The sequence below is a fragment of the Paramisgurnus dabryanus genome, chromosome 1, assembly GCF_030506205.2.
Source record: "Paramisgurnus dabryanus chromosome 1, PD_genome_1.1, whole genome shotgun sequence".
In the NCBI taxonomy this organism is placed as follows: Eukaryota; Metazoa; Chordata; class Actinopteri; order Cypriniformes; family Cobitidae; genus Paramisgurnus; species Paramisgurnus dabryanus.
Window position 1 is genome coordinate 28,013,293 of NC_133337.1, and position 576,716 is coordinate 28,590,008.

Sequence of the window (576,716 nt, forward strand, 5' to 3'; positions counted from 1 at the left end):
GATAACTATTATTCTATATAATGTATCGGCACAAAAATCGGTAGGAAGCATTGGTATGATGTCCTAAAGGTACCTGGGAAATCTGAAGACAGCGCCACCTAGGGTTCATAAACTATATAAAACAGCCCATAACTTCTGAAAACTTTGTCTGATATTCATTTTCTTTGTGAATTTTTATTCACTGGTTTTTGTCGATTGCAACGATATCTCATTTGTCAGTTTTCAACATTCTGTTCATGTCTTATTTCATAGCATATGTGAAGTAGTTTTTTCGCTACTACTTTTGCAAATTAAGTCTATTTTATGCCAGGCTCTGCTCACATAAACTTTGGAGCAATCCGCACAGAAATGACCAAACACATTTTTGATATTCTCTGCCATTCCCGAGAAATACCTGTCCAAAGTTGACTGTCCCTGTGACATTGTCTCATTAAAATTATTATGACTGTATTATAACATGTTGTGCATTCCTATACAACATGTTTTTCTTGACTTTAACTTTAACTGTTCTCACTTAAACTATCTGATTCTCATATAAATTGTAATTTTGTTATTTCTGCTCTGCAATGTCATGTCTGCACCTTCCTTGATTGTGCCATTTGAATGTTTGCAGCTCTGAAAACCATGGCTGGCTACACTGCCTGTGTAGCGCAGTCTATTAAACGCATGCATCAAAACTCAGAGGTTGAGGGTTCGAATCCCGTCTGATGCATGTGTTATGTTTTTCTATTAATATTTGTTTTGAGTTTATTCTCACCTATTATTCTCAACCAGTCTGTTTTCCATGTTCTGCACGGCTTGCAGTAATTTGGTGGCCAAGCATCATCACCAGTTCAAATATGCAGTAGCGGCCATTTTGAAAAGTACAGTATTCAGTTTTTTTGCTACTACTTTTGCAGTGTTTCTTGAATTGTTACACAATTTGGCTCAAATTTTCTTTGGACGGAGCCGCAGAGAAATGACCGAACAGAATTTTGATTTTTATCTTTGTTCAAAAGTAATACATTTGTCAACAGGAATAACTTTTAAACCATTTAATCAACTAAACTTCTATGGAGAATATTTGATGTGGTAATCTATGCCTTCCCAGTAGCTCAACCAAATGCGTGATGGGCATGAAATCCAGAGGTTGCGGGTTCAAATCCACCATACGGCGGCAATCAAAATGGTTGACAAATTTGTGTCATGTAGAGTCAAATGTTCGAACAGGTTTGACTACCTACAGGGGTTTTAAAAAATATTCTCTTCTTGAGAAAAATCTCTCCACACTTGAACATACACATTGTCACTTCAGCAATCTAACTTAAGCAGCTGTCTGTATGTATGTCTCCCCTGTAGCTCAACCAGATGAGTGACAGGCATGACACCTAGAGATCATGGGTTCAAATCCTGGCTAGGGCAGCAATTGAAGTCTCTTACTTTAGAGTCAAAAGCTTCAATTCATTATTTGTATTTTACTTTATTATTTTAACAGGTATTATTTCGTTTGTGCTCTTTTGGTTTAAGTCTCATGTGTAACATGTATGATGCTTTAGTGGTTCAATTGTTTTCTAGGTCAGCATTGGACTAATCGGTCCTTCTTTCAACATGCACATAAATATTATACTTCAAAATTTTTATTTTTTTATTATGTTCATTCTCATCTCTGAGTCCTGTGTGCTGATAGTTCCCATACATATCTGCTACATTGCATTCTTCAATTGCATGTCCTTTCAGCTTCGTTGCGTGTTGCAGGACCATTGTTGCTTGGCCCCGTATCGCTGTCTACAGCTATATTCATATATTATATTTATAATAGTTATATTTAAACACAGTAGTCCTTGCCGCGCGTGTGATGATGTTTGAAGCGCGTTCATGTTGTGTGCTGCTGTTGTTTCAGTCATGAGCGCATGGTGGCAGTAGAAGATAAATCAACCTTACACTGTGATTATATGTTACTTATAAATGTTATTAAATTAGTTATAAAAGTAATATCGGTCGCATATCAGTGTGATATGGCTTTCTGTCAGATTGGCTGTGATTAAGACAGAACCACGAGGCCACAAGCAATATCAAAGGTCGGTGACAGTTTAACCAAATAGTCAAACAGGTAAGATGTTAAAATAATGATGATCAGAGGTGATTGGGGTAAGATTTGTCACCTCTTGCGATGTGCCAATATTAGAGTCAAGTGAGCCCCTGTGTTTTCATCTGGATTTATTGAGTTAAAACACAAAGTCTGATGAAGGTTGTGACTGTTGTAGGTCCGTACTGTTGGGTTTAGTGAGAATAATTTTACCTTAAAAATAACTTTATTTTTACAATGGGAACAAAGTCAAAACAAAGATCAGTGAAGCGCTTCATAGTCACATGACAACATTTAGTGATGATTTGATTGACAGTTTGCCATCTATTGGATGAATGAAGTATTACAATATTGAAAGTACTGTATAATGAAAATATTATATTCAGAAGACATTTTAAATTGATTATACATTAAATGTAGAAATGTTGTGTTTTAAGGACAATTGTTATATTAATATATTTATACATTTATATTGATAATATAAGTTATATATCATTCTTACACTATATGCACTCTCTTCTTATTTGTTTGTTTAAAAACAGAATTAACCACATAATGTTTAGTTTAAATGTGCAATACATTTCATTTAATAAAACTGAATATGAAGTGCATTTATTTTTTATGTTTATATTAAAGTGTATTAGTGTGTTTGAAGTGATCATATAGTTTCCTGTACATCTGCACACAAGATTTGTTGCTGAATAGATACTGAAGTGTTTCCTTACTCTCAAATCAGTCTCATTTATTTGATGTAAATTTATCTTCACTCTTGCAGGTGTTTGTCTCCTCTGAACATGGAGGAAGGAGCGTCGTTCATCAGCGCTGACGTTCTGCTGATATATATGGAGAAAATCAAAAATATCTCTTCTGATTTGTCACTCAAGTTGTTTGATGATTTCCTTTCTTATTTCTAATAAGGTAACAGAGAGCGTGATTGGCCCCCCCTATCTGTCTGTATAGGGGGTTGTAATATTTCAGTATCTCCAGTCTTCAGTGTCTTCAGAAGGAACAGCGGAAATCTTTACACTAAATTCTCATTATTCTCTATCAGTCTGTGTGTACAGTAGAGGATTATGGAGATCTGTCTCACACTCATTTTACTCTCCTCTGTAAAAATGACCATTACTGCCGGTAAGTACACACTTGAGCTCAATAGAAAAAAATATATAGCCTACATTAAAATATTTAACAGTTATTAATAATACCAGTGTATTTTATATGTGTTTTAATTTATTTAATATGTATTCAGATTTGAATGTGAGGTTGGTGAATGGTAGCAGTCGTTGTTCTGGTAATGTTGAGGTTCTTTATGATGGTCAGTGGGGAACAGTGTGTCAAGATGACTGGGATTTGACAGACGCTGAAGTGGTGTGTAGAGAAGTGGGCTGTGGAGAGGCTGATGAGGTGCTATATTGGTCTCACTTTGGAGGAGGATCAGGACCAATCTGGATGGATAATGTGAACTGTAGTGGAACTGAGCCCACACTTATGAACTGTAGTTCAGATGGATGGGGTGTCAGTGATTGTGATCATGATGAAGATGCTGGAGTCATCTGCTCAGGTAAACTTCTCTAAATTTAATAACTGTTATGTAGGGTTTTTGATACAATTTGTCACACATTAGATTTTAAAAATTATTTTCCTGTAGAAAAATATTCTTAAATGAAGAAGAAGCCAAAATATGAAATGCCATGCTTGACATTTAACTGAGTAATGCATTGTTTTATAGACGAAGATCAAAATAACAAATTTCACCTAAAAATTGTAGCCGAATTACACGGAGTAAAAACAACCATACAAAGATGTCAGCATCATTATTTGGTTGGTCTGTTTGTAAAATCTGTTGACTTCAGCAATTTATGATGCATTACAATCCAGTGGTGACGGTTCAGAATTGACAAAAAGCACTTTTTTGCTTTTTCCAAAGTTGAGTGCCTGTACCTGAAGAAGCATCTAATTTGGTCTAATTTGAAACTAGAAACCAGATTGTGTTTGAAAACTCATAAAAGTTTGCACACGTGTCAGAAGTGGAGAAAATTTACTTCTGATCCTATAAAAGTTTAACGAAGAAACCAACCTATTCGCTACGTTTTATGTATATGTAGGAAACTCGGTAGGCTCATGTCTATTAATATAGCCGTACTCTAAACCCAACAGAAGATCATCCATTTTTTGATTTTCACTGCAATTGTTTGCTATTTCGAGACTGTACAACTACAAATTTAATCACATCTCTGGGATGATTGTACCATCTGGAGCCTTATACAATACATGTAGATTATACATAATGTAGTTAAAAGCACTGAAACGTTGGTAACAAAACGTTTTCTCATTTTTTTAAACTGTAACCACTGGCACTTAAAGCAACAAGGGTTGCTGAAGTCCACCGATTCCGCTAAAGATTATTTTGAAGGCCATTTGAAATTTTAAGTTGACAGATGGCATTTAATATTCTTCATCACTTTATTATTTCTTTCCAACATAAAAAAATATCAACATTTTTTCATTTCTTAAAATCACAAAGTTGCCAGACTTGATAATGTTGAGTTGATGGATGAGAAGAGTTTTACTGTGTGATCTTCTTAAAAATCTTATGTTCTGTTCACTTTGTCCATATAATCAGAAACCATAAACTATGGAAGGTTTACAAGACTTTTTGATGGACCTCATCAGTGCTCTGGTAGAGTCGAGCTGCTTTGTGGGAACATCTGGATGTCAGTGTGTGATGCTGTGTTTGATGATCAGGATGCAGAGGTTGTGTGTAGAGAGCTGAACTGTGGGGTTCCTGTACAGCTGCTGGGTGCAGATACTTTTGGTAAAGGAGAGGGGCAGGTGTGGACACAAGAGATTCAATGTAGAGGAAATGAATCATTCATTCGATTCTGTCCATCATCAAATATACAAGTAACCTGCTCTCATGACAATGATGTGGGACTCACATGTTCTGGTAAATACCAATGCTGAACCTGTTTATCAATTAATTTAATATTTATTTCATCTTACGGGATGTTTTTTTTTTGTACTTTTCTGTATTTTAGTAATGTAATGTGTAATGCCAAAAACATATATCTCTATTAAATCTCTATTCACTTTTTTGTATTATTTTAGTAACCTCTGAGATCTTTGTCCAGGTTTCTCTGATCTCAGACTGGTGAACGGCTCTGATATCTGCTCTGGTCAAGTTGAGCGTCAGTATTTCAGTAAATGGGGCTCAGTGTGTGATGAGTGCATGAATATGAGAGCTGCCAATGTTCTCTGTAGAGAGCTGAATTGTGGGATTGCTGTGTCTGTTGTGGGAGTGGACTGGTTTGGAGAGGGATCTGGTGAAATCTGGGCTGATGTGTTTGATTGTCAGGGGAATGAAACAAAACTCTCAGAATGTTCAATCTCTTCATGGAGTCGAGCTGAATCCTCTCATAAACAAGATGTTGGAGTCATTTGTTCTAGTGAGTGAACTTCACTCTGTCATTAACATGAAGTTACTGTAGTGTGATCGTAATCAATCTGAAAATGTCAAATCCTTTCTCCAGATTCCTCTCTGTCTCTTCATGATGGTCGAGTGAGGTTGTCTGGAGAGAGAGAGTGTGAGGGTGAGGTGGAAGTTTACATTCATCAGGTTTGGAGGAGAGTTCTGCTGGACTCCTGGAGTCTCACTGAATCCTCTGTGGTCTGCAGACAGCTGGGCTGTGGCTCTGTGCTGAACTTCACTAACTCCTCTTCATCCAGTGATGAACACAGTTATGAGTGTGTGATGGGCTTCCAGTGCTCTGGGACTGAAGATCATCTGAGGAACTGCAGCTCTCCACAAACTATCAACTGCACCTCCAGACAACAGCTGGCAATCACCTGCAACAGTTAGAATTACAATATTTCAATATTTGTAAATGTATTGGTTCATATGCAGTAACTGTTTCTCTTTCTGTATCTGATCTCAGGTCAGCGGTCCATCAGGTTGGTGGGTTCTGGTGGAGCTTATGCAGGAAGGCTGGAGGTTTTTCCACAAAGGCTCATGGGGTACAGTGTGTGATGACTCCTGGGATATTAAAGATGCTCATGTGGTGTGCAGACAGCTGCAGTGTGGAGTGGCTCTCAGTAATCAGCCAGTACCAGTCTGGTTTGGTCCTGGTTCTGGACCCATATGGCTGGATGATGTGAACTGTGAGGGGAATGAGACGTCACTGTGGAGCTGCTCTTCACCGGTCTGGGGACATCATGACTGTAACCATAAGGAGGATGTAGGAGTTGTGTGCTCAGGTAAACAGTTCATTGAATATGGATGGCTGCTGTATGACAATATTTTAAATGATAAATCTGTTTTTTGGACATCAAGAGTGCCATCAGCTCATAACTGGTTGGATAATGTTAAATGTCGACCACATGACTCAAATCTGTGGCAGTGCCGGACTTCACCCTGGGGAAAGAATAACTGTGGTCAAAATGAAGTGACTTATATCAACTGCTCTGGTAAGAAAATTAAAATAACTAAATAAATGAACTGTAATGTTTTATTACCTTAGAACAGTGGTTCTCAACTCCAGTACTCGGGACCCACTGCTCTGCACATTTTGAATGTCTCCCTTATTTAACACACCTGATTCAGATCATCAGCTCGTTAGGATAGATTCCATGAACTGAAATGAGTGTGTCAGATATGAGAGACATCCAAAATGTGCAGAGCAGTGGGTCCCGAGGACTGGAGTTGAGAACCACTGCCTTAGAAAGAGGCGTTTTTATCTACATAAACTGTGGATTCCCTTTCATTTACGTCACTATTTTGCAACCCCATGTTTCTACAGCAGCCCTATATGGACAGACTGTTCTTAAGAGCGTGTTTTGTCACTATGATGATGACGTGTTTGTCTAGTGTGTTCAAAGGCGAATGATATGTTATCAAGTTATAATTTTAGAGAAGGTGATCCATGAAGTTCCACGGACTCATCTAACATGTTTTACCTCACCATCTCATTACCAGATAAAGTGTTCAAGTATAAATACAATTCTTTAAAAATATGATAAATATCTATTCTGTGTAAATTTCACTTTTAAGTCCAAGTTTATGTTTGAGTTTGTTGTTGTAAATGTTGTTTGATGTGTGTGATGTAGATCATCTTCCTCTCAGACTGAGTGGAGGGAAGGGTTTGTGTTCAGGGAGACTGGAGGTTTATCATAACTCTGTGTGGGGTTCAGTCTGTGATGATCTGTGGGACATCAGAGATGCTCAGGTGGTCTGCAGGCAGCTGGGTTGTGGAGCAGCATTGAGTGCTGATGGGAATGAAGCGTTTGGTGCTGGTGAAGGTGTTGTGTGGATGAAGAAAGTCGAGTGCAGAGGGACTGAGATTCACCTGTGGGACTGTCCTCATGTCCTGAAAAAACACACTGACTGCTCACACAAAGAACAAGTTAAACTCATCTGTGCAGGTGAGAAGAAAACATTGAGAGATCAATTCATTGTATGTTCAACAGTTTTTTATTATATGTGTCTGTTTTTCCAGAAACAGATTTGTCTGTGACCACAACTTCTGCCACAACAACATCAGCTTCTCCTTCAGTTTCTCAGACAAACAGGAGATCAGTGACTCCTCCACAAACTCCTCCTCTCTTCATTCCTCCAGTGGTTGTGATTGTATTGGGAGTTTTGCTCTTACTGCTCTTAGTTTTGCTCTTGTTGCTGTTACTGTCGCTGCTCATACTGATCAAGAACAACCGAGTAATGAAGAGAGATACAAAGATCCACACTTCATATACAGGTATAGATCTAGGATACTGAAGTCTGATATCAACATCAATCTTACTACAGTCTTGTTCAGTGTATCATCAGTCAACTGACATCAGCTTTGTGTGTCACAGATCTCTTTAAGAGAAGACACTGGGCTCAGACTGAAGCAGTTTATGAAGAGATTGATCACAGACACACAAATAGAGAAAATCACTTCACTCAGCGAGGTGAGTCCTCATGTTTGAATGTATTCAAGATTTGATGGTTTCGAAATTCAGATCCACATTCTGTCTCATTAAATGAAATTAATGTTTAAATATTAAAGTCAGTCTGATGTTTGTAAGTTGTTTGTGTATTTTGATGAATCTGTAGATTAATCAGAGAGCTGATGTTCAACTATTATTAGTCCTGTTAAACCTCCTGCTTCAAACAAGAGCAGCAGGTGTGTGTGTGTGTGTGTGTGTGTGTGTGTGTGTGTGTGTGTGTGTGTGTGTGTGTGTGTGATTATTTTTGGAGGTTAATGGGGAGGGGGGTTCATATGCTTGTAAGTTTATATGCAGGTGTGTGCGCGCTTCTTCCTGTCTGTTTGTCTTGAATCCGGTGAGAGATGAGTTCATGTTAGGATACAGGTGTGTGTTTGCAGAATGAAGTTAACTTATATTTTTCATGTCTAAATAAAGTTTTAATATAAATCTAGATAAAATAGGTTGATGTGATATTCTTGTGCTCTGTGATGTAAATGTAGGTTGAGGTTGTTTGTAATGATCAACATGTTTCTGACTCTTCTGCTTCACTTTAACAGGGAGTCTCATCTCTGAAGAACAACATTCTGGATATGAAGATGCTGATGAGCTTCTTTCAGGTTAGAGGACTGAACACAACTTTATGCTTCAGAGGTTTTATAATTTTTAAGATACCCTCAGACAATAATAGATAATAAGTGTTTATGTTAACATATGACTGCTTGCCAAAGTTTCATATCATCAGTACGTGAGGTAGTGCTGGTCCGCTTTGTCTGTGCCAATTGACTGATCACATGATTTTATTAGCACTTGATTTTGGTCTCATACAAAAGCACATTTAGTATTTTGATTTCAAACATGTTTTGTGTTGATGTAGAAGAGATGGTGAATAAAGTCCCAGCAGAATACTATGATGATGTCATCACTGATGGACTAAAAGCAGACAGTGAGACAGGTGCACTTCTGTTATTCTGTATTAAGATGAAATATAAGATCTGTACATGAAGAGAAAATATACTTTATATCTCTATGGGTGTGATGACGTGTGTCTCATGTTATATTTGTAGAAGACACACTTGAGAAGTATGATGATGTCATCACCACAGGACAAAACTCTGATCTTCAAAAAGGTGATTTTACTTCATTTCTAGGCTGTTTTTGTAACGTAACATCTATTTAAAGTGACGCTCAGTACAGATATAATGTAGGTTTACTGTCTCTTTGTCATTCTGATGGGATTTGTTATGTGTTATGTTTTTGTGGACAAACCAGACAATTATGATGTCATCATGAATAGGCAGAACTTTCAAGGAGTTATAGGTGAGTTACACAGCAATTCACAATTATCAGCCCATACACTTACATTTCATATGTATGACTATTAAACATAATTCATAAAAACTTTAAAAGGTGTAACCACAATGATTGGTTACAAAATGCATCTATTTACATATTTTGTTACACACTCCCCCCCCCATATACACGTGTATGTATATATATGTATTGCATGTCATGTTATTTTATCAGAGGGAGTTCTGGGGCCCGTTCTTCGTACGTCGCTAACTCAGTTAGCTGGATTTGATTGTTGATGATTTGGCATGATCTTGGATTATTTGGTTCTTCGAAGCTCATTCTAAACTTGGTGTCATAGCAACAGGTCCCTAAGCTCAGGCTTATTTCATGTAAACAAGATTAGTTTGTACCTTTTTAAGCGGATGTGATACGGAAAGTCTGACGCAGTCGCGTATTCTTCATTATACGAGCGCAATCTGCGTAAGATGCATGATTAATATAAAGAGCTTTTCAAATTCAACACGTAATAAAAAAAGAATATATTAATTAAATCTTTTAGCGATGTTATTTAAAAAATATATAATATAACAAATATGTTTTTTCTGTACTTGTGCGACTTGTTTTTGTGTAACAGGTGTTTGATTATTATTCTTAAACGAATGACATGCTGATCACATTCATTTTAAATTTGTTTGAATTTTCCTTAATAAAAACAGCAATTAATCATACCCAGCACTAATAGATGTTATGTACAATAAAGACTATTACTCAGTGTGAAATAATTTTCATTTGAATAAACTAATCTCCTATTTTAGTTTTGTCTTTAGATTGTCAAGTAGCTTACAATGTCATGCATAAAAAGGGTTTTCGTTTAGTAATTTCTATCTGTTCTATCTTTAAAACGTTGTCTACAAATATGTTACCCTGTCCCTGTTCTGTGACAAAAATGACCAAAATAACCAAATAAGTTTTTTGCAAATATTTTCACATATCTTTATCTTCTTTACTACACTTTTCTGTGCAGACTCAGCAGATGCAGGACTTTCGGTTAACGTGGAATACTGCTAATATAGTCAGAAATCAGTTAAGAATAATGCAATTGAAGTAAACTTATTTAACCACTTGCATATAGTTTCTCTAAAGGACTACAATCTGAGAGGATTTCTTTACTGTCATGTGCATTGCTATCAGAAACGGTTGTATTTTATAATCTTTTGATGTAGAATAACATTACCATTCCCTTACTGCACATCATACTTTATTTACCACATTATTGGAAACTGCTAAAAGTGTTGGTGTATTATCTACAACTGCACAAAAGAGAGGAAAACACTATCTTATAATACACTACAATTAAAATTTTATTTATCAGGAATTAAATTGTTGCATTGGCTGTCGGTTTAAGAAAGAGCAACTGTTCCAGAGATTATCTGTACAATCAGCCAGTTTAGAGACATCACTCCTGCCAGCACATCACATGAAGATGGAGGGCCACCACCTGTGTTTTTTTATTCTGCTTTTTAAGTTGCTGTTACAAACAGACAAAATAGCATTTAACTGTTTTTAAAAGAGACTTAAAGTACTTTAGGAGCATCAAATTTTAATTACAATCATTAATTTCAATCTTTGACAAGCATAGTAAAGATATCAAGATTATATTTTTACAGAAAATTTTGAATTATTTATGGTGATTTATGTACTAAAGTAGCTTTAACTGGGTTTTTAAATTCAGTCACATAAAAAGTTCACAACCTTCCATCAATAGCTCTCAGACTGCAGGGGTTAAAAATGGGCGTGTTCTTGGCCATTGTAACAACTGGCCAATCACAGCGTGGCTGATCAGTGTTTCTACTATCGATATGTATTGACTTTTCTTGCAGTGCACGAACGCGCAGTGATCTCAGATAATTCAATCCTGCCATAATAATCATCAACAGCAGTGGTGTTCAAAGAACCAAATAAGCGAGATTATAATTAGCCAGATCTAAACTTCTCGGATGTCTCATTTGATCTCGGATGTATTAAGCGACGTACGAAGAACGGGCCCCAGGAGGTGTATGACAATGTGAAGAATGACGGTGAAGATGTGACAAACGTCTTGGGTAGGCTGTGTTATTAACCTTTATTTCATTAATAGATGTGCATTAATTATTTAAATGGGATTTGATTTTAATATTAATGCAGTTAACAAAGACAAATTTAAAAGTGCTTTTGTTTTACACAACAGTCTACGCCGATGTGGTGGAGGAGTCTGTATGACTCAATGACCACAACCACTGCCTCATGAAATCATTTTACAGCTTCAGGAGCTTCAAGGAGTTTAAGTGATTAAAATTTTGCTACTAAAACTTTGGTGCCTTATGGTTTTTTGTTCTTGGAAAAAATGTTTCTACTTAAAATTATTTTGCAAATAAGAATAAATCTTAACAGTCTGTATATTTGGCCTATTATTTTGATGTCATTATTATTAAAGATCATTTTCATCAGATTTTCATTTTTTCAGAAAATGTATAGAATGCTGCTGTAGTTTACGACAAACTTATAAATCTAGTCTTTGATGGTTGGACAAGAGTATTAAATATCAGAGAGAATTATATTTTACACAAACATCAATAAGGCATTCATTTCTTCAAGTGCACAATATTTGAATAAATTTTAACAATAGAGATAAAGAAAGAGATGCAGAATAAAACCTCACCGCAGTGCTCCCACAACACAGCCGCTTGAGAACCACGATGATGACGTAAGAATGACTTCAGACATTAATAATCAAAACTAAACATCGATTTGACGCCTCACGTCTTAAATTGCCAAAATATGTCAACAATCAATTCGTTTTACAAACAGGAAATTTACCTATAATAAACAGTAATAGTGGTATTGACGCACGTGATGTTTGGAGCGCGTTCATGTGTGAGAGATCAGAGGAGTTGTGTGCGGTGGTTTCAGTCATGACCGCATGGTGGCAGCAGAGGATAAATAACTCAAACTGTGATTAATGCTGCTTATAAATGTTATTTAACCAGTTGTATGTTATTAAAGCAATATCGGTTAAATATGAGTGTGATATGGCTCTCTGTCAGAAAGCTTTGGGGCACTTAGATACAGTGATACTCAATCTGAGACTGGTGACTGGCGGAACTCCATGTAACACATGCAATGATATGTTGATTATTATTTTACTTGATTATAATTATTATTAAACATTCAATATAAACCTGATGAGTTCATGATTGTAATAAGACCCATGCGATGCAGCAAATATCAGAGGTTGGTGATAGTTGAACCAAATACTGCTAAGTCAAACAGGTAAGTTTTAAAATTATAATGAAGAGGGTAAGATTTGTCACCATGTGTGCCATAATAATAGGAAACTGAGCTCATGTGTTTTTAATCTGGATTTAAGTTTAAACAGTAGTACAACTCTGAGGAAGTTATCACATGACAACATTTACTGATGATTTGATTGTACTGCCATTTAGTGGACAAATGAAGTATTACAATATTGAATAGCCAGAAATTCTACTGCAGGTATATTTGAAGAGTTTGGTTCCAAAACGCAATAAACGCCATTTTTGAAAAAAATGAGTTACTGCCAGAATCGGTATTATATCAGGTCAGTATTAAAAAGTCAATTCTTAATTTTACGCAAAATCCAATATCCGCCGTGTTATTCTGTCATCTTTTCTCCCTTTTTTCCCAAAACGCAATAAACGCCACTCCTCCTTTTTTACAGAACGCAATAAATCCGTTCCAGAAATTACAGCGCACCATTCACGCAATGTAAACAAACAATGGCGGCTCGCTGAGTACACGGAGTCCTAGTTTTCCTCATCTGCTTTTTACTTCGTGATCAACAAACAAACAAAAACAAAATAATACTTTAATAGCATTGATAAACCTGTGGTGGTTTACTGTGACGGGAAAGAAACGTAAGCATCAACATCTAATAATTTACGCAAAAGGCACTCGGGAGAAGGGTGCTTGTTTGCCCGGGACGACAGCATCAAGTTTCTGTCATGATAACACATTGACCCCAGGGGATCTTATGAAAAACTTTCCATAATTTTACTCAAAGTCAACGAAAATCGAGCAGGACCAAAACATTTTACAGCTGATCGCTGTGAAAAACGTTAAGCGAAGACGTCAAGTATAACCGCAGCAATGACAGTGTTCTTAATATCACAAAGTAAGTGTTTTGATTAATGACATTAATGTTTATTTTTTTAATCAGTGTGTACAACTGTTAAACTAAATGAATATAACATGGCGAAGATGAATGCACATTTATATAGGCGATTGATTCAATAGATTTATAGCATTTTGAATAAAAACTTGTCATGGATTTATTGCATTTTGTGGAAAAAATAATCCGTTTTTATAATAAATCTTTGAAAATCAAGTTATGGATTTGATTTTTTTATGTTTTTATAACCTAAAGATGCTATGTGAAAGTTTGTAACAGAAAATAGTGGTTTTCATCTTGACACTTTCTTTGTATAGAAAACACGTTTTTACCGAAATTTGTCAAAATGGATTTATTGCGTTTTGGAACCAAACTCTTCATTTATTGTACTGTAAATGTATTGAATAGTTTCTTTTTTTTTATTAAGACAGTTGTGTTTATTTCTACATTTTACAACAATTTATTCTGCATTTATTCATTTATGTACTGACTTCTTTTTTCATATTAACACAACTTGAAATTAAAATCTCCATAGAATATTTACTTTCACAAAAGCATATATCTTTTTTTGTATATATGTGTGTACAGTATATTAAAGTGTATGAGTGTGTTTGAAGTGATCATATAGTTTCCTGTACCCCTGCACACAACAGGATTTGATGTAAATTTATCTTCAATCTTGCAGGTGTTCATATCCCCTGAACATGGAGGGAGGAGCGTCGTTCATCAGCGCTGACGTTCTGCTGATATATATGGAGAAAATCAAAAATATCTCTTCTGATTTGTCACTCAAGTTGTTTGATGATTTCCTTTCTTATTTCTAATAAGGTAACAGAGAGCGTGATTGGTCTCTCTCTCTCTCTCTCTCTCTCTCTCTTTACACTGACTTCTCATTATTCTCTATCAGTCTGTGTGTACAGAAGAGGATTATGGAGATCTGTCTCACACTTGTTTACCTCTCCTTTGTAGTAATGAACATTACTGCTGGTAAGATAAAATAAATATACCTCACAATTTAAATACTTTATGCTTATCATTAATATAAATGTATTTCACATTTTCAGATCTGAATGTGAGGTTGGTGAATGGTGGCAGTCGTTGTGCTGGTAGAGTTGAGGTTCTTCATGATGGTCAGTGGGGAACAGTGTGTGGGAATGACTGGGATCTGACAGATGCTGCAGTGGTGTGTAAAGAGCTGGACTGTGGAGAGCCTCTAGTTATTGTTCACTTTGGAGAAGGATCAGGACCAATCTGGATGGATAATGTGCACTGTAATGGATCAGAGTCCTCACTGAAGAACTGTACATCAAGTGGATGGGGTGTTAATAACTGTTATCATAGTCTTGATATTGGGGTCATCTGCTCAAGTGGGTTTCTCAAATGATTATTCTGTTATTAAATCACACTTGGGCTCAAAATACATTTATGATTTTCAATATATTATCAATATACTCTAATTCCTAGATGAAGTCACATTATTTTTATAGGATGCATTTATATCTCTATTTTATGTCTCAGATTTGAATGTGAGGTTGGTGAATGGTGATCGTCCTTGTACTGGTAGAGTTGAGGTTCTTCATGATGGTCAATGGGGAACAGTGTGTGGTAATGGTTGGGATCTAACAGATGCTGCGGTGGTGTGTAGAGAGCTGGACTGTGGAGATCCTCTGGGTATTTCTCACTTTGGATCAGGATCAGGACCAATCTGGATGGATGATGTGGACTGTAATGGATCAGAATCCACACTGATAAACTGTAGATCGAGAGAGTGGGGTGTTAGTGATTGTGCTCATGATAAAGATGTTGGAGTTATTTGCTCAAGTGAGCTTGTCTGCATATATCCTGTAAATACACAATGTTATGCTTATAAATATTAATTTTATCATAAATTCATTTTTGCTTATGTCTTTTTGTTCCTTGTTATATGTGTCAGATTTAAGTGTAAGGTTAGTGAATGCTGAGAGTCCTTGTGCTGGCAACGTGGAGGTTCTTCATGGTGGTCTGTGGGTTACATTATGTGGTCGTGTTTGGGATATGAAAGATTCTGCGGTGGTGTGTAGAGAGATGGGCTGTGGAGAGCCTCTGGGTATTGCTCACTTTGGTCAAGGATCAGGACCAATATGGACTGAACGAATGCAATGCAATGGAACAGAGTCCACACTGAAGAACTGTGGATCAAGTGGATCGGCTGTTCAGTATTGTGGTCATGATCATGATGCTGGAGTCATTTGCTCAAGTGCGATTCTCTATCTATTTGGGGTCAAATTATATTTTATAAATTAAAGTTAAAATATCTCAGGTATGTTATCATGACTTGCATGTCTCTGTTTCATATGTATTAGAATTGAATGTGAGGTTGGTGAATGGTGGCAGTCCTTGTTCTGGTAGAGTTGAGGTTCTTCATGATGGTCAGTGGGGAACAGCATGTGATGATGACTGGGATCTGAGAGAGGCTGCAGTGGTGTGTAAAGAGGTGAACTGTGGTGAGGCCGTACAGGTGCTTTATGGGTCTCACTATGGACCAGGATCAGGACCAATCTGGATGGATGAAGTGGACTGTAACGGATCTGAGTCCACACTGGAGAACTGTAGATCAAGTGAATGGGGTGTTAGTGATTGTACTCATGATAAAGATGTCGGAGTTATCTGCTCAGGTAAACTTCATAAAGCTGATTTCTTATTACATCAAATTTAGGGTCTAAAAAAATTATACATTTAAATATTTATGATCCTGATGATGGAGTCATTTGCTCAAGTGAGATTCTTTATCTACTTAGGGTCAAATAATATTTTATAAATTAAAGTTAAAATATCTCAGGTATGTTATCATGACTTTAATGTATCTGTTTATATTAATCAGATTTGTATGTAAGGTTGGTGAATGGTAGCAGTCCTTGTGCTGGTAGAGTTGAGGTTCTTCATGGTCGTCAGTGGGGAACAGTGTGTGACTATAATTGGGATCTGAGAGATGCGTCAGTGGTGTGTAGAGAGCTGGGCTGTGGAGAAGCTGTACAGGTGTTACATGGAGCTCACTTTGGAGAAGGATCAGGACAGATCTGGAAGGATTATATGCGATGTGATGGATCAGAGTCCACACTGAAGAACTGTAGATCAAATGAATGGGGTGTTCACTATGGTAGTCATATTCTTGATGCTGGAGTCATCTGTTCTGGTGAGCATTTCTAAGTAATATTGTAATCTGTTGTTGACTAATGTTTAATATCATTTTAATCATATTCTCACGCAATGTACAAATGCAAATTGTTTTAATGGTTAGGTTTATGTTTTTCAAAAGTATGCCATATATAGCGACAACAGAGATTTGTTATTTGATGTTAAATTTTGATTTATTTTCCACGTCTGATAATTTATTACAATAGTTAGAAGGTTTTCAGACTAGTTAATCATGTTTCTTTGTGTGATCTTGTTGTTCAATTTATCAATATAATCAGATGACATCAATAATGGATGGTCAAGACTTGTTGCTGGTTCTCATTTGTGCTCTGGGAGAGTTGAGATGGCTCGTGGGAACACCTGGATGTCAGTGTGTGATGCTGTGTTTGATGATCAGGATGCAGAGGTTGTGTGTAGAGAGCTGAACTGTGGGGTTCCTGTACAGCTGCTGGGTGCAGATACTTTTGGTAAAGGAGAGGGGCAGGTGTGGACACAAGAGATTCAATGTAGAGGAGATGAATCTCAAATTAACTTCTGTCCACAACAATCTTCAAACAAAAACAACTGTTCACATGACAATGATGTGGGACTGATTTGCTCTGGTTGAGTATAAATATTTGATTTTCTCTTTTGATATTTTATTTACAAATGATTTAACTGATATATGTCTATTCTCATGCATCTAATTTCATACTCAATATATAAACTGATATTTCTCTTTTCAGGTCACACAGCACAGAGACTGATGAACGGCTCTGATATCTGCTCTGGTCGAGTTGAGCGTCAGTATTTCAGTAAATGGGGCTCAGTGTGTGATGAGTGCATGAATATGAGAGCTGCCAATGTCCTCTGTAGAGAGCTGAATTGTGGGATTGCTGTGTCTGTTGTGGGAGTGGACTGGTTTGGAGAGGGATCTGGTGAAATCTGGGCTGATGTGTTTGATTGTCAGGGGAATGAAACAAAACTCTCAGAATGTTCAATCTCTTCATGGAGTCGAGCTGAATCCTCTCATAAACAAGATGTTGGAGTCATTTGTTCTAGTGAGTGAACTTCACTCTGTCATTAACTAGTCTTGTTTTTGGCAGCCTGTTTTCATTTTAGTTTTAGTCTAGTCTTTGTGTCAAGCTGTCATTTTAGTTTTTATTAGTTTTAGTCACGTCATACTCTTTTTAGTCTAGTCAAGTTTTAGTCGACTAAAATTCTTGCCATTTTAGTCTTATTTTAGTCAGACTTATCCATTACTATTTTAGTCTAGTTTTAGTCGACGAAAACTGATGACATTTTAGTCTAGTTTTAGTCAGTGATATTGTATTTAGTCTCTTTTTAGTAATACAATTCTATTTAACCCATATAGTATAATGACCTAATAGTATTATAGACAAAACAATATTTTCTTTTAGCCAAACCCATTTCAAACAAAAGTTATATTGTTACCTTATAAACCCAAGAATACATCCATTCCAGACATGGAAGATGCTCTGATTTGAATAGATATTTATTTTACTATCCTCTGAGTGAGTGACTTGACTGTTCGTAAGAGTCTACATAAAAGTCTACATAATCAAAACAAAAGTAGTCTAAGCAAACACACACACACACACACACACACACACACACACACACACACACACACACACACACACACACACACACACACACACACACAAGGTCAAATGGGTCACACACAACTATAGTATGTGTGAGAATAGAAATATGCTATTGTTAACATTTATAATTGTATTTTGACAGCAGCACAAACTACAATCATACATATGTAATTATATATTATTATAGTTTATATTTCTGCATCTGTACGTTACCACCAGTGTACCTAATGGACTTTGGCTTAATCTAATGTGACAAAGCTGATCTTAAATGTCAGTATAAATTCAAGCAATTTTGGAGAATTACTTAATGTTTTTCTTGTAAGAAAATTAAAAGTCAGCTTTAAGAAAACATCAGATGTCTATTAAGAAAAGCAAAGTTGGTATGTATGGTTATGTTCTCAACAGTACAGGTGTTTGATTGATTTAATACTCAAGTATTCAGCGAAGTATGTTTTGTTTATTTAAATAATAAATAAGTGTAGTTATTAAGCATATACAAAACAACGAATGTCTTTAGCATAGATTTACAATGTTTCAAAACGCAACGCAGCACAATGTCATTTAAACAACTGTTACATGATATACATTTGTACATTGTTATACTGGTGGTGTCAGCAATCAAAGCTATAGATTTTAACAGGCTTGTTGAACTGACCTGAAAGTGATGCACTGGATTTATTTTGGACTTTTCTTTTACATTTGGAGCCAGAATGCTGCATCTTCCCGGTCGGAATCGCCGCGCGGCTACAGCGTTTCTCATGTAGTGGAAGCGTTTTGTGCAGCATTTAGTGGAAATGTGTTTATCTTCAACAGCGACTGCCATGAAGAGTCGTGTCCGTAAAAAGGAGAGGATCTTAGGTGCACGAGCAAGGCTTGTGGACCATGGGCGAGGCTAGCCCCTTTTTAGGGGTGCTTCAGCACCCCTAAAAAGGAGCTCAGCACCCCTAAAACTTGGAGCAAGAAATTTATTTATTCTAAAATGTTCGTTCGCCTTTGACAAGGTTAAATAATGTCCAAAGCATACTCCGTAGTTTGTGGTTTAAAATGTATATGTTAAGGTAGAAAATGAAAACCTTCCCGCTTAGCAAATGGTGTCATCCTCTTCTTTTACTTCTCTGTACCATCGCTTAGCCCGAGCGCGAAACACACGCAGAGAGAGAATCAGTTAAAAGTGTTGTGATGCAACTTTTTTGTTCAAATCTTACAAAATGTTTACGTTATGTTTATAATGAGCGAGTACATCACGAATCAATCTTTCAAGCCGTGTTTTTGTCTTATACTGAATCACCATGGTACACGTATAATAAGTGTTTATTTTCGGATTATTTTAGTCCGGCGGGTACACTACCCGCCCGCTGCGGAGTAGTACATTATCTGGGTGACTCGTCCATAGACTTAAACGGAGAGAAGTAGCGCCGGTTCCAATGTTCTTCCGCAAGACGCATGCAGTTTTGTGCGTCTCAGTAAGTAGTTGCATACGTGTGTCTCCGTTGTTAAAGTTTATTGTATGATTTATCGTTAATTTGAGACTTATTTTAACAATCGGGAGTCATGTAAACATGACGTCACGTGCGTCTTTTCTGGTCAGTCGTCATGAAAACATGGCGTTTGGAACAGAGTGAAAACAAACTACATATCACTGTATACCACCAGTACCGGTAAGTTATGTGTCAAATCACTAACTGTCTGACTATCAAACTAGACAATAAATATTTTTTTAGTTTGTCACATGTAGATTAATATGAAGGGGATAACGTTTTTAACCCTTAGTGCAGGAGTCACAAGTGTTTTGTTTTAGACATATAGTAAAGGTAATGGTTCAATTAAAGGACTGTTAAAAGAAAAGCTGCAAATTAACAAACTATTAATAAACCTACCATATGTTGTAGGCATAAAAGTTATAAATTAGGAGATTTGTCATTTTGACAAATGGCTTAAAACGACACACTGTATATCCACATAAAACCATACCCACACTGCTGCTGTAGCCCACCTTTTGTCCTGATACTTTAATATGGCATTAATGGCAAAAAAGTGCTAGCTCGCCACTAATTAGAAATAAAAAGGTTGGCAAAAAAATGCATCTCAAAACTCATCAGATTGATGCTTTAAAATATGTTATTTAAAAAAAAAGTTCTAAGGGGGAGCATGCTCCCAGACCCTAGAGGGGTAATTTTCTTCTCATCTTTTTCACCCCTGACCCGTTTTCATGCCTGAAAGGTCTCCAAAAAAATCTGGATTTTGGAGTTAGTTGAACCAATGTTAAAATGATAGTTATTTTACAATAAACATATTATTGGTTTCTGTAGGAAAAAAGAGTGGGTGGTGGCAGCGGAGCTCATTGGGTGCTCAGCACCCCTAAAGCTCTAACCCTAGAATCGCCTCTGTTGTGGACCAACTCCGCTTCACCTCTGTAACCGCCCCGTTTCTCCGCTTTCCGCATGTCTCGCGGTTGCCGCGTACACTGTTTGAAATGCCCATTAACGTGCAAATGGAGGCGTATGATATCAAAGCATCGCGAGAGCAGACTGCCCCGCATGCTTTCTACTCACTCTCGCGGTACTTTCATGTTTTGATTGATCTACGCAGCGCCAACAACACACGTGATCACCTGCAGTCAGGTGGTGGGGGCGCGGAGATGCTGAGATGGGTAAAAGACGAAATAACGTTATAACATTTCGTCTCGTCTCGTTTTGGTCAACGAAAATAAAGAGACATTTTAGCTTAGTTTTTATTTTGTAAACCACTTTTAGTCTCGTTTTTATTCGTCAACAATATTGCATTATACATTTTATTATAGTCATCGTCACATGACCATCATTTTCGTTACGTCTCGTCTCGTTTTCGTCACGTGAAAAAGGTTCGTTGAGGACTATATTTCGTCATACTTTTCGTTGACGAAAGCAACACTACTCCAGATTCCTCTCTGTCTCTTCATGATGGTCGAGTGAGGTTGTCTGGAGAGAGAGAGTGTGAGGGTGAGGTGGAAGTTTACATTCATCAGGTTTGGAGGAGAGTTCTGCTGGACTCCTGGAGTCTCACTGAATCCTCTGTGGTCTGCAGACAGCTGGGCTGTGGCTCTGTGCTGAACTTCACTAACTCCTCTTCATCCAGTGATGAACACAGTTATGAGTGTGTGATGGGCTTCCAGTGCTCTGGGATTGAAGATCATCTGAGGAACTGCAGCTCTCCACAAACTCTCAACTGCAGCACAACACAACAGCTGTCAATCACCTGCCAAAGTGAGGATTACAACATCTTAATGTAATTGTAAATGTATTGGTTCATATGCAGTAACTGTTTCTCTTTCTGTATCTGATCTCAGGTCAGCGGTCGATCAGGTTGGTGGGTTCTGGTGGAGATTGTGCAGGAAGGCTGGAGGTTTTTCACAAAGGCTCATGGGGTACAGTGTGTGATGACTCCTGGGATATTAAAGACGCTCATGTGGTGTGCAGACAGCTGCAGTGTGGAGTGGCTCTCAGTAATCAGCCAGTACCAGTCTGGTTTGGTTCTGGTTCTGGACCCATATGGCTGGATGATGTGAACTGTGAGGGGAATGAGACGTCACTGTGGAGCTGCTCTTCACGGGTCTGGGGAGATCATGACTGTAACCACAAGGAGGATGTAGGAGTGGTGTGCTCAGGTAAACTGAAACCCGCAGTGGTCATTGTGGTTAAATATTTTTGTAATATTTTATAGTTTTAAAATTTTTATTTAACACAACATTTTGGGTATTTAGATGTTAAATTTAAAGTACTGACTGTGATTGATATACGTTGTCTTTTCAATCTAGAGTTTAAAGAGCTCAGGTTAACTGAAGGCTGTAAAGGGAATGTGGAGGTTTTCTACAATGGATCCTGGGGTAATGTTTGCTACAATCAAATGAACAGAGACACAGCGAGTCTGATCTGTCAAGAGCTGAACTGTGGAAGATCTGCCAGTGAATTCAGTTCTTCAGATGGACTGAGATCTCAGAATTGGCTAAATAAACTAAAATGTAGATCACACGACTCTAACCTATGGCAGTGTCCATCTTTACCCTGGGGAATAAATGACTGTGGTCACAATGATTCTGTTAAAATCACCTGTTCAGGTAAGAAAGTATTTACCAGATGTAAGATGGTCTTATTTTATTATGAAATGAAGTATACTGATGTTTCTAAAGATAAAAATGAACTAGCCAGCAGTGGCTGCCGGTGACTTCTCTTCCAAAGGGGTGCGAATTCAAAATGTGTTTGTTACGTCATGTGAACCTATGTACGTCATTTCAAAATATTTGCTTGCAGCACAAGCGTTAAAAGGGTTTATGATAAAAGTGACGCTAACCTTGACAAAATACTCACAAGACACTAACACTAAACTTTGATTACACATGAGATTAAGCAAGTATCTGTCAAACGTGAGCGCCTCTTTTATCATAAACCCCTTCGAAGCGTCTGCACTGCAGCAGGCATGTATTTTGACATGACGAGCCACACACATGATGGGTTAAGTACATGTTGTGACAAGCTTCAAAAAGAAGTCACCGGCCGGTGATGCTATTCAGATGAATGTCTAAAATTATTATTACATCAGAGATTTAACTGAATATGAGTGGTGTTTTAACATGTTTTAATTTTAGAGAAGAAAACCCGTCAATCACCTCGGAGTCAACTGTCATGTTCTACCTCACCATCTCCATACCAAAGACAATGTTCAAGTATGTTTATATGACATTATATGAAGTATTACTATACTTAATTAATAACAAATAAATATGTATTTGTATTTCACATTTTAAGTTTCAGTGTGTTGTTGTAAATGTTGTTTGATGTTTGTGATGTAGATCATCTTCCTCTCAGACTGAGTGGAGAGAAGGGTTTGTGTTCGGGGAGACTGGAGGTTTATCATAACTCTGTGTGGGGTTCAGTCTGTGATGATCTGTGGGACATCAGAGATGCTCAGGTGGTCTGCAGGCAGCTGGGTTGTGGAGCAGCATTGAGTGCTGATGGGAATGAAGCGTTTGGTGCTGGTGAAGGTGTTGTGTGGATGAACAGAGTCGAGTGCAGAGGGACTGAGATTCACCTGTGGGACTGTCCTCATGTCCTGAAAAAACACACTGACTGCTCACACAAAGAACAAGTTAGACTCATCTGTGCAGGTGAGAGAGAAACACTGAGAGATTAATTCATTATCATTTCAGCAATTTCTTTAATATGTGTGTTTGTTTCTTTATTGACAGATGTTTCTGAGTCCACAACAACATCAGCTTCTCCTTCAGTTTCTCAGACAAACAGGAGATCAGTGACTCCTCCACAAACTCCTCCTCTCTTCAATCCTCCAGTGGTTGTGATTGTACTGGGAGTTTTGCTCTTACTGCTCTTAGTGCCGCTGCTGATACTGATTCAACACAACAGAGAGATGAGGAGAGGTACAGAGATCCACACATCACATACAAGTTTAGTTTTGTAAATAAATAAATAAGGTTGCAATTGATATTGCGTTGTTTTTGTGAGAAACAGTTAATCCCACTGAATTTCCCCATTATGTCTACATGTATGTGCAGTCCGGGGATTTCACCTGCTGGTGAAGGGGGAAAATGTGTGTATATATATATATATATATATATATATATATATATATATATATATATATATATATATATATATATATATATCCATCCGTTTGGCCAACTGGCAGAAACCAAACATTATGGCAGAAGGATCGTCGCGCGTTCGGTCTTTTCCGGTGCTTGCAGATGGCGATTTAACATTACGCAACTTAAAGTGCCCGTATTATGAAAAACTCACTTTTTCTGGGTTTTGGGGTGTTCATTTGTGTCTCTGAGGCTCCCACACGCATACAAACTTGGAAAAAAATCCATCCATGCTGTTTTGAGTGAGATACAGGTTTCTGAATGTCCTCTGCCTTGAGTCTCAGATTGCGCGAGTTAAAACTCAGCTCCGTTGTGACGTAACAAAAAGTTTCGTCACATTCAGTTTGAATTTTCCCGCCCACCACCCCACTCGCAGGTCTCCACCCACCAGGTAGCTAGAGAGCATAGAGCAGTCACTTGAATGAGACCCTCTGTGCTGTTATCATCTCTCACGGAAATAACAGCGCTATTTGGATATTATGGATTATACTCCCACCTACTTTTAAAAACAAAGTTTTAACGCGTGGTTATTGGAACCCGGAGTCATCTTATATACAGTGTGTTACGACGCAAACAGTCCTCAGATTGTAGGCGATAAGACCTTCATGCAAAATCTGATGTAAACAACAGACTATGTATCTATATTTCACGGATTATAAGCATTTGTGGACAAAAATGGTAATTGGATGTATTTTATTGGACTTTCATGGATCATTCACACATCTGAAACAGACTGGATTCGATTTGCGATCGCGTTGTTTCATCACAAAGGTAAGAAGTCACGTTATATTTTGCATGTTGTCATCTTCTGTCACAAAATACTACATTTATGATGCTAGAGCTAAAAGCTTTTTGCCAAACTAACCGAGACCGTACGCCCCGGCTTTTCTGACGAGGCGAGCCTCTAATAACTTTACGGTCCGCATAGATATGTACACGGTCCGGACCTCCCGCTAGCTTCTAGCAATTAGCACGCGGTCCACAAGCAGTATACATCCCCCGCCGGGTCTTAATTTCTGTAATTTGCGAAAATAATGCGTTTGAAAATGTTTTATAATGGGAATATGTTAGCATTGTCCAGGGAAAACGAGTTTATTGTTGTGACTGCTAACGTAACATCACAATTTACTCATTGTGTGTCATGAGTTTCTTCACCTGTAGTGTACTTATTAGTGATACTTTTCTGCATGATTTGTCTGTTGGCAACATAAACCGTTAATAATAATAATAATATATAAAATAATAACAACGTATGGTCTGTACTGCTCACGATACCACTGAGCACGCGCACGGGGACATGACGTTAGTAGTGGGGCGTGATCAAAGGAGCAGCAGCTCATAAATATGTAAGACTAGCTCAAAACGGCACAATCTGAACTGCCCTGAAACAGAGGCTACTAGAGATGGGTAACAATCTTTTCCTACAAGCTATTTCGAGCAAACAACTTTTGAAACATGCTTTATGGAACTCATACACCTATATAACTTGTGGAAAAGCAGTCATAAGATGGGCACTTTAATATCTGACTCCAAAAGAAATAAAACATGTTGTACGGAATTCTGAATCAAATTTATGTTATTGTGGAATTTGGATAAACGTTTGATCATTCTATATACTCATGTTTATACTGAACTCATTCATTCGATTACCGATGTGTAGCCCCTACAGTCGCGTACACAAATTCTTCCCTGTTATAGCAGAGGATAACAACTATTAGCATGTAGTGCTAATCTTCCCTGCCTAAACAGAGGATCCCTGCTGTAAAAACCAGCATGGGTATTATGCTGGTCTATGCTGGTTTAGCTGGTGGTCACTAGCATACCAGCACCAAAACACAACATATGCTGGCCAATTTATATTCCAATCCAATTCATATGCGAAACAATCAAACGAAAAAACGTTGCATACCTGGTAATCAGATGAAGATCCAGTTAAAGATTTCTCAAAGTAAAATAAAAATACATGATGCTGTGTCAAAGAGAGCATCATGGGGGTTACTTTCTGCATATAGAAAATCCTGCCTGAATCTTTAAAAATTTTACTTAAATATCCAGAGAACAAAGCATTGTGATAATGATATTCTGTTTTGATATAGAATTTTCCGACCTGCATGTTTGCACAGAATTACAAATATACTAACCTCTGCCAATAATCACACTTGTGATGTATCGTGTAGCAAAGTGACGCTCTTAATCAGGGCCCTATTTATTATTCAGTGTATCATCAGTCATCTGTTATAAACTTACAGCTCTCTCTAAGAGGAGACACAGGACTCAGACTGAGGCAGTTTATGAAGAGATTGATCACAGACACACAATCAAACAAAAACACTTCACTCAGAGAGGTGAGTCTTCATTCGTAATGTTATTTTAAGCTTTAAGTGTGTAAGATTATAACTGTTCAGAAATTCATATGTTAGTTGAGGAATGGAGAGACATGAACACACACATCATTGTCATCTTGTTAAAGGTTTTAGACATCAGTAAAACAGAAAAAGGAAACAGGAGAAAACTGTAGATTAGAGTCTATCAGACAGCTGATGTTTGTCTATTATTAGTCCTGTTAAACCTCCGGCTTCAAACTACACAATTCCTCCACAGAGCTGCAGGTGCATCTTTACAGTTAATGTGTGCATGGGTGTGCGTGTGTACATCAGTGTATATGTGTGCGTGTGTTGGGGAGGAGGGTTCATATGCATGTACTTTAATGTGCATGTGTGTTTGTTTCTTCCTGTCTATACGGGTTGTGTGTGTTGGTGGTTATTTGAGTAACAGAAAAGGGGTTCATACAGTTCATTTAGTGAAGATGCATTGTATGTTTCTCATTTTAATTAAGTAATGGGTTAATGTAAGGACATAAGTATATGTAACCACTGATCTAATCTTCTGTTTTTTACTAACACATGCGCTCTGTGATGTAAATGCATTAAGGTTGTTTGTAATGATCAACATGTTTCTCTTCTGCTTCACTTTAACAGGGAGTCTCATCTCTGAAGAACAGCATTCTGGATATGAAAATGAAGATGACCTTTTCTCAGGTTAAAGAGCTGAAGACCTAATTTACACAATTCATTAATAAATATACAAATTCAGCTGTTAAGTGAAATGTCAGGATTCTCAGAAATCCTACAATTTACACCACAGTTCTCCTAAAGTATCACAGTGTTTTTATTTTTCCCAATAGAATCCATAACTAAATATGATAAAGATGTCCCCACTGGCAGTGGCATAAAATGTCAGTAACATTGTGAACTGATCATGCTTCCATTGTTTTAAATGATTTCATTTGACCTCTGTTTTTGCCCTACATTGTGTAGCAGAACAGAAAATCACACCAGGATACTATAATGATGTCATCACTGTTGGACTGTCGGCAGATCGTCAGACAGGTATAGGTTTTTTAGCAATAGGGTGAAATATGAGGTATTAAATAATATTTTGTGAAATACTGTATTTATGCCTGTGTGTTAAGTTAAAATATTACGGTTTATAGTTTTTTTTGTGTGATGCCTTGTTTAAAGTTACATTTGTAGATGACACACAAGGTGGGCTGTGTGCAAAATTGCCCCATACCCTTCATTCATTATGCTTTACTAATATAGTCCACTTGAATGAGTATGTAAAACTTTATAAAATAATTAAAACTGAAGGAGTGAATAAAAACTGTAAGTCTTATACTGGATGTGTAATTGATTAATGAGTGTTAATAATGTTCACTGAGGTGATTTCAGATAGCCTTAAATTTTTAAAATGACTTTCTTTAAATCCAATTTAGGCTTATGTGTGTCTTTAATAAAATGTGTGTTTACGGACTATTCTTTATGTTTATATCGTCTTATATTTTATGTGTGTAGCAGACGTGCCAGAGAATTATGATGATGTCATCATTATCAGACAGAACATTCAAGGTATAAATGGTGAGTTGAAGTGTAATCACTGCAGTTATGTTTCTATTGCACATCTGGGCTGTCTCAAAAACAAGCCCCATAAACTCGTTTACCACTCCATACATTATTAAAGTACTGGTAATCCACTTAAACGAGTAAAACAAGTGAGCAATAACGGCTCACAGCAAAAATTGCTGCTGGCGCCATCTTGTGGCGAGACGCGGGAAATCATTCGCTGTGGATGGGTGGCTGACAGCCGTCTCAGTTGAGTGGCACTGAGAACGGTTTAAAGTACAAAATGTTTTTTTGTAATGAACGCATTTATGTGTTTCACATTTACTGCATTTTGTTAATGGAAATCATTTAATTAAAAAAATTAGCTGTTTTTTTTTCAAACACTATCATTGCAGAAGAAAGGTGTTATGTTTAACAATTTTCTTTGTTTTTGTTTACATTTATGCTTAGAAGATAAAGTTTACAATTTGTTCAGTTTATGGTTTATGTTTGTAGCAGACGTGTCAGAGAATTATGATGATGTCATCATTATTAGACAGAACAGTCAAGGTATAAATGGTGAGTTGAACTTTAATCACTGCAGTTATGTTTCTATTGCTATTGAACAGCAGTTAAAAAAAACATGTTTATTAAGTGTCATTACGTCTGAGACTTCAGGAGGAATATGATGATATAAGAATGCCAGTAAAAAAGATGTTATTAAGTTTATGTTTCTATATTTATGCTATTAAATGATTTGTTTGATAGCTCTTATCTAGATTTAATCACGCTGCTGTTGAATGCTTAATTCTGTTGGTGAATGTACTGTGTGATTTTAGCTAATTGCCTTTATTGTAAATCTTGATGCAATTACAACAGTAATGATTATACATTTGTGTTTGTTTTTAACAGACTATGAGGATGTGGAGGAGGAGTTAAATTGATCTAACAGCTCCACTGCATATAAAATCATAAGGGTCTGAAGCTATTAGCAGTTATGGGCCCTTTATTATTGCTCTTAAATCTTCATTGCCTTTGACATCAGATGATGTATTACCAGAATTATATGCAAAGATATTATAATATATTTTAATCCTTACTATATTAGCTTATCATTTATTAATTATTTCAGTGTGGTATTTCAGGAAGCAGGTTATATGACCTACCCGGGTAAGTTTAGGAGTAAGTAAGCAGATAACCTCTCTTTTCGGTTCGAAAAATGGAGGTAACTTTCGGGTTATGTAAGTAACCATAGCAACTGACTCTCTGAGTATAACCTGCTCCGGAGCGTGGACGCATATATTTTGCATAATATTATATTGTTAAAGCATTTATTTTATTACATTTACAGTCATAAATGTTTATTGCTGTTTATTTCTGTCTTAGAAAATGTATGTTTTCTTTTTAAAAATAAATACTTTTTTAATTAAATGGATTGATATTTGTGATTGGACTATAAATACTATACATTTAATGATGTCCATTATTAATATATTTATATATCATTGAAATTATGAAACACAACTCAATCAGTTAATGTTAACAATAAAGTTAATTTCCATATTAATTCTTTCAATTCATAAATAAACTCACCACTCTCTTACTAGATAAGATGAATCTCAAGTTTTTTAATAAATGTGCAAATACATTGACATTATTAAGCCAGATATCTTACATGAGTCGTATTATGAGATTTTTTTAAAATGTAAAATAAGTCTTTGATGTCCCAAGAGTGCATGTGTGAAGTTTTATCTCAAAATGCCCCACAGATAATTTATTAAAGCATGTTAAAATTGCCTGCGCAAAAATGTGCCGTTTTGGGGTGTTCTTTAAAATGCAAATGAGCGGATGAAATGCAAACACTGATCGAAATGATGGTGGTTTGTTGAAATTGAAACTCAATTGTACTGTCAATTATTTTTTCTCTCTCTGCAGTAAATGGCAGTGCTGTGGTTGGATAGTGCAGATTAAGGGGCGGTGTTATTGTAAATGGCCTTGCTATCTACGTCACAAAACAGGCAAATTCTGAATTACCAAATTTTTCACATGCTTGCACAGAATGGCTCAAGTACCCCAGAGTGCAGTCTGGATCATGGGGTGGGGCGACACATGTTCAGGCTGGGCCACGCACCATCGTCCAAGCTAATCCATGGGGTTACGTGAATATCTTACCAAAACAGTTGCGTGGTTGTTCTTTCACATTTTACTAGTTGATAGAAGCACTAGGGGACCCAATTAAAACACTTAAACATGGGAAAAAGTCTGATTTTCACACCAAGACCCCTTTAAGTGACAATGAGGTAAAATTGGTATAACAGACAGAAGCACATGATGCCAGTCCTGTGCTAAATAATAATTGATTTTTTACTGAGGGACAGAAGTTACCACTGCCTGCAGTCTCTAATAGTCATGTCCATTTAACCTGACCCACAGAATGACACAGGTGACACCCACTCAGACATGTCAAAGTGGTCAGAGATTTCCTATGATCAGTTTGAATCAGGTACATAATGAAATAAAATATATAGTAGTATCATTTTTATTTCTTAATCTACATGCACTTTTGATCCTTAGCCTCATACCTTTGATCTGTAGTTGGTCTTTTTTTAAATCACCTTTTGTTGTACACAATCGTACAATCACACTTAAAAAGATGTAGTGAAGATAATGGGTAAACACTCAGTATAGGTGCTAATTCTGGGTTAATCACCAGGTTCACGCAGGTGTGTCGGCCAGAACACTACTTAAGGCCACATATTCCAGAGTATGCAATAAAGAGCTGAGAGATATTCTTAATGTTCTGTTTATTCTCCTTTGAGCGAGTTTAAATGCAATGTTGAATAAGTGTGTGGTTTCTAAAAAGGGAGAAACAAAATACAAATGAATAAGGGAAACATACATATACTCATTCCCCTCTACATTACAATATAAAATAAACAATAATCAGAAAATATGACTATCTCTTAAACTCTAGAAACGTAAGCAGAGAGAAAGGATTCAAACACTTATCAGATTCTCTACCATACATCAAGTTACCAATAACCTAACTGTAACATACTGTCATTTATAATACACTTTAAAGCCTTAATAGCAGTCCAGATAATAATATTTAACACCACATCATACTTTACTCAGACATAATAATGAACATTTATAACAACAAGTGTTAAATAAAGCAAACATGTCTAAACATGATATGAAATATTCGATCCGACGTATTGAATCAGGTAGACATAATTAACATAACGGTCGTGTAGCGACCCTTAAACTCTTAATTAACATATCAAATAACAGAAAATAACAGCGCCAAAAATACAATATCACAAGTAATGCAGCAGATATAACTTTACTTACTTTTCTCATTCACGCACACTCTGAGGAAAAATGACACCCGCAATAACGTCCGAACCGACGGACGATCTCTGTAGTACTGAATATTAACTGAAATGACGAACGCCTATCTCTATCATACTGCATACTACAACGAACGTCTATGGCCCTGTCCCAAATGGCGCACTTCATGTGGACTTTCGGTCTTGTGGCCTTAAATTGCGCGTTCTCGCTTAGTCTACGAGTCCGTAGGGTGTCCCATCTGTCATTTTTACGCTTTGAAGTGTGCTCGTCAGCGCCTCCTTTGCCCCCTTGATGCGGTCTTCAGCGAAGCCCGCACTGCAGCAGGCTTCGCGCACTTTGCCAACCCAGAAGTCCTTGCGAAAGGGCAATCAGACCAATCAGACGACGGAAGGGAGGAGTTCACACTGACGGGCAACTTCTCTTCCTGTTTCCCGTGTGATGCTCGAGTCTGTCCCAAAATACGACTCCGGTGCACCCACGTGGACTCGCATCAAGGGTCCCTAAAGTCTGGACTACGTGATGTCATCAAAGTGTGGACTCTGAGGAGGACCACAAGTCCGGAGTGTGCCATTTGGGACAGGGCATATCTCTACCGTACTGCATACTAACTGCGTGACATCAGCTAAAATACACAAACCAGTGCGCACTTTTCTACTCTGTTACAAGCACTGAATAAACGGGAGAAAACATGAAACATAAAGCATGATTGATTAAATAATAACAACTCTAACATAACTTTGGGGCCTTTTCTACAAAAGATGTAAATAAGCCTCATGACAAATCTATAATTTATATGCCACAAAATATATTCATAATGAGTGTAGTGCAGACAAAACATTTGACATATGTAATATAAATATTGGACTTGATTAAATGGAGTAAAATGGGATTTCTAAATGTATTAATTAATTAATTTAATCTGTTTTGTAATCACACTTCTAAGCCGATCCTACAATGACCATTTGGCCAGAAATCATATTGGTTTATAATGTTCTTTTTCATTTAAAAACGTTTAAGTTTCTGCGTTTCTATGGTGATCTATTGACAATGTCTTTATGTTGTTACCCTGAGCGTGTGTTAACTCTTAGTTACTTTAAGCGGGTTGACTGAACTAACTTTTAAACTGTGTTTTGGAACTGACATACCCCGAGTAACCAAGTTTTGGGTTAATCAACCCAGAGTTCAGGGTTAATCTGATGGTTAGTTAACCCTGCTTTCTGGAATACACCCCAGTGCTCAATGATGTAATCAACAAACCAAAGATCACTTATTGCATTCTTAGTTGTATAAACAAATTGGTTTGCAAAAGCATGTACACAGTTATCCAAATGGCACATGTTTTATATGATGGTGTATTTTTAAGCTTAATTTTGATGCATTAGAAATTACTTCATGCAACATTTTTTAAACAACTATGAGTCTCACTTTGTTGCTTTTTATTATTATTTGTGCTGAGCTTGAATCTTCTGCAGCAACAGCTCCATCTGCAGGTTGATGTTGGGTTGAACCTTCTTGATGTTTTTTCAATAACTGATATGTGGCCATTTTCATTTCTGCACCTCTGAGCTTTGTCTCCCAAAAATCAGGCAAAAAAACAACAACTTTATAATTTAAACATCAGTTATTTGCCAAAGATTATAAAGGGTGATGATGCTTGACATAATTCCTTCCTTATTGACATATAAATAGGAGATATGTTAGGGATTGGGAAACTATACACACACAAAACATTTGCATCTTAGCAAAAGACATTTGTCATGAATTCACAGATTGCTTTAAATAATCTTCAATGATTTATTAACAAGGTTTGTAAAGAACGACATACACTGGCAATCACGTGTAACAACGAAACAATACGCAAGCAGGAGCACATGCACAGTAAAACATGCAGAGCTAAAACAATGCCACCGGAAACCAGTAGCGCCTCCTAGTGGAGCTTACTGTTATTATCATTTAAATCACATGGCAACAATAAGGAGTGCATTTGTTTAAAAAACAGAGATGAAGGCTAGAAACTGTTACAGTTTACATTTATGTGTCTGAAACTACCAAATAAGCATCTATTTGTGCGTACGAAAGGATGGAGGCGGGGACTAATCGCATATTCATATCCATAGTTATGCAATTACCTTAATTTTGCTCTCAAAAGAACAACATCTGAGCCGATTAGACGCACAATGACGACGTACGAATAATCGAAACTAAACACCGTCTTAATTAGTAAAAATAAATTAGCAGCCACATACTTTGCTTATATCCACATATATGTAACTCTGTTCTTGCCCTTAAATAAACATTTACATTTAAACACACATTGCGCGGTGTGTGTAGTGATGCTCGCATTGCATCTTCGAAACTTTTACAAATCTTTTGTTTCGAATCATTGGTTTTATTACGTGTTTCAAACTGGCCAAGTCACGTGAATTTAGCAAGCATTCATTACGTCATAACTGTTTCGAAACGTTTCGAAAATCCGATGTTCACCACTAGTTGACCACAAATGACCAGTAATATGGTTAGGTGAACTCGGGTCAGTTTTATTATGCAAGTTCATAAAACATTCATCCTTCTGACACTACCATTTTTTCTACTTTTTGTTTATAGACAGATTTAATGACAAAAATGTGCATAATTAAAAGGGGATAATTAAAAGTATATTTTTAAACATATTATTATTAAATTCTTGCTATTATTTTGTAAAAAAAAAGTATTAGGACAGATCTGCTTTTACACTATTTTGACCAGCAGGTGTCGCCAGCGCCCAGCGTGTGTGGTGTTTCGAACTGCTTTGAAAAACTGAATCAATTTTCGAAGCAATTAGTTCAATTGATTTGAAGCTTCGAAAAGCTTCCTTTCTCCCATCACTAGGCATGTGTTGCTTGAAGGCTTTTATGTGTGAGATCAGAGGTCTGTTGTCTGCTGCTGTTTTAGTCATGACCGCATGGTGGCAGTATAGAGGATGAATCAGTCGCTCACTAGTCTAGTTATTATCAGTTTTATTATTAATCGTATATTGCTGTCACAAGCTCACAGTCTCTTAACTTCTGTTTATGAAGTTAATGATGCTCAATCTGAGACTGATGACGGGAGACATGGAGCTGCATGTAACACAGATCACACACACTAATCATAATGTTGATATAATATTATTACACATTAATTAATATAAGTTTATGAATTGTATGAAGTTCAAGAGAGTTTGACCAAATACTGTCGTGTACGAGTCAATCAGGTAAGAGTTATTAAGTAAAGGTAAGTGAGATGAGATGTGGGAAAGATCCTGTGTTTTCATCTTGATTTAAAAAAACAATAATAAGTATAAACAGTGAGTATGAGGAAGATGTGTAATATGTATTTATTTAAAATGTTAAGAAAAAGTTACAGAGCTTGATAATTTTATGAAAGTGCATATAAAGTGCATATGTGTGTGAGAGAGATTGTTTGAAGTGATCATAAAGTTTCCTGTACATCTGCACACAACAGGATTTGATGCTGAATAGATACTGAAGTGTTTCATTTATTTGATGTAAATTTATCTTCACTCTTGCAGGTGTTTGTCTCCTCTGAACATGGAGGGAGGAGCGTCGTTCATCAGCGCTGACGTTCTGCTGATATATATGGAGAAAATCACAAATATCTCTTCTGATTTGTCACTCAAGTTGTTTGATGATTTCCTTTCTTATTTCTAATAAGGTAACAGAGAGCGTGATTGGTCTCTCTCTCTCTCTCTCTCTCTCTCTCTCTCTCTCTCTCCTCTCTCTCTCTCTCTGTCTCTCTCTCTTTACATTGACTTCTCATTATTCTCTATCAGTCTGTGTGTACAGTAGAGGATTATGGAGATTTGTCTCACACTCATTTTACTCTCCTCTGTAGTAATGATCATTACTGCTGGTAAGTACACACATGGGTCTGATACAAATTTTTAATAATTAATGTTGTTTTTTATTTGTAATACATTAAATACATATTTATTTTATAAAATGATGTTTTCTGGATCTATTTCAGATCTGAATGTGAGGTTGGTGAATGGTGGCAGTCCTTGTGCTGGTAGAGTTGAGGTTCTTCATGATGGTCAATGGGGAACAGTGTGTGGTGATTATGGTTGGGATCTGACAGATGCTGCAGTTGTTTGTAGAGAGCTGGACTGTGGAGAGGCTCTGGGCAGTTCTCACTTTGGAGAAGGATCAGGACAGATCTGGATGGATGGTGTGAACTGTAATGGATCAGAGACCACACTGAAGAACTGTAGATCAAGTGGATGGGGTGAGCCGGGCTGTGTTCATGATAAAGATGCAGGAGTAATCTGCTCAGGTGAACTTCTCTTAATATTGTCCTGTCATTATACTAAAACTGTACTTTAATCATACTCTTACATGAAATACAAAGCTGATAGTTTGAACAGTTTGTTGCATAGATTTCTGTAGTTTTTAAACTAGTATTTTTTTTAAATGGAATGAAGAAAAATACATATATATCTTACCATTTATTTTTTATAATCTGATAAATGTATTATTGTAATTGTACTATTATGTATTAAAAAACATTGACATAATTATTTGTGTTTCTGGAGATTTACCATTTTTTATTGGAATTCACAGGTCACAAAGCTCCTAGACTTGTTAATGGACCTCATCAGTGCTCTGGAAGAGTGGAGTTGGTTCATGGGAAGACATGGGGAACAGTGTGTGATGCTGTGTTTGATGATCAGGATGCAAAGGTTGTGTGTAGAGAGCTGAACTGTGGGGTTCCTGTACAGCTGCTTAGGGGAGCTGCTTTTGGTAAAGGAGAGGGGCAGGTGTGGACACAAGAGATCCAATGTACCGGTGAAGAGTCTCATATATCTCTCTGTCCATCAACGCCTTCTTTCAACGACAACTGCACACATGAGAATGATTTTGGACTGATATGTTCTGGTAATATTAAAATATTTAAGGAAAGAAGTAACATGCCAGCTGATAATCAATTATTGTGTTTCATACTGCTTTACTAAAATCTTTGTTCTCTCTTCAGGTTTCTCTGACCTCAGACTGATGAACGGCTCTGATATCTGCTCTGGTCGAGTTGAGCGTCAGTATTTCAATAAATGGGGCTCAGTGTGTGATGAGTGCATGAATATGAGAGCTGCCAATGTCCTCTGTAGAGAGCTGAATTGTGGGATTGCTGTGTCTGTTGTGGGAGTGGACTGGTTTGGAGAGGGATCTGGTGAAATCTGGGCTGATGTGTTTGATTGTCAGGGGAATGAAACAAAACTCTTAGAATGTTCAATCTCTTCATGGAGTCGAGCTGAATCCTCTCATAAACAAGATGTTGGAGTCATTTGTTCTAGTGAGCGAACTTCACTCTGTCATTAACATGAAGTTACTGTAGTGTGATCGTTATCAATCTGAAAATGTCAAATCCTTTCTCCAGATTCCTCTCTGTCTCTTTATGATGGTCGAGTGAGGTTGTCTGGAGAGAGAGAGTGTGAGGGTGAGGTGGAAGTTTACATTCATCAGGTTTGGAGGAGAGTTCTGCTGGACTCCTGGAGTCTCACTGAATCCTCTGTGGTCTGCAGACAGCTGGGCTGTGGCTCTGTGCTGAACTTCACTAAATCCTCTTCATCCAGTGATGAACACAGTTATGAGTGTGTGATGGGCTTCCAGTGCTCTGGGACTGAAGATCATCTGAGGAACTGCAGCTCTCCACAAACTCTCAACTGCAGCACAACACAACAGCTGGCAATCACCTGCCAAAGTGAGCATAGCTGACCATATTTATCATTGTAGTCAATACTTTTCATAGACAACATTGTTTTCTCTCTGTATATCAGAACTCACAGGTCAGAGGTCCATGAGGTTGGTGGGTTCAGGTGGAGATTGTGCAGGAAGGCTGGAGGTTTTTCACAAAGGCTCATGGGGTACAGTGTGTGATGACTCCTGGGATATTAAAGATGCTCATGTGGTGTGCAGACAGCTGCAGTGTGGAGTGGCTCTCAGTAATCAGCCAGTACCAGCCTGGTTTGGTCCTGGTTCTGGACCCATATGGCTGGATGATGTGAACTGTGAGGGGAATGAGACGTCACTGTGGAGCTGCTCTTCACGGGTCTGGGGAGATCATGACTGTAAACATCTGGATGATGTAGGAGTCGTGTGCTCAGGTAAATAATAATCTGCAGTGGTTCTGATGTGGTAATTGTGGGTAAATATTTTTTTGTAAAATGTAATGTTTTTCAGTGCTTCTATAAACCACAAATTTGGGTATTTAGATGTTAGAAGTACTGACTGTGACATAAGTTGTCTTTTTAATCTAGAGTTTAAAGAGCTCAGGTTAACTGAAGGCTGTAAAGGGAATGTGGAGGTTTTCTACAATGGATCCTGGGGTAATGTTTGCTGGAATCAGATGGACAGACACACAGCGAGTCTGATCTGTCAAGAGCTGAACTGTGGAAGATCTGCCAGTGAACCAAATTATTCAGATGCATTGAGGTCTCAGAATTGGTTGGATTTCTTTAAATGTCGATCACATGACTCCACTATATGGCAGTGTCCCTCTGCACCATGGGGACTGAATGACTGTAATGAAGATGAAGTGGCCAAAATGATCTGCTCTGGTGAGATAAAATTTAAGCTGTCTTGTGAGGTTTCTAATTATTATGTGTGTAATGTATTAAATAAACTGTATGTATGTATTATCTAATTTGTGAAAAAATCGAAATGGTTTGTGAGAGAACATTGTAGAAATTATAAAACATTTGTATTTGACATTTTCTGATGTTATGATTTCAGAGATGATGATTAATGAAGTTCCTCGGAGTCGTCTGTCATGCTCAACCTCAGCATCTCCTCACCAGAGACAATGTTCAAGTATGTTTATGTGACAAATAAAACTGTATTAAATTATAAAAATATCTCTGTTCAGTCTACGTGTACTCACCATTTAAATCTCAGTTTGTGTTTGAGTGTGTTGTTGTAAATGTTGTTTGATGTGTGTGATGTAGATCATCTTCCTCTCAGACTGAGTGGAGGGAAGGGTTTGTGTTCGGGGAGACTGGAGGTTTATCATAACTCTGTGTGGGGTTCAGTCTGTGATGATCTGTGGGACATCAGAGATGCTCAGGTGGTCTGCAGGCAGCTGGGTTGTGGAGCAGCATTGAGTGCTGATGGGAATGAAGCGTTTGGTGCTGGTAAAGGTGTTGTGTGGATGAACAGAGTAGAGTGCAGAGGGACTGAGATTCACCTGTGGGACTGTCCTCATGTCCTGAAAAAACACACTGAATGCTCACACAAAGACAAAGTTAGACTCATTTGTGCAGGTGAGAAGAAAACAATGAGATAAATGCATTTCAATTTTAGCTAATTACTTCAATATGTGTGTTTTTTATTTTACAGACTTGTCAATGTCTACAACTCCTTCCACAACAACAACATCAGCTTCTCCTTCAGTTTCTCAGACAAACAGGAGATCAGTGACTCCTCCACAAACTCCTCCTCTCTTCAATCCTCCAGTGGTTGTGATTGTACTGGGAGTTTTGCTCTTACTGTTCTTAGTGCCGCTGCTGATACTGATTCAACACAACAGAGAGATGAGGAGAGGTACAGAGATCCACACATCACATACAAGTACACATCTGACATATTGAACTACATCAACATCAATCTTACTACAGTCTTGTTCAGTGTATCATCAGTCATGTGTTGTGTTTGTGTGTCTACACTCACAGCTCTCTCTAAGAGGAGACACAGGACTCAGACTGAGGCAGTTTATGAAGAGATTGATCACAGACACACAAACACACACAAACACTTCACTCAGAGAGGTGAGACTTCTGTCTTATTCAATCAAATCAGATGCAGAAATATTAAAGTCAGTCTGATGTTTGTGAGATGAGCTGATGTTCGTCTATTATTAGTCCTGTTAAACCTCCGGCTTCAAACCACACAATTCCTCCTCAGAGCTGCAGGTGTGTGTGTGTGTGTGTGTGTGTGTGTGTGTGTGTGTGTGTGTGTGTGTGTGTGTGTGTGTGTGTGTGTGTGTGTGTGTGTGTGTGTGATTATTTTTGGAGGTTAATGGGGAGGGGGGTTCATATGCTTGTAAGTTTATATGCAGGTGTGTGTGCGCTTCTTCCTGTCTGTTTGTCTTGAATCCGGTGAGAGATGAGTTCATGTCAGGATACAGGTGTGTGTTTGCAGGATGAAAATAGTGTATCTTATATTTTTGTTTCTAAATTTTCATTTTATTTGAGAATTAAGTGATACGAAACATGATCATAAGCTCAATACAAAAACAATGGCAGTCTATGCATTAAAAATCCGCAGGGCCCTGAGAGGTTTACTGATGACATGAATCAGGACAGAACTCAAGAAGGTGTTTTTATTTATTTAAAAACAGTTACAATAAAATATTAGATTTTTGATTTAACATTATATTTTTATTTTTATTGTTGTAGAGGACATACTAGATGATTATGATGATGTCATCATTATTGGACAGAGTTCTCGAGCTGTAACAGGTGAGCTTTAATTATCAAATTTTTATTAGAAATGAGTACAATGTAATTAAATAGTCTCTTAATGAAAGAGGGATCTGATAAATAAGATTTTTGTGTGTATTAGAGGACGTTCATGAGGAGTATGATGATGTGAAAAATATCAGTGCAAATGTGAGAAATTTGTTGGGTAGGTTGTTTTTACTTTCTTTATTCTGATTAAAATGCATTATATTATTTTTTATATTTATATATTATTTGCATTTTAAGCAAAATTGTTTATTACAAACTTACAAAACACTTACTCTTACAGACTGATAGAGTAATATAAAAACTAATCAAGAAATAGGCTACATTATAAAAAACAAACAAAAACAAGCATCTATAAATGTTTTGTTCATAACATCTTGGTTCATAATGTTTTTCGAATGCTTCAAATGCTGTATGTGTTGGCATTGTTCTTAGATACTGTAATATTGTGGATTTAAATTAACTCTTTTTTAAATATTTAATTAACACAATTTACAATTTTGTTTTAATAACAGAAATGAGGAGTCAACCAAAGACGGAGGTTTAATTCAATAAGCACAACCAATGATTCTGTTCATTAAATCATTACAGTCAGAGCCGCTGCTGGCCAAATGGGTGCCCAAAGCAGATTTTTACTGTGGTGCCCCTTTAATAAAAAAAAACAATAAAACTTTATTAAAATGCTATTGTTATCATTTATAATTGTATTTTGACAGTAACACAAACTACAATTATGCAATTATAACAAATATGCAATTATATATTGTAGCGTATATTTCATCTGTATCTGTGTAGTTAATGGACTTTAGTTTAATTTCATGTGAGAAAGCTTGATGTCATAAATCCAACCAATTTTGGAGAATTACTAAATGTCTTTCTTGTAAGTAAATTAAAGGTCATCTTTAAGAAAACAACAGATGTCTATTAACAAAAGCAAAAGTTGGTATGTATGGTTTTGTTCTCAATAGGCTAATACAGATGCGGCGGTAATGATTACAGTTATGGGATCTCAGCAAAGTTTAAGTTTTCAATTAGCCTTATTTGAGGCTTATATTCATACAGTTCTTCATACAGTACAGCAGAAATTTTAATTCAGTTCTGTTCTTGTAATATAATTTTTTTAAACTTGATTCTGTCACAGATTTGGTTTTTGGCTCATTTAGTAGTAATAATGCTCTTTTATACTAAACTACACAAATGAATTATATCATTCACTATTTATCAAATTTTTTTACAAATAGATAAAATCATAAAATAATGTGCAATGCTGGGAGTTTGAAAGAGATCTGAGTTTTAAGAAATCTTAATGTGTGTTGTATAATTATTTTATCATAGAATTGAATCAATAAATGTACATGATTTACTCTGACTTTCATTATCAAGATTGTGATAAAATACTGATAAATTATGTGAATAAAGTGCTATTCTTTAAATAAATATTTACAATTATTTTTATAATATCGTGATATAAGACAAATACAAATTGTTAAATATTATTATTATTATTCATTTTATTATTATAAAATAAATAATATTAATAGGATATTGTTTTCGGTTTGTTATTGGTAACAATTTACAATAAGGTTGTATTTGTTAACATTTGTAAGATAACATGAACTACCATTGTGCCATTCAAGGAACCTAAAATGATTCATGTATATTTGTATGTTTAATCACAGATATCAGAAACACTTTACAATAAAATTGTTAGCATTAATAAATGCATTAGCTAACGAGAACTAACAATGAGCAATATAGTTTTTCAACATTTAATAATCTTTGTTAATGTTATTTATGTTAGTCCATTGTGCATAAAATCATTGTTTTTTCAACCAAGTATTATTTATTGTTAGTTAATTATTTGCTCATGCATTTATCTTAATTAAGGTGTTACCCTTTGATTTGTGTTGTATCAAACTTTCTGTTAAAACATTATTTTTATCATAAAAAATAGAAAAAAATAATGCTAATAACTTACGTAAAATGTTCTCATGATATAATTAATTAGTGTATTACAGCCATCTTCCGGATGAATTATGTGTTGGTCTATGAAATAGTTTTTCACTCTTGAAACCGAGAAAATGTGTAGAATGAAATTAGAATGAATCTTGGGGCATGAAAATTAATTTTATTTACAAAAAAGAGTGTTTGGTACTAAAAGCTGATTCTAGTAATCCTACGCAAGAGTTTGACTTCTCTTATAAAACATCTATTTAAACTCTAGCATAAACTCCAAACACAGCTCACTCCAGAATGATTATTTTAAAAATAACTAGTTTAACCAGACAGTTTATTAGCAGTTCATTTGTTTTAAAGCACTTAACTAATGTGTAGCTAAATTCTGTGAACTCAAGGCATCAAACATTTATCATTGCTATTTAAATAAATCTGCATGTAACAAACGGTGCTATATAGCACCAAAAGTGGTTCTTTGCTTGTAATCATAGAAGAACCGTTTTTGGTGCCATATAGCACCGGTGAAGCACCTGCATAGCACCTGTGTAGAACCATTTAGGGGCCATATAGCACCACATATGGTTCTACATAGCACTATATGGTTCTACATAGGTGCTTCACTGGTGCTTTACCGGTGCTATATGGCACCAAAAACGGTTCTTCTATGATTACAAGCAAAGAACCACTTTTGGTGCTATATAGCACCATTTGTTTTTAGAGTGTAGGACATTGACGCTCAAAAAAAACTGGGATGTTTCCCGCAAAGTTTCCTCTAAGTCGTGTGATTTTTGTGACTCCTTTATATCATCAGTTTAATGTTCATATGAGGTGAAGGAGGAGTCGTGTTTCTCGTACTTTAATAAATATGGTAAGAATGAAAAATGTGTCCTGTGATTTGTCGCTGAAGCTCTTTGTTGATTTCCTCTCTTCTCTCTAATAAGGTAAAAGAGTCTTTGATTGGTTTGGTGGTTGTGTAGCATCTCTACATCTCTACAGGCAGCTGTGAGGAGCTTTCAGTCTTGAGTTGAAGAGCTGAAGAAGATGAAGAGCTGTCTAACATTCATTCTTCTCTCCTCTATAATCAAACTCTCTACAGCTGGTACGTTTGTCTATATGTTCATGTTATTTATTAGTACATTATAATATATTTTGTTTATTTTAATGATTGCATTAATATACAAGTTTTGTCTGATTCAGTGGTCAGTTTTATCTGTTATTATCTGTCTGTATTCTGTCATTATTTACGTTCTTTAATATTTTGTGTACAGACAGACTGAGGCTGGTGGGTGGCAGTAATTCTTGTGCTGGTAGGGTGGAGATGAATTCTAATGGAGAATGGGGAACCATGTGTTTTGATTATTGGGATTTAACAGCCGCATCAGTGTTGTGTATGCAGCAGGGCTGTGACAGTAATCCAGATACAATACATATTGCTCACTTTGGACCGGGATCAGGAATAAATTGGAAGATTTACATTGACTGTAGTGGATCAGAATCCTCAGTACTGAGATGCAACAAAATGGCAACATATGATCCTAATTGTAATCACAATGAAGATATTGGAGTTATCTGCAGAGGTATGTTTTTATTAGTATGACTGAAGACATATTAGTATTGATTGTTAATTAATTAATTGTGATAATAAAAATTATTTTCAAGACTCTAAAAATGACTGGGTTAATTTTAAGCCATGTTGGGTAAATATTGGACAGAACACTTTACTTTAACCCAGCTGCTGGGTTATTATAATCCATAGTTACATAACAACAACCCAGCATGTGTTCTGTCTAATATTTACCCATAATGAGTTGAAAATAACTCTGTATGTACAGTATGTGAATATCATGTTTTACAATATGAAAAATTAAAATTTTACAATATTATCCTGTAATTTTAGGACTTAAACTGGTTGGAGGTTCTCGTTGTTCTGGAAGATTAGAGATACCTCGAGGAAACACCTGGATGTCAGTGTGTGATGCTGTGTTTGATGATCAGGATGCAGAGGTTGTGTGTAGAGAGATGGGCTGTGGACCTCCTGTACAGCTGCTGGGTGCAGATACTTTTGGTAAAGGAGAGGGGCAGGTGTGGACACAAGAGATTCAATGTAGAGGAGATGAATATCAGTTTGATCTTTGTCCAACATCACCTTCAACAATCAAATGCTCCCATGAAAATGATGTTGGCATTGTATGTGCCGGTAGGTGAACATAATTACTTTTACATGGTAAATTATTAATATAGCCTAAGGTTTAATGTATTTGCGTTAGTTAATGCAAAGGGTTTCACAAACTAAAAGACATCTATAAGGCACACCTACTGTATGAAGTAGCTCCAGGTCTATTAATCGCATTACAGTTCCGTATACACCAGGTTTAAATGAAATTACAGAAATAAAACACTGAAAGTAATCAATAAAAGAATGAAAAAATGTAAGTAAAAAATACTGATAACCTGCTAAATTGCAGTCATTGTTAAATGTTTGTTCACTATACATTAAATTGTTTAGTAGTAGGGGAGAACCGGGGTGAAAGTAACGTGGGCCCTTATTACGGAGCCCGGCAGGCTCTCCTGATTTTGCAAAGTGGTTGATACGGACTACCGGCACATCCGGGAACTTGACTGTAAATTTCGTCACCGGCCCTTTTTTGGGGGAAAACAAACTAGACTTCTCATAGACTTCCATACAAAATAGTGGAACAAAGCAACGTTTGTACACAGCCGGCAGGCGTAAATAACTTATGAAATCACTCAGATTAAACATGTCGAGTAATTATCTGTCCACCCTGCCTGCCATAGAGTGCGAAAGATACATTAACACATTTAATTTGGTCAATATAAAAACATGTCCCATTTATTCTCCCAGCGTCAAATTTGTGTAACAACGCTATCCAGTGATTGCTGGAAATATCACTAAGGCTAGTTGTATGGCTGGACAGAAAAGTGCACTCAGTACTGTAAATATAAAGACATAATATATAAATATGAAGTAACTTTCAAATATGAAGTAAAAACATTCACTGCACTGTAAAAAATAAATTGTTGGCTCAATGAATTATTTTTTAGTAACTAGTTCCACAGAAATTTTACGTTCACTCAATTTCTGTCTCCAAAGTGTTACCTGGATTGATGTTTTTTAGTTGGCCCAAATTTGACTCAAATATAAAAAAGTATGTTGGCTCAATTAGCTTTATAGTTCATTCAACTAAAATGTTTTAATCAGTTGAATCTTTAAAAACTTACAGCAAAGACTCTGTCAATTAAAATTTAAGTATTTACTCAATGTTTTGTGTGTTACTTCAATTAATATTTATTATTTGGAATTTTTTTTAATAACATTTTTAAATTATTTATCAAATAATTTATGCTGGTGTTGTAAACAAAATAATTAACTTCAGTCACATAAAAACAAAAGCTTTTTATTCACTTATCATACAGACTGAACATACAGAATTAAGTCTTCTTTAAAGAGAGGGCATAAAACAGTCCAAAAAGCCTCCAAAGTCAGTCAGAAGTTCTCCAGGGCCATTTAGGAGACTTTCCTCAGCCAGTCCAAGCGGAGACTGTCTCGCTATGTCTCGGGTCTGCCTCTGACATCATCTCCGCTCTGGTTTGATAAACAGAGGAATATAAACACACACACATACATAAATAACATGTTTAATATAATAAAGTTTGACGGTGAAAGACTTTATTCCCTAAATAACGTTAATGTTAGGCCAAATTTCCCTCAGCCATCACACATAATTAAACACTATTGGGCGGTTTTCTCGGACAGGGCTTTTCACTGACTAAAATAACTTACTGACATCTCTTAACATATGAGTGCTATTGTTTTGTCTCAAAATGCACGCCAGTATTGTATTATATAAGGTTTGTTTGTAAAAATGTCCCAATTATAATAAAGACCGAGTTCTAAACTCTGTCCGGTAAACCAACCCTATATCCAGGCTTTTTATCTTAACTAAAATAGCTCCACTTTACTTCGGTCACATAACATAACACACTTCTAATATATCTTTACAAAAATATAATTACAAAAACGTCGAGTATTTGCGTCTTTGCCAATTAATATATTCTAAAATTAACATTTAATTACAAACACTTACCTGACGTGAACTTGAGGAAACGTCTGACTTGTGTCCTCCCTTGTGTGAATCAGTAAGTGATTCCAGCTGTTGCGTGCGGATTGATCTCAGATGAAATGACCTGTGATCCAGATCCTTCCGAGTTATAACATTTTAAATTCAAAATACACAGACGCACGCGCATACATACATACATGCACACGCGCGAGTACGCGCGCGCGCACACACGCACGCCCCCGGGTACACACACGGGTATATTTAGAAGTTTGTTTAGAAGTATATTTAGAAGATTGTTATGATATTGGGACTATTTCTCCACTCGCACCTTCGCTCTGAAGTTCAAATTCGCAGGCAGTACGCAGCCCAGTTATAACAAATGTGAAAGATATGAAATATCATTCAACAGCGATATCATTTAAGTGCAATCCTAAAATATGATTTAAAACATACCGGTAAACCTTTTATTATTAAGTATAAGAAATTAAAATGAATTAAATCGCATGTTTAAACGCCACAGATATCAGAGCCAGCAGTCGATTTCTGATGGGCTTGCCGAAGCGAGGCTGCGCTGGGCGGGGTGTGAGCGCTTAAGTGTCTGTGATTTTCTGGAGCTCATCTGGAGCTCTTCTCCGTCCGAAAGTGTCCGAGCACATTTTTAAATAGACGCTATCTATATTAACCGACCGCATATTTAAACTTAAAGCACATACATTCACGCCTGAACAACTCTTAAAATTACATTTTGTTACCAAATAACAGTAATATTATGAGCATTTTGTTGTCAGGAAACATAGCTGTCATAAGTCCACATATTGACCAGATTTGTCTTAATTAGTTCAGTCAACATAGCCATTCTGAATGTTGACTGAATTTGAAAATAACAATTCACTTAATGTTTTAAACACAGATTTATGTAGACTTAAAATAATATGTCTACTCAACTAAACTAAGCCCAAACAAGAAAATTGGTTTAACTTATATATTTTTGCCCTTCCAACATTTCATTAATTGGATTTTTTACAGTGTGGGTTCCCTGTTGACTCGATGAGGTACGAGTAAATGTCCGGGTAAGACACCTCTTATGGGAAGCCAAATTATCTTTTAATGTAGCCAGCGTTACTCGTCGTAATTATATTTTTACTAGTAAGAATTAAATTACAGAGCTCTATAATTCAATTATTACTAGTAACAAGTTCAATTGTAGAGCTCTCTAATTAAATTTTTACTAGTAATAATTCCAATTAGAGAGCTCTACAATTCATTTTTTACTAGTAACAATAACAGTTACAGAGCTCTATAATTTAATTTTTACTAGTAACAATTATGATTATAGAGCTCTCTAATTCAATTTTTACTAGTAACAATTACAATTACAGAGCTCTACAATTCAATTATAACTAGTCATATGTCTCCATTGACTTCCATTCATTTTTAATTATAGAGCTCTCTAATTCAATTTTTACTAGTAACAATTACAATTATAGAGCTCCGTAGTTAAATTTTTACTAGTAACAATTACAGTTATAGAGCTCTGTAATTCTATTTTTACTAGTAACAATTCTAATTAGAGAGCTCTGTAATTCAATTTTTACTAGTAACAATTACAATTATAGAGCTCTGTAATTCAATTTTTACTAGTAACAATTACAATTGGAGAGCTCTGTAATTCAATTTTTACTAGTAACAATTGAATTACAGAGCTCTTTAATTGATTTATTACTAGTAAAAATACACATTAAAGATATGTGTAATTGCAGAGCTCTGTAACTTAAATAGAGAGCTCTGTAATTCAATTGTTACTAGTAAAAATTGAATTACAGAGCTCTCTAATTGTAATTGTTACTAGTAAAAATTGAATTACAGAGCTCTCTAATTAGAATTGTTACTAGTAAAAATTGAATTATAGAGCTCTGTAATTGAATTATAGAGCTCTGTAATCAAATTGCTACTAGTAAGAATTCAATTGTAGAGCTCTCTAATTGCAATTTTTACTAGTAAGAATTCAATTACAGAGCTCTGTAATTCAATTATAGAGCTCTGTAATCAAATTGTTACTAGTAAGAATTCAATTGTAGAGCTCTATAATTGCAATTTTTACTAGTAACAATTGCATTACAGAGCTCTGTATTCAGCGCCATCTTATTATGCTAATCGTGCCTTATGCATATTCATTTAGGTCGTATAGTTGACTGGGGGAAACAGGTTTTTGTTGCAGTGTTTATAATAATATATTACTGTAACTTAAGTAACAACGTCATGAAATAATGGATGTCGTTAATAAAGAGATTATTTCGCGGATAACAATAACTTTATTTTCATACGGGGCGTGGTCAGTTTGCAAACACAACACCACTTGCTCGTGTCTCCTGCCTCAGCTCTGACTTTGACAGCAGGCCGGGGTTTTTACACCAGATCGACAAATTAGCAGCATATTTTAGTTAAACCCTGCGGTTCATTTTGGGCTTGAGGTCCATTGGTTGCATTGATATCACTGGCTTGCATTGGATTAACAGTGGAAACGCGAGTAGCATAGACAAGATGGATAACAAACAACGTAAGTACTGCATATATTAAGCTTAATTTGTTTAACGTTAAAACAGTTATTGTGTCTTGAATTGGGCAGCAAAGTTAACAAAATGTTAGCCAAAGCTACTCAAAACGAACTCCTTATTAGCTTGTTAGCATGCTAGCCTGCTGTCTTCAGTCTGAAAGTTTGTTGAATACTCATTGTATTACCATTTTAATTAAGCTAACTTCATTTATTAAGGATACAGATTGTCAATAGTGATTATCAATCTCCTGCTGCCTTATTTAAATGATCTGTGGTCTAATTTTGTCTACTTTCAGTATTCGTTTAATTTGTTGTTAAACTGTACTGTGATTCTTGTCGATATCCATGTCTCTACTGTAACAGCGGCAAATGTGTAAACTAAACTACAACCGGTACCAAGACATGACGTGCATAATTATGATGACTCCATGATGTCCCACTTCATACATGTCCATAAGGATTATGCTACAGAGGTAAGTTAGGTTAATTTTGATATTACCTTTAGTATAATATTTAGGTATTGTCCTAGTTATTGTGTGTGTGCGTGCGTGCGTGCGTGCGTGAGCATGGGGCTGAGCATGTTTCCCTCTTTGATCCGGATTAATTTTATTAATTTAAAATTATAGAGCTGTGTCCAAATCTGTGGACAGTAAACTATAAAAGTATTATAGATTATATTTCATTATATAAAATAAAGATTTAACATTAAGATATATATTTAATTATGTATGGTGTGGAAGTGTGTGCTCTGTCTTATTGTTGTGTTTTCACTAAATATTGTTTTGCACTTTTTCTTTTTTCTCTGTTGCTCCTCTGGTTAGGCATACAGTAGCTATAACTGCCACCAGCTGAGAACTGCCTGGTTAAACATGCTGAAGAGAAAATAGAAGATGAGAAGCTGTTTCTCCAGTGTTGTGCTGGTGGATCCACTAATATGCTGTTTCTAGATCTGTTGTGGTGTGTTAACATTGCTATGTTGAAGCCATTTGACATAAAGTTTAAGTTCTTGAGAGGTTATTAAGCACTTTTCAATCTGAGATTTGAAATAACTGAGTTGAACATGTTCAAGTATTTCTTCTTTCATGCATTTCTCTGTCTCTGTCCATCTCTTTCTCTAAGTAGTATGTGAAGCCTGCAGTAGTTCTGTGGCAGTGGTTTGTTTTCTGTGAGTGCTTTGTTAACTAAAATTGTATAAAACAGATTGTCTACCCATGAAATCATCATTGTGTCTCTTTAACCCTTCATGTGTTTTGTTAAGATATAGTGACTGCAAAGGCCATAGCATACTGTATGATTGCATCTTTATTTTACCAAGTAATCTGGCAAGACTGAAAGTAGCATTTATGCGGAACAATTTTTTAAAAGAGCAAAAGTTTTTATCCGAAATGTTGTGCAGTAACAAGAAACAAGTAACAAGAAAAATGTGGTTCAATAATCTGATACTGCAGAATTATACTACTGTAAAGGTGAGTAATCAAGTAATTGTGTACAATTAGGATAAACTTTACTTCTGTGTTACTTTCAGCTTTATATATTGCAGCTGTCACACTGACATCGTGAGATCAACATATGTACAATTCTATGCTAGAATTGTAACTCTGGTCGCTTGATTCAAAAGTATAATAAATCAAAATTTTGCCTTGAGGGAATTTGAACCTCGGTCAAGTTATGTAACACTCCCCAAGTAGCCCTTAGCAAAATTCACGTTAAACTTATCAGGGTAGAAATTTTTTATAATAATTTTGACTTCTATTATAACATGAATTCTCTTAATATGTTTGCTGAAAAGGTTTGTATATATATATATATATATATATATATATATATATATATATATATATATATATATTAATTAGAGTATGTAAAATCAGGCATAAAAGGACTTTTATTTTGAACACATGCTATCGCAGGCGGTACTTGGTAAGGAAATGGCTGCAACACCGCATCTATTTAGCATCTCATGAATAGGAGTTTTTACTAGTAAGAATACAATTATAGAGCTCTGTAATTAGAATTGTTACTAGTAAAAATTTAATTATAGAGCTCTACAATTCAGTTGTTACTAGTAAAAATACAATTGCAGAGCTCTATAATTCAATTAGAGAGCTCTGTAATCAAAATTGTTACTAGTAAAAATTGAATTATAGAGCTCTACAATTCAGTTGTTACTAGTAAAAATACGATTGCAGAGCTCTATAATTCAATTGTAGAGCTCTCTAATTGGAATTATTACTAGTAAAAATTGAATTATAGAGCTCTACAATTGTAATTGATACTAGTAAAAATTTAATTATAGAGCTCTTTAATTCAATTCTTACTAGTAAAAATATAATTACGACGAGTAGGGCTGGGTACATTAAAAGATAATTCGGCCTTCCATACACCTCTGGCCACTGGGGAGCGTTGTTACACAAATGTGACGCTGTGAGAATGAAAGGGACATGTTTTTATATTGACCAAATTAAATGTGTTAATGTATCTTTCGGGCTCAGGCAGGGTGGACAAATAATTACTCGACATGTTTAATCTGAGTGATTTCTTAAGTTATTTACGCCTGCCGGGTGTTTACGAACGTTGCTTGTTCCGCTATTTTGTATGGAAGTCAATGGGAAGTCTAGTTTGTTTTCCCCCAAAAGTGGGCGTGAACCTGTTCAGAGACATTCTATGACTTTGCGCCGGTTGTGCGTATGTCCTCAGGACAACATTTCAATCAACCAATCAGATTTCAGAAATAAGTTTACAGTTTGTTTTAAGTTTAAGCTTACAACCAGGATTAGCTGTTTCTAGACCATTGTTTTTCACTTATCATGTCCCTCTGATTTTAGGGTTTGGTTATGGTTAGGGTTGGGGTTTGGTGTGGGTTTAGGTTTTATTTAGAAAAATGTTGTCCTTGGGTCAACACAATATGTTGCCCTGAGGACATCACCCACTTGACAAAATCAATTCGAGCGAGCCCGGCAGGTCACCCCTTGGAGAAAAGAAAACAAGACCCACAAATCCGTGATCACGGATTTGTTATTTATAAACTCCCCTCAGTTTATAAACCATACTCACAGATTATAAAAACTGTTCCCTAATTTTTACAAACCGTATGCACGAGTTAACATCCATGCTCTCAGATTTGTAAACCGTAACCTCCGTTTTTTGCAATCCGTACCCACAAATTCTTAAACCGTGCACACGGTTTAGCAAACTGTACTCACAGACGCTGATAATTGCATTATGTTAAAAATGTATTTAATTCTAATTTGATTTAATTTTAGTGTTCAAACTGTTGAAAAAATGTTTTATTCTCCACAATTCAAGGTTGTATTGTTGGCAATTAAAACATTTGATGTAATTTCATTATTTTTTGCAAAGATAAATGACAAAATGTGTTTTCAGTTACATAACAAGCCAAGGTCATAGTCATGTATATGAACTAAAAACAAGTGTAACACAAAAATCTATCTTTTGTTGTGACAATGCACTACTTAAAAAAAAACATTTATTTAAACAACAAATAAGATTAAAGAATGCTGTAGAGTTTTTTTTATAAATAATGCACACCCGCATTGTAACGCCTTCGCATTGTGCTCCATTAACACCTTGGGTGTGCATTATTTTCGATTAATTCAACGGCCCATCGTCAATTATTCCTTACTTATTTTGTTACTTTATTGCATTAGTTAAGGATAACTTACTTAGTGTAAAATTTTACAACATAAATAAATCATAAAAGCATCTTTATTTTTGTAAATTTCTTTGATTCATCTGTACTCTGTCTTTCAGACACACTGAGATTAGTTGGTGGTAGCAGTCATTGTTCGGGTAGAGTTGAGGTTCTTCATGAAGGTCAATGGGGAACAGTGAGTGATGATGGTTGGGATCTGAGAGATGCTGCAGTGGTGTGTAGAGAGCTGGACTGTGGAGAGGCTGTAGATGCACCAACGCAAGCTCATTTTGGAGAAGGGAAAGGGCCAATCTGGATTTACAATGTACAGTGCACTGGACAAGAGTCTGACCTGAGACACTGCAGAAAAAATAGATGGTGGAAACAGGATGGTAAACATGCTAATGATGCTGGAGTCGTCTGCTCGGGTAAGATCTATATGTATGCTGTACATAAAACTTAAAATTATAGTATAAATACAAAACCTTCCTTCACATTCTTTTTCACTTTTAGACGTTTTCACACAATATTATTTCTGAGGGGTTCATTTGAATAATTTTTAAATGTGTTATCTATTATAACAAGAAGTAACTTGTTGAAATTGTAACAAACTACATGAATATTCCTCTTTTAATTTAAGCAATCAGGATGGTTGGAGGTTCTCGCTGTTCTGGGAGAGTTGAGATGCATCGAGGAAACACATGGGTTTCAGTGTGTGATGCTGCCTTTGACCAAAAAGATGCAGAGGTTGTGTGTAGAGAGCTGAACTGTGGGGTTCCTGTACAGCTGCTGGGTGCAGATACTTTTGGTAAAGGAGAGGGGCAGGTGTGGACACAAGAGATTCAATGTAGAGGAGATGAATCTCACATTCGATCATGTTCATATGCTTCAGATAAAGTAACCTGCACTCATGACGATGATGTGGGACTCATATGTTCTGGTAAATACTAATGCTGAACCAATAAAGATACCTAATATTATAAGCAGATACTGTCTTCTGAGAATATGTGTTTTGAATTAATCTCTGTGCAGGTTACTCTGACCTCAGACTGGTGAACGGCTCTGATATCTGCTCTGGTCGAGTTGAGCGTCGGTATTTCAGTAAATGGGGCTCAGTGTGTGATGAGTGCATGAATATGAGAGCTGCCAATGTTCTCTGTAGAGAGCTGAATTGTGGGATTGCTGTGTCTGTTGTGGGAGTGGACTGGTTTGGAGAGGGATCTGGTGAAATCTGGGCTGATGTGTTTGATTGTCAGGGGAGTGAAACAAAACTCTCAGAATGTTCAATCTCTTCATGGAGTCGAGCTGAATCCTCTCATAAACAAGATGTTGGAGTCATTTGTTCTAGTGAGTGAACTTCACTCTGTCATTAACATGAAGTTACTGTAGTGTGATCGTAATCAATCTGAAAATGTCAAATCCTTTCTCCAGATTCCTCTCTGTCTCTTCATGATGGTCGAGTGAGGTTGTCTGGAGAGAGAGAGTGTGAGGGTGAGGTGGAAGTTTACATTCATCAGGTTTGGAGGAGAGTTCTGCTGGACTCCTGGAGTCTCACTGAATCCTCTGTGGTCTGCAGACAGCTGGGCTGTGGCTCTGTGCTGAACTTCACTAACTCCTCTTCATCCAGTGATGAACACAGTTATGAGTGTGTGATGGGCTTCCAGTGCTCTGGGACTGAAGATCATCTGAGGAACTGCAGCTCTCCACAAACTCTCAACTGCAGCGCAACACAACAGCTGACAATCACCTGCCTTGGTCAGAATTATAATATCTGTCCAGATGATTCTATAAAATGGGTTACATATTTTTTTTGCTAACTCTTTGTCTGATCTCAGGTCAGAAGTCCATCAGATTGGTGGGTTCTGGTGGAGATTGTGCAGGAAGGCTGGAGGTTTTTCACAAAGGCTCATGGGGTACAGTGTGTGATGACTCCTGGGATATTAAAGATGCTCATGTGGTGTGCAGACAGCTGCAGTGTGGAGTGGCTCTCAGTAATCAGCCAGTACCAGCCTGGTTTGGTCCTGGTTCTGGACCCATATGGCTGGATGATGTGAACTGTGAGGGGAATGAGACATCACTGTGGAGCTGCTCATCACGGGTCTGGGGAGATCATGGCTGTAAACATAAGGAGGATGTAGGAGTCATGTGCTCAGGTAAACAATAACCTGTAGTCATAAGAAGTTAATGTGGTTAAAAATAATTAAATATGTTTTGATCAGATACATTAATTGTGAAATGTCACCACTCTGACTTGATTTCAATGATCCTTTTCAATCTAGAGTTTAAAGAGCTCAGGTTAACTGAAGGCTGTGAAGGGAATGTGGAGGTTTTCTACAATGGATCCTGGGGTAATGTTTGCTACAATCAGATGAACAGAGACACAGCGAGTCTGATCTGTCAAGAGCTGAACTGTGGAAGATCTGCCAGTGAATTCAGTTCTTCAGATGGACTGAGGTCTCAGAATTGGTTGGATTACTTTAAATGTCGATCAGATGACTCCACTATATGGCAGTGTCCATCTTCACCTTGGGGACAGAATGACTGTGGTCCAAATAAGGTTGTTAAAATCACCTGTTCAGGTAAGAGAGTACTTTCTGTTTTAGATGTAGATTGATAGTTCTAAAAAAATAAACCAGATGACTGGTTGAGATGATCATTAAGATCCAATGCACAAAGATGTTGACTATTATACTGTTTTCTTCAGTGTTGTTTTAACATGTTTCAGTTTCCAAGGAAAAGACCCCTCAGAGTCATCTGCCATGCTCTACCTCACCATCTCCATACCAGAGACAATGTTCAAGTATGTATATATGATTAAAAAAAAACAAGTTCAAATGATTATTACAAAACTTTTATCATTCATCACTAATCATAAATATATATTTTATCTTTGTGTAATTTACATTTAAATCTCAGTTTGTGTTTGAGTGTGTTGTTGTAAATGTTGTTTGATGTGTGTGATGTAGATCATCTTCCTCTCAGACTGAGTGGAGGGAAGGGTTTGTGTTCGGGGAGACTGGAGGTTTATCATAACTCTGTGTGGGGTTCAGTCTGTGATGATCTGTGGGACATCAGAGATGCTCAGGTGGTCTGCAGGCAGCTGGGTTGTGGAGCAGCATTGAGTGTTGATGGGAATGAAGCGTTTGGTGCTGGTGAAGGTGTTGTGTGGATGAACAGAGTCGAGTGCAGAGGGACTGAGATTCACCTGTGGGACTGTCCTCATGTCCTGAAAAAACACACTGACTGCTCACACAAAGAACAAGTTAGACTCATCTGTGCAGGTGAGAGGAAAACACTGAGAAATCAATTCTTTATCATTTCAGCAGTTTCTTTAATATTTGTGGGGTTATTTTACAGACTTTTCAGTGTCTACAACTCCTGCCACAACAACAACATCAGCTTCTCCTTCAGTTTCTCAGACAAACAGTAGATCAGAGACTCCTCCACAAACTCCTCCTCTCTTCAATCCTCCAGTGGTTGTGATTGTACTGGGAGTTTTGCTCTTACTGCTCTTAGTGCCGCTGCTGATACTGATTCAACACAACAGAGAGATGAGGAGAGGTACAGAGATCCACACATCACATACAAGTACACATCTGACATATTGAACTACATCAACATCAATCTTACTACAGTCTTGTTCAGTGTATCATCAGTCATGTGTTGTGTTTGTGTGTCTACACTCACAGCTCTCTCTAAGAGGAGACACAGGACTCAGACTGAGGCAGTTTATGAAGAGATTGATCACAGACACACAAACACACACAAACACTTCACTCAGAGAGGTGAGACTTCTGTCTTATTCAATCAAATCAGATGTAGAAATATTAAAGTCAGTCTGATGTTTGTGAGTTGAGCTGATGTTCGTCTATTATTAGTCCTGTTAAACCTCCGGCTTCAAACCACACAATTCCTCCACAGAGCTGCAGGTGTGTGTGTGTGTGTGTGTGTGTGTGTGTGTGTGTGTGTGTGTGTGTGTGTGTGTGTGTGTGTGTGTGTGTGTGTGATTATTTTTGGAGGTTAATGGGGAGGGGGGTTCATATGCTTGTAAGTTTATATGCAGGTGTGTGTGCGCTTCTTCCTGTCTGTTTGTCTTGAATCCGGTGAGAGATGAGTTCATGTCAGGATACAGGTGTGTGTTTGCAGATTGAAGTTAACTTATATTTTTAATGTCTAAATAATGTTTTAATATAAATCTAGATAAAATAGGTTGATGTGATATTCTTGTGCTCTGTGATGTAAATGTAGGTTGAGGTTGTTTGTAATGATCAACATGTTTCTGACTCTTCTGCTTCACTTTAACAGGGAGTCTCATCTCTGAAGAACAGCATTCTGGATATGAAGATGCTGATGAACCTTTGTCAGGTCAGAGGACTGCAGTATTTTTTAACACAAGACCATTTAATTTACACAGTTTAATAATAAATATAAAAATTCAGCTCTTAAGTGAAATGTAAGGATTCTCAGAAATCCTACAATTTACACCACAGTTCTCATAAAGTACCACTATTTTTCCCCCCAATAGAATCCATAACTGAATATGATAATGATGTCCCCACCTGCAGTGACATAAAAGGTCAGTAACCTTGTGAACCGATCACATGATTTCATTGTTTGAATAAAAAGATATAGACCTGTAAGAACATATTATTGGCTTTACATTGTGTAGCAGAACAGAAAGTCACACCAGGATACTATAATGATGTCATCACTGATGGACTGTCAGCAGATCGTCAGACAGGTAGGGTTTTTAGCAATATAGGTTGAAATATTAAGTAATGCATTTTTTTTTTTTTGTAAAATTTTTATGCCTATATGTTAAGTTTAAATGATAGTTTATAGTTTTCTTTTGCAGTGTTTAAAGTTACATTTGTAGATAACACAACTGCCCTTTACTTTACTAATATAGTCCACTCGAAGGAGTATGTAAATCTATAAAATAATAAAAAATGAAGAAGTAAAAAGTTTGATTTCAGACATAGCCTTTAATTTTACTAAAGGTCTTATTTTAAACTATTTTCTTTCATTCTAATTTAGGCCTAGAAAAGATAAAATGTGTGTTCACTGACTATTCTTTATGTCTATATGGTCTTATATTTTATGTGTGTAGCAGACGTGCCAGAGAATTATGATGATGTCATCATTATCAGACAGAACATTCAAGGTATAAATGGTGAGGTGAACTTTAATCACTGCAGTTATGTTTCTGTTGCACATCTGGGCTGTGTCAAAAATAAACCATATAACCTCGTTCATCATTCGCTATATTATTGCACTTCTAGTCCCCTTAAACGAGTAAAATAAGTGATCAATAACCGAGTGCGCTGATATTGCCGCTGGCGCCATCTTGTGGCGAGATGCGGGAAATCATTCGCTGTGGATGGGTGACTGCCAGCCTTTGAGTGCTTCTCAATTGAGTCGGCACTGAGCCCGTATTGTTATAAAAAATTACAACATGTTTTAGAGATTAAAGCAGAGATGTTTTCTTTCAACTGATTCGAAATTAGTCACAAAATCCCAAACTGCCCATGTTATAAATCACTGGGAGATCACAGAAGATTTGGTAAAATCTATCATCTTAAACTGCTCTTTTCAAAAACTTGGACACTACTACTATTAAAGGGTGAGGGGTTATTTTGGCCCTATCATTGCAGAAGAGCAAATAGTTAACATTACTAAAGGTGTTTAACAATATTCTTTAAATCTGTTTATTTTATGCTTAGAAGATAAAATGTATTTATGTTTACTGATTATTTCTTATGTTTATGGTTTATGTGTAGAGGACGTGCCAGAGAATTATGATGATGTCATCCCTATTAGAAAGAACATTGGAGGTATAAATGGTGAGTTGAACTGTAATCACTGCAGTTACGTTTCTATTGCTAGTGAACTGCTTTAAAATGAGGGGCAATCATGAGACATTAAGAAATGTGATATATTTTGGTTTCATTGTTTTTCTGTGCATCAGAGGGAGTTCAGGAGGAATATGATGATATAAGAATGCCAGTGAATAAAGATGTGTTGGGTAGGTTATCAACCATTATTTTTGCTATTAAATGATTTGTTTGATAGCTCTTATCTAGATTTAATTGTGCTGTGAAATGCTTAATTCTGATTGGTTGGTCTGTGTGTCTAACTAATTGCCTCACTTTTAAATCTAGAGACAATTACAACAGTAATGAATATGCATATGTGTTTTTGTTTTTAACAGACTATGAGGATGTGGAGGAGGAGTCAAATAAAGAGGGAGGGACTATTTGATCTAACAGCCCCATTGCCTATAAATCATAAGTGTCTGAAGCTATAAGGAGATTATACGATCTACTGTTGCATGAACTCTTTATTGCCTTTGACATCAAATGTTCAATTACCATAATTATATTCACATAAAATTATAATACATTTTAATCTTTAGTATATTAGCTTATCATTTATGAATTACTTTAGTGCTCTATGATTTAATCAACAAAACAAAGATCACTTATTTAGTGTTTTATTTAAAACAAATATTTGTGATAAACAAACAGGTTTGCAAACATTGTACACAATTATCCATAAAGCACAGTTTTTGTATGATTTTTTTGCATTAAAATGGTTTAATGCATAATTTTAAACAAACATGAGTCTCATTTTGTAGTTTGCATTATTTTTGCTTGAATCTTTTGCAGCAACAGCTTCATCTGCAGGTTGGATTGACTCTTTTGTTTAAGTTCAAGTTGTACTTTATTTATTTACCGAAGGCATTTTTTGTTGCATCACTTACACTCAAAAAATGTCTGGGTTATTTTTGACCCATAATGGGTAACTATTAGACAGTACACACCGTTGGGTTAAAATTTACCCAATGCTGGGTTGTTTTAACCCAACTGCTGGGTTATTATACCCCATGGTTGCATAAAAACAACCCAACATTGGGTAATTTTTAACCAAGCATGGGGTCAATGAATCATATTGTGTTTTATAATGTAATACTTTTACTACATCATTTACTGTATGTCATTAGATAAATTGTCAGTTTCTTCTCCTCAAACCGCTCTTTATCGTTCCAGCTCCTCCTTTATCTTTTAATATTCTTGCTTCGTCTTCTGGTACGATGAAACTTTCTTCTGTTTTTTTCTGGATGAATGGCGTTTGAAATTACAATATAACTTAGATATCTCATTGTTTAATTATTTATTATTGTTAAATCTATAATTTTCACTGAATGAAGCTTATACCAGACAGTCATAATTTTGTGAGGTTTATCTTCACCTTTCAACTTGTGTTTTGATTTTTGCTTCATGACAGATGTTTGGTCAGATGTTGTGTTTAGGTTTCTCAGAAGATCTCAATGTCATGATCTCTTCTTTCTCTTTTTCCTCTTCATCCACAACTCTTCCTTTCCATCTTTTTCTCCTGTCCTTCTTCATCTAATAGTTTCTATTCAGTCAGATAAAGATGTTTCAGAAGCTTGGGATATTCCTCCTTATTGAATTGTTGACTGTTAAAATTTTCCATCACTCTTTGAGAAGTTTGTCATATTGATGTTTTCATTTCTCAGTCTCTTTGAAGGCAAATCACTGACTTTTAGAAATATGAAATATTACAGCAGATTTAAACAGATTCAAGCTGTAGTTTGTACAGCACAGATTTGTGATTATTAACACAAATACAGAAACAAACAATTATTAATCCATCGTCTTTTAACTATCACCACAAACATTACTAAACGTATCTTCTTTTTATTTTGACATTATGGGGCAGTTTACTAAAATGCATGTTTGAGCTGCCTTCATTTAAAAACACATTGTACTGACATCAATTTACCTTAGTGTTGCTCTCACAACAACATTTGTTTCATTTTTTATTTAAGTATCCAAAAAGATTATACAACAAAATGACATTCAAAGACTTTTAAATGCAGCAAGAAACCACACAAAAATATAACAAAAATAAACAACATAAATTTAACTATAAATTAACCTTAAAAAATAAATAAAAACGCAAATAAACAAACAAATCATAAAAAAAAATATTATTACAGCATAACAAGAAGTTATACTTGTCAAATAAATGTAACAGAATTTTAACAGTTTTGTAATTCTTAGTTTTTGACAGATTTTTAATATTGTCCCAAATAATTCTTGAAATATATAAACATATTATCTATAAACAAAGATGGAGACTTAAAAAATGTAAAAAAAGATATTCAGTATTATCTTTAGAGGAGTTACGAAATCTTTATAAACTACTTTCACATTTAAATCTAGCACTTCAGTTAAAAGTTTAAAGCGGATTACTTTAATTTTGGGTGAACTGGAAATGTTTAGAAAACAGATCTAAAGTGTTTAAGAGTTTGTTGTCAAAAAGATCCACATTATTTCTTACAGACCAAAAAGGGGCAATTATATTATCAACAGATAACAAAATTGAGCATTTTTTATTATTAAATTAAATCTGACCAAGGTATAATGATGGTAAGTTACGGGTAAATTAACCATATGACAAAAACTCTTTTCATGATTATTTAAATTATTGAAAGGATGGAAGAGACTACTGTAAAAATGTTTTGGATGACATGTAATACCATACTTACTAGCACCAAAACACAACATGTGCAGGTCTATGCTGCATATCCAGCAGGGTAGCCTATACACTAGTTATGTTCAATATAGTAAAACTATGACTTAAGACATTAATAATTGAAATTGAACTTTAATTTTATCTTAAATGACCAAAATAAGTCAACAACCACAAACTTCACTTTATCCACATATATGTAACTCTGTTAAGCTTAAATAAACAGTTACGTTGAAATCATAGATTGTAAACAAATGATTCAAACACACAGTGCGCGCGTGTGTTGTTCGAGGGGGCGCGTTCATGTGTATGATGCTTGAGATAAGCGCAGTAGAGATGAGCAGAAGAGTGTTGTGTGCTGTTGTTTCAATCATGACCGCATGGTGGCAGTAGAGGATAAATCTGTCTTACACGGAACGCTGCTTGCTTATAAATGCTATCTAGCAGGTCTAGTTATTAGCAGTAATAGTTATTAATTATACTGCTATTAGAGAGTGAGAATTGTGCATTGCATGTAACACACAAATCACATGCACTAATAATGTTGATATTATTATACAGAACATTTGTTACTAACCTGATGAGTTTAGGTATTGTAAAAAGACTCGGGAGATGCAGGAAATATCAGAGGTTGATGATAACATACTGCTGAGTCAAACAGGTAAGAGTTTAAAAAAATACTGAAGTAAAGTTGAGTGGGTGAGATTTTACAGTGGCTAAGATTCTGTGTCTGAGGTAGGTTGTGAGTGTTGCATTTCAGTTAGGCTCAGTGAGAATAATTTCACTTCAAGTGCAGAGAAATCAATTTATCAAAACCAGAGGTGTCAAGTAACGAAGTACAAATACTTTGTTACCTTACTTAGGTAGAAATTTAGGTATCTATAATCAGTGCTGGGCAAGCTACTTGGAAAATGTAGTGAGCTAAGCTACTAGTTACTTCACATTAAATGAAGCCTCACTACACTGAAGCTACCCCCCTGGGAAATGTAGCAAGCGAAGCTACATCAATAGTAGCTTGCTACATCCAAGCTACTTTTTTATTTTTAACCAGTTTTATTATGTAATTATTTATTCAGTTTCAATTTATCATTTTGGTAATTATAGGCAATACAAGCATAATGTAGGCCTAGGTACTTCACATTTTGGGGCTGTTTGCTGGACTTATCCTACTCCCAGAATAAAATGCATGTTTGAGCTGCCTTTATTCAAAAACACCTGGTAATATTTATTGCATGTTTTTATATTAGCTTGGCTTGGTGACATAACACAGTCAGAGGTAGAGCACGAGTCTTCACAGAATGCGAGTGGTAATGTTTTGTATGAATGAAGGCTGCACAACTCGAAAATACGGAACAAACAATGTCCTGTGTCGATTCAAATGACGCGCTTATTCTCAAATTCAGGACGACTTCAGAAATGTTTGGAAAATTGTAGCTTGTGTGGAAGCTACCTCACTACTTGGTCAAAAAAAGAGCTTAGCTTCCGAAAAGCTATTTGATTTAGAAAGCAGCTAAGCTACTGCCAAGCTACTGAAAAATGTAGTTAAACTGCCCAGCACTGTCTATAATTTAAAGCAACACTTTGTAGTTTTTTTACCTTTAAATAATGTCTCTAAAATTATTTCAGTGATAGAACAACTTTTAACTGGACAAACTGTACTGTTGCTGCAACCTGAGCAGCCTCCTAGCTGCTACAAGCACACTCTGAAAGTGGCGGTGGAGGGTAGGAAACACAGCCCCGCCCCTCCCCATTCCTGCAGAAGAGTGTCTGATACCAGGCACTGTTACGCTTTTCAACCACATGGGGGAGCTGTAAGTCATTTGTACATGGAAACTACATAGTGTTGCTTTAAGCGAGTAATTATTTTTCAGCCGACTTCTACTCCTTTAATTTTCATGCAATTATCTGTACGTCCTACTCCTTACATTTGAAAAATCGCCTCATTATTTTTATTTCATTCCGGCTTGTCATCATTAAAAAAGACCTATATAAATCCGGATAGAGTGAATTTGATTGTGGTTGGATGAGAAGTATAAACATATACCATTCCGACACCCTATTGGTTTGTACCCATCGCACCTGCACATGACACAAATCACTTCACACTTCAGCAAGTTCAGGAGAGAGAGACGTTTGAATAAATTTGTGCTTGGGATTGACAACGCAATTAATAATGTTGTGATAAGTATGCTATACTTTGTAACTCGTTACCAAGTATGAAGATCTTGGTGGCAGAAAAGAGAACTCAAGCGAATTGTCACAACCAAGCACCAGCGAAGAGGTTGGTAGCCAGGAAGACCAGCCAACATTTACATCCAGTAGGGCCAGCTCAATTTGCGGCATTGGTGGTGGCACTTCCAGCAGCTGCCTCATCTTGCAGTGTTGACGTTACTAATAATAATTATAATTATAAATATAATATAATAATAATTTGTTACATTTATATAGCTCTTTTCTGCAGACCTCAAAGTATTTTACATATGAAAGGGGGATTTCTCCTCACCACCACCAATGTGCAGCATCCACCTGGATGATGCGACAGCAGCCATATTGCGCCAGAACGCCCACCACACACCAGCTTATTAGTGGAGAGGATATAGCCAATTAGTAGATATGGGGATGATTAGTAGGCCAATGGGCAAGTTTGGCCAGGATGCCGGGGTACACCCCTACTCTTTTACGAATGACATCCTGGGATTTTTAACGACCACAGAGAGTCAGGACCTCTGTTTAACGTCTCATCCGAAAGACGGTGCTTTTTGACCGTATAGTGTCCCCGTCACTATACTGGGGTGTTAGGACCCACACAGACCACAGGGTGAGCACCCCCTGCTGGTCTCACTAACACCTCTACCATAAAGCCTATTGGAAACTCTTTGTTGCATGTTTTGTGCTTAGCTGATGTAGATCCTGATGTCGATTACCATGTTGTTGTACATACAGGATTGAGTCCAAAGTGTTTGTTACATATTTTAGGTTAATGTGATATTGTTGCCATTAGTTATAGAGTTGAACATAGTACATATCAGGATTATAAGTGTTTTTTTTTTGAGTAATCAATTGGATTAATTATTCGTTTTGATAGCACTGTTTATTGTATTCAGACAACCACAAGGGTAATTGTTAAGCCTGCCCCGGTTACACTACTTTTCTTGTCCCTTGCCCTTTCAGATTCCTGCTGCTAAGCTTGGATGTACATTTACATTCCAATAAATGTTATTGATGGCATGCCTCTGAAGTTTGACTTTTGGCATTATTACAATCATAATAGACAACTAATAAACATTAAAATTTTAATATAACATTACAGTCATTATGGCCTTTTGAAAAAAGTTTTTTTTCTGAGGAGATGGGGTAGTGCATAATAGGCCCCTGTGGGTGGCTTAAGCATTTTTCCTTGCATTTTTTCTTTACATTACTTTTTCTCTTCTACTTTAGGTAGTTTTGAAACCAGTACTTTTCCTTGAGTAAAAAGCTTGAGTTGATACTTCAACTTCTACAGAAGTCTTTTAAAACCCTTTTATCTATACTTCTACCTGAGTAATAAATGTGAATACTTTTGACACCAGTGGTCCAAACATGAAGCACAGTGAAGATTCTTCATATAGACACGGGACAATATGTAATGATGCTTTGATTGACAGTTCTGCCATCTAGTGGATACATTAAGTATTACAATATTGAATAGGCAAAAATGCTATTTTGATAATAATTTGTAAATTGATTACAATATATTCAGCAGATGTGTTGATTGGTTTATTTATAAAATAATTAAATATGTAGAAATTATTTTTTTCTATAGACAATGGAGCGTTAGCAATACATACTTACATTTACTATTAAGAAGATATTTATAGATTATCTATTTTGACACTATAATTTTAATTTACATACAGTTTTTGTTTGGTTAAAGTAGTAGAGCTTTATGTTTAATTAAACACATTATATTTACTTTTAAATGTTTCATGCAATTAATTTATGAAAGTGTATATAAAGTGCATCTGTGTGTTTGAAGTGATCATTAATTTTCCTGTACATCTGCACACAACAGGATTTGATGCTGAATAGATACTGAAGTGTTTCATTTATTTGATGTAAATTTATCTCTTGCAGGTGTTTGTCTCCTCTGAACATGGAGGGAGGAGCGTCGTTCATCAGCGCTGACGTTCTGCTGATATATATGGAGAAAATCAAAAATATCTCTTCTGATTTGTCACTCAAGTTGTTTGATGATTTCCTTTCTTATTTCTAATAAGGTAACAGAGAGCGTGATTGGTCTCTCTCTCTCTCTCTCTCTCTCTCTCTCTCTCTCTTTACATTGACTTCTCATTATTCTCTATCAGTCTGTGTGTACAGTAGAGGATTATGGAGATCTGTCTCACACTCATTTTACTCTCCTCTGTAGTAATCAACATTACTGCTGGTAAGTACACACATGCTGTAAAAATTGAGGTTAAATTATTTTATCAGTTTTACTTTAATATAAGGTGTTTTTTGTTTTTCATGTTTGATCCCCTTTACATCTGTCTCATACTGTATGTTTCAGATCTGAATGTAAGGTTGGTGAATGGTGGCAGTCGTTGTTCTGGTAGAGTTGAGGTTCTTCATGATGGTCAGTGGGGAACAGTGTGTGGTCGTTGGGTTTGGGATCTGACAGATGCTGCAGTGGTGTGTAGAGAGCTGGGCTGTGGAAAGGCTGTAAATCTACCACGTTATGGTCACTTTGGAGAAGGATCAGGACCAATCACAATGGCTTATGTGAGCTGTAGTGGATCAGAGTCCTCACTAAAGAACTGTAGATCAAACAACGGGTATATTCAGTACTGTTCTCATTCTTATGATGCCGGTGTGATCTGCTCAGGTGAGCTTCTCTAAATATTTTCCTGTGAATTCCTTACTAATAATAACATAATTCTGTCACAGGATACACAAATGAAAATAGTTTGAATAGCTGTGATAATTATGTTCTAGTGTAGATTTTTTAAAATCTTGGATTCAAAGTACACAGTCCATTTTAAATCTATACAATGAATTTGCAATTAAAGTATTATCCAACATCATGAGTCACATTTATGTAATATACAACCCCAAATCAGAAAAAGTTGGGACACTGTAGAAATTGTGAGTAAAAAAGGAATGGAATAATTTCCAAATCTCATAAACTTATATTTTATTCACAATAGAATATAGATAACATATCAAATGTAGAAAGTGAGACATTTTGAAATGTCATGCCAAATATTGGCTCATTTTGGATTTCATGAGAGCTACACATTCCAAAAAAAACGTTGGGACAGGTTGCAATAAGAGGTTGGAAAAGATAAATGTACATATAATGAACAGCTGGAGGAGGACCAATGTTTAGTGTCACACCCCGAGGCGGACCCAAATAGACTAAAGGGTCACACCCCTCTTAACTCTTCCACCTCGAGGAGTTTCCCAAGACCACCCCAATGACCAGACAGACGAGTATACTACTATTAAAACGAACTTTATTAAATATTTAAAAAGGGAAAAGGGGGAAGGGAAAAAGGGAAACTTAAAACTAATATGGCTCTTCTTTGCCTCCAGGGCCACTTGGGGAAAAGACTGGGGACCGGGGCTCTGGCCCAGCAATCCGTGGCGCGCTCCGCTTCTCCTGGAGGCAGAATCAAACACAGTCAGACCAGGGTAAGTACTCCTTTGCTACTCACAGTACTGGGGGATCCTCGTTCCCACACAGAGCTTCACTGATGCAGGTAGGTAGTTGCTATAATCACAGCACCGGTTTATCCCACAGATTGTGTTACTCACAGTGCCGGGGGATCCTCATTCCCACACAGAGCTTCACTGGTTCAGGTAGGTAGTTGCTGTAAGCACAGTACAGGTTTAGTTCACAGGTGGCGTTACTCACAATGCCGGGGGATCCTCGTTCCCACACAGAGCTCCACTAGTTCAGGTAGATAGTTGCTATAAGCACAGCACAGGTTTATTTCACAGGTTGCATTACTCACAGTGCCGGGGGATCCTCGTTCCCACACAAAGCTTCACTGGTTTCAGGTAGGTAGTTGCTATAAGCACAGAACAGGTTTATTTCACAGGTTGCGTTACTCACAGTGCCGGGGGATCCTCGTTCCCACACAAAGCTTCACTGGTTTCAGGTAGGTAGTTGCTATAAGCACAGCACAGGTTTATTTCACAGGTTGCATTACTCACAGTGCCGGGGATCCTCGTTCCCACACAAAGCTTCACTGGTTTCAGGTAGGTAGTTGCTATAAGCACAGAACAGGTTTATTTCACAGGTTACGTTACTCACAGTGCCGGGGGATCCTCGTTCCCACACAAAGCTTCACTGGTTTCAGGTAGGTAGTTACTATAAGCACAGAACAGGTTTATTTCACAGGTGGCGTTACTCACAGTGCCGGGGGATCCTCGTTCCCACACAAAGCTTCACTGGTTTCAGGTAGATAGTTGCTACATACAGTGGATTTTGCTACAGTGTCAGTGTACCGTATTCCTTCGCCCTTCCAGTATGGCTGTCCGGGCGTCGTAGGGACTAGTGAGTCCGATGACCGGAGCCGAACGCTTCCCAAACTCCCCCTCCTTCCACGACCAGGGTCTACTATAAACTTTCGTCGAGGCTCCGTTCACCACAAGCTTCTGTTGACGAGGTCAGTACACACACCGTTACGACCCACAATCCGCACGGTACACACTTGATACTACTCACTGTGTTCTACCACTGTCTGTTCTGTGTACAAACGAAGCTTCTCGTTGTCACACCCCGGGCACAGGGCTTGGTTTTCTCTCTCTCTGTAGGACTCAGGCCACAACGGATGTCGTCCTCTCGTGACTCGTCGGAGGCTCGGCAGTTTGAACGCTACAAGCACAGCATATACACAGCAAGTAAAGCGTAAACACCATCAGTCAGTGAAACTCACCCACAGCACTCTTATACAATTTCACGTGAATTTAGATCGTCCTTGCCACCGGACTACGACGACCTCGAGAGGATGGTTGGGTAACAACTGGATCACAATTGAGGGAGAGATATGTGATGTTCACAGGCCCGGCGTGTTGGTTATCACTCCCCTGGCTCACCTGCACTTCCTTTTTCCCACAGGGCCACTGACTTACTGGTAAACGGTGCGTCGTCCGTGCTTCCGGTCAACCCGCGGCTCACCCACGCTTTCCTCTCCAGTGGGGCCAGGGACCTCAAGAAACACAAAAAGCACACCCCAGAACAACTCTTCATACAAGTTATGTACAGATAAGTACCACCACGGTTACTCACGCTTTGTTTCCAATAACCTCGGTTCACTGCGTTCTTGATAGCTCTGTGTCCACTCTTTCTCACTGAAACTCCGCAATATTCCTTCGTCAGCTGATTGTCTCTTTCTCTCTTCCCCAGGAGAGCGATCCAACCAGCGTGGTCCGTCTGCAAAGCAGCAACACAGCGTACACAAAGTATAACACCAGCACCCCGTTTAATGTCTGCAAAGGTGTCTTTATACCCTGACTCTTCTCCTCGTCAGCCTATTAGCAACCGCTGTGTTAATTTGTCCCACCTGAGCGTGATCAGACTTAATTTGACTTCGGGGAAACCCCGGAAATGAAATGTGGAAGCCGGGTTCCGCCCGTCGTCCAAATAAAATGTGGAAGCCGGGTTCCGCCCGTCGTTCATTTAAAACGTCACCTGTGACATTAGGAATAGGACTGTTGTCCCATTCTTGTCTTAAACAGGCTTCTAGTTGCACAACTGTCTTAGGTCTTCTTTTTCGCATCTTCTTTTTTATGATGCGCCAAATGTTTTCTGTGGGTGATAGATCTGGACTGCAGGCTGGCCATTTCAGTACCCGGATCCTTCTTCTACGCAGTCTTGACGTTGTAATTGATGCAGTATGTGGTCTGGCATTGTCATGTTGGAAAATGCAAGGTCTTCCCTGAAAGAGACGACGTCTGAATGGGAGCATATGTTGCTCTAAAACTTGGATAAACCTTTCAGCATTGATGGTGCTTTTCCAGATGTGTAAACTGCCCATGCCACACGCACTCATGCAACCCCAAACCATCAGAGATGCTGGTTTCTGAAATGAGCGCTAATAACAACTTGAGATGTCCTTGTCCTCTTTAGTCCGGATGAAATGGCGTCCCAGTTTTCCAAAAAGACCTTCAAATTTTGATTCGTCTGACCACAGAACAGTTTTCCACTTTGCCAAAGTCCATTTTAAATGAGCCTTGGCCAGAGAAAACGCCTGCGCTTTTGGGTCTGTTTAGATATGGCTTCTTGTTTGACCTATAGGGTTTAAGCCAGCAACAGCGAATGGCACAGTGTATTGTGTCCACCGACAATGTTTTCAGGAAGTATTCCAGAGCCCATGTTGTGATTTCCATTACAGTAGCATTCCTGTATGTGATGCAGTGTTGTCTAAGGGCCTGAAGATCACGGGCATCAAGTATGGTTTTCCAGCCTTGACCCTTACACACAGAGATTGTTCCAGATTCTCTGAATCTTTGGATGATATTATGCACTGTAGATGATGATAACTTCAAACTCTTTGCAATTTTCTCTGAGAAACTCAGAAAACTATTTTTTTTCGGCGCAGCATTGGGGGAATTGGTGATTCTCTGCCCATCTTGACTTCTGAGAAACACTGCCACTTTACAGGCTTTTTTATACCATGTTGCCAATTGACCTAATAAGTTGCAAATTAGTCCTTAAGCTGTTCTTTATATGTACATTTACATTTTCTGGCCTCTTATTGCTACCTGTCCCAACTTCGTTTGGAATGTGTAGCTCTCAAAATGAGCCAATATTTGGCATGACCAGGGGTGCACATTACTTTTTTGGCCTTGTTCTCAAAGGAGCACTTGGAGATGTTGCTTGGTGCTCACACTATTCATAGCACCGACATCCTGTCATCATCACATATCTCCAGACTACTCTCTTCGCCATATCACTTCGGTTTAAACATGGTAGACGATGATGTATATAAAATAAAATATGCCTGGTTATTGTTTTAACACATGTAACCTTTAAAAATGTCTGCTAACTCATAAATTTCAAATATTATTAAAGACGAGTAAATGGTCAGAAATAAAAACATATAATTATGAGCAATAGCACAAATAAATACAACAGAACAAACATACAAATGAAATAAACAGTGCTGTTCATGTTTTCAGGCTGGCCTGTAATGAACTGTTCTGTTCTGTATGGCTGTTCTGAACTGCTTGTATTATTTAATGTTATTTAAGACTTTTACTACTATAATCACGGCATTCCCTGCTGAAAAAACAGCATACCAGCAAGACCAGCATATGTTGTGTTTTGGTGCTGGTTTGCTAGTGAACACCAGCTAAACCAGAATCAAACCAGCATCAGCACCAGCATTAGCACCAGCTAAATCAGCAACAAACCAGCATTAGCACCAGCATCCCATGCTGGTCATACCAGCATATGTTGTGTTTTGGTGCTGGTATGCTGTGACCACCAGCTAAACCAGCATAGACCAGCATAATTCCCATGCTGGTTTGATGCTGTTTTTTTCAGCAGGGTTTTTAGATGATTTAGTTTTAAAATGTCCGCTCAAGTGCAAACAAACTCAGATGGCATTTGCGTGCTGTCAGTTACTGGCAAGCTGTCTCTCTAACCTTGAGATGTGGATCGTGCTCGCGCTTAAGGTGCGCGCAAACAAAACTTATCAAACAACACGTGAGTAAGGAGATCGCGTGAGATCTGTTTCGCATCTTGTTGTGCTAAAATATAAAAATTGGCCAATCGGGCTAGTGACTGTTGCACCTCTGCTAACACATATTAATGTTAACACGGTTTGTAATAATTATCTTACCAATGATGCATGGAGCAATCCCCAAAATTCCAGCAGTACGCAAAAACGCCTTTTAGAGTAGTGTCTGGTGTGCATTTTTTATTTTAATCGCGCATGCGCACTTGCGCACCAGTTATGCGCACCCATGGGCATGACATTTCAAAATGTTTCACTTTCTACATTTGATTTGTTATCTATATTCTATTGTAAATAAAATATACATTTATGAGATTAGTAAATTATTCCATTCCTTTTTTACTCACAATTTCTACAGTGTCCCAACTTATTCTGATTTGGGGTTGTATATAATGCATGAAATAGTATAAAATGTTTCATTTTCATCTATAAATAAAAAGCATGTCATGAAGTTTCCAGACTTGTGTTTGGGTTTCACTGATATTCTTGGAGAGTCCAGGTTATTCCTGTGAAAATCTGGATTTCATTGTGATCTCATCTTGTTCATTCTCTCTATATAAACAGGTCATAAACACTACAGCAGTCCAAGTCTTGTTGCTGGTTCTCATCTGTGCTCTGGGAGAGTTGAGATGTACTTTGGAGGAAGATGGGGCACAGTGTGTGATGCTGTGTTTGATGATCAGGATGCAAAGGTTGTGTGTAGAGAGATGAACTGTGGGGTTCCTGTACAGCTGCTGGGTGCAGATACTTTTGGTAAAGGAGAGGAGCAGGTGTGGACACAAGAGATTCAATGTAGAGGAAATGAATCACTAATTGGATCATGTTCTTCATCATCATCTACTATAAATAAAGTAACCTGCTCTCATGACAATGATGTGGGACTCACATGTTCTGGTAAACATCAATACTGAACCAATAAATATAATATTAATTTAAAATAAAACTAATATTTGTTTAAGCTGTCTTCTGAGAATATGTGTATTGAACTATTCTCTGTTCAGGTTACACAGCACTGAGACTGGTGAACGGCTCTGATTTCTGCTCTGGTCGAGTTGAGCGTCAGTATTTCAGTAAATGGGGCTCAGTGTGTGATGAGTGCATGAATATGAGAGCTGCCAATGTTCTCTGTAGAGAGCTGAATTGTGGGATTGCTGTGTCTGTTGTGGGAGTGGACTGGTTTGGAGAGGGATCTGGTGAAATCTGGGCTGATGTGTTTGATTGTCAGGGGAATGAAACAAAACTCTCAGAATGTTCAATCTCTTCATGGAGTCGAGCTGAATCCTCTCATAAACAAGATGTTGGAGTCATTTGTTCTAGTGAGTGAACTTCACTCTGTCATTAACATGAAGTTACTGTAGTGTGATCGTAATCAATCTGAAAATGTCAAATCCTTTCTCCAGATTCCTCTCTGTCTCTTCATGATGGTCGAGTGAGGTTGTCTGGAGAGAGAGAGTGTGAGGGTGAGGTGGAAGTTTACATTCATCAGGTTTGGAGGAGAGTTCTGCTGGACTCCTGGAGTCTCACTGAATCCTCTGTGGTCTGCAGACAGCTGGGCTGTGGCTCTGTGCTGAACTTCACTAACTCCTCTTCATCCAGTGATGAACACAGTTATGAGTGTGTGATGGGCTTCCAGTGTTCTGGGACTGAAGATCATCTGAGGAACTGCAGATCTCCACAAACTCTCAACTGCAGCTCAACACAACAGCTGTCAATCACCTGCCTTGGTCAGAATCACAATATTTGTCCAGATGATTCATTAAAATGTATTTATATAGTTCTTTGGTAACACTTTGTATCTGATCTCAGGTCAGAGGTCCATCAGGTTGGTGGGTTCTGGTGGAGATTGTGCAGGAAGGCTGGAGGTTTTTCACAAAGGCTCATGGGGTACAGTGTGTGATGACTCCTGGGATATTAAAGATGCTCATGTGGTGTGCAGACAGCTGCAGTGTGGAGTGGCTCTCAGTAATCAGCCAGTACCAGCCTGGTTTGGTCCTGGTTCTGGACCCATATGGCTGGATGATGTGAACTGTGAGGGGAATGAGACGTCACTGTGGAGCTGCTCTTCACGGGTCTGGGGAGATCATAACTGTAAACACAAGGAGGATGTAGGAGTTGTGTGCTCAGGTAAGGAGTGACCTGTTAAAGAAGTCCTGGTTAAATATATTGTAAAACGATAGAATCACGCACATCCAAGTTAAATGCGGGTGCAGGATCAAATCAATGAATAAGTGACAAAAAAGAGAAGGATCCGCACACCAAACAGCTCCCTTTCATAAATTTATTAGGAGTGACGTTTCGGGTCTCTATGTCTGAGGAAGGGTTGTAGAGACCCGAAATGTCACTCCTAATAAATTTATGAAAGGGAGCTGTTTGGTGTGCGGATCCTTCTCTTTTTTGTTACTGGTTAAATATATTTAAATATGTTTTGATCAGATACATTAATTGTGAAATGTTTAATTGTTTATTTTAAAGTACCAGACTGTGATTGATATAAATTGTCTTTTCAATCTAGAGTTTAAAGAGCTCAGGTTAACTGAAGGCTGTGAAGGAAATGTGGAGGTTTTCTACAATGGATCCTGGGGTAATATTTGCTGGAATCAGATGAACAGAGACACAGCGAGTCTGATCTGTCAAGAGCTGAACTGTGGAAGATCTGCCAGTGAACCCAATTATTCAGATGGACTGAGGTCTCAGAATTGGTTGGATTTCTTTAAATGTCGATCACATGACTCCACTTTATGGCAGTGTCCATCTAAACCTTGGGGACAGAATGACTGTAATGAAGAAGTGGCCAATATTATCTGCTATGGTGAGATGAAATTTAAGCAACAATTACCAGTGGTTTAATGTTGTGTTCAGTGTGGAATTACATTTTCTCATATTATGATCTCAGATAAGGTTAATTATGAAGTTCCCCGGAGTCGTCTGTCATGTTCTTCATCAGCACCTCCTCATCAGAGACAATGTTCAAGTATGCTTTTATGATAACAAACATTTTTAAACAATTTTACTCTGAGCTTGTGTTTTCTTAAACATTACAAATGATAAATATCTGGATTATATTTCAGTAAATATTTGTATTTAAATCCGAATATAATTAAAAGCCAAAATTTTATTTTCACACAAATGATAAATACATTTGCTATATATGTCAATTCTACTTTTAAACCCCAATTTTATTTTTAATCCTGTGTTGTTGTAAATGTTGTTTGATGTGTGTGATGTAGATCATCTTCCTCTCAGACTGAGTGGAGGGAAGGGTTTGTGTTCGGGGAGACTGGAGGTTTATCATAACTCTGTGTGGGGTTCAGTCTGTGATGATCTGTGGGACATCAGAGATGCTCAGGTGGTCTGCAGGCAGCTGGGTTGTGGAGCAGCATTGAGTGCTGATGGGAATGAAGCGTTTGGTGCTGGTGAAGGTGTTGTGTGGATGAACAGAGTCGAGTGCAGAGGGACTGAGATTCACCTGTGGGACTTTCCTCATGTCCTGAAAAAACACACTGACTGCTCACACAAAGAACAAGTTAGACTCATCTGTGCAGGTGAGAGGAAAACACTGAGAGATCAATTCATTATCATTTCAGCAGTTTCTTTAATATGTGTTTTATTTTACAGACTCGTCAGTGTCTACAACTCCTGCAGCAACAACAACATCAGCTTCTCCTTCAGTTTCTCAGACAAACAGGAGATCAGTGACTCCTCCACAAACTCCTCCTCTCTTCAATCCTCCAGTGGTTGTGATTGTACTGGGAGTTTTGCTCTTACTGATCTTAGTGCCGCTGCTGATACTGATTCAACACAACAGAGAGATGAGGAGAGGTACAGAGATCCACACATCACATACAAGTACACATCTGACATATTGAACTACATCAACATCAATCTTACTACAGTCTTGTTCAGTGTATCATCAGTCATGTGTTGTGTTTGTGTGTCTACACTCACAGCTCTCTCTAAGAGGAGACACAGGACTCAGACTGAGGAAGTTTATGAAGAGATTGATCACAGACACACAAACACACACAAACACTTCACTCAGAGAGGTGAGACTTCTGTCTTATTCAATCAAATCAGATGTAGAAATATTAAAGTCAGTCTGATGTTTGTGAGTTGAGCTGATGTTCGTCTATTATTAGTCCTGTTAAACCTCCGGCTTCAAACCACACAATTCCTCCACAGAGCTGCAGGTGTGTGTGTGTGTGTGTGTGTGTGTGTGTGTGTGTGTGTGCGTGTGTGATTATTTTTGGAGGTTAATGGGGAGGGGGGTTCATATGCTTGTAATTTTATATGCAGGTGTGTGTGCGCTTCTTCCTGTCTGTTTGTCTTGAATCCGGTGAGAGATGAGTTCATGTCAGGATACAGGTGTGTGTTTGCAGAATGAAGTTAACTTATATTTTTAATGTCTAAATAATGTTTTAATATAAATCTAGATAAAATAGGTTGATGTGATATTCTTGTGCTCTGTGATGTAAATGTAGGTTGAGGTTGTTTGTAATGATTGTGCAAAAGACTCAGACGGAAGAGGACTTTTATTTTGATAGTGATGATCGCTCATACGGCGCACCGGCGGAAGAGCGCTAGTTCTAAACGGTGCTGCATATTAATGCATGTTTGTCTCGCTGTGTTAAGAATTCTGGACACATGAATCGGTTTGCTGTTGAGACAAGCACCAGATTGTGATGCTGTGTGTTCATGTGCGTGTGATCAGAGTGAGTACAGTTCGATGTGTATATGTTTTCACTCTAAATGTCCGTCATTATTAGTGCTCACGTGCTATCAGCTAAACAGTCATATTAAGCTGTATTTAACTCACTTCATATTAATGTTCATCAATGTGTTCATGCTTAATAATGTCAGTTATATTACATATGATGTATAAATACTGATAATGATGTAAATGTGTCATCTGAGACACGTCTGTTTATATGCTATTGTTATAATATATGAGGGGAGAAGCTATAGATATTTCTTAATGTAATGAATGTTTAAGTGCAGTAGTGTTACTCTGGGAATCCTTTGATTATGTGTTGCAGGGAAACCACATCTCACACCTCTACCTGCATTAATCTGGGAAAACTCTCAAATACAGCCACTCATTCATCTCCATTACTACAAAGCCCATGCATACAGCTCTGACTTGCCTCTATTAAAGGAGCATCCCTCAGCCTGTGCACTGCCCTGTTAAAGGACCACTGCAACCATTATCATGACCCACATCAACGCCTGCTCTGCTCTTCTTTAAGTTGTGCTCTCATTCAGAGTTCTGCTGTGTGCTTCCTCTTACATAGTGAATGTTGGCTCTCCCCTCTGATACATGTTCTCTGGTGTGCCGAATAAAAGGCTCAAGTTGATTAATCTCTCTGTCTGTTGTGTTCTGACCGACACCCTGGTACACTGTTATATCCATACGCAACTAGCCCCTACACTTCAGGTCAGCCTTCGCTACATTTTATGGTCCTTCGAGCCGGATACAGCTGTGCTGGGACAATGCAGCCGAGTGATGAAGCATCATGGGCCACGCCAGTCAGGCCTAAACGGCATATAAGACAACCAACATACTTACAAGATTATGTCACCGGAGTAAAGCCACCAACGAGGTCTAGCCCAGCACCACACAGTATGCCCCCCTTCACACCTGGAGGGGCTGAGTGGATCCCACGGTCTCATGTAAGAGGGACTGCAACCCCTGGCACAAGAAATGAGTTTGTCCCTGGCTCGGATGAGAGCCTTAGAGGCACGAGCCTATCATTGTCACAACCACAAACCTCTACGCCCCGTATTGAAGCGCATCACACTGATGATGAAAGAGACGACAGTCAGTGGTATGAAGGAAGTCAGCAGGACTGTTATGACAATTCAACAGAGGCCAGGAGGCAGACGCCACAACAATGGACCACCTCTACCAAAGCTCAGAGATTCGAACAGCAGAAATCGTACACAGATCGGTGGCCCATCCCCCCTCCTGCAATGACGGATGACTACTCAGCTATGGATGAAGATGAGTACTATAGAGATCCACCGCCTCCGCCATGGCCCACTGCTGAGTACCCTCCTATGCCCAGAAGGGACCAAGAGGAGCACAGAGTCATCACCATCATAGACAGGATGATGAAAGAGCTACAGCTCATGAGAAATCAAACAGTACTTAGCACCCCAGCTCATGCTCGCCAGCACTCTGCCCCACAAGACTCTTCTCAGTACAAAGAAAGCAGGGCTCCAGGTTATGCTCAGCCTCGTACTCAAAGGTCAGAATATCACTCACCTACACCCAACACTGGAGTTCGATCCTATGCTCAGTTTCCTGCCCAGGCCGACACGAGCCACCCTCACGGCTCACCAGGCCTACCATACTCACCTGGATCCATGTCACTGGGTCGAGTACAATACCAGGGACCAGCGCCAAGGATCCCCCTCTTCGTCCATAAGGACCCGATGGAGTTCTCCAGGCTCAAACTGGCTCTTACAAACCTGCTACCTGCTGATGCCCCTGAGCTCTATAAGTACCAGATACTTGTGGATCATGTGAAACTTGAGGATGCCTGTCTCATCGCCGACTCCTTTATTAACTCACCCCTGCCTTACACAGACACAATGGCAGCCTTGACGGAGAAGTTTGGCCAACCACATCATGTAGCCTTAAAGAGGATTGCATCCATCATGGACACGCCTGAGATCAAGAGAGGAGACGTAACTGCCTTTGAAAAGTTCTCACTGAATGTGCAGTCACTGGTGGGCATGCTACAGACGTTGGGACCAGACGGTGATGTGGAGCTAAGATGTGGCTCTCATGTGGCTCGGCTTCTCACTAAGCTTCCTGCGGAGATGAGAGCAAACTTCAGACGACAGATGTTGTATGGTCCTGGGCATACTCATACCTTACGAGATTTAGCAGAATGGCTAAGACATGAGTCCTGGTGTCAAGGCTATGACAACCTCTCTGATGTCCATACCGCCAGAGGGCCCACAGGCTACCAAGCAGAGAAGCGGCGCAGCCGGCCGGCAGCTACCGTACTTCATGGTGCAGAGGGTCGTGTACCTGGTCAGACGGGGAAGCAAGAGAGTCACAGCTCATTTAAACCAACTAAGAAAGGCAAGGCGAACCCGTATTGCCCTTATTGTGAGAACAACGACCACTTCCTGAATAAGTGCCCTGAAATTCAGAAACTTAGCAGAGAGGAAATCAGAGAGTGGATAAGAGTAAACAAGAGATGCTGGAAATGTGGGCGAGCCCATCAGGCAGCCCAGTGTGACCTCAAGAGGCTCTGCGACTTGTGTCAGGAGAGGCACCTAAGGATACTGCACGATGCCAACATGCGTCCCAGGGTAGAACCGCCGAAGACAGAGAGCTGCCTGGTAAGCTCTGGAACAGACATACTCTACCTGGACAGACCATCGGTGCATTCACGTGTTCTGCTGAAAGTCGTCAGGGTACTTCTGCGCAACAGAGACAAGACACTAGACACATATGCTGTTCTGGACGACGGCTCCGAGCGAACAATGCTCCTCGCCGAGGCTGCTCACAAACTAGGCCTACAAAGAAAGCCTGAGGACCTGGCTCTCCGCACAATCAGACATGAGGTTCAAACTCTGAAGGGATCCTCTGTCTCATTCAGTATCTCCACCCCTTTCAGTCCTAAGAAGACCTTTCGTATTGCAGACGCCTTTACCTCCCCATGCTTGGCTCTGGCAGATCACACCTACCCCATTGCTCGACTGAAGAAAGGGTACAAGCATCTGGCGGATATTCCCCTCGAGCCCTTAGAGCATGTAAAGCCACTTATACTTATAGGTGCGGATCACCCCCATCTCCTAACACCAATTGAGCCGGTGATACTTGGCCCACCAGGAGGACCAGCAGCTGTTCACACAAGGCTGGGATGGACCCTACAAGGACCTGCTCATCTCATGCAGTGTACAACGAGTACCAGGCAGTGTCTTTTCACCAGTATCTCCCCTCAGACAGAGCTGGCACAGAACGTAGAAAGGCTTTGGAAGATGGACGTGCTGCCCTACCAAAACAGCAAAGTGGTTGTACGTTCAAGGCAAGATACGGAAGCAGTGGAGATCCTTGAGAATAAGACGAGGCGAGTAAATGTTGCAGGTGTTCTCAGGTACGCAACCCCACTGCTGAGGAAACGGAAATATCCCTCCCTCAGAGCACCTAAAGAGGCCGTCCTATCAAGTCTCAGAAGTCTGGAAAGGCGGCTGGAAAAGAACCCCCAACGGGCTAGCGAGTACTGTGAGGCAATCCACAAGCTGGTGGAGACGGGAGCCGTCAGAAAGGTGGATCCACAGGAATCCCCACTCACAGAGGAATCGTGGTACATACCCCACCACCTAGTGAGCCATAATGAGAAAAGTCGTCTGGTCTTCAACTGTTCGTACCAGTTCCAGGGACGAAGCCTGAATGATGCTCTTCTTCCGGGACCCACTCTGGGACCATCTCTGCTTGGAGTCCTGCTGCGCTTCAGGGAGCACGCGGTGGCAGTCAGTGGAGATATCCGCAGTATGTTCCACCAAGTTCGGCTCCTCCCAGAAGACTGTTCGCTCCTTAGATTCCTCTGGAGGGACATGAAGCGAAACGAGCCCCCAGACATCTTTGAGTGGCAGGTTCTGCCTTTCGGCACTGCATGTTCACCTTGTTGCGCCATCTTTGCTCTCCAGAAGCATGCAAGAGAACATGGTGGACCAGACGAAAGGGTCAGGAATTCGGTGGAGCAGTGTTTCTACGTGGACAACTGTCTTCAGAGTGTGTCCACAGCAGAAGAGGCTAAAGAGCTGGTGGATCAGATCAGGGAAGTCTTGGCTGCAGGAGGATTCGAGATCCGCCAATGGGCCTGCAATGTTCCCGATGTCCTTAAGCACCTACCTGGAGAAGCAAGGTCCGACGGGATGGAGAGGTGGCTGTCACACAATGAGTCTGGCATGGCGGAACCAACCCTTGGACTCAGCTGGCACTGGGAAACAGACACCTTAGGCTACAAGAGCCGGCCCCTGGACTATGGATCGTTAACCATGAGAAACGTCTATAAGGTGCTGGCCCGGCAATATGATCCGCTGGGGTTCATCTCGCCCTTTACAACTCGTGCTAAGCTGATTGTCCAGAGCATGTGGGATGGACCGCGAGATTGGGATGACCCAATTATTCCCCCAGATTTGCAGAAAGCGTGGATGGAATGGGAGTCGGAGTTACCTCTGCTGTCACGCATCACCCTACCACGTCCATATGCTCCAGCTCATACAGAACAGAGCTTGGTCTCTAGACAAATCCATGTCTTCAGTGACGCCTCCGAAAAGGCTTATGGGGCTGTGTCTTACCTGAGAACTGAAGATGGAGAGGGACGAGTCTACCTAGGGTTCCTAGCAGCAAGATCAAGGGTGGCCCCCAGACGGCAATGCTCAATCCCCCGCCTCGAACTCTGTGGGGCCTTGTCAGCTGCTCAGCTTGCACAGACAATTGAGAAGGAACTGAGCATCAAGACAGATCGGACGATTCTCTGGAGTGACTCCACAACGGTGCTTACTTGGTTAAAATCAGAGTCATGCCGCTTCAAGGTCTTCGTTGGCACTCGTATAGCGGAGATTCAGGAGCTTACAGAGCAGAGTGAGTGGCGTTACGTAGACTCAGCGCAGAACCCAGCTGACGATGTCACCCGAGGGAAGACCTTAGCAGAGCTGGCTATGCCTAATCGTTGGAGCCAAGGGCCAACTTTCCTTCTCAAGGAACCCGATAAATGGCCATCCTGGCCGTGCAGTGAAACCAACCAGGATCTGTCGGAGTATAAGAAGGTGACAACTTGCGGGGTCATGAACCGTGCAGATCGACCAGAGACCTTACCGGTGCACTCCTATCTAACATGGAAGGACATGGTGAAGTCCGTGGCTCAGCAGTCTCATGGGGCGGCAAATCAGGAGCCTTTGACTGCAGCCGACTACAAGAAAGCAGAGATGATGATCTTCAGGAAAGTCCAGTCTGAGTGTTTCCCAGAGGAGATGCATCACCTAAAGGCAGGCAAGGCACTGCTCAAGAGTAGCCGCATACTTAGCCTCTCACCAGAGCTAGATCCTGACGAGGACATTATACGAGTAGGTGGAAGACTCAGACGTGCTGAGGAGTTAGATCCTTCTTTCAAGCATCCCATTGTGCTGGACCCCTCTCATTCAGCTACAAAGCTCCTTATACAGGATTACGATTCCCGTCTCTGTCATCCGGGCTCAGAGCGAGTATTCGCAGAGTTGCGCCGTACCTTTTGGGTTCTTCGTGGCAGAGAGGCCATTCGGAAAGTGCAACATCAATGTGAGGAGTGCCGAAGATGGAAGTCCAAGCCGAGTATCCCGAAGATGTCCGACCTACCTGCAGCCCGTCTACGACTACACAAGCCCCCGTTCTTCTCTACGGGTGTCGACTGCTTCGGACCTTTCCATGTCAAGTTGGGACGGCGTTCGGAAAAGAGATGGGGGATTATCTATAAGTGCCTTACCACCCGTGCAGTGCACCTGGATATCCTACACAGTATGGATGTGGATTCATTCTTAATGAGCCTCAGACGGTTTGTTGCACGCAGAGGAAATCCAGCAGAGCTTTATTCAGACCAGGGGACAAACTTTCGAGCTGGCGAAAGGGAGCTCTATGAGTCCTTTAATAGCATGTCCTCAGATCTCCAACGAATTCTAGCTGCGCAGAAGATTGACTTTCGCTTCAACCCCCCTGCAGCTCCTCACTTCGGGGGGACATGGGAGAGAGAGATCAAGTCTGTAAAGTCCGCTTTGAATACCGTTATAGGAGCTCAATCCATCTCTGAAGAGGTGCTTCATACGACTCTACTGGAGGTTGAGGCCATCTTAAATGCCAAACCGTTAGGTTACACCTCATCTGATGTGGCTGACTTGGATGCGGTAACCCCAAATGTCCTTCTGATGGGGCGGCTTGACGGATCACTGCCACCCGTGGTGTATCAGAAGAGTGAGAAACTAAGTAAGCGGAGGTGGAGACACTGTCAAGTTATGGCCGATCATTTCTGGTCAAGATTCATTCGGGATTACTTACCATCCTTGCAGAAAAGAGGGAAGTGGCATGACACCCCTTTGGATCTTACAGTGGATTCAGTTGTGTTGCTGATGGACCCCCAGTTTCCCAGAGCTCTCTGGCCAGTTGGCAGAGTGGTTAAAGTGCATCAAAGTGCAGATGGTCATGTGAGGTCTGCAGACGTGCAAGTCAAGGATAAGATCTACACTCGTCCAGTGGCCAGACTTATCACGCTTCCTGTGATCCCTGATGACGATGATATTCATGGTGCCAAACCCTCTTCAGATTAGGAGTGAGTCTTTGCAGGAACAAATTGCAAGCAATTTGGGGGCGGCTGTGCAAAAGACTCAGACGGAAGAGGACTTTTATTTTGATAGTGATGATCGCTCATACGGCGCACCGGCGGAAGAGCGCTAGTTCTAAACGGTGCTGCATATTAATGCATGTTTGTCTCGCTGTGTTAAGAATTCTGGACACATGAATCGGTTTGCTGTTGAGACAAGCACCAGATTGTGATGCTGTGTGTTCATGTGCGTGTGATCAGAGTGAGTACAGTTCGATGTGTATATGTTTTCACTCTAAATGTCCGTCATTATTAGTGCTCACGTGCTATCAGCTAAACAGTCATATTAAGCTGTATTTAACTCACTTCATATTAATGTTCATCAATGTGTTCATGCTTAATAATGTCAGTTATATTACATATGATGTATAAATACTGATAATGATGTAAATGTGTCATCTGAGACACGTCTGTTTATATGCTATTGTTATAATATATGAGGGGAGAAGCTATAGATATTTCTTAATGTAATGAATGTTTAAGTGCAGTAGTGTTACTCTGGGAATCCTTTGATTATGTGTTGCAGGGAAACCACATCTCACACCTCTACCTGCATTAATCTGGGAAAACTCTCAAATACAGCCACTCATTCATCTCCATTACTACAAAGCCCATGCATACAGCTCTGACTTGCCTCTATTAAAGGAGCATCCCTCAGCCTGTGCACTGCCCTGTTAAAGGACCACTGCAACCATTATCATGACCCACATCAACGCCTGCTCTGCTCTTCTTTAAGTTGTGCTCTCATTCAGAGTTCTGCTGTGTGCTTCCTCTTACATAGTGAATGTTGGCTCTCCCCTCTGATACATGTTCTCTGGTGTGCCGAATAAAAGGCTCAAGTTGATTAATCTCTCTGTCTGTTGTGTTCTGACCGACACCCTGGTACACTGTTATATCCATACGCAACTAGCCCCTACACTTCAGGTCAGCCTTCGCTACAATGATCAACATGTTTCTGACTCTTCTGCTTCACTTTAACAGGGAGTCTCATCTCTGAAGAACAGCATTCTGGATATGAAGATGCTGATGAGCTTCTCTCAGGTTAGACGACTGAATGTGAATATTTAGGTTTTGACTCAAACTAAGACAAATTATTTGATAATCCTTTACAAACTTAGCAAATATACACATTACAATTCACAATACTAAAGTTTCTGAGTCTCTTTATAGCAAAAGACTACAAGATTGAATATTATGATGATGTCTCCAATGGCAGTGACCTGAAAGGTTTGTGACTTTATTGACTGATCAGACTTCATGGTGTCATAATGTACAAACAGATATTTTGTATTTTGTTTTCAAACATGTTTTGTGTTGATGTAGAAGAGATGGTGAATAAAGTCCCAGCAGAATACTATGATGATGTCATCACTGATGGACTAAAAGCAGACAGTGAGACAGGTGCACTTCTGTTATTCTGTATTAAGATGAAATATAAGATCTGTACATGAAGAGAAAATATACTTTATATCTCTATGGGTGTGATGACGTGTGTCTCATGTTATATTTGTAGAAGACACACTTGAGAAGTATGATGATGTCATCACCACAGGACAAAACTCTGATCTTCAAAAAGGTGATTTTACTTCATTTCTAGGCTGTTTTTGTAACGTAACATCTATTTAAAGTGACGCTCAGTACAGATATAATGTAGGTTTACTGACTCTTTATCATTCTGATGGGATTTGTTGTTTATCTCTTATGTATGTGAACACAACAGAGAGTTATGATGATGTCATCATCAATAGACAGAACTTTCAAGGTGTAATAGGTGAGTTACACAGAAGTGCACATTTATCAAGCAGTACATCTAAGTTTCTTATGTATGTCTATTATAGCATTAATCCAGTCATTGTGACTTTATCAGCTGTTATCAGTTAGTGTCAGAAAGAGAAATGTGTCTATGACATGAGACATGATGTATTACAAATCACAATATGAGTTGTTTGTCATGTGACTTCATCAGAGGGAGTTCAGGAGGAGTATGATGATGTGAAGAATGACAGTGAAGATGTGACAAACCTGTTAGGTAGATTATTAACCTCTAGATCTCATTTAAAGATGTATATTATAATATATTTTATCTTTATATATTATCTATTTAAATAGTTCAGTTTATCTTCATACAATTAATAAAAGAATATGAATGTGCTTTTGTTTTACCCAACAGATTATGATGATGTGGGGGAGGAGCCAAACAAAGTGGGAGGGACTGTGACTCAATAACCACACCCACTGTCTCATGTCATGAAATTATATTACAGCTTAAAATCATATAAGTGATCAAATTTTGCTACTAAAGCTACAGTGCTGAAGGTTTTATTGATATTTCAAATAGTTTTTTATTGAATATCAAATGCTTTGCTTTCATAGAGAAGTTACAAATGTACTTTATTTTTATGTCTGGTTGGACAAGAGTATAAATAAAATATCAGAGCATCATACTGTAAATAAATGCGGTTTTATTTAAACGGCCGTCTAAACAGCACAGTTTCTTGTGTGAAGGTGCATTTCAACATCACAATGTTTTAAACAATTTAAACCTGAGGGTTTTGAGTCTTACTGCTATTGAATGATTTGTGTTGAGTTTGGATCTTCTGCAGTAACAGATCCATCTGTAGATTGAGCTCGAGTTCACTCTTCTTGGAGTTTTGTCTTGAGTTCCTGCAGGTAAAATAAATCAAACATCAATGATTTGTGTCTGACATAAAAGATTCATCATAAAATTAAAGGATTGAGGAAACTACAGACAACAAATAACACAACTTCATCTTAATAACATGTGTATTTCTGTGCAGCTGTGTGATGAATCTGTCTGTGTGTTGTTATAATGTAATATCTTTGTTATATCACACATCTACTGGATGTTATCATGGTCAGTTTCTTCTCTCCTCACCTCTCTTTATCCTCTCAGCTCCTCCTTTATCTTTTCATTATCTTCTGTGTGTTCATTCAATAAAGCTACACAACAATAAAACACAAAACACAATTTTAAAATTAAAGCTGCAAGCAGCGATGGAAGGGCCCTCGCACGTATGAGCACCTCCTACCGATGGCCTTAGGAAAAACTGTGAACAGTGGGGATATGAATTTTAGTGTGCAAATATATGTGGATATTTAATTAGACTGACCAAATATGATGTTGATATTGTTAAATCTCTTAGAGCAGTGAATCAGTTTTCCTGCTGCATCTAGGTGGCGCTATGACTGTATCTGTATTTTGCTATGTTGATGATGGTTTCAGGCTGGGCCCCTTATTAACCATGTGAAGTATAGGGCAGGTCAGACATTGTATGCCTGAATTACAACAGCTTCCAGTTTCATGGTGAAACATCAAACTTTGCCAGGCCGCCACGGACACACCTTTCAACGAAAAGTCAAGATCTTTACAATTTATCATCACAAAGTCCTTAAGATCTGTCTGACCAAACAAGATGATGATCTAATAAAATTTCTATGAGCAGTTAATCACAGTGTAAAACCTGACATTTCCTGCTGCCAGCAGGTGGCGTTATGACTGTTTGTGAATAATTCCATGTTGATGTGTTCAGGCCAGGGCACTTATCAATCATGTGAAGTGTGGGTCAGATTAGATATTGTAAGCCTAAGTTAGAACAACTTCCTGTTTTATGGCGAAAAACAGAAATTTGGTATTCCGCCACTGACACACGCTCCAACGAAAAGTCAAGATCTCCGCAATTTAGCATCGCAAAGGCCTTTAGATGACACAGTCCAAATGTGGTTAATCTAATGAAATCTGTAAGAGGAGTTTGTTAAAGTATGAAGCCTGGAAATGGCAAAATTTGCACCCAAACTACAGAGAAAATTCAAAATGGCTGACTTCCTGTGGGGTTTAGAGCTTGGCTCCAAGAGACTTTTTTTGTAGGTCTTGGGGTGATACATTATCCTCTCACATTTCATATTTGTATGTTTACTGTAGTGGGGGGCTGCTCTCTTAAGTTTTTGTAGGTGGCGTTATAGAGCCATTTTTACACCTCCAGTTCTAAAGCCTATTTAAAAAATAATAATAATAATCAAATTTTACACGTATGCAACATTTCATGACTTTTTGAGCTTATTTAGGCTGCCAAAATTCCGATTTATTTGTTGATACTTTGCCAGGCCGTCACGGACACGCCCTTCAACGAAAAGTCAAGATATTCACAATTTATCATCGCAAAGGGCTTAAGATCAGTCTGACCAAACAAGATGATGATTTGATAGCAGTAAATCATGGCAGAAAACATGTCATTTCCTGCTGCATCTAGGTGGCGCTATGACTGAAGCTGAATTTTGGCATGGAAATGTGTACAGGCCAAGACCATTATCAAACATGTGAAGCGTGGGGCAGATTGAACATTGTATGCCTGAGTTAGAACAACATCCTGTTTCATGGCGAAAACGTTGAAATTTGTCAGGCCGCCATGGATGGACACACCCTCCAATGAAAAGTCAAAAGCTCCGCAATTTAACATCGCAAAGGCCTTTAGATGATACTGACCAAATATGATGATGATCGGATTAAATCTCTATGAGGAGTTTGTTAAAGTACGAAGCCTGGAAATGCCAAAATTTGCACAGAAATCACAGCGAAAATTCTAAATGGCCGACTTCCTGTGGGGTTTAGAGCTTGGTTCCAAGGGACTTTTTTGTAGATCTTGAGGTGATACATGACCCTACTAAATTACGTATCTGTACGTTTTTCGTAGCGGGAGGGTTGTTCTTTTGAATAGCCAAAATCCCGTGACAGACACGTCTATATTCAGAAATTCAAGTCTCTTTGTTTCTGCAATTTAAAAGACAAAACAGGCAATTCTATGCTTTCGTTATTTTAAAATTTATTTTAATATTACTTTGTTTTTATTTAATTTATAGATTATTTAGTGTTATCTGATTAAACTATTTGTGGCTTGTGTTTTATTCCCCTGCGCATTTAGGCATTTTGCACCCATGTTCTGCACCTTATTGATTCTGACTTCATTTTGTTTTTATTTTTTATTAATTATAAAGGTAAATTCTGATCTAATTTAAGTTCTGTAAGTTTTGGATTGCTTTCCGTTGTGTCGATGTTACGCTGTTGCATGCTGTCACATTCAATTTAGCCGAACGCGCTATAGGTGTTCTGCGTGATAGGCGTTCATCAAACTAAACATCAAAAAAAAAGATATGTAATAGATTCTATTAAGTATAAGTTTTAAAATGTATTTAAAAAGGTTGCTTAACTTGTCAAAAGTTGAGCTACAAAACAGGTAAGCCGTTTTTTTTCGGTGATGACACCGAATATAAATATCTCTACCGAATCTGACAAAATTTTCTATCTTGTGATTTAATAATATGGTCGGTGTTAACTTTCAAATGATAGAAAAGAGATTCCTGAAACAAATGTTATAAGAAACATCAGATGTTTCAAGTGAATACAGATGATCAAAGTGAAAGTAAGCAATCAGATATTTCTGTGCAAAATAATAAAGCATATATAGTGTCTATGAAATGATTAATTTCAGTGTTTTCTTGTTATAAATGAACCGTTTAAGGAATTTTATATAAAGCTTGTTTTTTATAATTTACATATGTAATTTCTCGTCTTTTATTTCCTTGCCACGCTAAATCTCAAAATGAAATAAGATCGCTGAACATAGCCGTGGCTTCCGAGGCAGAATCTAATTTGTTATTTATTAGATTTAGTTATCAAAAATGTTTTGTGTAATATCTTTGTGTGCTGTTCTGTACATCTTGGGTTTAAAATGTTACGAGGAATCATCTAATGAATGTTTACACGTTGTCTTTCATATTAAGATAAAAACGCGTCCTCAGTTTCGTCTTTGTTCATCAGAAATGCAATAATGGATATTTCAGACAGAAATTTTAAAAAGCTCACTAATGATTGCAGAATAGCCTACAGTAAGTGAGAGATTTTCTTGCGCAGGAACTGCATTCAGGCACGGACATTCAAAGCAAAGCGATTAAGCATAATTTTAAAGGGAGTATCAACTTTTTATAAAATGCGGTTGTTATTTTTTTCCGGCATCTCGGGGCCCTTTCCAGCCCGAGGCCCTGGGCTTAAGCCCAGGTAAGCCCATGCATTAATGCGGCCCTGTGCATAGGAGAGACATCAAACAAGATTTCTGTGCCTGATATGATTATGAATTGTAAGATGACCCATGAGATGGAGGCAGTCATTGATCTTTCAAACTGAATACTGTCAAACAGGTAAGATTATAATAACAAAGTTGTATTGCACTATCCCTTTGTAGGGAACTGTTAAAAATTGCACAGCTAGGAGCAGATTATCACTTGTAAAGGGCCCATGCTTTTTAAAGTTTCAGAATTCATTGCTTATTCATAGATGTTTATCAGTTAATATTAAGAGTAAACATTTTCATTACACTAAATAAAAGTACAGTGAAATCATAGGAACATAAAACGTCAAAATGTGAGCCACAGTGAAGATTCTTTACAGTCACATTTACTGATGCTTTGATTGACAGTCTGTTGCTGCCATCTAGTGGATAAATAAAGTATCACAATATTAAATAGACAAAAAATGTTGCTGCAAATAAATTGATAGATATATTATGTGGATATATTTAATAATTTACTGATAAATGTAATGTAGAATTTGTTTTTTAGTTCTGCAACACATTTTATTTATAAGTTATGCAACAGATATTGTTTTGTTATATACATTGTTAATATCAATAACTAATCATTTATGTTCTGTCTTATTTTTGATTGATTAAACAGATTAGAAATGTCCATTCAATACTTTAATTGTAGATGTTCAATATATTTCATTTCACATTTATGAAATGGATATATTTGTGAGTGTATGTGTGAGTTTATATTAAAGTGTATGAGTGTGTGTGTGATGTGATCATAAAGTTTCCTGTACATCTGCACACAACAGGATTTGATGCTGAATAGATACTGAAGTGTTTCCTTACTCTCAAATCAGTCTAATTTATTTGATGTAAATTTATCTTCACTCTTGCAGGTGTTTGTCTCATCTGAACATGGAGGGAGGAGCGTCGTTCATCAGCGCTGACGTTCTGCTGATATATATGGAGAAAATCAAAAATATCTCTTCTGATTTGTCACTCAAGTTGTTTGATGATTTCCTTTCTTATTTCTAATAAGGTAACAGAGAGCGTGATTGGTCTCTCTCTCTCTCTCTTTACATTGACTTCTCATTATTCTCTATCAGTCTGTGTGTACAGTAGAGGATTATGGAGATCTGTCTCACACTCATTTTACTCTCCGCTGTAGTAATGATCATTACTGCTGGTAAGTTATATTATCAATTAAAATTAAAATATTTATACTAAACATTAATACGTATCAATATAATTAATGCTTTTTGGTTCTTTTTTGTGCTTCAGATTTGAATGTGAGGTTGGTGAATGGTGGCAGTCGTTGTTCTGGTAGAGTTGAGGTTCTTAAAGGTCGTCAGTGGGGAACAGTGTGTCATCATTGGTGGGATCTGACAGATGCTGCAGTGGTGTGTAGAGAGATGAACTGTGGAGAGGCTTTACAGGCTCCATATTTTGCTTACTTTGGACAAGGATCAGGACCAATCACAATGGCTGGTGTGCTCTGTAGTGGATCAGAGTCCTCACTGAAGAACTGTGGATCAGATGACTCGGTTATTCAGCACTGTTCTCATTTTGAAGATGCTGGTGTGATCTGCTCAGGTGAGCTTCTCTAAATATTTTCCTGTTAATTCATGACAAATAAAAACATCATTCTGTCACAGGACACACAAATGAAAATACTTGATTATATTCCGGTTTAGTTTTTTGTCCTCTGAATTCAAAATACAATTTTTTTGTTAACATTTTATTTAAATCTATACAATAAATTGGCAGTCAAAATATCATCCAAAATCATTTATTTCATGTATCAGAGTGACTTCACTATAATGTGTTAAGAAACATTCATAAATGTTTCTTATTTTTCATTTATTTTCATTAAGAACACATAAAAAAGTTTCCAGACTTGTTATTGGGGATTAGTTGTCTTCTGGAAGGATCTTTCAGTCTCTGATATTATCTTAACAAATCCAGTAACAATCTTATGTTCTGTTCACTTTGTCCATATAATCAGAAACCATAAACTATGGAAGGTTTACAAGACTTGTTAATGGACCTCATCAGTGCTCTGGAAGAGTCGAGCTGCTTCGTGGTAACACCTGGATGTCAGTGTGTGATGCTGTGTTTGATGATCAGGATGCAGAGGTTGTGTGTAGAGAGCTGAACTGTGGGGTTCCTGTACAGCTGCTGGGTGCAGATACTTTTGGTAAAGGAGAGGAGCAGGTGTGGACACAAGAGATTCAATGTAGAGGAGATGAATCACTCAGTCGATTATGTTCATATGCTTCAAATAAAGTAACCTGCTCTAATGACAATGATGTGGGACTCACATGTTCTGGTAAATACAAATTCTGAAACTTTATATAAATAAATCTAATATTAGTTTAAGCAAATCATATTGTAAATATTCAAAATGCAAAAATTTTAAAATGAAAAAAGTAATTTTGTATTTACTTAAAATTCTTTGTTCCAATCAGTCTCTTGCTGGTTTTTCTGTATCAACAGTTCAGAGATGCTCCCCAACTTGAACGAGCTGCAGCTCTAAGACAACTATACTCTTAAAAATAAAGATGTTCAAGATTTGATCATATTATTAAAACTAAACCACATTTAGATTTGATATCATTTAAGATGAAGGAGCACAGACAGAGGAAAAATAGAAAGTGAAACTTAGTATAGGCTATGGTACAGATAAACTTTAGCCTAATGATGATATTTCAGTAATTGATCAATTTCTTGTATTTTATGTATTAATAATTGAAATACAACGAGCTCGTGTTTGTTTTTTAATACATTTACACAGTTCTTGATATTTATTTGACACATTTTATCTGAAGTATTTTGTATTTTAAATCCATTTTTATGTCAATCTCTGGTTATGAGCTGTTCTGTTTTTTTATTAATTTGAGATCTTAGCAGTTTATAGAGTGCTCAGATAAATCTATATCTCTATATTAAATCTCTATTCTTCTGTCTGTATTTTTGTAATATTCTGTTTCAGTAACGTCTGAGATCTCTGTGCAGGTTACTTTGACCACAGACTGGTGAACGGTCCTGATATCTGCTCTGGTCGAGTTGAAGTTCAATACCTTAATGAGTCGAGAACAGTTTGTGATGCATGCTGGGATATGAGAGCTGCCAATGTCCTCTGTAGAGAGCTGAATTGTGGGATTGCTGTGTCTGTTGTGGGAGTGGACTGGTTTGGAGAGGGATCTGGTGAAATCTGGGCTGATGTGTTTGATTGTCAGGGGAATGAAACAAAACTCTCAGAATGTTCAATCTCTTCATGGAGTCGAGCTGAATCCTCTCATAAACAAGATGTTGGAGTCATTTGTTCTAGTGAGTGAACTTCACTCTGTCATTAACATGAAGTTACTGTAGTGTGATCGTAATCAATCTGAAAATGTCAAATCCTTTCTCCAGATTCCTCTCTGTCTCTTCATGATGGTCGAGTGAGGTTGTCTGGAGAGAGAGAGTGTGAGGGTGAGGTGGAAGTTTACATTCATCAGGTTTGGAGGAGAGTTCTGCTGGACTCCTGGAGTCTCACTGAATCCTCTGTGGTCTGCAGACAGCTGGGCTGTGGCTCTGTGCTGAACTTCACTAACTCCTCTTCATCCAGTGATGAACACAGTTATGAGTGTGTGATGGGCTTCCAGTGCTCTGGGACTGAAGATCATCTGAGGAACTGCAGCTCTCCACAAACTCTCAACTGCAGCGCAACACAACAGCTGGCAATCACCTGCCAAAGTGAGCATAACTGCACATATTCATCATTGTAGTCAATACCTTTCATAGACAACATTGTTTTCTCTCTGTAAATCAGAACTGTCAGGTCAGAGGTCGATCAGGTTGGTGGGTTCTGGTGGAGATTGTGCAGGAAGGCTGGAGGTTTTTCACAAAGGGTCATGGGGTACAGTGTGTGATGACTCCTGGGATATTAAAGATGCTCATGTGGTGTGCAGACAGCTGCAGTGTGGAGTGGCTCTCAGTAATCAGCCAGTACCAGCCTGGTTTGGTCCTGGTTCTGGACCCATATGGCTGGATGATGTGAACTGTGAGGGGAATGAGACGTCACTGTGGAGCTGCTCTTCACGGGTTTGGGGAGATCATGACTGTAAACACAAGGAGGATGTAGGAGTCGTGTGCTCAGGTAAGGAGTAGAAATGTAGAAAATATGTTTTGTCTTTTCAGTTAATTGTATATGTGAATGATGTGCAGCTGCATCTAATAAATGATTTTTTTTTTTGTTTTGAGTTATTTGCTTTCTTATGGCAGCTTAAGTTCATCTTAATCTCATTCTTAATCCAATATTTCAATCTAGAGTTTAAAGAGCTCAGGTTAACTGAAGGCTGTGAAGGGAATGTGGAGGTTTTCTACAATGGATCCTGGGGTAATGTTTGCTGGAATCAGATGGACCAAGACACAGCGAGTCTAATCTGTCAAGAGCTAAACTGTGGAAGATCTGGCAGTCTGTCTGATTCAACATCAAGAGTGCCATCAGCTCATAACTGGTTGGATAATGTTAAATGTCGACCACACGACTCAAGTCTGTGGCAGTGTCCGACTTCACCCTGGGGACAGAATGACTGTAGTCAAAATGAAGTGGCTCATATCATCTGCTCTGGTAAGATAAAAAATAAAAATATGTCTTGTATTCAAGTTTCTGTTCATTTTTCCTGTGAAATATATTGAAAAAAATTATAAGTCTAATGGTCGGTTTCCCGGATAGGGCTCAAGTCTAGTCCAAGACTAAAATGCTTGTTTGAGTTGTCCTGTAATCAGCTTGCACTGACACATCTTAAAATACATCAGTGCCATTGTTTTGTCTCAAGATGCACAACATGTTTTTTGTAAGGTATGTTTGTAAAAAACTATAGTTAAATGTCGTAAATTAACCAAGACCTAGTCCTGGTTTAAAGGTGCAGTGTGTTTTTAGAAGAAACTCTTGACAGAAATGCAAAATAATATACAAACTATATTGTCAGGGGTGTATAAAGACCTTTCACAATGAACCGTTATGTTTTTATTATACCTTAGAATGATATGTTTTTATCTACATACACAGAGGGTCCCCTTACATGGAAGCCGCCATTTTGTGCCATCATGTTTCTACAGAAGCCCTTAACGGACAAACTTTTTTTACTAAGTTGTCCGTAGCTTCTCTATGCGTTTCAAAAGCGAGGAGTGATCAATGAACTGAGCCATTGGTTGCAATTCGCAACCTCACCACTAGATACCGCTTAAATTTACACACTGCACCTTTAATCTAAACCTTCTCTGGGAAACTGCCCCTAAAAGGTTTGTTAGGTAAAATTATGAGAGATTTAATGAATTTATGTTCTGTTTAATGGAGAATGAAATGTTGTTTTATGATCTCAGAAAAGAAAAATGAATCACCTAGAAGTCGTCTGTCGTGTTCTACCTCAGCGTCTCCTCACCAGAAACAATGTTTAAGTATGTTTATACTGTGATAACAAACTGATTATTACTACTTAATTCATTATAAATTATAAATATCTCTTTGTATTGCAAATTTAAATTTCAGTTTGTGTTTGAGTGTGTTGATGTAAATGTTGTTTGATGTGTGTGATGTAGATCATCTTCCTCTCAGACTGAGTGGAGGGAAGGGTTTGTGTTCGGGGAGACTGGAGGTTTATCATAACTCTGTGTGGGGTTCAGTCTGTGATGATCTGTGGGACATCAGAGATGCTCAGGTGGTCTGCAGGCAGCTGGGTTGTGGAGCAGCATTGAGTGCTGATGGGAATGAAGCGTTTGGTGCTGGTGAAGGTGTTGTGTGGATGAACAGAGTCGAGTGCAGAGGGACTGAGATTCACCTGTGGGACTGTCCTCATGTCCTGAAAAAACAAACTGACTGCTCACACAAAGAACAAGTTAGACTCATCTGTGCAGGTGAGAGGAGAACACTGAGAGATCAATTCATTATCATTTCAGCAGTTTCTTTAATATGTGTGTTTTTTTATTTTACAGACTTGTCAGTGTCTACAACTCCTGCCACAACAACATCAGCTTCTCCTTCAGTTTCTCAGACAAACAGGAGATCAGTGACTCCTCCACAAACTCCTCCTCTCTTCAATCCTCCAGTGGTTGTGATTGTACTGGGAGTTTTGCTCTTACTGCTCTTAGTGCCGCTGCTGATACTGATTCAACACAACAGAGAGATGAGGAGAGGTACAGAGATCCACACATCACATACAAGTACACATCTGACATATTGAACTACATCAACATCAATCTTACTACAGTCTTGTTCAGTGTATCATCAGTCATGTGTTGTGTTTGTGTGTCTACACTCACAGCTCTCTCTAAGAGGAGACACAGGACTCAGACTGAGGCAGTTTATGAAGAGATTGATCACAGACACACAAACACACACAAACACTTCACTCAGAGAGGTGAGACTTCTGTCTTATTCAATCAAATCAGATGTAGAAATATTAAAGTCAGTCTGATGTTTGTGAGTTGAGCTGATGTTCGTCTATTATTAGTTCTGTTAAACCTCCGGCATCAAACCACACAATTCCTCCACAGAGCTGCAGGTGTGTGTGTGTGTGTGTGTGTGTGTGTGTGTGTGTGTGTGTGCGTGTGTGATTATTTTTGGAGGTTAATGGGGAGGGGGGTTCATATGCTTGTAAGTTTATATGCAGGTGTGTGTGCGCTTTTTCCTGTCTGTTTGTCTTGAATCCGGTGAGAGATGAGTTCATGTCAGGATACAGGTGTGTATTTGCAGAATAAAGTTAACTTTTTTAATGTCTAAATAATGTTTTAATATAAATCTAGATAAAATAGGTTGATGTGATATTCTTGTGCTCTGTGATGTAAATGTAGGTTGAGGTTGTTTGTAATGATCAACATGTTTCTGACTCTTCTGCTTCACTTTAACAGGGAGTCTCATCTCTGAAGAACAGCATTCTGGATATGAAGATGCTGATGAGCTTCTCTCAGGTTAGAGGACTGAAGTCAATATTTAGGTTTTGACTCAAATTAAGACAAATTATTTAATAATCCTTGACAAAGTTGGCAAATATACACAGTACACTTCACAATACTAAAGTTTCTGAGTCTCTTTATAGCAAAAGACTACAAGATTGAATATTATGATGATGTCTCCAATGGCAGTGACCTGAAAGGTTTGTGACTTTATTGACTGATCAGACTTCATGGTGTCATAATGTACAAACAGATATTTTGTATTTTGTTTTCAAACATGTTTTGTGTTGATGTAGAAGAGATGGTGAAAAAAGTCCCAGCAGAATACTATGATGATGTCATCACTGATGGACTAAAAGCAGACAGTGAGACAGGTGCACTTCTGTTATTCTGTATTAAGATGAAATATAAGATCTGTACATGAAGAGAAAATATACTTATATCTCTATGGGTGAGATGACGTGTGTCTCATGTTATAATTGTAGAAGACACACTTGAGAAGTATGATGATGTCATCACCACAGGACAAAACTCTGATCTTAAAAAAGGTGATTTTACTTCATTTCTAGGCTGTTTTGTAACGTAACATCTATTTAAAGTGACGCTCAGTACAGATATAATGTAGGTTTACTGACTCTTTGTCATTCTGATGGGATTTGTTCTTTATCTCTTATGTATGTGAACACAACAGAGAGTTATGATGATGTCATCATCAATGGACAGAACTTTCAAGGTGTAATAGGTGAGTTACACAGAAGTGCACATTTATCAAGCAGTACATCTAAGTTTCTTATGTATGTCTATTATAGCATTAATCCAGTCATTGTGACTTTATCAGCTGTTATCAGTTAGTGTCAGAAAGAGAAATGTGTCTATGACATGAGACATGATGTATTACAAATCACAATATGGGCCCTATCTTGCACCCAGCGCAATTGACTTTGTCAGTGACGCATGTATCATTCATATTTTGCGCCGGCGCACAGCGGGGTTTTTCCCTCCACAGATGCACGTCAGCAAACTAGGGAATGAACTTGCGCTCCCTGGGCGGTTCAGCGCAAAAAGGAGGCGTGTTGCGGCGCAAACCATCCCTGATGCTATTTTGCAGTTTCAAAAAACAATTGCGCTACTAACCAAAAAAAACTAGTCTAAAGTCAGTGGCGCGTTGCGCGTGGTTCATTATGCTATTTTAAGGGCGCATGCTTGACCATAATGTATAGCATGCACAACGCGCATACACTTTGCTTATCTAATCTACACAGATGCAACAGTTATTTTTGCAAATCATAAACTGTTACACTTAAAAATATTAATACACGAGATAAGGGGAATCATAGTGGTGAGCATTGTGGTGATAGTTTTTATTTATTCTCATGCAAATAACGATTAAAATATTTTCATAACTTTGTTGTGTGGCTGTATTACGTTTATTTTATGTAAATAATAGTTAAAATGTTTTCATAAGAAACCTTAATGTATATGAACTTGATTTGTAAGAGTACTTTGGGGTTGGACCTTGCTTGCGTTTCTTGGGTCCGATTTCAAAGCCCCCAAACCCTTTCAGCGGTGAGGGTGGACGCAGCGATGTCCTCTGCTGGCGTCAAGTCCTGAGGCAGATCCACCTCCCGTTACACGGCGTGCCCGATTTATGCTGGCAAGCGTGGGATTCCCCCGTACAAGGACGTCGGTCTCCTCGTCTGTAAACCGCTCCTGGCGTGCGCCTGGTAAATCCGTCATAATAATAGCAACCCGCCATGGAACTTGCGCCCTTGCGTTTAAAGGGAATGTTGGCTAGCGTTCTGATTGGTTTATTTGACGTTACGCCCAAACCACACCTATGAATAATGAACCTACTTCAGACCAACCCCTTATTGATTTGCGCCCGGCGCAAGAGTTATTTCTCACGCCGGGAAAATAGCAACAGCGCCCAAGATCCGCCCACAAACTCACTTGCGCGTTGCGCTTCGCACTTGCGTTTCAGATCGTTAAAATAGAGCCCCATGAGTTGTTTGTCATGTGACTTCATCAGAGGGAGTTCAGGAGGAGTATGATGATGTGAAGAATGACAGTGAAGATGTGACAAATGTAACCTACTGTAGATTAAAATACAATTTGTTTATTTGTGTTATGTTTATATGTTTATTTCTGCCTTACTGTAAGTGGTAATGAATCATATTTGTTATATATATTGTATCCAATGAGCTGTTATGTGTAATTTGATGGACTTGGAAAATGACCAATCAGAGTGAAAGTGGGAGGTTTTCAAGGGAAAAATAAAGTTTGTTGTTTTTGAATATAGAGCGGGGGAAAAAAAAGGAGCTCTTCAGATAGACGGAGACAGAGATCGGTTGGTCGATGACTAATAACAACTATTAGGAGTAAACATATATCCAAAACTGTTCTTACTTCTCCGTTCGGTTTATAGTATGACAGTTTTCTCGTAGTTTTGTGGTTTGGGACTGTTTACGAAGTCGGCGCAGAGGTCAGCGGGCGCCATGTTGTGGTAACAGTTCTGCACACGCTGATAACGACACGGACATCACCTGATGGGAAAACACCCGACCCATCGGCATCCGAAGCATCCATGTGCAATATTCCTTAAAAATATTTCCAGGAAAGAGTCTGGCAACGTCTCCACCATCAAGGTTTATCAGCCGTCCTTCATTTTCGTGTGATCTGCAAGCTCGTCTTGTTGGTGGATTCGCCCGTGCGTAACCGCGAGGACTCGCGGCCTAGCAGTGTTGAGCACCCTGGGTCTGTATCGGAGGATTTTTCAGGCCATATTGCGTGGAGGTTGTGAGTACTAACTTCAAGTGATTTATATACACTCGGGTTTTCAGCGTATTTCAATGTGCACCAACGTAAAGGGCCCCAACGTAAATCCAAGCGCTTGGTATAGAGACATTTGAATGTCTGGAAAATGTAAATTAATCCGGGTAATGTTTTATTAACCTGTGTGTTTCAGACATTTGTAATTTTAGGTTTACATTTTGTTTCATTGCAGAGTTTAAATCCGTTTGAAAGCGGAGTTAGAGTTACATGTAAAAGGGCATTGTTTACATTTCTAGATTGTTCTATTGAGTCATTTACCTACTCGGCTCCTTCGAACTGAATCGAATTCTCGGTCAGTTTTTCCCAATAGAGAATCGTCACGGTATTTGAACAAGATTTGCATGTGGGCAGAGCTTGTGGTCGTGTTATATTGAAAGTTTAAAAAAAGGAAAGTATTAGAGAGTACTTTTTTTTGTTTTGTTTTGTTTGTTTTGTTTTGTTTGATAACCATTTAATTTGTGGACATTTGAGAATGTAAACAAATAAACCGGTGTTTCATCTTTTCTAATTACCTTGTTGTAGAAATCATTTAAGGAAATAAGTCTACACAGAGACACTAAGTTCAACTTTATTGATTTTATTAAGAGATGTAGTGTATTCCAAATTCTTGTGTGTACAGATCTCTTAATTGGAGGCACCGCGTCACTTATAATTTCTGCTTGTATACTAAAGGAGAAAATTCAGCAAGAATTCAACATTCAAGCAGCTGAGGGCACAGGACGTACTGTTTCATTTATTAATAGCGCCATTGTGTCTTACTATAGGGTTACATAAGTGGAGGCACCGCTGGGATCGTTTTCTCTTTACATTTCTAAATAAAGTGGGTTATCTGGTACTGATATATATATATATATATATATATATATATATATATATTTTATTTTTGTTTTGGTTATTTTTATCAGAAATGGATCTTGCCCAAGCTGTTGTCTGGGCTCGTGAGGCTCAGATAGAACCCTCACACTGTGTGATACTCAGCAATGTCCCTATAGATGTAAAAGATGAGACTCTGACTGATGTGCTTAACACAGTAAAAGTATTCGGTCGTACCAAAATTCATGGTAGATGGGGAGATAGTACTGGAACCAAGCTGTTTCTGTTGGTTGAGACCAGCAATGATGTTAATTCAGATGTAACACCGGCTGAGATAGGGATTCCGGACATAGTGGGACCCTGGGCAGTGCACCTGATTGGAGCTGTGGTCACAGTAGAGGCTCCTGTGCGGGAGACTGTTTTTCAAGCTAAACTCATGTCATTGCTGCAGGAAGAAGGCAAGTCAATAGAGGATGTCAAGTCTATGCTAGAGCCAGGTCAGTCCCCTAACGTAACTGTGAGTACTGATTTGGTAAATGCTATTGACCGTTTAGTCGAGAAATGTATTAATGTGCCAAGTGACCCCTTGGGGTACCGGAGACTGAGAGTGTTTTCAGGAGTGAAACCTTTACCTGCGGGTGAGGAAGAGTATGACTCTTGGATTGAGCAGGCAATGCAAATGGTCAGCGAGTGGCAGTGTGGTGACTCTGTAAAAAGGCAGCGCATAGTTGAGAGCTTGCGCGGACCTGCATCTGATGTAGTCCGTTTTCTTAAGGTCAGTAGTCCAGCTGCCACCGCTGCTGATTATTTGGGGGCACTAGAGACTGCCTATGGCACTACTGAAAGTAACTCAGACCTTCTGGCAAAGTTCAAAAGTACTTACCAAAAAGAAAATGAAAAACTCTCAGAATTTCTTTATCGACTAGACAAGATCCTTCATCGCATGCTGGTAAAAGGAGGGATCGTAGCTGCGGATTTGAATCGTATGCGCATGGAACAGGTTGTTAAGGGTGCACGCACTACTGATATGGTGGCTCTGCGGCTGAGATCGACTTACCTTTTGCGTGATCCCCCTAGTTTTTCAGAGTTACTGCGGGAAGTAAGAGAGGAAGAAGAATGGATTAAGGCTAGGGATGGAGGAAAAGCAGTCATCACTGCTGCTGCGGTGCCCCAGGTTTCTTCTGTGTCTGAATTGAGCAGTTTGAAGAAAGAGGTGAGTGAACTTTCCACACAGGTGAGCAAGCTGTTAAAGGCAGTGTCAGAGAAATCAGAAATTGGACCCTCTATCAGAGTATCTGGACCCGTGTGTAATGTGGCTGATGCTAGAACCGTTGAAGCTCCCAAAACGAGAAGTCAGTCTACTGTGTTGAGGGCTGGAATATTCTGTTATAAATGTGGTGAAGACGGCCACACAAAGAGAGAGTGTCAGGGTAGCGAGAACCTGAGAAAAGTAAATCAGAAGCTGATTAGTCAGAGTAGATTGTCGGGAAACTTCTAGGGAGCCCTGTGGAGGAACGACACAGAGCTCCTTTTAAACCATGTTCCAATTCCTACTCTGGCCAAACAGTTTCGAGTCCCACAAACATCCCGTCTGGTCTTATTGGACCAACATCTGAGGTACCTGTTCAGATTGAAGGGGTGTATGCTAAAGCCTTACTTGATAGTGGGTCTCAGGTCACCATCCTGTATCGAAGTTTCTATGATGCATATTTAAGACATTTGCCAATACAGCCTCTGGAAAACCTTGAAATATGGGGTTTGAGCTCACATCGGTACCCTTATGATGGTTATCTGCCCCTTAGTTTGGAGTTCACTGAAAATGTGGTAGGCATACCTCAAACTGTTGAGACTCTCGCACTGGTTTGTCCGGATCCTCAGCAGGAGACTAAAGTAGGCATTTTGGTGGGCACAAATACTAATCTTGTGAGAGGTTTGTTTGAAACGTGCCGACAGAAATTAGGTGACAGGTTTTTATATACTCTATCTATACATCCTGTAGTTAGGGAAGTTTATGAAAAACTTGGAAAGGTGCAGAGCTCATGTGATGATAGTGACAGGAGAGGTACGGTTTGGTTCACTCATCGTAAACCAATTGCTTTGAGGCCTGGAGAGTCCTGTCAGATTCAGGGTAAGCCTAAGTTCTTGGTAAAACCTACAGACATGCACTTGCTGATTGACCAGCCAGATAATTCCAGTGTTTCAGATGATTTGCTAGTGAGACCTGAAGTGGCGCCCATCTCTGTGTTATCAAATCACTGTTTGACTGTCACTGTACGCAATGTTTCGTCCAAAGATGTGCATCTGAAACGGGGCGCTAAACTTGCTCATATTTTTCCCGTGGACATTGTGCAACAACCCACTGAAGTAGAAGCTCCTTTGCCCGATACTATTACACCTGAATCATTTGACTTTGGGAATTCTCCGTTGCCTGAGAATGCTAAGCAGCAGTTGTGTGAGAAATTGCTTGAGCGACGTGACGTATTTTCCTGTCATGAATGGGACGTTGGGCGTTCTAAAAGTACTAAGCATGAAATACGCCTCACTGATTCCACACCTTTTCGCGAGCGTTCTAGGCGTTTACCTCTGGGAGATTTGCAAGATGTAAGAAATCATCTAATTGAGTTGCAAAAATGTGGTATCATTTCTGAATCACGAAGCCCTTATGCTTCTCCTATTGTGGTGGTGCGTAAGAAGTCGGGAAAGATCCGTATGTGTGTTGACTATCGAACTTTGAATAAACGTACGATACCAGATCAATACACTGTCCCTCGTATTGAAGACGCCCTACACAGCCTATCAGGGAGCAAGTGGTTTAGTGTTTTAGACCTGAGAAGTGGGTATTATCAGATTCCCATGGCTGAAGCTGATAAAGAAAAGACCGCATTTATATGCCCCCTTGGGTTTTATCAGTTTGAGTCCATGCCTCAGGGGATTAGTGGGGCTCCTGCCACCTTCCAGAGAGTTATGGAAAAGACACTCGGTGACATGAACTTTCTGGAAGTGTTGGTTTATCTAGATGACCTGATTGTGTTCGGTAAAACCCTTGAGGAGCATAATCAACGTTTGCTTAAGGTCCTCGACCGTCTGAGAGAGGAGGGCTTGAAGTTGTCATTGGATAAGTGCCAGTTTTGCAGGACGTCAGTGACTTATGTAGGGCACATAGTGTCACAAGATGGCATAGCAACTGATCCCTCTAAGATAGAAGCTGTTGTCGGCTGGCCAAGACCCCAGACAGTTACACAGTTAAGATCCTTTTTAGGGTTTTGCGGCTATTACCGCAGATTTGTCAAAGGGTATTTCTAGTCTATGTAGACCTCTAAATCAGTTGCTTACGGGTTGTTCCTCACAGAAACGGAAAGGAAAGAACATCAAAGAGCAGGCCTTTACAGCAAAGCCATCCGACCCTTTTGGCTCTCGATGGGACGATAGTTGTGAGCTGGCTTTTCAGGAACTTAAATGTCGCTTGACCCAGGCGCCGGTATTGGCTTTTGCTGATCCTCGACTCCCTTACGTTTTGCATGTTGATGCCAGTTTGGATGGGTTGGGTGGTGTGCTCTACCAGCAACACCCTGAGGGTTTGAGACCTGTGGCATTTATTAGCAGAAGCCTGTCTGGTTCAGAAAAGAATTACCCAGCACATAAACTAGAGTTCCTGGCCTTAAAGTGGGCAATAGTTGACAGGCTACATGAATACCTTTATGGGGTTGTCTTTGAGGTCAGAACAGATAACAACCCACTTACCTACATTCTAACTTCAGCTAAGTTAGATGCAACAGGTCACAGGTGGTTGGCAGCACTTTCCACTTACCAGTTTAGCCTAAAGTATCGGCAGGGGAGGAAAAACATTGATGCTGATGCTTTGTCGAGACGGCCCTGTGTCAGCCCTGAAGCTGAGGAAAGCTGGCATGAGATCTCGGCGGCTGGGGTTAGCACCCTATGTAGGGTTGTGGAGTCAGAGGATCCAGCAAGAATAGGTTCTGCCTTGAGTGAGGGGAATGTGTTTTGCAACTCTGCGTTTTTGGCACCTGGCTTATTACCAGACTTACAAGCTATTGATTTAAGTGCAGCACAGAAAACAGATCCGTGCCTTGGGCTGATATGGTCTGCAATAAAGCAGAAGCGCCTTGCAGGCAGTGTGGAGTCAAATCACCCTGATGTGAAACTCCTTAAGAAAGAATGGGACAGATTGTCAGTTGATGAGGGTTGTTTGTACAGAGTAGTCATTGCCTCGGACAGACGTGAGAGACGACAAAGATTGCTCCCAACTGAGTTTCGGCCTATTGTCTTAAAATCCCTTCATGATGATAATGGGCATCTGGGTTTTGAGAAGACCTATGCATTAGTGAGGGACAGGTTTTTTTGGCCCCGAATGAAGTCAGAAGTTGAAGATTACTGTAAAAAGTGTAACCGGTGCATCTTGAGAAAAACTTTACCTCAGAGAAGTGCGCCTTTGTCACACATGCATAGCTCTGGTCCCTTGGACTTAGTGTGTATCGATTTTTTGTCCATTGAGCCAGACACTCAGAATGTGGGAAATGTGTTGGTAGTAACTGATCATTTTACTCGGTATGCTCAGGCTTTCCCTTGCAAAGACCAGAAGGCTTTGACAGTAGCTAGGTGCTTGTGGGAGAGGTACTTTGTTCATTATGGTCTGCCAAATCGGATACATTCTGATCAAGGCAGGGACTTTGAGAGCCGTTTGGTCAAAGAGATGCTGACCATGTTGGGGGTGAAGAAATCCCGCACCTCTCCCTACCATCCTCAGGGAGATCCGCAACCGGAAAGGTTTAACAGAACCCTTCTGAATATGCTTGGCACTTTGAGTCTGCACCAGAAGTCCAGGTGGAGTCAGCACATAGCCCATTTGGTTCATGCCTATAATTGTACCCAAAATGAGACCACTGGGTATTCCCTGTATTTCCTTATGTTCGGGAGGGAGCCTAAGTTGCCTGTGGATGTTTGTTTTGGGGTACAGTCTGATGATGGTTTGCCAGTTTCCTGTGGGAAATATGTAGAAAGAATGAGGCAACAACTGAACTCTGCTTATGAACTGGCAACTGCTGCATCTGGTCGTGCAAATGAGGCAAACAAGACTAGATATGATAAGAAGGTGCGTGGTCAGAGTTTGAGTCCAGGAGACAGGGTCCTTATACAGAATCTGGGGTTAAAGGGTAAGCACAAGCTTGCAGACCGGTGGCACTCAATGCCATATATGGTAAAGCGTCAGTTGCCCAATCTGCCTGTTTATGAGCTGTTACCCGAAAGTGGAAATGGACCTAAAAAGGTTTTGCACAGAAACTGTCTTTTAGCACTGAAACCGGGGGCAGCTGTAAATGTTGAGAGTGAAACCTTGGGTTCTTCAAAGGTGAGCAAGACCAAGAGAAGGCGTACTGCGTGTGATGAGCGCATGTCTAAGTCTGTCATCCTCTTGCAGAGTGAAGTATCATCATCTGACTCAGAATCAGAGTATGGCTATGGTCCTTTTGTAAGGTCTGGTTCTACTCTTCTGGATGTTGAGTGCCAAGATTCCAGGCAAATAAACCAGAGGGTAGAGCCAGTACTAGAAAACCAAGTTGAGCCTATAGAACAAGAAATGAGTGACAATGATTGTGGGGTTGGTGAAGAGGTTAACATGCCTGAGGATAGTGTCCCATTGGCACCTGTTGTTGAACTGTCTGATGTGCATGATAATACTCAGGTAAGAAGGTCTGTCAGACAAAGAAAAATTCCTGAGAGGTTCACCTATCCTGAGTTGGGAAAACCCATTAGAGAACGAAGTGTTGTTTCTCACAACTGTAACACTGAACCTCATATACCTAGCACACATGTATTGTGGTGTAATCAAAAAGCATTGTGTGTGTGTAAAGACTGCTGTGCCTTCTCTGAAAATGTTTACAGATTGCAAAGAAAAAATGTATAAAACGTAATGTTTTTGTTATTGATTTGAGTCACTGTCAGTTCAGACATGGGGGCATGCTGAATATTTGGTGGGGGGAAGATGTAACCTACTGTAGATTAAAATACAATTTGTTTATTTGTGTTATGTTTATATGTTTATTTCTGCCTTACTGTAAGTGGTAATGAATCATATTTGTTATATATATTGTATCCAATGAGCTGTTATGTGTAATTTGATGGACTTGGAAAATGACCAATCAGAGTGAAAGTGGGAGGTTTTCAAGGGAAAAATAAAGTTTGTTGTTTTTGAATATAGAGCGGGGGAAAAAAAAGGAGCTCTTCAGATAGACGGAGACAGAGATCGGTTGGTCGATGACTAATAACAACTATTAGGAGTAAACATATATCCAAAACTGTTCTTACTTCTCCGTTCGGTTTATAGTATGACAGTTTTCTCGTAGTTTTGTGGTTTGGGACTGTTTACGAAGTCGGCGCAGAGGTCAGCGGGCGCCATGTTGTGGTAACAGTTCTGCACACGCTGATAACGACACGGACATCACCTGATGGGAAAACACCCGACCCATCGGCATCCGAAGCATCCATGTGCAATATTCCTTAAAAATATTTCCAGGAAAGAGTCTGGCAACGTCTCCACCATCAAGGTTTATCAGCCGTCCTTCATTTTCGTGTGATCTGCAAGCTCGTCGTGTTGGTGGATTCGCCCGTGCGTAACCGCGAGGACTCGCGGCCTAGCAGTGTTGAGCACCCTGGGTCTGTATCGGAGGATTTTTCAGGCCATATTGCGTGGAGGTTGTGAGTACTAACTTCAAGTGATTTATATACACTCGGGTTTTCAGCGTATTTCAATGTGCACCAACGTAAAGGGCCCCAACGTAAATCCAAGCGCTTGGTATAGAGACATTTGAATGTCGAACTGGAAAATGTAAATTAATCTGTGTAATGTTTTATTAACCTGTGTGTTTCAGACATTTGTAATTTTAGGTTTACATTTTGTTTCATTGCAGAGTTTAAATCCGTTTGAAAGCGGAGTTAGAGTTACATGTAAAAGGGCATTGTTTACATTTCTAGATTGTTCTATTGAGTCATTTACCTACTCGGCTCCTTCGAACTGAATCGAATTCTCGGTCAGTTTTTCCCAATAGAGAATCGTCACGGTATTTGAACAAGATTTGCATGTGGGCAGAGCTTGTGGTCGTGTTATATTGAAAGTTTAAAAAAAGGAAAGTATTAGAGAGTACTTTTTTTTGTTTTGTTTTGTTTGTTTTGTTTTGTTTGATAACCATTTAATTTGTGGACATTTGAGAATGTAAACAAATAAACCGGTGTTTCATCTTTTCTAATTACCTTGTTGTAGAAATCATTTAAGGAAATAAGTCTACACAGAGACACTAAGTTCAACTTTATTGATTTTATTAAGAGATGTAGTGTATTCCAAATTCTTGTGTGTACAGATCTCTTAATTGGAGGCACCGCGTCACTTATAATTTCTGCTTGTATACTAAAGGAGAAAATTCAGCAAGAATTCAACATTCAAGCAGCTGAGGGCACAGGACGTACTGTTTCATTTATTAATAGCGCCATTGTGTCTTACTATAGGGTTACACAAACCTGTTAGGTAGATTATTAACCTCTAGATCTCATTTAAAGATGTATATTATAATATATTTTACCTTTATATATTATCTGTTTAAATAGTTCAGTTTATCTTCATACAATTATTAAAACAATATATATGTGCTTTTGTTTTACCCAACAGATTATGATGATGTGGGGGAGGAGCCAAACAAACTGGGAGGGACTGGGTGACTCAATAACCACACCCACTGTCTCATGTCATGAAATCATATTACAGCTTAAAATCATATAAGTGATCAAATTTTGCTACTAAAGCTACAGTGCCTGATGTTTTATTGATATCTCAAATAGTTTTTTATTAAATATCAAATGCTTTGCTTTTATAGAGAAGTTACAAATGTACTTTATTTTTATAGCAGGTTGGACAAGAGTATAAATAAAATATCAGAGAGCATCATACTGTACACAAATGTGGTTTTATTTAAATGGCCGTCTAAACAGCACAGTTTCTTTTTTGAAGGTCCATTTCAACATCACAATGTTTTAAACAATTTAAACCTGAGGGTTTTGAGTTTTACTGCTATTGAATGATTTGTGTTGAGTTTGGATCTTCTGCAGTAACAGATCCATCTGTAGATTGAGCTCGAGTTCACTCTTCTTGGAGTTTTGTCTTGAATTCCTGCAGGTAAAATAAATCAAACATCAATGATTTGTGTCTGACATAAAAGATTCATCATAAAATTAAAGGATTGAGGAAACTACAGAAAACAAATAACACAACTTCATCTTAATAACATGTGTATTTCTGTGAAGTTTTGTGATGAATCTGTGTGTTGTTATAATGTAATATCTTTGTTATATCACACATCTACTGGATGTTATCATGGTCCGTTTATTCTCTCCTCACCTCTCTTTATCCTCTCAGCTCCTCCTTTATCTTCTCATTATCTTCTGTGTGTTCATTTAATAAAGCTACACAACAATAAAACACAAACACAATTTTAAAACAATACAAATGATAGACAGATGATAATAAACAGTCATAATTTTGTGAGGTTTATATTTCAGATTGTGTTTTGATCTTCGCTTCATGACATGAATGAGTTTGGTCAGCAGAGATGTCAGGTGTTGTGTTTGAGTTTCTCCTCTTCATCCACTGCTCTCTCTTTCCATCTCTTCTTCTTTCTCTCCTCTTCTTCTTCATCTAATCGTTTCTTTTCAGTCAGGTAAAGATGTTTCAGATGCTCGGGATTTTTGTCCTCTAACTGAACTGTTGACTGTTACAAATCCGTCTTTTCTTGTAAAGTAGTTTGTCATATTCATGTTTTCTCTCTTCTTCTTGTAAAGCAAATCTCCTGAGGAAATATGAGACCGATATTAGAGAAGATTTAAGCAGAACTGATTCAAATACACTTGTTTCTGTTAACAACATTTTTCAAAGCAGACAATTAGTTTATCAGCTGTGTTTGTTTATATATAAAGTTTGTTTGATTAAATTATTGATAACCTGAGGGCTGTTCCATAAAACTCGCTTGGAAAACATGACTTGAATTAACGCTTAAATCAGTTCCATAACGGTTTGTTGAGGTTTACGCAGTCCTACTAATTTGAATAAGGCTCAAGAAGTCAAGATAATTGTGCGGCATGCTATTTTTGAGCAGCCCTAGAGGTCGAGCGTGGATCAAATCAAATCTAAAGCCTTACTTGTGTGGTGAGGTGCTCATAGTGTGAATCTCCCAACAATTATTGTTATTGGCCAATTGGCAATTGAACAAGTGCTGCCTTAATATGAACAATTTGGAAATTTAAAAAGTTAGGAGAAAGACACAAGTAGGCTTCTGTAGATCTTTAAAATAACTTGCATTGACTGAAGGGACACTTAACTGCACCACAAGCATAAAAATAAAACAATTAAATGACTGTACTTGACTTGTGTGTGCTTTAAATGAAATGACAGACAATCTGAATTTCTTTTTAAATGTAGGTCAATACACTGCACTTTTTTTTCACTTCTTTAACAATATAATTGTTAGAACTGTACTGCTGAGGTTATCATAAATTGGGGTTATTTAAGATTGTAATTAAATTTTTTGCATATATCAAGGTCAGTTTATTTATATAGCACCTTTCCAATAGCCCTAAGGCTAGCCAAAGTGCTTCACATAAAGGAGAAAATAAGTAAAATAAAATGTATAATGCATTGGTCTAAACATTTGAGAGGCCTATCACATCCCATATAATTAAACACTGTCTATACTGTATTAATTATTATTGTAACAAATTGTGCTAAATTTTGTATATAAGTTAATTTTTACACTGATAGTGGTTTATTAAGTCAAATAAAATCAGAGAGTCAGCTGTAATATCATAACATTTACAGTTCAGTGTAAGTGAAAGTCTAGTTAAGCAACAACTGAGGCTTAGCCTGGCAGTAACCTGTAGCGAATCAGCGGGAGGAGGAGAACGGTGTTATTTAAAACACTATAAACCTCCGACCGAAACACTACGGGAATTGAAGGGAATTTGGGGTAATTCCCATATTTAGCTCAAATGGAATAATAAGTACAATTAACTAATTAATTATACAAATTATTAAGATTTTAAACTGATTTAGCAGAATAATAATAACAATTAATTAATGTATTTGTCCAGCGAATACTCATAATTGTTCATTTAAGAAGTTAATTCTGTGGCCTTTAGAAAATAACATTCTTACTGCTATAAAGTATTTTTAAGCATGTAGCTTTAAGATCTTAACGGCAGATTAAGTGACATTTATTTCATGAGCATTGAACACAGAAACAATTCAATTGTGAAATGCAAAACCGGTTTATTAAACTACGTTACATTACAAAAACACACAAGACTAACTATACATACAAACAACAAACAAGAAACATATATGAAAGAGAAAGAATGGAAAATTAAGAGAGAGAGAGAGAGTTAAGGAAGGGCAATATCACTATAGACTTAACTTCTGCACAAACCATCAGAACTCTAAGAATCACCTTAATTAAAAGGGGCAATAACTTTTTACAGCGAATGAACAAGCGATACTTGCGTTTGGCTTTTGTGAGGCACGTGTGTACGTCCAGCTGTATGGGCGCGTGTGCGAGGAAGAGAGTTCCTGAGTTTGTGGTCACGTGACGGAGTCCTGAGGTGTCCGTAGGAGTTGTTCCTTTTTGGGTTAATCCGTCGGTCTGGTTAATCTGTGGCGATTAATTTGTCCAGTTTGTCCAAGTTTGTCCAAGTGTCAGGGTGCCCGTGAAACTATCCGAGAGAGGGACAGGTCTCACAGCGAGCCCGGCTGGGCGCCGTGGCCTCGCTGTTGAGCAGCCGTTTGGCGTGCTGTGCGTGAGCTGTGTGCTGTGAGCCTCGATGAATTGGGGTGCAGGCCTCTTAACCTGAGTTTAGACCAACCCCTTGAAGTTCAGATGACCAATCCAAAAGGGTGTTGATAGAGTAGGAAAACTTTGTCTTTGTTTTACCAGACTCATTTGCATAGATGGACTATGCTAAAGATTTTGTTAAATAATAATTTTGATTAATATTTAACAAGTTTGATATCAGTTATGGTAAGATGATGCACATCATTGATCAGGAAAGGAAAAGGGGGTTATTAAGAGTGTAAACAAGGTATGGTTTGAAACACACATCAAATAGTAATCTCATGAATGTGAATTATGAGACATGCTAAGATGAACAAAGCATCCCTATAGTGTTACAAGAAAGTGGTTCATTACAGATACAAACATGCAATACAAGGATATATAATATATACAATTTAAACCAATTTATTTGGGTCTTAGCTGTGAGACAGACACATTTTTGTGTCATGGCTGCTTCGTCTCTGCTCACGGTTTGAAGTTTGCTTTGAGGTGTTAATTTGCTTAGACTGGCACAATAAAACAGCCAGAGAGAGAGTCGATAGGTCTGGAAATGTGTGTAATCAGGAGATTAGGATCTTCTGACGAAAGCGTCCGAGCAGACCTGGTGACAAAACTCATTCTAGGGTCACAGCATGAAACCGTTAACGACCCAGACTGAAGAGACCTCCAGTGGACGTCCAGCCAGATGTTACATATTCCCCCCTTCACGACCGTTAAAGTCCAGGGAGACTTTGGCGGGCGATGATCAGGCAGGTCATGAAGTCTGGATGGCAGGTGTATCTTAATTGTCTGCAGCGTTCTGTCAAATAGGCAAAGGGTGATTTGAATGAGATTGCGCTCTGGCTCTGCCTGGGTGTGCTGCCTTCCACGGTTCCATTTGAATGTCCAACAGGAGGACAGTTGTGAACCTGTTCGCTGAACTCTTCCATCCCGTTGACTCTTCATTATGGGATGAAGGTTAGGCTAAGAGTAAGGATGTATCCTATTCCTGCGGAGAGGCACAGTACCGTGTCAGTGGCAGTCCAATTATCAGACAACCCAAAGGCTGTCTGTAGTGGGCATCTGAGCGAGTATCTGGAGGACAGTGTTGAAGTCTGTGACATCAATTAGTTTGGGTCCTCCCTTACGCAATCCTCATTTCCAGTTCAGGGTTTACGATGAAGTGGTGGTCCCTGAAGAAAGTTGAGATTTCCAGTTTGATGTGGTACTACTCACTGGGAAGGTGATCAAGTGCCAGGTCATCAATGTGGAGAATCACATCCTTTGGAGTTTGAATCCACTTTGTCTGGTTGTGCAGACTGATGTGGGTGGTTTGTAGGTTAACGTGTTTGTGTAGGCTGGGGTGTTGAACAGCCATCAGTCACCTACGAGTGTTAGTGGCATCGGCTAGTGGTTTAACCGAAGCGGAACACTGGGAGTCGATCTTCATGGGCTGCAGCCCACAGATGTTATCAGTGTTGTCCCGAGGAGAAGGAATGTTTGGGCTGAGATAGTGAATGTCTTTAGTGAAGCTGCACCTGCGCGGGTTTGATGCAAGATGCAGCTGTTGTTTGGTGGTGAGGCAGTAAGGAGGCGGTTTGGTCTAGTTGGAACTAGTCCCCCCTTTTCTGTTATGCCTTAATGTTTAGTGTGTTGGTTGTGTTATGATGGACCCATCTGAAGATTGTTTCTTTCTGCTCCCTGTCCATCCTGGTCTGGTATGCAACAGCAGAGATTTTGTCCACAATCTGATGGGGCCCTGTCCTGCGTGGCAGAACTTCCTTCGACAGTCACTGGTGAGTTGTGTGAAGTGGCTGTGCAAAGCTGTTGTACCAAACATTGTCATCCACGTCCAGTTCCTCTCATGATGACTTCCAGTCGTAGTATGCCTTCTAGCCCTCAGCCATCTTCTGTAGCTGTTCCCGGGCGGAAGCGAAGGTTTCCAGATGCCTGTGAAGTTCATTGGGATTCTGGTGAGTGGTGTTGGCTGTGATGAGATTGGAATCTCAAGGTTGGTACAACAGGTGTACTGGCAGTGTCATCTGCCGTCCCGTCAATGGTTTGAAGGGAGACACACCAGTAAATTAATTTGGGGTCGATCTGATAGCCATAACACTAAAGGGGAGTTTCCGATCCCAGTCCATCTGATTTGCTGAGACACATTTCTTTGACATGCTAGCCACAGTCTGCTTGGTTCTTTCACTTGGTCCGATGAGGAGGGATGATGCTGATGTGGAGTTGGGCGTGTGCGCCTAGGGGTTTCCACACATCTTTAATAATTTCAGCTGTGAAATGGGTACCTCTATCTGAGTTGACTCTCAGTGGCAGTTCGAACCTGGCGAAGATGTGGATCATGTGTAGAGGTGCTGTGTTTTGAGCAGTGTCATTGGGTGCTGGGAGGCTCGACCCACTGTGTGAATTGGCAAATGACCATGAGTAAATGTTTGTTGCCCCTCGTCGACCTGGGTAGCAGTTTACCCAGCCTAAAAGTCTTAAAGTCTGACCAAAATTAGCACCTGTTCTTTGCAGTGGTGCTCTGTGGTTTGGGTTAGCCGATTGTAGTTAGCAGCAAACCAGGCATCCTTTGATGCATTCTGCTAAGTCCTGCTGCATCCAGGGCCAGTATGCCACCTGTTTCAGTGGTTTGTACGTGGCTCTTGCGACTTGGTGTCTGGCACATGCTGTGTCATGCGCATACATCTGTAGGACCCCCCTATGTCAATGAAGAACCACATGCTTTGGTGTAGTGCGGTCGTCAGGGACATATAAGAGGATGTGATGTTGTATATGCAGCAGGTGTTACATGTCGTTAAGACATTTAAGGGCTGGTGTAGCAATGAGGTCAGAGTTCATGATAGGGCAGGTGGAGGGGTCTGAGAGGTGGTTGACATAGCTTGTATGGTGGTGTCGGAGGCATGTAATGCAGCTATGTCACTGTTTGAGATATGTGGAGCCAGTGTAAGTGGCTATGTGATGGGCACTGTGGTGGTGGGCGTGTGTTGGCCGCAGGTCAGTGCAATCACAGTTGGGCGGGTGGGTGGGTTGTTTGTAATGTGCACAACAGTGAACTTGAACTTTTGGTCTGAGACGATGTTTCGCGACTGGCTGCTGGGTAATCCATAACTTTGTGACTTGGCAATGTACTTCAGGTGATTTTCTGAGTGAAAATGTAGAAGGTCTCTCACCTGAGACCAAATTTTTACTTTTTAAAGTCTGTTAAAAGCTCAAAACTATCTAACAAGTCTTTGCCAATGAAAAGAGGATATGTGTCCACTGGTGAGATTTACACAGGGTGTAGAAGTCTCATAGGACCGATGGTCAGGTGGATGGAAAGCACCTGTTGCAGTTTGGCTGTGAGACTGCATATTCAGCATACACCTTTGTGGGTTGAGGGTCAGATTTTGTGCTTCATCTTTGTTCTGGAGTCTTGTGAAAAGCTGGAATGACATCAGCATTAGATCAGCTCCAGTGTTGGCGAGGGTTTCCAATCTGACCTTGTGTTTTTCGTGGTGGTTGCTAAATAGAGTCTTTTAGCTACTCCTCTCTAATTCAGGTTTCCCAGGGCCTTAGTACCAGGTTTTGTGTGGTAACTGGAAGGCAGTTAAGGCTGGTCTTCAGTGATTCTGTAGGGAAACAGATGTCTAACACAGCACTTTTCTGGTACCTGCTGAATCTGACTGGTTGATGTTTGAAATACAGTTTGTGTGCCAAAGTCTCTGATTTTTGCGATGACTGGATCGATGGTAACGTGATGAGTGGCAGAGATTTAAGTGTTGCTTGCAGGAGGGTTTTCTGGAAAGTTCTTGCTGTATTCCAGTGCTGCTGCTAGTGATAAATAGTTCGGTTCATCCTCGCGGTTCTCCTTGTGAGGCCTCCTTTTGGATTTGACTTCTTCACTATTTTCAAAATCTCTGCTGACTCAGATGTGTATGTGTCGCTTTGCTTTTGTGACAGTTCAGACTTAGCTTTGTTCACTGTGTGTCGAACCTGGTCCATCTGTTGACTGTTTGGACTTCTCATTCTGACAGGTGCAGGATGGTTTCCATGGACGCTGTCCTCTGGCTGTCTGATGATCTTGGCTGTGAAGTCCTTCGATCCTCTTGGCTCTCTGCTGAAATGTCCTTCACTGTGGCGCTGTTGTTCGCCCTCCAGTGGCCGTTTTGGGTAATTTTCAGAGAAAGAAAGGATGACAGTCTTTTCAGAGGTGGCTTTTGTTTACCGTAGGCTTTATGGACGAAGTCCTGCAGCTGTCTGGTTGTCGTCAGGTGAGGGTAGGCCATAAATCCTAAGTGTTGCATTACGGTAAAATAAAGCTTTGCAGGGGGAGGATCTTGATGTTTCCTCCATTCTTGGCTCGTTTTGTGAGCTGGAGTAGACTGAAAGTCAGTTGTAGTAGTAGGCCTGTGGAGTTTCATTTCTGCTTTGTTTTAAGTCCATTGCAGCGATTAGTCCTCATCGTGATTCTGGATCTGAAAACTCTTCTATCAAGGCCATTTGCAGCTCCTTATAATCCAACTTGACACTTTCTGACTGCCGGTCCAGGAAGCTCCTCACCTAATGGCTGGAAGTAATCCATAGCAGATACAGCTGGTCTCTCGTGGTTACATTCGGCAGCGTGTGCACATAAAAGTCAATGTTTTGCAGGTAAGCGTGGATGTCATGGACACCTGCAGTGTTTGGACTAAATGTTGGACTGTTTCTAGCCAGCTTGTCAAGGTCTTTGGGTCCATGTGTCTGTAGACATCATTGGGAAAGGTGTTGGCCCCACCCCCCTTGTGTTCTTGTGAGAGGGTTGTGGACGCTGGCTGGCAAAGTTCTTAACAGTGGGCTCTCACCCCCCTCTTTTTCAGCAGGAAACTTTGGTGGGGGAGTGCAGAGACACTGGTTGGATGAGAGGAGAATGATGCTTTCTCTCTCAATGGTTCAGCTTGCATTCTGAAACCATATAAAAGTTCTTTTTGGACGGAATCACGTTCGTCCTTAGGTTGGTGATGTTGCTGAACAAGAACTTGAATTTCAGCTTGAGCAGCTTGCAGGTGGTTTTCGTAGGCCTTGGACTTGGCATCACGTTCTTTCTGTTCTGCCTTGGCTCTTACCAGAAGACTTTTGGCCTGCAGGAGCTTTCCCAGCTCCTCTTTGGCGGTCTTTTCCTGCTGCTCTCTGTGCTCTGTGTCTGTGTGGAGTTGTGAGATGGCCTTGTGAAGTTGTCTCGCCTCATTCTTTTTCCTCTTGTGTTCCTCCTCAATCAGCTGCTGCTGATCCTTAGATTCCTGTGTCAGCCGATCTAGACGAGTCTGCGCGTCCTCCTGATTCCTCCAGGCTTCCTTTGCTTGGAGCTTTAGCGTTGCTGCATCCTGTTCCAGGTGGGTGACGTTCCTTTCGTCCCACTTTAGCTGGATGATGAGGTTGTGAGCGATGGCACCTGTGATCCTTGCCATCTCCTTGTGGCTGTAGCTCTGCGTTGAATCACGGGCTATGATCTCGTCCAGGTTGCCATCATGTTGCTCTCGGTCTCGGCGCTGCAGATCGTTGGCGACATTGGGCAGGAGGTCAGATGTCGGATCGTTGAGCCATGCCTCCAGCTGGTCACAGTGGTTGGCAGGGCTGGGTGATCTGGACACGTTGGCGCACTGGTGGGTGACAAAACACAAAGAGCCAATACAAGTCCGCAGAATTTTAACGAGGCTGAGTTTTAAATAAATAAAAATACGGGCTATGTGGGTCTAACTGATGTGATCAGCTAGTGGCACAAATAAAAACTATTATCGGGGCCTTGCTTCGGTGGCGCAGATAATTAGTGTGGGTAAAAAGGGAAAAAGTTTAGTGAATGGACGATGTGTTTTAACCTATTGGTCGCTTCAGACATTTGGTTAATCGGTCGCATTACTAATACATTTTCTCATGGTTTGTGCAGATATGGTCTTTCAGCCCAAAAATAAAAATATGATCAAAATAATTAAAGTTAATTAATTATAATGATAAAATAAAATAAAAAGCAAATAGAAGGTGAGAAAGATAAATTGCTGAAAATAAAACAAATAAAATAAAATGGATAAAAATAAAAGAGATTCAAATAAAAATAAACTGAAAAGAAAATAACACAGCCAAACAGACAAAGTCAGAAGGCTGAGAATTGAAAAGGATGTGAGAGGAAAATAGGGATGAGAAGGGGATCCCTGTTTTAGCTTAGCAGGTTCTCTACCCTAGATTTAATGACAGGGCCTTACAGGGAGAGGGCACTATGAAGTCATGCGAGCTAGGGGAGTGGCTTAGCTAGAGTGGCTGGGCTAGGCCCAACTTGCGAGGGACAGGGGGCTTATCCTATTGCACCAGTTAAAACATAAATGAATTCACTGAGAATGGGACTTATGGGGCTAGATTCTATTCACAGTAAAGAATTAATTCAATTAAAATTTAAAATAAATCAAACTGCATTAAATTTTAAATTTAAACTTAATTAAAATACAATCTCTACAATAGAAAAGAAAATAGGAAAGTAAGGAGCGGGAGAGAACAGCAAAAATGAAATAAAATAAATCAAAATAAAATAAAAATTAAATAAAGAAATAATAACTTAATAAAGGCATAGCAATATTAATTATTATTTATAATTTAAGACCATAACATTCAATATGTAGGAAATAAAACTACAAAGTAGTAGAATAACCTAGTTATCAAAGTAAGGTCAAAAATCCCAGTTTGACTCCTGTCATACACTCCCAAAAGAGTTTATGAGAGGACCAAACGAGCTTTCCCCACCAGATGGCGATATTTCGCCCAACAAACAAAGAAAGCGGAAGTCAGGCGTAAAGTGAGAGAGAAGGAGAAGTGTTAGACACTCAAGACTGACATCTAGTGTTAGAACTAGGTAGTACGCTTTAAACTGACAAAGATTCGCTTCCATACAATAATTACATCGGCGACCGCTGCGTTGCTAAGACGACGGATGTAATTTCAGCTGTGTTCGTCCGGTGCCAGTTTTGGCTTACGTTACCGGGACACACAATAAATAAAAGTCTAACGGGCTTTCTTCTCCGTTGACATAAGTTACTTGATCAAGGTTTATCTCCTTTAAAATTGAAAAGTCTTACCCTCGGGGCTTACAATTTTAAAAATCCACGTACGTGAATAAAAATGGAAACATACAAATAGACAGCTTCTCTAATTGTAAATCATTTCCTGGAGATTTAACAAAAAGGCCTTATCAGATGGGAGTACTCACTCGACCACCGCTTCGCAATTCTAAATAAAGGAATTATCATCTTTATTAGGCGGAATTAGACGGTAATGCAGCGTATCAAAGGGTTTTTAATACGGTTACCTTAAAGACTGCAGTTAACTATACATAACAGGGGCGCGAGTCTGTTATGTCCTGAAAATGATACAGGAAATTACATTTTCATTCATACCAATATAAGAACGGACACAGTTATAGCTGATAGTTCTTTTCATTCACACAATGCAAAACACATTTGACTTGTTAACTGTTTTTGCTCAGAAATAATGTTTAAATCTGCCCGCGCATTCTCCACCATTAATATGTAGCGAATCAGCGGGAGGAGGAGAACGGTGTTATTTAAAACACTATAAACCTCCGACCGAAACACTACGGGAATTGAAGGGAATTTGGGGTAATTCCCATATTTAGCTCAAATGGAATAATAAGTACAATTAACTAATTAATTATACAAATTATTAAGATTTTAAACTGATTTAGCAGAATAATAATAACAATTAATTAATGTATTTGTCCAGCGAATACTCATAATTGTTCATTTAAGAAGTTAATTCTGTGGCCTTTAGAAAATAACATTCTTACTGCTATAAAGTATTTTTAAGCATGTAGCTTTAAGATCTTAACGGTGTAAGGGATCTCAGGTTTCGGAAGGAGAATAAAAACTGCAATCGTTCCCCGGTTTCGGACACAATATGTCTGAGAGCGTTGCTAGAGTATGAATATATTGAATTGCAATATGGAGCGTTTAAGTATTAACACTAAATCAAAACTAAACAACAGATTTGTAAATGAAAAGGTTTAATTACAGTACTGACTTAAAGTTACAGTTGAAATGGTTACACTATAAATGCATGAAATGGTACATAATACAAACAATTGACTGTTTCCAATGTATGTGAGATATTACCTGATAAGATAGAGAACAGAGAAAGAAAGAAAGTTTAGAAGTAAGGGAACTGGAACCTAGGCCTAATGGCCTGAACCCCAGTGAAGAAGAAAGGAAAGGGGAAAGGCCAATGCAAAAGCCAAAAAGCCAAAGCAAAAAGCCCAGAGCTCATAAAAACATTGACCTTTATCCTCTATCTCTTGACCATGTGACTAAACCTAACTTGAAACATTCAAATTGACCAATCAGAAGATCACCTTTAACCCCCAATGTACTTGACCAAACCCAACATAATACATTCAAACTGACCAATCAGAAAACCACCTAAAACCCCCACTGTATTGGATAAACAGTTGTGACAATAGTCTTTGATCACTATCAGCATAGGGGGCTGTGACAAGTTGTGACCAAGTAATAAATTCCTATATTTATTTTTAATCTTACAATCCGCCCTTTGGCAACATGGGCCATTCGTAGAAAGATCCATGATGACACAGTTCATAAGATTATGCTTTCAGTTGTGTGCAGTGGTCATCTTCAGACTTATTGTCCAAACTGGTTGCTGGTTGATGAGACTTGAAGACATCCTTCTCCTTACAGCCCTGCATGAAAGGCTTCATCGAATGGAATTGCACCTTTCATAGTTATGCAGATTTCCATCGATACTTCACACCTTCACAAGAACAGGCCCTGAAGGGGGTTTCACTTTTGTCCTTCTCTTTTAGGCAACACCCAAAATGTGAAACAGCAGGAATCCTGTGATTTAAGCAAATGGCACAACATACAGCAAAGCATATGGCATTTGTTACTCAAGTTTTAAATGGTCAGATTGGTCTTCAACCTTAAATCCCTGTCAAATACATTAAAACATGGTCAAGGTGAGAATAAAAGAAAAAATAATAAAAGCTCTTACATTGTTTTTGGAAACATGTAAATGAAATGGTTCTTTTTAAACTTAGCAAATGTTAGTTTTAACAACCCACTTTGTCAGTAGGAGCAACAACAACAACAATATATTTAGTGTAACCAAATACATGATATTAAAGATCTTAATTTTCCAGTATAACCAATATAAATAAAATGAACAAAATGAGAACAAAGAACATGACAGTTTTAAATGTCTTGGATAAAGAGCAAATTAAATGTAAAACATAATAGCAAAATTAATGAAATTATTACACATAGAAAATAACTCTTTATCAAGATTTCAGTATTTGAGACATAAAACTTATCAAACTTTATGAAAAGAAACCAAAACAGATGCTTGACATCAGACATTTTAACATAATGACTGATGTGAGGCGAATTGTGTTTGCTATGTGTGAATTTAACTAAGGCTATGTGTGAATACCATGCTGCAACAAAGGTGAGGAAGATAAAATTGTGATGCAAATTTAGTCCTGTTGTTGAAAACAGGGAGCCATTTTGATATTATAAGTATGAGATTGTAATCTGGCTCTGTAAATCTTCTCACACCCATGTTTTTAGTTAAGCATGGTAAAAGTGCTACTGGATCCTGTTGTGAGGTAAAACATTTTCATTAATGTAATTATATAACACAATGTAGCCACATGGCATTTTTGTGCTCCTCTTTAGGGTCTGACTGCAGCTATACAGGGAATAGCAGAGTTTACCACTTAGGAGACAAATCATTCAACATAGAAACACATACAACTTGAAACTAATAGACAATTTCAAGAGCAAAAGTTATTCCATTAACACAAGACGACTGGTCTAGAATACATGTAGCTTCAACAACCTCTCACTTAAATGTTTCGTCCAACACTTACAATGGAAACAGTCAAGTGTTATAAGAAATTAACTTCATTAGCCTATGTGTACATATAGTACAACAAACAACTAGAATTTGTGTTCTATAGAAACAACAATGCATTACGAACAATTACAAATCAGGAAATGCAAACAGGATCGTTGTAATGAGAATGTTAAACACATGCTAACTGGCTGCTAAGCCACTAGCAAGTGAGGTTAGCAGCTGGAGTCCTTGCATGAACAATGCAGTTAACTCAGTAATGGTTTTACCTGCAAAACCAGATTGTTTACATCTGTCCTTAGAAAGTGATTTCCTACATTTTAAATAATAAGGTGGAGGTCTGCCCCTGCCCAGTGACCAGCATTTCTCCTCTGTATGGCCTATTTTGTGACAGGAACTACAAAGCCTGTTCATTTTGCCACCGGGTCTGTAGCTTGGTTCTACTGGAGCTTCAGGAGGTCTGTGACTCTCTAATGCTTCATTCACATCATGCGGTTCTGTTCCAGCATGTTGATGCATCACCCCAATTGCTGAAATAGGAACACTTTTCTGGGTTCTGGAAAATACATTCTCTTTAGTACAAGTAGCATCTTTTTTAGTCCCATTGCTGTTAAGCGTTTGGGGAGACCTAGTGTCTCGCACAATTAGTTTAGCCCTTACATCTGCAATAATGTCTTTATACTTCTCACACTGTTTAGCCAGGGCTAACTGCTCAGATGATAGTTGATCTATCTGAGTTTGAAGATTTTGGATCTTTGCCTCTGACTTTTGTAATTCAGCATTTTTGGTTCCCAATTCATCACTTTTAGCATTCAGGATTGACTTAATAATTCCAGTATTTTTACGTAGCTGCTTGCACGTCATGAAATTCAAAGCCTCAATGGTGTCAGCATGTTTGGATTTTCTTTGTTCAACACCAACCATGCGCCACCATGTGAGAATATCATCAGTGGTAGCGTAGTAATCCAGACCCTTTCTATATAATTTAGAAAGTGTAGATTCAACTTTCTCGCTCCATAAATCAAACAATATATCATTACTGGAGTTACTCCCTTCCATCCCCGAGGAGATAATCTGAAATAATCTCTAACTGTACAACAATGTTAGGACTATTTAAGGTCCTTTTAATTTCCGTTTCATACAATTCATGCAAATGGAGATTTAACTAACCATGCCATGAAACAATGAAAACAGACTTACCCACTGTGTGTTCAGAAGGCCTTTAACCCATTCACAGGATTAACTGTGATAAAGTCCTCATTTAGTTGATCAATCAAAGTAAAACTCAGAAAACTCACCGCAAGGGATCCCCGTACGGGCCACCAAACTGTAAGGGATCTCAGGTTTCGGAAGGAGAATAAAAACTGCAATCGTTCCCCGGTTTCGGACACAATATGTCTGAGAGCGTTGCTAGAGTATGAATATATTGAATTGCAATATGGAGCGTTTAAGTATTAACACTAAATCAAAACTAAACAACAGATTTGTAAATGAAAAGGTTTAATTACAGTACTGACTTAAAGTTACAGTTGAAATGGTTACACTATAAATGCATGAAATGGTACATAATACAAACAATTGACTGTTTCCAATGTATGTGAGATATTACCTGATAAGATAGAGAACAGAGAAAGAAAGAAAGTTTAGAAGTAAGGGAACTGGAACCTAGGCCTAATGGCCTGAACCCCAGTGAAGAAGAAAGGAAAGGGGAAAGGCCAATGCAAAAGCCAAAAAGCCAAAGCAAAAAGCCCAGAGCTCATAAAAACATTGACCTTTATCCTCTATCTCTTGACCATGTGACTAAACCTAACTTGAAACATTCAAATTGACCAATCAGAAGATCACCTTTAACCCCCAATGTACTTGACCAAACCCAACATAATACATTCAAACTGACCAATCAGAAAACCACCTAAAACCCCCACTGTATTGGATAAACAGTTGTGACAATAGTCTTTGATCACTATCAGCATAGGGGGCTGTGACAAGTTGTGACCAAGTAATAAATTCCTATATTTATTTTTAATCTTACAACGGCAGATTAAGTGACATTTATTTCATGAGCATTGAACACAGAAACAATTCAATTGTGAAATGCAAAACCGGTTTATTAAACTACGTTACATTACAAAAACACACAAGACTAACTATACATACAAACAACAAACAAGAAACATATATGAAAGAGAAAGAATGGAAAATTAAGAGAGAGAGAGAGAGTTAAGGAAGGGCAATATCACTATAGACTTAACTTCTGCACAAACCATCAGAACTCTAAGAATCACCTTAATTAAAAGGGGCAATAACTTTTTACAGCGAATGAACAAGCGATACTTGCGTTTGGCTTTTGTGAGGCACGTGTGTACGTCCAGCTGTATGGGCGCGTGTGCGAGGAAGAGAGTTCCTGAGTTTGTGGTCACGTGACGGAGTCCTGAGGTGTCCGTAGGAGTTGTTCCTTTTTGGGTTAATCCGTCGGTCTGGTTAATCTGTGGCGATTAATTTGTCCAGTTTGTCCAAGTTTGTCCAAGTGTCAGGGTGCCCGTGAAACTATCCGAGAGAGGGACAGGTCTCACAGCGAGCCCGGCTGGGCGCCGTGGCCTCGCTGTTGAGCAGCCGTTTGGCGTGCTGTGCGTGAGCTGTGTGCTGTGAGCCTCGATGAATTGGGGTGCAGGCCTCTTAACCTGAGTTTAGACCAACCCCTTGAAGTTCAGATGACCAATCCAAAAGGGTGTTGATAGAGTAGGAAAACTTTGTCTTTGTTTTACCAGACTCATTTGCATAGATGGACTATGCTAAAGATTTTGTTAAATAATAATTTTGATTAATATTTAACAAGTTTGATATCAGTTATGGTAAGATGATGCACATCATTGATCAGGAAAGGAAAAGGGGGTTATTAAGAGTGTAAACAAGGTATGGTTTGAAACACACATCAAATAGTAATCTCATGAATGTGAATTATGAGACATGCTAAGATGAACAAAGCATCCCTATAGTGTTACAAGAAAGTGGTTCATTACAGATACAAACATGCAATACAAGGATATATAATATATACAATTTAAACCAATTTATTTGGGTCTTAGCTGTGAGACAGACACATTTTTGTGTCATGGCTGCTTCGTCTCTGCTCACGGTTTGAAGTTTGCTTTGAGGTGTTAATTTGCTTAGACTGGCACAATAAAACAGCCAGAGAGAGAGTCGATAGGTCTGGAAATGTGTGTAATCAGGAGATTAGGATCTTCTGACGAAAGCGTCCGAGCAGACCTGGTGACAAAACTCATTCTAGGGTCACAGCATGAAACCGTTAACGACCCAGACTGAAGAGACCTCCAGTGGACGTCCAGCCAGATGTTACAAACCCTTCCCCAGTATAAGTTACCATAGTACATGAGTTCTAACTTTTTCAAGTTTGCTTAATGGAACCGAATCTACAGACAATAAGTCTCACAAAATAAGTCTGGCTTATTTCGTAATCAGGGCCGGGTCTACAGGGGGGCTGGGGGGGGGGCATTGCCCCCCCAGATTTTCCTTCTGCCCCCCCCCCAAAAATATTCAGCCAACCATAAAATAACGGAGTCTTTTTATACATAAAACATCTTCTGTTGGCAAAGCTAGTGTTTACATCTCCCGCCCACTATAGTCTGATTAGCATATTCAAGCATTAGCGTTTTCTTCAGCAGTATTTAACTCGCATGAAACGTACTACTGTTCTCTATGACGGTGACCGCATCTTTAAAATATATATCAGAAACAATGCAATTTAGTATTACATAAACGTAATGACACAACACATATTAAAATGAAACTTTTTTTATAGTAAAACATGCCCAAAATAGCCCCTTATTCTTTCTTAGACTCACCTCATTACTTATTCATTCAAATACAACAGCCAATGGCAAGTCTCCAGCAGCATTTCATGTGTTTGTTTTAGACGTAGTTCTGTTTATTAAAATTAGAATATGCAGTTTGGTTGTGGCATACTATATAGTAGATATAATTGATATAAGATGGTTATACAGTAAATATACAGCATTGTAACAGCTGAGCATTGCGTGCAGTTTTACAATCAAATTTTAGCGTTTTTTTCATAGTCATCATCTCATTCAGCTCGCGTTTGAGAAAAAACTTCACACACAAAAATCTACAGACGTTTAAGTTCAGGAGGAGCTTTCACTCCGCAAGGTCATCGTAAGGTAAAACGTTGTATTTTATAATGTTGCGTTGTATTATAATATCTAATTTGCTGTGTTATGTACAAAGCAGTATGATTTATCTTTGGTCTCGTCGCAAATCCCACTTACAGTATTTTAGGGCTTGTGCTTTTGTCTGGTGCTGTTATAGGCAAACAGGATAACCTTTGACGAATTTGTCATGCATGTCAAATTGCTTTCATGATGTTTCAATATAGATTATTTAAAGCGTTGTGCTTTGTTGTGATATTTGAGGTTGCTGCAGCAGCATGATAGGGTCAGGAATTAATGAAAATATAGCTTATCACATATATCACATTGAAAATGCATTATTTTAAATGAAGAAAATGTTTGAGAAGTGGAAATAAAGTGCCTAACAACTAAGTGTTTATTAGAAGAAAGGCATATGTTGGGTAGTTATAAGAATGGCTTTCATTTATCTATAAGTGAAATAATAGATTAAATGCAGTGTACACATTATTAAAATATAGCTATTTGTACAGCTTTGCATTAATATCACCTGCTTGCCTGATTTCATTAACTGTGACTTAATGTGTAAAACTACATTAAGTGTAATCATTATAACATTATAAATCATTGTAAATCTAATCGGATCTACTTTTAAAATTTGAACTTGCAAAAGGACATATAAATGGCCCTTTATTTTAAGACATAGCCTATGCAAAATAATATTGGATTGAAACATCCATAATTTTAGTGTATGAATCATTTTAGTCGAGGAATGGCTGCCCACCCAAAAATCCTGACTGCCCCCCCAGTCCAGCAAGCCTAGTACCGGGCCTGTTCGTAATCTTGTTTTAAGGAACAGCCCTCTGATATTAATGTTTTTAGTATTTGAAGCACACAAACAAGCAATCGTCTACCCACCCCCTTTAACTATTATCAGAAACATCTTTGAACATTATATGATGAACCCTCATATGCAGCTTCACTTTAAACATGTTTACTTTTATCAGACGTTCAGTTTAATTACATTTTAGAGAATCATGTAAGATTTACCTCAGTTGAGCTCCCACAACAACAACAACAGAGCCGTCGGACAAGTAAAGGACCACCAATGATGACGTAAGAATGACTTCAGGCATTAATAATCAAAATTGAACATCGATTTGACTCCTCACGTCTTAAATTCACAATATATGTCAACAATCAATGACTTCACTTCAAAAACACAAAATGTTACATTCTGTTTTAATAAAAAGTTAAATCTAAACACACAGTCTTTGACGCGCGCGTGATGTTTGCAGCGCGTTCATGTGTGAGATCAAAGGAGGGTTTGCTGTTGTTTCAGTCATGACCGCATGGTGGCAGTCGAGGATAAATCAATCTCACAGTTACTTAAAATTTTTATTTTTAACCAGTCGTAGATGTTATAAAAGTAATATCGGTCGCATTTGAGTGTGTTATGGCTCTCTGTCGGATTGGCTGTGATTAGGACAGAAGCACGATTGCAGTAGCCTATCAGAGGTCGATGAGAGTTTGACCATAAAACAGGTAAGATTTTAAGGTTGGTTGTGAGTTTGTAGGTCAGTGTTGTGTTCAGTGAGAATAATTTACCTCAAAATAAAAGTGCAGTGAAATTTACATTGGGTACAAAACATGCAGCACAGTGAAGATTCTTCATGTAGTCACAACATTTACTGATGATTTGATTGACAGTTCTGCCATCTAGTGGATAAATAAAGTATTACATTATTAAATGCTGCATGTACTGTACATTGAGAATGATATATTCAGTAGATGTATTAAATTGTTTATTTATTAAATGTACAAATGTTTTTATTAGGACACTTGTTGTATTTATAGATTTAGCAACAGATATTTATTTATACTGATAGGATAATTTATAGGTAATTTTTATACTGTATATATGTTTATGTGCTCTATTTATTTATTTACTTAAAAGACAGATTTTAACTGTGATGTAACCAAATAATGTTTAGTTTTAAATGTGCAATAACTTCTAGTTAATAACTTCATATGCAGATTTATTAAATAGAATTTATTGCACATTTAAAACTAAACAGTATGTGGTTACATCAAAGTTAAAATCTGTCTATCTGTCTTAAAAAACACAAGAAGGATGTTGGAGTTGTGTGCTCAGGTAAGAAGTACCATGACATGAATGTATTTAAAAGATGCTTACATTTACATTTAGGCATTTAACATTTTTATCCAAAGTGACTTGCAAAGATAAGGAAACAATAAAGTGATTTTTCATAGGGAGTGCTTATACCAAGTCACAAGCTTTCACTATTCCAAAACAATACGTGTTAAGAGAGGTAGAGATTTTTTTAAGACAGAAGAGGTGTCTGCAGTCAATAAGTATTTTTGGAAGAGATACGTTTTTTGTTGTTTTTTAAATGTAGCAAGAGATGTGGCTGACTGGACTCCTGTATGAATATCCTTCCACCAGCAGGGAGTAATAAAGGAAAATTAGGGGGAACGTGATTTTGTGCCCTTTTGTGAAGGTATGACAAAGCACCGCTCATTTGCTGAACGTAACGTTTTGGATGGGGTGTGAAAAGTATGCCGGTGCAGTGCCAGTGAAAGCTCTGTAGGTGAGCATTAGTGACTTCCTGACACACACTTCAATTGGTAGCCAGTGAAGAGAGATGAAGAGCGGCGTCACATGAGACCTTTAGGGCTTTTGGAAGATAAACCAATTGGAGTGGTTTGATAGGCTGTGCAGTAAGGCCAGCAAGGAGAGCATTACAGTAGTCCAGCCTGGAGATTATGAGGGCCTGGATCAGGAGTTGTGCAGCATGCTCCGTAAGGAATGAGTTTATCTTTCTGATATTGTATAACGGACATCGGCATGATCGCGCTGTCTTTGCAATGTAATCAGTGAAGGATATTTCGTCATCAAAGACTACACTGAGGTTTTTGGCAGTTTTGGAAGGAGTAATGGTTGTGTTGCCCAGTTGAATGGAGATGTGATGCTGTATACTGGTTTGTGCAGGAAAAACATTTCTTTCTAGTCATGTAATATTTTTTACATTTACAGTATGTAGCTTATATCAGATGTTTACAGCTTATAGTATCTGCAGTTGTTTAAGCAGAGGCTGCAGGAGGCACAATGATATTACGCAATGCCCGTAAATAGTCCCCTGGCATGATGGTGGCATTGTAGATTATTATATTAAGGTGCTTTACAATATAGTCCAGATGTTTGTGTTTTGGTTTGGTGTGTAGTGAATGTTGTGGGATATGTGTGGGGATTTATCAGTTCTGGCTGTTTAGGAGTCTGATGGACTGCGGAAAGAAACTGTCTCTCAGTCGGCTCGTACAGAACCAGATGCTGCGGAGACGTCTGCCTGAGGGCAGCAGATCCGTTTGACGGGTGGCTGGTGTCGCTCATGATCTTTCTGGCTTTCCTCGCACACCGCCTGGTGTAGATGTCCTGGAGGGAGGGAAGCTCACCTCCTACAATGTTGCAAGGAGTTCACACAACTCTCTGCAGAGCTTTACGGCTGCTTGCAGTGCTGTTCCTGAACCAGGCAGTGATGCAGCCGGTCAAGATGCTCTTCACAGTGCAGGTGTTGAATGATCTGTGGATGTCTGACCTCGTCCCAAACTTCCTCAGCCACCTCACGAAGAAGACGTGTTGGTGTGCCTTTATCTCACTGCATCTGTGTGTGCCGACCATGTGAGATCGATGTGGACGCTGAGGAACTTAAAGCTGATGACTCATTCCACCTGTTTCCTGTCAATGGTAATAATATGCTCTGTGCTCTGTCTCCTAAAATCATTGACTAGCTCTTTGGTTTTGTCAGTGTTTAGTGAGAGGTGGTTCTCCTGGCATCATTTTGTCAGAGTGTGCATCTCCTCTCTGTTTCATCATTGTTGGTGATCAGGCCTACAAACGTTGTGTCATCTGCAAATTTAACGATGACGTTGGAGCTGTGTGTGGCTGTGCAGTCGTTATACTAAAACTAATGCCATTTATGATTCATGTTCTGGCTTCAAACATTGGTTTGAATAAATATTATTTGATGAAACAAAGATCCTATCAGAAGGTTTGGGGCCTTCAGGGCTTGATAGTAACTAAAGTTTAATGAAGCCCTCACAGTCCAAGAGCTTTGTTTTTAGAGGTAAAGGTCCCATGGATTTAAAAATCAATAAACATCGGTGGGCTTCTTTAACACCCTAGATTGTGAAGCCTTATAGCCAAGGGGCCACCTTCATGACTTGTGCATGGATATTTATCAGTGATTTTGAGCAAAAATCTTCATTACTCTTCAAAATCAAAGTGCAGTGAAATCAGACATCAAAACATCAAAACATGAGCCACAGTGAAGATTCATCAACATTTACTGATTTACTTTGATTGACAGATCTGTGACTGACATCTAGTGGATAAATAAAGCATTACAATATTAAGTGACCTGAGATGCTGCTGTATGAATGTTATAATCTGTAGATATATTGATTGATTTACTGATTGATTTAATGTAGAATCTGCAACAGATTTAATTATTATTTAGGTTTAGCACAGATAATGTGATTTTAATTTATTTTTATTTTATTGGACGTTTTGTCTTTTTTGTTTGAATAGAAATGTAGAAATGTCCATTAAATATTATAATTTAAATGTTCAATGTATTTCATATATTTATACAGGGATATATTCAGAGGTGTGAAGTAGTAAAGTATTTTTACTCACTACTCAACTATCTGTACTTTATCAGTTTTACTCTCTGATATAAAAAAAACTTTAACTTCACTATAATACAAGTTATTTTTACCTATAATACTTAAGTACAATAAATGTAGTACTCTCTTATATATACTGAAGTAAAAGTAATTAAATATTAAATGAAGTTTAATATTAAAACTAGTGGAGTAAAACAAAAAGCACTCTGGTGAAAAACAGATTTGAATAATGTACTCGAGTAAAGTAAAAATATTTGAGGACTTTAAACCTCTGGATATCTCTGTGTTTATATTAAAGTGTATGAGTGTGTGTGAAGTGATCATAAAGTTTCCTGTACATCTGCACACAACAGGATTTGATGCTGAATAGATACTGAAGTGTTTCATTTATTTGATGTAAATTTATCTTCACTCTTGCAGGTGTTTGTCTCCTCTGAACATGGAGGGAGGAGCGTCGTTCATCAGCGCTGACGTTCTGCTGATATATATGGAGAAAATCAAAAATATCTCTTCTGATTTGTCACTCAAGTTGTTTGATGATTTCCTTTCTTATTTCTAATAAGGTAACAGAGAGCGTGATTGGTCTCTCTCTCTCTCTCTCTCTCTCTCTCTCTCTGTCTCTCTCTCTTTACATTGACTTCTCATTATTCTTTATCAGTCTGTGTGTACAGAGGATTATGGAGATCTGTCTCACACTCATTTTACTATCTTCTGTAGTAATGATCATTACTACTGGTAAGTCATATTATCACTTAAAATTAAAATATTTTATACTAAATATTAATAAGTATCAATATAGTTAATGCTTATTGGTTCTTTTTTGTATATCAGATCTGAATGTGAGGTTGGTGAATGGTGGCAGTCGTTGTTCTGGTAGAGTTGAGGTTCTTAAAGGTCGTCAGTGGGAAACAGTGTGTCATCATAATTGGGATTTGAAAGATGCTGCAGTGGTGTGTAGAGAGGTGAACTGTGGAGAGGCTGTAGGTGCACCATGGTATGGTCACTTTGGAGAAGGATCAGGACCAATCACAATGTCTGATGTGGGCTGTACTGGATCAGAGGCCTCACTGATGGACTGTAAAGCACACAATTGGAATTTACAGTCCTGTTCTCATTCTCGTGATGCTGGTGTGATCTGCTCAGGTGAACTTCTCTAAATATTTTCCTGTTATTTTTATGAGTAATAACACCATCATTCTGTCACAGGACACACAAATGAAAATACTTGATTATATTCCGGTTTAGATTTTTGTCTTCTGAATTCGAAATACAAAATTTTTGCTAACATTTTATTTATCTATACAATAAATTTGCTGTCAAAATATCATCCAAAATCATTTATTCCATGTATCAGAGTGACTTCACTATAATGTGTTAAGAAACATTCATAAATGTTTCTTATTTTTCATTCATTTTTATTAAGAACACATTAAAAAGTTTCCAGACTTGTTATTAGGGATTAGTTGTCTTCTGGAAGAGTCAAGGATCTTTCAGTCTCTGATATTATCTTAACAAATCCAGTTATAATCTTATATTCTGTTCACTTTGTCCATATAATCAGAAACCATAAACTATGGAAGGTTTACAAGACTTGTTAATGGACCTCATCAGTGCTCTGGAAGAGTCGAGCTGCTTCGTGGTAACACCTGGATGTCAGTGTGTGATGCTGTGTTTGATGATCAGGATGCAGAGGTTGTGTGTAGAGAGCTGAACTGTGGGGTTCCTGTACAGCTGCTGGGTGCAGATACTTTTGGTAAAGGAGAGGGGCAGGTGTGGACACAAGAGATTCAATGTACCGGTGAAGAGTCTCATTTATCTCTATGTCCATTATCACCTTCTCTCAAAGACAACTGCACACATAAGAATGATGTGGGTCTGCTATGTTCCGGTGAGAAAAGTATTCAAGGAAATCACCTGCAACTTAAACAAAATTTTTATTTCATACTTCTTTACTATAATCTTAGTTCTCTCTCCAGGTTACACAGCACTCAGACTGGTAAATGGTCCAGACTCTTGTTCCGGTCGAGTTGAGCGTCAGTATTTCAGTAAATGGGGCTCAGTGTGTGATGAGTGCATGAATATGAGAGCTGCCAATGTTCTCTGTAGAGAGCTGAATTGTGGGATTGCTGTGTCTGTTGTGGGAGTGGACTGGTTTGGAGAGGGATCTGGTGAAATCTGGGCTGATGTGTTTGATTGTCAGGGGAATGAAACAAAACTCTCAGAATGTTCAATCTCTTCATGGAGTCGAGCTGAATCCTCTCATAAACAAGATGTTGGAGTCATTTGTTCTAGTGAGTGAACTTCACTCTGTCATTAACATGAAGTTACTGTAGTGTGATCGTAATCAATCTGAAAATGTCAAATCCTTTCTCCAGATTCCTATCTGTCTCTTCATGATGGTCGAGTGAGGTTGTCTGGAGAGAGAGAGTGTGAGGGTGAGGTGGAAGTTTACATTCATCAGGTTTGGAGGAGAGTTCTGCTGGACTCCTGGAGTCTCACTGAATCCTCTGTGGTCTGCAGACAGCTGGGCTGTGGCTCTGTGCTGAACTTCACTAACTCCTCTTCATCCAGTGATGAACACAGTTATGAGTGTGTGATGGGCTTCCAGTGCTCTGGGACTGAAGATCATCTGAGGAACTGCAGCTCTCCACAAACTCTCAAATGCAGCTCCAGACAACAGCTGTCAATCACCTGCCTTGGTCAGAATTATAAAATCTATCCATATGATTAATTAAAATGGGTTTACATAGTCTGTAGTTAACTCTTTGTCTGATCTTAGGTCAGAACTCCATCAGGTTGGTGGGTTCTGGTGGAGATTGTGCAGGAAGGCTGGAGGTTTTTCACAAAGGCTCATGGGGTACAGTGTGTGATGACTCCTGGGATATTAAAGATGCTCATGTGGTGTGCAGACAGCTGCAGTGTGGAGTGGCTCTCAGTAATCAGCCAGTACCAGCCTGGTTTGGTCCTGGTTCTGGACCCATATGGCTGGATGATGTGAACTGTGAGGGGAATGAGACGTCACTGTGGAGCTGCTCTTCACGGGTCTGGGGAGATCATGACTGTAAACACAAGGATGATGTAGGAGTCGTGTGCTCAGGTAAACTGAAACCTGCAGTTATAAAGTTATTGTGGTTAAAAATTATTAAATATGTTTTAAGGCATTTCTATAAGTTGGATTAAATACACTGTGAAATATTAAATTGTTTAATTTAAAGTACCAGACTATGATTGACATGTGTTTTCAATCTAGAGTTTAAAGAGCTCAGGTTAACTGAAGGCTGTGAAGGGAATGTGGAGGTTTTCTACAATGGAACCTGGGGTAATGTTTGCTGGAATCAGATGGAAAGTGACACAGGGAGTCTGATCTGTCAAGAGCTGAACTGTGGAAGATCTGGCAGTCTGTCTGATTCAACATCAAGAGTGCCATCAGCTCATAACTGGTTGGATAATGTTGAATGTCGACCACACGACTCAAATCTGTGGCAGTGCCCAACTTCACCCTGGGGACAGAATGACTGTGGTCAGAATGAGGTGGCTCATATCACCTGCTCTGGTAAGATCACATTTTAAAAAGTGTCTTGTTTTCGAGTTTCTGTTCATTTTACTGTGTAATATATTGAATAAATTATAAGTCTAAAGGGTTTCCCGGAAAGGGCTCAAGTCTAGTCCAAGACTAAAATGCTTGTTTGAGTTGTCCTGAAATTAGCTTTACACTGTCACATCTTAAAATATATCAGTGCCATTGTTTTGTCTCAAGATGCATAACAGTATTGTTTTTATAAGGTATGTTTGTAAAAACTAACTAAATTTCCTAAAATAATCAAGTCCTATTCCTGGATTAATCTAAACCTCTTGGGGAAACTTTCCCTGAAAGGTTTGTGAGGTAAAATTATATAGCAATCAGAGATTTAATGAATTTAAATTCATGTTCTGTTCATTACGATCTTAGATGAGATAAATGAGTCACCTCGAAGTCGTCTGTCATGTTCTACCTCAGCATCTCCTCACCAGAAACAATGTTCAAGTAGGTTTATACTGTGATAACAAACATGTTTTAATGATCTTTACTACTACATCCATTATAAATGATAAATATCTTTTTCAATTTCACATTTAAATCCAAGTTTGTGTTTGAGTGTGTTGTTGTAAATGTTGTTTGTTGTGTGTGATGTAGATCATCTTCCTCTCAGACTGAGTGGAGGGAAGGGTTTGTGTTCGGGGAGACTGGAGGTTTATCATAACTCTGTGTGGGGTTCAGTCTGTGATGATCTGTGGGACATCAGAGATGCTCAGGTGGTCTGCAGGCAGCTGGGTTGTGGAGCAGCATTGAGTGCTGATGGGAATGAAGCGTTTGGTGCTGGTGAAGGTGTTGTGTGGATGAACAGAGTCGAGTGTAGAGGGACTGAGATTCACCTGTGGGACTGTCCTCATGTCCTGAAAAAACACACTGACTGCTCACACAAAGAACAAGTTAGACTCATCTGTGCAGGTGAGAGGAAAACACTGAGAGATCAATTCATTATCATTTCAGCAGTTTCTTTAATATCTGTGTTTGCTTCATTCAAATTGAGATTTTCCTTCAGTTTTGCAGAATACAGGAGAATATGGAAGACCAGTCAATCCTGCAGTGGTTGTGATTGTAGTGGGAGTTTTGCTCTTACTGCTCTTAGTGCCATTGCTGATACTTATTAAACACAAGAGAGTGATAAGGAGAGATACATCACATATAAATGCAGGTCTGTCATATATTAGCAGTAAGGCATTTAATTAATTAATTAATTCGTTACATTTATATAGCGCTTTTCTCAGTGCTCAAAGCGCTTTACATATGAATGGGGGAATCTCCTCAACCACCACCAATGTGCAGCATCGACCTGGACTTACATATATAAACATGTTCAAGACTGTGACATGCTGTTTCTGTCTACACTCACAGCTCTCTCTAAGAGGAGACACAGGACTCAGACTGAGGCAGTTTATGAAGAGATTGATCACAGACACACAAACACACACAAACACTTCACGCAGAGAGGTGAGACTTCATTCAGAATCCTATTTAGAGCTTTAAGCATGTACAATAATTGTAATTGTTTTAAATACACGGCTCGTTGAAATGCTTGATTCTGATTTGCCAGTCATGATATTTGCAGGTTTGTTACAGTGTAACCGCTCAAAACTAAAAAAACATTAACCAGGGCACTGGAAATCATTTTGACATGTATGCAGTTTAATTTTACACCAAAATTAAATATTTATGTCAAATTACATTATATCTACAACTGAAAGTAAACAGGTTTTCTTCATGGAAAGGTCGTGATGACACTGTCTGGGCTTATTTCTACGATAACAATCGGCTGCCTATACATTATCTCTTACATATCTAACATCAGTGAGAATCTTTGAGCTGTTTATGAGACAGCTGATATTTATCTGTTAGTCCTTTAAACCTCCTGCTTTAACCACAGAATTTCTCACAGAAAACTACAGAGCTGCAAGTGCATATAGGTTATATAAGCTATAAGTGATTGATATTTTACAAAGTTTTCCATTGATCTGATATCTTGTCTTTAACACATGTGCTCTGTGATGTAAATGTAGGTTGAAGTTGTTTGTAATGATCAACATGTTTCTGACTCTTCTGCTTCACTTTAACAGGGAGTCTCATCTCTGAAGAACAGCATTCTGGATATGAAGATGCTGATGAGCTTCTCTCAGGTGAGAGGACACTGGATTTTTAAGTGACATTTGATAAACTTGTCACCATTTTGTATCCTTCTCCCAATCATTTAAGAATTTGTAAAGGAAGCTTGTTTAACCACATAAGCCGTACATCACTTATTTGTGGTTGGAAAGATTGCTGTTAGAGATTTGCTGCTGGGTGCCTTTCACCAACACATTCAGCTGCTAAAACACTCTTTTTAAGCACATTATGTCTTTACAGCACATGCATACCCTACACAGATATAACAAGTTACTCTCATTGGGACCTTGCTAGAAAAACAATATAACAAAAACACGTACAAAGAAAACTCATGACCAAAGCCATAAATTCAGCAGTTCTGGGAAGCACAGAAAGTATTTAACAAACACTATATGCTAAATAAATTACACTTTTTTTGTCAATATTCAATTATACTTAAGTGTTGTTCTAAGCTCCTGTCATCATGTACATTTGTAGATGACACGCTTGTGAAGTATGAGGTCATCATCAGTGAACAGATCCTTCAAGATCATGACAGAATTGCATATTTATCACCCATTATCTAATTTTCCAATGTATGACTTTTAAACATGCATTGATACCATTGATCCAGTCAGTTATCAGTTAGTCTCAGAAAGTAGACATGTGTACGATGTACCACAAATCAAAATGTAAGTTGTCTTTCTAAATCATGTGATTTCATCAGAAGGAGTTTAGGAGGAGTATGATGATGTGATGTGAATATGTAACCTATAATCTTAAAAACCTCTTAAAGATGTTTATTGCACTATATTTATATGTTGTCTATTTAGTTATTTTCTAATTTGAATGTGTCTCGTTTTAAATCTTACTGCAAAAAAACATGAATGTGAAAGTGCTTTTTAACAACCAATGTGGAGCAAACAAAGTGGGCAGAGTTGTAACATCCTCTTTATCTTGTTATGAAATCTCCAAATGTTGTTACTTACAATGCCTTATGTTTAAATATTTGTAAGACTTATGTACTCATGTTCTGAAAAGTTAGATACATATAAACCTCAGTATTTAGTGTTTGGTCTGTTATTTTTATATTATTGTTTTCTCAGAAGATTGCATTCCATATATAAAGAGAAGCAAAGATACATTTGATATAAACACCAGGCACCACCTCACTTACTCAACTGCACTTTGAAATTGCATTTTTTTCTTTTGCCTTGAACTTGAATCTTCTACATCAACAGCGCCATCTGCTGATTAAGGTTGGGTTGAACCATTTTCTTTTCATTTTTAATGTGTCAGCACTTTTTTGTTCCTTATATTTAATCAGAGTCTCTCTGAGTGTTGTCTTTGAATAGTTCTGCTAACAGCAATAATTAATCATTCACCTGTCATGATAGGCGGGGCTGGCTGAAAGGATTTTTATCAAATGCATTATATTCCACAAGAAATATAGGCTACCTATTAATTTAAGTTCTTATAACTTTAAAACGTTGCTTTGTAAGATGCCTCGTTAAAATCTGTTAAAATCTAATAATAATAATATGTGGTGCTCGGTAAAGTCGCTTTGACCAGCCGTCCAATCACAATGGATGAGAGGAAGGACAAACAGTACATTGAGAAAATCCCCCTTTTCTACTACTAAAAATACATAAAAGTTAAAAGTTGATTAAAAAAATTATCTGCAAAATCTGATGCTTGACAGGTTTGTGTAATAGCAACCAACGCACATAAGCGCTTCCAAAGCGCCCTCAAGCGGTCATTTTTAGAACAACGCCTGGTACGTTCAACCTTCGGTGGGCTCAACTTTATTGTCCCTTTCATGCAAACTAAATAAAGTGTCCAATTATGTGAAATGAATGACCTAATGTACTGTTCACTGCATATGAATTTTCCGTTTCGTTTTTACTTGTATTTTGAATTAGGTATGAAATTGTGTTGTGTTTTAGAAATTAAGAAAATGTCCTAAGATTAACTAACCCTGTTTTTTTTCTTGCAGTATATGTGTAAGGTATTCTTAACTTTAATAAAAAAAAAATTTTTATATACTGTAATTATGATTTAGGATGCGTCAATATTAAATCACTGTTTATAATAAAAACACGTTAAATACAGTGAGAATTTAACTGAGTATTAATATTATTAATAAAAACATACAAATAATTGTTCTCATTTTTTACTTTTAACTGTGTTACAGTTTAAAAAACATGACATCCATTATCATGTTTTATCTAACATTTAGGCTACATGTTATTTTAATGTAGTCAGTTAAAATATTTTTCATAAATTTTATTAATTTTATTCTATGATTGATTACACAATTTTATCTTACACAAGTGTAGCCTATAACAGTGGATTTGAGTAATTAATCTGTTTATTATTATCATGGAATTTGTGTGATTTGTTTTGCTGGACAATAACCAGATAAATATAAATATTTTTAAAGAATGTATTTTGTACAGCATTTAATATAACAATGATATATGTTATTTAATTCTGAAATACAAAAATTACTTCACACGACTTGTGAACTACCATCAGCTTTTTTTTTGACTACCATCAGTTTTATTGGCAAGATGCATGTAAATTACGCAACACATCCTTGTTGGATCCAGCGTAGCCTACTTGAACTGGACACAAGGAGCTTGTTTCTCGATGCAAACTTCCCTAAGGTAAAGTTTGAGCTAAATTATGCTACCAGATATTAAACAGTTCACTAAATGACATTAGATTGAAAAATAGAGCAGCAAAGAGATGTGTTGCTTACTTGATGGAATGACGCTAACTTTAGTTTCGTTTCTGTTGACAAAATAAATTTTCAAAGCTATGGGCGTTTAGCTTATATTCATTGTTGTGAGCGAAATAGGTTTGCCATTCTCTTCATCTGGGCTGTGTGAGTTATGAATTGCTTTTGGATTCGTCTGGTCGACGTGAGTGAGACTCTCGCGATCGTGTGTCGATCAGTCTACGCATCTTATGTAGTAGCCTAGATATCGCGTCACGATATGAAGTTTTTGTCTTCCACGTTGTGGTTTTCAGAGTATTTTTGTGACAACGCCTTCTTTATTATCTTCTGTGGTGAATCTGGAGATCTTTACACTGACCTCTCATTATTCTCTATCAGTCTGTGTGTACAGTAGAGGATTATGGAGATCTGTCTCACACTCATTTTACTCTCCTCTACAGTAATGATCATTACTGCTGGTAAGTACACACTTGAGATTTAAAGAAATATCATTATCAATATAAATCTTATATGAAGTAATGTTTTCATTGTGTATTTTTATCCCCGTTTCATAATGCTTTGTAGATCTGAATGTGAGGTTGGTGAATGGTGACAGTCGTTGTTCTGGTAGAGTTGAGGTTCTTCATGATGGTCAGTGGGGAACAGTGTGTAGTATTGGTTGGGATTTGAGAGATGCTGCAGTGGTGTGTAGAGAGCTGAACTGTGGAGAGGCTGTAGAGGCTCTGGGTAAGGCTCACTTTGGAGAAGGATCAGGACCAATCTGGATGGATAGTGTGAACTGTAGAGGATCAGAGTCCTCACTGAAGGACTGTTCAAGAGGATGGGGTGCTCATGACTGTGGTCATCAAGAAGATGCAGGAGTCATCTGCTCAGGTGAACATATCTATATATTATCATGTTATTACATGACTAATATATTAAATGTCTTTTTAATAATTCTGTCACATAGTGCATGTGCAAATAGTATTTTAAAGTAGTTTATAAAACGGTTAGTTCCAATCCTTGATTCTGATTGGTCAATAGGTGTGCTTTATTCACGATAAAACACTGCTATGACCGCTTCACCCAACGGTTCTATTTAATATCACTGCACCCTTAGCAACACCCTTAGCAACACATAAACATATAATGAGACAAAGTCTGAGAGCAGTTTGTTGTTTTTATTTGAGCTTCCATGTTGTTGTTTGCATTCAGGGACTATTTTTTCTAGCGGAAGGAATGCTTTTATTGATTTAACTTCATGAAAGTTGCACTAATAATTTTTTTTACTTTAATATTGTGTGGTAACCGTTTTATAAAAGCAATAAGGTACTTGAGGCAAGTGCTGTATCGTGAATAAGTAACGGCTGAAGGGGTTGCAGGCACTCCGCTTCGCGTCGTGCCTAACAACGCCCTTCAGCCGTTACTTATTCACGATACAGCACAGCCTCTCGTACCTTATTGCTTAAATATATATATATATATACTGCTTATATACTCGTTAATCATGTTATTTTGTGTTTTCTGTTTTGTTCATTTTGTCAATAGAATCATATGGATGGTCAAGACTTGTTAGTGGAACTCATCTGTGTTCTGGAAGAGTCGAGCTGCTTCGTGGGAACATCTGGATATCAGTGTGTGATGCCGTGTTTGATGATCAGGATGCAGAGGTTTTGTGTAGAGAGCTGAAATGTGGGGTTCCTGTACAGCTGCTGGGTGCAGATACTTTTGGTAAAGCAGAGGGGCAGGTGTGGACACAAGAGATTCAATGTAGAGGAGATGAATATCACATTCGATCATGTTCATCATCATCTACTAAAACTAAAGTAACCTGCTCTCATGACAATGATGTGGGACTGAGATGTTCTGGTAAATATCAATGCTGAACCAATAAAGATGCCTAATATTTGTTTAAGCAGTACCGTCCTTTGAGAATATTGGTATGTATTTTTAACTATTTCACTAACCTCTGAGATCTTTGTCCAGGTTACTCTGAGCTCAGACTGGTGAACGGCTCTGATATCTGTTCTGGTCGAGTTGAGCGTCAGTATTTCAGTAAATGGGGCTCAGTGTGTGATGAGTGCATGAATATGAGAGCTGCCAATGTCCTCTGTAGAGAGCTGAATTGTGGGATTGCTGTGTCTGTTGTGGGAGTGGACTGGTTTGGAGAGGGATCTGGTGAAATCTGGGCTGATGTGTTTGATTGTCAGGGAACTGAAACAAAACTCTCAGAATGTTCAATCTCTTCATGGAGTCGAGCTGAATCCTCTCATAAACAAGATGTTGGAGTCATTTGTTCTAGTGAGTGAACTTCACTCTGTCATTAACATGAAGTTACTGTAGTGTGATCGTAATCAATCTGAAAATGTCAAATCCTTTCTCCAGATTCCTCTCTGTCTCTTCATGATGGTCGAGTGAGGTTGTCTGGAGAGAGAGAGTGTGAGGGTGAGGTGGAAGTTTACATTCATCAGGTTTGGAGGAAAGTTCTGCTGGACTCCTGGAGTCTCACTGAATCCTCTGTGGTCTGCAGACAGCTGGGCTGTGGCTCTGTGGTGAACTTCACTAACTCCTCTTCATCCAGTGATGAACACAGTTATGAGTGTGTGATGGGCTTCCAGTGCTCTGGGACTGAAGATCATCTGAGGAACTGCAGCTCTCCACAAACTCTCAAATGCAGCTCCAGACAACAGCTGTCAATCACCTGCCTTGGTCAGAATTATAAAATCTATCCATATGATTAATTAAAATGGGTTTACATAGTCTGTAGTTAACTCTTTGTCTGATCTTAGGTCAGAACTCCATCAGGTTGGTGGGTTCTGGTGGAGATTGTGCAGGAAGGCTGGAGGTTTTTCACAAAGGCTCATGGGGTACAGTGTGTGATGACTCCTGGGATATTAAAGATGCTCATGTGGTGTGCAGACAGCTGCAGTGTGGAGTGTCTCTCAGTAATCAGCCAGTACCAGCCTGGTTTGGTTCTGGTTCTGGACCCATATGGCTGGATGATGTGAACTGTGAGGGGAATGAGACGTCACTGTGGAGCTGCTCTTCACGGGTCTGGGGAGATCATGACTGTAAACACAAGGAGGATGTAGGAGTCGTGTGTTCAGGTAAACAATAACCTGTAGAAGTTGTTGTTAAATATATTTAAATATGTTTTGATCAGAAACATTAATTGTTAAATGTTTAATTGGTAAATTTTAAAGGGACACAAGGCAGCATTTTTATGCTAATAAATCATCTTCGTAAGTCGGTATATGGTTAAATGACTCATTACATGACGAATGAACACTCTCTCGCCCGCCCCTACCGTCTGTAGGAAGAATACCCCACTTGCAAGTTCGCTGTATCCGACCCGGTGTCCTTCAGTCTCGTATAGTCTTAGATATAGAACGCATTTACTCCTAGACACTAGGGGGAGCTAGTAGAGAAATAATACTCAGACTTGCCTTGTGTGCCTTTAAGACTACCTGACTGTGATTGATATAAGTTGTGTTTTCAATCTAGAGTTTAAAGAGCTCAGGTTAACTGAAGGCTGTGAAGGGAATGTGGAGGTTTTCTACAATGGCTCCTGGGGTAATGTTTGCTACAATCAGATGAACAGAGACACAGCGAGTCTGATCTGTCAAGAGCTGAACTGTGGAAGATCTGCCAGTGAACCCAATTATTCAGATGGACTGAGGTCTCAGAATTGGTTGGATTTTTTTAAATGTCGATCAGATGATTCCACTTTATGGCAGTGTCCATCTTCACCTTGGGGACAGGATTACTATAGTAGAGATGAAGTGGCCAACATTATCTGCTCTGGTGAGATGAATTTTAAATAACGGTCTTATGAGGTTTCTTATTTTTTTTCTGTGTAATGTATTAAAAACTATAGTCCAGTTTTTCTAACAGCTTGCACAAGCGCAAACCATCATTTTACCATCAGATAATGATTGTTGGGATTTACTAAAGATGCGCAGTAGATCGGTAGCGCTGAAATGTGTGGTCTAGTTAATTTTAGTTAGTTAGTTTTCCTTTTAGGAGCAACATTTTTGGGAGGAGGTTATTTAAATAAATTTTAATTTCATGCAATCCAATTTACTAATGTTTGCACGTGTGTTATGACTGGTATTTGTGGGAATTTTTAACCCTGAAGAAAACGGTAATTTCTTTGCGCTTGAAATGGCTGAAATTATGGCATAAAAAGAGGCATAACAGAGAGCAGAGTATGCGGGATACAATTCAAAAGATTGTTTTAACATGTAACAGTTTATTTAAAATGCCAGGGGAACATATTATTCAAAATTATAAAACGGCTTGTTCTGGTTCTTCATTCTGATAAAATACTCCGGTAAACCCACGGTTCAGACCGCATCACAAGTATCACTGCGCGCCACTGTTGCTGCGTACTGATTTATGAAAATAAACACCACAGTCTTTAATCATTTTTTTATTTTTCTACCTTTGCACAGTTATGGCGATATCGAAGGGACCACAAATAAGTCTTTGGGCTTTATTGTGTTATCCCTGACTATTTATGTATTTTAATGTATGACTCGGAGTACTGTTTCATATTTTTATATTTAAGTGGTCAAATAAAATCAATCAATCAATCAAATGATATCCAGATAAATGTCAATAAATAAAACATTTAGTCAATAAAGAGAAAATGTTCTCGTTCTCTGAGGTATTTTTTGTCTTATTGATATTTCCGCTATTATTATAGATGGCAATCTTACCCAACTTAAACACTGCATTCACTCGACACAACAGCGTTGTGGTGGATTTAGCGTGACGTGTAAGTTTTGATCAGGCTCTGAATTTGATCTCTTACAAAGTTCTTCACAAAAATGGAATTATCTCCGCTTTTAGCTGAAAATTGAGAGGTGATAACTGATAAGAGAACAAATGAAGGTAGGATGAAAGTTTTTTGATGTTGTTGAAAAGCAGATGGAATGTTCATTCATGTGATATTTTATGTTTATTTAAAGAAGATAATTTTTCTGTAAGGCATTAAACTAAAACTGGGTGGCAACTTAAAAAAAAACGCTGATGGGGAAAGAGCATGGTTCCAAGCATATTTGATCATCACTTCAACAGTTGCACGATATAAATGTTAATGTATATTTTAGATGAATGTTGATATATAAAAATAAACACCACAGTCTTTAATCATATTTTCATTGTGCCTTTGCTGCGTCTGTGTTGTTTATGAACTGCGCTCTGTTGCAGCCACACTTGATTCTGAGGAACTACTTTGTTTGGCGGAAGAGTAATATTTGTACTAATATAATTACAACTTATTTGTGTTTCATTTTGTGAAACCCTGCTATGCATATGATGTAACCGTTTTATAAACGCCATAAACCCCACAAAGCAGTGGGTTACCACAGTGCATTTTATAACAGCTAAGGCACTCCGCTTCGCGTCGTGCCAAACAGCGCCCCTTAGCTGTTATAAAATGCACTGGTAACCCACTGCTTCTTGGGGTTTATTGCTTTAATATAGTTTACCAAGCCATGTTATTTATTATTTGCTGAAGTAAATAAAATAGGAGTCACTAGGAGAAATCACATAATACTAGGTGTTCAAAACTTATTGTAAACCTTCACTTTTCAGTGTCCAATGGCTTCGTTAGTTGTGATATATGTGATGCTGAACTCAAGAGCGTGATCACGCTTTAACTCTGCTTATGCGTGACCCTGAACTAATCTGAGCTGATCTTAGTAGATTGTTGGTCAATATGGAAATAAGCTGTTGCGCCTCTGTTGTAGAATTTGCGCTTTTTTAGTAAATAATCTGCAGATATTACTACTCCTATCTGCGCTTTTTTGGAATTGCGCTTGCACACTAATTTGCCCCTTTTAGTAAATCTGGCCCTTAGAGTTTTTACTTGTGAATTACAGTTTCTCATATTATGATTTCAGAGAGGTTTATTTATGAAGTTCCTCGGAGTCATCTGTCATGTTCTACATCACCATCTCCTCACCAGAGACAATGTTCAAGTATGTTTATGTGATAATTAAAACTATATAAAATTGTAAAAATCTGTGTTCAATCTATGTGTACTCACTATTTAAATCTCAGTTTGTGCTTCAGTGTGTTGTTGTAAATGTTGTTTGATGTGTGTGATGTAGATCATCTTCCTCTCAGACTGAGTGGAGGGAAGGGTTTGTGTTCGGGGAGACTGGAGGTTTATCATAACTCTGTGTGGGGTTCAGTCTGTGATGATCTGTGGGACATCAGAGATGCTCAGGTGGTCTGCAGGCAGCTGGGTTGTGGAGCAGCATTGAGTGCTGATGGGAATGAAGCGTTTGGTGCTGGTGAAGGTGTTGTGTGGATGAACAGAGTCGAGTGCAGAGGGACTGAGATTCACCTGTGGGACTGTCCTCATGTCCTGAAAAATCAAACTGACTGCTCACACAAAGAACAAGTTAGACTCATCTGTGCAGGTGAGAGGTAAACAATGAGAGATGAATTCATTATCATTTCAGCATTTTATTTTATATGTGTGTTTATTTCTTCATTGACAGATGTGTCTGTGTACACAACAAGTTCTCCGTCAGAGACACAGAAACCGACACAATAACTTTACTCAGAGCTGTGAGTCTTTGTTTCTTTTAATGTTTAAATCTTTATATATGTACCATTTTAATTGTTATTCTGTATATTATTACACGTTTGTCTATTTTTAGTCTTGTTAATCCTCCAGTTTAAACCACAGAATGTGTTTGCAGAATATAGTTAGTAGTAGTTTTTAGGGTTAAGTGACAGAAAACATCTCAAGAACAATGAAAGTCAAAAGAAAATCAACAACACAAGTGTGCGTGCGCGCGTGTGTGTGTGTGTGTGTGTGTGTGTGTGTGTGTGTGTGTGTGTGTGTGTGTGTGTGTGTGTGTGTGTGTGTGTGTGTGTGGGTGTGTGGGTGTGTTTGTTTGTTTGTTCATTTAGTGTTTAGTTGATCTGATATCTTGTCTTTAACACATGTGCTCTGTGATGTAAATGTAGGTTGAGGTTATTTGTAATGATCAACATGTTTCTCTTCTGCTTCACTTTAACAGGGAGTCTCATCTCTGAAGAACAGCATTCTGGATATGAAGATGAAGATGTGAGGAAGAAGTCAATCAGAGTAGGAGGGACTGTGTGACTCAATAACCACGCCCCCACATCCCCATGTCATTAAATCATATTACAGCTTATAATCATTTAAGTGATTAAGGGGCAGTTTCCCAAACAGGGCTTATATAAATCCCAGACTAAAATGCATTTTTTAGCTGCTTGAATTTATAAACACCTTGTCCTGTTTAATTTTAACATATTTCGTTGACATTTTTTTGTCTTAAGATGCACACCTGTATTGTTTTTTTTTTAAGGTATGTTTGTAAAAAAGTCTCAAATTACCTAATTTTAATAAGGCCTAGTCCTGGATTAACCTAAACCCTGTCCGGGAAACTGCCCTAACTGTTGTTATCAAAGCCTTATATATACAGTGCCTCATATGTCAAATATTTTTTATATTTTTGCGTTTATTTAGTACAGATATAAGTTACAAATGTACTGCATACTAAATGTTTATGGCTCTATGTTGGAAGAGATTACATTAAGATAAAACTCTTACTCGCCTAACTGTGGTAAAACTATCCACATACAAACCAATGCAATGTCATCTGCGTATTTCATAAGCAATAATTTGTCACTATTAAAGGTCAACTCATCCAACTTATTTGTGGATGGATGTAATCATGATGATCAGTTTTCCTCCGGTCACTTATCCTGTCAGTTTCTCCTTTATCCTCATCATTATCTTTAAATACAACGACTCTTTCTTCTTTGGAGGAGCCAGACCTTGTTGGAGCTGAGGACAGATCAGGGATGAGTAGTGTTAATATCTAAATGGTGCTTGAGATCCAGAAAAAATTAAAACATCAGATTCATGTACATGTTTACAAGTATAAGTCCAAGGAACTAAAACTGAATAATATAATGTAAAATAACATATAAACTGAATATACTGTATAACTCTACTGTAGATTAATTCTTGTAAAAGATGTTATTTAAAGAGTAACTAAACCCTAAACCAACTTTTTTTAGTTAATGATCTGTAAGAATGGGGTTTTATTAGTACTGTTCATTGATTTTAGTAAGTTTTTTGACATTTGGATATAAAGTGTTTCAATACTACAATATATGGTGTAAAAACGTCTGAGTGCTGCCCTCTTCAGGTTGAACAGTGGCTACTGCAGTTGAATTTTCCTATTGGATGTTGGGTCCAAGAAATAACTCGTGACGTAAGCAGGTTCAAGCTAGGGCTGGACCAGAAAATTCGAATATTCGAATATTCGTTCCGTGGGTTGACATTCGATTTTCAGTTTTGAGATTCGAATATATATATATAAATATTTTTCAGCGTTAATGCAGAGCTTTTGCCAAGCAGGAAGTGCGCTTCACGCTCCCGCTCTGTAGGTGGCGCAGAGAGACCAACATCCATAGTCAACAGCCATCAAACAGCACCAGTGGAAGAGATCGCCTCGAACGTAAAGCGCGCTTCCTGCTTTGGCATTCACGCTAATAGTGTTGTAAATAACGTTCAGTTTCTTGCAAAAACTGATTGATTTGCTTCACAAGACGTCAATATGTCACACGGAGTTATGGGGGATTACTTTTGTATTGGATATATATGCTTTAGCTCTTAAAGTGTGCGGATCGGTTGACTTGCATGACGGAGCACTGGGGTTTCTGCAAAATATCTTCTTTATTGTTCTGCTGATGAAAAAAACATATTGATGGTGTAAGTGTTATAAATAAACTTGATTTTGAAAGTATGCTACCGTTTTATTACAGTTTGTTGAACTTCGTTCATTTATTTTCGTTGTTTTATTTAAATAGCCTACCCTACGTTGTCAATAATTACTGTGCTGCTAATTTCTGATACGGGAATGTTTATTTGTTAGAAAAATGTTAGGCTACCTTATTAAAAGTATTGCTCTTGTGTTTTGTTTCACTAATGCTGTTCTCGCAGGACGCGTGACAGGCACGCCGCTTCCAGCTTGCGCTGTTCTGTAGTATTTTTAAAGTTTATTTCTTAAAGTTTATTCTAAACGTGTCACATGTCCATATTGCACGAAAAAAAGGCACTACACTCCCTTGAGTCCGCAGCAACACATCCGCCACATAATAAAACTGTAGATAAACAGACACACACTCACACACAGATTCCTGCCTTTATTAAAGAGAAAAATATGTTCAGCCCCTCCTTCCGAAGCTTCGAATATTCGATTTTATTTCTACTAGAGCTTCGAAGCTCAAAAAATGGTATTCGGAACAGCCCTAGTTCAAGCTCACCACGCCCTTGTTACGATCTCACCACACACTTAGTTCGTCCCCTCTATCTCCGTTGGGATCTGCCCACTTTTCTTGCATTTTTCAAATATTGCAGTGGGTGGAGTCAGGCTCTGACCAGGGGTTTAGTTACTCTTTAAGGGCACTGAGTGATTTTCTCCTTTGCTTTTGTTCTTTGATGAACTTTCGCATGCAAATTAAATTATTACCAGATGTTCTCTAAATACTACAGAGCTGCATTAAAGATAAAAAAACATTATTTTAACCGCTGTAAAATTATAAGATAAAAAAATATACACATGTTGAACACATGTTTTAGTGCAAATGAATGATGGTGACATTGTAGATTATTATATTAAGGTGCTTCACATTATAGTCCAGATGTTTGTGTTTTGGTTTGGGGTGTAGTGAATGTTGTGGGATATGTGTGGGGATTTATCAGTTCTGGCTGTTCAGGAGTCTGATGGATTGTGGAAAGAAACCGTCTCTCAGTCGGCTTTTATAGGACAGCAGAGAAAGCAATCTGTTTGTCTGGTGTCGCTCATGATCTTTCTGGGTTTCCTCACACACCGCCTGGTGTAGATGTCCTGGAGGAAGGGAAGCTCACCTCCTACAATGTGGTGGGCAGTTTACACAACTCTCTGCTGAGCTTTATGGCTGCCTGCAGTGTTGTTCTCGAACCAGACATTGATGCAGCCGGTCAAGATGCTCTTCACAGTGCAGGTGATGAATGATCTGTGGATGTCTGACCTCGTCCCAAACTTCCTCAGCCACCTCACGAAGAAGACGTGTTGGTGTGCCTTTATCTCACTGCATCTGTGTGAGCCGACCATGTGAGATCGATGTGGACGCTGAGGAACCTGTTTCCCATCAATGGAAATGGTACATTCTGAGCTCCGTCTCCTAAAATCAATGACTAGCTCTTTGGTTTTGTCAGTGTTTAGTGAGGGGTGGTTCTCCTGGCATAATTTTGTCAGAGTGTGCACCTCCTCTCTGTTTCATTGTTGTTTGTGATCCTAAAACCATTGTGTCATCTGCAAATTTGACAATGACGTTGGAGCTGTGTGTGGCTGTACAATCGTTATACTAAAACTAATGCTATTTAATAATTCTTGTTCAGGCTTTAAGCAGTGGTTCAAATAAATTTAATTTGATGTAACAAATTTCTATAACAAGCTTTGGGGCCTTCAGGGCTCGATAGTAACTGAAGTTTCAAGAAGCCCTCACAGTTCAAGAGCCTTGTTTTTAGATAATAGGTGAAGAGCCTATGAATTTAAAAATCAATAAACATTGGTGGGTTTTCTGTAACACCCTGGATTGTGAAGCCTTGTGTATGGATGTTTATCATTGATTGTTTACAGCAAAAATCTTCATCAAAAAATCTTCATCAAAATCAAAGTGCAGTAAAATCAGACATCAAAACATGAGCCACAGTGAAGATTCCTCAACATTTACTGATGATTTGATTGACAGATCTGTGACTGACATCTAGTGGATAAATGAAACATTACAATATTAAATGACCTGAGATGCTGCTGTAAGAATGTTATATTCTGTAGATATTTTGATTGATTTACTGATTGATTTTATGTAGTCATGTTTCATATTCTGCAACAGATTTTATTTTTATTTAGGTTTTGCAACATCTAATGTGATTTTAATTTATTTTATTGGTCAATGTATTTAATAGTTTTATTTAATTACAGAGATATTTTCGGAGGTGTGAAGTAGTAAAGTATTTTTACTCACTACTCAACTATCTGTACTTTATCAGTTTTACTCTCTTATATAAAAAACTTTTACTTCTCTACATTTCATAAATACAAGTTATTTTTACCTTTAATACTTAAGTACAATAAATGTAGTACTATCTTATATATACTCTCAAGTAAAAGTAATTAAGTATTAAATGAAGTTTAATATGAAAACTATTGGAGTAAAACAAAAAACACTCTGGTGAAAAACAGATTTGAAATAAAATACTTGAGTAAAGTAAAAATATTTGAGTACTTTACAGCTCTGGATATCTCTGTGTTTATATTAAAGTGTATGAGTGTGTGTGAAGTGATCATAAAGTTTCCTGTACATCTGCACACAACAGGATTTGATGCTGAATAGATACTGAAGTGTTTCATTTATTTGATGTAAATTTATCTTCACTCTTGCAGGTGTTTGTCTCCTCTGAACATGGAGGGAGGAGCGTCGTTCATCAGCGCTGACGTTCTGCTGATATATATGGAGAAAATCAAAAATATCTCTTCTGATTTGTCACTCAAGTTGTTTCATGATTTCCTTTCTTATTTCTAATAAGGTAACAGAGAGCGTGATTGGTCTCTCTCTCTCTCTCTCTCTCTCTCTCTCTCTCTTTACATTGACTTCTCATTATTCTCTATCAGTCTGTGTGTACAGTAGAGGATTATGGAGATCTGTCTCACACTCATTTTACTCTCCTCTACAGTAATGATCATTACTGCTGGTAAGTCATATTATCAATAAAATGAAAATATTTTATACTAAATATTAATAAGTATCAATATAGTTATTAATGCTTTTTGGTTCTTTTTTGTGTATCAGAAATGAATGTGAGGTTGGTGAATGGTGGCAGTCGTTGTTCTGGTAGAGTTGAGGTTCTTAAAGGTCGTCAATGGGGAACAGTGTGTGGTTATAATTGGGATCTGACAGATGCTGCAGTGGTGTGTAGAGAGGTGAACTGTGGAGAGGCTTTACAGCCTACATATGGGGCTTACTTTGGAGAAGGATCAGGACCAATCACAAAGGCTGATGTGCTCTGTAGTGGATCAGAGTCCTCACTGAAGAACTGTAGATCAGACGACTCGGTTATTCAGCACTGTTCTCATTCTAGTGATGCTGGTGTGATCTGCTCAGGTGAGCTTCTCTAAATATTTTCCTGTTACTTCATGACGAATAACAACATCATTCTGTCACAGGACACACAAATGAAAAATACTTTGATTATATTCCGGTTTAGATTTTTGTCTTCTGAATTCAAAATACAACATTTTTGTTAACATTTTATTTAAATCTATACAATAAATTTGCAGTCAAAATATTATCCAAAATCATTTATTTCATGTATCAGACTGACTTCACTATAATGTGTTAAGAAACATTCATAAATGTTTCTTATTTTTCATTTATTTTCATTAAGAACACATCAAAAAGTTTCCAGACTTGTTATTGGGGATTGGTTGTCTTCTGGAAGGATCTTTCAGTAACAAATCCAGTTATAATCTTATGTTCTGTTTATCTTGTTCATATAATCAGAAACCATAAACTATGGAAGGTTTGCAAGACTTGTGAATGGACCTCATCAGTGCTCTGGAAGAGTCGAGCTGCTTCGTGGGAACACCTGGATGTCAGTGTGTGATGCTGTGTTTGATGATCAGGATGCAGAGGTTGTGTGTAGAGAGATGAACTGTGGGGTTCCTGTACAGCTGCTGGGTGCAGATACTTTTGGTAAAGGAGAGGGGCAGGTGTGGACACAAGAGATTCAATGTAGAGGAGATGAATCACTCAGTCGATTATGTTCATATGCTTCACGTAAAGTAACCTGCTCTCATGACTATGATGTGGGATTGAGATGTTCTGGTAAATATCAATGCTGAACCTTATTATAAAGAAATCTAATATTAGTTTAAGCAAATCATATTGAAAATATTCAAAAGGCAAAACTTTTAAAGCTCTTGAAAAAAAGTAATGTATTTACATAAAATACTTTGTTCCAGTCGGGCTCTTGTTGGTTTTTCTGTATCAACAGTTCAGTGATGCTCCTCAACTTTAATACACGAGCTGCAGCTCTACTCTTAAAAATAAAGATGTTCAAGATGTGATTATATTATTAAAACTAAACAACATTCAGATTTGATATCATTTAACATGAAGGAGCACAGACAGAGGAAAAATAGAAAGTGTAACTTGGTATAGGTTAAGGCAGGGATTCCCAAAGTGTGGTACGCGGGTGCGCGAGAGGAAAAATGTAATGGCGGTCTGTTTCTTTAAGTGGGATTTTTCCATACAATAAATAAATAAAAAAATTAACAGTAAACATTTCCTTTTTAATCGCTTTTATTTTAAATAAAAAACTATAATTTATTAGTTTTTGATAGAACCCTGCTGAAAAAAACAGCTAAAACCAGCTTAAGCTGGTCAAGCTGGTTTTAGCTGGTCTCCCAGCCTGGTTCATAGCTGGTGTATCATGCTGGTTTAAGAGGGGTTTTGGCGACAATTTTTAGCTGGTCAGGCTGGTTTTAGCTGGTCAGGCTGGTCTTAGCTGGTCAGGATGGCTGGTCTTAGCTGGTCAGGCTGGTTTTAGCTGGTCAGGCTGGTTTTAGCTGGTTTAAGCTGGCCAGGCTGGTTTAAGCTGGTCTTAGCTGGTCAGGTGGCTCGTCTTAGCTGGTCAGGCTGGTTTTAGCTGGTCAGGCTGGTTTAAGATGGCCAGGCTGGTTTAAGCTGGTCAGGCTGGTCTTAGCTGGCCAGGCTGGTTTTAGCTGGTCAGGATGGCTGGTCTTAGCTGGCCAGGCTGGTTTTAGCTGGTTTAGGTTGGTCTTAGCTTCTCAGCCGGCATTTCAACGTTGAATCAACGTCAGGGATCAACGTTGCATCAACGTTGAATTACCTTTTGGTTTTGCAAAGTGAATCAAAGTTGACTTCACAACGTGGTTTCAATGTTGATTTCACAACATTTCAATGTTGTTTCAACGTCAGACTTTCAACATAGGTGAATCAAGGTTGATATCGCAACGCAGTTTTAACGCACTTTTTAACACTAAATATAGATTTTTAAATTTCAATACTCACCAAATGATTTGCTGTATATATCATGTTTTAGTGTAATTATTACAAGAATGCAACTTGCTGCTCATTACCTACAGTACAACCCCATCCATAAAACTAAACACCTAAAGTAGGTAAAGTTTGAATGTGAACAATGGCATGTGCCTTTTCTAAATAAACATGAAAGCAGCTGTTAAAATTGATCTTTTATAGATAAAAACAAATTCTTTCAAACAGTTAGGTTTCCAGTTAGTAGTGCGAAAGTGGAATATTCCAAATACAGAATAAAAACATAAAATATGAAAACAAAATAATATTTAAAAGTCATTTTATTCATCTGAATAGAAAAAAAATATTCTAGGAAAACTGCAAATATGAATTTTGTTGTAGGTTTAGCTCACAGTCTTCTTATGGCCACCAACACCCTTCCATTCTGGCTCATACTGTACTTAAAACCTTATGACAGCATCTAAAGAGGAAACAAAAGTTATTTAATTTTCAAAAAATGATGCATTTTTAGCCAATGTATAAAAAAATCTTGTTATTGCACATCAGGGTGTTTGTGTGTTCTTTAATGGTCTGTCTAGAAACATAGCATAGCCATCTGATGAAGGAAGAAAGCTGTTGTGTTTACAAAGGTGACAATAAGCTTCAATCAAGATCACCTACAGTGCATTCAGAAAGTATTCAGGATAGACCCCTTTCACATTTAAATTTTAAGGTGGTTGCATGATACTGTAATTGTTTAGATATTTTCCTCATAAATCTACAGTACATACCCCATGACAAAGTAAAAACTAAATTTTAGAAACTTCTGCAAATGTATGAAAAAATAAATATTATATTTACATTATACAGATCATTTGCATCAATATCTGCAATTTAGCTCAGCTGCCTCCAATTTCTCTTGATGGTTGCTGATGGGTTCTGATGAACACATGAAGATATTTTGAGAATGGCTGTAACCAAACTGACCGGAAGCACCATTGACTTCCTTAGTAGGATAAAAGAATACTATAGAAGTGAATGGTGCTTCTGATCGCTTTGGTTACAAATAAATCCAGAAGTTGCAAAGATTGCTGTGTCATACCCAAAAAGACCTGAGGCTGTAACTGCTACTTCAAAATGTGCTTCAACTAAGTACTGAGTAAAGGGTCGGAATACTTAGGTCATATCAACTTTAACCCCCCCCCCCCCCAAAAGAGATGCTGAGCAGAGCAAACATTGACTGGTTGCTTTTTGTGCAGTCCCTTACCAATAAAAGCTAAGATGGACTCCAGACCTTCTGGACTGTCTGTGAGAGACTTCAAACTCGCCCAGACCAACAAGGCATCTTGTTAGCAGACATCTCGACCTGATCAAAAAATTTGATTAGGAGATGTTCTAATCCTATTTTTAATATATGTTTTACAAACTTACCACAGGTGATCTGGCAAAGCAAAGACTTATAAACAGCATCTTCCCAAATCTCCTCTTCAGGCTCATCTTAGCGATCATTGCATTTGATAAAGTTTGGAAAAAGAAAAACATATTTCATTAGTATAGAATCATAAATGTAATGTTTTGGTTAGAAATACAAAAACTGTGGCCCAAGTACAACTTTGAAAGAAATAAAGAATGTTTACATTTTTTGTCATGGTACACTGTCACTTCATTACTTTTTGAGTGGTACAGATTGGGCATCTGGAAAGACACATGACTTCACCTCTGTGTATTTTATCACAATTCTTCAAATTGCATGGTATTTAATCTGCCTACAATATAAAACACATAATAAAATAAAAAACAAAAGAAAATATAAATTGTGAAATACAAAACACTGTATCTTAGTTATTATGATTATTAGAATTTGATCTGAACACAAAACAAATACTAAATGCATTGTAATGTTGTAGGGGAGATGCTTCAAAAATAAATTGTAAATTATTGATTTCTATTACAACATGCTAGCTTGGTGGTGCGTTACAATGGTGGGTGGTAGCTCATGGACATAGCCATCATTTAAAAAATTATGATTAAAACCATAATACATAAAGATAGAAAATAATGCTGTTATGTACACCACCACAAAGACCAATTTTATATGTCAATATGAAGCCTCTCTAAAACCTGCATCAACATCCACTCTGAACTATGAATTAACTTGTGTCTCTGTCTATTGAAAACAAAGGGTTTGAAATACAGTATGTAAGCCTACATACTGTAGAAGGAATAGTGAAATACAAAAGAAATTAATTGCTTTGCTGAACAATAACCATTGTATCCTAAATTATTTTCTTATATTTTCCTAATGACAATGAGAAACCAGATATGCACTTTTTGAGCACTTGTGTTTTGGATGCCAATATAAACACAAAGTAATAATACTTACTCTTCAGCCAATGGAAAACATCAAAACACAACAAGAAAATGACCTGTAAAGAAAAGTGAACATAAATATACAATAGTTATTAATCCAGAATTAATGGCTCCTGTTTAAATTCTTAACAGTTTTAACAGGCTACTGTAAACTGTGTGCCCGTACTGTAAGTTAAATAACCTTACATTTACGCGTCAAACCCTACATTTAAATAAGTTGCGTTATAATTAACTAAACAATGTCAAATACATTTGAAGAACGAGGATAACACATTTTTATAGAAGGTAAAGACAAATAAAAGATATGCACTACATTAGCTCAGATGCGTCACGAGCTCAGTCAAACCACTGCATCAACAGTCAACATTAAAGTTCAGAATATTTTAGTCATATCGAATTAACTGTTACTAAAAACAAAATAAACATAACTGTGAACTTATTTTAATGACTTAACCAGGAATTAATAAAAACTTACCTTAGAATTTGCCATAGAAATGAAAACTGTCGTCTGAGGTAAACGGTTAAAATCCACTTTGAACTCACGAGGACGGAGGCGCGCGCCCGCAAATACGTGTGTTCGAGTTCTTGCTGCGCTGACAGGTTGATAACGTCAATGTACCGCGAGAGTGTAATTTCTTGACTCGCTCTCGCGATACATTGACGTCATCAACGTATGATGTCGGTTCTCGCAGCGCAGCATGAAGTCGAACATGACTAATAATAACCATAGCTAATAACACATAACAAAAGACAAAATGTTAAAAAAACAATAAAGATGGTAAAAAGATGTCCCACGTCCAGAAGAACTGAAAATTAGAACTTGTTTAACAATAAATATTTCTTCTATTAAAATAAACAGAAATATTGTGCTTTTAAAACATAGCTTTTTAGATCTTCATCCGGGGGTGGGTTCAATTATTTCATAAACATGCATGCACATTTTGTTCTAAATGGACAGAGCTTTATAAAAAAATAAAATAAATGTTTTTATTATAATAAAAGTGTAGTAACTGGTTTTTGATTTAACAACAACAATAAACATAAAAAAATTATCTGCTAAGATAATAACAACCAATGATAATTATTTTAATAATTTCATAATAATACTTATTTTAATAATTAAAATATTTAAAAAAATTATTAGGCCCTACTATGATTAATGGCAAACTAATGGGGGCTAGCTAAAAAAAAATATGGGGCATGTGTGGGTTTTCTGTGGGCATGCCCACTAAAAACCCCCATGGGGCTCAAAAGGGCAAAGTCATAAGGAGCCTGCACGCCTTGCCCATATGGGCCCTGTGTGGGGCCTATTTGGGATGTAGTGTGAGTTTGCCCTGCCCACACTTTCCCACAGTAAACCCCACAGTGGGCCCGCATGGGCATGTTTTGCTTACAAAAGGCTGAGGGAGCTGTCTGTGGCACCGTAAAGAAAGCAGAGAAAAGGTTGGATGTTATTACATTATTAATGGTATTCTTAAAATTTATATTTGAAACGTTATATTTTAGACATTGTGATGAAAATATACTAAAAATAAAACAACCATAATAATGCTTACAAAAATAGCCTAATCCATCTCCTGAATTCATCATATGGAAATCACATGCCCCACCAGTGTAAAAATCAATCAAATAGTATACATAAAATATTTTTATCTTCTTAAACTTTATATAATATGAGCAACCTAGAAAAATATTTACCAAAAAGGCACTTGTTTTGAAAGGGAAAAATAAAGATACAAAAATGATTTATTTGCATGTGTCTAATATATTTTTAACTTGATCAATTACTTTTGTTAAATTTTAAAAATATAAGTATTTTCATAAAATGAGTTTTTACATTTTTATCTAAAGGATTCACAAATTAAAATGTCATAAAACAACCATTTACCATTCACCGTACTGACATTATTTCAATCAAATTTCAACGTTGATTTTTAAGCATTGTATTAACCTTTTGCAACCGTTTACCATTCACCGTTGTTTCAACATTGTATCAATGTCAAGGTTGAAGGTTGGTCATGCCTGCTTGGTGGTCAGGCTGGCTTGTCTTAGCTGGTTTAAGCTGGCCAGGATAGAAGACCAGCTTGACCAGCCAGGCTGGAAGACCAGCTTGACCAGCCCTAGTACCAGCCTGGCCAGGCTTGGAGACCAGCTTGACCAGCCTGGCCAGGCTGGGAGACAAGCTTGACCAGCCTGGGAGACCAGCCTGGGAGACCAGCTTGGCCAGCCGGACCAGCCTGGGAGACCAGCTTGGCCAGCCTGGGAGACCAGCTTGACCAGCCTGGCCAGCCTGGGAGAGCAGCTTGACCAGCCTGACCAGCCTGGGAGACCAGCTTGGCCAGCCTGGGAGACCACCTTGGCCAGGCTGGGAGACCAACTTGACCAGCCTGGCCAGGCTGGGAGACCAGCTAAAACCAGCTATTTCCATCTTAAACCAGCTAAAACCAGCTTGACCAGCTTAAGCTGGTTTTAGCTGGTTTTTTCAGCAGGGAAACGTAGAAGACAGCTGCTGTCTTTTTCTACGCACTGCTCTTCTGTTATGCACTGCAGCCGCAATATGCGTGCCAACTCGTTTAATTCATTCCATATATATGATAAATATGCTTAACTGACTGAAATCAGGGAAACTGTCATGTGGGACGTCTTATGATAAAGTTGTTAGTCACGAAGGAGGAGAGGGACCAAGAGAGAGATACTTTTTTATGGCAAAAATAGAAATAATGAAATGTGACGAGACATGGGCACAGGATACGCGAGCAATGTGTTTTCATGCATGGTAAAGAGACCGCCAATGAATTATATAATAAAATACATAAATACTTACTGTAGAGAACTTATTAAAAGCTTTCATTTAATTTTGTTTGAAACTTGAGCTGTTATAATGAATCTGCAAACTATTATACACCTTTTGTGCGAACAGTAAAGGCTTTCGTTAATGTGTTTGATGGGTCTGCACGTGACGCACTGGTAAACATGAGGAAACCTCTCATATGTCATCTATTAGCTGACGGCAGTAAGTGTACGTTTTTTACCATAGTAAACTCGAATGGCGTCTAAATATCACAGTAGTTAAACGCATACACGGGGGCGCGCATCATCTACGCTGAGCGTAGTTTCAGATGGTGCAATAGGCGTAATATTTTTCACAATGTTGGACTTAGCTAAGCCCGACGTAGGACTATTACACCCAACTTCTTAACGTCCGGCTAGTGCAACCGGCCCTTGGTTATTTGCGCATGATTAAACATGAGTATTTATGGTGAGAAAACAAAGCTTTTTTGGATTTTTTTTTAAAATGGGGATTGGGGGTGCGCCAACCAGGTTGGGACATAGAAGGGGGTGCGCAGGAAAAAAAGTTTGGGAACCCCTGGGTTAAGGTACAGATAAACTTCAGCCTAATGATGATATTTCAGTAATTGATCAATTTCTTGTATTTTCTGTATTGAAAATTAAAATACAAAAAGGTCCTATTTGTTTTTTAATATACTTACACAATTCTTGATATTTATTTTGATACATTTTATCTAAAGTATTTTGTATTTTAAATCCATTTTTATGTCAATCTCTGGTTATGAGCTGTTCTGTATTTCAGTAATCTGAGATCTTTGTCCAGTTTAAACAGTGCTCAGATAAATCTATATAAATATCTGTTCTTTTGTCTGTATTTTGTTATATTCTGTTTCAGTAACCTCTGAGATCTCTGTGCAGGTTACTTTGACCACAGACTGGTGAACGGTCCTGATATCTGCTCTGGTCGAGTTGAAGTTCGATACCTTAATGAGTTGAGAACAGTTTGTGATGCATGCTGGGATATGAGAGCTGCCAATGTCCTCTGTAGAGAGCTGAATTGTGGGATTGCTGTGTCTGTTGTGGGAGTGGACTGGTTTGGAGAGGGATCTGGTGAAATCTGGGCTGATGTGTTTGATTGTCAGGGGAATGAAACAAAACTCTCAGAATGTTCAATCTCTTCATGGAGTCGAGCTGAATCCTCTCATAAACAAGATGTTGGAGTCATTTGTTCTAGTGAGTGAACTTCACTCTGTCATTAACATGAAGTTACTGTAGTGTGATCGTAATCAATCTGAAAATGTCAAATCCTTTCTCCAGATTCCTCTCTGTCTCTTCATGATGGTCGAGTGAGGTTGTCTGGAGAGAGAGAGTGTGAGGGTGAGGTGGAAGTTTACATTCATCAGGTTTGGAGGAGAGTTCTGCTGGACTCCTGGAGTCTCACTGAATCCTCTGTGGTCTGCAGACAGCTGGGCTGTGGCTCTGTGCTGAACTTCACTAACTCCTCTTCATCCAGTGATGAACACAGTTATGAGTGTGTGATGGGCTTCCAGTGCTCTGGGACTGAAGATCATCTGAGGAACTGCAGCTCTCCACAAACTCTCAACTGCAGCGCAACACAACAGCTGGCAACCACCTGCCAAAGTGAGGATAACTGACCTTATTCATCATTGTAGTCAATACCTTTCAAAGACAACATTGTTTTCTCTCTGTATAACAGAACTCACAGGTCAGAGGTCCATCAGGTTGGTGGGTTCTGGTGGAGATTGTGCAGGAAGGCTGGAGGTTTTTCACAAAGGCTCATGGGGTACAGTGTGTGATGACTCCTGGGATATTAAAGATGCTCATGTGGTGTGCAGACAGCTGCAGTGTGGAGTGGCTCTCAGTAATCAGCCAGTACCAGCCTGGTTTGGTCCTGGTTCTGGTCCCATATGGCTGGATGATGTGAACTGTGAGGGGAATGAGACGTCACTGTGGAGCTGCTCTTCACAGGTCTGGGGAGATCATGACTGTAAACACAAGGAGGATGTAGGAGTCGTGTGCTCAGGTAAGAAGTTTTATGGCATGAATGTATTTTAAAGAGGATTACATTTCTTTTTAGTCAAAAAATAATTCTATAATTCTACATAAGAAGCTTATTTCACAGAATTGCAGTTCTTTAATATGCAGTATTTAAAATGCTTTAACATGTTATTTTTAGTTTAGTACCTAAACTCCAAGTTGAAGATTAATGCAAATATCTTTCAATCTAGAGTTTAAAGAGCTCAGGTTAACTGAAGGCTGTGAAGGGAATGTGGAGGTTTTCTACAATGGATCCTGGGGTAATGTTTGCTGGAATCAGATGAACAGAGACACAGCGAGTCTGATCTGTCAAGAGCTGAACTGTGGAAGATCTGCAAGTGAACCCAATTATTCAGATGGACTGAGGTCTCATAATTGGTTGGATTTCTTTAAATGTCGATCACATGACTCCACTATATGGCATTGTCCATCTTCACCTTGGGGACAGGATTACTATAGTACAGATGAAGTGGCAAACATTACCTGCTCTGGTGAGATGAAATTTAAGTTACTGTCTTGTGAGATTTCTAATTATTTTGTGTGTAATGTATTTAGAAACTATAGGGTTTGTGATATTATATTACTGAAATGATATGTTTTATTTGGTTTTATCCACCTTATTTTCAAACATGGAAGTAAGGGATGTGACATATTTCCCTTTTTTGTTTGAGACATTCATTTTAATAGCCGGCCAGTTGTGGGAGCACACATAAAACCTGATTTAAACAGTTATTGTAAATATTTACTACAACTGCCATGTATGACCAAGTGAGAGGATGAAATTAAGAAGTGGCCTGATATTTAATATGAAAATAAATTCAATCATTTTGTGTTGTTGCTCAGGAGTGACGTGTCTTCAATGCGCAACTATAATAGCACAGAAGCATATCAGTATCTTTGAAATGGGAAAGTCAGTCAAGTGTTTGTACAAGGAATAGAGCAAGAATTTGTGTTTTTAACCTTTTCAGGTGATGGTTTAAAATGTTACAACTGTTGAGGTTTAGATGTGGATACAGATCATGGGTGCAAGTCTACCACATACACATTCAGCTCTTGTACGTGTATTATGGTCAAAATAAATGTTTTGTAGAGATTTACAGCGTTTTTATCAGCTATTATGGCAACCCCTAACTGCACAAATGATGCCGGTCTTCCTGGATTTCATAAGAAGCATTAAAATGCCAGTCAAAACAGCACACTTGTGTCCCTCGCAATATACTACCATTAGCTTTAGTGGCTCACCGGAAGTCATGCGCAAAGGAGCTAAAAGATGGCGGCGGCGCGGCGCCCACATTTACGTTAAATATAAGGTGGATACCACAGGCCTGATGAATGCTTTATTCTGATTGGTTGAGAAATGTTCCACAGGTGTTGATTATTTTTCTGTAAAACGCAAACCTGGCCTGTCAAATGTCTTAAAATAACCACCAGAACGATGTTTGTGGTAACCGTGGTATAAGCAGAATAATTGACTCCGGTCCTTTGAATTATTTATTTCGAAAATTCTATGGCCCATCATCAATTATTCCTTACGTGATTGACATTTTCTCATGTAATGATTTCAGAAACGGTGCTAAATGAAGTTCCTCGGAGTAATCTGTCATGTTCTACTTCACCATATCCTCATCAGAGACCATGTTCAAGTATGTTTATGTAATAAATAAAACTGTATAAAATTGTAAAAATCTGTGTTCAATCTATGTGTTTCAGTGTGTTGTTGTAAATGTTGTTTGATGTGTTTGATGTAGATCATCTTCCTCTCAGACTGAGTGGAGGGAAGGGTTTGTGTTCGGGGAGACTGGAGGTTTATCATAACTCTGTGTGGGGTTCAGTCTGTGATGATCTGTGGGACATCAGAGATGCTCAGGTGGTCTGCAGGCAGCTGGGTTGTGGAGCAGCATTGAGTGCTGATGGGAATGAAGCGTTTGGTGCTGGTGAAGGTGTTGTGTGGATGAACAGAGTCGAGTGCAGAGGGACTGAGATTCACCTGTGGGACTGTCCTCATGTCCTGAAAAAACAAACTGACTGCTCACACAAAGAACAAGTTAGACTCATCTGTGGAGGTAAGAGGAAAACAATGAGATAAATGCATTTCAATTTTAGCTAATTACTTCAATATGTGTGTTTTTTTTTTATTTTACAGACTTGTCAGTGTCTACAACTCCTGCCACAACAACAACATCAGCTTCTCCTTCAGTTTCTCAGACAAACAGGAGATCAGTGACTCCTCCACAAACTCCTCCTCTCTTCAATCCTCCAGTGGTTGTGATTGTAATGGGAGTTTTGCTCTTACTGCTCTTAGTGCCGCTGCTGATACTGATTCAACACAACAGAGAGATGAGGAGAGGTACAGAGATCCACACATCACATACAAGTACACATCTGACATATTGAACTACATCAACATCAATCTTACTACAGTCTTGTTCAGTGTATCATCAGTCATGTGTTGTGTTTGTGTGTCTACACTCACAGCTCTCTCTAAGAGGAGACACAGGACTCAGACTGAGGAAGTTTATGAAGAGATTGATCACAGACACACAAACACACACAAACACTTCACTCAGAGAGGTGAGACTTCTGTCTTATTCAATCAAATCAGATGTAGAAATATTAAAGTCAGTCTGATGTTTGTGAGTTGAGCTGATGTTCGTCTATTATTAGTCCTGTTAAACCTCCGGCTTCAAACCACACAATTCCTCCACAGAGCTGCAGGTGTGTGTGTGTGTGTGTGTGTGTGTGATTATTTTTGGAGGTTAATGGGGAGGGGGGTTCATATGCTTGTAAGTTTATATGCAGGTGTGTGTGCGCTTCTTCCTGTCTGTTTGTCTTGAATCCGGTGAGAGATGAGTTCATGTCAGGATACAGGTGTGTGTTTGCAGAATGAAGTTAACTTATATTTTTTAATGTCTAAATAATGTTTTAATATAAATCTAGATAAAATAGGTTGATGTGATATTCTTGTGCTCTGTGATGTAAATGTAGGTTGAGGTTGTTTGTAATGATCAACATGTTTCTGACTCTTCTGCTTCACTTTAACAGGGAGTCTCATCTCTGAAGAACAGCATTCTGGATATGAAGATGCTGATGAGCTTCTCTCAGGTTAGAGGACTGAACGTCAATATTTAGGTTTTGAGTCAAATTAAGACAAATTATTTGATAGTCCTTGGCAAATATACACATTACAGTTCACAATACTAAAGTTTCTGAGTCTCTTACCTTTATAACAAAAGACTACAAGATTGAATATTATGATGATGTCTCCAATGGCAGTGACCTGAAAGGTTTGTGACTTTATTGACTGATCAGACTTCATGGTGTCATAATGTACAAACAGATATTTTGTATTTTGTTTTCAAACATGTTTTGTGTTGATGTAGAAGAGATGGTGAATAAAGTCCCAGCAGAATACTATGATGATGTCATCACTGATGGACTAAAAGCAGACAGTGAGACAGGTGCACTTCTGTTATTCTATATTAAGATGAAATATAAGATCTGTACATGAAGAGAAAATATACTTTATATCTCTATGGGTGTGATGACGTGTGTCTTATGTTATATTTGTAGAAGACACACTTGAGAAGTATGATGATGTCATCACCACAGGACAAAACTCTGATCTTCAAAAAGGTGATTTGACTTCATTTCTAGGCTGTTTTTGTAAGGTAACATCTATTTAAAGTGAAGCTCAGTAAAGATATAATGTAGGTTTATTGACTCTTTGTCATTCTGATGGGATTTGTTGTTTATCTCTTATGTATGTCAACACAACAGAGAGTTATGATGATGTCATCATCAATGGACAGAACTTTCAAGGTGTAATAGGTGAGTTACACAGAAGTGCACATTTATCAAGCAGTACATCTAAGTTTCTTATGTATGTCTATTATAGCATTAATCCAGTCATTGTGACTTTATCAGCTGTTAGTGTCAGAAAGAGAAATGTGTCTATGACATGAGACATGATGTATTACAAATCACAATATGAGTTGTTTGTCATGTGACTTCATCAGAGGGAGTTCAGGAGGAGTATGATGATGTGAAGAATGACAGTGAAGATGTGACAAACCTGTTAGGTAGGTTATTAACCTCTAGATCTCATTTAAAGATGTATATTATAATATATTTTATCTTTATATATTATCTATTTAAACAGTTCAGTTTAAAATCTTCATACAATTAATAAAAGAATATAAATGTGCTTTTGTTTTACACAACAGATTATGATGATGTGGGGGAGGAGCCAAACAAAGTGGGAGGGACTGTGTGACTCAATAACCACACCCACTGTCTCATGTCATGAAATTATATTACAGCTTAAAATCATATAAGTGATCAAATTTTGCTACTAAAGCTACAGTGCCTGATGTTTTATTGATATCTCAATTAGTTTTTATTGAATATCACATGCTTTGCTTTTATAGAGAAGTTACAAATGTACTTTATTTTTATGTCTGGTTGGACAAGAGTATAAATAAATATCAGAGAGCATCATACTGTAAATAAATGCGGTTTTAATTAAACGGCCGTCTTAACAGCACAGTTTCTTGTGTGAAGGTGCATTTCAACATCAATGTTTTAAACAATTTAAAGCTGAGGGTTTTGAGTCTTACTGCTATTGAATGATTTGTGTTGAGTTTGGATCTTCTGCAGTAACAGATCCATCTGTAGATTGAGCTCGAGTTCACTCTTCTTGGAGTTTTGTCTTGAATTCCTGCAGGTAAAATAAATCAAACATCAGTGATTTGTGTCTGACATAAAAGATTCATCATAAAATTAAAGGATTGAGGAAACTACAGAAAACAAATAACACAACTTCATCTTAATAACATGTGTATTTCTGTGCAGTTGTGTGATGAATCTGTCTGTGTGTTGTTATAATGTAATATCTTTGTTATATCACACATCTACTGGATGTTATCATGGTCAGTTTCTTCTCTCCTCACCTCTTTTTATCCTCTCAGCTCCTCCTTTATCTTCTCATTATCTTCTATGTGTTCATTTAATAAAGCTACACAACAATAAAACACAAAACACAATTTTAAAATAATACAAATGAAAAGCAGATGATAATAAACAGTCATAATTTTGTGAGGTTTATCTTTGAGATTGTGTTGTGATTTCTGTTTCATGACATGAATGAGTTTGGTCAGCAGAGATGTCAGGTGTTGTGTTTGAGTTTCTCCTCTTCATCCACTGCTTTCTCTTTCCATCTCTTCTTCTTTCTCTCCTCTTCTTCATCTTCATCTAATCATTTCTTTTCAGTCAGGTAAAGATGTTTCAGATGCTCTGGATTTTCCTCCTCTAACTGAACTGTTGACTGTTACAAATCCGTCTTTTCTTGTAAAGTAGTTTGTCTGTTCATGTTTTCTCTCTTCGTCTTGTAAAGCAAATCTCCTGAGGAAATATGAGACAGATATTAGAGAAGATTTAAGCAGAACTGATTCAAATACACTTGTTTCTGTTAACAACATTGTACAACGCAGACATTTAGTTTATCAGCTGTGTTTGTTTATATTTAAAGTTTGTTTGATTAAATTATTGATAACCTGAGGGCTGTTCCATAAAACTCGCTTGGAAAACCTGACTTGAATTAACGCTTAAATCAGTTCCATAACGGTTTGTTGAGGTTTACGCAGTCCTACTAATTTGAATAAGGCTCAAGAAGTCAAGATAATTGTGCGGCATGCTATTTTTGAGCAGCCCTAGAGGTCGAGCGTGGATCAAATCAAATCTAAAGCCCTACTTGTGTGGCGAGGTGCTCATAGTGTGAATCTCCCAACAATTATTGTTATTGGCCAATTGGCAATTGAACAAGTGCTGCCTTAATATGAACAATTTGGAAAGTTAGGAGAAGGATACAAGTAGGCTTCTGTAGATCTTTAAAATAACTTGCATTGACTGAAGGGACACTTAACTGCACCACAAGCATAAAAATAAAACAATTAAATGACTGTACTTGACTTGTGTGTGCTTTAAATGAAATGACAGACAATCTGAATTTATTTATAAATGTAGGTCAATACATTGCAATTATATGGAGTTAGATACAACTTTTTTTTTCACTTCTTTAAAGGACAAGTTCGGTATTTTAGACTTAAAGCCCTGTTTTCAGATTGTTTATGGTCAAATAGAATGGTTTTGACTGAAATTTCGACATTTTCGGCTGCCCTGAGAATTTTCGCGTGTTTGTGTTTCAGCTCAGATCTCTACAATGGGTTTAATGGTGCACTGGAACAATCCTTCCTAAAATGCATTAAACTTTCGTTTACAAAGACGTGAAACTCACCGAGTGGTCAGGGGTGTTCACTGATATGCTCACACAAAAATCGCTGCAAAAGATGCTTTCCAACAGCTGTTTTAGCATTCGTTGTTAACTTGTGGACCTATTTCCCCAAACGCCTCACACCCGTACATTCTTCCGCTTAGAGCTTGAATAATAGACACTCCAGCCCAGGTGGTGGCGCTAATCCGCCTTTGCCAATTGCAAGAATAGAAACAAAGTTCCCGGCGCGGAGTAATACCGTACCTCACAGCACATCTAATACATGTCAATGGAGGTGGTAAAAACTACGATAAAACCTGTTGGAATGCGTCTTTTGGAGCGATTTTTGTGTGAGCATACCAGTGAACACCCCTGACCACTCGGTGAGTTTCACGTCTTTGTAAACGAAAGTTTAATGCATTTTAGGAAGGATTGTTCCAGTGCACCATTAAACCCATTGTAGAGGTCTGAGCTGAAACACAAACACGCGAAAATTCTCAGGGCAGCCGAAAATGTTGAAATTTCAGTCAAAACCATTCTATTTCACCATAAACAATCTGAAAACAGGGCTTTAAGTCTAAAATACCGAACTTGTCCTTTAACAATATAATTGTTAGAATTGAACTGCTGAGGTTATCATAAATTGGGGTATTTAAGATTGTAATTTATTTTTTTGCATATATCAAGGTCAGTTTATTTATATAGCACCTTTCCAATAGCCCTAAGGCTAGCCAAAGTGCTTCACATAAAGGAGAAAATAAATAAAATAAAATGTATAATGCATTGGTCTAAACATTTGAGAGGTCTATCACATCCCATATAATTAAACACTGTCTATACTGTATTAATTATTATTGTAACAAATTGTGTTTAATTTTGTATATAAGTTAATTTTTACACTGATAGTGGTTTATAAAGTCAAATAAAATCAGAGAGTCAGCTGTAATATCATGGCATTTACAGTTCAGTGTAAGTGAAAGTCTACTTAAGCAACAACTGAGGCTTAGCCTGGCAGTTAGCCTGCCCCAGTATAAGTTACCATAGTACATGAGTTCCAACTTTTTCAAGTTTGCTTAATGGAACCGAATCTACAGACAATAAGTCTCACAAAATAAGTCTGGCTTATTTCGTAATCTTGTTTTAAAGAACAGCCCACTGATATTAATGTTTTAGTATTTGAAGCACAAAATCAAGCAATCGTCTACCCACCCCCTTTAACTATTATCAGAAACATCTTTGAACATTATTTGATGAACCCTCATATGCATCACTTTAAACATGTTTACTTTTATCAGACGTTCAGTTTAATTACATTTTAGAGAATCATGTAAGATTTACCTCAGTTGAGCTCCCACAACAACAACAGAGCCGTCTGACAAGTAAAGGACCACCAATGATGACGTAAGAGTGACTTCAGGCATTAATAATCAAAATTGAACATCGATTTGACTCCTCACGTCTTAAATTCACAATATATGTCAACAATCAATGACTTCGCTTCAAAAACACAAACTTTTTCTATATTCTGTTTTAATAAACAGTTGTATTAAAACACACAGTGGTCTTCGACGCGCGCGTGATGTTTGGAGCGCGTTAATGTGTGAGAGTGTTTGCTGTTATTTCAGTCATGACCGCATGGTGTCAGTAGAAGATAAATCAATCTCACACTGATTTATGTTACTTTTTAACCAGTCGTAGATGTTATAAAAGTAATATGGGTCGCATATGAGTGTGATTTGGCTCTCTGTCGGATTGGCTGTGATTAGGACAGAAGCACGAGTGCAGTATCAGAGGTCGATGAGAGTTTGACCATGTAGTCAAACAGGTAAGATGTTAAAATAATGTTGAGGTGATTGTGGTGAGATTTGTCTCCTCGTGCAATTATTATAGTAAAGTGAGCCCCTATGTTTTCTTCTGGATTTAAGAAATTGAGTTAAAACACAAAGTCTGAGGATGTCACGGTTAGTCCGTGTCATGTTTTGTGTCTGTTCTGATTCTTATCACCTGGACACTTACTCATTGATTGCCTGTCTTGTTTCACCTGTTGTCTATTAGTGTGTGTGTGTATATATACCCAGTGCCGCTGCTAGCCATTTTGGTGCCCTAAGCATAATTCCTTTTTAATGCCCCCCACCCCGACCCTGAGTTTGTTTTTGCCAGTTTAATTTTTTTATTACCAAACATTTATATCATAATAGCAAAAAGTAAAATCTTTACAGCTTTAGCCAACACACATTACACATTTGAAAGTGCAAACTTTTATAAAATAGCAAAATAGAAAAAATTACCAAACTTAAATTATCAAAATAATCCAGACATGTTTTTCCCATGCACAATGTCACTTTAAATAAATTACATTAAATAAACATCAATAAGTAAACAAGAATACTCAATATTCTTAAATAAAACAATGATTCAGAGAACTAAGTGTCACAGTAATGTTTGCCTCATATCATATATAATGACGTTTTATATTTATATATATTTAACTGTCAGGAATTGTTAGCCTAGCATGTGCACTGACTGCTAACGTTAACTTTTACTGAGAAAGTATTAGCCACCATCACGTCAAAATAAACCACAAAATAAACTACTGCTCAATATTTAAAGAAACGTAGTAAAGAAAGTAACAGCTGCGTCAGTTATTTGTAAAATGCATATGCATAGGTAATGTTTTACAGTAATGTTTCTCAATTTAGCTTGCACTGAGATTATAAATTATAACAACATAGTTTGTCATCACAGCAAGTTCGAGGCGCATTACGATTAGCAGCAGCTGCAGCCCATGCGCATTTCCCTTATTTAGGAATGATTAAACATGATGGACTTACCTGCAAGTGATGCACGGGCATCATCCCGCAGTTTCTTCTTTTTTTATTTTTTCCGATCCTGACTCCTGCTGTGTTTTCGGGGCCATTTGCAAAAGTTGCCTACTTGTCCGTTTCTCAATCCGAAGGCTGCATCCTGCGCGAGGTCGCAGGCTGCATACGTCATCAAGCCTGGTTTATTTCAGTTAACTGAACATTACATTAGCAAGTCATAAGCATATTACAACAATTTAAGATTAACTAAGAATAATAGTCAACTTTATAATCGTTAATATTACCAAATAAGAACGTTTGATGACGTATGCTAGATATGTGACCTCTGCAGGCTGCAGCCTTCGGATTGAGCAACGGTCTCTGTCAAACTTAGTCAGGCGCCCGCGCGATCAACCGGCACGGACCATCAAAGGCTGGGGGCATACTTTCTAGACTAGAGCAATTAAATTATTTCGTTCCCCCTTTTTTTGTAACATATATACATGGATAAAAAGTGCCTAATAATATTTCTATAGGGTAATGAAATAATTTCAGCATTATAATTTTTTTTTCATTAGGCTATTATTTTTGGTGCCCTCTCAGCACGTGGTGCCCCACGCACAGCGCGTGATGCGCGTTATGGGAGCGGCGGGGCTGTATATACCCTTGTCTCTGCCATACTCTCTGCCGGTTCCTTGTCTCTGATTCCTTGTGTGTACCTGTTCTCAGTTTTAGTGGTCCTGTGTTTACTTACCTGACATGTTTATTTCTCGTGTTTTGTTTCTTGTCTATTTTTATTAAATGTTATTTATTCAACCAGAACTTTGCACTTGCGTCCTCACTCCTGATTCCAGTTTCCCGGTCCTGACAGAGGAAGGTTGTGAGTATTGTTAGTGTTGTGTTCAGTGAGAATAATTTGACCTAAAAAAAGTGCAGTGAAATCAGACTTAAATTTTTTACATTGGGAACAAAGTCAAAACATGAAACACAGTGAAGATTCTTCATGTATGACAACATTTACTGATGATTTGATTGACAGCTCTGCCATCTAGCAGATGAATGAAGTATTACATTATTAAATGCAGTACTAAGTACTGTATATTGAAAATTATATTTTCAGTATATGTATTAAATGGTTTATTTATTAAATGTAGAAATGGTTTTTATTAGGACAGTTGTTATATTTATAGATTAAGCAATAGATATTTATATATATTGATATGATAATTTATAGGTCATTTTTATACTGTATATGTTCATGGGGTACAGTGTGTGATGACTCCTGAGATATTAAAGATGCTCATGTGGTGTGCAGACAGATGCAGTGTGGAGTGGCTCTCAGTAATCAGCCAGTACCAGCCTGGTTTGGTCCAGGTTTGGAGAGGAAGAGAGTTAATTTTTTTTTTTTTAAGATAGAAGAGGTGTCTGCAATCAATATTCAATTTTCAAGTATTTTTGGAAGATAAGGTTTTTGTTGTTTTTTAAATGTAGCAAGAGATCTGACTGGACTCCTATATGAATATCATTCCACCAGCAGGGAGTAATAAAGGAAAATGAGTGGGAACGTGATTTTGTGCCCTTTTGTGAAGGTATGACAAAGCGCTGCTCATTTGCTGAATGAAACGTTGTGGATGGGGTGTTGGAATGCAGGAAAGTGTGGAAGTATGCCGGTGCAGTGCCAGTGAAAGCTCTGTAGGTGAGCAGTAGTGACTTCCTGACACGCACTTCAATTGGTAGCCAGTGGAGAGAGATGAAGAGCGGCGTCACATGAGACCTTTAGGGCTTTTGGAAGATGAACCAATTGGAGTGGTTTGATAGGCTGTGCAGGAAGGCCAGCAAGGAGAGCATTACAGTAGTCCAGCCTGGAGATTATGAGGGCCTGGATCAGGAGTTGTGCAGCACGCTCCGTAAGGAATGAGTTTATCTTTCTGATATTGTATAACGCAAATCGACATGATCGCACTGTCTTTGAAATGTAATCATTGTCATGATAAGTGAGTATTTCATGATATGTGTATATACCTAGTCTAACCACTAGATGTCAGTAGTAACGCACTTACCGGTATATGTTAATACTGCATGAGGAAGACGAGTTGTCGTGTTGTTGTGGTCTAGAGTTGCACCATGTGCGCATCGTTCTGAAATAAAGATATGTTTGTCATACAACGTTTATTTGATTAAAGAACAAACATTACATGGTACCAGGAGTGGTAAGAAGTTCAGTTAGTCGTCATCTATAAAAATGGAAAGTGTAAAACCGCCTGACGCTGTGAACTGGACTGGAAATATCGATTGTGAATGGCGTACGTTTAAGCAACGATTTACACTGTATTTGCAAGCAGTGGGTCTGGATGATAAGTCGGATGCAAGAAAGATTGCTTTATTGCTTACCGTCGCGGGACCGCAATCGATCGAGGTATTCAACACGCTCGTGTTTGATCGAGCAGAAGATAAAGGAAACTTCGAGAAAGTGATTGAGAAGTTTGATTCACACTGCTCACCGAAAAAGAACGAGACATTTGAGAGGTATGTTTTTCGTTCACGTCTGCAACTTCAAGGAGAGACTTTTGACAACTTCTTAATCGATCTCAAATTGAAAGCAAAGACATGTAACTTTGGATTGCTGCATGATTCAATGGTCCGGGACCAAATAGTGTTCGGCATAAATGATCAGAAAATGAGGGAGAGACTGTTGAGAGAAACTGAGCTTACATTAACTGACGCAGTGCGGATATGCCATGCCAGTGAAGTGGCGCAGCATCATGCTAAAACGTTTAGTGAGAATGCTAAGACAAGCGGACATGAAAGTTCGTCAGTAGCTGCGGTGACAGAGAAAGTTAAAAAACAAAGCTCATCAAAATGGAGACAGCAAAATGAAAATGAAATGTATAATTGCAAGAGATGTGGCAAAAGACACAGACCAAAGCAGTGCCCTGCTTATGGCAAAGCCTGTGCTAAATGTGGAGGACAGAATCACTTTGCGAAGCAGTGCATTACAAAAAGTAGGCAAAGTCGAAGTGAACGAGTCCATACAGTGGAAGAAACTGCTCTTAGTGATACATTCTTTGTGGGCATGGTAGAACAGGCTGAAGTTAACAGTCTTGAGAAGGATAAGTGGACTGTGGCTGTGGAAATAAATGGAGCAACAGTAACACTGAAACTAGACACAGGAGCCAAAGCCAATTTGATCTCTGAAAGGGATATAAGAAAAATGAAAAGCAAGCCACATATTAAACCAAATGCTGTGCAACTCAAAGCTTACAATGGACAGAGCATTGAAACAAGAGGAACATGCAAATTCAAGGTAAAAGTGAAAGATAAAGAACAACACCTCGTGTTCGTAGTCGTTCCAGATGGACATGACTCAGTGCTGGGAGACAAGGCATGTGAAGACTTAGGCCTAGTTAAAAGAGTATACAACATAAAACATGCCAACACACAGAACAGTGTAGAAAGTATAGTAAAACAGTTTCCTGACATCTTTGAGGGGTTCGGAGCGCTTCCATTCACCTATAAGATACAACTTAAAGAGGATGCAAAGCCAGTGGTCCATGCTCCGAGACGGGTACCAGCCCCGCTACGTGATAAGTTGAAACAGGAACTGGAAAGGATGACAGCCATGGGAGTTATAAAGAAAGTGGAACAGCCGACGGAATGGGTGAACTCCATGGTTTGTGTGAGAAAAGCAAACGGAGAACTACGAGTGTGTATGGACCCAAAAGACCTGAACGCCAACATACAGAGAGAACACTATCAGATCCCGACTCGGGAAGAAATTATCAGTGAGATGGGAGGTGCAAAGTTTTTTACAAAGCTGGATGCATCTCAGGGCTTTTGGCAGGTAAAATTACATGAAGATAGCACACACTACTGCACATTCAACACGCCCTTTGGCAGATACTCCTTCTTGAGGATGCCCTTTGGGATTTCTTCAGCACCTGAAGTGTTTCACAAAGCCATGGAGCACATAATTGAAGGCATACAAGGAGTTCGTGTTTATGTGGATGATGTCATATTGTGGGGATCCACAATTGAACAGCACAATGAGAGGCTCACAGAAGTTTTGCAGCGAGTACAGAAATATGGTCTGAGACTGAATAAACAAAAATGTCAGTTTGGAGTAAATGAAGTCACATTTCTAGGAGACAAGCTGTCAGCAGGTGGTGTACAACCTGACAAAAGTAAAATAGAAGCAATACTCAATATGCCCAGACCTACAGACAAAAAGGCAGTGTTAAGAGTGATGGGAATGATTAACTTTATCGGGAAGTTTATACCAAACCTGTCTTCGAAAACGGTGTACATGAGAGAACTGCTACATGACAAGTGTGAGTTCAAGTGGACGAACAACCATGAACAAGAGTGGGGACGTCTGAAGACACTCTTGACGACAAAGCCGGTGCTTACATTCTTTGAGCCATCTAAGAGGACAAAGATTTCAACAGACGCATCTAAGGATGGCCTGGGAGCTGTGCTGCTCCAGGAAGAAGGAAAACACTGGAGACCAGTTGCATATGCATCGAGAACTATGACTCAAGCTGAGTGTCGTTACGCTCAGATCGAAAAGGAGTGCCTTGGACTGGTGTATGGCGTGGAGAAATTTCACAGTTATGTTTACGGACTTCCAAAGTTTGTGGCGGAGACAGATCACAAGCCACTAATAGCCATCATCAAGAAGAATTTGAGTGAAATGTCACCGAGAATCCAACGGCTAATGATGAAGCTCCAGCGATATGATTTTGAGTTAATATACACGCCTGGAAAGTACATAGTGCTGGCGGATGCCCTCTCCAGAGCTACCTCAGACAATGAGACACATCGCAAGAGCTCTACAGAAGCTGAAGTGACTCTTCATGTGAATATGATTTACAGTGCTCTTCCAGTGACCGATGCAAAGTCACAACAGATTGCAGCTGAAACAGTAAAAGACAGAGAGCTGCAGATGGTCATCAAACTACTGAATGAAGGATGGAAAAAGGAAGCATGTTCGCTGTACTACAATATAAGGACAGAGTTGAGTATGGTAAAAGGTCTCCTGCTGAGAAAGAATAGAATAGTGATACCTCATTCACTGAGAACAGAAATGCTGAAAAGATTGCATGAGGGACATCTGGGAGCAGAAAAATGCAAAAGGAGAGCCAGGACAGCCTTATATTGGCCAGGAATAAATGCTGACATTGACAGAATGGTTTCAAACTGTGATACCTGCTTAAGTCATCGAGCAAAACAGCAAAAAGAACCAATGATCATCACTGACATGCCAAGTGAGCCGTGGCAGAAAATTGGAACAGATTTGTTTTTCCTAGATGGAAAGAACTATCTACTAGTTGTGGACTACCTGTCTAACTATCCGGAGATGGCTCTGCTTCCAAACACATCTACTGCCAGTGTAATCACACACATGAAATCGATCTTTGCAAGGCACGGGATCCCTCAGGTTGTCTGTAGTGACAATGGTCCGTGTTATAGTAGCAAAGCATTCCAGGAATTTGCAGTGGAGTATGATTTCGAACATGTGACATCGAGCCCGCTATATCCACAATCTAACGGGAAAGCGGAGAAGGGAGTGCATATAGTTAAAATGCTACTGAAAAAAGCAGCGAGCAGCAAGTCTGACCCGTATCTAGCATTGTTAAATTACCGTGCTTCACCACTGGAACATGGTTTATCTCCAGCTGAGATGCTAATGGGAAGGAAATTACGTACTACCCTGCCTTACCTGACACAGCCACAGAGAAACAAAGGTTTGCAAAAGAAACAAATGCAACTGAAAAAGAGACAGAAAATAAACTATGACAGGACCTCCAGGAGTCTTGAACCTCTTGCTAACAATGACACTGTAAGACTTGAGGATTGCAATACCTGGCATAGAAAAGCCACAGTCCTTGAGGAGATTTATCCAAGATCTTACACTGTAAAAACAGAGGATGGTCAAATCCTGAGGAGAAATAGGAGAAGTCTGCTGAAAACACAAGAAACAGTGCCAAGGGATACATCACCTGTAGAATCTGAAACAGAATCAGTTATAGACAATACAGAACAGAAAAAGGAAACACACATACCTGAATTGAGAAGATCCAAACGCACAGTTAAACCACCTGAGAGACTTGATCTGTAAAAGATGCATTAGTAAAGTGATCAGACATTTAAGTATTTACAATGCCAATGAGAGTATTAACAATTGAATGTTAATTGTGAGATGTTTTACATAAAGTATATAATGTTTATGTTGTCACATAATATGTTCTGTTCAGTAAGTGTGTAAGAATTGAAATGCAGTAATGTTGAAACCTTAAATCTAAAAAAAAAAAGGAGATGTCATGATAAGTGAGTATTTCATGATATGTGTATATACCTAGTCTAACCACTAGATGTCAGTAGTAACGCACTTACCGGTATATGTTAATACTGCATGAGGAAGACGAGTTGTCGTGTTGTTGTGGTCTAGAGTTGCACCATGTGCGCATCGTTCTGAAATAAAGATATGTTTGTCATACAACGTTTATTTGATTAAAGAACAAACATTACAATCATGAAGGATATTTCGTAATCAAAGACTACACAGAGGTTTCTGACAGTTTTGGAGAAGTAATGGTTGTGTTGCCCAGTTGAATGGAGATGTCATGCTGTATACTGGGTTGTGCAGGAAAAACATTTCTTTCTAGTCAAGTAATATTTTTTACATTTACAGTATGTAGCTAATATCAGATGTTTACAGCTTATAGTATCTGCAGTTGTTTAAGCAGTGACTGCAGGAGGAGCAATGATATTACACACTGCCTGTAAATAGTCCCCTGGCATGATGGTGGCATTGTAGATTATTATATTAAGGTGCTTTACAATATAGACCAGATGTTTGTGTTTTGGTGTGTAGTAGAGTGTAGTGAATGTTGTGGGATATGTGTGGGGATTTATCAGTTTTGGCTGTTCAGCAGTGAAATCAGACATCAAAACATCAAAACATGAGCATAGTGAAGATCCTTCAACATTTACTGATGCTTTGATTGACAGATCTGTGACTGACATCTAGTGTATAAATAAAGCATTACAATATTAAATGACCTGAGATGCTGCTGTATGAATGTTATATTCTGTAGATATATTGATTGATTTACTGATTGATTTAATGTAGACATGTTTTATAGTTCTGCAACAGATTTTATTTTTATTTATTTATTTACAACAGATAATGTGATTTTAATTTTGATTTATTTTGTATTTTATTGGATGCTTTGTCTTTTTTGTTTAAATAAACTGAGTAGAAATGTCAATTTAATTTAATTTATGTTGTATTTAATAAATTTATACAGCGATATATTCAGAGGTGTGAATTATTTTTACTCACTTCTCAACTATCTTTACTTTGTCAGTGTTTTACTCTCTGATATAAAAAAAACTTTTACTTCACTACTATTCATTTCATAAATACAAATTCTTTTTACCCTTAAATTAAGGCTGTAACTTAAGTATATTAAATTGTAGTACTGTCTTAACTATTCTCAGGTACTTGTTTTTTAATGTAATTAGGTATTAAATAAAGTTTAATATGAAAAGTAGTGAAGTAAAAAAAACACTCTGATGAAGAATGGATTTGAAAAGTCTACTTGTAAAAACTTGAGTACTTTACTCTTCTGGATATCTCTGTGTTTATATTAAAGTGTATGAGTGTGTGTGAAGTGATCATAAAGTTTCCTGTACATCTGCACACAAGAGGATTTAATGCTGAATAGATACTGAAGTGTTTCATTTATTTGATGTAAATTTATCTTCACTCTTGCAGGTGTTTGTCTCCTCTGAACATGGAGGGAGGAGCGTCGTTCATCAGCGCTGACGTTCTGCTGATATATATGGAGAAAATCAAAAATATCTCTTCTGATTTGTCACTCAAGTTGTTTGATGATTTCCTTTCTTATTTCTAATAAGGTAACAGAGAGCGTGATTGGTCTCTCTCTCTCTCTCTCTCTCTCTCTCTCTCTCTCTCTCTCTCTCTCTTTACATTGACTTTTCATTATTCTCTCTCAGTCTGTGTGTACAGTAGAGGATTATGGAGATCTGTCTCACACTCATTTTACTCTCCTCTGTAGTAATGACCATTACTGCTGGTAAGTACACACTTGGGGTAAAAAAAAGAAATTTTGGGCGAAAAAAATTAAAATGAATCTATTTCATATATTTTTAGATTCGACTATGAGGTTGGTGAATGGTGGCAGTCCTTGTGCTGGTAGATTTGAGGTTCTTCAAGATGGTCAATCGGTAACGTTGTGTGATGATTTTTGGAATGCAGAACTAGCATCAATGGTGTGTACACAGCTGGGCTGTGGCAATAATTTAGATACCATACATCTTGCTTACTTTGGACCGGGATCAGGAGAAATTGCAAAGGACGACATATTCTGTGCCGGACCACAGTCCACAACACCGATGTGCACTGAAAGAGAACTGGGTGTCCATAATTGTAAGCACAATAAAGATGCGGGAGTTGTATGCTCAGGTATGTTAAATATTTACATTTAAGTATTAGCAAATTACTACATTAAACCAATCACGGTATAAAAACAACAATTTAAAATCAAGCCTAGACATAATTATGTGACTCAGCTAAAGCCATTTTTATTGTATATTTTTTATTTACTGTTTTCTACATAAAATCATCCTAAATAATGTAAAGAAGATTCTTCATGATAATATAACCTTGATATATTTAATATTGACTGAGTAAGATCGTGTCAAAGATGTAAACACAAGCAAATGGTAAATCATCACTTTGTAATTTTAGGTGTCAGGTTGGTTGGAGGTTCTCACTGTTCTGGAAGATTAGAGGTGCCACTCGGTAACACCTGGATGTCAGTGTGTGATGCTGCCTTTGACCAAAAAGATGCAGAGGTTGTGTGTAGAGAGCTGGGCTGTGGACCTCCTGTACAGCTGCTGGGTGCAGATACTTTTGGTAAAGGAGAGGGGCAGGTGTGGACACAAGAGATTCAATGTAGAGGAGATGAATATCAGTTTGATCTTTGTCCAACATCATCTTCATCCATCAGTTGTTCCCATGACAACACTGTGGCCCTTGTGTGTACCGGTAGGTGAATAAAATATGAATGACATTTAGTAAAACATGAAACTTACAACATAAACCATTGTGTATAATATATTTAATATGTCTTAAATGTATTTATATGTGTATGTATTTTAAATCTTTCTTCTTCTAATGTGGCCTTTCTTTTTCAGAAACACTGAGATTAGTTGGTGGTGGCAGTCGCTGTGCTGGCAGAGTGGAGATTTACTATGATGGTCAATGGGGAACAGTGGGTCATGATAGATGGGATCTGACAGATGCTGCAGTGGTGTGTAGAGAGCTGGACTGTGGAGAGGCTGTAGATGCACCAATAAATGCTCATTTTGGAGAAGGAACAGGACGAATCTGGATTAATTTTGTCAGCTGTGGAGGAGCAGAGTCCACACTGAAGAACTGTAGATCAGTTAAATGGGGAGTGAAGGGTAACCATACTAATGATGCTGGAGTCATCTGCTCTGGTAAGACCTTCTAGACTTATGTCATCACTGCCAATCATATCTTCCCCACAGAACTCTCATATAATTATACCTTTTCACACCAGTTTAAATAATATACTGCATTGTTCCTACAGCATTTGAGACACCACCTTGCATTTTTTTTCTCTCCCACTCAAGATTTGTTCTGTTAATTTTGTTGCCTTCTGTAAATATTGTAAATTGATGATGGCAGTGCAGGGAGAGGGATGAAATACATAGTTTTGGAAAATATTATTTCTGAAAATTTCTTAAATGGGTATTTTTTGTTATTCATAAGACAATATTGTCTTTATAAATGACAAATATTTGAGCTATTGTTTTATTGAAGCAATCAGGCTGGTTGGAGGTTCTCGCTGTTCTGGGAAAGTTGAGATGCCTCGAGAGAACACCTGGATGTCAGTGTGTGATGCTGCCTTTGACCAAAAAGATGCAGAGGTTCTGTGTAGAGAGCTGAACTGTGGGGTTCCTGTACAGCTGCTGGGTGCAGATACTTTTGGTAAAGGAGAGGGGCAGGTGTGGACACAAGAGATTCAATGTACCGGTGAAGAGTCTCATATATCTCTCTGTCCAATATCGCTTTCTCCGAAAGACAACTGCACACATGAGAATGCTGTGGGACTTACATGTTCTGGTAAAAATGGGGTATTTACAAAAATCACATTTTACAATTTGTGTTTTATACTGCTTGACTAAAATCTCTGTTCTTTGACCAGGTTTCTCTGACCTCAGACTGGTGAACGGCTCTGATATCTGCTCTGGTCGAGTTGAGCGTCAGTATTTCAGTAAATGGGGCTCAGTGTGTGATGAGTGCATGAATATGAGAGCTGCCAATGTTCTCTGTAGAGAGCTGAATTGTGGGATTGCTGTGTCTGTTGTGGGAGTGGACTGGTTTGGAGAGGGATCTGGTGAAATCTGGGCTGATGTGTTTGATTGTCAGGGGAATGAAACAAAACTCTCAGAATGTTCAATCTCTTCATGGAGTCGAGCTGAATCCTCTCATAAACAAGATGTTGGAGTCATTTGTTCTAGTGAGTGAACTTCACTCTGTCATTAACATGAAGTTACTGTAGTGTGATCGTAATCAATCTGAAAATGTCAAATCCTTTCTCCAGATTCCTCTCTGTCTCTTCATGATGGTCGAGTGAGGTTGTCTGGAGAGAGAGAGTGTGAGGGTGAGGTGGAAGTTTACATTCATCAGGTTTGGAGGAGAGTTCTGCTGGACTCCTGGAGTCTCACTGAATCCTCTGTGGTCTGCAGACAGCTGGGCTGTGGCTCTGTGCTGAACTTCACTAATTCCTCTTCATCCAGTGATGAACACAGTTATGAGTGTGTGATGGGCTTCCAGTGCTCTGGGACTGAAGATCATCTGAGGAACTGCAGCTCTCCACAAACTCTCAACTGCAGCACAACACAACAGCTGGCAATCACCTGCCTTGGTCAGAATTATAATATCTATCCATATGATTAATTAAAATGGGTTTACATAGTCTGTAGTTAACTCTTTGTCTGATTTTAGGTCAGAACTCCATCAGGTTGGTGGGTTCTGGTGGAGATTGTGCAGGAAGGCTGGAGGTTTTTCACAAAGGCTCATGGGGTACAGTGTGTGATGACTCCTGGGATATTAAAGATGCTCATGTGGTGTGCAGACAGCTGCAGTGTGGAGTGGCTCTCAGTAATCAGCCAGTACCAGCCTGGTTTGGTCCTGGTTCTGGACCCATATGGCTGGATGATGTGAACTGTGAGGGGAATGAGACGTCACTGTGGAGCTGCTCTTCACGGGTTTGGGGAGATCATGACTGTAAACACAAGGAGGATGTAGGAGTCGTGTGCTCAGGTAAGGAGTAACATGCAGTTATGAAGTTAATGTGGTTAAATATATATAAATATGTTTTGATCCGATACATTCATTGTAAAATGTTTAATTAGCACATTTAAAGTACCAGACTGTGATTGATATAAGTTGTATTTTCAATCTAGAGTTTAAAGAGCTCAGGTTAACTGAAGGCTGTGAAGGGAATGTGGAGGTTTTCTACAATGGATCCTGGGGTAATGTTTGCAACAATCAGATGGAAAGTGACACAGGGAGTCTAATCTGTCAAGAGCTGAACTGCGGAAGATCTGGCAGTCTGTCTTATTCAACACCAAGAGTGCCATCAGCTCATAACTGGTTGGATAATGTTGAATGTCGACCACACGACTCAAATCTGTGGCAGTGCCCGACTTCACCCTGGGGACAGAATTACTGTAGTCAGAATGAGGTGGCTCATATTACCTGCTCTGGTAAGATAACATTTTAACTGCCCTGTGGTCAAGTTTGTACTTGTTGCCTTGTGTAATGTATAAATGCTATGGAATACGGCAGTGTGAGATTTCAATAATGTTATTCTTTAAATTCTGGGATGAATAAATTTTATCATGTTATATTCTCAGATGTGATTCATGAAGCTCCTCAGAATCATCTGTCATGTTCTAACTCACCATCTCCACATCGGAGACAATGTTCAAGTATGTTTATACGAGGACTACATTTTTTTTTTCAATTATAATATTATAAAATACATATTCTTTTTATGGGCATTCCACACAGTTTCAGTGTGTTGTTGTAAATGTTGTTTGATGTGTGTGATGTAGATCATCTTCCTCTCAGACTGAGTGGAGGGAAGGGTTTGTGTTCGGGGAGACTGGAGGTTTATCATAACTCTGTGTGGGGTTCAGTCTGTGATGATCTGTGGGACATCAGAGATGCTCAGGTGGTCTGCAGGCAGCTGGGTTGTGGAGCAGCATTGAGTGCTGATGGGAATGAAGCGTTTGGTGCTGGTGAAGGTGTTGTGTGGATGAACAGAGTCGAGTGCAGAGGGAGTGAGATTCACCTGTGGGACTGTCCTCATGTCCTGAAAAATCACACTGACTGCTCACACAAAGAACAAGTTAGACTCATCTGTGCAGGTGAGAGGAAAACACTGAGAGATCAATTCATTATAATTTTAGCACTTACTTTAATATGTGTGTTTGTTTAATGAAGTTTATTTAACTAAGTTCGGGAGGAGCATGGTCATGTGATCCAACCAATCAGTGCAAAGAGGTCCCTATAAATGGCAGTCCCTCACCTCTGTCCCGTGACAGATTTTTTTGCAGCATCCCTCCTCCACCCCATCACCTCATTCTCATCTAGATTCATTTATCACAGTTAAAGATGGGGGAGTACTCTGGGTTCGTGCTAAAATTCCGAGCTCGGAGCCCTCTCCTCGGACAGCACGCCAAATATGCTTTATCTCATTCCCTATCGATTACATGTCAATGCGAACTCATGAATTTTACAGATTCATCAGTGTCTACAACTCCTGCCACAACAACATCAGCTTCTCCTTCAGTTTCTCAGACAAACAGGAGATCAGTGACTCCTCCACAAACTCCTCCTCTCTTCAATCCTCCAGTGGTTGTGATTGTACTGGGAGTTTTGCTCTTACTGCTCTTAGTGCCGCTGCTGATACTGATTCAACACAACAGAGAGATGAGGAGAGGTACAGAGATCCACACATCACATACAAGTACACATCTGACATATTGAACTACATCAGACATCAATCTTACTACAGTCTTGTTCAGTGTATCATCAGTCATGTGTTGTGTTTGTGTGTCTACACTCACAGCTCTCTCTAAGAGGAGACACAGGACTCAGACTGAGGCAGTTTATGAAGAGATTGATCACAGACACACAAACACACACAAACACTTCACTCAGAGAGGTGAGACTTCTGTCTTATTCAATCAAATCAGATGTAGAAATATTAAAGTCAGTCTGATGTTTGTGAGTTGAGCTGATGTTCGTCTATTATTAGTCCTGTTAAACCTCCGGCTTCAAACCACACAATTCCTCCACAGAGCTGCAGGTGTGTGTGTGTGTGTGTGTGATTATTTTTGGAGGTTAATGGGGAGGGGGGTTCATATGCTTGTAAGTTTATATGCAGGTGTGTGTGCGCTTCTTCCTGTCTGTTTGTCTTGAATCCGGTGAGAGATGAGTTCATGTCAGGATACAGGTGTGTGTTTGCAGAATGAAGTTAACTCATATTTTTAATGTCTAAATAATGTTTTAATATAAATCTAGATAAAATAGGTTGATGTGATATTCTTGTGCTCTGTGATGTAAATGTAGGTTGAGGTTGTTTGTAATGATCAACATGTTTCTGACTCTTCTGCTTCACTTTAACAGGGAGTCTCATCTCTGAAGAACAGCATTCTGGATATGAAGATGCTGATGAGCTTCTCTCAGGTTAGAGGACTGAACGTCAATATTTAGGTTTTAAAGCAAATTAAGAAAAATTATTTAATAATTTTTGACAAACTTGGCAAATATACACATTAAATTTCACAACACTAAAGTTTCTGAGTCTCTTATCTTTATAGCAAAAGACTACAAGATTGAATATTATGATGATGTCTCCAATGGCAGTGACCTGAAAGGTTTGTGACTTTATTGACTGATCAGACTTCATGGTGTCATAATGTACAAACAGATATTTTGTATTTTGTTTTCAAACATGTTTTGTGTTGATGTAGAAGAGATGGTGAAAAAAGTCCCAGCAGAATACTATGATGATGTCATCACTGATGGACTAAAAGCAGACAGTGAGACAGGTGCACTTCTGTTATTCTGTATTAAGATGAAATATAAGATCTGTACATGAAGAGAAAATATACTTTATATCTCTATGGGTGTGATGACGTGTGTCTCATGTTATATTTGTAGAAGACACACTTGAGAAGTATGATTATGTCATCACCACAGGACAAAACTCTGATCTTCAAAAAGGTGATTTTACTTCATTTCTAGGCTCTTTCTGTAACGTAACATCTATTTAAAGTGACGCTCAGTACAGATATAATGTAGGTTTACTGACTCTTTGTCATTCTGATGGGATTTGTTGTTTATCTCTTATGTATGTGAACACAACAGAGAGTTATGATGATGTCATCATCAATGGACAGAACTTTCAAGGTGTAATAGGTGAGTTACACAGAAGTGCACATTTATCAAGCAGTACATCTAAGTTTCTTATGTATGTCTATTATAGCATTAATCCAGTCATTGTGACTTTATCAGCTGTTATCAGTTTGTGTCAGAAAGAGAAATGTGTCTATGACATGAGACATGATGTATTAAAAATCACAATATGAGTTGTTTGTCATGTGACTTCATCAGAGGGAGTTCAGGAGGAGTATGATGATGTGAAGAATGACAGTGAAGATGTGACAAACCTGTTAGGTAGATTATTAACCTCTAGATCTCATTTAAAGATGTATATTATAATATATTTTATCTTTATATATTACCTATTTAAATAGTTCAGTTTAAAATCTTCATACAATTAATAAAAGAATATGAATGCGCTTTTGTTTTACACAACAGATTATGATGATGTGGGGGAGGAGCCAAACAAAGTAGGAGGGACTGTGTGACTAAATAACCACACCCACTGTCTCATGTCATGAAATCATATTACAGCTTAAAATTATATAAGTGATCAAATTTTGATACTACGCTGCAGTGCCTAATGTTTTATTGATATTTCAAATAGTTTTTTATTGAATATCAAATGCTTTGCTTTTATAGAGAAGTTACAAATGTACTTTATTTTTTATGGCTGGTTGGAGAAGAGTATAAATAAAATATCAGAGAGCATCATACTGTACATAAATGTGGTTTTATTTAAACGGCTGTCTTAACAGCACAGTTTCTTGTGTGAAGGTGCATTTCAACATCAATGTTTTACACAATTTAAACCTGAGGGTTTTGAGTCTTACTGCTATTGAATGATTTGTGTTGAGTTTGGATCTTCTGCAGTAACAGATTCATCTGTAGATTGAGCTCGAGTTCACTCTTCTTGGAGTTTTGTCTTGAATTCCTGCAGGTAAAATAAATCAAACATCAGTGATTTGTGTCTGACATAAAAGATTCATCATAAAATTAAAAGATTTAGGAAACTACAGAAAACAAATAACACAACTTCATCTTAATAACATGTGTATTTCTGTGCAGTTGTGTGATGAATCTGTCTGTGTGTTGTTATAATGTAATATCTTTGTTATATCACACATCTACTGGATGTTATCATGGTCAGTTTCTTCTCTTCTCACCTCTCTTTATCCCCTAAGCTCCTTCTTTATCTTCTCATTATCTTCTGTGTGTTCATTCAATAAAGCTACACAACAATAAAACACAAAACTCAATTTAAAATAATACAAATGAAACACAGATGATAATAAACAGTCAGTATTTTGTGAGGTTTATATTTCAGATTGTGTTTTGATCTTTGTTTCATGACATGAATGAGTTTGGTCAGAGATGCCAGGTTTTGTGTTTGAGTTTCTCCTCTTCATCCACTGCTCTCTCTTTCCATCTCTTCTTCTTTCTCTCATCTTCTTTAAATCGGTATTTTCTTGTAAAGTAGTTTGTCATATTCATGTTTTATCTCTTCGTCTTGTAAAGCAAATCTCCTGAAGAAATATGAGACAGATATTAGAGAAGATTTAAGCAGAACTGATTCAAATACACTCAATTCTGTTAACAACATTGTATAACGCAGATGTTTCGTTTATCAGTTTTTTTGATTCATAGATTTGTTTGATTAATTGATAACCTGATATTACTGTTTTTAGTATTTGAAGCACAAAAACAAGCAATCGTCTACCCACCCTCTTTAGAAACATCTTTGAACATGATATGATGAACCCTCATATGCAGCATCACTTTAAACATGTTTACTTTTATCGGACGTTCAGTTTAATTAAATTTTTAAAGAATTCTGTAAGATTTACCTCAGTTGAGCTCCCACAACAACAACAGAGCCGTCTGGCTCTGTTGACGTAAGATTTACTCCAGGCATTAATAATCAAAATTAAACATCGATTTGACTCCTCACGTCTTAAATTCACAATATATGTCAACAATCAATGATTTCGCTTAAAAAACACAAAATTTTCCTATATTCTGTTTTAATAAACAGTTATATTTAAACACACAGTGGTCTTTGACGCGCGTGATGTTTGGAGCGCGTTCATGTGTGAGATCAGAGGAGGGTTTGCTGTTGTTTCAGTCATGACCGCATGGTAGCAGTAGAGGCTATATCAATCTCACACTGATTTATGTTACTTTTTAACCAGTCGTTGATGTTATAAAAGTAATTTCGGTCGCATATGAGTGTGTTATGGCTCTCTGTCGGATTGGCTGTGATTAGGACAGAAGCACGAGTGCAGTATCAGAGGTCGATGAGAGTTTGACCATAGTCAAACAGGTAAGATGTTAAAATTAGGTGATTGTGGTGAGATTTGTCCCCTGGTGCATCATGCAATTATTATAGTAAAGTGAGCCCCTGTGTTTTCTTCTGGATTTAGGAAATTGAGTTAAAACCCTGCTAAAAAAACAATAGACACCATCACAGAAATTCCATTTATTTTTATTTTTTATTTTTTTGGTTCTAATGGAATATGGCTCAAAACACTACAGTGTAGTGGTTTTAATGGTAAAAGCGAATAGTTCCTGTTGGTATTTTAATGGAAACCATTAGAATTTTCTGTAATGGTTTTATTGTTGTTTTTCAGCAGGGAACACGAAGTCTGAGGAAGGTTGCGAGTGTAGATCAGTGTTGTGTTCAGTGAGAATAATTTGACCTCAAAATTAAAGTGCAGGGAAATCAGACTTAAATTTTGTACAATGGGAACAAAGTCAAAACATGAAGCACAGTGAAGATTCTTCATGTATGACAACATTTACTGATGATTTGATTGACAGTTCTGCCATCTAGTGGATAAATGAAGTATTACATTATTAAATGCTGCAAGTACTGTATATTGAGAATTACATATTCAGTAGATGTATTAAATTGTTTATGTACAAATGTTTTTTATTAGGACACTTGTTGTATTTATAGATTTAGCAATAGACATTTATTTACACTGATTATAACTTATAGGATAAATTAATTAATAATTTATAGGATAGTTTATAAAATATTTTTTATATGTTTATGTGCTCTATTTATTTATTTAAAAGACAGATTTTAACTTTGATGTAACCAAAAAAGGTTTAAATGTGCAATAACTTCTAGTTAATAAATAAGAAATTAAGAAAGATTTAACACAGAGATAAATACATAGAGAAATGGACTTTTATAAACATTAAAAAACATTATGTGGTTAAATTAAAGTTAAAATCTGTCTATCTATGTTAAAAAATACAAGAAGGATGTAGGAGTTGTGTGCTCAGGTAAGAAGTACCATGACATGAATGTATTTTACATTTAGGCATTGAGCAGATTCTTTTATCCAAAGTGACTTGCAAAGATAAGGAAACAGGAAAGTGATTTGTCATAGGGAGTGCTTATACCAAGTCACAAGCTTTCACTATTCCAGAACAATACGTGTTAAGAGAGGAAGAGAATTAGTATTTTTTTTAAGATAGAAGAGGTGTCTGCAGTCAATATTTAATTGTCAAGTATTTTTTGAAGAGATAAGTTTTTTTGTTGTTTTTTAAATGTAGCAAGAGATCTGGCTGACTGGACTCCTATAGGAATATCCTTCCACCAGCAGCGAGTAATAAAGGAAAATGAGGGGGAACGTCATTTTGTGCCCTTTTGTGAAGGTATGACAAAGCACCGCTCATTTCCTGAACATAACGTTGTGATTGGGGTGTAGGAATGCAGGAAAGTGTGAAAGTATGCCGGTGCAGTGCCTGTGAAAGTTCTGTAGGTGAGCATTAGTGACTTCCTGACACGCGCTTCAATAGGTAGCCAGCCAGTGGAGAGAGATGAAGAGCAGTGTCACATGAGCCCCTTTTTGGCTTTTGGAAGATGAACCAATTGGAGTGGTTTAATAGGCTGTGCAGGGAGGCCAGCAAGGAGATCATTACAGTAGTCCAGCCTAGAGATTATGAGGGCCTGGATAAGGAGTTGTGCAGCATGCTCCATAAGGAATGGGTTTATCTTTCTGATATTGTATAACGCAAATCGTCATGATCGCCCTGTTATTCAAATGTAATCAGTGAAGGATTTATCGTCATCAAAGACTACACCAAGGTTTCTGCCAGTTTTGGAAGGAGTAATGGTTGTGTTGCCCAGTTGAATGGAGATGTCATGCTGTATACTGGGTTGTGCAGGAAAAACATTTATTTCTAGTCAAGTAATATTTTTTTACATTTACGGTATGTAGCTAATATCAGATGTTTACAGCTTATAGTATCTGCAGTTGTTTAAGCAGTGGCTGCAGGAGGCACAATAATATTACGCAATAGGGGTGGCACGGTTCACAAAACCCTCGGTTCGGTTCGTATCACGGTTCTATGGTCACGGTTCTCGGTTCAGTACGGTTCTTGTTGTTAGTTTTTCTTTACATTTTTAACACGCCAGAAATGTATTATCTTATTAATGTATTAATTATACATAATTTAGGATACAGTATTAAAAAAAAGTTATATCATGTAATCATGCACAAACTGAATTTGACTTTAAGCACATTATTGGGACCATATCTGAGGAAAGCTCTTAGATTTATCACTGAGAGGCTGCTTAAATACTGCAGAAAGTATATGTGGATGAGAGAGAAACACAACGTTTACACCTGTAATATTTAAATCTGTCTCTTTTGTCCACTTTTGACCACTTCTGTCCTGATTACTTTGAGGGGCAATTTCTGAAATAAGATCGCGCAACTTTCACACGCTAGCAAAATGAAACTACGCAGAAATCAGCCGCTTTAATTTTATCAATGAAAGGTTAAAAATAGCGCTAAATACAAAAAGACGTAAAACATTGTGTTCAGTACCTCAGATTAGATAAATGGTCGGAGAGAAGGCGGTCTCCTAGGCTGTTCGAGCACATTCAACCCATAGACTGCAGTTCAATCTATTGTTTTATTTCCGCTGTCATCATAGGTAACATGAAATAAAAATATGTTTCCACACACCAAACTTATACGACGCTGGCGCATCCTCCAACTGCGGGCAGACTTCCTTTTCTCTTCCACTTGCCATTTCTACACGTAACATAACCTGCAGTACTTATACTCCAAAACCAGTCACCTCTTCTTTCGCGCGAAAGGGAAACACGCTATCTGAGGTCACATACAGGGCATGAGACTACATTGCGCATGCCATGAACCGTTGAACGTGCGGCACACACGCGCTCCGAACCGAGACAAGCAAACCTAACGGTTCAGATTTTTTTCATGGACCGTGCCACCCCTATTACGCAATGCCTGTAAATAGTCCCCTGGCATGATGGTGCCTTTGTAGATTATTATATTAAGGTGCTTTACAATATTGTCCAGATGTTTGTGTTTTGGTGTGGAGTAGAGTTTGTTGAATGTTGTGGGATATGTGTGGGGATTTACCAGTTCTGGCTGTTTAGGAGTCTGATGGACTGCGGAAAGAAACTGTCTCTCAGTCGGCTCGTACAGGACAAGATGCGGAGACGTCTGCCTGAGGGCAGCAAATCCGTTTGACGGGTGGCTGGGGTCGCTCATGATCTTTCTGGCTTTCCTCGCACACCGCCTGGTGTAGATGTCCTGGAGGGAGGGAAGCTCACCTCCTACAATGTTGCAAGGAGTTCACACAACTCTCTGCAGAGCTTTACTGCTGCTCGCAGTGCTGTTCCTGAACCAGGCAGTGATGCAGCCGGTCAAGATGCTCTCCACAGTGCAGGTGTTGAATGATCTGAAGATGTCTGACCTCGTCCCAAACTTCCTCAGCCACCTCAGGAAGAAGAGGCGTTGGTGTGCCTTCTTCAGCACTGCGGCAATGTGAGCCAACCATGTGAGATTGATGTGAATGCTGAGGAACTTAAAACTGATGACTCGTTCCACCTGTTTCCTGTCAATGGTAATAATATGCTCTGTGCTCCGTCTCCTAAAATCATTGACTAGCTCTTTGGTTTTGTCAGTGTTTAGTGAGAGGTGGTTCTCCTGGCACCATTTTGTCAGAGTGTGCACCTCCTCTCTGATTCATCATTGTCAGTGATCAGGCCTACAACCGTTGTGTCATCTGAAAATTTGACGATGACGTTGGAGCTGTGTGTGGCTGTGGAGTTGTTATACTAAAACTAATGCTATTTAATGATTCACGTTCTGGCTTCAAACATTGGTTTGAATAAATATTATTTGATGAAACAAAGATCCTATTAGAAGGTTTGGGGCCTTCAGGGCTTGATAGTGTAGAGCCTACATAGAATAAACAACCAAACTCCTCAGTCCCATAATCATCTTTTTTATAGTTATTTATTCACAATCCAAACATAGTAAAATAACACATAAATAGGCTTATTTGGTAGCAAGGGCATGTGTGTATATTAAAATGGGCTAACACTTTTAAGTACCTCACAAGTGGATCTAGAAACACATTGGGTTTATATATAATTATATCTAAAGCCTCAAAACAGTGACATAGGCCAGCTCCTAAAACAGAGCCAGAAATCACCATTAATCTTACACCAAACATTTAACAATAAACACACATCATCCATAAATACATACATTACTCAAATACCAAATACACTACAATACATTTAAATACATCAAAACACAAAACATTTACAAAACACCGTAACAATGCACTTTAGCTACATATCACATACCTGGCAGCAGCTACAACAAATGTTTCTTCGCACAGGTACAACCCTTCATCATTGCCTGCATGACATATTTAAATATACGCAATTACACCACATGTCATGCATTTTAAAACCATTACCTTACATATAATAAAATTAACTCTACCTTAAATAAGGAAGAACACAGCCACCAAACCGGCGTTGTCTACTCGGCGTGCACGCCGCCATTACAACTCCATTCATAAAACACTCCATGATTACTACCGTAATCCCCCTATATAATTGGACTACTGTAAATGCATATGGGAGTACCCTTATTTACCGTAAATACATTACAGCGACCATTACATTCACCCCCCACCAATTGATCATCGTCCCTTTAACACTCTTTAATAACCCTTTATACTTTAAGTGCCATTAATCACCCCGTACTCCCAACATCCCCATCATTATACACTACTGACCTAGGTAAATTAAATGGATTAGAATGCCTTCCTGCTGTTTGCCTACTAGACCGCCGCAACTGCATTTCAGGTATTTGAACCACATCAAAATGTTGAGGCTCTTCTACATCCTCTGAGTCCGAATTGGATTCACTGCATTATCCAAGTTTCAGTTGACTCCCCTCCCCCAATGGTGGTTCAGGTGGAACCCTCCTAACAACCCATGCTTCATCTGAATCACCATCAGAGACTGCACCACTGCAGCTCTCCATATCCTGGTCACATGACCCTACTACCGCTGGGCCACATGGTCTTAATTCTGTTCTATGCACATTTTTAGGTGGGCCAGATCCATCCACCGGAACAACTGTATACACAGCTTTACTATCATCTGGCCGAGCTATCACCTTAAAAGGACTAGGCATCCACACATCCTGAATCTTATGTCTTCCTGCAAAACTATGGTTCCTACGATAAACCAACTGACCCACCTGTAAAGAACTCTGCAACGAAGGTGGACCAACCTGTCTTCTCCTTACTTCGGCAGCATGCTCCATCTGTTCCCTTGCTTTTTGATAAGCCTCCTTAATTCGCTCCTGATACCCCACCACCCACTCATCAACTGTCTCACCAAAATCTGTCTGGGTTACCCCAAACAAAATATCAACTGGTAACTTTGGCGGCTGCCCAAAAACCAAAAAATATGGGCTATAGCCAGTGCTCGCATGCTCAGTTGTATTGTAAGCAAAGACTACTTCCGGTAAATATTCTACCCATCTCCTTTTCTTTAATGGTGAAAGAGTTCGCAACAAATTATGCAGAGTACGGTTGAACCTCTCGCACTGGCCATTGCCTTGCGGATGGTAAGGAGTAGTTCGACTCTGCTTAATCCCATACATTTTACATAAGTTCTGAACAACCTCTGCCTCAAAACACCTCCCCTGATCTGAATGAATTCGTTGGGGAACTCCATACTTATGGATCCACTTCTGCACCAACGATTTTGTTACCGTTACGGCTTTCTGATCACAGGTAGGTACTGCAACCACAAATTTTGAAAACACATCAGTGAAAATCAAAACATTCTCCTTACCATCACTAAAAGGTTCCAAAACTGTAAAATCCATAGCTACCACTTCAAATGGTCTTCTAGCTAATAAATTACCTTTTTCAGTTACCAGTTTTGGCACAGCAGCTTTTGCCACAATACATCTCTCACACTGCCTACAATAAGCCTCAATATCTTGAAACATGCCTGGCCAATAGCATCTGGCTCTAACCAATTTAAAGGTGTGTTCCACACCCTGATGTCCATGTTCATCATGTAGCCCTCAAAGAACTTCCTCCCTCAAATTCTGCGGTAAGAGCACCTGTTTAATTTGGCCCTGTCTTGTATCCACAAATCGACAATACAACACTCCCTTCTCCTCTACCAATCTCTCCCACTGCCGAAGAAGTTCCGAGGTCTTACCATCTTCCTTAACCCTTGCCAATCTGCCTGGTTTAACTTGCTGACTCCAATACACACAAAACCTTGCAATAATAGGATCAGCCTGCTGTTGAGCTGCCCAAACCTCGGGTGAAAACACTGGGAAACTCCATGTTGTTGTCTGCTCATTAACCATCACTATATGCTCCTTCTCCTCAATTTGATTAGAAATACTTTGCCCAATAGCAGAAACTGGTGCCCTGCCCTGTACTGAACTTCAAAATCAAATCTAGCCAAATCTGAGACCCATCTCTGCTCAATAGCCCCAAATTTGGCAGTCTGCAGATGACTCAGCGGGTTATTATCTGTAACCACAATAAATTTGGGACCTAACAAATAGTCACGAAACTTATCGGTGATTGCCCACTTCAGTGCCAAAAGCTCTAATTTCATGGCACTATAATTCTCCATATTTCGCTCAGATGGCCTCAACCCACGACTTGCGTATGCAATTGGTCTCCTTCCACCCTCCCCTCTTGGGACAAAATTGCCCCAAGCCGCGATGACTAGCATCAATCTCCAAATAAAAAGGCCTTGTAAAATCTGCATATCCAAGCACAGGAGCAGTCACTAATTTTTCTTTTAATGACTGAAAAGCAGTCTCACACTCGGAACTCCACCGTTCAGAAATGGGCACTCTTATTGTCCTTGCTTTACCTGCCTTAGGTGTCATTAATGCTGCAAGGCCATGCAGGGGGGCTGCCAACTGTGAAAAATGCTTCACAAATCGCCTATAATACCCAGCAAAACCTAAAAAAAGATCTAAGTTCTGCTACTGTACTTGGTCGTGGCCACTGGGCCACTACCCGAGTCTTTTCAGGGTCTGTTGCAACCCCCTCAGCAGATATTACATGTCCCAGGTATGACACCTGGCGCTGGAAAAGCGAGCATTTACTCCATTTTACTTTTAAACCACACTCACGGAAACGTGTAAGCACTAACCCCAGACGACTTAGGTGTTGTTCAAAAGATGATGAGAACACAACCACATCATCTAAATATAAGAGCAAAGACTGAAAATGTTGGTCCCCTAAAATTCTCTCCATAAGTCGCTGAAATGTTCCTGGCGCATTACAAAGTCCAAATGGCACACGGTTAAATTGGTATAAACCAAACGGAGTACAAAAAGCAGTCTTTTGTCAGTCTTTCTCTGCCACTTCCACCTGATTATAACCACTAGCGAGGTCCAAGGTTGAAAACCACTGGGCCCCGCTAAGGGCATCCAGCTACTCTTCTATCCTAGGAAGTGGATAAGCATCTTTTCTCGTTTTCAGGTTCAGCTGCCTATAGTCAACACACATGCGCATATTGCCATCTTTTTTGGCGAGGTGATAAATAAGGACTACAGCTCTCACAAATAACCCCCTGCTCTAAAAGTTGTCTAATATGAGCCTTTACCTCTTCATACTTGCTAGGGGGAAGACGACGATATCGCTGACTAATCGGCACATCATCAGTAACTGGGATCTCATGCTGTATAAGTGACGTGCACCCTAGATCTTCATCATTGAAAGCAAACACATCAGCATACTCATTTAGTAATGCTTTAACCTGAGCTACCTGATGACTTTCTAACAAGGAACATTCAAAAGGAAAATCATGTGAAAAAATGGGCCCAGCCTCTTGACTCAAAACCAAGGCTTCTTCTGTACCTAATGAGATTTGAACTTCCCCAGGGCCTATATTCTGAAAAGAAACAGATTTTAAACCCCCTGCTACTACCTCAGCTGCATGCAGTTGGGCCAGTCGTGTATGAGGGGCCAAGCTGATATCTAACGCACTAGCATTTATGATCGGAACAGCTAGTTGGCCACCCTGGACCTTTACCAACCCAGGGGACACCATAAGTGCCCCAGGTAAAGCCCCTTCATCCACCTCTAGGCCTTCTACCAATGCAATGTAATCTGAATTATAAGTATTCTGAAAACCTGTAGCAGGGACCAAACACATAGAACCTGCGGGTATTAGTATAGGTAAGGGAGCCATCACTTTTGCAAAACCTTGAGGACATTGTTCTGGTGGCATTAAATTAAGAGGACCCGACAAAATTTCACTGCAATCCTTTATTATGTTCATGCCCACTAATCCTGGCACATTTTTCCTTTTCAATTTTGATACAGGATCTGTTGGATCTTTCACCACCAAAACACCACATTTTGGCAAAATCTTCCCCATAATCTTAACATCAAGTTCTTAATACCCCAAATATGGTATAGAAAGGCCATTTGCTGCCTTTAAAGTGAGCCACCCACACTCCTGTAGAACAGAGGTCCCCAACCACCGGGTCGCGACCCAGTACTGGGTCGTGGACAAGTTGCCACCGAGTCGCAAGAACGTCCCGAAAAAATTTGTATAATAGCCACGTAATAGCTTAATCGGGTATTTTGTACTGTAAGAGAGCCGACTTCAAATAACATCAATCATTTCCACTTTTGAACAGAGCCGCGCTCTCTCTCTTTTTCTCCGCCTCTCTCTCTCTACCAGCGCATCAGCGATCACATTGCTGTCATTAGAGTTTGAACATACAGTACTTCTAAAACACAATTGATCAAAGAATTGCGGATGTATGACTTTATGAATTACTGAAGTTTAATGAAGCCCTCACAGTCCAAGAGCCTTGTTTTTAGGTAATAGGTGAAGGGCCCATGGATTTAAAAATCAATAAACATCGGTGGGCTTCTGTAACACCCTAGATTGTGAAGCCTTATAGCCAAGAGGCCACCTTCATGACTTGTGCATGGATATTTATCATTGATTTTGAGCAAAAATCTTCATTACTCTTCAAAATCAAAGTGCAGTGAAATCAGACATCAAAACATCAAAACCTGAGCCACAGTGAAGATTCTTCACAGTAACTGATGCTTTGATTGACAGATCTGTGACTGACATCTAGTGGATAAATAAAGCATTACAATATTAAATGACCTGAGATGCTGCTGTATGAATGTTATAATCTGTAGATATATTGATTGATTTACTGATTGATTTAATGTAGAATCTGCAACAGATTTAATTATTATTTAGGTTTAGCACAGATAATGTGATTTTAATTTATTTTTATTTTATTGGACGTTTTGTCTTTTTTGTTTGAATAGAAATGTAGAAATGTCCATTAAATATTATAATTTAAATGTTCAATGTATTTCATATATTTATACAGGGATATATTCAGAGGTGTGAAGTAGTAAAGTATTTTTACTCACTACTCAACTATCTGTACTTTATCAGTTTTACTCTCTGATATAAAAAAAACTTTAACTTCACTATAATACAAGTTATTTTTACCTATAATACTTAAGTACAATAAATGTAGTACTCTCTTATATATACTGAAGTAAAAGTAATTAAATATTAAATGAAGTTTAATATTAAAACTAGTGGAGTAAAACAAAAAACACTCTGGTGAAAAACAGATTTGAAAATACTTGAGTAAAATAAGTTATTTGAGTACTTTACACCTCTGGATATCTCTGTGTTTGTATTAAAGTGTATGAGTGTGTTTGAAGTGATCATAAAGTTTCTTGTACATCTGCACACAACAGGATTTGATGCTGAATAGATACTGAAGTGTTTCATTTATTTGATGTAAATATATCTTCACTCTTGCAGGTGTTTGTCTCCTCTGAACATGGAGGGAGGAGCGTCGTTCATCAGTGCTGACGTTCTGCTGATATATATGGAGAAAATCAAAAATATCTCTTCTGATTTGTCACTCAAGTTGTTTGATGATTTCCTTTCTTATTTCTAATAAGGTAACAGAGAGCGTGATTGGTCTCTCTCTCTCTCTCTCTCTCTCTCTCTCTCTCTCTCTCTCTCTCTATTGACTTCTCATTATTCTCTATCAGTCTGTGTGTACAGTAGAGGATTATGGAGATCTGTGTCACACTCATTTTAATCTCCTCTGTAGTAATGAAAAATATTGCTGGTAAGTTATATTATCAATTAAAATTAAAATATTTATACTTAACATTAATACGTATCAATATATTTAATGCTTTTTGGGTTTTTTTTGTGTATCAGAAATTAATGTGAGGTTGGTGAATGGTGGCAGTCGTTGTGCTGGTAGAGTTGAGGTTCTTCATGATGGTCAATGGGGAACAGTGTGTGATGCTGGTTGGGATCTGAAAGATGCTGCAGTGGTGTGTAGAGAGGTGAACTGTGGAGAGGCTTTACAGGCTACATATAATGCTTACTTTGGACAAGGATCAGGACCAATCACAAAGGCTTATGTGAGGTGTAGTGGATCAGAGTCCTCACTGAAGAACTGTGAATCAAACGACTGGTTTATTCAGCACTGTTCTCATGATTATGATGCTGGTGTGATCTGCTCAGGTGAGCTTCTCTAAATATTTTCCTGTTAATTCATGACTAATAACAACATCATTCTGTCACAGGACACACAAATGAAAATACTTGGTTATATTCCGGTTTAGATTTTTGTCTTCTGAATTCAAAATACAAAATTTTTGTTAACATTTTATTTAAATCTATACAATAAATTTGCAGTCAAAATATCATCCAAAATCATTTATTTCATGTATCAGAGTGACTTCACTATAATGTGTTAAGAAACATTCATAAATGTTTCTTATTTTTCATGTATTTTCATTAAGAACACATCAAAAAGTTTCCAGACTTGTTATTGAGGATTAGTTGTCTTCTGGAAGAATCTTTCAGTTTCCAATATTATCTTAACAAATCCAGTAACAATCTTATGTTCTGTTCACTTTGTCCATATAATCAGAAACCATAAACTATGGAAGGTTTGCAAGACTTGTGAATGGACCTCATCTGTGTTCTGGAAGAGTCGAGCTGCTTCGTGGGAACACCTGGATGTCAGTGTGTGATGCTGTGTTTGATGATCAGGATGCAGAGGTTGTGTGTAGAGAGCTGAACTGTGGGGTTCCTGTACAGCTGCTGGGTGCAGATACTTTTGGTAAAGGAGAGGAGCAGGTGTGGACACAAGAGATTCAATGTAGAGGAGATGAATCAAACAGTCGATTATGTTCATATTCTTCACGTAAAGTAACCTGCTCTCATGACAATGATGTGGGATTGAGATGTTCTGGTAAATATCAATGCTGAACCTTATTATAAAGAAATCTAATATTAGTTTAAGCAAATCATATTGAAAATAATCAAAAGGCAAAACTTTTAAAGCTCTTGAAAAAAAGTAATGTATTTACATAAAATACTTTGTTCCAGTCGGGCTCTTGTTGGTTTTTCTGTATCAACAGTTCAGCGATGCTCCTCAACTTTAATACACGAGCTGCAGCTCTACTCTTAAAAATAAAGATTCAATAAAGTTCAAGATGTGATTTTATTATTTAAACTAAACAACATTCAGATTTGATATCATTTAACATGAAGGAGCACAGACAGAGGAAAAATAGAAAGTTTAACTTGGTATAGGTTAAGGTACAGATAGACTTCAGCCTAATGATGATATTTCAGTAATTGATCAATTTCTTGTATTTTCTGTATTGAAAATTAAAATACAAAAAGGTCCTATTTGTTTTTTAATATACTTACACAATTCTTGATATTTATTTTGATACATTTTATCTAAAGTATTTTGTATTTTAAATCCATTTTTATGTCAATCTCTGGTTATGAGCTGTTCTGTATTTCAGTAATCTGAGATCTTTGTCCAGTTTAAACAGTGCTCAGATAAATCTATATAAATATCTGTTCTTTTGTCTGTATTTTGTTATATTCTGTTTCAGTAACCTCTGAGATCTCTGTTCAGGTTACTTTGACCACAGACTGGTGAACGGTCCTGATATCTGCTCTGGTCGAGTTGAAGTTCGATACCTTAATGAGTTGAGAACAGTTTGTGATGCATGCTGGGATATGAGAGCTGCCAATGTTCTCTGTAGAGAGCTGAATTGTGGGATTGCTGTGTCTGTTGTGGGAGTGGACTGGTTTGGAGAGGGATCTGGTGAAATCTGGGCTGATGTGTTTGATTGTCAGGGGAATGAAACAAAACTCTCAGAATGTTCAATCTCTTCATGGAGTCGAGCTGAATCCTCTCATAAACAAGATGTTGGAGTCATTTGTTCTAGTGAGTGAACTTCACTCTGTCATTAACATGAAGTTACTGTAGTGTGATCGTAATCAATCTGAAAATGTCAAATCCTTTCTCCAGATTCCTCTCTGTCTCTTCATGATGGTCGAGTGAGGTTGTCTGGAGAGAGAGAGAGTGTGAGGGTGAGGTGGAAGTTTACATTCATCAGGTTTGGAGGAGAGTTCTGCTGGACTCCTGGAGTCTCACTGAATCCTCTGTGGTCTGCAGACAGCTGGGCTGTGGCTCTGTGCTGAACTTCACTAACTCCTCTTCATCAAGTGATGAACACAGTTATGAGTGTGTGATGGGCTTCCAGTGCTCTGGGACTGAAGATCATCTGAGAAACTGCAGCTCTCCACAAACTCTCAACTGTAGCTCCAGACAACAGCTGTCAATCACCTGCCAAAGTGAGGATAACTGACCTTATTCATCATTGTATTCAATACTTTTCATAGACAACATTGTTTTCTCTCTGTATATCAGAACTCACAGGTCAGAGGTCCATCAGGTTGGTGGGTTCAGGTGGAGATTGTGCAGGAAGGCTGGAGGTTTTTCACAAAGGCTCATGGGGTACAGTGTGTGATGACTCCTGGGATATTAAAGATGCTCATGTGGTGTGCAGACAGCTGCAGTGTGGAGTGGCTCTCAGTAATCAGCCAGTACCAGTCTGGTTTGGTCCTGGTTCTGGACCCATATGGCTGGATGATGTGAACTGTGAGGGGAATGAGACGTCACTGTGGAGCTGCTCTTCACAGGTCTGGGGAGATCATGACTGTAAACACAAGGAGGATGTAGGAGTCGTGTGCTCAGGTAAGGAGTGTTATGGCATGAATGTATTTTAAAGAGGATTACATTTCTTTTTAGTCAAAAAATAATTCTATAATTCTACATATGAAGCTTATTTCACAGAATTGCAGTTCTTTAATATGCAGTATTTAAAATGTTTTAACATCTTATTTTTAGTTTAGTACCTAAACTCCAAGTTGAAGATTAATGCAAATATCTTTCAATCTAGAGTTTAAAGAGCTCAGGTTAACTGAAGGCTGTGAAGGGAATGTGGAGGTTTTCTACAATGGATCCTGGGGTAATGTTTGCTACAATCAGATGAACAGAGACACAGCGAGTCTGATCTGTCAAGAGCTGAACTGTGGAAGATCTGCCAGTGAACCCAATTATTCAAATGGATTGAGGTCTCAGAATTGGTTGGATTTCTTTAAATGTCGATCGCATGACTACACTATATGGCAGTGTCCATCTTCACCTTGGGGACAGGATTACTATAGTACAGATGAAGTGGCAAACATTACCTGCTCTGGTGAGATGAAATTTAAGTTACTGTCTTGTGAGATTTCTAATTATTTTGTGTGTAATGTATTTAGAAACTAAAGGGTTCGTGATAGTATATTACTGAAATGATATGTTTTATTTGGTTTTATCCACCTTATTTTCAAACATGGAAGTAAGTGATGTGACGTATTTCCCTTTTTTTGTTTGAGACATTCATTTTAATAGCCGGCCGGTCGTGGGAGCACACATAAAACCTGATTTAAACAGTTATTGTAAATATTTACTACAACTGCCATGTATGACCAAGTAAGAGGATGAAATTAAGAAGTGGCCTGATATTTAATATGAAAATAAATTCAATCATTTCGTGTTGTTGCTCAGGAGTGACGTGTCTTCAATGCGCAACTATAATAGCACAGAAGCATATCAGTATCTTTGAAATGGGAAAGTCAGTCAAGTGTTTGTACAAGGAATAGAGCAAGAATTTGTGTTTTTAACCTTTTCAGGTGATGGTTTAAAATGTTACAACTGTTGAGGTTTAAATGTGGATACAGATCATGGGTGCAAGTGCACCACATACACATTCAGCTCTTGTGCTTGTATTATGGTCAAAATAAATGTTTTGTAGAGATTTACAGCGTTTTTATCAGCTATTATGGCAACCCCTAACTGCACAAATGATGCCGGTCTTCCTGGATTTCATAAGAAGCATTAAAATGCCAGTCAAAACAGCACACTTGTGTCCCTCGCAATAGGACTACCATTAGCTTTAGTGGCTCACCGGAAGTCATGCGCAAAGGAGCTAAAAGATGGCGGCGCCCACATTTACGTTAAATATAAGGTGGATACCACAGGCCTGATGAATGCTTTATTCTGATTGGTTGAGAAATGTTCCACAGGTGTTGATTATTTTTCTGTAAAACGCAAACCTGGCCTGTCAAAAGTCTTAAAATAACCACCAGAACGATGTTTGTGGTAACCGTGGTATAAGCAGAATAATTGACTCCGGTCCTTTGAATTATTTATTTCGAAAATTCTATGGCCCATCATCAATTATTCCTTACGTGATTGACATTTTCTCATGTAATGATTTCAGAAACGGTGATAAATGAAGTTCCTCGGAGTAATCTGTCATGTTCTACTTCACCATCTCCTCACCAGAGACAATGTTCAAGTATGTTTATGTAATAAATAAAACTGTATAACATTGTAAAAATCTGTGTTCAATCTATGTGTTTCAGTGTGTTGTTGTAAATGTTGTTTGATGTGTGTGATGTAGATCATCTTCCTCTCAGACTGAGTGGAGGGAAGGGTTTGTGTTCGGGGAGACTGGAGGTTTATCATAACTCTGTGTGGGGTTCAGTCTGTGATGATCTGTGGGACATCAGAGATGCTCAGGTGGTCTGCAGGCAGCTGGGTTGTGGAGCAGCATTGAGTGCTGATGGGAATGAAGCGTTTGGTGCTGGTGAAGGTGTTGTGTGGATGAACAGAGTCGAGTGCAGAGGGACTGAGATTCACCTGTGGGACTGTCCTCATGTCCTGAAAAAACACACTGACTGCTCACACAAAGAACAAGTTAGACTCATCTGTGCAGGTGAGAAGAAAACACTGAGAGATCAATTCATTATCATTTCAGCAATTATTTTTAATATGCATGTTATTTTATTTTACAGACTCGTCAGTGTCTACAACTCCTGCAACAACAACAACATCAGCTTCTCCTTCAGTTTCTCAGACAAACAGGAGATCAATGACTCCTCCACAAACTCCTCCTCTCTTCAATCCTCCAGTGGTTGTGATTGTACTGGGAGTTTTGCTCTTACTGCTCTTAGTGCCGCTGCTGATACTGATTCAACACAACAGAGAGATGAGGAGAGGTACAGAGATCCACACATCACATACAAGTACACATCTGACATATTGAACTACATCAACATCAATCTTACTACAGTCTTGTTCAGTGTATCATCAGTCATGTGTTGTGTTTGTGTGTCTACACTCACAGCTCTCTCTAAGAGGAGACACAGGACTCAGACTGAGGCAGTTTATGAAGAGATTGATCACAGACACACAAACACACACAAACACTTCACTCAGAGAGGTGAGACTTCTGTCTTATGATGTGATCGGGGCGGACCCGATTTCGCTGCGGGCATATCGGAAGGTGTAAGTTTGGATATTTGAACGTCTCACATTACAGGATAATCTGGGCCGAACTTCGGGGCCGATCGAGGTCGATGACCCGATTTTCTCTCAGATTCTCGGGAGGGCAAAATCGGGGTAAATTCGGCCCGATTATCCTGTGGTGTGAGCCAGGCATTATTCAATCAAATCAGATGTAGAAATATTAAAGTCAGTCTGATGTTTGTGAGTTGAGCTGATGTTCGTCTATTATTAGTCCTGTTAAACCTCCGGCTTCAAACCACACAATTCCTCCACAGAGCTGCAGGTGTGTGTGTGTGTGTGTGTGATTATTTTTGGAGGTTAATGGGGAGGGGGGTTCATATGCTTGTAAGTTTATATGCAGGTGTGTGTGCGCTTCTTCCTGTCTGTTTGTCTTGAATCCGGTGAGAGATGAGTTCATGTCAGGATACAGGTGTGTGTTAGCAGAATGAAGTTAACTTATATTTTTAATGTCTAAATAATGTTTTAAAATAAATCTAGATAAAATAGGTTGATGTGATATTCTTGTGCTCTGTGATGTAAATGTAGGTTGAGGTTGTTTGTAATGATCAACATGTTTCTGACTCTTCTGCTTCACTTTAACAGGGAGTCTCATCTCTGAAGAACAGCATTCTGGATATGAAGATGCTGATGAGCTTCTCTCAGGTTAGATGACTGAACGTCAATATTTAGGTTTTGAGTCAAATTAAGACAAATTATTTGATAGTCCTTGGCAAATATACACATTACAGTTCACAATAATAAAGTTTCTGAGTCTCTTATCTTTATAGCAAAAGACTACAAGATTGAATATTATGATGATGTCTCCAATGGCAGTGACCTGAAAGGTTTGTGACTTTATTGACTGATCAGACTTCATGGTGTCATAATGTACAAACAGATATTTTTTATTTTGTTTTCAAACATGTTTTGTGTTGATGTAGAAGAGATGGTGAAAAAACTCCCAGCAGAATACTATGATGATGTCATCACTGATGGACTAAAAGCAGACAGTGAGACAGGTGCACTTCTGTTATTCTGTATTAAGATGAAATATAAGATCTGTACATGAAGAGAAAATATACTTTATATCTCTATGGCTGTGATGACGTGTGTCTCTCATGTTATATTTGTAGAAGACACACTTGAGAAGTATGATGATGTCATCACCACAGGACAAAACTCTGATCTTCAAAAAGGTGATTTTACTTCATTTCTAGGCTGTTTTTGTAACGTAACATCTATTTAAAGTGACGTCAGTACAGATATAATGTAGGTTTACTGACTCTTTGTCATTCTGATGGGATTTATTGTTTATCTCTTATGTATGTCAACACAACAGAGAGTTATGATGATGTCATCATCAATGGACAGAACTTTCAAGGTGTAATAGGTGAGTTACACAGAAGTGCACATTTATCAAGCAGTACATCTAAGTTTCTTATGTATGTCTATTATAGCATTAATCCAGTCATTGTGACTTTATCAGCTGTTATCAGTTAGTGTCAGAAAGAGAAATGTATCTATGACATGAGACATGATGTATTACAAATCACAATATGAGTTGTTTGTCATGTGACTTCATCAGAGGGAGTTCAGGAGGAGTATGATGATGTGAAGAATGACAATGAAGATGTGACAAACATGTTAGGTAGGTTATTAACCTCTAGATCTCATTTAAAGATGTATATTATAATATATTTTACCTTTATATATTATCTTTTTAAATAGTTCAGTTTAAAATCTTCATACAGTTATAATATAAATAGAATATGAATGTGCTTTGTTTTACACAACAGATTATGATGATGTGGGGGAGGAGCCAAACAAAGTGGGAGGGACTGTGTGACTCAATAACCACACCCACTGTCTCATGTCATGAAATCATATTACAGCTTAAAATCATATAAGTGATCAAATTTTGCTACTAAAGCTACAGTGCCTGATGATTTATTGATATCTCAAATAGTTTTTTATTGAATATCACATGCTTTGCTTTTATAGAGAAGTTACAAATGTACTTTATTTTTATGACTGGTTGGACAAGAGTATAAATAAAATATCAGAGAGCATCATACTGTACATAAATGTGGTTTTATTTAAACGGCCGTCTAAACAGCACAGTTTCTTGTGTGAAGGTGCATTTCAACATCACAATGTTTTAAACAATTTAAACCTGAGGGTTTTGAGTCTTACTGCTATTGAATGATTTGTGTTGAGTTTGGATCTTCTGCAGTAACAGATTCATCTGTAGATTGAGCTCGAGTTCACTCTTCTTGGAGTTTTGTCTTGAATTCCTGCAGGTAAAATAAATCAAACATCAGTGATTTGTGTCTGACATAAAAGATTCATCATAAAATTAAAGGATTGAGAAAACTACAGAACACAAATAACACAACTTCATCTTAATAACATGTGTATTTCTGTGCAGTTGTGTGATGAATCTGTCTGTGTGTTGTTATAATGTAATATCTTTGTTATATCACACATCTACTGGATGTTATCATGGTCAGTTTCTTCTCTCCTCACCTCTTTTTATCCTCTCAGCTCCTTCTTTATCTTCTCATTATCTTCTGTGTTTTCATTCAATAAAGCTACACAACAATAAAACACAAAACACAATTTTAAAATAATACAAATGAAAAACAGATAATAATAAACAGTCATAATTTTGTGAGGTTTATCTTTCAGATTGTGTTGTGATTTCTGTTTCATGACATGAATGAGTTGGGTCAGCAGAGATGTCAGGTGTTGTGTTTGAGTTTCTCCTCTTCATCCACTGCTCTCTCTTTCTTTCCATCTCTTCTTCTTTCTCTCCTCTTCTTCTTCTTCATCTAATCGTTTCTTTTCAGTCAGGTAAATATGTTTCAGATGCTCGGGATTTTCGTCCTCTAACTGAACTGTTGACTGTTACAAATCCGTCTTTTCTTGTAAAGTAGTTTGTCATATTCATGTTTTATCTCTTCGTCTTGTAAATCAAATCTCCTGAGGAAATATGAGACAGATATTAGAGAAGATTTAAGCAGAACTGGTTAAAAGAAACTTGTTTCTGTTAACAACATTGTTCAATGCAGACGTTTAGTTTATCAGCTGTGTTTGTTTATATATAAAGTTTGTTTGATTCATTTATTGATAACCTGAGGGCTGTTCCATAAAACTTGCTTGGAAAACCTGACTTGAATTAACGCTTAAATCAGTTCCATAACGGTTTGTTGAGGTTTACGCAGTCCTACTAATTTGAATAAGGCTCAAGAAGTCAAGATAATTGCGCGGCACGCTATTTTTGAGCAGCCCTAGAGGTCGAGCGTGGATCAAATCAAATCTAAAGCCTTACTTGTGTGGTGAGGTGCTCATAGTGTGAATTTCCCAACAATTATTGTTATTGGCCAATTGGCAATTGAACAAGTGCTGCCTTAATATGAACAATTTGGAAATTTAAAAGGTTAGGAGAAAGACACAAGTAGGCTTCTGTAGATCTTTAAAATAATTTGCATTGACTGAAGGGACACTTAACTGCACCACAAGCATAAAAATAAAACAATTAAATGAATGTACTTGACTTGTGTGTGCTTTAAATGAAATGACAGACAATCTGAAATTCTTTTTAAATGTAGGTCAATACACTGCAATTATATGGAGTTAGATACAACTTTTTTTCACTTCTTTAACAGTATAATTGTTAGAATTGTACTGCTGTGGTTATCATAAATTGGGGTATTTAAGATTGTAATACATTTTTTTGCATATATCAAGGTCAGTTTATTTATATAGCACCTTTCCAATAGCCCTAAGGCTAGCCAAAGTGCTTCACATAAAGGAGAAAATAAATAAAATAAAATGTATAATGCATTGGTCTAAACATTTGAGGGGCCTATCACATACCATATAATTAAACACTGTCTATATGGTATTAATTATTATTGTGAAAAATTGTGTTAAATTTAGTATATAAGTTAATTTTTACACTGATAGTGGTTTATAAAGTCAAATAAAATTTCAGAGAGTCAGCGGAAATATCATGGAATTTACAGTTCAGTGTTAGTGAAAGTCTAGTTAAGCAACAACTGAGGCTTAGCCTGGCAGTTAGCCTGCCCCAGTATAAGTTACCATAGTACAGGAGTTCCAACTTTTTCAAGTTTGCGTAATGGAACCGAATCTACAGACAATAAGTCTCACAAAATAAGTCTGGCTTATTTCGTAATGTTTTAAGGAACAGCCCTCTGATATTAATGTTTTAGTATTTGAAGCACAAAAACAAGCAATCGTCTACCCACCCTCTTTAACTATTATCAGAAACATCTTTTAACATTATATGATGAACCCTCATATGCAGTATCACTTTAAACATGTTTACTTTTATCAGATGTTAAGTTTAATTACATTTTTAAAGAATCATATAAGATTTACCTCAGTTGAGCTCCCACAACAACAACAGAGCCGTCTGACAAGTAAAGGACCACTAATGATGACGTAAGAATGACTTCAGGCATTAATAATCAAAATTGAACATCGATTTGACTCCTCACGTCTTAAATTCACAATATATGTCAATAATCAATGACTTCGCTTCAAAAACACAAACTTTTTCTATATTCTGTTTTATTAAACAGTTGTATTAAAACACACAGTGGTCTTCGACGCGCGCGTGATGTTTGGAGCGCGTTCATGTGTGAGTGTTTGCTGTTATTTCAGTCATGACCGCATGGTGTCAGTAGAAGATAAATCAATCTCACACTGATTTATGTTACTTTTTAACCAGTCGTAGATGTTATAAAAGTAATATCGGTCGCATATGAGTGTGTTATGGCTCTCTGTCGGATTGGCTGTGATTAGGACAAGCACGAGTGCAGTATCAGAGGTCGATGAGAGTTTGACCATGTAGTCAAACAGGTAAGATGTTAAAATAATGTTGATGTGATTGTGGTGAGATTTGTCTCCTCGTGCAATTATTATAGTAAAGTGAGCCCCTGTGTTTTCTTCTGGATTTAAGAAATTGAGTTAAAACACAAAGTCTGAGGAAGGTTGTGAGTATTGTTAGTGTTGTGTTCAGTGAGAATAATTTGACCTAAAAAAAACTTGCAGTGAAATCAGACTTTTTTTACATTAGGAACAAAGTCAAAACATGAAACACACTGAAGATTCTTCATGTATGACAACGTTTACTGATGATTTGATTGACAGTTCTGCCATCTAGTGGATAAATGAAGTATTACATTATTAAATGCTGTAAGTACTGTATATTGAGAATTATATATTCAGTAGATGTATTAAACTGTTTAGTTATTAAATGACAATTGTTTATATATTTAGCAATATATATTTATTTATACTGATAGGATAATTTATACGTTGTGTGTGTGTGCGCGCCGTGTGTGTACTCTATTTGTTTATTTATTTGTTTTAAAAGACAGATTTTAATGTTGATTTAACAACATAATGTTTAGTTTTAAATTTGCAATACATTCTATTTGTGTGATGCTGTGTTTGATGATCAGGATGCAGAGGTTGTGTGTAGAGAGATGAACTGTGGGGTTCCTGTACAGCTTTTGGGTGCAGATACTTTTGATACAGGAGAGGGGCAGGTGTGGACGCAAGAGATTCAATGTAGAGGAAATAAATCTCAAATATACTTCTGTCCACAACAATCTTCAAACAAGAACCACTGTTCACATAACAATCATGTGGGAGTGATTTGCTCTGGTTGAGTATAAATATCTGACTGATTTCTTATACAAATTGGAATATTTTACTACTCTAATCTCATGCCTCTAGTTTCATACTCTTCGTATAATCTGTTATTTCTCTGTTCAGGTTACTCAGACTGGTGAACGGCTCTGATATCTGCTCTGGTCGAGTTGAGTGTCAGTATTTCAGTAAATGGGGCTCAGTGTGTGATGAGTGCATGAATATGAGAGCTGCCAATGTTCTCGGAAAAATTGCTGTTTCTGTTCATCCAGTGATGAACACAGTTATGGGTGTGTGATGGGCTTCCAGTTCTCTGATCATCTGAGGAACCGCAGCTCTCCCCAAACTCTCAACTGCAGCGCAACACAACAGCTGTCAATCACCTGCCTTGGTCAGAATTACAACATCTGTGAGGATGGTTCATTAAAATTTATTTATATAGTTCTTTGCTAACTCTTTGTATCTGATCTCAGGTCAGAGATCGATCAGGTTGGTTGGTTCTGGTGGAGATCTCATGCAGGAAGGCTGGAGGTTTTTCACAAAGTCATGTGCTCAGGTAAGAAGTACCATGACATGAATGTATTTAAAACATGCTTACATTTAGGCATTTAGCAGATGCTTTTATCCAAAGCGACTTGCAAAGATAAGGTGATTGCTTATACCAAGTCACAAGTTTTCACTATTCCAGAACAATATCTGTTAAGAGAGGAAGAGAGTTAGAATTTTTTTAAGATAGAAGAGATGTGTCTTCAGTCAATGTTCAGTTCAGTTCAGTTTATTTGCCAGACTCATGTCCAAAAGCCACGCAAGAAAGGACAGATAAAATCAAACAAAAGATACGAACAATTAGAAAAAGCAAATACAATAATTACAATACATACAGACATTTCAACCAATGCACTCTCAGTCTGGATGTGTACCTGGAGCAACTCTCTAAAGCCCTTTTCACACAGAGATTCCGTAAAATACACGGGACAGGCATCCTGGATTTTTCCGGAATAGTTAGAGTTTTTGTTCATTCACACTGCCAAGATTACACGGCATCTGATTAGGGCTGCAACAACGAATCGATTAAATCGATAAAAATCGATTACTAAAAGTGTTGGCAACGAATTTCATAATCGATTCGTTGCGTCACGTGACGAGGAGACATTTAATTAAAAAAAGGAAAAACTTCAGTTAAGCGCGGAGCGGAGTGAACACACTCGCACTGCGTCCCAAACCGCCTAATTCCATACTATATAGTAGGCAAAGAGTACGAGAAGTAGTGCTTTTCGCCTACTATATAGTATGGAAGTATGCGTTTTGGGACGGAGCGTCGGTCTCTCTCGCGCACTGTTGCTTGCAGAGTTCGGCGCTTGATAGACAGGGCTGAGAAAAGACAGGGCGGCGGAGAAAAGATAAAAAAAACAGCAATGGTAGAGGAAAACCACATGTCAGTGTTTTAGCGCGTCACCTGGAAGTTATAGCCGACAAAGAGGTAAACAAAGACGACACGCTTATGCTTTATGGAGTGACGACAGCGAGTAAAAAAGTTTCTAGAATGAATAAAAAACTCCAGTGATATTAAACAAAGAAATAAAACGTTGAGAGAGAGTTGTATGAACGCTTTTCCCCATCATGGACCTGTATGTTAAATCATCGCACCGTCACTCTCCTGCTGTTCTGTACTGCGCGCTCCAGCTCATGCCGAGCAAGGAGACGCGCGTGCCCGGCCCAACATACAGTACATCCAGGGCTCAAAATTAACTTTTTTATTTGGTAGCACTGGTGCTCCCAACTTTAAAGAGTTAGGAGCACCAGCAAAAATGTAGGCGCACTCATCCAAAAATTATGAAGCACCAGAACTACAATGTATAAGTTAATAGATAAATTTTATTAAAAATTAAACACCACAACTGGGCTTTACACATCCTATGGCCAGGATTTGAAATGTGGTCTTTTTTGCTGCATAGATTCCTAAAATAATACCCAAATGCTGTTTAAAAAATATAGCAGCAATAATAATTTAACAATACAGATAATATAATTATGATTACAATAGAAAATCTAGCAAACACGTAAACCACTTATTAATTGTGACATTACAAAAGTGACCATAATATAGAAGGCTAATATATATTGGTTTTGATAACTGCATTACCAGGATGCTATTACTTCTAAATAGGCAATGTTTTTAAAAACATACCATAAGCATTGTCGTGTTTCACCTCAACATGGAATACAAGGATGTCTGTCGGATGTCCCTCAAGCAGGATGCGCACATACATCATCAAACACTATTTTCGATAGACAGGTCGGTGTCTCCATCAATAATGAATACATTTGTCACGACACTTCTTGTGTTTTGGCACTTTCGCCATGTTTAAGCAAGGTCTCGCGCTTAAAATGTGTGGATTCCGCCACCAACACCGTTTTACCTGCAACCTCCGTTTCACAGGATTTACAGTAAACACAGTAACATCGAGCCATTTTCATAGTGGAGCCACTCGTAATCTTTAAGCCACTCTCCAAAGGTTTAACGTTAAGCCTTATTTTCCGGTGGTTAAGTTGCATTTAAATCCGGACCGTTGTTATGAATTAATACAGTAGTAACATTGGCTGTAGTCGGCTCGTTCTCTTCATGGTCGCGGTTCGTTTTTTTTTTCACATTTTTATTCTTTGCGTACCAACGTAGCACGGCAACAAGGAATGATTGACATTCATATTAGCCAATCTGCGCTCTTCATTAAACGCAAGAAGTTAATGGTGAAATTTGATTGGTTATGTAATGTTGGAGAGAAAGCTGAACCTGGAACAGCACACAGCATACACAATCTAAATCAAGTCACACCACAACAAAATAGGCACTCGCAAAAATGCTCCCAAATATATTTAAAGGTCGCACAGATTAAATTTCGGTCGCATATGCGACCAAAACAGTCGCAATTTCGAGCCCTGTACATCATACAGTAAGTGCCGCCTGTTGTTGCATAAACATCGTCTTACATTTTTTAGGCGAAGTAATGAATGGTGTATTTGCATTATGCGCGGGAGTAGAAGACGCATCTTCCATTTTCACAAGACACATTTATGTGGCCAAATGTAATTGGAACAGTTTTAACAAATGAGATAGCTATCCGATCAGAGAAAACACATAAAGTCAAATATAAGGTACAAAGCTGTCACTGGGGCAGTACCCTTTATAAAAGCTCCTAATATGTGCCATTTAGGTACAAATATGTATCTTTGAACTGCCAATATGTACTTTTGAAGTACTAATATGCACTTTTTGGTAAAGGTGTACCTTTTTGACAGGGTACTGTTCAGTGACAACTTTTGTACTTTTATTTCTGAGAGTGTCCTCATATAATATCTTTTTTATCCCATCAAGAAGCCTCTCTTCTCGACTCGGCGCAGTAACACCCTCCCTCTCCCATTTTGAGAGTGAGAAGGGGAGCGGACTTTTCAGGCGAGTCGAAGTACTCCCAAAAGTGCTATTACGCCATAAAATATAGTTCCTCTTTTAAATCCGCTTAGAAAAGCGCTACGTTTTATTTTGTACCACCAAACTTGCTCGTATAACTACTCGTCTTAAATAGGAAAAACGTTGATGTGTTTGGTCACTTCTAACTTTATCTCTAAATGGCAGCATTGAATGAATGGGGCTAAGCTAAATGCTATCGAAGCGTCGCAGCGCGCTCCAGAGCTTACGTGCACACACACAGATGATAGAGGGATGTATCAACAGTTCTTAGTTAAGGTAATAACATATTTTAATATTGAAAATGAGTAGACTATTCCTTTAAGATTGCTCATTTAAAAATATAACCAGAATAAAAATGGCTTACCTCTACGCGTTTCCTTAGATTTGAAAGAGTATTCTTTTAAAACGAAATAGCACAGTTTCAAGGCAGGCAGAGAAGACACAAAGGACTCGTTCTTTTATTCAAGGACTTAAAAAACTCGCGTAAATAAGGCCATTGTTGTTGTGACGGGTCAGTTATGTCCTCCGTTGTTTTTGAATGCAGTTTCATTCTCCAAACGATGCATTGGCTGGCTGCTGCACTCGCGTGACTCGCGTAGCTTACGTGAAACAGCGCGGCAACCAAAACAAGTTCAAAACGAAGCGCATGCTGTACCCTGATTGGTGGTTTGACGCATCACGTGTGCATCTTAGTTTTTTTGTGCAGCTTTAGTTTGCCCAGTTACGTTTTTTATCCACTGATAAATAAAAAGGAACGACCGATTTTTTAAAATGTAGTGGAGTAAAAAGTAAGATATTTGACTTTAAAATGTAGTAAAGTAAAAGTAAAAGTCTCCCAAAATAAAAGTACTTGAGTAAAGTACAGATACGCGAAAAAACTACTTAAGTACAGTAACGAATTACATTTACTTCGTTACTGTCCACCACTGCCCCAAAGTAAGCAGCCACATTGTACCGTCAGCTCATTTTGGCGATTCATATAAGGTCTAAGATGGTCAGACATCTTTCCTCTCTTACCCTGTGAAATCCAGTCCATAACTTCAGACAAGACTGGGTCATTTCTTGTAAAACGTTTCACTTGTGCAGCCGTGACTGGTGCATTATGCACTTCTTTGAAGTAGAAGATATCAGCTTGTGAACGTTCTGGAGGTGTATCTGGCAGGGGCAATCTGGACAAACCATCCGCGTTGCAGTGCTGCTCGGATCTCCTATACTTGATGTCATATTGGTGAGCTGACAACAAAAGAGCCCAACGCTGCATGCGACTTGCGGCCAGTGAGGGGATGCCAGATTTTGGACCAAAAATTGAGGTAAGTGGTCTGTGGTCTGTAAATAGCGTAAATCTGCGCCCAAAAAGGTACTGGTGAAATTTCTTGACGCCAAATACAATTGCCAAGGCTTCTCGTTCGATTTGAGCGTAATTACTCTCCGCTTTGTTCAGGGTCCTTGAAGCAAATGCAATTGGTCTCTCATCACCGGACGGCATCACATGAGAAAGTACAGCGCCAACACCATACGGTGAGGCATCGCATGCCAACTGTACTGGCAGTGATGGATTGAAATGTGTGAGTACCTCCGATTGGGTTAATGTGCACTTCACATCTTTGAATGCCTTCTCGCATTTTTCAGTCCATTTCCATTGTTTGGACTTATTCAAAAGCTCATGTAGGGGCTGTAGCTTACTTGCAAGATTTGGCATGAACTTTGCATAGTATGTCAAGAGACCTAGAAATGAGCGAAGCTGGCTTACATTCTGTGGAGGTGGTGCTTCGATGATAGCCTTTACCTTGGATTGTGCTTTGTGAAGGCCAGCGCTGTCGATGACGTGTCCAAGGTATTCGACAGTTGGACAAAAGAATTCGCACTTGCCTTTCTTTACCCGCAGACCGTATTCACTCAGTCTCTGCAGTGTTGCATTCAGGTTTCTGAGATGATCTTCATCATCTTTTCCTGTGATGAGCAGGTCATCGAGATAGCACTGCACTCCATTTAAGCCACTTAAGATCTGGTCCATGGCCCGTTGGAACAAAGCCGGAGCTGAAGTTATGCCAAATGGGAGCCTCTGGTACCTGTATAGGCCTTTGTGGGTTACAATGTTCAGCAGTTCCTGGGAAACAGGATCGACATGCATTTGAAGGTAAGCTTGACATAAGTCTATTTTGCTGAATTTTTTACCGCCTGCTAAACCAGCAAAAAGATTGTCAATTAGCGGCAGAGGGTACTGTTCCACGGTTAAGACAGGGTTGATAGTGACTTTAAAGTCACCGCAGATTCTGATCCGTCTTTTTTCATTACAGGAACAATTGGTGTTTGCTATTCGCTAACACTCACCTTCTTTAAAACTCCTGTTTTCTCCAGACGGTCAAGTTCCATTTCCACCTTTGGCTTAATCGCGTATGGAACAGGGCGGGCTTTTAAGCACTTTGGTGTGCTGTCCGACTTAATGGTCAGCTTAGGCTTCTTTGGAGACAGATCCGGCCAGTTCTCTTTGTATGTTGATTCTGCCATGAGTGAAACGGCGGCTCCTGTATCCACTTGCATGGGAATGGCCTTACCATCCAGCAGTGGTGTCACCCAGTATCCATCTGAATTTGAAGACACAGACATTACATGTGCCAATTCATTTTCATCTGAATCATCTGATTGCTGCTTTGCAGTATAATCCACTTGATGAATGTGTTTCTTTTTTACTTTTCTGGCATAGACTTGCTTTGCTTCCATAGGCTTGCTTGCGTTCACTTTTTCACTTACATTCAACTTTTTGCTTTGACATGCCCGTTCAATGTGTCCTTTTCTTCCACAGTTATTACAGTCTTTGTCTTTAAACCAGCAATCTTGTGGCAGATGCCCACTCTTTCCACACCGATAACAAGTTCTCTTGCTGTCTTGTTTCGGTTTTTCCCTGTATACTTTGTTCACTTGGGTGAAAGTGCTTAACTCTTGTGCTTCTTTTGCAGCCATCTCCATGGAAACGCTGATTTCCATTGCTCGTTCCAGTGTCAAATTACTTTCGCACAAAAGACGTTTCTGGATGGTTTCACTTCGCAGTCCGCACACAAATCGGTCTCTTATAGTGTCGTTCAGCGTTGCTCCGAACTCACAATGTTCAGAGAGACGTTTCAGAACAGCAACAAACTGCGCGATTGATTCTCCCTCTAACTGGTTGCGTTTATGAAAGCGAAATCTTTCGGCAATAATCAGCGAAATGTTCTTTGAGCAATGTTACAACGTCCCTGAATGAGCAATCACTAGGCTTATTGGGCTGGACCAGGCTACGCAGTAGATTGTATGTTTTGCTGCCCATTACACTCAGAAAGGTCGGTACGAGAACTTCGTCTTTAATTCCATTAGCCTTAACAAAACAATCCAACCGCTCCATGTACGAGCTCCATTGCTCCGTATTTTCATCATATGGTCCAATTTGTCCCACTAATCCAGCCATCTTTACAAGTTAATGCACTTTTCACTCACTTTTTGTGTTTGTTGATTTTCCTTTCCGCCGAGCATGTGCCGATCGTCCCTGACGTCGTGCCCTTTTTAACTTTCTCTATTTCACTCGGCAGTGTCACAATGACAATATCGCGTTCATCCTCGTCGCCAGTTTACTTTGTTATGTCGTGGAGTGAATGACACGCGTGTAAATACATCATACACGGACACCGTCTTGTAGCAACATAACTCTTTACTGTTTTTAGCAGTAGCAAGCATTACAGACACACTGCGCATTCGCACAGCATATGCGGGAACACATAAGGTCCTTAAAGGGGTAACACCAGCATAAAGAAATACATAACACATTGTTATTTTATTTTATTATTATTGTAACAGCGTGTGTTCAAGGAGCAACATGTTTGTGCAATTTCTTCTCTTTTAGTTCTGTTTTGAATAAGGAGTTGGAAATGAATGCTTTTCTTGTTTTTTGTTTTTTATCCGATTCATCGATTTAATCGAACAATTAATCGACAGATTAATCGATTATTAAGATAATCGTTAGTTGCAGCCCTACATCTGATGGTCCCGGAAAGTCAGGTGACTTGTTGAAAGTCCCGCCCTCTCTTCTACGCAGCGTCTGAAGTTTGCAAAGTATTTATAATTCCTCTCTCCAGAAACAACTCGCGTGCATTTTTGTTTATAATAAGACTACAAAGGAGCGCGTGAACGCACAGTTCTATGCTGGTGAATGATCTCAGCTTCTGAGTGGATATTTGACGAGCTCCCTTATCTCTGCTTTAATACAGTTTTCAGACATTTCTCATCGTGATTGTTTATATGCATTTAAAACCCGCATTTTGAGGAGCTGAACGATATATCTTGGTGGGATGACGCACAGGTATTTTCGTTTATTATAGCTCAAATGAGCACGTGACGCGATATTCTTTTATACTGCTGAATGATCTCCGTTTCAACGCAGTATGTAATGAGCTAACTTACCTTATATCTGCTTCTGTCCAGTTTGCTGACATTTCTCGTCGTGAATGTTGTTAATTCCTTATTTTAAAGAGTTGAACCAACTTCGTGTTGCCATGACATGCGCGTCCTCACTACGGCACGTGCGTCATTGTTTATGCATCTCATTTATAATTTCCTGAAAACTGCTTCAATCTAGTTTGCAACATTTCTCGTGGTGAATGTTTATATGCATGTTATCTCTCGTTGTAAGGAGCTGAACCATAACTTGTGTTGTGATGACGCGCGCGTCCTCACTACGACAAGCCCATTACGGCATCCTTGCGGCTTCTTGTTCACACAGAGGGTTATCCGGGTATCTGACTAGGTCCTCTTTCCGGCAACGATCCCAGAAGATTAACGGGACGAGTTTTTGTTCACACAGATGCTTGTCTGGCAATTTTATGGGTATTTTCTGGGACCAAAGGTCTGTGTGAATGGGATTTAAGGGATTTGAGAGTGCCACCATGATACTGTTGGTAGACTCATCCAGACTTGCATACATTTTTTAAAAGTGCTTTCAGTGTAGTTACTCCTACTAGCATTCCCTCCTCTGGGAACCTTGAGTAAAATTCTCATTGTATCATTGTAGGCAACTTGTACCTTATGCATGCTGGATTTTTATAAGAAGACCACAGATGGGCAGTATAGAGTGATGTACAGTAAGCTTTGAACAGAGCCACTTTAACTTGAGTAGAACAGTAACTAAACTTACGTGCTATTGTATTTGCCTGTTCATATAACTTATAACACTGTCTGAATATGTCATCATCATTCATATCATCTGCAATACAATGACTAAGGTATTTAATATTTTTGCAGACATCAAGACAATTATTGGCTAACCTGAACACAGGAAAATTAAGCCATTTATCCAGTTTTGTCCTGCATATTAATACAGCACTTTTGCTGGAATTGTATTTTATATCAAATTCCACACCATAATCACAGCAAATATTAAGAAGCTCCTGCAGCCCAGCACTACTCGGACTAAAAATAACAAGGTCATCTGCATACATAAGATAATTCACCAGCATGCCACCTATCATACAGCCAGTATTGCAACCATTAAGTCTCCTTGATAATTCATCCATATATAAATTAAATAAGACAGGGGAAAAAATTCCTCCCTGCCTAACACCATTGGACACTCTAAAGGGGGAAGATATACTACCCCCCCATTTGATATGCATCTGCTGGTGGGCACACCAATAGGCAAGAACCCTCATAAAATACCCAGGGACTCCCTTTTGCTTTAGCTTAAAGGGGTCATATTATAGGACTAAAAACACATTACTTTGTGTATTTGGTGTAATACAATGTGTTCGTGTGGTTTATGGTAAAAAAAAATCATTATTTTCCACATACCATAAATTTTTTAGCACCTCTAAGTCCCGCCCATCTGAAACAGGTCGTTTGATACAAAGCTCATCGTTGTGAGAAAGCGCAGTGTCAACGGGTGTGAACTGATTGGCCAGCTATCCAGTGCGGTGTGATTGGCCGAATACCTCAGTAAGTTAATCGGAAATATGACGCTCCTTGCCAAGTTTTGGAAGATGAGCTCCCAAAACAATAGTGAAAGCCACGAGATACTATCGTATACTACCTTATCAACACGAGCCTGAATCGGACCCAGAAAACTCGGATGGCTAAGCTAATCGATCAACTTTACCAGCGCAATGTGAGCAGAACGTAACAGATGGTAAGGTAAGGATACTTAAACATAAACCATGTTTGCATTTGTGAACGTAGAAACAACAAACAAGCACTAAACTATGGAGCGAATTTTGTGCCAAAATTTTACAAACAAATACAGCATTTTGCAAACAAACTCAATCTGTTTTACAAAGGGAAAACTTGACTCGCAAACAAACAGAAAACGCTTTGCAAATAATAAAGGCAATTTGAGAGAAAATGCAGATGTGTTACAAATATGTACTGTGTTTTGTAAATGTGACCATGATTTTTTCACAAATGTGACCATGATTTTTTCACAAATGTGACCATGATTTTCTCACAAATGGGACCATGATTTTCTCACAAATGGGACCATGATTTTCTCACAAATGGGACCATGATTTTCTCACAAATGGGACCATGATTTTCTCACAAATGGGACCATGATTTTCTCACAAATGGGACCATGATTTTCTCACAAATGGGACCATGATTTTCTCACAAATGGGACCATGCAATCCAGAACAGCAGATGGCGCTGTTTCAACTTTTTCAGGCATTGGAAAAAAGCCCAGGGGAAAAGCCCTGAATTTTAACATACATATCACCCCTGACAGTGGCAGCAACTGAATAAAGACATTTCATTTGTCGGGCTTCATTCTGTTAATCTCACTGATTTTATTGTAAGTGTTAATAATAATAAATGTTTGTTAATAGTAAACAAATTCTGTGTGTCAAGACAATGAATTCAACTTACAATGCTTATCAAAAGATGCAGGATAATAAATGAAACTATTTGGAGAAAGAGTGTGGTAGGGACATAATAAACCCAACATCGGCTGTCTGGACAGAGTGGCCAGTTCAAGCAACAGTAACCAACCAACCAGGATCATAGTCATTTGAGCACTCTGAACAAGATAAACTTCTACAAAATGTTAATCCTTTTAAAGTTGGTCTTATCTTGTCAGGCTAGGAGGACCAGTTTAAACCAGCTTCTTTCACAATAGCCAAGCTGGCAAAGCTTCCAGCCTAGTCAAGCTGGTTTGGGCTGGTGTGATCAGCCTGACCAGCTACAGTATAAAAGCAAAAATCCTTCTAATACTAGCTTAAGCTAAAACCAGGCTGGAACACCATCTTAACACTCTGGGGTCGGCTGCGGCGCGGGCGCCGCAAACTCTTTATTTTTTAATCACTCCCCAAAGAGACTTAGATAACTCTGCTGATTTTGGACATACAGATATGATTTATACATCATTTAAAACGTTAAAGTGTCTAGTTTTTTTCTGTCCACTCCCAATAAAAACAGAATGTTGTGCTTTTCGCAAAATTAAGAAAATAAACATGATGCGCGTTTTGTTCTCTCTCCCTAAGTGAAGTCCTTTCAGAAACACGTCAGAAAAATGAACTGTAACTTAACGAATACTTGTCATACAAACAAAAGATAAATGTCTAGATAATTCTTCGAATGTCTGCTTTTAAATGATGTAAGTGAAATCGAAAACAAATATTGTAATTCGTTGTTAACTGTATTAGAAGAGAGAGATGTACCGTCTTTCTTCTGTTGCTTCATTATCTATAATGAGCCACGCCCCGCTCCATTGAAGAGAAGAGCAGAGATCATCCATATTCATTAATCAACCCCACAGTCAATGGACATTCCGTCTCTGCAGCCATTCACTGCTGTGTTGAGTTTTAATCCGAGTGCTGGAAACATGACATCTACTTGTTTACTAGTGACTGTAACTAAAGTTATCTCCAGACGCGAGTGTGACTTGATCGACGTCCAAACGCACACACAAACACACAATGCCTCATATTTGAAGCGCTTTGTGGTATCATTATAAAAGATGCGATTGCACACACCACATAACTGTTTACCCGCGCCTAAATCTCCAGACAGACGCGAGTGTGTGTGCTTCGTCAGTGTGATGGGATCGATGTTCAAACTCACACACACACGATGCCTCATTTTTGACGCGCTTTGTGGTATTCTTAAGATGCAAGTGTGTGTGCTTCGTCTGTGTGACGCGATGTCCAAATGCACACACAAACACACGATGCTTCATATTTGACGCACTTTGTGGTGTTCTTATAAAAGATGCAAGTGTGTGTGCTTCGTCTGTGTGACGCGATGTCCAAACTCACACACAAACATACGATGCCTCATATTTGACGCACTTTGTGGTGTTCTTATAAAAGATGCAAGTGTGTGTGCTTCGACGGTGTGACGCGATGTACAAATGCACACACAAAGACACGATGCCTCATTTGACGCGCTTTTTGGTATTCTTATAAAAGACGATTGCAAACATCACATCTACTTGGTTACTCTCGCCTAGTAAATAAAAGTTATCTCCATGCGCTTATGTTTTCTTTGTGCTTCCGTCAGACGTGATCAACGGCCAAACGCATACACAAACACACAATCATATTTGACGCACTTTGTATTAAGACGCATCTAAACACATCTAAAACCCAGTTTATTCGCGTATATCTCTGCACAGTAAGTTTATTTAATGCAGGATCATGCATGTGAAGGCATTTCTTTTGTCTTGCTTTCACAAACAAACACTTAACAATAATGGCATCTTCACATTCCTGCCTAAAGGCTCATTATGCAGCTCATTATGCAAGTGTATTGTTCTTCAGCAGTGTATTGTCAATCACAGATTATTCAAGAGCTTCCAGCCTCCTTGCATATTGCCTCCCTAACCAAAAAGTGACTTTGAAATTGTAAATCAATATATTGTGTTATGTGAAGGAGTAAGCAGAATGATTTTCACATCATTTTAAAGAAAAAACTCTAGACTACTAGATCCTGTTTTGAAAAGTTTTAGGAAAACATGTTTAGAATGAGTTTTGTGGACTTATATCAGTCACTTAAATTTTTTTCTTTTTCAAAAACCACGCATAAACATTTTTCTCTCAAAAATACAAACATGTACATACATGTTAATCATATAATATAGTAGCCCAGTTTGTGCTGAATGCAGTGTTATAAGACTTTTGCCATTATTATGTTTTTAAGCAACTGAAAAAAGCACAAATGTCAGTGCAGGTCAAAACTTCTCCAGGGCCCTAAAAACCCCTTAGACCCCAGAGGGTTAAACCAGTCAACCAGCATAGGCTGGTATTAGCTGTTATTTTTCTGCAGGGGATATAATAAATTTTATTTATAATGCACTTTCTAAAACTCAAAGCACCATAATATATGAGATTCTCAGGAACATACACATACAAAAGTAAACAAGTTAGTAATAATCATTTTGCAATAGTAAGCTATTTTAAAAGGATAAGTCTTTAAGGATCACTTAAAACAGTCCAGTGATGGTGAGTTTCTTATCACCAAAAGAAGAGAATTTAGAGAATCAGACGGGGTATAGGGATTGACAATTGCAAATGTATAGAATTCAGATGGAATTCAATGTCTTTACACACAGAATGTGTTTACTATTAACAGACATTAATTATTATCAACACTTTCAATAAATCCAGAGATTAACAACATGAACCACGAAAAATTAATTTAGTCTTCATTCAGTTGCTGGCACTGTCCGGGGTGATATGTAAGTTAAAATTCAGGGCTTTTCAGGGAGACTAGTTGAAAATGCCTAATAAGGTTGAAACAGCGCCATCTGCTGTTTTGGATTGCATGGTCACATTTGTGAGAAAATCATGGTCCCGTTTGTGAGAAAATCATGGTCCCATTTGTGAGAAAATCATGGTCCCATTTGTGAGAAAATCATGGTCACATTTGTGAGAAAATCATGGTCACATTTGTGAGAAAATCATGGTCCCATTTGTGAGAAAATCATGGTCACATTTGTGAAAAAATCATGGTCATATTTACAAAACACAGTACATATTTGTAACACCTCTGCATTTTCTCTCAAATTGCCTTTATTATTTGCAAAGTTTTTTCTGTTAGTTTGCGAGTCAAGTTTTCCCTTTGCAAAGCAGATTGAGTTTGTTTGCAAAATGCCAAATTTGTTTGTAAAATTATGGCACAAAATTCGCTCCATACTAATCTGCACTTCTCAAATCTCGCGTTTGGATCATCATTAGGAAATGCATTAAAACACAGGCGCGTCTCTGCACCAAACTCATCTTTGAATCAACAGTGAGGAAATGTATTAAATACGAAAACATCGGCTACTTACAGGATGTCAGTGTAGTTGCAAAGTTACAATTGCTCCACTTTTTAGACGAAGCCTTTGTGTACATCCAGCGGTTGTACTCCGCGAGGTTTAGAAAGTAATCCTCCTTAAAATGTGCCGCACACAATCGAACATTTGTGTCACAGGTCGGAGCGGACCACAGACTGTGTGCGTCTCGCTCCTTCCCAAGTTCCACCTCGAGGAGGTCCCAAAAGCCCCTCAATGACCAAACAACGAGAGATAAGTATATTAAAATAGTAAACTTTATTTAAATTATTTAAAAGGTAATAGGGAATGGGGAAGGGGAATCTAAAATATCGCTTCTCGCCCTCAGGGGGAACACTACGGGGCCAGGGACATTGGAGGGGAGAAGTCTTCCCTGCGGGACCAGGGGATAGCAGGGCAAGGGCTGGGCGGAGCTCCTTCGTCCACGGCCCACCTCCTGCGTGGTAGGACTTCCCGTGGCGCGCCTCGTTACTCCTGAGGGCAGAATAAACACAATGTAAGTTCTACGTTGGACAAACCTACACAACGCCTTCCTTCTAGGTGCCTGGATCAGATGGAGTGGACTTGGCAGGGACTCAAGACAAGGTACGGCTCTCTTTCTCACCAGGCCTCTAGAGTGGGTCAAGGGACTTCAACTTCAGTCCGTACACAGGTAAGTATGATCTTCCTCTACAGGTTTTCTAGGGCGGGGGGTCGTTGCTGAGCAAGTTAGCTTGGGCGTGTAATGAATTAAGTACCTTTCTCTCTATACAGGCCTTCTAGGGCTGTGGGTCGTTGCTGGGTAAGTTAGCTTTAGCTCGTGGTGAGGTAAGTATCTTTCTATACGGGCCTTCTAGGGCTGTGGGTCATTGCGGGGTAAGTTAGCTTTAGCTCGTGGTGAGGTAAGTGTCTTTCTATACGGGCCTTCTAGGGCTGTGGGTCGTTGCGGGGTAAGTTAGCTTTAGCTCGTGGTGAGGTAAGTATCTTTCTCTCTAAACAGGCCTTCTAGGGCTGTGGATCGTTGCTGGGTAAGTTAGCTTTTAGCTCGTGGTGAGGTAAGTATCTTTCTCTCTATACAGGCCTTCTAGGGCTGTGGATCGGTGCTGGGTAAGTTAGCTTTTAGCTCGTGATGTCAACACATACTCAACTAGGCACAGAAGTTTCAACTAGGCACAGGAGTACAATCGAAACTGAAACCCACACGTCACCGTCACCATCTAATGCAGCAAGAGGCGGGGGGGCTTTGTCTGGCACACGGCCGGGGGCTGACACAATAACGTCCCGTTGAATATATTCCAAGCGGCCAATGACCGCACGTCCTCTTCCATAGACAGGCGAAGATCTAGACGAAAAACAGTAGTTGTCACACATTAGTTTCACACACAACGTATGTATAGACACCCAGGTCTCCCCGATCACCCTCGACTCTTCCTCTGCTGCTAGGTGGGCCGATGTAGCTACAGAACTCCTCACAGTACCTTACTTGGTGTTTTCCGTCGAGCTCCTGCTGGACACAGTTACAGGGCGTAATTTGTTTGGCTGGGCACGCACCGTCGTAGCGGCTCCCGATGGCATCCACAGGGGTTTAATCCCTCCTGAGGTGAGTACAAACAACAAGAACACAGCACAACACTTCAAAAGCTTTGTGTACTCACGTCAAATAGATCACTCACTCGTTGCACAGCACACACTCCAGTGAATAGGTTAGGGTCCGTACTCCTCTCCTGGCGGGACTACGCCTGAATAGGGGAGTGGGATTGTACTTTGCTACGTTGTGCAGTGCCTCGACCGGTGGAAAAACTCTCGCTGTCCAGTGTCAGCTCAATACACGTCTCCCGGCTCGCCCACCTACCACACACACCTGGTGGGGCCGCTTAGAAACAAGTTACACTCTCCTTTAACAATGTAAGCATTCAACATTGACCACTGTTTTACGGTTACTCACGGTTGGCAGATCTCTCATCGATCTCTCTCTTCTTATTTCCTCCTTTTCCAGGACATACGCCAATGTAAACAACGTCTTCAATGCAGCTCACCCAGTCCTTCGTACAGACAACAATAACAAAGGTGTCAATGTATTCGTTTCACTTCAATGCTCACTCTTACTTGGCTTTGAACGGTGCTTTCTCTCTCTTCACAGATCCCAGAATGTATCAACAGTGACGTACTCCAGCATCAAACGACTCAAACCCAGCAGGTACTCACAGCGTCCGTCCAACGCAACCGAACTCCTCCGAAGTGACTTCTGCTCTGTCCCTTTATATCCCTCTCTTTAGCGTGGCTCGCCCAATCGTCGCTCGCCACGTCACTCACGCAGCTGTGCCTTATTACAGCGATTGCGGGGGATCCCCGGGAAACCCGGAAGTGCCGGTGTCTGAGCGTATTATGAAAAACGGACTTTTTCTGGGTTTTGGGGTGTTCATTTGTGTCTCTGATGCTCCCACACGCATACAAACTTGGAAAAAAATCCATCCATGCTGTTTTGAGTGAGATACAGGTTTCGGAATGTCCTCTGCCTTGAGTCTCAGATTGCGCTAGTTAAAACTCAGCTCCGTTGTGACGTAACAAACCGTTTCGTCACATTCAGTTTGAATTTTCCTGCCCACCACCCCACTCGCAGGTCTCCACCCACCAGGTAGCTAGAGAGCACAGAGCAGTCACACCCTCTATGCTGTTATCATGTCTCACGGAAATAACAGCAATTTGGATATTATCAGAGCCATGGATATGGCTCTGGATATTATGGATTATACTCCCGTCTACTTTTAAAAGCAGAGTTTTAACGCGTGGTTTTTGGAACCCGGAGTAATCTTATATACAGTGTGTTACTGAAATGTGATGTAAACAACAGACTATCACAGACTATAACAGACGGTCACTATGTATCTATATTTCACGGATTATACGCATTTGTGGACAAAAATGGTAATTGAATGTATTTTATTGGACTTTCATGGATCATTCACACATCTGAAACAGACTGGATTCGATTCGCGATCGTTGTATATCAACAAAAAAAGGTAAGAAGTCACGTTATAGTTTGCATGTTGTCATCTTCGGTCACAAAATACAACATTAGAGCATCTATATCTCAAAACAGAGATCATACATTGATGCTAATCCTGTAAACCCTTAAATGTATAGTGATGTTAAAATTGTTTAAGTTAGGCTATATAGATATTTTTGCAGGCTAGATAGTTTGCAGCGTGGTTTCGAAAGTTAAAAAAAAATATCTAACGCCTTTATTTTACAATTCTACAAGAACTAAGTAATAGTGCTTTGCCAAACTAAAAGTGTTTTGCCAAACTAACCGAGACCGGGCCTTACCGCCCCGGCTTTTCTGACGAGGCTAACCCCCGAGCATCTAATAACTGTTACGGTCCAGACCTCCCGCTAGCTTCTAGCAATTAGCACGCGGTCCACAAGCAGTATACATCAGTGTTAATTTTGGCAGCAAATTCTGATTTAGTCTTAGTCTTTTGAATAACACACCATTTAGTTTTAGTCTTATTTTAGTCATCTGAAATATTTTAGTCTTAGTCTAGTCTTAAGTTTTTTAGTCTGTCATGGAATGGTATTAAGGTTTGAATATGCAATACAAAGACAGATTTAATAGTTGTTATAGAAAACACGTATTTTATTTTATTCTTAATGTCAAAAAAACTGACCGGGGCTTTTTCACAAAAGATAATATCACATAAAATAAGCATAAGGCCCGCTCTACCTAAAAAATATACATGGTCCCTGAAAAAGATATGCATTCTCCCTAAATGACATGCACACACAGACACACAGACAGAGACACACACACGCACTTACGCACGCACTTTGTCCAGTCATGTAAAACCACAACATATACTATAATAGTAATGTTACACATTTCATTCAATTTGAGGACACTGAATATTTACTCAGTATTAATTCAGACAACCCAATACAATCAATACAGTTCAGATGTGTATTCCTTTTCAATGTTATTCCAAGATTAGCGAAAACACGGTGGTTTATCTTATAAAATAACCTTAGCGTGCATGTTTACCTTCGCATGTATTTCTGGATGAGTCGTCTTGTCATATTTGAAGTGTGATCAGATTAGACGCTAGCTCTGACATTGTTGTTGTTAATGAGACATGTCTTCGGATCGGGTGCACCGCAAAACGTTAGCGTGTTGCTAACGAGTGAAGTCAACTGAAATCAGCCAAAGCTGGGTAACGAAGACTGTACAACTAAATATAATGTAAACAATCTGTTGTGAAAACGAACTTTGCCGCAGGTTTTTAAAATGCCTCTACTGCCTGCTGCCTACGTAGATCAACCTACCCTCAAAGATTCGCTCTGATTGGATTTCTTCCCTACTTGTCCCACAAAATGAGTAGCTCTGATTGGATCTCTTCTCCATTCGTCCCTCCCTAACATTTTCGTCTTATTTTTATTCGTTGACTAAAGTGTCAGTTATATTTTGTTACAGTCTTCGTCATTATATCTGACTTTTATTTAGTTTTTATTTAGTTTTCGTCCGTGAAAAAAGGTTCGTTGACGAATATTTTTCGTCATCGTCTTCGTCAACGAAATTAACACTGGTATACATCCCCCGCCGGGTCTTAATTTCTGTAATTTGTGATAATAATGCGTTTGAAAATGTTTTATAACGGGAATATGTTAGAATTGTCCTGGGAAACGAGTATATTGTTGAAACTGCTACATCACAATTTACGCTGGAATCTTTGTGTGTCATGATGAGTTTGACACACCAAGACCGGGCCTTACCGCCCCGGCTTTTCTGACGAGGCTAACCCCCGAGCCTCTTATAACTTTACGGTCCGGACCTCCCGCTAGCTTATAGCAATTAGCACGCGGTCCACAAACAGTATACATCCCCCGCCGGGTCTTAATTTCTGTAATTTACGAAAATAATGCGTTTGAAAATGTTTTATAATGGGCGATATGTTAGCATTGTCCAGGGAAAACGAGTTTATTGTTGTGACTGCTAACGTAACATCACAATTTAATCTGGAATCATTGTGTGTCATGAGTTTCTTCTCCTGTAGTGTACTTGTAACAGATTAAAATGTCTGTCAAATATAAATCCAAGTATAGATTCCCAGCCTCACCAACACAGCGAGAAAGACACAAAAAAATATGTAGAAATAGAATTTTATTAATTTATCTTTAAAATGTAATTTATAATAACAGTTTTAAAATAGCATTTCTAAAGCCCCGGGGAACAATAAAACCATGAATTATTCAATGTCCTGTCCCAGGGCACACAATACCCAAGTCCAATCCAGCACGGATTTAGTGCCGGGTTTTCCCTGTTGCCAACACAGAATGTCTTGCTTCAGCGGGCTCCGGATCGATCACGTGATGACGCGGTGCTGCTGTCAATGGAGAAATTGGAAAAATCAATGAACAGTCAGTTCACGGACCGGCAACGTTAGAAAGAACAGTTGCAATTGGCTAGAGTGACAACTTTCCTTTTAGATGCTTCATATGGACTCGTCAATGATACTGCCGTTTCCGCTGCGTGAGCGTTGACACTGCGGAACTACGAGGCGTCCCCACCAACACCAACGATCCGGTCAGCGAAATCACCGAAGGAAAATCGGATCTCCAAGCCAATCTGCTGCAGCACTCGGCGCGTCCATCAGTCCAGAATAACCACATAGTAAGGAATCTAGCCTCCTTTTATTGGGAATAGTCTAATCAGGTGGCAAATTAAATCGCTGATATGATAAGGGTTCACAGGTGTGTCAATTAGTATTTGTTGTTGCAGTTCGTGAAAGAGGGAAAACATATTAAATGTCCAACAATATCACAGCAACCAATACAACAAACCAATCCACTGCAAATCAAAAAAAAACTCACAGCAAACAAATACGAAATTTAAGAGGAAATCACTACAATCAATAACAATTTCCAGAATAAAAATAAAGTTAAAGTTAATCCATTAATCACACTGCTCTACTGGTTTAATACCACATGACACTCCCCCCATCCTTTAACAGTTGTCGTCCCGACAAATTCTCAATGTCCATACCTGACTGGAGGCCTACCCCTATTTTGTCTCTGGGACCTACGCAGGGGTGATCCATCTCCTGGTTCAGGTCCCACAATAGGTGCTACTGGGTCATTGTCCATTACAACTACGGGAGGGGCACCTGCTAAGGGCACAAAGGTCAGAGGTAAAAAAGGCCCAGGATGCAAGGCATTCAAAAAATTAGGGTTCACCGTTTCAGTCTCTGGGGCGTGTTGAGGCTCCTCAGGGGGATTGAAGAGGCAAGGTCTTAAGTGATTACGATGAATTGTCCTGATGGGGCCTTCTTTTCCTTCAGGCTTTATCTGGAAAACCGGCAGGCCTGGCCGTAGATGATCAATGACCACGTAGAATTGGGGCTGCCAGTGAGGTGCAAATTTACCTTGCTCTCTGCGACGGAAATTGCGCAAGAGCACTCGCTCTCCAGGCAGCGAGGGGAGGTTCTTTGCTCTCTGATCACATCTGTTCTTGTCCCGCATTCTGCTTTCTCTGGTTTTTGCTGCCACCTGTCTATAGACTCTATGTAGGGTCTGGTTATGTTGGTAAACCCAACCCTCCAAGTCTTGTCTTTGAGTCAATGGTGGGGCACCGACAATTGTTTCCACTGGCAGGTGGGCATGTCGGCCAAACATGACAAAGTGTGGGGTCAATCCAGTGGTCTCATGGGGGGTGTTGTTGTACATCTGCAAAAGGGTTGGCAAGTGATCTGGCCACCTCAGTTGGTCTTCTGAACTTAAAGTTCCTAACAGAGACACAACAGTCTTGTTAAATCTTTCGCAAGCCCCATTTCCTTGGGGCCTATAGGGTGTAGTTCGGATTTTAGCACACCCATACAAACTGCAAAGCTGTGCCACCATGGTTGACTCAAAAGCTGCTCCTTGATCGGAGAGGATTTGTTCTGGACATCCCCATGACTGGATGAGGTGGCGCCAAAGAGCATGTGTCGTAGTGGCTGCTGTCTGGTCTTTTGTAGGGACAGCCCATCCATACTTTGAGAAAAGGTCAGTTATTACCAACAGGTAAGGATAAGTGTCACCATGCCTACCAAGAGACAGATAGTCAATTGAATTTCGATTCAATTGAAAGTCGATTTCCAAAGGGTATGATGCAAAGATAGGCACCAGTGGTGCCCTTACCTCTGGTCCTCTTTTTTGTTGAGTGCAAATGGCACATTTGGATGCCCATTCTCGCAAGTCCGCACCCATCCCAGGCCAATAAAAAGTTTTTCTCAGCAAGCCCTCAATCTTGGCAATTCCCATGTGGCCTGATGCATTGTGATACTTCTCCCACAACTCATGAGTCTTATCTGTGGGAACCACGATTTGGTCGAGGCTCAACCCTGTATGCCGTTCTTGGGTCCTCCGCCGTAACACACCCTCCTGGACGTGTAGTCGACTCCATTCTCTTAAAAGATGTTTTGTTGCAGGTAGGCACGCTTTCCTCTCTTCGGCTCCTGGGAAATGATCTCCCACCACCCAACCCTTCATTTGGGCCACCGTCGGATCTTCCTCCTGCCAATCCTTCCAATGGTCTTCAGCTTTTGTGCTGGCCCCTAACTCCACTACTGCCGTCTCCACTTGGGCCTGTTGATCGAATCCTGTTTCTTGCGGTAGCCTGGACAAAACATCGGCATTACGATTAGAAACGCCAGGGCGATACTTAAGTTCAAAGTCAAAATTCGCCAGCTGTGCCGCCCACCGCTGCTCTGTGGCCCCTAAGTGTGCTGTATTCAGGTGAACAAGGGGGTTGTTATCTGTACAGGCTAAGAATTTATTGCCCCACAAATAGTCTTTTCGGTGACAGCCTATTTAAGCGCAAGAAACTCCAATTTAAAAGAACTGTAGTTTTGGTCGTTCCTCTCAGTGGGGCTAAGGCTCCTGCTGGCATAAGCTACAACTCTCTCTCTACCATCCTGTAATTGTGCCAACACAGCCCCTAAACCTCCCAAACTGGCGTCAGTGTAAAGATGAAAGGGTTTTGAGAAATCTGCATATGCCAAGATTGGGGCACTCACCAGAGCAGTCTTTAGGGAATTGAATGCCGTCTGGCAGTCTGGAGTCCAGTCAATGGCCACATTTCCTCTCCGCATACTAGCAGTACCTACTAAGAGAGCATTCAGGGGTGCTGCTACTTTAGAGAAACCCTTCACAAATCTTCTGTAGTACCCCACAAACCCCAGGAATGATCGTACCTGCTTAACCATAGAGGGAATGGGCCAGTTCTCGATGACAGCTGTCTTTTCAGGATCTGTGGATATTCCTTCACCAGAAATAACATGGCCAAGGTAGGTGACTTTTCTCTGAAACAGGCTGCATTTATGGGGCTGCAACTTCAAGCCATGGGCTGCCAGCCAATATGGGTGTTGAAATCTGGGGAGTATACAACAACATCATCCAAGTAAATCAGGAGTGAATCGTGAACCTGTCCTCCCAAGCACCGCTGCATCAGGCGCTGGAAGGTTGCGGGTGCATTACAGAGGCCGAAGGGCATCCTCTAGAACTCATACAAGCCCAAGGGTGTAGTGAATGCAGTCTTCTCTCTGTCCTTTGGGTCCACATCTACTTGCCAATATCCACTGGCCAGGTCAAGAGTAGAATACCAAGCAGCCTGTTTAAGGCTGGTGAGGGATTCTTCTATCCTGGGCAAGGGATAGGCATCTTTGTGGGTTAGGGCATTCAGCTTCCTATAATCCACGCAAAAATGCCAAGATCCATCCTTCTTCTTCACTAAGACAATCGGTGCTGCCCAAGGGCTGGAGCTTTCCTTTATGACATCACTATCCAACATCTTTTGCAGGAGTTCCCTCAATTCAGGGTAAAGGTTTGGTGGAACTGGCCTATAGCGCTCCTTACTGGGCGGTGCAGAACCTGTAGGTATGGAATGGAGGACTGCGTTGGTCTGGCCGAAGTCCTCATCGTCCACTGCAAACATGTCTCTCCATCGCTGCAACAGTGAATCCATCTTCTGTTGCTGATCTGTTGTCAAGCCATCACCTTTCAGCAGGCTAACTGGATGCTGAACTTTGGTACTAATATAGGTAGTCTGGATATCCACTTCCACCACTCCTGGATCCAAGGTCTTCAAAACATGGTCCTTTTCTCCTCGAATCTGCCTTGGATCGACTTGGAAGACATTAGCAAGGGGGCGGCGTTGAGGTATCAATATGGGGTAAGGGTTAAGATTACGTACCCTTATCGGGAGGCGTCCTCCCACCACAGTAGTCACAGTCCTGGCCACCTGCCACTCATCATCTCTTTCTGGGGTCTCCACCAAAACACATATATCCGACCTGGTTTCTGCACCATAAAGGTGCGTCCACAGCACCACCTCACTGTTAGGGGGCAAATAGACTGGGTCTTGGCGAGTCAACCTGGCCACTCCAATTTGTCCATCAGATGATTCATCCTGTGAAACCTTTTGACAGAAAGCAAAAGCACGCTCCCACTCTCCCTTTGCTTCACATGACATAGTTGTACCAAAGACAGTCAGGCCAGGGTGTACTCCCTGAAACAGCTCTTTCCAGCAATGTGAAATGACGTTCATCCCTAGGACACCTCTTTCAGCACTTAGGCACTCATCCTTTACAAAAATAACCCCTTTACCTGGCACGGTGACTCCTTCCACTGAAAAATCCAAAATGGCGTAGCCAGTATATGGGATCTGTAGTCCATTAGCTGCTTTTAAAGAAAGCCAATGCAGATCTTGTGGGCTTCGCTTCTGCTCTTCACTCAGCCATTTCTGAAAGAAGGTTTCACTGAACAATGTAACTTGTGAGCCTGTATCAAGCAAGCAGGGCAATTTTACTCCCGCAACAACAACTTCAACTCCTGGACACGTCCCTACCAGGGATGGTTTGTTAGTGTGGTTTCCCTGGTCCCCCTCCCCAACCACCTGGCTCTTGGTGGTTGGGGCTGTCAGTTTAACTGCCCCCTCCTCAGTTGACAGTACCTCTGGATGTGACCTGTTTTCCCACAGCCTCTGCAGATTGGTCTGCCCCGGTCATCCCACTCCAAAGCCTGATGACGCCTGGGGGGAGCAGTATAGCGGTCTTCCCGAACAACCCCTCTAGGGGATAAGGGCTGGTCTCTATGCACCATAGTCTGAGGAGAGAGCTGGCGTTTAATCTCATCAGTTAAAGCTTCTTTAAGAGCAGAAAGTTGGTCTGTAATTTCTTTCCTGACTTCGGCTCTTACTGTCTCCCTTCACTCTTCTAGGCTAGGTGCAACCATGGATTGATTTAACTGTGGCACCGAGATGCGGGAGGCACAAACAGGCTCCATCTTCAGCTCAGCTTCCAATGCTCTCCTTCGCTACACACCTCAGAAAAGGACAATGTAGGTTTTCTACGCACCTGCCTCTGAAGTTCCTGTTGCACCACGCCAGGCCTCAAACCCAAGACAAGCTGGTCTCTAATAGTCATCTCGTCCTGGGCAGAGCCCGTTGGTTCCTGCTCTTTCCATGTGGAGAATAATTCTCGGAGACGGAGGATGAAAGCCGAAACTGTTTCCTCTTCCTGTTGGTGACATTTAAAAAATTGTGCACGGAGATGGGCTACTGGTGTTACACGCCCATACAGTCTCTTTAATTCGCTCAGCATTTCTACATTTGTTAATCATCTTACTGGATTCAGAAGCCTCATCTCTCTTTTTGCCTCACCCTCCAGTGCCCCATATATAAAGTCAATTTTCTGTTCCTCATTTAACCCTTGTGCCCTCAGCATAGCCTGTACCTGCCCACTCCATTCAGAAAAACTCATTTTACTTGAGTCACCATTAAACTTTGGGATCCATGGGACCCCCATAAACCAGGGCATCATCATTGCATTTATCACAGGCTGACTAAGTGGAACATTTTCCCGCCTGGCCCCCGTCCCTTGTGACACACTACACTCTGGACGTTCAGGCTGTCCTTCATTTTCATCTGCCATTCTACACTGTGTGGTGTGGAAAGGGAGCCCTGCCGACTATGCCACTAATGTAACAGATTAAAATGTTTGTCAAATATAAATCCAAGTATAGATTCCCAGCCTCACCAACACAGCGAGAAAGAATTTTATTAATTTATCTTTAAAATGTAATTTATAATAACAGTATTAAAATAGCATTTCTAAGGCCCGGGGGAACAATAAAACCATGAATTATTCAATGTCCTATCCCAGGGTACACAATATCCAAGTCCAATCCAGCACGGATTTAGTGCCGGGTTTTCCCTGTTGCCAACACAGAATGTCTTGCTTCAGCGGGCTCCGGATCGATTACGTGATGAGGCGGTGCTGCTGTCAATGGAGAAATTGGAAAAATCAATGAACAGTCAGTTCACGGACCGGCAACGTCAGAAAGAACAGTTGCAATTGGCTAGAGTGACAACTTTCCTTTTATATGCTTCATATGGACTCGTCAATGATACTGCCGTATCCGCTGCGCCACCACGACCCTCGAATCTGGCACCTTCACAAAGTAAACAACAGCAACTAAAGGGGCTGCTTTAGCTCAATGCTACAAACATACACACGCAGTGTGGGAGAAAAAAACCCACTTCCCTTTAGTCGAGATTTTTGTGAGCGTTGACACTGCGGAACTACGAGGCGTCCCCACCAACACCAAGCGAAATCAACGAAGGAAAATCGGATCTCCAAGCCAATCTGCTGCGCGTCCATCCATCCAGAACAACCACATAGTAAGGAATCTAGCTTCCTTTTATTGGGAATAGTCTAATCAGGTGGCAAATTAAATCGCTGATATGATAAGGGTTCACAGGTGTGTCAATTAGTATTTGTTGTTGCAGTTCGTGAAAGAGGGAAAACAGTCATATTAAATGTCCAACAATATCACAGCAACCAATACAACAAACCAATCCACTGCAAATAAAAAAAAACTCACAGCAAACAAATACGAAATTTAAGAGGAAATCACTACAATCAATAACAATTTCCAGAATAAAAATAAAGTTAAAGTTAATCCATTAATCACACTGCTCTTCTGGTTTAATACCACATGACATACTTATTAGTGATACTTTTCTGCATGATTTGTCTGTTGGCAACATAAACCGTTAATAATAATAATATATAAAATAATAACACAGTATGGTCTGTACTGCTCACGATACCACTGAGCACACGCACGGGCACATGACGTTAGTAGTGGGGCGTGATCAAAGGAGCAGCAGCTCATAAATATGTAAGACTAGCTCAAAACGGCACAATCTGAACTGCCCTGAAACAGAGGCTACTAGAGATGGGTAACAATCTTTTCCTACAAGCTATTTCGAGCAAACAACTTTTGAAACATGCTTTATGGAACTCATACAACTATTTAACTTGTGGAAAAGCTATTATAATATGGGCACTTTAATTTTTGTAACTTTACAGATCTTTTATGTGCACAGACATCATTTAACACTCTAAAAACAAAGGAAAACATGCAAACTGACAATTTGACCCCTTTATTAAAAAGCTGTGTGTGATAGCATTGTTGTTACTGACTATAGATGGTAAATCTCCAATGTTAATTGCGAGGGCCAAAGGTATATGGTCTGTTATTGTGACCCCATATTTAATACCCATATTCTCTATGGCTGCATGCCCATCAGCTGTACTAAAACAATGGTCAAGCCATGATGTTGAGTGCCAGGCTTCACTTATGTATGTATAACTATCTGCAGACAACAGTACTCTACTTGATAGAGTGAAGTTATTATCTTCACTGAAGCAGATCAGATGCTTACCAAATAATGAGTTACTGTCATTGATATCAGCATTCATAACCCCAACAACATATACACTGCAGATAGCCTGGTAGAACCATCCTCTGCTATTTTGCTTTGCTTCATAGACAGAGTCTGGCTGGGCATAATTGACAATCGTTTTCCTTCTCATGGGAGGGGCTTGTCTGAAGTTTAAAATCATTGGTCTAAACGTAAGCCAATCACATAACGTTTGGATATGATGTGCGTTATGCGCCGGCTCAGCCGCATCGAATTTCTGCTGTAAAACACACGTATGATGTGAAAACAAACCCATCGAGCGAAATACCGGAGTTAACATGGCTATGAACGACTTCTGCAGATTATGTAAAGTAAATCGGGCCAGAGCTAGTTGAACACTATCCTTACGGTGTCTTTCCACTCACGTCTAAGTGGAGGAACGCCCCTCTCTCCGCTCAAACTCTTCCACCAGACAGCCATAACCACATGTAAATTAAATCTTCCTACCTTTTTTTCTGGTTAATCAGGAACGTCACCAAAGAATGTTTGCCCATGCGTCCTCCACCATTAACTGTGAACAATGAAATTCCCTTCCATGATTTCTCGATCGTTGTGCACGTCAAGCTGTGCTGCACACAGTTTCTCGCTGAAGATCGGTAATAGTTGATAAATTAAACTTTTCCCAAAACCTGTCGGGAGTAGGGCAACAACATAATCTCCATTCAAAATGTTTAACAAACACTCTTCTTGTTCGGGCTTAAGTTCTCCACAACAGAGCAAATAGCTTTCTGTGCCTCCATGTCCACTACAAACTACAACCGTACATTCGGCGCTTAGCGTCTACGTCACGGCTCTCAGCCCGCCCTCTGTTCGTTGATTCGACCGGTTGTTTTGAGACCTGAGGAAAACGGTTTGAATGGGAGGTATCTCAGACTGAGTACAGAAGCGTAATGAAATTTAGCGGAAGTACAAAGTCTGACGTAGTCAGGCTACACTGCAGATGCTATTATCTTGAATAAAAGCGTTTAAAAAGCCAGTCTATTTAAATATTCAACCTCATTTTTACTAGACTCATATGGAGTATAAACATTTAAAATGATAAAATTATTACATTTATATATATTGTACACCTATAGACAAGTCAACATCAAGCCTGATCGGCTTTATCACAGCATCAAGCTTTTTATCCCAGAGCACAGCCACCCCACCTGGGATTCTGCCTCTGACTGTAGCCTTGCTAAAATCAGTCGTTGACTCTCCCACTCCAAGAAAGTTTTCATTAAGAGTGTTCAGTTTCTCTAAATCTTGTTTAGCATGAAAAGTCTTTTGTAAACATAAAATGTCACATTCTGTGAGCAAACTGTCCACCACAGCACGTCGAGCTTTATCCCCTGTGCTCTGTCCCAGGGGCAGGCCACAGTAGTTGTAAAACAGTACCTGAATTGACACTTTCATTCCAACGGGTTAACACCAGAGGGCCCATTTCTCCCTTTCGGATGGCACACGACATAGACCAGCAACACTGGCCTTACGTGGCTCATAATAAGGCCTTATTAGTGCTCCTTCTGACCAGAGCCCAGGAGTGTACATTTCACCAAAATCATTACATTCAGCAGTCACTTTAAAAGAGCCAACCCTGCTACGTGCATTATCTATTTTTTTGACAGGTGACCACTCTATTAAGTTTGGTCTAATATGATTATATAGAGGTCACTGACGTCACATTCTGGGCGGTAACCCGGATGCGCGGCCATTGTGGAGGCACTCGTGTAAAGAACTGAACGGAGTACAATGGAGTATTGTGCGCTTTGGATACTTTAAGTGAATTTAGAGATGTCTAAACAACATAAAACACGTCTAAGATGCAAAGGCATATAGGGAAGGACTTGTATTTCGAGAAATTACAATTTATAGTCGGTGCAGATCCTTACGAGTTAGCTCCCTCTTCTTGGATTCGTGACGACCCGGCGATTCTTCCTTCAGTTGCATCACGCCGAGCCCATTATGTCAGTGTCAGCTTTAAAATACATATTAAATACTCTTTAAAGAAAGCACAACAAGTAGAAGCATACTTGTTTTATACTTTATGTACTTCAATCATATTTCTAATACAATACTATTTTTCCTGAGCTTTGCCAACCACAAGCGCCTCCTCTGATAATTTCTTGCATTCCTTTCCCTGATTTTTAATACATTTTGAAATACGATAATATTCCAAATGTTTTTCTCGATCTGTCCTATTGGTACAACCTCAGACACCGCAATAATTAACCATTTTCCTTGACGACGTTCGGGATATACATCAGTGCCTGTGCTCTGTTGGGATGCGGAGTGCCTCCAATATGGCGACCTACGCTCTGATGACGCGTCTTGAAAACCCTTTATAAGCAGCAACATTTTGGTATTAATTGCAGTTTTTATTTGTTTGATATTCAATGAAAATGTAATGATGGTTAGTGAGGACATGCAAACATGCTTGTTGTCTACTACTTAGGCAACCCATTATATTTAAATTCAAAATAAAAAAGCAATTGTGTTGCATTATAATGGAAAGGCACCTGGGGCACGTTCAAGTTCAAAATGGTGCGCAACGTTTTGCTACGGTTTCCGGGTTGAACGGCAGGTATTCTTGAAACGGTATGCACCGATGTGCAACAGGATTTGAGATATGTTTCTCTTGTTTGGTGGGTGTGTCAGAACTGCAGTCAAATCAGCAGCAACATGTAAATAAACCATGCGGTACTAAAGAGACAGCTCACACAATGGGTTCAAGTTGAAATGTTTTCTTTCATTCTGGACGGCAAGTGCAGTGACTGTAACATTGAGCGTATTTTACAGTATTAAACACGTATAACGTTTTATCAGGCTCTGGAAACATTTAAAAAATAACACAAAGCATGGCCTCTCAGCTACCGTAGTTGCAACTATTGCGTCATCACAACAGGGTGTTCAGTGCATTACTGTTTCTGTTTGATAAACATTGTGCAACGTTTTGTCAGGGCTGGTTCTATTAAGAGACAGCGTTAAAATGCATTTTGTGACTTTCTTTCAATTGAAAATCTTAAGGTAGGTTTGGGGGACTTAAAGGGCACCCAATTCAAAGAATCACTCATACGACTCTCTGTCAGATTGGCTGTGATTAGGACAGAAGCATGAGGCCGCAGGCAGTCAGAGGATGATGAAAGTTTGACCAAATAGTCAAACAGGTATGATTTTAAAATAATAATGAGGTAGAGGTGTTTGGGGTAAGATTTGTCACCTCGTGCGTCATGCAAATTTTATAGGAAACTGAGGCCCTGTGTTTTTATATGGATTTAAGAAATTAAGTTGAACGGAAGGTTGTGTGTGTTGTAGGTCAGTACTGTTTGGTTCAAGTGAGAAAAATTTCTATTTAAAATAAACGTGCAAAAAATCTGACTTTACAATGACTTTTACTATGGAAACAAATTCAAAACATAAACTTTAAGCAAAGTAAAGATTCTTAATAAAGTCACATGACAACTACTGATGATTTGATTGACAGCTCTACCATCTAGTGGATAAATAGAGAAATTCAATATTAACTGCAAGTACTGTATCTTGAGAATGATATATACGGTAGATGTGTTAAATTGTTTATTTATTAAATGTAGAAATGTTGTGTTTTTTAGCACATTTCTTTGTATTTATATATTTAACAACAGATATTTACTTATACTTTCAAGATCATCTCTACATCATTTTTACACTATATGCACTCTCCTCTTATTTGTTTGTTTAAAACAAAATTTAAAGCTGAATTAACCACATAATGTTTAGTTTACATGTGCAATACATTTTATTTAATAAAACTGCATATGAAGTGCATTTATCTTTTATGTTTATATTAAAGTGTGTGAAGTGATCATAAAGTTTCCTGTACATCTGCACACAACAGGATTTGATGCTGAATAGATACTGAAGTGTTTCATTTATTTGATGTAAATTTATCTTCACTCTTGCAGGTGTTTGTCTCCTCTGAACATGGAGGGAGGAGCGTCGTTCATCAGCGCTGACGTTCTACTGATATATATGGAGAAAATCAAAAATATCTCTTCTGATTTGTCACTCAAGTTGTTTGATGATTTCCTTTCTTATTTCTAATAAGGTAACAGAGAGCGTGATTGGTCTCTCTCTCTCTCTCTCTCTCTCTCTCTCTCTCTCTCTCTCTCTCTTTACATTGACTTCTCATTATTCTCTATCAGTCTGTGTGTACAGTAGAGGATTATGGAGATCTGTCTCACACTCATTTTACTCTCCTCTGTAGTAATGATCATTACTGCTGGTAAGTACACACTTGGTTCTTAAACCAATTTGACATTTTAAATAATTAATGCTGTTTTTTATTTGTAATACATTTAATAAATATTTATTTTTATAAAGTGATGTTTTCTGGATCTGTATCAGATCTGAATGTGAGGTTGGTGAATGGTGGCAGTCGTTGTGCTGGTAGAGTTGAGGTTCTTCATGATGGTCAGTGGGGAACAGTGTGTGGTGATTATGGTTGGGATCTGACAGATGCTGCAGTGGTGTGTAGAGAGGTGGACTGTGGTGAGGCTGCAGAGGCTCTGCGTGAAGCTCACTTTGGAGAAGGATCAGGACGGATCTGGTTGGATGGTGTGAACTGTAATGGATCAGAGACCACACTGAAGAACTGTAGATCAATTGGATGGGGTGTTTATAACTGTGATCATGATGAAGATGCTGGAGTCATCTGCTCAGGTGCACGTCTTTTAATATTGTCCTGTTATTATATCACAAAAAATGTCCTTTAATCATAGTATTACATTAACTACAAAGCTAATAGTTTGAACAGTTTAATGCATAGATTTCTGTAGTTTTGTGTTAAATTTAATCTTTTTTAAATGGAATGAAGAAAAATAAGTATATATTTTACCAATTATTTTTTATAATCTGATAAATGTATTATTATAAATGTACTATAATGTATTTGTAAAAATGTACATAATTATTTATGTTTCAAATCATTTTTTATTTGAATTCACAGGTCACAAAGCTTCAAGACTTGTGAATGGACCTCATCTGTGTTCTGGAAGAGTCGAGCTGCTTCGTGGTAACACCTGGATGTCAGTGTGTGATGCTGTGTTTGATGATCAGGATGCAGAGGTTGTGTGTAGAGAGCTGAACTGTGGGGTTCCTGTACAGCTGCTGGGTGCAGATACTTTTGGTAAAGGAGAGGAGCAGGTGTGGACACAAGAGATTCAATGTACCGGTGAAGAGTCTCATATATCTCTCTGTCCATCATCACCTTCTTTTAACGACAACTGCACACATGAGAATGATTTTGGACTTATTTGTTCTGGTAATATTAAAATATTTAAGGAAATAAGTAACATGCCAGCTGAGCTGATAATCAATTATTGTGTTTCATATGACTTTACTAAAATGTTTGTTTTCTCTTTAGGTTTCTCTGACCTTAGACTGATGAACGGCTCTGATATCTGCTCTGGTCGAGTTGAGCGTCAGTATTTCAGTAAATGGGGCTCAGTGTGTGATGAGTGCATGAATATGAGAGCTGCCAACGTCCTCTGTAGAGAGCTGAATTGTGGGATTGCTGTGTCTGTTGTGGGAGTGGACTGGTTTGGAGAGGGATCTGGTGAAATCTGGGCTGATGTGTTTGATTGTCAGGGGAATGAAACAAAACTCTCAGAATGTTCAATCTCTTCATGGAGTCGAGCTGAATCCTCTCATAAACAAGATGTTGGAGTCATTTGTTCTAGTGAGTGAACTTCACTCTGTCATTAACATGAAGTTACTGTAGTGTGATCGTAATCAATCTGAAAATGTCAAATCCTTTCTCCAGATTCCTCTCTGTCTCTTCATGATGGTCGAGTGAGGTTGTCTGGAGAGAGAGAGTGTGAGGGTGAGGTGGAAGTTTACATTCATCAGGTTTGGAGGAGAGTTCTGCTGGACTCCTGGAGTCTCACTGAATCCTCTGTGGTCTGCAGACAGCTGGGCTGTGGCTCTGTGCTGAACTTCACTAACTCCTCTTCATCCAGTGATGAACACAGTTATGAGTGTGTGATGGGCTTCCAGTGCTCTGGGACTGAAGATCATCTGAGGAACTGCAGCTCTCCACAAACTCTCAACTGCAGCGCAACACAACAGCTGTCAATCACCTGCCTTGGTCAGAATTACAATATCTGTCCAGATGATTAATTAAAATGGGTTTACATAGTCTGTAGTTAACTCTTTTTCTGATCTTAGGTCAGAAGTCCATCAGGTTGGTGGGTTCTGGTGGAGATTGTGCAGGAAGGCTGGAGGTTTTTCACAAAGGCTCATGGGGTACAGTGTGTGATGACTCCTGGGATATTAAAGATGCTCATGTGGTGTGCAGACAGCTGCAGTGTGGAGTGGCTCTCAGTAATCAGCCAGTACCAGCCTGGTTTGGTTCTGGTTCTGGACCCATATGGCTGGATGATGTGAACTGTGAGGGGAATGAGACGTCACTGTGGAGCTGCTCTTCACGGGTCTGGGGAGATCATGACTGTAAACACAAGGAGGATGTAGGAGTCGTGTGCTCGGGTGAGTATTACCATGACATGAATGTATTGTAAAGATGATTACATTTACACCTGATATGTAGTTTATATCACAGAATTGCACTTATTTAATGCAGTATATGTAAAAACAGTATTAACATGTTATTTGAGTTAAGTACCTGAATTTTAAGATGGGGATTAAATCCAAATATCTTTCAATCTAGAGTTTAAAGAGCTCAGATTAACTGAAGGCTGTGAAGGGAATGTGGAGGTTTTCTACAATGGATCCTGGGGTAATGTTTGCTGGAATCAGATGAACAGAGACACAGCGAGTCTGATCTGTCAAGAGCTGAACTGTGGAAGATCTGCCAGTGAATTCATTCATTCAGATGGATTGAGGTCTCAGAATTGGTTGGATTACTTTAAATGTCGATCACATGACTCCACTTTATGGCAGTGTCCATCTTCATCCTGGGCACCAAATCACTGTAATGAAGATGAAGTGGCCAAAATGATCTGCTCTGGTTAGAAGAAATTTAAACTTGTGAGGTTTCTAATTATTATGTGTGTGATGTAAATAAACTGAGTCTGTATGTATAAAAAATCTAAATAGTTTGTGAGAGAACATTGTAGAAATTATAAAAAAATTGTATTTGACATTTTTTTCATGTTATAATTTCAGAGACAGTAATTAATGAAGTTCCTCGGAGTCGTCTGTCATGTTGTACCTCACCATCGCCTCATCAGAGACAATGTTCAAGTAAATTTATGTGAAAAAATAAAACTGTATAAAATTATAAACATATCTGTTCAATCTATGTGTACTTACCATTCAAATCTAAGTTTCCATCTCAGTGTGTTGTTGTAAATGTTGTTTGATGTGTGTGATGTAGATCATCTTCCTCTCAGACTGAGTGGAGAGAAGGGTTTGTGTTCGGGGAGACTGGAGGTTTATCATAACTCTGTGTGGGGTTCAGTCTGTGATGATCTGTGGGACATCAGAGATGCTCAGGTGGTCTGCAGGCAGCTGGGTTGTGGAGCAGCATTGAGTGCTGATGGGAATGAAGCGTTTTGTGCTGGTGAAGGTGTTGTGTGGATGAACAGAGTCGAGTGCAGAGGGACTGAGATTCACCTGTGGGACTGTCCTCATGTCCTGAAAAAACACACTGACTGCTCACACAAAGAACAAGTTAGACTCATCTGTGCAGGTGAGAGGAAAACACTGAGATAAATGCATTTCAATTTTAGCTAATTACTTTAATAAGTTTGTTTTTTATTTTACAGACTTGTCAGTGTCTACAACTCCTGCCACAACAACAACATCAGCTTCTCCTTCAGTTTCTCAGACAAACAGGAGATCAGTGACTCCTCCACAAACTCCTCCTCTCTTCAATCCTCCAGTGGTTGTGATTGTACTGGGAGTTTTGCTCTTACTGCTCTTAGTGCCGCTGCTGATACTGATTCAACACAACAGAGAGATGAGGAGAGGTACAGAGATCCACACATCACATACAAGTACACATCTGACATATTGAACTACATCAACATCAATCTTACTACAGTCTTGTTCAGTGTATCATCAGTCATGTGTTGTGTTTGTGTGTCTACACTCACAGCTCTCTCTAAGAGGAGACACAGGACTCAGACTGAGGCAGTTTATGAAGAGATTGATCACAGACACACAAACACACACAAACACTTCACTCAGAGAGGTGAGACTTCTGTCTTATTCAATCAAATCAGATGTAGAAATATTAAAGTCAGTCTGATGTTTGTGAGTTGAGCTGATGTTCGTCTATTATTAGTCCTGTTAAACCTCCGGCTTCAAACCACACAATTCCTCCCCAGAGCTGCAGGTGTGTGTGTGTGTGTGTGTGTGTGTGTGTGTGTGTGTGTGTGTGTGTGTGTGTGTGTGTGTGTGTGTGTGTGTGTGTGTGTGTGTGTGTGTGTGTGTGTGTGTGTGTGTGTGTGTGTGTGTGTGTGTGTGTGTGTGTGTGTGTGTGTGTGTGATTATTTTTGGAGGTTAATGGGGAGGGGGGTTCATATGCTTGTAAGTTTATATGCAGGTGTGTGTGCGCTTCTTCCTGTCTGTTTGTCTTGAATCCGGTGAGAGATGAGTTCATGTCAGGATACAGGTGTGTGTTTGCCAGATGAAAATAGTGTATCTTATATTTTAGTATCTAAATAATGTTTTAATAAAAATAAACTACTTTTATTTGAGAGTTAAGTGATAGGAAACATGATCATTAGCTCAGTACAAGAGCAATGGCAGTCTATTAAAAATCAGGACAGAACTTAATAAGGTGTTTTTATTTATTTAAATACAGTTACAATAAAATATTAGATTTTTGATTTAATTTTTTTATCTTTATTGTATAGTGGACATGTTAGATGATTATGATGATGTCATCATTATTGGACAGAGTTCTCGAGCTATAACAGGTGAGCTTTTATAATGTAATTTTTTTAGAAATTAGTACAATTAAATAGTCTCTTCATGAGACAGGGATCTGTTAAATAAGATTTTTTTGTGTGTAATTAGAGGACGTCATGAGGAGTATAATGATTTGAAAAAAAAAAGTGGAGATGTGAGAAATTTGTTGGGTAGGTTGTTGTAACTTTCTTTATTCTGGTTAAAATGCATTATATCATCTGTTCATTAAATCATATATATATATGCAAAATAGTTTATTACAAATTAACAAAACCCTTACTCTTACAAACTGATACAGTAATATAAAAACTAATCAAGAAATAAGCTACATTATAAAAATACAAACAAAAACAAGCATCTATAAATGTTTTTTTATAACATCTTGGTTCATAATGTTTTTCAAATGCTACTGTATGTGTCGGCATTGTTCTAAGATACTGTAATATTGTGGATTTAAATGAACTCTTTTTTTATTTTTAATTAACACAATTTACAATTTTGTTTTAATAACAGAAAGGAGGAGTCAACCAAAGACGGAGGTTTAATTCAATAAGCACAACCAATGATGCTGTTCATTAAATCATTACAGTCAGAGCCGCTGCTGGCAAAATGGGTGCCCAAAGCAGACTTTTACTGTGGTGCCATTTAGTTAAAAATAACTATAAAACTTTATTAAAATGCTTTTGTTATTATTTATAATTGTATTTTAATAGCAACACAAATTAAAATTATACAAATATGCAATTATATATTATACAGCCTGTATTTCTGCATCTGTATCTATGTAGCTAACAGACTTTAGCTTAATCTCATGTGACAAAGCTACATATCAGTATAAATCCAAGCAATTTTTTCTTGTAAGTAAATTAAAAGTCAGTTTTAAGAAAACAGCAGATGTCTATTAACAAAAGCAAAAGTTGGTATGTATGGTTATGTTCTCAATAGGTTAATACAGATTCGGCGATATTGATTACAGTTATGGGATCTCAGCAAAGTTTAAGATTTCAATTTGCCTTATATGAGGGTTATATTCATACAGTACAGCAGAAATTTTTATTAAGTTCTCGTCTTGTAATATAATTTTTTAAAACTTGATTCTGTGTGACAGATTTGGTTTTTGGCTTTTTTAGTAATAATAATGCTCTTTTGTACTAAACTACCTAATGAATCATATCATTCTGTCATGATCCTGCCAGTCTTTCATAATAGTTCATAGTTGTTCATGGTCATGGGGCAGGATCGTGGCAGTACCCATGTTTTGTGTGGCAGCACATGGCCTTTTGTTTGGGTGGTGTGCTGCTGTGTCTCGTTTATATCCCCGCCCCCTTGTCTCCTCGTTAATAATTAATTATTGGTTAACTCCCCTCACCTGTCCATATTGTTATCTTGTTTAGTTTTCCTTATTTAATTCCCTCTTGTCTTTTGTCCTGTGCTGGATCTTTTTGTATTGTTCCTGCTTGTCAGTTGTGTGCTTTCCAGTTTAAAATATCTAGGTCTAGTCTAAGTCGTGTTCAGTGTCAAGTTTGTCTTAGTTTATGTTGTTTGCCCCCACGAGGGTTTTTGTTTCTTGTGAGTCAAATAAAGTGTTCTGTTTACCCCCGTCATCGTCTGCGATTGGGTTCTTCTGTCTCAATACCTGACATCATTCACTATTAATGTAATTTTTTTACAAATAGATCAAATCATAAAAATAATGTGCAATGCTGGGAGTTTGAAAGAGATCTGAGCTTTAAGAAATCTTAATGTGTGTTGTATTATTATTTTATCATAGAATTGAAATTAATAAATTTACATGATTTTCTCTGACTTTCATTATCAAGATTGTGATAAAATACTTGTAAATAATGTGAATAAAGTGCTATTCTTTAAATAAATATTTACAATTCTTTGTTATAATATCATGATTTAAAACAAACACAAATTGTAAAATATTATTATTATTCATTTTATTATTATAAAATAAAAAATATTAATATGATATTATTTTTGGTTTGTTATTGGTAACAGTTTACAACAAGGATGTATTTGTGTAAATGGATAAGATAACATGAACTACCATTGCCATAATTCAAGGTAAGTTAAACCTAAAATGATTCATGTATGTTTATATGTTTAATCACAGATATCAGAAACACTTTACAATAAAATTGTAATTGTTACCATAGTAAATGCATTAGCTAACATGAACTAACAATGAGCAATATCGTTTTTCAACATTTAATAATCTTTGTTAATGTTATTTATGTTAGTACATTGTGCATACAATCATTGTATGTTTAACCAAGTATTATTTATTGTTTGTTAGTTATTGCTTAATTATGCATTTATCTTAACAAAAGCAACCTTATTCTAAACTGTTACCCTTTGATTTGTGTTATATCAAACTTTCTATTAAAACATTTTTTTTATCATAAAAAATAGAAAACAATAATGCTAATAAAATTTTCTCAAGATATGAAATTTAAGGCAGCAAAGTATTTTTTACAGTGTATTTAAACTCTTGCATAAACTCTAAACACAGCTCACTTCAAAATGATTATTTTATAAATAACTAGTTTAGCCAGACACTTTTTAGCAGTTCATTTGTTTCCACACAAAGGGTTAAACTAATGTGTAGCTAAAAACAGTTAAACAAAAAGTTATCAGTGCTTGTATTTATATAAATCTGCATATAGGACATTGACGCTCAAAATAAACTGGGATGTTTCCAGCAAAGTTTCCTCCAGGTTATGTGATTTTTGTCACTCCTTTATTTCATCTGTTTAATGTTCATATATGAGGTGAAGGAGGAGTCGTGTTTCTCGTACTTTAATAAATATGGTAAGAATGAAAAATGTGTCCTGTGATTTGTCGCTGAAGCTCTTTGTTGATTTCCTCTCTTCTCTCTAATAAGGTAAAAGAGTCTTTGATTGGTTTGGTGGTTGTGTAACATCTCTACATCTCTACAGGCAGCTGTGAGGAGCTTTCAGTCTTGAGTTGAAGAGCTGAAGAAGATGAAGAGCTGTCTAACATTCATTCTTCTGTCCTCTATAGTTACAGTCACCACAGCTGGTAAGTTTGTACAGTCAAGATATCTATATGTTCATGTTATTTATTAGTACGTTATAATATATTTTGATTATTTTAATGTTTGCATTAATATAAAAGTTTTGTCTGATTCAGTGGTCAGTTTTATCTGTTATTAACTGTCTGTATTCTGTCATTATTTACATTCTTTAATATTTTGCTTACAGACAGAATGAGGCTGGTGGGTGGCAGTAATTCTTGTGCTGGTAGGGTGGAGATGTTTTATAAAGGAGAATGGGCAACCATGTGTTCCGATTATTGGGATATGACAGCCGCATCACTGTTGTGTATGCAGTTGGGCTGTGACAGTAATCCAGATACAATACGTGGTGCTCACTTTGGACCGGGATCAGGAACAATTTGGAAGGTTAACCTTGACTGTAGTGGATCAGAATTCACAGTAATGACATGCAATAGAATGGCAATTTATGATCCTAATTGTAATCACAATGAAGATATTGGAGTTATCTGCAGAGGTATGTTTTTATTAGTATGACCGAACACATATTAGTATTGATTGTTAATTAATGAATTGTGATAACAAACAATTATTGACAAGACTTGCACAACAGCACTCTAAAAATGGCCGGGTTGATTTTAAGCCATGTTGGGTAAATATTGGACAGAACACTTTACTTTAACCCATGCTGCTGGGTTATTATAATCCATAGTTATAACAACAACCCAGCATTGGGTCATTTTTAACCCAGCACGTGTTCGGTCTAATATTTACCCATTATGAGTTGAAAATAACTCTGCATTCTGTATGTACAGTATGTGAATATCTTGTTTTACAATATGAAAAATTGAAATTTTACAATATTATCCTGTAATTTTAGGACTTAAACTGGTTGGAGGTTCTCGCTGTTCTGGGAGATTAGAGATACCTCGAGGAAACACCTGGATGTCAGTGTGTGATGCTGTGTTTGATGATCAGGATGCAGAGGTTGTGTGTAGAGAGATGGGCTGTGGACCTCCTGTACAGCTGCTGGGTGCAGATACTTTTGGTAAAGGAGATGGCCAGGTGTGGACACAAGAGATTCAATGTAGAGGAGATGAATATCAGTTTGATCTTTGTCCAACATCACCTTCACGCATCAACTGCTCCCATGAAAATGATGTTGGCATTGTATGTGCCGGTAGGTGAACATAATTACTTTTACATGGTAAATTATTAATATAGCCTAAGGTTTAATTTATTTGCGTTAGTTAATGCAATGGGTTTCACAAACTAACAATTTGACATCTATAAGGCACACCTATAGTATGAAGTAGCTCCAGGTCTATTAACTGCATTACAGTTCTGTATACACCAGGTTTAAATGAAATTACAGATTTATAGCCAACAATCCACTGAGAGAAATAAAACACTGAAAATAATCATTAAAAGAATTCAAAAGTTAAGTTAATGATAACCTGCTACATTGCAGTCATTGTTAAATGTTTGTTCACTATACGTTAAATTGTTTAGTAGTAAGGAAAAACGGGGTGAAAGTAAAGCTTATTACGGAGCCCGCCCCTTGGAGAAAAGAAAACAAGACCATTAAATCTGTTATCACAGATTTGTAATTTATAAACTCCCCTCAGTAAATAAACCATACTCACAGATTATAAAAACTGTTCCTTAATTTTTACAAACCGTATGTACAAGTTAACAATCCGTGCTCTCAGATTTGTAAACCGTACCCTCAGTTTTTTGCAATCGTAGGCTACCCACAAATTCATAAACAGTGCGCACGGTTTAGCAAACTGTAGCCTACTCACAGACACTGCTAATTGCATTATGTTAAAAATGTATTTAATTCTAATTTGATTTAATTTTAGTGTTCAGACCGTTGAAAATTTTTTTTATTCTCAACAATTCAAGTTTGTATTGTTGGGTTGCTTTTAAAACATTTGATGTAATTTCATTATTTTTTGCAAAGATAAATGACAAAATATGTTTTCAGTTATATAACAAGGTAGTCATGTATATGAACTAAAAAAAAATCTATCGAGTTTTGTTGTAACAATGCGCTACTTTTTTAACAATACGCTTAGTTTTTTTTATAAATAATGTACACCCACATTGTAGCGGCTTCGGGTTGTGCCCCATTTACACCTTGGGTGTGCATTATTTTCGAATAATTCAACGGCCTATCGTCAATTATTCCTTAATTATTTTGTTACTTTATTGCATTAGTTAATGATAACTTAGTAGGGATTTAACGATATTTCGTGATGACGTACATTTTATTTGTTGACCGGTCAACACGTAATCTACTCTGCGCCAGCGTCACCTAGTGCTTTACCGCAGTCACACAGACATCGCTTATCACCTGCAGCTTGAACTGAAGGGTCAGCAACATGACTTCGGTAGAAACAGAAATTTATATAGATAATGCCCCGTCATCTTTTAAGTCCAACGTCTGGCATTTTGTTTTCACTCGACGGGAATCTTAATCGCACGAACACGTGCACGCACAAAAACATGTCGAGACGCGTTCAGCGTCTGTCCGTTCAGCCATGCACAGCCACATACAAAAGTCCAGGTGACACCACACGATTGAGATATCTTATGAAAACATAACAAAACTAAAGTACGTTTCTGAATAATAATGATAATCTTATTTTGACTCGATCACGATTGGCTCCTGTAGATGGACATCAGAAATGTTTTGTTCAAAGCAGGGAAAGGAAAGCAGAAATGAGAGATGATGAGTTTACGGAGTTTAATCCTCACCCAGTCAGGGGTGCGTTTCCCAAAAGCATCGTTAGACAACAAACATCGTCAGTTCCATCGTTACTAACATCGTTCAATGATTTGATGTTTTCCGAAACCATCGTTCAAATGAACATTCGCAAACTGCATCGCTAACTTGTGTCGTTGGAACGACAGCTCTTCACCTGTCGTTAGAAGCATCGTTCCTTGTTATTATCATATGTAGACTTACGTTAATCATGCTTTTGAACAAAATTAGCAAAAAACATGTAGTACAGTCTATATCCATCATTCTAAATATATTAAAATATTATTTTACATCTTTAACTTTGTAAACAGAATTAAAGCGCTTCATTTGAAAACTGCACATGTGCGCAGAACTACGAGCTTTAAGACCCTGGAGAATCCCTGGGAGGAGTGACGTAAGAGGGAACTTGCGCGTGAATTAAATATCTTGAAAATAAACAACAAATAACTAAACCCCGATAACAAAATCAGTCTTCCGATGCAATATGTTATTACAGCAATAATCTGACATTAAATCGATTTGAACAGATTAATTAGTACTTCACCTCCCATGTGACATCATCAACTACGTTGTTAAACCAACATGGTTCAAACGATGAATGTGCGACAAAGTTACTATTCTTTCGGGGAAACAGTTGTGACAAGGTAGTTTGTTTCTCCAACGATGCATCATACTATGGACGTTCAGCAACAAGTTACGTTGTTGTTTGGGAAACGCACCCCACGTCTCAAAGATGATAAATCTCAAGTAAACCTCTGTCAAGTCTATAGAATTACACTGTTGCTCGAAAAAATCAACACATGTATTTGTTATGTTCTGTAAACTAAGTGTAAAATTTTACAACATAAATAAATCATAAAAGCATCTTTATTTTGTAAATTTCTTTGATTCATCTGTACTCTGTCTTTCAGACACACTGAGATTAGTTGGTGGTGGCAGTCGTTGTTCTGGTAGAGTTGAGGTTCTTCATAATGGTCAATGGGGAACAGTGAGTGATGATGGTTGGGATCTGAGAGATGCTGCAGTGGTGTGTAGAGAGCTGGACTGTGGAGAGGCTGTAGATGCACCAAGACATGCCTATTTTGGAGAAGGGAAAGGGCCAATCTGGATTAATAATGTACAGTGCACTGGCCAAGAGTCTGACCTGAGACACTGCAGAACAGATAGATGGCGGAAACAGGAGGGTAAACATATTAATGATGCTGGAGTCATCTGCTCGGGTAAGATCTATATGTATGCTTTACATAAAACTTAAAATTATAGAATAAATACAAAACCTTCCTTCACATTCTTTTTTACTTTTAGAAGTTTTCACATAATATTATTTCTGAGGGGTTCATTTGAATCATTTTAAAATGTGTTATCTATTATAACAAGAAGTAACTTGTTGAAATTGTAACAAACTACATGAATATTCCTCTTTTAATTTAAGCAATCAGGCTGGTTGGAGGTTCTCGCTGTTCTGGGAGAGTTGAGATGCATCAGGGAAACACCTGGATGTCAGTGTGTAATGCTTCACTTGACCAAAAAGATGCAGAGGTTGTGTGTAGAGAGCTGAACTGTGGGGTTCCTGTACAGCTGCTGGGTGCAGATACTTTTGGTAAAGGAGAGGAGCAGGTGTGGACACAAGAGATTCAATGTAGAGGAGATGAATCTCACATTCGATCATGTTCATATTCTTCACGTAAAGTAACCTGCTCTCATGACAATGATGTGGGACTCATATGTTCTGGTAAATACCAATACTGAACCAATAAAGATACCTAATATTTGTTAAGCAGATACTGTCTTCTGAGAATATGTGTTTTAAACTAATCTCGCAGGTTACTCTGAGCTCAGACTGGTGAACGGCTCTGATATCTGCTCTGGTCGAGTTGAGCATCAGTATTTCAGTAAATGGGGCTCAGTGTGTGATGAGTGCATGAATATGAGAGCTGCCAATGTCCTCTGTAGAGAGCTGAATTGTGGGATTGCTGTGTCTGTTGTGGGAGTGGACTGGTTTGGAGAGGGATCTGGTGAAATCTGGGCTGATGTGATTGATTGTCAGGGGAATGAAACAAAACTCTCAGAATGTTCAATCTCTTCATGGAGTCGAGCTGAATCCTCTCATAAACAAGATGTTGGAGTCATTTGTTCTAGTGAGTGAACTTCACTCTGTCATTAACATGAAGTTACTGTAGTGTGATCGTAATCAATCTGAAAATGTCAAATCCTTTCTCCAGATTCCTCTCTGTCTCTTCATGATGGTCGAGTGAGGTTGTCTGGAGAGAGAGAGTGTGAGGGTGAGGTGGAAGTTTACATTCATCAGGTTTGGAGGAGAGTTCTGCTGGACTCCTGGAGTCTCACTGAATCCTCTGTGGTCTGCAGACAGCTGGGCTGTGGCTCTGTGCTGAACTTCACTAACTCCTCTTCATCCAGTGATGAACACAGTTATGAGTGTGTGATGGGCTTCCAGTGCTCTGGGACTGAAGATCATCTGAGGAACTGCAGCTCTCCACAAACTCTCAAATGTAGCTCCAGACAACAGCTGTCAATCACCTGCCTTGGTCATAATTAATTAATATCTATCCATATGATTCATTAATATAGGTTTATATAGTTTTTTTGCTAACTTTGTATCTGATCTCAGGTCAGCGGTCCATCAGGTTGGTGGGTTCTGGTGGAGATTGTGCAGGAAGGCTGGAGGTTTTTCACAAAGGCTCATGGGGTACAGTGTGTGATGACTCCTGGGATATTAAAGATGCTCATGTGGTGTGCAGACAGCTGCAGTGTGGAGTGGCTCTCAGTAATCAGCCAGTACCAGCCTGGTTTGGTCCTGGTTCTGGACCCATATGGCTGGATGATGTGAACTGTGAGGGGAATGAGACGTCACTGTGGAGCTGCTCTTCACGGGTCTGGGGAGATCATGACTGTAAACACAAGGAGGATGTAGGAGTTGTCTGCTCAGGTAAACAATAACCTGTAGATAAAGTTGTGGTTAAATATATAAAAAAATATGTTTTGATCAGATACATTACTTGCGAAATGATTAATTGGAAAATTTTAAGTACCAGACTCTGAAGTGATTTAAATGATCCTTTTCAATCTAGAGTTTAAAGAGCTCAGGTTAACTGAAGGCTGTGAAGGGAATGTGGAGGTTTTCTACAATGGATCCTGGGGTAATGTTTGCTACAATCAGATGAACAGAGACACAGCGAGTCTGATCTGTCAAGAGCTGAACTGTGGAAGATCTGCAAGTAAATTCAGTTCTTCAGATGCACTGAGGTCTCAGAATTGGTTGGATAAACTTAAATGTCGACCACATGACTTCACTTTATGGCAGTGTCCATCTTCACCCTGGGGACAGAATGACTGTGGTCTAAATAAGGTTCTTAAAATCACCTGTTCAGGTAAGAGAGCACTTTCTGTGTCAGATGTAGATTAATATTTCTGAAAAAAAAAACTGAACCAGATGAATGGGTGAGATGATCATTAAATGAAGATGTTGACTATCATACTGTTGTGTTCAGAGTTGTTTGAAAATTTTTTAGTTTCAGAGGAAAAGACCCCTCAGAGTCATTTGTTATGCTCTACCTCACCATCTCCATACCAGAGACAATGTTCAAGTATGTTTATATGATAATAAACAAATTCAAATGATTATTACTAAACTTTTCCCATTCATTACAAACTATAAATATCTATTCTATCTGTGTGTATTTCACATTTAAATCTCAGTTTGTGTTTCAGTGTGTTGTTGTAAATGTTGTTTGATGTGTGTGATGTAGATCATCTTCCTCTCAGACTGAGTGGAGGGAAGGGTTTGTGTTCGGGGAGACTGGAGGTTTATCATAACTCTGTGTGGGGTTCAGTCTGTGATGATCTGTGGGACATCAGAGATGCTCAGGTGGTCTGCAGGCAGCTGGGTTGTGGAGCAGCATTGAGTGCTGATGGGAATGAAGCGTTTGGTGCTGGTGAAGGTGTTGTGTGGATGAACAGAATCGAGTGCAGAGGGACTGAGATTCACCTGTGGGACTGTCCTCATGTCCTGAAAAATCACACTGACTGCTCACACAAAGAACAAGTTAGACTCATCTGTGCAGGTTAGAGTAAAACACTGAGAGATCAATTCATTATCATTTCAGTAATTATTTTTAATATGCATGTTATTTTATTTTACAGACTCGTCAGTGTCTACAACTCCTTCCACAACAACAACATCAGCTTCTCCTTCAGTTTCTCAGACAAACAGGAGATCAGTGACTCCTCCACAAACTCCTCCTCTCTTCAATCCTCCAGTGGTTGTGATTGTACTGGGAGTTTTGCTCTTACTGCTCTTAGTGCCGCTGCTGATACTGATTCAACACAACAGAGAGATGAGGAGAGGTACAGAGATCCACACATCACATACAAGTACACATCTGACATATTGAACTACATCAACATCAATCTTACTACAGTCTTGTTCAGTGTATCATCAGTCATGTGTTGTGTTTGTGTGTCTACACTCACAGCTCTCTCTAAGAGGAGACACAGGACTCAGACTGAGGCAGTTTATGAAGAGATTGATCACAGACACACAAACACACACAAACACTTCACTCAGAGAGGTGAGACTTCATTCATTATGTTTTTTAAAGCTTTAAATATGTCAGTGTCTTCCTAATATCTGAAATAACTGGACACATCAGAGCGGTTGATGTGATTAACTGTAGATTTAAATCAATTAACAAATCATTTATAAAAATATGAAAGCCTCTGCCTCTCATCAGTGTAAGTTTGAGTTGTTTGTGTATTTAGGTGAATCTGTAGATTAGAGTCTATCAGACAGCTGATGTTCGTCTATTATTAGTCCTCTTAAACCTCCGGCTTCAAACCACAGAGTTGCAGGTGTATCTTTACAGATGTGTGAGAGTGAGATTATTTTTGAAGGTTAATACGTTAGTGGAGGATAAGGTGCAGGAGTGTGAGGATGTCTGTGTGTGTTTGCAGACTGCAGTTAGTGTATTTATCACACAAGCAGTTTCTCAAGAAACTGCAAATATTTGATATAAAGAAATGAATGTTCAGTAAACATTCTGACTCTTCTGCTTCACTTTAACAGGGAGTCTCATCTCTGAAGAACAGCATTCTGGATATGAAGATGCTGATGAAACAGGTTAGAGGACTAAAGTGAATATTAATAAATAAATATTAAATAAAAAACAAAATAAATAAATACAGCGTGTAAAGAACACATCACGTGTAATGAACATGTCACCAATTTTTTTGTACATATATACTTAAGGAGCTACTGACATGAAAGTTTACCAGAATCCACACATGCAAAGAAATCAAACTATAGATGTTCATAAATAAAGTTATGTGTAATCATGTAAAATGACACAAGGTCAAGGAAAAGTATTGGACCCCTGAAGAAAAGGAGGTGTAATGGCACGGAAAGCCAAGACAGTCAGTAATAAAAAGCAATCCTGCAGCTTGTGAGTGCAAATAATAACAGCTGGTTCAGTCTCAGGTGTCATTCAAGAAACATCTCATGATGGGTAAACACTGATCCAAACACAGAGACAGAAAGAAAATAAAGCTGCTAGAACGGCCCGGCCAATCACTTGACTTCAATCCAATTGAATATCTGTGGAAAGAACTAAAGGTCAGAGTTCATACTGTAGATGAAGCCACAGAACCTCAAGATGTGAAGAGTGTTTGTGTGAAAGAATGAAAGAGTCAAAATCACACCTGAGCAATGCATGCAACTACTTTTTCCAGGACACATCTGTAAGCCTTCAATACCTAAAAATGCTTTTGTACAAAGTATTAAATAACATTTCAGTAAGCGTGTTCATTACTTTTTCCCTGTGTCATTTACATATTAAACATAACTTCATTTGTGGACATCTATGATTTCTTTGTGATTGCATGAGTTGTAACCAACATCTGGTAAAATTTCATGTCAATAGTACCTTTAGAAATATATTTACTGCAAAACGGTGTTTAATACTTATTTTACCTGCTGTATACACTAAAGTGAAATGAATAAATGCTGAAATGCTGCAAAGTACTCAAATGAATCACATGCTCATTTTTTCCCCATAAAAGTTTATGACAATGATGTCCCCATTGGCAGCGGCATACAAGGTCAGTAATCTTGTTAGTTAATATAACGTGATTTAATTGCTATTTAGTTAAAAACATATGGACCTGTAAGATGAAGTTTACATTATGTTTTAAAGCAGAACAGAACATCACACCTGAATACAATAATGATGTCATCACTGATGGACTAACAGCAGATCGTCAGACAGGTAGTCGAAAGTTTAGGGTTTAGTAACAGTGTAAAGTGTGAAATATTAAGATATTTAAGTATAAATAAAAACGGAGAATAAGATACTTCATAGTTTTTTTAATGTTATGCCGTATTTTAAAGTTACACAGATTACACACATGGACTGTCCGAAATAACCCCCATACCCTCATTTGTTACTGCTACTAATATTACTTCATTAATGTAGTCCTCTTGAAGGAGTAAATTAAAACAAGTGAGTGCTGCAGACGTCATGCTCTGCCAAGATGATGAAGTGACTTCATTACAGTGCATTGTGGGACTGAATCATAATGTTCATTATGAACTTGAACACCACTACACATGGCGTTTGCTTCAAATAGTTCACTATATACATGATATAAGGCTTTAAGGGGAAATTTTCTTGTAGATATGTCAATTTTATTGCATAAGAATGTAGATTGTTATGTTTATGTTATGTTTAAATTGTTATGTTTATGCTATCATATTTTTTCATGTGTTTAGTGGACGTGCCAGAGAATTATGATGATGTCATCATTATTAGACAGAACATTCAAGATATAAATGGTGAGTTAAACTGTAATCACTGTGCTTATCTATTACTATTGAACTGCATTTGAACCAAAAGACTTATGGTCAAGTGTAATTGGTCTGAGACATGATGCATTAAGGATGTGATTTTTTGTAATTACAGTAATGAATTTGCTTTTGTTTTTGACAGACTATGAGGATATAATAGAGGAGACAAATACAGAGGGAGGGTCTGTTTGACTCAATGACCACAGCCAACGCCCATTTTCATCAAAATCTTATCAAGTGTCTGACATTTAATATTGCTACTTAATCTTCAGTGCTTTGTTTTTACTGCCATATCAAATGTTCTTACCAAGAATAACTTAAGTATATCGGCTTATAATGCATTTTATTCAGTGTATCATCTTATAATACATTTTAATCTTGATTATATTGGCTTATAAAACATTTACATTTTTGTGTATCGGCTCATTTTTTGTGCTCTTTGATCTAATAAACAAACCAAAGATTAAATATTTCATTTTTGGTTTTATTTACAAATATTAATAAACAAAGTGATCTGCAACAACTGTACAACCATCAAATGTCAGTTTTTGAATTATGGTACATTTCAACCTAAATTTAAAATGATCAACTATTTGATTTACCTGCGCTTAAATCTCTTCTGTTTTTCAAGAATTCATATAAATCATACATCAGTTATTTGCCCAAAAAATGAAAAGGGGGATGAAAGTATGTTTGCCTTACATAAATTGTCTTCCTTCATGACATTAAGATATATTTAGCATTCAGAAACTAGATGCAAGTAAACACATTATTATAACACAAATAACCAAAAAGTGTATATTTGAAAAAATATTAATTCCCATAAATAATGCAGAACAATACACAAAGAAGTGTGTCATGAATGCACACTCTTTTTTTTAAATGCTTCACGATGCAATAAAATAACTTTTATGGTCTTAATGGTTTTGAACCTTCAACATCTGAAGAATGTTTCTGCTTCACAAAAGGCTTCTTTGTGGCGAAAAAGGTTCCTCAGTTCAGATTATAAAAATTTATGAAAGAAATGGTTCTTAAAGAAACTTTGTCTACTGTAAATGGTGTAGTCAAACACCAGCTGTGATTTCTGCATTACATGAATGGGTTTGGTAAGGACAGAAAGATTTATAGCAGCTTCTCATTTCTAGACATGTTTATTATTTTCTTTTTATTTAACCTTTTCAGCGTCCTGATTATCATTTCTTCACATTTACAGAGTAATGTTCAACACATTCATAAATATAGATATATTTTATTTTTCTCACATGGTATCTCCTATTTAAAAAATTTAAATGACAGTTCATCCAAAAATGACAAATTATTTACTCCCTCTCACGTTGCTTAAAATTAATATAATAATTAAAATTTTATTAAACCTCTTTAGTTTTTATAATGCCTTTCCATAAACAGTTGTTTTAAGCTGGAAATGAATCACATTAATACACACATTGTGTTTTATTGTTTTCAAGGTCTAGACAGGAAAAACTAGGATCTGCTTTAATGCCGCAAAGTCTTATGGGAAACTTTGTAATTTTAATGATTTCAGTTTTAAGAAAAACTTTTTTACGAATTTTGAGTGTTGTCACAATTGATAAAATAGTGACATATAGGCCTGGTTTCACACAAGGTTTAGTTTAAGCCAGGACTAGACCTTAGTTAAATTAATATGTTTAAAGGGATAGTTCACCTTAAAATGAAAATTTTGTCATCATTTACTCATTCTCATGTTGTTCTAAACCTGTATAAATTTCTTTTTTTCTGATGAACACAAAAGAAGATATTTTGAGAAATTATGGTAAACACACAGCAGATAGTGGCCATTGACTTCCATAGTAGGAAAAAAATATTTTGGAAGAATTGTGATAAATGATGAAGAAAATATTTTGATAAATGATGGTAAGCACACAGTTGACAGTACCTATTAAATTCCATCATATTTTTTATTCCTACTATGGAAGTCAAGTCTTAAGCCTAAGCCTAGTCTAGTCTTAAGCCTTGTCTGTAAAAACCGAGGGATAATTGTGCAGTAGAATATCCTGTGGTGGTTGCTGATATTTTAAGCTTTTTCAATTACTTGGTTTAACTGTATTGATGTCAGACTTTATATTTTTAAAACAGTTTAACCAATAATTTAATTCAATTAAATTATATATATATACAGAAAAATGCAATGGACAATATAAGCAGCAGAGTACACAGCTAAGATTAAACCGTACTAGCGAGCGTAGTAATAATGTAACGTATGAAAGAGGGTGCTAAGTTAAACCAATGACTCCCTAGGGGTTGAAAAAAACTCCTGGCATTTTAGTCAGGAGAAAAAGACCTAGGAGTAAAAAACCCTTGATAGAGATCCATACATAGCTGATTCTGTAGAGGATATATTATATAATAGGTAAATAAAAATGAAAGCATATGCTTTTGGATTATTTCTGCAAACCTCCTAAAGTCTCACTCACGTTGATATAAATCTATGTAAATATTTAACCATAACAGCATTTCTCATTTATTGATGTCCACTATATCTGCAAGAAAGGAATGATCATTTACTGTCCTAAAAACAGTGCGTAGCGCCCTCGTGTGTTAGTTAACCTAAGCTCAAAACTCCCTTTGCTTGTGTTGTACTGCCATCTTCTGAATTAATAACGCATTACAATTTTATATCAACATCTGCACATGCCTTTATGTACTGTTAAATATATTAATTAACAAATGTAGATATTTATTTGCGTATTTAAAAAAAACCTGTGTTTAATAAAAGTCTATTTATTCTAGGATGTAAAACATTCAGTATCATTGTAAACACTGGGTAAATCATCAGACAAGATGAATAAAATGTATTTAATATAATGGACTTGTTATATTAAAAAATGTAAGACAATGATAAAGTTCAAATGTTTAATTTATTATCATTAGTGAAGAGGACATGTCTGTATGTGAATTAATTAGTGTAAATCATCAGTGCTTGTATCTCCTGGGTGCAGATGGCAGAATTTGATCTGAGATCAGTTTCCTCCAAGTATGATTTTATCTTGGACCTGACTGGTAATACAGTAGACTATGGACTAATATTGAAGTCTATCAGAGATTCGTGCCCTCACATGTCGGAGGAGTCCTGATCTGAGACACATTTTTGCATTTATGTAGTACAGATATAAGTTACAAATGTACTACATACTAATTTTTTATGTCTCTGTGTTGGAGGAGATTACATTAAGATAAAACTCTTACTCTCTTAACTCTTGTAAAACTCTCCACATACACATAACACATCTCTTTAGTTTTGCTTACACTGAGATGAATAAACTCTCCTCCGTCCAGACTGTGAAGAAATTAGTAAAGTTTAAATACATGTCCAGAGTACTGAATATCTTCACACAATCCACCAATGCTATGTCATCTTCTTATTTCATAAATACAAGTTATTTTTACCTTTAATACTTAAGTACAACAAATGTAGTACTCTCTTTTTTGGTTCTCAAGTAAATGTAATTAAGTATTAATGATCTGCCATAAAGAAAACTAAAACACAGAATACACTTTTACTAGCTGGCTTAATTAAGTAAATAATTTATTTTTCTTAAAAAATATATTTTTTTAGAAACACCTTTGCAATTATTTTATAAAAATTGTAAAATGTTTGGACAGAGATCTTGTTGTTTTACAACGTTTTCACCAGCAGATGGCGCCATATTTAAGTGTTTAGAGCGCAGCGGAGTGTTGTGTGCTGTTGTTTCAGTCATGACCACATGGTGGCAGTAGAGAATAAATCAATCACAAACTGTGTTTAATGCTGCTTATGTTATTTTACCAATCGTATTAGTTATTGATCGCATCTGCTGTTATAGAATGAAAACAAAATTAGTTTCTGCAATGCAACAAATAAATTACACAAGCTGACAGCACAAATAAGATTCATGCATCACTGAGAATGCTTACAGTGTGTACTTTTGTACATTAGGAGCATTGTTTTTTATCTAATTGTTTTAATATAAAAATGATATTTTATACAAAATATGTATATATTTTTATACTGTGCATAGGAGAGACATCAAACAAGATTTCTGTGCCTGATATGATTATAAATTGATGACCCATGAGATGGAGGCAATTACTGATCTGTCAAACTGAATACTGTCAAACAGGTAAGACTTTTTATAATAACAAAGTTGTATTGCACTCTCCCTTTGTAGGAAACTGTTAATAATTGCACAGCTAGGAGCAGATTATCACTTGCAAAGGGCCCATGTTTTTTAAAGTTTCAGAATTCATTGCTTATTAATAGATGTTTATCAGTGAAGATTAAGAGTAAACATCTTCATTACACTAAATAAAAGTACAGTGAAATCAGTGGGAACATAAAACGTCAAAATGTGAGCCACAGTGAAGATTCTTTATAGCCACATTTACTGATGCTTTGATTGACAGTCTGTTGCTGCCATCTAGTGGATAAATAAAGTATCACAATCTTAAGTAGACAAAAATATATATTGATAGATATAATATGTGGATATATTTATTAATTTACTGATGAATGTAATGTAGAAATATTTTGTTAGTTCTGCAACACATTTTTTTTTAAGTTATGTAATTTTGTTATAAACATTGTTAATATCAATAACTAATAATTTATGTTCTGTCACTTATGTATTGCTGTTCTTATGTTGCCATAATTGCTTCTATTGTTTACCTCACTTGTAAGTCGCTTTGGACAAAAGCGTCTGCTAAATGACTAAATGTAAATGTAAATGTCTTATTTTTGATTGATTAAACAGAATAGAAATGTCCATGTAATACTTTAATTTTAGATGTTCAATATATTTCATTTCACATTTATGAAATGGATATATTTGTGAGTGTATGTGTGTGTTTATATTAAAGTGTATGAGTGTGTTTGAAGTGATCATAAAGTTTCCTGTACATCTGCACACAACAGGATTTGATGCTGAATAGATACTGAAGTGTTTCATTTATTTGATGTAAATTTATCTTCACTCTTGCAGGTGTTTGTCTCCTCTGAACATGGAGGGAGGAGCGTCGTTCATCAGCGCTGACGTTCTGCTGATATATATGGAGAAAATCAAAAATATCTCTTCTGATTTGTCACTCAAGTTGTTTGATGATTTCCTTTCTTATTTCTAATAAGGTAACAGAGAGCGTGATTGGTCTCTCTCTCTCTCTCTCTCTCTCTCTCTCTCTCTCTCTCTCTCTCTCTCTCTCTCTCTCTCTCTTTACATTGACTTCTCATTATTCTCTATCAGTCTGTGTGTACAGTAGAAGATTATGGAGATCTGTCTCAAACTCATTTTACTCTCCACTGTAGTAATGACCATTACTGCTGGTAAGTACACACTTGAGGTCCGAAATAAATATTATACAAGGAAATTTAAATATTTTATACTTCTTGTTAACATAAATATGACATAGTAAAATTTTGTTTCTATTTCATATGTATCAGATCTGAATGTGAGGTTGGTGAATGGTGGCAGTCGCTGTGCTGGTAGAGTTGAGGTTCTTCATGATGGTCAGTGGGGAACAGTGTGTGATGATGATTGGGATCTGACAGATGCTGTAGTGGTGTGTAGAGAGCTGGACTGTGGAGAGGCTGTAGAGGCTCCGCGTGGTGCTTACTTTGGAGAAGGATCAGGACAGATCTGGATGGATGAAGTGAGCTGTAGTGGATCAGAGGCCTCACTGAAGAACTGTAGATCAAGGGGATGGGGTGTTCATTACTGTGGTCATGATGAAGATGCTGGAGTCAAGTGCTCAGGTGAGCTTCTCTAAATATTATGCTGTTCACATCACAAATATTTGTCTTTTTAATCATAATATTATGTAATGTACAAAGTAATTTAAATGTTGGTCTTCATTATTACCAAGATAATACAGTCTTCTGTAGATCATATTTTATTTAAAAAAAACTATCAAATAATTTACATTTAAAAGATTACCAAATGTCATATTTTGACTGGCAACAATTATTACAAAGTTTGTTTAAAATTTCACTTGTTTATAGACTTACTGGTTTTACTTGTGTTCTGAAAGTCAAAGTTCTCTGGGGTTCAGTATGTCTTATCAACAGTATTCAATTAACAAATCGTATTTAAGTATTCTGAGCTTTGTCTACATTTAAAATTCATAAACTATGGAGGATCAAGACTTGTTACCGGTTCTCATTTGTGCTCTGGAGTGTAGATGCTTTTTGTGGGTGGCTGGGGCACAGTGTGTGATTGTCTTAACAAATCCCAATAAAGTCTTCTGTTCTGTTCAATTTGTCCATATAATCAGAAATCATAAACTATGGAAGGTTTGCAAGACTTGATGATGGACCTCATCTGTGCTCTGGAAGAGTCGAGCTACTTCGTGGGAACACCTGGATGTCAGTGTGTGATGCTGTGTTTGATGATCAGGATGCAGAGGTTGTGTGTAGAGAGATGAACTGTGGGGTTCCTGTACAGCTGCTGGGTGCAGATACTTTTGGTAAAGGAGAGGAGCAGGTGTGGACACAAGAGATTCAATGTAGAGGAAATGAATCACTCAGTCGATTCTGTCCATCATCAGATTTGCGTGTAATAAACTGCACCCATGACAACGATGTGGGATTGATCTGTTCTGGTAAAATATCAATGTTTAATGTCTTTTAGAAATTTTGATATTGTAAATACTGAATGAAGTATTTGACTAGTACCACATCTTTCAACATGTTAAACAAAGCTACTGCTAGAGAAATATTTAAAGATTAAGGTCCATTTTACTGAATCGGTGCCATTTGAATGGTGTAACTTGTCAAAATTTACGTTTATTGTTATCTTTTTTTTAATGCTACATCTAATAACACACATATTTTGCTTTTTAAAATGAGTATTGGTCAATCTTGGCTAACTAGTTTATTTTCTTACATGGTTTCTTTATGGAGGATGGAGAAATTTTGGTAACAGGACTGAAAGTATATCAGGACTGAGTTTTTAGCATAAATTTAGCAAATACATTAAATAAAGCTGCATTAATAGCATGAAGACACTGAGCAAATTCTAGTGATTTCCCTTTTTTATATTTTATTTATAAATAAACAGATAACATTAAAGAAATAATATACTATAGGTAACAGGACTGAACATTAAGACTGACATTAACAGTCATAGCATCAATATCATCATGTGGCCTTCAGAAGATCCAGATGATGTAACTTCCTCTTGAAAATGTGACTTGTGGAATATTCCTAGATTTTCAAAGGGGGGACGTGTTGAGTAACAAGACCTGAGGATATGACAAAATTGTGCATTTTATTTAAAATATTAAGACTTTTTCAATGGTACAAATTTAAAGCAAAGGTGAGATATGGACCCACACAAAACTGCAATAAATATAAAGATACATGAAGAATTTTATGCTTAGTATAAAAATATAGAGATAGAGAGCAGGTACGGAAAAAAGCTGTTTTACAGTGTTCTGGATTGTTTTTATTTTTAAAATCATATAGATAAACATGCAGGAGACTTTGCTTGATAAATGAGTTTTCTTGCATTTTTATACATATAATGTCCTGGGGACAGAAATTGCACTGATTTGTGGAATGGCCCTTAATCTCTCTATTAATAATCTTTATTATCACGCCTAAAAAGATCTCTAATTCAGTTTCTCTGCTCTGTGTTTTTGTTTAGGTTTCTCTGACCTCAGACTGGTGAATGGTCCTGATATCTGCTCTGGTCGAGTTGAGCGTCAGTATTTCAGTAAATGGGGCTCAGTGTGTGATGAGTGCATGAATATGAGAGCTGCCAATGTCCTCTGTAGAGAGCTGAATTGTGGGATTGCTGTGTCTGTTGTGGGAGTGGACTGGTTTGGAGAGGGATCTGGTGAAATCTGGGCTGATGTGTTTGATTGTCAGGGGAATGAAACAAAACTCTCAGAATGTTCAATCTCTTCATGGAGTCGAGCTGAATCCTCTCATAAACAAGATGTTGGAGTCATTTGTTCTAGTGAGTGAACTTCACTCTGTCATTAACATGAAGTTACTGTAGTGTGATCGTAATCAATCTGAAAATGTCAAATCCTTTCTCCAGATTCCTCTCTGTCTCTTCATGATGGTCGAGTGAGGTTGTCTGGAGAGAGAGAGTGTGAGGGTGAGGTGGAAGTTTACATTCATCAGGTTTGGAGGAGAGTTCTGCTGGACTCCTGGAGTCTCACTGAATCCTCAGTGGTCTGCAGACAGCTGGGCTGTGGCTCTGTGCTGAACTTCACTAACTCCTCTTCATCCAGTGATGAACACAGTTATGAGTGTGTGATGGGCTTCCAGTGCTCTGGGACTGAAGATCATCTGAGGAACTGCAGCTCTCCACAAACTCTCAACTGCAGCACAACACAACAGCTGTCAATCACCTGCCTTGGTCAGAATTATAATATCTGTGAAGATGATTCATTAAAATGTATTTATAAATTTTTTGTTAACTCTGTATCTGATCTCAGGTCAGAGGTCCATCAGGTTGGTGGGTTCTGGTGGAGATTGTGCAGGAAGGCTGGAGGTTTTTCACAAAGGCTCATGGGGTACAGTGTGTGATGACTCCTGGGATATTAAAGATGCTCATGTGGTGTGCAGACAGCTGCAGTGTGGAGTGGCTCTCAGTAATCAGCCAGTACCAGCCTGGTTTGGTCCTGGTTCTGGACCCATATGGCTGGATGATGTGAACTGTAAGGGTAATGAGACGTCACTGTGGAGCTGCTCTTCACAGGTCTGGGGAGATCATGACTGTAAACATAAGGAGGATGTAGGAGTCGTGTGCTCAGGTAAGGAGTGTTATGGCATGAATGTATTTTAAAGAGGATTACATTTCTTTTTAGTCAAAAAATAATTCTATAATTCTACATATGAAGCTTATATCACAGAATTGCAGTTCTTTAATATGCAGTATTTAAAATGCTTTAACATGTTATTTTGAGTTTAGTACCTAAACTCCAAGTTGAAGATTAATGCAAATATCTTTCAATCTAGAGTTTAAAGAGCTCAGGTTAACTGAAGGCTGTGAAGGGAATGTGGAGGTTTTCTACAATGGATCCTGGGGTAATGTTTGCTACAATCAGATGAACAGAGACACAGCGAGTCTGATCTGTCAATGGCTGAACTGTGGAAGATCTGCCAGTGAACCCAATTATTCAAATGGACTGAGGTCTCAGAATTGGTTGGATTTCTTTAAATGTCGATCACATGACTCCACTATATGGCAGTGTCCATCTTCACCCTGGGGACAGGATTACTATAGTACAGATGAAGTGGCAAACATTACCTGCTCTGGTGAGATGAAATTTAAGTTACTGTCCTGTGAGATTTCTAATTATTTTGTGTGTAATGTATTTAGAAACTATAGGGTTTGGGATATTATATTACTGAAATGATACAATGTTTTATTTGGTTTTATCCACCTTATTTTCAAACATGGAAGATGTGACTTATTTCCCTTTTTTTGTTTGAGACATTCATTTTAATAGCCGGCCGGTCGTGGGAGCACACATAAAACCTGATTTAAACAGTTATTGTAAATATTTACTACAACTGCCATGTATGACCAAGTGAGAGGATGAAATTAAGAAGTGGCCTGATATTTAATATGAAAATAAATTCAATAATTTCGTGTTGTTGCTCAAGAGTGACGTGTTTTCAATGCGCAACTATAATAGCACAGAAGCATATCAGTATCTTTGAAATGGGAAAGTCAGTCAAGTGTTTGTACAAGGAATAGAGCAAGAATTTGTGTTTTTAACCTTTTCAGGTGATGGTTTAAAATGTTACAACTGTTGAGGTTTAGATGTGGATACAGATCATGGGTGCAAGTCTACCACATACAAATTCAGCTCTTGTGCTTGTATTATGGTCAAAATAAATGTTTTGTAGAGATTTACAGCGTTTTTATCAGCTATTATGGCAGGGAGCTACACTGCGACCAAAATGGTCGCATATATGCGACCTTTTGAACTGCCGTTGCGACCCTAATTTTTAATGGGTCGCAAATGTACCTAATGTTTTAGACAATATGCTATGATTTACTTTGAGCATTTATTAAAACAGAAATGTGGATCTTAAGAATACGTTTTATAACGTGCTCTGAGCCATCAACACGTTGGCTTCATTTTGCGTGAAAGCACGTCGTGTCTTTCCCTATCAGTGTGCGTTTGCGTGCTCAGCTGTTTCTCAATGAATTGGATGGGACGCGACGCAAGCGCAGTGTCTTCCTTGTTTCTGAACTTGAGCAGAGGTCTTTCTTCACTGAGGACGAGGGACTCGTATGGTTCCGGGTTTATATTTTAAATGGTCTGTCGGGTCCGGTTAGGTCCTAGTTTAATTACTTTGGGTCCCAAGTCTGATTAATGTTGTGTTTATAACCCGAGTCGATCGGAAAACGTCCATGAGCGCTACCGCGCTAAAGCTCGAGTGCAGATTCAGCGTGCCTCCGGTTTCTATGGCGATGGTTCTTGTTACGACCACGCGCTGCATTTTCTTTCTCACATTTTTTTAATAATCTTATTATTAATTAACCATATATTTTCTAAAACCATATCCATATTAAGTTTGGACAGAGATTGTAGCAAAAAGCAATGCTAATGTCAAGCCAATTGCACTGAACGAGCAAAGCAATGTAAGAGAGAAATAGAAAGATAGAGCAAAAGCAGTAAAAGTGCCTATCTAATAGAAATTATTACCATTATAACATCAGTCATAACATCAGTCACATTTATAATCTATAGACCTGCACTGTCTATTAATATACTATACATAGTATTGTATTATATTGAGTTTGATAAAAGGGGTCTAATTGCTTCATATATCAGTGCAAAAACAGTAAGTCTTTTCGTGGTGCTTTGACAAACAGTGTCAGCTTTGTTAATGGCAAAGAAAGTTTGGGGTGGTTAGATTGATGAAATATAATGTGAAATTAATATTAATTTTCAATGAATCAAAGTATTGTGTCACACATTATTAGTTCTACATCACATGTATAGTAAGTAGACCATTATTTGTAATTTCACCGGCTACCACCACCAAGTAAATTTCAGATCTGTGGGAAACACTGCAACGTTTAAGAAAACAAGGCGGCATGTGGTTTAAAAGATGGCAAGTAAAATAAAAAGCATATCTGTATGCAATACAGTTTCATTATTGTTCATTATTATCCAGAGCGCCTTAATATAACTTGAAAAAAATATGTGCGACCAAATCATATTTTGCGCCAGTAACTGAAAAAGTTGGTAGCGCCACCAGTGGAAAAGGTTAGTGTAGTTCCCTGTATGGCAACCCCTAACTGCACAAAGGATGCCGGTCTTCCTGGATTTCATAAGAAGCATTAAAATGCCAATCAAAACAGCACACTTGTGTCCCTCGCAATAGGACTACCATTAGCTTTAGTGGCTCACCGGAAGTCATGCGCAAAGGAGCAAAAAGATGGCGGCGCCCACATTTACGTTAAATATAAGGTGGAAAACACAGGCCTGATGAATGCTTTATTCTGATTGGTTGAGAAATGTTCCACAGGTGTTGATTATTTTTCTGTAAAACGCAAACCTGGCCTGTCAAATGTCTTAAAATAACCACCAGAACGATGTTTGTGGTAACCGTGGTATAAGCAGAATAATTGACTCCGGTCCTTTGAATTATTTATTTCGAAAATTCTATGGCCCATCATCAATTATTCCTTACGTGATTGACATTTTCTCATGTAATGATTTCAGAAACGGTGATAAATGAAGTTCCTCGGAGTAATCTGTCATGTTCTACTTCACCATCTCCTCATCAGAGACAATGTTCAAGTATGTTTATGTAATAAATAAATTTGTATAAAATTGTAAAAATCTGTGTTCAATCTATGTGTTTCAGTCTGTTGTTGTAAATGTTGTTTGATGTGTGTGATGTAGATCATCTTCCTCTCAGACTGAGTGGAGGGAAGGGTTTGTGTTCGGGGAGACTGGAGGTTTATCATAACTCTGTGTGGGGTTCAGTCTGTGATGATCTGTGGGACATCAGAGATGCTCAGGTGGTCTGCAGGCAGCTGGGTTGTGGAGCAGCATTGAGTGCTGATGGGAATGAAGCGTTTGGTGCTGGTGAAGGTGTTGTGTGGATGAACAGAGTCGAGTGCAGAGGGACTGAGATTCACCTGTGGGACTGTCCTCATGTCCTGAAAAAACACACTGACTGCTCACACAAAGAACAAGTTAGACTCATCTGTGCAGGTTAGAGTAAAACACTGAGAGATCAATTCATTATCATTTCAGTAATTATTTTTAATATGCATGTTATTTTATTTTACAGACTCGTCAGTGTCTACAACTCCTTCCACAACAACAACATCAGCTTCTCCTTCAGTTTCTCAGACAAACAGGAGATCAGTGACTCCTCCACAAACTCCTCCTCTCTTCAATCCTCCAGTGGTTGTGATTGTACTGGGAGTTTTGCTCTTACTGCTCTTAGTGCCGCTGCTGATACTGATTCAACACAACAGAGAGATGAGGAGAGGTACAGAGATCCACACATCACATACAAGTACACATCTGACATATTGAACTACATCAACATCAATCTTACTACAGTCTTGTTCAGTGTATCATCAGTCATGTGTTGTGTTTGTGTGTCTACACTCACAGCTCTCTCTAAGAGGAGACACAGGACTCAGACTGAGGCAGTTTATGAAGAGATTGATCACAGACACACAAACACACACAAACACTTCACTCAGAGAGGTGAGACTTCTGTCTTATTCAATCAAATCAGATGTAGAAATATTAAAGTCAGTCTGATGTTTGTGAGTTGAGCTGATGTTCGTCTATTATTAGTCCTGTTAAACCTCCGGCTTCAAACCACACAATTCCTCCACAGAGCTGCAGGTGTGTGTGTGTGTGTGTGTGTGTGTGTGTGTGTGTGTGTGTGTGTGTGTGTGTGTGTGTGTGTGTGTGTGTGTGTGTGTGTGTGTGATTATTTTTGGAGGTTAATGGGGAGGGGGGTTCATATGCTTGTAAGTTTATATGCAGGTGTGTGTGCGCTTCTTCCTGTCTGTTTGTCTTGAATCCGGTGAGAGATGAGTTCATGTCAGGATACAGGTGTGTGTTTGCAGAATGAAGTTAACTTATATTTTTAATGTCTAAATATTGTTTTAATATAAATCTAGATAAAATAGGTTGATGTGATATTCTTGTACTCTGTGATATAAATGTAGGTTGAGGTTGTTTGTAATGATCAACATGTTTCTGACTCTTCTGCTTCACTTTAACAGGGAGTCTCATCTCTGAAGAACAGCATTCTGGATATGAAGATGCTGATGAGCTTCTCTCAGGTTAGAGGACTGAACGTCAATATTTAGGTTTTGACTCAAATTAAGACAAATAATTTAATAATCCTTTACAAACTTGGAAAATATACACATTACAATTCACAATACTAAAGTTTCTGAGTCTCTTATCTTTATAGCAAAAGACTACAAGATTGAATATTATGATGATGTCTCCAATGGCAGCGACCTAAAAGGTTTGTGACTTTATTGACTGATCAGACTTCATGGTGTCATAATGTACAAACAGATATTTTGTATTTTGTTTTCAAACATGTTTTGTGTTGATGTAGAAGAGATGGTGAATAAAGTCCCAGCAGAATACTATGATGATGTCATCACTGATGGACTAAAAGCAGACAGTGAGACAGGTGCACTTCTGTTATTCTGTATTAAGATGAAATATAAGATCTGTACATGAAGAGAAAATATACTTTATATCTCTATGGCTGTGATGACGTGTGTCTCATGTTATATTTGTAGACGACACACTTGAGAAGTATGATGATGTCATCACCACAGGACAAAACTCTGATCTTCAAAAAGGTGATTTTACTTCATTTCTAGGCTGTTTTTGTAACGTAACATCTATTTAGTGAAGCTCAGTACAGATATAATGTAGGTTTACTGGCTCTTTGTCATTATGATGGGATTTGTTGTTTATCTCTTATGTATGTCAACACAACAGAGAGTTATGATGATGTCATCATCAATGGAAAGAACTTTCAAGGTGTAATAAGTGAGTTACACAGAAGTGCACATTTATCAAGCAGTACATCTAAGTTTCTTATGTATGTCTATTATAGCATTAATCCAGTCATTGTGACTTTATCAGCTGTTATCAGTTAGTGTCAGAAAGAGAAATGTGTCTATGACATGAGACATGATGTATTACAAATCACAATATGAGTTGTTTGTCATGTGACTTCATCAGAGGGAGTTCAGGAGGAGTATGATGATGTGAAGAATGACAGTGAAGATGTGACAAACCTGTTAGGTAGGTTATTAACCTCTAGATCTCATTTTAAGATGTATATTATAATATATTTTATCTTTATATATTATCTATTTTAATAGTTCAGTTTAAAATCTTCATACAATTAATAAAAGAATATGAATGTGCTTTTGTTTTACACAACAGATTATGATGATGTGGGGGAGGAGCCAAACAAAGTGGGAGGGACTGTGTGACTCAATAACCACACCCACTGTCTCATGTCATGAAATCATATTACAGCTTAAAATCATATAAGTGATCAAATTTTGCTACTAAAGCTACAGTGCCTGATGTTTTATTGATATTTCAAATAGTTTTTTTTATTGAATATCACATGCTTTGCTTTTATTGAGAAGTTACAAATGTACTTTATTTTTATGTCTGGTTGGACAAGAGTATAAATAATATATCAGAGAGCATCATACTGTACACAAATGTGGTTTTATTTAAACGGCCGTCTAAACAGCACAGTTTCTTGTGTGAAGGTGCATTTCAACATCACAATGTTTTAAACAATTTAAAGCTGAGGGTTTAGAGTCTTACTGCTATTGAATGATTTGTGTTGAGTTTGGATCTTCTGCAGTAACAGATCCATCTGTAGATTGAGCTCGAGTTCACTCTTCTTGGCAGGCACGTGCACACATAGACATCAAAGGGGGCTTGAGCACCTGCCCTTTTTATTCGAGAAAGTGCCCTTTTTTCTGGGGTGCTTTAAAAAAAATAATAATAATATGATCTTTATTCATATAACAACTGATGTCTGTCTGTTTCTTGTGTTTTTTACTTGTTGCTTATTTAATTTAACATGAATTTATTCAGGAATCATTTAAATGAGATTTAAACTCTTATATAAAGAAAAATAGCAATATTTGTGGCACACAAACGGTTAACAGATGAGTCCCGCCTCCAAAATTCACATCGCTAATATGATTGGCTTTACCTTTCCTTAGTCCTGCCTCTCTAACTTACTTCGCTTTATGATTGGTTTGTCTATACTCGTGCTGCATCATTCGCGCTTCAAGCGCCAAAGCTCAGCCTTAACGAGACGCGATCATGTGCTTGATTATGCAGGCAGGCTATCGGTAAGTGTGTGAGGAAGAAAGCATTCTTATATTAACAGTTTTATGCACAAAATATGGGACACGTTGTCACACATAACGATTCAGGGACATTGTTTTCCATGGCAATCCCATATTAACCTGAAGAGTTGCAAACTTGTATCCGTATAGTGTATGTAGTTTAAACAGACTGCTCATAAAATAATAAAGCACAAACAATAAATTAATTGCTAACTGCAGTAGTAAGCTTTTTTTTGTTTGCGTTTTTTGTAATGGCTGTTAAATAAGTATAATGTGTTATACTGGAGTGCTGGAGTAGATTGGGAAGAAATCTGATGGTTCAGTATTTTACTTGCCCAGTCTGAATTTTCACTGACATCACAAAAAAGTAAAATATAAAATACAAATAAAATAGGCCTTATCTAAATTTGTTGTTTGTGACATGTGTAACCCTAATAAATATGAAACCTCAGATTAAAGGTGCCATAGGATGTGTTGTCATAATATGTTAAATTGTTCTTTGACAATTACATAGAAGGTATGTTGCTTTATTAAGTGCAAAAATTATCCAGAAACGTTTTTACATGTCTATTTACAACCCTAGAATTTGTCATTTTAATTAAATGGTCTATTTTTGCCCTATTTGAAAGGGTCATGAATAATAATGTTGAGCTCTGCTCTGATTGCTCTGCTCTGAGGCTCATGCCAGCTCACATTAGTAAACAGACCTTATATTTTGAGCCCTTATTAGAAAAACAAAAAAATACATTTTGACAAAAATACATTTTGAGTAACAACTAACAACTAATCAGCTAAACGCTAGCATATGATATAGCATTTATTGGAATGTAGCGCTAACCCAGCAGTCACAACTTTGTTTTTAGCATTTTAACAAATTTGTAATTAATGTTATTGTAATGTAATTTAATGTTTTCAAAACATGCACATTGGCTTCCTTTGCTGCTCTATAAACCTAGACTACTAAGGAGACCATGGTGTCTGTGTGAACTGATTATTTTGTAGACATATTTTGAAAATTAAACAATTGCGTGAGTTTGAGGAAGATAAAATTAATTAACTTTTTTAATCTTTAAAAAAAAAAATTCAGAATTGCGTTAATATATTCTTTTTGTTTAAAAAAAAGAAAAATATATACATAATTATGAGAAGTGCCCTTTATTTCACATGAGCCCCTGCCCCTCAAAATGTCTGTGCACGTCCCTGCTTCTTGGAGTTTTGTCTTGAATTCCTGAAGGTAAAATAAATCAAACATCAGTGATTTGTGTCTGACATAAAAGAATCAGTTATTCAAGAATCATGTTATTACTTCATCTTAATAACATGTGTATTTCTGTGCAGTTGTGTGATGAATCTGTCTGTGTGTTGTTATAATGTAATATCTTTGTTATATCACACATCTACTGGATGTTATCATGGTCAGTTTCTTCTCTCCTCACCTCTTTTTATCCTCTCAGCTCCTCCTTTATCTTCTCATTATCTTCTGTGTGTTCATTCAATAAAGCTACACAACAATAAAAAACAAAACACAATTTTAAAATAACACAAATGAAAAACAGATGATAATAAACAGTCATAATTTTGTGAGGTTTATCTTTCAGATTGTGTTGTGATTTCTGTTTCATGACATGAATGAGTTTGTTCAGCAGAGATGTCAGGTGTTGTGTTTGAATTTCTCCTCTTCATCCACTGCTCTCTCTTTTCTTCTCTTCTTCTTTCTCTCCTCTTCTTCTTCATCTAATCGTTTCTTTTCAGTCAGGTAAAGATGTTTCAGATGCTCTGGATTTTCCTCCTCTAACTGAACTGTTGACTGTTACAAATCCGTCTTTTCTTGTATTTTGTCATATTCATGTTTTCTCTCTTCGTCTTGTAAATCAAATCTCCTGAGGAAATATGAGACAGATATTAGAGAAGATTTAAGCAGAACTGATTTAAATACACTCGTTTCTGTTAACAACATTGTACAACGCAGATGTTTCGTTTATCAGCTGTGTTTGTTTATATATGAAGTTTGTTTGACCATTGATAACCTCCTATTAATGCTTTTAGTATTTGAAGCACAAAAACAATTAACTATTTACTCTTTAACTATTATCAGAAACATCTTTGAACATTATATGATGAACCCTCATATGCAGCATAACTTTAAACATGTTTACTTTTATCAGACGTTCAGTTTAATTACATTTTTAAAGAATCATATAAGATTTACCTCAGTTGAGCTCCCACAACAACAAACCATCTTGAAAGATTTGGGCTGTTATCCTAAAGAGCTCCCTCATGTGGTAAGCCAAGGATGCGACCGGTTTGTAAGTGTTGTACTGCCATCTTCTGGATAGACGCTGCATTGTACTTTACATCCACAGGCGCACATGCCTTCATGTTAAAAACAATATATTTTAAATAGAAATCAATGTTTTTTAACATATATAAATTAAATGTCCTTCTGCTCGTTATGCATCAACAGTCTAATCTCGGTAGGAATAAGATACACTTGTTCAATGTATTACCAAAGCAAGTGTGTGTTAAGTGATAGGCGATTGCTTCATGAAGCCTCGAAATATTTATGAATCTTTTGTTTCGAATCAGTGATTTGGAGCGTGTTTCAAACTGGCCAAGTGACGTGATTTTAGCATATGAGGCTTCATTACGTCATAACTGTTTTGAAAATCCGATGGTTCACCACTAGGGGGAGTTAATCACAAATGACCAGTGTAATATGGTTAGGTGAACTCGGGTCAGTTTTATTATGCAAGTTCATAAAACATTCATCCTTCTGACTGATAACACTACCGTTTAGCTACTTAGTTTATTGACAGATTTAATGACAAACATGTGCATAATTAAAAAGGGATTAAAGTGTTAAAGATCTGTTTGGCCTAAATAAAACTAAAAACACAGAATAAACTTTTACATATGGCTTAATTAAGTTAAATCATTTATTTTTAAACATATTTTTAGAAAAATCTTCGCAATTATTTTATAAAAACTGTAAAATGTTTGGACAGAGATCTTGTTGCTTTACAACATTTTCACCAGCAGATGGCGCCATATTTAGGTGTTTAGAGCGCAGAGGAGTGATGAGTGCTGTTGTTTCAGTCATGACCGCTTGGTGGCAGTAGAGAATAAATCAATCTCACACTGTGATTACTGCTGCTTATGTTATTTTAACAATCGTATTAGTTATTCATTGCATCTGCTGCTAAAGAATGAAAACAAAATTTGTTTCTGCAATGCAACAAATAAATTACACGAGCTGACAGCACAAATATTTATGCATCACTGAGAATGCTGACACTGTGGACCTTACATTAGGAGCATTGTTGTTATCTAATTGTTGTAATATAAAATCACATTTTATACAAAATTGTTTTATTTTTATACTGTGCATATGAGAGACATCAAACAAGATGTATGGGCCTGATATGATTATGAATTGGAAGATGACCCATGAGATGGAGGCAGTCATTGATCTTTCAAACTGAATGTTGTCAAACAGGTAAGACATTTTATAATAACAAAGTTGTATTGCACTCTCCCTTTGTAGGGAATGTTAGTTATTGCACAGCTAGGAGCAGATTATCGCTTGCTAAGGGCCCATGTTTTTTAAAGTTTCAGAATTCATTACTTATTCATAGATGTTTATCAGTGAAGATTAAGAGTAAACATCTTCATTACACTAAATAAAAGTGCAGTGAAATCAGTGGGAAAATAAAACGTCAAAATGTGAGCCACATTGAAAGTATCACAATATTAAATAGGTAAAAATATTTTTTTGTTCTGCAAAACATTTTATTTTTAAGTTATGCAACAGATGTTGTAATTTTGTTATTTACATTGTTAATATCAATAACTAATAATTTATGTTCTGTCTTTTTTTGATTGATTAAACAGAATAGAAATGTCCATTTAATACTTTAATTATAGATGCTCAATATATTTCATTTCACTATGAAATGGGTATATTTGTGAGTGTATGTGTGTGTTTATATTAAAGTGTATGAATGTGTGTGAAGTGATCATAAAGTTTCCTGTACATCTGCACACAACAGGATTTGATGCTGGATACTGAAGTGTTTCCTTACTCTCAAATCAGTCTCATTTATTTGATGTAAATTTATCTTCACTCTTGCAGGTGTTTGTCTCCTCTGAACATGGAGGGAGGAGCGTCGTTCATCAGCGCTGACGTTCTGCTGATATATATGGAGAAAATCAAAAATATCTCTTCTGATTTGTCACTCAAGTTGTTTGATGATTTCCTTTCTTATTTCTAATAAGGTAACAGAGAGTGTGATTGGTCTCTCTCTCTCTCTCTCTCTCTCTCTCTCTCTCTCTCTCTCTCTCTCTCTCTCTCTCTCTCTCTCTCTCTCTCTCTCTCTCTCTCTCTCTCTCTCTCTCTCTCTCTCTCTCTTTACATTGACTTCTCATTATTCTCTATCAGTCTGTGTGTACAGTAGAGGATTATGGAGATCTGTCTCACACTCATTTTACTCTCCTCTGTAGTAATGACCATTACTGCTGGTAAGTATACACTTAAAGTAAAAAAACTGAAATTAAATTATTTTAAATTACTTTAAATAATGAAAAAAACATTTGTGTCTCTGTTTCAGATTTCAGTGTGAGGTTGGTAAGTGATAAAAGTCCTTGTTCTGGTAGAGTTGAGGTTCTTCATGATGGTCAGTGGGGAACAGTGTGTAGTGATAGATGGGATCTGAAAGATGCTGCAGTGGTGTGTAGAGAGGTGAACTGTGGAGAGGCTGTAGAGGCTCTGGGTGCTGCTTACTTTGGAGAAGGATCAGGACAGATCTGGATGGATGATGTGAGCTGTAGTGGATCAGAGTCCTCACTGAAGGACTGTGCATCAAGAGGATGGGGTGCTCATAACTGTGGTCATCATGAAGATGCTGGAGTCAAGTGCTTAAGTAAGCTTCTCTAAATATTATCCTGTTTACATCACAAATATTTGTCTTTTTAATCATACTATCAAAAGGACACAAAGTTTATAGACTTGATTGGTTTTATTTTGTATGGTCAAGGTTCTATGGGGTTTAGTATGGTCTTATCTATTCAATAATCAAACCCAATGAAAGTATTATTCTGAGCTCTTCATTTTGTCTATATATTTAGATATCTTAAACTATGGAGGATCAAGACTTGTTGCTGGTTCTCATTTGTGCTCTGGAAGAGTGGAGCTGCTTTATGAGGGTGGCTGGGGCACAGTGTGTGATGCTGTGTTTGATGAACAAGATGCAGAGGTTGTGTGTAGAGAGCTGAACTGTGGGGTTCCTGTACAGCTGCTACGGAGAGCTGCTTTTGGTAAAGGAGAGGGGCAGGTGTGGTCACAAGAGATTCAATGTAGAGGAAATGAATCATTTATTAGATCATGTTTATCATCAAATATAACTAAAGTAAACTGCTCCCATGAGAATGATGTGGGACTCACATGTTCTGGTAAATACCAATGCTTAATTTCTTTTAAAAATTACATTTTGATTATTGAAAATACTTACTGTGTGCTTGACCAGTACCACACTGGTCTGATTATTTTAGTTCTGAGATCTTTGACCATATTAAACAAAGCTAGGACTGGAGAAATATGTAAACGATTAATCTCTTTAACAAATAATCTCTAGTATCTTGCCTAAGAACTCATTAATTCAGTTTCTTTGCTCTGTTTATTCTAGGTTACTCTGAGCTCAGACTGGTGAACGGCTCTGATATCTGTTCTGGTCGAGTTGAGCGTCAGTATTTCAGTAAATGGGGCTCAGTGTGTGATGAGTGCATGAATATGAGAGCTGCCAATGTTCTCTGTAGAGAGCTGAATTGTGGGATTGCTGTGTCTGTTGTGGGAGTGGACTGGTTTGGAGAGGGATCTGGTGAAATCTGGGCTGATGTGTTTGATTGTCAGGGGAGTGAAACAAAACTCTCAGAATGTTCAATCTCTTCATGGAGTCGAGCTGAATCCTCTCATAAACAAGATGTTGGAGTCATTTGTTCTAGTGAGTGAACTTCACTCTGTCATTAACATGAAGTTACTGTAGTGTGATCGTAATCAATATGAAAATGTCAAATCCTTTCTCCAGATTCCGCTCTGTCTCTTCATGATGGTCGAGTGAGGTTGTCTGGAGAGAGAGAGTGTGAGGGTGAGGTGGAAGTTTACATTCATCAGGTTTGGAGGAGAGTTCTGCTGGACTCCTGGAGTCTCACTGAATCCTCTGTGGTCTGCAGACAGCTGGGCTGTGGCTCTGTGCTGAACTTCACTAACTCCTCTTCATCCAGTGATGAACACAGTTATGAGTGTGTGATGGGCTTCCAGTGCTCTGGGATTGAAGATCATCTGAGGAACTGCAGCTCTCCACAAACTCTCAAATGCAGCGCAACACAACAGCTGGCAATCACCTGCCTTGGTTAGAATTATAATATCTGTCCAGATGATTCATTAAAATGTGTTTACATAGTCTTTAACTAACTCTTTGTCTGATCTTAGGTCAGAACTCCATCAGGTTGGTGGGTTCAGGTGGAGATTGTGCAGGAAGGCTGGAGGTTTTTCACAAAGGCTCATGGGGTACAGTGTGTGATGACTCCTGGGATATTAAAGACGCTCATGTGGTGTGCAGACAGCTGCAGTGTGGAGTGGCTCTCAGTAATCAGCCAGTATCAGCCTGGTATGGTCCTGGTTCTGGACCCATATGGCTGGATGATGTGAACTGTGAGGGGAATGAGACGTCACTGTGGAGCTGCTCTTCACCGGTCTGGGGAGATCATGACTGTAAACATCTGGATGATGTAGGAGTTGTTTGCTCGGGTATGACATCCCCATCACAGTAACTTGTAGAAATTGGATAACTATTGTTGAAAAAATTTAGAAAATAGATTTTTGATTGTTTCCATATTTCACAATTTATGTTAGAATATGTTCTGTGGAAGATCTGCCAGTGAATTCAGTTCTTCAGATGGACTGAGGTCTCAGAATTGGTTGGATTACTTTAAATGTCGATCACATGACTCCACTTTATGGCAGTGTCCATCTTCACCCTGGGGACAGAATCACTGTAATGAAGATGAAGTGGCCAATATTATCTGCTCCAGTGAGAGAAAATCCAATTACCTAATGGTTTTGTAATGTTGTGTGTGTAATGTATTTAAAAAAAAAACTAATTGCATATACATATTTTGCATAAATATACATCATAGAGATAATGTGATTGTAATCTTCGGTTTAGTGGTAAGTGACATTTTCTTATGTTATGATGTCAGATAAACTCATTCATGAAGTTCCTAGAAGTCGTCTGTCATGTTCTACCTCACCATCTCCTTATCAGAGACAATGTTCAAGTATGTTTAAAGAATTATTAATATAGTATTTTTATTCATTATATACTACACACATATCTTTCCTATCTATTTATATTCCACATTTAAATCTCAGTTTGGTTTGAGTGTGTTGTTGTAAATGTTGTTTGATGTGTGTGATGTAGATCATCTTCCTCTCAGACTCAGTGGAGGGAAGGGTTTGTGTTCGGGGAGACTGGAGGTTTATCATAACTCTGTGTGGGGTTCAGTCTGTGATGATCTGTGGGACATCAGAGATGCTCAGGTGGTCTGCAGGCAGCTGGGTTGTGGAGCAGCATTGAGTGCTGATGGGAATGAAGCGTTTGGTGCTGGTGAAGGTGTTGTGTGGATGAACAGAGTCGAGTGCAGAGGGACTGAGATTCACCTGTGGGACTGTCCTCATGTCCTGAAAAGACACAATGACTGCTCACACAAAGAACAAGTTAGACTCATCTGTGCAGGTGAGAGGAAAACACTGGGAGATCAATTCATTGTCATTTTAGCAATTTCTTTAATATCTGTGTTTGCTTCATTCCAATTGAGATTTTCCTTCAGTTTTGCAGAATAAAAGAGAATATGGGAGGCCAGTCAATCCTCCAGTGGTTGTGATTGTACTGGGAGTTTTGCTCTTACTGCTCTTAGTGCCGCTGCTGATACTGATTCAACACAAGAGAGTGATAAGGAAAGGTACATCACATATAAATGCAGGTCTGTCATATATTAGCAGTAAGGCATTTACATATATAAACATGTTCAAGACTGTGACATGCTGTTTTTGTCTACACTCACAGCTCTCTCTAAGAGGAGACACAGGACTCAGACTGAGGCAGTTTATGAAGAGATTGATCACAGACACACAAACACACACAAACACTTCACTCAGAGAGGTGAAACTTCATTCAGAATCCTATTTAGAGCTTTAAACATGTACAATTGTAATTGTTTTAATTACACGGCTCATTGAAATGTTTGATTCTGATTTGCCACTCATGACATTTGCGGGTTTGTTAAGGTTAAGGTATACTTTATTGTCCCAATGGGAAATTTGTCTTGGGCTCACGAATACAACCACTGTATTGCAAAACATAACAAAACAAACACATTAAATAATAACAATAAAGAAAAATACACATTTACAAGCAAGAAAACAATACACTAGTGCCAATCATACACATACACAGCCAAACCGCCACCTCTGATTGTTCCTGATTGTTCATTCCTGTCCGCCTGCACCAGCGAGAATCCTTCCAGCCCCAGAGCAGCATCTGGGACATCGCGGTGCAGCCATGTTTCCGTAAACACCATCAAACTTGAAGTACGGTATTCAAAACATGCCTTGGCATTAGCTCGAAGTTCCTCTACTTTACCGTGCAGTGATCTCGCGTTGCACAGTATCATCGACGGAAGAGGTGGTCGGTTTCCTCGTCGTCTAAGACGTTGCCGTATTCCGCCTCGTTGGCCTTGTCTCCTTTGCCTGCTATTGCATTCAGATGACAACCTCACACAACCCGGCAGATTCAGGGGAGGTAGCCCTTCATGGCGGAGTGCAAGTAATGCGTCTCTGGTGTAGCTAATTGGCGTCCACGTTGCTACACTTGCGTGTAGTGTTTGGCACCGTGCAAGATATCCCAGTACAACAACTACTAAACACAGTTGAACGAACATTGTCGTACTTATATCGGCATTACTGCAATTACCATTACTAAAATAAAATACATAATACACTAAAAACAGACAAACTTAAACAAACAACATATGGATGCAGTAGAGCAAGAGAGAGCCCGGGCGCAAGCAGCGCCACCGGAAGAGAGATTACAGTGTAACCGCTCAAAACTAACAAACAGTAACCCGGACACTGCAAATAAATATATTTGTCATATGACATTATATCCATGAATGATTAAACAAAATTTTATTGTCTTGCCTTATCTGAAAACTGAAAGTAAACAGGTTTTTTTCATTGAAGGGTCGTTATGACACTGTCTGGGCTTATTTCTACGATAACAATCGGCTGCTTATACATTATCTCTTACATATCTAACATCAGTGAGAATCTTTAAGCTGTTTATGAGACGGCTGATATTTATCTGTTAGTCCTTTAAACCTCCTGCTTCAACCACAGAATTTCTTATAGAAAACCACAGAGCTGCAAGTGCATATAACTAATAAGTATATATAAGCTATGAGTGATTGATATTTCACAGAGTTTTCCGTTGATCTGATATCTTGTCTTTAACACATGTGCTCTGTGATGTTAATGTAGGTTGAGGTTGTTTGTAATGATCAACATGTTTCTCTTCTGCTTCACTTTAACAGGGAGTCTCATCTCTGAAGAACAGCATTCTGGATATGAAGATGAGCTTCTCTCAGGTGAGAGGACAATGGATTTTTAAGTGACATTTGATAAACTTGTCACAATTTTGTATCTTTCTCCCAATCATTTAAGAATTTGTAAAGTAAGCCTGTTTAACCACATAAGCCGTACATCACTTATTTGTGGTTGGAAAGATTGCTGTTAGAGATTTGCTGCTGGGTGCCTTTCACCAACACATTCAGCTGCTAAAACACTCTTTTTAAGCACATTATGTCTTTACAGCACATGCATACCCTACACAGACATAAGAAGTTACTCTTAGTACATTGGGACCTTGCTAGAAAAACAATATAACAAAAAGATGTACAAAGAAAACTCATGACCAAAGCCATAAATTCAGCAGTTCTGGGAAGCACAGAAAGTATTTAACAAACACTATATGCTAAATAAATTACACTTTTTTTGTCAATATAATTCAATTATACTTAAGTGTTGTTCTAAGCTCCTGTCATCATGTACATTTGTAGATGACACGCTTGTGAAGTATGAGGTCATCATCAGTGAACAGATCCTTCAAGATCATGACAGAATTGCATATTTATCACCCATTATCTAATTTTCCAATGTATGACTTTTAAACATGCATTGATACCATTGATCCAGTCAGTTATCAGTTAGTCTCAGAAAGTAGACATGTGTACGATGTACCACAAATCAAAATGTAAGTTGTCTTTCTAAATCATGTGATTTCATCAGAAGGAGTTTAGGAGGAGTATGATGATGTGATGTGAATATGTAACCTATAATCTTAAAAACCTCTTAAAGATGTTTATTGCACTATATTTATATGTTGTCTATTTAGTTATTTTCTAATTTGAATGTGTCTCGTTTTAAATTTTACTGCAAAAAAACATGAATGTGAAAGTGCTTTTTAACAACCAATGTGGAGCAAACAAAGTGGGCAGAGTTGTAACATCCTCTTTATCTTGTTATGAAATCTCCAAATGTTGTTACTTACAATGCCTTATGTTTAAATATTTGTAAGACTTATGTACTCATGTTCTGAAAAGTTAGATACATATAAACCTCAGTATTTAGTGTTTGGTCTGTTATTTTTATATTATTGTTTTCTCAGAAGATTGCATTCCATATATAAAGAGAAGCAAAGATACATTTGATATAAACACCAGGCACCACCTCACTTACTCAACTGCACTTTGAAATTGCATTTTTTTCTTTTGCCTTGAACTTGAATCTTCTACATCAACAGCGCCATCTGCTGATTAAGGTTGGGTTGAACCATTTTCTTTTCATTTTTAATGTGTCAGCACTTTTTTGTTCCTTATATTTAATCAGAGTCTCTCTGAGTGTTGTCTTTGAATAGTTCCTGCAAAAACAGCAATAATGAATCATTCACCTGTCATGATAGGTGGGGCTGGCTGAAAGGATTTTTATCAAATGCATTATATTCCACAACAAATATACATATTCATTTAAGTTCTTATAACTTTAAAACGTTTCTTTGTAAGATGCTTCGTTAAAATCTGTTAAAATATAATAATAATAATAATAATATGTGGTCCTCGGTAAAGTCGCTTTGACCAGCCGTCCAATCACAATGGATGAGAGGAAGGACAAACAGTACATTGAGAAAATCCCCCTTTTCTACTACTAAAAATACATAAAAGTTAAAAGTTGATTAAAAAAATTATCTGCAAAATCTGATGCTTGACAGGTTTGTGTAATAGCAACCAACGCACATAAGCGCTTCCAAAGCGCCCTCAAGCGGTCATTTTTAGAACAACGCCTGGTACGTTCAACCTTCGGTGGGCTCAACTTTATTGTCCCTTTCATGCAAACTAAATAAAGTGTCCAATTATGTGAAAATAATGACCTAATGTACTGTTCACTACAAATGAATTTTCCGTTTCGTTTTTACTTGTATTTTGAATTAGGTATGAAATTGTGTTGTGTTTAGAAATTAAGAAAATGTCCTAAGATTAACTAACCCTGATTTTTTTTTCTTGCAGTAAATGTGTAAGGTATTCTTAACTTTAATATAATTGTTTTTTATATACTGTAATTATGATTTAGGATGCTTCAATATTAAATCTGTTTATAATAAAAACACGTTAAAAACAGTGAGAATTTCACTGATTAGAGTATTAATATTATTAATAAAAACATACAAATAATTGTTCTAATTTTTTCCTTTTAACTGTGTTACAGTTTAAAAAACATGAAATCCATTAGGCTATCATGTTTTTATATAACATTTAGGCTACATGTTATTTTAATGAAGACAGTTAAAATATTTTTCATAGATGTTATGAATTTTATTCTATGATTGATTACACAATTTTATCTTACACAAGTAAGTGTAGCCTATAACAGTGGATTTGTGTAATTAATCTGTTTGTGTATTATTATCATGGAATTTGTGTGATTTGTTTTGCTGGACAAAATAACCAGATGTCATTTCTAAATAAATATTTTTAAAGAATGTATTTTGTACATTATTTAATATAGCAATGATATATGTTATTTAATTCTGAAATACAAAAATTACTTCACACGGCTTGTGGACTACCATCAGTTTTTATTTTACTACCATCAGTTTTATTGGCAAGATGCAAGTAAATTACGTAACACATCCTTGTTGGATCCAGCGTTGCCTACTTGAACTGGATACAAGGAGCTTGTTTCTTGGTGCAAACTTCCCTAAGGTAAAGTTTGTGCTAAATTATGCTACCAGATATTAAACAGTTCACTAAATGACATTATTAGATAGAAAAATAGAGCAGCAAAGAGATGTGTTGCTTACTTGATGGAATGACGCTAACTTAAGTTGCGTATAATAAAAAGTGATGTGGTATTCCTGTCATATTTAGCTCTGTCCAAACGCTATGGTTTTATGACACAAAAACAACAGAAAAAAACCACACATGGCATCTAATGGTAAATTCGTGTGATACAGTACAACAAAAAGTGATGTTGTATTCCTGTCATATTTAGCTCCACTCATTTGTTGTGTGGTAGTTTCCTGTTGTACCGAAGCAGTACCACAGGATTACCCCTGGACTTTTTTGTAAGGGCATGACAACATGGTGGCAGTAGAGGATAAATCAATCTCACACTGAATTATGTTACTACAATTTTTTATTTTTAACCTGTCGTAGATGTTATAAAAAAAGTAATTTCGGTCACATTTGAGTGTGTTATGGCTCTCTGTTGGATTGGCTGTGATTAGGACAGAAGCACGAGTATCAGGAGTCGATGAGAGTTTGACCATGTAGTCAAACAGGTAAGATGTTAAAATAATATTGAGGTGATTGTGGTGAGATTTGTCTTCTCGTGCAATTATTATAGTAAAGTGAGCCCCTGTGTTTTCTTCTGGATTCAGGAAATTGAGTTAAAACACAAAGTCTGAGGAAGGTTGTGAGTATTGTAGGTCAGTGTTGTGTTCGGTGAGAATAATTTGACCTCAAAATTAAAGTGCAGTGAAATCAGACTTTAATTATTACATTGGGAACAAAGTCAAAACATGAAGCACAGTTAAGATTATTCATGTATGACAACATTTACTGATGATTTGATTGACAGTTCTGCTTTCTAGTAGATTAATGAAGTATTACATTTTTAAATGCTGCAAGTACTGTATATTGACAAATATATATTCAGTAGATATATTAAATTGTTTATTTATTAAATGTAGAAATGTTTTTATTAGGACAATTGTTGTATTTATAGATTTAGCAATAGATATTTATTTATATTGATATGATAATTTATATGTCATTTTTATACTGTATATGTTCATGGGGTACAGTGTGTGATGACTCCTGGGGTATTAAAGATGCTCATGTGGTGTGCAGACAGATGCAGTGTGGAGTGGCTCTCAGTAATCTTTTTTAAGATAGAATATGTCACGTATTTTTGGAAGAGATACATTTTTTTTTTTTTTTAAATGTAGCAAGAGATGTGGATGATCTTTCTAGTCAAGTAATATTTTTTACATTTACAGTATGTAGCTTATATCAGATGTTTACAGCTTATAGTATCTGCAGTTGTTTAAGCAGTGACTGCAGGAGGCGCAACGATATTACGCACAGCCCGTAAATAGTCCCCTGGCATGATGGTGGCATTGCAGATTATTATATTAAGGTGTTTTTAAATACAGTCCAGATGTTTGTGTTTTGGTTTGGTGTGTAGTGAATGTTGTGGGATATGTGTGGGGTGTAAGAGCCACATAGGAATAATTTCATTTAAAATAATAATTTAGTAAAATTAATAAGAAAATATTTCATTAAAATTCATAAGATATTTTTGCTTTAAAATGCATATTTAGTAATGTTTAAATCTGATAACATTTAGTTATTTTGAGCTTCCAGTCAGATCGCACTACGTCATAACGCATGCGATTGAATGTGTTCAGTTAGTTTGAAGTTAGATATTATGGAAGCAACACAGTTTTTTGACCGTGCGTACCATGTCTACTATGTAACAGCTTTTATTTATGTTTTGGAAGTAAACATTTAAAACGAAGATCGTGGTTTGCTCGTGTTTCAAATACTGGTTAAATTTGACTGACTTCAAAAGGTGGTACAGAAGAATAAGAAGCAAATAGGTGCCATTACATAGTCAAAAAACTTGCTAATCAGAGATCGACGCTGGATTACCTGGATAAAGGAGGACGTTGCTAGCTTGTTGTTGGATAAGGAGACAGCGGATTGGACTTTTTCGCCACAAACAAGTGTCAACGAGTTGATGCCAGCTTACACGCGTCGGATCGATACCAATCGGCAGTTTCACCGCTGTTTGTTCGTCTTTCCTCCGCTAACGGCTAGTTGCCTATCAGACAACGGAGAAGTAACGCTGCACGCTGAATTGGGGACTTTTTTTTCCTTAAAAATACGTGAGACGCACAAGAAAATAATGAGTGACTTTGGAAGAGAAAAAAGGTATGACAACTTTTCCCTGTAAAACGTATGCTCATAGCAAGCTCAGTTCAGTCAATGTGGAGTTATGGCGATCTTTTAGAAGTTGTTTTGCACTCGGTTAATTGAAGCAAGTGTTTGAAACGTTTGCATACGACTAAAGCGTTAACTCTGCTATTTGTACGATGGCTGAAGGAAATGAACAAAGATGTTTTGAGGATACAATGGAAAAGGGAAGGTCACATAAGATGACAGAGAAGGCTTTAGAAGAGAGATTGCAGAGGTTCATTGCATTGAGAAGAAGAACATTAGGAATTCTGACAAGCAAAAGAAAGGAGTTGGAAACAATGATGAGTGATGCTCAAAATTTACAAAGGGTGAAATACATGATGGAAAATGATTTTGCAACATCACTAAATGAGTTTAAACGGCTCAACAACGAAGTTGCTAATCTTTTGACTGAAAATGAAAAAATGGATGATCAAGAGATCTGGTTTGAACCTAAAATGGCAGCAATAAGAGGATTTATGAAAAAGACAAAAAATTGGATTGCAGCTGAGCATGAACTCAGCCAGCCAGTGGAAAAGGTGCTGCAAAAAGAACCAAATGTGGTTGACTATCTGCAAGAAACTGTTAAACCAAATGACAGTGTTTCACAGGTAGGGGTCAGTGATGTCACACATTCCAGTCTGCGTAGATCACAAATAAGTCGCACCTCAGCTGTGTCACGAGTATCGTCAGCAAGAGCTAGACAGGAAGCGGAACATGCAGCCCTGCTCGAACGTGCTGCAGCACTAAAGAAAATGCAACAGCTTGAGTTTGAGGCAGCTAAAATCAAAGCTGAAAAGGAAGAGTTGGTGCTGGAAACTGCGTTAGCTGAGAGTAAAGCAAAATTAAGGGTGCTTAAGGAATATGAAAGATCTGAAGATGGTTTAAGTAGTTACGCGGCAGTGCAAAAGCCTCAAGATGGACATGTGATGGAAAGAGCTAGCATTTTGCTTCCACAGCAAGCTAATACGGGCACTCATGTTCAATCACATACACAGCACTCTCAAATACAACAACAATCTCAAACAGTCTTCAATTATGTGTCTAATGCTCAATCTAACAAAGGTGACGACATAATAGCGGTTATGCAAAAACAGAATGTGATCACTGAGCTACTAGTAAAACAACAGCAGCTATCTCATCTTCCAACCAAGGACATTCCTGTGTTCAAGGGTGATGCTCTACAATACAAGTCTTTCATGAGGGCGTTTGAGCACGCAATAGAGCAGAAAACCAGCAATGATCAAGACAAACTGTACTTTTTGGAACAATTTACGGCCGGTGAACCTCAAGAGCTTGTTCGCAGCTGTGCTCATATGACGCCAAACAAAGGCTACTGCGAGGCGAAGCGACTACTTCATAAGCACTATGGGGATGAACTACGGATTGCCAGCGCGTACATTGACAAAGCACTCAAATGGCCTCAAGTAAAATCTGATGATGGGAAAGCATTGAGCGCTTATGCAATGTTTTTGATTGGATGTCGCAATACTATGGAAGACATTGAATTCCTAGAGGAGATGGATAACTCAACCAATTTAAGGACAGTGGTGTCTAAGCTACCATACAAATTGAAAGAACGTTGGCGTGCTGAAGCTTATGACATAAAAGAGCGAAGAGGTGGGAGAGCAAGGTTTGCTGATTTGGTAAATTACATAGACCGCCAAGCTAGAATAGCGATGGATCCCCTCTTTGGTAATATCTCAGACAGCCGTCCAATCTCAAGTGGAAAGATTGAACAAAAAGAAAAATATCATGGAAGGAAAGAGGTCCGTGGAAGCAGTTTCGCAACAAATGTTTTCACCGAAGGCAAAGGGCCTCAAGAAACGCATGTTAAGCCAGCAAATATCAGTAAACCTGTGAGTGCCTTTGAGAAGCCGTGTTTGTACTGCCAGCAATCACATACCCTTGCCTCATGCAGCAAAATCAAACAACAACCACATAAGGAGCGCGTGGATTTCTTAAAACTGAAGGGCTTGTGTTTTGGATGCTTAGTTCCAGGTCATCTTAGCAAATTCTGCAAAAGAAGAATTGAGTGTAAAGAGTGTGCTTTAAAGCATCCAGACATTCTGCACATAATAAAGGAAAAGGAAGAAGGTTCTGTCTTACCTGAAAAGAAAGATGCTCGACATGGAAGTGAAGTATCTTGTGCTCAAGTTTCTATTCTGCAAGAATCCTGTAGCCTCACGGGGGCCGGAGAAGCGGAATGTGTGCTGTCAATAGTACCGGTAAAGATCAAATCGAAAAGGAGTGACAAGTGTGTTGAAACGTACGCCTTTCTCGACCCGGGAAGCACAGCAACGTTCTGCACAGAAGACTTGCAAAAGAAATTAAACGTGAAAGGGAAACCAACACGAATACTGCTTAGCACTATGGGTGAAGACAAACCTGGAGGACAAAAGCTCATGAACAGTTTCGTCATATCAGACTTGGAAGTGTGCGGGCTGGAGGACACCAAGTTCATTGAGCTTCCAAAGGTGTTTACTCATAGCAACATACCTGTTCATACCGAAAACATACCTAAAAGGTCAGATATCCAGAAGTGGCCTTATTTAAATGAAGTACGCTTGCCAGAGATAAAAGCGGATGTAGGCCTGCTTATTGGAGCTAACTGTTCAAGAGCAATGGAACCATGGCATGTTATTAATGCAAAGGATGGAGGCCCTTATGCTGTGAAGACTGCAATAGGCTGGGTTGTGAACGGACCTGTAAGAAAGGAACTGAATGATGCAATGAATGAAACGCCTACCTTTTCTGTAAACAGAATTTCTGTGATGGAGATTGAGAAACTACTGGTCCAACAGTATAACACTGACTTTCCAGAGCGTTACTATGATGATCGAATGGAGATGTCTTGTGAAGACAAACAATTTTTGCAGTCTGTACAGAAAACCACACTTTTTGAGAACGGACATTACAGCATTGGACTGCCATTAAGGAATGAGAAGCTCCAAATGCCTAATAACCGTTGTGTGGCGGAACAGCGCATAGCTTGTTTGCTTAGAAAATTCAAGAAGAATCCTGAATTTTTTGAAGAATACAAAAGCTTCATGGAGACCATCATTGACAAAGGCTACGCTGTCCAAGTTCCAGTCCAACAGCTGAAACGTGATGACAACAGGCTGTTTTACATACCACATCACGGGGTGTATCACCCGAAGAAAAATAAGTTGCGGGTGGTCTTCGACTGCACAGCTTCGTTTCAAGATAGGTCTCTAAATAGTGAACTGCTCCAAGGACCTGACCTGACCAACACGTTAATTGGTGTGCTTTTAAGATTCCGTGAGGAGCCAGTAGCTATAATGGCGGACATCGAGTCGATGTTTTACCAGGTCAAGGTGCCGGAACGTGACGCAGACCTACTCCGTTTTCTTTGGTGGCCCAATGGCAAGTTGAACGAGCCTATGAAGGAATTTCGAATGACTGTGCACCTCTTCGGAGCCACTTCTTCTCCAAGTGTTGCCTCATATGCACTAAAAAGAACTGCTGAAGATCACAAGGCTGATGTATCTCCAGAAGCTGTTCAGACAGTTCTGCGTAACTTCTACGTAGATGACTGTTTGAAAAGTGTAGCTAAAGAAGAAGATGCAGTGACCCTGGCTAGAGATCTTCGTACCTTGTGTGCCAGTGGAGGCTTCACTCTAACAAAGTGGGTGAGCAATAGCAGGAAGGTGTTAATGACAATCCCTGAAGTGCATAGAGCCAGTGAAGTGAAGGACTTGGATCTAAGACATGACGCTTTGACAGTCGAGAGGACCCTTGGTGTACAGTGGGACACTGAAACCGATACTTTCACCTACAGTATGAAGCTGCAAGACAAGCCAATGACCAGAAGAGGAATTTTATCAGTCGTGAATTCCATCTACGACCCCCTTGGCTTTCTGGCTCCAGTCATCTTGCCCGCTAAACTCCTGTTGAAAGATCTTTGTAAAGAACAATACGGATGGGATGAGAACATTGGTGGAAAACACGCTGAAGTTTGGAAAAGATGGATCGAAGATGTCAGTCATCTATCTACCTTCCATGTGAGCAGGTGTTTGAAGCCTAAAGATTTTGGTTGCACTGCAGTAGCACAGTTACATCATTTTTCAGATGCTTCTGAGTCTGCATACGGCACTGTGTCCTATCTGCTGTTAGAGAATAGCCAAGGTGAGAAACGATGTGCATTCCTCATGGGGAAGGCAAGAGTGGCTCCACTCAAACTGGTCACTATTCCCAGACTCGAGTTGACCGCAGCAGTTGTCGCTGTTAAAATGGATAAGATGTTACATCAAGAGCTTCAAGTTCCATTGCAACAATCTATTTTTTGGACAGACAGTACTACTGTGCTCAGATATATTGACAGTGACTCTGCTCGTCTCAAAACTTTCGTTGCAAACAGAATCTCGTTGATCCGAGAAGCAACCAAGCCATCACAGTGGAAGTATGTCAGAACAACAGAAAATCCTGCAGATCAAGCCAGTAGGGGCCTGAAAGCTAAAAGCTTGATGCAAGGAGGAACATGGATCAATGGGCCGGCCTTCTTGCTGGACAAGGAACGTGACTGGCCGGAACAACCTGTGCAAAGGAAGGAAAGCCTTCAAAATGATCCGGAAGTCAAGAAAGGAGCTACAGTCAACATGATTAATGTCAAGGAAAACATGAATCCAATTGACAAACTAATCAGCTATTACTCAGACTGGCATAAACTAAAAAGAGCATTTGCCTGGATTTTAAAGGTGAAGGAAAATCTGTGGAAACTGAAAGAGGAAAGAAAGGAAATATCAAGAAAGATCAGGGAAACTGAAAAGGACCCTGAAAAGGAAAGATCAAAATTGGAACAACAAATGAAGAAATTCAAAGCAACAAAAAATAAATCACTTACTTTGGATGATCTGATTGTCGCAGAATCAGAAATAATCAAATTCAGTCAAAGACAGCAGTTTGGAGAAGAAATCAAAGTGCTGGAGAAAGGTAAACAGCTCAGTCATAGCAGTCAACTGTTCAAATTGGATCCGATTCTTCAAGATGACACGTTAAGGGTTGGTGGAAGACTCAACAAGTCTGCCATGCCAGAAAACGCTAAACGTCCAGCAATTATTTCAAAGCACAGCAAAGTTGCAACATTGATTTTGAGAGACATACACCAAAGAACAGGACACTGTGGACGCAGCTATGTCTTAGCACAACTGAGATGCAGATACTGGATCCCACAAGCCAATTCTGCAATTCGAAAGATAATCAACAAATGTACAGTGTGCCGCAGGATTAATGGAAAGGTTGGTGAGCAAAAGATGGCAAACCTGCCTGAAGATAGGCTCTTGCCAGATAAGCCTCCTTTCACAAATACCGGTGTTGATTTCTTTGGGCCGTTTGATGTCAAGCGGGGCCGAAATACAGTCAAAAGGTACGGTGTGATGTTCACTTGTCTCACTCTCAGAGCGGTGCACATTGAAGTTGCAGATAGCCTCGACACAGACTCCTGTATTAATGCAATTCGTCGCTTTATGTGCAGGAGAGGTCAAGTTACCATCATGCGTTCTGACAATGGCACAAATTTTGTGGCCGCTGAAAGAGAGTTGAGAGAAGCCATTCAACAGCTGGATAATGACAAGATTGAAAAGGCCTTGCAACCAAAGGGAATAAAGTGGATATTCAATAGCCCAGCTGCTTCGCACCAAGGCGGGATTTGGGAAAGACAAATTCGAACTGTGCGAAAAATCTTAAATTCCCTTTTGAAAGAGCAAGCAGTGAACGATGATTGTCTTCTGACAATAATGTGTGAGGTTGAAAGCATCATCAACGGTAGGCCACTTACAACAATGTCAGATGACGTGAATGACGTAGAACCTCTAACACCCAATCATTTACTGCTGTTGAAATCTCAACCCAAAATGCCTCCAGGGATTTTCAGCAAAGATGACATGTACACAAGAAAGAGATGGAAGCAAGTTCAATATCTTGTGGATTTATTTTGGACTAGATGGACCCGTGAATACCTTCCACTTCTTCAAGAGCGCCAGAAATGGCTAAAGCCAAAAAGAAACTTCATGACGGGAGATGTTGTGTTACTAGTGGATAGCTCTTCCCCACGAAACTCCTGGCTCATGGGAAGGGTAGTTGAAACGTTGCCAGACTCCAATGGAATAGTGCGAAGAGTGAGGATAAAGACCAAGACCAACACTCTGGAAAGGCCTATTAACAAACTGTGCTTGTTGGAAGAGGCGACGTCAGAAGAGTGAAGAAAGAAGAAACCAGTTGATAATTTATGGGAAAAAAGTTTGGCTCTTTGTGTTTAAGTTTATAATTGCTTAGTCCTCTTGCCTAACCAATTAGGGGCCGGGTAATGTAAGAGCCACATAGGAATAATTTCATTTAAAATAATAATTTAGTAAAATTAATAAGAAAATATTTCATTAAAATTCATAAGATATTTTTGCTTTAAAATGCATATTTAGTAATGTTTAAATCTGATAACATTTAGTTATTTTGAGCTTCCAGTCAGATCGCACTACGTCATAACGCATGCGATTGAATGTGTTCAGTTAGTTTGAAGTTAGATATTATGGAAGCAACACAGTTTTTTGACCGTGCGTACCATGTCTACTATGTAACAGCTTTTATTTATGTTTTGGAAGTAAACATTTAAAACGAAGATCGTGGTTTGCTCGTGTTTCAAATACTGGTTAAATTTGACTGACTTCAAAAGGTGGTACAGAAGAATAAGAAGCAAATAGGTGCCATTACATGGGGATTTATCAGTTCTGGCTGTTCAGGAGTCTGATGGACTGCAGAAAGAAACTGTCTCTCAGTCGGCTCGTACAGGACCAGATGCTGCGGAGACGTCTGCATGAGGGCAGCAGATCCGTTTGAAGGGTGGCTGGTGTCGCTCATGATCTTTCTGGCTTTCCTCACACACCGCCTGGTGAAGATGTCCTGGAGGAAGGGAAGGTCGGCTCCTACAATGTGGTGGGCAGTTCACACAACTCTCTGCTGAGCTTTATGGCTGCCTGCAGTGCTGTTCCTGAACCAGGCAGTGATGCAGCCGGTCAAGATGCTCTTCACAGTGCAGGTGATGAATGATCTGTGGATGTCTGACCTCGTCCCAAACTTCCTCAGCCATCTCAGGAAAAAGAAGTGTTGGTGTGCCTTTATCTCACTGCATCTGTGAGCCGACCATGTGAGATGTGGATGCTGAGGAACTTAAAACTTAAAGCTGATGACTCGTTCCACCTTTTTCCCGTCAATGGTAATGGTACGTTCTGTTCTCCATCTCCAAAAATCAGTGACTAGCTCTTTGGTTTTGTCAGTGTTTAGTGAGAGGTGGTTCTCCTAGCATCATTTTGTCAGAGTGTGCACCTCCTCTCTGTTTCATTGTTGTTGGGGATCAGGCCTACAACCGTTGTGTTCTCTGCAAATTTGACAATGACGTTTGATTTGTGTGTGGCTGTACAGTCGTTATACTAAAACTAATGCTATTTAATGATTCATGTTCTGGCTTCAAACAGTGGTTTAAATAAATATAATTTGATGTAACAAATTCCTATAAGAAGATTTGGGGCCTTTAGGGCTTGATAGTAACTAAAGTTTCATGAAGCCCTCACAGTCCAAGAGCCTTGTTTTTAGTTGAAGGGCCTATGAATTTAAAAATCAATAAACATTGGTGGGTTTTCTGTAACACTCTGGATTGTGAAGCCTTATAGCCAAGGGTGCCCCTTCATAGCTGAAATCAGACATCAAAACATGAGCCACAGTGAAGATTAATCAACATTTACTGATACTTTGATTGACAGATCTGTGACTGACATCTAGTGGATAAATAAAGCATTACAATATTAAATGACCTGAGATGCTGCTGTATGAATGTTATATTCTGTAGATATATTGATTGATTGATTTAGAATCTGCAACAGATTTTATTTTTATTTAGGTTTTGCAACACGTAATGTGATTTTAATATATGTTATTGGTCAATGTATTTAATAGTTTTATACAGAGATATATTCAGAGGTGTGAAGTAGAAAAGTATTTTTACTCACTACTCAACTATCTGTACTTTATCAGTTTTACTCTCTGATATAAAAACTTTTACTTCACTATAAAACAAGTTATTTTTACCTTTAATACTTTAGTACAATAAATGTAGTACTCTCTTATATATACACTCAAGTAACAGTAATTAAATATTAAATGAAGTTTAATATGAAAACTATTGGAGTAAAACAAAAAACAGATTTGAAAAAAATACTTGAGTAGAGTAAAATATTTGAGTACTTTACACCTCTGGATATCTCTGTGTTTATATTAAAGTGTATGAGTGTGTTTGAAGTGATCATAAAGTTTCCTGTACATCTGCACACAACAGGATTTGATGCTGAATAGATACTGAAGTGTTTCATTTATTTGATGTAAATTTATCTTCACTCTTGCAGGTGTTTGTCTCCTCTGAACATGGAGGGAGGAGCGTCGTTCATCAGCGCTGACGTTCTGCTGATATATATGGAGAAAATCAAAAATATCTCTTCTGATTTGTCACTCATGTTGTTTGATGATTTCCTCTCTTATTTCTAATAAGGTAACAGAGAGCGTGATTGGTCTTTCTCTCTCTCTCTCTCTCTCTCTCTCTCTCTCTTTACATTGACTTCTCATTATTCTCTATCAGTCTGTGTGTACAGTAGAGGATTATGGAGATCTGTCTCACACTCATTTTACTCTCCTCTGTAGGAATGATCATTACTGCTGGTAAGTACACACTTGCGATACAAAAATGAGATTAGAATATATTAATTATTTTATTAATTTAATATGAAGTGTTTTTGTTTTGTTCCTTATGTTTGTTCCCCTTTGCATCTCTTTCATACTGTATGTGTCAGATCTGAATGTGAGGTTGGTGAATGGTGACAGTCGTTGTTCTGGTAGAGTTGAGGTTCTTAAAGGTCGTCAGTGGGAAACAGTGTGTCATCATAATTGGGATCTGACAGATGCTGCAGTGGTGTGTAGAGAGGTGAACTGTGGAGAGGCTGTACAGGCTCTGGGTTATGCTTACTTTGGAGAAGGATCAGGACCAATCACAATGTCTGATGTGAGCTGTAGTGGATCAGAGTCCTCACTAAAGAACTGTAAAGCACACAATATGAATTTACAGCACTGTTCTCATTCTCGTGATGCTGGTGTGATCTGCTCAGGTGAGCTTCTCTAAATATTTCCTGTTAATTCATGACTAATAACAACATCATTCTATCACAGGATATACAAATGAAAATAGTTTGAGTGGTTGTGATAATTATGTTATAGTTTAGATTTGTGTAAAAACATACAAATACAAAATTTGTACTAATATATTATGTAAATCTGTTTTACATGTTTTATGTATTTAGAAATGTTTCATATTTTATCCATTCTTTTTTATAAACACATCATATTCCCAGACTTGTTATTGGGGCTCAGTGGTGTTAAGGAAGAGTCAATGACCTTTAGCCTATGATATTATCTTAACAAATCTAGTTATAATCTTATATTCTGTTCACTTTGTCCATATAATCAGAAACCATAATCTATGGAAGGTTTGCAAGACTTGTTAATGGACCTCATCTGTGCTCTGGAAGAGTCGAGCTGCTTCGTGGGAACACCTGGATGTCAGTGTGTGATGCTGTGTTTGATGATCACGATGCAGAGGTTGTGTGTAGAGAGCTGAACTGTGGGGTTCCTGTACAGCTGCTGGGTGCAGATACTTTTGGTAAAGGAGAGGAGCAGGTGTGGACACAAGAGATTCAATGTAGAGGAGATGAATCACTCAGTCGATTATGTTCATATTCTTCACGTAAAGTAACCTGCTCTCATGACAATGATGTGGGACTGAGATGTTCTGGTAAATATCAATGCTGAACCTTTATATAAAGAAATCTAATATTAGTTTAAGCAAATCATATTGAAAATATTCAAAAGGCAAAACTTTTAAAGCTCTTGAAAAAAAGTAATGTATTTACATAAAATACTTTGTTCCAGTCGGGCTCTTGTTGGTTTTTCTGTATCAGCAGTTCAGTGATGCTCCTCAACTTTAATACACGAGCTGCAGCTCTACTCTTAAAAATAAAGATGTTCAAGATGTGATTATATTATTAAAACTAAACAACATTCAGATTTGATATCAGTTAACATGAAGGAGCACAGACAGAGGAAAAATAGAAAGTGTAACTTGGTATAGGTTAAGGTACAGATAAACTTCAGCCTAATGATGATATTTCAGTAATTGATCAATTTCTTGTATTTTCTGTATTGAAAATTAAAATACAAAAAGGTCATGTATGTTTTTTAATACATTTACACAATTCTTGATATTTATTTTGATACATTTTATCTGAAGTATTTTGTATTTTAAATCCATTTTTATGTCAATCTCTGGTTATGAGCTGTTCTGTTTTTTTATTAAATTGAGATCTTAGCAGTTTATGGAGTGTTATCTATATCTCTATATTAAATCTCTTCTTCTGTCTGTATTTTTGTTATATTCTGGTTCAGTAACCTCTGAGATCTCTGTGCAGGTTACTTTGACCACAGACTGGTGAACGGTCCTGATATCTGCTCTGGTCGAGTTGAAGTTCGACACCTTAATGAGTCGAGAACAGTTTGTGATGCATGCTGGGATATTAGAGCTGCCAATGTTCTCTGTAGAGAGCTGAATTGTGGGATTGCTGTGTCTGTTGTGGGAGTGGACTGGTTTGGAGAGGGATCTGGTGAAATCTGGGCTGATGTGTTTGATTGTCAGGGGAATGAAACAAAACTCTCAGAATGTTCAATCTCTTCATGGAGTCGAGCTGAATCCTCTCATAAACAAGATGTTGGAGTCATTTGTTCTAGTGAGTGAACTTCACTCTGTCATTAACATGAAGTTACTGTAGTGTGATCGTAATCAATCTGAAAATGTCAAATCCTTTCTCCAGATTCCTCTCTGTCTCTTCATGATGGTCGAGTGAGGTTGTCTGGAGAGAGAGAGTGTGAGGGTGAGGTGGAAGTTTACATTCATCAGGTTTGGAGGAGAGTTCTGCTGGACTCCTGGAGTCTCACTGAATCCTCTGTGGTCTGCAGACAGCTGGGCTGTGGCTCTGTGCTGAACTTAACTAACTCCTCTTCATCCAGTGATGAACACAGTTATGAGTGTGTGATGGGCTTCCAGTGCTCTGGGACTGAAGATCATCTGAGGAACTGCAGCTCTCCACAAACTCTCAACTGCAGCGCAACACAACAGCTGTCAATCACCTGCCTTGGTCAGACTTATAATATCTTAATGTATTTGTAAATGTATTGGTTCAAATGCAGTAACTGTTTCTCTTTCTGTATCTGATCTCAGGTCAGCGGTCCATCAGGTTGGTGGGTTCTGGTGGAGATTGTGCAGGAAGGCTGGAGGTTTTTCACAAAGGCTCATGGGGTACAGTGTGTGATGACTTCTGGGATATTAAAGATGCTCATGTGGTGTGCAGACAGCTGCAGTGTGGAGTGGCTCTCAGTAATCAGCCAGTACCAGCCTGGTTTGGTCCTGGTTCTGGACCCATATGGCTGGATGATGTGAACTGTGAGGGGAATGAGACGTCACTGTGGAGCTGCTCTTCACCGGTCTGGGGAGATCATGACTGTAAACATAAGGAGGATGTAGGAGTCGTGTGCTCAGGTAAAAAGTGACCCCACATTGATGTGGATGGCAGCTGTTAAAAAAACATTTGAATGAGTAAATCTGTTTTGGGGACATTACCACAAATTTTTGATTTATGCTGAACTACTGTATATCCACTATAAAATAATGTGTATTGTGAGAGCTGTGGTTGATACAACTTTGTCTTTTCAATCTAGAGTTTAAAGAGCTCAGGTTAACTGAAGGCTGTGAAGGGAATGTGGAGGTTTTCTACAATGGATCCTGGGGTAATGTTTGCTGGAATCAGATGGAAAGTGACACAGCGAGTCTGATCTGTCAAGAGCTGAACTGTGGAAGATCTGGCAGTTTGTCTTATTCAACATCAAGAGTGCCATCAGCTCATAACTGGTTGGATAATGTTGAATGTCGACCACACGACTCAAATCTGTGGCAGTGCCCAACTTCACTCTGGGGACAGAATTACTGTAGTCAAAATGAGGTGGCTCATATCATCTGCTCTGGTAAGATAAAATTTAAACATGTGTCTTTTTTCAAGTTTCTGTTCATTTTCCTGTGTAATATATTAAATAAATTAAGTCTAATAATATGTGGTTTCCCAGAAAAAGCTCAAGTCTAGTCCAAGACTAAAATGCTAGTTTGAGTTGTCCTGAAATCAGCTTGTACTGACACATCTTAAAATGCATCAGTGCCATTGTTTTGTCTCAAGATGCACAACAGTAATGTTTTTTGTAAGGTATGTTTGTAAAAAGTAGTTAAATGTCCTAAAATAACCAAGGCCTAGTCCTGGATTAATCTAAACCTTTTCTGGGAAACTGCCCCTAAAAGTTTGTAAGGTAAAATTATGAGAGATTTAATGAATTTATTTTCTGTTCATTGGTGAATAAAATGTTGTCTTATGATCTCAGAAAAGATAAATGAGTCACATCGAAGTCGTCTGTCATGTTCTACCTCAGCATCTCCTCACCAGAAACAATGTTCAAGTAGGTTTATACTGTATGATAACAAGCAGGTTTTAATTATTATTACTTCATTCATTATGAATGATAAATATTTCTTTGTATTGCACATTGAAATCTCACTTTGAGTCTCATTGTGTTGATGTAAATGTTGTTTGATGTGTGTGATGTAGATCATCTTCCTCTCAGACTGAGTGGAGGGAAGGGTTTGTGTTCGGGGAGACTGGAGGTTTATCATAACTCTGTGTGGGGTTCAGTCTGTGATGATCTGTGGGACATCAGAGATGCTCAGGTGGTCTGCAGGCAGCTGGGTTGTGGAGAAGCATTGAGTGCTGATGGGAATGAAGCGTTTGGTGCTGGTGAAGGTGTTGTGTGGATGAAGAAAGTCGAGTGCAGAGGGACTGAGATTCACCTGTGGGACTGTCCTCATGTCCTGAAAAAACACACTGACTGCTCACACAAAGAACAAGTTAGACTCATCTGTGCAGGTGAGAGGAAAACACTGAGAGATCAATTCATTATCATTTCAGCAGTTTCTTTAATATCTGTGTTTTTTTATTTTACAGACTCGTCAGTGTCTACAACTCCTGCCACAACAACAACATCAGCTTCTCCTTCAGTTTCTCAGACAAACAGGAGATCAGTGACTCCTCCACAAACTCCTCCTCTCTTCAATCCTCCAGTGGTTGTGATTGTACTGGGAGTTTTGCTCTTACTGCTCTTAGTGCCGCTGCTGATACTGATTCAACACAACAGAGAGATGAGGAGAGGTACAGAGATCCACACATCACATACAAGTACACATCTGACATATTGAACTACATCAACATCAATCTTACTACAGTCTTGTTCAGTGTATCATCAGTCATGTGTTGTGTTTGTGTGTCTACACTCACAGCTCTCTCTAAGAGGAGACACAGGACTCAGACTGAGGCAGTTTATGAAGAGATTGATCACAGACACACAAACACACACAAACACTTCACTCAGAGAGGTGAGACTTCTGTCTTATTCAATCAAATCAGATGTAGAAATATTAAAGTCAGTCTGATGTTTGTGAGTTGAGCTGATGTTCGTCTATTATTAGTCCTGTTAAACCTCCGGCTTCAAACCACACAATTCCTCCTCAGAGCTGCAGGTGTGTGTGTGTGTGTGTGTGTGTGTGTGTGTGTGTGTTTATTTTTGGAGGTTAATGGGGAGGGGGGTTCATATGCTTGTAAGTTTATATGCAGGTGTGTGTGCGCTTCTTCCTGTCTGTTTGTCTTGAATCCGGTGAGAGATGAGTTCATGTCAGGATACAGGTGTGTGTTTGCAGAATGAAGTTAACTTATATTTTTAATGTCTAAATAATGTTTTAATATAAATCTAGATAAAATAGGTTGATGTGATATTCTTGTGTTCTGTGATGTAAATGTAGGTTGAGGTTGTTTGTAATGATCAACATGTTTCTGACTCTTCTGCTTCACTTTAACAGGGAGTCTCATCTCTGAAGAACAGCATTCTGGATATGAAGATGCTGATGAGCTTCTCTCAGGTTAGAGGACTGAATTTGAATATTTAAGTTTTGACTCAAATTAAGACAAATTATTTGATAATCCTTTACAAACTTAGCAAATATACACATTACAATTCACAATACTAAAGTTTCTGAGTCTCTTATCTTTATAGCAAAAGACTACAAGATTGAATATTATGATGATGTCTCCAATGGCAGTGACCTGAAAGGTTTGTGACTTTATTGACTGATCAGACTTCATGGTCTCATAATGTACAAACAGATATTTTGTATTTTGTTTTCAAACATGTTTTGTGTTGATGTAGAAGAGATGGTGAAAAAACTCCCAGTAGAATACTATGATGATGTCATCACTGATGGACTTAAAGCAGACAGTGAGACAGGTGCACTTCTGTTATTCTGTATTAAGATGAAATATAAGATCTGTACATGATGAGAAAATATACTTTATATCTCTATGGGTGTGATGACGTGTGTCTCATGTTATATTTGTAGAAGACACACTTGAGAAGTATGATGATGTCATCACCACAGGACAAATCTCTGATCTTCAAAAAGGTGATTTTACTTCATTTCTAAGCTGTTTTTGTAACGTAACATGTATTTAAAGTGACGCTTAGTACAGATATAATGTAGGTTTACTGACTCTTTGTCATTCTGATGGGATTTGTTGTTTATCTCTTATGTATGTGAACACAACAGAGAATTATGATGATGTCATCATCAATGGACAGAACTTTCAAGGTGTAATAGGTGAGTTACACAGAAGTGCACATTTATCAAGCAGTACATCTAAGTTTCTTATGTATGTCTATTATAGCATTAATCCAGTCATTGTGACTTTATCAGCTGTTATCAGTTAGTGTCAGAAAGAGAAATGTGTCTATGACATGAGACATGATGTATTACAAATCACAATATGAGTTGTTTGTCATGTGACTTCATCAGAGGGATTTCAGGAGGAGTATGATGATGTGAAGAATGACAGTGAAGATGTAACAAACCTGTTAGGTAGGTTATTAACCTCAAGATCTAATTTAAAGATGTATATTATAATATATTTTATATTTTTATATTATCTTTTTAAATAGTTATTCTCCTTACTCAATTTTCACTTTGTTTAAAATCTTCATACAATTAATAAAAGAATATGTGCTTTTATTTTACACAACAGATTATGATGATGTGGGGGAGGAGCCAAACAAAGTGGGAGGGGCTGTGTGACTTAATAACCACACCCACTGTCTCATGTCATAAAATCATATTACACCTTAAAATCATAAAAGAGATCAAATTTTGCTACTAAAGCTACAGTGCCTGATGTTTTATTGATATCTCAAATAGTTTTTTATTGAATTTCAAATGCTTTGCTTTTATAGAGAAGTTACAAATGTACTTTATTTTTATGTCTGGTTGGACAAGAGTATAAATAAAATATCAGAGAGCATCATACTGTACACAAATGCGGTTTTATTTAAACGGTCGTCTAAACAGCACAGTTTCTTGTGTGAAGGTGAATTTCAACATCACAATGTTTTAAACAATTTAAAGCTGAGGGTTTTGAGTCTTACTGCTATTGAATGATTTGTGTTGAGTTTGGATCTTCTGCAGTAACAGATTCATCTGTAGATTGAGCTCGAGTTCACTCTTTTTGGAGTTTTGTCTTGAATTCCTGCAGGTAAAATAAATCAAACATCAGTGATTTGTGTCTGACATAAAAGATTCATCATAAAATTAAAGGATTGAGGCAACTACAGAAAACAAATAACACAACTTCATCTTAATAACATTTGTATTTCTGTGCAGTTGTGTGATGAATCTGTCTGTGTGTTGTTATAATGTAATATCTTTGTTATATCACACATCTACTGGATGTTATCATGGTCAGTTTCTTCTCTCCTCACCTCTCTTTATCCTCTCAGCTCCTCCTTTATCTTCTCATTATCTTCTGTGTGTTCATTCAATAAAGCTACACAACAATAAAACACAAAACACAATTTTAAAATAATACAAATGAAAAACAGATGATAATAAACAGTCATAATTTTGTGAGGTTTATCTTTCAGATTGTGTTGTGATTTCTGCTTCATGACATGAATGAGTTTGGTCAGCAGAGATGTCAGGTGTTGTGTTTGAGTTTCTTCTCTTCATCCACTGCTCTCTCTCTTTCCATCTCTTCTTCTTTATCTCAATTCAATTCAATTCAATTCAATTTTATTTATATAGCGCTTTTCACAATTGTTAATTGTTAATTGTTGCAATCAAAGCAGCTTTACATGAGTAGATGTAGAGGAGAACACTGAAAATCAATACATAGTATAAGAAGTAGAATAAAGCGGCTATGGATAAACCGTGTAAGCGAGCGTATTAATAATGTCACGTATACAGTAAAGTGCTAAGTTAAGCCAAAGTTGGCTGACTCTCCCTGGGACTAAAAAAACCCCCTTAGGAGAAAACCCGGTGGGAAAAACTCCTAGAAGGACAAAAAAAACCCTAGGGAGAGATTATATATATATATATATATATATATGTATATATAGACACGGTAGGGATAGGAAGTGGGTAAGCGGATTAAACTGGTTCAGCCGGTGGTCGTTGGTCGCGCATCGGCTGGGCATCATGTTGAAGGACAGATCAGTGGTGCGATGACCTTCACAGCAACAGGAACTGGGTCTGTTTGTCTCATTGTCCTCAGGGTCAAGGACGAGACAGGGAGACAAAAACAGAATTCTATTAGCGTAGGGGCCGTTCGCATGTAATGCAAGTGTCATACATTATAGTGGTTTAATTCAGCTCGGTTCCAGACAGGCTAACTATTGCGGCAAGAGTAAATTACCCATATGAGGTATGTGAGTGCTTTGTTCTAGACAAAATAACTACTGCGGGAAAAGTACATTTACTGGACATTCTATGTGAATGCTTTGTTAAAGAAGAATGTCTTAAGTTTAGATTTAAATTGCTCGACTGTGTCTGATGCTCGAACATTTTTTGGTAAGTCATTCCAGAGCTTAGGGGCCAAGTAGGAAAAGGATCTACCACCTTTAGACACTTTTGATATTCTAGGGATAATTAAGTAACCAGAATTTTGTGATCGCAGTTTACGTGGTGGATTGTATTCTGATAGTAATTCTTTAATATACGAGGGCGCTCGGCCATTTAATGCTTTGTAGGTGATTAGTAATATTTGACATTTTATGCGATATTTTACTGGTAGCCAGTGTAAAGATGCCAGAATTGGACTAATGTGGTCATACTTTTTAGATCGAGTAAGCACTCTTGCGTCGACGTTTTGAACCAGCTGTAGCTTGTTTACCTGATTTACATTGCATCCCCCGAGTAACGAGTTACAATAGTCTATTCTAGAGGTCATAAAAGCATGAATAAGCTTTTCTGCATCTGATGCAGACAGGATATGGCGTATTTTTGAGATATTTCTAAGATGGAAGAATGCTGTGCGGCAGACGTTGGAGATATGACTATCGAAAGATAGATTGCTGTCAAACATTACGCCTAAATTCTTAACCGTGGAAGATGGCACCACCGTGCAGCCATCTATGGGCAACTTGTAATCTGACATATTATGTTTGGAGCGATTTGGTTCAATAATAAGTATCTCAGTCTTATTGGAGTTTAGCATAAGAAAGTTATGTGCCATCCAGTCCCTAATATCACTAATGCAGTCTGTTAGTTTAGCAAACTGGTGTGTTTCGCTCGGATGTGATGAGATGTAAAGCTGGGTATCATCCGCATAGCAGTGAAAACTTATGTTATGTTTCCTGATAATGTCTCCTAGAGGTAACATATATAGCGAGAATAGGATAGGGCCTATAACTGATTCCTGAGGTACGCCGCATTTAACGGGGGAGTGATAGGACTCTTCCTCATTTACATAAACAAAGTGATATCGATTGGTTAGATACGATCTAAACCAGGCTAGCGCCTGACCACTGATGCCAACATCTAATCGTTTCTTTATCTAAAAGTTTCTTTTCAGTCAGGTAAAGATGTTTCAGATGCTCGGGATTTTTCTCCTCTAATTGAACTGTTGACTGTTACAAATCCGTCTTTTCTTGTAAAGTAGTTTGTCATATTCATGTTTTTTCTCTTCGTCTTGTAAAGCAAATCTCCTGAGGAAATATGAGACGGGTATTAGAGAAGATTTAAGTAGAACTGATTCAAATAAACTCGTTTCGGTTAACAACATTGTACAATGCAGATGTTTCGTTTATCAGCTGTTTATTATATATAAAGTTTAACAAACCAAAAAACTGCAAGGCACTCTTTTAAAAAGTAAAAAAAAAACTTTATTGATATGGATTGGTCATAATAAACCTAATTAAAAACTTTGGACATGGTAAATCCAACGCGTTTCGACGAACAAGCCTTCGGCAGGGAGTAAACACATATCAAAAAACAGGAAGAGATTGTTTTTAATGTGTTTACTCCCTGACGAAGGCTTGGAGCCGAAGTGCTTCACACTAAAGGAGAAAATAAATACAACATACAGAAAACTAATTATAATAAAATGTATAATGCATTGGTCTAAACATTTGAGAGGCCTATCACATATCATATAATTAAACACTGTCTATATTGTATTAATTATTATTGTAACAAATTGTGTTAAATTTAGTATATAAGTTAATTTTTACACTGATTTATAAAGTCAAATAAAATGACAGAGAGTTAGCGGTAATATCATGGCATTTACAGTTCAGTGTTAGTGGAAGTCTTGTTTAGCAACAACTGCTTAGCCTGGCAGTTAGCCTGCCCTAGTATAAGTTACCATAGTACATGAGTTCCAACTTTTTCAAGTTTGCTTAATGGAACCGAATCGACTGACAATAAGTCTGGCTTATTTCGTAATCTTGTTTTAAGGAACAGCCCACTGATATTAATGTTTTAAGTATTTGAAGCACAAAAACAAGCATTCGTCTACCCACCCTCTTTAACTATTATCAGAAACATATTTGAACATTATATGATGAATCCTCATATGCAGCATCACTTTAAACATGTTTACTTTAATCAGACGTTCAGTTTAATTACATTTTTAAAGAATCGTGTAAGATTTACCTCAGTTGAGCTCCCACAACAACAACAGAGCCGTCTGACGAGTGAAGGACCACTAATGATGACGTAAGAATGACTTCAGGCATTAATAATCAAAATTAAACATCGATTTGACTCCTCTCATCTTAAATTCAAAATATATGTCAACAATCAATGACTTCGCTTCAAAAACACAAATTTTCCTATATTCTGTTTTTATAAACAGTTATATTTAAACACACAGTGGTCTTTGAATGTGATGTAAAGTGCATTATAAATAAAATGTATTATTATTTATTATTATTATTTGAAGCGCGCGTGATGTTTGAAGCGCGTTCCTGTGTGAGATCAGAGGAGTGTTGTGTGCTGTTGTTTCAGTCATGACCGCATGGTGGCAGTAGAGGATAAATCAATCTCACACTGATTTATGTTACTTAAAATTTTTATTTTTAACCAGTCGTAGATGTTATAAAAGTAATATCGGTCGCACATGACTTGAGTGTGTTATGGGTCTCTGTCGGATTGGCTGTGATTTGGATAGAAGCACGAGTGCAGTATCAGAGGTCGATGAGAGTTTGACCATGTAGTCAAACAGGTACAATGTTAAAATAATATTATATTGAGGTGATTGTGGTGAGATTTGTCACCTAGTGCATCATGCAATTATTATATTAAAGTGAGCCCCTTTGTTTTCTTCTGGATTTAATAAAATTAAGTTAAAACACAAAGTCTGAGAAAGGTTTTGAGTATTGTAGGTCAATGTTGTGTTCAGTGAGAATAATTTGACCTCAAAATAAAAGTGCAGTGAAATCAGACTTAAATTTTTACAATGGTAACGAAGTCAAAACATAAAGCACAGTTAAGATTCTTCATGTATGACAACATGTACTGATGATTTGATTGACAGATCTGTGACTGACATCTAGTGGATAAATAAAGCATTACAATATTAAATGACCTGAAATGTTGCTGTATGAATGTTATTTTCTGTAGATATATTGATTGATTTACTGATTGATTTAATGTAGACATGTTTTATACTTCTGAAACAGATTTTATTTTTATTTAGTTTTTGCAACAGATAATGTGATTTTAATTTACTTTTATTTTATTGGACGTTTTGTCTTTTTTGTTTAAATAAATTGAGTAGAAATGTCCATTTAATATTATAATTTAAATGTTCAATATATTTCATATATTTATACAGGGATAAATTCAGAGGTGTGAAGAAGTAAAGTATTTTTACTCACTACTCAACTATCTGTACTTTATCAGTTTTACTCTCTTTAACGTTTACCACATTCTGATGTATAATATTGTACTTTTTTTACTACAATACATTTCATAAATACAAGATATTTTTAATCTTTAATACTTAAGTACAATAAATGAAGTACTCTCTTATATAAAAGTAATTAAGTATTAGATATTTAATGTCATTAAGTATTAAATGAAGTTTATTATGAAAACTAGTGTAAGTGAAAAGAAAAACACTCTGATGAAGAACAGATTTAAAAAATATTTGAGGACTTTAAACCTCTGGATATCTCTGTGTTTATATTAAAGTGTATGAGTGTGTGTGAAGTGATCATAAAGTTTCCTGTACATCTGCACACAACAGGATTTGATGCTGAATAGATACTGAAGTGTTTAATTTATTTGATGTAAATTTATCTTCACTCTTGCAGGTGTTTGTCTCCTCTGAACATGGAGGGAGGAGCGTCGTTCATCACCGCTGACGTTCTGCTGATATATATGGAGAAAATCAAAAATATCTCTTCTGATTTGTCTCTCAAGTTGTTTGATGATTTCCTTTCTTATTTCTAATAAGGTAACAGAGAGCGTGATTGGTCTCTCTCTTTCTCTCTCTCTCTCTCTCTCTCTCTCTCTCTCTCTCTCTCTTTCTCTCTTTACACTGACTTCTCATTATTCTCTATCAGTCTGTGTGTACAGTAGAGGATTATGGAGATCTGTCTCACACTCATTTTACTCTCCGCTGTAGTAATGACCATTACTGCTGGTAAGTACACACTTGCGGGACAAAAAATAGATTATACATATATATATTCCTTTAATATGAAGTGGTTGTTGTATTCATGTTTGTTTTCCTTTACATCTGTTTCATACTGTATGTTTCAGATTTAAGCGTGAGGTTGGTCAATGGTGGCAGTCCTTGTGCTGGTAGAGTTGAGGTTCTTCATGATGGTCAGTGGGGAACAGTGTGTGATGATGAGTGGGATCTGACAGATGCTGCAGTGGTGTGTAGAGAGGTGGGCTGTGGAGAGGCTGTACAGGCTCCGCTTGTTGCTTACTTTGGAGAAGGATCAGGACCAATCTGGATGGATGAGGTGGACTGTACTGGATCAGAGTCTACACTGAAGAACTGTAGATCAGATAAAGAGTTAATTCAGTACTGTTCTCATTCTGATGATGCTGGTGTGATCTGCTCAGGTGAGCTTCTATAAATATTTTCCCTGTTAATTCATGACTAATAACAACTTCATTCTGCACGGGACATACAAATAAAAATAGTTTGAGTGGTTGTGAAAATTATATTCTAGTTTAGAGTTGTGTAAAAAACTGTACAATGAATTTGATATCAAACTAGTACACAATATCAAATAGTTTATGTATGAGTGACACTTTTATGTATTTAGAAATGTTTAATATTTTTTATTCATTCTTTTTTATAAAGCCATAATTTCCCCAGACTTGTTATTGGCGATCAGTAATGTTATAGAAAAGTCAAAGATCTTTGTAAGAATAAGTCTTTATCAGTCTATGATCTTGTCTTAACAAATCCAGTTATGATCTTATGTTCTGTTCACTTTGTCCATATAAAAATGAAAAACTGCATTCTCAAAATATAATTTCAGCGATTTATTTATACCTGTCTGTGTGGACATGGTATAAATAAATAAATTGCTGAAATTATATTTTGAGAGTGCGGTTTTTTATTTTTATCCTGATATCTTCTTTATTACCCGCACCCATAAACTACTTGGGAGTTGAGCGCGTCTGTTCTCAATATACTTTTATCCATATAATCAGAAACCATAAACTATGGAAGGTTTGCAAGACTTGTTGATGGACCTCATCTGTGCTCTGGAAGAGTCGAGCTACTTCGTGGGAACACCTGGATGTCAGTGTGTGATGCTGTGTTTGATGATCAGGATGCAGAGGTTGTGTGTAGAGAGCTGAACTGTGGGGTTCCTGTACAGCTGCTGGGTGCAGATACTTTTGGTAAAGGAGAGGAGCAGGTGTGGACACAAGAGATTCAATGTAGAGGAGATGAATCACACAGTCGATCATGTTCATATACTTCACATAAAGTAACCTGCTGCTCTCATAGCAATGATCTGGGACTGATTTGCTCTGGTTGAGTATAAATATTTGATATCCTATTTTGATCTTTTATATACAAATGATGAAACTGGAATATTTCTTTTTACTCTATATATTGAATTATATGTCTCTGTCCAGGTTACTCTGACCTCAGACTGATGAACGGCTCTGATATCTGCTCTGGTCGAGTTGAGCGTCAGTATTTCAGTAAATGGGGCTCAGTGTGTGATGAGTGCATGAATATGAGAGCTGCCAATGTCCTCTGTAGAGAGCTGAATTGTGGGATTGCTGTGTCTGTTGTGGGAGTGGACTGGTTCGGAGAGGGATCTGGTGAAATCTGGGCTGATGTGTTTGATTGTCAGGGGAATGAAACAAAACTCTCAGAATGTTCAATCTCTTCATGGAGTCGAGCTGAATCCTCTCATAAACAAGATGTTGGAGTCATTTGTTCTAGTGAGTGAACTTCACTCTGTCATTAACATGAAGTTACTGTAGTGTGATCGTAATCAATCTGAAAATGTCAAAACCTTTCTCCAGATTCCTCTCTGTCTCTTCATGATGGTCAAGTGAGGTTGTCTGGAGAGAGAGAGTGTGAGGGTGAGGTGGAAGTTTACATTCATCAGGTTTGGAGGAGAGTTCTGCTGGACTCCTGGAGTCTCACTGAATCCTCTGTGGTCTGCAGACAGCTGGGCTGTGGCTCTGTGCTGAACTTCACTAACTCCTCTTCATCCAGTGATGAACACAGTTATGAGTGTGTGATGGGCTTCCAGTGCTCTGGGACTGAAGATCATCTGAGGAACTGCAGCTCTCCACAAACTCTCAACTGTAGCTCCAGACAACTGCTGTCAATCACCTGCCTTGGTGAGAATTATAATATCTGTTAAGATGATTCATTAAAATGTTTTATAAAATTTTTTGCTAACTCTGTATCTGATCTCAGGTCAGAGGTCTATCAGGTTGGTGGGTTCTGGTGGAGATTGTGCAGGAAGGCTGGAGGTTTTTCACAAAGGCTCATGGGGTACAGTGTGTGATGACTCCTGGGATATTAAAGATGCTCATGTGGTGTGCAGACAGCTGCAGTGTGGAGTGGCTCTCAGTAATCAGCCAGTACCAGCCTGGTTTGGTCCTGGTTCTGGACCCATATGGCTGGATGATGTGAACTGTGAGGGGAATGAGACGTCACTGTGGAGCTGCTCTTCACGGGTCTGGGGAGATCATAATTGTAACCACAAGGAGGATGTAGGAGTCGTGTGCTCAGGTAAACTGTGCACTGAATGTGGATGGCTGCTGTATGACAATATTTAAAATTATCTGTTTTTTTTGGACATTTCCATAACACAGAAATTTGATTTATGGTGAATTATCTACTATGAAAGATTAAGAACAATTTACTTTTATACTTATATGTATATTTTGAAAGCTGCAGGTAGCCTCTTATGGAACGGCTGAAAATCCACAAGGGGGCGCATTTGTTCCTCAGACGTTGCACAATAAACATGACATCCGAATATATTCATTATAAATCGTGAATGAAAAGTGAGATTCGAACGAATGTCTGTTAGTGAACTTATTGTATACACTATTTATATCGTAACTCGGTCAGAAACGTCAAGATTGTGAGATGAACAAATCGTTTTGGATTAAAAGGCTTGGATATTCCATTTCCTTGGACTTTTGGGGATTTATGAACAATTTGTTTTGGACAATTTTACCGAAGCAGATAAAGGAAAGATTTTGAAGGTAAGTAAATATCCTAAATCGGCGCCGCCCGGTTCAGGTAACTAACAACTAGATTACAGTTTTATGACTGCTAAAAATCATATTATGCTTTCTGTGTGCGCTTATTGGAATCCCGAAAGTCTAAGCTTTACAACGATGTGCCGCATGACCGTATATTTTGAAAATTTTATGCTTCAAAGTTACAATGACGTAATGCAGCCTCACGTGCAAGGGAGGGGGTGTGCCGTGTACGGCACAGTGTTCCTTATCAGGTTAATTCAACTTTGTCTTTTCAATCTAGAGTTTAAAGAGCTCAGGTTAACTGAAGGCTGTGAAGGGAATGTGGAGGTTTTCTATAATGGATCCTGGGGTAATGTTTGCTGGAACCAAATGGAAAGTGACACCGCGAGTCTGATCTGTCAAGAGCTGAACTGTGGAAGATCTGGCAGTCTGTCTGATTCAACATCAAGAGTGCCATCAGCTCATAACTGGTTGGATAATGTTGAATGTCGACCACATGACTCAAATCTGTGGCTGTGCCCGACTTCACCCTTGGGAAAGAATAACTGTGGTCAGAATGAGGTGACTTATATCACCTGCTCTGGTGAGAAAATTAAACTAAATAAATGAATTGTAATGTTCTATTACTTTAGAATAAGGTGTTTTTATCTACATAAAACATGGTTCCCATTTCATGTATGTCGCTATGTTGCGACGCCATTTTTTTACAGTAGCCCTAAATGGACAGACTGTTCTTTAGAGCGTGTTTTGTCACTACGTTGTCTCAGACGATGACATGTTTGTCCTGTGTGAGGCGAATGATTTGTTATCATGTTGTAATTTTAGAGAAGGTGATCCATGAAGTTCCTCGGACTAATCTAACATGTTCTACCTCACCATCTCCTTACCAGAGAAAGTGTTCAAGTATAAATACAATTCTTAAAAAATATGATATATATCTATTCTGTGTGAATTTCACTTTTAAAATCAAATTTGAGTTAGTGTTGTTGTAAATGTTGTTTGATGTGTGTGATGTAGATCATCTTCCTCTCAGACTGAGTGGAGGGAAGGGTTTGTGTTCGGGGAGACTGGAGGTTTATCATAACTCTGTGTGGGGTTCAGTCTGTGATGATCTGTGGGACATCAGAGATGCTCAGGTGGTCTGCAGGCAGCTGGGTTGTGGAGCAGCATTGAGTGCTGATGGGAATGAAGCGTTTGGTGCTGGTGAAGGTGTTGTGTGGATGAACAGAGTTGAGTGCAGAGGGACTGAGATTCACCTGTGGGACTGTCCTCATGTCCTGAAAAAACACACTGACTGTTCACACAAAGAACAAGTTAGACTCATCTGTGCAGGTGAGAGGAAAACACAGAGAGATCAATTCATTGTAAGGTCAACAGTTTTTTATTGTGTGTGTCTGTTTTTCCAGTAACGGATTTGTCTGTGACCACAACTCCTGCCACAACAACATCAGCTTCCCCTTCAGTTTTTCACACAAAGAGAAGAGCAGTGCGGTGGACATCAGTGACTCCACCACAAACTCCTCCTCTGTTCATTCCTCCAGTGGTTGTGATTGTATTGGGAGTTTTGCTCTTACTGCTCTTAGTTTTGCTCTTGTTGCTGTTACTGTCGCTGCTCATACTGATCAAGAACAACCGAGTAATGAAGAGAGATACAGAGATCCACACTTCATATACAGGTATAGATCTGGGATACTGAAGTCTGATATCAACATCAATCTTACTAGTCTTGTTCAGTGTATCATCAGTCAACTTACATTAGCTTTGTGTGTCACAGATCTGTTTAAGAGAAGACACTGGGCTCAGACTGAAGCAGTTTATGAAGAGATTGATCACAGACACACAAATAGAGAAAATCACTTCACTCAGCGAGGTGAGTCCTCATGTTTGAATGTATTCAAGATTTGATGGTTTCGAAATTCAGATCCAAATTCTGTCTCATTAAATGAAATTAATGTATAAATATTAAAGTCAGTGTGATGTTTGTGAGTTGTTTGTGTATTTTGATGAATCTGTAGATTAGAGTCTATCAGACAGCTGATGTTCGTCTATTATTAGTCCTGTTATACCTCCTGCTTCAAACCAGAGCAGCAGGTGTGTGTCTGTGTGTGTGTGTGTGTGTGTGTGTGTGTGTGTGTGTGTGTGTGTGTGTGTGTGTGTGTGTGTGTGTGTGTGTGTGTGTGTGTGTGTGTGTGTGTGTGTGTGTGTGTGTGTGTGTGTGTGTGTGTGTGTGTGTGTGTGTGTGTGATTATTTTTGGAGGTTAATGGGGAGGGGGGTTCATATGCTTGTAAGTTTATATGCAGGTGTGTGTGCGCTTCTTCCTGTCTGTTTGTCTTGAATCCGGTGAGAGATGAGTTCATGTCAGGATACAGGTGTGTGTTTGCAGGATGAAGTTAACTGATATTTTTAATGTCTAAATAATGTTTTAATATAAATCTAGATAAAATAGGTTGATGGGATATTCTTGTGCTCTGTGATGTAAATGTAGGTTGAGGTTGTTTGTAATGATCAACATGTTTCTGACTCTTCTGCTTCACTTTAACAGGGAGTCTCATCTCTGAAGAACAGCATTCTGGATATGAAGTTGCTGATGAGCTTCTTTCAGGTTAGAGGACTGAACACTTATGCTTCAGAGGTTTTATATTTTTTAAGATACCCTCAGACAATAATAGATAATAAGTGTTTATGTTAACATATGACTGCTTGCCAAAGTTTCATATCATCAGTACGTGAGGTAGTGCTGGTCCGCTTTGTCTGTGCCAATTGACTGATCACATGATTTTATTAGCACTTGATTTTGGTCTCATACAAAAGCACATTTAGTATTTTGATTTCAAACATGTTTTGTGTTGATGTAGTAGAGATGGTGAAAAAAGTCCAAGCAGAATACTATGATGATGTCATCACTGATGGACTAAAAGCAGACAGTGAGACAGGTGCACTTCTGTTATTCTGTATTAAGATGAAATATAAGATCTGTACATGAAGAGAAAATATACTTTATATCTCTGGGTGGGATGACGTGTGTCTCATGTTATATTTGTAGAAGACACACTTGAGCAGTATGATGATGTCATCACCACAGGACAAAACTCTGATCTTCAAAAAGGTGATTTTACTTCATTTCTAGGCTGTTTTTGTAACGTAACATCTATTTAAAGTGACGCTCAGTGCAGATATATTGTAGGTTAACTGACTCTTTGTCATTCTGATGGGATTTGTTATGTGTTATGTTTTTGTGGACAAACCAGACAATTATGATGTCATCATGAATAGGCAGAACTTTCAAGGAGTTATAGGTGAGTTACACAGCAATTCACAATTATCAGCCCATACACTTACATTTCATATGTATGACTATTAAACATAATTCATAAAAACTTTAAAAGGTGTAACCACAATGATTCTCAGAAACTCAAGAAGGAAAATGCATCTATTTACATATGAAGAGCTCTTTTCCAAAACGCTATAAATCCATTTCAAAAGTTTTCAGAAAAAGTACATTTTTTACCTAGACCCACACATTTTGTGAATATTCAATTTATGCTGTTATAATGGATATTTTGCTCAATCTAAACAACAATATTGTTGATTATAAATTCAAAGTTAATTTTATTTTTTTTCAAAACGCTATAAATCCATATATTTTTCCCATAAATGTATGTTTTTTCTTTAAAAAACAAAACAAAACAAATAACAGAATATGCAACATGTACTCAGGGACTCTTTATACTATAAATGAATAAGTAAATTATTCAGATTGTGATATATTTGAAGCCAGTATGAAATAAACAGAATTACACATAACTAACTTGCTATTACTCCCTCCACCATTTCAGTTTTCTCCTTAGCAGGACGTTAGGAACCTCTTTTGCTTGATATATTTCACCTCTCTCTCTCTCTCTCTCTCTCTCACGCCCTCTCTCACTCTCTCTCTCCCTCTCTCTCTCTCTCTCTCTCACTCTCTCTCTCTCACTCTCTCTCACTCTCTCTCTCTCACTCTCTCTCTCTCTCTCTCTCTCTCTCTCTCGCTCACACACACAGTTGTATTAACCTCACACGCACACACAGCGAGCTCCCCTCGATCTGCTCTCAAAGACATACCATGTAACAACGCGCTCATAATGTCCAATCCAAAAAGCAAAACTTTACAGATGTCCCTGCATTGTTCACTACCCACATTTTGTACTTTTGCACGACATTGGTCAATGTATCAAACGCCAGTCTGTCTATCAGCAGGCTATCGAACTATTCAGTACTTTTCATGTTACGTTAGCAGGCTTCTTCACAGGAAAAAAACTTTATTGCAAACGTACAAAACGGTATTAAACGAGCCAGTTCTGAAACGAAAGTTGTACATACCAAACACTTTGATGAAGATCGCCTTGCAATCGGGTACCTTCTCCGGGTGATGTATTAACATGACATTAATCCTCATTTGAGTAATGAATGAACATAAACAAACATCTGTTCAGAGCGCCGCCATTGGATTGCGTCAAACGCTCATCGAGTTTTGATTGGTCGAGAGGATAAATCGCGTTTAGGCTAAAAATAGGCTCGGCGCTTATCGCGTTTTGGAAAAGAACGGCATCTTGTACCTACATTTTAACAAGGAAATGTAATGATTTGACATAAAACATTCATGGAGCAGTGAATAGGTTCAGTACACAGCCAAATGACCTGACAAACTCATTTTTTTTTAAAAATGGCGTTTATCGCGTTTTGGAAAAGAGCTCTTCATATTTTGTTACACACTCAACCCCCCCCCCCCCCATATACACGTGTATGTATATATGGGTATTGCATGTCATGTTGTTTTATCAGAGGGAGTTCAGGAGGTGTATGACAATGTGAAGAATGACGGTGAAGATGTGACAAACGTCTGGGGTAGGCTGTGTTATTAACCTTTATTTCATTAATAGATGTGCATTAATTATTTAAATGGGATTTGATTTTAATATTAATGCAGTTAACAAAGACAAATTTAAAAGTGCTTTTGTTTTACACAACAGTCTACGCCGATGTGGTGGAGGAGTCTGTATGACTCAATGACCACAACCACTGCCTCATGAAATCATTTTACAGCTTCAGGAGCTTCAAGGAGTTTAAGTGATTAAAATTTTGCTACTAAAACTTCGGTGCCTTATGTTTTTTGTTCTTGGAAAAAAAATTTCTACTTAAAATTATTTTGCAAATAAGAATAAATCTTAACAGTCTGTATATTTGGCCTATTATTTTGATGTCATTATTATTAAAGATCATTTTCATCAGATTTTCATTTTTTCAGAAAATGTATAGAATGCTGCTGTAGTTTACGACAAACTTATAAATATAGTCTTTGATGGTTGGACAAGAGTATTAAATATCAGAGAGCATTATATTTTACACAAACATCAATAAGGCATTCATTTCTTCAAGTGCACAATATTTGATTAAATTTTAGCAATAGATATAAAGAAAGAGATGCAAAGGTTCTGGTGAATAAAACCTCACCGCAGTGCTTCCACAACACAGCCGCTTGAGAACCACAATGATGACGTAAGAATGACTTCAGACATTAATAATCAAAACTAAACATCGATTTGACGCCTCACGTCTTAAATGGCCAAAATATGTCAACAATCAATTACTTCGTTTTACAAACAGGAAATTTACCTATAATAAACAGTAATAGTGGTCTTGACGCACGTGATGTTTGGAGCGCGTTCATGTGTGAGAGATCAGAGGAGTTGTGTGCGGTGGTTTCAGTCATGACCGCATGGTGGCAGCAGAGGATAAATAACTCTCAAACTGTGATTAATGCTGCTTATAAATGTTATTTAACCAGTCGTATGTTATTAAAGCAATATCGGTTAAATATGAGTGTGATATGGCTCTCTGTCAGAAAGCTTTGGGGCACTTAGATACAGTGATATTCAATCTGAGACTGGTGACTGGCGGAGGCAACTCCATGTAACACACATGCAATGATATGTTGATTATTATTTTACTTGATTATATTTATTATTAAACATTCAATATAAACCTGATGAGTTCATGATTGTAATAAGACCCATGAGATGCAGCAAATATCAGGTGATAGTTGAACCAAATACTGCTAAGTCAAACAGGTAAGTTTTAAAATAATAATGAAGAGGGTAAGATTTGTCACCATGTGCCATCATAATAGGAAACTGAGCTCATGTGTTTTTAATCTGGATTTAAGTTTAAACAGTAGTACAACTCTGAGGAAGTTATCACATGACAACATTTACTGATGATTTGATTGTACTGCCATTTAGTGGACAAATGAAGTATTACAATATTGAATAGCCAGAAATTCTACTGCAGGTATATTTATTGTACTGTAAATGTATTGAATAGTTTCTTTTTTTTATTAAGACAGTTGTGTTTATTTCTACATTTTACAACAATTTATTCTGCATTTATTCATTTATGTACTGACTTCTTTTTTCATATTAACACAACTTGAAATTAAAATCTCCATAGAATATTTACTTTCACAAAAGCATATATCTTTATATGTGTGTACAGTATATTAAAGTGTATGAGTGTGTTTGAAGTGATCATATAGTTTCCTGTACCCCTGCACACAACAGGATTTGATGTAAATTTATCTTCAATCTTGCAGGTGTTCATATCCCCTGAACATGGAGGGAGGAGCGTCGTTCATCAGTGCTGACGTTCTGCTGATATATATGGAGAAAATCAAAAATATCTCTTCTGATTTGTCACTCAAGTTGTTTGATGATTTCCTTTCTTATTTCTAATAAGGTAACAGAGAGCGTGATTGGTCTCTCTCTCTCTTTACACTGACTTCTCATTATTCTCTATCAGTCTGTGTGTACAGAAGAGGATTATGGAGATCTGTCTCACACTTGTTTACCTCTCCTTTGTAGTAATGACCATTACTGCTGGTAAGATAAAATAAATATACCTCACAATTTAAATACTTTATGCTTATCATTAATATAAATGTATTTCACATTTTCAGATCTGAATGTGAGGTTGGTGAATGGTGGCAGTCGTTGTGCTGGTAGAGTTGAGGTTCTTCATGATGGTCAGTGGGGAACAGTGTGTGGGAATGACTGGGATCTGACAGATGCTGCAGTGGTGTGTAAAGAGCTGCACTGTGGAGAGCCTCTAGTTATTGTTCACTTTGGAGAAGGATCAGGACCAATCTGGATGGATAATGTGCACTGTAATGGATCAGAGTCCTCACTGAAGAACTGTACATCAAGTGGATGGGGTGTTAATAACTGTTATCATAGTCTTGATATTGGGGTCATCTGCTCAAGTGGGTTTCTCAAATTATTATTCTGTTATTAAATCACACTTGGGCTTAAAATACACTTATGATTTTTAATATATTATCAATATACTCTAATTCCTTGATGAAGTCACATTATTTCTATAGGATGCATTTATATCTCTATTTTATGTCTCAGATTTGAATGTGAGGTTGGTGAATGGTGATCGTCCTTGTGGTGGTAGAGTTGAGGTTCTTCATGATGGTCAATGGGGAACAGTGTGTGGTAATGGTTGGGATCTAACAGATGCTGCGGTGGTGTGTAGAGAGCTGGACTGTGGAGATGCTCTGGGTATTTCTCACTTTGGATCAGGATCAGGACCAATTTGGATGGATGATTTGGACTGTAATGGATCAGAATCCACACTGATAAACTGTAGATCGAGAGAGTGGGGTGTTAGTGATTGTGCTCATGATAAAGATGTTGGAGTTATTTGCTCAAGTGAGCTTGTCTGCATATATCCTGTAAATACACAATGTTATGCTTATAAATGTTAATTTTATCATAAATAAATTTTTGCTTATGTCTTTTTGTCTCTTGTGTCAGATTTAAGTGTAAGGTTGGTGAATGCTGAGAGTCCTTGTGCTGGCAACGTGGAGGTTCTTCATGGTGGTCTGTGGGTTACATTATGTGGTCGTGTTTGGGATATGAAAGATGCTGCGGTGGTGTGTAGAGAGATGGGCTGTGGAGAGCCTCTGGGTATTGCTCACTTTGGTCAAGGATCAGGACCAATATGGACTGAACGAATGCAATGCAATGGATCAGAGTCCACACTGAAGAACTGTGGATCAAGTGGATCGGCTGTTCAGTATTGTGGTCATGATCATGATGCTGGAGTCATTTGCTCAAGTGAGATCTACTTGGGGTCAAATTATATTTATAAATTTAAGTTAAAATATCTTCTCAGGTATGTTATCATGGCTTGTATGTCTCTGTATTAGAATTGAATGTGAGGTTGGTGAATGGTGGCAGTCCTTGTTCTGGTAGAGTTGAAGTTCTTCATGATGGTCAGTGGGGAACAGTGTGTGATGATGACTGGGATCTGAGAGATGCTGCAGTGGTGTGTAAAGAGGTGAACTGTGGTGAGGCCGTACAGGTGCTTTATGGGGCTCACTATGGACCAGGATCAGGACCAATCTGGATGGATGAAGTGGACTGTAATGGATCAGAGCCCACACTGGAGAACTGTAGATCAAGTGAATGGGGTGTCAGTGATTGTGCTCATGATAAAGATGTTGGAGTTATCTGCTCAGGTAAGCTTCATAAAGCTATCCTCTTATTACAAACTTGGGGCCAAAAAATGTATGCATTTAAATATTTATGCATATTATAAATATACATTTAATAGTCTTGTGTTTTTGTATCCGTTTATATGAATCAGATTTGATTGTGAGGTTGGTGAATGGTAGCAGTCCTTGTGCTGGTAGAGTTGAAGTTCTTCATGGCCGTCAATGGGGAACAGTGTGTGACTTTAGTTGGGATCTGACAGATGCTGCAGTGGTGTGTAGAGAGCTGGGCTGTGGAGAAGCTGTACAGATGTTTCATGGAGCTCACTTTGGAGAAGGATCAGGACAGATCTGGAAGGATTATATGCGATGTGGTGGATCAGAGTCCACATTAAAGAAGTGTAGATCAAATGAATGGGGTGTTCACTATTGTACTCATATTCGTGATGCTGGAGTCATCTGTTCAGGTGAGCTTTTCTAAATAATTTTGTAATCTGTTGTTGCCTAATATTTAATATTCCAGCAGCCATATCACCCTGTAGCCCTAGACAGCTTGCCCACCAAGGGCGTAGATTTAGGGTGGGACTCTAGGGACATGTCCCTAGCAATATTCAGGGAAGACTGAATTGTCCCTAGCAATAATTTCGACAAAACAATTAATCTGTATTTATATATTACCACTGATGTCCGTCTTATTTTACTTATTATATTTTTTTTCAGGAATCATTTAAATGAGATTAGAAATCTTTTGCAATCCCGTTCTGTAAAAATGACGCTCTATGTGGTACACAAACGGTTAACAGCTTTCGTTCTCTGCAATGCCCGCCTCGGTAACTCACATCGCTAATATGATTGGCTTTGCATTTCTTTAGTCCCGCCTCTCTACTCACATTGCTAATATGATTGGATTAGCATTTCTTGAGTCCCGCCGCTCTAACTCACATCACTTTACGTGTGATAGGATGGTTTCACTTTGTACAACGCGCCAAAGTTCACTCAACAAGACGCGCGTGATTATTCGGCTACAGGTTAGTGAGGAAGAAAGTATTATTATATCCACTGTAACTGTTTCATGCACAAAAAAAGTTGTGTCACATAATGATTCAAGGACAGTGTTTTCACCAATACACGACAATCCCATGTTAACCTGAGGAGTTGCAAACTTTTGTCAACCTTTTATAAATGGGGTAGCAATGTTATTTGGGGGTCCCTAATCCATGAAAGAAAATAACCCCAACATGGTAAAAACATGAATTCATGTCATGATTGCTGAATACTTTACATTACTGCACTGTGGTCATTACTTGCACAGATGTAGACATAATATAAGGTTGCATTTTAAACTTAAAACTTTTTTCACACTGATTAACTGTCTGTTAATGAAAAGAAGATTTAATGTGAACTACAGAAACGTTAATAAACGTTGTTCAGGAAACAGCATGATATACATTCCTACTTCAACACTGGGATTTTTTGGCAAAATTAAATGAAGAATTAAATATTACTTGCATATTCTTCATTGTTATAAAGTTAATATGGATTCATATATGTTACAATGTGATTTTCTTTTTTTTTTTGACAAAGACTTAAACAGTTACTGTTTATTAGGCTCTAGGACATAACGAATTGTTTATTACATTACATTAAATTTGGGATGGCACCGTGGGTGGCGAGTCAGATGTCACTGAGTAAAGTGCTAGCGAGTTGTCTGTTGTTTATGTCAAGTAAACGGTGATAAACAGTTTTTGCCATGCGACCATTTTATTTATGTCCCCACCAATGCCAGAATCAAACCTACGCCCTTGTTGCCCACTGAAGCTAAGCAGGGCTGAGCCTGGTCAGTACTTGGATGGGAGACCACCTGGGAAAAACCAGGTTGCTGCTGGTAGTGGTGTTAGTGAGACCAGCAGGGGGTGCTCACCCTGTGGTCTGTGTGGGTCCTAACACCCCAGTATAGTGACGGGGACACTATAATGTCAAAAAGCACCGTCCTTCGATGAGACATTAAACTGAGGTCCTGACTCTCTGTGGTCATTAAAAATCCCAGGATGTCCTTTGAAAAGAGTAGGGGTGTGCCCCTGGCATCCTGGCCCAACTTGCCCATTGGCCTACTAATCATCCCTCATACTAATTGGCTAAATCGCTCCATCTCCTCTCCACTAATAAGCTGGTGTGTGGTGGGCGTTCTGGTGCAATATGGCTGCCGTCGCATCATCCAGGTGGATGCGGCACATTGGTGGTGGTTGAGGAGATTCCCCCGTTCATATGTAAAGCGCTTTGAGTATTGAGAAAAGCGCTATATAAATGTAATGAATTATTATTTTATTATTATTATTAATATCTTTCGAATCACATTCTCATGCAATGTACAAATGGAAATACTTTAAATGGTTAGGATTATGTTTTTTAAATGTATGCCATATATTTAAGTGACAACAGAGATTTTTTATTTGATGTTAAATTTTGTTTTATATTTCCTATATGTCCTATCATTTATTTCAATAGTTACAAAGTTTCCAGACTTGTTAATCATGTTTCATTGTGTGATCTTGTTGTTCATTTTATTAATATAATCAGATGACATCAACAATGGATGGTCAAGACTTGTTGCTGGTTCTCATTTGTGCTCTGGGAGAGTTGAGATGGCTCGTGGGAACACCTGGATGTCAGTGTGTGATGCTGTGTTTGATGATCAGGATGCAGAGGTTGTGTGTAGAGAGCTGAACTGTGGGGTTCCTGTACAGCTGCTGGGTGCAGATACTTTTGGTAAAGGAGAGGGGCAGGTGTGGACACAAGAGATTCAATGTAGAGGAAATGAATCTCAAATAAACTTCTGTCCACAACAATCTTCAAACAAGAACAACTGTTCACATGACAATGATGTGGGAGTAATTTGCTCTGGTTGAGTATAAATATTTTATTCCTCTTTGATCTTTTATATACAAATGATGAAACTGAAAAATGTCTATTTTCATGCATCTAATTTCATTCTCTGTATATTAACTGATATTTCTCTTTTCAGGTTACACAGCACTCAGACTGGTGAACGGCTCTGATATCTGCTCTGGTCGAGTTGAGCGTCAGTATTTCAGTAAATGGGGCTCAGTGTGTGATGAGTGCATGAATATGAGAGCTGCCAATGTTCTCTGTAGAGAGCTGAATTGTGGGATTGCTGTGTCTGTTGTGGGAGTGGACTGGTTTGGAGAGGGATCTGGTGAAATCTGGGCTGATGTGTTTGATTGTCAGGGGAATGAAACAAAACTCTCAGAATGTTCAATCTCTTCATGGAGTCGAGCTGAATCCTCTCATAAACAAGATGTTGGAGTCATTTGTTCTAGTGAGTGAACTTCACTCTGTCATTAACATGAAGTTACTGTAGTGTGATCGTAATCAATCTTAAAATGTCAAATCCTTTCTCCAGATTCCTCTCTGTCTCTTCATGATGGTCAAGTGAGGTTGTCTGGAGAGAGAGAGTGTGAGGTGGAAGTTTACATTCATCAGGTTTGGAGGAGAGTTCTGCTGGACTCCTGGAGTCTCACTGAATCCTCTGTGGTCTGCAGACAGCTGGGCTGTGGCTCTGTGCTGAACTTCACTAACTCCTCTTCATCCAGTGATGAACACAGTTATGAGTGTGTGATGGGCTTCCAGTGCTCTGGGACTGAAGATCATCTGAGGAACTGCAGCTCTCCACAAACTCTCAACTGCAGCGCAACACAACAGCTGGCAATCACCTGCCACAGTAAGAATCACAACATCATTGTATTTTAACTGTAAATCTATTGGTTCATGTGCATTTACTGTTTTTCTTTTTGTATCTCAGGTCAGAGGTCCATCAGGTTGGTGGGTTCTGGTGGAGATTGTGCAGGAAGGCTGGAGGTTTTTCACAAAGGCTCATGGGGTACAGTGTGTGATGACTCCTGGGATATTAAAGATGCTCATGTGGTGTGCAGACAGCTGCAGTGTGGAGTGGCTCTCAGTAATCAGCCAGTACCAGCCTGGTTTGGTCCTGGTTCTGGACCCATATGGCTGGATGATGTGAACTGTGAGGGGAATGAGACGTCACTGTGGAGCTGCTCTTCACGGGTCTGGGGACATCATGACTGTAACCATAAGGAGGATGTAGGAGTCGTGTGCTCAGGTAAACAGTGCACTGCACCATACTTAATATATAAAGACAATTTATATAAAATATATTTAAATATGTATTTCAGCATCTCTATAGCCTACATATTTCATAAGATATATCTATTATGAAATATTTATTGTTTAATTTAAAGTACTGTAATTGATATAAATTGTGTTTTCAATCTAGAGTTTAAAGAGCACAGGTTAACTGAAGGCTGTGAAGGGAATGTGGAGGTTTTCTATAATGGATCCTGGGGTAATGTTTGCAACAATCAGATGAACAGAGACACAGCGAGTCTGATCTGTCAAGAGCTGAACTGTGGAAGATCTGCCAGTGAACCCAATTATTCAGATGCACTGAGATCTCAGAATTGGCTAAATAAACTAAAATGCAGATCAGATGACTCTACCCTATGGCAGTGTCCATCTTTACCCTGGGGAATAAATGACTGTGGTCACAATGATTCTGTCAAAATCACCTGTTCAGGTAAGAAAGTATTTACCAGATGTAAGATGGTCTTATTTTATTATGAAATGAAGTATACTGATGTTTCTAAAAATAAAACTAGCCAGCAGTGGCTGCCGGTGACTTCTCTTCCAAAGGGGCACGAATTCAAAATGTGTTTGTTACGTCATGTGAACCTATGTGCATCATTTCAAAATATGTGCTTGCAGCACATGCGTTGAAAGGGTTTATGATAAAAGTGTCACCTTTCACAAAATACTTGCAAGACACTAACACTAAACTCTGATTACACATGAGATTAAGTGAGTATCTGGCAAACGTGAACGTCTGTTTTATCATACAGTAAACCACTCTGAAGCGTGTGCAGCAGGCATGTATTTTGACATGACGTGTAATGCATATAGATTAACATTTTTTGACATGACGAGCCACACACATAATGAGCTAAATACATGTTGTGACGAGCTTCGCGCTCTCAAAAAGAAGTCATCGGCCGGCGCTGGTAGCCAGATGAATGTCTAAAATTATTATTACATCAGAGATTGAACTGAATATCATTGTTCTTTTAACATGTTTTAAAATCAGAGAAGGAGACCCATCAGTCACCTCGGAGTCGCCTGTCATGTTCTACCTCACCATCTTCTTACCAGAAACAATGTTCAAGTATGTTTATATGGAAAAAATATCTATTGAATTGAGTATTATACTTAATTCATAACAAGTTGTTGTAAATGTAGTTTGATGTGTGTGATGTAGATCATCTTCCTCTCAGACTGAGTGGAGGGAAGGGTTTGTGTTCGGGGAGACTGGAGGTTTATCATAACTCTGTGTGGGGTTCAGTCTGTGATGATCTGTGGGACATCAGAGATGCTCAGGTGGTCTGCAGGCAGCTGGGTTGTGGAGCAGCATTGAGTGCTGATGGGAATGAAGCGTTTGGTGCTGGTGAAGGTGTTGTGTGGATGAACAGAGTCGAGTGCAGAGGGACTGAGATTCACCTGTGGGACTGTCCTCATGTCCTGAAAAATCACACTGACTGCTCACACAAAGAACAAGTTAGACTCATCTGTGCAGGTGAGAGGAAAACACTGAGAGATCAATTCATTATCATTTCAGCACTTTCTTTAATATCTGTGTTTTTTTACTTTACAGACTTGTCAGTTTCTACAACATCAGCTTCTCCTTCAGTTTCTCAGACAAACAGGAGATCAGTGACTCCTCCACAAACTCCTCCTCTCTTCAATCCTCCAGTGGTTGTGATTGTACTGGGAGTTTTGCTCTTACTGCTCTTAGTGCCGCTGCTGATACTGATTCAACACAACAGAGAGATGAGGAGAGGTATCCACATCACATGCAAGTTTAGTTTTGTAAATAAATAAATAAGGTTGCAATTGATATTGGGTTGTTTTTGTGAGAAACGGTTAATCCCACTGAATTTCCCCATTATGTCTAAATGCATCTGCAGTCCGGGGATTTTACCAGCTGGTGCTTTTAAAGTCTATGTCCTAAATTTAGCATTACAGGGGAAAATAAAATGATGTCACTGATCCCACACATTTACAATTTCTGACCTGCATGTTTGCACACAATGCACAGAATAACAAATATACTAATCCCTGCCAATAATCAGACTTGTGATGTATCGTGTGGCATGTGCTAAAGTGACGCTCGCTCAAACAGAGCCCTATTTATTATTCAATGTATCATCAGTCATGTGTTGTGTTTGTGTGTCTACACTCACAGCTCTCTCTAAGAGGAGATACAGGACTCAGACTGAGGCAGTTTATGAAGAGATTGATCACAGACACACAAACACACACAAACACTTCACTCGGAGAGGTGAGTCTTCATTCGTAATGTTATTTAAGTATGTAAGATTAAAACTGTTCAGAAATTCATATGTTAGTTGAGGAATGGAGAGACACGAACACACACATCATTGTCATCTTGTTAAAAGTTTTAGACATCAGTAAAACAGAAAAAGGAAACATGAGCAAACTGTAGATTAGAGTCTATCAGACAGCTGATGTTCGTCTAGTCCTGTTAAACCTCCGGCTTCAAACCACACAATTCCTCCACAGAGCTGCAGGTGCATCTTTACAGTTATTTGTGCATGCGTGCGCGTGTGTACATCAGTGTATATGTGTGCGTGTTGGGGAGGGGGGTTCATGTAATTTTATGTGCATGTGTGTTTGTTTCTTCCTGTCTATACAGGTTGTGTGTGTTGGTGGTTATTTGAGTGAAAAAGGGTTCATACAGTTCATTTAGCAAAGATGCAATGTGTGTTTCCCATTATAATTCAGTAATGGGTTAATAAGTATCCACTGATCGAATCTTCTGTTTCTTATAACACTCCTCTGTGATGTAAATGTAGGTTGAGGTTGTTTGTAATGATCAACATGTTTCTGACTATTTATGCTTCACTTTAACAGGGAGTCTCATCTCTGAAGAACAGCATTCTGGATATGAAAATGAAGATGAACTTTTCTCAGGTTAAAGAGCTGGAGACCTAATTTACACAATTCATTAATAAATATACAAATTCAGCTGTTAAGTGAAATGTCAGGATTCTCAGAAATCCTACAATTTACACCACAGTTCTCTTAAAGTATCACAGTCCTCTTATTTTTTCCCAATAGAATCTGTAACTGAATATGATAATGATGTCCACACTGGCAGTGGCGTAAAAAGACCGTAACCTTGTGAACCGATCACATTATTTCATTGTTTTTATTGATTTCATTAGACCTCTGTTTTTGACTTTACATTGTGCAGCAGAACAGAAATTCACACCAGGATACTATAATGATGTCATCACTGTTGGACTGTCGGCAGATCGTCAGACAGGTATAGGTTTTTTAGCAATATATGGTGAAATATGAAGTAATAAATAATATTTTGTGAAATACTGTATTTACGCCTATGTGTTAAGTTAAAATATTATGGTTTATAGTTTTTTTTAGTGTGATGCCGTGTTTAAAATTACATTGGTAGATGACACACGTGGTGGGCTGTGTGCAAAATTGCCCCATACCCTTCATTCATTATTCTCTACTAATAAAGTCCACTTGAATGAGTATGTAAAACTTTATAAAATTATTGAGTGAATAAAAACTGTAAGTCTTATATTGGATGTGTAATTGATTAATGAGTGTACTTAATAATGTTCATGGAGGTGAATTCAGACATATAGCCTTTAATATTTAAAATGACTTTCTTTTAATCTAATTTAGGCTTACGTGTGTTTAATAAAATGTGTGTTTACTGACTATTCTTTATGTTTATATGGTCTTATATTTTATGTGTGTAGCAGATGTCCCAGAAGATTATGATGATGTCATCATTGTCAGACAGAACATTCAAGGTATAAATGGTGAGTTGAAGTGTAATCACTGCAGTTAGGTTTCTATTGCACATCTACGCTGTCTCAAAAACGAACCCCATAAACTCGTTTACCACTCCCTACATTATTAAACTGGTCATCCACTTGCTGCTGGCGCCTTCTTGTGGAGAGACGCGGGAAATCATTCGCTGTGGATGGGTGGCTGACAGCCGTCTCAATTGAATAGCACTGAGACCGGTTTAAAGTACAAAATGCTTAATGAACGCATTTATGTTTTTTTTTTTTCATTTTGTTTCAAATTAATCATATAATGCAAACTGCCCATGTTATAAATCACTGGGATATCACAGAATGTTGAAGAGCAGATAACGATTTTTTTTAATTAAATGATTTCCATTAAAATGCAGTAAATGATGCACATTTACTGCATTTTAATGGAAATCATTTAATAAAAAAATGTCGTTATCTGCTCTTTTCATTGCAGGAGAAAGGTGTTATGTTTAACAATTTTCTTTGTTTTTGTTTATATTTATGCTTAGAAGATAAAATGTATGTTTACTGTTTGTTATGTTTATTGTTTATGTGTAGTGGACGTGCCAGAGAATTATGATGATGTCATCATTATTAGGCAGAACAGTCAAGGTATAAATGGTGAGTTAAACTTTAATCACTGCAGTTATGTTTTTATTGCTAGTGAACAGCAGTTAACCAAAAGACTGATCATGGTTTATCAAGTGTCATTTTGAGACTTCAGGAGGAATATGGTGATATAAGAATGCCAGTGAATAAAGATGTGTTATTTAGTTTATGTTTCTTTATTTATGCTATTAAATGATTTGTTTGATAGCTCTTACTAGATTTAATCACACTTAATTCTGAGTGGTAGGTGAGTGTTCTGTGTGATTTTAATTAATTGCCTCAATTTTAAATCTTGATGCAATTACATCTGTAATGTACGGAGCCCCTGAGGGGACATGGAGCAAAAATTAAATAAAGTTTAGTTTCACGTGTGTGCGAGAAAGTTTCATGTGAGCACATGAAACTAAACGAAAAAAAAAATCTGCACATGAAGGTTTCGCGTGAGCACATGAAAGTTTCATGTAAGCACATGAAACTAAACTTTTTTTACTCCAATGTCACCTTAGGGGCCCGGTAGTAATGATTATAAATTTGTGTTTGTTTTTAACAGACTACGAGGATGTGGAGGAGGAGTCAAATTGATCCAGCCCCACTGCCTATAAAATCATAAGTGTCTGAATTCTATAAGGAGCTTATGGGACCTTTATTATTAATATTAAATCTTCATTAACTTTGACTTCAGATGATCTATTACCAAAATTATATGCAAAGAAAATTATAATATATTTGAATCCTTACTATATTAGCTTATCATTTATTAATTACTTCAGGGGGGTATTCTAGAAAGCTGGTTATGTGACTTACCCGGGTAAGTTTAGGATTATGTAAGTGGATAACCTCTCATTTCGATTCCAAAAATGGAGGTAACTTTTGGGTTATGTAAGTAACCATAGCAACTGACTCTCTGAGTATAACCTGCTCCGAAGCTAGGACGCATATATTTTGCATAATATTATAATGTTAAAGAATTTATATTATTACATTTACAGTCACAAATATTTATTGGTGTCTATTTCTGTCTTAGAAAAATAAAATACTTTTTTAATTAAATGGATTGATATTTGTGATTGGACTATAAATACTATACATTTAATGATGTCCATTATTAACATATTTAAATATCAGTGAAATTATGAAACACAACTCAATCAGTTAATTAATGTTAACAATAAAGTTAATTTCCATATTAAGTATTTCAATTCATAAATAAACTCTCTTACTAGATAATATAAGATGAATCTCAAGTTTTTTAATAAATGTGCAAATACATTGACATTATTAAGCCAGATATCTTAAAGGGGTCTTATTATGAGATTTATTTTAAATGTAAAATAAGTCTTTGATTTACCAAGAGTGCATATGTGAAGTTTTATCCCAAAATACCCCAAAGATAATGTATTATAACATGTTAAAACTGCCACTTTGCAGGCCTGAGCAAAAATGTGCCGTTTTGGGTGTGTCCTTTAAAATGCAAATGAGCTGATGAAATGCAAACACTGATCAAAATGATGGTGGTTTGTTGAAATTGAAACTCAATTGTGCTGTCAATAATTTTCTCTCTCTCGTTCTCTAGGAACTATATTGTATGGCGGAACAGCACTTTTGGGAGTACTTCAACTCGCCTGAAAAATCCGCTCCCCTTCTCCCTCTCATAATGGGAGAGGGAGGGTGTTACTGCGCCGAGTCGAAGTACTCCCAAAAGTGCTGTTCCGCCATACAATATAGTTCCTCTTTTAAATCCGCTTAGAAAAGTGCTACGTTTTATTTTGTACCACCAAACTTGCTCGTATAACTACTCGTCTTAAATAGGAAAAACGTTGATGTGTTTGATCACTTCTAACTTTATCTCTGAGTGGTACCATTGAATGAATGGGGCTAAGCTAAATGCTATCGAAGTGTGGCAGCGCGCTCCAGCGCTTACGTGCACGCACACAGATGAAAGAGGGATGTATCAACTCTTCTTAGTTAAGGTAATAACATATTTTAATATTGAAAATGAGTAGACTATTCCTTTAAGGTTGGGTTGAACCTTTTTGGTGTTTTTTTTTTATTGATATGTTGCCATTTCCATTAAAATTTTATAATTTATACATTAGTTATCTTCCAAAGACACGCACACACACACACACACACACACACACACACACACACACACACACACACACACACACACACACACACACACACACACACACATATATATATACTGTTACACACACACACACACACACACACACACACACACACACACACACACACACACACACACACACACACACACACACACACACACACACACACAAAGCATTTTAAGGGTGTGCATGCATGACACACTTCTTTGTTTATTGCTCTGCGTTATTTATGGGAAGTACTCATTGTTTTCCAAATACAAACTTTTTGGTTATTTGTGTTATAAAAATGTGTTTATCTGCATCCATGTGTTTACTTGCATCTAGTTTCTGAATGCTAAATATATCTCAATGTCATGGAGAAAGACCATTTATGTAAAGCATACACACTTTCATCACCCTTTACATTTTTGGCAATAACTGCTGTATGATTTATATGAATACTTGGAAAACAAAGCTTAAATAAAAAATACAACAAAAAGAAAATGGCCACATATCAATTGCTGAAAAGCAAAGCAAAGAAGGCCAAACTAAACCTACAGATGGAGCTGTTGCTTCAGTAGATTCAATCTCAGTGCAAGTAAATCAAACCATAATGTGAAACTCATAGGGGTTATTTCCCCCACAGGGTTTAGCTTAAACCAGGACTAGGCCTTATTCTAATTAGGAAATATAACTAGTTTTAACAAACATGCCTTACTAAAAACATTACTTGTGTGCATTTTGAGGCAAAACAAAGGGCACTGATGTATTTAAAGATATGTCAGTGCAAGTTGTTTTCAGTTTGGACAGCTCTTACATTTATTTTAGTCTAGGATTAGTCTAAACCTTGTCCGGAAAACCGCCCCTTGATCTTTTTCAATTTTGGTTGAAATGTACCATAATTCACAAAACTGTGACATTTGATGGGTGTGGAGTGGTTGCAGATCACTTTATTAATATTTGTTGTAAATAAAACAAAAAATGAAATAATTAATATTTGGTTTGTTTATTAGATCAAAGAGCACTCAAAACAATAAGCTGATACACAGAAAATTTAAATGTATTATAAGCCGATATAATCAAGATTAAAATGTATTATACACTCTATAAATGGCTGGGTTATTTTTGACCCACAATGGGTAAATATTGAACAGAACACGTGCTGGGTAAAAATGACCCAATGTTGGGTTGTTGTTATGCAACCATAGGGTATAATAACCCAGCACGTGTTCTGCCCAATATTTACACATTATGGGTCAAAAATAACCCAGACATTTTTAGAGTGTAATATAATACACGGAGTAAAATACATTATAAGCTGATATACTAGTTATTCTTGGTAACCGAGCATTTGATATGGTAGTAAAAACAAGGCACTGAAGATTTAGTAGCAATATCAAATCACTTAAATTGATATATCACTTGATATGAATTTGATGAAAATGGTGGTGGCTGTGGTCACACAGAACGTCTCTCTGTATTAATCTCCACTCTTATATTCCCATAGTCTGTTAAAAACAAAAGCAAATTCATTACTGTTGTAATCAAGATGTAAAAGTTAAAACAGGTCTTTACTTCACTTTAATGTCACATTTTTTCCTGACCTTCCCTTTGATGCCTAGATGAAAGCAAGACAAAACAAATATATCACAATATACTTTTTAATGCGCCTTTGTCTCATGACATCATCTCTTTCCCTTATCGCTGTCTCAGACTGATGACACTTGATAAACCATGAGAAGTCTTTTGGTTTAAATGCAGTTCAATAGTAATAAAAACATAAGCACAGTGATTACAGTACAACTCACCATTTATATCTTGAATGTTCTGTCTAATAATGATGACATCATCATAATTCTTAGGCACGTCCACTAAACACATGTAAAAATATAAGACCATAAACATAACAAAAAATAAAATAATCTTTAATAAGCATGAATGTAAATGGATTTTAAAAAGAGGTTTTTAAAAGAGATGAGAAAATAAGAACTTAAAGAAGTTAAACCTTTATTCTTCTGCAATGATATTGTCATATCTACAACGGCTGTGTTTGAAATTTGCCCCCATACCCTTATAGCCATATATATATATATATATATAGAACTGTGCAAAAGTCTTAGGCCACCATGCCAGAATTAGATTTGTTGTTTTTGCAATGTTATAGTGATCATATATAATTGTTTCTCAACCTCTTAATTAAAATACATCCAGAAAATACAGGAAATGTGTATATAGTATTAAAAACTGTATAAAAATGTAAACTGATGTGTCAATTTTTTATGGTAAACTCCTCTTCCACTTGAGCAATAGCACTCTTAAACCTAAATAAAATTAAATCCTAAGTTTAAAGAAATGTGTCTTTTTACTTCATTCAAACACGCTCAAGATGTGTTTAGTGCCGGTCACACTAAACACTGACTATGCCTAACTTAGACATTTAGTCCTGAAAATTTTTGTACATATTTCTTTTTATTTTATGTACAACAACAAGTCTGGTAGTGGTGGCCTAAGACTTTTGCAAGGTACTATGGATGGATGGATGGATGGATATTGATAGAGATATAGATATATAGTGAACTATTTGATGAAAGTTGTGTTAAAGTTCATAGTGGACATTATCGAGTACCCAGATTCAGTCCTATGATGCACTATAATAAAGTCATCGTCTTGGCAGAATTTGGTGCTTGTAGCACTTAATTTTCTCTCTCTTATTTTAATTCACTCCTTCAAGTGGACTACAATAGTTAAGTATAATAAGGTAGTGGATGGGGGTTATTTCGGACAGTCCAGGTGTGTCATCATATGTATAACTTTAAACTCAGCATCACATCAAAAACGCAAACAAACTATGAAGTATCTTATTTTCCCTTTTTATTTAGGCTTAAATATCTTAATATTTCACACTTTACACTGTTACTAAACCCTAAACTTTCGACTACCTGTCTGACGATCTGCTGTTAGTCCATCAGTGATGACATCATTATTGTATTCAGGTGTGATGTTCTGTTCTGCTTCAAAACATAATGTAAACTTCATCTTACAGGTCCATATGTTTTTAATTAAACAGCAATGAAATTGCGTTATATTAACTAACAAGATTACTGACCTTGTATGCCGCTGCCAATGGGGACATCATTGTCATAAACTTTTATGGGGAAAAAATGAGCATGTGATTCATTTGAGTACTACAGTATGCAGCATTTCAGCATTTATTCATTTCACTTTAGTGTATACAGCAGGTAAAATAAGTATTAAACACCGTTTTGCAGTAAATATATTTCTAAAGGTGCTATTGACATGAACATTTTGACGTTTGTAATGACCATGCATTCCACACATGCAAAGAAATCAAACCATAGATGTCCATAAATGAAGTTATGTTTAATCATGTAAATGACACAGGGAAAAAGTAATGAACACGCTTACTGAAATGTTATTTAATGCTTTGTACAAAAGAGTTTGTTGGTATTGACCACTTAAGATGCCTCCTAAATAGAAAACATAGTTGCATGCATTGCTCTGGTGTGATTTTAACTCTTTCATTCTTCCACATAAACACTCGGTGTGGTTATGTGGCTTCGTCTATGAACTCTGACCTGTAATTCTTTCCACAGATTTTTAAATAGATTGAAGTCAAGTGAATTGCTGGGATGTTCAAGCAGCTTTATTTTCTTTCTGTCTGTGTGTTTGGATCAGTGTTTACCCATCATGAGATGTTTCTTGAATGACACCTGAGACTGAACCAGCTGTTATTATTTGCACTGACAAGCTGCAGGATTGCTTTTTTATTACTGACTGTCTTGGCTTTCCGTGCCATTACACCTCCTTTTCTTCAGGGGTCCAATATTTTTCCCTGTGTCATTTTACATTATTACACATAACTTCATTTATGGACATCTATAGTTTGATTTCTTTGCATGTGTGGATTGCATGTTACCAAACATCTGGTGAAACTTTCATGACAATAACACCTTTAGAAATATATTTAGTAAAACAATTGGTGACATCTTCAATACTTGTATTATACAGTGTATGTATTAATTTTGTAACAAATTTTAATTTTGTAAATGTTTTTGCTAATTTTTCTTGTTTTAAATTTTAAATTCAGTCCTCTAACCTGTTTCATCAGCATCTTCATATCCAGAATGCTGTTCCTCAGAGATGAGACTACCTGTTAAAGTGAAGCAGAAGAGTCAAGTTGTTTACTGAACATTCATTTCTCTATATCAAATATTTTATTTAAACTCCTGCAGTTTCTTCTGAGATTGCTTGTGTGATATAATTTATATATATACACTAACGGAGGTCTGCAAACACACACACAGACATCCTCACACTGCTGCACCTTATAATCCACTACTGTATTAACCTCCAAAAATAATCTCACTCTCACACATCTGTAAAGATGCACCTGCAACTCTGTGGTTTGAAGCCGGAGGTTTAACAGGACTAATAATAGACGAACATCAGCTCAACTCACAAACATCAGACTGACTTTAATATTTCTACATCTGATTTGATTGAATAAGACAGAAGTCTCACCTCTCTGAGTGAAGTGTTTGTGTGTGTTTGTGTGTCTGTGATCAATCTCTTCATAAACTGCCTCAGTCTGAGTCCTGTGTCTCCTCTTAGAGAGAGCTGTGAGTGTAGACACACAAACACAACACATGACTGATGATACACTGAACAAGACTGTAGTAAGATTGATGTTGATGTAGTTCAATATGTCAGATGTGTACTTGTATGTGATGTGTGGATCTCTGTACCTCTCCTCATCTCTCTGTTGTGTTGAATCAGTATCAGCAGTGGCACTAAGAGCAGTAAGAGCAAAACTCCCAGTACAATCACAACCACTGGAGGATTGAAGAGAGGAGGAGTTTGTGGAGGAGTCACTGATCTCCTGTTTGTCTGAGAAACTGAAGGAGAAGCTGATGTTGTTGTTGTGGCAGGAGTTGTAGACACTGAAAAGTCTGTAAAATAAAAAACACACAGATATTAAAGAAACTGCTGAAATGATAATGAATTAATCTCTCTGTGTTTTCCTCTCACCTGCACAGATGAGTCTAACTTGTTCTTTGTGTGAGCAGTCAGTGTGATTTTTCAGGACATGAGGACAGTCCCACAGGTGAATCTCAGTCCCTCTGCACTCGACTCTGTTCATCCACACAACACCTTCACCAGCACCAAACGCTTCATTCACATCAACACTCAATGCTGCTCCACAACCCAGCTGCCTGCAGACCACCTGAGCATCTCTGATGTCCCACAGATCATCACAGACTGAACCCCACACAGAGTTATGATAAACCTCCAGTCTCCCCGAACACAAACCCTTCCCTCCTCTGAGTCTGAGAGGAAGATGATCTACATCACACACATCAAACAACATTTTCAACAACACACTAAAACACAAACTGAGATTTAAATGTGAAATACACAGATAAAATATATATTTACGATTAGTAATGAATGGGAAAAGTTTAGTAATAATCATTTGAACTTGTTTATTATCATACATACTTGAACATTGTCTCAGGTAAGGAGATGGTGAGGTAAAGCATGGCAGATGACTCTGAAGGGTCTTTTCCTCTGAAACTGAAAAATGTTAAAACAACACTAAAGACAACACCATGATGGTCAACATCTGTCAGTTAATGATCATTTCACTAATTCATGTGGTTCAGTTTTTTTCCAGAAATATCAATCTAAATCTGGTACAGAAAGTGCTCTCTTACTTGAACAGGTGATTTTAACAACCTTATTTAGACCACAGTCATTCTGTCCCCAGGGTGAAGATGGACACTGCCATAAAGTGAAGTCATGTGATCGACATTTAAAGTAATCCAACCAATTCTGAGACCTCAGTGCATCTGAATAATTGGGTTCACTGGCAGATCTTCCACAGTTCAGCTCTTGACAGATCAGACTCGCTGTGTCTCTGTTCATCTGATTGTAGCAAACATTACCCCAGGATCCATTGTAGAAAACCTCCACATTCCCTTCACAGCCTTCAGTTAACCTGAGCTCTTTAAACTCTAGATTGAAAGATATTTGGATTTAATCCCCTTCTTAAAATTCAGGTACTAAACTCAAAAAACCATGTTAATACTGTTTAACATATACTGCATAAATAACTGCAGTTCTGTGATATAAGCTACATATGATGTGGAAATATAATTATCTTTACAATACATTCATGTCATGATAATACTCACCCGAGCACACGACTCCTACATCCTCCTTGTGTTTACAGTCATGATCTCCCCAGACCCGTGAAGAGCAGCTCCACAGTGACGTCTCATTCCCCTCACAGTTCACATCATCCAGCCATATGAGTCCAGAACCAGGACCAAACCAGGCTGGTACTGGCTGATTACTGAGAGCCACTCCACACTGCAGCTGTCTGCACACCACATGAGCATCTTTAATATCCCAGGAGTCATCACACACTGTACCCCATGAGCCTTTGTGAAAAACCTCCAGCCTTCCTGCACAATCTCCACCAGAACCCACCAACCTGATGGACTTCTGACCTAAGATCAGAAAAAGAGTTAACTACAGACTATGTAAACCCATTTTAATTAATCATCTGGACAGATATTGTAATTCTGACCAAGGCAGGTGATTGTCAGCTGTTGTGTTGCGCTGCAGTTGAGAGTTTGTGGAGATCTGCAGTTCCTCAGATGATCTTCAGTCCCAGAGCACTGGAAGCCCATCACACACTCATAACTGTGTTCATCACTGGATGAAGAGTAGTTAGTGAAGTTCAGCACAGAGCCACAGCCCAGCTGTCTGCAGACCACCGAGGATTCAGTGAGACTCCAGGAGTCCAGCAGAACTCTCCTCCAAACCTGATGAATGTAAACTTCCACCTCACCCTCACACTCTCTCTCTCCAGACAACCTCACTCGACCATCATGAAGAGACAGAGAGGAATCTGGAGAAAGGATTTGACATTTTCAGATTGATTACGATCACACTACAGTAACTTCATGTTAATGACAGAGTGAAGTTCACTCACTAGAACAAATGACTCCAACATCTTGTTTATGAGAGGATTCAGCTCGACTCCATGAAGAGATTGAACATTCTGAGAGTTTTGTTTCATTCCCCTGACAATCAAACACATCAGCCCAGATTTCACCAGATCCCTCTCCAAACCAGTCCACTCCCACAACAGACACAGCAATCCCACAATTCAGCTCTCTACAGAGAACATTGGCAGCTCTCATATTCATGCACTCATCACACACTGAGCCCCATTTACTGAAATACTGACGCTCAACTCGACCAGAGCAGATATCAGAGCCGTTCATCAGTCTGAGCTCAGAGTAACCTGGACAAAGATCTCAGAGGTTAGTGAAATAGTTAAAAATACATACCAATATTCTCAAAGGACGGTACTGCTTAAACAAATATTAGGCATCTTTATTGGTTCAGTATTGATATTTACCAGAACATGTGAGTCCCACATCATTGTCATGAGAGCAGGTTACTTTATGTGAAGCATATGAACATGATCGAATGTGAGATTCATCTCCTCTACATTGAATCTCTTGTGTCCACACCTGCCCCTCTCCTTTACCAAAAGTATCTGCACCCAGCAGCTGTACAGGAACCCCACAGTTCATCTCTCTACACACAACCTCTGCATCCTGATCATCAAACACAGCATCACACACTGACATCCAGGTGTTTCCTCGATGCATCTCAACTCTCCCAGAACAGCGAGAACCTCCAACCAGCCTGATTGCTTAAATTAAAAGAGGAATTTTCACGTAGCTTTGTACAATAAAAAAAAATTGCTTGTTGTTTTAATAGATAACCCCCAGAAATGATATTATGGGCCCTATTTTAATGGTCTAAGTGTATTGTCTAAAGCGCACTGCGCACAGTCTACCGTATTTTCCAGACTATACGTCGCACTTTTTTCATAGTTTGGCTGGTCCTGGAACTTCTAGTCAGGTGCGATTTATGTGTCAAAATTATTTCATATGAATTAAGAGAAACCATTAACGTCTACAGCCGTGAGAGTCCACTCTATGCTGCTCTTGTATTTATGTAATTTAATGGATTCAGTGATGTGGAATGAGTTTGAGACCTTTTTGAACTTGATTTGGCTTGTCGTGTTAATTGAGCCTATTCAGCCACTCAGGTATGTTCAATATGCTATTCTGTTTGGTGAATAAATGGTAATATTACGTAAACATGTACGGACTCCTCTTCAGCCTTCTGTGCCATTGTTTAGTCAAATAATTTGCCTTTTCAGATTAAATGTCTGTTCTTCGGCTTGGATTTTGTGAAATCATTTTCTAAATAAACGCGACGTATAGTCTAGTGCGACTTATAGTCTAGTGCGACTTATATATGTTTTTTCCTCTTCAAAAAGCATTTTTGACTGATGCGACTTATCACTCTGGAGCGACTTATAATCCGGAAAATACGGTAAACAGGCGTATCCGAATTCACTTTTGCAAATTTATCGACCGACCGGAAAAATGGCATTGCGCCAAGCACACAGTCTAAAAGGGTTGTTCAGGGAGTCTCTTCTCTCATCCCCCACAAGATCAGTGTAATCTCAAACAATAATTTACAAATATGGAAGAAAAGGTTTATCTAAAAATACTTCATTTGTAACAAACAGAAGATAAAGAATTTACAAATCGTGACAAGGATATAAAAACGTGTACATCACTGTGTAATTTCAAGAAAATGAATTTCATTTTTCATATTTAAAAACATTTGTGTGCTGCTGCGCATGTGTGTGTTAAGCAAACGCGCATTGTTGTCCCGTTTGTAGGGGCATATTGCGCTCATTAAATAACAAAAACAATATTGCGCCATTGACTTTAGACTTTATACCAGGTTTTAGTTGGTCAATGGCGTAGTCTATTTTGGTTGCCTCAAAATAGCAATGCGCCAACAATGTGCCTGAACACACCTCGTTTTTAGATCAGAACGCCTATGGGCGCAAAATTGGGCACAAATGCATTTGCTATTTAAAAAAAACGTGGCGCTAAACGTGAAAATGAGAATTGTGCCGTATTGAAACTAGCAAAAGACACTTGCGCTGCGCATTGCGCCAGGTGTATGATAGGGCCCATTGTCTTATTTGAAAACTTATAAAAGTGAAAAAGAATATGGAGGAAGGTTTTGTATTTATAGTATAATTTTAAGTTCTATGTAAAGCATAAATGTACTTACCCGAGCAGATGACTCCAGCATCATTAATATGTTTACCATCCTGTTTCCGCCATCCATTTGTTTCGCAGTGCCTCAGGCCAGACTCTTGTTCAGTACAGTGTACATTATTAATCCAGATTGGCCCTTTTCCTTCTCCGAATTGGGCATGTGTTGGTGCATCTACAGCCTCTCCACAGTCCACCTCTCTACACACCACTGCAGCATCTCTCAGATCCCAATCATCATGATTCACTGTTCCCCACTGACCATCAAGAAGAACCTCAACTCTACCAGAACAACGACTGCCACCACCAACTAATCTCAGTGTGTCTGAAAGACAGAGTACAGATGATCAAAAGAAATGTAAAAATTAAAGTCGGATTTATGATTTATTCATGTTGTAAAATGTCACAATATGTTATTATTAATTATACCACGGGTCTGTTGAATGCTGCATTCTGATTGGCTAAGAAATGTTCTATGGGTGTTGATTATTTTTCTGTAAACTGCACACCTAACTTTTCAAATATCTTAAAATAGGCACCAGAGCAATGTTTTTGGTAACCGTGGTATAAGAGGAATAATTGACTCCGGTCCTTTGAATTATTTGAAAATAATGCACACCCGTGGTGTAACGGCACGACGGGTGTGCATTATTTTCTTATAATTCAATGGCCCGTCGTCAATTATTCCTTACTTAATGCAATGAAGTAACAAAATAATTACAAATAAATACCTGTACAGCATTTTCTATCTCAGTATTTTTTTTAGATAAATGTTTAAGATGTACTATTAAACAACTTTATTAAAATGTACTGTATTAATTTTCTTAGCTTTTTAATTTTTTAATTCATTCTTCCATTTTTTTATTTCACTGCATGCAGTGGGTTGTTGCCTATAAATATGTAATTTGATTTGTAAACTAGTGATATTGTTTTTTCCTTTACTGTCTTTGTTTTTATTTAAACATTTTTGTTAACAATAACACAATATAGTTTGAAAGCAAGAGTACATATAACCATATATGTCAGGGGTAATATGAAAAAAACAAGGGAGGAAGAGAAATAAAAAAATTAAATAAAAAAGGAAAAGTGATTTACGTGAAAAAAATGTATCTCTTAAACAACCGTATAGTATTTCTTGCTTTCAAGTTATTGCTTTTGGATATTGTCTCTAAATATATTTTAATATCTATTTTAAATTAGATAACGGGCAATTATAATAATTAAATCAAGCATAAACAGAATAATATTATCACCATCAAATGAAAAACATTTTAGCATAACATCAATTTCTTCAAAGTTAAAAGGCTTCATAACTTTTCTTTGTAAGTAATACTGAGCTTTTTCCAAAAAAAAGAAAAGGGTTTTGGGACACTCTCAAAATGAATGATAAATAGTCTCAGGGGAAATTTTACAAAAAAACACAAATATCTTCTATATTCACTTTAAAACGCTGTACCACAAGTGACCTAACTGGGTAAACCTGATGCAAATTTTATGCAATAATAATGTGGTGTCATCCAAATTTTACTCCAATCAAGAATTTTTTTAAATAGAGAATTCTAACGAGTAGTAACAGCAAGTATATTTTTAGATTGAATAAGGGAGCGTGAGAAAAAACTGTAACATGGTTTATGGACCTTCTGCTTCATACTTGTTGTTTCTAAATTAATAAATGCTGTAATTCATTGTTTCAACTGCAAACAAATTAAACTGTACATTAACAATTTACCATTTAAGTCAAAGTATTTATGGCGCGGTTTTCCAGACAGGGATTAGACTAGTCCTAGACTAAAAACTTTGGACAGCTCTTAAATTTTAAGAGCTGTCCAAACTGAAAACAACTTGCACTGACATATCTTAAAATACATCAGTACGCTTTGTTTTGCCTCGAAATGCACACAAGTAATGTTTGTAGTAAGGCATGTTTGTTAAAACTAGTTATATTTCCTAATTAAACTAAGGCCTAGTCCTGGTTTAAGCTAATCCCTGTCCAGAAAACCGCCCCTTGATGTTCACCTACCAGCACATACAATGCCAACATCATTTTCATGGGAGCAGTTGATGCGAGAGGCTGATGTTGGACAAAGATCAAACTGATATTCATCTCCTCTACATTGAATCTCTTGTGTCCACACCTGCCCCTCTCCTTTACCAAAAGTATCTGCACCCAACAGCTGTACAGGAGGTCCACAGCCCATCTCTCTACACACAACCTCTGCATCCTGATCATCAAACACAGCATCACACACTGACATCCAGATGTTCCCACGAGGTATCTCTAATCTCCCAGAACAGCGAGAACCTCCAACCAACCTGATAGCTAAAATTACAGGATAATTTTGTTAAATGTATGTAAAACAAGATATTCACATACTGTACAGAATGTGTTTTCGCAAGTGTTGTCAATAATTGTTGATTAATAATCACAAGTACAAAACAATCAATATTCTTAACAAATATTATTATTATGTTTTGCAGTCTACACAGACAGTTAATATTGTAAAAACAAGTCATACAAATAACAATACCTGTGCAGATAACTCCAATATCTTCTCTGTGAGTACAATTATGTTGAGGAATCGAAGTTCTTTTGCATTCCAGTACTGAGGATTCTGATCCACTACAGACAATTTTATCGTTCAAAATTTTTCCTGATCCTGGTCCAAAGTAAGCATAACGTACTGTATCTGGATTACCATCACAGCCCAGCTGTCTACACAACACTGATGCGGATGATAAATCCCAATAATCATTACACACTGTTCCCCATTTTCCTCTATAAAAAGTCTCCACCCTACCAGCACAAGAATTACTGCCACCTGCTAGCCTCAGTCTTCCTGAAAACAAGATGAATGTAAATAATGACAGAAGACAATAACAGATTAGAAAAAAACTCACAATTAAATCAGACAAAACATTTATATCAATGCAAACATTAAAGTGGAATCATAAATGCTATACTGTAACATGAACATGTATACATCTTGATTGTTTACAAACGTACCAGCTGTGGAGACCCTGTCTATAAAGAAGAGAAGAATGAAAGTTAGACAGCTCTTCATCTTCTTCAGCTCTTCAACTCAAGACTGAAAGCTCCTCACAGCTGCCTGTAGAGATGTAGAGATGCTACACAACCACCAAACCAATCAAAGACTCTTTTACCTTATTAGAGAGAAGAGAGGAAATCAACAAAGAGCTTCAGCGACAAATCACAGGACACATTTTTCATTCTTACCATATTTATTAAAGTACGTCAGCACTGAGAAACACGACGACTCCTTTACCTCATATGAACATTAAACTGGGGTGAGACAGATGAAATAAAACAACCTACAGAAACTGTGGTGCAAGAAACATTCCAGCTTATTTAGAGCCTCAAAGACCTGCACCTGCAGATTTATATATAAAAAACGACTGATGCTTTGGGTTCACAGTATTTAATTACACCTAGTTGATTATGCAAACAGTTATTATATTTTTTTATATTTGTATATAACTGTAAAGACAATTATTAATAAAATATTTTTTATTTAGTATGTTTAATTTTTTTAATGCTCTCTTAATGTGCAGTACACGAGGCAGGGGCTGATCACTTGCGTATTAATTTGAATCCTCCATTGGGCCATAATCTCAAAACCAATCATTCTGGAGTTTACTGTGTTTCACAAATAGATATTTCATCATAGAAGTCACAATTTTTCATAGGATTAATATAATCAGCTTTTAGTACCATCCACTCTTTTCTGTGGTATGAATAAAATCAATTTCAATGTCCCAAGTTTCATTTTAATAGTCATTTTATTCATATTTAACACATTTTCTTGGTTTCAAAAGTGAAAAAAATTATATATAGACCAACACATAATTCATCCAGATGATGGCTGTAATAGGCCTATAAATTATACCATGGCAAAATTTACATAAGGTATTAGAATTATGATTTTGTTATGGTAATATAATGTCTTAATAGAAAGTTTGATATAACACAAATCATAGGATATAACTTTACAGTAAGGATGCATTTTACATTAATAAATGCATTAGCTAACATGAATACTTCAACAGCATTTATTATTATTAGATCATGTTATTTTTTAATGAACAATGAACTAACATGAATAACTGCATTGGCATTAACTAACATTAACAAAGATTAATAAATGCTGAAAAATTATATTGCTCATTGTTCGTTCATCATGTTATCAACAGAATATGTATTTCTAATGTTAACTACAACCATACAGTGTTTTGAATATGTTTTAATCATTTTAGATTTAATTTAATTATGGCAACACTGGTAGTTCATGCTAAGGCACTATAATAAATGCAACCGTATTTTAAACTGTTACCAATAAAAGACCGAAAATAAAATAACATTAATAATATTTATTTTACAATAATAATATCAATAGTTATAATATTTTATAATTTGTATTTGTCTTGTATCATGACATTATAACAAAGAAAATTTTAAGAATTTATTTAAAAAAGCACAATTTTTAGAGGTTGTAATATCCCAAAGACACACGAACACAATGTTGCTGCCTTTTCAGCTGGTCACTGATAAATTAGTTGTACTAGATCACATTATTTATCAGTATTTTATTACACAACCTTGACAATAAAAGTCAGAGTAGATATATTTACTCACATCTATAAAATGTTTGAGATTTTTAAACTCAGATCTCTTTCAAACTCTCAACAGTGTGCATTATTTTACGATTTTATCTATTTGTAAAATAATATTTACATAAGTGAATTATATTATTAGTTTATTTGGTAGTTTGTTATAAGAGTATTATTTTAACAAGAAACAAGCCAAACACCAAATCTGTCACAGAAGGAAGGTAAAAATGAAATGATATTACAAGACCAGAAGATTTAAATTGAAATTTCTGCTGTACTATGTGAAGTATTTTAGCAATATACGAAAACTAAAAGAAACTCAAGCTTCATGAAGGATCAATAACTGTAATATAATTTAATGAACAGAATCATTGGTTGTGCTTATGGAATTGAACCTCCATCTCTGGTTGATTCCTCCTCCTTTCTGTTATTAAAACAAAATTTTAAATTGTGTAAACAAAAGTTCATTTAAATCAACAAAATATATGCAGTATCTTAGGACAATGCCAACACATACAGTACATATAAACAATTATAAATGCTTCATACTTTCAAAACCAAGATTTTATGAACTTTTTAATCTTTAAAACATATTTGTAGTTGCTTGTTACTATTTGTTTGTTTACCTCCAATTTATGATGCCTTTAATCAATTAAAAAAAATTTGTTATAGCATGGGGCTGTTAAAATTTATTTGATTGGTTAAGAAATGTTGATTACATCTAACCTTTCAAATGTCTTAAAATAACCACTAGAACAATTTCTGTGGTAACTGTGGTATAAGCGAATATTTTCGAATAATTCAACGCCTGTCATCAATTAATCTATTTATAACCAGAACAAAGAAAATTACAACAACCTACCAAACATGTCTCTCACATCTGCACTGATATTCTTCACATCATCATACTCCTCATGAACTTCCTCTGAAACACAGAAAAATAAAAATCTGTTATACATCTCATTTAACAGACCCCTGTCTTTTTAAGAGACTATTTCACACTGTACTCGTTTCTAATAAATGTGATAATAAAAGCTCTGTGCAACTCACCTGTTACAGCTCTGTTCAATAATGACGACATCATCATAATCATCTAGCATCCCCACTACATATACAATAAAGATAAAAACATAATGTTAAACCAAAAACCTTGTATTCCTTAGCCTCAAATATAAGAGCATCAGACTCATAGTTTCCTACTGATAATTGTAGTATTTTTTTCCTCTAGACTCTCATCGTTCCTGTATTGAGCTAATGATGTTTCCTATCACCTTAACCCTCAAATAAAAGTAGTTTATTTTTTAATTTTATTAATTATTTAGACATTACAAATACAAGTTAACTTTATTCTGCAAACACACACCTGTATCCTGACATGAACTCATCTCTCACCGGATTCAAGACAAACAGACAGGAAGAAGCGCACACACACCTGCATATAAACTTACAAGCATATGAACCCCCCTCCCCATTAACCTCCAAAAATAATCACACACACACACACACACACACACACAAACACACACACACACACACACACACACACACACACACACACACACACACACACACACCTGCAGCTCTGTGGAGGAATTGTGTGGTTTGAAGCCGGAGGTTTAACAGGACTAATAATAGACGAACATCAGCTCAACTCACAAACATCAGACTGACTTTAATATTTCTACATCTGATTTGATTGAATAAGACAGAAGTCTCACCTCTCTGAGTGAAGTGTTTGTGTGTGTTTGTGTGTCTGTGATCAATCTCTTCATAAACTGCCTCAGTCTGAGTCCTGTGTCTCCTCTTAGAGAGAGCTGTGAGTGTAGACACACAAACACAACACATGACTGATGATACACTGAACAAGACTGTAGTAAGATTGATGTCTGATGTAGTTCAATATGTCAGATGTGTACTTGTATGTGATGTGTGGATCTCTGTACCTCTCCTCATCTCTCTGTTGTGTTGAATCAGTATCAGCAGCGGCACTAAGAGCAGTAAGAGCAAAACTCCCAGAACAATCACAACCACTGGAGGATTGAAGAGAGGAGGAGTTTGTGGAGGAGTCACTGATCTCCTGTTTGTCTGAGAAACTGAAGGAGAAGCTGATGTTGTTGTTGTGGCAGGAGTTGTAGACACTGACAAGTCTGTAAAATAAAAAAAAACAAATTAAAGTAATTGCTTTAATTGAAATGCATTTATCTCATTGTTTTCATCTCACCTGCACAGATGAGTCTAACTTGTTCTTTGTGTGAGCAGTCAGTGTGTTTTTTCAGGACATGAGGACAGTCCCACAGGTGAATCTCAGTCCCTCTGCACTCGACTCTGTTCATCCACACAACACCTTCACCAGCACCAAACGCTTCATTCCCATCAGCACTCAATGCTGCTCCACAACCCAGCTGCCTGCAGACCACCTGAGCATCTCTGATGTCCCACAGATCATCACAGACTGAACCCCACACAGAGTTATGATAAACCTCCAGTCTCCCCGAACAAAAACCCTTCCCTCCACTCAGTCTGAGAGGAAGATGATCTACATCACACACAAACAACATTTACAACAAAACACTGAAACACAAACCGTGATTTAAATGTGGAATATAAATTAATATCTAAAAGTTATTTTATGTATTGAACAAAGTTATGTGTATAGCAATATTGAAACCTGTTTATTTTCTCATAAACATACTTGAACATTGTTTTTGATAAGGAGATGGTGAGGTAGAACATGACAGATGACTCTGAGGTGATTTGTCAATCTCCTCTTCTGAGATCATAACATGAGAAAATGTTTTTAATTAATTATATAAACAGAACATTAAGAAATCACATTCACTAAATCGATCAGTATCTAATTTTAGCTTGGGTTCTCACAAACCATTTATATTTTTATTCAATATATTACACAGGAAAATTATTAGAAACATGACATGTCATGTGTACAGCTGATTCATCTTAAATTAAAAATGTCATCTTACCAGTGCAGGTGATATGAGCCACTTCATTTCTACCACAAAAATTCTTTCCCCATGGTGAAGTTGAACACTGCCACAGATTTGAGTCATGTGGTCGACATTTAACATTATCCAACCAGTTATAAGCTGATGTCACTCTTGGTGTTGAATAAGACAGACTGCCAGATCTTCCACAGTTCAGCTCTTGACAGATCAGACTCGCTGTGTCTCTGTTCATCTGATTCCAGCAAACATTACCCCAGGATCCATTGTAGAAAACCTCCACATTCCCTTCACAACCTTCAGTTAACCTGAGCTCTTTAAACTCTAGATTGAAAAGAATAATTTAAATCAACATCAGCTCTCAAAATACACAAGTACAAAAGTAAATAATTTTCAGCATTTTTAACTGCATAGAGGTAAGCATAAACTTATTTTATGTTAAAGAAATCTATTCATAGTTGAAATTGTATTAAACAACAGCCATCCACATCCTTGTAACTTTCTGTGTACCTGAGCACACGACTCCTACATCCTCCTTGTGTTTACAGTCATGATCTCCCCAGACCGGTGAAGAGCAGCTCCACAGTGACGTCTCATTCCCCTCACAGTTCACATCATCCAGCCATATGGGTCCAGAACCAGGACCAAACCAGGCTGGTACTGGCTGATTATTGAGAGCCACTCCACACTGCAGCTGTCTGCACACCACATGAGCATCTTTAATATCCCAGGAGTCATCACACACTGTACCCCATGAGCCTTTGTGAAAAACCTCCAGCCTTCCTGCACAATCTCCACCTGAACCCACCAACCTGATTGACCGCTGACCTGAGATCAGATACAGAAACAGTAAATACACATGAACCACTAGATTTACAGTCACATTATTATAATTCTGACCGTGGCAGGTGATTGCCAGCTGTTGTGTTGCGCTGCAGTTGAGAGTTTGTGGAGAGCTGCAGTTCCTCAGATGATCTTCAGTCCCAGAGCACTGGAAGCCCAACACACACTCATAACTGTGTTCATCACTGGATGAAGAGGAGTTAGTGAAGTTCAGCACAGAGCCACAGCCCAGCTGTCTGCAGACCACAGAGGATTCAGTGAGACTCCAGGAGTCCAGCAGAACTCTCCTCCAAACCTGATGAATGTAAACTTCCACCTCACCCTCACACTCTCTCTCTCCAGACAACCTCACTCGACCATCATGAAGAGACAGAGAGGAATCTGGAGAAAGGATTTGACATTTTCAGATTGATTACGATCACACTACAGTAACTTCATGTTAATGACAGAGTGAAGTTCACTCACTAGAACAAATGACTCCAACATCTTGTTTATGAGAGGATTCAGCTCGACTCCATGAAGAGATTGAACATTCTGAGAGTTTTGTTTCATTCCCCTGACAATCAAACACATCAGCCCAGATTTCACCAGATCCCTCACCAAACCAGTCCACTCCCACAACAGACACAGCAATCCCACAATTCAGCTCTCTACAGAGGACATTGGCAGCTCTCATATTCATGCACTCATCACACACTGAGCCCCATTTACTGAAATACTGACGCTCAACTCGACCAGAGCAGATATCAGAGCCGTTCACCAGTCTGAGCTCAGAGTAACCTGGAAAGAGAAATATCTATTTGTATAAAGAGCATGACAGTAGAAAAAACATAAGGAAGTAGAGCCAATTTAAATTAATTTATTTATTTGATTTAATACACCTAAAAAGAAAATCAAATATGTATACTCAACCAGAGCAAATCAATCCCACATCACTGTCATGTGAACAGTTGTTCTTGTTTGAAGATTGTTGAGAACAGAAGTATATTTGGGATTCATTTCCTCTACATTGAATCTCTTGTGTCCACACCTGCTCCTCTCCTTTACCAAAAGTATCTGCACCCAACAGCTGTACAGGAACCCCACAGTTCAGCTCTCTACACACAACCTCGGCATCCTGATCATCAAACACAGCATCACACACTGTGCCCCATCTTCCTCCAAAATACATTTCGACTCTTCCAGTGCACTGATGAGGTCCATTAACAAGTCTAGGAGCTTTGTGATCTGTGAATTCACATAAACAATGGTAAATCATGCAGAAACATAAATAACAAATTCTAGTTACGTAAATGTTTCCTAAATCATTATAGTACATTAATAATAATACATTATATTTTTCAGATTATATAAGAGATCTGGTAAGATCTAATTTTCTTCAATTTATATTAGTAATGATAAAAAAAATTGCCCAAATTTTGCATTTTAACACAAAACTACCGAAATCTATGTTCTTAACTAAAACAGTAATAATAATAACCATTCAAATTATTAGCTTTGTACTCCATGTGACAGTATGATTAAAGGACATTTTTAGTGATATAATAACATGACAATACTTAGAGAAGCTCACCTGAGCAGATGACTCCAGCATCTTCATCATGCAGACAGTTATGAACACCCCATCCACTTGATCCACAGTTCGTCAATGATGACTCTGACCCATTACAGTCCACACCATCCAACCAGATTGGTCCTGATCCTGGTCCAAAATTAGTAATGCCCAAAGCCTCTACAGCCTCACCACAGTCCAGCTCTCTGCACACCACTGCAACATGTGTCAAATCCCAACCCAAATCACTACACACTGTTCCCCACTGACCATCATGAAGAACCTCAACTCTACCAGCACAACGACTGCCACCATTCACCAACCTCACATTCAAATCTGATACATATGAAACAGATTCAAAAAACAGTACTTTATGAATAATAATAAACGAGAATGATTTAAATGTCGTAATAAATTGGTTTCAGACCCAAGTGTGTACTTACCAGCAGTAATGATCATTACTACAGAGGAGAGTAAAATGAGTGTGAGATAGATCTCCATAATCCTCTACTGTACACACAGACTGATAGAGAATAATGAGAAGTCAATGTAAAGAGAGAGAGAGAGAGAGAGAGAGAGAGAGAGAGAGAGAGAGACCAATCACGCTCTATGTTACCTTATTAGAAATAAGAAAGGAAATCATCAAACAACTTGAGTGACAAATCAGAAGAGATATTTTTGATTTTCTCCATATATATCAGCAGAATGTCAGCTCTGATGAACGACGCTCCTCCCTCCATGTTCAGAGGAGACAAACACCTGCAAGAGTGAAGATAAATTTACATCAAATAAATGAAACACTTCAGTATCTATTCAGCATCAAATCCTGTTGTGTACAGGAAACTATATGATCACTTCAAACTTCAAACTTTAACATACAGGCAAACACATATACAAACAGATATGCTTTCATGAAATTGATTAAACATTTACAAGTAAATCTCCTGTGGGCATTTTAACTTCAAGTTCTGTTACTTTTAAAAATTAACAAATTAAACTATTAATGATAATGAAATAAATTATCTATGAATTATCATCAGTATAAAAAATTGTTGCTAAATGTAAAAATAAGCACAAAAGTTTTAATAAAAACAAAAATAAATCTACAGTACATTGAAAATCCTTGCAACAGCATTTCTGCCCATTCAATATTGTAATTCTTTATTTATCCACTAGGTGGAAGAACTGTCGATCAAATCATTAATAAATGTTGTCATGTGACTATATGAAGAATCTTTACTGTGCTTCATGTTTTGACTCATAAACAGTTTGATTTCCCTGAGCTTGAAGTTGAAGTGAAATTATTCTCGCTGAACCCAACACTGCACACTCTTACAGCACTAAAAATGTTCATCAGATCTTGTGTTTGAACTCAAATTCTTAAATCCAGATGAAATCACAGGGGCTCAGTTTACTAAAATAATATGGTGCGAGGTGACTCATCAATCTCTAATATTATCTGCTTCTCATGGGTCCTTTTACAATTCATAAACTCATCAGGTTAATAATGAACAGAGGTGGGTAGAGTACCCAAAATCTGTACTCAAGTAAAAGTACAAGTACTTATACAAAAATGTACTCCACTACAAGTAAAAGTATCAAATCTAATTATTTACTTGAGTAAGAGTGAAAAAGTATTAGATGAGAAAAATACTCAAGTAGTTAGTTACTTGTTACTTCCGATCTGATAAAGAAGTAGCGCAAAAGCACTTGGAGGGTTTTCACAAACCTCTCCTTAAAAGTCTCATTGTTCTGCTTATACACAAGTAAAGCAGCCTATCTCAGTCCTGCAATGGGTACATTAAGAAAAATGATACTTTTGTAATATAATCTAACTACTTTTCTAAATCTGAATCATCTTACCATTCCTTGTACATATTTTGTCTACATATTGTTGAGGCTAGAAGACTTCTGTTGTTTTATCCCAAACTCCGGTGAGTTGAAATATGATGTTACTCTGATAACTGAACTAACTAATTAAAAACCAATCGGAGATTTACTTTTATTTTATTGTACTGTTATTGTGATAATATTGTTTTTATGTTTTTGAGTAATATAGAAGTTATTAATTAATATATTGAATAACATGATTTTTGATATATATGACTGTAGATGCTTACAAACTCCTTAAGAGATAGGAGACATTAATATTAGAATGTTTAGAGGTGGGCACACATTAGCCTGTGTGTGTGTGAGTGAGAATGGCACTTTCTCTCTCTCATTACGAGCGATGCAAGTTAATAAAACTTGTTGAACTGTAGTTGAATTGTAATTTATAGAGGTCTTATGATATTTAATTTATGATGTTAATTAGTATTCTCAAACTGCTGCATGCAGATTGGTTTTTTTATTGAGCTGGAACACTGAGCTGGAACACTGGATGGCGAGTCAGTCCCATTGGATTTCGATTGAACTGGTTTTCCTTTTCACACTGGACAACCAAACTCCTTGAACTCTACCCTTGGATCAACTTGTGTTCCTTGGACACATAAGCCTTCACACATACACTGACATATACACCTTACATACATGGTTCTCTCTTTTGAGATCAGAATGAAATATTTTAAATAATTTATTGCTGTAATAAAATTACTGCATTTTTCTTCCACTCTTACACATTGTCCTTGTCAATTTACTCCCCCCTCAATGCTGAACCGAGAACTGGCCTAAACCAAATCATAGAGGCACCTCCATTTATTTTAAAGCAATACATTTTTATTCTAGTTAAGTAGAGCAGAGAGGTGCTACACTCAGTTAATTGAAATAAACCTTGATGACGTATTCAGCCTGCATACTGTATGTGACCTCAGGAGGATGCAGCTTTCTGTTTAAACCTTTTACAGTGCATGCATTACAAAGAATTGGACAAATGTTAAAGTTTCAAATGGGTTTAAACGTTGTTTGGCAAGAAATAAGCGTTTCTCCGTCTAAATAGTTAAAGTGAAAAGAACTGAGAGACGAGTCCACTATTGCCCCCTGCCGGCATTTGTTATAATATAATGCTTGTTTTTACATAGGCTACATATAAATGTAATTTGTTTGTTAATGTTATGTTCTTTTATGTAACTTGGTTTTGATACTTTATTTGAACTAATTATTATTGAATCGTCATTATTAGGCTAGTCTCAGCCTCAGACGTCACGCCCACAAACTGTTGGCTTCAGTATTGAAGGTCTGGCTACGCGAGACTATTATTAGGCTGACTTGTGTCTATTTTTATTACAAAAAAATGTCAATTTACTTCATTATCAATTAGCAAAATAATTGTTGGGGACAGTCCTAGATTAGTTAAAACATAAAAAAAATAATTTGATTTCAGTTTCCCATTCATATTCGTTCTCCTGAACCCAATGTCTCGTCTCGTCTCCTGGATTAAGTGTATGTCACACCCATAATCATCAACCGTACCTCTTCATTACTTTCTGAAACACATTAATTTCACATTATATGATGGACCGCCATATCAATGATGAAGTACAATTGACTTCATACAATCTATCTATCTGATTAGGTCTTACATTAATCAACTATCCCTGCTGAAAAAACAATAAAACCATTACAGAAAATTCTAATGGTTTCCATTAAAATACCATAGGAACCATTAGCTTTTACCATTAAAACCACTACTACACTAAGGTGACCAGACGTCCCCGTTTTGCGGGGACAGTCCCGTTTTTTGGTGTTCTGTCCCCGACTAAAGCTGTCCCCGGAAATGTCCCCGTTTTACAGCATGTCCAAACAACCAGCAAATACACTGAAAAACCCGATCAACATAGCGTTTGTAGTACCAGACCGGAGCAATCATGTAATGAATATTTTCACCAGCAGAGGGGGCCGCGAGCTACTTATTACTTGCGCACGACACTGATTTCGCGATGAAGAATTTACTACGAGACACATGAGAAAGTGTCATTATCATCAATCAAGTTATCATAATATATGAAAACAGTTAAAGTTATGGTTCTTCACGTTTACAATGTTATGAAATCAGCTGAAGTAGTACCTTAGAAGTCATTTTTGATGATGGGGTATGTCTCTTGTAAAAAACAGAAAAAAATAAATTTTTAGAATACAGAAATTGTTCAATTAATTGAATTAGAAACACTGCAAAAAAGGACTTTCTTATTACTATTTTGCTCTTGTTTTCAGTAGAAATATAAAAAAATTCTTAAGTCGAGATTCATTTTCTTGATGGGCAAAATGACCTAAGAATATAAGTCTAATTTTTAGATCAAGATATCAAATTTGTGCTTAAAACAAGCAAAAAAAAAAAAAATCTACCACAACTTAATTCAAGTTCACAAATTTTTTTGCATGTTTTAAGCACAAATTCACTTACTTTTTTTTTCTTAAAGCTAGATTTTTCTTAGGGGATTTTGCTTATCAAGAAAATGCATCTTGATTAAAGATTTTTTTGATATTTGAACTGAAAATACGACAAAAATACTATTAAGTAAGAAGTAAGTCATTTTTGCTGTGAACCCACAAAAATAAATGTAAACTTTCAAAATACATGTTGTCCCCATTTTGTAATTCATAGAACAACAAATGAGATTTTAATGATATTTTGACCATTTAACTAGGAAATGTCCCCGGTTTTCATTTTAAAAATCTGGTCAACTTACACTACACTAGTGTGTTTTAGGCCATATTCCATTAGAACCAATACATAGAACCACATACCATTAGAGACCAACAAAGATACACTGTAGTGTGTTTTGGGCCATATTCCATTAAAACCAATAAAATTCCCAATAAAACAAATAGAATTTCTGTGATGGTGTCTATTGTTTTTTTTTAGCAGGGATGTAAACAGCAACATAATTAAATTGTGTTGTGTGTACGCATCGTGTGGTGTTGTTTCAGTCATGACCACATGATGGCAGTATAAAGGATAAATCTCAAGCTGTGATTAATGCTGCTTATAAATGTTATTTTACTAATATTAGTACTTTTATTAGTTATTAATTGTGTATTGCTGCTAGAGAGTGAGAACACATTTAGTTTATGTAACAAGCTCACAGTCTGTCTGCTCTGAAAATGTTGTTATTATTACACATTCATTATTAACCTGATGAGTTTATGAATTGTAAGAGGACGAGACGCAGAAAATATTAGAGGTTGATGATAGTTTGACCAAATAAGAGTTTACAATAATAAAGAAGTAGAGGTGTCCATGGGTAAGATGTGTCACCTCGCACCATTATTTTAGTAAACTGAGCCCCTGTGATTTCATTTGGATTTATTTGAGTTCTGATGATGTTGTTAGTGCTATAGAAGTGTGACAGTATAAATTTCAGAGAATAATTTCACTTCAACTTTAAAGTGCAGGGAAATCAGACTGTTTATGATTTAAAACATGAAGCACAGTGAAGATTCTTCATATATTCAAATGACAACGTTTAGTAATGATTTGATTGACAGTTCTGCCACCTAGTGGATAAATGAAGAATTACAATATTGAATAGGCAGAAATGCTGTTGCAAGGATTTTCGATGCACTGCAGATTTATTTTAGTTTTTATTAAAACTTTTGTGCTTTTTAATTTTGCAACAATTTTTTATAATGATGATAATTTATAGATAATTTGTTTCATTATCATTGATAGTTTAATTTGTTCATTTCTAATTTATGTACTAACTTTTTTATAATAACAGAACTTAAAGTTTAAATGGCCAGAGAAGATTTACTTTTAAACGTTTAATTAATTTAATGAATGCATATCTGTTTGTATATGTGTTTGTCTGTATATTAAAGTGTATGAGTGTGTTTGAAGTGATCATATAGTTTCCTGTACCCCTGCACACAACAGGATTTGATGTAAATTTATCTTCACTCTTGCAGGTGTTTGTCTCCTCTGAACATGGAGGGAGGAGCGTCGTTCATTAGAGCTGACATTCTGCTGATATATATGGAGAAAATCAAAAATATCTCTTCTGATTTGTCACTCAAGTTGTTTGATGATTTCCTTTCTTATTTCTAATAAGGTAACAGAGAGCGTGATTGGTCTCTCTCTCTCTCTCTCTCTCTCTCTCTCTCTCTCTCTCTCTCTCTCTCTCTCTCTCTCTCTCTCTCTCTCTCTCTTTACATTGACTTCTCATTATTCTCTATCAGTCTGTGTGTACAGTAGAGGATTATGAAGATCTGTCTCACACTCATTTTACTATCTTCTGTAGTAATGAACATTACTGCTGGTAAGTAATATTATCAATTAAAATTCTAATATGTTAACAAAACAAAATATTAATAAGTATCAATATAGTTAATGATTTTTGATTATTTTTCCTGTATCAGATTTAATTTTAAGGTTGGTGAATGGTGGCAGTCGTTGTTCTGGTAGAGTTGAGGTTCTTCATGATGGTCAGTGGGGAACAGTGTGTGGTGATGGTTGGGATCTGAGAGATGCTGCAGTGGTGTGTAGAGAGGTGAACTGTGGAGAGACTGTAGAGCCTGCATATTGGGCTTACTTTGGACAAGGATCAGGACCAATCACAATGGCTCTTGTGAGCTGTAGTGGATCAGAGTCCTCACTGAAGAACTGTAGATCAGACGACTCCTATATTCAGCACTGTTCTCATTCTGATGATGCTGGTGTGATCTGCTCAGGTGAGCTTCTCTAAATATTTTCCTGTTAATTCATGAATAATATGTAATGACTGTAACAACATTACACAAATGAAAATAGTTTGAGTGGTTGTGATAATTATTTTCCAGTTTAGATTTGTGTAAAAACATACAAAAACAAAATTTGTGCTAATGTATTATTTAAATCTGTACAATGAATTTGCAGTCAAAGTATCCAATATTATATGTATCAGAGTGACAACACTATTATGAATGTAGAAATGTTTTGTAATTTTTATTCATTCTTTCTTTTTTAATAAACTCGTCATATTTCCAGACTTGTTTTTGGGGATCAGTGGTGTTATGGAACAGTCAATGATCTTTGTAAGAATAACTCTATCATGATCTTGTCTTAACAAATCCAGTTATAATCATCTGTGCTTTTCACTTTGTCCATATAATCAGAAACCATAAACTATGGAAGGTTTGCACGACTTGTTAATGGACCTCATCTGTGTTCTGGAAGAGTCGAGCTGCTTCGTGGTAACACCTGGATGTCAGTGTGTGATGCTGTGTTTGATGATCAGGATGCAGAGGTTGTGTGTAGAGAGCTGAACTGTGGGGTTCCTGTACAGCTGTTGGGTGCAGATACTTTTGGTAAAGGAGAGGGGCAGGTGTGGACACAAGAGATTCAATGTAGAGGAGATGAATCACTAATTCGATCATGTTCATATGCTTCAAATAAAGTAACCTGCTCTCATGACAATGATGTGGGACTGAGATGTTCTGGTAAATATCAATGATGCACCTTTTTATAAAGAAATTTAGTATAGTTTAATCAATTCCATCTTATAAGATGATGTTTTATAAACAGGGATGGGCAGTTTTTCAGATACATGAATTAAAATTTATGTTTGAAATGCAATGCTTTTTTGTTTTTTCAAACTGCAAAAAATGTATCCAGTCAGCCTCTATAGGTTGCTGTTTTTCTGTATCATCAGTTCAGCGATGCTGCTCAACTTTAATACAAGAGCTGCACCCCTACACTACTAAAAATAAAGATGTTCAAGATGTTGTGTAATAATTGATTAAAGTTAAAACTGGACATCTTTTAGTTAACATAAAGAAGCACTGAAAGAGGAAAAATAGAAAGTGAAATTTAGTATAGGTTAAGGTTGAGAAAAAATAATGATGATATTCAGTAATTTATTAATTTCTTGTATTTTCTATGTTGAAAATTTTAATACAAAAAGCTCCTGTTTCTTTTTAAGTACATTTTACAGAGTTCTTGATATTTATTTTGATATATTTTATCTGAATTATTTTTATTTTAAATACATTTTCATTTATTGTATTATTTATTCTGTATTGCAATAACCTAGATCTTTGTCCACTTTATACAGTGCTAAGATTAATCTATATCTCTATATTAAATCATATGTTTCAATCTGTATTTTAGTTATGTTCTGTTTGAGTTACCTTTGAGATCTCTTTCCAGGTTACTCTGAGCTCAGACTGGTGAACGGCTCTGATATCTGCTCTGGTCGAGTTGAGCGTCAGTATTTCAGTAAATGGGGCTCAGTGTGTGATGAGTGCATGAATATGAGAGCTGCCAATGTTCTCTGTAGAGAGCTGAATTGTGGGATTGCTGTGTCTGTTGTGGGAGTGGACTGGTTTGGAGAGGGATCTGGTGAAATCTGGGCTGATGTGTTTGATTGTCAGGGGAATGAAACAAAACTCTCAGAATGTTCAATCTCTTCATGGAGTCGAGCTGAATCCTCTCATAAACAAGATGTTGGAGTCATTTGTTCTAGTGAGTGAACTTCACTCTGTCATTAACATGAAGTTACTGTAGTGTGATCGTAATCAATCTGAAAATGTCAAATCCTTTCTCCAGATTCCTCTCTGTCTCTTCATGATGGTCGAGTGAGGTTGTCTGGAGAGAGAGAGTGTGAGGGTGAGGTGGAAGTTTACATTCATCAGGTTTGGAGGAGAGTTCTGCTGGACTCCTGGAGTCTCACTGAATCCTCTGTGGTCTGCAGACAGCTGGGCTGTGGCTCTGTGCTGAACTTCACTAACTCCTCTTCATCCAGTGATGAACACAGTTATGAGTGTGTGATGGGCTTCCAGTGCTCTGGGACTGAAGATCATCTGAGGAACTGCAGCTCTCCACAAACTCTCAACTGCAGCGCAACACAACAGCTGGCAATCACCTGCCTTGGTCAGAATTATAATAATGTGACTGTAAATCTAGTGGTTCATGTGTATTTACTGTTTCTGTATCTGATCTCAGGTCAGCGGTCCATCAGGTTGGTGGGATCTGGTGGAGATTGTGCAGGAAGGCTGGAGGTTTTTCACAAAGGCTCATGGGGTACAGTGTGTGATGACTCCTGGGATATTAAAGATGCTCATGTGGTGTGCAGACAGCTGCAGTGTGGAGTGGCTCTCAGTAATCAGCCAGTACCAGCCTGGTTTGGTCCTGGTTCTGGACCCATATGGCTGGATGATGTGAACTGTGAAGGGAATGAGACGTCACTGTGGAGCTGCTCTTCACCGGTCTGGGGAGATCATGACTGTAAACACAAGGAGGATGTAGGAGTCGTGTGCTCAGGTAAACAGAAACCTGTAGAAGCAGTCAAATGTACTTTGATCAGATACATTAATTTTGAAATGTTCAATTGGTAAATTTAAAGTACTAGACTTTGACTTGATTTAAATGATCCTTTTCAATCTAGAGTTTAAAGAGCTCAGGTTAACTGAAGGCTGTGAAGGGAATGTGGAGGTTTTCTACAATGGATCCTGGGGTAATGTTTGCTACAATCAGATGAACAGAGACACAGCGAGTCTGATCTGTCAAGAGCTGAACTGTGGAAGATCTGCCAGTGAATTCAGTTCTTCAGATGCATTGAGGTCTCAGAATTGGTTGGATTACTTTAAATGTCGATCACATGACACCACTTTATGGCAGTGTCCATCTTCACCTTGGGGACAGAATCACTGTAATAAAGATGAAGTGGCCAAAATTACCTGCACTGGTGAGATGAAGTTTAAATACTGGTCTTGTGAGGTTTCTAATTCTTTTGTGTGTAATGTATTAAATAAACTGAGTCTGTATGTATTATCTGCAGGGGTCCCCCACCTTTTTTACACCATGGACCGGTTTCAGCTTCTAAATGTTTAAAGTTTTAAAAGGAAGTAAAGATCAAAGAACCGTGCATTAGGAAACTGATTTATTTTAGTAGAAGTGTATTTTGGCGGGGTTTTTTTCACGAGTTTGCCTGCCCTATACAAACTTGGCTTGCTGTTATTGAATGCAGCTCGAACCAGGTCGCGCTCGAGCACCAATTTCAAGTAATAGAACAGAAGAAAAAAATTAGCACTAGAAGATGAGAAGGAAAAGATGCAGAAGAATTGCGGCTAGGCGCAGAGGCATGTAGACTTGCGTTTACCATATGATTTTATTGATGATTGACACAGGACTACATATTTAGGTTCCTTTCAAACCTACAGTAAAAGTGTAACCGTTAAAATAAAGTTACTGCAGTAAAATAGTTTTATTCTTGTTTATTTTATTTCCAGAAGCCTACAATTACTTTTCAGTCATTTGCGATGTGCTCAAACTCTAATGACAGCAATGTGATTGCCGATGCGCTGGGAGAGAGAGAAATTTCTTTCATTAAAGAAAGTCAAACTTTATATTTGGATCATTGGGATAATGAAAGAAAAACCAAAGTAAACTAGAATGTTATTGGGCACAAAACAGAAATACAATCTGTCAGAAAATCTCTCCATTGTTAGAGATGTAAAGCAGAGACGAGTCCTCACTAAATACAGACTCAATGATCACAGTCTGGCAATAGAGAATGGCCGACATAGACAAACATGGCTCCCAAAAGAAGAGCAAATCTGTGTCCATTGTGACAGTGGTGAGATCGAGACAGAGACACACTTTCTCCTTTACTGTGGTAAATATAAAGAGCTTAGAGAAAAACACTTTGACAAAATCTCAAAACTCATACCAGAGTTTCATAGCTCTTCAGATTCAGATCAAATGAAGATGTTACTGGGGGAAACAGACACCCATCAGCTGCTGCTAAATTCATTTATCAGTTACACACCATCAGAAATAATCTACAGCCCTGATATTGTACAGTACTTTTATTTTACCCCTCATGTGCCTCCATAAATGTACATTTGTATACTTCAAATGTTTATATTTCAAAGTCTACTTTATATTGTAAATATCCTCTGATTCTATTTTATTTTATTTGCAGTAGTACTTCATCCATCACCCAGCACCTTAGCTTAATTGCACCTTAATGTTTGTTACTATTGTGTTATTGTATGTTTCTTGTTCTATACATAATGCTTTGGCAATATTGTAAGTGACACAATCATGCCAATAAAGTTCTTCAGAGAGAGAGAGAGAGAGATAGAGAGAGAGGCCCAGTACAAAAGAGGAAATGATCGATGTTATTTGAAGTCGGCTCGTAAAAGACAAAACACCCGATTAAGCTATTACGTAGCTATTATATCTTTTTTTCAGGACTTTGCGACCCGGTGGCAACTTGTCCACGATCCGGTACTGGTTTGCGACCTGGTGGTTGGGGACCTCTGATCTAATATAAAATAATCTAAATGGTTTGTGAGAGAATTCTGCAGAAATGATACTTTTTTTTTTTTGACATTTTCTCATGGTATGATTTCAGAGACGGTGATTGATAAAGTTCCTCGGAGTCATCTGACATATTCTGCCTCACCATCTTCTCATCACAGACAATGTTCAAGTATTTATGTGATAAATACAATGTACAAAATTATAAAAATAGCTGTTCAATATATGTGTATTCCCCACTCACTTTGAGTTTGTTGTTGTAAATGTTGTTTGTGTGTGATGTAGATCATCTTCCTCTCAGACTGAGTGGAGGGAAGGGTTTGTGTTCGGGGAGACTGGAGGTTTATCATAACTCTGTGTGGGGTTCAGTCTGTGATGATCTGTGGGACATCAGAGATGCTCAGGTGGTTTGCAGGCAGCTGGGTTGTGGAGCAGCATTGAGTGCTGATGGGAATGAAGCGTTTGGTGCTGGTGAAGGTGTTGTGTGGATGAACAGAGTCGAGTGCAGAGGGACTGAGATTCACCTGTGGGACTGTCCTCATGTCCTGAAAAATCACACTGACTGCTCACACAAAGAACAAGTTAGACTCATCTGTGCAGGTAAGAGGAAAAAAATGAGATAAATGCATTTCAATTTTAGCTAATTACTTCAATATGTGTGTTTTTTTTATTTTACAGACTTGTCAGTGTCTACAACTCCTGTTACAACAAAAACATCAGCTTCTCCTTCAGTTTCTCAGACAAACAGGAGATCAGTGACTCCTCCACAAACTCCTCCTCTCTTCAATCCTCCAGTGGTTGTGATTGTACTGGGAGTTTTGCTCTTACTGCTCTTAGTGCCGCTGCTGATACTGATTCAACACAACAGAGAGATGAGGAGAGGTACAGAGATCCACACATCACATACAAGTACACATCTGACATATTGAACTACATCAACATCAATCTTACTACAGTCTTGTTCAGTGTATCATCAGTCATGTGTTGTGTTTGTGTGTCTACACTCACAGCTCTCTCTAAGAGGAGACACAGGACTCAGACTGAGGCAGTTTATGAAGAGATTGATCACAGACACACAAACACACACAAACACTTCACTCAGAGAGGTGAGACTTCTGTCTTATTCAATCAAATCAGATGTAGAATTATTAAAGTCAGTCTGATGTTTGTGAGTTGAGCTGATGTTCGTCTATTATTAGTCCTGTTAAACCTCCGGCTTCAAACCACACAATTCCTCCACAGAGCTGCAGGTGCATATGCACAGATGTGTATGTGTTTACACTTTGCAGACTGCAGGTAGTGTATATATAACACAAGGAGTCTCATAAAAATATAATGTATTTCAAGTGTTCAAATGGTTTAGTACAGCTCCAGCAGTATAGTTACAGTCAAACCCATAGAGTAACGGCACGACTGCAGGAGTTATACAGTAGTGTTTTTATTTAACTTAGGCATCACCGCCCTGGGGTCAGCCAGCTGTTTTTTTCCATAGTTTATATATGTGTGTGTGCGTGTGCATGCGCGTGCGTGTTTGTGTGTGTGTGTGTGCGTGCGGCCGGGTAATGATCACGTTGGGGGGACCAATTGTCCCCACAAAGATAGGAATACATTTTGATGTCCCCATGAGGAAACAAGCTAATAAATCAAACAGAATGATGTTTCTTGAAAATCTAAGGTATCAGACAGTTTCCTGTGATGGTTGGGGTTAGGGAATGGGGCAGGTAAGGGCAATAGAATATACAGTTTGTACAGAATAAAATGCATTACGTCTATGGAATGTCCCCAAAAAACATGTAAACCAGAATGTGCGTGCGTGCGTGCGCGTGTGCGCGTGTGTAAAAAAACAAGGGGCTGAGTGGAACCAAAAAATCTACCGGTAAATTTCATAGACCACCAGCTCTCATAACAGCTACTACATAACAGAGCAAGGCCAGAGACGAATGTGCTCTTAAACAGGAAATAATATATAGAATTATTTGTGCATCTTTGAATAACTGTAAAGAAGTTCCTTTGAAAATAATAAGTTTTGAGAAATAATAATGTTGTGAGGATATTTAGTGCCATATAAATACTCTTGTCTACAATATGGAAATCACATAGTAGGAAATATGTAATGTGGTGTACTACTTAATATTAATATTAATACTACTTTTTAATGTGGTATAAGTTATTTAAAACTTTTCCATTTCTCACATTTGATTTATTGAAATGAAACTGTAAATGAAAAAAAGATCTAATTTTAACTGCAGTAACTTTTGTAAATGTTGTTCAGGAAATCAAAACTCCATGATAAACCTTAAACTTAACTGAGGATTTTTGGCATAAAAGTAATTAGCCTATTTCAAATAAATATGGATTCATATTTGTAACAGAGTTACTCACTTCAAGAAAAAAAACATGCCATTGAGTTCTGTACTTAAACAGTAAAGAGAAAAAGAAAGCTCAATCTATAGGCTAAGCATAGACTTTATTCAGTGCACACAAAGACAAATAGCCTACTATGCACCCTAATTCAGCCTATGAGGAAATCATTATGTAAAATTTGCAACATACATTAATATTTTTTTTATATTTGTTTTTAACAATGTGCTGTGTCAATTAATGAGAAAAAATCTTTGTAGGGAGTGAAAGTAGCCCATTAAATTTGGACGCCCTTTTAGCTCCGTCACCTTATTGGAGTATCTAAGACCTTTCCAACGATATATAGTTTGTAGTGATAGATTAAAATTTACATTAACAATATTAAAGTAAACTTAGGTGTCCCGTATTCAGGACAGCGAAGCTTAACAGGTTTTAAACATTTTTACATAAAAGGTCAGTAACCTGGTTAGCTGATCAAATGATTTTATTGCAATTTAATTAAAAACATATGGACCTGTTAGATGAAGTTTACGGTTTTTTGGTTTTGAACCAGAAAAGAACATCGCACCTGCAACTATAATGATGTCATCATCACTGATGGACAAACAACAGATCGTCAGACAGGTAGCCTAAAGTTCGGTATTTAGTAATAGAATTAAGTGTGAGTTCAATTCACCAGTTCGAGATAAAGTATATTTGGCGTGCTGTCCGAGGGGAGGGCTCCGAGCTCTGATTTTTAGCCCTAACCCAGAGTACTCCCCCCTCTGGGATAAATAAAACTAGATGAGAGTGAGGTGATGGGGTGGAGGAGAGATGCTGCAAAAAACTGTCATGGGACAGAGGTGAGGAACTGCTATGCTATGCTATGCACCTCCGAACTTAGTTAAAGCTACACAGTGTAAGATCTGCTCCCATCTAGCTAAGAAATTCTATCCACCTGTTTCTTGAGATAAATGCGGGGGGCGCCATATTTGAGCTTTCCGGCTTATGACTTCCGGTGAACCACTAAAGCTAATGGTAGTCTATTGCGGAGGACACAAGTGTGGCGTTTTGACTGGCTGTTTAATGTTTATTGTGAAATCCAGGAAGATCGACATAATTTGTGCAGTTAGGGGTTGCCATAGTAGCTAATACAAACGCAGTTAATCTCTACAAAACATTTATTTTAACCCCATGCACATGAGCTGCATGTGTATGTGGCGCACATGCACTCATCTGTATTTACAAATCCATCAAGTAAAACATTTTATAGAAACTACCAGTAAACAATAAATACAATAATTGTTTAAAAACAACTAATATTATGCTGATAAAAACATGCTGATTTATTTATTCTGCTACTATATATTATTACAAAAATGCGATTACAGTACAGAATATATATGACATATTCTGCTTAGTTAATGTTTAGAATAGTTCGGAATGTGCTTGAGCGTACTATTTGTTCAAAAAGCAAATACTTTAAAAAGTAAGCAAATAAGTTCATAAGCTAATGTCTCCACCTGCTTAAGCAATGTAATAATATTTTTATAAAACAAAAACAATACTCAATACATGGAGTAGTTTAATATGTTTATTAGGGTTTGTTCAAATAACTTACAATGTGTTAAATGAGAAAGATTGTGTCAGACCGAGTGAAGCTCGACGTGTCGCAATAAACAAGTCCATTAAAAAATGCCGTTAAAAAAAACTCACATCAGAGGGACAGTTGTGACATTTTAAACCATCCCCTGAAAAGTTAAAAACACAAAGTCTTGGTAAAATCCTTGTACAAACACTTGACTGACGTTCCCATTGTAAAGAAACTGGTTTGTCTCTGTGCTTTTATATTTGTGCATTGAAGACCCGTCACCTCCAATCAACAACACGAAATGACTGAATATATCTTCATATATCAGGCCACTTCTTAATTTCATCCTCACAGTTGTTCAACCAACTACTTTCTATTTTGAATTACCGCATTCTTGCACTGTAAAAAATTTTTTGTGAAATTTACGGTAAATTACTGGCAATTAAGTTGCCAGCTAATACCCGTAGAATTACAGTAATGTCCCGTAATACGAAATTACAATACATTACCGTAAAATAAAAACGGTACCTTGCTGTAGTTGTGTTGCGGTTTATTGATGTTATTTTACAGCTTTTAACTGAATAAATACAGTATAATACTGTTTATTTTTATAGTATGCTAATTTTATAATGCCCTGGAAAACAACTCATTTCATTTAGAAAACCAACTGCCTGATCCATTCAAGTTTAAATACATTCACATGGTGTTACTGAAAAACTTAATTAATTTGAGTCCACGGAAAATAAATATAACTTTAAACTTAAAACGGCAAACATTTAATGTGCAGTAGTGTTATAATGACTTTCACACAAATCTTATGTAGTTCATCACGATCAAACTACACAATAACTGCTTTGAAATAAAACAACAGGCAGCATAACATCAATGATCTATTGCCCATCCTTGACCTAAACAACCACACTATTCTTCAGCATAATGGTAACCCAAAAACTGAGTCAAATCCTAACAAAACAAATCCTACTAAAAACATTACCTGTTTAACCCATTTAACTCTTTAAACCCCACAGCAAAATCTTTGGTGTCAAAGAACACTGCTTAATGTGTCCACACTACAAAGAGTAAAAGAAACAGAGCCAATGTTGAAGTTAATGAGATAATGAAGTGATGATTGAGTTAATGATGAACAGCTGCTGTTAACAAACACAATCACTGAATGAAAGATGAACAAGAACCGAATTGAAGAGAAAAGAAAACAAGCAGAAACTCAACTTACAGACTTAGAAGAGACTCAAGACTTACTCAGATTTTTTAAGATCTCACAAGAAGATCATCAAACAACTCCACAAACAGCATTACCATCTTCACTTATTACAAACCAGTTAGATTTTATTTTATATGTACATTAGCTCTTACTGAGAAGTAATTCATTAAGGGGTGTTTCCTGGACAGGGATAATCTTAAACCAGGAACAGGCCTTAGTTTAATTAGGAAATATAACTAGTTTTAACAAACATGCCTAACTTAAAACATTACAAAACAAAACAAAAGGGCACTGATGTATTTTAGGATATGTCAGTCTAAGTTGTTTTGAGTTTGGACAGCTATAGTCTAGGACTCACCCTGTCTAGGAAACCGTCCCAGACAGTTGATTTTTTTGTTGAAAATAATAGTTACCATTCTCGTGATCAGCGGTTGCTTTAGTTGGACTCTTGATCCTTGGCCTTTGGTGTTACATTTATTCTGCTATTTCAATGTGATTATAAAACAATGGGTATTGCAAAAAATTGTAAAGACTAATAACCATTATGGTGTTAGTTTCATAAGTTGAATGGAGTTTACCGACTTTTACAGAAGCTCATAAGTGATCAGATGGGTGGCAACACCTTATAGTAGTCTAATAATGTGACAGAAACTCAGTGTTAAAGTATACAATCTTAAATAGGTTGCGAATAAATGAAAAAAAAACTGCAATCTACACACAGACATCAAGAATCAGTCTATGAATCTCAAAAATGGTGACCATCAAATGAAAGCTTCATATCAGCATAGTAAAAACTCATTCATGACTCCCAGCATGCATTGCAGCATGAATAAATTAAGCAGATTAAGTGTTTTCCCATTTTCTTTTGTCACCATAGTTGAGAATCATAGGCTGATTCTTGATGTCTGTGTGTGTCAGCTGAGGACTAGTTTCAAGTTTGCAAAAGTCCATATGTATGCAATTCTATCAAGATATCAGATTACTGTAATAGCCTACTAGTATTGGTTGATTAATGATTCTCATTCAAACATGTAAATACTTAGTCATGAACACCCCTAAATACTACTAACTGTCATGATGCAGTATAACAAGGCTGGTAAGACAAACTACTGATCAATAATCAGACATCCAACCACTTGAGACTCTATCATCTCTTGGTTTTCTTTGCCATAACAAACATGCATCATAAAGACACAGTTACAGCATCCAGACTGTAAACCAAGTCAAGAGCCCAACTAATGAAACCAGTGATCACCATAATGGTGACTTTAAAGAAAATGCTTGTAAAGTCTAGTAAACACCTGTTTGTTCTCAGTAAGAACTGTTGTAGATGTATAACAGAAATAAAGTCAAAGTGGTTTCTAAGTGAAGATGGTAATGGTGTTTGTGTAAATGTTTAATTCTCCTCTGGTGATATATGGAGAGATTTAATGTGTTGTGTTATTTTCAGTTGATGTTCATCTAAGTCTTTGTGTCTGTAAGTGTTTCTGCTCATCTCTTCTCTTTTTTATTTCTCTTTTCTTCAGTGATTCTGTTTATTAGCAGCAGGTGTCCATCATTAATGCTTCAGTATCTGAACTCATTGACTTGATTTCAGGTGGATCATTAGGAAACTAATGTAGGGAATAGTGAATGAGGGTGTAGGGTGTGATTTGGGACGCAGTCTTTAACGGTGGACAGTGTACAAATCCTGACAAATCAGGAAATAACGGGATGATGTTGTGGAATCGCCATGGTCTTATTGTAAATTTACAATTGTGGACCGTAAACTGTATGATATCCCACAATGCATTGCATATAACGTTGTTTAACCGTGAAGTTACACAGTAATTTACCGTAAGATTTACCGTAAAAGACCGTAAAATTACAGAAATTTTTTACAGTGTGGAAGAGCAGTCACGAGCCGCCACTGATTCACAAGTCATAACCATATTACATCAATTTACAATTAACTAAGAATAATTGTCAGCTTTATAATTGTTAATATTCTGAAATAAGACTGTCTTGATGACGTATACCGCCTACATTTTTAAATTTCTAAATAGCAGATTCTACACTTACGAGAATACTTTTATTAGTGGGTGGAAGTAATTACACATGAATGAGCACATACTTTTGAAAGAACACATGGGTTTTTGCTAAGAATTAACTCAAAAAACTACACAGTGTACCTTTAAATAAACTTCATATAGTACATTATATACACTATATAAGAGTATGGGGGCAATTCGAACACAGCCCTTGTAGATAGACAATATTATTGCAGAAAAAAAGGTTCATCTTCTAAAGGTCTTATTTTAAATTACCTAAATGACTTTTGGAATATTTGGTATGTTTATGGTCTTATATTTTATAGTGAATGCCCCAGAAGATTATGATGATGTCATCATTATTAGACAGAACATTCAAGATATAAACGGTGAGTTAAATCACTTTGCTAATGCTTTTATTGCTATTGAACTGCATTTAAACCAATAGACACCTCAAGTGTCATTTAATCTGAGACAGTCATAAGGGAAAGAGACAATGTCATAAGACATAGGTGAATTAAAAAGTATGTGATAATTTTTTGTCTTGCTTTTATATGAGCTTTGGAGGTAGGTCAGAAAGAAATTGATGACGTGAAGTAAAGACCTGTATTAACTTTTAAATCTTCATGTGATTACATCAGTAATGAATTTGCTTTTGTTTTTAACAGACAATGAAGACATAAGAGCGGAGACTAATACAGAGAGATGGTCTATTTGACTCAATGACCACAGCCACCACCCATTTTCATCAAAATCATATCAAGTGTCTGACATTTAAGTGATCTGATATTGCTACTAAATCTTCATTGCCTTGTTTTACTACCATATCTAATGTTCTTACCAAGAATAACTTTAGTATATCGGCTTGTAATGCATTTTACTTAGTGTTTCAGCTTATAATACATTTTAATCTTGATTATATCGGCTTAGAAAACATTTACATTATCTGTATATCAGCTTATTGTTTTGAGTGCTCTAATAAACAAACCAAAGATTAATTATTTAATTTTTGATTTTATTTACAACAAATATTAATAAACAAAGTGATCTGCGACAACTGCACAGCCATCAAACGTCACAGTTTTTAAATTACGGTACATCTCAACCAAAACTGAAAAAGATCAAGAGTTTCAATTCATGGTTGGATTTATTTGCGCTGAGCTTGAATCTTCTGAAGCAACAGCTCCATCTGCAGGTTAAGGTTGGGTTGACCCTTTTTGGTTTTTCTTTTTAACAACTGGTAATTGGCAATTTTCTTTTCCTTGTATTTTTTCAGTGCCTCTTCCCTTTGAGCTTTGTCTTTTAAGAATTCCTACAAAACAGACATAATAAATCATGGATCAGTTATTTACAATAGGTGATGAAAGTGTGTGTGTCTGACATGCCACAATTAAATCTTAATAAAGGTCAATAAGGTGTGTGTGTGTGTGTGTGTGTGTGTGTGTGTGTGTGTGTGTGTGTGTGTGTGTGTGTGTGTGTGTGTAAAAAACAAGGATCAATTGTCAATGGTCAGTTTATTTTCACCTCTCTTTTTCGTTCCCGCTCCTCCTTCATCCTTTCATATTCCTGCTTTGTCTTCTGGTACGATGACACTTTATTCTGTTTTCTCTGGATGAATGGGGTCTTGTGGGAGCTGAGGACACAGATCAAGAATTGGGATTTAATGCAAATGATTGTATTTGTGTACAAACCATAAACATTCCCACTGATGTTGTAACACAATTTACACAAAAGTGTGTCATGCTTGCTTGTGAAACTACTGTACAACTTACATGAAGCTGTATACCAAACAACTTAATATCTGTACCTTTCAGTCTGTTTTGTGTTTTCTGCTACATTAGATGAATGAGTTGAATGGTCAGCAGAGATGTCAGGTGTTGTTTTTGAGACAAGTTTCTCAGATGAAGATCCCAATATCATGGTCTGTTCCTCTTCTTCCTCATCTATGTCTCTCCCTTTCCCTCTCTTCTTCTTCTTTATCTCCTCTTCTTCTTTATCTAATCGCTCCTTTTCAGCCAGGTAAAGATGTTTTAGATGATCGGGATATTCCTCCTCCAACTGCACCGTCGACTTTTGTGGTTTTCGCCTTTCCTTGCGAAGAAGCTTGTTGTATTCATGTTTTATTTTCTCCTTTCTTTTAAAAGCAAATCCCAAACCTGATAAAGCACAAGAGGAGATATGCAGATTACATTAACAGCCGTAACGTTATGTGTTTACACTACATAGTGTTGTTGTTTATTCTTATTATTCTGATTAGAATTAACTGGACAATTTCTGTAATGTTGAAAATAGGTTTACGCAAAAAGTTTAAGTAGCCGATATAAAACTAAATCGTCAACTCACCCTCGTTTTGACTTCCATCAAATAATTTATTTTCCGGGACCCATTTTCTTTTCCTTTTAGCGTTGTGTGTTGGACCACTGTGTACAAATTTACTTTTAAATTGTTTTCCTTTAATTGTATTTTGTTTAATAGGTGCCATGCTAAAGTTATTCCCACATTTATGTGTAGACAGTTGTTCGCGTGTACAGTCGCACAGTGATGACGTTACGATTTCAGGCATTACTAATTGATACAAACAAGCGCACCATATGGCCGCCATTTGTGTTGCGGAAAAAGCTCGTGTCGCCTACTGAATAAAACGCTGACGGGTACACCCAACATGGCCGCACGTGAGGTCGATCAAATGAATCGCATCCTGATTCATTACTCGATTACTTAGGTCTTGGATACCCAAACATGTCAACAGCCACAACTCGTGGGAATTTTTCTCTCTTTTCTGCGCTTGTAAGCAATGGCGTTTAACAATCTACCCATCGACGCGTTAAAGAAGAAAATAGATGAAGTCATTCGCTTTCTCTCCATATCTTTAAGCATCGCGAACGCGCACACGGTTGACTTCTACACGCGTGATGTTTGGAGCACGTTCATATCGGCGAGTCCGGATGAAGTGCTGCGCGCTGTCAATTCTAGTCATGACCGCACGGGGGCGGCAGAGGGTAAGCGATCAATTTCATATTCTGCACAGACTTGTTTTTGTTGGTTTGTTTATTCATACTATTACTTTGGTGTTGCTGTTAGAAGAGACGAACACCACCTTTGGTTTTTGCAATACAACAAAGAAGTTATTAGATGTGCCAGGCCTGGTAAGGGCAGCAAAAGCCCACAGCCTGTCGGGTCTGGAGGTCTGCGTGCATCTGGAAGAGTTGATGGACAGTTTGAGACTGCTGACTGGAAACACTACAGCAGGTAACAGATAGCTCATATAGTATTGTATTAGATGTGCGATAGGTAGTGATGGGAGAAGTTAAGCTTTTTGAAGCTTTGAATCAATTGAACCAATTGCTTCGCAAAATGATTCACTGTTTCAAAGCGTTCGAAACACCATACACGCTGGCGACACCTGCTGGTTAAAATGTCTATGCCCAAACATAATGGCACCTTCTACAAACAATTGCAGATTTGTTCACACCTGTTTAATGCTTTCAATAAAATGTACGAATGTCATTAAATATTAGTATTATTGTGGTATGTCAGGTGATTACATAGACCTAACAACCCTTACAAAAATCAACCATGGTTTTATTGTGGTAAAAGTGTAGTAACCATGTTTTTTGTATATTGATTAGTATCAGCAAAACCATGGTTTTACTCCACTAACCATGGTTTAACTATTGTTTTTGAAAACCATGGTTGTTAAAACTATGGTTATTTTGTGGTTTTACTATTAACTGTGTGTAAGGGAACATTGTTTTCCAGATTCTCAAAATGTTCCAAAACAATCGGGTTTGTTTTTTTACGTCACTTATTATACAAAAAACTTTAAATGCCAAATGACCCGCAAACACAATAGACACATGGCATTTTATTAACATTCATAATAATAATAAAACTGAGCTGAAATTAGTGAAGCATAGAATACACCGATTCATGATGAGTTAATTTTTAGATCAACACTCGAACTTAACTTGGTCAGTTTGAAACACGTTCCAAACCAATGATTTGAAACAAAAGATTCGTAAAGGTTTCGAAGCCTCACAAAGCAGTGTTTCAAAAGCTACCATCATTAGTTGTGGGTTCAATCCGAGGAACACACATTATGATAAAATGTATACATTGTAGGGTTGTAACGATAAATCGTGACGCACACAAATATACTTATCTGAATTGCACGGCCGAAATTATGCACAGCTCTTTGATCAATTGAAAGTCCTTATCATTCTAAAATAAATGCAAGTTTGAGTTGTTTATATTGTGCATTTGAGAAAGCAACACGCGTCACACATAATCATTATACATATTATTTATTACCATGAAAATACCTAAAAAAGGTACTTCTTCTGCGACGCATATTGAGTTTCTGCAGGAGAGCACCCCCTGACTTTTGGATGTAACTGCATTTTAATGTAGTTCATTGAAAAGCATAGCAAGCAAATCGCTCGATTTATCGTTACACCCGTAATACCTTGTAATGCACTGTAAGTCATTTTTTATATGCGTCTGCCAAATGTATTATAAAAATATATAAATTGAACTAATAATGTTTACATTATGCTGTGATTAGGATTGTTGTTTGTCATTCATTTTTCACAATTAACCTTCAGGTGTGTCCATAGGAGAGATATGGGACAGAAGTGTACCCGATGAGTTTATGAACTGTAAGAAGGCCCACGAGGTACGGGCAATGTCAGAGGTCGTGAATAGTTTGGCCAAATACTGCAAAGTCAAACAGGTGAGAAACTCAAAAATAAAAATTAAGTACCTATTAAAGAAGACAGAGAATGAAAAACCATTTTTACCTTGTCTTTGTTGAATAATGGTAGTCTACCCACATTCACGTACATACAAAAAGTGCTAAACATGCTAAACATCTCAGTCTCATAGAAATTCCTCTTTTAGAAATGTCAGCCAGAAAACAGCCCAATCTGAAAAACTGATGCTTATGACATCACAGGCATCTCACTGCCCCTCCACTTTAAAATAATTGGCTACATTTTAAGAGTGGCAGCAAAGTCAGCCAATCAGTAATGAGATTGCAAGTTAAGCCAGTAGGGGGAGCCAAATAGGTGCAAAACCACTTGTTTAAAATCCCCCACCCTAATAGAGCTATCTGAGAGAGGCTTTTAGGAAGCTTCTAAGGCATTACAGACCAAAAAAAAAAAAAAATGTTGTCTACATGTCACATCACAGAACAAGAATAAATACTCTGTTCAATCATTCTATGTCACCTTTAAAGAGAGGTGCTATAAAAACTTTTTTAATATGTAAAATAAATTTGTGGTGTCCCCAGAGTAAAAATTTTAGCTCAACCCCACAGCTAATTTATTAACTGTTTAAATTAACATGTTAAAATTGCCACTTTGTAGAGGTGTGAGCAAAAATTTGCCATTTTTGGGTGTGTCCTTAAAATGCAAATGAGCTGATGAAATGCAAACACAGATCGCCATAATGGTGATTTGTTAAAATTGAAACTCAATTGTGCTATTTTTTCTGCAGTAAACGGCAGTGTCGTGGTTTGATAGTTCAGATTAAGGGGTGGTATTATTATAATAAAATCCCCTTCTGACATCACAAGGGGAGACCCATTTCAATTAGCTATTTTTTCACATGCTTGCAGAGACTAGTTTACCTAAGCTACTAGGTTGATCTTTTTCACATTTTCTAGGTTGATAGAAACACTGGGGCGCCAATTATATCACTTAAACATGGAAAAAGTCAGATTTTCATCATACGTCTTTTTTATTAAAACTTGTTCTCCTTTAGGTGATAGATGTGGGTTCAGGAAAAGGCTACCTGTGCTCCTTTCTGTCCATGCAGTTCAACCTGCAGGTGTTTGGAATCGACTCCTCCAGCACCAACACGCATGGAGCTCAGGAGAGGAACCGAAAACTGAAGAAGTTTTCCAGAGCCTATCAAAAAAACAACAGAGCCATGAAAAACCATGAACCTTCAAACAATGCAGGAGATGGGACCACTGAAGATAAAGGACTTCATGTGGCCCCATCTGAGTCTTGTGCTTCACAAGAACAAGTAACTGGTGATATATCTCCTTCAAATAAAGGCATAGATTGTACAGTAGACCAAAATGATTGTGATGCAGAAAGCGACTTCCTCAATATGCTGTCCCTGGACGTCGTAGAGGACGGCTCGCCCCGCGTTCACCCCAGCCAGCTGAGCGAAGAGGAGAAGGAAAAGAGAAAGAGGGAGAATCTGGAGAGGAAGGCTCGCGAAGGCAAGAGGAACGGTAGCGACGACAGCCTCTTTTCACCTCTGACCTCTTACGTCACAGCAGAAACCGAACTTAAGATGCTGATCACGGAGCTGGAGGTGAGAGAACGCTCAATATTTACACTTACATCATATAAATACTTCAAATAATATCATTATTGTATATTATATTGTCAAACAATCTGATTTGTGCTCCATAAATAACAAACAGACGTTATGAAGTCATCGTTTTGATTCTCGCGAAATTAGACTCACGAGGTGTCATGAAACATTTAGATAAAAAAAATAAATGCAAAGTAAGAGTATCAAAATAAGAAGCATACAGTTACGAACATCTCTTCATGTACTATTTTGCACATGATTTCAAATGACATCATACAAACCAATTTTGTTGTTTTTTCGGCATTTAAGGGGAACATTTTTATTACCGCAACGTGTCCATGACTGGATTTGGGTTCTTTGACATGGAAATATTTATAATAAAAAAATAAAAAAAATTAAAAGCTTCAGTGCATGTTATACTATAAACATTTACAGTAAAGAAACATGTGGTATTTGGTGATCATTGGTAAATGTAGAGACAATAATAAGGAATATAAATGTGTCCAAGACCAATTTTCTCATCCTCCGCAACGATTTTCAATCATTGTTTAAGCCCTCAAGGAACTAACATTAAAAAAAAAAAAAATGTTGGAAGGGACATAATTGAATATGACACTCAAGATGGCCACCAGATAAGCAGTTCTTATTTTTTCTCTCCAGATAAAAGTAAAATTTTTAGTTCTCATTACCGTAACATGCGTTTGTAAATGCATATATTTAATGTAATATCATGTTGCGGTAATGATAATTTTTAATAATGATAATCTAAAAAATTGTAATAATTCTATAGGAAACATTTTTTAAATCCTCTAAAAAAATGGTTATAGTAAGTTCAGACCAAAAAAAATTGCGCTTTTTAAATAATTCTGATGCTGGACACCTAAATCTGGATTTTGTGAGAATAACCCACCTGCGATCACATGACCCTTCTTAGCAGCGCAATGAAGGGCGACGGCTCTACCTAGTGGAGTAATGTTGAAGTAAAGTCTTGTTACAGAAATAAAGCCCTATAATCTTGTATAATAATTTTTGTCTGTGTCAATTGCATATCGTAACATTTTACTTCCTATGTGGTTTAAGCTGTTTCGGATCAGTATGTCCACCTTGAATTGTTTGACAAGTGTTTAGTGCAAATGCAGATATCGCATACAAGTTGCTTTTAAAGGATGATCTAAGGGTCGTCAAAAAAATTTGGATATACACAACAAATTGGAATTGGGCATCAAAATTTGCAGTGTAAATCCAACCTTAGTATTCCCAAATTTTAGTTTTAGTAAATTGGTTTTTATTTGACTTCTTGTTAAACTCTTTTTTTTTGCTTTGGTTGTAACCCAGGATGCAGTTTTGGTTGGCCTGCATACATGTGGAGATTTGGCCCCAAGCACCCTGCGGATGTTCAGTGCCAAGAACGAGCTGCGAGCGGTTTGCAGTGTGGGCTGCTGCTACCACCTGCTCTCCGAAGAGTTTGATCCGGATAGACAGGGTAACTGCATGACACACATTCAGTCTAAAGCATACACTACGCAAGTCAAGGTGTACTTTAAACTGTATGCTATGTGTGACTCTATGTTGCTCATCTTTGCATAATGAATTTTACTGGCAGTGCTTAGTCATGCATATCTTCTTGTAAGTACGACTGCCTGAGACTTGGTGCTTGTCCCAAAAGAACATATGGTCTCTCTCACACTCCTTCTCTATCTCTCAGGGTGTGTGGACGGTGTGTGTGGTTTTCCCATGAGTCAGTTCCTAAAGGATCAGTCTTGTTTTTGTGGTCGAAATGCAAGGATGTCAGCATGTCTTGTAAGTCTGGCTTGCACGTCACAAGAACATCTCACATTGCCCACTCGTTTTTACCCACAACTTCTCATAAGCTACCATGCAAAAAAAGGTGTTATAATAGATGCTATAAATAAATATTCTGTTATGTGATGTTGTTGATAATCATCTCTAGCAAACCGAAACGTTGCCACTGTGTTTTTTCACTTAAATGCAACAGGTTTATTACTCTCTAGCAACACCAATGCGTAAGTGTTAACACAAAACAATATGTGTCACATTAATCCTTTAAAGGGACAGTTCACCCAAAAATGAAAATTCTATCATTTTCTCACCCTTATGTTGTTATAAACCTGTATAATTTTCTTTGTTCTGATTTGGTTTGAGTAATGTTTGTAGCCAAACCGATCAAAGGCCCCATTGACTTTCATAGTATTCTTTTTTTCTACTCTGGAAGTCAATGGGGCCTCTGATTGAACATGCCTTCCTCCTTATCAAAACAAAGAAATGTATACAGGTTTGTAACAACATGAGAGTGTGAAAATGATGACAGAATTTTCCCTTTTATGCAGTGTTTCCTAAACTGGGGTTCAAAAACCCCGAGTGGTTCCTACATTGCATGGGGAGTTTGTGAATTGATGAAAAAAATTAATCGGTTACAATTAAGTCATAAAATAACAAATTTAAAGGAAAGCACCAAAGTTTTTCAATATTTTACTAAGTTCTTACCTCAACTTAGATGAATTAATACATACCTATCTTTTTTTCAATGCATGCACTTTTTATCTTTGTACAGCTCTTCTTGAATGTGTTAGCATTTAGCCTAGCCCCATTCATTCCTTAGGATCCAAACAAAAGTTTTATTTTGTGCCACCATACTTACTCGTGTAACTACTCATCTTTAAATAGGGAAAACATGGAAGTGTTTGGTGGCTTCTAAATTCATCCCTCTTTGGAGCCATAGGAATGAATGGGGCTAGGCTAAATGCTAACACATTCATGACGCGCTGTACAAAGATTAAGTGCACGCATTGAAAAAAGATAGGTATGTATTAATTTGTATAAGTTGAGATAAGAACATAGTAAAATATTGAAAAACGGTGGTGTTTTCCTTTAAGTTTCTAAATGAAACTCTTACTAACAAAATATATACTTTATTTGTTTAATCTGAATGTCATGTGACCATTACACAGCACTACAATAGGCTATATCAGAAAACTGAAAACTCATGCATAATGGACAGATACATTTCCTCAGGGGGTACTTCGGGTAAATAATTTAGGTCAAGGGGGCTTGACTTTAATATTGTACTGCTTTAATGTCATTTTAGTTTATGCCATGCATGTTGCACAAATACACATGCACATTGTTTGAACAAAGTTTTCTAGTGCATGTAATGTTTATCCATTTATTTGTAGTTCAAAGCATCAAACCTTCGTAAAATATAATCAAAGCATTTCGATTCTACTTGAATATTTTTGAAATTATTTTACTAAACAAAGTTCTTTATTGAATGCTCAGCTTTACTCCTCTTTCCCCTGTCAGGCATTGGAGAGGGTTTCTGCTGGAGGTGGGGTGAGTACTTGCTTGTGTACATATCACCGTATGTTTCTGTAGCTCATCTGGTCAAGCTTGGCGCTAATCTAATCCGCAATGAATGTAGAAATGTTTATGATTCAATTAAAAACCAGGCGTATGATATATTAAAGTAATATCTTGTGTGATGAGAGCTGACTGTAATGTTTTGGTAATGCTCGCGTGCCAGATTTTAACGCATGTGTGACTATAAATATTTATTTCATTTTAATTTGATTTTTCTTTACAACTTCGTAGAAGTTCACAAGTACAATCTCTTTGTGTTATTGCATGCCTGTTTATTTATCTAAGCAAACAGTCATGGAAAATATTACGCAGTCTGTTGTTAACGTACATTCAGAATTGGCAGAAACAGCACAAACATTTTAAATGATGTAATTGTAAGTAAAACCATATTTGTGCGAAGTGCTGTGAAAATGATTCGTACGTGTCGTGTGATTTCATTATTAAGTTATTAAATAAATCTTATGAAGCAGTGTTGTGATTGGCCGGCTCTTCTGTCCATTACAGCTGCCGATGGAGTCGCTGTTTTATAGGGCAGTTCTTCATGTCATTTTACGAGATCATTATGATTGCTATAAAAGGTATCCATCATTTGCATATTCGTGGCATGTATAGTGTGTTTGTTTGTTTATTTTTTTTACTGTGCCACATGCTGTGTTTGTCTCTGTACTTGATACTAGGGGACTTTGCACCCATTTCTTTTTGTATAATGACTTTCTTGACTGTTGTCCCTGTGCTAGTTTAATGTCTTGTGTAGTTTTCCCAGTCTTACCAAATTAGGTTTGCATTATTCTGGGAATTTTCAAAGCTGGAAACTTTCCATGGGAATTAATGGGAATATATGGGAATAAACTGGGAGTTGCCTATAACAGGGAACTTAAACTTAGTTAAAAAAATCTTGCAGCATAATTTTGATAATTACAACAAGATTTATTGCAAATTTAGTTGAATTTCTACCCTGCACATTTTGAAGTCACATGCACACTGCTTACTGAAGGGCAATTTAGGCCACACCCCCTGCATGTACTTGCATTCAAGTCATTTCTTGATTCCTGCACACAAAATAATGTCAAAATGTACATCTTTGCATGTATTATAACGATTTCTGTCGAGTTTTTGATCAAAAAGAATCCATACTTCCCACAGTTCCTTGAAATCCTTGAAAGTTTGTGAATCTGGGGGAAAATTCAAGGCCCTGGGAAGTTTTAGAAAATATATATACATAGATACAGGTCATTGAAAGTGCTTCTATTTTATGCAAGAAATTTTCTGGAAAAAAATCTATATTATTCCCTGTGTAGTGTAGGATAATATCATAAAAATTCTCGTATGTATGCGAATGTTGATTCATACCAAAATGTTTTTTCTTTTTGCATAGTTGTGTTTGACACATGAAAACGTCTCGAGTTATGTATGTAATTGTTGCTCCCTGAGAAGGGAACGAGACGCTGCGTCTCCCTTGCCATACTTCCTGCGTCCCTGTAACGCCGTCTTTGGCAATATTTCACACACGATTTACTTCCTGGCTCCGGCATCACCCTGTCTTTGTCGTTGACCCTCACCATTGGTTGAATTTGATATACACATTCAGACACACTTACCCCTGGAGGCGTCCCCAAAGTGTCACCACAGTGACGCAGCGCGAGTTCCCTCGAAAGGGAACTGTAAAAATATATCTTAAAAGGTAACACGATGTAACCATGCTCTCACTTGAAATGTGTCTCCACATTTAGACCTGGAAAGTCCTTGAAAGGTCTTTAAATTTGAAGTTAACTAAGGTGTGGGAACCCTGATCAAGATTCTTCAAAATTTGTATTACCTTGAATGCATGTCTGCTTATGACCAAACTAAATGTTTATTTATTTTTATACGATATAGTTTATATAATGCATAACTATATCATATTATAGAATGTATAACTAAAAGATATAGCTTGTAATGCACTGTAAGTCGGATAAAAGCGTCTGCCAAATGCATAAATATAAATATATACATTTCTAAAGAATTCCCATAACGTTTCACATTTGGAATATTTCCAAAATTCTCCTGATTAGGTTCTCATGGAAAGTTTCTGGAAATTCCGCCCCTTTACCAAACACAAAATTTTTTTTCAAATCAATAATTTCACATCCATTTATTTTCTAAGTGTTATCCACATATTTTCTAAGTAGTCATGAAAACTAGTATAGGAGTCATTTTTTGCCAAATAAACCTGTTTAGGATTCCTGATTTGATATATTATCACTTGCTTAACATGAAATGTTTAGTAGTTAACGTTTTATAGTTATAGTTAGCAGTAGCTTTCGTTTCTATGCAGGAAGAAAATCAGATTGTTATCTTTGCTGTGATAAACAGTTCATGCGCTACCCAAAACCCCTGTTGAGTCGCTGTCAGTATGAAACCCGCGGTGACAAATATTGAGCTTTCTCACTGATGTCATTACTGTAACAAACATCAGGATCAGATAACTCATAAACAGCCCTCACCACATCCTCTGCATATTAGACAGAAAACCACCTCCTGTTTCCAAAGAGCTTTAGTACACGCTCAGAAATAAAGGTGCAAAAGCGTTAGTGGGGCGGTACCCTTTCAAAAGGGTCTCAAAGGGTACATATAAGGACATACTGGTACTTCAAAGATGCATATTAGGACCATTTTAAAGAGTAATGTCCCAGTAAACACTTCTTTCCCTTATTTGTGACCCTTGACGACAAAACCAGTCATGGGTATATTTGTAGCAGAAGCCACCAATACATTGTATTGGTCAAAATTTTCTATTTTTTATGCCAAAATTGTTAGGATATTAAGTAAAGATCATTTTGTAAATTTCCTACCATAAATATATTCATGTATTCATCATTAGTAATATGTGTTGCTAAGGGCGATTTTCTCAATATTTTGATTTTTTTGCACCCTCAGATTCCAGGTTTTCAAATAGTTGTATCTCGGCCAAATCTTGTCCTGTCCTAACAAACCAAAGCTTATTTATTGTATAAATCTGGTTTTGTGGTCCAGGGTCACATATCTGACAGTGTACACTACAGTAGAGGATTAAGGAGGTGCAGATTAGCGATTACCTTTCTACTACAAAGGCTGAGAGATGTTTATCAAGATATTTGATCTTAATGTGCAAACTCGATTCAGTGGCGACTGACGCTTATGACTCAAAACTCCTCAAAGTTTTCAGCTTTAATAAACTTCCGAGTCAGAACTGAACCACAAGGTTACCATGAAAAAATAGGTCAAAGTTTAGCATATTTCATTATTAAATGTTGGTTTGATAATTTGAATTAGTGTGATGCTTTTTTTAATAGAAACATCGTGACTTTTGTTTTCCCGTTTGCAGTGAGAAGCGTGTCGGGAATGTGTACTCCAAAGCATCTTCATTTGTGGACTACGTCAGACGAGCACTCCGGAAACTGGATCTGGATGATGCTAAAGTACTTACAGATTAATCTCTGGTTACCTTTAATCTCTTCTCAATCTGACCATATTCAGTTAGGTTACACCACAATGAAATGAATGATAGAAACGACCTAGATTGTATTTGACAGCTTGGACAGCATGATAACTTGTGTTGTTTATACATTCAAAGTCCCGTCCTCTGTTATATCTTCTCTCCAGCTTTCTGACAGCATCATTCAGAGTTATCATGAGCACTACAGCCCCAGGATGAATGAGATGGTGGCTTTTAACATGGTGAGTATCACGTGAAGAAAGCTTTATGTCATCATTAACTCAATCTGATAAGGTTTTTGTCTTTTTTAGTTGAAAGTAACTTTGGCTCCGTGTATAGAGGGTCTCATTCTCCTGGATCGGCTTTGTTACTTAAAGGAGCAGGTAAAATACAACTGTATGGATGGATACACACAGATACATAAAGTGATGCTTACCAACCACAATCTGGCTTTGGGCTTGTTGTCTTTACTGTGCGTTCACATCAGACGCGAACAAAGCGAATAAATAGCTCTATTCATGCGTAGTTGGACGCTTGAACATTTTGAGTTAACTCTCTTCATTCGCATGTGAAATTCAGATGCGAATGCGCTCAATTTGCCGTCTTCAGCTAGCTCAAATTAAAGGAACAGTATGTAAGAAATGTATATCAATTAATCATTAAATGGCCTTGAAATGTCACTAGACATTAAGAAATCATTTTCATTTCAAAAACTTATATCACTGACAACAGCAGTCCGGCCAGGATATTGTCATTTAAAAAGTGGAGTTGCAGCCCTCAACTGATGTTTATGTTGTCGTTTGGTATATTGGCCACCAGCTGTGTGATTGCAGTACCAGTTTTGGCCACAATCCTACATACTGTTCCTTTAAGTAAAAAGCTTTTTTAAAAACTTACCAGATTATCCGACCTCCTCACTCACTTTTTTCCAAGCAAGATTTTTTATTCAATTTCTAGAAAAGTACGAAGATATGTCGTAGAGCTCCGGTTGTCGACATACAGTGACAGTGATTAAGTCCTACACTGTTGTTTTGTATTTTTGTCATAGCTCACTATATCGTAATCACATCACTACTAGAGCAAGCTCTTGATTTGTTCATGCGGCACAAATATTGCCAATGTTCAGATTTTCAACTCTTGTCATTCGCGCCACCTCATTCCCGTGAATCACGCCGCAAGATGTCTATCGCTTCTTTGCATTGACTTAACATGTAAGTCACTAACGCTTAATGCTTCATTCGCATCTGGTGTGAACGCACCATTAAAGTTGTTGTGTCAATTTTGCTGGCATCTAGTGGTGAGATTTCTAATTGCAACCAGCAGCTTACCCATCCCTTTTGAAACGCATAAATAAAACAACGGTAAACTCCACAGGAAAAAATGTAATCCTCTGAGATATCATAGTGATGAAATATGCTCTGTAGAGCAATTTGTCCGTTTAGGGTTACTTTAAAAACATGGCGGAGCAAAATGGCGACTTCCATGTAGGGGGAATTTTAATTTTACTACTTTATTTTAAGGTAGTAAAAAATAACAGTTCATTATGTAAGGTTTTTATACACCACTAACAATATAGTTATGTATATTATATTGCATTTCTGTCAAGAGGTTCACCTAAAATTTACCCACTGCACCTTTAAATCCTTATATAATTGGATCTTTTGGGTTTTTTAGTGTTACCTATAGCATATATTTTTTGACCACAGCACAAATTTCCCCAATAAACAGCTTATCCTCATGTCCATAAATAGCAAATCCACAAGAGTAAAAACATGCGGTTTTCTAAGTGAACTGTACTGGGATTAGATGTAATTTATTGCTTGTATAATGCAGTTTGTGATACGCTTGAGAAGATCTGAATTTCAGCTCTCAAGCTTCGAGAAGTTTGGGGGTTTAGAGTTACACCTCAGTTTCCGTCAAGCCTGCTTGTCTTTGAACATGAAACCACAAAGTCCCTCACGAGAACAGTCTGCAGTGTCGGGCTAAGCCAGCTGTGAAACAATTTAGTGCACGACAAACTCATTTTGTTTGTAGTGGAAAACATTAAGCGCAGGTTTCTCGGGGGTCATTTCCACATGGACTAACAGGATTTAACCATCAGTCAAGTTAAAAGACACTAATATCATATCTGGGTGTTTTATAGAGAGGTCTACGATTTGTGCATGTCAGACATGAAAGGTTTTGGCAATAAGATACGGTTTCGCATTGATGGCTTTGTAAACTGGGGTTCAGAGTCTACTTCACAGTTTTCCCTGTGGAGAATTTAATCCTGATAAACTTGTTTAGTAGCACAGGATTTTGAGTTTGCTGGCAAGTATATAAACATGCTCGGGTTGAGTCATGATCATAGTAAGATGCAATATGGATTTTGGAATTAAACTAAGCCACATTACTTGACCTATTTATAATGATATTTTTATTGATGGATAATCTTAAAGCGTACCTCAACTATTAAGACTAGTATGTTTTAATATTTTATATTTGCTTTTTACTACTAAAATCCATTGATAGAAACATACTTTCATTACTTAAAAAAACTAACGTGTAATACTCGTTTTAAACTGTGGAGGCCGCCATTGCGTTTCACGCATAGTGCATTTTGTGTCGATGATGTGTAATGATAAAATATTCCTATAGTTTACTATAATAAATATGGTATCTAGAGAATCTTTTACTCCACCTTCTTACCTCTCAGATCGTCTTTCTTTATTGTTCATCATTTATGTAACTCTCTGGTTTATATTGAAAGGGCTGAACTGAAGACGTTGATGTTCGTGTATTTTTAATGGCATGCGGATGTCAAGACCACATAGCGCCACCTACTGTCTGTGTGCATTTATAGCTCTCATCTTATGTTTCACATCATTTTACAATCAACTGATTAAAGACTTGTTTACCATGTTTACCTAGCAGAATGTGTTTCGATTGCAGTAATGTATTTTACTATGACAAATACTTATGACACTTCATATAGCCAATTCATTTGAATAAAAATAATAGGGTAATAGGGTAACAGGCTATATAATATAAATAAGCAACAGCCACATGTGCAAATAACTGTTCATACACTTCATGAAGCCTGACGTGATCTTTGACTTAAATAGATATTTAAACACCTGATATACATACATTTATTGTACATTCTCAAAATAAATATCTAGAATATATTTTATAAGAATATGGGGGGTTCAAACTAGGGCTGGGCTCGATTTTTTTGATGAATCGTTTTTTTAAAACGTGGTCGATGAAAAATAGATTCTCAAAGAGCAGAATCGATTTTTTTCCCCCATATTTTTTTCCACAAACATTGAATGGAGGTATGGAAGCATTTTAGATTTCGCAAGCAAGACGTGTTGTGGCTTTTAATTTCTTTTTATATATTACCCACTTGTGAACTGCTGTTCACTGTTCTTTTATATTAATATAGTATTTGTATTAAATCTATATTTATTGAGAATCGAGTATAAAAACCTACCTGAGAACCGGAATCGAAAATTTAATCAAGAATCGAAATCGAATCCATTTGATAGCTTGTGAATCGAAATCGAATCGATCTGGAACACCTGAATCGATACCCAGCCCTAGTTCAAACCCATGACCGACTGCCTATACAGTATGCACTACCAGCTGACCTCAAAGACATACACATGAAGTGAATTTATACCTCATGCCTTAAACATTAAAATAATAATGTTTGTCTTTTCTTCCAGGAGAATGTATCTCATTCTGCGTTGGTTCAGCTCTTTGATCCACTTCAGTCGCCTAGATGTTATGCAGTTGTTGGCATAAAGTAAAATCCAGTGGATTGGGGTCCAAAGTTGTTATTCCTGCAATTAAGTGTTATGTTTTAATCATTTTTATTTAATTTAATATTGTAATTACACCGTTATTATATTAAAAATGTTCAAACAAAAACCATAAGTGCTCTTTCATTTCAAAACATAAGCTCACCACACAGTCCTTTAAATATAACATTTATTCCAGCTGTTTTTAAATGTTTAGGTTAACCAGCACGCCTGGGTTTGTTGGTCTGCAGGTCGCTTTATTTATGATGTATAGCAGGTTAACATGAAAAGATCTATTGATCCTATAGGATTGCTTAAAAACTTAATGAAATGCAGAATGTTGCTTTCAGTCCTCAATCATGTGCTGGTTTATAAATCTGTCATTTAATGGCTGAGACCTCATGTGCTTCCTTTCAGAAAACAGTCCATTAATATTAATCTGACATTGAGCTCTTTATTATTTCCAGCCCATCCAGAAAGACTGTTATTTTCCAGCTTGGTGTGTTTTATTTTATATGTATCTATTAAAATAAACACCTTGAGGTAGCGGTTATATTAACTTGATTCATACAGACTCAATCTGGAACGTGCAATGCATGAGAAAACTCCCTGACTTATATTAATTTGTTTACAGTATATTAAAAAAAGAGCAGATTCTGATCTTGACCATGGCTTTTCCAATCCAAAGTGTTGTCCAGATGCATGAATGTTTTTTTATACAGCGGATGTTTCCTGCCACTTCCTGTTCGGCAGCTAAATTGGAGAAGGGAAAAGCTTCAGCGAACGACGTGATGCATGAAAACATCTATTTCTAAATAGTTTCAAAAATAGCAGCACGATAGGAAACAACCGCCCTTATTTCCTTAAATGCTTCCTTTATTTCCCTTTCCTTTAAGGGACCTTAATGAAAAATGCATCTCTGTCGTCACCAGAAATGTCCAGCTCTGCTTTGAGCAAAACAAGCTTTTATTGTAGCACATATTGTGTTAAAAACAAAACAAAAAATCTTCTCTCAAAGCAGAAAGAGACTCACTGTTGAGTGTTTTGAAAAAATTTGAAAAATTTTATTAGATTTTATATATTTTTTATGTTGCATATATTTATTATTATTATTTTTTATTTTTTTATATTAGAATGAGGAAAAACGGTTTTCTTTTAGTCCTTTTATGTTGTTGTTTGTCTGAAAATGTATGTTATTTCTTGTTGTGGGTGAGGGAGCACCCTAAATTTCGTTGCACTTTTAGTGCAATGACAATAAAGGCTATTCTATTCTATTCTATTCTTTTGTATGGGAAGCAGCCATCACAAAACAGCTGTGAGTTTGAAGAACCGATTAAATTAATTTAAGATTTGAGTTATAAATAATGTTTAACCAAGGTTGTGGGACTGTTGAAGTTAACTGTTTTAGTTTGAGCTCCAAATGTGACCAAGAAGGATGTGAAGGGTCTTTGGGAAGCCACAGAAACTTCTAGTTAGTGAAGCAAACAAAAGAAGTAATTATATGGGAATTGGGAGTGAAACAGAGGTGTGATTTATCTTTAGGTTGTTTGGTGGGACCAAACAGGATGAATGGAAAATATTCTGTTGTTGTTCTCTCTTTTTCTCCATGCCAATCCCATCTACAGTATAGTGACTCATGATGAGGTCCATATGAGAATAATCAACCTCTTCTCACGGTGTCTGGACTGTTCACAGGATTTTGGGAAACAAATTCATGTCTGGCCAAAAGAGCAACAGGAATAAAAAAATTTACTCTGGTTGTGTTACTCAATTCTCTGTGTTCCGTAGTAGCAAACGGATAACCGTTTGTACTGAATAATTGACGATGGACCTTTAAAATCTTTTAACGGTTAAAATGACCAAGATGCGATGGGTGTGCATTTATTTTTAATTTATACCACAGGCCTGTTAAATGTGTAATTCATTTTGGTTGAGAAACGTTTTACGGGTGTGCATTATTTTTCAGTCAACGTATGAAGTAGTTCCAAGTCTGTCGACCGCTTTACAGTACATATCACTACGCCCAGTTTAATCAAAATAATGGAATTGCGAAAATTAAAAGGGCATTAGGTCAGTTACTCCTAACACATTAACTCTATTTTTGTGCATATATATTTAGTCAAACTTAGCGTAGTGGTATGAAACTGTAATGTGGGGGTTAACAGATCTGGAACTACTTTATAGGTGTGCGTTTACCGAAATATAAGAATGTTTCTCAGCCAATCAGAACGAAGTATTCAACAACCCTGTGGTAAAAATGTGGACAAATACACCACACGGTGTGTCATCACAGGGTTCAAACCCAGATCTTAAGTAAATTTGATTAGTGATGAGTCCAAAATCAGTGACTCTTATTTTCCACTGGTGGATAAAAAACGTAAACAAACTGAATGTGTTTCCTATTTATCGCATTTGGTCCATGACATTATTATGACATGAATCGGACAGCTATAAAAACAGTTTAAAATGAAAATGTTTTCCCTGTCAGTATTTTCTAGTAATATGCCCTAACCTCCTTAATAAATTTTGATCTGATTGCAAGCCTCTCATGAGACAAACGACTTAAATGCACGAATGAAAGTCTTGAAGGATACTGATTCGTGAATCATTAAATGAGCCAATCGATTTGATTAATGTAGCTGGGTTGACACGCATAGATTGCTGCTAATTAAAGCATCTTATTTGTGAATTGTTACTGAAAACCCACAGAGGTGTTCGCAGTCTCCCTCCTGTTTCAAATATGTTTACTCCCTATAATCAGACCTTGTTTAGATGGTTTCGTGATTAAAGGCACTGCATTTCAAATACAAATCTATCTTACAGTCGTGGGAATTTAACGCTTCATAACACATTTAGTCGGTCTGCTAATGCTTATAATTAGTATGAAACTTATCACAGACCAAGTGTGCAAGAGACGGTGTCTGGTCAGTGTTTGTATCTGTTTGGCACTTGTTTCTTTATAAACTGTTGATCTCAGAGGGAGTTTGTACTCTGCATTGAGTTATTTCTAAATTTCTATTTCTGAACAGGTGTGGCACTCCTCTTTATGACGGTTTCCTGTTTGATATTTATCAGCTATGATGGAAAAGTATTGTCCAGATGACAAATATAGAAATTATATGCATCTGGTTATGTGACAATACTGCACATCTGCAACACATTTATATAATTAAAATGTCAGCTTTTTCTTCTGGTCTTCACACCACATTAAAATATAGATTATTTTAATATCCCTAAAGCAGCAGTTGATGTCTCAATGGAGTTGATGAAGGTGTTGATCGTGTATCACACAACTATATATAATGATCTATTTTATCTTTTTATTATTGTTTCTAACATATACATTATTATTATGAGTATTTGTAATATTAACCACACCTACAATCCAATTAAAATGCAAATAAAACAGCATTTTAGATCAGACGTCTCATGCTCCCGTTAAGCACGTTCTGCGCATGCGCGTTTGTAAACAACACGCGTCGCGTGTTGTGTGTGAAAGGAGGGTGTCACGTCAGTGCAATGGGATGTTTCTGAATCTCTGCTTTTCAAGAAAGACGGGTCACGGTTTGTTTAAGAGCGACATCCCACAGTGCAAACCCAAATATTTATCGGACTGCAACTTGTTTCATGGACTGAACATGGGTTAGACGAGAGACGGTTATGTTTGAAACTCCGATCTGTCCGCGTGAAATTAATCGTGATTTTCACTGGCGTCTCACATGAGAACATCAAAATGAAAAGTAGGTCGGTGAGAGAGACGGAGACTGATGTTTATGATTGATTTGTTGAGTTTATTTGATCTGTGTGGTGTTGAGAGATGATAGCGGAGCTCGTGTGCGGTGCTGTGGCTCTGCTCCTCTACATGAACACATTGAGCGCTGATTTCTGCTATGATGACAGGTACAGTACATCACTTTTACAACATTTACACTTCTGACAGTTGTATGTTTAGTTCAATAGTGAATTTGAGCACTTAACATTATAGTGTAGTTTGTGTACGTTCTTGTGTACGTGTTTTGTTATTATTTTACCTCAGTTAGCAACAGTGTCGCGCGTTTTTTGGAAACCATGGTTACGGAGGGTTTGATTTCCATTTGTATTATTTTTGTTTACTACTAAAATATCATAGTCAAACTATCCTGTGGTGAGAGTGAGACCATGCAAAATTTGTATTTTACTGCAAATATTGTAGTTAAATTACCTGTAGTAAGACAGGGGTAATTTTTTTTACAGTGGTATATTTGTGGTTACCATGGTTTTACTTCAAATACCATAGATAGACAATGGTTAATTTCAGTAAAAGTAAACTTTGTTAAAGTAAGAAAGTTAATAATAATGTAGTGTAGGTTTGAACGATAAGGCGATATTACAGTAAATAACTGCACATCGCAAAGTTAAAAATTCCTGTAGGACTTACAGTATTACTAGCAGCTGTTTGCCAGTAACTTACTGTAGATTTAAATTTATCTTATTTCTACTGGCAACAGTTTGTTCAAAGTTAAATGAATATTAAACATTTAAGAGAGAGTTCACCCCAACATGAAGATTCTGTCAATTTTCTCATCCTCATGTTGTTTTTCTGTTGAACAAAAAAGAAGATATTTTGGAAAATGATGACAAGCACACAGCTGATTGTAACCATTGACTTCCATAGTAGGACAAAAATACAGTGGAATTCAATGGGTACCGTCAACTGTGTGCTTACTATGATTGATCAAAATATCTTCTTCATCATATATCACAATACTTCCATAATTTGGAAGTAGTTTTCCTACTATGGAAGTCAATGGTTACAATCAGGTGTGTGCTTACCATAATTTATTAAAATATCTTCTTATGTTTTAATCAGAAAGAAATTCATACAGATTTAGAATAACATGAGGATGAGAAAATAAGATAGAATTTTCATTTTTGAGTGAAATATTCCCTTAACACGTCTTTATCTTCACAGAATGAAACTAAAATAGCAGCCCCATATAAAGCATTCTGGGAACCAAAATCTGAAGGAAAAAACTGAAAAAGGTTGATGATGATTTCTGGTCCCCGAATGCATGAGGCTGTTTATTTATAGTTTTACTTTTTAAAGACAAAGACTTGTTAATTTTTAATGTTTATTTGACTTTGAACAAACCAGTTCAGTTTGGCCAGTAAAAATCTACAGTAAGTTACTGGAAAAACAGCTGCATAACTACAGCAACATTTTCTACAGTGTGGATGATTTTAATACTTCAAAAAGGTATGCATAGTCAAATTTTAGGTCAATGCACATAGTAAAGAGGCTGGTGAAACAGAATATATTTAAAATTGTTTATTTTAATTTTAAATAATTGTACAAAGTTGAAGTGTTATTGTATCATGTATCGCAAAATTATCACACAACACATTTTCTTTAATATCTTGCAACCCTAATGTGTTGGACAGTTGGTTTTATTCGTAAACTCATTGCTTGAGGTTTACGTTTGCTAATTTTTGCATATCAATGTGCTTCTGCATAGATGCTGTTAGATCTTACTGTGTTGCATGCTTTCTCACCAATTCATAAATTTTTGCATTTGGAAAATTAATGAAAACCATTTTTATGTGAGTATATGGCCTGACATAACCCCCGGGCATCTCTTTCTGGGTTTATTGCAGCCAAACGACCCATGAAACGATGGGTTTGGTGTAGCCAGTGTAACCGGAAAGCGACCATTTGGATAAACAAAGACAGCTGCTTTTCATTCTGTTTAGATATTAATTGGCAGATTCCTAATGTGGCTTTACAGATCACAAAGGCTGATGGTTTCAGGGACCTTGTGGTTGACTTTCTGGGAATAACTATGATTTTATAGAGTTTAAATGTAGGTTTTTGTTTGGGGAAATATTATTGTTAACACAGTTGCAGGTAATATCTTCATCCTTTATATAGGTAGGCCTATAGCTTCAATACTAATGTTTAGTTCAAGTACAGCTTAAGTATACACAGAAGTTTTTAGTGGCAATGTAAGTAGTCTCACTTCAACACTGTGCACAAATGATAAATCATGGCCTGCGACCTTTAGTATTCAGAAGAGACCCAGTGTTAATTTAAACTCAAGAGATCCACGTGTCTTCTTTGACCCTCTCCAGTGACCCCAGAATAACCAATCGTTACTCTGACCCTACCGAGTCATTTATCAAAGTGACCTTCACAAATAAAGGTCAACAGTCCTGCATCCTTTACCCAGTCCCAGGGGTTAAAGTTGCTTTGTGTGGAAGACCCAAGGAAAACACACAATCAAAGAGTCTAGTGATTGGTTTTGCTTTTCTCCTGGGAATGTTTTGTGCCTTTGACTGTGGTCGAACACCAGCTGTTTTTCAACCATTGGATTTGGTTGCCATCCTTGGAATACTACACAGCGTCTCTGTTTTCTCAATCATGTCAAGTGTTTTTCCTTGGAGCAGTGTGGAGGATTGTCCACACCCCATGCGCCAATGGAAATATCAATAAAACAGGAATAAAGCATTTTTGGTATGAAATGAGCAACTCGATTAAAAAGAGAGCATGTCATATTTCCTATTGCGGAAAATGTATTCTTGCATTTTTGGAAAGCAATGTTTAAGAAACGCTGCCTTTGGCATGCTTTTTGTTAAAGCCTTTTCCATAAATCTCACTTTGAAATAGAGCTTGTAAATTACAAGAGTCCTTGTTGTCAGTTTTGAAGGATAATTATACTGTATCAGTGAAATGGCCTTCTGAGGATGCCTTGCAATAAAAATAATAGTTATATTAAAAATGTTTTCTGTCAGGTCTCAGTCACTAATATGCTATTGCTATTAAAACATCATATTTTTAATTCAAATCAGTCATAAAGAGCTGCCCATGTTATGTTTTTATTGTTTGTGCATTTTTGACAGTCTGAAACCTGAACATGTGACCCTACAAATGCATTATGTGCCTCAAGGGGGATTAAGAAAGAAAACATGTGTCTCTTTTTCCAGCTGTTTTGTAAAATGCCAACTTTACTTGTTCTGTTGCTGAAAGCTTCAAAAGATGACTGTTATAGTTCCTGAAGTGACTCAGATATTTTGTGCAAACAATTCAAAGATGTTGTTTTCTGTTTTTATGTTTCCATAACAAAATAGTTTCTCTTTTGTTGCATTGCGATGAGACCAGTCTATGGAAAACAACTTGGCACTTTGTGTCTTTGTGAGGCGGGGATAATTATGGGCGTATGCGTTGGGATAGATTGATTGTGTTTACAGACAACACACTCGTGACAGGCTGTGAATTTCGCCGGTTTCCTGATACATGGCCACCTGTTTGGTCATAACCCATGCAAAGATTATAAAATGTATAAAATGTTAACAATATATAAGTCACTGCCTTTAATATTGAAGCATTGAAAAGAACAATAAAAAAACAATGCCACACTTGGCGGTTTGCCATATAAATACAAATCAAGTTTATTCTCAATAAAACAAACCTTAGGATGAATTGGCAACAGTAAATCCTTTTTCTCAGATCATTTCTAGACATGATCTCATTCTTTTTAAAACATTAGACTTGGGTTTCAGGAAAAAGAGTTTCCTGAAATTGTGTTTCATTGGGTTAGAAGTTAATCTGTGCCCATTGGCTTCCTGGGACGCAAGTCAACTCTCTAAAAAATGTTGGGTTATTCATTCAAACCAGGTTTGGGTTAAAAAGAGACAAACCCAATCGTTGGGTTAAAAGAACCAAGAAAATGTGTATATTTTAAAACAACTCAGCATTGGTCAAATTACAACCCAACAGGTTGGGTTTGTCCCTTTTTGACCACACATTGAGTTGAAAATAACCCTGCATTTTTTTTATAATACTGTGCTGTTATAAAATGTGTTTCTTTTGTAATATTAATGTCAAGACACAGTAAATAAAACAGATAAGCTGACTGTAACACAATTTCCCTTTGCTATCACGGGTACTCCTTGCATAAAGGAGTGCATTGTGGCTCTTGTTGGGTCATTTATCTTCTGGTCGCCTGTGTCACCCTGTTAGTCTTATTCTGCAAGTTCATGAATTTCTTCAGCATGCCCGACTGCATAATCACACAAATTATTGATAAGTGACTGAAGAAGGTAATACGAGATGTTTGGGAGCAGAAGTGAATGATTTGACCACCAAAACCCATAAAGTACATTATAGACATGATGTATTTTTATGATGGAGAGGCAGGTGGACTTCATAAAAGGCACCAAAAGCCATTTTGATTTTTTTTTATACTGTCTGACTGAGAAAGAGGTTTGATTTGTTACTGTGAAAACAGTCATGTTATAAGCAATTTCTCCTTGACCCCTAATTTTCTGCATTATGTTTTCAGCTTTAAAAGCAGCCATTTTGTAAATGCACAAACAACTTGAGATATTATTGTCTAGCTGTTATGCTGTGGGTGTGTGTTAGGGGTTGAAGCCTTTCTTTAGGGTTCAAACCTATGACCTCGGTGTTGTTAGCATCATTGTTTCATCCTCCCCATTTTTTAAGTTTTGGGTACAAGGTCAAAACTTTTGTGCTTAATTAAAAGTTTTGGTTGGCTATTCTGTTTGGTCATATTGAATATATAGTTCTTAAACAAAAACAGACTTCAGATGTTTCAGATGTAACACAAGATAAAATGCAGATTTACCATAGAAGAATCTATATAATGCCTGACTGCTGTCGATTAACTGCCCTCTTTTCTTGTTTGTCTCGGTTATATTGCCATCCCAATGTAATAACCAGAATTTAACTAGGTAACTTCAGACTTTGACAGCTTTGTCAATGCAACTATGATGAAAATCTTGGCAGCGAGAACCCTCGTTTCATTCCCTCGTGGAAGTCATACCAGCGCAGGTCTGGATGAAAGCGGTCTGTTGAGTGGCAAGTGAATTATGGAGTGTTCACACATGATGAAAACTTCAGTACTGAAGTCGTGCAGAGTTGAGGCATAACTTTCCATCACATGCTAATGTTCAACAGACCTCAACATTTGAGAGATGGGAACTGCATGTATGGGAATATATGTATTCTGGACAGTTTGCCTTTAATTTATTGAGTTCATGGCCGTAGAGGATTCTTGATCATGATTGTGTATCATCTTACAGTGACTCACATACTTTCTCTTTTTCTATACCTCCTTCTGTATTGGTTGTTTTTTGTTTGATACTTTTCGTTTATTAGCCAGAGAGACGTACAAATCGAATTTTCCAAATGACCGTTTCTTTGACATCCCTATAATGAGTCGGTGCCTTCTGCTAATTTAGAGATTAATGATGCTCATAATCCTTTTGTGCCGGTGTTGAGCTCTTTGTGTGGATATAAAGGGACCCGTCAACATGGTCGTTCGGTAATAATTGGGCGGCCTGATTGACAGGTTAATCATGGGGTAATCACGGTTCCTGCTAACCCTGTGGTCCCAGTCATCTGTTAAAAGGGAACTAAATGGCTTTTTGTTTTATGGTTGTGTCAGTCAGAGCCACTCCGAATCCTTCCTGCAGTTACAAAAATACAAATCTTGTATTGATCTTTAAGAATCAAAGTGTGCTGCTCAAACACTAGTCACAAAATTAACATTTATTGATACAAGGATGATTATATAGATGCACATTCCGAATGTTTTTTATTTATAATTATTTTCGTAATTTTTGGAACTCATTGTCATGCACCACATGTGCAAAGTCTAGGAAACGTGTGCTAGAGTTTCTGATCTGGTTTTACCTACGCTGTACATGACTAATCTTGGTACTGTAGTTTTTTTTTTTGACATGTAGTGCCAGTGCTAATTGCTTTGTAATGAGAACTTTATTACTTTTTTGTTTGGATTGCATTCGTTGTAAATGTCAGATCTAGGCCCACCTGCTTTATGAATCCACGGTGGCTCATTAGGCTGCATCTGTCACAGAACCAGGGAATTTCAACATCATGTCTAACGATCCATGCACTTAAAATACTCTGAGCAACTATTGTTTCCACAAAGGGGATCATTTTAAATTCCCATTTTGAGAGGGATGTTTTTATATCCTCTCAATTAATAAGAAAATGAAACAAATGAGACGGGAAGGAGATGTTATGGTTTTGGAAAAATGGGGAGTGAGCCAGGTGGCTTATGTTTTTATGTTAATTTATTTATTATGATGTAACTATGAAGAGAAAAACAATAAATACATAATTTATACATTATGCAAATGCATTTGTTCTTTGTGAGTCTGTAGGGGTTAAGTCGCTCCAAATAGCCAATCTGGAGTATATTTGAAAAGTCCCATACAGCTTCCATGGAAACGTAAAGTGACTCTTCTCAAAATTTGAACAAATAAAACAAATGCAAATTAGGTGCGTTTTCATCAAGTTGTTTGAGCAAATTACAGTGTTATTGGTAACCAACAGTAAATAAAACAAGGCATGTTTAGAAAATGGAGACATTACTGCATTTAGTTACGATTGTGCAAGTTATAAATTTACTAGCAGTGTAGCTTATAATTGCCAAACTGCACAGAAGAAGGAATGCAGAATGTTTGATGCAGGCACTAGCAGCAAGGGCATTGCGATGACGTCGAGCCCCATATATGGGAAAGACGGTGTCAGCTGATCCAGCTAGATGATCAGTCACGTGTGTTAAATGTTCGCTACGTCAAAATTATTTATTTGGCAAATGCATTTCCATCTCCTATTATTTGCATTAACTATTTTTCGCATAAGTCAAAAACCACCTCACGCAAGCGTAAAAACACTTTTTTTGCCGAATTAAGGGATTTTTATTTCTAATTTGGCGGTTCCATCACTCGTTTCTTATGCGATACTTTAAAATGTGCATGAAATCAGTGTGACGGAAACCCAGCTATTGTTTTGCATGCATAACCTGTACAACATCACTCAGCTTGCTTTTTCTGAATGATATGCTGTGTATGTAGAGAAGGGAAACACTTTGTATTCCTACTTTGTTATGCCCACAGCTAAGGGGCATCATTAGCAACCACGTCCGGATCATATTGTATCCCCGTTCATATGATTTGAGGCCTGTGATTCATCAGCAGGCAGGAAACAATCTGTTTGTTTTTCCTGTGTTTCCCCAGATAAGAGCCGTGTGGAGTATTTTGTCTGCTGTGTAAAGAAAGATCGCTGTGATATGAGGACTTGTTGAGCTTTGCTGTCTCCAGTACTCTCATTGTATGCCACAGTATTACCGGTCAGATGGTACAGTTAAATAATTTTTTGAGATAGAGGAGCTGGGTTGTCGTGTGACCTGTGTTGAGTTTGTTGTTAGATTTTTAGGAAAAAAGAAAAAAATTCATTTTTTTACTGTTTTTGTCTTTGTTGTATGAACCCAGTAACAGCTTACCATCAGACCTCCCAGTTATACAGTTTTTATCAAGCCTGGCTTGATTTGAATAAACAGAAAGAATCAATATTTCAGAGCGGGATTTAGATAAACTGCTGCCTGCTGTGTTTATCTGTCTCCGAGTGTTTGAGGTCTGAATTTCAATCCAGTATGAGATTCATGGGCGTTTTCCAAAAGCAATGACTGCAGACATCATCCATCAAGGATCAGATAAACTGGAAATTTCCACCACTTGCTATTAACCAATGTTGATGTTTCTGTGATCTAGCATATGATTTCTCTTTCTTTTATTTCTGTGTTTTTCTTCCATCACTCGTGACTCGTTTGACACGTACTGTACTTTAGCTCTATTTTTCCTTGACAAGTTCTTGTTGATTTGTTATCAGTGAGCGAAGCAAACTGACTTGTTATGATCGCCAACTGTATTCAGAGGCTGATGATATTCATAGAATTGACCTGGTAGGGAAATTACTCTGTTACTTTGTCTTGATTGTCTTTGCGTTGTGGGCTTGTTAGTTTTACATTCAGCCACAAAGTAATGCAGAGCTTTTTAGAAGGAAACACATTTACTGCTTTATTTTTATATACTTTATGTGTAATGCATTTCATTACAGCAAGGCAACCCAACTTTTTATTGCTGATGGTAAAATCTCACATTTGTAGAAAAAACATTTTGAAATGTATGTTTACACTGCTGTAATATCACAAACCCATACGAGATGCTTGTTTTCCCAACATTAAGAGTATTTACACAACAGCAAATAGACAAAATCCAAGGTAATGATGGGAAGAAAGCAGTGAAACACATATGGATGTTATGGATAAACGATATATTGGAGCCATCCAATAATCTTTATAATCCGATATTTGTGTGTTTGTTTGTTTTTGGATTTATAGTATTGTATTAAACTTTTAATAATTTTAAATTAAACAAATAAGTTATTGGGGGGACAGCTGGTTGCTTATAGTCATTCCAATTAGTGGATCCAATGATGGCACACAGAGAAAGAATAGAAGTTGATGAATAGGTTCAGTCTCTCTCTATCTCTCTGTCTCTCTCTCTCTCCTTTTTGTGCTCTGTCTCTCTATCTCTCACACTCTTTGTCATTCTGGCCTGATTCTTGTGTTTTTATTGGCTCATGTGGGATAGTCAGGCAGTGAAAGAACCCTGTTTACAACCCGCTGTTCTTCATTTGTGGATTTGTACACTTTACTTTCGCTTTTCTCCCCTGTGTAGACTGAAGTCTTTCAGCTGTTCTCCTCTCGAGTACTACTGAGAGCTTTGTGGATCACTGAGCCACTTTATAATTTACACTTACACCTGCTGATAAGACCAACAGACAAGTATTACAGAGATGATAAAACAAACCGAGCAAGAGTGTTTAGTTGTTCGCTACTGTAGATTAAAGGAAATACGATGGCCCATGAAGTATTTCGATATTTAACCTTTCCCTCTTGTCAATGAATCGTCTTTCAAGGAGTGGCGGCCGGTGACTTCTTCAGTGAGTATCTGGCAACTCTCTTTCATCATAATAAACCACTTTGAAGCGTCTGCAGCAGATACTTATTTTGACATGACACGTGATGCACATAAGTTTACGTGCCAAACACATATTTTGAAATAACAAACCACATGAAAGGCTAAATACATGTTGTGATAAGCTTCGCATCATGCGCCCTTGAAAAAGACGTTTGGCCGCCAATTGTGTCAAACCAAAATATTAAAATAAGTAGAATTTATAAAAACATGTTGCTTTATTTTATGGTTGTTACCTCTTTCCCAGCCAGCGTTTTTTTTTATTGCCAGCGGCAGCATTATTTATGATTTTCACAAAAGTGTAATGCCTTCCGGAAAATGATCTTCTTTAAATATATAAACAACATTCGAAATATCAAATAAATGAACAGACGTTTTATGGGTAGGTTTCTTCAAAAATACCAAATTTTGAGAAAAAAGCTGAGATAACTGCGTTTTTGTCAAGGACTTTTGATAAAGATCAGATTCAGAGCGATCATCAAAACATACATGGAGTTTGAACTTTTTGCCTTAAGGGAATACTTCAGTGTTTTTTTAAGTTTGGTAAGAGCGCCACCTGGGGGATAATAGCGGAAATATGGGTTGCCATCATTGGCAGGGAAGCTTTTTCTTTTAATTAACGAGATGATTCGTCCAAGAGACGAGAAAGAGTCCAATTTAGTGGAATATGTCCATAGTTCATGTATAAAAAAATTATTTTATTGTAGATGTTGCTTTTGCAAATATTTTTGTTATCCAGTGCAATGAAATTTATATATTATATGTGCTTTAAATTTCCAAATACTTTTTGGGCCGCGCTATACTATGTATTTACATTTACGCATTTATCCAGATTGACTTACTGTGCATTCATGATATAGCCTTCATTTTATTATTGTTGCAAGGGCAATGCTCTGGCAATCGAGCTTTGTTGCTTCTGTCTCTGGTTTGGTTTTAATTATGACATTTTGATTTGATTTACATATTTATTTAGTCACAGCCATAGGTGGGAGACACAAACGCTGTCACTTTTTAATCAAGACCATCATTTATCACAGCAATGGAGGCAACATAGGAACAGCTTTTTAATGAACTACTCAGACTAGATAATTACTCCGCCAGACAACAGACGATAAGGATTAGGATATTTATTCAGCGTTTTATCATGCTGATATTTCTCTGTCTTTTCACTTTCCTGTAATTTACATTTTTAAATTTGCATTTGTATTGAAATGGACTACACGTCTTGTCCAGACACTGATGTCTGGTGCATCAGTGGGTGGCCTTATAAATTTAATATGAAGTGGATTTCATAAAAGCCATTTATTTAATTACATCTATCCATGTTAAAGACCCAGTTTATTGCCCAGTTTCATTCACTAGAGGTCTGGCTTATAGAGCAGATCTGCATATATGAAAGGCCAAGAAACACTTAGAGATCTCAGCTTTCCAGATGTGCAGCTCCACATCGGTCACATTATTCAGACTGTGAGAGTTTACAGGGTCTGGAGAGAGAGAATAAGAAGTAGTGTGGGTGGATATCAAGGGATTTTCAATCTTTTAAAGCAGCAAAATCTGTCACTTGTCATCTCTAATGGGAAATTGAAACACTATGAAATGAACCTGAAAGTATATTTATTACCATCTCACTGTTTTCCATTTGACTCAATTGTGGTCCCATTTGGGATCATAAGATCGGTTAATGTACCTGTAGCTCAGTTAATTGCGTTAGCAGCTCAAAGGTCATGGGTTTGATTCCCAAGGAACATGCAGTATAACTTCACTGCATAAATGTAAATATTTATACTTTAGAACTGTGTTTATCTTATGACTTTTACCCAGCGTGTCGTCTGATCTCGACTACTTATTCACTCAGTTACTCAATTATGCTTCAAATCTTTCAAATACTGCTCTTTAAATCTTCAGTACATCCAGACAGGGTCTTGATTGACGAGACTGCAGTAGTTTTATAAGGCATTGATTTCCTATAACTTCTGCTGTCTCTGTGGCTAACCTTGCCACTGGCTCTCTTATGGACATCATCCATCATTAAGGTAACAGGGCTTCTTTGTGCTGACTTTAATGGCTTTTCCATTAGCATGACATCGCTGCGGGATTAGCCCAAATGCCTCACATCGGAGATCAATGTCTTTTCTTCTGTATGACGGAAACGGTCAGATCAATAGTCAAAGTGAGAAGCGTCACAGATCGTTGGGTCTGTTCAGATCATTAAAATCATTGAAGCTTCAGCAATGCAACTTTTTCTGTCTTCTGTCTGGACTCAGACCATCCAACTTCTTTTATATAAACTCTTCACTGAATGTTATAACACACAGTGGGTGTTCAAAATCCTTTCCATACAAAATAATAAAAAATGTATTTCTTAGTATTTGAAATGTCGTAAATTTGCTGTCAGTGTGCACTTTAGCTAGCAAAGACATCATACACGTTTTTATGTCCAGGCATGATTTGAAATCGTTTTGAAAATCAGCTTCGATAAAAGTTATGATAAATGTCACATATTAGCATTCTAGGTGGCCTAGAAGCAGGTCACTAATTTTTCATATCATAAAATGTATCTGTAAGCGATAAGGTACGAGAGGCTGTGATTTATTCACGATACAGCACTAGCATCGAGTACCTTATTGCTTTTATTAAACGGTTACCACATAATACAAATATTAAAACTTTCCTCACTAAAAGTCAAATCACTAAAAGTGAAATCACTAAAAGTGTTTCTAGTATTTGTAAAACAGTAGGCAAAAAGTACCTGGATGACCAGGCAAGATTTTGAAGTGTGCATTTGATTGACACTTTTATATCCCATTAGCCTTCAAGAGAGGAATCACCCAAAAAAGAAAATAAATGAGGGGCGTTGTCATATTAAAAAATGTCAAAAGTGGTAACGCGTCTCTATTCAAATATACCATATATATACCATAGACATAGTGTCCGTGACTTCACCCATAGGTTTGTGAAGATCGTTTTTGAAGCTTAAAGTGGGCGTTTCCTGCCGTTGCCATCTTGACCGCGCGCCACAGCAAATCACTCGTGGATATCCGAAAATGCGTAAAAAGGCGGGACGTGGGTGAAGCTGAGGTGACTGGTTGCTAAAACCATGCCCGCCTAGCTCGACTCTAGTGATAGCAGTGGCAGTTCACCCGTCACTCAAGTGGCCACGCCCTTAATTATGCAGAACTTTAAGGCTTAATATAATTTAAACTATGTTATATGGGGATTGACTCCCTTTTGGAGCCTGCCTCTAGCGGCCAGTCGATGAATTGCAGTTTAAATCACTTCTGTATTGGCTTCATCAGAGAGATCGGAAGGTTGCTGCTTGTTAAATACATAAAGGCAAGGCAAGGCATTGTTTCTTGTGGTTGAATTATGCTTGTTTAACATCATTCAAGTTAACGGCTCACTTGTTTTTATGATGACGTATGTAACATGATGTATTAGATGTAGCATTTCCGAATTTCATTCACACAATTTTCATTCCACTTCAGTACGTCCTGTCACATTGTGATTTTAACGCAAGAAATGTTTCACATATGTTTACGTGACTAAGGGTGCTGCCAGTGATTCACAGAGTTTTTGGGTGCAGCTGTGCTTTATTATAAATAAAACACAGCTATATTGACCAATCAGATTCATGGACTGGGACTAACCATTTTATTAAAAAGATTTACATAAAAAATAGGTCTCTAATATGCTGATCCCTCATTATGTTTAAATGCAAATTTAAATGTTTTAGATTTGCAACAAGTCAATTCTCCTTTTATTGTAGCTGTTGTTGGTTTCACCAGGGAGTGTGTGGGTCTTAGCAGATTAAAAAGTCGAGCTCCGACAATAGGCCACTGCCGTTTCCCCAGTCCGCCTGGTGTCTTTGAAGAATGGACAGGGAAAAAGTGTCTGGATTAGATACGCCTGCTCCGATTGGCTGTTAGGAATGGTTTCGCTCATGAATAGGTTCCAGTTGAGGGCTAAATCTTAATGAAGATCTTGGCCTAGTTAAAAACTACAGCCAGAGTTGGCTTCAACATCTGGCCTGCAGTCAGTGTTTGGTGGCTTTGATCACGTTCAGTTTGGCTTTTGTTAAATGGATGACCTCTAAACATGAGAATCTATATTGATGGATGGTGAAAAGGAATTTAATATTGCTGGATGCACAATGATGTTTTTAACTCATACACTCATTGTTTACTATTTATTGCAGATTTTAGAATTAGGGCCAATACAAGTATGAAATAACACAAGTGGTGGTATGGGAGTTATGCAGTGCCCAGAAATCAAGCTGTTGTATATTTTGTTTAACGGTATTGAAGGGGTTCCCATGCTCATCATTTGTTGGCATGTAGTAATTCATACAGGACACCAGAAAAAAAGAGCTCTGTATTGTGTATATGATGTAGATCAGGTACTGTACTGCATACCGTCCGTAATTTGACCTGTCCTCTTAGCAGCTGATATATTGGGTGGTTAAGTGGTAAAAGATTGTGGGAAAGTTGCATAAACATTCCAACTGCGTAAGTAAATATTTCAGCAGAGGATAAGGAGGTACTGAACTCCTCATTACACAACTATTCTAAGAAATTAATAAATAATGCCCTGAGGAAATCATAGTTTTAGTGAGCTTAATTTATTAACAATGCCTTAAGTTTTGGCAAGCAATTCATTATTGTACTTAGTTTATACTTATTTTATTTTTGAGTATTCACAACTATTAAACTTGGCACACAGAACAACTTTGAGGGATTTAAGGGATTTATTTACGTTATTAAGTAGGGCTGCATAACGATTACTCGCAACTAATCCTTTGCAAAATAAAGTTTTTGTTTACATCATGTGTGTGTGTGTGTACTGTGTTTAATAATTATATATGCATGTATATATTTAAGAAATATTAACATGTGTATATACATTTTATGAATACTTAACATCGATTTTTGTCCTAACTCATTTCCCGCCAGCCTATTATTTTTTTAAGTTGCACGCCAGCATTTTTGTGATTTTAACAAAAGTTAAATCCAAAAACTAAGAATGTGACCTTTAAAATGTTTAAAATGTTGTAGAATTAGCTGATGTTTTAGTTTTTTTATAAATTGGGAAAGAGCGCCACTTAGTGGATAATACAGGATTACCGTAAAAACTCATCAGGGAAGCGTCGTTGGCAGGGAAATGTTTTTTTCTTACTTGACGAGATAACTCATCAATGGCGGGGAAAGAGATAAAATTATACATGCATGTGTGTGTATTTATATATACGCATAATTATTAACTCTTTCCCCGCCAGCGTTTAAAAAAAAAAGTTGCCAGCCAGCATTTTTCATGATTTTCACAAAAGTTTAATGCCTTCCAGAAAATGCTCTTCTTTAAATATATAAATGAAACAATATATCAGATGAAAGAACAGACCCTCTGCTTTTAAACAAAAAAAAACTGTTTCATCCTACCTTCATTAGTTATCTTGTAATCACCCCTCATACATGGGTAGGTTTCTTCAAAAACACCCAATTTTGAGCAAAAAGCTGAGATAATTCAATTTTTGCGAAGGACTTTTGATAGAGATCAGATGCAGAGCGATCTTTAAAACATACACGGAGTTCTTTCTCTTTCACGTGAGGCGTTACTTCCGGGTTGTATAAGTTGCGGTTGCGGTATTGCGGAAAGACGGAAAATCTCGTCATTGGCGGGGAAGCGTTTTCTCTTAATTGACGTGATATCTCGTCAATGGCGGTGGAAGAGTTAAATACGGTACACATACACATATATGATGTAAACAGAAACTTTTATTCTGCAAACGATTAGTTGTGATTTATCATTGTGCAGCCCTATTATTAAGTGTTATATAAAATATAGTGTTATATAGTGTAATTTCATTGTATCGATAGCTGCTATTTATCAAATGGAAGCCTATCTTGTGTTTCAAAGCCCATCATTTTTACTCAGAATGTGTTGTTGATATGTCCTGGAACTAACTGTTATTCTAAAAATCATTAATCATACATTCCTTTAGCTAGGTGCTTATCTACTACTAAAACACGTTGAGATAGGCATTGCTCGATGGCCAAATGGGTCGTTTTACACAAGTCTCTGTATAAACAAACAAGAGAACCATTGCCTGTATAACTTATTAAACACAGATCTATCGGAATAGTACAGCGTGTTGTTTTACACCCATGGCAATTTTCCCAAAAATATCTGTTGATATAGAAGTAATATACAAACAAAATATATAAATAAATATATAGTTCACTGTGCCTTCACGCAGTACTTCAGGTGTTAATGAAATTGACTTAGACTTATTATAAATTCCTGAAGTATTTTCACTTAATTCATTGAGAGTGAGGCAGTTAAGCGTATAATTTGTTTTCATTACTGAGGTTGTTAAAATGTTCAACACTTGCATACAAATGCCGACATAAATCTCTGTTGGGACAGGTTTAAAGAGATTTTTACTGTGTTCCTGAAACACTGGCTTCATTATTTGTAATCCTGTTAGCATTGTTCCCATTTGTAGAGGCATAAAACCTCTCGTCCACAACAATCCGTCTTTCGAACTTCCTCAGGGTTTGTTTTATATATGAAGTGAATCAATGAAGGACAAACCCCTTGCTGCACAATACCACATTTCTGCCAGTGGCTTAGTTTAAAGAAGCAGTGAATAATATATATTCATCGACCTTCGTGGTCAACTGCTTTTACCAGAGGAATAACCAGGAACAAAGAGGCTTTAAAAGAAGATGCACGAGTGAATTATGCACATGAATCAGACGCTGAAATCTGGTGGTCACAGTTTATTGTAACAGCTGGGTATGTTAAGCCGGGTACACACAGACCTTTAGATCATTGTCAGATTGTCACTGATGGCAAACACATACTTCACTGTATGAAAATTGAACAGCGTGTACTCACCTTTAGACAGGATAGGAACCTATGCTGGGTTGTTTTAACCCATTGTTGGGTCAAAACCTTTTCTGGGTTATTATTGATATTTTTACCTGACGCTGGTTTGAAAAAAACCCTGCATTTTGTATTTTTATCAGTGCCTCAAAAACAAAAATGACGGATGTTTTTGGAAAGTTATCATGTATTAACTGTTTACTGTTATTCACAACAACCAATTTTCCAGGCACTGTTTACCTTTTAGTTAAATATGGTGTGGTTAGCTGAGACAGACGCTACAAAACTTAAATATTTTGAAGAGACTCAAGTGGTGAGGGACACAACTGTCTGCTGGTAAGCGTCTTCAGTTACAGGACCACACAAAATCCAAACACGCAGTGCATGTCTAAAAGATTTTTATTTATGGGTTTGTTTGTCTTTCTCTCTTTATTACATCTTTATTTTGAGTGTAGTAAACTTTAAATCAGTATGCTATTAGTAAATACTACACTGCAGAGTGGCTCAATATAAATGCAGTAATCTGATTTGCTTTGGCCTACTACGTGAACCCAGATAAGTGTTAATAATTTACAAACATTGTGCTTAATGTATGAAGCTATGCAAAAAGGAAATGCACAACATATACTAACATGTGCACAGAATGTTTACAGCAGAACAAATATATCAAAAGCATATTTGTAATTCGTGGCGTCTGGAGATTGGTCGCGGTGCTCAGCTGTGACCTCTATGCGGGGGTTATAGCGTGATGGCGCACAGAGTGCTCTCGACTTTCCCAGCATTGTGTTTCCTGGCTGCTAAAAACAAGTGCAGACGTTTTTATGTTTGGAGCCCTACAGGGAGGGGGAGAGAGAGAGAGAGAGAGAGAGAGAGAGAGAGAGAGAGAGAGGGTCACAGGAAACCTGTCCACTTGTACTACAGGCCCGCTGTGTTGAACAGCACCGAAACAGACTGCATTACCTCACCCCTGATAAGAGTACTGATGTAAAAAATCTATTATTGTTTTTTCTTTATTTCTTATGCAAATTTGTAAGCATTTTTGTTGTATTTGTTTTTTTAATATACTGCTTTCTTCTGGTGTTATTTGTTTCTTTTGTTCTATTAAGGGGTTAATTAACTTTAAAAATAACACGCCAGAATTTATTTATTTGCGTGAGTAGATTTACATACAAAGTCAATGCGAAGACACGAATAGATGCGAATTTGCGTTGGGCGATCCAAATGATGCAAATTGGATGGAGCAATTGCCGTGAACGTTCGCTGTTCACCTCAAACAAAAGAGGGCTGGGACGATAAATCGTGCAAATACGCATTTCCTCAATTAATTAATTTTAATTAATTATAGTGAAATGCCATCACATCCAAAAGCCAGAGGGCGCTCTCATGCAGGAACTCCATTTGTGCCGCAGAAGAAGCACCATTACAAACGCTATTCCAGGAAATGTCTATAAGCATATATATGTCACTGTTCTTCAAATTGTTTCAGGTTTTTTATGATAATAAAGAATATTTTGAATGATTGTGTTTGACGAGTGTTGCTTTTTTAAATGCATGTTATAAATGACTCAAACTCTTAGTGATTTTAGATTAATAAGGGATTCCTACTGATGAAAGAGCCATAGTACACGCAAAAGGTGTGCATGAAACACAGAATCGAAGCCTTGTGAAGATTCAGAATCAATTTCAGATGGATATTTTTAATGGGAAACGCAATGCATCGTCACAGCCCTAAAACAAAAGTTGAAGTAGTCGCTGTGACGCTAACACACCTGGAAAAAAGAGTCTCGCACTGCATGCGTTTTTTGACTGCATCGTTCCTTATTTGAGCGTGCTTGTCACGTGCCTACATTTAATATAACATACATGCATATGTAAACGATGCAAAATGTGAACCGCCCTAATATTGTGTACACACCAGAAGCAAATTTTATTATTTGCGCCAGTAGATTGCATACAAAATCAATGCAAAGACACCAACAGACATGATTTTGCATGGGGCGATGCAATGCGGTTACAACGCTCATGTGGTGAAAGACACTCTTTTATCCAGGTGTGTCGGCGCCACAGCGAATATTTAAACTCTTGTTTGAGGTGAACAGCGCGCATTTGCGGCAATCGCTCAGCCTAGTTTGCGTCATTCGCATTGCCATGCATGAATTTGCATTCATCCCTGGCATTAGGGATGTCGATTTATGCAATTTCCCATATCCATCGAATAATCATTAACTGTAATAGTGCCTTTACTGCCGTGGCATATAGCTCATGACATAAAATTGTGCGTAAAAACGCCAGCTGCCTCATGCGAATTAAAAGATTTTATTTTGTCTAAAAAACATGCTAGTGGGATTTTAAAATGAGTCATTTTAGTTTGTGTTTTTATATATCAGACCCTATCAGATTCACTGCAGATACCATTTCATTGCATTGGCAACCCGCCTCGTCTCGCATGACGTTAAAAAGCCCAGGTGTGTGTTTGGCATCAAGCATTGTTGTGTTCATAGCTAGATTAACTTCTGCGCGCTCGCTTCATTTTTTGTCTCCGGCTGTATGTGTTTTGCGCATGATTTTGCCTATTCGACAATTGTTACGTTTTATCAATTTAATTCTTATCAACAATTAATCGAAGATTAATTATTATCGACAATTAATCGAAGATCGATTAGTTGTTAACATCCCTAACTCAAGCCTTTGCAAATAGTTCAATTCGCTTCTGGTGTGTACACAGCATCTTTATTATTTATTGAGCATACTCATTTTAATCTCTGAAGTAGATTTCAGTTTGAAAGACCTTTCAGTTTGTTGCCCTGTGGCCATTCTGCCTTCGGGAAATTATTGCAGTATTCAAATCGGCTCCCTTTCCGAGGATCACAAATAAAATTAATAATTCACACTGCTTACATTATTCTATTGTCCTGATTGTGACGTAGCTCATTTATCACCTTCTGTAGTCTAACTTAACCCTTTCTTGTCTTCTTCTCTTGTCTCCTTCAGCCGAGCTATCAAAACCAACCAAGACCTGCTACCAGAAACTCCTTGGACGAATATCCTATATGATGATTTTTGGGGCACTCTGCTTACCCACAGCGGCAGCCACAAGTCCTTCAGGCCTCTCTGCACCCTCTCTTTCCGCCTCAACTACATCCTGGGCGGCCTGGACCCTTGGGGCTACCACATGGTCAACGTGGTCCTGCACTGTTGCGTCACTGCACTTTTCACTGCGTTCTGTCGCCCCCTGCTGGGGGGAGGACCATGGAGCCTGTTGGCAGGACTGCTCTTTGCATCGCATCCCATACACACCGAAGCGGTAGCTGGGGTGGTGGGGCGAGCAGATGTGGGTGCAGCGTTTTGCTTTTTGGTGTCTCTGTTGTGTTATGCCCGGTACTGCCATCTTAGACCCTTCGTAGCGCACTCAAGCGGGGCCGCTTGGAGGGCCGGGCTATGGATGGCCGGGAGTTTGGGGGCTGCCGCGGGTGCTTTGCTGTGGAAGGAGCAGGGACTGACTGTTTTGGCCGTGTCGGCTGTTTATGACCTCTGTGTTGTACATCGATCACGGCTTCAGCATGTGATACTGATGGTGCTCAAGGTAAGACCTGTGTTTGCTGTTTAGACCATTAATTTCACAGAATCAAATGTATTATTGTTGAAGCAGAAAAAAACATATTTAACAACCCATAGGACACTATTGGTTGATTGGCATTTCACTGAAATACGATCTATAGGAGCATTTGCTAAATTAGCACCCCCACAGACAGCAGGCAATGCCGCAGAAACTTAACCAATGTGGTGTTTGTGTTTTTGGAAAATTTTAAAAGCTAAACAGCTAAACAGCCATGATGTGTTAAAGGTAGGGTAACACATTTTGAAAAATGCTAACGGTAGCCGCCTAGCAATGAAATCCCGATCCCACCCTCAAGTCAAATCGCTCTCAAAAGTCACGCCTCTTTCCAAACACATGAACACGCACAGATCAGACGGTCCCGTCTCATGTCTCATTCACCAGTGAGAGAACTTTGCAGTACAAAGTGAATAACACTTCCAAAATAACCAACATAAACAACTGGTTTACATCAGAATTAGTTTAAGCACACGTTCGGTTTTGTAGACGTAGTAACTATATCGTTATGCTAATCCGGAAAACGAACACAAATTTCATAAGCAACACAACGTTTCATCAAAGTAGAATATCTGAATCCATCTCAATACAAACATATCGCGTACCTACCTTACCAAAATAAACAGTGCAACGACCCTTTCAGACCCTTTGCCTCCTGTAGCTGTTTGCATCTCGTGGTAAAGCAGTAAAGTTACCGATGTTAATTTGGGTTTTTGCTCTTGCTGATCCAGGCAGTTTTTGCTGTTGTTGTTATAAAAGATGCATTTAGTTTTGTTGCTCCTGTGTAGGTTGTCAATTCAGCAGAAAAGTTTGCCGTTGTCGCTGTTTACAGACAGAGCGCACGTGAACGCGCCGATGACGTATGGTATCTGCGTGGACTTGCTGCGCGGTGGGAATTCAAATTACGCTTACGTATGAGGGACATAAAAGGAAACGTCCGTTCGGACCGAAATCTATGATTTGTTGAACATTTTTTGGTCCTACGCCTTTCACAGATGACATAAATTTTTACAAATACATTTAAACAACTTAACACAGTGATTGCTATCAGGATGTGAGGAGACTTTTAACCAGCATAACTAAAAATGTTTCAGGATCAAATCTGTTACCCTACCTTTAATATTCACACTTAAACTTTAAATGTCCTTTTTATCAACATGATGATAAATGGGAATTTTTGTGACTCCCCTCCACCCCATTTCAAACAAAGACTTAAGGGCAATCTTGCCAGTCTATACACCACAGACAGATGCCAACCCGCGCCAGTCGCCGCCACATCTGGACTCTTTATCATAGCCTCTGTGCCTCTGTGTCCGGCTTTTCTTGCCGTTATTCTGAAGGGTGCTGCAGGGAGGCTTATCGCTCCCAAGATTACAAACTCTCCAGACATCCACAAGCGCATGGGAACGCGAACAGAGAGAACCAGAACGATGAAAAAGAAGGAAAAAGGAAACCGCGACCTCACTTCCTGTCTTTCTCTTTATCAAAGCTCTTCACTATTTGACCAAGCGACTGATTGGTTTTCACTTTTTTTCATAGAAACCTAAATGCAGTAGGAACCATCAACAATAAGAAATCCCACGGGATCATCTGAAATGGTGTTTGAACAAAGAGCCTTTGCATATTTAATGCCACGCGTCTCAGCCTTTAATGAATGCATATCACAGTAATGAAAAAGATTGAGCGGCCTCATTGATATTCTAGAGGTTTGCAAACACTGTGAAATATAATATTGCTTTGATTTGACCAGAATTGAGAGCGAGTGTAAAACAGTATATTTTAGATGGTTTTGTTCGAGAACACAATGCAGATACAAGAGCAATTTTTCATCCCATTGGCTTCTTAATCGGGCAGAGATGAGATAAAGCTCAGAGTGATTGTCTGGTATGCGTCCTGGTCTTTTTCCAGCGTTTCCCTTCACCACCGGCCAACCTGATTTACTCTCAAATGATATTCACAATATAAATTTAATGAGACAACTTTTGCCAGTTGAAGTGAGAGTTTTGTTTCTTCAGTTAGATACAGTAAATCTTTCAGTGCTTCCTTTTCTCTTTAGAGATGTGATTGGCTGATGACACACACAATATTTCGGCTCATTTGTCTTAATGTGGTGTGGGTGAGAAGAATCGCTCAGTCAACAGCTTGATTAATGTGGAGCCATTATGTTTTGACAGGAAATTCAGCTGTGAAATGATACCGAGGATGTCACATTTCCTAAAGCTTAAAAAAGTAGATGTGAAGTGTGTGGGGTGTAAGAAAATATTGTTAAATGCGAGTACTGAGGTATTTTGTTTTGCAATACTCTATCGATTAAAAATAAATAAATAAATAGTGTGTAATGCCTTTGCTGTATTTGAACAGTTTTTTTAAGTGACCTAGATGTGGAAATGTTGTGTTTTACCTGTATGTATTTATATTGAATCATTAAGCTAATGTGTTTACTCAAAGTGTCTTAAAATCGAAGGCTTAGACGGTTTATCTAGCAGGAGCTTATAATATTTATGAAACCACAAGTGCTCATAAGCCATTTCCTGAAGGTTGTGATGGTCTCATTTTAAAAAAAGATGGCTTCGTATTTTGAATGAAGTGTTTATTATTTGTATAATGTATATACTGTATATGTGAAGAGTTCAAATGCAAAACCCTGTGTGCGTCTGACATGTTTTCCTGTTATTATCAGGCTCTTATGTTTAGGTTCAGTAATTGCACATTGATGGCAATCCTAGGTTATTAGTCAGTTATTGAAATGGCTTATTTTCACAAATGTCACTTAAGTCAGTGCATTGTAATTTAACAATTTTGACAGTCTTTTACAGCAAAACCCTCTAGATTGTAAAAAAGTCTCCAGTCTCTCTTTACTGTCCTTTCTGAACAATTCGGTCAATATCCTAATATATATGGTAGACCTCATTTAACCAGGTAAAAAAACACTAGCACCAGGGTTTCACGCAGCACTTTGCAGTTCGGGTGGCCCGCCTAAGCTGGGAAACCCTTAACTCCTTTAAGATAATGTAATTAATAGTGGGATATAATCAGTTTTTACAATCTTCACGCTATCATCGTTCACTAAACGTTATACAAATCTGCTTCAGTTTGTGTTTATTAACCATTTAGTTTCACTTCATCATGCAGCTATTCCCGTTAGAGGTAAAAACATTTAATTCATTAATAATCTAGTATGTGTTCATTTTCTGTCATAGTTTCTTCAAAATTAAGTTTTATTTGAGTGTTTTAAATAAAAATATTTTCATTTTCATTATGACGTGTACTAGGTCATAATGAAACTAGGTCACAGTACCACCTTAACTAACACATTTTCTGTGGGAAACCCTGCTTGCACATATGCGTGCAGCGTGACATCGTTCATTCAATTCTGCTTTCATGCACTTAGAGGACTTTGCTGAAAAATCGTTGTGCCATTTATCTTACAGCTTACAGCTGTTATGTAATAACACCAAAATATGACACAAATGGTTGTAAATTGCTACAGATGACCACAGATTTTGTGTACTTGTGAAAAAGCAGCTTGTTTTAAAATGCTTCTCAACTAAAAGTCCAGGTTTTAAGATCTTTAATAGGTTGATCTTTTGGGAGAATAAAAGCTTATTAACTGCAAATGTAATCTGTGAGGACTGTAAACCACAGGAAAGAAGTTATGCATTATAAGCAACTGGCCATATATTCTTATGATGATAGTTGACTAAAAATATTAATCTAGGGTGACTTGGTTAATCATTTAATATATTAAGTGCAATTCCTTCCTGCACAATTTATTGCTGGACTATAAATTGACATCAAATTTGTATGCACTGACAGTCACACAGCTATCTTAATTAGATGTCATTATTAGATTGACAAAGAAGAAATGAAGCATGAAAGGTAATTATTGTGTTGAGCCTTAGCTGCTTACTAAACCTAAAGTGTATTTAATATTAGACACACACATTCCCTTGACCTTGGCTAATCCTGAATGACCTAATCCAAAATTAAGGATGAATGCATCTAGAATAAATACTAAAGGGGAATTTGGTTAACCATTCAATAACAATAATGTTACTTTAATTCCTGTAAGTGTATTGCAAGACTATACTACCCTGACTAATCTATTTTGTCTGGTTTTCATTATTTTTAGAAGAGGAACATTAGCTTGCAGGTCAGTCTGGTTTGGCTGGTCGGTTGGGGGATGGTTCTTCTAACAGCTCGATTTTATTGGATGGGCAGCAAACCACCAAACTTCTCCAATTCGGATAACCCGGCTGCTAACTGTCCTCATTTACTCACCAGAGCGCTCACCTTTCTGTACCTACCTGCCATCAACGCCTGGCTCCTCCTTTGCCCCGACAGACTCAGCTTTGATTGGTCTATGGATGCCGTTCCTCTGCTCAGAACCGTTGCCGATTGGAGGAACTTTCAGTCTTGTTCGTTTTACGCAGGATTTGCTCTCCTGGCGTGGTTTGGCCTGAGAAACCCACCGCTACAGTCTGCTACAGTCAATGGAAAATCACACATAAGCAACGGAAAATCGCTCACTAATGGACACACTTATAATCGCCATTATAACACCCTGCTCCAAGACACGGAGACCAAACATGTAGACTCTCCCAGGAGAAATGGTTATCATAAACCTCATTCCCTCAACAACAACACCCCTCAAAAATCTCTCCCAGCTACGGAGAACGTGGTTATCTTTGCACTCGGGATGCTGGCATTACCCTTCGTTCCTGCCACCAACCTGTTCTTCTACGTAGGTTTTGTGGTGGCCGAGCGGGTGCTCTACATCCCCAGCATGGGCTTCTGTCTGCTCGTGACCGCGGGGTTGAGGAGCGCATTCACGCGCTGTAGGTCGAAGACCTCCAAAGCTGTTTTGTTGAGCTGTGCTGCCGGTCTGATCCTTCTTTACAGCCTGAAAACTGTGAGGAGGAACCAAGACTGGCAGACTGAGGAGATGCTCTACAGATCTGGCATTTCTGTAAACCCTGCTAAAGGTTGGAGTGCTTTCAGTATTCAATATAAAATCATACTGATGTCATAACTAAACAATAAACTATAATGCTTCTCTGTTTCCTAAGCTTGGGGTAACCTGGGTAACGTCCTGAAGAACCAGGGAAAGATGACTGAGGCGGAGAAGGCGTATAGAAATGCACTTTATTACCGGGGCAACATGGCCGACATGCTGTACAATCTGTTAGTACACGCAAACACATACATTCATGTGCATTTTGTTGGTATTTATAAGCCATTCTTTTATAACGAAAGAGGGATAAGCAAGCAAGATATTTCAGGAGAGGCTTGTTTTATCAGTGCTTCATGACTTTCTCCTACTTTTATCTGTTTCGTAGGACAGTTGGTATCTCAAGGTCACAGTTTACTGTGGGAACAGACAAAACTCCCACAAACAATTTTGCAGGAAAACACAACAGTACAGCTGCAATAATATTGTAGGAGTAGTCTAGTTAATTTTTACTTAAAGATCACATAACACAGTTTCTGCCAATCTCATATTAATCTTAGTTACCTATAGAGTAATATTTCATCCTTCATATGTGCAAATGTCTTTAGTGTTGTCAGTTTTTTTTCCAAAAAAGGCTGAACTCTTGGAAGCGTACGATGGGAGGAGCAATATGATTGTGTTGTTTACATTATATGCACTTATGCGCTGATTGCAAACAAAACACTTGAGATTAGATTTTGTTTTACTTACCGCCTGTGGTTCCGACTGATGAACGGGGTATTTTAACGTTGGGATCGCTCTATCACTCAGTTGTAAACATTTGGCAAATCCGGCGTCGAACTGGGCCTTGTTTATAAAGCACTCGTCTCCAAAATGCAGGTAACAAAAATAAACCCATGTGCAATAATCTTGCTGTCTGGGAAAAAACAAACTGCATCCACTGTTGTCTTAATACAGGGTTGGAAAGCTGAATTAGGTTTTCTTCTCCTTACTTCCAAAAACACAGATATTTCATTGTGCAATTGTTGATTCTTTATATATAACAAAGTCGCATGCAGTGATGCCTGTGACTTCTACCAAAGGCTGTCAAAATATGAATTGTGATTAATCGCAAACAAAGTAAAAGTTAGTTTTTGCACAATATATGTCTGTGCACTGCGTGTCATTATTTTGTGTATATATAAATACACACATATATGTATAAATTTAAGAAAATGTGTGTGTGTGTGTGTGTATATATATATATACATATATACGATTTCAGCAGTAACAACATAAACAAGTGGCTTTCGTGGAAAATGTAACTTCCGGTAAACTCGCTAAGAATCAATAACAACAAAGTCCTTTTAAAGTAGTTTATTTATATAACAAGCCAAATAAACAATTACCTAGGAAAGCAAAACATTTTTTATTTTTGACAAGGTATTTGTTTAAGAGTTCAGTTTAGCAACTAGTCAGACCATTAAGCAAACAGAAACCGTAAGTAAAGTTCCGACCAGATGCATAATCGTGTCACCGCACGTGCGTCCGATGAAACCATCTATAATATAAAATATTTCAAAATCTAAATAAATATATACATGTATACGATTAATCGTTTGACAACCCTACTTCTACTCAAAGGAAAAATGCTAATGATGAGCGTTCTCACTGTCACTCTGATTGACGTGTGGGCGTGCTTTTCCGGGGTAGTGCCAATAAAAGGAATAAGGGGTCCATGATATGTAACAGTTAGAAATGTTCGAAAAAAACTTTTCAAAACTGGTAGGAAAGAGAAATACTCTGTCCACATGCTCAACTTCTTTTTTCACACCTTGTTTAGCATGATGAATACAACTCTTTAACTATGTTAATAAGTTAGAATGCATGAAATACCGTTACCCCCCACCACCACTTTAAATACATTATATTCATATGAAGCAGGTACTGGTGAAACAGAAAACTGCTATGCTTGGAGGAAGTCGTACTTAGCATTCAATAAGCATGAGAGACGGAGGAAGGTTGAAGAAGAGTTGAAGTGTTTGCTGTCTCTCTCTCAGGGCTCTCATGTGTTACAGTGATTTGATTTTTTATGAGGGGCTGATTTGTGAGTTTGGAGATAAGCATGCAGACACCTCTAAAACCCTTTAAACCCTGAAGCCTGAAGAGATGCAGAGACCTCGGTGCTTAATCATCGTGTTTCATTCCTCTCTAGAATAGTAAAAAGGATGGTTAAATCACAACTAATTCTATTCTAGAGAGCATTTAAAGCAACACCAAAGAGTTTTTTTTACCTTAAAATAACGTTTCCAAAAAAGTTTCAGTGGTTCATCCACTCAAAACAGGGTGAATGGCACTTTCATATTCGCTTTGCAGCCCTCTATCGGCCAAAACCGCACTAAAGAAGTTTCCAACCGTCGGGTAGTGGTCCTGTAGTTCGAGTGAAAACTACAAAAACTTGCTTTACGGCAGACCTACAATCCAATCAGAGCCAGCTATGCTGCAGTATTTACGACAGTGGTAATGAACAATTACGCTTCTAATCTGTAGGGGGAGCAAAGAGCAATAAGTCTTTAGTGTTGCTTTAATTGGACAAAGATTTGTGCAGGGCATGATTAGTTATCTATATTTTTGGTCCTCATTCCCAGGATGGACACTGGACATTTTGAATCAGATGACTAATCTTAGCAAATAGATGACTAAGATTTAATAAATAGTGGCTTGTCTTTTGAATTTTTTAGATATATTATGTTAAAATTGGCTCGGAACCTAATATTGTTCAAATGTTATATTTTTCAAATATGTTTCATTCAATACCTAACACTGGAATTATATATGTTATATATGCCTGGCAAAGCATATTTCATTTTACTCAAACTTGTACGTAGGCGTTAGGCTCATGCAATACCTCTCCTGGCCTACAGTGGTTTGTAAGGAGCAGTTATGTAGGTTTGGGCAAATGTCTTTGTACTCTTTCATGGTACATATGTATAACTAAGGGTACTTCCTGATCTCTCAAAAGTTGTGCTTTTTTGTCGATGTAGCTTTAATGTGTTCTGGTCCATTTTGTTTATGCAGTTTTTCATTGACTACCTTGCCAGTCGATGGCCATCAGGGCATGATTGCCACCTTGTGGATAAACGAGTTACTGCAAGAAAATTAAATGCGCATGTGCAACCTGCGTGTAAAAAGTATATCCTGTTCCCTACATTACTCTGCTAAGATAGCGCACTTGAATGAGTGAATGAAAACAAGCGATTAAATTCAGACAAGCGCTGCAGTGCGGGCAACATCTTCCCCCGAGATTCGAGAATTCATACTGCGCAAGCGTCAGTGGACGAGTAGCGGCTAACATTGGTGCACTCAATAATGTCCACTACGATTTCGGACACCACTAATATTCTCAAATACTGCACTATTTACAATTTTTCGTATTTACCGTTACAGAATTCTGGCGGTGCGCGTTTAGGATGCACATACTATTTTTTTTGTAAATTTGCATACTATACTGTACGGTGACCCTCGGATACGCATAAAAAGTGAAGTATACAACACTTTGCACTCTTCATGAGTCTGATGTCTCCGTATGCTTTGTTTTATTTAGGGGTTTACTACTGCAGGAGAGAGAACAATTATCTGAAGCGTTTCATTACTATAAACTGGCCATCGGGAGCAGACCAACCCTAGCATGTGAGTTCAGCTTTTCCATTTATTTCCCCCTTTTTGTTATTTCAATCTGTTGACCCACTAAAAAAGTCAATTACTAGATAAATGGTCTAGTTGGGACTCCCATAAGTGTATGTGCATGCAACTCATTTTATTTTTCATCCATCACTTTCTTTTTCACAGCTGCGTACTTGAACATGGGCATCATCCAGGTGTCCCAGGGGAATATCGAAGAGGCCAAGCGCACCTTCCAGACCTGCGCCGATATCCCAGATGAGAACTTAAAGGATCCTCATGCGCACAAGAGCTCGGTCACCAGCTGCTTGTATAACCTGGGCAAACTACTTTACGAGCAAGACCAACACGAGGTGTTTTTTCATGAAATGCAATGACTTTCCTGTTAGAATGTCGTTAAGTTAATCACATACTGTGCTTGATCTACAGGAGGCCCTGTCTGTATATAAAAAGGCTGTGCTGAAGATGCCTCACCGTTTTGCACCCCAGAGTCTGTATAACATGATGGGTTAGTTTCATTCAATACATTTTGCAAGCATTGAAGTTAGATCACACTTTTCAGTTGGTTTACCATGCAGAATAGCAAGGCATATTTTTGATTTTGGGTCTTATAGGTGAGGCCTATATGAGGCTGAATAATCTAGAAGCAGCTGGGCATTGGTACAGAGAATCTCTGAAGGCCAAACCCGACCACATTCCAGCACACCTGACGTATGGAAAACTGCTGTCTGTTGTGGTGAGCTAAAAAAATTCAGTTTGGTAGAAATAACGTGAAGACTTGGTTATCAGAAGGATTTAGGTCACAGATTAACCTCTTCTTGAGACTCAGAATAAATAAATAATTGGCTTGTCTTTGAGAAGATCAGAAATTAAAACAGCTCCCTCACACATTTACACCAAAATCATGAGTCTCTGTTGACTCTGAGGACAGATTGTCTCATTTAAATTTTGATCTCTTTGCTTCTTCTTTGCTATTTCTCCATTTTAACAACATCTGTCCTGCTTGTGATATTTTTATGTAAATGGTCAGGATGTAATATCTCATATCTTCTCGATAATCTGATTTGGGTTTGTTTCCAAGCGTGTCTGGTCAAGAGTCCAGACCGTTTACTCAAACCTGTTTCCCTTAAAGCGTTCACCTAAAAACCTCACCGGCCCCCAGTCTGGTAATTTTTTAATACACACTGCTTAATATGTTGTTATTATCCCTCCAGGTCTGTGCTTAATGTAATTACTGTCCTTCCTTATTGAAAACAGGTTAATGGTGAACTTTTGACCAGCAGCTAAAAAACTGCAGTCTGTTTGCTTAAATTTTTTTATTTTTTTTGAGCTTCAATGTTATCTGCGGACCATCATTTTATTATATATCTGTTATTTATAAAGAAAGAGGAAAAATAAACTGTTTTTATCAATAAAGCCTGAAGTATAGAGATATTTTTACAAGGACTGTCAAAAGATTAATCGCGATTAATCGCATACAAAATAAAAGTTTGTTTTTGCATAATATATGTATGTGCACTTTAATTATTTTGTGAATATAAATAAATAAATAAATTATATATATATATATATATATATATATATATATATATATATATATATATATATATATATATATATATAAATTTTATTGAGATTTTGATACATTTTATATTATATATAGATTAAAAAATATATACATACATATTTATTTTCTTATTGTGTACACACAATAAACACACAAATATATTTTGCGAATACACATTTTTATTTTGTATGCGATTAATCACGATTAATCTTTTCACAGCCCTAATTTGTATGTATACGCAAGGGTTACCTTACAGTGGATGTGACACAAAATTCGTCATCAAAATAATTAACGCGTACTGTACGCGCAAAACCAGGTTTTTGTGACCATGAGTATTTAGTTTGTAGGCCAGGACAGGTATTGCAGTTTACGCATGCGTTGAACACCTGTGTACGTGTCAAAATATAGTATTCTTTGACGGTGTGTAAAAAACGAACTATAATTCAGCCTTTAATGTTGAGAAAACATTCAGGATAATTAATATATATTTTTTAACTGCTTCAATTTAGTGCTGGGCAAAGATTAATCGCGATTAATCGCATACAAAATAAAAGTGATTTTTTTGCATAAGATATGAGTGTGTGCTTATGTATTGTTATTTATATTATTATATATCATAAATACACACATTTATGTATGTATTTAAGAAACATTTACATGTGTATATATATTTATTTATATTTTTATATATTCTATATTATATATATAAACAAAATAATGGGTATATAAATACAAATGTTCTGAAATGTATGTATGTTTGCATCTGTGTTTAAATATACATAATTATTACACACAGCACAGACACATATATTATGCAAAAATGCACTTTTATTTTGTTTGCGATTAATCGCGAATAATCTTTGCCCAGCACTACTTAAATTACAAACTAAAATATGACACTACATAGCTTTACGTATTACAATATTTATTTATAATTTTTTTATATATAGACGGTTTCAGCAATAATAACATAAACAAGCGGCTGCCGCGGTCCGCACGTAACTTCCGGTAAACTCCGCTTATAATACATAACAAACTACTTTAAACGTAGTTTATTTATATAACAAGCAAAAAAACAACACATAGATTACCTAGGAAACCAAAACATTTGTTATTTTCGACGAGGCATTTGTTCAAGAGATCAGTTTAGCAACTAGTCAAAACGAAACCGGAAGTAAGGTTCGGATCCAGACGTGTATCACGTGCATCAGATGAAACCGTCTATATATTTTTAAAACCATGACATCAAGTTTTGTTGGCCTACCCTGTGTACATTTGATTTATGTCTTTGTTTGATTTGACTGAATGCTTTTTGGAAACCTTACCCGGGGAAACCATACAACCCAATAACTTTCCGAGGTATTTCCTCGCTCCCTTATCGTGAGTGTTCGTCACAGAACCGTTTAATGAAGCGGCCTCGCTGCTTATAACAGGAAAATTATATGCAAAGGTAACTCCAACATGGAAGCAATCAGCACTGAACCATGAGAGAAACAGAAAGACTTGAAGTACTCACCCATATGCTTGTGCACAATAAATCTACTTTCTCACACTTGACCTTGATAACATCTCACATGAATACAGAGCAGATTGTCATTGGTACTGCGGTGCAGGTGTTATTATTTTGTCTTTTCTCCAAAGGGTCAAAAGTCTGAAGCCGAGCGTTATTTCCTAAAGGCCATCGAGTTGGACCCTACTAAGGGAAACTGCTATATGCATTACGGTACCTGTAGCTCTCTTCTGTATCTTTAACGTCTACATAAAGAATTGATCTTGTCTGTTTTTGGATGCTGGTCTTGCACAACTGTTTGACCCGTGAGGTTTTGGGTTGTTTATTATCTCGTAAGCTCTTTCTCGCTCTCTCTCAGGTCAGTTTCTGTTGGAGCAGTCTCGTATGGGCGAGGCCGCGGTGATGGCGGAGAAAGCTGCGGTTCTGGACGGGTCTGAGTTTGATGTTGTGTTCAGCGCCGCTCATATGCTCAGGTGTGTGTGTGTTGGTTGTCAAAGATTTCAGATCTGAATAACCCCAAACTGTTTACCGCTGTGATAATAGCCATAGTGACTGGAAAAAAAGGTGGGAACAATTCTGGGCCATGAAGGTGCATGGGGCCCCGAAACGATTACAGAGGTATTAGGGTAAAAATAAGGGAGCATTAAATAGTTAAGGCATGGGGCCCAGGAAAAGGCCTACTGTAGCTACGGCCCGGTTTCCGCAATGCGGCATTTCATCTGATGTTGGACTGAAGAAAACTCATGCTGCTCGCAGGCTTTTATAGCAGCAGGGTGCTACAGATGAAACAATCTTCACTTCGCTGACTGATCTTACGGGTTTTTTGAGGGAAAAAAACACAAAAGAAACAACACATATCTGTAGTGTTTTTCTCTTTCTCACTTGTGATCACTAAATGTATTTTAAATCAATGCACTGACTTCTAAATCAGGCTTGTCCAGGAAGAGTCACCTTTTTAGTTTAATCTAGGGTGCATGTCTTGACACAACAATTTAGTGGTCATAAATATACATATTGTGATTGTCCAATGAGAGGCAAGTATTTTAGAAATTATGTCTGCCAAATGCGTAAATGATTGTATAAAATGTGAATGTCAGATATTACAGTAAGTTCTCAATTAATTGGAGGTTTTAATATTTATAATATTTATACACAGACAGGCGAATCAGAATGAAGCAGCTGAAAGGTATTATGGGAAAGCCGCAGACCTGAAGCCTGATGTAAGTATTTGTTCTCTGTTAAATTTTTTTAATGTAAAATTCAGTGTTTTTATAATGTGTGAAAAAAGTCAACATAAGAAACCACATCACAGAATCTGGGAATGAGATTTAGGGAGGACAGGGCCTAGTTATCTTGATCAAACAAAAGCTATTTGAAAAAGATACAGTTATTATTTTTGAGATCATAATGTTGTGAAATTACAATACATGCATTATAAATTATTTATAAGATAATAATCTACACTTTGCATTTACTGTTGTTTTGATTAAGAAATATTTTTTGTTTTTTTTTTGCAAATTGTAAAACAATGTTCTTCTTATATTAAAAACAATAATGTCATCATCTTATCATCTTTTGGTCAGTTTTGTACCCAATTTTATAACTATACTAATTAGGGCTGCAACAACTAATCGATAAAATCGATAATAATAGATTATGAAATTCGTTGTCAACGACAAATTGGTCTGTGATGCTGAATGCTCCGTCGGACAGCGAGGACACGCATCAATTTCATACAGTGCCAGCTGTTAGCTCATAATTAATATCAGGCGCTGTTTTTTTCATACAGCGCCATCTGCACGTTTATCAGGCGCTGCTTTTTTTACCGCGCTTCCAGCGAATCTGCATGGCCAGGCCTAACGAATAAAGTTAATACTCATCAAGGTCTAAAGTTGAAGATTAAAATACATTTTAATCTGTGGCTACATTTATTCACCAGCACATCCCTGTATATTCAATACATTTTGTTTATTATTATTTTGACATAAATTAAAATGTTTTACTATTTAAAAGTTGCACATACTTTTTATTAAAGGCTTAAATTAGTGCTGGGCAAAGATTAATCACATACAAAATAAAAGTGATTTTTGGCATAATATATGAGTGTGTGCTGTGTGTAATTATTATTTATAAATAAATACACACACACACACACACACACACACACACACACACACACACATTCATGTATGTATTTAAGAAACATTTACATGTGTATATATATTTATTTATATTTTTTATATTCTATATTAAATATAAATTTTAAAAATGTATATATAAATAAAACAATTCTGAAATGAATATATTAATGTGTGTGTGGTTAAATATACATAATAATTTGACACAATACACGCACATATATTATGCAAAAAAATCACTTTTATTTTGTATGTGATTAATAGCGAATAATCTTTGCCCAGTACTACGTAAAATATAAAAAAATTATATATTAGTAAAACTCTGTAGTAGTGTGTGGCTTTTGCACTTTTAAAAGTACAAATCTACTCGTGAATACCCTCATTTAGTGACTTATTTTAGCTTTAATAAGTGAAAATTATAATTGAGTACATTTTTAGGTTTTTCATTTAATCAAAAAATAATCGCCCGATTAATCGATTATGAAAATAGTCGTTAGTTGCAGCCCTAATATTAATTTGGCCAACTGACTCAATGGTCATATTCCTATATTATGTAAAGATTATTCTGTGAAAATATTATCTTGATATCTTTCATATTGACTGAGTATGATCAGCGTTCATGTGTACTTTCATAACATAACATAAAGCAATAAAATAGCATTGTGCCTTCAAAAAGTGTGTTTTTACCCATATCTGAAAACTTCTTAAGAGTAACTTTCTCCAACTCAGCTTTGTACAGTTATCCAGATATAAAGCCTGAACTTGACAAGAGAGGCTGTGCGCATCGTTGCCAAGTGCTCTGCTTTTGAGTTCAGATTTGGGCTACTTTTAAACTTTTGTTTCCGCCAGTTGATTTTTTTCTGCAGGTTAAATGTAGAAGGATTACTTTGATTAGTTATTGATATTTGAGCTCTGAATAGCCTTTGGGATGCTTTTGAGCTAGCTTTGAATGTCTATTGGGCTGGTTTTGATATGCGAATCTGGCAACCCTGGTTGTGCACTCGGATTATATAGATTGTGCATGTAAACGGACATTTTAATCAGATTGCAATGGGTACATATAATCTGTACTGTAATCACCTTCAATCGTATTAAATTCATTCAGACATAACCAATGATAAACCCTTGTGATGAAGTTGATTTGGGTAAACCGCCTACCAAATGTGCATATGTCGAATGTATGTAGAAACTATATGTCTCTCTCTTTTAGCATCCAGCTGCTCTGATGAATCTTGGTGCCATCCTCCACCTTAATGGGAAACTAAAGGAAGCAGAAAGCAACTATCTCCGTGCACTTCAGCTCAAACCCGATGACCTCATCACTCAATCCAACCTACAGAAACTCTGGAACGTCATGCAGAAACAGGACCTACGAACCACCGGATCATGATCTTCTGCTGGACACTTTCTTCATATTTGATCTGTGAGGATTGGATTTTATTTGATCTTGGTCCCTCAGATGTTGGTGATATACCAGGAGCTTGAACTGCTTCGATGTGGTTGATTAAAGTTGACGTCTCTGTGAAGCTCTTTAATGAACAGCAAAGACTGTAATAGGTTAATTTCCTAACCAGGAAATCAAGATAAGTAGTAATACTGGATTTCTTTCTTTCTCCTGAGAACACTGAACAAGATGATTTATTGATTCTCCTCAATGCAGGATGCAGGAGAATAAATTTGCTACCTTTAACTCGTTGCATTTGAAGTTGAGACCTTGAATATCTTTTTAATATTGAAATAGCTCAAATATGTTGTTTATTTGCATTCCTTCTTGTATTTAAATGTCTGCTCTTAATTTATTGTCAACAATAAATCAGTTTTAATTGCTGTTCAAAGAATTCATGGATAACTCCGCCCTCACTTTTCTTAAGGAGCAATGTTGTTGAATGTAATTTGAGTGTTTAATGTCAAACTTTTGTAATAAAACATTTTATACCACAATGAAAAGTTCTGCTCTATTATTTTAATGTTAATTGTAACTAGCCCACCTGTTTCAGTAATGTTATGCTGCCATCTTCTGTGTGAACAACGTATTGCACTATTAAATACACTCATAGATGAAATACTGTATGAGTATTCGTTTTAATACTGTAAAAACTAAGAAAACAATATGTAAAATATTTGTACAAATTAAGTTAAAATGTTAACATTTATACATATGAAGAATAATGCACATGTAAGCAGTTCACATAGACCAAATTAATGTGCCGTGGGTGTGCCAGAATAAGACAATGCCTCATACAAATTAAAGGATTAAAACTAGGACATTCAAAAGATTTATATCGATTAATCGCATACAAAATAAGTTTGTTTTTCAATAATATCTGTGTGTGCATGTATTTTTGTACATATATTAAATATGAATAAAAAATATACATAAATAAAAAAATTCTTAAATGTATACATGTATGTGTGTATTTAAATATACATCATAATTACACACAATTTACACACAAATATATTATGCAAACACAAACTTTTATTTTGTATGAGATTTATTGGGATTAATCTTTTTACAGTCCTATAAAATACTGTCAAGATTGTATATAGTTTACGCAACAATTGACTGCTGAACTCAGCAGAATACCGGCCCTCCAAGAGTTTGTGTACCTCTTCCTTGAAGGGTTAAATTACACATTTTCCACTGTAAAACTTTATCTGATGAACTGTACAGTTTAGTTGTAGAAAGTAATACATCTTTAGCCTAAAAGTTAAGACGGAGTCAGTTCAGTTTTTAGTAGTGTGGTATAATGATAGCTAACTAGCTGTATAGATGCTTTAGAAGACCATGAAAAATATATTTTTATTGTTTTCTTTTAAATATCAGATATGTTCGAATCAAACTATTTCTATATGTTGAGTATGAAGAAAGCCGTTAGTTATCAGTCCTTGTTATCAGCAGGTGTACAGCTTTGATGCTTTATATATATCTGGATTGTTTCCTTTCCCTCACAGCGATTTCCTGTAACTTGTGACATGTTGTCAGCATTTCAATGTCTCTAACCAACGAAGATGAGAAATCTTGTTCATCAGTGCTAAAATACTTAATAAGAAATATGGTAAATAAGGTGAAATACAAAAATCCTACACCGATTTGTGTCCCCTATCACTGGTGCACTCTCAGAAATAAAGATACGAAGCTATTAATCGAGCGATACCCTTTAAAAAATTATTTTGTACCTAAACGGTGCATATTAGTAACTCAAAGGCCTCAAAGTGACAACTTTTGTACCTTTATTTCTGACAGTTTGCTGAAAAGATCCAGGTCATTGGTTGTGGGGCTAGCAGAGAGTTTTTTTTTTCATACTTTCTTTATTGAGGTATTATACATTTTAACCGTAATAATAATAAAAAAGACAAAAAAGGAAAAATGTACAAAAGATACAAACTATAAATATAAAGAAAGATATTTATGTTTCTATATAAATATAATAAGAAAATAGATTTATACATTTCTAAAATAATTAAAAATGTTTATTTTTTGCAAGGCTTTTTGCAAGAAAAATCAATGTATTTTAGCATATAGGAAAGTTATATATTTCTGTGTGATGGTGTGCATTGTTATTTACCAACAATCTTTCACTATGAATCTCTGTTTAAAGCATATAATGGACAACCAGTGCTAAAAGTTTAATTTATAGAATTTATAGGGTTTTTTTTCAAATGCATGTAACATAAATATTTTGATGAATTTTTAAATCCACTTTATTTGCTCAATGCCACACAAATAAGAGGTATATTAATCACATTTGTTTCTAGAGAAGAAAAGAAAAGAAGGTTTACATGAAATTGAGAACTTTTAAATATTATGTTTTCAAAGCTTTTTTGTTTTTACTTCTTTCAAATAGGTATGTTATAATGTGAAATCATGAAATATTTGGTTTGCAAATATGTATATGGTAATTTCCTAATACAATAAATAATCATTAAATATATTGTTCATTACTTTTCAAAAAACACATTTTGGTAGATTTTTATGTGTGTGCAAGCAAATGTTTGACATCAGCAGTTATCAGTTAGTTATCAGAGTTTGTATCTCTGCAGGTGCCAGACTTTGACATTGCATGTTTTCAGATCTCACGACAGCTGGTTGAGTTTGTCATCTCTTTGACTTGTTTTGCTCTTTTCAGTTAAGCGTGAAGGCGGAGTCTCATTCATCAATGCTGACGTTCTCTTGATATATATGGAGAAAATAAAAATGCTTTTTCTGATTTGTCTCTAAAAATCTTTGATGATTTTCTCTCTTAACTCCTAAAATGGTAATAGCGAGTGTGATTGGCAGTTGTCAGATGCCCCAAACCCCCTCACCCCGTCCCCCTTCAGACTTGGAGATTAACATTAAACTAGTTTGTTTAACAGAGAGAACAGATGGAGATGAAGAGCAGTCTGAGACTTTTTATTATTTTTATAATCATCACACTTTCCAATGCAGGTAAGTGTTGGCCTTCAGTTGTGCTTCAAAGGTTGAGCAAAATCAAATATTTAAGTAATATTGATCAATATACAGTTCAATAACTTCAATTTTGCCTTTTGTCTGTAAAAACTAATGCAGCATGAAGTTAAAACAACTGGGTTTTGCAAGTCAATTCAAACTACTATTTTAAGTTTTGGCTCAAAAAGTTGCCATAACTTATAAAACCAGTTGAAATTGTTTAACTTAATTTTTAAGTTAAAGTGACATAAAAATATATGTTGATTTGACAAAAATGCTGCATTTTTTACAGTGCATGTAAGATAGAAATGCATGTCTATTTTAATATGTTATTTATCATATTCATTTACTACATCAGAGATCTTCAACCTAAACTTTTTAAGCCCAAGGACCTCTTATTGGATAAAGAGGAGCAGGATCCTACGATACATTTATGAAATTAAGACAATTTTTTCATACTTTGTTATGATGGTTATATTACAAGTATATTAAAAATTTATTTTTTGGCATAATACATAACATTTTGGTTTAACCTAATAGATTTTTTTATCAAATATAGAAATATTAAAAATATTTTGTATTCAAACCAAAGACCTCCTGTTGAAGCCCCATTGACATGCTTAAAATAAATAAAAAAGTATATACCATTTTATTTGTAATGGTTTTCATTTAAAATATCTTCATCAAGAAGATCTGCAATAATTTATATGTATAATCATTTTGTTTTTGTATTTCTTTATGTTTTTGTAAAGCTGCATTGAAGTGCTACACATATAAATGTTACTTGTAATATTTTGTTACATTTAAGCATGGCTTTTTATTTAATTTAATTTTTATTTTATTATATTATAATACAATATTTATATTATGATCATGCATTGTCTATACATGCCAATATTATTTTATTATATTATAATATAATATTTATATTATAATCATGCATTGTCTATACATGCCAATAGGAATTGAGGACATAATTTACATTGGTGTGCTGTACAGTATATGACATTTTTATAAAAGTCTCTGTCTCACTCTCATATACAGAAAGTGTGAGGTTGATCGGTGGCAGCCGTCCTTGTTCTGGTAGAGTCGAGGTTCTTCTTCAAGGTCAGTGGGGAACAGTCTGTGATGATGGTTGGGATATGAAAGATGCTGCAGTGGTGTGTAGAGAGGTGGGGTGTGGTAAACCGGCACGTGCAGTTGGCGTTGCTTTCTTTGGACAAGGATCAGGACCAGTTTGGATGGATGAAGTGCGCTGTATTGGATCAGAGCCCACACTGAAGGACTGTAAATCCACTAGACGGAAAAACAACAACTGTGGTCACGATGAAGATGCTGGAGTTATTTGTTCAGGTAAACCCTAAACCCTAAAAAAACAAGTTGGCACCATGATTGAGACCACTGCCTAGACAATTTCTTAATCTTAATATTATTGTTTAATGCTTTTTGTTACATTGATGTTGTCTAATGTGAACACACACAGATCGCATTCCCAGACTTGTAAATGGATCTCACTTGTGTTCTGGAAGAGTCGAGGTGAAGCATGGAAAGAAGTGGGAGACAGTGTGTGATCCTACATTTGATAAACGAGATGCAGAGGTTGTGTGTAGAGAGCTGAACTGTGGGGTTCCTGTACAGCTGCTTAGGGGAGCTACTTTTGGTGAAGGAGAGGGGCAGGTGTGGACACAAAAGATTCAATGTAGAGGAGATGAATCTTACTTTGTGTTCTGCCCAACATCTACTTCACAAGAAAATTGTACTCATGACAACTATGTGGGAGTTATATGCTCTGGTTAAGTAATATTTACCTTCCTTTTACATACAGAATGTAACTTTCTTAATCAAGATGCGATTTATGATAGAAAGTTATGCTGTTCTGTTTAAATAAACCTTATGCTCCCTGTCCAGGTTACTCACAGGTTGTGCTGGTGAACGGCTCTGATATCTGCTCTGGTCGAGTTGAGCGTCAGTATTTCAGTAAATGGGGCTCAGTGTGTGATGAGTGCATGAATATGAGAGCTGCCAATGTTCTCTGTAGAGAGCTGAATTGTGGGATTGCTGTGTCTGTTGTGGGAGTGGACTGGTTTGGAGAGGGATCTGGTGAAATCTGGGCTGATGTGTTTGATTGTCAGGGGAATGAAACAAAACTCTCAGAATGTTCAATCTCTTCATGGAGTCGAGCTGAATCCTCTCATAAACAAGATGTTGGAGTCATTTGTTCTAGTGAGTGAACTTCACTCTGTCATTAACATGAAGTTACTGTAGTGTGATCGTAATCAATCTGAAAATGTCAAATCCTTTCTCCAGATTCCTCTCTGTCTCTTCATGATGGTCGAGTGAGGTTGTCTGGAGAGAGAGAGTGTGAGGGTGAGGTGGAAGTTTACATTCATCAGGTTTGGAGGAGAGTTCTGCTGGACTCCTGGAGTCTCACTGAATCCTCTGTGGTCTGCAGACAGCTGGGCTGTGGCTCTGTGCTGAACTTCACTAACTCCTCTTCATCCAGTGATGAACACAGTTATGAGTGTGTGATGGGCTTCCAGTGCTCTGGGACTGAAGATCATCTGAGGAACTGCAGCTCTCCACAAACTCTCAACTGCAGCGCAACACAACAGCTGTCAATCACCTGCCTTGGTCAGAATTATAATATTTGTCCAGATGATTCATTAAAATTGGTTTACATAGTCTGTTGTTAACTCTTTGTCTGATCTCAGGTCAGAGATCCATCAGGTTGGTGGGTTCTGGTGGAGATTGTGCAGGAAGGCTGGAGGTTTTTCACAAAGGCTCATGGGGTACAGTGTGTGATGACTCCTGGGATATTAAAGATGCTCATGTGGTGTGCAGACAGCTGCAGTGTGGAGTGTCTCTCAGTAATCAGCCAGTACCAGCCTGGTTTGGTCCTGGTTCTGGTCCCATATGGCTGGATGATGTGAACTGTGAGGGGAATGAGGCGTCACTGTGGAGCTGCTCTTCACAGGTCTGGGGAGATCATGACTGTAAACACAAGGAGGATGTAGGAGTCGTGTGCTCAGGTAAGAAGTAGAAATGTAGAAAAACAATTAATATGTTTTGTTTTTTCAGTTAATCATATATTGATATACGATAATCCTAAACTAATTCTTAATCCAACTTTTCAATCTAGAGTTTAAAGAGCTCAGGTTAACTGAAGGCTGTAAAGGGAATGTGGAGGTTTTCTATAATGGATCCTGGGGTAATGTTTGTGTAAATCAAATGGACAGAGACACAGCGAGTTTGATCTGTCAAGAGCTGAACTGTGGAAGATCTGCCAGTGAACCCAATTATTCAGTGGGAGTGGGAGTAATGGCAGCTCCTAATTGGTTGGATTATCTTAGATGTCGAAAGCATGATATAACATTGTGGCAGTGTCCATCTTTACCTTGGGGTCTGAATAACTGTTATCATAATGAGGTGGCCAGCATCATGTGCTCCGGTAAGACTGTATTTTAATGATGTAATAATAATAAAGTTACATCTAAATTTGAAGTTTGTTTGCTTTCTCATCATAATTACAGAGAAAGAAAGCAATGTATCTCCACGGAGTCATCTGACCTGTTCTACATCTCATCAGAGACCATGTACAAGTAAGTTCAAATAGACTGTATGTTTTATTAATGACCACTTGCTTTTTCCTAAACAAACTTTTTAAGAACTTCTCTATTGATGAGTTTGCTGATTGTTTGATGTGTGTGATGTAGATCATCTTCCTCTCAGACTGAGTGGAGGGAAGGGTTTGTGTTCGGGGAGACTGGAGGTTTATCATAACTCTGTGTGGGGTTCAGTCTGTGATGATCTGTGGGACATCAGAGATGCTCAGGTGGTCTGCAGGCAGCTGGGTTGTGGAGCAGCATTGAGTGCTGATGGGAATGAAACATTTGGTGCTGGTGAAGGTGTTGTGTGGATGAACAGAGTCGAGTGCAGAGGGACTGAGATTCACCTGTGGGACTGTCCTCATGTCCTGAAAAAACACACTGACTGCTCACACAAAGAACAAGTTAGACTCATCTGTGCAGGTGAGAGGAAAACACTGAGAGATCAATTCATTATCATTTCAGCAGTTTCTTTAATATGCAAAGTTTTTATTTTATTTTACAGACTTGTCAGTGTCTACAACTCCTGCCACAACAACATCAGCTTCTCCTTCAGTTTCTCAGACAAACAGGAGATCAGTGACTCCTCCACAAACTCCTCCTCTCTTCAATCCTCCAGTGGTTGTGATTGTACTGGGAGTTTTGCTCTTACTGCTCTTAGTGCCGCTGCTGATACTGATTCAACAAAACAGAAAGATGAGGAGAGGTATCCCATATAAACATACAGGTCTGTCTCATATTAGCATTAAATAATTTAAATTTTAAAAACACGTTCACATAAGTGAAATCCTGTTTTTGTTTACACTCACAGCTCTCTCTAAGATGAGACACAGGACTCAGATTGATGATATTTATGAAGAGATTGATCACAGACACACAAACACACACAAACACTTCACTGGTGGTGAGGCCTATCTATCTATCTATCTATCTATCTATCTATCTATCTATCTATCTATCTATCTATCTATCTATCTATCTATCTATCTATCTATCTATCTATCTAATCATTTTTTTCATTTTCATTTATGTAGACATAGAGGCTGAAACGGATACACAAGAGGACTGTGATGATATTACTGATGGACTTGATTGTAAAAATATCTATAAATTAATAAAAAATGATACTTAGTATACTAAACTGATAGCAAATATATGCCATAAAATTGTATGTTTCTGAATTTTGTTGTAGATGAGACCGCTGAGACCTATGATGACGGCACAACCATGAGAGCAGGTGGTTGTTTGATGCTTGTTTTAATGTTTTGCACTAATGTTTTTGCATTAAACGTATTACGCATCTCCTAAAATTTGTTTAGAGGAAACAGTGGAGAATTACGATGATGTCATCACTTGTGGCGAAAGTGGAGGAGCTGTAAGAGGTGAGATATTGAATCTAATATATATTGATATAAAGAAACAATAACTTTCTATTAAATTATGCCTTATGTTTTGGTTTTATTATCAGTGTTTGGGGAAGAGAAGCCATTTACAACAGTGGAGAGTGTGTAATCTTCCTACATTACCTTCAACATTTGCAATTTAGTATTGTTTAATTTTGAATAGTGGTGTTTTTAATAAAACATTAATTGCTTGTGTCTTTTTTGCTGCCAACTATTGATGTCATGTTGTGTCTCTTGGCACATGGGTATTATTTAGTTCATGCTGCCCTTTTTTGGTAATCTTCCAGTATGATTCTCGGCTCCTGAATATTAATTATGTTATGCTACCCTTGCCTGGTAACCTTTCAATGCCAAAAGCTAGCTTCCTTAATATTTAGAGCCATGCTTTCATATTTTAAACGTGCTCTGACTGTCACCTGGATGACGCAATGGTGCTGAATTCTGTCAGTCGCTGTCCATGGTGCTGAATACAAAACATAAACACTGAATGAACTTTATACAGAATATGTTTGCCCGGAATCTTAAATAAGTTATAAACTTAAATATATCTGTCACATAGGTAAACATTTAAACAAATTGACATAATAAAAAAGATACATTTAGTTTATTTAATTTAAATGAAGCCATATCTCCAATTAATCATCATTATTTCTTACTCTATAGAGACAACAATAAGGCAAATAAAGTCAGATCATTTTGAATGTAATGCTTCATCTGCTAAATATAAACAAACACATATTATCATAATATTTTTTTTTGAACAAGTGTCGTTACATCTTGTACATCACATAGTATCTGCTAGCCTAGTCTAATATATGTGATGTACAATATTTTAAATTCTGCTAATGCAGTATCAATGATTTATTTAATACGTTTTTAAAATCTTCTTCAAAACACACAGTTTTATTATAAATTATTTTAATAAGATTAATTTTTTTATTTGCATAGTTTTTAAATGTGTTCCTATGCTGCCATCTTCTGGAATTAACCAGTATTACAGTACTTAAAGGGAACATTTCACAAGACGTTGTAAAAATGTTAAATAAATCTTTGGTGTCCCCAGTGTAAATATGTGAAGTTTTAGCTCAAAATATCATATAGATAATTTATTATAGCATGTTAAAATTGCCATTTTGTAGGTGTGAGCAAAAATGTGCTGTTTTTGGGTCTGTCCTTTAAAATGCAAATAATTTTCGACAATGATGGTCGTTTGTTGCAATTGAAACTGAAATGTGCTGTCAATTATTTTTTTCCTTGCTCTCTTTCTCTCTGCACTAAACGGCAGTGCCACGGTTGGATAGTGCAGATTAAGGGGCGGTATTATTATAATAAGATCCCCTTCTGACATCACAAGGGGAGCCACATTTTAATGAGCTATTTTTTCACATGTTTGCAGAGAATGGTTTACCAACGCAAAGTTACTGGGTTGTTCTTTTTCATGTTTTCTATGTTAAAGAAATCTCAATTATAGCATTTAAACACGAAAAAAGTCAGATTTTCATGATATGTCCCCCTTAAATGTGTGCAGATTAGCACACCTCTCGCTGGCACTGCAATTGAAGAACATGACTATAATCATAATTTAGTAAAAATATATATTTTTTGATTTAGTGTTTTTATTATTTTTCATTCATCTACTGTTACCTTGCTAAAATTACACAATGATAGTCAATTATCAGTGACTCTATTTGCTCTGGAGGTATTTTTGCTGTAGTGTCATGTTTCTACCTTAATCCTTAGACTTTATCAAATCCTTTATCAAGTTGTGTCTTGATCTGTACTGTGTGTACAAATACTTATTATTTCAAAGCCTTATTAACTTTCAATAAAACTTACGTCTCACTGTCAGAGGAAACTGACTTTGATCATCAGGATGGTGTGAATGTAGAGATGGGCTGAAGGTTTTCTGTACAGGTGTTGGGAACAGATGGTTTTGGCAAGACAGGAGGATGAAGGTCACAGAGGATATTCAGTGAGGAAACATATCCCTGAATTACCTCTGTCCAACATCACACAAAACTCTGTTGTTTCCATGACAACAAAGTAGGACTACAATGTTCAGGTCTATCAATATGTAACCTCTGGCTCACATGTATGTATAGCATGTGTAGCCTACTGAATATTTGTTAATAATTTACATGAATTATTTGGAAAGTAATAAAAACGAAAAACATTTATTTTTCATTTTAACCAACATGAATTGTAATCATGTAAGAGTTATATTTTCAAAATGTACAATTTGAATTAAATATGTTTTTTCTTTTTAGCTTTTTTTTAGCACAATCTTAAATCGATCAACTATATTAAATTATATAAAATAATTGCCCTCAGGTAAATTGATCATGCGCATGCGTGGTTGAGTATCTCGCGCATCCTTTAAAATTTAACGGCTTAACCGGAAGACGACTCCATACTGTAGATAAATTGAAATGATTTTGTTTGTTTTTATAAATTCTTTTATTTATATATTATACTTATACGTTAGATAATTCATAACATTCGCAGGTAAGAGTACTAAAGTATAATTTAGACAATGTTGGGGCAAAACCGTACTAAAAACAGCACGAGCACTTGTCAGTTCGTATAGTAAATAAGTTAGCCGCACGATTTTACCAATTAATTTATAAAGTTGAGTGACAACTGTTGATGAAAGTCATTAGTTATGTAATTTCATTACAACAGAACCGGTATTGTATTAAATTTGCGAGTAACTTTACTAACACGTAAAGTAAACATAGATAACGACACGTAACGTAAAAAAGCGCATTGCAGATAAAACTTATTTGCTTGTAACTCGCTTAGCCTGTAGATTTAATAGTTTAATGTTGCTTCTTCAGTGATCATTGTTAAAATAGGTTTGTGTTTTACCTGTGACTACTAGTTGTGAAAGAAAAAAATACATTTGCCTTTTCCATTGAACTCAGTCTCAAGATATCATCTGAACATAGTGTACCAAGATGGACCTCTTTTCAAGTTTATTCATCAATTGTGTGTTTGTACCATCCTTAAATTAACATTCAAAACAAGGTTTTAATTGAATCACATATATCAGTATGATGCTAGAGAGTAACTTTGGATCTTTTGAGGACTGATATCAGATCAGATGTACACTATTTCTAATGTAATACACATTTGGCCACTAGGTGGAAACACGGATTCAGTCTACATTACAACAACTGAAATAATTATGTTTGAATCTCATCAAATGTTTATGTAAAAATTATGCAAAGAAAGAAAATGAGATAATAAGCAACCAAATTCACATCCAACACATATTTTATTTTACGTATCTGTTGTGTATGCTAAGTCAGGTCACGGTGAGGTCAACCATAGATCAAGAATTGGTCAAATTAGCAGCCTGGGACCTTTACACAGATAATGGTCGCGTTTACAACTGATGCATTCAATGCATTTCATCTGCGTAATGTTATAATGTGAAGTGTTACTCACGAGTGATTAAATCACACGTGTGATTCAGTTATAAAGAATGCATTCTCAGAAAACAGCTGTGACTGACACCAGCTTTATCTGCTGTCTGGTCACCGTGGGAACGCAGGTATACCTATTAAATTCTAACAGAGGCTGCTGAAGCAGACAGGGGTTTCCATAGAGACCACCGGAGGCCAAGTCTACAATAAGCATCCCCTAAAACATACCCTAAATATCTTTACACCTTAATCCTTTGGCTTGAGCAGATAGATCTGTCTAGAAGATTATAAAGTAACTTTTCATACAATATATGTTTCATGGGCTGTGAGATAAGCGCTCACTTTTGGCATAGTTCTTGTGAGTTTACGCATATGCGTGTTCAGTATTTGTTGTGCCATCACACATTGCAGATTACACTGCATCCCACTAAAATATCCTGCAAATTCTGTGTGTGTGTGTGCACACTTGGCGAATAAACCTCATTCTGATTCTGATGTAGACAAGATATTACCGTAACGCCTCCGCTTTTCCAGTTCACCGGCTCTGGGCATCTCACAGTCTATTGGCATCAGGATGGATAGTTGGGCTCAGCACACACCACTGGCAGGCTTATCTCCACTGCTCACCAAATTGTGAAGGGACCTGCGTCTAGCCGACGGTATCAAGCAGCTTTAGCCTGACCGTGAGGTCATCAATCTACCTTCCCCTCGATGATCCTTATTCTCAAATTCCAGCCTTGTCGCCGCTCAAACCACCGGCAAAGTATTGTCTTCCCATAATGGGGTTCAAACTCTGACCGCAGATGTGATGCCTGCTGTTAAAAGCCTGATGATTAGGTGGCAGATGGTGTCTCACTTTAAGGCATATTACAGATATTTGCTAAACACTACTCCAAGGCCCAGAATCACCGTACTTGCCCTGTTTATACATTCGATTGAGAAAGTCTGAGAATAAAGAAAGATTTCAAGCAGTCGTGTCCAACATGAAGTGGGATCAAAATGGTTCGAACAGCATATCTCAAACTTCACTTAATATTAAAAACCAAAGTTTTATTTTAACTCTGTGAATGCTGTTAATGCATTTGAATGCAACTTTGTAATGGCATGTGTTGGTTTATGTGTCCTTAGGAGTGAACTCTGGCTGTCTTGCAAAGCAATGATCAAGCAGTGCACAGTTGGCAGAGACTGAGCCTCAGTCAATGACTCACAATGTGGAGTGGGCGTCTGGACATTCATTCATAGAAATACCATTTCCTACTGGGAGGACTTAGTAAGAAATTTACTTGCTTTTAATGTTTTATATTCCGCTTTCTTAAGGAACTCTTTCTATGATCAAAGACTTGTAATATAAACTAAGTGGTCAGCATTACCCAGCAATAGCTGTCATTTCACTGTATAGGTTAACTATAAACCCAATATAGTCCAGAAAGCAAAAAATTATTTGAATTTGGTTTTACTGGGGCTGTGTTTGGACGCTATTAGATGTCTTTTAAATGCAAAATTGCTTGCTGTGTTACACTGTAGTTAACCAAATGATGGACAGTTTATTTAAAGGTGCCGTAGAATGTAAAACTGTATTTACGAATTCATAGATGAATAATATTCTGTATATGGTAATCACATATCCATAGCTTCAAACGCGATTGTTTCTTCCTTCTTATTTAAACTTCGTGCATGCAAAAGACCTCTGAAAAACAGGCCAATCTCAACATAGCATACAGGCTCAAACATAAGGTCTGTTTACACACACACAGAGCTACTGAAGGAGCTGCTCTCAGAAACAACCAATCAAGAGCAGAGCTCAACATTATTATTCATGACCCTTTCAAATAAGGTAATAATAGACCATTTAATTCTGGAGAGAAATCCTAGACATTGTAAATGAACATGTTTCTGGGTAATCTTTGCACTTAATAATACCTTCTATGTAGATATCAGAGAACATTGTAACATATTGGGCCCTATTTTAACGATCTGAAACGCAAGTGCGAAGCGTAATGCGCAAGTGACTTTGTGGGCGGATCTTGGGCGCTGTTGCTATTTTCCCGGCGGGAGAAATATCTCTTGTGCCAGGCACAAATCAATAAGGGGTTGGTCTGAAGTAGGTTCATTATTCATAGGTGTGGTTTGGGCGTAACGTCAAATAAACCAATCAGAACGCTATCCAACATTCCCTTTAAACGCAAGGGTGCAAGTTCCATGGCGGGTTGCTATTATTATGACGGATTTATCAGGCGCACGCCAGGAGCGGTTCACAGCAGAGGAGACCCACGTTCTTGTAAGAGCAGTCAAAGACAGAGAAGTTGTTTTGTATGGGGATAGGAGAAACCCGCCCAAATCAGCGTAGGTTAAACAGGCGTGAAAGGAAATAGCCACAATTGTCTCATCAGCTGGCATCCCCATCGTTGCCCCAAGCGCTACAATGATGTCAGGAGACGGGGGAATCCCAAGCTTGCCAGCATAAATCGGGCACGCCGTGTAACGGGAGGTGGATCTGCCTCCACACAGACGCCAGCAGAGGACATCGCTGCGTCCACCCTCACCGCTGAAAGGGTTTGGGGGCTTTGAAATCGGACCCAAGAAACGCAAGCAAGGTCCAACCCCAAAGAACACTTCTCAAGTTCATATACATTAAGGTTTCTTATGAAAACATTTTAATTATTATTTACATAAAATAAACGTAATACAGCCACACAACAAACATATGAAAATATTTTAATGGTTATTTGCATGAGAATTTTTTAACGCAGCCACACAATAAATAAAAACTATCACCACAATGCTCACCACTATGATTCCCCTTATCTCATGTGTTAATATTTTTTATTGTAACAATTTATGATTTGCAAAAATAACTGTTGCATCTGTGTAGATTAGATAAGCAAATTGTGTGCGCGTTGTGCACGCTATACATTATGGTCAAGCATGCGCCCTTAAAATAGCATAATGAACCACGCGCAACGCGCCACTGACTTTAGACTATTTTTTTTTGGTCAGTGGCGCAATGGTTTTATGAAACTGCAAAATAGCATCAGGTATGGTTTGCGCCTCCTTTTTTGCGCTGAACCGCCCAGGGAGCGCAAGTTCATTTCCTAGTTTGCTGACGTGCGTCTGTGGAGTGAAAAACCCGCTGTGCGCCGGTGCAAAATACGAATGATACATGTGTCACTGACAAAGTCAATTGCGCTGGGTGCAAGATAGGGCCCATTGTATCAAAGCATTCTTTAGCACCTTTAACTCGCTAAGACCCGGGATTTGGTTTATCTTTTTTGCACATTTCTACCAGCTATTTTGGGGTTAGGAAGAACCAATAAATATAATAACCAAATATTTTTCTAAGAACATAAAGCAGTGTATTTGTCCATGTTTGTGTACACAGAATTAAGTATTATGGTGCAAACATAAAAAAAATCTGATGTCCACACATCCAGGTCTTAGGAGGTTAAAGGTGCAACGTGGGACTTTTAGCGGCATCTAGCATTAAGATTGCGAATTGCAATCAGCGACTCGGTCCACAGCTGACCCCTCCTTTTCGAAACGCATGGTAAAGCTACGGTAGCCGGCACAGGAGTCAGGACAAACACATCATCTTCTGAGATAACCTAACAAAACGACATCAGCAGTTTGTCAGTTTAGGGCTACTGTAGAAACATGACAACGTAAAATAACTACTTCCATTTAAGGGGACCCGCTATGTATGTAGATAAAAATGTCTCATTCTAATAAAACATAATGCTGCGTTCACACCAGCTGCGGTAGAGGCGTAAAGCGCAAGTGATTTCAATGTTAAGTCAATGTGAAGAAGCGTTGATGCACGTCTGGAGCTCTCACGGCACTAATGAGGCGTTTAGCGCGGCAAACGCAATTCTGCCTCATTCGCGCGTCTAGTTTGCGTGAATGACGCAAATTGAGCATTGCAGGAAACGCGTGAGTTGAAAAATTTGAACTTTGGTGGAAAAACGCACCGTGTTAACCAATCAGGAGTTTGCTCTAGTAGTGACGTGATCACAGGAAGCGAGCGGAGTCACTGAATGAAGCGAGTGAACTCAACATGTTCAAGCGGCAAACTAGATGCGTTAGACTCGAATTTGACGCCTCAAACGTGGCTGGTGTGAACCCACAGTAACAGTTCATTTTGTAGGGTCTTTATATACCACTGATAGTGATAATATAGTTGTAAATTATGTATATGATATTGCATTTCTGTCAAGAGATCCTTCTAAAAATCCCACAATGCACCTTTAAAACTATAAAGCTAACAAAGCTATTTAGAAATGTATGTGTGTAATAAGTAGCCTGCTTATTTGCTTATCAGAGGAGTTAGACAGTCTTTGCATCTTAGAGGGAGAACGAGACAGCATGATAAAGAGATAGGGCTGTATTTACCACAAGGCTTACTCTTCATTGATCACTGTAATGAATGTCACCATTAAAATTCACCATCACGTTTCCATTCTTGCTTGCGATTTACAACATAGCATTCTAAGATAAGACCATGTAAGGAAAACCAGCAACCATTGTTAAATCCGAAACAGGCTGAATGTGACATACTTGGATTAAGAAAAAATATTTAGTAGCACCAACAGAAGTTGATGGTAAGCCGGATTTAAAATTTATGGGAATAAGTGTTTAAACCCTGTGATAGGGATGCTGTCTTAATACATGCAATGGATGTCTTCACTAATCCCAGAGAGATTTACAGCGTCGGGCGGATAAGGTGGATAAGACGTACAATAAATACATAGAACATACACTACATGGGTGGAAGTATGAGTCAAATCAAATGACAAAGTACTTGCTGTACTTGCTATTTTTTTGCAATGCATCTCTATATGAGGCAGTTTTTTTCTCCCCCATGCATTTACATAAATGCCAGTCTTGTTTATTCATGTGCGTGTGTGTCAAAAGATATCAGCCAAGAGAGCTCTAATGAAAGATGATTTCTGTGCTCTGATCCAAGGGGCAAAATGTCTATTTCTGGTTTCTCATATCAATACATGCACCACCTAACACATCACTCCATCACTAGCTTGGAAAGTAGGCACAGAATGTTTTATCTTTTTAAGAGCACTTACCAGCATATAGCGCAAAAAGAGGTAATGGATTGTTATTCACAATAAATTGAATATTGAGAACCCTGAAAGGGATTTGTTAAGAAGACCTTACTGGTAAACATGTATTAAAGCTTGATATTGAGGGTTTAGCAAATTATATCTTTTAAAGAATATATTGCACTTGTTGAACTTGCATTTCTGGATGCCATATAAAAGTGACATTTAAAGATAAAATATATGTTGGTTTAGATTTTGTTGAGGAATCAGTTGTATTGTTTGGATTGTATAAAGCCGAAATTTGAATGATCTGAATGACCTTTACATTGTACACTATCAGAAAAATGGTCCAAAACATACAGTTATGTATTTGCTACAAACTAATATGCTACCAATATAAGGTGCTAATATGAACTCTGTAGGTACAAAGGTGTACTGAAGGAAAGTGGCCGAATGTGGCACCATTTTTGACATTTTTTTCTGACAGTGTACGTGTAATTTAAGAAAGCAAACTGCGATGTCCTCTAATAATTAAACATTTAATGACCTTACAGCTCTGATGCTTATAGAAAGAGAAATGCAGTTTTTATGAAGCAAATGCATACGGATGCTTTGTGTTTAGGGGCTGTTATGGTGAAATTTCTCGCTATCTATATGATTTTCCAAGTGCGTTCATCCGTTTTCAGCATGAAATCACCGGTGTGTAGCACTTTCATGATTGAAATATATACCACGATGCCCGTGAAGCATTGCAGGAATAGTGTGACGACCTCATAATGGAGAGATAAGCTTACTGTCCACTACTTCCTCTCAACATGACAACACTTATACATCAGAGATTCACCTCTGGCTCATGTTGATCATGACAGCACAAATGTAAAATCAAAAGCAGGGGTGTGACAAATACAACACAGGATAGGTTTTAGCAGTAGTAAAAACTGTCCTTGGAATACAGCGTAAGGATTATTTCATTGATCCAAAACAAAGCAAATTTAAAAGTTAATAGAAATATGTCAAGTTTAATACCCCATCTGCTTCTATGCCTACCAAATATCATTTTATTACCTTTATATCCTTTCAAACCTATTTGCCTTTCTACTGTGGAACAAAAGGTACATTTTAAATAATGTTTTCCCCTCACACAATAAAAATGAAAACGGTGTATTTGCACATATTGTCTAACACAATGTGACATCACTGCCTGCAAGAAACCTGACAAATCTCTAAGTCCCATGTAAATGCAGTTTAGCTGGCAGGGTTCCCACGTGTCCTTAAAAAGTTTGTGAATCTGTGAAAATAATTCAAGGCCCTGGGAAGTTTTTGAGAATATACATAAAGATACAGGTCATTCAAAGTGCTTGAATGTAATTCATGCAAGAAGTTTTCTGGAAAACAATCCATATTATTCCCTGTGTAGTGTAGGATAATATTAGGGATGTGCATTTATGTCATTTTTTCATTTCGATTAATCCATAGGTCTGAAGAACGAGTACTCGATTAACTGGGGGCGGGGCAATCAAAGGGGCGGGGCGTACACGTCATGGTGAAAATGAAAATATTTTTATTAAAAACACTCAAATAAAACTTAATTTCGAAGAAACTATGACAGAACAATGAACACATACTGGAGTTTTAATGAATTAAATGTTTTTAACAGAAACCTCTAACAGGAAAAGCTGCGTGATGAATGAAACTAAAGGGTTAACAAACACAAACCGAAGCGCTCTGCATAATATTAAGCCTTTATACAACATAAATGTACAACGTGCATCTATCTGCATAAATGCAAGACTTCAACTAAGTTTTCAACTAAGTTATCTAAAAAAAAGAAATTTTAACTCCCTTTGTGGATGTGCATCATAAACAGCGCACTTTTAAACACGTCCATACCGTAATGTAAATGCTCGTATGGCTCTCTGGTATCTCTTGACATTTGATGTTTAAATATGAGATGATAACCCATTGAACTTTTGACGGCGCTGTACATTTTGCAACTGACTGACTGTATTTCCGAAGATCACGGCATCCTTTTAAACCATAGTGCCTCAGTGATGTGAGGTGTGACCGGCTTCGCGGGCTCGCGGGCTGCCGCGCATTACGCAGACCGGCGGGTTGCTGATGCGCGGTCGCGCGGAATCTGTTTGTTTTTGAATCACGCATGGTAATGTTACTGATGTCATACGTCGGTCTGCGTAGCTCGACACGACGTCAAACACGCATCTCCAGACCCAGTCTTTACTACCACTAGTACCACATGCGCTCGTAACGCTATCCAGACACCCAAATGCCGCCATATCCACAATAAATAAATAAATAAACCCACATGATCATCGTTTTCGTGATCGATCATCGATGCCACGTTCGAGTACTCGAGCAATCGAGTACTCATGCCCATCCCTAGATAATATCATAAAAATTTTAGACTTTTTAAGCACACGTGCTAAACTGTTCACTTCAAATGCTTATATCTTCTGTATGCGAATGTTGATTCATACCAAAATGCTTTTTTGCATAGTTGTGTGGGACAAATAAATACGTCTCTGGTTACGTATGTAAATGTTGTTCCCTGAGTAGGGAACGAGACGCTGCGTCTCCCTTGCCATACTTCCTGCGTCCTTGTAACGCCGTCTTTGGCAATATTTCAGATAGCGATATACTTCCTGGCTCCCGCATCACCCTGTCTTTGTCGTTAAGCCTCACCATTGGTTGAATTTGATATACACATTCAGACGCACTTACCCCTGGAGGCGTCCCCAAAGTGTCAACGCAGTGACACAGCGCAAGTTCCCTCGAAAGGGAACTGTAACAATGTATCTTAAAAGGTAACACAATGTAACCTTGCACTTGAAATGTGTCCCCACATTTAGTCCTTGAATTTGAGGGTATTGGACCTGGAAAGTCCTTGAAAGGTCCTTAAATTTGAAGTTAACTAAGGTGTGGAAACCCTGATTGATTTGCATGTAAACACTTGAAAACAGTTTTCTATAATAAGCAGATTTTTGATAGTTATCCGCTTATTTTGTGGATGTAAACGCACTCGACGATTTTATTGCTGTCCAAAACTAGAATGTCTGTGTTTTTCTCTGACCACACGTATAAAAATTCTCGTCTTGACTATTGTGTTTTTGACAAAATCCAAGGTTTTGAGTTTTTGAGTTTATAAAAAGGGATCAATGTAAAAGTTGTTCAGCACTTCCTTTAAGGCCACTTAAAGCACCATATTGTGAAGCACTTCACATTTATTCAGCACTAGAGATGCGTTTTTCTGTGTGAGCATTTTTTTACATTGACATCTTTATAACTGAAATAATGAGAAATATGGGCACAATCTTTCATCGCTCTTCTACAGCGAGTGGGAGCTGATATAAATAAAGAAAAGAAATCATAAAATTTTTTATTTATATCAGCAGCAACAAGTGCTAAATACTACTTAAAATGAATTCAATTACACAACAGTAGACTTTCCAAGTAGTATTTGGATGATCATGTAATTAACCACACATGCAGCACATTTTCAGGTGTTTCGAATTATAAACTCACACATCCACCACAAATTTATCCGAATGCATGAGTTTTATCGCGGAGAAGGCATGCAAATGTATAAAAAAAGACAAAAAAAATAAAATAATATTCGTCCGAATAGGGCTATAGACTTGCTTGTTGGGAACTAACTGTATGATCTATCATATCATTGAAATGTATATTTGCGTTGAGAACATGAGGAACTGTCTATTTAAGCGGTTGTCTCCTAATTTGAAATGTGACAAATACAGAGTCCACTGCGTTCATCAAGACGTGCACATTATGTTGTTTTCTTAATTTTAAGAGTTTTGAGGGCATTTTTAACATTCAAGACAATTCCTCTTCATAGCTGAAGCAATACAAGGCAGTCGACTTCCACCACCTGACATGCTAATAGATGTCAAGCATAATCACAGACCTAATCATGCTCATTATACAATAGCCATAAGAGTGTTTTAGTGCTAACTTTGAAAAAAAAACTTAATTTCCAGAAGAAAAAGCAATTATAAAGCTTTTAAAAAATCAAATTAGAACAATCAAACCTTCCAGATGTCGTCTTATTAATCAAAAGGATTTGAAAGGTATTTCAAGCTCATTCATTTAAGGTAATGTAACATATATAATTAACTATAAAGTGTTAAAAAAATCATAATTTCCTAGTTTAAGTCCATACATACTGTATGTAAATTTGTTGACATAGTGCACTCTAGTCTAAATGATTAGTTGACTTTACTTAAAAAGAAGTTAAAAAAATTAAGCAAGCAATTTCCATACTGTTACGTATCATATGGTACACATACGCAACAACATCCGTCAAAACAACCAGAGGATATGTAAGATTATGGAAACTGCTTACTTAATTTTTTAACACAATGATTTCCTCAGTTTTTTAAGTAGGGTCAGCTAATCATTTTTGACTTGAGTGCTTAGTGCTTGAGTTGAGTGCTTAGATGCAAAAGCCGCTAAACGTAACCTTTGTAAAAAAATAAGATCATCATATTGACCAAATACTCTCGGCCATATTATACGTTCATCAAATATGTTTGCTTCAAATCTGCTTAATCCCAGCTAAGTCTATTGGTAGAATCTGTTAAACGGCACAACAATTTTCAGCAGAGTCCTCTAAGTGCATGAAAGGTAAATTGCATGAATGACTTTATGCACACCGTCAATAGTTTTTTACCCGGTTAAAGGAGGTTTACTGTATATGATATTAACTGAACTGTTGAGCTTTTTACTTTTATTCAAAAAGGACAGTGAAGAGTAACAGGAGACTTTAGCCGTTTCTCAATATGCGTTCTTGTCTGTACTTGCGTTCTTGTGGACTTGTGAAACGTCATCAGTCGCGGCCCAAGTACTGTTCCAATTCAAAGTTCGCATCAAGCCCAAGTTCACATAAAATCCCCGGATGTGTTCTTGATCCGCCCATTTTATCGAGGATGCATCAGAGGAGACTTGTGTGGACTTATGACAGCGAAGTTTCCCAGAATGCATTTCGCGTCAGGAGTTCGTTCTTCCGAGTCTGAACTTGCAAGTTCGAACTACGAAGGACACAAGTCCGAGTTCAGCGTACTTGGTTTTGAGAAACGGCTTTTTTTAGAAGTGGAGATATTTGCAAGCACTTTTGGGGCATACACACCAAACGTTAATTTAACGATTTGCGTACAATACATATAAAGTAAGTGCAGAGATGTGAATAGACGCAAACCCGCACAGGGCGATCTGTATGACCAGCGGTGTCATTTTGGGTATCAATACTTTACTGGAGTAATTATTTTTCAGCCGACTTTTTACTTCTACTCCTTACATTTTCACGCAATTATCTGTACTTTCTACTCCTTGCATTTTGAAAATAGCCTCGTTAGTCCTATTTAATTTTGGCTGGTTTTCATTCCGGCTTGTCATCTTTAAAAAATATCCAGAAAAATCGTGCCATCCGGATAGAGTGAATTTGATTGTGGTTGGATGAGAAGTATAAACACATAGCTATCCAACAACCTATTGGTTTCAGGGTTCCCATGGGTCCTTGAAATCCTTGAAAGTTTGTGAATCTGGGGGGAAAAAATTCAAGACCCTGGGAAGTTTTTGAAAATATACATACATAGATACAGGTCATTGAAAGTGATTGAATTTATTTTATGCAAGAAGTTTTCTGGGAAAAATCTATATTATTCCCTGTGTAGTGTAGGATAATAGCATAAAAATTCTAGACTTTTTAAGCACACGTGCTAAACTGTTCGCTTTAAATGCTTATATCTTCTGTATGCGAATGTTGATTCATACCAAAATGCTTTTTTGCATAGTTGTGTTTGACACATGAAAACGTCTTGGGTTACGTATGTAACTGTTGTTCCCTGAGAAGGGAACGAGACGCTGCGTCTCCCTTGTCATTCTTCCTGCATCTCTGTAACGGCGTGTATATTTCAGATAGCGATATTCTTCCTGGCTCCTGCGTCACCCTGTCTTTGTCGTTAAGCCTCACCATTGGTTGAATTTGATATACACATTCAGACGCACTTACCCCTGGAGGCGTCCCCAAAGTGTCACCGCAGTGACGCAGCGCGAGTTCCCTCGAAAGGGAACTTTAACAATGTATCTTTAAAGGTAACACGATGTAACCTTGCTCTCACTTGAAATGTGTCCCCACAGGGAACCCTGTGGTTTGTACGTGATCCATCCTACCTGCAAATCATGTCACACTCCACTAAGGAGGACAAAGCCAGTTTTGGATCGTTACTCCAAAAATATAATTTCCTAAAAGGTTTTATTTCTCCACTACTGCTGGCTCATTTAATGTATTTGCATTGTACTAAAGAAAGTAAATTTTCAAAGGGCATTTATGCGGCTGAAACAGGAAGCCTAGTGCATCCCACATTTTTTAACATTAACATTTTAATATAACATTATAGTCATTATGGCCTTTAGAAATTTTTTTTTTTTGAGAAGGTTGGGTAGTGCATAACAGGCCCCTGTGGCGCAGCCTAAGCTTTTGTCCTTAATGGCATTTTTCCCTTACATTACTTTTGCTTTAATACTTTAAGCAGTTTTGAAACCACTTTTCAATAAACTTCAATAAAAAGCTTGAGTTGATATTTCAACTTCTACAGAAGTCCTTTTAAACCCTAGTATCTATACTTCTACCTGAGTAATGAATGTGAATACTTGTGACAGCAGTGCCAAGCTGGCAGCGCGATTGCCGTGAAAACAGGTGTTATTTGCCTCAAACGCATCTTTGACAATATTTGCATAACACAAAGTTTAATCCTGCGAGTAATCTAGACCCAGGAACGCGATGCTTCACATTTTGTGTGTACGTAGCATTAAATACCAATAAAAAAAACTAAATTGACATTTGTAAAAATAAGGCATTTCAATTACTGACTAATAACCATTTCATTACTATTAAAGTGAAATTATTGAACCTGATATTTTTTTTACAAAAAAAAGATGCACCAAGGGTTTTGCATATGTATTTTTATTTTTGTCTGCAATAAATGTTATTTTGTATATAATTCCCACAAACAAAGTAAATGGGATTTTACTCTCATTCTCAAGCTGAGGTTTGTGCCACAAAATCATACTCTCCTCCAGCATCAACAAGTTCTCCATCTTTGCATTTTGTTACACCTTGCATTAGTCTTTAGTAACGATTAAAATGGAAAACATGTCAGGCATCAGTCTGGTACACAGGCCGGGGGAATATAAATGGACCTTTGCTGCCTTGTTGTGAGTGACAGTGCCACAATTAATCTGACAAGGTGAACACATTCACACATGCTGGCCCTGCAGGCTCTGTCTGGGGAGACTTTAAAGCACTGAAGATTTCATAAGAAGTTGAAACTCCCAAGAGCTTTGGTCTCTCTGATGTCCAATCATTTCTTTATTATGGAAGCCTGGAGTGCATTTTAGTGACTCTTCCTTTACTGATGATTGCTGCTGGAAATACAGACTTGTTAGAATAGTTTTTTTATTGATTTTATTTCACTAACAGGCCACATGCTGGTTGCAAGATTTAATGGACATGTTGTATTGTGTCTGTACCATCAAGCCAGTTATTAGCCAAAATCAGACCAGTAGATATTTTTCATGGCTATTGGAAGACAGACATTTTATTACAAATGAGGAGTGATAACAGATTTCCCCCACAAATACGCTGCTTTTGTTATGATGACATTCAATTTAGGATGTGACAGAATGTTCTGAGTTAAAAGCTTGTGTCGTCTGGGTTGTTTTTGTTCGACATAAAAGGAATTTGATTTGGTCTTGTTGTCACAAAAACATGCAGACGTTACAACACTTGTTACATCATCACTGTTTAACCAAGCAATGAAATAGTTTTTAATGCTGAGTGTTACATTAGATACTTTCTTTCCATCATTAACCATCATGCATCATTGCACGGCTCTTTAGGAAACTTGATTCCTATTGGTTCATTGCATCATCCTGCAGTCGAATATGTTTGCATAATGATCTCTAAACTGTATATTTCACCGTTGTCCCTGGCAACCAATCTCCTACATCGTGGTAGGATAATTTTTGCCTTCGCACTTTGTCTTTCTTCACTTCAAATCAATACATCTTGTTCATTTATTTAAGTAGCCATGCATGAAAACATGCCATTAGACAGTCATTATGGCAAAAAAACCTCTTCAAGATCATAATGTTTGCCTAATTGTATATTAAGTAAAGTCTCTAGGGTGTCAATAGTGTAAAGCTCATGCTAACAAGGGTAAAGCTCAATATTAGAGCTTTCTCCGCAGCAGACTGAATGGATCGCTGACCATATGGCAAACAAGTCTTTGATATCCACAGAGATGAAGGAAATGGCAGTGGCCCCCTTTCCTTAGGTGCACCGTGCTTTGATGAGGTGCCTTTTAGCATCTCCGATAGAAAGCCTCTCTTTTGAGCAGCACATCTTTTGTGTTAAGTGTGGTGTAATTACGGCTGGTGCTTCTATCTACACTGATAGCCGTTTGGCTCAGGGTCTTATTTAACTCGGCCTTGATGAGAGTCAAACATACTATCTCAGCCAGTTTTTCATAATGAGTCAGTGTGGTGGTTTATTCTTTTTTTAATTCCAGCAAAATGTGGATTTTTTGACAAAGGATTATAAAATAAAGAGATTTCTTACCATCTCCGTGAAAGGCTCATATTCTTCCTTTTTCTCTGTCTCACTCCGTCTCTGTCATTAATTATTGAACATCACAGAAAGCCTAATTACATCTGAACAGTGTGGTGCCATTACTGTAAGTAAATTGTCTGAAAAATTGGTACGGCCCAGCATACAGAGCTTTTCACCTTCACTTGTCTCCGTCTGAAAGACATGTCCATCTTCTCTTCTCATGGGTTTCATTTCACACTTATATGCTTAATGGACCTGTAGGTCACCTTTATAAACTGATTACTGAAGACCCTTTCTTGAGTTCAGCCATACTTAGCTACCATTTCTGAGATTTGCATAGAGCACAGAAAAGATCCAGTCTTGAATAAGGAAATGGGAGGAGTGAGGGAGTGTTGCGTGTAAATCTGCTGATTAGAGATTTTAAAGAAATATTTTGAGCTTTCAACCGAATATGCAACCAAAGGTGCCTCTGTCTCTTGATGTATTATGACAAATTTTTTGATGCAATCTTACTTTTTTATATATGTATCAAGCATGTATTCATAGCAAAAATTGCCTTCAAAAAAATTCTGGGTTATTTTTAGGGATGCAATGAAATGAAAATTCTTGGCCGAAACTGAAAACAGAAAAAAAGGAAACCAAAGCCAAAAAAATGAAACGCTGAAAGAAATTAATATGCCAATTTTTAGTACAGTACAATTGCATTTATGGCTATCACTGTGTATTAACTTTACTATGGGTGTGTGACGGATCACAAAACTCAGGGTTCGAATCACATTACAGTTTTTGAGGCACGGATCGGATAATTTTTCGGATTAGCAAAAAGGGGTGGGAAAAATCGAATAACAAATAAAGAAATTGCAAACATTTATAAAAAAGAACAAAGTTGTACATAAATAAGGTCTGAAATTACCATTAGGTACAAAAATCAAAATTTTCTTGTCTTTATTGTATAAATTATATATATTTATATTGTTAGAGCTGCAGAAGTTATTTTCTCTTTGATTAACATTAATGACACAGACTTAAGTAGGTTAAGACCAAATAAGCACTTTGACATGTTGCTTCAGACAAGCACGTGCAGGTCGCGGTTTCTGTTTGCGTGATCACAACATTTCGTCCGTATTGTTTCGGTGATAAAAGTCTTTCGGCAGAAATCTGAAAATGCTTTTTTGGGCCATTTTTGGCCTAACAAATTTGGTGGCTGAATATAATAATAATAATAAATAATAATACATTTTATTTATAACGCCCTTTTCATCACAGATCTCAAGGTGCTACAGGATAAGAACAATAAAAAATGAGAAGAAACAATTAAAAATACTTCTAAAGAGAATTAAAAGCTTTGTTAAAAAGAAATGTCTTAATGCTGAGTTTACACCAAACGCGGTTTGGGCGTCAAAATCGCGTCTACCGCGCCAGGTTTGCCGCTTGAACATTTTGGATGCATTCGCGCGTGTAGAGCGGAGTAGACGCGCGGAAAAAGCAAGCATTTGACGCGCGTCCGAGGCAAACTCCGCTTCTTGTGGGAGGGGCAACTGCTGTGCGAGTGTCTGTTTGCAAGATGACTGATGTTGATTGTGCATTTATCAAAAGAGTTACCAGTTTGTATTGGGTAACCTTACTATAGGGGGAAAATAAACGGCGCGGGTCGATAAACGTCACGTGACTCAAAAGTGAAGTGTGTATTACAACTTACCAGGTTGCCCAAAGTCCTTACTGACACTCTTCAAAGCGAGGTCCATTTTATTCCTGTATCCTATAGAAATAAGAACTTGTGTCATATAGCTCCGAGTGACTGCTTGAATGAGTGACTCCGGGCGGGGCTGCCACCACAGCAGCAGGCAGGCTCCTGATTGGTTAACGCGGCGCGAAATTCCGCCAAAGTTCAAATTTTTCAACTCGGGCGTCAGCCGCAAATTCGCGTGAACCGCAAGATGCACAAAAAGCACCATTCGCGCTTACCGCGCGTACCGCGCACAACGCTCAATTCGCGCCTTACGCCCGAGCTTCACGCGCGAAAGAGGCGGAAACGCGTCTTCCGCGCCGCGCCGAACGCCTCTTCCGCGCCGCGGGACCTCCTGACGCGCGTCAACGCGTCTTCACATTGACTTAACATTGAAATCACTCGCGCTTCACGCCCTTACCGCGGTTGGTGTAAATGCAGCATAAGACCTTTTTTAAAACAGTCAGTGGATTGCGGCGCCTTCAGTGTGTCAAGGAGGGCATTCCATAGACGTGGGGCAGCAGCACAGAAAGCCCTATCACCATATAGTCCGGAGTCTAGTTCTGGGTATGTGAAGGAGGTTTGAATGAGTGGAGCGAAGGGAACGTGTTATGTGTTGTGGGTTGATAAGTTCTTTGAGGTAGGGGGGGCATGTCCATGGATGCATTGGTGTGTGAGGAGAGAAACCTTGTACTCAATCCTGGAGGAGATTTTTTTTATTTATTAGATTTTTTTGGTCAACAAAAAAAATTCCATTTGCATCATTTTGCACATGAAAACATAAAAACGTATAAGTACATACATACAATTATGCATATACACATACAAAATCATTCAAAAAGAAAAAAATAGAATATTAATACAAAAAAATAAAAAATTCCATTACACTTTTATTGACCAAAAGGTGTAGGCTAAAGCAAAAGCTTATTAAGCCCACCCTTAACTCCATACAAGCAGCAGTAATTTTTATTATTTAATATGGCGAAATAAAATATTTTCAGTATATATTTAGAAGTACATGCATTATCATTATTATTGTTATTATTTTCACTATGAATTTTATCATCGCTATTCAATATATCTTTTCAATACCAATCCTTTATAAAGTATTTTAAATTGTATTAATGACCTGGCCTTTTTTAACTCATCCGGGAAGCTATTCCAAAGTTGAACACCTTTATTTGATGGACAGTTTCTTCTTAAATTTGTTCTACAATATGGTATATTAAACATATAAGCCCCTCTTAGATCATAAATACTGTCTCTCAAGCTTAACATAGCTTGCAAGGACTGAGGGAGAGTATGTTGTCTTGCCTTATACACAAGTTTAGCTGTATACAAATCTACCAAATCATAGAATTTTAATGTTTTTAACTGAATAAACAAAGGATTCGTTGGAGTATTATATGAAGAATGTGTAATTATTCTGATAACCTTTTTTTGTAGTAGAAAAACTGGAGTAGTTCTAACTTTATAAGTATTCCCCCAGATTTCTATTCCATATGTTAAATATGGAGTGATGAGAGAACTGTACAATATATATAATGCACTTTTATTCAAAATATATTGCAATTTATATAAAATTGCAATTATTTTTGACATTTTCTGTTGAACATTTTGTATATGGTATGTCCATGCCATTTTATGATCAATAATCACTCCTAAAAACTTAATGAAATTAACTCTTTCTAACAAATGATTGTCAATTTTAATATTAATATCATTTTCTATCAATTTATTATTAAATACCATAAATTTTGTTTTAGATAAATTCAAAGATAATTTATTTAAGTCAAACCAACTCTTTAATTTGTACAGTTCCCTCTCCACTACCATTACCAACTCTTCCAGATTTTGACCCGAGCAATAAACATTGGTGTCAGATTGAGTACAAGGTTTTTAAAGATGTTCACATCACATAACCACGTCACTTCAAAACGTTCCCACCGAATATTCGGTGCATCCCTAGTTATTTTCAACCTATGCATTGGGTCAAAAAGGGACAAGCCCAGTCGTTGGGGTTAAATAACCAGAACCTCCAGAAAAATGTGGTTTTTTGTGATTGTTGCGGGATATAAAAAACCTTGATCTCGCGACGCGTTTTCTTAAAAAATGGTTATTAGATGGAATATGCAGGATATTTATGCAATTTTATGCAATGAAATTGCTGGAACTTGCAAAAATTGCGGAAACTTGCAAAAACTACGGTAACATGCAAAAACTATTTGCAGTTTTGCAGCTTTTTAAAGATGTTCACATCACATAACCACGTCACTTCAAAACGTTCCCATGGTAACAGGGGACATTGCTGCGCTTGTGTAAGGTAAATGCTACATTTTTCAACTTTCTGCTAAGATATATGTGATTTTTGCTACGAAAATGCGGTGATTATGAAATCATATGAGCCACGCATATTTTGCGCACGGAAATCTGCAATTTATGCAGATGAAAAATGCGTCCTCTGCATAAATATGCAGACTTTGGCTGATTATGCGTTAAATCATTCGATTGCATAATCACGTTTTTCTGGGGGGACTGAATAACCCAGAAACATTTTATATTTGAACTAACAATGGGTTAAAACAACCCAGCATACTGTAGCTTGAATTTCAATCATAGATTGTAAAAATATGGACGTAGTGTTCGTAACGTCACCCATAGGTTTATGAAGAGCTTTTTAGAAGCCAATAGTTGGCAAAGCTTGCCATTGCCATCTTGGCCGACCATCATGAATAATAATATTTTTTTTTCAGTATGGACCTGCAAAACTGTAACTGTAATGTCGATAGTAGAACTACAACCTAACGATAGCATATAGCATTAATTAGCATTTTAACAACTTTGTAATTAATTTAATGTGTAATTTAATGGTGGGGGCAGTGGTATAGTGGTGTCTGGAGTAGGGTTGTGCCGATAGACGATATCATCGTCCATCGTGATGGTTGACTGACATCACGATGGAGAGACACCATCGTGATGCCACGCCCCCTCCCCACTCCGCTGCGAGTCGACATACACTTACTCTCTTCTATATAGACTATAGTTAACCTAATATCTTTGCGTGAATTGGTCTATAAATTAAATAGAAGACGTGAGACGTGACGTGTGTTAGTCTGTGAAATGTCGGGCATTTGATCTTGACTAGGGATGGGCACGGATATTCGAATGGCAATAATAATTCGAATTTAAAAAATGCTATTCGAATGTTTGTTTGTTTTTAATGTGCCACCAAAGGGTAACAACTTATTTAATGGTTTTTCACTTCATCTATACTGTCTTTTACAGACTTAAATGTAAAATATACATGAACATTAATTTGTATGTATTTCAGATTGTTTGGCAATGCAGATTGCAGACGAATTTAAGTTTTTCCTTTTATCTCCGGGTTTGTCCCCGCCGCGCCGTATTTGGCCACTGGCTCAGTGAGGGCTCACGTGTTATTAAACGTTTGTTCTCCGCCGCCCGAATCAACACATCATGAGAGATTTGTAAGCTTTCTGTTATAAAGTCTACTTTATTTTGTTAATAAAGAGACAGACACGGAGAACGAAATGAAACGGAGAACATTTATTATTTGCGGTGCTCTTTCGAAAATTAACCGGATAACTGCACATGGCAGTTTAATGGCAATAATTAAATATAAGTTTAGCTTGCTGTGGATATTTCCTAATTATAAGCCTTCTGTGAAATTATGACAAAATGAAAAATACAAAACACGCATGTCTTAATTAACATAATTTAAATAAACGAATATTCGTTCTTTAAGAGCTTAAATATTCGAAAAATTAAATATTAAAAAAATTAGTAAATTACTGGAAAATGCCCATCCCTAATCTTGACATTGCTAGAATCTTGTCTTTTTACATGTTGTACATTTATCTTAAAATATTTAATTTTGTACAAGAAAACAGCCCATATTAATCATTTATTAGTAGCCTTTTGTAGTGTCTCGGGAGATCGTGCTCATTGTTACATTGAGGCTATACTGCACTGAAGCGGCAGATTAAGATATAAACCCAGAATTCAGGGAACGTCAAGAACAAGAAAACGGGAACAACACTCCGACCGAAACGCGGGATTTACATACACAGACCATGTTTAAATTTAGATGTGTCTGGCCCTGTTCACTTTGTCTAGTTTTAATAAGCTGCGGATTGAAGTGCTGGCTGCTCCCCGCGGTGCTGAAGACCCGCTCTCTGACGGAGTACTGGTGGCACATATGCGCAGATATTTACGTGCAAAATTTGGAAAGCGCGGAGGAGTCGTTGGGTTAGTAAAATAATGAAATTATAGCTTTTAAATAGAAAAAAATATTTATGTAAAGAGATGATTAAAAGGTGCTTAAAAGTGCACAACTCTTCTTCAGTGGATTAAAGCTACCTTTTCCCCTTATGTGCAACCTATAGGAAAGAGACATTAGTTGGGATAGTAAAATAACAAAATTATAGATTTTAAGTACAGAATAGTATTTATGTAAAATATATATTAAAATAAAAAGTGCACAACTCTTCTTAAGTGGAAGTAATAAAGTAAAATAACGAATAAAAATTATATAATAACGAATAATAACGAAAAATTAAAATACCCCCCGCCTAACGATATCATCGTCCATCGCGATGGTTTACGTAACCATCGTCAACTGCCAATTTATGGGGACATCGCCCAACCCTAGTCTGGAGAAGTGGATATACTCTAAATTTATGCCCCCAGTAGAAGTGGATATACTCTAAATTTATGCCCCCAGTAGAAGTGGGTATACCCCATGCCATCAAATAAAGAGGTGGGTATACTCCGTATACCTGCGTATACCCTGCACTACACCACTGGGTGGGGGCATACATTTCGACTGTGACATCGCATAAAAAATGAGGAAACAAACGCGTTTGAGGCTCAAGATATCTCATTACCATGTACAGATGCCTAGATAAATACAGTTTTTTTCAAAGGCACCTTTAAGACGTGACACTCCTATTCTGTTATTCAGTTTTGTTGAACTCTAAAATAAAAACTCAAAAATAACTGTAATATACAACACTTTGTAAAATACACTTTGACAATTCAGAATTTATTTAGTTAAAATACATTTGAAACATCCAGAAAATTATATTTCAAATATTTACTGCATTATTTTTTTTACAAAAGTTATCACAAACTGTACACATCATAACAACATATATAGCGATTAATTTTGTTGTCAGTGCAAGTATGACAAAAAAATTACCGAGAAGCATTTTATGAACAGCTCAACAGGAAGTTGAAGCCAATTTTACAATTTTAAAAGCCATTACACAATATATGCACATTGTGTATAAAGTTATTCAAGATCACAAGCCCATAATACAAATCACCACCAAACGATCCATAGAAATGCACTTTAACAAGATAACAATTAGAAATTCTCAAATATATACATACACTATCACTGTAACCGTTCAACGAAATAAAAAATAATACTTATGCTATAGTAATATTAGAGGTCTACATTTATAAGTGCTCAATCAATAAATTCTAGGTACTGGTATCGGGAGGCTACAATTATTCGTATTATTTTAATTCGATTTCTCTGACTGAGCTCTGGGGTAGAAGCACTCTCTACATGTGCAAATCAAAGTTAACAGTACACAGCCTTTTGTCAAATTGCCATGTTTGATTGCATTATTACTTATGGGCACATCAGTAACACTTAAACCCCCCTCTCTTTAATCAGAAGGGTCCAGTTTTTATATGTTACGTGTGCAATTATCAAGGTGTTATTTGCATACTGACTGAATAGACACTGTGTGATACCACATAATGAATACTGATTCTCTCAATGACAAACAAACTAACGGCAAATAATTAACAGGTAACTTTCAGTCCAGTGAAGAATAAATAAATGTCTGTATTATCCACCTTCTTTAAATGACCATGAATGCATTAATATTACATATTCAGTTGTTAGTCCTTTACACAAAGAAAAACTCCTCAATAGCTTTAATTGCTTTAGACGTTATTGATTCATTTAAATAACCTTTTTAACCTCTTCAGCAAAGAGCTCATCATTTTTCATCATTAATCAAAAGTCAACAGTGATTAACTGTTATTCTTAGGTACATCAGCATATAATATGTGTCACTAATGCCTGAATGAATATTTATAGCACCTTAAAGGTATAGTTCACAAAAAATGTAAATTTTGTTGTCATTTACTCACCCTACAAACTTCTTTAAATTACTTTGTTCTGCTGAACACAAAAGAAATATATTTTGAAAAATTTAACCACACTGATACGGGGCACTATTCACATCCATAGCATTATTTTTTATACTATGGAAGTCAATGGTGCCCCTGATCTGCTAAACATTCTTCAAAACATCTTCATTTGTGTTTAGCAGAACACAAGAAGTCAATTTTACAAGATTGTAGGGTTTAGTAAATTTTAATTTTTTGGTAAACTATCCCTTTAACAGAATTACAATCATCAATTTCAAAGAGCGGCATCTCTTGTATATTAACTTACATTAATCATTCAGACAATGTAAAGAGTTTCAGAAATCACTGTGAAGAAAAGATTGTTTGCTACTTTTAATACCACCTGTGAGCACTTAAAATTGAATCGTACATCAAAAATGTTACCACAGTAGAATGGGAAAAGGAGACGGATGATATGAGGGACAGATAGATATGAGGATTTAATGCATGGGAAGAATTTCATATATTTGAAAAACCTACTATACAAATATTAACCTGGATATTGATCAGGATAATCAATTTTACGACGTCTGTTTTGTTTAAACATCAACAAAACAAGCTACATCGTGTGGCTACTTTAAAGTCCCATCTGACCATCACAATAGATGAATATTTTAAATAGTATTTTTTATACATATCCAAGGAAACATTTTATTATAAATTATATCTGTTCATACTTTATTCTATTGGATTTATAATTTTTTTATTGTGTTTTTACTGTCAATGAAATCTAATGAAAGTCATCCTTCTCAAACTATTTAAATCATTATTGGATTATTTTTTGTTAGAGGTGCAGGCTAACTTTGGGACATATACAGTGAGGAAAATAACTTTTTGAACACCCTGCTATTTTGCAAGTTCTCCCACTTAGAAATCACGGAGGGGTCTGAAATTGTCATCGTAGGGGCATGTCCACTGTGAGAGACATAATCTAAAAAATCCAGAAATCACAATGTATGATTTTTACTATTTATTTGTATGATACAGCTGCAAATAAGTATTTGAACACCTGAGAAAATCAATGTTAATATTTGGTACAGTAGCCTTTGTTTGCAATTAGGTCAAACATTTCCTGTAGTTTTTCACCAGGTTTGCACACACTGCAGGAGGGATTTTGGCCCACTCCCCACACAGATCTTCTCTAGATCGGTCAGGTTTCTGGCCTGTCGCTGAGAAACACAGAGTTTGAGCTCCCTCCAAAGATTCTCTATTGGGTTTAGGTCTGGAGACCTTGATATGCTTCTTACAAAGCCACTCGTTGGTTATCCTGGCTGTGTGCTTCGGGTTATTGTCATGTTGGAAGACCCAGCCTCGACCTATCTTCAATGCTCTAACTGAGGGAAGGAGGTTGTTCCCCAGAATTTTGCAATACATGGCTCCGGTCATCCTCTCCTTAATAAAGTGCAGTCGCCCTGTCGCATGTGCAGAAAAACACCCCCAATGCTTAACAGTGGGGATGGTGTTCTTGGGATGGTACAAATCATTCTTCTTCCTCCAAACATGTTTAGTGGAATTATGACCAAAACGTTCTATTTTGGTCTCATCTGACCACATGACTTTCTCCCATGACTCCTCTGGATCATCCAAATGGCCATTGGCAAACTTAAGATGGGCCTGGACATGTGCTGGTTTAAGCAGGGGAACCTTCCGTGACATGCATGATTTCAAACCATGACGTCTTAAATAAAAACTTGGAGACGGTGGTCCCAGCTCTTTTCAGGTCATTGACCAGCTTCTCCTGTGTAATTCTGGGCTGATTTCTCACCTTTCTTAGGATCATTGAGAACCCACGAGGTGAGATCTTCCATGGAGCCCCAGTCCGAGGGAGATTGACAGTCATGTTTAGCTTCTTTCATTTTCTAATGATTGCTCCAACAGTGGACCTTTTTTCACCAAGCTGCTTGGCAATGTCACTGTAGCCCTTTCCAGCCTTGTGGAGGTGTACAATTTTGTCTCTAGTGTCTTTGGACAGCTCTTTGGTCTTGGCTATGTTAGTAGTTGGATTCTTACTGATTGTATGGGGTAGACAGGTGTCTTTATGCAGCTAACAGGTGCATCTAATTTAGGATTATAAATAAAGTGGAGGTGGACATTTCAAAGGCAGACTAACAGGTCTTTAAGGTCAGAATTCTAGCTGATAGATATGTTCAAATATTTATTTGCAGCTGTATCATAAATAAATAGTAAAAAAAGATACATTTTGATTTCTGGATTTTTTTTCTCTCGCAGTGGACATGCACCTACAATGACGATTTCAGACCCCTTCATGATTTTTAAGTGGGTGAACTTGCAAAATAGCAGGGTGTACAAATACTTATTTTCCTCACTGTATAATAGCTTTGCAATCCCCCTTAAATTTATATTACACTGGCAAAAAATGGTCCCTAGCTGTAACTTGGAGGTATCCTTTATTCTTATTAGTACCTCAGAGGTACATATTGGTATCAATGAGTGCATATTAGTATTTCTAAGGTACATATTGGTACAAAATATAAGGTCCTTTTCAGAGGATGCTGCACCAGTGCTAGCCGGGGGACAAATGTTGACATTTTTTTCTAAAAGTGAAGAATATTAATGAATAATAGTGATTTTTGATGTTATTCAGTTTCCAAACCGTTGATGGGAACTCGCTCTAATGCAGTTGCCATTGAGTGATGTGTGTTTGTTGAGGTAAAGCAATATGCTTGTGTAACTATTGTAATTCTTTTTCATGTACAGAAATAAATACTAGTAGCTTGAACAGAATAACACTATTTACAGTACATCATCAACAATCACCATCTGGTTATACAATCACCTGATTTAACTTTATCAAGGTCTTTTTCCTTTGAAACTTCTATGCAGGACAAGTTGTAATTTTATGTTTAAAAGCCTTTCTTTCCACTTCTCTAACCTTGCATTAGTTTTGTCAAATATTTAGAAAATTTTAGAACATTCATAAATGACCCGTTCAAGAATGTGAAATGATAAGTACTGTCATTTCATGTGTCTGTAACATTACACGCCATCATTATGTTGTCATACAGAAGGTAGTTTCAATGTCAGCTTCAAACTGACCACAAACTATAATTTAAGGAGCAACAATCAGCACCAGTTAAAAGAAAGTGATACCGAGATTCGGATGCTTGGTTGTGCCTGTAGTACGGATACCAGTACTGTATAATTATCTTACAAATAATAAGGTACACAAGCTACAACTAAAGAAAAATATACCCTTTTAATTACACAAACCAAACGTGTTTTGCATTTAGGACTGTGTGATCTCCAGGTTGTTATGGGGTCTGAGGGGGTTTTGGAGATGGACATGATCCTTGACTCTCAAAACTGGACGCTCGCCCTGGCCACTACGGGGACAGATGGGAATTTATCACATTTATTAGAGGTTATTGCACTTGGCAAATAGATGAGATCATTCAAAAGTATAACATAAATATTAAATCAACTAAATATTGTAATACAGAGTTTATCTTACAGATCCCTGTTAAAGACTGATAAAGTCATCTTTAAAGTCTGGAAAGGTTAGTTAACTATTTAATGCCATCACCAGAATGTCCACAGCAAATTCGGTTGACATCTCCACAGTCTCTTACCTCGCACAAGGCATGCCAGTGAGTGATTGGCTTTCGCGGATAAGCTAGCATCTCATTCCAGTGGTCCCTTCCAAGCCCTTCAGCATCCGGCCCCGCCCTACACACCCCTATAACTTCATTATGTCCAACTCTGAAAGAAAAACATAACAGAAGACTTGAAAAAGAAAACTCTACAGCACTGCAAAAAAAATTGTACTCTTGGTACTTGTTTTCACCATTATCTAAACATCCTTTACTATTTTCCAGCAGCGTTTTGCCAGCCAGCGCTTGCATTTTTTTTTTTTATGATTTTCACAAAAGTTTGATGACTTTCATCCTATTTCAAATGTTCTCTTTCTATCACCTCTCAAATATTAGTAGGCTTCTTCACAAATACCAAGCAAAAAGTTAAGATACTAGCATTTTTGTAAAGGATTTGTGTTAGAGATCTGGGCTGGGTTTCCCGATAACATTGTTTCCTAGCGCGCTACGAAGACTCTTAAGTTAAACCTTAACTACAGGTATCCCTTTTGTAGGCGTGTTTCCCGAACTGTACATTAGCAGGTTTCTTAGGGGCCAGTCACACCAAAAGCGTTTATGGCAATTGCAGGCGCCTTTTTTGAATGATATTCTATGGGCATGGCGCGTTTGCGCGCTGTTTATGCGCGCCGAGCGCCTTGCGGTTTTTTGCCGCCTGCTGCGCACGCGTTTTTGAAGGAGCGCTGAGAGCGGAGAAGCGCCCAACGTCATTCGTGTCTTTCCATTGTCCAATCGAATGAGGGGAGAGGGGGGCCTTACGTTGTGGTGAGGGAAGTTTACAGTTGCTTTGAAGAACCGGACACCACTCGCTCACGCTCTCCTGTGTGTTTCTGCACCTCTCATCCTCAAACAAGGTCAGAGCAAGCGTCCTCTTTTTAAAGTTTCTGCTGATATGAACGTTAACAGCAAAAGAGCGCTCACGCTTCAATATTTGATTGACAAGACAGCTGACTCTGTGGTTGCTTAGCAATATGAAAAGCCGCGTCGCACTGCTCTTTTTTTAAAAAGGCAGTGCGTCGCGCCTTGCGTTTGCCAGCGTTTAAAGCGCTTTTGGTGTGACTGCAGCCTTAAGGAATACTTTCTTACACAAAATATTGTGTTGTTTTTAACCCAGGACTGGGTAACTATTGGACAGAACACATTTCTGGGTTAAAATTACCCAAATATGTTTTAACCCAACTGCTGGGTTGTTATAACATGGTTGATTAAAGATGCAGTTTGTATTATTTTCGCCGCTAGATGGCGCCAGATCAAACAATAACAATGATGTTGTTTACTGACGCTCTGAAGCAGCGTGGAATTATGGGATTTGTAGTCTTTAACTCAACCACTGATGGCCATCAATCAGACGCGAACGAGAAATCACGTAAGGTAATCAAGTCTTATAAATGTTGCGTTTGATGAAATCGTTTATTTCATTATGTAAGTCTATATGTGATGTTCAAAACGAAATTGTTAGTCATATTGATATTACAGTATTAGTCCAAATTCGATGGTAAACACAGCACAGAATTAAGTTTTCAACTTACAATCTACAATGATTTTTCACATAATGTATTGACAGTACAAATCTTATTGTGAAGTGTCTTAAAATGACCATTTATATTGTTGTACAATACCTTTGATGTGCATATCGTCCGCGGGAAGACGCGCTGATTACAATCTACACACTAATGTTGTGATCAATATAATAGCATACGTTTTTTGAAGGGTTACGAATCAAAACAACTCACCCATCGCGTAAAACACAAGCAGGATCAGAATCTCGGTCTAGTTAAATGTTGTCGTGAAGCTCTCTCCATCCAGATAATGCAACAACAAATTGATCCTCTCTCGTTTAGTTCCAAACTCTTCTTGGGTCGTTTGGTTGGCCCGTACGCTTACAGGAGCTGACACAACCAGCGGCAGACGGTACAGAGATATCCATAAGTTCATAAGCAAGCGCGTAGCCCGACAGGCGCTATCGCATAGTTCCGCATTTGTCCACAACACTGGCTCGCTGCGTCCGAAAACTCAAGGCAGTGAGGACTTGTTGCCTCGCTGCCTCTTGAGGAAATGACTTCGGCCTCGGAGGCCTGAAGGCCGCTCAGAGAAAGGCTTTCCGACGCACTTCAAAGGCAGCGTGTTTGAAATATAAACAGAGAGCGCCTTTGTGATAACTAATCACATATTTGAAAACAACAATACTAATTTCTCGCTAGAAATGCAATTAAAATGCTTAAAAAGTGAAAATATACGTTTATTTTCACTAAATTTGTGCTCCAGCTGCTTCCTTGGCCGCCATTTTATTTTTTCGAGCTCGACCACTGTTGTCATGTTGTTTACGTCAGTAAAGGCGGTGACAAAGGGTCACATGGATATTAACGTCATTGACAGGAGACTGCACTGCCCCGTGTCAATGTTTTGAATGGAAATTTTCTCATGATTTACAAGTAGTTGAAAACATTACAGATATTGATAGTAATTAGCTGGACAAAATATATAACACTGGCCTAGTGGTTTTTGGAAATTTTACTGCAAATATCTTACAAATTGCACCTTTAACAATAACCCAGCAGTTGGGTAAAAACAACCCATTATTTGGATCATTTTAACCCAGAAATGTGTTCTGTCCAATTGTTACCCACTCCTGAGTTAAAAACAACGTTAGGGTGTACGTACGACGTTACCAGGTGCTCTCCATGGCGATGGTGCTGAATAGGTTGATATCGATTGCTCGACAATCAATTGTTCACTCATTGTAATGGGTACTTTATTGCGTTATGATATAGCGGTGTTCTTTATTAAAGAAGCATTTCAGAAATAGTTCAAATTAAATTTATCAGGACTATCTATTGCAAACAACTAAATCCAACCTTTGACATTTTTTTATATCAAACTCGTGCAAATCACGCAACTTCTTGTTGAAACGTATCATGCATAAACTGCTCCATTGCATCCGCAGTATGCCTTCACTTGAAAGGATCATTTATATCAGGGGTTTTCAATAAGTGCGTCACACAGGGGAATAAGGTGGGTCGTGCAAGTCACCTGGCTTGGGTGTGCATTACACTTAAAATTTATAAAAACAAACTTGTTCATTAGTTCATGTTTATTGTGCTTGCACTCATGGATGCGCAAGCAGCGTGTTTAAAATGTGGATAAAGCTAATGCCCACATGCCTAATGATCCACAATATAATTTAATATAAATATATTATGATTGCTTTAGATTTTAGCTTTGATTAGTTTAAATGTGGAAAATTAGTTGTCCTTAGGAGACTTTACAAGCAGCAATCAATTGGAGCAGTTTATTTTAAATGTTTATAAAGAATATGGCATGCAGTTGCCTCAAAGTTATAAAACATAAAAAAAACTTAGATGCAAAGTTGAATTAACATCATAATTAGGAAAATCAACAATTATGATTTTGTGATGAGTGTGCTCCCGTGGCATGCGATTTTTACTTGATTTGTTTATTTGTAGCTAAACACTAGCCGGTAGATTTAAGATTTAACGGATATGAAATGCACAAATGAAATAGTAGGATTCGCTGTATAGCTGCTATAGTTTTACCAACTCCTCCACCCAAAATCTTTTTTTTTAAATAGTTTCTTAAGCCTGTAGCATTTAATAGTTCGCAGCTGATGTTCCTTTGGAAAACATAATTAAAAATCTAACAACCATCTGTGTAATGTTTTTTCTTTAAATATAAAAAATATTTGCCTAATTTAATTTTTTTAACAGATATTTAGTTATATAGACTGCAATGTACAAGCTTTTATTACAGTGATGGCCCCAAGCGGAGTCAAGTGGGATAAGGTATAGCTAAGAGTGCAGACCAAACCTTCCGAATGTATGACTTATAGAAGGTATACTTAACTAAGAACGTTTCGAGAAACACATATTAGCGATAAGGTACAGCTTAAGGTAAAACTTAAGAACACATTAGAGATAAGAAGGTTTGATGGAACCCAGCCCTGGGGCCTCATTTATAAAATGCTTCGTCCTACATTTTATCTTATGATCATTTATCAAAAATGCGTACGTGTGATTCATAAACCGAACGTACGTGCAGAAAACACACGTACCATTTTCTTTTAGATGTGAAATTTATAAATCACAAATGATTTGTGCGCAACTGAGCAGTTTCATATCTATTTAAGGATGTTTAAGCAATTGTGTTTTAAAACAAGACAAAAACTGAGTAAGAATATGATTTTTGCACATGATTCTCTTGGGCTGCCAAAAAAACGGTTTTCCACTCCAGACGGCAAGTGCAAATATTTGTATAGTAATATTAGTCAAGCATGCTATTACTGCTGTTTTCTGTCATTTCCGATTAAGTCATGTTAGACCAACACATCCTCATCCCATTGCGTCAATATTTGACGCCACTTGACCATGCGTCAATATGTTACGCGGAGGGTATACCCTTCGCGTCATTTTTTGACGAACTGGGGACTTCAATACTATTAGGTACGCGAAATTAAACAGTTGTCGCCTGACATTGGGGTTAGGGATAGGTTTGGGTAGGGATGTCATTATGTAAATATAACCCTAAACCGACGCGAAAATGGTAAGAAAATGGTACGAAAATAGGAAAGAGAATGCAACGGACTCAATAGTATTGAAGTCCCCAGTTCGTCAAAAAATGACGCGAAGGGTATACCCTCCGCGTAACATATTGACGCATGGTCAAGTGGCGTCAAATATTGACGCCATGGGGTGAGGATGGGCTGGTTAGACATGCTTCTGAATGTGTAAAAACTAACCTATAGTCATTGTTTTTCTTGCTGTCTAAAAACGTAGGCACTGACCTGTCATAATCCATCACCGTGATTGACAGGCTGACCTGCTCCACGTTCTCAGGTGGAATGTCGAAAATGATGGCTTCGTTATAGACAGGGTTAAGCGTGTTCTTTTTGATGGTTGTTTTTCGCTTTTTGAGTCTCCGTCCATCACATATGAGGGAGACTTTGACGTATGGATCTATGGAGAAATGAAAAAATCTGTGTTGAGCATTTGAAATTTAAAAAATGAATCAAAATAAGCTTACATTGAGCAACATAGCATTAGTTTCATTTTCTCTTTTTTTGTTGCCGTTCTTACCCGAGTATCCAGTAATGTCCATGGCTTTCAGATTGCGACACTTGATAACGGTGAGGGTCATGCGTCCAGCCGTGGGAAGATAGCAAAGGGAATACATAATTTCACCCAAATCCACGCTCTCCTGAAAAAAAAGGAAAAAAGAAATGAAAAGATTTACAGTAATACTAAAAGTGCGATTTGATCAAAAGGTAAAAAATGGATTTGACCATATGGTGCCAAGAGATGCCTAAGGTATAATATCATAGAAATTATTGATGAAATGATTTGGAGTAAAGCTATACTCTTCAGAAAATATTTTAAGATGATTTTTTTTCTTAAGAGCCTCTACAGACGACTGTTGATATGAAAAACTCTGTAAACAAAACCTTATTGGCTGATGTTTATTTGCTTCAACGACAGAAACGTTTGCTCATTATATATAAAGTAAGCCCTTTCTATATTAGACCTACAGAGCAGATATTTTTCTTGAGACAAATCCGTGACCTTTATTTATTTTGCAGAGGCGGTAAAGTTTATACTAAAAGGCCAGTGTATTTTGAGATCACAGCCTCATGGATTAAGACAATATTAATCTTTCAAAGAATGCTAAGGATAGCCATTAATCTGTAAGTAACAAATCAAAACAGATTGCATAGCAGGGATAAAAGCCGGTAAATTTAGATGCAAAAGCCACTAAATGCCACCTCCATCAAAATAATGATATTGACCACTCTGGCCCTTTTTTCAAGTCCATAAGTGCTTGGATAAAGAACTGGATAAACAATGGTGTGCATATAAGTCAGATTTCAAGCTGCAAGAGTTTTTTACCCAGATAAAGGTGGTTTACAGAATATATTAGGATATTTACCACATTTTTATTTGTTTTTTTTTACTTTTATTTAGAAAGGACAGTATAGTCGGCACCGATAGCCCCGTGGTTAGTGCGCCGACACATAGCACCAGTGTGCTTGGCGACCCGAGTTCCCGTCTCTGAGGTCCTTTGCCGATCCCGCTCCCCTATCTCTTCCCAACACTTTCCTGTCTACACTCCACAATACTGTCTAAATAAAAAAGCCTGAAAAAAATTATGTAAAAAAGATGGACAGTATAGAGCAGGGATGGGCAACTTCAGTCCTGGAGGGTCGGTGTCCTGCAGAGTTTAGCTCCAACTTGCCTCAGCACACCTGCCTAAAAGTTTCTAGTATGCCTAAAAAAAGACCTTAATTGGCTTCTTCAGCTGTGTTTAAACGTTGGAGCTAAACTCTGCAGGACACCGGCCCTCCAGGACCGAAGTTGCCCACCCTGGTATAGAGTGACTGGTGAGAAAGGGTGGGATGTGAAATAAGCGTGCTTCACATTCAAACCTAGGTCCCTTTTGAGTACTTGGACCTGAATACGACCTTAATGTGGCAGCTAAATGCATTGCAGCGCTCACTTATGTGGGATTCAGTTTTGAATTTACTTGTTTCCATTGGCCGTATTTTCAATTCGCAATGTCATTTTGCGCAATATGACGCTTTATCCGAAAACATTTGCATGAGAAAAACGTGTTACTGATGAGTTTTTATGGTAATGTGTAGTACTGTTATTTACCCAATTTTTACCCAATTTATAAAAAAACTAAAGCAAAAAATTATTTATTTATTTTACACTCCGTGTATGTTTTGATAATCGTTCTGAATCTGATCTTTACCAAAATCCCTTCACAAAAAAGCAATTATTTAAGGTTTTTGCTAAAAAATTTTATTTTTGAAGAAAAATATCCATATTTAAGATTTTATAAACAGAGAAAAAAATTAATATAGGAGGAAACGTTTTTCCGCCCGTTTGTTTGTTTATTGTTTGTTAAGCAGAGGTCTGTTCTATCATTTGATATATTTGTATGTTTATATATTTTTTGAAACTTTTGTGAAAATCAACAAAACCAGCTTGTGTCTCATCCAAAGAAATTTAGAGAAAATACCAATGAAGAAAAACTAAGTAACTAAGTAAGTAGCATCTCATTTACTGAGTAATAACCCTTTCATTGCCATTAAAGTGAAATTACTGAACCTAAACATGATAAAAAATGAGTTTTGCATCTAAACCACTGATCTATATATAAATGACTGGATTGCGCATGACGTGACAATTGTGAAGCCACCGCGCCGCAATGTTGGTATACCCAAACATTCTATTAAATCAATAGACGTTATCAGATTTTAATGATAAAACATAACTTTACTTGTCTTCGTTTTTATATCTGAAGTCTCCCTGTACATTATTACAACACACACATAAGCATGTACATAGTTATTTACTGAAAGTTGTACACTTTGCTTTTTAAACAGTTATTATATATTCATCTTTATTAGAGTATCAGATCAGCAGACAGATGGCCGCTTGAACTCTGCGCTGGCTTCACCTCACGCTGTTAAGTTTTCTATGTGCCATCCAGTCATTTATATAGATCAGTGATCTAAACTCTTGAAATCTTTCATCAAATACTGAAGATGTGTTTCTACTATGTGTATGTTGACGTCCAGTCCCCTGTTTTCTCATTAACCACACCACAAGTGGAAAAAACAGAGAGCGTCAGGCGAGGAGTCATGTCTCCTGGCTGCGTTCATGTCAAGTCTTTTTGGGGCAATAATACCCTTCCTGTTTTGACTCTTCCACTCCATCCTCCTCCAGTGGCGACGTAACAAAGCGATCCAAAACAGAGAACAAAATTAGACCTTCAGACGTCAACTAAAAAAAAAATAGAGGGTTTCAGTGCGCTGTCGGAAACCAGCGCAGCAAGGCTGCAATCGAACTATTTTGGGCATTGAGACTTACTAGACTCTTTCCACAGTCAGGGGCCTAAGAGCAGCTGCTCCATTTCTGCTTGCTGTGTCGATTTGGTCTCTTTGGGGCTTTAGTAATGAGTCGCTTTCACACATACAGGGTTTTACGTTCATTTAGCAGCATTTTTTTTCATGTGTGAAGTGGTGATTATCAACATTGTGAAAAGAATTGCTGTCAAATTGTACAGTAGCTGAAATGAAATCCATTTGGAAAATCCTTTTTGGCAAATGACACCACAGTTTTTGGTGCTAGCATTTTGGTGGTTGCCAATAAAGCCAATAAAAAAAAAGGGGAAACTGTTGCAGTACAATATTACGGTCATTACAGGGTTTCGGGTGACCATACCCTCATAAACACAGCACATCAAAATTTCACAACCCTACAGATCAATAAATAGCTAGGAGGGAAGATAATAACCAGTGAAGGGAATAAGAAAGAAATAACAGTAGAATGAAAAGGGGAGAAAAAGACAATAAAATCACTACATCGTGGAAACGAGAACAAAACTGCACATCCCCATCAGCCACACAACAACAGAATGATTAAATACGCTAAAAACAAAACAATCACGAAATTAATGGGCCTGAAAGAGACCGTTGTGGCAAACAAGTGGGACGAGAAGATTATATTTCTCAAACAGCAATGACTCACCATCGACAAGTCAAGCAGAATCTGTGGTGAACAGAATAACATGTTTTCACCTCTCGCTTCGTCTTAGTAGCAGGAAGGGGACGTCATTGCTATTTGTGAGTAACTGGTGAGAGATGCCTCTCACCTCTACAGGTTAAAGTTGCATTCGAACTGGTCTCTATGTAATAATACACGACAAAAGGTCAAACCTTTCGACAGACTACAAGATTTCTTTTCTCTTTCAGTGCATTCAAGGTATTTGTTATTATCGGTATGTCAGTAAGTGTTTTTTCTGTAAATCGAACCCATGACCTTTGCACTGTGAACACAATGCTGCGAAGCTACCCTCCAAACAGACCTTGAATTCAGTGCCATTTTATTTCTATAGCACAGCACTTTTCCCAGCATGCATTGTTGTTAAGAATCTTTACAATAAAGATTTGAATACAATTAAAAGATGCAAAACATCTGTAAGCAACCTAAAAGTGACTGTGGCTTAAAGACTGTTCATATACTATCTGTTGTATCGTGCGGATCACACAGAACAGCGGATCACTGTTTATGGCAGTGGGAGGAGTCTTTTTTTAATGGTTTTCTATGGAAAGTGAGCGTTATGCAAGCTGTTGATGCGCTTCAATATTTGATTGACAGCAAAAGAGCGTTCACACTTCAATATTTGACTGACACCAAAAGAGCGCTCACGCTTCAATATTTGATTGACAGGACAGCTGTCGCAGTGGTTGCCTAGCAACATAAAAAGCGTTCCAAGCATTTAAAATGTGTTTGGTGTGATCGGCCCCTAGTGGTGGAGCACATTACGCATTTAGGGGGCGTGCACACCGAAGCTTTTACGCCCGCGGCCGCCGCATGTTTTCAATTGTTTCCAATAGAAGCTCTGCGTTTTTCAAATAAGCCAGCAGCTGGCGTTTTTTTTCTGCGCTCAGCTCTGAGTGCCGAGAGTTGAAAGAGATTCATCTTTGGGTGAAAACGTCCGATCGTCAATGTCAGTTCTCTCTCGCCCGTCCAATCACAGTGGAGGAGGGGTGGGACAAGTATCCAACAACCAACCGTCTCACAGCTTAAGTATCAACTACCAAAGCGATGGCTAATGAAAGCTGACGCTCAGCTGAAAAAAACGGCTTCTCTAGGCGTTTTCAGCCGCGTTTAAAAGTTTTGGTGTGCACAACCCCTTATGGTGCCTTTTTTAATGGTTTTCTATGGGAATGAGCAGTATGCATGCTGTTATGTGCGCTGAACGCCTTGCGTTTTTGCCGCCTGCCATGCCACGCGTTTTTGTAGGAGAGCTCTGAGAGGCTGAAGTAAAAACAAATGTGCTCCCTCATTCGGGTTGTATTCAGGTCCAAGTATTCAAGAGGGACATAATTTTGAATATGATCCACAGTTGTTTCGTGCGTCGTCGTTCATCCAATTCATCTTTCGTGTACTTGAAGGACTTTTTTATGGATTCTGCCATCAAAGCGATATTTCTGAACAGCCTGAGGCTGGAATTAAGCAGATTGAAGGCACTGGTATTTGATGAATGCATAATACGTGCTGAGAGCATTATGGTTATATCATTATCTTATTTTTGATGGAGGTGGTGTTCAGCTCCTCATGTTCTGAGTAATGGCCGTTTCACACGGTACGCAGCAAGCGGTAAAATCGCCACGCAGCTTCAGCCTTTCTCTTGTATTGGAAGTGTTTTGTGCAGCATTTAGTGGAAATATGTTTATCTTCAATGGCGCCTGCCATGTCTGGTGCCATGTCTGGAGAAGGGACAGGATTTTGGGTGCATGAGCAAGGCATGTGGCCCAACTCCGCTTCACCTCTGTGACCGCCACTGTTTTGCCGCTTTCTGCAAATCTCCAATGAAAAAGAATTAAACACTTGCGGTTGCAGCATACCGTGTGAAACGCCATTAAAGCTGAACACTTTCATGTAGTACCATGATGAAAACTCTCAATGCTGCATGTTTGCCGAAAGTTGGTTAATTTGTTTCTACAAATCCTACAGTAACAATGCAGTGACTGGGGCTGTTACATAAGCTGTGATATATTAGCTGAGGTGTCATATTTTGAGTAGGCTTTATTATCAACAGAGCCAATCTATCTTAGGAGTTAAAAACACATTAGTAGGGAGGAAATAAGGTTCTTTTTGAAATGGGTTGATGGTGACATATCCTATTGTGCTGTGATGTCAGTAGGGCGCTTGGACAGAGTCACTTCCACACCTGTTGAATTAGTCATAGCTGTCGTTTGAAGGCTCTGGCTTGATAATCATGCTTCCTGTGGCTTTGAAAACTGGCAATTGGATTTATTTTTGGAAGGGGTATGTGGGTGCCCTGAAAGGGTGAGTCAGTTTGAAGATGAGACCAACTTCACACTTGGCAAGGGCTTTATATAACAGATCAATCTATCCATTAGTGAGACCTGTTAAAGGTTTTTTTTACACCCATGGAGTTAATTTGACTTTGAGGGGCTCAGTTTAGTAAAAACTTGAGTTTGGCCTATAAGTTTATATAACAGTACAGTTCACCCTGTGCTTCTTAGGCTTATAATAGTTTTTGTATTTTATGTTTAACTCTCAATTTCTTTACTTATCACTTGTTAAATGTAAGATTAGAAAAATGAATGTGTTACTTGGTGTTTTTGTCTTGTTTTCCAGCATAAATGTGACCAGTCACAGAAAGTAGGGACACAAGTCGGATCTGGGGCATTTTGAGTTATTCACAAAATCTGAAGGTGCAGTTTCTAAGCTTTCCAATCTGATAAGATTTGGAGAAGTTGTGGCCATTTGAATGTAGGAACTCAGGAAAACTCAAAGCCAAGAAAATAGACTGATGGGAGAGACAATAGGGCTCATTTACATCTGTAAAGCCATTTTGAGATACAGATGTTCTAGCATCATATGTAGTATTTTGTGACAGAAGGCCGGATGACAACATGCAAAAAATAAACACGACTTTTTACCTTTGTTTTGATCACAAGTCAAATCCAGTCTGTTTCAGATGTGTGAATCATCCAATGACCATTTTTGTCCACAAATGCGTATATTCCGTGAAATATAGATATATAGTCTATTGTTTACATCAGATTTCACATGAACGTCTGGTAATAGAATATAAAAATAATAATAATATAACAATCCGGTAAACACATGAACCCACCTTCAAAGTTTGTATTTAAAAGTAGGGAGGTAGTATTATAGATAATCCAAACAGCGCCATAGAAAACGTGACGTCCTTTAGGGATGTAACCAATCGCTCGCTCGTTCCTCCATCAGCCAATGACTTCATGGAAAATATTGATTGATGAACTGACAGACAGATGACGTCAAAGTACTGCAAGAGCGAGTCGAATTAAACTACTCCGTAGGATTTCTTGGATAGCTCTCGCGGTACGTTGACGTCATCCGACTGCGGCGCAGCATAAAGTCGAACAAGCCAGTGACACGCCTTACGTACAACGCGGCTGACTGTTAACTGTTGTGCCCCAGCTTTTTTTTTTCTTTTTTTTGTGCGCCCGAGCCACGCTGTTCCCTTTGGGGGCGGGGGCAACAACAAAACAAACAAAAGCCGCTTATACAGTATGTAAATATACACAGACAATGACGCCCCCAGCTGCACGCTAGAATCTCCAGAAAAACAAGCTGATTTCAACCGCGAAAATGTACACTTTCGGCTTCTTCGTGATCTCAACTAACAGATTCGGCAAAAAAAACGAAAATCACAAATTTTGAAAAAAAAAACTTTGTTTCTCATTATCTCGAAAGTTGTGCTGCCGACTTGTGTCACTGTTTTCTGTGACAGGTCACAACTATCTAAAATTATTAAATCAAGATTTATTTACTTGATAAGCAAAACAGCTGAATCCCTGATAAATAAGTATTAAAAACTGGGGGGCCCCTGGCACCATCTCGCACACCCCATCCCCCCGGACCTGATTTTAATACTGATTTTGATAGCGCCAGTACATATACATTGTCAGAAAGATTGTCCCTAGCTGTCATGGGGGCGGTACTCTTTCAAAAAGTACAGCTTTGCACCTAAAGAGTTACAGATTAGTAGCATAAAGGTACATATTGGTACCAAATGTATTCATATCTCTACCTAAATGGCACATATTAGGAACTTTTCAAGGGTACTGCCCCACTGACAGCCAAACACACGCTGTACTCACTGTTGTAGCGGCAAGGATGTCCTTCCAAACCACAGCTTCCCGTGATAGATCAGACAGCTCAAACAGGTTATCAACCACCACCTCACCGATCATGTCGTGACTCGTAAAGCGGTCAAAGTCGTACACGCTGAAGTGCAACTTGCGATTGCACAGCTCGCTGTACTCCACAGGGAAGCGAAACGCCTCGTCAAACGTGGGATTGAGCGTCTTGCGGTGCACCCTCGTCTGAAACTTCTTCTTGCGCTCGGGAAGCAGGTAGATCTTGACGTAGGGGTCAGAGGTGCCTGTGAAGTCCTTAGCAGGCAGGTCAAGGGCCTTTAAAATGCGAACCACGAGGGCTTGTTCCTCATAGTCGTAGCTGAGGGCAAAGCTCAGCTTTCCGCACGTTTCCACCGGTTCCTTGGCACCTTCTTCCGAGTCCACAGACTTCTGCTTATAAAGCTCAGGTTTGATACGGCCAATGCTGACTGCAGAAGACTGGCGCACGGGTATAGTGTCCATGGGGAAGTCCACGCTGGACACGTTCAGCTGCCGCGGGAGGTGACGGCGGAACGAATTGTGCCTGTGGAAGAATAAAAGAATACATTTTTCCAAACCAGTGAAGAGTAACCACTTTATGTGTCCCGTTTTTACAACGTTTCATCATGACGGTGGATCAAGGTAGCCTTGGATCTTTGTCACCTGTTGCAACACTTGGCATGACTCCTATTCTCCTATTCTAGCCATGGTTCTCTACTTGTCCTTGGTGTTTCCTAGCAACTAGCACCTTTTGGAGAATGACAACAAACATATGACAGTGACAATGTTGTAAAAAACATGGATTACATCACGTAACATAGACCTATGACATTCAAATTCAGTTCTTTATTCCTTTATCCTCACAATTCTCTCTAGTCTTTGTTTTCCTGCATGCTCTTTTGTCCAACTTTGTCATGTCTTGCCTTGCAATTTGCACAAACATCCCAGCACAATGTAATTATATAAATTTTATGCTTTTTTATGAATATTTCAATCTAATGTGTTTCATGATCATGTTTCTAAGAAACTTTGCTGATGATTCATCACCAAAACTCAGTATCTGTTGACCATGCATGTCAAAACCAGGATAAAGTTTCATAGTCTGATTTTGAAGAGCATCAATGATTAATTTCAATCATTGAATATTTTAACAGAATGTTCTTTTTATTGTTGGATGATTTTATTTAAAAGTAAATCACTACTTTGGCTGGGTGTTCAAATGCAGGGTCACATTTAGACACATAAGAGGTTGGAGATTGCATTTGGTGTTTTTTTATGCATGCATTAAATCAAACACCTGTTGCAGAATTCACTTGGTGAACCGGTGGTCTTATCTACAAATCTCTCTCTCTTAGGGAGCGTGCACACCAAAGCTTTTATGCCGGTGACCGGCATATGTTTTCAATTGTTTCCAATTGAAGCGTACCGTGTTTAAAAAAAACAGCGGCTGGCATTTTTCCGCGCTAAAAATATTCAACATTTTGTGAAAAGCTCAGCTCGTCAATGTCAGTTCTCACACGGCTGTCCAATTACAGTAGAGGAGGGGCGGGACAAATATCACAACAACCAGTTGGCGCATTGTACAACGACTGATAAACAAAACAGAAGTATAAAAGCAAGCAAAGCGCTCAGCTGGCAGTCGACTGAAAAAAGCTGGCAGTCGGCGTCCAGCTGGCGTTTTCAGTCGCGTTTAAAAGCTTTGCTGTGCACACCCCCTTACTGAGAAAAACATTTCTCTTTTCTTTCAGATAATTGTTTTTGAGACAGGTTTTTGAAGTGAGGATTATCCTAATAGTTCAATGCACATGTGTAGTTGAATAAAAAACATGCAGTGTCCATCATACTTCAGTTGAAGGTTTTGATTATACTGTAGCTCTAGGACATATGAAAAACTTACTTCAGTTCTAGCTAATGTACTTAAGTTTAAATCATTTCAGAGGCATTTAATGAATGCAGCATATGTGGTTAATGAATATATTTGGTGATTCATTCCAGCACCTAATGGATTGTGACAGCAAATCCTTTCTGAAAGGTCCTCATTCAAGGCATTGTTAGGAGTTATACAACCATAAATGTAATTCATATACATCTTGAAAATCTAATTTTAAAACTGATTTCATATTCATTTCAATTTTTGACATGACCTTACTCAGTCCATATGAAAGATATCATGGTTATATTTTTACAGAATGTTCTTTACATTATATAGGATGACTTTATGTTGAAAAATACAATATATCACAAAAAGACTACAGCTGGGTTTTTACAGGCAGCGTCACATATTTCTTTCATTCACCTCATTTAGATCCGAAGCTCATTTTTTTCTATAATTCAAAAGTGTATCCACACCCAGTCTAGCAAAATACTGTTTTCGTTTTTTTAGCTCACTTTAGAGAGCAACCAACCATTAAATGATCAGTCCAAAGAAACTAGACTCATATTTTTGGCTATTATTGAATTCTTTGACAGGGTTTGCCATTTTAACCTGGCATATTGACCTGTTTTAAAGGGCACCTATTATGAAAAATTATGTTTGGACATAATGTGTGTTGGCAGTGTGTGAACATAACCACACTACGAGGAAACAAATCCACCTGCTCCTTATTTTTTAATCCCATTAAACCAAAGCAGTCTGATTAGACGTGCCCTTTTAATTCTCTTATTAATGTGAGGTCATATTAATAAAGCCCCTCCCACTTACAGTCATGCATTTTTCATAGTTTCCACCCTCAACGAGTTGTACACTGCCCACTAGATATTATTCAGGGTTCCCATGGGTCCTTGAAATATTTGAAAGTTTGTGAATCTGGGGGGGCCAAATTTAAGGCCCTGGGAAGTTTTTGAAAATATACATACATAGATACAGGTCATTGAAAGTGCTTGAATCTATTTTATGCAAGAAGTTTTCTGGAAAAAAATCCATATGTGTGGTGTAGGATAATATCACACAAATTCTAAACCTTTTAAGCACACGTGCTAAACTGTTTGCTTTAAATGCTTATATCTTCTGTATGCGAATGTTGATTCATACCAAAATGCTTTTTTGCATAGTTGTGTTTGACACATGAAAACATCTCGGGTTACGTATGTAACTGTTGTTCCCTGAGAAGGGAACGAGACGCTGCATCTCCTCTTGCCATACTTCCTGCGTCCCTGTAACGCTGTCTTTGGCAATATTTCAGATAGTGATATACTTCCTGGCTCTTGTGTCACCCTGTCTTTGTCGTTAAGCCTCACCATTGGTTGAATTTGATATACACATTCAGACGCACTTACCCCTGGAGGCGTCCCCAAAGTGTCACCGCAGTGACGCAGCGCGAGTTCCCTCGAAAGGGAACTGTAACAATGTGTCTTTAAAGGTAACCTTGCTCTCACTTAAAAAAATTCCAGGGAGAAGTAAGATAGTAGTTTACACTAAAGAAATGATTTAACAGAAGGTGCTAACTCCAAAACATCCTAAATGTGTGATCTTTAAGTGGCTTCATTTGGCCTCTTTTGTCATCTCATCAGTTACACCACGTCTGGGTTTTTAATGACAATCCAGTGACTAGTCAATAATGGAGTACACGTGGAATCGAGCACAGCTGTTCATCACTTCCCTAAGTCAGACCAATCGCATGGCAACACTAATTACAACCCTGATTCCTTTAAACACGGTGCCACGCGAAACAATGAGAAGAAGACCTGATTGTTTAATTGCTATGGTTGTGTGATGCTGTTGCCATGGCGATGCAACTCTAGGGCTTTGATTGGTAAGCTGCGGCGATTAATGGGCGTACGCAGAAATCAAGAGACATGCCATCACCCTGTGGGCCTGAGGTGAACTGGTGAAAATAAGAGAGTAGCGATAAGACTCTTAATATATTTTTATGCACTGACATTTTGCATATTGCAATCGTTCCTCTTTTTCTATGAATGCACATTCATATTTATAATGTTAGACATGTAATTGTTGTACGACAAATGGTGATTTACATGTTATGAATTGTTTATGATATAGAGTTTCTATAATCTCTGGGTATCCTCTGTGAATTTGCATCCTTTAAACATGCTTGTCAATATGTTCAGCGGTGCACTGGCTTATATCCAACTGTCTTGTTTCTATCTGGAAGGCAGCCATGTAGCATGGATAAAATGGATAATAAAAAGCAGCTACTCTGTCATTTGCTGTATTTAGTGACTCATACTGTATCACACATCATTTACTGTATGTTTATCATTGGGTAGATGCAGATGCATAACCTCACAATTATTTCATTATGGGTTTCAATATGAGTTTGAGTAATTTACTCAAGTGCTATTAATGAAATCATTACCCCTCTTCTGTAGCGTCACACAAAGTGCAATCGAGCATCAAAGTGTAGATCTTCAGGGTCATAAATGGAAATCATCATGTAATTGATGTAATATAGGGTAGTAGGCATGAGAGAGAGATTTTACCTGGAGGAAGAGGTAGGTTCAGTCGTCTGCCGCTGGATTTTGGCCTGCTTGCTCAGGCGGTCACGCAGAGCCTGCTGCACCTCCGCCGGGATGTCCGGCGACGTCTGGCTGATCTTCATTGCTGCCTCCAAGAGTTTTACCGAGCTGCGCCCATTGACCTTCACCTCTGGCATCTTTCTTTTCTCCTCATCCTCCTGCTGGATTTGCGACTGCTGTCTCGCTGGTTTGGCAAATGCGGACACCTTGGTGTCAGGAATGGGAGAACAAGACACCGGAGGTGGGGCCGGGGGGGCTTCAGGTAGCACCCCACGAGGGCAGCCGTCAGCATTGGATGAGAACGCCTTGCTTCTCCAAATGGGCCAGCACAGCTTCCAAAAGACAAAGAGAGAGACTACCAAAAGGGCGAGGCCACAGAAACCTACGACCACAGCTAGGAGACTTACAGAGATGTCTACAGGCAACAAGAGGAAGAGAGAGCAAAGAGACGGGGGAAGTGTATGAAGATAAAACAGGCGAGAGTGCGATGAAGGCAGATCGTAAAGAACACGAGGGAAGAAAAACAAGACAGGGATAGTTGGAGATAAATGAAGACCAGACAGACCAGAGGATCAGCAGCAATAAATGATGTGCGACAGACAAACAGGAGAAATAGGGAGAGAGAGAAAAAGAAAAGAAAGAGAGGGCAAGATATAAGAAAAAGAAGACTGGAATGTGCTTGTTTAGTAAAGCAGAGAACAAAGATCGTTTTGCGTCATTCCATTCAACTGTTCTTTAGGTTTACTAACAACATTAATGAAACAAATAAAAAATGTAATTTTTGTGTAATTTATGTGCTGTTTATACAGAAAAAAATGGCAAACTAACACGTGCATCAGCCGGTTGTGACATCTTTTATGAACTGAATTACATAACCGATTCATCTGACTAAATTAGTCTACCATCAAAATGATTTGATGTGTAAACAGCTCTTTAAGGTAACAGTTGAATGTTATTCATATTTTAACAATGTAAAATCATTAAAAAGTTGTATAATGCAGAATCAATGGCACATGCGTACTATAGACGCGTACATAGTTTTAGACGCGTAATGCAAAGCGCCGTGCAAAAAAAATATGCACTTTTCTCTGGAGTAAATGCACGCGATTCTTTATATCATGCGACATCTCCACATCTACAAAAATCTTTTAAATATATGTTTTATCGGGAGAAACGCGCGCGTTCAGGAATAATATTGAATATGATCAAATTGCCAATGTCAACCTGTTGCGCACGAGTACGCTACAGGTGGAAGAGTCTGTTCGTTTCGTGTTGTAAATGTTACAAAAAGTGTTTCTGTGGCCATAATCAAAACAAACTTTACACACTTTCAGTACTTCGCGTACTGCGTTTTCTAAAAAGTTACTCGTTAACTAATAAAAAGAACGTTCGTGAGAAAGGAAAAGTGGATAAACTTCGTTAAAGTTAAATTTACCTGAACTTCCTTTACCTGGTATGTTGCTCTCCAGCGGAAATATACCCGCGCATTTTTCCCGGTCGACGTGCCCGGAGAGGCACAGCTCGGTCACTATTTGGAGAGCCCTTTGGCACAGGCTGATGCCGTCCTCTGTGCGGGCATTCATGTCTTTCCTGTTAATCCATTGTATGTTGGACGATCCTTGAGGACGATGGTTCATTGGGACACCATGTGAGCTGCCGGGTGCAGCAGATGCGTATGGGAATGGAGAGAGAGAGACGCGATCAAGTCCATATCCTTTGCGCAAAGGCGCACGAGAGACTGCTGGTGGTGGATACTTTGGCGCGGGGAGACTTATAGGGCCATTTCAACACTGTCCAATAGGAGACATGCATTGTCTCGAGAGGGAGGATCACAATCAGGACTTGAATATATATTAACACTTGTTTTAACACTCAGAAATGAAGCTCTTCAAATGGAACTTGTGTGCTTTAGTGTAACCAAACAGACTGATCTATATTCATTACTAGACATATATAAAATAATATCACTAAAATGTTACAAATGCAATTGTAAGTGTAAATTCAATTTCTGTATTGATTGTCAGTTACTTTATGCAAGCCTAAACCTTTACAGTACAAGACCATTTGTCTAATTCATGTTTTAACACCATTAATGTGATTGGATGTAAAACATCTTGCATTAAAAGCAATCATTGACTTAGTTGATTACTTTTGTTACTGTTGTTTTTGTATGAGATGAATGGGAGATTGTCCAAAAAGAAATCTGTCAACAAATATCATTGCCCACAGTATCAAAGATACACATTTTTTTTTTTTTTTTTTTTTTTTTTTTGATGGTCTTCGTCTTGGTCTCGACTGTCTTTGGTCTCGGTCTTGGTCTCAGCCCCTCAAAATCTTGGTCTCGACACCCTCTGGTCTCGGTTTAGGTGGTCTCGACTACAACACTGCCTGTACACACCTTCAACTTTTAAAGTGTTTTAGTAAAGTTTAGTATAACAGTTTTGATCAATGCTTACAAATCAAAACTATTTACATGAACCTGTTATACATTAAAATCAGTGTCCAAATGTAATTTACTTGTGCTGTCAGATAAACAACTAAATGATGTGAAAACATTGCATTGTATTGAGCCAAGGAGGACCGAAAGCCTGTCTGATGAATTAGAGAACAGCATGTACTTGGCTCAGCACTGCTCATAGTCTGACGATCTCCTTGACAACCAAACGCAAAATGGGGAGCAGTTGAGGCATCATCCTCATGCAGACCCATGTGTATATGTGGCTTTGGCCAGTAAAACCACGAGATTCAGTCAATATGCTTCTCTATTGCTAAACAGATGTGCATAGCTTTGGCCAAACCATAAAAGAAAGTGGATAAAGAACAAACACGTCTGGGATCATTTAAACCTTGACTGACCCAGGATGTGAACTTTACGGTATTAATAGCTTTCCTGCAGATGTATTATTTATTCCTAATAAAACGGTTCTGAATCATTATCATCACCATCATTTGAAATTTGCAGTACATCTTCATCAAAATGCTTCAACAGTTTTTTATTAATTTTATAATTAAAAGCTAATTTAATATCAATTATGAAAATCTCAATTGTGTTAAATAAGCAATAACTGTTTTCGCCTGATGAGTGTTAATAGTTTTTAAAGAAAAATGTTGATCAAGAATCGACAGCCTCAGAACTACATTTAAGTTTATCATTAGATTTTCACATTCAATTTATACATATTTTGAGAGTTGACTAATTCATATTAATTTCTACAAAGTTAATTGTGCAAAATCATATATGATTATTAGAAAAAAAAAACAGTAATGAACCCCTTAATCAAAACATCACAGTGTACGTCATCATATGAATGTGGTCATATAAATTAGCCACCTCGAAAATGATGTACAGATTGCATTGTTTTTTTGAGTAGTGCTTTTGCAGTATATAGGATTCTTCAGTCTTGTTTGTTTTCTTTTTGGGGTGAGGTCTTGAGCTTTCCTGCTTCTGTATCGCATTTGTTGCTCTACAGCTCCCGCTCTCTCAAGAAATCCCCAAACCTTTGGGATGATCCATCTCACCCACTATCTGTTCAAAATGCTACCTGTCTAGACAGTTCAGGTCTGTTAAATCATTAACAAACAGATTTAAAAAAACAATAAATGCACCAAACAATTCATGATATGGAACTTTTGAATAATACTGTGCTAAAAAATGTATAACGTGCAAATACTGTACCATACAATCCAAAGTCTTTGCAAAACTCAGAAAGTGCAATATTTTACAAAACATTGCTTTTAAAGTCGCCATGAAATGGACGTAGCAATTGCCTTGTTTTCTCCCTGGTGACATATATATGAGTAAATCGGCTTCAGAAATGAAAAAAATTGTATGGTTGGACTTGAAAGGGGGTCGCACATCGGACAAGAAACGCAGTTGCTTTGCGTCTAGGACAAATCAGAGGTGTGTCATACACCGGAAGTGCACATTAAAGGTGCTCTAAGCGAATTCACGAGTTTTAAGCCATAAAACATTTTTTGTTTCATACAGTTAACATCTCCTCACTATCTGCTAGCTGCCTGTCCTCTGAACACACTGTAAAAAAAACACGGTCTCTGTAGACAGCCAAGGCTCCTAAAAATGCAACAAAAACAAAGTGGTCAAACCTACCACCACGAAACATAACAAAGTGTTCCAGCCGATAAACGACAAGAAGGATTTGGGAGTGGGGGTTGGTCGCGTTCATGACTCTTTCAGAAAGCATGGAAGGGAGGGGGATGACTAAGCTACGCTCAGTTTTGTTTGACAACACTTCGAACGTCAACAAGAAGTGACGTCACACAGATTCGCTTAGAGCGACTTTAAATAGCGCAAGCTTAGTCAGATAGTGTTTACTTCAAAATGCAAAATATACGCTAGCAGCCCATGTTAATCGTTAACGATTTGGGACAAATATAATGTTATTTAATGTGACAGGGATTCGAGCAGTGTCCAGAGAAACAGCGGACAGACACCGCCAGGCGCCGTCGGTGTGCGTACATTCATAGAAAATAATGTGTTCTGTTTTTAGATTCATGGCGCGCCACTTCTCGACTGGTGTGCAACCCCCTGAATTCAACCATTGAGAATTGATTGGATCATTTGAAGTCGAGTCATGTTGCTAATGGCTAATCGCTGCAGTCTTTTTGCGGACCCCGCCCACCTGCCATACCATATGACCAGAAGTAAAGAGAGATTGTTTCGAGGAGGGTTGGAGATTTACGTTTTTGATTAAAAATTATGAGACCACATGAATATTTTTAAAAATAATGATGCTCACAGATAAGTCATTAAAAAAACACAATATTCCAAAGCAAATTCATTTCAATTTCATTTTTTAACTTTAAACAATACTATATGCAGTGTTGCCTAATACTTTTATGTAAATCAAACAAAAACAAGCCTTTAAGTGATAGTTCACCCAAAAATGAAAATAATGTCATTAATGACTCACCCTCAAGTCCTCCGTTCATCTTCGGAAACACAGTTTAAGATGTTTTATATTTAGTCCGAGAGCTTGTTGACCCTTCATTGAAAATCTATGTACGGTATACTGCCCGTGTCCAGAAAGTTAATAAAAACATCGTCAAAGTAGTCCATGTGACATCAGTGGGTCAGTTAGAATGTGTTGAAGCATCAAAAATACATTTTGGTCCAAAAATAAAAAAAGTACGACTTTATTCAGCATTGTCTTCCGTATCTGTTGTGTAGAGCATGAGACTAAAGTCATGTGACTGCAGTGTTATCCTCAGACATGTTTGCGAAGGTTTTTTTCCAAACTTACAGCGTGCGTCTCCCTCAGACTGTAAACGAAGCACGGGCGCACAAAAAAACCCAAATAGGGCGCACCAGATAACACGTCAGCCGCATCGTACGTCATCCGCGCCACTGCAGTCACGTGACTTTAGTCTCGCGCATGCGCTTCACAATAATCAGAGACATTATTTTTGGGTGAACTATCCCTTTAAAAAATTGGTTCAAATTCTGTGTTTTGTATTTACATAAGATAAAAAATTACTAAGTATAACCTCGATTTACTTCTTAAAGTGTCTCATTATGTGAGAAAAATATGCTTTAATAACTAGACCTCGCAACACTGACTGTATGTGCAATATGGTGCTAAACAATTTACAATGTGCAATGCTAAACGAAACAATTCATAACACTTTACAAAATCATAATGTGCAATATTGTTAGCGAATGTCTGTCAATGTGTAGTATTTTATGTCGTTATGTTTCTTATATTGCTAAAGTTTTGTTCTAAATTGTTAAGTGTTTGTAGGTTTGCACCCAATTTCGTTATACTGTGTACAATGAGGGGCGTCATGCACCAATTTTTTTTAAGGGGGCACAGTGTCAACAGCTCCCAGAAATTTGTGTATACACAGACATCAAACGAAATATTATAGAGCTTTCAGTCTTTTCCATGGCACTTACATTTCTAACAATCTGAAAACCCCTGCTTTCATGCAAAAACCTCCAAAATAAAAGTGATGACTAACTTTCATATCAAATACTATTCAATCGGAATAATGACACATTTGCATCATATTCACATCTGAAACAGCATGTTTTATTAAAGTCTTAATGGCTTGTTTAATTGTGTCATTAATGCATTTTGCACAACAACTAAATTATCATATAAAATGTATGTAATTTTAAATCCATAAAGTATATAAACAACGAAAATGACATCAGCTATAGCCACGTGATTGATTTTAATGTTCAATAATGATTTTAAAAAATATGTTTAGATACAATTATTAGAGGAACGGATTTTTGCATTAAATTTTACCTCATGTGAGCATGTGAGATTCCGCGCCCGCGTGAACTTTGGCGAACTTTGGCGTTGTGCCAAGAAGATGAATCTCTACTAATATAACGTTGAGACGGTCACATTTAAAACCATACATTTTCTACACAGAGAAGGTTAACTGCACATTACCGTACTGGGGTTTGGAAATGTTGTGAGCGTTTCTAACACGTTTTAATTCCTCAGATAGCCAAATGCAGCAGCAAGCCAGCAACAGCAGAGAGCTCGTGAGCGCGCCCAGACACTGATGACGTCTGCGGCTGCGCTCTGACTGCAGCGCCAGCTGCCGCCAGAATAAAAGTAATGTAACATGATCAAAACACGATCAAAACGGCGAAAATCTCCGAAAAGTGACAAGGATGCAGCACAGAATGTATAATATTGTGCATATTAACAGATTAAAAGTCAAATAACAGATTAATGGACGCTTATTTGATTTAGAGGTTGGATGCAAAATCCATTGGCTCAAAAAAACCAAGGGGGCAGGTGCCCCCTCAGTTTGAATGGGCATGACGCCTCTGAAATGACGATAAAAATCTATAATATTCTATTCCTTATAAAACTTTGATTGAAAAACGTGACCGAGTTACTAGAACTATGTGAACGTGTCTCTTTCCAGGAATGGTCAGTGAAAAGATTGCCATTAAAAACCACTTTCAAGCTTAATAGATGTGCTACTCGTCCATGAAGTTTTTCTCAGTGTGCTAGCATTAGAAACTGTCCATGGTGCTGAAATGTTATTATAACCAGCCGTAGCCGTATATTACAGAATAAAGTGCTGCTCATGTGTTGAATACGGTTCAGATACGTTGATGTGCAAATGCCAATGCAATAAATTCAACTCTTTATTAGTTTTCTCAAATCAGCATAGATAAATGGCTCATTGCATTATGGTAGTCAGCCATGACTTAGGGTAAAATATCGAAAAGAAACAAAATGATGGCAGCTTCTGTTCATACATTGTATTGACTTTGCACCATATGCAACTGGTATATATACAAATGATTATCAATCTAGCAACATCTTTGTAAGTTAAATGTTAGGTCAAACCCTATATTTGTACAACATCAATCACTGTGTGCTAATTCTAGACCAAACCAATCATACATGCTGTTATTTTCAAGAATATGTTTAGGTGAGTGTTGTCAATGAGCCTTGCGATCCGTTGAAATACCATTAAGTACAGAAGCTCCCACAGCTCGCATGAAAACCTCTATTACACCAGCAGGAAGATTCTCTATGAAAAAATCCAAATTACTCTCACAAATTGCTGTGTATTTACATAGTAAAAATATCAGTCTGTCTCACCGTGGAGGAAGTAGGCATCATTTAGATGATTTGTTTTCGTGACATTCAAAGCTATTTAGAAGATTAAGCTCAATCTAAACAGCGTGCAAGGACTTGTTCATGAATGTTAACACATTGTAAAAGAATTAATCAAGATTTTTCACTTAATTTTACAGTTTTTTTCTTTTTAATTGTACTGTTTGTCAGCTTAGCATTATTCAGTGGTTCTCCTACAGGAGATCTTTATCCCAAATTAATCTGTAATTGAGGTGGAAGTGTTAATTTTTTTATTAGTTTTATAATTTTTATTAGTCTTCGTTTTACCAAGAAATTCATGGGTGTTTTCTCACAAGCTGTTAATTTGATGAAATTGAGAAATGAATTGAACAAAATAACATTGGTTGCCTATTCACCATTTACCAATTCATATCTGTACTTGTTAATCCTAAACTCTTTTTTGTCAAGCCATTAGAGATGCACCAATATGAAATGTTTCCACCGATGTCCATAGTTTAGTGGTTATATTAACTTGCATTAACCACATTTTGAAGACTATTTACTGAATGTTATTCATTCACGTAATGACATTAATAATATTCATTAAACTACTGACATTTTTTATACACAGAGCTCAAATTCATTGCATTTTCCTGTTCTCTAAAGAGCTCTCTTTTGATTTGCAGGATATATCAGGATATAAGTATAGCCGATAGTAGGAGAATCGCTTTTGTCGACCAATACCGATTATTGGCAGATATATCTGTGTATCTCTAGTTGTACAGAAGGTTCTTTGTAGTGAAAAAGTTAGGTGGTACAAACTATAAATGGGTCAATGACGTGACGTTAACTATTTTGTGTCCGTATGGTTTAATTAAATGTACAGTACAGGCCAAAAGTTTGGACACACTCACTCGTTCTTTATTTATATTTTTTCCAGATAACAGAATAATAATAAACAAATGCAACTGTGAGAATTATGTTGGTGACTAAAAGCATCCAAAATAAGTCAAAACTCTGTTATATTTTATTATCTGAAGTGCAGTCAAGAAATTGCAAACCATACTTGTGTCATTTTATAAAGCAGCTTTTTGAAGTTTCACTTTAGGATGAATTTTAAAGAATATTTAACATTTAATCCGGGCTCTTATTGACTGCTTTTTCTTTTCTGTAAGTCATCTATTTCAAAAATAATATTGTAAAATAAAATTTTAGTTTTTTTAATAACAGAAAGTAATCTGTTTGGCACAGCTATATTTTTTTTCTACAAATGTAATTTCAAGCAATGAACCATACATCATCAGATTAAATGATTTTTAAGATCATAGTTAACAGTTTGGTCAAGTGTGTCCAAACTTTTGGCCTGTACTGTAAATGGGTTAACATTTCTAAATACATTACTTGCATACATTCTCTTTTTTGAAGACCAAGTCAAAAATTTCTGGTTTTATTTTATTTTGCCAGAATATTACGGGATAATTGCAAAAATGTCAATGTGGTGTAACCGGTCTGTGTCAAGTGGTGTAACTAGTAATTTTTTTAATGAATATATAAATATATTCATAAAAAATTTGGAATAAAATATAATCATCTAGTTTAGTGTAATATGGTTTTTTAAGATTTTTACATAATTTGTCAAAGATTATTTAGAAAACAGAGCTGTTTTCAGGTTATGTCAGGATAAATATTACAAAATGCATTAAAATTTACATTTCGAAATAACTAATAAAATGGTGCAAATGTAATTTTTTATTGCATAAAATTAACATAAATACAATATGTGCATTGAAATAAACCTGATGCATGAAGGTTTTTTTTAAGATTTTTGAATTTATCATCTTACCAAACCGTTTTTGTCACTGACCCATATATGTAAAAAAAAGTTATTGTTCCTTTAAGATTGCATTGCTGCGAAAGGCCATTTAGCACTTTTAAATTTAAGACCGTTCCACTGATAGACCACCAATTAGAAGCAGTTGTTTTTCTTTAATCACATGCTTAACAGACATTATCCTAGGACCACACGTACTGTATAATTTGCTGCACTGCATATTCTTTTAAAGGTTAAACGAATTCTTCAGCTGTGTGAAGGTTCAGCGCACAAGAATGTCATATTAATATGAAGTCCATGGCAAAAATACAAAAATTAAAACACGAAAGCTCTGAAGATAAACCAAGTGAAATCCTAATGGATGAAGTAACCATTGCATTGATAAAAAAAAATCAGTGAGATTTTTTATTCTGTATTTATCATAATATCAGATCCTGGTCCATTGACAAAACACATGCTGGTGAGATGCTTGTGCAGTTTGTGTTTTTTTTTCTCACACACACACGCACACACATCTCTAAAGATGAGCTAAGGTTAGTGAGAGCCTCACACTGGGCTGTTCTGAGTGATTAGCTCTGCATGGCTAACCCTTCGGACACCCCTGGGAAGTCATTATTCAAAAAAGCAGTCGTTCTTACATTTTGCTCGGTAGTGCTTATTAAAAATACTATTATGTTATATGCATACCATATCTCCTCACAAGATTAAAATGACAATTGAAATACACACGTGTAATGTTAGTTGTGTGTGTGTTGCAAGTTCCTGGCTACAGCAGTATCACAATGTTTTATAGCTAACATTCCAGACTGTGAATGGATGCAACTTTGTTTTGATCATTCAAAATCACACCCTTGTGAGACCAAAAAGAAAAGATACGGTATTGTATTGACATCTTCATAAATTCAGCATGTCTTGGGGGTACGCAGAAAAGGAAGACGTAAAATCGTGGTTAAATAAATTTATTTTATTTTGTTTATTTCTTGCACGCACTAAATTGTAATACTTTAAATCAAATCTAAGTCAAGTGCATTGCCTTTTTCATAACATTCAACATATCAAAAACACGAATAAACACAAACACAAAAATCAGATTCTGCAATAAATGTTTGCGTCTGATTTTTTAAAAAGCTTTTCTTGCCAGCCAATCACTGTTGCGCTTGTGCCAAGGTGATAGTACAGCCATTACAGAAGCCAAAAGCCGTATCTGTATTCTCATAATTGACGTAATTGCCCAAATGAACTAATTGCTTTGCCATTTTCAAACATAAATACTAAAATATTAATTCTCATTAAGAAAGATTCTGATTCGAAAATGGAAAAATCAAGAAGGAAACGAAAATCAATTCTTGCATCCTCTTGTTGGTGCTATCATTTCAAGGATCACCATGGTAACAAATGACATTAAAATGTCAAAACTCGGAGCGAATGGCAAGCTCTACACATGTGGAAGTAACTACGGATAAAACCACATTTTTTAGTAAAGTGGCTTATATTTGACGGTGTGGGAATATCTTGATTTCTTATCATTAGGTTGGCAACCTCTGTTTTAACACAATGCAGATGTTGTCTTTCCATTTCTGATCAAGTGTTTACTCAAACAATTGATGGGTTGGAATTGAGTTGAAGCATTGGGTCAAAAAACCCAAAAAAACAGAAAGAGACAAACCCATCAACTGGGTTTGTCTCTTTCTGACCCAATTCTGGGTTGAAAATGACCAATGCTATCTCATGAGAATTCATACATATTTCACAAGGGGGCAAATTTGGCCACATTAGTACATTTTTGAACTAACCTTTTTTAGTGTGTTGTCAGCCATGTGCTATTTTTAATTTAGAAAAAATTGACCTCGGGCATCATATCACAAGCCCCCAAAACACATGCAAAGCTTTGCATGGTTGCACACGTGTTAATGTACCAAACGCTCAAGACCCCAGTTTGACTCTGAAACAGACGCTCACCATTCATCAGCCTTGCTCTTTGATTGCCCCGTTACCAAGGCAACCCTGCCGCCAGTCAATAATGGTGGGGAGTGCCGGTGCAGGTCTTCCCTACTGCTTAGCTGGGTTATAGTTAAACTCCAATTAGAGCCAGCGTCCACCGCTAATCTCTACCACCTGCTTTTGCAAAAGATGTTTGTGAGCGACAGGCTGAGGTGGAGACAAAGAATCTCAGCACAGGTAGCCCAGCCAGTATGTGTGGTTAATGGATATGGACAAACCTTATACAAAACAAACTAGCAATAATCATCCAGAATCCAACTGATAGGATAATTGGGGGCTTTTGAAGTAGAAAGGGGAATTCTGAACATTCGTCAATTTGGTGCTTTTATCCAAAACAGCCATAAATGTAGAAGAGCTTTAAGGATTACTCCACTTTCAAAATCCCGATAATTTACCCGCCCCCATGTCATCCAATATGTTTGTGTCTTTCTTTTTTCAGATCAAAGAAATTACGCTTTTTGAGGAAAACATTTCAGGATTTTTCTCCATATAGTGGAACGTCTGAACGGTCCTCTTTCTCCACACTTGTAAACACTGGAGCTGTAGTTTTGCATACGTTATGCATATACATAAGGTCACGCTGACGCATCACATAGCTAATGCAAGACAAGAAGTTCTGGTTAAAAAGTACTTTTTTGCTGAAAATGCCGATTGTTTTGCTAGAGCCCTTTGAACCTGCATTGAAACTGCAAACTGTTGATGTCCACTAAAGTCCACTATATGGACAAAAATAATGAAATATATGGAATGTTTTCCTCAAAAAGCGTTATTTCTTCTTGAACAAAGAAAGAAAAAAACATCTTGGATGACGTGGGAATGAATAAATTATCAAGATTTTAAATGAAAACTGAATATTTCTTTAAGGACAACATGATGGAAAACATGCGATCGCAATAACTCACTCATCCCCCTTAGTTACACTGCAAACAAAAAAATCTTAGTATTTTTGTCTTGTTTTCAGTAAAAATATCTAAAAATTCTTACATTTAGATGCTTTCTCTTGAAGAGAAATCCACCCAAGAAAATAAGTCTAGTTTTTAGACCAAAAATATCCAATTTAAGTGATTTTGTGCATAAAACAAGCAAAAAAATCTGCCAATGGGGTCAGCTAATTTTTCTTTACTTTTTCTTGAATTTAGTGTTTAAGAAAAACTTTCACGATTTTTTTGCTTAACCCATTGGCAGATTTTTTGTTTGTTTTATGTACAAAATCACTTAAATTGGATATTTTTGGTCTAAAAACTAGATATATTTTCTTGGGTCGTTTTGCTCATCAAGAAAAAGCATCTTTATTTAAGAATTTTAAGATATTTTTATTGAAAACAAGACAAAAATACTAAGATATTTTTTCTTGAAAATAATTTTTTTGAAGTGTAGTAAGGTATAAAACTCTTCCCAGTCCAGGTCTTTAGCTTGATGGCTTATTTCACCATATACTGGGGAAGCATCTTGCAAATTCACGGGTATGTAAAATGACTTACAGTATTGACTATGAAGTGCCTGTGTACTATACTCAAACATGTTTGCATCTAATTTTGTCCTTTAGTATTGTATGAACATACAGCAATTAAACAAGGTTTACGGTCAGTTAAACTTTTTCGCTTTATTGGTGCTTTTGTAGCAAACATTTTGAATGCTTCTTACAGTAGATGGCGAGGCATTCTTAAAGTCTGTAAAGTTATCACCAAGGGTTGTCATTATCCTCTCAGCAACTGATTTTTAGACAAGCTAATCAGCACTACCAACTTCATCTTGATTAAATAGTACTGCTATTCACTCTGAGCCACATAATTGTGCTAAACTGTCTCGTTGGCATAGACAGACATGCAGGTGTTAACCTTAAAAGAACTCGCCAATGAAACAAAAACATCAGTTTCTAAATATAAAGTCAATATTAAATGTGTTTTCGGTTTGTCACACAACAGAAAAATTTGCAATTAACCACCCAGACAAATTAAAATGATTCAAGTAAATAAAATAAAATAAAACTCTTGGAAAAACAGGATTCTCTGCTCTCAAACGCTGGTGCTAAAACCTCTGCTACAACCTAAATGTGTGCTCGCGATTAAGTTCCAGAGCATCATCGAGCCATCGCCTAAATTATCCTTACACAGAAATGTGTATAAACTGTTTGTCACAGTTCAGTCTTTGGGCCCTATTTTAACGATCTAAGCGCATTGTCTGAAGCGCACAGCGCAACGTCTAAATGGGCGTGTCCGAATCCACTTTTGCTCATTTAACCTCTTCAACCCTGAGGACCCTGTCCCGGGTCCAGAATTTCGTATTTTGACTTAATATAAAATATTCTTTTAATCTTTGATGCTCCGTCATGGACCCCAGTAACACATATGAGATACTGTTTGAAAGCTTAGAGTCTCTACTTTCTGCAGATATGCATCACTTTGACATATCTTTTACTGTAAGAAAGTTATTTACACTTAATTTACACTATCACCCCCCCAATATTTTATTATATCATTTAATATTTACATATTTCATATTTTTCAAAAATGACAAACATGGGCAAGTCTTATATCAAATGAAAGCTCTCACTCTCAGGAATAAGGCTACAGCATTATTTTTGTTCTAATATCAGCACATATCCAACAATCGCTGAATGAATAATAAGGTAAAAAATGGTCTTTTGTAAACATATAGGAAACTTGAGTGTGGACTGCCTCAGATAGCACAGATAGCCACAAATGATACACCATCTTTTATCTTAGGTCCTACTCTAAACAATGAGTCCATTCACAGCATTTTCTTTGGTTGTTTGCATATATAATCCCTTGCTATTTATTATATGTACAAAACAAAAAATTAATATTTATATGAAAAATGTATTTTCACACCCTTTAGTAAAATGAGAATAACTTTTGAATGCGACATGCTAAAGAGTTCATTCTTTTTTTGGGTGTTTACTGTCTGCTGCTGCTAACAACCAGAACTGTCTGCAGTCTGCTAGAGCACCCAGAACCAGAGTTATACAATATCAAAGACAGTGTTTACAACATAAAAAAGAAAATTTGGTGTTTCATCATATGAAAAACAACATAAATAACAATATTTGTCACAAACAGCAGCTTTTTATGTAACTTCAAAGGGTTTTCTTTAAAATGATATAAAGAAATTGCATTTATTCCACTGTATGTGGTTATGGGGACACTTCAAATGTTCTTAGGCAGAAATTGTATACAAAAAGGGTATTATTCCTCCCTTCAGTTGGAGTAAAATAACTTTTGCATAGATTATGAATCAAACAAAACTGTCTGCAGGGACCTGAGATACCCAGGGCCAGAGTTATATACTTTCAAATAAAAACTTTAGAAAAAAAGATCAAAAAGCGCCTATTTATTTTTGTGTTTATTAGAGGACTGATATCACATACAACCATGTTGAGCACTTTTAACAGTGTTTTATGTAATTTCAAAGGGTTACCTGTAAAATGATACCAAACTTTTGTATGTAAACCTCTGCATGTGGGTATGGGATGCTTTTGAAATTGGGTAGGCCAAATCCAGGCGAAAATCCCCAAAATAGCTTCAGGGTGTAAGAAGTTAACGACGGGAAAAATGGTTTTTGCGCCGAGCGCATGGTCGAAAAGGGTAGGTCCTATTGTAATGGGAGTATTTTGGGCGTAACGTGCAGTAAACCAATGAGAGTCACAGCTCTCATCCCCTTTAAAAGCCAGTTGCTCTGGCGCTATGTCTAATCCCTATTTAGATGACGGACTTTGTAAACTGAAGAACTAAGCGGAGGAAGAAGATCCCCAGTTTAAGATTAATGTTAAATAATTATGTTGTTTTTCCACTTGTATTGAAATTGTTATTTTTTTATTAAAACCTTTAAAACCCGTTTTCTTTTAGTCATGGAAGTAAAAAGCATGCTTTTAATTGCTTTAAATGTATGGCTATCCAATATCACCAAAAAATAATTTACAAGTATGTAAGATAAGGTTTGTACTCTAAAAATACTTTATTTGTAACAAACAGGAGATAAAGAATTTACAAACGGCTCTCCGCACGTTTCAGCACTTTGGACAGCGTTTTTTTTAGCAAAGAGTTTTTTTAAGCATTACTTAAAAATGTTTCTAATCTCACCATATCCACAGGTACAGAGTCATCATATACAATAAATCCGTGAGGTAGCATAAAAAAAACATATAAAAACAGATGCATTTGTTCAAAGCAAAGCATTTATTTACTTACCAGGCTGCAGGTGAAGCAGCTCTTTGTGTCTTCTAACGTCTCATAATTAGTCCTCATTTATGTCCAAGAGACTCAATAATAATCTTTTACATTCAATCCTTTAATCTTTCATATTTAAAAGCGTTTTTGTGCTGCTGCCCATTCATGTACCTTGTGATAAGCAAACCCGCATTGTCCTCCCGTGTATAGGCGCATTTTAGTAATGCGCTCTTTAAATAACATAAAACACATTGCGCCATTGACTTTAGACTTTAGACCAGGTTTTTGTTGGTCAATGGCGTAGTCTATTTTAGTTGCCTCAAAATAGCAACGCGCCAACAATGCGCCTGAACACACCTCATTTTCAGACCAGAACGCCCATGGGCGCAAAAGGGGGCGCAAATGCATTTGCTATTTAAACAACACGGCGCTAAACGTGAAAATTAGGGTGGAAACTAGCGAAAGACACTTGCGTCGCGCATTGCGCTGTATTGCGCCGGGTGTAAGATAGAGCCCTTTGTGTTTTTCAGTAATACATTTATAATGTGTTTAGCAACAATTTTCTGAAATGAATTTACAGTGACTTTAAATATACAATAAAATTTTTACATAAAAGGTATTCAAACAATTCCATACAAAGTCAACCTTACCATGAAAACTATAGGGGTGCGCGGTGCAAAAACTAACGCTGGGTTAGTTGTAACACAAACTGTTTACGTTGTTGCACAAGGTTGAGCATTTTGTTTTTCCGGTGTTTTTTCACACTGCCAAAAGACGATTTCCCGCAAATTATTGTAAATGTATATTTTTTCCAGAGAGTTATTGATGAACGAGTGTTTTGGTGGCATGTAAGTAAATTTTTTCATCATGTTTTTTTTTTTTTTGGTTTCTAAGTTGGGTGTGTAAGATACCAAATCCAATGGTATGTCATATTAATCAGTGTCTTGTTGACTAAAACATGGCATCGTTTTGAAATATGTCTGCAGCTCTTAGCAACTTTTTTGGTGGGCTTGAAAATATTTTGACTCAGCGGGGTTAACTGTAACACTGTGTTATAACTAACCCATCAGCACTTACGATATGAAAACCGCTAACGTTAGCGTAATTCTTGCCGTTGTTTTAAATAGGCTATACACAAATGATTGCTGGCTGCCAACAAAATAAATATGACTCTTTTATCAAAAATCGTGTATCAAATTTATTATTGTTCATATCTTTAATATTGATTGAATAAGGTCACGTCAAAGATTGAAATCATAATGAAATGAATGACTAAAATCAGACTTTGATGCTCATTATCTCAGAATTTGATTTTGAAACTGTAGTTTGGTTATTACAGACTGGGTCACGTATAAAAAAAATGTTTTGTCATAATTGTGCTGCTTTTTCTCACATATTTAGACATTTGTATCCATTTATAATTGAACTATTGTTAGAAAAGGGCTGGATGAATGAATACGTGGATAGATGTCTATTATAGACAGATATATAAACAATATCCACTTCAAGTATATAGACAAAATAGTATTGAAATATTTGCCTGTAAACTTAATTTTTAGTCTTTTTAAGTGTTACAACTAACCCCCTGCCTGTTACAATTAACCCCACCTATGGGGTAAGTTGTAACGTTTGCACTTCTGTCACATTTGGTGTAATTGTCCAAGAATGGAAAGTAATAGAAACACACTTCAAATGTTTATTTGTAGCAGAGATGTGTGTTGCTTCTGTAAAAATATAATTCATCAAACTCAAATCTTTTTTGAATGATTGAGCCAAAACCAAAAAGCGTTTAGTTGTGCCCCCCTCTGCCCTACTGATATCTCAGAGTGATATCTTTAAGTTTTCAAGCATTTTTAAAACTATTTCCATAGTTAGGTTGAGCTTTCAGAATCTTCACATCCATAACATTGCTACTTCCTAAAATAAATATTTATTCGTTCTTTAAAGAGACGTGCCTGCTCCATTTGCAAGAGCAGAATGGAGCGTCCAATGACATGATGAGACTTTCTTTAAACCAAACAAAAACTAAACAGGAGTGCACACCATCCAACTGGAAGTCCCTTGCAATCATGGTGTCCTCCATTGAGAAGACAGAATATAAAATATTGAATAAACAAGAAAGTATACAGGATTTCTAATTCTGCAGCAATCTCCAGAGCTTTCTGTTGAAGCAGATTCTGCGTGGGCCTGATCATGACTAACAAATCCATGCCACTAAACCTTTATTCAGCACTGGTTTATAGGGGTGAAATATTGGACGATATTTTTATCCATTCTCTAATACCATCCCACCAGCGCAAGTCTATTTATGTCTTCTGTCAGAGACCCAGTCAGGTTCCTTTAACAGATGCTTGTATAAATGGAGTGATGTTATTTACTGAGGTCCTGAGGATGTTTAATAGTTACAGTATCTTTACACCTTCATTGGTCCTTATGTAATCAGGTAGACTGGGTTATGTAAGACAGCCTTATTCACAACTGCAAAATGAGAAGCTTTTTGAATGAACATCGAATCATTTATAAGGCTTAGCAGAATTTGTCTCATTGTTTAACCTATCGAAAACATTGTCTACTTAAGCGAACGTTTGTGCTGAAATTTCTCCTTCATGTGTAAATAGGTTTTCTTCCCTATTAACCATTTGTTTAATAATCTAGCTGTGATGAAATTATGTCAAACAATAGCACATATCAAATATCTGTGTACAAGACCAAAACAACACACATAAAGAAAAACACAACCGAGCCATTAAGATGCAGATGTGGTTTGGCTCGCCGCATGTTCACAGCTTGTTGCGTCTCTGCACAACGGGTGTCCTGTGACAAGAATAAACGCAGGCAGCTGCAGTACACATTAAACCCAAGCCCTTTATGCGTACATCGGCCTTCTGGGCCCACTGTCGATGTTATCGGACCATTGCCTTAAAGCAACCACGTCACACCTGACAGATACTTTCGAACACTGTGGAGACAGAAGGTTAACCGGGCCTGTTATCGCTTTAAAGAAAAGGTCTGGAGACTTTGTCGTTTTCACGTTATCAGTTTGCTCAAGTTTATCTAGACGCCTTTCGTATCGAGATTCTTTTAAAGACAAGCAAACGCCGAGAGATATCGAAAAAAGATCGTTTGGGATATTTAAATGCACATTTGTTTAAATAGTTTAATAGTTGTGTTGAACTGAATTAATTGCAAAGATAAACAGTTCACAATGTTATAGAGACACACATGCATCAACTCATAAAATCAGCAAACGAGCATGGAGATAACGGACATAGATCACAATTCTGCGGGGAGGTTTGGCAGCCAGGCAAGAATTCGAGGAACTATGGCTAACATTGTATACATTTGTTTTACACAGTAAAGTTAGCTCAGTGTAAAAGTTGATACGTGTTAGGTATGATATACGAACAGAGGTAATGTACTTGTCATTTATTTCCCTTGTCATCGGAAATAAAGGGGACATATCATGAAAATCTGACTTTTTCCATGTTTAAGTGCTATAATTGGATCCCCAGTGCTTTTATCAACCTAGAAAACATGAAAAAGATCAACCCAGTAACTTAGTTTTGGTAAACCATTCTCTGCAAGCATGTGAAAAAATAGGTCCTTGAAATTTGGCTCCCCTTGTGATGTCAGAAGGGGATAATACCGCCCCTGAATCTGCACTATCCAACAACGGCATTGCCATTTAGTGCAGAGATCAGCTCATTTGCATTTTAAAGGACACACCCAAAAATGGCACATTTATGCTCACACCTACAAAGTGGCAATTTTAACATCTTATCATAAATGATCTATATGTCCCCTTTAAAGTTATGTAAATGACTCTGTTGTTATTGATTCTGTGTGGAAGTCTACCGGAAGTTGCGTTTAGTCCACAAAAGCCTTTTTTATGTTGTTGCTCCTGAAACCGTCTATAGCATCATGCAAACTTTGACAAGATCTCAAGATCAAGATATCACCCCAGCTTTAGTGCTGAGCAATAGTTGTAAGGATGTCTGTATAACTGGCTGGCAGAATTTCACCAAAACAACATCTCTACTGTATGTCGGAGAGAGAGAAGCACAGCATAAAATCAATACAATAAAATTCTAGGAAGATTACAGACTTTTCTTGTGGAATGCACCATCAGACCGAGTAAATGTGCAAATAAATAAAGTCTGGATTTGATATTGATCCTGTGGTGTGTGTTCCTGCTCGTCGTCAGACACATCTTCAGGTCTCTAGCAACAGGAGGTAAATGGACCAAGTTTTCAATTTGCAGAATGTCAGAGCCGAAACACCTAGAAGAACAGGACATTCTTTTTTCTTGCCTTCCTCCTCTCACTGTACGCGTGTTAGTGAAGTGAATGTACAAACCATGTACAGAGACACAAAGAACATTAGACTTGAAGGACTTACAATGTTTGTATCTTACTGAAGCCCACACAAATGCATCAACATACCAAAAATATTTACCATAATTATACAGTATAAAAAGTTTTTGTACAAGAGGTAGGAAGTGCAGTTTACTTACAAAACCAGGCAGATAACAGACACAAGAATAAGCAAGACTCACTATCAAAGCAGATACTTGAACACAGGCAATATACGGTAAAGGCTGTGTCTGAAATAGCCCCCTATACCATTAAATGAGTCATATGATCCAATGAATGTAATGTTTTCCATTGTCTCGTGTGTTCAAAGATGTCTTTGCATATAAGATCTGTAAAGTTGCAAATATTATAGTTTCAAACCCAACGAGATCTTCTTTTTAAAAGTGAAGCCTCATCCATGGACGTCATATTGCAGGGAACATTTGCACACTCTAAAAATGGCCGGGTTATTTTTGACCAAAAATTGGTAAATATCTGAATTCACTTACTGGTAGTTGGGTTAAAACAACCGTGCATTGGGTAAATTTTAACCCAGCGGTGTGTTCTGTCCTATATTTACCCATTATTGGTCAATAATAACCCAGACATTTTAAGAATGCATAACAACGCCCTAACGTATACACAGAGAAAAAAGGGGAGACTTTAATTTGCATTGTAGTATTGTTGCAGCATTGCGATCGGCAAACTACTTTGGTTGGCCTTCCACTTGAGAAGACAATAAGAAATCAAAGGTTACGTTTTATTTACTACACTGTTCCAGGCTGTGTTTGGACTACTGTAGTTTTGAATGGCCATTGGGCTGGTTTTGATATGCGGATCTGGCAAGCCTGCATGACACTATTGCTTTGGGAGCTGATCTTCCAAATATGGTAAGGAGCGTCACATTTCCGTTTACGCGCTTGAGGTATTTATCCAATTTATCAAACGCACTGGAAAGCTGGCCAATCGGAGCACACCGCACTTTCTCAGAATGATGAGGTTTCCAGAAATGTTCATGTTTCAGAAAGGAGGAGCAACAATACCTTACCGTTTACACCCCATTAAAACTTTGCATTAAAATACACAAAATAAGGTCCTTTTGAGGAAGGTCATATGGGACCCTTAAATACTGCACGATTTGAAGGAACATCCATTCTAAGGGGTTGTGCACACCAAAACTTTTAAACGTGGCTGAAAAAGCCTGGAGGACACAGATTGCCAGCTGTTTTTTCAGCTGAACATCAGCTTTCTTTAGGCGAACGCTTTGGTAGCTGTGATACTTGAGCTGTGAGCCGATTGGTTGTTGGGATACTTGTCCCCCCCCCTCGTCCACTGTGATTGAACGGCCTTGTGAGAACTGACATTGACGAGCGGAGCTTTTCATCCAAAGTTGAATCTTGACGCTCAGCGGCGAGCGCAGAAAAAATGCTGAGCACTGGTTTTCAGCGCGAAAAAATGCTAGCTGCTGCCTAGCTTCCATTGAAAACAATTATAAACATGCGGCGGCCGTGGGCATAAAAGCTGTGGTTGGTGTCAAAATCATAGTGGACCTTATTAAGAGCACTCATTTAATCCCACAATGCACCACAGTAATGAGTGTACAACCGATGTACACTTAAAACTTTAGCACCTCCAATGAGCTCAAGTGTCCAATTCACTTACTCGTTTATAATCACTAATTCGAGTAAACTATATTAGTGGACTACTGTAGGGAATAGTAAATAGGGTATAGGGCGTTATTTCAGACACAACCAAAGTCTTACGTACACAAAAACTACACAAACAATCAGGAAGGAACACCAGCAAGCAATTTGTGTTTAAAAGACGTCTTATAGCCGTCCAAACACAGCCCAGATGTCTAGACTAAAACACAGCAAAATTTGGGCTGTCAGAGAAAACTTAACATGTAAATTTGACATTTAACCAAATTCAAACTCAGACCTAAATTATATCGGGTGTAGAGTTAACCTAGATGGTGAAATTGCTATTGGGCTATTGCTTGTTGGTACAGAACCAAAACTGCAAAATAAGACACTACATAAAAGACCAAAGGTGCATCCCAAATTGCATACTTATGCATTATTCTATGCAATTTTGTTTTTTAATAAAGTAGTGAGTTCATATTGAAAAGTAAAAAAGAAAGTGCACTTTAAGTACCCGGATAATGCACTCATCAACTTAATAATTGAAGTGTCCAACACTGGACATTTATGCACTCAATGGTTGCAGTTTTACAGTAATCTATATTTCCGCTATTATCCACTAGGTGGCACTCTTACCCAACTTATAAAACACTGAAGTATCCACTGATTCAAAAACAGTAAACACTTTGTGTATGTTTTGATCACCGTTCCGAATCTGATCTCTAACAAGCAATTCTCCCACGTTTTTAGCTCCGCATTTCATATTGCAAAAAAGAACCCCATATTTGAGAGGTGATAAAAAGAGAATAAAACTTTTTTTGTAGTTTTTTGAAAGCAGAGGGTCTGTGATTTTAATTGATATATTGTATGTGAAAATAAAAAAAAATAAATGCTGGCGATGGCTGGCAACTTTTAAAAAAAATGCTGCCGGGGAAAGAGTTAATGGTTATTGAGAATCGCTAATTCTGAGGTCATCAATGATGTCATTGTACTATTTGCAGTGGCGTGTTTACCCACCACGCAAACCACGCAATTGCTTGGGGCCCCACGGGCTTGGGGGGCCCCCTACTGTCCACAAGCGGTTAACTTATTTAATGATTTTCTATTTGATGATTGCAGAGTTATAAAAAGTCTGCGTGGTAAGCATTCCGCTTTTTTCTTATTTTTTTTTTAAGATCACACACTGAAGTTGCAGTACTGTATTAATTACATCATTTTAAATACATCCTATAAGGAATTTGCCAGCAAAGGATATATCTGAGATAGGCTTAAAAATATTTTTCTGTACAAAAGGGAGGCCTTTTGGAAAAAGTTTGGAAACCACTGCGGTAAAACCAAGACCTTTATGTTTTTGACAGATAATGATTCTTTATTCTTTTGAATAAGACAATGGGCACTATTTGTATTTTTAAACCAAGAATTTTTTTCTTAATGTTGGGGCATGGGGGGCCCCAGGTCCTTGGACTTTGCTTAGGGCCCCCAAAATGGTAAACACGCCACTGACTATTTGCATTCAATATTCTAATTGGCCGTTTTTGCTTTCATTTAATCCAAATACACTGCAATCAAATTGAATTTACACATCTAAAACCTACTTAAAGTTTACCTGAAACTTTACCACGATTCCTTTGCTCTCCTATCTCTCACAAGAACTGTTTTTCCTTCAGGAATGCAAGTCTGTTCTTCCCGTCACCTCGAAATCGAAGCAGAGTATGCCGCAGGCTAAACAAATCAATGCATTGCTATCTAAGTGGCTTATTGTAGAAACAAATAGTCTAAAGAGAAACGGTTCGAAAACTCTAATTAAGTGAAAATCAATATACAATACGATGCTTTAAGATATGGAACGTGCCGTGGCTGCACCATTGCCTCCTATAACGGCTCTGCATGAGAGAGATACGAATTGGAACGAGTGTAAAGATGCCTACTGCGAGAACGGATTATAAAGTGATACTGTGAGAGCCCTATAACTACACCTCCAGCATGGGGGAGGTTCTGCATTTACGAGAGCATTCTGGGTAACAACCACAGCGCGTGTCAACCGAGGATTGCCAACATGAGAGACAGCCAGCACGACATCAACAATAACAGTGCCTAAAAGCCGCTCCAAAAAAGACTTTTGCGCCGGGTGTTATCTAAACGGTTCTTTCTCAGTGGTTTAATTGGGCTCTTCAGAGGATTCAAGGATGGAGGAGGATGGAGACTCTTCAGTTTAATGTGTTAAAAACCAAAACAAACCTCACATAATTACTCACTCCAAGCATAAAGGCCTTTTTAGTTTGCCAGCGATGCAATAAAGCAATTGTTCACCTTCAGCTATTTCACGCCTGTAAGATAGGTGGTGCTGATGGACAATGAGTTTACTGGTTTGCCAACCGCCATCGTGCGCACAATATCTGAGCAGCTGAACAATGATAAACAGCAAACCAAAGAATGGCAATTCTCTTCAAGATATAAATCAAGTATAAAATAAAAAATAAAGAGTTCCTGTCTTCTGTTATACCGCAGTTAGTTTTCTGAGTTTGAGCACCTCCGTGTGGCCATTCGGTGTTATAACAGTGGGTCCAGGCACCTGATTTAAAGCTCAAATTTAATTTGATGGGCGTTTTGTCGAAGTGTGACATAAATATGACACACTGGTCAAAAAAAGTCACGCTTTCTCACTGCACGACTCATTGTGCGCAGTATGAACGGCTTTTAGGGATCTATTGATTTTATTTGAGCATGTCATCGCATCTTATATTCGCATCGCTTCACCATGCCCAATGTGAAAGATCTATTTATGGAAATCGTTAAATTCGTGTTTGGTGTGTACGCCGCTTAAGATTCAGATCAGCAGTGTGAATCATTATGATTTTGCTTGAATTTTATGAGTTCTTACACTCCAAGAATTTCTTGTTTAGCAGTCGTGCCAAAGTGTGAGACAATAATCATATTTGGGTCATGGCACATGCTGGAAAAGATGGTGAGTCACATTGAAATGTGCTATTCTGACTTGATGCATGATAATAAGGCCGTGTTTATGAGAGCTGGCCTGGTTTCACTGCTTGAATGTGAATATTAATGTTATGACACGACACCCTAATAGGGTTAAAACGCCTGGGTTGACCCAGATGCTCGTTTTTAAAGGAGATCAGAAAGACACTATTTGTGATAGTAAAAAATGCCTGTAACTCACTTATTATGAATGACCTTCTATTTGTCCAATATCTAACATGACTTAAGTAAACAAGGATCATGCAGACACTATTTAAAGGGATAGTTCCTCACAAAATGAAAATTCTGTCTTCATTTATTCACACTTAAAGATGCAGTGTGTAACATTTATAAGGATCTCTTGACAGAAATGCAATATAATCTACATAATTATATTATCAGTGGTGTATAAAGACCTTACATGATGAACTGTTATGTGTTTAATACCTGAGAATGAGCTGTTTTTATCTACATTCACCGCGGGTCCCCTTACATGGAAGTCGCCATTTTGTGCCCCCATGTTTTTACCGGAGCCCTAAATGGACAAACTGCCTTTTGGCACTACTGTATTTTGTCTTAAACAACAACATGTTTGTCCTGTGGCAGCTACTGTAGCTTCTCTATGCGTTTCGGTGAATGGTGGACTGAGCTGTTGGTTGCAATTCACAATCTCACTGCTAGATGTAGATGCTGCTAAAATCTACACAGTGCACCTTTAAGTTGCTCCAAACATGTCTAAATTATTTTCTGAAATACGTTGAAAAATGTTAATAAGCGAAACAGATTTGGGGCACCATTCACTCCCATAGTATTATTTTATCCTACTATGTAAGTAAATGGTGCCCGAGATCTGCTTTGTTACAAATGTTCTTGCTTTGTGTTTAGCATAAGAAAATTATTTATATTACAACTTGAGCGTGAGTAACTACACAATGGGTTTCCATTTCATTTTTGCCAGTTTTCATTCCCATCCAATTAAACATGTCTTATGGGTCTATATTAAACGATAGCATGTTTGATTAAAAATACATATCCATAGTTAATGAGAAGGAGTTTTCCTTTAGAAATCACATACTGTGTTTAAGGGGTAAGTTTATATGTGATTGTCACAATGTTAGACATCTGGGATGTTAGTTACATTTCATATTATTTCTGTCAGTGTGCCACCAGTAATGTGAAGACACAGCCATTATCCTTCCTCATTAAATTGCGAATAAAATTGTAAAGTGATGTGGTAAGTAGCCATCCAGGACCTCCCTCTCCACTGCCGGCTCATTTAGTTGAAGTGCAAAGCATTACGGTCAGAGGGGATATTGAGCTAAAAATAAACGGGGAGCGGTCTTGTGTTCTTGCCTTTAAGCACCTTTCTTCATCGCATCGAATCTTTATTTTAGCAGTGTCAAAAAGTGATCTGATTATCCACAGCTTGCTCATGTCATAATGTCAAGAGCGGAAGAGCGCATACTTGAACCTAAAGCAGGATGAAGTGCTGTGGGACTTACTGAATGAGCTATGCCACCAAGCAATTTTGCATTTAAATGTTGTCGTCCAAACACTGCCCAGATGTCTAAGCTATAAAACAAGCAAAATTTGCGCTGTCAGTGAAAATTTTAGATTTTATGTCTAACTATATGTAAGTCTAACCATAGTCCAAAAATAAAGAAAATAAATGCCTGAATATCTCACAACATCTTACAAGTTATTTAGCATAAACCAGTGTTCAAAATAAAGGGGGGCTGGGGGGTCTCAGACCCCCTATAAAGCACAAAAATATTAATTAGAGGGGTCCCCTGTTTTTTATTAAAATTAAAATACTACATGAATTTAAAATTGTTGTGCTTCAATGTCAGGAAGTGATACTGTTGATTAATTGTCCCAATTTCACAATAAATTAATCCAAAATATTCCTGTCTGAAATAAATGTAAATTTTAAGTGCGCTTCACGCTGTTTCTGGCGGAAAAACAGATTAATTTAGGATTGTGTTAAAATTATTTTATTATTTCACATTGAGGGGTAAAATGGTAAATTGATGGTAATTTGAGGTTTCTTTGATTAATCCAGGATCACATCTTGAAATCATGGCAACTCTATAATTATGGGGAGGAGGGTGGATCTTAGCTAGAGGACCCCCCCATAATCTTTTACATAATTCGAACACTGGCATAAACAATATGTGACCAAATCTAGTTTTTTTGGCCAGAAGCGGGCTACTTAGTTAGACTATATCGGGTCTATAGTTAACCTAGATGGTGGAATGACTGCTATTGCCTGCTGGGATTTGTTTGGTGAAAGTGTCATTTTAATGTCCTTGTACTCTAAATCCATTAGTGAATATAGGCTACATTAGCAGACTTCGTCCCTGCTTTTGTCTGCTCTCTAACATTCAAAAGAGAAATGGTGACCCCAAGCCAGATGTTGTTCATTACAGGCAAACAAAAAATGGCCTCATTTCAAGGTCTGCCAGTAGATACTTTTGTTTGTTTTTTGAGCTGCAAGATATTTACTTCACAAGCTGCCTTATGTCTAACGCAGAAAAATATGCGCTAAGCTTCTGGTCTTACAAGAAAACATATTGCATATTAAAATAAAATCAAAAATAATCATAATGACGAAGCACCAGTAGAGCAATTATAAAAATGAGCGAGTGGCGTGATTTGTGATACTCATTTTACATTTTGGCACAGCAATGAAATGCGAATACATGCAAACATGAAACAATAGCTGTAATGGTGCCAGGGGATTCACCTCTTTAACCTTTGGGTTCATATCTATTTCTCAAGCCGGGGTGTCTCTCCTGTTCCTATCACCCTAAAGGTTAATTGATTGCTCCCCTCGTGCATGGATACAGTGAAATGAATAATGAAAGGCACCGTGACTATGACTGATGTGGGCACGTTGAGTGGCATCCTGTTTTTGTGCCAAGACCCTCAGATGAATGTACAGTATTGTTGAAGCATACTTGTTTTTAAATACATTATTGGGTGGTTGCATGGATTAGTTTAAGACAGGACTAGATCTTTAAGGATATATAACTAGTTTTGATGAACATGCCTTACTAAAAACGTTACTTGTGTACATTTTGAGGCAAAAGAAAGGGCACTGATGTATTTTAAGATATGTCAGAGCAAGTTGTTTTCAGTTTGGACAGCTCTTACATTTATTCTAGTCTAGGACTTGTCTAATCCCTGTCCGGGAAACGGCTCTCCTGATTTTGCCAAGTGGTTGATGTCCTTAACCTTGATGCCTGGGGCAACATTTCAATCAACCAATTAGATTTCAGAAATAAGTTTACTGTTTGTTTAAAGTTTAAGCTTACAATCAGGATTAGCTGTTTCTAGACCATTTTCACTTACCATGTCCCTCTGATTTTAGGGTTTGGTTATGGTTAGTGTTGGGGTTTGGTGTGCGTTTAGGTTTTATTTAGAAAAATGTTGTCCTTGGGTCAACACAATATGTTGCCCTGAGGACATCAACTACTTGGGAAAATCAGTTTGAGTCCGGGAAAACGCCCCTATATGTATAAGTGCAATAAGGACTTTTAGTAGTTAGAAAGTCAGAGTTTATTTCTATGTTTTCATAAGGCTGATCAACAAGCTATTTAGTACTATGAGTAGGAAACATTTTGTATATTTTAATTTAGACGACATGTCTTTCTTGTGGCGGCTACCGTAGCTTCTCTTTGCGTTTCGAAATTGAGGTTGGTGGCAGTTTGCAATCTCATTGCTAGATTTCGCTATGAACCCCACAGTACACCTTTAAACGTTCACTTATGCCGAGTTTGAATTTAGCCCTGATTTTGACTCGCAAACAGGTTTTGAAAAATCCTAGACAAATGCCCGAAGTCACAGGCCAATCGAGTGACAGTCAAACAGTGTGAATTATCAAGACGTGATCTGAGAGAATCACTGGTGAAGCGTTGACACCCGTGAGATATCTGACATGCTAGATATCTGGACTTGTTGGCGATTCAAAATCATGCCGTGTGAAATGTGTTTTGACTGAAAACAACACTGGTGATGACTTACAGCCAATGAGAGAGCAACATACAGGGCGGCAGGAATTTCGGGAAGCAGTCTCCCCAACCAATTCCTCCGATATAATCTTCTTTTCTTTTTCTTCTTTTCACTGCAAATGAGCACACATGCAATTTGTATGGCAAGCTCTTGCGGGCTACCATTTTTTATAATAATCCCAGTCTCACGCTTGACCTCACATTGTTTCCTCATGCATTTGTTTGTTAATTTTGTTAAAACTTAGAAAAGTGTACTGAAATAAAGATTCTCTGCATCTATCCAAGGAACTTGCATGATTAAACATACATTAAAGGGCAGAGACTGCATGTTCTGCTTCTAAAAGAGGTGTACATCTCACCGGGGAGCTGTAACATAATGAAAGATGACAATCTTATCCCTCCAGCCACGACGTAAAGGTCACCATGGCCAGTAATACTCTGCTTGGGTTAAATACAAATGTCATGAACAAGACTCCTAAACTCAGAGGAGAAGTTTGTGTGTCTGTTCTTGCTTCACTTTTTTTCGTGGAAACACACTTACCCGCTGTGTACATCTCTCACCTGCTTTGAGTTAGTGAGGTGGCCGAATCTATGGCAGTCCAGCCAGATTGATTGGTGATATTGTTATGCCTGCTGTGACTTTTTACCCCAGAAAAACAGAAAAGAGAAAGCGCACTTCAAGAGAATCAAAATGTCTGGATTTAGCAAATCAGATAGGTCTTATTCACTCGATCAATTTGTCATTTTACATGCCTCGACATTGCCAGCAGTAGTTTTCTTTCAAAAGAAAGAAACTGCTGAATAAATCCAAAAAAAAAATCACAGGCAGTGGAAAAAGAAGAGAGCAAAGGGGTGATGAAGTAGTTAGGAGAAACAACAGGCAAATTGATTTCCTGGCTGCCAACAGTCGTGCATCATGAGTTACATAAGCAGTCCGCCACAATGATCCAGCGCCGCAGGAAGAAACATGCCAGAGCTCCACCGCCAGCAAGATTGACAGTGACGGTCGTAGTGCAGGTTACCAGATGTCAACGGGAAACAAATGCTGCATGAAAATCGGTCGGGTGGAAAATACTTAGATTCCACCTTTTGATTGTCAGGGGGATCAAGGCAGAACATCTGGCAACAAATTCATTTTTTACAGTCAATGTTGTTTTTGCTTAGGAAATGTTGAAGTATGATACCTGCTAAAGGTCAGGAGACTGAAACATTGTGAGTGATGAATAAACTTTTGATTCTTTTGCAAGATTTATAGTGTGCAGTATCTTTTTTTCAAAGGGCAAGTCTTTGATAACAGCGTCTTGTCATCTTCGTGTAAAGTACGTGAATGCAAATCTGTGACAACGGTGACATTATGCACATGCATTAATTTAGTAGGCATGCACGAGTATAACTGTGGGTTCACACAGCCGCGTTTGAGGCGTCAAATTCGCATCTACCGCGTCTAGTTTGCCGCTTGAACATTTAGAGTTTACGTGCTTCATTCGCGCCCAAAATTCTAGTCATCGAGACATTCACGCGGAAATTCGCATCATGGGAGGGGCTTCTGCGACTCCACTCGCTTCCTATCATCAGTTAACTACTAAACCTGATTGGTTAACGCAGCACGTTTTTCCGCCAAAGTTCAGATTTTTCAACTCGCGCATTTCCCGTGGCAATGCTTAATTTGTGGCATTCGCGCGAACTAGACGTGTGAATAAGGCGGAATCGCGTCTACAGCGCCGCGCTAAACGCCTCATTCGCGCCGCGAGACCTCCAGAAGCACCTCAACACATTAACTTAACATTGAAATCACTCGCGTTTGACACCTTTATCGCGGCTAGTGTGAACGTGTATTTAGCCCGTCGTGGGTGCCTCGTCATGTCAAAATATGTGTTCGGCACATGTGCATCAAACGTCATGTCAAAATACGTGTCTGTGCAGATGGGGTTTATGATAAAAAAAGACGCTTAGGTTTGCCCGCTTAATGTCATGTGTAATCAGAGTTTAGTGTTAAGTTAGTGTCTTGCAAGTATTTTGTGAACATGAGCGTCTCTTTTATCATAAACCCTTTTGCCGCGTGTGCAGCAGGCACGTATTTTGACATGACACATGACGCACCGAACACACATTTTGAATTTGTGCCCCTTCGGAAAAGAAGTCACCGGCAGCCACTGCATCTAAACAAAACTGTTTGATGCTTTCGCCATCTGTGACGAATGCATATGTGTGTAGGCTTGAAGTGTTACTTTACAAGGTAACATTGCCATCTACTGGCCTGGCATACGTAATACAGCTGATTTAGTCATCTATGCGGATCCATGTAAACACAATCTTTTTGACAGTGTTGTTGTGTACGTAAAATTTTCATGAACATGTGTGAACACAGCCTAAAAAGTTGGTTACTAGAACTTGGGATGTCTAAATGCAGTTTATGATCTGATTTGTGATTTTATTAAATAAAAATAATAGATGAATGACAATAGACAAAATGAAATGTATACAATAAAAAAAATTATGAAAAGGTTGCAAGAAGTAAGCTTGCAAATTTACTTAAGCATAATGCTGCGTTTACACCAACCGCGGTAGAGGCGTGAAGCGCGAGTGATTTCAATGTTAAGCCAATGTGAAGACACGTTAATGCGCATCTGGAGGTCCCGCGGTGCAGATGAGGCGTTTGGCGCGGCGTGGAAGACGCGTTTCCGCCTCATTCGTGCGTCTAGTTCACGCGAAAGGCGCAAATTGAGGGTTGTGCGCGGTACGCGCGAATTGTGCTTTTTGTGCATTTTGCGGTTCACTCGAATTTGCGGCTGACGCTCGAGTTGAAAATTTTAACTTTGGCGGAATTTCTCTCTGCGTTAACCAATCAGGAGCCTGCTTGCTACTGTGGTGGCAGCCCCGCCCGGAGTCACTCATTCAACCAATGCTTGACATTGTCCGTAAGCAGTCACACGGAGCTATACGACACACGTTCTTATTTCCATAGAGGAGACAGGAATAAAAAAGACCTCGCTTGGAAGAGTGTCAGTGAGGACATTGAGCAACCTCGTAAGTTGTAATACACATTTCACTTTTGAGTCACGTGATGTTTATCGACCCGCGCCGTTTATTTTTCCCCTAGTAAGGTTACCAAATACAAACCGGTAACTCTCTCGATAAATGCACAATCAACATCAGCCATCCTGCAAACAGACAACCACATAGCACTTGCTCCTCCCACAACAAGCGGATTTTGCCTATGAAGCGAGTCAAATGCTTGCTTTTTCCGTGCGTCTACTTCGCTCTACACGTTCAAATGCATTTAAACTGTTCAAGCGACAACTAGACGTGGTAGACGCGATTTTGACGCCTGAAACGCGGTTGGTGTAAACGCAGCATAATAAAGCTAGAACTCAGTTGGGGCCAGCTACTATCATAAAAGTTGTACCGTAAGAAATATAAAGTACATAATTGTTTAATAATACACTAACTTGGGTAACATGTTTGGGATGAGATAAAGAAATAAGACATTTATTTGTTCTCCATTAATATATATTGGGAGTCTTGGCGGCAGGTTTGCACTTTGATGCAGTAGTTTGGCAATGGTTTACAATTGCAGTGACCCGACACAGAGTTTAGCGCCTGGAGAAACAAAGACAAATTGAGACACAAGTCCAGTAGTCGCCCACAGGAGCAGAATGAAATCAAGCGCAGAAAAAGAAACCAGCTGCTGGCTGACACCTAATAAGTATTGAAGTCTGAGGTTATGCTCCGGTTCGCTCAGGAGACCCGAGTCAATAACCACGAGAGCGTTGCATTCAGATGTTGATGTTGAGCTTGACAGACATCCAGGAAAGGCGATGGCAGCTCCTAGCGTAGAGAGTCCTCAGTAATGAAGACAGAGTGGCAATGTCTCGAATCAGTTGGATCCATCAGTTCAATCAATGCCTGTGTTCACAACATAATCTAAACTCATTACAAAGATAGATTGCAGACAATTACACCTACACTGTAAAAACCTTTGTTTAAATGCAAAGTAACTAGTTGATGAAGTTTTTTTATAGCAGTCTGTCTGTATTGTAATTGATGTTTATAATATAAGTGTATAGTATAATATAAAACACAGCATACAAAGCAATCACAATTGTTTTTTCCCAAAAAGTACAAATATTTCAATTGATATGAGGAAAATACACAAAAGTAAACACTACCCAGACAGCAGATGACTCCGGGCCGGATCCGCACAGGAGCTGCAGACTTCAGGACGGATCTGGCCCGGAGTCGCCTGCTGTCTGGGTATCTGCTGTGAATCTCAGATCCAGTGTACAATCGTTCCCCAGAAGAAGCGATACGCCATCTTTGATTGTGAAATAGCATTGGCTCTCGCGTGTCTCGTGACTGATCATTACATCAGCATTGAAAGCTGAAACACTATTGGCTGTCGTGACCGATTGCGTCATACTCCGGTTTATGTTTGAATTATCCTGACTATGTGCATTACGTTGAGTTCTTCATACAGGGTTCCCACAGGTCCTTGAAAGTTTGTGAATCTGGGGGAAAAAATTCAAGGCCTTGGGAAGTTTTTGAAAATATACATACATAGATACAGGTCGTTAAAAGTGCTTGAATCTATTTTATGCAAGAAGTTTTCTGGGAAAAAAAATCTAGACTTTTTAAGCTCACATGCTAAACTCTTTGCTTTAAATGCTTTTACATCTTCTGTATGCAAATGTTGATTCATACCTAAATGCATTTTTTGCATAGTTGTGTTTGACACATGAAAACGTCTCGTGTTACATATGAAACTGTTGTTCCCTGAGAAGGGAACGAGACGCTGCACCTCCCTTGTCATACTTCCTGCGTCCCTGTAACGCCATCTTTGGCAATATTTCAGATAGCGATATACTTCCTGGCTCCCACGTCACCCTGTCTTTGTCGTTAAGCCTCACAATTGGTTGAATTTGATATACACATTCAGACGCACTTACCCCTGGAAGCATCCCCAAATTGTCACAAATTGTTTCCCTCAAAAGGGAACTGTAACAATGTATCTTAAAAAGCAACACGATGTAACCTTACTTGAAATGTATCCCCACATTTAGTCCTTGAATTTGAGGGGATTGAACCTGGAAAGTCCTTGAAAGGTCCTTGAATTTGAAGTTAACTAAGGTGTGGGAACCCTGATTTATATGAAGTAATCGTATGGCCACAGTTCGCATGGTTTGCAATGCAAGTTGTTTATTAAACTTTTATAATGTTGTTTATACTGTAGGTCACTTAATGCAATAAATCCCTGTGACTATACTTTTACTTCAGTGTTGTGTTTTATTTGGTTGAGAAGTGGTTGGGTTTTGGGTAGGGGTGAGGTTAGTATTTTTTTGTCTGTACATTGTTATCATCTAGTGATACTGAGCAATCAGTTTCCTGAAATGATGATGATGATGACGCAAAGCGTTTTAAGAGCAGCTTATGAACTGGAATACATTAAGAATTTTACGGCATTAACAGATTTCTCGGTTCAATTGTTCAAGCTCATTAAAACAGCAGGAAACAAGCGCATGCTAATGATTTAGCTCTGTTTTAAGTCAACTAACCAATCGCTCTTGGCATCTGACGAATATTTATGAGTCTACCATTTCGGTTTGGGTCATAAAGCCACAGACAGAACTCAAGCAAACCTTTCGTAACATTTTTGAGACCTGTGTAATTTTATGCGGTATTGCTCTTTTCATGAATAGAACTGATTGTTATTTTGTAGCATTTTTTTTTTTTTTTGAAAAATCAGCTGCTGGCCGCAACATTTTGTACCAACTGGTCTGATGCCTGCACCAACATAATGTCACTCACATACACACACATAGACATAAAAGAGCAAACATCTTTTCTCTCTCTCCTCTCTCTGTCTTGTTTCGCGTTTTTAATTAACCTTCAGTTCACCCTTAAATCAATTCAGACTTGCGGATAACCTCTGCTTTTTCTCTGAGCCCTCCTCCGATTGGCTCCCTGTCCTTCATCACTTCCTGATTGCTTGACAAACACCCCTTCGTTTTTTGGGGTTAGCGAAAGAGGGAGGATTCTTTGCCATGCCTTCAAGTAATATATGGGACCCATTTCCTTTCATCCCACAAAGCTGCCAGTCTAGACTTCATAGGGGACTGAAGGTCAAAGATGCCTCTGAAAAATAAACAAATTTTCCTACTTAGTCTCCTGTAGTGGGAAGAACGATGTTTCCTTCAATTGGCTCATTTGGCATCTCTGTTGGTTTTGCATAGCGGCAAACCACCTTTAAAAGCTATTAAGAGCTGATTGGGGTCAAATGTTAATTGCAAACTATTTCATATATGTGTAGCTGCCCGTTACAGCAGCTAATGTGTCAACACAAGTGAAGCAGGGGGCAGATGAGTCTCTGTATAATGATATAAATTATGACAGGTATATGCAGTTTCACCGCATGGTGTGACAACTGCAATTTCCAGATACTTGTTAGATTGTTTTGTTGGTTTGTCTCTTGTCTTTGTGTGATGTCATAATCTAACCATTTCTAATGGGATAGCTCAGCCAAAATAAAAATAAAAAATGCATTATTTACTCACCCTTACCCATCCTTGATGTATAGGATTATCTTTTTTCAGACAAACACAACCGGAGTTGCATTGTAAAAAGTGAAAAATTGGATCTTAAAAAGTATTTGTTTTTAACTTATATGTTTAAGTAAAAAATAATTTAAAGGGGACATTTCACAAGACTTTTTTAAGATGTCAAATAAATCTTTGGTGTCCCCAGAGTACATATGTGAAGTTTTAGCTCTAAATATCATATAGATAATTTATTATAGCATGTTGCAAAACTGCCACTTTGTAGGTGTGAGCAAAAATGTGCCGTTTTTGGGTGTGTCCTTTAAAATGCAAATAAGCTGATTTCTGCACTAAATGGCAGTGCTGTGGTTGGATAGTGCAGATTAAGTGGCGGTATTATTATATAAAGATCCCCTTCTGACATCACAAGGGGAGACACATTTCTTTCACATTTTCAAGGTTGATAGAAGCACAGGGGACCCAATTAAACATGGAAAAGTCAGATTTTCATGATATGTTCTCTTTAAGTGAAAATTTTAAGTTGAAACAACTTAAATTTATCAGGTGTTACCAATGGAAGTAATTTTTTTACTTTTAAGTTGATCAAACTTTTCACTTTTAACAGTGTATATATAAAAGATCTTCTGGCTGTTCCAAGCTTTATAATGGTAGTAATTGGTGCTTCTGATTTAATAGGGTGACCATACGTGCCATTCTTCCCGGACGCATCCCATCCAGGATTTCGGTGCGTCTTCCGGAAGTCGTATTTGTTGACCGCATACGCCATTCAGTTAAAAACATAAGATATACAATCGTAGTTTCATACCTTAAAATGTAACGGTTGCTTTTCTGTAATAATAATAATAATCCTCTATGACGTATGCGGTCGACAAATACGACTTCCGGAAGATGAACACAAAATCCTGGACGGGATGCCTCCGGGAAGAATGGCACGTCACCCTAGATTTAAAGCCCAAAAAGGTCCATCCATCCTTCACAGAGGTAATCCACACGGCCTTAATAAAGACCTTCAGAGGGCAATCGATGTGATTTTCAGTCCTTCCATAAAAACGCAGAGTTCCAGAGTTTTTTTGTGATTGTTGCAGGCAAAAATCCTTGCTCTTGTTACACGTTTTCTTTAAAGAAAATTGGGATATTTATGCAATTTTATGCAGTTTTGCAGCTTTTCAATGATGTTCACGTCACTTCATAACGTTCCCATGGCAAGAGGGGACATGGCTGCGCTTGTTTGAAGTAAATGCTACATTTTTCAACTTTATGCTAAGATATATGTGATTTTTGCTACGAAAATGTGGGGATTATGAAATCATGCAAGCCCGCATATTTTGCGCACGGAAATCTGCAATTTATGCTGCAATAGTGCGACGTTTTTGAAAAAATGCAGTCCCGCATAAATATGCTGACTTTGGTTGAGGGACTGGATTTTGTAAAAAAAAAAAACAATATTTAAAACTTTACAAACTATAGTAACTAGCTTATTATTATTGGTTTTGCAAGTCAATTCAACCTACTAATTTAAGTTTTGACCTGTGATAAGTTGACATAAGTGATAAAAACAAGTTGAAATGATTTAACTTAATAAAAATATATGTTGATTTGACAAAAATGCAGCATTTTTTTACCATCGTGCATTCACGAGAGAGTGCGTTTTCTGTGTATGACGTAGGACATTTATATGCAAATTAGTAATTGTTTATGCAGTTGCTAGCATTATAGGAATTACACATACAGTGACCAATTTCAGACAATTCATAACTAATTTAAAGGGTTCTTTTTTGATTGCTGCATTATTTGATAAATAATCTGTTGCAATGACGCACATATTTCATGGCCTGAGCTGTACAGTATATCACCTTTAGGATATCAACAAAAGACCTCTAGCTTTACCCTCAGAATATTGTAAAAAAAAAAAAAAAAACTCAGCAGGTTTATTTATTTTGTAGGCTATAAATATTTCTGTGAATGCGCTCTTAGCACGATACCGTCAATGTTAGAAAAACGCTGCCGGACAGAAGAGCATGATGAATCAAAAATGTGATGCTGAGCGAAAGCATGAAATGAAGGCTTAATGGATTAAGTTGCCAAATCTCATACTTTTCAAACCCTAGAAAAAAAACAGAGGATGGTGAAAATAAACAAAGTTTGTATGTTGGGCTGGTTGGAGAAGGCTAAATATTACATAAAGAAAACAAAAAATATGTTTTCATCTGTCTGTCTGTTGTGTTTGAGTGTCTTTTCTAAGAGTAATGAGGCACAAAGAAGCCAGAAAAAATAAGAAAAAGATTTTTAAATGGCACTGTCATTGTAAGTGCTCTCTTTCTTCTTCTTTAACAGCGAAGACAACTTGCAAGCTTTCCAATGGCCTTGAAACATCATATTAACTTTATAAAGCTGATGTTTGTTCTGTTTTATCTAACACAGTTTATAAAGACACGTTTCACCTCAACCATATGTCCAGATTTGTTATTTAGTCACCAGTTGACAGAGCTTGTGCAACAAAACAACATGATTAATAATCGTATACGTTATAGAGTTACACAACATAAAGTTTAAAAGGGCAAGGCAAAACATTCGAAAGGAATTTGTTAGGTGTATGATTAAAATAAACTCCTGGGTGCCATTGGTTGATAAAACAGGTAGCTCCGCCCCAATTCTCACCATTGGCTGTTATGTAGTTCCGATTGGAATGAACAGATGTTTTGATTGCGAACAAACCAAATGTTTGCTTTCTGAATTGAACTACAGATTTACCTTTACAATTACGACATTTTTTCAAAGGATGTACACAAAATATCTGAATCACTACTTTTTCAAGTTTTACTTGGAGGTCAATAGCAAGTTTGGTTAAACTATATTTGTGCCTTAGTTGGCATGATATAAATATGCATAAACAATGATTTTTTATAAATATTTACAGCTGTTATTATGCATATGCAGTAGCTTTAATTATCTTTTTGAATGCTAATGATCAATGTCTAAACTAAAGATCCTGATGCATGTCCTGATCCAAACAAAATCTTGTTAAATTTCACGCATTGCCTCTGATATGTGGGCAATTTTCATGTTCAGAGGAAACTTTAATTATCTGCTTATAAAAGCAATTTTGAAGGAAATCTTTTTCCTTTTCTGCACAATTGAGCATTTATGCTTTAATGAAAAGCACACAATTTGCATCAGACAATGTTGTGGCAAGAGCAAAGATTGTTAAAGATGTGTATGACCAGAAACATTCAATGTTTTATGGTTTGATGACTTTCAATTCTTTCTATTCACAAGACTAGTCATTTTAATTCCTGGAAATGCCCATGCGTTGATCTCAGACATCAACCGATGAGATGTACTTGCAAGCGCGAGTACTTGTTATCTCAAAGTCAAGCGCATCACAAGACAAGAAGGTTGTCTTACAGGAAAAGGTCATCTGTGCGCAAGCTCTTCAGAAGCTATGCTAATATTGTGCCGAATGCTGTGAGGTCTTACCCAACCAGAACTTCATAAAGGTCAGGCCGTGTCTAGACATCCTTAGCATTTCTTCTTCTTAACCAAATGCCGGCAAAACAAACAAAACGTTTTGATAAAAGCATGTTGGATTATGACAACATGAGAAAATGAAAATGTAATTACTTCACAGCAAGCAATTTTCTGTTTAAAAGACGTCTGATAGCCATCTAAAAAATACTTCCAAGCTAAAAAATGCAAAATTTGGGCTGTCAGTGAAAATTTAATAGATGTCAAACCGTAGCCCGGGGGAAAGAATTAATAAAATAAATAAATGAAAGCGAACAGCTTGTAATCACTCCTTACATGACGGAAAATCAAAGTTATTTTGGCAAAAATATGTAACCAAATTCGAGTTTATTTTGGCTAGAAGGGGTTACGCATAGCCAACTAGTTAACCTAGACGGTGAAATGATTGCTGGGTTATTTGTCATGTGACGTTTTTGGATCTTCAAAGTGCAATAATAAATTGCTGATAAATCATTAACAGGTCAACACAAACACACTTGTACCAAGTTTCATGGATAATAGATTAAAACTTTATCAAAAAGGCATAAAATAATGAAAAAAATATTGCTTAGCTAGCTAGTAGCCGTTCAATGACTTAATACCTTTCATTTGTATAAGTATGGAGCGGTGCAAACTCAGCCTATATACTTACAGCAACTTACTGTCCGAGTGTGTGCTTTCCCACACTATTTATCAAGTGGAAAGTCACTCAATTCATTCAGGGTTTTGCAACTTCACACGAGTATCAACCTTGAGCGAAGAGACACTTGTAATAGAAGACATAAAATGATTATACATCTTGTGTTGCTCACAGACTGTTAAAAAGCTGCAGTGCTGCATGCAAGTTTACAGTTTTTCTCAGTCGCTTTGGTACATTTCTCGAATCATACTCACAATTTGCAAAACAGTAAGTGCATTTCTCAAAACAATTCGTACAAATAGCAAAACACCATGGATAACCTGCAAAAGCCACTCTTTTACTCAAAATCCTTAGTTCATCTCTCAAAATTAAATATCTGTGTCAATGAACATGTCAGTGCCATCAAAATAACAAGTCCTTGTGTCATTGTGTACGGATAAGACAGTCAAATTGTTTAGTCATGTTGTCATTATAACAGTTTACTTTGGAGGGATGTTCTGATGTAAACTATGGCTAAAGATTTGATGACAATATTGTAAATTGTAAGTTATACCTTAGTCTAAGTTATGTGGGAGTTTGATTGCAAGAGACTGGACAAAATTTACATTTACGCTTTTACTGTTTGTACTGTAATTGGTTGACAGACCATGTCATAATGATACAGAAAGGAAAAGACAGCACTGCATAACATAAGAGTAGAAATGTGAACATGGGACAATATCTTTAGGGAAAACTCTTCCACCTCCTGACCCAGCAAACATGTTTGGCTAAAACAAGGCTAAATTTTGGCTGCCAGTAAAAGTCTAATAGACGTCTAACCATGACCCAAGAATAGACGATGTGTATACTTGTAAAAGAAATGAAAGCAAACACCTTGAACACTTGTTGACTTTGCTTACATGTTGGAATATCATACATCATCAAGTTATTTTGGCAAAAATGGCATGTAACCAAATTCAAGGTTATTTAGGGTAGAAGTGGGTTACTATTGGGTCTATAGTTAGCCATCATTTCAACGTCTCGGTTTTTGCTTGCTGGGGGACGTTTCTGTCTGTTAGAGAAAGTCAAAATTCACCTGCGAGCAATTTACCAATTCATGACAGATTTAGAAAAAAACGTCTAATGGAAATGTATGGAAATATGTTTGACCAAACCCTGTATTATGAGAACTTGTTCAACCATTTTGCAAGTAAAGACTTATACTATGAACCAATGCCTAAATGTTGTGTGGAGTGAGACTATTCAACAGAGACCCATTATAATACATTTTGATCAACATGACATAAGCAACTGATAATGTAGGAAAAAGCAGAGAATTGTACATAATCATTTGCATGGATGTACCAAAGCATTTGCAACTTGTTCAAAGAAATGAGAAACTGCTTTTTTGATGTGCACAAGTGACACAATGATGTGAGAATTGAACAAGCAGTTTTGAGAATTTCAATTCTGATCTGAGAATTGTACCAAAGCGACTGAGAAAAACTGTAATCACATTGGTTAGGCAAGTCAATTAAATCTACTAGGGTGTGAAGAGATCTCGTTAGAGACAGACGTGCTGACAGAGAGTGAGACAAATAGACATACAGACAGACATAGTTAGAGATAGATAGATGAATAGACCGACAGACAGATTGATAGACAGACAGACAGACAGAGAGTCAGATAGACAGACAAGTAGGTAGGTAGACAGTCAGGGAGACAGACATACAGAGAATCAGACAGACAGATAAATAGATAGACATACAGACAAACAGACAGAGACAGAAATATCGACAGACAGGTAGGTAGGTAGACAGTCAGGGAGACAGACATAAAGAGAGTCAGACAGACAGATAAATAGACCGATAGACAGACAGACAGACAGATAGATAGATAGATACAGACAAAAAGTGAGACAAATAGACAGTCAGACATACAGACAGAGAGTAAGATAGACAGACAGACAGACAGGTATGGTAGGTAGACAGTCAGGGAGACAGGCAGACAGACAGACAGACAGACAGTCAGATAGAGAGACAGACAGACAGAAAGATAGACAGGCAGAGAGTCAGATAGACAGACAGGTAGGTAGGTAGGTAGGTAGGTAGGTAGGTAGGTAGGTAGATAGATAGATAGATAGATAGATAGATAGATAGATAGATAGATAGAAAGGCAGATAGATAGATAGATGGAAAGGCAGATAGATAGATAGATAGATAGATAGATAGATAGATAGATAGATAGATAGATAGATAGATAGATAGATAGATAGATAGATAGATAGATAGATGGAAAGGCAGATGGAAAGGCAGATAGATAGATGGAAAGGCAGATAGATAGATAGATGGAAAGGCAGATAGATAGATAGATGGAAAGGCAGATAGATAGATAGATGGAAAGGCAGATAGATAGATAGATGGAAAGGCAGATAGATAGATAGATGGAAAGGCAGATAGATAGATAGATGGAAAGGCAGATAGATAGATAGATAGATAGATAGATAGATAGATAGATAGATAGATAGATAGATAGATAGATAGATAGATAGATAGATAGATAGATACATAGATAGATAGATACATAGATAGATACATAGAGACAGAAAGTGAGACAAATGGAGAGACAGACATACAGACAGAGAGTTAGATAGACAGTCAGGGAGAAAGACATACTACAGATAGTCAGACAGACAGATGAATAGACCGATAGATAGACAGACAGACAGACAGACAGACAGATACAGACAGAGAGTGAGACAAATAGACAGACAGAAAGTAAGGCAAATAGACAGACAGTCAGAGAGTCAGATAGACAGACAGGTAGGTAGGTAGATAGATAGATAGATAGATAGATAGATAGATAGATAGATAGATAGATAGATAGATAGATAGATAGATAGATAGATAGATAGATAGATAGACAAATAGACAGACAGAAAGTAAGGCAAATAGACAGACAGTCAGAGAGAGAGACAGACAGACAGAAAAATAGACAGGCAGAGAGTCAGATAGACAGACAGGTAGGTAGGTAGGTAGGTAGGTAGGTAGGTAGGTAGGTAGGTAGGTAGGTAGGTAGGTAGGTAGGTAGGTAGGTAGATAGATAGATAGATAGATAGATAGATAGATAGATAGATCTATCTATAGATAGATAGATAGATAGATAGATAGATAGATAGATAGATAGATAGATAGATAGATAGATAGATAGATAGATAGATAGATAGATAGATAGATAGATCTATCTATAGATAGATACATAGATAGATAGATAGATAGATAGATAGATAGATAGATAGATAGATAGATAGATAGATAGATAGATAGATAGATAGATACATAGATAGATACATAGATAGATACATAGAGACAGAAAGTGAGACAAATGGAGAGACAGACATACAGACAGAGAGTTAGATAGACAGTCAGGGAGAAAGACATACTACAGATAGTCAGACAGACAGATAAATAGACCGATAGATAGACAGACAGACAGACAGACAGACAGATACAGACAGAGAGTGAGACAAATAGACAGACAGAAAGTAAGGCAAATAGACAGACAGTCAGAGAGTCAGATAGACAGACAGGTAGGTAGATAGATAGATAGATAGATAGATAGATAGATAGATAGATAGATAGATAGATAGATAGATAGATAGATAGATAGATAGATAGATAGATAGATAGATAGATAGATAGACAAATAGACAAATAGACAGACAGAGAGACAGACAGACAGAAAAATAGACAGGCAGAGAGTCAGATAGACAGACAGGTAGGTAGGTAGGTAGGTAGGTAGGTAGGTAGGTAGGTAGGTAGGTAGGTAGGTAGGTAGGTAGGTAGATAGATAGATAGATAGATAGATAGATAGATAGATAGATAGATAGATAGATAGATAGATAGATAGATAGATAGATAGATAGATAGATAGATAGACAAATAGACAGACAGAAAGTAAGGCAAATAGACAGACAGTCAGAGAGAGAGACAGACAGACAGAAAAATAGACAGGCAGAGAGTCAGATAGACAGACAGGTAGGTAGGTAGGTAGGTAGGTAGGTAGGTAGGTAGGTAGGTAGGTAGGTAGATAGATAGATAGATAGATAGATAGATAGATAGATAGATAGATAGATAGATAGATAGATAGATAGATAGATAGATAGATAGATAGATAGATCTATCTATAGATAGATAGATAGATACATAGATAGATAGATAGATAGATACATAGATAGATACATAGATAGATACATAGAGACAGAAAGTGAGACAAATGGAGAGACAGACATACAGGCAGAGAGTTAGATAGACAGTCAGGGAGAAAGACATACTACAGATAGTCAGACAGACAGATAAATAGACCGATAGATAGACAGACAGACAGACAGACAGACACAGACAGAGAGTGAGACAAATAGACAGACAGAAAGTAAGGCAAATAGACAGACAGTCAGACAGTCAGAGAGTCAGATAGACAGACAGGTAGGTAGGTAGGTAGGTAGGTAGGTAGGTAGATAGATAGATAGATAGATAGATAGATAGATAGATAGATAGATAGATAGATAGATAGATAGATAGATAGATAGATAGATAGATAGATAGATAGATAGATGGGTGGGTTTGGATGGATGGATGGATAGATAGATAGATAGATAGATAGATAGATAGATAGATAGATAGATAGATAGATAGATAGATAGATAGATAGATAGATAGATAGATAGATAGATAGATAGATAGATAGATAGATAGATAGATAGATAGGTAGGTAGGTAGATAGATAGATAGATGGAAAGGCAGATAGATAGATAGATGGAAAGGCAGATAGATGGAAAGGCAGATAGATGGAAAGATAGATAGATAGATAGATAGATAGATAGATAGATAGATAGATAGATAGATAGATAGATAGATAGATAGATAGATAGATAGATAGATAGATAGATAGATAGATAGATGGAAAGGCAGATAGATGGAAAGATAGATAGATGGAAAGATAGATAGATAGATAGATAGATAGATAGATAGATAGATAGATAGATAGATAGATAGATAGATAGATAGATAGATAGATAGATAGATAGATAGATAGATAGATAGATAGATACATAGATAGATAGATACATAGATAGATACATAGAGACAGAAAGTGAGACAAATGGAGAGACAGACATACAGACAGAGAGTTAGATAGACAGTCAGGGAGAAAGACATACTACAGATAGTCAGACAGACAGATAAATAGACCGATAGATAGACAGACAGACAGACAGACAGATACAGACAGAGAGTGAGACAAATAGACAGACAGAAAGTAAGGCAAATAGACAGACAGTCAGAGAGTCAGATAGACAGACAGGTAGGTAGGTAGGTAGGTAGGTAGGTAGGTAGGTAGGTAGGTAGGTAGATAGATAGATAGATAGATAGATAGATAGATAGATAGATAGATAGATAGATAGATAGATAGATAGATAGATAGATAGATAGATAGATAGATGGGTAGGTTGGTAGGAAGGTAGACAGTGGGTTGGCTTCACTACAGTGGTTCAAGTAGGTAGACAGCCAGACAGCCAGACAGATAGACAGAGAGTGAGACAAATAGGCAGACATTCAGAGAGAGATTAACAGGCAGACATACAGAAAGACAGACAGACAGACAATATGGCTCATACTGTCTGTGTGCATTTGCTTATAAAACATGAATGCGGGGGCCGGTGGCTGGATTTTGCAACAACCTTTATACAGTGGGTGAGCCAGAGCTAGTTATGTAACGGTCAACCTTCAAGGTGGATGCGTTGATGTGAATTTAAATGAGTAATTGAACAGAATATAATCATCTTAGTTAAAAGGATTGTGTAATACCAACAGACTATAATGATCAGCTCCTTTCCTGACCCCCCACCGGTACCTGTTCCCTTTCAAAGTCTATACCATTACATAATCCGTCCAAATCGTTTACCAAAATAAATGTTTACACAAGAGCCTCGTGTCGGGTGCTGTTGTTTATTAGACTTCACATTGAGGCTCTCCTGAAGAAAACATAAGATGACTAAAGAGGATTAAGTGTTTAAAACACAGCGTCGAAAATCAACCCCATGGCCGCATTTACACTGCATGTTTGAAGGGACTCAATTCAGATTTACTCTTTGGTACTAATATGTACCTCTGAGGTCCTAATATGAACTTTTTAGGTGCAAATGCAAACTTTTTGAACGGTACCACCACCCAAAGGGAGCATTTAGGGACACTTGAGCAAAGTTTACTTGAGCAAACAACCCCATCTGCATAACAGACATCAGTAAGTTCACTTAATGATTTGGACATGGCCCATTAAACAGAATGATTCACAGCTCCTATCAATATGTCTTTGTTAAAGGGAACAAATGAGTGATATGATATTGGAACAGGTGGTGTAATGTGAGTCCTTCTGTACGCATAATTACATTTATCATACTGATATGTCAGCTTGCATTAGTCAGACTGAAAATAAGGGCAGATTTGTTTTGGCCGACCCAGACGGTGTGTTGTATCCCCCTCAGCACTAGCTACCCTACTAAAAGATATCAGATTCTTATCATTTGCATCACTAAACTAATCTTATAAACTAGCAGTTATGTGCATCTTTTTGGTTGTCCCCTGTAATCTGGCTGATAGGTGAGATTTTTTGGCCAGTTTATTGTGTTTCAAATCATCAGGGGTGGATTATATTTCAAATGATAAATTATTGAGCCGCTTCTAAGACTTTACTGTTGCACTTCAAGACAGATATTAAAAGTTATTAAACTGAACAATGAATAAAGAGTTTATCTTAGATAAGTTACATGAAGTGACTGAGGTGGACCGTTGTAGTCTCTATTCTTCCACAACAAGGCAAAACAATGCATGCTGATTTATGTACAAGGATTATTCAAAAAGGGTTTAACTTTGAAAAAGTATATTTTTTAGAAATAAGAAAACATTCCCCTTTTAGGTGCATTGTATAACTTTTACAGTAGAATGATATCTTGATAGAAATGCAATATAATACACCAAACTATATTATCAGTGGTGTATAAAGATCTAACAAAATGAAGTTGTCTTAGACGATGACATGTTTGTCCTGTGAGGGCTAACTTAGAGAGTACATTAAAAACAAAAACAAAACATAAACGGGACGTGTTTGTCCTGTGGGGGCTACTGTAGCTTCTCTATGCGTTACGAAGGGGAGGGGGTAGACCTGTGGACTGAGCTGTTGGCTGCAATTCACAATCTTACCACTAGATGCCGCTAAAACAGTGAACCTTTATGTACTTATGAACATTTTACTTAAAGGGATAGTTCGGCCAAAAATGATATTAAACACATGATTTACTCATCCCCAAGCCGTCCGAGATGCATATGCCAATCATTTTTCATCTATCCTTCACAAAATAAATCCAAACGGCTCCACAATGAAAAGCAAAGACCTTCTGAGAGTAATCCGGGCAGTGTTGTTGTAGCAATGTCCATATTTAAAACTTTATAAACGAAATTAACTAGAATCTTACACTCCTCTGTATTCAGGAGAGAGTATCCGCATAGTGTACGCACTTTCCTTAGTGACGTATTAAAAATTCGGAGGGCGGGGGCAAAGAGCATCAGCAGAGAAACCTGCGTACTGTGTACGCACTCATCTTGAATGGGGAAGCGACTAAGATGGCGGGGTTACCAGAAGCTAGTTATTTTTGTTTATAAAGTTTTAAATTTGGATATTTCTACAACAACACTGTGCGGATTACCTTCAGAAGGCATTTGTTTATTATTGTGGAGCCATTTTGATTTATTTTGTGAAGGATGGATGCACATTTTTGGACTTGACGGAGTGGACCCTGTAACTTTATATTTGATTAACTGAAAGATCTAAGACATTTTCTAAAATATCTGAAAATGTGTTAGTCTGAAAAATGATGGACATATACAATTCAAATCAATTTTATTTATATAGCACTTTTCACAATTGTTAATTGTTTCAAAGCAGCTTTACATGAGTAGATGTAGGGGAAAACACAGAAAATCAATAGATAGTATAAGAAGTAGAATATAGCGGCTAAGGATAAACCGTACAAGCGAGCGTATTAATAATGTAACATATACAGTAAAGTGCTAAGTTAAGCCAAAGTTTGCTGACTCTCCGGAAGACGAAAAAAAACCCTAGGAGAAAACCCAGTGGGAAAAACTCCTAGAAGGACAAAAACCCTTGGGAGTGATTAATATATATTTATATATATAAACACGGTAGGGATAGGAAGCGGGTAAGAGGATTAAACTGGTTCAGCCGGTGGTCGTTGGTCGCGCATCGGCTGGGCATCACGTTGAAGGACAGCCAGTAGATCAGTGGTGTGATGACCTTCACAGCAGCAGGAACTGGGTCTGTTTGTCTCATTGTCCTCGGGGTCGAGGACGAGACAGGGAAACAAAAACAGAGTTCTATTAGCATAGGGGACGTTTGCATGTAATGCAAGTGTCATACAGTATTGTGGTTTAAAATCCGCTCAGTTCCAGACAGGCTACCTATTGCGGCAATAGTATATTACCCATATGAGGTATGTAAGTGCTTTGTTCTAGACCAGGGATTCCCAAAGTGTGGTACGCGCACCCCCAGGGGTACGCGAGCTGCCACCAGGGGGTGCGCGAGAGAAAAAATTTAATGGCGGTCTGTTTCTTTAAGTGGGATTTTTCCATACAATAAATAAATAAAAAAATGAACAGTAAACATTTCCTTTGTAATCGCTTTTATTTTAAATAAAAAACTATAATTTATTAGTTTTTGATAGAAACGTAGAAGACAGCTGCTGTCTTTTTCTACGCACTGCTCTTCTGTTATGCACTGCAGCCGCTATATGCGTGCCAACTCGTTTCATTCATTCCATATTTATTATAAATATGCTTAACTGACTGAAATCAGGGAAACTGTCATGTGGGACGTCTTATGATAAAGTTGTTAGTCACGAAGGAGGAGAGGGACCAAGAGAGAGAGACTTTTTTATGGCAAAAATAGAAATAATGAAATGTGACGAGACATGGGCACAGGATACGCGAGCAATGTGTTTTCATGCATGGTAAAGAGACCGCCAATGAATTATATAATAAAATACATAAATACTTACTGTAGAGAACTTATTAAAAGCTTTCATTTAATTTTGTTTGAAACTTGAGCTGTTATAATGAATCTGCAAACTATTATACACCTTTTGTGCGAACAGTAAAGGCTTTCGTTAATGTGTTTGATGGGTCTGCACGTGACGCACTGGTAAACATGAGGAAACTTCTCATATGTCATCTATTAGCTGACGGCAGTAAATGTAAGTTTTTTACCATAGTAAACTCGAATGGCGTCTAAATATCACAGTGGTTAAACGCATACACGGGGGCGCGCAGCATCTACGCTGAGCGTAGTTTCAAATGGTGCAATAGGCGTAAATATTTTTCACAATGTTGGACGTAGCTAAGCCCGACGTAGGACTATTACACCCAACTTCTTAACGTCCGGCTAGTGCAACCGGCCCTTGGTTATTTGCGCATGATTAAACATGAGTATTTATGGTGAGAAAATAAAGCTTTTTTGGATTTTTTTTAAAATGGGGATTGGGGGTGCGCCAACCCGGTTGGGACATAGAAGGGGGTGCGCAGGAAAAAAAGTTTGGGAACCCCTGTTCTAGACAAACTAACTATTGCGGGATAAGTACTTTTACTGGACATTTTATGTGAATGCTTTGTTAAAGAAGAATGTCTTAAGTTTAGCTTTAAATTGATCGACATATGCATCTCAGACGGCTTGGGGGTGAGTAAATCATGGGTTACTCACTATCCCTTTAAAGGGGGGGGGGGGTTAACGGTATGCATTCTGAGTTGTTAACACAGTTTAACTCTTTCCCCGCAATTGACAAGTTATCTTGTCAAATAAAGGAAAACATTTCCCTGCCAATGACGCTTCCCTGGTCAGGTTTTACAGTAATCTTACACAAAATGATTACCCAAAAACTGAAGCAAAAACTAATCCAATTTTTTAAAACTCTGTGTGTGTTTTGAACAAAATTTCAATTTTTTCACTTTTATTTCAGGTTTTTGCTCAAAATTCTGTATTTTTTTAAAAGAAACCAATATTTAAGAGGTCCTAAAAAGAGAGCAAATGAATTTAGAATGAAACTTTTTTCCCATTTTGCTTGTTTGGCTGAAAGCAGAGGGTCTGTTCTTTTATTTGATATATTTGTATGTTTATATATTTATAGAAGAACATTCTCCTGACAGGCGTTTTGTGAAAATCACAAAAAAATGCTGGCGAGCAACTTAAAAAACAAAAAAGGCTGGCGGGGAATGAGTTAAGAGTTGGATTCCTCATGCTTAACATCGAAAAAGACTGAGTCGAATCAAATGCACTTTACCAGGGTTTTTTCAAACATGGGTACATCTAACGTATCATGGGTAGATGTTACATATGATATCATATTTATTTTATGGGAACCTCCCCTAGAAAAGCACACCCACACGTCAATCAGTGTGAGAGCGAGAAGCGAGGACGCTCAGGCATCACTTCACGCGACAGCTTTGTTTAATATCAAGACTCAACAATTGCAAGAAAGAAGAACTGCGTTTTTAGATGTAAGGAGAAGAAAGCCTGTATATAATTTGTTTATCCTATCAGCGGAGTTTTGTGTGTGTTTGTTTAACGCTGGATTTTGTGGAAAGTCCCAGCTGGGTCATGAGTTTCACGTCTGTGTTATGTTGGACATGGGTGCGTAAGTGCATATAATGTAAGCGACACGAGCATGTAGTTAATCAAGTTATTCAGAGATAGTGGGATATTTTGTGTGTGTTGCTTGGTCGTGACTCGCTCCTTCCGCGGCACGCCCAAAGCTGATCTGTCTTTTATCAATCTGATAAAACTGAACTCTCTTTGGAGATATGAAGAATGTAATATTACTCTATAAGTACTCAAGATTAACATGAGATGAGCAGAAACAGCCTTTAAAATTGTTATTTTATAATTGTTCAAAATGCTCATAGTTTTATTGTTGCTGACACTGTGATCTTACATCAGAGTCTGTCTAACAACAGTTGACAGTTTTGATGCTTTTGTTAAGTTTTCTCCTTCCATCTCAAAGCAAAGATTTGAGGCAAATACTTCTGAACAGAAAGATTACTCACCCAGTGGTGTGAAATTACTGGTTTATAATTATAATAGACAACAGAATAAATGGTATGAAATTGTCTGGTTTAAAGTTGTTACATACGTTTTGCATCAAATATATTTCCAAGCAATAAATAATAATGTTATTGTGCTCTCCTCTATTCACACACACAAACATACAGACACACACACATCATTGTTTATTGTCTGTAATATTAAAAGGTGAAAGTGTGTAGCATCAGGAGATTAGCTTTTCAATGTCATTATCGTCACATATACTTACCTATTATGCTATTACATTTCAGCTTGTGCTTTGGGCACTGTTGATCGGATGAAAATGTGATGCACAATTCATATCTCATAATGCTTTAACTTGCTCTCTAATCAAATGTAATTGGATCAAGGAGGGAATCAATCTTTATAATGTCATTCTTGCCTTATTAAAAAGCTTCAAGAGTGACAGTATTGTTACTTGGTCAGTAGTGTATACAAAAAATGTATCCTAATAAATATACTGATAGCATACTAAAGAGTTTAGTGGTACATTCTCAGATAAAACATATAGAAGTTGTCACTGGGATGGTACCTTTTTTAAAAGGTCCTAATATGCACCATTTTGGTGAAGATACATTTGAGGTACAAAATGGTACAAAAAGTGAAAATGTTTGTTCCCTCTTTATCTGAGAGTGTGGATTATTGCATGAGCATTTCGACTGATCTCAGGGAACAAACATAATTATATAATGTATACCTTGTAGTGTTGCTTTGGATAAAGTGTCTGCAAAATGCATACATGTGAATACTTTACCAGGTTCATTTTAACCCACAGTTGGATTTGTCCAACCATGCAATAACCCAGCATTTTTTACTCAAATTTTATGAGTAATTAAAGGAAAACACCACAGTTTTTCAATATTTTTCTATGTTCTTACCTCAACTTAGATAAATGAATACATACCTATCTTTTTTCAATGTGTGCTCTTTTAATCTTTGTACAGCATGTCGTGAATGTGTTAGCATTTAGCCTAGCCCCATTCATTCCTTAGGATCCAAACAGGGATGAATTTAGAAGCCACCAAACACTTCCATGTTTTCCCTATTTAAAGAGTAAGTATGGTGGCACAAAATAAAACTTTTGTTTGGAGCCATAGGAATGAATGGGGCTAGGCTAAATGCTAACACATTCAAGAAGCACTGTACAAAGATTAAAAGTGAACATAGTAAAATATTGAAAAACAGTGGTGTTTTCCTTTAACACTATTTCTAGTTGTTTATTTCAAATTTTACCGTAAATATGTATTAGATTTAGATATACCTTAAAATTAGATACACCTTCAATCCAAAGCTAAATTAGGTTCACTAATTATTTTTAACGCAATTCTGCGTAAATATTTGACAGAGCACATGTTGGATTATAAATAAATCTATGTTGGGTTATTGTTAACCCAACCATGAGTTGAAACAACCCAGTTTTGCATTGAAACAACTCAGCAAAGGCTTGCCAAACATCCACACTGTCTGCATTTCCACCCCCACACAACAAGTAAAATGAATGAGAAAATGATGGCCTCACTTTAGTGTGACGACAGTGTGATTTATTAGTGTGATTATTTTCAAATGCTTTTTGTCAAATTTCTGGACCTCTATCTTCAATGTGAGTATTTACAGAAGGAAAACAAAAGTGCAAATAAGCATGAATAAATAATGACATGGAACGGCAAACCTTGGGGACATTAAAAAGCTTGGCTCGAAATGAACAATCCAACAGTTTCTCTCGCAGAGCCAAGTCATCCATCTGTACAAGTGCTGCTTTCTTTAGCACGTGCCATTAAAATCCTCTTCTATCACTGCTGAGCCCTGGACTCTAACTCACTGGCTCCCAGCAACAAGAGATAATTATCGAATATTGCAGGGCCTTCCATACTACGGAGGCTATTTGTGGACCTCTCGGTTTCCTTTAACTGCTTTAATGCACCTCCCACCGTTTCTATTTTTAGCAAACATAACATTCTTGCATGCACAGAGGTGAGCGGTGCCATGAAGTTACCCGGGTGAGAGGAAGAGATCGGTGGTCTCATTCCTCTTAATTAATACGATGTGTCCTCATACACAATGATTGCAATAAACAGAGGTTATCTGTGTCTGTGACACCAGCAGAGAGACTGATTTAATAACAAACTGTCCTCGGTACATTGTTTGCAATAATGAGGGAACTCTGTGTTCTCTGGACACGGTGAGTCATAGTTTTCACTCAAAGCTGAAGTTAAAATCCTCCGTTTGGTCTTCGAATGCTATCTGATCACCAAATACCAGCGCCAACACAATCTGAATCATTTTACATCAAAGGATTTATTAAATACTTAATATTTGGCTTTTCCCCATCACGGCACAGTTTCTCCACGTCCAAAGTAACGGCTTGACCCTGATGGAGTACAAAACTCTTATGGTGTAAGTGGGATGTTTATTTGTGGGATTTTTCTCCATTGAGAAACAAGGACTACAAATGATTTCCTGTAAGCCAGGTTGCCATGGACACAAATGTGTCTACATCCAAAAGTGGAAGAAAATATTTCAGACACAACAGGTTAGTGGAAGTAACTTAGTTTTTCTCAGTTGCTTTTATGCATTTCTCAAATCATTCTTAACATTTTCCTTAACATAGACAACATTATGCATGTTGTCTATATAACAAATAAGGTGTCAGTGTTTTCTGATGTAAACTTTATGGCTACAGTTTTAATAATAATAATGATTGTAAATAAACATTGCTGCAGTTTTTCCAATTTCAACAGAATGAAGTTATTGATTGCAAGACAAAATTCACATTTATTTTTTTCTGTAAAAAGTAACACATATTGTGGTATTGAATAAATCATATTTTACTGTATAATAAAAAATTATAATCTCAACTCAAAGTTTTCTCCTGACGGACAACCTGATGTCCAAGACTGTTAGACAGATTCTCACACACATCACAACAGATATCTTTCCACGCAACATAGAAAAAAATCACTCATATTTTCTCATACTGTTTGATCATACACATTCATCAATTCGGTTCACATTTTCAGTTTACAAACAAACAAACAAAAATAAATAAATGGAAAAACTGAGTATGACAAAAAGGTCAACCAATTTTGATGAAAATGACATAAGCAATTGAAAAATGTAGCAAACAGGAGACAATTGCACATACAGTAATCATCTGCATGATTGTACCAAGCATTTGCAATTTGCCCAAAACAATGAGAATTTGCTTTTTTTGTTGTGCACAGCTGACTTGATGATGTGGAAGTTGAACAAAATGTTTTAAAAAAATAATAATAATCTGAGAAATGCTCCAAAGCCGCTGAGAGAATTACAAAAAAACACATTTTATCTGTTTTAAACCAGCAACCTTGAATATTTAATGCACAGATCCCATTGGCTACAATAAAAAACCTAATAAACATCACATTATTATATATATATATATATATATATATAGAGAGAGAGAGAGAGAGAGAGAGAGAGAGAGAGAGAGAGAGAGAGAGAGAGAGAGAGAGAGAGAGAGAGAGAGAGAGAGAGAGAGAAGAGAGAGAGAGAGAGCGCAAGTTAAACTTGATTTGATCAAACTACTGTACACCACTACAAACACTTGCATTTGTCTGCCATCTAGTGTTGGTTTGAAAACAGCAACGATAAAAAAAAATAGGAAACGATAATTAAACTAAATGGCTAAATATGGATCTAACAAAAAAATACATTTTGCAATTATGCGTTGATTTCACCCACTCGTTTTCAACATATTCCTGTTTGTCAAGAGTATTTTGTAAAAAAATATATTACTTGTTTTTTTTCTTAAAATATAACTTAGAAACATAATTATATTGGTAATGTTTTAAACCAAAATTCTTACATTTCTAAGGACAATTGTCAATCCATTGATGTCCAGAAGAGGGCGACATTACCTTTTTATTTTCTCTAAGTTTTCAACTATTATTTAAACCATGCTGTATCTTTCATTAATACCATAAACAAAATAATCAAATAATTAATTAGTGAGCATTCGATGCGTGTATTCGTATATTTTATTATGTAACTCTTTGTATCTGATTCACATATTCCGTGTCTTCAGATACGCATGGTATAAAATTTGTTCATCTATGAATAAAGACTTAATCGAGTATCTAGTAATGAAAAATAAATAAAACACTGACAAGAACAATGTGGCGAGTTGAAAATAAATAATAACACCACGAACGTAATACAAAATTACTGTATTAGATCACATACATGGTCAGTTAGGGCCAACTTCCGGTCTCCTGAGCCACACCCATTTTTGCATCCCAAGATTATTATGTCATTAATGATAATGCTCTATCCCAATCATTTCTATTATTTAGGTAATGCAAATCTGTGCGCCGTGATTGGTTGGAATGGCGCATGCGCAGATCTCATGCGCACAAAACTCAACTTGAAGTCTGAAGTTTTTGCTGTTGCTCATCGCATAAGACTCGTTCAGCTCTTTAATATGAGGGAGTCTGGGAAGTATCCCTTGAATTCCGACAGACACGTGTGATAAACCAAAGGGACCTTCGTCGTTTTAAATAACTTTAAGATTCTGTTTTGAGTAGAAGGTGAGTTATTTACAGTTTTTTTTTAAATGTTTGTGCGTCTTTATATCACCTTGTCGCGTTTGCTGTTTTTTTCTTACTTTATGGTTTAGTTGGTCGTTTTCTCTTGCTTTCGTGTTTGTTAAAAATAGTTTGGTATGCATTAACCGACAACATTTTAATATATTTTAGAAAACTTCGTGTTTAAGTATTAAAGCATGAAAGCTCGATAAAGGTTGCATTGAGAATTCACTTAATGAAAGGCTGTGTAGTTCACATTTATCATTTGAAGCTCAAATGCATATCCATTACGAGTTGTATGAAAGATAAGAGATTTAATGTGATTCTTGGTTTTTGAGATGAAATCTTAATCTGAAGTTGATCAGGTCTCTCACTCTCTCTTTATATATTATGTGCACAGTGACTGTAAAAAATATTTAAAACAACTGTATGGACAAAACATTTCAGGTTCATAAACAGAAGGATGTAGATTGTATGTTACACTAGACTGGTCACATTGTGGTCACACTTTTGATTTCTGTATGATTTTCAGCCTGTTATTTATGGGATGACTGTGTTGTCTCTGGTCTTCATCAGTCCACAGCTCACTCCTCTTTAAATGGATGCTGTTAACACGCCTTACATTTTAAGCCTCTTATCAAGTACAGTGATACAAGTTAAACACATCACAATCTGTGCTTCATTTTAAAAGGAGAATATTTTAAACTTTCATCCATTACCTTATTCATTTTACCCAATTACCAATGGTTTCACTACAGTAAGTTTAACTATTGTATTATCGTAAAACCACAGTAACCACAAATTCAATATAGTAGTAAACATGGTATTTGTAGTAAAAACATAACCACAAATTTAGCACAATTTCACTATATTACGCATAGTTTAACTATGGTATTTGTAGTAAAAACCATAGTAACCAAAAATTTTCAACAATTTCACCACGCATAGGTTAACTATGGTTATTGTGCATAAACCACAGCAACAACACATTTGCCACAATCTTACTATGATGAGCATAGTTTTGACCATGGTATTTATAGTAAAAACCATAGTATCCACAAATTTACCACAATTTCACTATAGCACGCATAGTTTAACTATGATATTTCTGGTAAAAACCATAGTAACCAAACATTTACAACAATTTCACCACTGTAAGCATAGGTTAACTATGGTAATTGTGCATAAAGCACAGCAACAACACATTTGCCACAATTTTACTATGAGTATATTTTTTACCATGGTATTTGTAGTAAAAACATAGTATCCACAAATTTACCACACTTTCACTACAGTAAGCATAGTTTAACTATGGTATTATTTGTAGAAAAAACCCATAGTATCCACACATTTACCACAGTTTTACCACACTAAGCATAGTTTAACTATGGTATTTGTCGTTTAACCACAGTAACCACAAATTAACCACAGTTAGCATAGTCTATGCTAGTATGCTTTATAACCATGATTTTTGTTGTTTAACTTTAGTATCCAAAAATTTACCACACCTTCAGTATAGCAAGCAAAGTAAAAAGCATAGTTTAACTATGGTATTATTTGTATAAAACCCATAGTATCCACACATTTACCATGATTTAACCACACTAAGCATAGTTTAACTGTTTTTTTTTTGTTAAACCATAGTATCCACAAATTTACCACAATTTCACCACAATAAATATAGTCTAACCAGGATTTTTGTTGTTAAATCATAGTATCCACAAATTTACCCCAATTTTGTCATCGTAAGCATAGTCTAACCATGGTATTATTTGTTGTTAAACCATAGTATCCACAAATTTACCACAGTTTCACCACAGTAAGGATAGTCTAACCAGGATTTTTGTTGTTTAACCATAGTATCCACAAATTTACCACAATTTTGTCATCGTAAGCATAGTCTAACCATGGTATTATTTGTTGTTAAACCATAGTATCCACAAATTTACCACAGTTTCACCACAGTAAGGATAGTCTAACCAGGATTTTTGTTGTTTAACCATAGTATCCACAAATTTACCACAATTTTGTCATCGTAAGCATAGTCTAACCATGGTATTATTTGTTGTTAAACCATAGTATCCACAAATTTACCACAGTTTCACCACAGTAAGCATAGTCTAACCAGGATTTTTGTTGTTTAACCATAGTATCCACAAATTTACCACAATTTTATCACCGTAAGCATAGTCTAACCATGGTATTATTTGTTGTTTAACCATAGTATCCACAAATTAACCACAATTTTATCACCGTAAGCATAGTCTAACCATGGTATTATTTGTTGTTAAACCATAGTATCCACAATTTTACCACAATTTTACCACTGTAAGCAATAAGCATAGTTTAACTATGGTATTATTTGTTGTAAAACCATAGTAATCTTAAAATGTACCAATATTTTACCACATGGCATAGTTTAACTATGGTATTATTTGTTGTTAAACCATAGTATCCACAAATTTACCACAATTTTATCATCGTAAGCATAGTCTAACCATGGTATTATTTGTTGTTAAGCCATAGTATCCACAAATTTACCACAGTTTCACTACAGTAAGCATAGTCTAACCAGGATTTTTGTTGTTTAACCATAGTATCCACAAATTTACCACAATTTTATCACCGTAAGAATAGTCTAACCATGGTAGGCCTGTCGCGATAAACGATAAATCGATTAATCGCACGGTAAATAAAATGAGCTCGATCATTTTTTTTAGGCCGCGATAATTCACATTTGCATGCTTGTTTGTTTTCCTTGTCTCTATCTCTCTACCAAAGAGACTGGATGACCGCTCCGTGCAACGAGTGACAAGGAGTGAACTCAGTCATTTGTCAGTCGCATGATCTGTGTGGGGAGGGGGGACTCCTGGCGTAGCCTATCACAGTAGGAGTACTGAGGAGGATGAGCGCCGCGTGAGAAGTGTAGCAGGAGAAAACACTAGTTGAGACGAGAGTTGGAGAAAAAGATGGATTTACTAGAGGCTGTTTACACTTGTCATTAACATGCGTTTTTATCGATCGGATCACAATGTTTTACGTCTTTTCTGACTTTTCCGACACAAGGTGAACAGTGCTATTTTTAGCCTTTCATTGATAAACTAAAGCGGGTGATCTCCGCAGTTTCATTTTGCAAGCGTGTGAAAGTTGCGCGATCTTATTTTATCAATTGCGCTGAAAATTCAGAGAAAGCTCTAACATATACATGTAGAAAATACTGTGCAGCATGTTTACTTCCTAAACAAGCAGTGGACATAATATTAGTTTGCGTCCATATAAACCCATAATTACTCCCGCTGGCGTTCAAATGACAGCGGAGAGACTCGCCCACCGTCTTTACTTATTGTTTAGAAATAAAAGTTTATAGATCTTTGAAAAGGTGTATCTGCATTATTATAATGGTCCCGGAGCATCAATGTTATCGTCTATCGCGATAAATTCTGAGGCGATTTATCGTCTAGCAAAATTTGTTATCGTGACAGGCCTAAACCATGGTATTATTTGTTGTTAAACCATAGTATCCACAATTTTACCACAATTTTACCACTGTAAGCAATAAGCATAGTTTAACTATGGTATTATTTGTTGTAAAACCATAGTAATCTTAAAATGTACCAATATTTTACCACATGGCATAGTTTAACTATGGTATTATTTGTTGTTAAACCATAGTATCCACAAATTTACCACAATTTTATTATCGTAAGCATAGTCTAACCATGGTATTATTTGTTGTTAAGCCATAGTATCCACAAATTTACCACAGTTTCACCACAGTAAGCATAGTCTAACCAGGATTTTTGTTGTTTAACCATAGTATCCACAAATTTACCACAGTTTCACCACAGTAAGCATAGTCTAACCAGGATTTTTGTTGTTTAACCATAGTATCCACAAATTTACCACAATTTTATCACCGTAAGCATAGTCTAACCATGGTATTATTTGTTGTTAAACCATAGTATCCACAAATTTACCACAGTTTCACCACAGTAAGCATAGTCTAACCATGATTTTTGTTGTAAAACCATAATATCCACAATTTTACCACAATTTTACCACCATAAGCATAGTTTAACTATGGTATTATTTGTTGTAAAACCTTAAAATGTACTATTAATTTCACTGTAGTAGGAATAGTTTACCCATGGTGTTTGCAATTAAACAATGTTAACACAGATGTTAGCCAATCAAACAAAATGCGTTACTACAGTTTACTATAATAAAACCATATTTTATGGTTTTATTTTTTTAATTTTATTCTATGTTGTTTGTCAGTTCGATTGGTATGCAGTGGAGACTTTCTACATAGATATTTGAGCCACACTCCTGCATCCAGTGCAGTACAAATAACTAATCACATAGCAAACTCTTCAATGAGAATAAAAATAACACATGTGTCACATCTGTGTGTTTGTGTACAGTACAGTTTGTAGTTCAGTAGCTTGCATCTGCACTTGGGATAAAACTGAAGATGAATGATGGCATGGGCTTTGGATTGTTTTTCTTTCTAACCACCCCCTCCTCCTCCTCCCCTATCTCCACATCTGGTCAACGTCATGCAACGTAAATAAATCCGAGTGACTTCTACCCTTATACTAGTGAGCCTCCCTGGGCATTGAGCCAGTTACGACAATCCTTACTGTAGCTTTGCTTCATAACCCTTTAAGGGAAAATGTTCTTTTGTAATTTGCATATTTATAAAGTAAACCTAAGAATTAATTTGTGTGAGGAGTTGACAGTGCTGTGGCCTTAGGCAGGGTTGTTTGATATCTATGTTTGGAGGATGTTAAGTGAAATTGTTATGGTATGCGAGTGGACCCACACATCTGGAGGAGTTTTTCATCAATTTGAAGAAAGGGGGGTGAATGGGTATCGAAACAGAGTTTAGGTCATCTGGGTCGTGGAGACTTGTGCATAGTACGCAGTTAAGAGGGGTCGACCTAATCTAGAAGAAGCTAAGATGAAACTATTATTTAGGTCAAACCGACCCCCCGTTTTCTTTATGGACCTCTGATTAATCGGACCATGTGTTTGCTGATTAAACTGTGCTGCATGGAAAAGTATTGTTCAAAGTTTTGTCTATAGCCAAAAATCACTTCACACTGTGTCACAGAGGGCTCTCCTAATTTGAACGCTTTTCCGTCCAAGCTTTGTGGAATGCAGAAGCAAAATATCTGAAAATAAGGAGCTGGTTCTCATCAGGGAGATGGAAAGAAAATACGGACGTAACCGTGTGATGGACTCTCTTGATTGGGTTATAATGTGACTGCAGTAAAGGTCAAGAGAATTCAATGCAAAACGTGGCTGAGGCGATTATCGAAAGTGACTTAAAATGCATTACAACGTTTTGTGCAGCGTTAACACAATGATCTACCACTGAGCTATACAGCTTTATATAACTTTATTAGTTATAAATGGTTATCTCAAAGCTGAAATTTATAGTCACCATGAAATTGAAATTTAAAAACTTTTTTTTTATTCATGTGCCCTCATAATCTTATATCAAAATGTTAACCTCTTCGTAATGACCTGTCTTCACTTCCTGTAACAAGGAAGGGCTATCGCAGACTGTTTCTGCTGTGGCGATTGGCATCATTGCCCAAGTTCCAATGATCCAATCAGTTTTCAACAAACAAAATGAAGTCCCGCCTTACGGTTAACTTTCCGATCTCTCTGATGAAGCCAAAACGGCAGTAACTTAAACTGCAATTCATCGACTGGCCACTAGAGGCTCCAAAAGGGAGTCAATCTCATAGATCCCCCATGTTAAAATGGCCAACTTTACAGCAGAAGTAAATGTGTTTACAGCCTGGTACTAAAAGTGTTTTTGGTCTGTATAGCTAATTTTGCCACTCATGACAACTGTGGGGTGGGTGAATTTTTTTGTAACTCCTCCATTTAAATTATATTAAGCCTTAAAGTTCTGGATAATTAAGGGTGTGGCCACTTGAGTGATAGGTGAACTGCTGTCACTAGTGATGGGAGAAACAAAGCTTTTCGAAGCTTCGAATCAATTGAACAAATTGCTTCACAAATTAATTTAGTTTTCGAAGCGTTCGAAACACCATACACGCTGGCGACATCTGCTGGTCAAAATAGTGTAAAAGCACCAAGATCTGTCCAAACATTTTACATTTTTTACAAAATCATAGCAAGATTGTTTTAACAATATGTTTTTAAGAAAAATAAAGTATTTAATTAAGACATAATTAAACGTGTATTCTGTGATTTTAGTTTTATTTATGGCTAATGCATTAAAACGAACTCTCTTTTTAATTCTGCACATTTTTGTCATTAAATCTGTCTTTAAACAAAAAGTAGACAAATTGGTAGTGTTATTAGTCAGAAGGATGAATGTTTTATGAACTTTTATAATAAAACTGACCCAAGACCCCATTTGTGATCAACTCCCCCTAGTGGTGAATCTTCGGATTTTTGAAACGTTTCAAAACGGTTATGACGTAATGAAGCCTCGTTTGCTAAAATCACGTGACTGTTTGAAACAAGCTCCAAACCAATGATTCGAAACAAAAGATTTGTAAATGTTTCGAAGCCTCATAAGGCGTGCTTCGAAATCGCCCATCACTAGCTGTCACTACTGTTGTGCTAGGCGGGCGTGGTTTCAGCAACCAGCAACCTCATCTTTACCCATGTACCGCCTCTTTACCCATTTTCAGTGATCTGCAGTGACGTGACGCCAAGATGGCAATAGCAGGCCCTGTCAACTATTGGCTTCAAAAAAGCTCTTCACAAACCTATGGGTGACATCACAGATACTGTATATCATTGAAAAATTGCATTTTTTTTGGATAAGGATAATACAAAGCACTCCGCGTTTGTATAATCTTGATATTTTACAGTGAAATCCTAAACTGAGCTCCATAAATTTATAGTCGCCATCAAAATGTCAAATATTCAGTTTCAGTTCTTTTAAAGAACAGCCAGAAGTCGAGGGCTTCCCCATAGGAAGTGATGCAGGCAGCTGACTAAATACAGCTCCTTTTCCTCTAGGGATGTGGGGAATGTTTTCCGTAAGCCAAAAGTAAATCAGAACCCCTGGAAAGCAGCGCATTTAAGCTGGCCAGTGTTTCAACATGTGTTAAACTGAATCCAGTTGAGGTCTTGCTTCAAATCTATTTGTTTTGTTGTATTCAATCCTTTGCTCAGGGTTTGGTCCTTTTTTGGGCAAAAGTTTGACTTCATGGGTTTGGAAAGTAAAACAGTCCGTTATTGTCTAGTAAAAAGCGTCACAAAGTTTATTTTTTAGAGATTCCCCAAAGGGTGAATTTTAAACAATTAGAGACCAGGCATTGTACACAAAGGACTCATTGACTAGACACAATCTGATATCCATAAACAAAGCCCTGGCTCACTCCTCGTGCTACGTAAGACCAAAGGATGTGGGCTTGTCTTGGCCTTTTTTAAAACACAAAGTATTGTGTTGTTTAGAGGCGTTCATATGTGCCACAAGATTCGTCTTGTAGAGACAAAGAAGCGTGTTGCAGTCGTCTGTCAGGGGGTCGGTGGTAAACCTACAAACAAAGACCCTAGTGTTGAGGTTTCCTGCAGTGCCCCCTGCCCAGTCTGTAACCAGATTAAATGGGGGAATTTAGAGGGTTTTACCTCACTTTTTTGGCTTGTACGGTAATTGTGACCAGCCCTATGTAGCATCCCGTCCCATACTTAGGTCTACTCCTTTCAACTAGAGATCGACCGATATATCTGTTTTCCGATATTTTCCCCGATATTTGAGCATTTTCCGATGATCGGATATCTGTTTTGTAATATCGGATTGACCGATAAACAAGAAAATTGCGTGCTGGACGCATCTGAGGAGAGGAGCTCAAAGTAGCAGCAGCGTGCACAGCAAATATGACGGCGGAGTGACGCGACTTTATTAAAAGGACTTTGAGTATACTTACTTTGCATATGAGGCATTTATAGCACAGCTTATTTGTGCATTAATGTATGTTATGTTAAATAAGTTGATATATTAAAAGCAATGTGTGCAGCTTGTCCAAGAATAGAGACGAACTCACAGAGTCACGCTGGCTGATCCATAAAATCCGGTCCCAATAACGACGTAGCTTTGCATGAATAAAACAGCCATGAATTAATGCTTTGTGGAATTAAAAACGCTAAATTAAATTCGTTTTTCTGTTATTTATGCTTATCATTAGCATCGTAAAATCACGTTCATATTGCTGATCACTTACCGGAGGCTAAAGCACATCTACCACTTTTAACAAGATTTACCCTATTAACATTTACCAGATAAACATTATTTTGCTAAAATATCTAAATAAATGTCTCTGGATATTAATTAATTATTTATTACCTCCGCAAGCGGTCACAGTTTAATACAGTTAATGCGCGAGTAAATGCATAGATAAACAGCGCTGTCTACAGACATTTCATAAGCTAAAACAACTAAATATTAATTATTCTGAAATCAAATAATGTTACCAGTTAAGAAATTTGATGATATGTAAGCCGTTTTGATTGTTACTTTCCTGAACGTAGTATTCCAGTCAGTGATATTATTTGTAAAATCTCTTTGCTAACTACTGGTTGGATTGCTGAAGGCTCAGGTTGCTGGTCAAAACAACGATATTATATCCCAAAAAAGGCACTTAATCCACCTGTTTTACTCTATAAACTATGTATAACAAGCAGCCAACTCCGCTATACTTTTCTCTCTCTCCCGCTCTGTTACCTGAAAACCGGAGCGCGAACTTTGGATCAGTCCATTTCTGACGAAATGATAGGGGTGTTTGGAATAGTCCATGTATTGGGAATATAGTTTCTACATTATTCATTAAATTAATATTATTCTTCACTCTTTCAGACCCCTCTATTTATGACTTTGTATGCAAAGAGGGAGTGATTGTGATAATGATTATTATTATAAGGGTTTGTTCAGTTCAGTAGTGTAGTAATTATTATGTCAAAAACAGAAGTATAACAGTAAATAAAAATCGGTTCAGCATATCGGTTATCGGGCACATAAGCCTCCAAATATTTGTTATCGGCATCGGTTTGAAAAAATGAGTATCGGTCGATCTCTACTTTCAACACGGCTAACTATTCTGAGATTTTCAAATGTCAAACTTTGGGTACATGTCAGATGTCAGCCAAAAGTGCATTTTGTCATTAAAACTTTTTCATGTATAAAGTGAGTTGTACTACTGTGCATTGAAGCTATACGTCTACGTGCAATTGCTATACCCTTTAAGCTACGAGAATGCTGCAACAGCGAGAAATGTTTTACGATTTCGTGCGAATTTTGCTACTATATCGAGTTCTGGTAATATATCTGTATTTTTCCCAGTGAGATAAGGGATGAGACCAAGGGGCAACCTTCCGATCTCTCTGATGAAGCCAATACGGAAGTGCCTTAAACGGCAATTCATCGACTGACCACTACAGGCTGGCTCTAAAAGTTAATTCCCATAGACCTCCATGTTAAAATGCCCAACTTTAGAGCAGAAAAAATGTTAGGTGGGTGTGGTTTCAGCAACCAGCCACCTCAGCATTACCCACGTCCTTGCTCTTTACCCATTTTCGGCGATCCGCGAGTGACGTGCGGCCAAGATGGCAGCGCAATCACCACCTACTATTGGTTTCAAAAACGATATTCAAAAACCTATGAGTGACATCACGGACACTACGTCCATGTTTTTTACAGTCTATGGATGAGACAATACCATCTATATTGGTATGGTCTGATATGACCGTCCTTCTTTCCTCCTGTCTTTAAATTTTATTTTTAACATATACGGTTTTAATAAAAGTGATTGTGACATCTCACATGAGGCTTTGACTTGCATGTTAACACTTATTACACCTAGAAAATAGCATGATAGTTATCGTATATAGTTCAAATTACAGGGATATGAATTTCGGTTAGGGTTGGGATGATTAATCGCGAATTCATACTAATAATGCCTGTCTGATATTGATTATGAATTGCGAAGGTGATATTATGCATTTGAAAAAGCACTTGTAAAACATAATCGTTATAAATATTCTTTATTTTCATGAAAATACCAGAAAATGTTTGAAGAACAGTGATAGAAATATGCTTGTAGGCATTTTCTGGAGCTTTGTGTGTAAAAGTCCTACTTTTGCGGCGCATATTGAGTTTCTGCACGAGAGCGCCCTCTGGCTTTTTGGATGTAGTGGCATTTCACCGTAATAGCATGATTTATCATCCCAGCCCTAATTTCTGTCAATTTCCCCAAGCCCCGCTATATATTTTATGTAATTTATTAAAGCTATTTTATATTTGGTAATCCCAAGATATTCAGGTGGGAATGGGAAGCTTCTGTAGAGACGTTGTAAGCAGTGGGTGGATATGACGCCTTTGGGACTTGTTAGAAGATCTGGAATTCCGATCATTCCAGAACACTAAAACGTCCTGGGAGAATTGTGTCATTATCCCACACACACACACACACACGATATCTCCCGTTCTGTGTGATTAAACTGAAATTCCTTGTTACATGGTGGGGAGGATGATTTCGTTATCAGACTAGTTTGCTTTCTAATGGCCTTTCTTTGTATTTCGCAATTTCAGTTTTTAAAGGAAGGTGATCATGATGTCTGATGCCAGTGAAATGTTGGCAGCTGCGCTGGAGCAGATGGACGGCATAATTGCAGGTACGGCACAACTAGACAATCAGAATATCACTGCTGGCACAGATGCGGTATTTACACACCATCCCTCGGTGCCTTATTTCAGTCTCTTTAGAGAAAGACATTTTTTTGTGGAAAAAAATAGCATGTGGTATTTGAATGTCATTAATATGAGCTATTAACCAGAGAGAAATAATGAACCGTTCCTTTTAAAACACGTTTTAGGAACAAATTGAAACATTATTGTTTTTGCAGATTTGGTAAAGCTGCAAAACTGCTTTCAGCCAAGGTTGTGCTCATCATTACAAGCTTTTTCCACTATTTCAGCACTGATGAAATCTAATGCTTATTCAATGCGCAGCCACAATGCTGTCCATTTCTGGAAATATCAGACACACATCAGTGAGAAAAAAGTTTTAGCTTGGAGCAAGAGAATTTCGGCTTTTTTCTTCTGTGTCCTCATCTGACAAAAACCAACCAGAGGTCTTCTGACCGGAGCATTGCTGTGGTTTTCTTCTGGAATTGGCTTCAGCAAAACCAAAAAGTCATTTTGAAAGCTATTTAATGTCACTTATCACACATCTAAAGTCACCAAAACCACTCCAACCATACATCCTTTTACTTATCCATGTTCCTGCATTTGCTACAGGTTCGAAAGCCTTGGGCTACACTAACGGCCTGTTTGATTGTCAGTCGCCCACCTCGCCGTTCTTGGGCAGCCTGCGGGTGCTGCATCTCCTGGAGGACATGAGAGCTGCGCTGGACCTGATGGATCCAGAGGAAAAGGAGGGTCTGCGCGGTCAGGTCTCCGAAACCACAGCCGAGGGTTTGATGGAGTGGCTGCAAGGCCGACTGGTTGGTGTTTATTAACTACAAACTGATGTCAAAGAAATTAAATTAAACCATCTCAGCTCTCATGTGGATCACATGTGAAGGAACCTCACATGATTGCCAAATGTAATTATTTCTTCAGGTTGCATTTAGCTTCCATCCCTGTACGTTTGTGTTGCCTCTACTCTTACAATTAAATACAAAGACAAATCACAAAAGAGTATCCTATGGGGACCCATGGTTTTCATGAAGTCACTGGTTATAAAAATCTTGCAGTTCATGCATACCTGTATCTTAATTGATTTTAGGGTGAATAAAAAAAAAGTTTTTTACTGTCTATGGTTACAATACTTTGCATTCTTAGTTTTAATATTTTTGAAGAACTATTTGAGACATTTTTGGGAATTTCGAACACTTTCTTGATAAAGGTGGCATTTTCCGTGGTGGGGGCTGTGGCTCAGGGCGCCAGTGACAATGCGCTCAGTTAATCTACCTATGGGTCTACACAGCACGGCATGAATTCGAACACATCTTAACACATACTAACCATTGCCGAGATGAGAGATAATTGATACCAAAACATTGTAGATGAGAATAAAGGTCTTATGTGGCATTTACACCAAACGCAGAACAGGTGGCAAGCGTGAGTGATTAACATATTAAGTCAATGCAAGATGCAAATAGGCATTATTTAGAGCAGTATGCATGAATGGTGCGGTGCGAATGGGGCGGAACCATAGACTAAAAAAAGATGGACGACGCCTGTTCGCTCTCTTCCATTAGTGAAAAGTGAAGCCGCCAGTGTCCCGACATGGCGCTGACATCTTGGGTCTTGAGTCTGCGCAGTAGCGATTTCGGGACCAGTCATGTGCAGTAGTGAGTAGGAAGTGACGCCGTGAAATCAAAACCCCGCCCTAGCTCTCGTAGAATGCGCATATCAATCACGACGTGACACCACAGTTTTTATATTATTAATAACTAACTAAACACAAACCTATTTTAAAAACAAACATTTGAATGTACATCAGCGTGATAAAAACTACATAAAATGACAGAAACCAGCTTCGGAAAAAAGATAATTGAAGTGTAATACATTTTTTTTTGTTGGTCTCAAGTCCCAATGAATAACATGGGGAGGCGGGGTTTATGACCTATACTGGGACCAGTCACTGGGGGGCGATCGAGACGTTTTGGCTTCACTTTTCAAGGCTTGTGCGGCCCGCTTGGGCGGAACGAGCGGCGCGGATGGCGCGAATTGAGGGTTGCCGCGCGAAACTCGCAACTTGAAAAATCGGGACTAAGGAGGATTTTCGGTCCGCGGTAACCAATGAGGAGCTTGCTCTAGTAGTCACATCATTACATGGAGCGAGCAGAGTTGCAGAAGCCCCTCCCATTACGCAAATTTCCATGTGAATGTCTCAAATGACTAGAATTTCACGTGCAGCTTTCCAGTGAGAATGAAGCAAGTAAACTCAAAATGTTCAAGTTTCCAACTGCGCACGAATAGCGCGTTTTTGCCACCTGGTGTGAACGCAGACATCAGTTGTCGTGTCCTTGTAGCCATGACGCGAGCTCCTAAAATTTTCAGTAATTTCATGAGATGAAAGCAGAAAGTTTAGGGGTTAAGTAAGGGATAATGTAGAGGCAGCCGGTAGTTATCGGGAAATAAGCCCCGACAGTGTGATCAGGACCCGACGCGAAGCGGAGGGTCTTGTATCACACTGAAGGGGCTTATTTCCCGATAACGACCGGCTGCCTCTACATTATCCCGCTTATTACACGGCTACTTGCCACATAAGAAAAAAAAATGGACATGAATATTAATTTGAAACATTTTATTGGCATATTTGTTTTAAATTAAAATTTTTATCCTTCTGCGAAACTTTGCACAGATGCATAAAATGATCGTAATACCTTTATTAAGATCCTCTGCTTCATACTTGTCTGTCTCCATTTTTTTCTCTTTTAGCCAGTCTTTGAGAAGTTTTAATGCCCATTCTGTATTTTTTTGTGTGTTGGCTTCGTAGCTGTCATGCTCTATTTTGTCAAGTTCATTCTCAGTAAGCTGTCTGTGTCTTGTCGTTGTTCGTTCTTCTATCCACTGTTTAAATGTTTTGTTTTTAAGTACATGTTAAAATGAATGTCAAAATCCATTCTTAATTGTGGTTGTCCAGTGTTTGTCACAAGATGGCGCCAAACAGTAATCTTTATTGGCGCGGAGCGATTTTAATCGTACAAGTAGTACCGGCTATGCGTTATTACTTTGGAGCGGTTATTATTTGAAAAGAACGAACCTGCAAATGTCTCAACTGACTAATCAGAATCAAGCATTCCAGAGAGCCGTGTAATAACTGGATATAACTTTTTTATTTATATATATAGTTAAATAAAATCATGCATGTTACCTGCAACAAATAAATTACAACCTACCTATAGTGATTGTATACTAACTGTAGCTACTGACCATATTGGACTTCATGCGAGGCTGTGTACTGTAGACCCATCGGTACCTTAACTGAGCGCATGGTGTCATAAAACGATTGACGCATCTTGCAAATGAGCGGTAAAACCCCCAGTTGCACATTCCATTTATTTCACGGGTGCCCCTAGCCACTGCCCCCCGACCCCGCAAAATGCCGCCCTTGACAGCAGTACTTGTAAAAATGCTTGCTCTGCCTCAAATGGGTGGACACAGTCTGGAGCCCTTGATGTCCCAGGGCACGTGCCCAATGCCATCTATGGATAATCAGGCCCTGCGGAAAGCTAGTAGGTCAAACATCTGTATATCACACCAGTCCTCTTATTCTCTCTAAAGTTTCCTTACACAGAACAAAGGAAATATGTTGGGTTTAGGCCAATGAAATGGGCCAATGTTTGAAATATGCTTTAATATGAAGTGAGAATGTTATACTTCTTTCATCACTTTGATTTAGTTGGACACGATCACTGTATATAAACTGACCCAGACATGACCGGTCTGGTGCAAAACCAGTGCTTATTATTTAGCACAAAGCTGTCCTTGATCTAATGTTGCAGTTTGCCAAAATTCAATGTAAAATTCACAAACGTTTATCTGTCCCCCACCGTGCATTTTCCACCTTAAAATCCGCCAGCGATTCATCTGGATTAAGTGCATTTCAGCTCCCAGTCCCTTTTCTCCACATGTAACCTGAAGCAACGCCGCGTGCTTTGTGAAATTTCCACTTCGGGCCATCAAAATCTTCCAATGTGAAAACCATCTCGGCTCTCACGTGGATCTCATACAGTTTCATTTGTAGGAACCTCACATGACTCGCAGACATTCAGGTTGCATTTAGCTTCCAGTTTGACTTCCCAGAATCTGATCAATTAAGATTGCAGTATGTCTCCTATCAGCCTTTTTCTGCTGGTTTTATCCATTCAAAAACCTTTCATGTTTTTATAGCACGCTCCTCCATACCACAGCTGCTATGAACTCAACACAAGTTTGTGCAAACCCTGGTGATTGATGTTTTTGTGCATAAGCATGATTTATGAATCTGCCAAAGGGCATCTTGTGTACTGTAATGAAAGATAGTTTGACCTTTTGTACAATTGCATACTTTAGTGTCACAAAGTTGTGTTGAAGCTTAACTGCTCCTGTATAGCTCATTGATGCATTAGCAGCACAAAAGCTCATGGGATTGAACCCAGAAAATGTACCTACCGATAAAAAATGTTTACCTTTAACACATTTGGCAGATGCTTTATCTGAAGCAACTTACAATGCTTAACATGTAAACGTTCTTCATTCAGCTTATCTTTTAACATTATTTTAAAGGTGCAATTTGGGACTTTAACTATGGATTCACACCAGCCGCATTTGAGGCATCAAATTCGTGTCTAGTTTGCCGCTTCAACATTTTGAGTTTACTTGCTTCATTTGCGTGTGAAATTCTAGTCTTGGAGACATTCACGTGAAAATTTGCGTCATGGGAGGGGCTTCTGGGACTCCGCTCGCTTTCTGTAATCACGTCACTACTAGAGCAAGCTCCTAGGTGTGTTTTACTGTCAAAGTTCAAATTTTTCAACGAATGAGGTGTAATCGCGTCTACCACGGCGCAAATGATACGTTTAGCGTGGCGCAGTAGACGCGATTCCACCTCAGAGACCTCCAGATGCGTGTCAATGTCTGAACGGCTGGTCTGAACCATAGACTGTAAAAAAAGATGGACGACGCGACGTCGCCTCCCTCCATTGTAATGAATTTAAGCCAAAAATGTCCGCAATGTTACGTAAAAACGTCAGTTTGGAGCCAGGGCATGCGCAGAAGGAATCGTCCGTGGAGCCAGAGGCGGAGCTGTGGTATCAAACTTCCGCCCAAACGCTCGCGTGACCAATTAAACCACGCCAATCTTAACGACACGCCCCGTTTCTATAGCATCAAATAACTAGCTAAAATGAAAGTTATCCCAAAAATGAACACTTGAACATATATCAATGTGATAACAACTACTTAAAAGGACTAAAACTATCTTTCGGAAACTTTTATTGGAAGTGTAAATTATTTTTTTATTTAGAGCAGAGTCCCATTTGTTTGAATGGAGAGGGCGGAGTTATCACTTGTACTGCAGCCAGCCACCAGGGGGCGATCAAAGAGGCTTCACTTTTCAAGACTTATGAGGCACACCCAGTCTGAACGCAGCATTAGTGGCAAAATTGTGAATTTTAACCAACGGTTCACTCCACAGCTCACCCCTCCCTATCAAAACGCATATTAGCGAAGCTATGGTAGTCGTTCCACGACAAAAATGTCATCGTCTGAGACAATGTCACTACGAAACGCGCTTTAATAAACAATTTGTCCGTTTAGTGGTATTGTAAAAACCATGATGGCGACTTTCATGTAAGGGGAATAATACAGTTCATTATTTAAGGTCTTTATAGACCACTGATAATATAGTTATGTCGATTATATTGCATTTCTGTCAAAAGATCCTTCTAAAAATCCCACATTTTCAAAATGATTTCAGTCCATTGTGTTTTATTTATAATAAATCTACAGTATGTCCAGTGCACTTAGCTCTTGTTTATGTTTCCAGACTAATGGCCACGGGTCTGCAGTTGGGGATTCGGTCTATCAGGAGCGACTCTCTCGCTTGGAAAGCGACAAAGAATGTCTGGTGCTCCAGGTGTGTTATCAAAAAAGTTTGAGGTTTCATGGGATTTTCCTGTTGTACTTTCCAACTGGCTGTCAGTAAATGCACAAAGTGATAATTTCTCACCTTAATCCCTCAGGTGAGCGTTCTGACTGACCAGGTGGAAGTTCAGGGGGAAAAAATCAGAGACTTGGAAATGAGCCTCGAGGAGCATCGCATGAAGCTGCACGCCACTGAAGAGTTACTACAGCAGGTCTGGGACTTATTAAAATGATGGCCAAAAATCAAAAAGCGTTGCATTAAGGTCACATTGTCATAAGAATTATTCGTAAATGGATCGGTTCAGTGAGAAACGACCTTGTTGGTTCCTCGTCTTCATGTTATTCCAAGTCCATGGTTTTCTTTTATCCTGGATCATTTGTCTTGAATGTTTTGAAAGTAAAATGGGTGCATATAATGAAAGTTGAAAGAGATGGAGACTTTTGAGCTTCAGAAATAAAAAATGGTTTCATATTGGGGTTGCACTTTATTGAAATAATTTTAGATTTTTGACTTTTGCAAGATCTTTAAAAAAAAATAATACAATTAGGGTTGCAACAACTAATCGGTTATGAAAGTCGTTTGTCATTGAATCACTCTCAAAGCCACTTTTTTTATACAACGCGAGCTGCACATTCATCAGGTGCTTCTTCTCACAGCGTGACCAGTGGACCTGCTTTGCCAGGTTAGAGATTGAAGGATTTGGTTTATTAGTTGTTTGTATTTGGGCTGTTAATAGTCATTGAATGCCCATTTGGCTGGTTTTGTTATGCGGATCTGGCAACCCTGACAGGACAATGACTTATGAAAAAAATGCTGGTTAATAAAGATTTTATTTTATCCTTTAAATATAAGTACGTTTCCATTTGTGGTTTTCATAAAAATAGTAATAAAATAATAATGGTGTGAACTACAAATTAAGCATCTGTTTTAAAATAAGGGGGTAATGCAGTTTTTATTACTGTTACAACGCAACAATGTAGGCTTTATCACTTTCATATCAAGACGAATAATGATAATACTCATCAAGGTCTAAAGTTAAAGTTTAAAATGTTTTTACCTGCACATCCCTGTAGACTGTTTGACATTTAAAGAGGATTTACTATTGAGAAGCTGCACAAACTTTTTTATTTAAGGCTTAAAATATCAAAATCCAAATGATTATATAAGTGAAACTCTGTGTGGCTTTTGCACTTTTAAAAGTACAGTTCTACACATGAATACCCTAATTTTAGTGCTTTATTTCGCAATAAGTGAAAATAATTTTTTTTGGGGGGGGTTTTCTCCAATTAGTCGATTAATTGAAAAAATAATCAACCGATTAATCGATTATTAAATAATCGTTAGTTGCAGTCCTAAATACATGATATAAAAACATACAAAAAAAATCATTCAGTTATTGCAAACCATTGTGAATCATGTATTGTGGTGATATTTCGATATATCTTTCAGCCTTATTTTCATATGATTTCCTCTCAATTGGTCTTTGGTTTCAAATTTGGCTTACACATCTTGGTTCAACATATTTTAACGGATGAATATTTCTGCAGATATTTAGTCGCATACACAATATTCCAAGGATCCTGAATTCAAATGATGGATTTGTCTGAGGAAAGGGCATTAAATTGATATCAGTATTTGTTCAAAATATTCCTAGCTATTAAAATGATTTACAGTACGTTTGTGTATATTGTAAAATGGTACGACAAGGTTTACATCAAAGACGAGACGCAGGAGAAGCAATTCACTTTCATTGGATAGAAAAGAACTGCTAGTATGTTTTGCTAAATATCTCCTGTGAAAGATAACTCATAAGGGTTTGGAATAGGGATGCGCCGAATACTAGGCTTTTTGACGGGGTTCGGGTTTGGCCGAATCTTAGATTTTTTGCCACCGAACCGAATCCTAAGCTTGCGCTACGCTGGCTGATGTCAGTCGGCCGTTGATTACACACATCGAGTGCTGACATGGAGATCAGCATTTTTCTAGCGCATCACACTGCATCGCTTTCATTATGCACAGGCTTATGGTAATTGTCAAAATAGTTTTTCCCACTTGTCATCTTGGCATAATGTTGCCTATCCCTTTTTTTTTTACAGTTAAATCAAATAAAATGAGAAAGAGACTGCTGTGGACGTTGTTTACTTCATTAATGTGTTTTACTGTGTTAATGGAATAAAGATGGGAGTAGGATTCGGTATTGGGTTTCGGATTCGGTGCATCCCTAGTTTGGAATGATGTAAAGATGAGATGATGGACTTCTCATTTGAGAGTTGAGGTACCGCATTTAACCAGTTTAACTAAATAAATCACTTTTTGTTGTTTTGTGAAGGAGCTGCTTGGCAGGAGTGCTTTAGAGACTGAAAAACTGGAGTTGCTGACAGAGGTGTCGAGTCTGAAACTGAAAGTGGCCGCTGCAGATGGGGATCACAGAGAAAGCGCAGTAACTAACATTATTCACACCATTGCCATTACAAATGTTCCCGAAGCGCAGAGCTACATGTCTAACAAATTACTGCCTCCAACCATTTCAAAAGTGCTCCATATGCAGATCAAACTGAACTGACAACCTCAATATTTTAATAAAAAATGAAACCCCTTATTATGGTTTGACCACCCTGTGGTTAAGTCAGCTGCAGGAGTGGGTGCGGGTACCACCAGAACTATTTCCTGTTATAAAGCTTGAGCCCAGACTACACTGATCCCATTCAGCTTTCTCTCACTAGCGTTAGCCAATCAGGAGTTTTAGTAACCAGAAATCCTCTTCAGACCTTAAAAATGGGCTGGGTGTTTACTTCACAGGATGCAAATGTGGATTTAATTCAAAGCATGCCATATGGATTTCTCAGTCAAAACAAGTATTTTTAGCCATTTTCTTATACATGCATTACTTTTTTGACGTCAATAAACAATAATTGAATTGGCTCCAAATAGCAATTTCAGATTTATCAGTTGGCATTGATAATGCAATACACATTTGATAATGCAATTAAATCTTGGTTTGTCTTCGCAGGGTCTTTATCAGGAAGTCACCGACATGCGACTCAGGTTGACCGACATGGAGTGCGAGAGACAAGAGTATGAGAGAGATCTTCAATGTACCAAAGTAAGAGACAATGAGTCTCATGACGTGTGAAAGTTACAAAACACAAGCTCAAGTTTACCACACAGAGAAATCCCTGTGTAGTTCAGCATATCTTTTATTTCTTACCATCAGACTGTGGTAAGCAAATGAACTTTAGGCTTTTGCTCGAACTTGGAACGAATTTCTTTGTTTCTTTATTAAATCTTACAGCTTGAATAATGCATATATATAATATGTATGAAGAGCTCAAAGGCAAACAACTCCGTCATAATCATAAAGCAAAAAATTAACAGTGTTGGGGAAAGTTACTTTTAAAAGTAATGCCTTACAATTAGGGTTGGGTACCGAAAATCGGTGCCAATAGGGAACCGGTTCTAACGTAAACGGTAGTAACGAGACCGAATACGAATGAAAAATTCGGTGCGTGATTTCGGTTCCTGACTTTTCTTTACCGCCAACTGGTGTTCCGATATGAAGACTTCAGATGCAAAAGCCTCTAAAATGCCACCTGAGATTTTCTTCTCAAATTATCATTTTTATCAAGCTTGTATGTTTATGTTCAGTTATTTCACTTTAATGTTAATGAAAATTACATATTAATTGTCATTAAAGTGAAATTACTGATCCAAAATATATGAGCTTGATAAAAATGCTCATTTTAGAAGAAAATCTCAGATGGCATTTAGAGGCTTTTGCATGTGATATATATATCTTTTTTAAATCAAATTAAACAAAAAAGTAACTTGCATTACTTTTTTGAAAAAGTAACTCAAATTTTAATGTGTACATTTAAAAAGTAATGCGCTACTTTACTCGTTACTTCAGAAAAGTAATATTATTACATAATGCACGTTACTTTTAATGCGTTACCCCCGACACTGAATATACATTTTTCTGGCCAAAAACATGCTTTAAATATATTATAAATACATTTTGTAGAAAGTAAAGCTTAATTATATATATTTTTGTAATTTGAAAATATATTTAGTTTAACCTTCAAATAGTAACATGTATTTGTTGCCCCTGAAATACATTTTAAAATATATTACAATTATAATAATATATATACAGAAAAAAATTGGCCAAAATATTAAATTCTGTGAAATATGTATAAATAGTAAAAAGTATATTTTGTAGTTGAAAAAATATATTTCTTATATATATATTTAATTTTAACCTTTTCAAACCTGTTATGCTTATAGGTTTGTAACATACAAAGTATTTCTTCCAAATTCCAATGCGATGTGATTGTAAATGCTGTAAAATATATAAGTTTTTTTTATCTTTTATAAATATACAAAAAATGGCCAAAAAAATATACTGGTGAAAAAATAAACATATTCCAAAATATATTTAAGCAAATGTATTTTTAGTATATTTTCAAATGTATTTAAAATTATATTTGAAAATATATATATATTTATAATAAATTAATAAATTATAATATATTATATGTATTTTTTAATAAATAAATATTAATGAGATATGCCCTCATTGGTGTCAAATCACCTCTGCCAGTGATCTGACTTTGCTTGGTAAGCTTAGAATTTCTCCTCTTTACTTAATTCAATTCAATTTTATTTATATAGCGCTTTTCATAACTTATGTTATGTTTCCTGATAATGTCTGATACCAACATAGTTTTCTAGTCTATTGAGTAAGATTGTGTGATCTATTGTGTCAAAGGCTGCACTAAGGTCTAGTAATATAAGAATTGAGATTTCACCACGATCGGATGTTAATAGGAGGTCATTTGTAACTCTAAGCAACGCTGTCTCTGTGCTATGGTGGGGCCTGAATCCTGATTGGAACTTTTCATATGTACTATTATTTGTCAAGAACTTACATTGAACGGATAAGTCCGAGGCTTCCGTGTCGTTTTGCCGTATTGATAAACTATAATAGCAGAGAGGGACAAAAAGCACTAGCCTACCAACACATTTCCACAACGCGTTTTCATTCAGAACACATGAACCAGCTGAAACGGACAAGGAGATCAGTGATTACATAACCGCTACCGTATTTGCAAAACGCATTTGGAAAGGCGAGGCGCTAGAGAGCACTGTTCGTTTGAATGCAAAATACAATTTCACCACTAGATGGGGTAAATCCTACTTACAGTCCCTTTAAAGTCGCCATGAAACGGAAGTAGCGATTGCCTTATTTTCCCCGTGGTGACGTATATCCGAATGAAACGGCTTTTGAGATGAAATAAGGCAGGGCTGGATTTGAATTTGTCCATCGAGATCTGATTGGATCGTTTGAAGTTGGGTCGTGTTGCTAATTGCTAATCACTGCGATCTTCTCCCGGACCCCGCCCACCTGCCATACTTTTGACCGGAAGTGAAGAGAGATCGTTTTGAGGAGGGGAGGAGATTTGCATTTTTGATTAAAGATTATGAGCACACACGAATTTTTAAAAAATAATGAAGCTCACAGATAAGTCATTTGTTAATAATACCACACTATTAAAAATACATATATAGTTTTTCATTTCAATTTCATTGCGACTTTAAGCTTCAAATCCACTTAATTCCGGTCTTAGGTCACTTAGAAATACAACTATGTTGACCAAATTTATTAAGAATCTGATGCACTTTTCAGGGTTTTGCATCTGAGCTCTTTATATATAACTTTTTAAATGCATACAGAAACAATTTTGCAGTGTGCATAGAGTTTATTTGTAATATATTTAAGTGCATTCTGCAGACACTTATCCAAAATGTCTAATAACAATGAGCCCTTGCACAAGGAGTTTGGTACAAATTATGTTTTGGATTTTTCAGGAGGAGCTGATGGCATTAAGGATGCAGCTGGAAGAGAGAGATCAGACGGTCAGGAGACCGCACGACCATCAGGAGACCCCAACCATAGAAAGATTACAAAGTGAAGTTAAAGGTACAACATGCATCATGAAGCCTTAATATAAAATAGTTTTCCCACTTGATTTATAGATGCATAAACTCATACACAAGGAATTAATAGCCACAATATTTTTAGCTGCTATTTTGATGCTATTAATGTTTTCTGTTCTGTAAATATGAGAGTAATTGTCTGAAGGAAAACATTGAGATGTGTGGAATGTATGGAGTATGAAGGTTTCTCGTATGCATGTGCAGACAAGTTTTTTGATCGATGGTGACCTGATTTTTAGCCCAGCTCTTACAGCTGTGGTTTCCTACTGTAAATATACCCGACCGACTAATATTCAACATGACAATTATATTTCTAGAGCATTTATTTGAGTGGGTTTAAACATGTGATCAAAGGTGGTTTTGGATGGGTTTTATATTCGGATAGCTCAGAGTTGTTTTTGTTTGTGTTCAGACATGGAAAACCAGAGGATGAGGAATGCTGTTGAGTCTTTAAAAGCAGCTAATGATGAGAAGGTATGAAACAAACCACCTCCCAAATCATGGCTTTCTATCCAAGCAGCCACTTTCTTTTTTTACAATTAATATTTATAATTTACAAATTATCCATTTTTAATTTCACTTTTTAACTTTAGGATCTCAAGATAAAAGAGCTACAGTCGCTCCAGACGCGATACAAGAGAGTTCAGGATATGGTGATGTCAGTTCAGGGATCAAAAGGTAAGCTGTATGTGCTTTTATTTCATGCATTGATTTTATTTTCTATTCTTTGATTTATTTGGATATTCTGTGTGCTTCCCAGACAAACCCAAAGAAGGAGAGGCACCAGAGGATTTACATTTTGGGACGACCGATGCGACGGACACAGAGGATACAGATGAAGTACGTGAGGTCTCGGCTCTCTCTGTCACACATGAGGTTATGTACACAGGATGTTCCTCCAGACTTCCTTTACGCCCCCTCCTTGCAATGTTTTTCATTGTGATGGAAAATAACAAATTTGCCATAACCCTGGGTCATTGGTTGGAGTCCTGTGATATTGACATGTGAAATGTTTCTGGTAATGTTTTTTAGCCTCAGTTGATTCCATGCACAGAACTTTTTCCTGAAGTCGACATCAGCGGAGTCCCTGAAGCCGAGAGCACAGCAGGACCTCATGCACAAAGAGTTACAGACAGGTTTGTTTACTTACCCTGAACATCCACAGGCTTATGTAAACTGTGTTTATTTACTTCTGTCAAAGCATTCTGAAAGCTGTACAGAAGTTCACTTTTCACAGATGGTTGTAGATTGGGGCTTAACATTTTTTTTATTTCACGTCAGTACAAGATGATAAAGGCATCTCCAAACATGCACAAAAAGTACTTTACACTTCTGAAAATATCAAATTTCTCTCACACTTATTTTCTCTTTATTACCTTTTAAAGCAGTAATATCACAAATCCCAGTCCCACTAAATGTCCATCTAAGAAACAAATAAAATACGACAGCAGTTTGAGTCATATGCACTGAAAAGCATTCAGCTCATATTTAATAACACATGCAACCTTCCTTGCTTTTGTGCGACAATTGTTTCATGCGTTTTATTTTGCTTTTCAGTGTCTCTGAAATACAGCAGACAGAGAGGCCGTGTTTGGCAAGCAGTAATGAGGTACTTTAATATTTTTGATTTCAATAAGAGCCGCAGAAAAAATTAAGAGACCACTCCGGTTTTGACTTGAATCATCCTTCCTAGATGTATTGTGACCATTTCAGTCCAGTGTCTTTTAAATTTCAATAAAGGCAAACTTTGGGAATGACATAAAGTCACCCAACAGCAAATGACTGAGAGCATGACAAGACCCATGAAAGATGTGAATAAAAATATTTTTAAAAACCTTTTTTTCTAAAAAAAAAAAAAAACATGTAAAAACATTAATATTTGAACTTGTTTTCTCTTCAGTATTGAAGATCAAAAAACGCTGCATTTTTGTTTTGTTTTTTGACAGTTTTTCCCATTTAAATTTTCAGTAAATAAATGCAAATAAAAACATGATTTTTATTAAGAATTTGGCAGAAATTTTGTCTGTAGTTGACAGAATGAAAAAAATAGATAATTTTGCTTTAACACATTTCTATAAATAGTAAATTTAGAAAATCTGAAAGGGACCATTGAGTTTTTTTTCTGCGGCTGTAGTTTACTAAAGTGTCCTTGGACATCATGATGAACAATGACTCCCCCTATTGTTATAATAAGGTACTACTAGCAGTACTCAAAAATCATTTATGACCCTGGACCACAAAACCAGTCATAAAGTTTGTAAAATTAAAATGATATATAATCTATAATTGAGTAATAAGCTTTCCATTGGTGTATGGTTTGTTAGGATAGGACAATATTTGGCCAAGGTACAACCATTTGAAAATCTGGAATCTGAGTGTGCATAAAAAATAAAAAATGGTGAAAATTGCTTTTTAAAGTTGTCCAGATGACTTTTGTTGGCTATTGCTACAAATATATTTGTGCTCTTAAGACACACAGTTTTCTGGTCCAGGGTCACATTTGATGATTGTACGTTTTGTCTAATTTCTTTGAATTGCAAAATTACTTGTTGAGGTTGTTTATAAATACTTCATTTAGTTTGTGTAAGGAAATATGTTAATAATCTGTTGTTTGGAATATGTCAGGATGATGCCAGTAAAAATGGAGGCTCGACGTGCGTCTCCCCAACTCATCCCAGCTCAGAGAGTTTTGGCTCTAAAAAATCCCGTTCCTCTTTTGGACGAGGCTTCTTTAAGACCAGAGGCAACAAGATGACAAACAGCTCACCAAACCTGGGTGAGTTAACACTTGTGTTTTCATATTTTCCTCTTGGGCTCTTCAAACATATATATGTAGTAAAGATTATTGGTTATATGTTGTCAGGTGAAGGACAGAACACAGGAACAGAGCATTTGGATTTGGCTGGAGCTTCACCTCAGAAGCCACAAGCGTTAGAGACCCAATCACCTGAAGCGAAGAAGAAATCAAAAGGGATCATGAAGTTTTTTGGAAGGTCAGTTTTCTGTTTACTCTTGCTTTTAGAAATGTCTGTACTTTGTAACATATACACACATATGTATTCCTTGTGTCATTTCACTTTATTTATTATGACTCAACTTGTATACTTAAATGTTCTGATTTCTTTGTATGAATTCAACATTTGGCTTGATGGCCACTTTTGGTGGAAGTTACCGATAAAACGGGGATGATCTCTCTGTAAGATATATAATGCGTATGATCTTTCTATCAGGATGAAGAGAAGTCAGTCCAGCTCCGACGATCTTGACGAATCTCCAGATGCACAGTTTAGGAGAGGCGGAGTCCGAGCTACCGCCGGCCCCAGACTTGGATGGTCACGTGACTCGCAGAGACGCAATAATAAGTAAATAAAACGAGAAATTAAGAGTCATTTTTTTAGCCGTTAAATCATTTAATGTCTTTATGCATCTCTCTCAGTGAGCAGGACAGCCCATTTTCACGCTGGAATAAAGAGCAGGTCTGCGAGTGGCTGCAGGAGCAGGGCTTCGGGTCGTATATAAACCAGGCACCGTGGATCCGCTCGGGAGAAACTTTATTAAAAGCATCTCAGCATGACTTAGAAAAGGTAAACTAAACAAACCAGACACGTATTGTGTGTTGATAAAGGTTATTGTACATGCACAGGATTTGATGTTTTCTACCGTACCTCAGGAATTGGGCATCAGGCATCCTTTACACAGGAAGAAACTACAGCTGGCCCTTCAGGCGCTGGGCACAGAGGAAGATGCGCTGGGAAAACTGGATTACAACTGGGTTACTCGTAAGTGACACCTACGATTATAACAATTATACAAAGCCGGGATGTCACGCTATCATTTTGAACACCTAAGATGACATATCAGACACAAGACGACTCCGACGGTGCTCCGATCCAATCTGTGATCATTTAATTGTAATTGTATTTAACCTCAACATTTGTCCATCACAAAAACATAATTGTAGTAATCTTAAAGGATGGCTGGATGACATTGGTCTGCCTCAGTACAAGGCTCAGTTTGATGAAGGCCGGGTGGACGGGCGCATGCTTCACTATATGACCGTGGTAAGTGTTGCTCACAGCAAAAGTTTAACTTAAAGTTTGTAGTTTAACTTCACATTGTAACTTTGATCAGGATGACCTGCTTGGTCTGAAAGTAGGCAGCGTGCTTCACCACCTCAGCTTTAGGAGGGCCATCCAGGTTCTACGCATCAACCACTACGACCCCGACTGTCTCCGTCGTAGACCAACTGAGGTAGTGCATGCTGCTGTGTTGACCTTTATGTGACTGAAGTCATGTCCATATGACTGATTATTAATATGTTTAATTGACTTGAATTAGAATAACCCAACACCGGCTGAAATCTGTCAATGGACCAATCACAGGGTGATGGAGTGGCTTCGCTCTGTGGATCTGGCCGAGTACGCGCCCAACCTGAGAGGAAGTGGAGTACACGGAGGCCTGATGGTACTAATAACAGAATACAGTACACGTTTTACTGATACATGGTTATGCTAAATACTTGTTAAATAATTCTAATACCACACACACGGGTAAATTTACATTCGGTATACTTCTTAAGCTTTGCATGTTTTCTTCTTAGGTTTTGGAGCCTCGCTTCAATGTTGAGACGATGGCTTTGCTTCTCAATATCCCGGCAAATAAAACGCTGTTGAGGCGTCACCTCGCCACCCATTTCCATCTTCTGATTGGCTCAGATGCACAGATGCAGAAACAGAAATATCTAGAGAACCCAGATTACACCGTCCTCACGGCCACAGCTAAAGTGAAGGTATATAAAAACATGCGTATACTTCACTTTTTACACATACGCAAGGGTCAGCTTGTGATGGGAGACATGAAGCTTCTAATTGAATCAATTGATTCGAAAAATGATTCACTGTTTTGATGCGCTCAACACCTCTAAATATGGCGCCACCTGCTGGTAAAAAACTTTCTTAATGAGATTTCAATCCAAACATTTTACACTTTTTTTACAAAATAGTTGCAAAGGTATTTAAGAAAAATAAATTATTTAACTTAAGGCATTAAGGAAAGGTGTATTGTGTGTTTTTAGTTTTATTTATGGCAACTCTCCTTTTAATTCTGCACATGTTTGTCATTAATTCTTTCTATAAACAACAAGTATGCAAAATGGTAGCGCTATCAGTCATGTTTTATGAACTTGCATAATAAAACTGACTCGAGTTCACATAACCATATAAGACACTGCCAGAGGTGGAAAGTAACGAATTACATTTACTCACGTTACTGTAATTGAGTAGTTTTTTTGTGAACTTTTACTTTTTTGAGTAGTTTTTAAAATCTGTACTTTTACTTTTACTTAAGTATGTTTTGTTTAAAGTATTGTACTTCGCTACATTTGAAATCATATCCGTTACTGAGTAAAAAAATATTTTAAAAAACAAGGTGATAAAGACGCGCAACGGATGATTGATGGGCGGGGGAACGCGCAAAAAGAACCATGGAGACGGACGAGACAGGCGCGCGCTAATGCAGACCCGCCTCAGTTCAAATCTTATGAAAGAAACCCCTGGCCATATTTAAGCAACCACTTTCCACTTTTTATTAACTTTTTGTTATTGCACTTTAATTGTAAAGATGTTCCTACAATTAAAAACAACTAGTTTAAGATTTATATTCCCTTGTCATTTTTGAACTACACTAGAATCCTCCACCTCTCCCCGCTTTTAAAAAAAGTAACTTTTACTCTGAGTAAATTTAAAATGATTTCCTTTTACTTGAGTAGATTTTTAGACCAGTAACTTTACTTTTACTTAAGTAAAATATTATAAAAGTAACTTTACTTTTACTTGAGTACAATATTTTATTACTTTTTCCACCTCTGGACACTGCTCATTTGTGATCAACTCCCCCTAGTGGTGAACCATCAGATTTTTGAAACAGTTATGACGTAATGAAGCCTCGTTTGCTAAAATTCACTAGGGCAAGCATATAAAGTATGCACTGGAGTGTCTTGATCGTGCTAGCTGTAAATATAACGTTTGTGTGCTCCTTTTTCTCTTTTTTTGTTTTAGCCAAGGCGTTTGTCATTCGGAGGTTTTGGGACATTGAGGCGGAAACGTCTGGAAGATGCAGATGAGTATATCTGTCCCATGAATGTCGAGATGCCAATGAGCAGTAGCGTGCACAAAGACCTTTACAAAGAAGAAGATCCGCTACAGCAGGTACAGGCATACATCGTGTGATAAGAAGCACCTTGAACAGATAATCGTGCATGTAGTTTCAGGCTTATAAGTGACTTCTGTGTGCAGATGGAGGACTCTGAGGGGACTATGCAAAGGATCGGTGCATTCTCGGAAGAAATCAATAATCTGACAGTGAGGGAATCTTTATGCTCTTAAGACAAAAGAAATTAAAAAAACACTGAATAATGTGTTATTGTAATTTCAATTGTGTTTTTATTTCAGAGTATGCTGAAAGAGGATGGGTTCTTGATGGATGATGTTTCTCCCCATTCGCCGGAAACTGACGCCACAGATGATGACTGAAATGTGGACTATATGCCGGAAGCTGTCAATGTCCCAATGGCTTTGAAATGTTAACCAAAAAGTCCAACGATGTGAATGTTATTGTGTTATATTTTAACAGCTATGTAAGCAAGCCTTAATAAAAAAAGTATTTATATAAAACTAAAGGCTGGCTGAATGTAAACTTATGTTTTGGGGGGAATATGATATCACGGTTCCCACACCTTATTTAACTTCAAATTCAAGGACTTTCCAGGTGCACTACCCTTAAATTCAAGGATTAAATGTGGGGACACACTTCAAGTGAGAGCAAGGTTACATTGTGTTACCTTTTATGATACATTGTTACAGTTCCCTTTCTAGGGAACTCGCGCTGCGTCACTGCAGTGACACTTTGGGGACGCCTCCAGGGGTAAGTGTGTCTGAATGTGTATATCAAATTCAACCAATGGTGAGGCTTAACGACAAAGACAGGATGATGCAGGAGCCAGGAAGTATATCGCTATCTGAAATATTGCCAAAGACGGCGTTACAGGGACGCAGGAAGGATGGCAAGGGAGACGCAGCGTATCGTTCCCTTCTCAGGGAACAACAGTTACATACGTAACCAGAGACGTTTTCATGTGTCAAACACAACTATGCAAAAAAGCATTTTGGTATGAATCAACATTCGCGTACAGAAGATATAAGCATTTAAAGTGAACAGTTTAACATGTGTGCTTAACCCTCAAGAGGTCCTTAAAAAAACTTGCGTGTTCCTAAGGCCAAAAAATTACACCTTCCCATAAACTGCTCTTAAAATATCATACATTAATATATATATATATATATATATATATATATATATATATATATATATATATATATATATATATATATATATATATATATATATATATATATATATATATATATATAATTTTTTCATTTTAAACTATTCAGTATTTTAGAACTACTTCTAGCTGAAACATACATAGCAAATATTAATTAAAATTGTGTAAATTTTAACCCTTTACATGCCCATTTGTTTACATTAAAAAAACATTGTTTTTTAACTGAGAAAAAAACTATATAAATATTTTCCACAAATACCCTTAAATTAAAATTATTATTAAACCCTAGGATGGGTCAAAGATTGGTAGCAACATTGATTTTGATGCATTGTTATTTTTTGAACAGGGTTGGATTTTATACGAAACACACAATTGTGATCCTGAGGCCAAAATTACCTTCCAAAAAACTGCTCTAAAAATATCAAACATCAATAATTTTTTCACTTTAAACGATTAAATCTTTTTAACACTAAAACATACTTCTGCCTGAAACATACATATCAAATATAAATTACATTTGTGAAAAGATTAACCCTATATGCCAATATGTTAACATTAATCGAACCACAGTGTTCGGCTGATGTCATGAAACCTTTTGTGGGACATCGTAGCCCGGATAGTGACCTGTCCTGATTTCTCACTCCAGAGGCTGAATAATTTTTATCTGTAAACACCGGTCAGAATGAGCAGCCCCACATAAGCCTGCAGTTTCTCTGTCTCAAGATCTCTCCAGTCTGTGATTGTCTCCCATGTAGGTTTGTCATGGCCCCAATATACTGCAGGATTTCATGCATCAGCATCAATGAAAATCTTGAAGTCGGGGCCCTGATATAGCCACCCTCGCTCTTGAAGTGTAGTTTGTTAAGATAAATGGGGGGGGGGTCAAAAATGGTGGTTATAATGGTTTTTAATGGGGCATTTTTTGTCCCTAGGATCACATGTGTCAGTTTTTGCGAAGCTTAGCCATTTTCAGCTAATTTAAAAACCTCAAACCAAAATTCTAAAATTTATCAAACATGATTAACCTCTGGTAATTTTGGGCAATATTCAATCAAAAAAATCAAAATGGCACAAAATGTCCCTAGGATCTCTTAAGGGTTAAAAGTCCAGAATTTTTATGAAATTATCATACACTACATAGGGAATAATATGGACTTTTTTCCAGAAAACTTTCAATGACCTGAATCTATGTATGTATATTTTTAAAAACTTTCCGGGGCCTGGAATTCACCCCTCCAGATTCACAAACTTTCAAGGATTTCAAGGACCCGTGGGAACCCTGTGATATGATAAAACCATGACACACTTTAACGCTCATTTCTTAATGAGTAGAGTTTGTGTACTTTTATTCACCACAAGAATAACAAAAGTTACAAATATAAATGCACGTGATGGGATTAACACATAATTTAAGTTCATGCACCCTCATTTCTCTTTCTCTTTACATAAAGCTTCTGCCAAGTAACTAAATGCAAGTGGACAAAAATCTGCTTATATGGACAATTTTATCAGTCCACATTGATATGAGCATATGCTCTTTGAACACTAGAGGGCGCAAACACTCATTATTTGCCTGTGGGTAATCCAAAACACAAATGTTACAAAAAAATATTTACCACATCCAATATCTGCACAATTCCATACGCCATAGCAAACATGTAAATAAAATATTACTTTTTGCTAAATCATAGTGCATAAAATGACTTCCATATATCTGATTAAAAATTATATAAGGCTTTTGGTTTGCATAAAAGTGCATGCAGAGCTCGCAGTGGGTAGATTTTGAGTATAGATAAAAGATCTTTGCATCATTTCAGATGCCGTAACTTTTTTTCATTTAAGGTGCATTTAAGATATGTGGGGGCTAAGCAGGCTTTGGAAATGTGTGGTTATATTTTTGAGTGAAGATGCATCACTGCAAGTGACGCTGCCAGGTCTCTTTAGAAGGTGAAGCGTCTGTCCTCGGCGTGGCCCACTTTGTCCAGGTTGGGGTTGCAGGCAAACTGGATCATAGGAGGAGGTCCGCACATGAGGATGAGCGTGTCCTCTCCGGGAGGAGGAAGATGATTCTTCACCATTTCCTCACTGATGAAACCTTGGCTGTATTCCCATCCTATCACATAAAGTCAATTATTTAAACACGTTCTGTATTCGATGAATGTTTGAATGATGCACAAAGTTTACGGACAGATGGGTGTAGACGGTTAAACCATATTTGACCCATGCACTGTGGCCTTGTTTCATGTAAGCCACATGTAAAATGTTAAAGGCTAAAACAAACATTTCTCACCCTCTGGAGCCCTGTCAAGAGTGTACCACCGTTTGAAACGTGTTGGGTTGTTAACCAAGACTTCCTCTAACTCAGGCCGCAGCAGAATGTCTTTTTCTGTCTGTTTGAGAAGACACAAAAGTATTATATAATATTATAAACTCAAATATTACTTTGTACATGAGAAGCATTAACATTCAAACATTGAAAGGCATCTTAACAAACCTGGTTTGCAAACAGTAAATAACAAACGGTCTCATCCTGTGGATCTTTCATGATTGCGTTGATTATCTGAAGCATGGGTGTTATGCCTAAAGAAACAAAATGGGAAAAATGAGCACTGCTCTCCAAAAATATTAAATAAAAATGTAAAAACGTACAATCTGGTGCTCACCCGTCCCTCCTGCGATCATGCCGACGTGTTTTGCGGTTGTCATTACAGGAGGTGATTTTTTATCAGCTTTGATAGCAAATGAACCTGCAGAAATATTGATACTATAAGCAAATATAATTTGGGATAAAAACAATACAGAAAACATAAAAATCCAAAGCAAGTGTTTTTAAAGTGCATTATAAAACTTTCAGAAAACATGGTTTGTTTGTAGCATTACCGTAGGTGAATTTTTTTTTAGCAATCATTAAATTCATTTTTGACTTTCTGTCTACAGACCTTTGCCTTTGTAAACCAGCAGTCCATTTGGCCCACGAAAGTCTATTGTGTCACCGATACGCAGACTCTCCAAGTACTGGGACATCTTCCCACCCTCAGGAAACTTTGGATGAACATTTTTGTAGTAGATCTAAAATTAGAGACAGAATATGAAATGTGTCATCTTTATCCACAAAATCCAAATGAGTTTTTGCTTTCTTGATTAGAAATTGTAAATGAATACTTAAAAATAACAATTGAGTCAGCTTTAACCTACATTATATTTTACTATTCAATTTGAGCCAACAGTGACTTGGGTAAACTAATCCTTTAAAGTAGTGATGCACAGAAAAGATTTAGAGTTTTTAAACAATCGACTAACAATCGTCTGATTAATATCTGCAGTTATTAATTATTAAAGGCCGATATATCTGTGCATTCCTAATATAAACATGTTTTCCAGTATAAAATACATCAATAATTTAACATCTCTAGCATTATCTACTTATTACAAAAATCAATAAATTACACAGAATTAGTGTTTATGTATATTACAGCTATTAAAGGAGGGGTGCATGATTTTTGAAAAACGCTTTGGAAAAGGGAGTCAGTCCGAGTACCAAAACACACTTGTAGCCAATCAGCATTAAAGGCCGTGTCTACTAACCAACATCGTTCTATTGGGGTAGGGGCGTGTTTGTTTAGGTGATTTCGAATATCAACATTGTCTTTCAGAGATCATGCACCCCGCCTTTAATGCATGCCAGTACATAAACGTAACATTTTATTATATCCAGTACCTTCACGACCAGATCAACAAAGCCTTTGTCATCATCACTAGACACAGGGGTGTAGGGTCGCACCACGAGGTTACCATCTATCTTGGCAGACAAGTAGATGTGTTGACCTACAAATATAAAACATAAATGAGCAATTCCAGCATTATGGATTTGACACTTTCAGTCAAAAAATTTTATATAATTTCTTAGAGAATGTGTATATATATATTGGACAATCTGTTTATATTTTCCTAAACCCCTGATAAGTCCAGACAAACATATATGAAAAATATTAGTCAATACTCATACCATACATGTGTTATGAATGTGACAAAAAGTAGGGGAGAGCGGGGCACAAAGTAACACTTTTTGGCTTTGGCTCAAAAATATTTAATTTAGATGAATATTTTTTTTTTTACACATCTCTGTTACAAATGAACACTTAAAAGTTTTTTGTGGGTCCTACCGTTATTATACAATTACACCGAAAGTGACAAAAGAAAGCAAACGTGACAACTTACATTCACAAAGGTGGGGTTCATAACAAACTAAGGGGTTTGTTGTAACGCCTGCTAGAAAATTTAGTTTAAACACAAATAATTCAATCAAATTCTGTCTATATACTAAAGGTGGATATTGTTTATTTATCTGCCTATAATAGATAAATATCCACACATTCCTCCATTCATGATCCTTCATCTAACCATCCTTGTGTTATGCAGCAATGTGTAAAAAAATATTTTTTAAAGGGGTTCACAATTAAGACAAAAAAATATATAATTGTGAGTTATTTCCCCTGATATTGTATTAACAGTTATCATCTTGATTAATAGTATTTACATTGTTTTCATTTTATTATCATTGTATACCTGAGGCTGTGTGACAACTAACCCTGCTGTGTAAAAATGTTTTCAATCCCAGCTATCAGTTACAAGGAGTTTTTGACATGTTTCAAAATTGTGTTAAGTTTTAGGTAAGACAGTGATTAAAATAATATAAGGTTGGATTTGGTGACTTACACACCCAACTCAGAAATAAATAAAAAAACATAAGAAGAAAAAGATTACTTCCATGCCTCCAAAACACTCTTTGTTCAACATCTTAACCAAAACACATCAAAACTTTTCCCATATTCACAAGAGATTATCTTTTGACAGTAAGAGAAAAAGACCAAAGGCAACGATTGCTCAGCCCTGTAGAAATATGTGAAATATCTGTGTTACAATTAACCCCGGGTTAGATTCCGCCCAGCTCACCCCTACGCAAGTTTTTGGGAGATAACAATTAAAATGCACAAAACAGAAGCAATAACACAGCTCTTCAAAGAACAAATCATAGATTTTATTTAAATATTTGTGTGTGCATTTATAAAATAAATGTTAAAAACTAAAAAAAAGAGACCTCACACTGGTATTTAAGACAAACAATAAATATTGACATCTTAGATATCAGACCGGTTTAATCTTACCATGAAAAAAAGTATTAAAGGGGCCATGTCACAAGACTTGTCAAATAAATCTTGTGGTGTCCCCAGAGCACGCATGTGAGGTTTTAGCTCAAAATACCACATAAATAATTTATTACAACATGTTAAAATTGACACTTGTAGGTGTGTACAAAAATGTGCCGTTTTGGGTGTGTCCTTTAAAATGCAAATGAGCTGATGAAATGCAAACAATGATCTGAAACTCAATTGTGCTGTGAATTATTTTCTCACTCTCTCTTTCTCTCTGAACTAAATGGCAGTGCTGTGATTGGAGAATGCAGATAAAGGGGTGTTACTATTATAATAAGAGCTCCTTATGACATCATAAGGAGAGACAAATTTCAACAACCTATTTTTTCATGTGCTTGTACAGAAAAGTTTACCAAAACTAAGTTACTGGGTTGATCTTTTTCACATTTTCTAGGTTGATAAAAGCACTCGGGAGCCAATCATAGCACTTGAACATGAAAAAAAGTTAGATTTCATGCCATGGCCCCTTTAAAAACATCTGGTTAAAATCTTTTCATAAGTTGACAATTGGAATTGCTCAAATGCATTAGAGCCCCCATAAACCATAGACAAAAACACAACTAAGCATTCTCAAGTGTATACTTTAAAGAGCATGCATACTTACCAATGGGAAGTCCAAGCACATGCTCTGGTGATTTTAAAGCAAACCGAAACCTCCTTGTGTCATGGCTAATAATCTACAATTAAAATAAACAATATGAACTAAACTGGTTTATCCATTAACAAACACCATTACATTTTAAAACACTCATTACCTCTTTGTCAACAAGACGCAATGGATACTTCACATTGGGATCCTCGAGTGTTATAGCAGGGCTTCTTTTCTTAATCCCCAACAATCTCAGGAGGCAATCCACGAAGCTTTGGATAGTATCAGTGATAAACTGCAATGATGCAGATGAAAATAAAACACATATGCAGAAACCTAACCACATAATAACAGGCTTGCAAACACGTTCATGCTTAAAATGGGTGTGTGCTGCACAAAGGCTGTGAAATATTTACAATCCTACAACAGATGAAATAAAATTTTACAAACTTTAAAGGGAAGACTTCAATACAATCTGTAGTGTACACACATAACACAAGCTGTAACGAAGTCTGTATACTTCAACAGATAAAAGTGTGATATGAACGTATATTTAAGGTCGTGCTCAACGTAAACGTCACATCTGCGTTACATTTTCATGTCTGTTTTTTTTTTACTTTGACAAGTCTTGTCTGCAAAAACACCACCTAAACTTGCACGTTCATTCCTATAGATATGCGACAGCTCAAACCAAGAAAAGACCTTTATCTCGATTAAATACTTACCTTTATGATGAAGGACATGTTCTCGTGCAGTGTTTACAGGGACTGTATTAATATATGAAGATAAATATGAAGTCTGGCAGCACAAATATATATTTTTAGGAAGTTTAACGCGCTGACGCACTCTTTCCGGAATGGAGTTAATTCCCGCCCTCTCCAAATTCTACGCTCCTCCTCCACAAATAAAAACACGCCCAACCGTTTATGAGAAGTAGCCAATCAGATATGAGGAGTATGACGTTCTTCATCCTTATTGGACAAGTGTGCCTTCGATTATATTGTTTGACAGCAAGCGTGAAACGCAGCTGTGGATGGACTTTTGTTGATGGAATGACTAAGCGCTACATAATAAGCGATATGAACGGTGTTTTTTATTGTAAACTAAAATGTACACAGATTTTATAATCGATGTAATAAAACATATAACATAATAAAAAGAAAAAGCAGAAAGAGACGATTATTAATATAACAATTATTAGGGGGCAAAACGCAATGTTTCATAAAGAAAAGAAAAACAACCCATTTCTGTTTTGGGGTGGAGGGCGATATTAATTTTACAATTGAATGTATACTTTCTTTGTAGTTTCACATTCTTATGGTCTGTTTCCCTCAGCCACGCCCCCTTTTAAACAACGAAGCGCCTGTTGACAAGAAGATAAGGATGCTCGTGCACGTACAACAGAGATACACAAACGACACAAGGTCGACACAAACGATGCATTATCTGTAAAAATTGTGATTTGTAAGACTATATTTGCAACTTGTTCCACAAATCACACATTGAATATTTTTGTGTTTTCCCCTTAGTTCATCTGTAAATGCAATTGCGTGATATGGCCACAAGAGAGCGCCCTATGATAAAATTCTCACTATATTGTACTTATTTCACTTCTGCTCTGTTTCTAAAATGTTAACACCCTTTGGGTGACTCTGATAAATTTTTTGACTTTCTATTGTATGACACTGTGTCACCTTCAATTTCAACATGTGCTGATAGTCATATTAATGTATTGTAAGCTTCCTTACAGATTTTCAATAATTTTGTGTAATGCTTTTCAGTACACTACATTAAGAATGATTATTCATTTACATTGGACGATTAGGATCTGCTGTGACAGAAGTGGAAATTGAAAATTTTACATTAGTGCCCATAGTAACATGTTTTATATAAAAATGTGATTTAGAAAAATACCAACTATAGATCAAATATAGAGTGGAGGCTAAGGAGGAGAAGTACATGATTAAGAACTAAAAATTATGCTATGAAATATATATTCATAATTTAATTTCATTATGTACCTGTTTCTAACTGATAACAGGAAATCGCTAACTCTGCTATGTCTTTGTTCTAGTGGGTGTCACCTAATGAATTCTGTGCTTCCCTTGTGTCATTCTGTGGGTCTGTGTTAAATTATGCCTGTGTTTCACCTGTGTCATTCTGTGAGTCAGTGTTAAATCATGCCTATGCTTCACCTGTGTCATTCCATGGGTCAGTGTTAAATTATGCCTGTGCTTCAACCGGTGTCATTGTGTAGGTCAGTGTTAAATCATGCCTGTGCTTCACCTGTGTCATTCTGTGGGTCAGGTGGGTCAAGCAATACATAAAGATGAGTCACATCCCCTACATCAGGCATATGAGATGTTGCCATCAAGAAGGAGATTTAGGCTACCTTATTTTCAAACAAATCGAGCTAGTAAGTCTTTTATGCCAACTAGCATTGTATTGATGAATAAGGAGGATTACCTGGAGGACAGCACTTTACAATAGCACCATGTACTTTCTCCCTTGTGGGACTATCATGGTATGCAAAACTGCACTTTGTCCTAGTTATGTAGTGGGGGTCTTTTGTCCTGATGTTTTGTACATGAGTGAGGGGTTGTTGGAGCGAGGGGAACTCTTTTGTATATTTTGTTTTGTGTTTGTTCTGTTATTTGTCTAATTGTTATTATGTATAGATGTATCAGGCATGCTTTATGGTGCAGAACAAGTTTCCGAAAGGATAACTAAATAAATCTCATCTCATCTCAATCTCATAGGTTAAATCATGCCTGTGCTTCACCTGTGTCATACTGTGGGTCAGGTTAAATCATTCCTGTGCCTTACAGGTGTTATTGTGTGGGTCAGTGTTAAATCATGCCTGCGCTTCACCTGTGTCATTCTGTGGGTCAGTGTTTAATCATGCCTGCGCTTCACCTATGCCATTCTGTGGGTCAATGTTAAATCATGCTTGCTTTACCTGTGTCATTCTGCGGGTCAGTGTTAAGTCATGCTTGCGATTCACCTGTGTCATTCTGTGGGTCAGTGTTTAATCATGCATGTGTTTCACCTGTGCCATTCTGTGGGTCAGTGTTAAATCATGCATGTGTTTCACCTGTGCCATTCTGTGGGTCAATGTTAAATCATGCCTGTGCTTCACCTGTGTCATACTGTGGGTCATGTTAAATCATGCCTGCTTTACCTGTGTCATTCTGTGGGTCAGGTTAAATCATTCCTGTGCTTCACAGGTGTTATTGTGTGGGTCAGTGTTAAGTCATGCCTGCGCTTCACCTATGCCATTCTGTGGGTCAATGTTAAATCATGCTTGCTTTACCTGTGTCATTCTGTGGGGCAGGTGTTAAGTCATGCCTGCGCTTCACCTGTGTCATTCTGTGGGTCAGTGTTTAATCATGCATGTGTTTCACCTGTGCCATTCTGTGGGTCAGTGTTAAGTCATGCCTGCGCTTCACCTATGCCATTCTGTGGGTCAATGTTAAATCATGCTTGCTTTACCTGTGTCATTCTGCGGGTCAGTGTTAAGTCATGCCTGCGCTTCACCTATGCCATTCTGTGGGTCAATGTTAAATCATGCTAGCTTTACCTGTGTCATTCTGTGGGGCAGGTGTTAAGTCATGCCTGCGCTTCACCTGTGTCATTCTGTGGGTCAGTGTTTAATCATGCATGTGTTTCACCTGTGCCATTCTGTGGGTCAGTGTTAAGTCATGCCTGCGCTTCACCTATGCCATTCTGTGGGTCAATGTTAAATCATGCTTGCTTTACCTGTGTCATTCTGCGGGTCAGTGTTAAGTCATGCCTGCGCTTCACCTGTGTCATTCTGTGGGTCAGAGTTAAATCATGCCTGTGTTTCACCTGTGTCATTCTGTGGGGCAGGTGTTAAGTCATGCCTGCGCTTCACCTGTGTCATTCTGTGGGTCAGTGTTTAATCATGCATGTGTTTCACCTGTGCCATTCTGTGGGTCAGTGTTAAGTCATGCCTGCGCTTCACCTATGCCATTCTGTGGGTCAATGTTAAATCATGCTTGCTTTACGTGTGTCATTCTGCGGGTCAGTGTTAAGTCATGCCTGCGCTTCACCTGTGTCATTCTGTGGGTCAGAGTTAAATCATGCCTGTGTTTCACCTGTGCCATTCTGTGGGTCAATGTTAAATCATGCCTGTGTTTCACCTGTGTCATACTGTGGGTCAGGTTAAATCATGCCTGTGCTTCACCTGTGCCATTCTGTGGGTCAATGTTAAATCATGCCTGTGTTTCACCTGTGTCATACTGTGGGTCAGGTTAAATCATGCCTGTGTTTCACCTGTGCCATTCTGTGGGTCAGTGTTAAATCATGCCTGCTTTACCTGTGTCATTCTGTGGGTCAGAGTTAAATCATGCCTGTGCTTCACCTGTGCCATTCTGTGGGTCAATGTTAAATCATGCCTGTGTTTCACCTGTGTCATTCTGTGAGTCAGTATTAAATCATACCTGTGTTTCACCTTTGCCATTCTGTGGGTCAGTGTTAAATCATGCCTGTGTTTCACCTGTGTCATTCTGTGAGTCAGTGTTAAATCATACATGTGTTTCACCTGTGCTATTCTCTGGGTCAGTGTTAAATCATGTGTGTGTTTCACCTGTGTCATTGTGTGGGTCAGTGTTAAATTATGCCTTTGCTTCACCTGTGTCATTCTGTGGGTCAGCTTAAATGCACATGCCTATCAGAGACTCCATGCAGGGTGAATAATCAATAACTCATTCAAGACAAATTTGGCATCCATCAATCAATAAATCAATACACACTTGACAGCGTATCACAGAAATTTTAATGACGACCCAACACAGTGGTCAAATGTGGTCATTTCTATTGGCTGTACACAGATGCATGTCATCGCACGACTGTACTTTAGCACAAGTATAACATTCTTGTATCTTTTTAAAACTGTTAAACGTCCCTTATATTTACATCAAGTTCTGCAGATGTTTCTCTATATATCGTTTGTACAATGTTTTAATAAAGTGAAATAATAATCACAAACAAATTCCTTTAGACTCTGATCCAGCCAAAGCATGCAGGTTTTGTCTAATAGAGATGTCATAAGATGTGCATTAGTGGAGACCGAAGAGTTTTAAAGCATGTTTAACAGCCTGAAGCAGAAAAGCTAAAGCCGGGAAACACAGAGCGAGTTTTGGAGTTGTTTTACAGATACATTGACATAACTTTACATTTGGCCTACACGGAGCTCGATCCATGCTGTGTAAAACTAACAAGGGTCAGATGTGGTACACGTGTGAAGTATTGCTTTTAAAAAAAACACAGTCATGGGGAACACAAATCGATTTGGGCTTTACCAAGAATTACTTTTTCCAAAGACTAATGGGGTCTGGACTTCCAAATGACAAAAATAACCTCGGTCTGTGTTAAAGCAACGACACAGAGCGAAGTCAAAGTGATACGACACATTATGACTTATTTCGTCTCTGTTACACAAAATAGCAGACAGGGATTTGACAATAAATGTACTTTGTAAGAAAATAAAGTAATTATGCTAAGTTCTTTAAAATAAATGTATCTTCACAGTTTTAAATTATTTGCATCATGATATAACTCCATAGTTAGCTACATATCAATAAACTATTCATTTAAATTGTAAATTTTGTCATGACATAACCGACCTTTTATTTCACATTAAGATAAAGTTTTATCTTTGCTCTACTGTACATAAAATATAAATTATACAATGCATACCAGAATCTAAACTGTATTGGACAGCAATACCAGCACAAGGTGCGTTTTTATAAATAGTGAATCATATACTTTTCATGTGTTTGGATTAATATTCCAAAACTGGAAAACAAAACTATTTGAAATATTTACGAAAGCCAAAAGTTATATTATAATATTACATATATTGAGTTGGTCCAAGTGGTCCAAGGGGGTCCCCAAATTATTTCAGAGGAAAAAATATATAATTTATATATAAATGGATATATATTTTAGAAAGGGGGTCCCTTGCAAAAGGTTCATCATATTTGGGGTCTTTGCCATCATAAAGTTTAAAAACCCCTGGGTTTAACCCATGGTTGGGTCAATATTGGAAAGAACAAAATCCTGGGTTATAAAGAACCTAGCATAGGTTTATTTCTAACCCAAGACTTGGTTCTGTCCAACCATGGGTTAAACCAACCCGTTATATTTTCGAGTGTGGTCATAAATCTTTTGCTGGTAACGCTGCATTCCAGTACAGCTTTGATCTTCCGAACATTCCAGAGGACACGGACAAACACAGGAAAACCTTAACATGCATCTTGGCAGAAATGCGTCTTGTTTTAGAGCTGGCTTCACATTGAACGAAAGCAGTGCAGCAGGTGAAGACTGGGGGGGATATGTACATTGGGTCACGAAGGTAGCGACCAGTGCAATGGCGTCTCGGCATACTATTAGACAGACTCGAGCAACGAAGACTTTAAAGAACTTGGAGTCCTGCGTAAATGTCATTAAGAGTAAATAGTTCTGCATCCACTAAAGAAAATTAGCTCCCTTGAAGTTATTTGTTGTTTTTTTACAAAACTTGCGGAGGACCCATGCAAATGATTCACATAGATCATTAGTTTAGCGACCTCAAGGCAAAAATGAACCGCTCAGTTTCGAGTGTACCAAGCACAGTGGTGGTATTAAGGGGTCATTAAAACTTGTGGGATGAAACGAATGGAGACGCTTAGCCCGGATCCAGGAGAAAACAATGGACATTCTGGAGAGGAGGTGTCAGCTAAAAACAACATAGGAAAGAAAACAAAGCCTAGCATTGGAATCATTGTACAAAAGATCGACCGTATCCTGTGATTTCTTACATCCGGCAAAGCGTTGACATCAAGAACAAGTGCTTAGATTTAAACAGCTGGCATTATTACACACAAATACTAAAAACTGTAGTAGTTGGATGTGAAGTATATAAAACACTTCCACTTTTTAAAACTCTACACCTGAAAATGTTGCCAAGGAGCTTTGTTTAACACAAATGGCTCGGGGAAACTTACAGTAATGGTTGTTTATAACCACATGCATCATTTGCTTAGTATTTGGAGAGATTCAGGGCAGGCTAACAATATTACGTAGACGAATATCACTGTGTTGCTAAAAATATGTCTACTAAATCTGTTCACGGTAAGCTCTGTGCACAGTGGGTAGCATGGCGACCATTGGCGTAGACGGTGTCCATCTGACCGCATGCATGACCGAGGCAGTGATGACATCCCCTGGACGCTAATGCTGGTCAAATGCGGCATTGCTAAGATGTTTGGTGAATGTCACGTAACGTAGCCCTTGGTACGAGTTCAGCAGGCTGACGTTTCCGCAACGTTGTGAAGATGTTAGCCTGTGGAATACAAATCAATCCTATCAGGTTCCTAATCATGTCGGTCTTCGGCCAGTTGTGGGAAAGTGGCACGCGATAACAAAGCTCTCTCGTGGTGAATGAAATCTTGTGTGTATTTGGTTAAAGTGTCAGACGATGGAGCCCTTAGAGGTGGAGAGATGGATGGAGCGGATCCTCAAGGCCAGGGTTCTCTCGAGGTCGTGGAGGACATCGTAAGCGGGACCCGGACCGGGGCTCTCGGCGGGGACCTCGTAAAGTAGCTGCTTAAAGTTTTCCAGCTCAATCAGGAGCACCATGTTCTTCAAGAAATAACCCTCGATGAAGGCTGACAACTCCAAGGCCCCTAGGAACTGAGGTCGAAAATGTGTTAGGAAAATTGCTCATAATTTTATTACTGCATACAAATTTCCTGCATTTTCTGGTTGTATTCTAATAAAGAGACTGAGGAATAATTATATATGGTCATTATAGCATTGCAAAAACAACAAATCTAATAGTGGCACGGTGACTTTTGTACACTACTGTATATTTCATAGAGAGTTTGTGCTGTGAATTTCTCTGCCAAAGCTTCACTGTCTAAAAGAATGCAGCCTATTAATTTAGAAAGAAACCAACACTTATAAACTGCCTGGATGCTTTGCCTTATTAAAATTCATGCACTTTGTAGCCCACGGTCACTAAAATTTAATGCCCTGCATTTAGTTTCAGCATCTGAATGAAAGTATTTAAATGTCAAACACCGAAACTGAAGTGATAAAAAGGCTAAATCATTAAAATCATGGACGCCTATTAAAAGAAATTGGGCGCTGTCTAATCAAAAGTGTGTTTACCAAGAGTTTACAGATATATTGTGTAAAAATTCAAATACTTACTACCCAGAATCAATTAATAACCTGAAAAAAAGTAAATTGTAAGAAAAAAAAATGGTTAAAAATTCCCTAGCTGCCACTGGGGTGGTAAACTTTCAAAAAGTTCACCTTTGCACCTAAAGAGTTCATATTAGTGCATTTTAGTGTCTGATGGGTGCATTTTGGTACCAAAGAGTGCATTTTAGTACCTCAGAGGTGCATACTGGTAACAATGACTGCAATTTAGTACCTCAAAAGTGCATGTTGGTATTAAAGAGTGCATTTTAGTAAGGGTGCACATATTGGTGTCAAAGAGTGCCTTTTAGTACCCGAAAGGTGCATCTTGTTACCAAAAGTGCATTTTAGTATGGGTGCATATTGGTACCAAAGAGTGCATTTTAGTACCTCAGAGGTGCATACTGGTAACAATGAGTGCAATTTAGTACCTCAAAAGTGAATGTTGGTATCAAAGAGTCCATTTTAGTAAGGGTGCACATATTGGTGCCAAAGAGTGCATTTTTATTGGTGCCAAAGAGTGCATTTTAGTACCTGAAAGGTGCATCTTGGTACCAAAGAGTGCAATTTAGTACAGATGCCTATTGGTGCCAAAGAGTGCATTTTAGTACAGGTGCATATTGGTACTAAAAGTGCATTTTAGTATGGGTGCATATTGGTGCCAAACAGTGCATTTTAGTACCTGAAAAGTGCAGCTTGGTACCAAAGAGTGCATTTTAGTATGGGTGCATATTGGTGCCAAAGAGTGCATTTTAGTACGGGTGCATATTGGTGCCAAAGAGTGCATTTTAGTACGGGTGCATATTGGTACCAAAGAGTGCATTTTAGTATGGGTGCATATTGGTGCCAAAGAGTGCATTTTAGTACGGGTGCATATTGGTACCAAAGAGTGCATTTAGAGGTGCATATTGGTACCAACGAGTGAAATTTAGTATGGGCGTATATTGGTGCCAAAGAGTGCATTTTAGTACCTCAATAGTGCATATTGGTACCAAAGAGTGCATTTTAGTACCTCAATAGTGCATATTGGTACCAAAGAGTGCATTTCAGTACCTCAATAGTGCATATTGGTACCAAAAAGTGCATTTTAGTACTTCAGAGGTGCATATTGGTACCAAAGAGTGCAATTTAGTATGGGTGTATATTGGTGCCAAAGAGTGCATTTTAGTACCTGAAAAGTGCATCTTGGTACCAAAGAGTGCAATTTACTATAAATTCATATTGGTGCCGAAGATTGCATTTTAGTACTTCAGAGGAGCATATTGGTGCCAAAAAGTGCATTTCAGTACCTGAAAGGTGCATATTAGTACCAAAGAGTGCAATTTACTATGTATGCATATTGGTGCCAAAGATTGCATTTTAGTACTTCAGAGGAGCATATTGGTGCCAAAAAGTGCATTTTAGTACCTGAAAGGTGCATATTGGTACCAAAGAGTGCAATTTACTATGTATGCATATTGGTGCCAAAGAGTGCATTTTAGTACCTGAAAGGTGCATACTGTTAACAAATGTATACATGTCTGTGCTTAAATTGTAGTAATTAGGAACTTTCAAAGGGTACAGCCCCAGTGACAGCTTGAAACAATTTTTGGCCATTTTTCTCACAGTGTATGATCTGTGGGCAACATTTAATTATAAAACCCACGATTAAGTTAATCCAGTGTTAAAATGACCCTGAACAACAATAACAAATGTTAAAACGCCCCCAAAGAATGAGATAATAAACATCAAAAAGTAATTAAAAGACTGAAACATCGGCACTAAAACGTTCGTTCTCCACCCTTCATCTGAACTTTAGGTACCTTGGCATGTTTGTAGATGTCCACGCAGGTGTCGGTGGTGATGTTCTTGGAGCAGATGATTTCACAGTGTCTTTGGAGAGCCTCGAGCTGGAAGAACTTGGCTGCAGACAGGAGCTGTGAAACAGAAAGACAGTCAATAAGCCGAACCCATCAAAGCTTCAGGTTTATGACACTTAAGTGCAATCATTTAATTAAAAATACATAAACGTTGATCATTTAGAGTTTTGCTGCAGTGCTACGTGCAATCCAGCAGAAGATCCCATGCGACAAAGACGGAGATAAATAAGTAATTGGATTCAGATTTAACACAGCAGGTTGCTTGTGTAATCGTTTTTGTGATCTATACTGCGAGAATTTTCCCTTCTCCATCAGATCAAAGCATGTTGTGTGTACACATCTCAAGTCATCAATAATAGGTCACATGTACACAATACAGATCCGTGTATAAATACCATCAGTGAAATTGCTCTTCTGCATTTCCCAAAACCTGGCTGTGTGTACCTATATGTGTCTATAACTGCTTGTAAGTGCTATTGTGATGACAAAAAAATGTATTACCTCCATAATTTCAGTGTTTCTGATGTGAAGTGACTCTGTACCCCCGCAGTAAAGGTATTGCATTACCAACTGAAACACACACAGCAAAACATTCTTATAAAGTTACAGCAGAACTTTTTAAAGAAAACTTTTAGGCGGAGAAGCTTAAAAGCTCCCGCAAAGCAGTTCGACTGTAACGCTGAACGCATTTGAATGTAAATCAGGAGATCCCAACCTGAAAGATTATGTATTTGACGTGACTGATCTCGATGCATGTGTTCTCAGCGGCCGGTCTGTTAGAGAGCAAAGACTTAAACCTAAAGAGAAGATTGAGAGAAACAGCATGAACTATCTCTAAATGCTGTATGAGAAATAGACATAGTGTTGTGTCACAGAAAAGCTCACATGAGTCTTTATAGTTCAACTCATTTTTTAATATTGTCCATCTTTAGATTTATGCTTTACACATAACTGCACAATAATGCATAGATGTTATATCAAAAGATATTAAGTAGATTTGTAGCAGTCTTAATGTAAAATGTTACAAAAATGCCCCCATTGCCTAATCTATTATTAATAGATAAAACTTTTATAACATTTTCATAAAATAAAATGTAAAACAACCCAGCAAGCAATTTAGTTTTAAAAAGATGTCTACTAGGTGTCCAAACACAGCCTAGATGTCTAGGCTAAAACAAGGCAAAATTTAGGCTGTCAGTGAAAATGTAATATACGTCGTCTAACCATAGCCCAAAAATAAATGAAATTAAATAAATAAATTACAACAAAACACCTTGTAATCACTTTTGACTTTGCTTACACTACGAAATACACTGCAGAAAAGGACAAATCTAAAGTACAAATATCTCTAGTTTTTAGACAAAAAATATTAAATTTAAGTGAATTTATGTGTAAAAATAAATCTGCCAATGGGGTAGGAAAAAACTTTTCTTTAACTTTTTTCTTTAACACTTCAAAAAATTCAAGGAAAATTAGCTTACCCCATTGGCAGATTTATTTGCTTGTTTTATGCAAATTTTATATTTTTTTGTCTAAAAACTAAAATGCATATTGATTTAAGAATTGTTAAATATTTGTAATAAAAACAAGACAAAAATATAAATTAAGAAAGTAATTTTTCGCAGTGTATTAGACGTTATTTTGGCAAAAACGACAAGCAACTAATTTCAAGTTTAAGTGGGTCACCTATCGCTGGACTATATCGTGTATATAGTTAACCTAGATTGTGAAATAAAAAATTTTAGATAAAAAAATCTAATTTAAGTTAATTTATTTGTAAAACAAAACAAAAAAATCTGCCAATGAGGTAAGACATTTTTTTTATTTGTTTGCTTGCACTGCAAAAAATAATTTTCCAGAAAAAATATCTCAAAATTCTTAAATTAAGATGCTTTTTCTTGATGAGCAAAACGACCTAAGAAAATAAGTCTAGTTTTTAGACCAAAAATATCAAATTGAAGTATTTTGTGCATAAAACAAGCAAAAAAAATCTGCCAATGGGGTAAGCAAAAAAATCTTATAAACACTAAATTCAAGAAATATTCAAAAAAAAAATTGCTTACCCCATTGGCAGATTTATTTGCTTGTTTTATGCAAATTTTATATTTTTGTCTAAAAACTAGAATTAAGTTTTGTAAGTTATTTTGCTCATGCATCTTGATTTAAGAATAGTTAGATATTTGTACTAAAAACAAGACAAAAATACTAAGTAAGAAAGTCATTTTTTTTGCAGTGTATTAGATGTCCAAATAACCAAATTAAAGTTTATTTTGGCTCAAGTGGGTTACGACTATATCAGGTCCATAGGACTATAACCTGGCCTACATCGGGTCCATAGTTAATCTAGATGGTGAAATGATGGTTACTGCTTGCAGGACATACCTCTGTGAAGCAGTGAAGAGCAGCACTTTATGGGCATAAAAGGGTTT

General features: G+C 37.6%; 14 protein-coding genes, 8 long non-coding RNA genes and 5 pseudogenes across 28 annotated transcripts in view; 17 read left to right on the top strand and 10 right to left on the bottom strand.

Annotated features, from left to right (window-relative positions):
- Positions 1 to 3,180: 3,180 nt before the first annotated feature.
- LOC135779176 (scavenger receptor cysteine-rich type 1 protein M130-like) lies at positions 3,181 to 23,852 on the top strand (annotated as a pseudogene).
- An 11,281-nt stretch (positions 23,853 to 35,133) lies between these two features.
- On the top strand, positions 35,134 to 58,152 carry LOC135778985 (scavenger receptor cysteine-rich type 1 protein M160-like). The gene is made up of 27 exons (XM_073815908.1): positions 35,134 to 35,464; positions 35,761 to 36,066; positions 36,164 to 36,478; positions 36,563 to 36,886; positions 36,963 to 37,289; positions 37,443 to 37,817; positions 37,969 to 37,995; positions 38,130 to 38,444; positions 38,521 to 38,724; positions 42,872 to 43,180; positions 43,501 to 43,800; positions 52,011 to 52,319; positions 52,532 to 52,831; positions 52,924 to 53,238; positions 53,323 to 53,664; positions 53,727 to 54,044; positions 54,171 to 54,470; positions 54,858 to 55,172; positions 55,249 to 55,479; positions 55,581 to 55,676; positions 56,197 to 56,256; positions 56,417 to 56,467; positions 56,561 to 56,632; positions 57,002 to 57,055; positions 57,672 to 57,734; positions 57,860 to 57,916; positions 58,103 to 58,152. The coding sequence occupies exons 1-27, from the start codon at positions 35,134 to 35,136 to the stop codon at positions 58,150 to 58,152; spliced, it is 6,066 nt and encodes a 2,021-aa protein (XP_073672009.1).
- On the top strand, positions 38,851 to 39,950 carry LOC141282044 (uncharacterized). The gene is made up of 3 exons (XR_012336569.1): positions 38,851 to 38,948; positions 39,579 to 39,641; positions 39,745 to 39,950. It is a non-coding gene; the product is annotated as an uncharacterized lncRNA (long non-coding RNA).
- Positions 58,153 to 61,062: 2,910 nt separating the features above from the next.
- LOC135774804 (scavenger receptor cysteine-rich type 1 protein M130-like) lies at positions 61,063 to 97,183 on the top strand (annotated as a pseudogene).
- On the top strand, positions 75,663 to 82,478 carry LOC135779181 (uncharacterized). Its single transcript, XM_065289907.2, has 2 exons — positions 75,663 to 81,746; positions 82,071 to 82,478. The coding sequence occupies exon 1, from the start codon at positions 75,663 to 75,665 to the stop codon at positions 81,489 to 81,491; it is 5,829 nt and encodes a 1,942-aa protein (XP_065145979.2). The 3' UTR covers positions 81,492 to 81,746; positions 82,071 to 82,478.
- Positions 97,184 to 106,292: 9,109 nt separating the features above from the next.
- On the bottom strand, positions 106,293 to 124,313 carry LOC141282041 (uncharacterized). Its single transcript, XR_012336565.1, has 3 exons — positions 124,199 to 124,313; positions 106,628 to 107,075; positions 106,293 to 106,399 (listed from the first exon to the last, which is right to left on the bottom strand). It is a non-coding gene; the product is annotated as an uncharacterized lncRNA (long non-coding RNA).
- Positions 124,314 to 126,597: 2,284 nt separating this feature from the next.
- On the top strand, positions 126,598 to 181,653 carry LOC135778983 (uncharacterized). Its single transcript, XM_073812798.1, is given in 57 exon segments — positions 126,598 to 126,848; positions 128,276 to 128,327; positions 128,527 to 128,590; positions 128,687 to 128,998; positions 129,417 to 129,728; positions 129,832 to 130,146; positions 130,231 to 130,554; positions 130,635 to 130,952; positions 131,106 to 131,413; positions 131,415 to 131,463; positions 131,853 to 131,879; positions 132,030 to 132,344; positions 136,843 to 137,157; positions 137,818 to 138,126; positions 138,244 to 138,558; positions 138,643 to 139,007; positions 139,052 to 139,364; positions 139,762 to 140,061; positions 142,377 to 142,691; positions 148,153 to 148,464; positions 148,864 to 149,187; positions 151,702 to 151,708; positions 156,455 to 156,753; positions 156,838 to 157,161; positions 157,238 to 157,564; positions 157,770 to 158,069; positions 159,327 to 159,641; positions 159,722 to 159,952; positions 160,054 to 160,149; positions 160,621 to 160,680; positions 160,812 to 160,862; positions 160,959 to 161,036; positions 161,149 to 161,211; positions 161,356 to 161,406; positions 161,595 to 161,657; positions 167,963 to 168,021; positions 170,975 to 172,761; positions 174,428 to 174,479; positions 174,686 to 174,749; positions 174,827 to 175,138; positions 175,424 to 175,723; positions 175,873 to 176,178; positions 176,525 to 176,827; positions 176,910 to 177,224; positions 177,309 to 177,673; positions 177,718 to 178,030; positions 178,174 to 178,476; positions 178,828 to 179,142; positions 179,517 to 179,744; positions 179,847 to 179,942; positions 180,407 to 180,466; positions 180,601 to 180,657; positions 180,754 to 180,831; positions 180,944 to 181,006; positions 181,151 to 181,201; positions 181,397 to 181,459; positions 181,604 to 181,653. Coding segments are annotated over 57 exon segments (13,320 nt in total).
- LOC135774774 (uncharacterized) lies at positions 142,770 to 143,962 on the top strand. The gene is made up of 2 exons (XR_012336564.1): positions 142,770 to 142,842; positions 143,301 to 143,962. It is a non-coding gene; the product is annotated as an uncharacterized lncRNA (long non-coding RNA).
- Positions 161,511 to 165,306, bottom strand: LOC135779194 (uncharacterized). The gene is made up of 3 exons (XR_010544706.2): positions 165,185 to 165,306; positions 162,528 to 162,978; positions 161,511 to 162,295 (listed from the first exon to the last, which is right to left on the bottom strand). It is a non-coding gene; the product is annotated as an uncharacterized lncRNA (long non-coding RNA).
- Positions 181,654 to 181,902: 249 nt separating the features above from the next.
- LOC141282042 (uncharacterized) lies at positions 181,903 to 183,237 on the bottom strand. The gene is made up of 3 exons (XR_012336566.1): positions 183,013 to 183,237; positions 182,332 to 182,691; positions 181,903 to 182,099 (listed from the first exon to the last, which is right to left on the bottom strand). It is a non-coding gene; the product is annotated as an uncharacterized lncRNA (long non-coding RNA).
- Positions 183,238 to 193,634: 10,397 nt separating this feature from the next.
- Positions 193,635 to 243,331, top strand: LOC135774814 (scavenger receptor cysteine-rich type 1 protein M130-like; annotated as a pseudogene).
- LOC135779190 (uncharacterized) lies at positions 201,318 to 203,725 on the bottom strand. The gene is made up of 3 exons (XR_010544702.2): positions 203,650 to 203,725; positions 201,772 to 202,227; positions 201,318 to 201,539 (listed from the first exon to the last, which is right to left on the bottom strand). It is a non-coding gene; the product is annotated as an uncharacterized lncRNA (long non-coding RNA).
- Positions 243,332 to 243,344: 13 nt separating the features above from the next.
- On the top strand, positions 243,345 to 267,494 carry LOC135778982 (antigen WC1.1-like; annotated as a pseudogene).
- Positions 252,217 to 252,993, top strand: LOC135774816 (uncharacterized). Its single transcript, XR_012336571.1, has 3 exons — positions 252,217 to 252,260; positions 252,359 to 252,427; positions 252,931 to 252,993. It is a non-coding gene; the product is annotated as an uncharacterized lncRNA (long non-coding RNA).
- A 5,387-nt stretch (positions 267,495 to 272,881) lies between the features above and the next one.
- On the top strand, positions 272,882 to 312,284 carry LOC135774798 (antigen WC1.1-like). The gene is made up of 35 exons (XM_073813012.1): positions 272,882 to 272,897; positions 272,987 to 273,298; positions 273,522 to 273,827; positions 291,860 to 292,175; positions 292,559 to 292,854; positions 293,528 to 293,842; positions 293,927 to 294,250; positions 294,334 to 294,651; positions 294,831 to 295,153; positions 295,601 to 295,613; positions 295,763 to 296,077; positions 296,156 to 296,359; positions 296,488 to 296,583; positions 297,064 to 297,123; positions 297,258 to 297,314; positions 297,411 to 297,488; positions 297,601 to 297,663; positions 297,808 to 297,858; positions 298,054 to 298,116; positions 304,160 to 304,177; positions 304,297 to 304,608; positions 305,209 to 305,535; positions 305,641 to 305,955; positions 306,040 to 306,381; positions 306,443 to 306,760; positions 307,523 to 307,825; positions 308,068 to 308,145; positions 308,260 to 308,574; positions 308,649 to 308,918; positions 309,017 to 309,112; positions 309,786 to 309,845; positions 310,099 to 310,176; positions 310,287 to 310,349; positions 312,065 to 312,127; positions 312,253 to 312,284. Exons 1-35 carry the CDS (start codon positions 272,882 to 272,884, stop codon positions 312,282 to 312,284), a joined length of 6,516 nt encoding a protein of 2,171 aa, XP_073669113.1.
- Positions 312,285 to 314,143: 1,859 nt separating this feature from the next.
- LOC135778976 (scavenger receptor cysteine-rich type 1 protein M130-like) lies at positions 314,144 to 322,861 on the top strand. Its single transcript, XM_073813086.1, has 13 exons — positions 314,144 to 314,537; positions 314,689 to 314,991; positions 315,097 to 315,399; positions 315,492 to 315,803; positions 318,354 to 318,677; positions 318,799 to 319,113; positions 319,198 to 319,515; positions 319,597 to 319,976; positions 321,015 to 321,030; positions 321,124 to 321,438; positions 321,517 to 321,702; positions 322,108 to 322,203; positions 322,797 to 322,861. The coding sequence occupies exons 1-13, from the start codon at positions 314,216 to 314,218 to the stop codon at positions 322,859 to 322,861; spliced, it is 3,255 nt and encodes a 1,084-aa protein (XP_073669187.1). The 5' UTR covers positions 314,144 to 314,215.
- A 5,167-nt stretch (positions 322,862 to 328,028) lies between these two features.
- On the bottom strand, positions 328,029 to 346,127 carry LOC135778975 (scavenger receptor cysteine-rich type 1 protein M130-like; annotated as a pseudogene).
- On the bottom strand, positions 340,550 to 342,087 carry LOC141279828 (uncharacterized). Its single transcript, XR_012336570.1, has 4 exons — positions 341,990 to 342,087; positions 341,322 to 341,376; positions 341,134 to 341,196; positions 340,550 to 340,695 (listed from the first exon to the last, which is right to left on the bottom strand). It is a non-coding gene; the product is annotated as an uncharacterized lncRNA (long non-coding RNA).
- A 5,677-nt stretch (positions 346,128 to 351,804) lies between the features above and the next one.
- LOC135778973 (scavenger receptor cysteine-rich type 1 protein M130-like) lies at positions 351,805 to 426,960 on the top strand. Its single transcript, XM_073813417.1, has 19 exons — positions 351,805 to 351,820; positions 351,921 to 352,239; positions 352,684 to 352,979; positions 353,689 to 354,003; positions 354,088 to 354,434; positions 354,489 to 354,801; positions 354,926 to 355,225; positions 356,900 to 356,977; positions 357,091 to 357,405; positions 423,579 to 423,881; positions 424,018 to 424,326; positions 424,443 to 424,757; positions 424,842 to 425,183; positions 425,246 to 425,563; positions 425,674 to 425,982; positions 426,065 to 426,133; positions 426,248 to 426,488; positions 426,645 to 426,845; positions 426,951 to 426,960. The coding sequence occupies exons 1-19, from the start codon at positions 351,805 to 351,807 to the stop codon at positions 426,958 to 426,960; spliced, it is 4,716 nt and encodes a 1,571-aa protein (XP_073669518.1).
- ccdc59 (coiled-coil domain containing 59) lies at positions 365,121 to 366,605 on the bottom strand. The gene is made up of 4 exons (XM_065289908.2): positions 366,332 to 366,605; positions 365,796 to 366,144; positions 365,513 to 365,621; positions 365,121 to 365,300 (listed from the first exon to the last, which is right to left on the bottom strand). Exons 1-4 carry the CDS (start codon positions 366,588 to 366,590, stop codon positions 365,136 to 365,138), a joined length of 882 nt encoding a protein of 293 aa, XP_065145980.1. The 5' UTR covers positions 366,591 to 366,605; the 3' UTR covers positions 365,121 to 365,135.
- On the top strand, positions 366,783 to 381,018 carry mettl25 (methyltransferase like 25). Of its 3 annotated transcripts, none has more exons than XM_065289903.2 (12): positions 366,783 to 366,987; positions 367,073 to 367,237; positions 368,593 to 368,720; positions 369,752 to 370,315; positions 371,654 to 371,801; positions 372,024 to 372,118; positions 373,640 to 373,669; positions 374,201 to 374,274; positions 377,040 to 377,133; positions 377,318 to 377,392; positions 377,462 to 377,533; positions 380,861 to 381,018. In XM_065289903.2, exons 1-12 carry the CDS (start codon positions 366,783 to 366,785, stop codon positions 380,942 to 380,944), a joined length of 1,734 nt encoding a protein of 577 aa, XP_065145975.1. In that variant the 3' UTR covers positions 380,945 to 381,018. The 3 variants fall into 3 exon arrangements, with proteins under 3 accessions (XP_065145975.1, XP_065145976.1, XP_065145974.1); XM_065289904.2 differs by having other exon boundaries at positions 367,070 to 367,237; positions 368,605 to 368,720; positions 380,861 to 381,015; XM_065289902.2 differs by having other exon boundaries at positions 367,070 to 367,237; positions 380,861 to 381,014.
- Positions 384,400 to 420,060, top strand: tmtc2a (transmembrane O-mannosyltransferase targeting cadherins 2a). Its single transcript, XM_065289898.2, has 12 exons — positions 384,400 to 384,835; positions 403,655 to 404,246; positions 408,409 to 409,261; positions 409,346 to 409,460; positions 412,811 to 412,896; positions 413,056 to 413,240; positions 413,317 to 413,395; positions 413,502 to 413,623; positions 416,096 to 416,177; positions 416,323 to 416,437; positions 417,121 to 417,184; positions 419,313 to 420,060. The coding sequence occupies exons 1-12, from the start codon at positions 384,753 to 384,755 to the stop codon at positions 419,490 to 419,492; spliced, it is 2,556 nt and encodes an 851-aa protein (XP_065145970.1). The 5' UTR covers positions 384,400 to 384,752; the 3' UTR covers positions 419,493 to 420,060.
- LOC141282917 (uncharacterized) lies at positions 426,961 to 427,869 on the top strand. The gene is made up of 5 exons (XM_073816073.1): positions 426,961 to 427,043; positions 427,174 to 427,233; positions 427,332 to 427,376; positions 427,459 to 427,521; positions 427,608 to 427,869. The coding sequence occupies exons 1-5, from the start codon at positions 426,962 to 426,964 to the stop codon at positions 427,649 to 427,651; spliced, it is 294 nt and encodes a 97-aa protein (XP_073672174.1). The 5' UTR covers position 426,961; the 3' UTR covers positions 427,652 to 427,869.
- A 23,580-nt stretch (positions 427,870 to 451,449) lies between these two features.
- syt10 (synaptotagmin X) lies at positions 451,450 to 475,164 on the bottom strand. Of its 2 annotated transcripts, none has more exons than XM_065289897.2 (7): positions 474,878 to 475,164; positions 473,392 to 473,842; positions 468,934 to 469,495; positions 461,321 to 461,441; positions 461,029 to 461,200; positions 456,213 to 456,342; positions 451,450 to 455,966 (listed from the first exon to the last, which is right to left on the bottom strand). In XM_065289897.2, the coding sequence occupies exons 1-7, from the start codon at positions 475,062 to 475,064 to the stop codon at positions 455,895 to 455,897; spliced, it is 1,695 nt and encodes a 564-aa protein (XP_065145969.1). In that variant the 5' UTR covers positions 475,065 to 475,164; the 3' UTR covers positions 451,450 to 455,894. The 2 variants fall into 2 exon arrangements, with proteins under 2 accessions (XP_065145969.1, XP_065145968.1); XM_065289896.2 differs by having other exon boundaries at positions 474,863 to 475,164.
- Positions 475,165 to 528,285: 53,121 nt separating this feature from the next.
- ppfibp1a (PPFIA binding protein 1a) lies at positions 528,286 to 557,742 on the top strand. 2 transcript variants are annotated; one of them, XM_065289894.2, is made up of 25 exons: positions 528,286 to 528,448; positions 539,028 to 539,110; positions 539,736 to 539,941; positions 544,978 to 545,067; positions 545,174 to 545,287; positions 547,406 to 547,516; positions 548,087 to 548,179; positions 550,945 to 551,056; positions 551,486 to 551,547; positions 551,667 to 551,751; positions 551,834 to 551,949; positions 552,106 to 552,209; positions 552,631 to 552,682; positions 553,699 to 553,849; positions 553,937 to 554,066; positions 554,304 to 554,435; positions 554,510 to 554,657; positions 554,744 to 554,852; positions 555,046 to 555,134; positions 555,205 to 555,324; positions 555,412 to 555,537; positions 555,674 to 555,862; positions 557,130 to 557,279; positions 557,367 to 557,432; positions 557,523 to 557,742. In XM_065289894.2, exons 2-25 carry the CDS (start codon positions 539,047 to 539,049, stop codon positions 557,601 to 557,603), a joined length of 2,700 nt encoding a protein of 899 aa, XP_065145966.1. In that variant the 5' UTR covers positions 528,286 to 528,448; positions 539,028 to 539,046; the 3' UTR covers positions 557,604 to 557,742. The 2 variants fall into 2 exon arrangements, with proteins under 2 accessions (XP_065145966.1, XP_065145967.1); XM_065289895.2 differs by having other exon boundaries at positions 528,287 to 528,448; positions 551,834 to 551,913; positions 557,523 to 557,741.
- A 1,979-nt stretch (positions 557,743 to 559,721) lies between these two features.
- cyb5r3 (cytochrome b5 reductase 3) lies at positions 559,722 to 565,106 on the bottom strand. Its single transcript, XM_065289893.2, has 9 exons — positions 564,943 to 565,106; positions 564,384 to 564,512; positions 564,233 to 564,305; positions 562,134 to 562,240; positions 561,355 to 561,484; positions 561,079 to 561,162; positions 560,910 to 560,995; positions 560,706 to 560,805; positions 559,722 to 560,528 (listed from the first exon to the last, which is right to left on the bottom strand). Exons 1-9 carry the CDS (start codon positions 564,958 to 564,960, stop codon positions 560,356 to 560,358), a joined length of 900 nt encoding a protein of 299 aa, XP_065145965.1. The 5' UTR covers positions 564,961 to 565,106; the 3' UTR covers positions 559,722 to 560,355.
- A 3,890-nt stretch (positions 565,107 to 568,996) lies between these two features.
- The window catches only part of btbd11a (BTB (POZ) domain containing 11a), a 223,034-nt gene continuing 215,314 nt past the window's right edge, over positions 568,997 to 576,716 (bottom strand). For all 3 annotated transcript variants that reach the window (XM_065289892.1, XM_065289891.1, XM_065289890.1), the window contains 5 exons: positions 576,670 to 576,716; positions 575,003 to 575,084; positions 574,789 to 574,857; positions 574,231 to 574,344; positions 568,997 to 571,915 (listed from right to left, as the gene is read on the bottom strand). The exon at positions 576,670 to 576,716 is cut by the window's right edge and continues 56 nt beyond it. In XM_065289892.1, the coding sequence (XP_065145964.1) occupies positions 571,694 to 571,915; positions 574,231 to 574,344; positions 574,789 to 574,857; positions 575,003 to 575,084; positions 576,670 to 576,716 (534 nt within the window). In that variant the 3' untranslated portion in view covers positions 568,997 to 571,693. The remainder of the gene's footprint in view (positions 571,916 to 574,230; positions 574,345 to 574,788; positions 574,858 to 575,002; positions 575,085 to 576,669) is intronic.

Bases quoted from the DNA above. Each gene is read 5' to 3' on its own strand.
- LOC141282917 (XM_073816073.1), top strand. From the start codon at position 426,962: ATGAGACACAGGACTCAGATTGATGATATTTATGAAGAGATTGATCAC. The intron at 427,377-427,458 runs GTGGTTGTTTGA...AAATTTGTTTAG, and splicing joins CGGCACAACCATGAGAGCAG to AGGAAACAGTGGAGAATTAC. The intron at 427,522-427,607 runs GTGAGATATTGA...TTTTATTATCAG, and splicing joins AAGTGGAGGAGCTGTAAGAG to TGTTTGGGGAAGAGAAGCCA.
- cyb5r3 (XM_065289893.2), bottom strand. The intron at 564,306-564,383 runs GTAATGAGTGTT...TTTTAATTGTAG, and splicing joins TGCGTCTTGTTGACAAAGAG to ATTATTAGCCATGACACAAG. The intron at 560,529-560,705 runs GTGAGAAATGTT...TTTATGTGATAG, and splicing joins TCTTGACAGGGCTCCAGAGG to GATGGGAATACAGCCAAGGT.
- LOC135779181 (XM_065289907.2), top strand. From the start codon at position 75,663: ATGCAGCCGAGTGATGAAGCATCATGGGCCACGCCAGTCAGGCCTAAA.
- LOC135778985 (XM_073815908.1), top strand. From the start codon at position 35,134: ATGATGTTTTCTGGATCTATTTCAGATCTGAATGTGAGGTTGGTGAAT. The intron at 38,725-42,871 runs GTACAGAGATCC...TTTTGTGTACAG, and splicing joins CAACAGAGAGATGAGGAGAG to ACAGACTGAGGCTGGTGGGT. The intron at 55,677-56,196 runs GTGAGACTTCTG...TCACTTTAACAG, and splicing joins CAAACACTTCACTCAGAGAG to GGAGTCTCATCTCTGAAGAA.
- LOC135774798 (XM_073813012.1), top strand. The intron at 294,652-294,830 runs GTAAAAAGTGAC...TTTTCAATCTAG, and splicing joins TGTAGGAGTCGTGTGCTCAG to AGTTTAAAGAGCTCAGGTTA. The intron at 312,128-312,252 runs GTAGGCTGTGTT...TTTACACAACAG, and splicing joins AGATGTGACAAACGTCTGGG to TCTACGCCGATGTGGTGGAG.
- tmtc2a (XM_065289898.2), top strand. From the start codon at position 384,753: ATGATAGCGGAGCTCGTGTGCGGTGCTGTGGCTCTGCTCCTCTACATG. The intron at 404,247-408,408 runs GTAAGACCTGTG...CATTATTTTTAG, and splicing joins TGATACTGATGGTGCTCAAG to AAGAGGAACATTAGCTTGCA. The intron at 417,185-419,312 runs GTAAGTATTTGT...TCTCTCTTTTAG, and splicing joins CCGCAGACCTGAAGCCTGAT to CATCCAGCTGCTCTGATGAA.
- mettl25 (XM_065289902.2), top strand. From the start codon at position 366,783: ATGGCGTTTAACAATCTACCCATCGACGCGTTAAAGAAGAAAATAGAT. The intron at 367,238-368,592 runs GTAACAGATAGC...ATTAACCTTCAG, and splicing joins GACTGGAAACACTACAGCAG to GTGTGTCCATAGGAGAGATA. The intron at 377,534-380,860 runs GTAAAATACAAC...CTTTTCTTCCAG, and splicing joins TTTGTTACTTAAAGGAGCAG to GAGAATGTATCTCATTCTGC.
- ccdc59 (XM_065289908.2), bottom strand. From the start codon at position 366,590: ATGGCGGCCATATGGTGCGCTTGTTTGTATCAATTAGTAATGCCTGAA. The intron at 365,622-365,795 runs GTACAGATATTA...CTGTGTCCTCAG, and splicing joins AACACAAAACAGACTGAAAG to CTCCCACAAGACCCCATTCA. The intron at 365,301-365,512 runs GTGAAAATAAAC...TCTGTTTTGTAG, and splicing joins AGCGGGAACGAAAAAGAGAG to GAATTCTTAAAAGACAAAGC.
- LOC135778976 (XM_073813086.1), top strand. From the start codon at position 314,216: ATGTATTTCACATTTTCAGATCTGAATGTGAGGTTGGTGAATGGTGGC. The intron at 314,538-314,688 runs GTGGGTTTCTCA...TTTATGTCTCAG, and splicing joins TATTGGGGTCATCTGCTCAA to ATTTGAATGTGAGGTTGGTG. The intron at 321,439-321,516 runs GTGAGAGGAAAA...TTTACTTTACAG, and splicing joins AGTTAGACTCATCTGTGCAG to ACTTGTCAGTTTCTACAACA.
- LOC135778973 (XM_073813417.1), top strand. The intron at 355,226-356,899 runs GTGAGATGAAGT...GTATGATTTCAG, and splicing joins GGCCAAAATTACCTGCACTG to AGACGGTGATTGATAAAGTT. The intron at 426,489-426,644 runs GTGGGACTGTCC...TTTATTTTACAG, and splicing joins AGAGGGACTGAGATTCACCT to ACTTGTCAGTGTCTACAACT.
- syt10 (XM_065289896.2), bottom strand. From the start codon at position 475,064: ATGAACCATCGTCCTCAAGGATCGTCCAACATACAATGGATTAACAGG. The intron at 469,496-473,391 runs GTAAAATCTCTC...ATTCTTCCACAG, and splicing joins GAACCTACCTCTTCCTCCAG to GCACAATTCGTTCCGCCGTC. The intron at 461,201-461,320 runs GTAAGAACGGCA...ATTTCTCCATAG, and splicing joins GGACATTACTGGATACTCGG to ATCCATACGTCAAAGTCTCC.
- ppfibp1a (XM_065289894.2), top strand. From the start codon at position 539,047: ATGATGTCTGATGCCAGTGAAATGTTGGCAGCTGCGCTGGAGCAGATG. The intron at 551,057-551,485 runs GTACAACATGCA...GTTTGTGTTCAG, and splicing joins ATTACAAAGTGAAGTTAAAG to ACATGGAAAACCAGAGGATG. The intron at 552,683-553,698 runs GTACTTTAATAT...GGAATATGTCAG, and splicing joins GTTTGGCAAGCAGTAATGAG to GATGATGCCAGTAAAAATGG.